This window comes from Bombina bombina, chromosome 4, assembly GCF_027579735.1.
Source record: "Bombina bombina isolate aBomBom1 chromosome 4, aBomBom1.pri, whole genome shotgun sequence".
Taxonomy (NCBI): Eukaryota; Metazoa; Chordata; class Amphibia; order Anura; family Bombinatoridae; genus Bombina; species Bombina bombina.
In genome coordinates this window covers 613,082,042-613,658,757 of record NC_069502.1, presented here as the reverse complement: position 1 = coordinate 613,658,757, position 576,716 = coordinate 613,082,042, and the positions used below count along the sequence as shown (strand labels likewise).

The window sequence follows — 576,716 nt, the reverse complement described above, 5'->3', positions numbered from 1 at the left end:
AATTTTCTGATCCATTCTTTATTCATATTCAGAATTTTTCATTGTTCTAATCTAAACCGCAGTTCCCCCCACATCGCCAACACTAACTAAATCACTAAATAAAGATATTAACCCCTAAACCGATGTTCCCCGACATCGCTGACACTAACTAAAACTATTAACCCCTAAAACGCTGTTCCCAAACATCGCCAACACTAACGAAACCTATTAATCTCTAAACCGCAGTTCCCCGACATCGCCAACACGAACTAAAACACTAAATAAAGCTATTAACCCCTAAACCGCCGTTCCCAAACATCACCAACACTAACTAAACCTATTAACCCCTAAACCGCAGTTCCCCTACATTGCAGACACTAACTAAACCTATTAACCCCTAAACTGCCATGCACCCACATCACCAACACTAACTAAAACACTAAATAAACCTATTAACCCCTAAACCACCGCCCCCAACATTGCCAACACTAACTAAACCTATTAAACCCTAAACCGCTACCCCCACATAGCAACAACCTAAATTAAACTATATTAACCCCTAAACCTAACACCCCCTAACTTTAAAATAATTAAAATATATTTCAATTAAAGTTACAATTATTAACTAACTACCTATTTAGAAATTAATACAAACTTACCTGGGAAATAAAAATAAAACCTTAGCTAGCTACAATATAACTATTTACTAACTACCTAGTTAAAATAAATACAAACTTACCTGTTAAATAAAAATAAAATCTAAGCTTAAACTAAAAAAAGCATTACTAAAAATAATAAAACCTAACATTACTAAAAATAAAAAAACCTCAGATTACTAAAAAATTTAAACTACAATTACAAAATATATTTTTGGGTGGGTTTTTGTTTAAAATGTGGTATTAGAATCAGAATCATTTTAATTATTTTGGATAATTTCGTTTGTTATTTTTTTGTAATGTGTTTTTTTTTTTTTTTTTTTTATATTAGGCATTTATTATTTTTAATGGGCCAAAAAGAGCTGAATGCCCATACAAATGCCCTTTTCGGGGCAATGGGTAGATTAGGTTTATTTTTATTTTGTGGGTTTGGGGAGTGGGAGTTTGTAATGTTAGGGGGCGTTTGTTTTTATTTTTTGCAAAAGAGCTGTTAACTTTAGGGCAATGCCTTACAAAAGGCCCTTTAAAGGGCCCTTGGTAGTTTATTATAGATTAGGGTTTTTTAATTTTGGGGTGGGTTTTTTTTTTTTTTTTTTAAACGGGGTATTAGAATAGGAATAATTTTTATTGTTTTGGATAATTTTGTTTCTTATTTTTTGTAATGCTAGCTTTTTTTTGTAATTTTAGTGTTTATTATTTTTTGTTATTGTAGTTTTATTTTTTTAATAATCTTAGTTTTTTTTTATTTTTAGTAATGATAGTTTTTATTTATTTTTAGTAATGTTAGGTTTTTTATTTTTAGTATTGTTAGGTTTTATTAGTGTAAGCTTAGGTTTTATTTTTATTTCACGGGTAAGTTTGTATTTATTTAAACTAGCTAGTTAGTAAATAGTTATATTGTAGCTAGCTTAGGTTTTATTTTTATTTCACTGGTAAGTTTGTATTTATTTTAAATAGGTAGTTATTTAATAATTGTTACTTTAATTTTGGTCTATTTTAATTATAAGAACAAAGAGGGCCCAATGGCACTACTGGGGAATAAAAGGGACTTAATTCCTAGTAATTACATGAAGGGAGGCAAAGTGTATACCTTCTTAACATAATAAAATATAATGATATAAAATCTATAGGGTCTGTGTACTAGCTTGTTTTAACAAAAGGAGGTACAGGACCACCCAAAAATGTACACATAAGCAGCACTCAAAATCCCTTATGTGAATTAGATTTAACTGAGCAACAAGTGGCAGATGTACCAGAAAAAAAATATATTAAAAATTGAATCACAGATCCAATTATATACTGTACCTAAACTCTCTAATGCACCTTGTATTCAAGTATTTAATGAAGTGGTTTGCACTGAAATTGGTCAATTAGAACTACAATCACCAGCCAAAAACCTCAGTAAAGAAGAAATAAAAGCTTTGGCAGAAATTAAAGAATGGGAAGATGTAGTCATACGCCAGGCAGATAAGGGTGGCAATATAGTCATCTGGCCAAATAATATGTACTTACAAGAGGCAGAAAGACAATTGAAAGATATCTCCTGCTATAAAAAAATTATGGTCATGTCCCCTTGAAGACTTCCTCGATAAATATCAAAACTTAATAATGAATGTGAGACTCAATGGTATCATTATAGCCAAAGAAAAGAAATTTCTCACTGTAACCAAACCTAAAATATCCACATTTTATTGTATATCAAAAATCCACAAAAATAGTGAACACCCTCCAGGGCGTCCTATTGTATCGGGGATTGATAACTTGACTGAAAAGTCCAGTAAATACGTGGATTCAAGGTTACGTGAATTTCTTACACAATTACGTGGATTCAAGGTTACGTGAGGCTCTCCAACATCTAGAGGACATTTGGTTAAAGGAGGATACGTGGTTGGTCACTGCCGATGTAGAGGCATTGTATACCAGTATCAGCCATGAATTAGGCTTTCAGGCTGTTAAATATTATCTTGATATGTCTCCTGAAGAAAATCCAAATCACACTGATTTTGTACTCAAATTGCTCGAATTTGTATTAAAGAAAAACATTTTTGTCTTTAATAACAGATACTACCTTCCATGCGCACCAACCTTTGCAAATTTATTCCTAGGTTGGTGGGAACAGACCATTGTATTTTCTGATATTTATGATGAATATTCACAGCACATTCCACTCTGGCTGAGATACATAGATGACATCATATTCATCTGGGAGGGCCCTAAAAACAAGCTAGATGAGTTCAAAGAACTCAACAATAATGATCTTAATATAAAATTAACGTATCACACAAGTCAGAGGTACCCTTCCTTGATTTGAAAGTTTGCAGAAAATCAAATGGACAGATTGGGACAGATCTGTATAGAAAATCAACTGCCACGAATACTCTGTTATATAGCACCAGTACCCATGCACCAAGCACCATTAAATCCCTACCCATAGGGGAATTCTTGAGAACTAAACATAACTGCTCAGAAGATATCCTATTCAATAAAAGAGCACAGGAATTAAAAGTAAGACTTCATAAACGTGGATACAGTAAGACTTCAATTAAAAAAGCAAAAAAACGAGCACGTATGACAAGACAAGAGTTACTGAAACCGAAAAGCAAAAAAACGGATGGTAAAACCAGACTTATATTGACGTATAATTCTTACAGTCATAAAATAATTAATGTGATCAACAAACACTAGAGAATACTACAACATTAAACCAACTACTAGGTGATAGAAGTAGACCTAAGTTACAGAAGAAGTAAAAATGTAAAAGACATGGTAAGCCCTAGTCACTTCTGTGACAAAAAAAAAGAAAAAACAACACAAGAACAGTACGAAGTTCCTATCCCTGTAGCACTTGCTGCAGTTGTAAACATATGCGAAAGACCTAAAAAATACAAGATAGATTTGGCAAAACACATGATATTAAAACATATATCAGCTGTAATACATCAAGATTATATATATGATTCAATGTGGTTGCCCAAAAATCTATATAGGGATGACTACACGCAAATTACGTACACGCCTACAAGAACACCTACATAACATCAAAAATGCTGCTAACGATCTTCAAAAAAAAGAAAAACATCACCTCTGTAGCCCATCACTTTCTGAAATATCACCAAAGCAAAGTTGGAAACCTAACCTGTACAGGGATCCAAAAAATATATTTAGGAATAAGAGGAGGTGATTTAACTAAAAGTTTATTACAGCATGAGAGTAGATGGATATTTCTAATGAATTATGTCCAACCTCATGGACTGAATGAACACAATAATTATTTTTCATATCTATAATGTATAAGATCATTGTGTATACTAACAGATAGAAATATACAACAATACAGGATACGACACTAGACATTCGATAGTTTTCAAGCATATTAATATAATCCAATCATAATCATCTTAAGGTTTGGATAAATAGATTTTAATAATCTGATCAGAGATGTTGCTACAGTGACTCAAAATTGATTATTAAAATATTCCTATGAATATAAAAGACATATACAAAAATATATATGAGAGGCAAAACATAACTTCATAGTAATATTGATCATTTATAATAATCTGATTTATTTAAAAATCACAGTAAAATCACAGACTGATTTGAATTAATTATGTTATTTAATATTATTATATACACTTAATAAATTCTTCTTGCCAACATTCACTTTGTCACAAGTTTTGAGGTTTATTTTATTATTATTTTTCATTTTATTTAATTTTTTATTTTTCAAGCACTTTTCACACTGCAAGCACTAATTCTTATATGAAAGATTATATTCTTAATTTATTAGGTATTACTTACAAGTATCTAATCTAAGAACACATTGGTTCACCCTAATACGCCATATAATTACACCATGTATATATTACTATTATCATTCAGTATGTGCTATCACAATAAAATAGTATAGCAAGTTGCAGGATATATTTCCATTGTTAGAATTATCCTTCTAAATATTGTGCACACATATCTAATAAATTCCACGCCTTTATTTTCTATACACACATTCACAGGTAGATCTATAGACTATGATCAAAGGATAGATCAGGGTATTGATACTACAGCTAAACATAAGTTCAACCAATACTCTCCTTTTCCTCTTTTTGCCACTGAAAAACTTGAGCTGTCATATCATACAAGCAATCTTTATTTCAGCTTATTATATTCTTAAATGCTATCGTATAAGAAGAATGTCTAAAAAAATGTAATGAGATCATCTGACATGTAAAATATTACGAAGGTATATTTATCAGTATCCTAGTATTATATCAAATTAAAATGTGTCATATTTTATCTCAGTAAACAATTGTTATAGATCTCCGGACTTCACATAGAATAGGTACATAAGATGACGGGAATAACGTTTCATGAAAACGCTTTATTGTAAATGTTAACGCTATTAAGGTGTATCAAATTGTATCCTAGTATCACATTAGAATGTATCTATTTTGATCTCAGTAAATATCTATTACAGATTTCCATATTTCTCATAGAATGTGTACATAGCATGTTAAGAACAACATTTCATGAAAAAGTTTTGTTGCATACGTTGACACCCTTTTATTTCTATTGGAGAATTCATATTATCTTCTTACCAATAGGTGGAGCTACAGGGAATAAATACCCGCCATAACGGAACATCCGTAAACCCTTTTGAGAAAGCCAATTCCATCGGCGAAACATGTCAGGGGAGGTTGGGAGTTAATGTAGCAGTAGCAGGAATATAACTTAAAAAACTTCAACTGACTATATTTTGGCTGCCCATATCCTTTAATATTACCATTAGACTATTGTTAATTTAGGCTCAAGCAGCTGAATTTTAAAACCGGGTTTTATATACAGGAAAAGGCAGTTACTAGAACTGTTATATAAAGTATACTTTAAACAAGATGATGCCTAAGGGACAGTAATGGTCAGATAATTATTTTAAAAATATGTGTGTATATATATATATATATTCGATCTGCAGATTTTTAGGATTAGGCACTACCGGTTTATATAACCTGCACAAAACTGTGATTTAGTTTGTGGATACTTTCTGACTATAGATAAGAGTAGATTCATACAGGACGCTCATATATATCATAATGAGTCAGCATTTATAAGTCTAACAGGAGGGTCGTTGATATTTAAACAAGCTAATGTTGCTATATATATACTACATTGGTAAACTAGATTTGATTCATGAGAACTACTTCAGTTTGGATACTATCTTCTGTAAAGATAACAGCAATTGAATTTATTTTTATTATTACATCTTGCTTAATCTGATTACCTGTCATTTGATGGAATAGATAACAAGTATAATATTAGAGTAAATATACTTTTTTCCACAAGCACATTAGTAATATAGTAGCAACAGTAGTTACTATCTACTAGCAGTATAAAGTTCTAACATAGGAATCAATATAACTTCATACTTGAAATTAAAGCAGATCTGATAACTCTGTGGCCTCTAGCATCAGCCAATCAGATTTTTCCTACCTTAATTCCAATTGGCTGATAGAATCCTATCAGCCAATTGGAATTTGAGGGACGCCATCTTGGATGACGTCACTTAAAGGAACCTTCATTCGTCGGGTAGTCGTCAGTGAAGAAGGATGTTCCGTGCCGGAGGTATTGAAGATGGAGCCGTTCCTCGTCGGATGGATGAAGATAGAAGATGCCGCTTGGATGAAGATGTCTGCCGGTCCGGATGTCCTCTTCTGCCCGGATAGGATGAAGACTTCTGCCGGTCTGAATGTCCTCTTCTGCCCCATCGGATGAAGACTTCGGCCCAGCTGGGTGAAGACGACTCAAGGTAGGGAGATCTTCAGGGGGTTAGTGTTAGGTTTATTTAAGAGGAGTTTGGGTGGGTTAGAGTAGGGGTATGTGGGTGGTGGGTTCTAATGTTGGGGGGGTTGTATTTTTTTTTACAGGCAAAAGAGCTGATTACTTTGGGGCATGCCCCGCAAAAAGCCATTTTAAGGGCTGGTAAAAGAGCTGATTACTTTTTAATGTAGAATAGGGTAGGGACTTTTATTTATTTTTTTTATTTTATTTTTATTAGGGGGCTTAGATTAGGTGTAATTAGTTTAAAATTCTTGTAATATTTTTTTATTTTCTGTAATTTAGTGTATGTTTTTTTTTGTAATTTAGTTTAGTTTATTTAATTGTATTTAATTGTAGGTATTGGTAGCTAATTTATTTAATTAATTTAATGATAGTGTAGTGTTAGGTTTAATTGTAACTTAGGTTAGGATTTATTTTACAGGTAATTTTGAAATTATTTTAACTAGGTAGCTATTAAATAGTTAATAACTATTTAATAGCTATTGTACCTAGTTAAAATAAATACAAAGTTGCCTGTAAAATAAATCTAAATCCTAAAATAGCTACAATGTAATTATTAGTTAGATTGTAGCTATATTAGGGTTTATTTTATAGGTAAGTATTTAGTTTTAAATAGGATTAATTTAGTTAATAAGAGTAATTTTATTTAGATTTATTTAATTAATATTTAAGTTAAGGGGGTGTTAGGGTTAGTGTTAGACTTAGGTTAAGGGGTTAATAATTTTATTATAGTTGCGGCGGTGTAGGGGGGGAAGGATAGGGGTTAATAAATTTATTATAGGTGGCGGCGGTATAGGGGGGCAGGATAGGGGTTAATAGGTATTATGTAGGTGGCGGCAGGGTCCAAGAATGGCGGTTTAGGGGTTAACATATTTATTATAGTTGCGGCGGGGTCCGGGAGTGGTGGTTTAGGGGTTAACATATTTATTATAGTTGCGGAGGGGTCCGGGAGCGGCGGGTTAGGGGTTAACATATTTATTATAGTTTATATAGCGGTTTAGGGGGTAATAACTTTATTTAGTTGCGGCGGTGTGGGGGGGCAGATTAGGGGTGTTTAGACTCGGGGTACATGTTAAATAAAGTTACATCACTATATTCTACTTTTGCCGGTTTAGGGGTTAAAAGGTTAAGTTAGTGTCGGATATTTGGGGGCAGCGGTTTAGGGGTTATTAGGTTTAGTTAGTGTTGGCAATGTGGGGAGATGACAGTTAAGGGGTTAATAGCTTTATTTAGTGTCGGCGATGTGGGTGGTTGCGGCGGCGGTTTAAATAATTTTGTTTCAGCAATCACAGGCATATTAGTTATGTTTATTTAAATCGTTTTTTCGGATCCATTCTTTATTCATATGCATTATTCTATTCTAAGCTTTAGAATAGAATAATGAATATGAATAAAGAATGGATCCGAAATAACAAGAGGATCCGAAAAAAACGATTTAACTTAAAGGGACACTGTACCCAAAAATTTTCTTTCGTGATTCAGATTAAGCATGAAATTATAAGCAACTTTCTAATTTACTCCTATTATCAAATTTTCTTCATTCTCTTGGTATCTTTATTTGAAATGCAAGAATGTAAGTTTAGATGCCGGCCCATTTTTGGTGAACAACCTGGGTTGTCCATGCTGATTGGTGAATAAATTCATCCACCAATAAAAAAGTGCTGTCCAGAGTACTGAAACCAAAAAAAAGCTCAGATGCCTTCTTTTTCAAATAATGATAGCAAGAGAACGAAGAAAAATTGATAATATGAGTAAATTAGAAAGTTGCTTAAAATTGCATGCTCTTTCTGCATTACAAAAGAAAAAAAAAATTGTGTCCCTTTAACATAACTAATTTGCCAAAACAATATTTTTTTTAAACTTAACTAAACTAATTTGCCGAAACGAAATTATTTATTTAACTATTGAAAATGAAACAAAACAACAAATTTAGTGTTGCACATGTCTACTTTTCATATGCAGGGAAGGGGGGGGGGTCTGCTCCCAGCCCCTTTCACTAGGTATCCCAGTTTAACCTTATAAACAATGCTAATCTTGGAGATACTAAGTTTTTAAAATCTTTTACTGCATTTTTAGATCAGTATCTGTGCATATTCTTCTTTATAATAGTGTCTATTACATGCAGTTATATGAAAATTGGTGTATACTGTCCCTTTAAATTAAACTAATGATCCACTTATTTCTTACTGTGCCGATTGTGTTCATGCAGTCTTGTTTGGTACAGTGAGATTGAATACATGTGGTTGGTACAATTAGATTGCATACATGCGGTCGGTACAGTGAGATTGCATACATGCGGTCGGTACAGTGAGATTGCATACATGTGGTTGGTACAGTGAGATTGCATACATGCGGTTGGTACAGTGAGATTGCATACATGCGGTCGGTACAGTGAGATTGAATACATGTGGTTGGTACAGTGAGATTGCATACAAGCGGTAGGTACAGTAAGATTACGTACATGTGGTAGGTACAGTGAGATTGCATACATGCAGTCAGTACAGGGAGATTGCATACATGCGGTTGGTATAGTGACATTGCATACATGCGGTCAGTACAGTGAGATTGAATACATGTGGTCGGTATAGTGAGATTGCATACATGCGGTCAGTACAGTGAGATTGCATACATGCGTTCAGTACAGTGAGATTGCATACATGTGGTCGGTACAGTGAGATTGCATACATGCGGTCGGTACAGTGAGATTGCATACATGTGGTTGGTACAGGGAGATTGCATACATGCGGTCGGTACAGTGAGATTGCATACATGCGGTCGGTACAGTGAGATTGCATACATGCGGTCGATACAGTGAGATTGCATACATGCGGTCAGTACAGTAAGATTGCATACATGGGGTCAGTACAGTGAGAATGTATACATGCGGTCAGTACAGTGAGATTGCATACATGCGGTCAGTACAGTGAGATTGCATACATTTGGTTGGTACAGTGAGATTGCATACATGCGGTCAGTATAGTGAGATTGCATACATGCGGTCAGTACAGTGAGATTGCATACATGTGGTTGGTACAGTGAGATTGCATACATGCGGTCAGTACAGTAAGATTGCATACATGCGGTCAATACAGTGAGATTGCATACATGTGGTTGGTACAGTGAGATTGCATACATGCGGTCAGTACAGTAAGATTGCATACATGCGGTCAGTACAGTGAGATTGCATACATGTAGTCAGTACAGTGAGATTGCATACATTTGGTTGGTACAGTGAGATTGCATACATGCGGTCAGTATAGTGAGATTGCATACATGCGGTCAGTACAGTGAGATTGCATACATGTGGTTGGTACAGTGAGATTGCATACATGCGGTCAGTACAGTAAGATTGCATACATGCGGTCAGTACAGTGAGATTGCATACATGTGGTTGGTACAGTGAGATTGCATACATGCGGTCAGTACAGTAAGATTGCATACATGCGGTCAGTACAGTGAGATTGCATACATGTGGTTGGTACAGTGAGATTGCAAACATGCGGTCAGTACAGTAAGATTGCATACATGCGGTCAGTACAGTGAGATTGCATACATGTGGTTGGTACAGTGAGATTGCATACATGCGGTCAGTACAGTAAGATTGCATACATGCGGTCAGTACAGTACAGTACAACTTTGGAATGAGAGTGAAGGTATGGAATCATCAGAACCTACAGCTTTCCTTGATAAACAACTCAAACTGAAATCTAAATTCATGCCCACAATTAATAAGATGCCCCAAATTGAAGTCTTTCTAAAGATGGTAATGAAAGGCTTCATGAATATTATAGTATAGTGAGATTAAATACATGCGGTCAGTACAGTGAGATTGCATACATGCGTTCAGTACAGTGAGATTGCATACATGTGGTCGGTACAGTGAGATTGCATACATGCGGTCGGTACAGTGAGATTGCATACATGTGGTTGGTACAGGGAGATTGCATACATGCGGTCGGTACAGTGAGATTGCATACATGCGGTCGGTACAGTGAGATTGCATACATGCGGTCGATACAGTGAGATTGCATACATGCGGTCAGTACAGTAAGATTGCATACATGGGGTCAGTACAGTGAGAATGTATAAATGCGGTCAGTACAGTGAGATTGCATACATGCGGTCAGTACAGTGAGATTGCATACATTTGGTTGGTACAGTGAGATTGCATACATGCGGTCAGTATAGTGAGATTGCATACATGTGGTCAGTACAGTGAGATTGCATACATGTGGTTGGTACAGTGAGATTGCATACATGCGGTCAGTATAGTGAGATTGCATACATGCGGTCAGTACAGTGAGATTGCATACATGTGGTCGGTACAGTGAGATTGCATACATGCGGTCGGTACAGTGAGATTGCATACATGTGGTTGGTACAGTGAGATTGCATACATGCGGTCAGTACAGTAAGATTGCATACATGCGGTCAGTACAGTGAGATTGCATACATGTGGTTGGTACAGTGAGATTGCATACATGCGGTCAGTACAGTAAGATTGCATACATGCGGTCAGTACAGTGAGATTGCATACATGTGGTTGGTACAGTGAGATTGCATACATGCGGTCAGTACAGTAAGATTGCATACATGCGGTCAGTACAGTACAGTACAACTTTGGAATGAGAGTGAAGGTATGGAATCATCAGAACCTACAGCTTTCCTTGATAAACAACTCAAACTGAAATCTAAATTCATGCCCACAATTAATAAGATGCCCCAAATTGAAGTCTTTCTAAAGATGGTAATGAAAGGCTTCATGAATATTAAAGATACAAATATCTCCAATTTAAGCAAGGAAGAAGCCTTAGCACTATCTGAAATTAATAAATGGGATGACATAGTGGTAAAAGCGTCTGATAAAGGAGGCAATATTGTTATTTGGGAGATGGAACAGTACATACAAGAAGCATTACGACAGCTTAATGATACAAAATGCTATAAACATTTATTCTCAAACCCAACCACTGAATATCAGAACTCCTATAACAAATTAATAATGGACGCTAAATTAAGTGGAGTGATAAGTCAAAAGGAATGGCAGTTTCTGCAGGTAAAAAATCCTAGAGTTGCAACTTTGTACTTACTACCCAAAGTCCACAAAAACAAAAATAAACCTCCTGGTAGGCCTATTGTCTCCAGTATAGGAAGCCTTTGTGAACAGGCCAGTAGATACCTGGATCTCTACTTACGTGATATTGTACTCTCTTTACCATCATACACCAGAGACACTATGGACATTCTAAATAAAATTAATGATATTGTGTTAGAAAAAGAAACCCTACTTATTACTTGTGACGTAGAGTCAATATATACTTCAATCAATCATAAGAAGGGATGTGAAGCGATCAAATACTTCTTGGGAATGAAATCCAATGACAATAAAGAACGTAATGACTTTATTCTCTCATTACTGAAATTTGTGTTGTCACAAAACTATTTTGTATTCAATGACAAATTTTATTTGCAGGTTCAGGGCACCGCAATGGGCTCTTCCTGTGCTCCCACGTATGCAAACATCTACTTAGGATGGTGGGAGCGTGAGATAGTATTTGATGATAAATTACAACAATACACCAAATACATCAGTCTGTGGAGTCGTTACATAGATGACCTGTTCATTATTTGGACAGGGAGCCTTATGGAATTTAAAGAATTTATTGGAATATTGAACAATAATGACCTCAATTTAAGATTCACTTACAATGCAAGTGAGCCACAAGTCGAATTTTTAGATGTAACTATCTATAAGGATGAAGCATTTAAACTCAAAACTGATCTGTACAGAAAGGAAACTGCCACAAATTCCACTTTACAATTTGACAGTTGTCACACCACAAAACTAAAATAGGTATTCCAATTGGTGAGTTTTTAAGACTGAGGCGAAACTTCACGGATGATAACGTTTTTCACCAGAGAGCGAAAGAGCTCAAAAAGAGATTAAAAGATAGAGGGTACACTCGAAAAATTATCCGCTCTGCCTTTCAAAGAGCAAAAAGAACACCACAAGACTCCCTATTGACCCCTAAAATCAAGTCAAGAGGTGTGGAAGAATCTGTCAGATTTGTAACTACATATAATGCAGAGCACAATACAGGGAGTGCAGAACTATTAGGCAAGTTGTATTTTTGAGGATTAATTTTATTATTGAACAACCATGTTCTCAATGAACCCAAAAAACTCAGTAATATCAAAGCTGAATAGTTTTGGAAGTAGTTTTTAGTTTGTTTTTAGTTATAGCTATTTTAGGGGGATATCTGTGTGTGCAGGTGACTATTACTGTGCATAATTATTAGGCAACTTAACAAAAAACAAATATATACCCATTTCAATTATTTATTTTTACCAGTGAAACCAATATAACATCTCAACATTCACAAATATACATTTCTGACATTCAAAAACAAAACAAAAACAAATCAGTGACCAATATAGCCACCTTTCTTTGCAAGGACACTCAAAAGCCTGCCATCCATGGATTCTGTCAGCGTTTTGATCTGTTCACCATCAACATTGCGTGCAGCAGCAACCACAGCCTCCCAGACACTGTTCAGAGAGGTGTACTGTTTTCCCTCCTTGTAAATCTCACATTTGATGATGGACCACAGGTTCTCAATGGGGTTCAGATCAGGTGAACAAGGAGGCCATGTCATTAGATTTTCTTCTTTTATACCCTTTCTTGCCAGCCACGCTGTGGAGTACTTGGACGCGTGTGATGGAGCATTGTCCTGCATGAAAATCATGTTTTTCTTGAAGGATGCAGACTTCTTCCTGTACCACTGCTTGAAGAAGGTGTCTTCCAGAAACTGGCAGTAGGACTGGGAGTTGAGCTTGACTCCATCCTCAACCCGAAAAGGCCCCACAAGCTCATCTTTGATGATACCAGCCCAAACCAGTACTCCACCTCCACCTTGCTGGCGTCTGAGTCGGACTGGAGCTCTCTGCCCTTTACCAATCCAGCCACGGGCCCATCCATCTGGCCCATCAAGACTCACTCTCATTTCATCAGTCCATAAAACCTTAGAAAAATCAGTCTTGAGATATTTCTTGGCCCAGTCTTGACGTTACAGCTTGTGTGTCTTGTTCAGTGGTGGTTGTCTTTCAGCCTTTCTTACCTTGGCCATGTCTCTGGGTATTGCACACCTTGTGCTTTTGGGCACTCCAGTGATGTTGCAGCTCTGAAATATGGCCAAACTGGTGGCAAGTGGCATCTTGGCAGCTGCACGCTTGACTTTTCTCAGTTCATGGGCAGTTATTTTGCGCCTTGGTTTTTCCACACGCTTCTTGAGACCCTGTTGACTATTTTGAATGAAACGCTTGATTGTTCGATGATCACGCTTCAGAAGCTTTGCAATTTTAAGAGTGCTGCATCCCTCTGCAAGATATCTCACTATTTTTTACTTTTCTGAGCCTGTCAAGTCCTTCTTTTGACCCATTTTGCCAAAGGAAAGGAAGTTGCCTAATAATTATGCACACCTGATATAGGGTGTTGATGTCATTAGACCACACCCCTTCTCATTACAGAGATGCACATCACCTAATATGCTTAATTGGTAGTAGGCTTTCGAGCCTATACAGCTTGGAGTAAGACAACATGCATAAAGAGGATGATGTGGTCAAAATACTAATTTGCCTAATAATTCTGTACTCCCTGTACAATTCATAAGATATTGAACAAACACGTGGACATTATGAGGTCAGATATCATTCTTTCTAAATATGTAGGTGAAAGAATAAAAACAAGTTGGAGGAGAGCACCAACTATTGGAAATCGACTGACGCAAAGTCACTTTATAAGAAGGAGACCCCATAATAAGAACATAAGAGGTACCTACACCTGCGGGGGGTGCAGTTTTTGCAAGTACATTAATAATGAAAGAGAGTTCCATACTATAACTGGTTCTAAATATATGTATGGATTTGCAAACTGCAAAACTAGGAATGTTGTCTACTGCTTACTCTGTAATTGTGCATTGGGATCACAACACGCAAATTACATATAAGGATAGGGGAACATATCAACAGCATAAAGAACTGTGAATCAGATAAACAGAAAGATAAAAAATTAACCCCTGTGGCCAGACACTATTTACACCATCATGGAACAAAACCTCATTTGCAAATATGTGTATTACAAGTGATTAAGCCAGGCATAAGAGGTGGTGATGTGGAGACCATGTTGCTACAGGCTGAATGCCGCTGGATTTTCTGGCTTAATACACTGGTACCATATGGATTAAACGAGCAGGATGGCTTTGGTTCATTCTTATAATCTAGATAGTATACATTTTTGCTATCTATAATGAAATATACTCACTGCTAGCAATATATTAACAATTATCCATACAGAGGGGCTTATATCATAGCCCTGACATTTGAGACCACATCGCTTTTATGACTATTAACCAATCGAGATGTCAGGATGTGTCACACTTATGCAGATTGTTGACTAAGCTTACTATTATATCCACACTATCTTATTTGTTCATTATTTTAATTTGGGAATTCATGATTTATTGAAACAGTTTACAACCTAATATTCAGCGTATTGATAATGCTGTATAATTATCAGTGTGACTTTATGATCAATAGATATAATTGGTTAAGATATAAATAATATAAAATAACACACGATGATCATCTCACAAAGCAAATTGCCAACAAACGTTCATCCGACATGGATAAACATACTTTGTAGATATATGCATTGAGTATTCACTTATTTGAGACCACATTAATTCATTATTTATTGAAACAGTGTACAATAGAACATGCCCAATGTTATTTTCAGCGTATTGATAATGCTGTACAATTATCAGTGTGACTTTATAATCAATAGATATAATTGGATAAGATATAAATAATATAAATCAACAAACGATGATCATCTTACAAAGTAATATTGTCAACAATTTTTCATCCGACATGAATAAGCATACTTTGTAGATATATGCATTGAACATTCACTTATTTGCACACTGGATAGTATTAACAGAGAATGATGTTCAAGGAAAAAATCTTTTGAATATCAGTATATACTTTAAATATCATTGCACATTTTTTGGTACTGATTACATATGACCGCCTAATCACTACTAACAATGTCAGAATTCTCTGATACTTCCAATCCAATATTACTTAAAGTACTTTGCACACAGTAAGTGATATTATAAATATCCGGTACATCATGTAGTTGGTGATTACTATAAGACTGCTCAGTTGTTATCAGTGTTCAGTCACAGGCTGGGATTGTACCGATATCCTTTTTATAGAAATCCTATTTATTTATACTTGTCAATCTTGGACGTATAGTTAGGAACATATAATTGAGACTACATAATATTGCACTCAGCGTGATGATAATGCTGAACAGTAACAGCGTTACCTAAAGAATATGGATCATTTGATGAGTTATAAATAGAAATATACGTACAATGATCACCTTACAGAGCAAAATTGACAACAAACGCTCATCGGACATGACCGAACAGGACCATATGCACACTTTGGTTTTATTAGGGACTAATGGTCAATATGATTAATATGTGTCTGATATTAGGTTATATACTATTAATACTGAGCTCAACTTTCAGGCACTGATCTCCTAATCGTTATTAACATGGTTTGATTATATGTCGGGATTTCCCCGACACCGCCAATTGAGTCTGACTTATAGAGATTGTTCACATATTAAGTAATGATATTTCTAATATTTAGTATATTATGGAGTTGGTTATTTTAACAAGATCGCTTAGCTTTTACCAACGATCGGTTATTGGATGGGACTTTATCAACATATGCTTCTCACGGTGATTGTGTTTACACCGAACAATGACGTTTCTATCACATGGTGTTCCCTGCCCAATGGGAACACACATACCGGATAGGTTGATTTTAGGGGTGTGTACTTACACTCCGTTCTGATTGGCCAATGACTAATTTAAATGCCAGGAGAGTGACCGCGATCTGGTTAGCCTCTGAGGAAGCCGGTGTAACGGCGAAATGCCCATTAGGCATTAGCAGGAGACTATATCCTAATATTCAGTTGCTGTCTAATTGTGATACTCTTTTGACATTGTTTCCATATCCACACAGGTCTTTGCTTACTCGTGCTCTATGCATTTATCTAGGTAATTTTGTTGATGGGGTCAATCCCCTTTGTAGCTAAATCCTTTGGCATTGAGCTTTGTCGAGTTTGCACTGAAACTATGTGGACTATAGTACTATAATGGTGTATAGCTTTTTTGGATATTAGTCTCCTCCATATACATTTTTATTCTAAGTTTTAAAGACACCACACACACTTGTAGGGAAACACCTTATACATTTTATTGTATATATTAATAAATAAACGTTATGTTTTATATTTGACCTGATTTAGGTTACTCTCTCCGCTACTCTTAACATCATTACTGGATTGCAAACAAGAGTGCTAACATACTGACGCTTTTTCTCTTATTTTTACTATATTTCTTGACAGTCAGCACCCCCCTATCTTAATTTACATATCTAATTGAATTATATTGTATCTGTCTATCAGATCAATTCTGAATTCAAATACTGAGTGCTCAATTAGTAGGGGCCCATATTGATAAGCATTATCCCAATATCTCAATATTCTTTATATGCGGTCAGTACAGTAAGATTGCATAGATGCGGTTGGTATAGTGAGATTGCATAGATGCGGTTGGTATAGTGAGATTGCATACATGCGGTCAGTACAGTGAGATTGTATACATGTGGTTGGTACAGTGAGATTGTATACATGTGGTTGGTACAGTGAGATTGCATACATGTGGTCAGTACAGTGAGATTGCATACATGTGGTCAGTACAGTGAGATTGCATACATGTGGTTGGTACAGTGAGATTGCATACATGCGGTCAGTACAGTGAGATTGCATACATGTGGTTGGTACAGTGAGATTGCATACATGCGGTCAGTACAGTGAGATTGCATACATGTGGTTGGTACAGTGAGATTGCATACATGCGGTCAGTACAGTGAGATTGCATACATGTAGTTGGTACAGTGAAATTGCATACATGCGGTTAGTACAGTGATATTGCATACATGCGGTCAGTACAGTGAGATTGCATACATGTGGTTGGTACAGTGAGATTGCATACATGCAGTCAGTACAGTAAGATTGCATACATGCAGTCAGTACAGTGAGATTGCATTCATGTGGTTGGTACAGGGAGATTGTACCAGGATAGATCAGTATCTGTGCATATTCTTCTTTATAATAGTGTAAATTACATGCAGTTATATGAAAATTGGTATATACTGTCCCTATAAATTAAACTAATGAGCCACTTATTTCTTACTGTGCCGACTGTGTTCATGCAGTCTTGTTTGGTACAGTGAGATTGAATACATGTGGTTGGTACAGTGAGATTGCATACATGTGGTCGGTACAGTGAGATTGCATACATGCGGTAGGTACAGGGAGATTGCATACATGCGGTCGGTATAGTGACATTGCATACATGCGGTCAGTACAGTGAGATTGAATACATGTGGTCGGTATAGTGAGATTGCATACATGTGGTCAGTACAGTGAGATTGCATACATGCGTTCAGTAAAGTGAGATTACGTACATGTGGTAGGTACAGTGAGATTGCATACATGCAGTCAGTACAGGGAGATTGCATACATGCGGTCGGTATAGTGACATTGCATACATGCGGTCAGTACAGTGAGATTGAATACATGTGGTCGGTATAGTGAGATTGCATACATGTGGTCAGTACAGTGAGATTGCATACATGCGTTCAGTAAAGTGAGATTGCATACATGTGGTCGGTACAGTGAGATTGCATACATGCGGTTGGTACAGTGAGACTGCATACATGCGGTCGGTACAGTGAGATTGCATACATGTTGTTGGTACAGGGAGATTGCATACATGCAGTCGGTACAGTGAGATTGCATACATGCGGTCGGTACAATGAGATTGCATACATGCGGTCGATACAGTGAGATTGCATACATGCGGTCAGTACAGTGAGATTGCATACATGCGGTCGTACAGTAAGAGTGCATACATGCGGTCAGTACAGTGAGATTGTATATATGCGGTCAGTACAGTGAGATTGCATACATGCGGTCAGTACAGTGAGATTGCATACATTTGGTCGGTACAGCGAGATTGCATACATGCGGTCAGTACAGTGAGATTGCATTCATGTGGTCAGTACAGTGAGATTGCATACATGTGGTTGGTACAGTGAGATTGCATACATGCCGTCAGTACAGTAAGATTGCATACATGCGGTCAGTACAGTAAGATTGCATAGATGCGGTCAGTACAGTGAGATTGCATACATGTGGTTGGAATAGTGAGATTGCATACATGCGGTCAGTACAGTGAGCATGTGGTTGGTATAGTGAGATTGTATACATGTGGTTGGTACAGTGAGATTGCATACATGCGGTCATTACAGTGAGATTGCATACATGTAGTCAGTACAGTGAGATTGCATACATGTGGTTGGTACAGTGAGATTGCATACATGTGTTCAGTACAGTGAGATTGCATACATGTGGTTGGTACAGTGAGATTGCATACATGCGGTCATTACAGTGAGATTGCATACATGTAGTCAGTACAGTGAGATTGCATACATGTGGTTGGTACAGTGAGATTGCATACATGTGTTCAGTACAGTGAGATTGCATACATGTGGTTGGTACAGTGAGATTGCATACATGCGGTCAGTACAGTGAGATTGCATACATGTAGTTGGTACAGTGAAATTGCATACATGCGGTCAGTACAGTGAGATTGCATACATGTGGTTGATACAGTGAGATTGCATACATGCGGTCAGTACAGTGAGATTGCATACATGTAGTTGGTACAGTGAAATTGAATACAAGTGGTTGATACAGTGAGATTGCATACATGCGGTCAGTACAGTGAGATTGCATACATGTGGTTGGTACAGTGAGATTGCATACATGCGGTCAGTACAGTGAGATTGCATACATGTGGTTGATACAGTGAGATTGCATACATGCGGTCAGTACAGTGAGATTGCATACATGTGGTTGGTACAGTGAGATTGCATACATGCGTCAGTACAGTGAGATTGCATACATGTGGTCAGTACAGTTAGATTTCATACAAGTGGTTGGTACAGTGAGATTGCATACATGCGGTCAGTACAGTGAGATTGCATACATGTGGTTGGTACAGTGAGATTGCATACATGCGGTCAGTACAGTGAGATTGCAAACATGTGGTTGGTACAGTGTAATTGCATACATGCGGTCAGTACAGTGAGATTGCATACATGTGGTTGGTACAGTGAGATTGAATACAAGTGGTTGATACAGTGAGATTGCATACATGCGGTCAGTACAGTGAGATTGCATACATGTGGTTGGTACAGTGAGATTGCATACATGCGGTCAGTACAGTGAGGTTGCATACATGTGGTTGATACAGTGAAATTGCATACATGTGGTTGGTACAGTGAGATTGCATACAAGTGGTTGGTACAGTGAGATTACATACATGCGGTCAGTACAGTGATATTGCATACATGTGGTTGGTACAGTGAGATTGCATACATGCGGTCAGTACAGTGATATTGCATACATGTGGTTGGTACAGTGATATTGCATACATGTGGTTGGTACGGTGAGATTTCATACATGCGGTCAGTACAGTGATATTGCATACATGGGGTCAGTACAGTGAGATTACATACATGTGGTTGGTACAGTAAGATTGCATACATGCGGTCAGTACAGTGAGATTGCATACATGCGGTCAGTACAGTGAGATTGCGTACATGTGGTTGGTACAGTGAGATTGCATACATGCGGTCAGTACAGTGAGATTGCATACATGTGGTTGGTACAGTGAGATTGAATACAAGTGGTTGATACAGTGAGATTGCATACATGCGGTCAGTACAGTGAGATTGCATACATGTGGTTGGTACAGTGAGATTGCATACATGCGGTCAGTACAGTGAGGTTGCATACATGTGGTTGATACAGTGAAATTGCATACATGTGGTTGGTACAGTGAGATTGCATACAAGTGGTTGGTACAGTGAGATTACATACATGCGGTCAGTACAGTTATATTGCATACATGTGGTTGGTACAGTGATATTGCATACATGTGGTTGGTACAGTGAGTTTGAATACAAGTGGTTGATACAGTGAGATTGCATACATGCGGTCAGTACAGTGAGATTGCATACATGTGGTTGGTACAGTGAGATTGCATACATGCGGTCAGTACAGTGAGGTTGCATACATGTGGTTGATACAGTGAAATTGCATACATGTGGTTGGTACAGTGAGATTGCATACAAGTGGTTGGTACAGTGAGATTACATACATGCGGTCAGTACAGTGATATTGCATACATGTGGTTGGTACAGTGATATTGCATACATGTGGTTGGTACAGTGAGATTGCATACATGCGGTCAGTAAAGTGATATTGCATACATGTGGTTGGTACAGTGAGATTGCATACATGTGGTTGGTACGGTGAGATTGCATACATGCGGTCAGTACAGTGAGATTGCATACATGGGGTCAGTACAGTGAGATTCCGTACACGCGGTCGGTACAGTGAGATTGCATACATGCGGTCAGTACAGTGAGATTGCATACATGCGGTCAGTACAGTGAGATTGCGTACATGTGGTTGGTACAGTGAGATTGCATACATGTGGTCAGTACAGTGAGATTGCATACATGTGGTTGGTAAAGTGAGATTGCGTACATGTGGTTGGTACAGTGAGATTGCATACATGTGGTCAGTACAGTGAGATTGCATACAGGTGGTTGGTACAGTGAGATTGCATACATGTGGTTGGTACAGTGAGATTGCATACATTTGGTTGGTACAGTGAGATTGCATACATGTGGTTGGTACAGTGAGATTGCATACATGTGGTTGGTACAGTGAGATTGCATACATGTGGTCAGTACAGTGAGATTGCATACATGTGGTTGGTACAGTGAGATTGCATACATGTGGTTGGTACAGTGAGATTGCATACATGCGATTGGTAGAGTGAGATCCCGTTTGCAGAAAAGTGGTAAAGTGAAAAAACTGGCAAAATAAAAATGTCAGGATAAAAATGATGAGGCAATATATTGTCTCCTAGTAATGAACTCTAAATATTTAATAATATTTTGTTTCCTAAAAAGTCATCTTAAAGTGAAAGTAAATCCTAGCGTTTTGAAACAAATAAAGGAGCTTTTTACATGAAGCATCTTATACTTCATGAATGAAAGTGCCTTTTATTTGTTTCAATAGTAATCTAGCGTTTGTAAAACGCTAGGATTTACTTTCACTTTAATAAAAACAGCCATCAAAAAGTTAAAAATAAAAATCAAAAAATATATCTACACATTTACCAAAAACAAGGTAAAATTTATCATCATAATTAATATACAAATGTAAAAATAACAGTGGAATGAGTGCACACGTGGGTAATCTAAAAGAAGAAACAATAAGTGCCCCTTTTATCTGTTTTTAGTAAAAACACCTATAAAAAAGACCTATCTAAAATTGAATATACATTTAAAAAAGGCATATGTAAATCAGATACAATAAGGAGACATATCCCAATTTATTAAAAAGTAACCAGTCAAATGAAAGCTTGAACATCCAGATCAATATTGAGTCCCAAAGGTGTAAGGCTCTATAACCTAAAGATCCATTCTGTTTCTTTTTTACGTAGCTGAAGGAGCCTATTAGTTCCTCCTGGGGGTACCCAATTGATGATCTAGATGTGTAGACCTCTTGGGTCATTACCATGTGTTGTTTGGAAATGGACAGGCACACTATGTTTATCAAATCCCACTTTAATATTTTATAGATGTTCGCTAAATCTTTTACTCGTCTTTCTTTTAGTAGGTCCAATGTTGATTACAATTACAGGATAATAAATAAACCGTATAGGTAGTCTGGCAATTACACCTGTGTCTCATACTAAATTGGGCTGATCCATTATAATTGAAAAAAAGTATAACCTTTTTTAACATAAGGGCACAAAATGCATTTTGGTTTATTACATTTAAAAGTACCTCTTGAAGCTGACAACCAAGTATCGAGACCCCCACTGGTTGTCACTTTATCAGACTCACTACTGCGTAACTTACTAGGGGCCAAAACATTTTTAAAATTTTTTGTTTTTCTTAAAGGTAATCACAGATCTATCACAAACTGTTTTACCTAAAATAGGGTCAGTTTTTAAAATGCCTCAATGTTTATTTAAAATCTTTTTAATAATGGGTGCCCCTTCATTGAATCTTGTAATAAAACGAAGTTGACAGTTTTCGTCCTTCTTATTATTAGTAGCGTTAGAGTTTGATTTTTTAGTCAATAAGTTGTTTCTATCACACTCCACAGCCCGCCGTTTAGCTTTATCTAACAGTTCATTTTTGTAGCCTTTCTTTCTAATTTTTTCATCTAAATGGGAAGCTTCATTATAAAAATCCGAAACATGGGTACAATTCAATCTGATATGTATATATTGGCTCGCATGAATATTATTTTTCCAACTCGACAAGTGAGCACTCCCCGCATCCACAAAACTATTTCTGTTAACTAATTTTCTAAAACTCCGCACAATCACCTTATTGGTTGTAGAATCAACAAGCAATTGGATATCTAAAACTCTATGGCTTTATTGGAACTATTACCACTAAATTTTAAATTTAAATTATTCCCATTAATGTAATCCGTACAATTCTTAAGACTCTCTTCGGGGCCTTTCCAGAGGATGATAACATCATCAATAAATCTTTAGTATTTGATAAGATTACTTATGAAAGGATTATTATTCCATATGAATCTCTTTTCGAAATTGTCCATAAAAAGATTTGCATCAGAAGGGGCGAAAGTTGTCCCCATCGCAGTCCCCTTCAACTGCAGGTAAAATTTATCTTTGAATTCAAAATAATTAAGGGACAAAATAAACAAAATGGAATCCAAGATAATTTTAAGATGACTGTCGGAGATATCATACCCTTAAAAAGCCTGTTTGATAGCTTCAAGACCCTTCATATGAGGAATAACAGTATATAAAGAGAATACATGAAAAGTAGCCCACCTTAAATCCTCTGTCCAATCCAAACCATCTTTCAGATATGCTTTAGTCTTAGCTACCAGGGGCTGTAAAAAATGATCCACATATTTTGACAAGCTGTGGCATAGTGATCCGATACCCAAAATAATGGGTCGCCCCGGGGGTTTGTTTAAATCTTTATGAATTTGGGGGAGATGATAAAAGGTGGGCACATCCTACCTAACACATACCGAACTTCCAAATTTACTAATCGAATCCGAACTGAATACATCCGAATTTATTTGAATCCGAATGAATCCAAAACGAATACATTCAAATGTATCCGAATTCGAATCGATACAAAAACAAAATTCAAAAAAATATGAATTGGTCCGAAACTAACTGAAACAAATTTTTCCGCTGTGCACAAGTCTAAATGTAATGAGCATTTTTACAGTACAATGCATACAAATCACACCTCATAGACACATATACTGTATACCCATAATGCCCCAGCTCATATGGATTCAACAATATTTTGTTTCCCTGCATGTTTACAGTATAATGCATACAAAACACACCTCATATACACATATACTGTATACCCATAATGCCCCATCTCATATGGATTAAACAATGTTTTGTTTTCCTGCATGTTTACAGTATAATGCATACAAAACACACCTCATATACACATATACTGTATACCCATAATGCCCCATCTCATATGGATTAAACAATGTTTTGTTTTCCTGCATGTTTACAGTATAATGCATACAAAACACACCTCATATACACATATACTGTATACCTATAATGCCCCATCTCATATGGATTAAACAATGTTTTGTTTTCCTGCATGTTTACAGTATAATGCATACAAAACACACCTCATATACACATATACTGTATACCCATAATGCCCCATCTCATATGGATTAAGCAATGTTTTGTTTCCTGTACTAAACAAATGCCATTGATTTTATAACATGTAAATATGTTATTGTCACCACATCACAAAATATTGTACTTAAAAATAGACTTATTTATTCTAGACCATTATATATTAAAGGGTCAGTACACTGTCATGTTTTCACCCCATTTAATGTGTTTTAATTATCCATTTTAACTGCTGGAGTGTATTGAATTGTTTTCCTTTCACCTATTCTGTAAATTTCAATACTTAAATACTGGTTTATTGGGAAAAAAAATGTGTAAACAAGAAAGTGTAGAAGAAATTGAGCTCCCAGTAGGGGTGGGGGAGAGAGAGGTTTTAATTTTTTTAAGTAGTGACCTCACTGTGTGTAAAGTGAAAGAAAAGGAGAAGAGGATTTTTAGTAAATATAGAAATAACTCTCATTGCAAGCTCAGCCAATTTGATTAGGTTGTGTTTTCAAATAGTAGGGACTGCTATTTCATATAGAAAATATACCTAAAGGAGCAGTTTCCCATATATTTTAAATGCTGCAGCTAATATAACAAGTCATTGTAGGCACATCAAATAGAAACTAATTATACGCTGTCCCTTTCAGTACATCTAAAACATTAGTGTTTTTGTCTATGCACAAATGCTCTAATGTTCTAAAAGGTCTTGAAATAGTGTGAAAATAAAACCTAAGAGGACAGTTTTTTGTTTTCTGAAATCCTGTATGAGCAGTCACAATGTCTTTACTGGAGCTTTTCAAGCTGGTTACATTTCCAGTATTAATGTGATTATTCCTTGAGCATAATAATATGCAACTTGTAATATGAGCGGTAAAACTATCATGACCTTGCAAAAATGTTTGCATCCTACTTAGCCTAATTTAGGCAAATAAAAGATACCAAGAGAACAAAGCAAGTTTGATAATAGAAGTAAATTGGAAAAAAAAAAATTAAATGCATTCTCTAAATCATGAAAGTTTTAGTTTGACTTTACTGTCCCTTTAATTATTTTACTAAACTGAAGGCTTAAAGGGATACTCAAGTCAAAATTAAACTTCATGATTCAGATAGAGCAGCAATTTTAAACAACTTTCCAATTTACTTCCATTAACAAAATGTGCATAGTCTTTTTATATTTACACTTTGTGAATCACCAGCTCCTACTGAGCATTAGTGATGTCGCAAACTTAAAATTGTCCGTTCACAAACGGCGAACGCGAACGTCCGCAAATGTTCGCGAACAGGCGAACCGCCATTGACTTCAATAGGCAGGCGAATTTTAAAACCCATAGGGTCTCTTTCTGGCCGCAATAGAATGGAAAAGTTAGATGGAAAAGTTGTCTCAAGGGTACTAACACCTGGACTGTGGCATGCCGGAGGGGGATCCATGGCAAAACTCCCACGGAAAATTACATAGTTGATGCAGAGTCTGGTTTTAATCCATAAATGACAGAAATCCCCTAACCTTCCTAAATTGTTTGGAATAACGTGCTTTAAAACCTCAGGTATGATGTTGTATCGATCAGGTAGTGTAAGGGTTACGCCCGCTTCACAGTGACAGAGCAAACTCCAAGTGTTACGCACCACAAACAGTCCATTTGCACAACCGCAAACTCCCCATTTGCACAAGGTTGGATACCAAGCTAGCCATGTCCCGTTCCTTGTCCTCAATGATGTCATTGAAGGTCTCTTCCTCCACCCAGCCATGTACAACACCAAGGGTCCCCTGGGACGCCTGCTGTGTTTGGTCTTCCACCTCCTCAAAACCACCTTCCTCCTCTGACTCCTCTTCTTCAGAATCCTCTCTCTGCGTTGCCTCTCTCTGCGTTATTATAAGGTGTGTTAAGTAGTACTATTCCTATCAGTTTAATCCCTGTTATGTCCCCTATCAGGGGACGTGTATATGGCATGGATTTTAGGAACCGGGAGATGGAAAAAGATGCTTGGTCGGTCCTCCTACTCAAAATTTGGGGCACTGCGCGTGCAATCTACTGTGCCACCAGATATGAGTGGTGTGTTAAGTAGTACTATTCTTATCAGTTTAATCCCTGTTACGTCCCCTATCAGGGGACGTGTATATGGCATGTATTTTAGGAACCGGGAGATGCAAAAAGATGCTTGGTCGGTCCTCCTACTTCAAATTTGGGGCACTGCGCGTGCAATCTACTGTGCCACCAGATATGAGTGGTGTGTTAAGTAGTACTATTCTTATCAGTTTAATCCCTGTTACGTCCCCTATCAGGGGACGTGTATATGGCATGGATTTTAGGAACCGGGAGATGGAAAAAGATGCTTGGTCGGTCCGGCCACGAGATAGATAGATTTGATAGATAGATAGATACATAGATTAGATAGATAGATCAATAGATGCAATAGATACATTTGATAGATACGATAGATAGATAGATAGATTTGATAGATAAATAGATTTGATAGATAGATAGATAATTTCCCAGACAGAGAATTACAAGACGTGCGGTCTGTGACCCATGGTAAGGTTACTTCCTTTTGCACAATCGAGTACAGGTTGGGGATTGCCTTTTGTGCATTGAAATTTCGGCCGGGTAACTTCCACTGCGGTGTCCCCTATCAGGGGACGTGTATATGGCATGGATTTTAGGAACCGGGAGATGGGAAAAGATGCTTGGTCGGTCCTTCAAATTTGGGGCACTGCGCGTGCAATCTACTGTGCCACCAGATATGATTGGTGTGTTAAGTAGTGCTATTCTTATCAGTTTAATCCCTGTTACGTCCCCTATCAGGGGACGTGTATATGGCATGGATTTTAGAAACCGGGAGATGAAAAAAAGAGGCTTAGTCGGTCCGGCCACGAGATAGATAGATTTGATAGATAGATAGATAGATACATAGATTAGATGGATAGATCAATAGATGCAATAGATACATTTGATAGATACGATAGATAGATTTGATAGATACATAGATAGATTTGATAGATAGATAATTTCCCAGACAGAGAATTACAAGACGTGCGGTCTGTGACCCATGGTAAGGTTACTTCCTTTTGCACAATCGAGTACAGGTTGGGGATTGCCTTTTGTGCATTGAAATTTCGGCCAGGTACCTTCCACTGTGTTGTCCCCTATCAGGGGACGTGTATATGGCATGGATTTTAGGAACCGGGAGATGGAAAAAGATGCTTGGTCGGTCCTCCTACTTCAAATTTTGTGGCATGCGCGTGCAATCTACTGTGCCACCAGATATGAGTGGTGTGTTAAGTAGTACTATTCTTATCAGTTTAATCCCTGTTACGTCCCCTATCAGGGGACGTGTATATGGCATGGATTTTAGGAACCGGGAGATGGAAAAAGATGCTTGGTCGGTCCGGCCACGAGATAGATAGATTTGATAGATAGATAGATACATAGATTAGATAGATAGATCAATAGATGCAATAGATACATTTGATAGATACGATAGATAGATAGATAGATAGATTTGATAGATAAATAGATTTGATAGATAGATAGATAATTTCCCAGACAGAGAATTACAAGACGTGCGGTCTGGGACCCATGGTAAGGTTACTTCCTTTTGCACAATCGAGTACAGGTTGGGGATTGCCTTTTGTGCATTGAAATTTCGGCCGGGTAACTTCCACTGCGGTGTCCCCTATCAGGGGACGTGTATATGGCATGGATTTTAGGAACCGGGAGATGGGAAAAGATGCTTGGTCGGTCCTTCTACTTCAAATTTGGGGCACTGCGCGTGCAATCTACTGTGCCACCAGATATGATTGGTGTGTTAAGTAGTGCTATTCTTATCAGTTTAATCCCTGTTACGTCCCCTATCAGGGGACGTGTATATGGCATGTATTTTAGGAACCGGGAGATGCAAAAAGATGCTTGGTCGGTCCTCCTACTTCAAATTTGGGGCACTGCGCGTGCAATCTACTGTGCCACCAGATATGAGTGGTGTGTTAAGTAGTACTATTCTTATCAGTTTAATCCCTGTTACGTCCCCTATCAGGGGACGTGTATATGGCATGGATTTTAGGAACCGGGAGATGGAAAAAGATGCTTGGTCGGTCCGGCCACGAGATAGATAGATTTGATAGATAGATAGATACATAGATTAGATAGATAGATCAATAGATGCAATAGATACATTTGATAGATACGATAGATAGATAGATAGATAGATTTGATAGATAAAGAGATTTGATAGATAGATAGATAATTTCCCAGACAGAGAATTACAAGACGTGCGGTCTGGGACCCATGGTAAGGTTACTTCCTTTTGCACAATCGAGTACAGGTTGGGGATTGCCTTTTGTGCATTGAAATTTCGGCCGGGTAACTTCCACTGCGGTGTCCCCTATCAGGGGACGTGTATATGGCATGGATTTTAGGAACCGGGAGATGGGAAAAGATGCTTGGTCGGTCCTTCTACTTCAAATTTGGTGCACTGCGCGTGCAATCTACTGTGCCACCAGATATGATTGGTGTGTTAAGTAGTGCTATTCTTATCAGTTTAATCCCTGTTACGTCCCCTATCAGGGGACGTGTATATGGCATGGATTTTAGAAACCGGGAGATGAAAAAAAGAGGCTTGGTCGGTCCGGCCACGAGATAGATAGATTTGATAGATAGATAGATACATAGATTAGATGGATAGATCAATAGATGCAATAGATACATTTGATAGATACGATAGATTTGATAGATACATAGATAGATTTGATAGATAGATAATTTCCCAGACAGAGAATTACAAGACGTGCGGTCTGTGACCCATGGTAAGGTTACTTCCTTTTGCACAATCGAGTACAGGTTGGGGATTGCCTTTTGTGCATTGAAATTTCGGCCGGGTACCTTCCACTGCGTTGTCCCCTATCAGGGGACGTGTATATGGCATGGATTTTAGGAACCGGGAGATGGAAAAAGATGCTTGGTCGGTCCTCCTACTTCAAATTTTGTGGCATGCGCGTGCAATCTACTGTGCCACCAGATATGAGTGGTGTGTTAAGTAGTACTATTCTTATCAGTTTAATCCCTGTTACGTCCCCTATCAGGGGGCGTGTATATGGCATGGAGGTCCGGCCACGAGATAGATAGATTTGATAGATAGATAGATAGATAGATAGATAGATTAGATAGATAGATCAATAGATGCAATAGATACATTTGATAGATACGATAGATAGATTTGATAGATAAATAGATAGATTTGATAGATAGATCATTTCCCAGACATAGAATTACAAGACGTGCGGTCTGGAACCCATGGTAAGGTTACTTCCTTTTGCACAATCGAGTACAGGTTGGGGATTGCCTTTTGTGCATTGAAATTTCGTCCGGGTACCTTCCACTGCGGTGTCCCCTATCAGGGGATGTGTATATGGCATGGATTTTCGGAACGGTCCTCCTACTTCAAATTTGGGGCACTGCGCGTGCAATCTAATGTGCCACCAGATAGGAGTGGTGTGTTAAGTAGTACTATTCCTATCAGTTTAATCCCTGTTATGTGCCTTTTTTTTGTTTGGTTTTTGAAGCCACAGTGCAGCACCAGAGGCCAGAAAAATTTGGCATGTACACATGCCTGAAAAATTAGGTATTGTTGCAGAAGCTGCTGTAGCAGCGGCCAGAAAAATTGATGTTTGTTTCCCAGGCAGAAAGTGCCCTAAAACATTGCGGCTTGAACCCTAGTTGGTGGCGGATAAGTCACGCAAGTCATCCGGCATTCGAAGATAAAATTCAGCACCGTGTGGACCATTTTTAGCCCAAGGCAGCTCATCTCATCAGGCCTTTTTTACTCAAATGTATCGCCCAATGTCAGTCCCATCGGGATCCATCCCTCATTCATCTTAATAAAGGTGAGGTAATCTAGACTTTTTTGACCTAGGCGACTTCTCTTCTCAGTGACAATACCTCCTGCTGCACTGAAGGTCCTTTCTGACAGGACACTTGAAGCTGGGCAGGCCAGAAGTTCTATCGCAAATTGGGATAGCTCAGACCACAGGTCAAGCCTGCACACCCAGTAGTCAAGGGGTTCATCGCTCCTCAGAGTGTCGAGATCTGCAGTTAAGGCGAGGTAGTCTGCTACCTGTCGGTCGAGTCGTTCTCTGAGGGTGGACCCCGAAGGGCTGTGGCGATGCACAGGAGTTAAAAAGCTCCGCAAGTCCTCCATCAACAACACGTCTGTAAAGCGTCCTGCCCTTGCCGGCGTGGTCGTGGGAGTCGGAGGATTATTTTCACCTCTTCCCCTGTTAGATTCCCGTTGTGCTGTAACATCACCCTTATACGCTGTGTAAACATACGAGGGTCACTCAACAAGCACGACAGCATGAAAGACCCCATTTGCACAAGGTTGGATGCAGAGCTACTCATGTCCCGTTCCTCGTCCTCAGTGATCTCACTGAAGGTATCTTCTTCCCCCCAGCCATGTACAACACCACGGATACCAGATAGGTGACAACGAGCACCCTGGGATGCCTGTTGTGGTTGGTCTTCCTCCTCCTCCTCAAAGCCACATTCCTCCTCTGACTCCTCTTCCTCACAATCCTCTTCCAGCGTTGCCGCAAGTCCAGCAAGCGATGCTGTTAAGGCTGTTTCTGGTGGTGATGGTGACCACAACTCTTCCTCTTCACGCTCATCTACGGCCTGATCCAGCACTCTTCGCAGGGCACGCTCCAGGAAGAAAACAAATGGTATGATGTCGCTGATGGGGCCTTCGGTGCGACTGACTAGGTTTGTCACCTCCTCAAAAGGACTCATGAGCCTACAGGCATTGCGCATGAGCGTCCAGTAACGTGGCAAAAAAATTCCCAGCTCTGCAGAGGCTGTCCTAGCACCCTGGTCGTACAAATACTCGTTAACGGCTTTTTCTTGTTGGAGCAGGCGGTCGAACATTAGGAGTGTTGAATTCCAACGTGTCGGGCTGTCGCAAATCAAGCGCCTCACTGGCATGTTGTTTCGCCGCTGGATATCAGAAAAGTGCGCCATGGCCGTGTAGGAACGCCTCAAATGGCCACACACCTTTCTGGCCTGCTTCAGGACGTCCTGTAAGCCTGGGTACTTATGCACAAAGCATTGTACGATCAGATTACACACTTATGCCATGCACGGCACATGTGTCAACTTGCCCAATTTCAATGCCGCCACCAAATTACTTCCGTTGTCAGAAACCACTTGGCCGATCTCCAGTTGGTGCGGAGTCAGCCACTGATCCACCTGTGCGTTCAGGGCGGACAGGAGTGCTGGTCCGGTGTGACTCTCTGCTTTCAGGCAAGTCAACCCCAAGACGGCGTGACACTGCCGTATCCGGGATGTGGAATAGTACCTGCGGAGCTGGGGGGGGTGTCGTTGATGTAGAGCAAGATGCAGCAGCAGAAGAGGACTCAGCCGAGGAGGTTATGGAAGAGGATGGAGTAGGAGGAGTAGAGGAGGTGGTAGCAGGCCTGCCTGCAAGTCGTGGCGGTGTCACCAACTCCTCCTCTGCAGAGCCACACATTCCATGCTTGGCAGCCGTCAGCAGGTTTACCCAATGCACAGTGTAGGTGATATACCTGCCCTGACCATGCTTTGCAGACCAGCTATCAGTGGTCAGATGGACCCTTGCCCCAACACTGTGTGCCAGACATGCCATTACTTCCTTTCGCACAATCGAGTACAGGTTGGGGATTGCCTTTTGTGCAAAGAAATTTCGGCCGGGTACCTTCCACTGTGGTGTCCCAATAGCTACAAATTTTTTGAACACCTCAGACTACACCAGCTTGTATGGTAAAAGCTGGCGGGCTAAGAGTTCAGACAATCCAGCTGTCAGACGCCGGGTAAGAGGGTGACTTTGTGTGCTGCTTGTACTCATGTGTTGATCCCATAGGCGTTTGTGATGTGCGATCATGTGCCTTCGCAAAGCAGTTGTACCTAGGTGGGTGTTGGACTTCCCACGACTCAGTTTCTTTTGGCACAGGTTGCAAATGGCATCGCTGTTGTCAGAGGCAGACACACAAAAAAAATGCCACACTGCTGAGCTCTGCAATGACGGCATTCTGGTGGTGGCAACAGCATGCGTTGATTGGCGTGCTGTCTGGCTGACCCCGGGTGCTGATGCATGCTGTCTGACTGTGCCACTAGCTCCTTGCGACGACCTCCCCCTGCTTGCAACTCGTCTCCTCCTCCTCTCTGTCTCCCCATCTGAACTTTCCCCCTGTTCTTCTTCTCTTCTAGCGGGCACCCACGTGACATCCACGGACGCATCGTCATCATCAACCGCTTCACTTGTATCTGAAAAATCAACAAAGGAAGCAGCAGCGGGTACAACATCATCATCACACTGTACGTCCATGTCTGTAATGCTGCCTGACTGAGACATATCACTGTTATCTACATCCTCTGTCAATGATGGTTGCGCATCACTCATTTCTTCCAACTGATGTGTAAAAAACTCCTCTGACAGATCAAGTGAAGCAGCTGTGGTGCTAGTGTTGGTGCTGGCGGCAGGCGGGCGAGTGGTAACTTGAGAGGTGCCCGAAGATAAGCTGGAGGAGGATGGTGCGTCAAGGCTCGGAGCGGAAGCTATAGAAGATTGGGTGTCCTGTGTTATAAAGTCAACTATTTCCTCAGAACTTTTCGAGTTCATGGGACGTGGCCTCTGAACACTGGGCATTATTCTAGGGCCAAAGGGAATCACAGCACCTCGACGGCACCTGCGGGGTGGCCTGCCTCTGCCTGTCATTTTTTTAAAATGTACACTTAAACTACTATTAAACAAGATATGAGTGGTGGCACTGAGCAAGTGGGCACAGTATACTCTGTGAGCTTGACACAAAAAAGCAGACTGATGTTTCACAGTCCAAAAAGATTTTATTTTTTTAAATGTACACTTACACTACTATTAAACAAGATATGAGTGGTGGCACTGGGCAAGTGGGCCCAGTATAAGCTTTGAGCCTGAAACAAAAAAGCAGACTGATGTTTCACAGTCCAAAAAGTTTTTTTTGTTTTTAAATGTACACTTACACTACTATTAAACAAGATATGAGTGGTGGCACTGGGCAAGTGGGCACAGTATACGCTGTGAGCCTGACACAGAAAAGCAGACTGATGTTTCACAGTCCAAAAAGTTTTTATTTTTTAAATGTACACTTACACTACTATTAAACAAGATATGAGTGGTAGCACTTGGCAAATGGGCACAGTATACGCTTGTAAGCATGACACAAAAAAAGCAGACTGATGTTTCACAGTCCAAAAGGTTTTTATTTTTTTAAATGTACACTTACACTACTATTAAAGAAGATATGAGTGGTGGCACTGGGCAAGTGGGCCCAGTATAAGCTGTGAGCCTGAAACAAAAAAGCAGACTGATGTTTCACAGTCCAAAAAGTTTTTTTTGTTTTAAAATGTACACTTACACTACTATTAAACAAGATATGAGTGTTAGCACTTGGCAAATGGGCACAGTATACGCTGTGAGCTTGACACAAAAAAGCAGACTGATGTTTCACAGTCCAAAAAGATTTTATTTTTTTAAATGTACACTTACACTACTATTAAACAAGATATGAGTGGTGGCACTGGGCAAGTGGGCCCAGTATAAGCTTTGAGCCTGAAACAAAAAAGCAGACTGATGTTTCACAGTCCAAAAAGTTTTTTTTGTTTTTAAATGTACACTTACACTACTATTAAACAAGATATGAGTGGTGGCACTGGGCAAGTGGGCCCAGTATAAGCTGTGAGCCTGAAACAAAAAAGCAGACTGATGTTTCACAGTCCAAAAAGTTTTTTTTTGTTTTAAAATGTACACTTACACTACTATTAAACAAGATATGAGTGGTGGCACTGGGCAAGTGGGCACAGTATATGCTGTGAGCCTGACACAAAAAAGCAGACTGATGTTTCACAGTCCAAAAAGTTTTTATTTTTTTAAATGTACACTTACACTACTATTAAACAAGATATGAGTGGTGGCACTGGGCAAGTGGGCACAGTAAACGCTGTGAGCCTGACACAAAAAAGCAGACTGATGTTTCACAGTCCAAAAAGTTTTTATTTTTTTAAATGTACACTTACACTACTATTAAACAAGATATGAGTGGTGGCACTGGGCAAGTGGGCCCAGTATAAGCTGTGAGCCTGAAACAAAAAAGCAGACTGATGTTTCACAGTCCAAAAAGTTTTTTTTGTTTTTAAATGTACACTTACACTACTATTAAACAAGATATGAGTGGTGGCACTGGGCAAGTGGGCCCAGTATAAGCTGTCAGCCTGACACAAAAAAGCAGACTGATGTTTCACAGTCCAAAAAGTTTTTTTTGTTTTCAAATGTACACTTACACTACTATTAAACAAGATATGAGTGGTGGCACTGGGCAAGTGGGCACAGTATACTCTGTGAGCCTGACACAAAAAAGCAGACTGATGTTTCACAGTCCAAAAGTTTTTTGTTTTTAAATTTACACTACTGTTACACCAGATATGAGTGGTGGCACTGGGCAAGTGGGCACAGTATACGCTGTGAGTCTGGCACACATGCTGGCAGGCAGGCAACTGCAATTAGATTACACAAGCGGACTGATGTTTCATAGTCAAAAAAGTTTTTTTTTTTACATTTACACTACTGTTACACCAGATATAAGTGGGGGCACTGGGCAGGTGGGCACAGTATACGCTGTAAGCCTGGCACACATGCTGGCAGGCAGGCAACTGCAATTAGTTCAGACAATCCAGCTGTCAGACGCCGGGTAAGAGGGTGACTTTGTGTGCTGCTTGTACTCATGTGTTGATCCCATAGGCGTTTGTGATGTGCGATCATGTGCCTTCGCAAAGCAGTTGTACCTAGGTGGGTGTTGGACTTCCCACGACTCAGTTTCTTTTGGCACAGGTTGCAAATGGCATCGCTGTTGTCAGAGGCAGACACACAAAAAAAATGCCACACTGCTGAGCTCTGCAATGACGGCATTCTGGTGGTGGCAACAGCATGCGTTGATTGGCGTGCTGTCTGGCTGACCCCGGGTGCTGATGCATGCTGTCTGACTGTGCCACTAGCTCCTTGCGACGACCTCCCCCTGCTTGCAACTCGTCTCCTCCTCCTCTCTGTCTCCCCATCTGAACTTTCCCCCTGTTCTTCTTCTCTTCTAGCGGGCACCCACGTGACATCCACGGACGCATCGTCATCATCAACCGCTTCACTTGTATCTGAAAAATCAACAAAGGAAGCAGCAGCGGGTACAACATCATCATCACACTGTACGTCCATGTCTGTAATGCTGCCTGACTGAGACATATCACTGTTATCTACATCCTCTGTCAATGATGGTTGCGCATCACTCATTTCTTCCAACTGATGTGTAAAAAACTCCTCTGACAGATCAAGTGAAGCAGCTGTGGTGCTAGTGTTGGTGCTGGCGGCAGGCGGGCGAGTGGTAACTTGAGAGGTGCCCGAAGATAAGCTGGAGGAGGATGGTGCGTCAAGGCTCGGAGCGGAAGCTATAGAAGATTGGGTGTCCTGTGTTATAAAGTCAACTATTTCCTCAGAACTTTTCGAGTTCATGGGACGTGGCCTCTGAACACTGGGCATTATTCTAGGGCCAAAGGGAATCACAGCACCTCGACGGCACCTGCGGGGTGGCCTGCCTCTGCCTGTCATTTTTTTAAAATGTACACTTAAACTACTATTAAACAAGATATGAGTGGTGGCACTGAGCAAGTGGGCACAGTATACTCTGTGAGCTTGACACAAAAAAGCAGACTGATGTTTCACAGTCCAAAAAGATTTTATTTTTTTAAATGTACACTTACACTACTATTAAACAAGATATGAGTGGTGGCACTGGGCAAGTGGGCCCAGTATAAGCTTTGAGCCTGAAACAAAAAAGCAGACTGATGTTTCACAGTCCAAAAAGTTTTTTTTGTTTTTAAATGTACACTTACACTACTATTAAACAAGATATGAGTGGTGGCACTGGGCAAGTGGGCACAGTATACGCTGTGAGCCTGACACAGAAAAGCAGACTGATGTTTCACAGTCCAAAAAGTTTTTATTTTTTAAATGTACACTTACACTACTATTAAACAAGATATGAGTGGTAGCACTTGGCAAATGGGCACAGTATACGCTTGTAAGCATGACACAAAAAAAGCAGACTGATGTTTCACAGTCCAAAAGGTTTTTATTTTTTTAAATGTACACTTACACTACTATTAAAGAAGATATGAGTGGTGGCACTGGGCAAGTGGGCCCAGTATAAGCTGTGAGCCTGAAACAAAAAAGCAGACTGATGTTTCACAGTCCAAAAAGTTTTTTTTGTTTTAAAATGTACACTTACACTACTATTAAACAAGATATGAGTGTTAGCACTTGGCAAATGGGCACAGTATACGCTGTGAGCTTGACACAAAAAAGCAGACTGATGTTTCACAGTCCAAAAAGATTTTATTTTTTTAAATGTACACTTACACTACTATTAAACAAGATATGAGTGGTGGCACTGGGCAAGTGGGCCCAGTATAAGCTTTGAGCCTGAAACAAAAAAGCAGACTGATGTTTCACAGTCCAAAAAGTTTTTTTTGTTTTTAAATGTACACTTACACTACTATTAAACAAGATATGAGTGGTGGCACTGGGCAAGTGGGCCCAGTATAAGCTGTGAGCCTGAAACAAAAAAGCAGACTGATGTTTCACAGTCCAAAAAGTTTTTTTTTGTTTTAAAATGTACACTTACACTACTATTAAACAAGATATGAGTGGTGGCACTGGGCAAGTGGGCACAGTATATGCTGTGAGCCTGACACAAAAAAGCAGACTGATGTTTCACAGTCCAAAAAGTTTTTATTTTTTTAAATGTACACTTACACTACTATTAAACAAGATATGAGTGGTGGCACTGGGCAAGTGGGCACAGTAAACGCTGTGAGCCTGACACAAAAAAGCAGACTGATGTTTCACAGTCCAAAAAGTTTTTATTTTTTTAAATGTACACTTACACTACTATTAAACAAGATATGAGTGGTGGCACTGGGCAAGTGGGCCCAGTATAAGCTGTGAGCCTGAAACAAAAAAGCAGACTGATGTTTCACAGTCCAAAAAGTTTTTTTTGTTTTTAAATGTACACTTACACTACTATTAAACAAGATATGAGTGGTGGCACTGGGCAAGTGGGCCCAGTATAAGCTGTCAGCCTGACACAAAAAAGCAGACTGATGTTTCACAGTCCAAAAAGTTTTTTTTGTTTTCAAATGTACACTTACACTACTATTAAACAAGATATGAGTGGTGGCACTGGGCAAGTGGGCACAGTATACTCTGTGAGCCTGACACAAAAAAGCAGACTGATGTTTCACAGTCCAAAAGTTTTTTGTTTTTAAATTTACACTACTGTTACACCAGATATGAGTGGTGGCACTGGGCAAGTGGGCACAGTATACGCTGTGAGTCTGGCACACATGCTGGCAGGCAGGCAACTGCAATTAGATTACACAAGCGGACTGATGTTTCATAGTCAAAAAAGTTTTTTTTTTTACATTTACACTACTGTTACACCAGATATAAGTGGGGGCACTGGGCAGGTGGGCACAGTATACGCTGTAAGCCTGGCACACATGCTGGCAGGCAGGCAACTGCAATTAGATTACACAAGCAGACTGATGTTTCACAGTCAAAAAAGATTTTTTTTTTAAATTTACACTACTGTTACACCAGATATGAGTGGGGGCACTGGGCAAGTGGGTCTGGCACACACGGTGGCAGGCAACTGCAATTAGATTACACTAGCAGACTGATATTTCACAGTCAAAAAAGTTTTTTTTTTTAAATTTACACTACTGTTACACCAGATATGAGTGGTGTGGCACTGGGCAAGTGGGCCTGGCACACACGCTGGCAGGCAGGCAACTGCAATTAGATTACACTAGCATACTGATGTTTCACAGTAAAAAAATGTTTGTTTTTTTTAAATTTACACTACTGTTACACCAGATATGAGTGGGGGCACTGGGCAAGTGGGCCTGGCACACACGCTGGCAGGCAGGCAGGCAACTGCAATTAGATTACATTAGCAGACTGATGTTTCACAGTCAAAAAAGTTTTTTTTTTTAATTTACACTACTGTTACACTAGATATGAGTGGTGTGGCACTGGGCAAGTGGGCCTGGCATACACGCTGGCAGGCAGGCAACTGCAATTAGATTACACTAGCAGACTGATGTTTCACAGTCAAAAAAGTTTTTTTTTTTTTAAATTTACACTACTGTTACACCAGATATGAGTGGTGGCACTGGGCAAGTGGCTTGGCAGGCAGGCAACTGCAATTAGATTACACAGGGAAAAAAAATATATGATGTTCTAGCCCTAAAAATGGCTTTTTGGGGTGCTGTGCTTACAGCAGAGATCAGATGAGTCCTTCAGGACTGTAGTGGACACTGAATACACTAGCCTAGTTATCAATTTCCCTATTAAATCACCAGCAGCTACACTGTCCCTCCTCTCACTAACAATGCAGCTTCCGAATGAATCTAAAATGGCTGCTGTTCAGGAGCTGGGAGGGTCTGGGAGGGAGTGTCTGCTGCTGATTGGCTGGAATGTGTGTGCAGACTGTGAGATACAGGGTCAAAGTTTACTCTATGATGATGAATAGGGGGCGGATCGAACATTGCATATGTTCACCCGTCGCGGCGAACGTGAACATGCTATGTTCGCCGGTAACTATTCGCCAGCGAACTATTCGCAACATCACTACTGAGCATGTATAGGTATGAAAAAATGGTGTGTAGGTCTGGCGCTAGTAGGAACACCTAAAGCTCTCTCCTAGCATGTGCAAGAATTAACAGCATATACGTATATGCATTTATGATTGGCTGATGACTGTCACATGATACAGGGGGAGTGGAAATAGACATAACTTTGCAATTTATTTAACAAAAATCTACTACTCGTTTGAAGTTCAGACTAAGTGCTATTGCATTGTCTTCTTATCATGCATTTGTTGATTATGCAAATCTACAGTGTTGACTGGTCCTCCTGCCAGCAGGACATTTACCCAACCCAAGGAATTGGGAGTTTAACAATAGAAGCAGTGCTCCTGTAAATTAAGCGATGAAGAGCATTGTCTGCAGTACAGGCTTTATGGGAGAATAGCAACACTTTATATTAACAATTTAAAGTGTTTATGAGTTTAATTACTAGGGACTAGGCAGAGGCGTAACTAGAAACCACAGGGCCCAGGTGCAAGAATCTAAGAAGGGGCCTCCCATCACCCCTCCCCCCTCCAAAAAAAGGTGAATTTAATACATTTTTTTTTTTTTAACATTTAACACAGAAAAAAAATGTGAATCAGATTTCATGTCTGCAAAAGGAGGTACCCTGTGCCCACAGTCTGTGAGATGGTCTGACCCCCTATTACTGTATATATATATATATATATATATATATATATATATATATATATATATATATATGTATATATATATAGTGACACTATTTAACCCCCCAGTACTGTATATAGTAAGTTAGTGACAGTCTGTAATCTGCCGGTGAGATGGTTGGCCTGACCCTACCCGCCCAGTACTTTATAAAGTGACAACAGTAGTCAGTGACATGGTCCACCCCCCATACTGTATATAGTGGTACTGTATAGTGACACTGTTTACCCCCTACCCCATACTGTAGTCATAAGGTCTGTAATTTGCTGGTTCCACAAACATACACAAACACACATACATGCATAAATACACACACAGTCACATACCTACACACACACACCTTACACACACACATAAACACCAATGGGTAAAACAGAAACACTAACCCCTGTAGTCATGTCACACTCACATGATATTAGTGCAGGCAGTGGTAGGTTAACGTTTTTTATTAAAAAAAAAAAATTATAAAAAAAAACAACAACAAAAAAAACTTACCTGGCAGCCGCTCCAGCACTTCCTCCGCCTGTCGTAAGCCGTCTTCACAGGTCCAAAATGACGAATCCGGCTTCCTCCATTCACGGCGTTGCATCAGGCCAAGATTCTCCCGGGGGGGGGGGGAGCCGTGATTGGAGGAAGCCAGATTTATAATTTCTGACGTCTGCAGAGGCTTCTGACGGCCATGGGAATCGCTGGACATAATACCGGGCATTATTTGTTTTTGTGGTCACACACGCTACATGCTATTTTAACTACCATTTATCTCATATCGGATATCATTTTTTTTGTGAATGCACAAGTTATATGTTATCTTCTATTTTTTGTACTTGTGCACTTAGCACACTTTACTAGCACTATATCATATTAGCAACAATTTTTTGTTGTTTTATTTCGTTTTAAGCGCACCCTATTGTATGCTTTATTGCATATATTTTTTTAACAAGTAAACAAACAGGTCTATCCAGCACAACACAATCTGTGATACATTTCATAAAATATTATTGTATATGTATTACCCATTAGAGTATCATGTTTATTTCTATGGTTGATGGTTTGTAGATGTCAATAATGTCACAGAGTTGAGTTCTACCTTTTGTCAACAACCATTGCAAACCACATATTGCAGGGAATAAACATTCACAAATGATCTATGTTAAACAGCCTTTTCCTTTTAATCACTTTGCTTACAAACAAATTAAATAAATACTGTCACTTCTGTAAGCTTGTGTGCCCCTCCCTGTAATGTTTTGCATGGAATTTGTTTCCAGATGCACGGCTGTACTGTGGCATAATAAATGCATAAAAAATGGTGTGGTTGCCATCTGCAAGCTCAGGACACACTGTCCTCTACAGTTTAGAAGAAAACAAACAAACATGTTTTGGTGTTGAATTTACTATATGAACAAATATTCAAAGTGCTCTTGATTATTTTTTGAGGAAGGATTTTCAGTTTCAATATTTGTGCATAAACTGTTGATCTTATAAGAAAAAAAGAAGAATACAATGAAGCATTGTTAGTTTAGACTTTGGCAGATTTAAAGAGCAAGCTTGGAAAAGCAAGAAAAAAGTTATATAAATTATTAAAGGGACATTATACACTCATTTTTTCTTTGCATAAATGTTTTGTAGATGATCTATTTATATAGCCCATAAAGGTTTTTTTAAAAATAAATGTATAGTTTTGCTTATTTTTAAATAACATTGCTCTGATTTTCAGACTCCTAACCAAGCCCCAATGTTTTATCAGAATACCGTCAGCTACCTTCTCCAGCTTACTCCTGTTTGTGTAAAGGGTCTTTTCATATGCAAAAGAAGGGGGAGGGGGGTCTTATTTCCCACTTGCAGTGGGCTTTCCAGCTACCTTTTCAACAGAGCCAAACTGACAGCTTCTAAGTAAGTTTTTAAACCATTTTATACTGGATTTTTATATCAGTATCTGTGCATCTTATTCTTTATAGTAGTGTCTATTACATGCAGTTATATGAAAATGAGTGTATACTGTCCCTTTAAGTTGTTTAATGTAGGATCATGATGAAATGGGTTGGGGGAAAAAACAAATATAGTTGTCATGTTTTTAGTAACAGAATGAGAAGCCCATGAAACAAAAAAAAGGAGCCCTTCAGTGCAAGTCTAGGCTTGCACCGATACCATTTTTTTATGACTGAGTACAAGTACCGATACTTGTTTTCAAATACTCGCCGATACCAATTACCGATACTTATTTTTATTTTTTTTTAATATAATTTTTATTGAAAAATAAATAACAATACAGTGTATAGGTAACACAGTTATTTCACAAACAAATGCAAGATAAAAATCACTTATTCAGCAACATCCTACCATAAGTAGGCAGCCGGAATGACTAACAAAGGCTCTCGCCTGGAACTTTTTGTACTTTAGAGGTTACGGAAACAACTTTTATATATTGGTGTATGAGTAACTGAGTAGAGGCTTGAAAGCACACACCACGTAAACTAGGACTATGTTCAAGCAGAGTGCATAGTGCATATGGAAATGGAACCTTATGGCAGACTACCAGCCCATGTTGTACATGAAGCGAGAGGGAAAAGGGGCGGGAGGATGAAGACGGGAAGACAGGAAGGGGTGACCGATACTTTTTTTTTAATGTCATGTGACAGTTAACCAAGCACAATACAGACTAATTATTTAAGATTTCTTCTTTATAATTAAAAAGGACTATAATTCAAAAGACATTATGAAATAATAAAAAAGTTCACTGAACACATTTATAAATAAAAAATATTACAATAAAATATTACATTTAAAGGGGTGATGCAATTGGGTTGTAGGGCTGTTATATAACATCAATCTGACATTTGTATGGAGGTCCGACTCTAAGTTGAACAGTCTTTCACTTTTCACACTACTGCATGGTGCAGAAAGATATTTTTGGGCCATTTTAGCCAGAGCTGGAAATCTGTTTATTAACTGCCCAGTACTTCAGGGGTTTGTCTGAACGAGGTACAGTGATCTCTCCTACAATAATACAAATAACAGCAATTTGTATTGGCAGAACAGTAGTAAACAATTTTTAGTTTAGTCTCCACTCCAGTTTAAAATGAAATGGGAACGTGCAGTTTGAAAAAACGCCACAAGATAGCATATGGGTAGGAAGTGGAGGTATCGGTTTAAGTATCGGTGCATTTGCACGAGTACAAGTACTCATGCAAATACTTGGTATCGGTACAGATACTGATACTAGTATCGGTATTGGTGCATCCCTAAGTGCAGTATTTAATGCAGTCAAGCATCAAGTTACTGAAAATAAATTGCACAATTCCTTGACTCCAAGATAATGGTCTTCCAAGTTTTGAAAGCTAAAACTCTCATGTAGTGCAGTTCTTCTGCCACATAGATGTCCAACATAGGGTTCAGGGGCCACTATTTGGCCTTCCTTTGTTTTTTATATCCCTCACTACTCCTACATTACTCCCATATTGCTTATCCCAAATACTTGTCTGTTACGGTACCAACTGTGTACCAAGGGTTAACCCCAGATGAACAATGTCCTGCATAGACAATCAGCAATTCACAACCCAGCCAGTTTCAGGTTTAAAACAGAATGACAACTTTATTTGAAGGCAGCACACAGATTTATACAGGTTTTTGACCCCCCCTCAGATGGGGGTTGAAAGAATGTTGTACATTAGATAAAAGGGAGAAGTGCCCTTGACATGATACAATAGAATTATATTACTTAAATACTTTACTTAGGCAGATAACAACTTAAACACATTTGGCTTGTCTTATCACCTAGCGTCTGTTCTCTGAGGGTGATTAAACAATGGCCTGTTTATTACTTAAATGTAATTATAGCACACAATAGCTGAGGCCAGAAAACCTGTCTTTAGAAATTAGATTCTTAAAGCTAAACACAGTTAACTCTTTCAGTCCTGACAGAAGGGTCTGTCACATAGCTCCCCCCTTGTGGAACACTCCGGCAGACCCGGCTTGACCCTTTTGCGGGTCAACCTGGGGATGACCGGACTAGGAGGTGGTAGGCATGTCAGTTTGCTGGGACAATCCATCTGTATTCCCGTTATGAGAGAGAATCCCTGTCTGTATAAATAAGGGTTCAACCTCTTCAGTGCCCCGACTAGGGCTAAACAGTCCTTCAAAATATCATCGGCTTCTTTACGTGGTTTTTGTACCTGCTCTTTATAGGTATCCACAATCCCTTCATACTGACATAGGGTGCCCTTGAGTTGCTGCACCTCCCTATGAGCCAGCGTCAGCTTCTCCTCCAGTGTCACTAAGTTTGTCCTTAATGTTTCATGTTCCACTCTCAAGCTGGTGTTTTCTGCAGTCTGTCGGTGCAGCTTGTCTAGCAGAGATTCCTGTTCTAAACGTGCTTTTTCCTCTGCACTCCTCTTCTCTCCCGCTAGCACTGTTACATGATTATTTAACGTGACCATTTTATCCTCTACGTGACTCTTCTCCTTCATCAGCGCATTGTAACGTGACTCCCACATATCAATAGCGGATAGAGATTTACTGAGCTCAGCGTCCTGGGGCTTAGCAGCAGGGGGGTCAGTCTCTGCTGCACGGATCTGAGCACGGGTAGTCACAGGGTTAACATCAGCGGGACCCATGGGAGCATAGGCAGAAACAAGGGGGACCAAGGTATTTCCAAGGAGAACATCAGCTGGTAAATCCTTCATGACCCCCACATTCACAGGTCTAGCGCCCCCTCCCCAATCCAAATGCACCCTGGCAACAGGCAGGCGGAACACAGTGCCCCCTGCTACCCTCACAGCCACAGTGTCTCCTGTGTGCTGTTTCTCAGACACCAAGTTCTTTCGAAGCAAGGTCATGGTAGCACCAGTATCCCGTAGACCACTGACCTCCTTCCCATTCACTTTAACCAGTTGCCGGTTATTCCGGTGGGCAGCTTGCACAAGGTCTGCCTCATGTAGGATGCCCCAGCATTCTTGCGCCTCTACGTAGCGGGCCGCAGGCTGAGGATTACGTGGGATTCCGCTAGCGGGTCTTCTCCAGGACTGTGCTTGGTTCGCTGCGTTTAGGGGACACTCTGGTCTTTTGTGCCCTAGTTGCTTACATCCAAAGCACCGAATAGGTTGTGAGTAGCCCCGCGAATTGAACCAGGCTCTCTGAGGGTAGTTCGTGGCCCGAGACCGTGTGGTATAGCGGTGTGCTGGGGGTTGGTAACTGGCAGGTGCTGGGGTGACTGGGGGTCTGTACTCCACTCTGGCAGGGGGCTTAGTGGTAGCAGTGTCCAGTTTGCGGGCATCCGTATACTCATCTGCCAAGCGAGCCGCTTCATGCAGGGTGGAGGGTTTACGGTCCCGAACCCACTCTCGAACTCCTGCGGGTAACTTGTCGAAGCAATGTTCCAACAGGAATAGCTGCAGCACCTCTTCCCCAGATACGGCTTGGCACCCCGCTATCCAGTGAGCTGCTGTGCGGTGCACCTTACATGCCCACTCAAGGTAGGAATCACCAGCCAATTTAACAGTGTCTCTGAACCGCCTCCGGTATGCCTCCGGTGTAACCGCATACCTGGAGAGCAGAGCCTCTTTTACAGTATTATAATCCCCGACTTCCTCATCTGGAATGGCCCGAAAAGCCTCACTGGCCCGGCCGGATAATTTTCCGGATAATATCGTGACCCAGTCCTCTGCGGGTACCTTGTGTAGTGCACATTGCCTCTCAAAATCTGCAAGGTACCCATCAATCTCTCCTTCTGTTTCCAGGAAGTTTTTAAAAGCTGCAAAATTTACTTTTCCCTTTTCCACTGGGGTTGCTGTGACTTGGGCTGCTGCAGCGCCGCTTTGGCGAAGTAGGTTGGCCTCCACAGCTGCTATGACCCGGTCGATAATTTCGGCAGATGGGTTGGGGCCATAATATGCCAGTCTTATTTTAACCGCCCGATCAAAGCTTGCTTCTTCAGGGGTTCTGTCTGATATGCTGGGCCCATTGGTTCCTTCTGTCCCTGGTACTCTTTCCATCTTAGTCAGTATTGTAATAATCCCCCTCTTCCTGAGGTTACTGGCTTGTGTAGTTGCTCTTCTGGGCGATAAGGATTCTCCCGTCGCTTGCCACCAATGTTACGGTACCAACTGTGTACCAAGGGTTAACCCCAGATGAACAATGTCCTGCATAGACAATCAGCAATTCACAACCCAGCCAGTTTCAGGTTTAAAACAGAATGACAACTTTATTTGAAGGCAGCACACAGATTTATACAGGTTTTTGACCCCCCCTCAGATGGGGGTTGAAAGAATGTTGTACATTAGATAAAAGGGAGAAGTGCCCTTGACATGATACAATAGAATTATATTACTTAAATACTTTACTTAGGCAGATAACAACTTAAACACATTTGGCTTGTCTTATCACCTAGCGTCTGTTCTCTGAGGGTGATTAAACAATGGCCTGTTTATTACTTAAATGTAATTATAGCACACAATAGCTGAGGCCAGAAAACCTGTCTTTAGAAATTAGATTCTTAAAGCTAAACACAGTTAACTCTTTCAGTCCTGACAGAAGGGTCTGTCACATTGTCTTCTTTGCTAACGGCTCATTGGTGTCCTCACCAATTGTTGATTTTTTTGTGATTAATACAATGGATGGCTCTTTGGATTTATAAAAGTTTCTACTTGGGGAAAGCATCTTCCCTTGGAGCCATGATCTCCTTCCTTTTGTCTGATTACCAGATGGATTCAGCTCATCTTTATGACGTTTCTCAGATTAATTGAGCTGCAATGGCCCTATGGAGCCTCTTCAACTGCATCTTCCTGACCACTTTCTGCTTCATGCAAGTAAACTGCAAGGGTCATGTCAGAGCTTTACCACATACCCTTTCCAAATTTATTGAGCTCTGTTATATGATTTAAAGGATATCATACTCTGTATAGAAGCTCCCTTTTCAGTACTAGATGTGTCTCACCTTCTATCAATGAGGTCAGTGTGCCAAATTCACATACTTTGTCTGTAAGGGACTTATCATTAAAACTGTATCTTCTTTTATTAGACCTTCTCTTCACATAAGGTGCATTTCATACTGATTTTCTCACAATTAGCACATATTTATGTTTCACCTGATGCCATTGTATATATTTATGTGTCCTGAGGAGAATGAGGCATGTATTATTGTGGTGACAGCACCAAATCTTCATGGTAACAACCTCTGTAACAATTAATGGAAAGTTACACTAGAAGCTATACTCTTCTGGTCATTAGAGGGCACTTCCTTTAAGTTTTCCTCTTTTTCACATGCACTGCAATTTTGCACCTAGTCATCAATTGGAAATTTGTTTTCCCTTTAAACATTTAACTGTGCATGGCGACACATGGTCATCAGCCACACAAAGTGATAAGTTTGGATGATAAACTCCCGCACTTGTCCCCAAATCCCTGGTGGTCCAGTGGACCAGCATCGCTGGGGGAATCCGGAAATGCAGGTAATGTCACCAGGCCACGGAAACTAGGAAGTGAAAAGCAGCTCCATAGGACTTAAGGGAGCTGGATGGGGGGGTATTTAACCCCCTCAATCTCAGCTCATTTCAGGACGCACTATTTGAAAGGCAATCACATTGGTGGTTAAATTTTAAAGCAAACATATAAATAAAATTAAAAATCCTTGCATTTTTTTCACCCACTGTTTGCAGGCTTGTAACTGGTCATCAAAAAAGGTCTAGATACTCCCATGATCCCTTGTTTTAAAATTAAGCCCCTAAACAGGTTTTTATAGCCAGGTGATCACTGTGGTAATAATGATTACCTGGAGTGTATAAATGTGCACTTATTTGAGTAGAGACTAATGGGAGCCCCTCTATGCACATTAAAGTTATATACATATACCAAAAGGGCCTTTTTTTGTATATAGAAAACTCTTTTTACAAGAGTTTAGCAAAAAAAAACCATATACATTATATTTTACAACCTTTTAATAAACATATAGCTTTTTTTACAAATCGCGTTACTGAGTTCTCACGTGTCATGAAATATACATAAATAAAAGTATAGTGTGAATCTGCTTCAAAAAGTATATAATGTGAGTTTCTCACTGAAAAATGTCCTGCACTGGACCTTAAATGTGAGTAGCATCTAAAAATGGCAAAATAGCTCAGCACATGGGTGGAAAATAGCTTAGCAGTTAAAGGGCACCATACAAACTTGTGCTCTTCAGTCAAGGCTTAATTTAGTATATATAGGGTTAATGTGGTCGGGGGGGTTAGGGGATCAGAGAGATATAAAATTATAGTGAAATAATGGTACATAGGTACAAGTGTTTCTTCAACATTAAAAATGTAATGTCTGCAATGAGTTAAAATGTGTTTTGCGGCTGGTGTTTATTATTAGGTTAAGGAAGGTGTAAAGAGAAAGGGGATAGCACAGCTATATATACAGAAAGGCTACAAAATATATTGTTTGTATCTGACTGCTTGATATTATACAAATCAAGTACAATATTTCACATCTAGATACATGATTCTCAGAGGTATTATTCACACACCTCTGCTATATATTGATATCTAGAGAGTTTAAAGGGACAGTACACTGTACAATTGTTTTTATATGAATGTATTTTCAATGACTTGTTATACCAGCTGCAGAGTATAACATTTATGAGAAATTGCATTTTTCGGTTAATTTGTGTATATGAAGTAGCTGGTTTTGTGCTTTTAAACCACAGCCTATTTCAATGGGTTAAGCTTCAGGTAATATCAGATCTCATTATGTTATCACTTTGTGTACACAGACTTGCTTCCTTATCTTATATTTGTCTAGAAAACCAAAGCTCAATACTTAGAGAGAACAATGCAAAATTATCATTTTATTACTTAACTATCCTGCACCCCACTGAGAGTGTAATCTCTTCTGCTGGCTGTGTTTACCTAGGCTATTCAATAGCATATACTCCAATATAGAAACTTTTAGTATAGTTTGGGTTACCACAGGCTAAAGCAGCTTTTCAAATGCCAAAATAGGGGTAAAGGAGCTACTTGTAAACAATTTAAAACACTCCAGCAGGTAAAATGAATTATTGGGAACAATTTAAAGGGGAGAAAATTTTGGGGTGAACGTGTATGATTGAATAGTTAAACCAATAAAGATAAAGTATGAATGGTTAAAAATTGTTCCTGTATTATTCAGTGAGAATTTTTCCTATATAATTGTAGGGGTAAAGCACTCTTTTTTGTTGCAGACTTTGTAACTCATTTTTCTATATATAGACAACCTTGGAGGAAATTGCAAGTGGATTGTTATGCTGGAACAAAATGTCTTTATTGCTTTTTATAATTTATCTTCTTGCAAATGGGTTAATCACATAAAGTACCACTCAGGAACCGCAGAGCACAGCTGGTCCCATGCAGAAACTGCCGCTGACTAAACTATGGACTGGATTACAAGTAGAATGCACATTAGCGTGCGCTGGTATTACAAAGTGGAGAGCAAATAAATCAATATTTTGCGTTCCACTTGTAATCTGGCCCTATGTATTTATTCCCATTGCAGGGTTTAGATAGGCAGGCCTAGGTTACAAGTGGAGTGCTATTGATAGCTCAGAATTGCACTAAGATTAGCACGCAATCTGGTATTACAACTCCATCGTAAAGCTGGATAACCAGGGAATGTTTAGCATAGCCGACATCCCTTTACAGCGCCCTATACTTTCAATGAATAACGTGACCGAGCTACAAATCGCTCATATTACAAATTGAAAGTTAAGTGTTGTGCACACACACACACATTTATAGTATTATGCAGTGCATTATTATTATTTACTATTATTACACAAGGAGGTTTTCCCTTTAAAGGTCAACTAAAGTCAAAATTAAATACAATTTTAAACAACTTTCCAATACATATCCATTACTTAAATATGCACAATCTTGAAGTCCAAGAATCTAAACTCCACTCCTGTATGTGGTCAAACCATGACATGGTTTCTTTCAAACTTAAATGCACAGGAGATTCTCCGGCCAAACCTACATAGAAGCTCCCAAAATATCTCTGGGAAGACCCTATCTTTGTACAAAACGTAAAAGAGGAGGTAGAAAAATTCCTGCAGATCAACTTAGAGGTCCAGACTTCACATCAAATAAGATGGGCTGCACTGAAATCCTATCTGAGGGGATTCTGTATCTCCAAGGCTGCTTCCCTAAGAAAAAACAAAAGTGCCCCCCTTGGGAAACTTACCTGTGAACTTCGCTCTGTAGAAATTCTCAATAAGGCAGTTCCAACATTAGCTAGGGCAACAGAGATTGCCCGTTTGAAAAGGTTAATTAAAGATCTTGAAATCCAAAAAATTCAGAATGCATTTTCTAAATTCAAATAGTTGATGTATTATAAAAGCATTAAATGGGACACTTTGTTAGCAAACAAACTTAAGAACCGGGCAGCGACAACTAGAATCCCCTATATTGAACATAAAGACAAGAGAGTATATTCACCAGCTGAAATTGGAGAGGCTTTCGCAGATATTTACGATGATCTTTATAATATCGCAATTCGCAAATCACTAGAAACCGGAAGAAGCTTCGGTAGTAGAGATCTCCTCTTTTGTACAGAAGTAGCATTTACCCACCTTATCAGAAGAAGCCAAGAATATCTTGTTAGAACCGTTCAGTGTAAAGGAAGTGTCATTCATTAGCTATTAAGAATCTACAGAATAACAAAGCACCAGGTCCAGATGGTTTCCCAGGGTCCCTTAATAAGAGGTTATGTCCACAGCAAGTGCCAGTGCTCCATCAGATGTTCAATGAATCAAAACGGAGGGTTATATTCTAAAAGAGAGTCTAGAGGCTTCTATAATAGCTATACCAAAGCCAAGTAAAGATATCTACTTCTGTAGTAATTATAGGCCCATATCCCTAATTAATGTGGATACAAAATTGTACTCTAAATTATTAGCAGACAGATTGGTCAATATACTACCTGACCTGATCTACGTGGACCAGGTCAGTTTCACAAAAGGTCCCCAGGAGACTTCTCAATGTATTTACGGATGCAAATTCAAGGGATCCCAATGACGGCCCTGTCATTGGACGCAGAGAAGGCCTTTAAAAAGGGTCCTATGGGATTACCAATGGGAGGTGTTGAAGACTTTTGGATTTCCCCACCAATAATATTATCAATTAAGGTATTATACTCCTTGCCTTTTGCCAAGGTCAGGGGCATGGGATTTTGTTCACTTAACATAGCCATTACAAACGTTATTAGACAGGGGTGCCCTTTGTCCCCTCTGATATTCGCCCTAGTAATGGAACCACTCGCTCAAGAAATAAGACCTTTTTCCCTGGCACACGAGAAGAAAAACTTGGTCTCTTCGCAGACAATATTACTCTTCTTTTAACTAACCCTGCCACGTCTATTCCCTCAGTGCTTCATCTGCTTGACCAGTTCAACAGGCTTAGTTATTACAAGACCAATACAGGGAGTGCAGAATTATTAGGCAAATGAGTATTTTGACCACATCATCCTCTTTATGCATGTTGTCTTACTCCAAGCTGTATAGGCTCGAAAGCCTACTACCAATTAAGCATATTAGGTGATGTGCATCTCTGTAATGAGAAGGGGTGTGGTCTAATGACATCAACACCCTATATCAGGTGTGCATAATTATTAGGCAACTTCCTTTCCTTTGGCAAAATGGGTCAAAAGAAGGACTTGACAGGCTCAGAAAAGTAAAAAATAATGAGATATCTTGCAGAGGGATGCAGCACTCTTAAAATTGCAAAGCTTCTGAAGCGTGATCATCGAACAATCAAGCGTTTCATTCAAAATAGTCAACAGGGTCGCAAGAAGCGTGTGGAAAAACCAAGGCGCAAAATAACTGCCCATGAACTGAGAAAAGTCAAGCGTGCAGCTGCCAAGATGCCACTTGCCACCAGTTTGGCCATATTTCAGAGCTGCAACATCACTGGAGTGCCCAAAAGCACAAGGTGTGCAATACTCAGAGACATGGCCAAGGTAAGAAAGGCTGAAAGACGACCACCACTGAACAAGACACACAAGCTGAAACGTCAAGACTGGGCCAAGAAATATCTCAAGACTGATTTTTCTAAGGTTTTATGGACTGATGAAATGAGAGTGAGTCTTGATGGGCCCGATGGATGGGCCCGTGGCTGGATTGGTAAAGGGCAGAGAGCTCCAGTCCGACTCAGACGCCAGCAAGGTGGAGGTGGAGTACTGGTTTGGGCTGGTATCATCAAAGATGAGCTTGTGGGGCCTTTTCGGGTTGAGGATGGAGTCAAGCTCAACTCCCAGTCCTACTGCCAGTTTCTGGAAGACACCTTCTTCAAGCAGTGGTACAGGAAGAAGTCTGCATCCTTCAAGAAAAACATGATTTTCATGCAGGACAATGCTCCATCACACGCGTCCAAGTACTCCACAGCGTGGCTGGCAAGAAAGGGTATAAAAGAAGAAAATCTAATGACATGGCCTCCTTGTTCACCTGATCTGAACCCCATTGAGAACCTGTGGTCCATCATCAAATGTGAGATTTACAAGGAGGGAAAACAGTACACCTCTCTGAACAGTGTCTGGGAGGCTGTGGTTGCTGCTGCACGCAATGTTGATGGTGAACAGATCAAAACACTGACAGAATACATGGATGGCAGGCTTTTGAGTGTCCTTGCAAAGAAAGGTGGCTATATTGGTCACTGATTTGTTTTTGTTTTGTTTTTGAATGTCAGAAATGTATATTTGTGAATGTTGAGATGTTATATTGGTTTCACTGGTAAAAATAAATAATTGAAATGGGTATATATTTGTTTTTTGTTAAGTTGCCTAATAATTATGCACAGTAATAGTCACCTGCACACACAGATATCCCCCTAAAATAGCTATAACTAAAAACAAACTAAAAACTACTTCCAAAACTATTCAGCTTTGATATTAATGAGTTTTTTGGGTTCATTGAGAACATGGTTGTTGTTCAATAATAAAATTAATCCTCAAAAATACAACTTGCCTAATAATTCTGCACTCCCTGTATGTCTAAAACTGAAGCATATGCAATCAATATTCGCAAGCCCAGATCACAGATCTACAACAACAATATACATTTCAGTGGTCCACTACTCACCTTAAACATCTGGGGGTTCAGCTACGTGCAGATATAGAAACTACTCTGAAACTACAGGGTGGGAATACAGGGAAATGTCATGGCTGGGGAGGGTAGCTAATATAAAAATGTCCCTACTGCCAAAAGTCTTGTATATGTTTAGATGCATACCTATTAACATCCCTCACAAAATTTTACAGCAGATACATCAACTGTTTCTCAAATATGCCTGGAATAATAAGACCCTTAGGATAATGTATAAAACTTTGCAAAGACAATTTTCCAGGGGAGGCATTGCATTCCCTAATATTTTTCTATATTACGAGGCATCTAGGCTATCCCAGATCTCAACCTAATGTTCGGGAGGAGAAAAACCTGGATGGTATAGATTAGAAGAAGCTTCCTTACCACAGGGTATAGAACTAGCTGAGGCCATCTGGGTTCTAAAACATAAATCTTTAGCAAACAGATTAATAACCCCATAGTTAAGCAGAACATTAATCTATGGCATGACCTTCGCCATTATTCGGACATATCACCACATCCATCACCTATTCATGCATTGAGAGGTCTTCTGTGGGATTTCCAGAGCATTCACAAGGAGTATTGGAGAAGTCTGGGTAAAATCCAAGTTTCAGATTTATATTTAAATGGGACTTTTAGCTCTGCTCCTCTCTCAACTACTAACTCGAGCGAGAGCCCCCTGTGGTACAGTTTCGAGTGTTTTAGGATATTGAGCCTAATTAAATTGTGGGGCTTTCCTAAAAAAGACCTAAGAGAGGTTACTAGATGGGTAAAGGGCAGGAGCAAGATTAGACCACTTATGTTCCACTATGATACTCTATTGAAAGATCATTCTCAGGGACTCCCATGGCATAGTAATCTTAGAACAAGATCTTAGTAAGGCAATATCCCTAATAAAAAAAACTCTACACTGTGTAACGGTTATGGAAGTATACATCAAGGTGCTATTGAAATGGCATAGAGTATCCATAAGGATTGCTAGTATGTTTAATAGTGGCTCTTCACAGTGCTGGAGAACCTGCGGGCAACAAGGCTCAGATCTGCATATCTGGTTGTCCTGCCCAAGATTGGTACCGCTTTGGCGGGACATCAGAGTGCTGTTATAATCTTTGAATATTGATATACTTCTTTCCCTGGTATAATGACCTGGTGTAAATGGATAAATATTCAGTAGTATGGACGGACCCCAAGTGACACCACGCAAAAATGACTATTATATATTGGTATACACATTATTTATATATATATATATATATATATATATATATATATATATATATTTCTCTTCCCCCTTTCTTCTTTCCTCTCCCTCTTTCACTATCTTGCTTCTGACTTCTACATCCTCTTCGTCTTTTCCCCATCTCTCGTTCCCCTTGCCAGCTCCTCATTCTCCTGGACGCCTAGATTGGCAAACTCAACATTGTCTGATAAGATATGCTTTAATATTGAGACTTTGCGATAAACCCTAACCCAAGAGGAACATAAATGGTATTGAGAAACACAGTTGGTTACTATATTTTCCTACTTAAGGCTGATATCAGTTTTCCCCTCTACTCCCTTTATTAAAGAAAACTTTGTGTGCAAGATTGGTAAATACAACTCACCCTGTATACTTTAATTAAAAAAAAACTTATTTGAGGTTCTCCTAATATGCTAAGATTTTGAAGGAGTCAAGACAATGTAGATGCATTTTTTTCGTATTATGTAATTTGATCACGTTGTTTTGGTATGTAAGCTCTAACTGGACGACTGTATCATTTACCATATGTGAGATGTATTTCAATGTTTTGATATTTTTCAATTAAAACAAAATATAAAAAAAAAATTATGAGCAATCTTTTTATATGCACACTTTCTAAGGCACCAGCTCCTACTGAGCATGTGCAAGATTCTCATAGTATATACGTATTGGCTTATGCCTGTCACATGATGCAATGGGAAGGAAAATAAAACTAAATTTGTCAGAATAAAATTCTACTACTCGTGAAATTCAAACTAAGTGCTTACGCATTGTATATTTATTTAGCATTTGTTGATTATGCTATTTGGCTGTGCTTTGTGGTCCTTTAATACTTGTTGTCCATAGTTGTCTTGGACTTTATTCTACAAGGTTCCAATTACATTTTATTTACTGTTTTTACGTTTCCTCAATACAAGCTTCCTCAAGTTTCAGATTTTGCTCCAGGATTTAGAGGTTTGTGCGCTCTTTAGTAGTGCCTGCCTGCTATGCCTCAACAAGTATGCACACGAGTTCTATGTCTGAAAGACATCCTAAAGTTACATTATCAGATTCTTCTGCATAATCTGAGATCAGAACACCATAGGATGCCCTATTAGTTTTCAGACTCAGACACCCCAGGTAGTTTTCTAAAGGTGAGGGTTTTTTTACGATAATCAGGAGGGTTGTTTTACTGATCATGACACAGATTCTACCTCTTTCATGTTTGAGCTTGAACATCTTAGTTCTTTGTTTGTAGAGTTTTTATGTATTTTAGGCGTCCAAGACCCTACAATCATCTGCAGAAACACCTTCCAAACAAGTGAATTTTATTTTTAAACCTTCTGCTAAGTCAAAAGAATTTTTTTTTTCCTGTTCCTAGAGCTCTTATTAAAATAAAGCCAGTTCTTTTTTTTTTTTTTTTAATCCACCCTCTAAATTTAATAAGATGCTTCCTTTTCTGGCTTCTAATGTAGAGCTTTGTGAAATGTTTCCAGTGGTGGATGGTGCTATTTGCTGAATCCAAACGCTCTACTATGCCCTTAGAGTACAGTAAATTTTTCAGGAACTATATAAACATAAAATTGGTTGGGGCAGAGCCGATAGCAGAAGCAGCTGGACGTGTTTTCTCTGAGCTCCTGGCTCTAATAAGCTAAATAGAATGATTTAAATAGCAAATACAGGCTTTATTCAGGACCTACATTTGGGAAAACATTGATGAACATTGCTGGAGTCCAGATACTTGCTTCAGGGTCACACATCTAGCCTATGTTCTTTGGCACAGCAACATGGTGAATGACCACAAGGCGCTAACATAACTTGGCAAGGTGAGAGTCACCATTCAGCGATAAGATCCATCTTGCAGACTACAAAATCTACAGGACTATTAGATGTGGTTCACAATCTATGGAGCTTAGTCTGCTGCATAATACTCTCCCCCCCCCCCCCTGGGAAACTGTGTTATTGATCAGTTAGGCAAAGCTGCTATTTATAACGCGTACTGAGATACTCGCCGGCTTTCATCCTTGTTTCATAAGGGAGACGCATAAACTAGAAAGAAAACTGCTAACACTCAGCCACATTACGAGTTTTGAGCGATATAGGGAAATTAACGACCACAACATTTTCGGGGTTATTTCACCTCCCTATAGCGCTGCTATTACAGGTTTTAAAAAAGCAGGCTTGTGCGGGCGATATGGTGACGTTGAGTTCCATACCGCACAGAAATCAAGCGCTGCTTTGACGTGCTCGTGCACAATTTCCCCATAGACACCAATGGGGAGAGCCGGCAAAAAAAAGCCTAACACCTGCGATCACGGAAAAAAAAGCTCCGTAACGCAGCCCTATTTATGTCTATAAGGAAAGAAAAAGTTACGTTTAAACCTAACACCCTAACATAAACTCTGAGTCTAAACACCACTAATCTGCTGCACCTAACATTGCCGCCACCTACATAATGTTATTAACCCCTAATATGCTGCCCCTAACATCGCTGCCACTTTCATTACAGTTATTAACCCCTAATCTGCTGCCCCTAACATCGCCGGCACCTACCTACACTTATAAAGGTCTTGGATGCTTCATTTCTTTCCCAAACCATATCACCAATGACTTTCACCTTTACCTCTATCTTAACTTACTTATCTTATCTATGACTAAAATGAAGACATGGACACAGTTGTTATGGCGAAATATGGAAAGGTCATGTATTTATTTAATTAATTGAATTTTGCCATTTTGGTGTTTTTAAGCATTGGAGACCAAAATTCAGCCATATCATAAATCACAAAGAATTCCACACCAAAGAATTCCACAGCATTAACAAGAATTTTGGGACCCATGTATCGGGGGGTGGACCACAAATACCCTCTGTGGCAGAGCAGGAGGGGGAAGGAGAACCCACGGCATAGTCCGCCCCCTAGATAGACCACTGGATCACCCCTCAGGGCTGAGTATGCCGCGGGATCCTCCCACCCCCTCACTGCCCCGCCCACGTGCTGGACCTGAACTTCACCGCCTGCTAGTTTCACCTAACTCCAGGCCAAAAAACAGATGCAATATTTTAACTGCTAGTCAGCCTAGACTGGTTCAAGCAGACCCTTGCTAACGCATCCACTATTTTTTTAAGCTATCCTCCGTTATGGGTTCCCCTTTGTCTGCTTGCTTCGCCTCCTCTCTACCCTATGCCCTCGCAATCTTTTTCACTATGAATTTCTTTGACCAATCTATTCCTCCGTATAACTGCAAAAAATATGATATTCCAGCTAATATTGAACCCAACCGCCCATTTTTTACTCCCTCTTTTTTCAGACTCAATAACCATTCCAAAAATGTCCCTTTCTCTCCTACTTTTGTTCCCTTCTTAAACTCACACCACAGCCCCCAATATTTATTGTAAACTGCCCAGGTACTTGGTGCCAAGGATTTCTTGTCCAGCTCTTTGATTCCTTCTATCCGTTGCCAATCTGCCAAAGAAGGATAGGGCAGCATTCACCTTCCTGTCTGGCATTGGGGGCTAATGCCCTAAACCTCTCCCATTTAAAGCGGGACAGCGCATCAGCAACCACATTTCAATAGCCAGGAATATGCTTAGCCTTGAAACAGATGTTACATTTTAAACACTTCAGTACAAAATATCTAACCACGGGCAGCGATGATGCTGACAGTTGATTTCTCACATCCACCACTCCCTTATTATCTGACCAGCAAATTATTCTTCTGTTTGACAATAATTCAATTGCCACTACTATTGGGAATAACTCCAGTAGCACTAGGTTCTTAACCCACTCTGTCTCCTTCCACTTCTCTGGCCACCCTCCGACGCACCATCACCCCTGGAAATATGCCCCAAACCCTAACCTGCCCGCTGCGTCAGTGTACAGTTCCATCTTCTCCATTGAGGCCACCTCCTCCCATATCCGAACCACATTGAACTCTTGTAAAAATTGGTCCCAGACTTTCAGATCCTCTCTCATCTCCCCTGCCAACCTGCTCTGGTCTTTTTGTCCCTTTTGTACTTATTTCTAAGCGCATTTTAAAAATACTCCCTACTGGTATGACCTTACATGCAAAGTTCAATACTCCCAACATTTTCTACATTTCCCTTAACGTTACCTTTTTTCACATTACCATACCCGCTATAAGCATTCTTGCTTTTTCAACCTTGTCTGCGGGGAGCTTGCATTGCCCTTTTTTCGAGTCTATAATTATGCCTAAAAAAGCTAGCCTCGCTGATGGGCCCTCTGTTTTTTCGCTCGCCACTGGTACCCCTAGTTCCTTCAACATTCCTAACAGACCCACCTTCATTTATTTGCAAATGCCAGACCCAGCCCTTCCCAACACCATGAAGTCGTCCAGCTAATGGACTACGGACTCCATTTTTTGCCTTGCTACCAGCAGCAATGAAGAAAGAAGCTAAACTTCTCAAAGATTGAACAGGATATGGAACAGCCCATTGGCAGGCATTTATCCACATAAAACAGGCCCTCGAATTTGCATACCATAAGCTTGAAACTAGCTGGGTTCAATGGTAAAAACCTAAATGCAGACTCAATGTCAATCTTTGCCATCATAGCCCCTGCACCAGCCTCCCTTACCAGATTCACTGTGCTGTCGAATGATCGGTATTGCACTGTGGCTTCCAATTTATCGTTTGCGTTGTTTACCGATCTACACTTTGGGTATGATAAATGGTGAATCATGCGATATTTCCCTTTCTCTTTTTTGGGAACCACCCCCAGCGGGGAAATGACTAGGTCAGCCAATGGTTTTTCTGTGAATGGCCCTGCCATCCTCCCCAATGCTATCTCTTTTTCTAGCTTCTCCTTCAAAATCCCTGGAAACTCTGCTGCAGATTTCAAGTTTCAGGCTTTAACTGCCCCAATTGCCTCCCCTCTTACTGGTACTGTAAAGCCCTTATTCAGCCCCTACCATATTATAGAGGATAAATCTCTATCCTCTATAATAGGGTAGGCCCACAATTCGCTTGTCAACTTGCCGCTAATTCACTTGTCAACTTGCCGCTATTTCCACAGCCTGTCCTCCCCCTGTGTTTCCTTGGTTCCGAAAGGACTGCCACCCATACCCATTATTCCCGCTATTCTTCCTACAATCCATCCCTGCATGCGCTCCGCTACAGAATCTGCACATGTGCTTAAATTTACAAGCGCCCCCTCTATCGCACCTTTTTTCGTTATAGGCCCAACATTCCTTATTTTCTGACTTAATGTCCTTATTAAAATTAAAGTTTGCGCCCCTGCCCCTTGTGTATCCTGCACCTTCATTTGACTTGTGTACATGTCTAGGATTTTCACCCCGAAATCCTTCCTCCCTTTATCCCCCAATTGCAGGTTACCCCTTCTGAACTCCACATCGTAGTCCTTCCTACAATCCATCCCTGCATGCGCTCCGCTACAGTATCTGCACATGAGCTTAAATTTACAAGCGCACCCTCTATCGCACCTTTTTTCGTTATAGGCCCAACATTCCTTATTTTCTGACTTAATGTCCTTGCTAAAATTAAAGTTTGCGCCCCTGCCCCCTTGTGTATCCTGCACCTTCATTTGCCTTGTGTACATGTCTAGGATTTTCACCCTGAAATCCTTCCTCCCTTTATCCCCCAATTGCAGGTTACCCCTTCTGAACTCTGCATCGTAGTCCTTCCATGCGAACCCCCCGTATGTTGTGTAACACTCCGTAATCAAATGAATGTATCTTAACATTCCCTTTGCTTTCCCCCTGTATTAGCTGAGATAAAGCACTCTGCATATATGAGTATCCGTTTTATCCACTCTGTAAAGGACTGCTTAACCTTTTTTCCTTTTACCTCATCGCCTCTGGACTTTAAAGCCGCAGCTTCTCTAGTGATTTCAAATATATCCACATATTTTCCCTTCTGCACCCTCATGATTATTTTTGCCTTTAAATGAGTTGTTAGTGGCAATAACAATGTCCCTGTCACCTCATCGTCCCCGTTAAACACCTCCCCTGACTCTGTTTGCTCTTCCATAATTACCTCCTTCCCTGCCCCTTTGCCCTGATTGGCATAAATTTTTCTAACTATCTTTAATATCTTCCTATTCCCCTCTCCCTTAACATTCTCATCCTCTGAGTCCATTTCAGATTAACTATCCGATACATTACTGCTTATACACAATATCCTCTTACCCTGTTTTGCCCCTTGTGTCTCCTCCGTCCTTGGCGGTGCCTTGGCCTGCTATGCTGTTGCTGCCTCCTTCGTTCTTGCCCTTAGTAAAGTAGCCCCTGTCGATGTACTGCTTTCTTCCACGGAGCTGTTGGCTATTGCCATCTCCTCTGCTTGCCGTGTCTGTTCCATCGATACTGCTCCCCTTGTTTTACTCTGTAGAGGCAACATACTGATATTATTGTTTGTCACTTTATGTTTTTCAGCTGATCCCTGTACATTACCCCCCTTTGTCTTTCCTATTACCGCTCTCCGTACCTCTCCACCTTCTCTGTTGCTAATATTAGCCTTGCTTATCTCCTCTCCCTCTTCCTTTATCAATCTGTACCTATTGCCCTCCGTGTCCCTAATCACTTTTTTGCCACCCTGATCTCCCTCAGCTGCCCTTGCTCTCTTTTGCAGCCTACTGTCCCCTGCTGCTCCTTTCTCAAATATATCTACTCTAGCTGGCTCCCTATATCCCCCGCTCCCATAACCTACATATATTTCCCTTTTATGGTCCCTTATGGGGCCTTGCCCTCCCCCAACCATGCGGTATCTCCCCACCCACCCGGTCCTCCATGACTGTGATTCCAGCCACTGCTCGGCCCACCAGGGGCCACAGCGCTCCCTATCAAACCACCTCCTATCCCAGCCATACCGCTGCTGCTCACTGCCCTGCATCATAGGCTCCCTATCCCACCCGCCAACACTATAACCCTGCTGCCACCCAAAGACTTTGTCCTGGTCTCAAAATGGCTGACCCCATGCCGGTGCGTCCACACTATCGTCATAGAAAGCACGCGTATGCGCAGTACTACCCGGGCCGTCCCTCCCCCTTACGTAGCCAGAGCGCCACAGTGACATCATGATGCCCCCTGTTGTGAGTCGCAGACATGCCACTATGCCCCTTACCACCTGCGCACCTAGGCTCCGAAATATGGCACACTACTGGTGATCGAGGGGACACTACTACCCCCTGTCCGGGCGTGATTCCCCCCCCCCCCCGCTGGATGCCGGACTTATGGCAAAAATATCTGGGACCCCCTACTCTACCCTCAGGAGAATAAATGGACTGCACTTCCCCCCCTCGTCTCCCACGATCAATATCTTACCTGCCGGTCTGGACCCTCACACTGGGGGACCCCTTGGAGGAGTGCTTACCTGCTGTGCCGCCACCGGACCAACTTCTGCTGGAACCACATTGGATACTCCTGCTTCCTGGAGTGCCTGCTGATCCTTCCTTGATTTCTCCAGTCACTTGATCTTCCTCTGCACCTGGATCGCTCTTGTCCTCCAAACCGTCTCTCCGTCATCAAGATAGCGCCTTGGGATTCTTTTGTTCCTGGACGTCATTCTCCACAATGCTGACCTTCTTACCTGCAACAAAGAAAAAAGGTTAGTGACCACTTCCTGCTGGCCCCTTCCCTAAGTACCCTCTGCTCAGACCCTCCCCACCACAGCTCCTGTCCAATGGCCTCTCGCTGGCCAAGCCCATCTTATCAGATAAGTCTCCACTCAGCACACCTAAACCCTATTGTCTCCCAGAAGCCCCTCGCTTAGTCCGTTTCCCTCACATTCGTTCCCTACACTCATTTAACCCCTAATCTGCTGCCCCCAATATCGCCACCACTATACTAAAGTTATTAACCCCTAAACCTAACCCTAAAGTAACCCTAACGTAACCCTAACTGTAAGCATAACCCTAACCCTAACGTAACCCTAAGCCTAAATCTAACCCTAACCCTAACACCCCCTAACTTAAATATAATTAAAATAAATCTAAATAAACCTTTCAATTATTAACTAAATAATTCCTGTTAACTAGTCTACCTAGTTAAACTAAATACAAACTTACCTGTAAAAAAACCTAAGCTAGCTACAAAATAACTAATAGTTATATTGTAGCTATCTTAGGTTTTATTTTTATTTCACAGGTAAGTTTGTATTTATTTTAACTAGGTAGACTAGTTAGTAAATAGTTATCTAGCTACCTAGTTAAAATAAATAGAAACTTACCTGTAAAATAAAACCTAACCTGTCTTACACTAAAACCTAACATTACATTAAAATTAAATAAATTAAATTAATAAAATACAATTTACTAACTTACAAAAAAAATAAACACTAAATTACAAAAAATAAAAAACGAAATTATCAAAAATAAAAACGAATTACTCCTAATCTATTAGACCTATAAAAAAAAGCCCCCCCAAAATAAAAAAAACCCTAGCCTACACTAAACTGCCAATGGCCCTTAAAAGGGCCTTTTGCGGGGCATTGCCCCAAATAAATCAGCTCTTTTACACTGCAATAAAAATACAAACAACCCCCGAACAATAAAACTCACCACCCACCCAACCAAACCCACCAAATAAAAACCTATCTAAGGTGAAGATTGCCCTGAAAAGGGCATTTGGATGGGCATTGCACTTAAAAGGGCATTTAGCTCTTTTACAAATTGCCCAAAACCCTAACCTAAAAAAAACACACCCAAAAACCCTTAAAAAAAACTAACACTAACCCCTGACAATCCACTTAGTTATCGAAGTCCGGACATCCATCCTCCTCCAGCTGGCGAAGTCATCATTCAAGCGGCAAGAAGTCTTCATCCAGGTGGCCTTTTCGATCTTCATCAAGCTGGCGAAGTCCTCATCCAAGCGAGAAGAAGTCTTCATCCAGACGGCATCTTCTATCTTCATCCATCCGGCGCAGAGCGGGTCCATCTTCAAGACATCCGGCGCTGAGCATCCTCTTCTTACGGTCGTCGGCGTAAACTGAAGGTTCCCTTTAAGTGACTTCATCCAAGATTGCGTCCCTTACATTCCTATTGGCTGAAAGATTTCTATCAGCCAATAGGAATTAAAGGGGAAAAATCCTATTGGCTGTTGCAATGAGCCAATAGGATTGAGCTCTCATTCTATTGGCTGTTCCAATAATCAGCCAATAGGAATGTAAGGGACTGCATCTTGGATCACGTCATTTAAAAGGAACCTTAAGTTTACGCCGACGACCGTAAGAAGAGGATGCTCCGCGCCAGATGCCTTGAAGATGGACCCGCTCTGCGCCGGATGGATGAAGATTGAAGATGCCGTCTGGATGAAGACTTCTTCTCGCTTGGATGAAGACTTCGTCAGCTGGAGGAGGATGGATGTCCAGACTTTGATAACTGTAAGTGGATTGTCAGGGTTAGTGTTAGGTTTTTTAAAGGTTTTTTTAGGTGGGTTACTTTTTTAGGTTAGGGTTTTGGGCAATTCGTAAAAGAGCTAAATGCCCTTTTAAGGGCAATGCCCATCCAAATGCCCTTTTCAGGCCAATGTTTAGCTTAGGTTTATTTAGATAAGTTTTTATTTGTGGGGTTTGGTTGGGTGGGTGGTGGGTTTTACTGTTGGGGGGTTGTTCGTATTTTTTATTGCAATGTAAAAGAGCTGATTTCTTTGGGGCAATGCCCCGCAAAAGGCCCTTTTAAGGGCCATTGGCAGTTTAGTGTAGGCTAGGGTTTTTTTTTTATTTTGGGGAGCTTTTTTATGTTGATAGGGCTATTAGATTAGGAGTAATTCGTTTTTATTTTTGATAATTTATTTTTTTATTTTTTGTAATTTAGTGTTTATTTTTTTTGTAAGTTAGTAAATTGTATTTTATTAATTTAATTTATTTCATTTTATTGTAATGTTAGGTTTTAGTGTAAGGCAGGTTAGGTTTTATTTTACAGGTAAGTTTGTATTTATTTTAACTAGGTAGTTAGTAAATAGTTATTAACTAGTTTACCTAGTTAAAATAAATACAAACTTACCTATGAAATAAAAATAAAACCTAAGATAGCTACAATATAACTATTAGTTATTTTGTAGCTAGCTTAGTTTTTTTTTACAGGTAAGTTTGTATTTAGTTTTAAATAGGAATTATTTAGTTAATAATTGTAAGGTTTATTTAGCTTTATTTTAATTATATTTAAAGGACCAGTCAACACAGTAGATTTGCATAATCAACAAATTCAAGATAACAAGACAATGCAATAGTACTTAGTCTGAACTTTAAATTAGTAATTTTTTTCTGACAATTTTAAAAGTTATGTATTTTTCCACTCCCCCTGTACCATGTGACAGTCATCAGCCAATCACAAATGCATACACATACCATGTGACAGCCATCAGCCATTCACAAATGCATACACACTTATTCTTGCACATGCTCAGTAGGAGCTGGTGACTCAAAAAGTTTAAATATAAAAAGACTGTGCACATTTAGTTAATGGAAGTAAATTGGAAAGTTGTTTAAAATGGCATGCTCTATCTGAATAATGAAAGTTTAATTTTGATTGAGTGTTCCTTTAAGTTAGGGGGTGTTAGGCTTAGGGTAACGTTAGGGTTAGACTTAGAGTTAGGGTTACGTTAGGGTTAGGATTAGGGGTTAGTATATTTATGTAGAGTTAGTGATGTTGGAGGTCAGAGGTTTAGGGGTTAATAATTTATTTAAATATATTTTGTTGGAGGCGATGTTGAGAGGGGAATGGAGAGCTTTGAATGACTCTCTTAACAATACAGACACAGTAGAACCTCTGAACGAGATTGAAGTAGCATCCCTTTTCTGAGGGTGTGGCGACTCTCTTCCCTTTTTTTTTTTTTTTTTTTTTTCTCAAATATTTGGGTATGTTACTTAGAGTTATGTGTTAGGTTAAGTTGTGGTTTATAATATTGGAAATGAGGGGATATGGACAATTGGACTAGTGAGGAAGCATGCTTATAATCAGATGACTGTCACATAAAGGCGCGGAAATACCACAACACCTAGATTATGAGGACAAGACTTTGGCCTCCTTTTTACCAACATGTGAATTGAATATTAATCTTGTCATGCTATATGTATTGTAATGTATTACTTGATGTATGCTCGCTATGTCTGGTGCTGTGTCTTCTCTAATAAAAATATATTTTAAAAAAATATATATTTCGTTGTGGGGGGCTTGCGGTTTGGTGGTTAATAGGTTTATTAAAGCGGCGGTGTGGGCGGATGGCAGATTAGGGGTTAATAATATTTCAATAGTGTTTGCGATGCAGGAGGGCGGTGGTATAGGGGTTAATAGGTTTATTATAGTGGTGACAATGTCGGGGAGCGGCGGAATAGGGGTTAATACATTTTAATAGTGGCGGCGAGGTCTGGAGCGGCAGATTAGGGGTTAATAAGTATATTATAGTGTTTGCGATGCGGGAGGGCCTCGGTTTAGGGGTTAAGGGGTAGTTTATGGGTGTTAGTGTACTTTTTAACACTTAGTTATGAGTTTTATGGTACAGCTTTGTAACGTAAAACTCATAACTACTGACTTTAGATGGTGGTACAGATCTTGTGGTTATAGAGTGTACTGCTCACATTTTGGCCTCCCAGGCAAACTCGTAATACCGGCGCTATGGGAGTCCCATTGAAAAAGGACTTTTTAAAAAGTGCGGTACTGATGTTGCGTGACGGCCAAAAAGGGGTGCGGTACAGCTATACCTACAAGACTTGTAATAGCAAGACTTGAAATATGAAGCAAGACTTGTAATATGAAGCATAACGCTGCTTTTTCACTCATAACGCAAAACTCGTAATCTAGATGACTGTTAGAAAAACATTTTCAGAAACTACATAAGCTGGTGGATCAATGTTTTCACAAAGCTTCAGAAATGCACAGGGAAAAAAGTGCTGAGCCCCCTGGTCCCAAACAGAGTTTCTACAGAGACAAGTCTAAGGACCCATCTAGCAATATGCCTGGGGAGCAGGGTACTACTCATGAGGAGATGGAACTTGATGCTGTTTTGTTTCCGAGAAAGACTACAGAGGCTGGAGACAATATCCCTACTACACTGTTAACCAACCAGGGTGGGTCACCTATACAATCTGGGGAGAAAGTTAAGGAGGTTGCGATATTTTCTGCTCAATTAAGACCATACTGCTAATTGGCAACCGCTGGAAGATACAAGGGCAATGAATTTATACAAGCTAAGTGCACTGAGATTTTTGCGGTTTGTTACTATTACAGAATGTGGCGCAGATATTATTATGACAAGGATTTGGACCCCGCTTGAACATGCACCTAGCGATTTGAGCACAGACCTCCAGCAACCTGATGCTACAGGGAGCGGGAGAGGCGCAGAGAGACACTCATACATACACATTTCAAGCTTAGCTCTTAGCCGTTTGATCCCAATCTACAGCAACTTGCAGTGCTGGAAATCTGGGATAGTGTGAGTCCTATATAGCAAGCACTCAGAAGTCAGCAGTGAGAGCGCTACAATTCCATGCTGAAATATGACACTACAAGGTATACCTTTCTTCAATTCCATCTTAACCCGTCAGTGAGCCGTGTCTGTTCTAATATTGGAACTGCTGCCTGCTCTGATACCTATGTACTTCTGCTTGTGAGACTTTGCCTTTTATAATTTATGGCAGTATTCCCAATTATGATTTTCCTTCATTTAGATTAAACAAACCCATATGATGGCAACTGAGCTTTAGGCTGGGGAGACTTTATTCATATGTATGTGTAAACATTCTGGAAAATGTTTATATCCTCAATAAAAATATTTAAATAAAAAACAAACAAAAAACAACATGAAATTGAAATACCCTTTTCAGCAAGCTTTGCTTCTGTAGCAGATGTGTCTGCTCTTTGGTGTTACAATTTGCCTGAGCAAATCTCAGAAGATTCTGTGGATGAAGATTTTAAAAATTGTTTGAAACTTCTGAAGTCAACTAATGCACAAGTTTGTCATCCCATTGCTGACATAATTTGATTTTATTCTAAGTATATGACTTTAGCAATACTGACCAGAAGGGCTTTATATTTTAAGTCATTGTCAGCGAACAGAGACTTGACTCTATCCTTTACAAGAAAGAATTTATTTGGACCTGGTCTTGCTGTTATCATTTCCACAGTGTCTGGAGGAAAAGGAACTTTTCTCCCTCAGGACATGAAGTCTAAGGGAAAAATAGAACAAATAGTCCTTTTGCATCCTTTTGTCAATTTAGGAACCAAAAATCTTCCTACTCCTTACAATGACCTGAATCTTCCAGATCTTCCTGGAAGTTTAATCCAGTTGGAACAAGGCCAAGCATTCTATGAGCCTTACTTCTCTTCCAAATCAGCAGAAACGTAGGGCCCCAATCCAGATTCTTTTCTGGTAGGGGCAGTTTACACCTTTTTTCATCAAGATCTCAAGTGTCTCATCTTGATAGATTAGTAATTGAATGCCTATTTTAGGTTTCTTTGATGCTTTATTGAACTCCTTATTTCAGACCAGAAAACAATTACAAGTAAATGTATCAAATTATTTCTTTCCTGCTATGAAAACCAGGGTTTTAGCTGGTAATCTTTTAAACTCCAAGATTTCTACTTTTTACAAGTTGGCTCTGATTTTTGTTGTTTCATACTACAGGAAAATTACTAACTGTCTTGATATCAAGGGGTCTATTTAAGAAGCAGCGGATGCTGCCTCCTACCCACTCCGCTTCAGTTAGGTTTTAGTGTAAGGCAGGTTAGGTTTTATTTTACAGGTAAGTTTGTATTTATTTTAACTAGGTAGTTAGTAAATAGTTATTAACTAGTTTACCTAGTTAAAATAAATACAAACTTACCTATGAAATAAAAATAAAACCTAAGATAGCTACAATATAACTATTAGTTATTTTGTAGCTAGCTTAGTTTTTTTTTACAGGTAAGTTTGTATTTAGTTTTAAATAGGAATTATTTAGTTAATAATTGTAAGGTTTATTTAGCTTTATTTTAATTATATTTAAAGGACCAGTCAACACAGTAGATTTGCATAATCAACAAATTCAAGATAACAAGACAATGCAATAGTACTTAGTCTGAACTTTAAATTAGTAATTTTTTTCTGACAATTTTAAAAGTTATGTATTTTTCCACTCCCCCTGTACCATGTGACAGTCATCAGCCAATCACAAATGCATACACATACCATGTGACAGCCATCAGCCATTCACAAATGCATACACACTTATTCTTGCACATGCTCAGTAGGAGCTGGTGACTCAAAAAGTTTAAATATAAAAAGACTGTGCACATTTAGTTAATGGAAGTAAATTGGAAAGTTGTTTAAAATGGCATGCTCTATCTGAATAATGAAAGTTTAATTTTGATTGAGTGTTCCTTTAAGTTAGGGGGTGTTAGGCTTAGGGTAACGTTAGGGTTAGACTTAGAGTTAGGGTTACGTTAGGGTTAGGATTAGGGGTTAGTATATTTATGTAGAGTTAGTGATGTTGGAGGTCAGAGGTTTAGGGGTTAATAATTTATTTAAATATATTTTGTTGGAGGCGATGTTGAGAGGGGAATGGAGAGCTTTGAATGACTCTCTTAACAATACAGACACAGTAGAACCTCTGAACGAGATTGAAGTAGCATCCCTTTTCTGAGGGTGTGGCGACTCTCTTCCCTTTTTTTTTTTTTTTTTTTTTTTTCTCAAATATTTGGGTATGTTACTTAGAGTTATGTGTTAGGTTAAGTTGTGGTTTATAATATTGGAAATGAGGGGATATGGACAATTGGACTAGTGAGGAAGCATGCTTATAATCAGATGACTGTCACATAAAGGCGCGGAAATACCACAACACCTAGATTATGAGGACAAGACTTTGGCCTCCTTTTTACCAACATGTGAATTGAATATTAATCTTGTCATGCTATATGTATTGTAATGTATTACTTGATGTATGCTCGCTATGTCTGGTGCTGTGTCTTCTCTAATAAAAATATATTTTAAAAAAATATATATTTCGTTGTGGGGGGCTTGCGGTTTGGTGGTTAATAGGTTTATTAAAGCGGCGGTGTGGGCGGATGGCAGATTAGGGGTTAATAATATTTCAATAGTGTTTGCGATGCAGGAGGGCGGTGGTATAGGGGTTAATAGGTTTATTATAGTGGTGACAATGTCGGGGAGCGGCGGAATAGGGGTTAATACATTTTAATAGTGGCGGCGAGGTCTGGAGCGGCAGATTAGGGGTTAATAAGTATATTATAGTGTTTGCGATGCGGGAGGGCCTCGGTTTAGGGGTTAAGGGGTAGTTTATGGGTGTTAGTGTACTTTTTAACACTTAGTTATGAGTTTTATGGTACAGCTTTGTAACGTAAAACTCATAACTACTGACTTTAGATGGTGGTACAGATCTTGTGGTTATAGAGTGTACTGCTCACATTTTGGCCTCCCAGGCAAACTCGTAATACCGGCGCTATGGGAGTCCCATTGAAAAAGGACTTTTTAAAAAGTGCGGTACTGATGTTGCGTGACGGCCAAAAAGGGGTGCGGTACAGCTATACCTACAAGACTTGTAATAGCAAGACTTGAAATATGAAGCAAGACTTGTAATATGAAGCATAACGCTGCTTTTTCACTCATAACGCAAAACTCGTAATCTAGATGACTGTTAGAAAAACATTTTCAGAAACTACATAAGCTGGTGGATCAATGTTTTCACAAAGCTTCAGAAATGCACAGGGAAAAAAGTGCTGAGCCCCCTGGTCCCAAACAGAGTTTCTACAGAGACAAGTCTAAGGACCCATCTAGCAATATGCCTGGGGAGCAGGGTACTACTCATGAGGAGATGGAACTTGATGCTGTTTTGTTTCCGAGAAAGACTACAGAGGCTGGAGACAATATCCCTACTACACTGTTAACCAACCAGGGTGGGTCACCTATACAATCTGGGGAGAAAGTTAAGGAGGTTGCGATATTTTCTGCTCAATTAAGACCATACTGCTAATTGGCAACCGCTGGAAGATACAAGGGCAATGAATTTATACAAGCTAAGTGCACTGAGATTTTTGCGGTTTGTTACTATTACAGAATGTGGCGCAGATATTATTATGACAAGGATTTGGACCCCGCTTGAACATGCACCTAGCGATTTGAGCACAGACCTCCAGCAACCTGATGCTACAGGGAGCGGGAGAGGCGCAGAGAGACACTCATACATACACATTTCAAGCTTAGCTCTTAGCCGTTTGATCCCAATCTACAGCAACTTGCAGTGCTGGAAATCTGGGATAGTGTGAGTCCTATATAGCAAGCACTCAGAAGTCAGCAGTGAGAGCGCTACAATTCCATGCTGAAATATGACACTACAAGGTATACCTTTCTTCAATTCCATCTTAACCCGTCAGTGAGCCGTGTCTGTTCTAATATTGGAACTGCTGCCTGCTCTGATACCTATGTACTTCTGCTTGTGAGACTTTGCCTTTTATAATTTATGGCAGTATTCCCAATTATGATTTTCCTTCATTTAGATTAAACAAACCCATATGATGGCAACTGAGCTTTAGGCTGGGGAGACTTTATTCATATGTATGTGTAAACATTCTGGAAAATGTTTATATCCTCAATAAAAATATTTAAATAAAAAACAAACAAAAAACAACATGAAATTGAAATACCCTTTTCAGCAAGCTTTGCTTCTGTAGCAGATGTGTCTGCTCTTTGGTGTTACAATTTGCCTGAGCAAATCTCAGAAGATTCTGTGGATGAAGATTTTAAAAATTGTTTGAAACTTCTGAAGTCAACTAATGCACAAGTTTGTCATCCCATTGCTGACATAATTTGATTTTATTCTAAGTATATGACTTTAGCAATACTGACCAGAAGGGCTTTATATTTTAAGTCATTGTCAGCGAACAGAGACTTGACTCTATCCTTTACAAGAAAGAATTTATTTGGACCTGGTCTTGCTGTTATCATTTCCACAGTGTCTGGAGGAAAAGGAACTTTTCTCCCTCAGGACATGAAGTCTAAGGGAAAAATAGAACAAATAGTCCTTTTGCATCCTTTTGTCAATTTAGGAACCAAAAATCTTCCTACTCCTTACAATGACCTGAATCTTCCAGATCTTCCTGGAAGTTTAATCCAGTTGGAACAAGGCCAAGCATTCTATGAGCCTTACTTCTCTTCCAAATCAGCAGAAACGTAGGGCCCCAATCCAGATTCTTTTCTGGTAGGGGCAGTTTACACCTTTTTTCATCAAGATCTCAAGTGTCTCATCTTGATAGATTAGTAATTGAATGCCTATTTTAGGTTTCTTTGATGCTTTATTGAACTCCTTATTTCAGACCAGAAAACAATTACAAGTAAATGTATCAAATTATTTCTTTCCTGCTATGAAAACCAGGGTTTTAGCTGGTAATCTTTTAAACTCCAAGATTTCTACTTTTTACAAGTTGGCTCTGATTTTTGTTGTTTCATACTACAGGAAAATTACTAACTGTCTTGATATCAAGGGGTCTATTTAAGAAGCAGCGGATGCTGCCTCCTACCCACTCCGCTTCAGTTCTGTCTGAAGCGGAAGTTAAGAAGCAGCTGCTCCTTAACTTGTCCACCACCTCTGAGGTGGTAGACAGCAATCTGCCCGATCGAATACGATCGGGCTGATTTTTTTGGCTGCAGTTTTAGTTTGCACCTCATTTTCCCTACTTTGTCAGACTAGAATACCAAAGAGGTAGGAGGGATTAAGTGCTCTTAGAGTCTTTGCCTCCTCTTAGTGGCCAGGAATTGAATCTCAGGAGTAGTGGCTCGTGGACTCTCACCTCTATGAAATAAAGTAATTTAGTGTTATATGTATATATGTATATAGATCTATATATCCAAATATATATATATATATAGGTATAGATATATATTTTAAATATATGTGTGTATATATATTATATATATATATATATATATATATATATAGTAGTCAGAAGAAAAGGGGATTCATACAACTGCACAACGATATAAAGCAAAGCCTCTACTTCACAGTCTCTGGCCCCTGCTATTCCCACAGTATCCCAGTGTGCAGACAGCGATATACTGCTGGACTCACTCAGCAAACAGCCATACGTCACCGGTCGCTATGTTCAACACAGGCGGTATGACAGTGGGACCTTACAGGACAGCCCGTGCCCAACACAGCCTTAGCTGCGCCCACTCACCACCTCCTTCGTGTCTCCTTCGACTTGATGTAAACAGAGATATCCTCCTGGCTGTGCACACAGATTGTGGCGTTCCGCAGAGACGCCGGGAGGCGTGTCTTCCCACGTGGTCTCCAACAACCAACCAAAGCCTTCCTCTGCCACAACCGGGTAATTTCAAACTGGGGTTAGATATATCGTTGCGGGGCACAGATTGTAGAATGTGCGAGCCTCCCTTCGCTCTTGGATATCCTGGAGGTATGCAAACTGGATAAACGAAAAAGTCCAGAGCGAAGTAAAAACAAAAGTTCCTTTATTGTATTCCACTTGTGGTAAAAACAGACATGGGAGTACCATAAGCATTTAAAAGTTTAAACACACGAAAGCATCAGGCTCATATATATATATACTGTGTGTGTATATATATATATATATATATATATATATAAATATATATATAAGTTGGATTGTCATGTGATTGCTTCTTCTCTGCCAATAAAAAGGAATTGAAAAAATATATATATAAGTTACTTCTTCAATCAGGGACTGCACTCGCTGAATTTAGGTAGAATAATAGTTATTTATTACGTGGTAACGTTACCACGTAATAAATAACTTATTCTACCTAAATCCAGCGAGTGCAGTCCCTGATTGGAGAAGTAACTTATTGATACATTGACTTTGCACCCTGGTTGATAACTCAGCTGAATTGTGAGTGCAGATACACATGGGAGATATAAATATATATATAAATATTTATAAATATATATATATATATAATTTTTTTTTAAGTAAAAATAAAATTTTCTTCTGAGTGAAGAACAATGCTGTTTGAAGTATTTAACACACCTTCTAGTTAGCGCACTTGGCTTTGTGCAGGTAAGCGCTCGAGCAAAAGCCATAACAGGGTTTTTGTAGCAAATACAATAGAAGTATGAGGAGAGGGATTTATCACAGCCACACGATTGGACTTGCTGATGTTAGTGCATCTGAGTCGGAAATCAAGTGCAAACTTTTTACTTTCAACTTTAACTTTGCAAATATGAGTGAAAGAATATGAGCGCTATTGATTTAACTTGTGTAGTGTTAGCGCTCAATAGAGCTAATATTTTTGCTCTCCACTTGTTATCTAGGCCATAGTGTTGTAGCATTTCTAGTGACATAAAAAACATGACTAACTAATTAGATTATGTAATATTATCACTATAATGGCCCTTTAAAGAAAGTTTGTTACCTGCAAGGCAATAAAATTTTGCATCTAAACTGTATACTCAGTGAAAGCAGCTAGGCATGTATGGCAAAAACAACCCAAGCCACATGAATAGACTGTTTTTTTTTGGGGTTTTTTTTTTGTGGTGTTAAAGGTAATTCCTCATTTTCATGTGTCCATAAGAAGAAGAGCCATGCGTACGCTGTCAGCATTTAGCGATGCAGGGCGGACATGATTCGCTATAGCGAATCATGTCTGCCCGGAGTATGATAAATCTACCCCTTAGTATCTGAAGAGTGGCATAGTATGTGATTATACTCTTTAATTAATCTATACTTCATACTGGGCATTTATTGATCTCATCCTCAGTTTCACTCAATCGCCTCATTTCTCTACCTTCCCACCTTTAAGATCACAATTACAGGCAGAGAGAGTGAAATTGTTTGTAGGATTGGTCTTGGCACAGCATGTGTGTAATATTTATACTTTTCAAGTTAAAGAGAAGTAGTGCTGAGCAGCTGTGATACAGGTGAGATTTGCATTACATCAGTGAACTTATCCATACTAATTAAAATAACTGTACTGTGCAAGAATCACTAGTCAAAGAACACACAGTCCACAGAAGCCTTTTTCTGAAGAGTTGCCTCATGAAGAGCAGTGCTAGTTCCAGGCAAAAACAAAGAACCACAAAAAAAAAAAAGTATTGGTGCACATCCAACCACTTAAGTCCACTCTTTCATGGCATATTTGTATATGCTTCTGTCTGCCAAATATACTTACTTAGCTTATAATAAGATTGGGATAAACATCTCACAATAATATTGGCTTATATTTGAGCTGCAAAAACAAATATACTTCTATCTGCTAAATATACTTACATAGTTCAAATAAAATTGGGATTAACATCTCGCAATAATATTGACTTATATTTATGGTGCAAAAAATTGTTTGCCTGTAAAAAATGCCTTTAAAGGGATATTCCAGTCAAAATTGGAAACCACATGGGTGCATTTCGGTATTGAACAGAAGCAATTTTGTAATATACATGCATTAGCAAAAATGCTTCTAATAAAAGCTATAGCTGTTTCAAAAGTGTATTTAAGTATGCACCGTGCACCAGCATTTTCAACACAGCACTTGTTCAGAGAGCCTAAGGTGCTTGTACCATCTGGTAATGACTCAATTTGTTTATTGCTGACATGATACAAGCCTCAGTGATGATCTGAGCAGCTGCAGTATTTAAAATGTGGGGGCAGTGACAATATCTAGTTATACTTCACATGCACGTGCAGAGAAAAATGTTAACACTAAAACACTGATAACTTTTACTAGAAACATTTTTGCTAATAAATGTACATTGCAAATATGTTTCTATTCAAAGATGTAATTAATCTATGTGCATTTAAATTTTGACTGGAATGTCCCTTTAAATGAAATAGGATCTTAGTCACACAATATGATCATATTCTGCTAAGCCAGTCACCAATTACAAGGTGAACCATAGTAGACTGGTCCTAACACTAACCAGTTTCCACACTGCAGCAAGTCATGTCTAAAGCTTCACACTGTGTAGACATGACTTGCTGCAGTGTGGAAACTGGTTAGTGTTAGGACCAGTCTACTATGGGACACCTTGTAAGTGGTGACTGGCTTAGCAGAATATGATCATATTGTGTGACTAAGATCCCATTTCATTTAAAGGCATTTTTTACAGGCAAAATTTTTTTTGCAGCATAAATATAAGTCAATATTATTGCAAGATGTTAATCCCAATTTTATTTGAACTATGTAAGTATATTTAGCAGATATAAGTATATTTGTTTTTGCAGCTCAAATATAAGCCAATATTATTGCGAGATGTTTATCCCAATCTTATTAGAAGCTATGTAAGTATATTTGGCAGACAGAAGCATATACAAATATGCCATGAAAGCGTGGACTTAAGTGGTTGGATGAGCACCAATACTTTTTGTTGTTTTGTAATTGTTTTGGTCACTTTGGTAGCACTCCCACAATATGTGTGTTAAGATTAAACAGTCCTTTTGTGGTGTGCTTAACCAAAAAAAACCTTTGTTGTAAAAACAAAGAACCGCCTAGCACATTTCTGACTGGGCCAAACACCTTCAAAGCATCTGAGAAGCTACAATACATTCTCACTGTTGGGGTCAGTAATTTTGCTTCCTTTTTGTGTTGGCACTGCCAGTTTTGTATGGCTTCCAAGTAATTTGTATCCGCAGGTCTGATCCTCATTCCTTTTGAATTCTTCCTGCAAGGATCTATCTTTATCACGGCATGACTTCTAACTAGATGTTTTTTTCCAAAACATACATAGTAATGAGTATAGCCTTCTGTGTGATCACGTTACTGTCCTGTTTATTTTGTTTGAGCGGTGATTTATTTTTAACTTTTATTTCTAGGTCATCCACTTTCTGAAAATAGCTACAGCATAACTTTTGAAATGGCAGCTTAACCTTTTGTCGTAGGCCTTAACCCACAGACTGCCAATAGGTTAAGCAACACTTACATTAAAATGATACAAAAATGTAGTGGTTAAAAATGGAACTGTCCAAGTTATGTTGCCAGAATGCTACTTATCTCCTGGAATCATTATCTTCATTAATGACAGTTGGTGAGCTGTCATATGGAACCATCAGTGTGGCATTATTTTTATTAATGCTTTTTATGTGATCAGATCCTGAAGACAATGTTGATTTATGCATCAATACACCAAACACAGTAGCTGCCGCACGATCCTTTTGTTTCTAAAGAAAATAGAGATTTGAACAAAAAGCAATGATCTTCTTACGCAGGAGCTAGAACTGCTTTATTGTGTCCGACACAAAAAATGCCAGATGTCCTTGCTGTAATGGATAGTCACTTAATTTGTTTTCAGTAATGTGCAGCACAGTGCAATAGTAACATTAATAGGCTGATATCACAGCATTACAATTAATTGTGTAACACAGTGTTATTCTGCACAGTCCAAATACTTTATTTATAAAATAAAAATAAAATTACCCAGCTCTCTTTCATAAATACCATAGAAAAACATTAGCTAACTTCAAGTATATACAATTTGCTGCACATTCGGGCAAGCCTCCTTTCTGATTTTTGTTGTATATTCAGTCCAAATCAACTTAATTTTTCATAGACCTATAATTTATTCCACGTCAGAAAAATCCCCCAATCGAAAAGTGATGTCAATTGATTACATAGTTATTATTGTAAGTGCGCTAGTTAATTAATAGTAATATAGATACACACTGCACTAAACAGCTGATTCTAAAATAAATATTACAATGAAAAACAAACAGTACATTACATTAGAATAAATCATTTAAACACACAAACAAACACTGTAATAATAATGCAAACCAAGACTACAGAGTGTAAACAAAAATATGACCTAATAAAAAAAATCATTAAAACAGGTCAATGTACCAACTACAAAAATATTAACATAATTTAAAGCTTTGGAAATCTGAGTAATACATTTAACTACTCTTTATCTTTTTAAATATTGTGTTTTTAGTTTATAGTTTTTATAAAAGAAAAACAATAAGGATTTACAAGTTAAATTAAAGTTTCAAAATTTGATGGTGCTAAGTTTTTTGTTATTTGTGTACGTAGTAAATTTTTCCCCCCATCAAATATCAATGAAAACCCAGTGAACCTCAAGGCATTAATAAAATAGAAGTTTATTCATGGAAAAGCAAAAAAGACAATAAAATTATTCTAGGATCATCAGAGCAAACACAGTAAAATTTGTTGTTATACTTTTGGTGAATTTCATCTTTTTTTTTTTTTTTTTTTTATTTTATTTTAAATGCTTTATTGGAACCCGTTTTCAGAGTTACAAACAAAAAAAAAGAAATAATACATTCTTCATTATTCACATTTACACATATTCTTCTATAGTACCGTCTATAGTTACAAACTAAATAGTATACGATTTAGCACCTATGTCAGAGTTTAACATAATTTCCTGACAGAAAACTCCTCTAATATCTTAAACATAACCTTCTTCTTATATCTAGCATATACAAGAAAGGACATAAGGAAAATCAAAACAAGACCGAAATATGTTAATTATGCATTAATCTGGGGGGGGGGAGCAGAGAGAGAGAAAAAAAAAAAAAAACCCTAACCCCCTACTCACTTCACCATCCTTTCTTCTCTCTCTTTCTCTAATTCTTTTACCATGAATTTATAACTACTCTTTATCTTTTTAAATATTGTGTTTTTAGTTTATTGTTTTTATAAAAGAAAAACAATAAGGATTTACAAGTTAAATTAAAGTTTCAAAATTTGATGGTGCTAAATTTTTTGTTATTTGTGTACATAGTAAATTTTTCCCCCCATCAAATATCAATGAAAACCCAGTGAACCTCAAGGCATTAATAAAATAGAAGTTTATTCATGGAAAAGCAAAAAAGACAATAAAATTATTCTAGGATCATCAGAGCAAACACAGTAAAATTTGTTGTTATACTTTTGGTGAATTTCATCTTGTTAAATTTTTTATTGCTGTTGACTGCTGTGTCTATGAGAGTATACGTGAAAGGTGTACCCGCTAAGAAGTCTCACAATTTTGTAATAATTAAATAAATGGTATTAAGATTTAGAATTTTTGACCTTGTTGACATTTCTTTTATTTTATTGTGTATTATTTTTCCACCTCTAAGATTTTTATAGGTATTGTTTAAAAATCTGCTTAAGGGAGTTAAAGGTTCAATGTCGTGCGGGTGCGGCAACTAACTTACATCCTAAATGTACCATAAATAAAGACAAGACAACCATATGGAGGTTAAGACCATATAGGTCAATTTTATTAACACAAGGTACTCCTTGACTGATTTAATTTAAAGCATCAAGGCCTTCTCCAAACTTTAAACTTTTCATTTACCCAGTACGGTAAATGACTATAACTCTTATTTAACTTTACTTAAACAGTTGAGCGGCAATGCCTAAACCTATATAACCCATATGAAGCGGGAAGCAGCCCCCCAGGCAAACGGAGATAAAGTGGAGCCCGGCTACAACGCGGTACCAGATAGAAGGTTACATACTCAAGCTGTTCGGCGCTTCGCAACCCAGGAGGCGCTTTCCCCAAGCACGCGCCTGGGTACGTCACGCCCCCTGCAATGGCCGTCACTCCTCCCCGCTTTCTATCTGCCGCCTGGGATGCTACCGCCCGCCTTTAGGGTGTAACAACGCTCAAACCTTATGGGACCCTCAGCCCATCCAGGCGAACACCAAGACGACACTGGGGGGAGCGGAAAATCATTAAACGCCCTGGCCTTACCCAAAGACGATACGTTGACTAACCCTGTCCGACCCCAGGGAGACTAAACCTAACTACATGGAGTGCAGAATTATTAGGCAAGTTGTATTTTTGAGGATTAATTTTATTATTGAACAACAACCATGTTCTCAATGAACCCAAAAAACTCATTAATATCAAAGCTGAATAGTTTCGGAAGTAGTTTTTAGTTTGTTTTTAGTTATAGCTATTTTAGGGGGTTATCTGTGTGTGCAGGTGACTATTACTGTGCATAATTATTAGGCAACTTAACAAAAAACAAATATATACCCATTTCAATTATTTATTTTTTACCAGTGAAACCAATATAACATCTCAACATTCACAAATATACATTTCTGACATTCAAAAACAAAACAAAAACAAATCAGTGACCAATATAGCCACCTTTCTTTGCAAGGACACTCAAAAGCCTGCCATCCATGTATTCTGTCAGTGTTTTGATCTGTTCACCATCAACATTGCGTGCAGCAGCAACCACAGCCTCCCAGACACTGTTCAGAGAGGTGTACTGTTTTCCCTCCTTGTAAATCTCACATTTGATGATGGACCACAGGTTCTCAATGGGGTTCAGATCAGGTGAACAAGGAGGCCATGTCATTAGATTTTCTTCTTTTATACCCTTTCTTGCCAGCCACTCTGTGGAGTACTTGGACGCGTGTGATGGAGCATTGTCCTGCATGAAAATCATGTTTTTCTTGAAGGATGCAGACTTCTTCCTGTACCACTGCTTGAAGAAGGTGTCTTCCAGAAACTGGCAGTAGGACTGGGAGTTGAGCTTGACTCCATCCTCAACCCGAAAAGGCCCCACAAGCTCATCTTTGATGATACCAGCCCAAACCAGTACTCCACCTCCACCTTGCTGGCGTCTGAGTCGGACTGGAGCTCTCTGCCCTTTACCAATCCAGCCACGGGCCCATCCATCTGGCCCATCAAGACTCACTCTCATTTCATCAGTCCAAAAAACCTTAGAAAAATCAGTCTTGAGATATTTCTTGGCCCAGTCTTGATGTTTCAGCTTGTGTGTCTTGTTCAGTGGTGGTCGTCTTTCAGCCTTTCTTACCTTGGCCATGTCTCTGAGTATTGCACACCTTGTGCTTTTGGGCACTCCAGTGATGTTGCAGCTCTGAAATATGGCCAAACTGGTGGCAAGTGGCATCTTGGCAGCTGCACGCTTGACTTTTCTCAGTTCATGGGCAGTTATTTTGCGCCTTGGTTTTTCCACACGCTTCTTGCGACCCTGTTGACTATTTTGAATGAAACGCTTGATTGTTCGATGATCACGCTTCAGAAGCTTTGAAATTTTAAGAGTGCTGCATCCCTCTGCAAGATATCTCACTAATTTTTACTTTTCTGAGCCTGTCAAGTCCTTCTTTTGACCCATTTTGCCAAAGGAAAGGAAGTTGCCTAATAATTATGCACACCTGATATAGGGTGTTGATGTCATTAGACCACACCCCTTCTCATTACAGAGATGCACATCACCTAATATGCTTAATTGGTAGTAGGCTTTCGAGCCTATACAGCTTGGAGTAAGACAACATGCATAAAGAGGATGATGTGGTCAAAATACTCATTTGCCTAATAATTCTACACTCCCTGTATTTACAATTACCTAATTGCCGCGGGAGAAAAAAGGGGGCTGGGTGGGAGAAGATTCCAGATGTTCCTGAACAGAAAGAGGGCCTCAAACTCCCAGAATCCCCTTCTTATCTGTGAGTAGAAACCCCTCCCTTAGATCTGCAACACTGTTGCAATCTAACCTACAGCTCCACACACACTCCTCCTCCCTGCAACCTTAACCCTTAAGACGCTCCAGGCTGATCAGGGCCCTGAACTTACATTAGCAATAAGTTTAAATGTAAAAGATTAACTTAATAATGAGGTTTTATATGTATAATATGAACATCAAAATATAAGCGGGAACAAATAAGATAAATTATAATATGAACATCAAAATATAAGCGGGAACAAATAAGATAAATTAACTGTGCTTTAGAAAAGTTGTTTAATAAATAACTTATTCATAAATGTATATACTTACATTTATTTATAAAATGTTTTACCAGGAGAAAATACATTGAGATTTCTCTTATTTTCAAGTATGTCCTGGGATATGCCAGCAATACATTACATATTGTACAAATAGTTACATTTTTACATAGCTATACACAGACACAAGGAAGATCTTTTTATCATTTACAGTCTTTACAAGATTGATTTGCTTGTAAAGATAGAGAAATGTTTATTTTCAAGGATCTCAGGTTGCTGGAAGATTTGGTGGTTTCCAGGAGGTTATTCCACAGTTGAAGAGCTCTGAATGAGATGTCAACCAACCAGCTTCCTTGTTGTAACGGGGAATGGAGAGTAGAGTGGAAGAAGAGGAACTTAAAGTGAAGGTAAACTTTGATGAATGAAAGCCCGTTTTTAAAAAATATTATTAAAACAGGGGCACTTTCTGTCATCAAAATTTACAAAGCAGCCGTTTTAATTAAAAACGTACCTTTTTTTCTTTTCACAGCCAGAGCAGCTTCCCCCTCCTGGGAATCCTTTCTTCACACGTCAGCAATGACTAATCCAGCTTCCTCCAATCATGGCTTTCCACCAAGGGTAGTCATTGCCTGAGGCCATGCTGTGATTGGAGGAAGCCAGATTAGCCATTGCTGACGTGTGAAGAGAGGATTTCCAGGAGGGGGAAGTTGCTCTGACTGTGAAAAGAAACAAAGGTACGTTTTAAATCAAAACGGCTGATTTGTAAACTGTGATGAATGAAAGTGCCCCTGTTTTTAATAGTATTTTTAAATAACGGGCTTTCATTCATCAAAGTTTACCTTCACTTTAAGTTATAGGGGGAGTGGGGAGCAGGGTGTGAATACTGCTCAGGTAGTGCAGGAGTTCCTCAGAAAAGTGGTTATAGACAAGGCAAGAGAGGTGAACAAAGTGTCTAGAGTCAAGCGAGAGACAGTTTATTTCTTTTAACATATCACAATGATGAGTTTTGTATTCACATTGCAGGACAAATCAGCATAACGAGTTAACGAGTTATAAGAGAGTTGTAAGTTTATTGAGATGGATCTGAGGTGCAGACGCATACACAACATCCCTGGGGTCCGCATTTGTCGTACAATACATTTCCTAACCTTAAGATTTAGACAGGATTTAGTTCTAAAAAGGGCTCTAATTTTAAGGTACAGTTTGTAAAAATAGTTTGTCAATATGAGGTCCAAACGAACAGGCTAGTATCAAGCCAAATACTGAGAAACTTATAGGAGTTGACAGCAGCCAGCCTACAATTTCATAATGTAATTATGTTTTACTCTGTGTTATCTGATATTTTTTTTAAATTTTTGATTCATCCCAAAAACCATAATTACTCTTTTGTTTATAAACTGTTTATTTTAACAGATCCATCTTTCAGCCTCTAAAAAATGATGCTGAAACACAGCCTCAAGTTGTGATATGTTTGGTTTTGTTGCATATATTATAGTGTCATCTGCATACATGTGTACAATTGAGGTTTTGCAAACTAAAGGAAGATCATTTAGACATATAGAGAACAAGAGGTCACATAAAATAGAACCCTGGGGCACACCGCACATTACTTTGAGAGAGCTGGAGACATTGTTAGAAATAGACAAAAATTGAGATCTGTCTGATAAGTAAGAGCAGAACCAATTTAACGATTTATCATTTAATCCAGAGATTTTGAGTTTGCATATAAAAATGTTGTGATTTACAGTTTTAAAGGCCTTTGCAAAATAGCTCCAGTCAGTTTGCCTCGTTCTATACCAGTCTGTACATCATTGGTAACTTTTAAGAAAGCTGTTACAGTAGAGGGTTTATGCAAAAGTCAGATTGGAAGGGGGTTGGGAAATTTGTCTCCTGGTAAAACCTGCACAGTTGGCTATAGGCTCATTTCTCCAATATTTTGCACAAGGGGAGTAAGGATATAGACCTATTTCTCTGAAAGACTGAGCAGAATTTATTGTTTTTGGTGTCTAACCAGTTTAAATTAAAGTCACAAGAACCAGCAATTCACCCTTCTTACACTGGGAGGCAATTTAATTAATTAGCAGAAATATCTCTTGTAGCGAATTGGTTGGTGACGAAGTGGGACGGTAAATACCAACAACAATAACAGGTTTACAGAATAGGATTATTATTTTGGCAGCAATACATTAAAAAGCTTGTATAGGAATTAGGTAGGTTTATAAAGGAGAAATGTATAGTCCTTAAAGTTTATTAAGAGGACACCACCTCTTTTAGCTCTGTCTTTTTTGAGACGCACATAATCCTGGATGGCAATAGCAGGGTCTGGGACTTTGGGGCTGAGCCAAGATTCAGAGATGATGAAGATTTTTGGATTATAAGTGTAGCACCAAGATTTTAACTCATCGAGTTTTGAGATTATATCCTAATGTTGCAATATACAACCGTGAGCATATTTTTATATGGCAAATTACTGTTTGGTTCATATGAAGGTCCAGGGTTTGATTCTATATCATTAGCTAGTGCTAGTAGTAAGATAAATAAAAATTGAAACTGTTGTTTGAGATTTGCATAGACATAAATGGAAACTCAGGTTTCTGGGCAGAGTGGAGCAACTAGATTTTAATACTCTCCACAACATTCAGCCTGTAATGGCAATTCACTCAAGAGACCATGGTGGATTACTATGTTAATTGCTGCGTAAGGAGATGGCACACGGGAGGGATTCTCTGGGTTCTATAAGAAGAGGGATTAGCAGAATAAGTAAAATAGTGAAGTTTATTTTAGCATTAAAGCAATTTATAGAGCCGGTATATTAGTGGAATCAGTTCCACTAATACGTATATTTATCAATATGCTCTTAAAGGATAGTTTCTAATTATATGACATGGAAGCTGCATTTTAAAGAAAAAAAGCAGTGATTGAGTTCCCACATTTAGATGATTTAATATATTTACTGGTATTTATATTTACAACAAAATCAATGTATATGTTATTTATATAATTGACTTAAAAATAAGATTTTTTTTTTCTTAAAAGGACATAAAAAACAGTTTTTCCCATGATTCAGAAAGAACATACATTTTTTAACAACTTTCCAGTTTGCTTATTTTATATAATTTGCTTCGTTCTATCTGGTATCCTTTCTTGAAAAGTATAATTAGGTAGGCTCAGGAGGTGGGAGCTAGCTGCACATATATGCCTCTTGTGATTGGCTTACTAATGTTTTCATCTAGCTCCCAAAAGGGCATTGCTGCTTCTCCATGAAAGATACCAAGAGAATGAAGCCACATTGATAATAGAACTACTAACGATCTTCTTTCTGCTAAAAACAATGGCCACTATTCTATACTTATCTTACTTGACCTGTCTGCTGCCTTTGACACTGTTGACCATCCCCTCCTCCTACGGACTCTCAGCTCCCTTGGCCTCTGTGACATTGCCCTCTCCTGGATCCACTCTTATCTCTCTAATAGGTCATTTTCTGTCTCATTTGCTGGCGACTCATCCTCTCCATTGCCTCTGTCTGTTGGAGTACCTCAAGGCTCTGTTCTAGGCCCTCTACTCTTCTCTATTTATACTTCCTCACTCGGTAAAATTATCAGTATCTATGGCTTCAACTATCACCCCTATGCTGATGATACTCAGATCTACCTATCCACCCCTGTACTCTCTCCTTCTGTCCTTTCCCACATCAGGGACTGCTTATCTGGCATTTCTTCCTGGATGGCCTCTCACCACCTAAAAATCAACATGTCCAAGACTGAGCTTCTTCTAATCCCCCCATCTAATTCTACTCCAGTTTCTAACTTTACTATCACTGTTGGTGACACCACTATCTCCCCATCACCCCAAGTCCGCCGACCTAGGAGTTATACTTATCTCCAATATGTCCTTCATACCCCACATCCAATCGCTCTCTTCACCCTGTCGCAACCACCTACGCAATATCTCCAAAATTCATCCTTTTCTGAGTGCTAAAACTACTAAACAACTAATCCATTGTCTAGTAATTTCCCAGCTTGACTACTGTAACAACCTACTAACTGGCCTTCCTCTCTCCCACCTCTACCCCCTTCAATCCATCCTAAATGCCTCTGCTAGGCTAATCCACCTCTCCAGACGCTCTGTATCCACTTCACCCCTCTGTGAGTCCCTTCACTGCCTCCCCATTCACAGCAGAATTAAATTAAACATTTTCACTCTGACCTACAAAGCCCTTACCAATACAGTCCCCCCTACCTGTCCTCACTCATCAACAAATATACTCCAGCCCATCCCCTAAGATCCAACAATGATCTACTCCTTGCCTCTTCTACCCAGGGCCGTCTTTAACACAGGGCAAAAGGGGCAGCTGCCCAGGGCCCAGTCTCTGTTGAGGGGCCCAAGAGTCCTAAAAAAAAAAAAATAATTTTTTTTTTATAGTTCATACCAGACTGCTGATGTGACACGGGGAACACACACATTCAGCCATAATACTGTCACAGTCAAAAGTATTCTTTATATATATATTTTTTAAAAACTGTGCCAGACTGTGCCGGTGTCATGTGACATGCCAAGCTATTGTCATGTGCTGTTTTAGATGTGCACTGTGCAGCACTGAATGCAAAGCCCTAACTTGGCATCCAGCCATTCCCACTGCATCAGAAAAGGTCCTACTTGGGTTATCACTGTTACCAGGTAAGTGCTCTGGTGGTGGGGATTGTTTCTGGGTAGGGCTGACTGTAGGCGCATGCAGCAGAAAGCTGGAGCAGCAGGCACATGAGGATTTGAGCATCTGTGCAGCTGCATACACTGCTCTCTTCAGTCTTGAGGCTGTGTGATACATCTCACACTGTATCCATGCAAACCTTGGGCAGACAGCATCCAGTCTGCTGGTCCCCTTAGCCCTGCTCTTTCTGCTGTGACCCTAAGATCAACTAACTGAAGTTTGTTAGGGGAACAGTGCTTTGTAGAAAGGTGTCAGTGGGAAGAATAAGTGAGTGCACACACACCCCTCCCCATGCAGCATTGTCTAGTGTAGGGTGAGAGAGAGCTTGTTCCTAGCAAAGATGTGACATGTGCTGCTGTGGCTGATGTATAGTGTCATGCTGATACTTCACACATTAATGTAAGGTTTATTTTTATAGTTTTTGTTTTCTCTCTGTCTCAGATTTTACAGCTTCCCATAGCAGTTCTGCTGTTCCAGTCAGTAAACTTATATTTGTCTGCACCTCCATGCTTCCTCCTCAGTCTTTAACTTGCTTTGCTCCTGTTGGTTGCCCTAAATCTCTTTAACCAGCTAACCTCACACCAGAATCACTTTCAAAAGAATATTAAATAAATCCACAGTGGAGGAATTTATATATTTATTTACTTATTAGTACTGCTTAAGTCCAGTTTCACATATTGCAATTTATTTCATTTTTTTAAATGATTAGCCCAGCAGTGGATGATCCATTGCTGGGCTAATAATTTTGAAAACAATTATAAAATAAATTAATTTAGTTGTTTTTTGGTATGTTGGGGTGGAGAGCGAAATTGCATGGGGTGGGGGGGGGGGCAAGATATTTTTTGCCCAGGGTCCAGTCAGTATTAAAGATGGCCCTGCTTCTACCATCACCTCCTCCCATGCTGGACAACAGGACTTCTCTTGTGCGGCACCAACCCTCTGGAATGCACTTCCTCGAGCTGTCAGACTTTCCCCCAACCTCTCCTCCTTTAAACGCTCCCTAAAGACCTTCTTGTTCAGGGAAGCCTATCACCAAATCAGTAACTAATTAATTCCACTTGCCTAATAGTTGCCCTCATCTAACGTCCCACCTTTGCAGTCCCCACCTCCTGTTTCTCACCCTCCTACCCATTTAGATTGTAAGTTCCCATGGGAACAGGGCCCTCAATTCCCCCTGTATTTGTTTGTTAAATTTTGTCTGGTGTCTCATATTGTACTGTCCTTTTATCTTTCTTACCCATGGACAGCGCTGCGGAATCTGTTGGCCGCTTTATAAATAAAGAATAATAATAATAATAGAAGTAAATTGGAAAGTTGTTTACAAATGTATGTTCTATCTGAGTCAGGAAAAACAAAATATTGGTTTTATGTCCTTTTAATAAAGGATCCTATATAAAGATGTTTTGATGCTTTCATGCTTTCATATTGGTGAATGTGTGACATATGTCAAATGAAGGATAATCTGATTTATATCATGTTAATATGTTAGCATGAGCAAGAACTTTAAGATTGACAAAAATGTGTAGACAAATAATGTTTCTCCACACTGGCAACATGAGAATTCAACAGGTCCAGGGTGAAGATATTGAAAATTAAAAATGAAACCGTCGAAAACGTGTTTTTTAAGTGAATGAAATATTACTGTCACAAGGGGGTGTTTACCTGTCACAAACAAAGTAATAATCATTATATAAATGGGTAATAGCTGGTTTGATGAATGTTACGGAATGTGTTTAAGCTCTAAAACCCGTCAAACATTCATGAGAAGCAATTAGCAAGGGAACTCACATTCAGTGGTTTGGGGCTCAGCCTTTAACCACAAGGTGTAAAGTTATGATGTTCTCTTTACTTTGTGAGCTTGTGGGCGCTCAACTGTTGATTTTTGTGTTTGTTTCAAGGTGAAAATAAAATATCCTAGAAATGATATTCATTAATAGACATCAGTTTAGGCAGATTTGTGTAGCATAAGACTATTGAGTGCTTTCACACTGAGGCTTCAATAACAAGCAATGTGTGAACATGTCAAGTTTACAACATAGTTCAGCAAGATACTTCTCATATAACTCTAGGAAGAAATAGTGAAATATGTTGCATACTTTATGAGAAACGTGAAAGAAAAGTGTCAAAAATATTTGGCCAACAGCTTAAAATTCACAGGAGTATGAAGAATTTAGTACTCAAGTGCTAATAAACTACACTACCAACCCAAATAAATGCTACTGCACTAAAATACACTAATGGGAAGTCAAAATGAAAAGGATATGAACAAAAAATGTAACTTTCATGATTTGGGTAGAGCATACAATCAAAAAACAACTTACAAATCTACTACAATTATCATTTGTACCTCTTCTGGTTGCAGTTAAGCTCCTTTCCATGAGAGCATATCTAGATAGTCTCAAGAGAATGCACATGGCTTAAACACTATATTGCAGCAGTGTTAGCAACAATGGGGTCGATCACAATCCTTTAGAAAAACGTATCAAATGGTTTTTAACAGAAAATGTGAGCAATCCCAGTTTTGTTACTACATTATACAGTTTTCTCGACTAGTTTCCTAGTTTATTGTAGATGCTGCATCTTTATATGCTTGAATGATTCAATGATTCAGATTGAACATGCAATTTCAAATAACTTTTCAATTGACTCCTATTATCAAATTTGATTTGTTATCTTGGTATTATTCTTTGTTAACTAGGCTCAGGAGCGGCAATGCCCTGCCGGAAGTTAAATGGTGATTAGTAGCTGCACATATATGTCTCTTGTCATTGACTCACAGAATGTGATGAGCTAGCTCCTAGGAGTGCATTTCTACTACTAAGACTGCTCTTCAACAAATGATACTGTAGTTTATTTATTTTTTGTAACTTGGCATTTTTTTACTTTTCTAGCCTAAGTATTTTTTGGGTAGTTTTATTATTTTGGGGAATGGGGTTACTTGTAATGTAGATGGGGGGGTTTGTCATTTTTTAAACAAATTTTTTTGCAATAGACATGATCACTTTTGGGCAATGTCCTACAAAATGCCCTTTAAATGACTATTGTAATTTATTTTAGTGTTAGGGTTTAGGGTTTTTGTTTTGGGTGGGTTTTTTATTTTATAGGCCATGTAGTTTAGTGTTATGGTTTTTATTTTGGATACTGTGTTTTTTTTGTGTTTTTGTGTTTGCAACTTAGATTTTACATGTTTTTTTTCTTTCAATTTTGTGGGGTTAGTTTAAAGGGGGTAGTTTAGAGAGGGTGTAGGTGTTAGTGTAGTTCTTGTTTGCGTTGGGAGGTGTCGGTTTAGGCCTTAGTCTCTTAACCACCCCCCATACCTGTAGGCTTAAATCTCCTAATCACCTCATTCATACCTGTATGGGGGTTGATTAGGTAATTATGTTATGGCAGCTTAAGGGTTAATAGTGCATTTATCTACACATTTTTTTTAAAATATGCATCCTTATGTATGGTTAATATTCGTTAAACTATTGTATTTAACTTAATATGTATTTATTTTTTCTTGTTGTTTTTTTATTTTAATCATAAATATAAATTTAAAATTTATATTCATGTTACAAAAGGCATTAGTGTTACAATTGTTTATTACATAACAAGAATGCAGTTATGTGATACTATAATTATAATGCAACTGTCTTTTTATAACATTAATATCTATTTTAAAAATATATTTATATTTACAATAATAAATGCATCAAGCAAGAATATCAACATTTTAATTCATATATCCAATACTTAACCCCTTAACGACTGAGGACGTGCAGGGTACGTCCTCAGAAAAAAGGCAGTTAATGCCTGAGAACGTACCCTGCACGTCCTCAGTGTGGAAAGCAGCTGGAAGCGATCCTGCTCGCTTCCAGCTGCTTTCCGGTTATTGCAGTGATGCCTCGATATGGAGGCATCCTGCAATAACCTTTTTAAGTCATCCGGTGCAGAGAGAGCCACTCTGTGGCCCTCTCTGCACCGGAGATCGGTGGCTACCTGCGTTGGTGGGTGGGAGCCGGACCGGGAGGCGGGTGGCGGCCATCGATGGCCATGTGGATCTGAAGGGGGGCGGGATCGTGGGCGGGGGTGGCTGGGGGCGCGCACGGGCGCGCGCGCGTGCACGGGAGGGTGGGGGCGGGCGCGTGCACGGGGAGGGAGCGGGTGGGAACCGCTACACTGCAGAAAATGGGGATATAAAAAATATAATAAAAACTAAAATCCAAACAATCAGCAAGGTGGTGGGGGTTTGTTTGTGGGGGGTGGGGGGTTGGGGGAAGCTACACTACAGAAAAAAACAAAAAAAAAAACCAAAAAAGCACTTTTTATTGTAAACTGGGTACTGGCAGACAGCTGCCAGTACCCAAGATGGCCCCCAATAAGGCAGAGGGGAGGGTTAGAGAGCGGTTTTGGGGGGGGATCAGGGAGGTTGGGGGCTAAGGGGGGGATCCTACACAGTAGCATATGTAAATATGCTAAAAAAAAATTCATTTTTTTTTTAAAAACCCTTTTATTTTAGTACTGGCAGACTTTCTGCCAGTACTTAAGATGGCGGGGACAATTGTGGGGTGGGGGAGGGAAGGGAGCTGTTTGGGAGGGATCAGGGGGTGGGATGTGTCAGATGGGAGGCTGATCTCTACACTAAAGCTAAAATTAACCCTGCAAGCTCACTACAAACTCCCTAATTAACCCTTTCACTGCTAGCCATAATACACGTGTGAGGCGCAACAGGATTTAGTGGCCTTCTAATTACCAGAAAGCAACGCCAAAGTCATATATGTCTGCTATTTCTGAACAAAGGGGATCCCAGACAAGCATTTACAACCATTTGTGCCATAATTGCACAAGTTGTTTGTAAATGATTTCAGTGAGAAACCTAAAATTGTGAAAAATTTTACGTTTTTTTTTAATTTGATCGCATTTGGCGGTGAAATGGTGGCATGAAATATACCAAAATGTGCCTAGATCAATACTTGGGGTTGTCTACTACACTACACTAAAGCTAAAATTAACCCTACAAGCTCCCTAAAAGCTCCCTAATTAACCCCTTAACTGCTGGGCATGATACACTTGTGGTGCGCAGTGGCATTTAGCGGCCTTCTAATTACCAAAAAGCAACGCCAAAGCCATATATGTGTGCTATTTCTGAACAAAGGGGATCCCAGAGAGGAATTTACAACCATTTATGCCATAATTGCACAAGCTGTTTGTAAATGATTTCAGTGAGAAACCTAAAGTTTGTGAAAAAATTTGTGAAAAAGTGAACAATTTTTTGTATTTGATCGCATTTGGCGGTGAAATGGTGGTATGAAATATACCAAAATTGGCCTAGATCAATACTTTGGGATGTCTACTAAAAAAAAATATATACTTGTCAAGGGATATTCAGGGATTCCTGAAAGATATCAGTGTTCTAATGTAACTAGCGCTAATTTTGGGAAAAAATGGTTTGGAAATAGCAAAGTGCTACTTGTATTTATGGCCCTATAACTTGCAAAAAAAGCAAAGAACATGTAAACATTGGGTATTTCTAAACTCAGGACAAAATTTAGAAACTATTTAGCATGGGTGTTTTTTGGTGGTTTTAGATATGTAACAGATTTTGGGGGTCAAAGTTAGAAAAAGTGTGTTTTTTTCCATTTTTTCCTCATATTTTATAATTTTTTTTATAGTAAATTATAAGATATGATGAAAATAATGGTATCTTTAGAAAGTCCATTTAATGGCGAGAAAAACGGTATATAATATGTGTGGGTACAGTAAATGAGTAAGAAGAAAATTACAGCTAAACACAAACACCGCAAAAATGTAAAAATAGCCTTGGTCCCAAACGGACAGAAAATGGAAAAGTGCTCTGGTCACTAAGGGGTTAAACTAATATGAATAATACATGACCATGCATTTTAATTTCAAACATTGTAGATATAATGTAGTCAAGCCTTGCATTGATATTCAATATTTAAACAGTTATGCATGTATATTGCATAATGGTTTAAGTATTGCATATAAATTAAAATGTATTCATGTTAGCTTGTTGTGTTTATTAGTGATAACATAGATATATATGTATATAGTAGTCAGTAGCATTAAATTATATTTTTATATAACAGGCATGCAGTTATGTAGAACTATAATATTAATTATACTGTATTTAATTAGAAATAATAAACGCAACAAGCAACATTAATTACATTTTAATTTATATTCAAATATTTAAACATTATGCATTATACATAACAATACATAATTTTTAATATTGAATATTTATGTGTAGGGCATTAGCTTCTACAGTAATGGCAGATTAGGGGTCAATGTTTAAATTATTTGCTTTTTCATTTACAATGCATATTATTTAAAACATTGTAGATATCTTAAAAAGGAATTTAAGGGTTGCTTAAAGGGACATTATACACTAGATTTTTCTTTGCATAAATGTTTTGTAGATGATCCATTTATATAGCCTTTACTGTTTTTTTTTTTTTAAATGTATAGCTTTGCTTAATTGTTAATAAAATAAAATTGATTTTCAGACTTCTAACCAAGCCCAACGTTTTAGAAGTATACCGATGTATACCTACTTCAGCTTGCTCCAGGTTGTGTAACAAGTCTTTTCATATGCAGAGAAAAGGGGAGGGGGAGGGTCTGCTTTGTTTGCTATACAACCACTTTCAGTGGGTGTTCCAGCTAACATTTTCAACAGAGCTAAACTGGGAGCTTCTAAGTAAGTTGTTAAATGGTTTTATACTGGATTTTTATATCAGTATCTGCGCATATCCTTCTTTATAGTAGTGTCTATTACATGCAGTTATATGAAAATTAGTGTAAAACATAAACATATATTTTCAAATTAATATATTTATGTTTGAAATGATAGCAAGCAACCATTAAATCCATTTTAAGATATCTCCAATACTTACAATAATCTACATTGTACATGACAATGCATATTTTGTCAAAGAGATGAGGTAAATGCTGGAGGACCGGCAAAATCTTGCCGGCCTAGCCAGGCTCCTGGAACTCAGCGACAGACAGGAATTGAGTCCCGTTCCGCCGCATCTTAAAAGCGGTGTTGATCGAGTAGGATGCAAGGGATCAAGTCAGTCTTTTAGTATGTTGTCAGCAATTTGATGAGGCACCTAGGGATACCACTTGTTTGGGGGAGAGTGGGGGACACTTCAAATCCGGTCCCAATTCTTCTAGAATATTGTTTCTCAGGGATAAATTAAAAAGAGCCAACTTCACGGCTACAAATAAGTAGGCAGAATCATTTCTGTGGCAAAAGTAAGGTGTTAGGGAAGATATGAAATGTCTGGCATCACAAGGGAACAATTATTGGCCATGTCCAGTAGGGGTGTCTAGATTGTCACAACCTCTCCAGCATTTGAGTGAGTTAAAGGGACATGAAACCCAAAATTTTCTTTTATGATTCAAATAGAGAATAGCATCTTAAAAGTTTCCAATTGATTTCTATTATCAAATTTGCTTTGTTTCCATGTCATTCTATGTTGAAGAGATATCTAGCTAGGCAGCGTGCACGTGTCTGGAGTACTACATTACAGGAAGTGTTGCCATCTAGTACTCTTGCTTATGTATAACATTGTTACAAAACGGCTGCCCTATAGTGCTGCAGACACATGCACACTCTTGAACTTGACTTCCTGCTTTTCAACAAAGGATAATAAGAAAATGGGAAAAATTATAGTAAGAAGTAAATTGGAAAGTTGTTCAAAATTGTATGTTCTATCTGAATCCTGAAATATTTTTTTTGTTTTTTTATGTCCCTTTAAGGTGGGAAATCTTGAACAGACTAATAGGTGTGAGATGCCACTGCAAGAATAATTTGAGATATAGCTTATAAAGGGTGACATAATGGATGACGTTTCTGGTTATGGCCATTGTTTTTCTCCAAACTAGCACTTCATAGTTAACTGCAAGGGACATTTCCCATTGTCGAATAGGCGGAGATTTGAGAAAAGAAAGCAGATTCAATATGTCTTGGTAAGAGAGTAAAAGCAGTTTCCCTTTAGGTTTGTCAAGAGACCCATCTTGTCTCCCATCTAGTTTTCTCTCTAAGGGTGACATTAAAGGGACACTCAAGTCAAAGTTAAACTTTTATGATTCAGATAGAGCATGTAGTTTTAAGACACTTTCCAATTTACTTCCATTATCAAATTTACTGTAATTCTATTGGCTGATTTGAATAGCCAATAGAATAAGAGCTACTGACATTCTATTGGCTATTTAAATCAGCCAATAGAATTACAGTAGCTCTTATTCTATTGGCTATTCAAATCAGCCAATAGAATTACAGTAGCTCTTATTCTATTGGCTATTCAAATCAGCCAATAGAATTACAGAAGCTCTCATCCGATTGGCTGATTTGAATTTGAAGGCTCAAATCAGCCAATAGGAATTCAAGGGACGCCATTTTTAATCGCGTACCTTGAATTCCTATTCAGTGTACGGCGGAGATCGTATGAAGAGGATCCTCCAGGCTCCATGGCTCCGCGGTCTTCAGTTCCAGCGTCGCCGATCTTCAGTTCCAGCGTCGCCGGTCTTCAGTTCCAGAGTCGAGAGTCCAGAGTCTTCAGCTCTGCGGTCATCGGTCTTCAACTCCTCCGCTCCACGCCGGCTGGTTCCTGGAAGAAGAAGAGGTCGCTGCTTGGAAGAAGACTTCACCGCCTGGAACAGGACCTTCTCCGCCAGTCTTCAGGACAGGTAAGGACCACTCGGGGGTTAGACTTAGGTTTTTTTAAGGGGGGATCGGGTGGGTTTTAGAGTAGGGGTGTGTGGGTGGTGGGTTGTAGTGGGGGGGGATTGTTCTTTTTTTTACAGGTAAAATAGCTGATTACTTTGGGGCAATGCCCCGCAAAAGTCCCTTTTAAGGGCTGGCAATAGAGCTGATTACTTTTGTAATTTAGTTTAGGGTAGGGAAATTTTATTATTTTGGGGGGCTTTTTTATGTTATTAGGGGGCTTAGATTAGGTGTAATGGATTAAACTTCTTGTAATATTTTTTTATTTTTTGTAATTTAGTGGGGGGTTTTTGTAATATAGTTTAGTTTATTTAATTGTATTTTAGTTTAGATAATTGTAGTTTATTTAATTAATTTATTGATAGTGTAGTGTTAGGTATATTTGTAACTTAGGTTAGGATTTATTTTACAGGTAATTTTGTAATTATTTTAACTAGGTAGCTATTAAATAGTTATTAACTATTTAATAGCTATTGTACCTAGTTAAAATAAATACAAAGTTACCTGTAAAATAAATATAAACCCTAAAATAGCTACAATGTAATTATTAATTATATTGTAGCTATCTTAGGGTTTATTTTATAGGTAAGTATTTAGTTTTAAATAGGAATAATTGAGTTAATAATATTAAAATTATTTAGATTTATTTAAATAATAATTAAGTTAGGGGGTGTTAGGGTTAGACTTAGGTTTAGGGGGTAATATATTTTATGTAGGTGGCAGCGGTGTAGGGGGATCAGATTAGGGGTAATACATTTAATATAGGTGGCGGCGGTGTAAGGGGATCAGATTAGGGGGTAATACATTTAATGTAGGTGGCGGCGGGGTCCGGGAGCGGCGGTTTAGGGGTTAAACACTTTATTAGGTATTGCGGTGGGGGATTGCGGTTGACAGGTAGATAGAAATTGCGCATGCGTTAGGTGTTAGGTTTTATTTTGCAGACATTTTAGGGAGTTACGGTGCTCCAATACTCAGCGCAAGGCTTGCTACGGCTGCATTTTGTGGCAAGGTGAAAATTGAGTAAGTTTTCTCCATTTTCGCCACGTAAGTCCTTACGCTGTATATTGGATACCAAACTGCGCGTGTTTTGTATATCAGTCTATGGGCCAAAAAACTACGGGCGAAGGCAGAAATATACGAGCGTAACTTCTATGTTACGCCGTATATAGGATACCAAACGAGCGCAAAATCTGGCGTTGCCGGCTTTTGCAGGCGACGCTGCATATTGGATCGGGCCCCAGATCTTACTGAGCATGTGCACAAGCTCACAGGGTATATGTATACTAGTCTATGATTAGCTGATGTCTGTCACATAATACAGGGGGGCTGGAAAATGGGAGAAAAAATAAATTTGTCAGAAAAAAATATCTACTGCTTATTTGAAATTCAGAGTAAGGGGCCGATTTACCAAACCCCGTATCAGCCCCAATGTAACTGTTTCCACGCAAGTCTTAAGACCGCTGCTCCTTAACTAGTCCGCTGCCTCTAAAGCTGCAGACATCAATCCGCCAGATCGAATACGATCGGGTTGATTGACACCCGCTACTTGATTGGCCACAAATCGGCAGGGGGCAGCATTGAACAAGCAGTTCACCAGATGTAGGGTGGACATGATTTGCTATAGCGGACATCACTTTTTAAAAAAACTATACTAAGTTAAAGGCCATGAAGTTTTTTGTTTGTTTTTTTGTTGTTTGTTGCAATTTAGAGAGGACAGTACATACTTCTGGCTTGTCAGTCAAGTTAAAAAATAATTTTACTTGTAAAAAGCAATATCATTATATTTACAAATGTTGCATTTCACAATCACAGTCTCTAATCTTTAAAGTTCACTTTACAAAAAAACCCCAAGGAAATACTTTTTTCTAAGCGTTTATTTCCTTGTAGTCGCCTGCCATCCTTTAATCAAAATATTCCCAATGCTGTTTGTGTGTGTTTATATTACACAACCAGAAAAAGAACTTTAATCAGAAAGTCACATATTTATCAGTTTTAAAAATGGATTTATAGTATAATTTGTACATATCAAGAGGAAAACAAGCCGACCCTCCTTGATCTAGTTATCATCTGAAAACCCTGATAATTCACGAATGGATTTTGCATCCTGATTCATTTGCTATTTACAGCGAGTGCTTATAGCAAGAGCAGCTTGCAATACTGACATAAATGTTTTACACACCGATATTGTAACCTAGCCTTGTCCTTATAAATATGTGTCCCCTATCATCATGTACAGTGCCACTTAAAGAGCTATTCTAGTGAAACAATTGCATACTCTAGAATGTGTTAGAGCATGTATTTTCAACACTAGCGATGCTGCAAGTCCAACAAACCCCACGTAGTTAAAGGGACATGAAACCCAAATTTTTTCTTTCATGATTACAATTTTCTAATTTACTTCTATTTTCTATTTTGCTTCAGTCTCTTGATATTCTTTGCTTAAAAGCATATCTAGATATGCTTAGTAGCTGCTGATTGGTAGCTGCACATAGATGCCTCCTGTGATTGGTTCACTGTGTGCATTGCTATTTCTTCATTAAAGTATATCTAAAGAATAAAGCAAATTAAGTAATAGAAGTAAATTGGAATGTTGTTTAAAATTATAGTCTCTACTTTAATCATGAAAGAAAATGTTTGGGTATAGTGTCCCTTTAAAGTACTGCTTGAGAACTGCAGAGAACTGCTGGTCCCACAGGGAAACACAATCAGCAGTGGTAGTTGCACTACCCAGCTGCATGAGTCAGTAGCAGTTTCAGCTTGCCGTCAGCACTTCCCTTTTGTTCCTGAGCAGTACTTTATATTTGTGCTTAACCCATATGCAGGGTATACACAGACATATACTTGCAGCATCACCAGCGTTAAAATAAAATACTTAAACAAATTAGAGCATATAATTTTTTTTCAGTATAATGGCCCTTTAAATGGACATAAAAGTGCAAAATAAAAATTCTCTGTTTTAGGGCATTTATTATGGTACTGTTGCTGGCATATAACCATGTGTTTAGTCCTACAACAAATAAAACAGATAGGTTAAACTTATAGTTAGAAGTAGTAGCCACCAAATACCTGCTAAGTCCAGTTCATGTGTCTATCTAGACTTTTCAAAAAAGGATACCAAGAGAGCGGAGTAAATTTGATAATAAATTATATAAATTTGCATGCTCTATCTGAACCATGAAATAATATTTTTGACTTTCACTTTCCATTAATATCTTACTTCCGACCTTATAATAGGCCCATCAAGAAAGCTGTATCTTAGTACACACTGTTTTATGTCTCACATTTTTATTAACAGCTCATGACAGTAATAAAAGATTTACCATATTCTTCTACAAAATATTCTGCTCCATGTAATATTGGAGAAAGGATTTCCAAAACTGAAATTTAGTCTGATGCAAATCCACTGGCCCAGCACCCTGATTTTTTTTTTACCTAGGGCTTATTCTAAGATCTTAGCATGACAGATTGCAAAGACCTACACTCACCTACTGACATCTGCTATGTTGTAAGTATAAAATACAATAATAGATGCAATTCCTTACGCTTGTTTTACTTCCTCATTAGAAAAACACCCAAGTCCTGCTAAACACATCAGTTTATGCAGAAAAACAATAATATCTCTGTATTGGTGAAAAATTGTTACCAACCTGAACTGGACTCTTAAATATGTGTCTTAAATGATGATCATCTAATGCATTTTCAGTGTGTATACATACTAGCTGGTGACTGTCTTGTTATATATCCCTTTTAATAAATAGCTCTAAAACATCAAGTAATTATTTATGGGTGAGAGGTATGTCAGGATCTCCTAATAAAATGTTTTAAGTAATCAATATTCATTAAAAACTATAAAATTATAGATTTCATGGTCGGTCTATGAAAATGTACTTTGCTCTGTTTAATACCTGTTGTATTGTCCAGAGAGGTCTATAACATTTGCTTTAAACAGAAAAGTGCAATAGTGGTTACACCAATGTGAACTTGCAGAACATGATACTTGGTTTAATTAAAAGAGTGGTTACCCGACTGTGAAGACTTCCACAGGTGTCAGACCTGCTGTCTCAGAGTACTTTCACTTCTTTAAATCGTTACACTTTCATTTTGGGTACATATGTACTGGTGATAATATGACTTCAAAGGAAAAGGCTTCCTATGACAAAGGCATCGATTCCATTCTATTCAATTAGCTTATTATGGGATAGATTACAAGTGGCACACTGACTGAACGATACGAGGTTTATTGCGGCTCTTTGCGCACATCAGAAGTTTTTAAAAGTAAACGCATTCGGTTGAGTGCACTTGAATTTAATGCACGTCGGGTTAGTGTTACGTCTGAGCTCTGGCTAACTGTTACGTGAGACAAAAATGTGGCACAAAACATCAAATATACAATTAGAAGTACAGTTACACTCATAATAACAATGTCTGGTAATAATTATTATAAGAAAATATTGCATTAAAAAGATATAAGGGCTTAAAGATTCAAGGTCTTAGGTGTTAGCAAAAAAAAGGGCTGCAAAGCAGTGGCGTCACTAGGGTTGGTGTCACCCGGTGCGGTAAGTCATGGTGTCACCCCCCCCAGAAAGCAGACACACACAAAAACACAGGCAAACACACATACAAACACTCAGACACACTTAAAAACATACTCAGATGCACACACAAACACTCGGAAACACACTCAGACACACACACAAAAACACTGAGACACACAAAAACTCAGACACACACATACAAAATATGTAAACTGCACTGCATTAATTATGAAGCTCATGCCTAGAGCTGCTCCCTGGCTCAGCAGAACATCAAATGAAAGAGAAACAGAGCACTCTAAAATAAATCACTGAAGAAAAGGTTTAGGCGCAAACTATGAAAATTCTGCTCTCTGACTCTGTTCCAAGTCTGTCAGTGCACAGCCCTGGGCCGCACGTCACTGAGCAGTGAGCACAGATAGGCAGGCAGGTTTAGGCTAGCAGCGCAACTTTGCAAGCCCCACGGCACACCCACAACATTCATAGTGAAATTGGGTAGGGGAGGAGCAAAGTACAAACAAGCAAAAGCAGCCGGGAAAACTATTTGTTGAAATTGCAGCACTGGCTCAAGGGGCAAAAAAATTGTGTGTCTACAACTTCCCCAGTCTCACTAATGTTCACAAATTCTAGCCTCTAATAAAATAATCTATGCATCTCAACATTGTATTTCTTAGAATTTCAATAAAATTAAAAAAAAAAAAAAAAAAAAAATTTTTTTGGTGTCACCCCCTGGAGGGTGTCACCCAGGTGCAGCCCGCACCCCCCTAGTGACGCCACTGCTGCAAAGGGCTTTAACATTGAAATACATGTACAGTATATATATATATATATATATATATATATATATATATATATATATATATATATATATATATACAGTATATATATATGTGTGTGTGTGTCTGTGTGTTCATATGTATGTATTTATATTATATATGAATTTACAGACATATATACACATATAAACACATTAATACATATGCACACACACACACACACACATATATATATATATATATATATATATATATATATATATATATATACATACTGTATATAACCAGAATTGCAAAAAATGTTTCTGATTCATTTTCTGACTTTAAAAAGATCCTCAACTTTTCCTCAATTTTGATTAAAACAAAATCCAGGGAAGGCCAAATGAAAAACACCTGAAATATGTTTTTTTAACTTAAATGTATACAGGGAGTGCAGAATTATTAGGCAAGTTGTATTTTTGAGGATTAATTTTATTATTGAACAACAACCATGTTCTCAATGAACCCAAAAAACTCATTAATATCAAAGCTGAATAGTTTTGGAAGTAGTTTTTAGTTTGTTTTTAGTTATAGCTATTTTAGGGGGATATCTGTGTGTGCAGGTGACTATTACTGTGCATAATTATTAGGCAACTTAACAAAAAACAAATATATACCCATTTCAATTATTTATTTTTACCAGTGAAACCAATATAACATCTCAACATTCACAAATATACATTTCTGACATTCAAAAACAAAACAAAAACAAATCAGTGACCAATATAGCCACCTTTCTTTGCAAGGACACTCAAAAGCCTGCCATCCATGGATTCTGTCAGTGTTTTGATCTGTTCACCATCAACATTGCGTTCAGCAGCAACCACAGCCTCCCAGACACTGTTCAGAGAGGTGTACTGTTTTCCCTCCTTGTAAATCTCACATTTGATGATGGACCACAGGTTCTCAATGGGGTTCAGATCAGGTGAACAAGGAGGCCATGTCATTAGATTTTCTTCTTTTATACCCTTTCTTGCCAGCCACGCTGTGGAGTACTTGGACGCGTGTGATGAAGCATTGTCCTGCATGAAAATCATGTTTTTCTTGAAGGATGCAGACTTCTTCCTGTACCACTGCTTGAAGAAGGTGTCTTCCAGAAGCTGGCAGTAGGACTGGGAGTTGAGCTTGACTCCGTCCTCAACCCGAAAAGGCCCCACAAGCTCATCTTTGATGATACCAGCCCAAACCAGTACTCCACCTCCACCTTGCTGGCGTCTGAGTCGGACTGGAGCTCTCTGCCCTTTACCAATCCAGCCACGGGCCCATCCATCTGGCCCATCAAGACTCACTCTCATTTCATCAGTCCATAAAACCTTAGAAAAATCAGTCTTGAGATATTTCTTGGCCCAGTCTTGACGTTTCAGCTTGTGTGTCTTGTTCAGTGGTGGTCGTCTTTCAGCCTTTCTTACCTTGGCCATGTCTCTGAGTATTGCACACCTTGTGCTTTTGGGCACTCCAGTGATGTTGCAGCTCTGAAATATGGCCAAACTGGTGGCATGTGGCATCTTGGCAGCTGCACGCTTGACTTTTCTCAGTTCATGGGCAGTTATTTTGCGCCTTGGTTTTTCCACACGCTTCTTGCGACCCTGTTGACTATTTTGAATGAAACGCTTGATTGTTTGATGATCACGCTTCAGAAGCTTTGCAATTTTAAGAGTGCTGCATTCCTCTGCAAGATATCTCACTATTTTTTACTTTTCTGAGCCTGTCAAGTCCTTCTTTTGACCCAATTTGCCAAAGGAAAGGAAGTTGCCTAATAATTATGCACACCTGATATAGGGTGTTGATGTCATTAGACCACACCCCTTCTCATTACAGAGATGCACATCACCTAATATGCTTAACTGGTAGTAGGCTTTCGAGCCTATACAGCTTGGAGTAAGACAACATGCATAAAGAGGATGATGTGGTCAAAATACTCATTTGCCTAATAATTCTGCACTCCCTGTAAACCCTTGTACCTGTATAGGGCTAGATAACGGATGGAGCACAATCTTTGGCACAAGGAGTGCAAACGCGATTGCAAGATCGCAGCATTTTTTACGCTTTACTCCGTATTACAAGTCACACGTTTTTTAATTTACCACAAATTAGTTTGCGCAGACTTTCGGTAATTTACATGCCAGATATTTTCTATGAGTGGCAATGAGCATCAATGTTAGCTCATATTACAAGTTGTGATCTATCTTTTTAACTCAAAGCTAAGGAGTTTAGGCTGAGAAAAAAGCTACCCTGCTATACTATTAACCCCCTAACCCTCACAATCCCTAATCACAAAATACCCCCTAGCCTTTTAACCCCTTAACCACCACAAAGGGCTTTGTCAGGCAGTGCCCTAGTAGTGATGATGGCTCTTTTGCATACAAAAACCCTATCCTAAAATCAAAGTAACCCCCCCAAAAAAAACAAAGAAACAAAATATCTTTAAAAAAAAAAACTATCCTAAAAAAATTGCCCTGAGAAGAACATTTGACGGGCAGTGCCCTAAAGTAATTATAGCTCTTATAAAAATTCCCTATGCTAAAAAGGCTTTGTGTAGTTCTTTTGCCAGTAAAACAAAACAAAATATTCTTAAAAAAAACTATTGTAAAAAAATAAGAATACTCTGAAAGGGGCATTTGGTAGGGCAATGCCCTAAAGCAATGACAGCTCTTTTTTTTTAATTAAAAATAACATCCCTATCCTTAAAAAAACACAGAAAAAAATCTTAACCTAAACCCCAAAATTTCTACTCACCCAACTTGAATCTGTCTCCTTCTGATATTCTGTCCAACATCCTCTTCATGCGGTCACCACCGCACTCTGAAGCTTGATTGGACTATGAATTAAAAAAATCAGCCAATAGAAAATGCAATGGCACCCCTATATAAGGGGGAACCTTGCACTCAAGTTTCAGTGTGCGGCAGTGACCACATGAAGAGGACGTCAGACAGAAGATCAGAAGAAGCACAGAAGCATCAGATGGAAGATGGATGAAGACCAGTTTTTATTTTACCGCAAATTAGTTTGCGCAAACTTGCGTTAATTTACACGCCAGATATTTTCTATGAGTGGCAATGAGCATCAATGTTAGCTCGTATTACAAGTTGTGATCACTCTTTTTAACTCAAAGCTCACGTAAAGAGTTTAGGCTGAGAGAAAAGTTACCCTGCTATACTATTAACCCCCTAACCCTCACAACCCCTAGTCACAAAATACCCCCTAGCCTATTAACCCCTTAACCACCACAAAGGGCTTTGTTGGGCAGTGCCCTAGTTAAAGAGCTCAGAGCAGGCGGACAGGTTATGGAGCAGCGGTCTTTGTGACCGCTGCTTCATAACTGCTGTTTCTGGCGAGTCTGCAGGCTCACCAGAAACACGGGGCATCAAGCTCCTTTCGGAGCTTGATAAATATGCCCCTATAGCTGTTGTCCATAGACTGACACTTGTACAGATTAATGTAGCAATGTATTCTTTGCCTGCATAAGTGTATAGCAAAATATTCTGTCACGTTGTAAGTAACTTTTGAAGAAATCAGAATAATAGAAACACTCACTCACCAGTAGTCCTTTCTATGCAGAAGCTGTCATCTCACTGCATGCACTGCGTAGATCACTTGCTTCCTTGGTGATCGTGTGTCACAACCACCTTAATTTATAATCCAAACGGATGAGTATTATCCTTTGTTGGGGGTGCAGAGAGCCGTGCTGTGAGCGTTTTTAAAACAGCTAGTAGTGTATATTGGGTCCAGCTGTTAATGGGCCGAGATGAGTGAAAGTAAAAAATAACTTTTGACTATACATGAAGTCAAACAAGTAACTATACCAGAGCCAGAGAATCAGCCTAGCAGCATAGTATCATCGCATCCTGTAAATGTTTATCCTGACCCACTACAGATGGACTATACAATAGTGATCAATATAAGTTTAATGACGCTAGACCATATATTCATATATACATCTATATGGTGTATGTGGCAATTTCAGAGTGTATTGCACATGCTCAAGATGATATAATTATTCCAAATTGTCTTGGAATACTCACAAACATGTAAAAATGGCCAGTTTTGCACTTTATTGACAACCTTTGGCTGTTCAGTGTCATGCTGCTCCGGTTCCGGCCGCGCCTCCCTCTGTTGTCATGGCCGTTGCCATGGACTCGGCGGCCATTGCATTGGATGCAGCGGTTGCTTCTGGCGAGGGGCAATGACGCACGTCATGTTACTCTGATGCCGGTCCTGATTGCAGCTGGGTGTCCTCCCTGGCGCAAATCCACCCCTATGTAAGTACCTCTGTTTCCTGCATTCATTGCCCAAGTATAGGTGTTACTGTGTGTGCTCCTAGGTTCTTTACTACTTGAATTGCTGGATTGCCTTATTGTTATTGAACTCTGCCTGTCTAACTACTCTGCCTGTTTAACCCTTGAATTGCTGGATTGCCTTATCATTGCTGAACTCTGCCTGTGTGACTACTCTGCCTGTTTAACCCTTGAATTGCTGGATTGTCTTATCATAACTGAACTCTGCCTGTCTGACCATTCTATTGGTTTACCCCTGAACTGCTAAACTGCTGGATTTCCTTTTATTGCTGACCTCTGTCTGTTCCTGACCATTCTATTGATTTACCCCTGAACTGCTATACTGCTGGATTGCCTGTCTCTTACCATTCTCTGCCTTAACCTGATTGCCGTGAAGGACTACCCTGTCTACCGTGAGTACTGCTTACCTCATTTCTTAAACTCACTTTGTTCTGGGATATTTCCTTATCCTTCCTCTTGACGCCGGGATAAGAAGACTACTGGCCAAGTTTAGTCTGATAGGGAAATATCCCACGAGCATTACATTCAGTGTGTCTATTTTGTTGTTGATATTTATGGTCGGGGTAACTGTGATCACTACTGTCTATGCATTGTATGGGGAAATTTCCAAAATCTTAAACAATATTTTTACATTATGAAAATGGTGTTTCTGAATGGATTGTGATTTCTCCGATGTCAAAAAAGGCATATCTCACAGTGGTGCATGATTGGTAGTGAACACATTATCAGGGTTGTAATAAAATAAATCATTGGCGGGGGCGGGATCAACTTCTGAAGCGGCAGGACGCGTCTCCTTGAAGCTCCTGACTGCAGTTTACTTTTTTCACTTATTTCACTGAAATATTCATCGCTAACAATATATAAACCCTATAGTGAGAAGAGATATTTCTTATATTTACAACACAGAACAAAAGAGTGGATTTGTTCTGACTGCTGCCTGACCTATGCTCTTCAGAAAAAGCCACACGATCCTATGACTTGTTTTGTTGCATGAATCCTACCTCCCTGCATACGGAGCCAAATTGTACTTTAAGACTTTTCTGCATTTCTTAATATACTGAGTAATGGAGCATATTACTTACTTGTTGGATGAGAAAAGCATTCTGCTTTGTCAGTTTCAAGAGGATTTTGCAGTGGCCCTGGGAGTCATGACTGGCCCACCAACACACCCAGGTCCGACTCAGGCATATAGGATTGCCTGAGCCGCTCCACTTCATGTGACTGATGCAGCTTTTGAACCCCTGCATCGACTAACAGCTAGATCTCATGACCCATTTGCGATAGGGGTTAGCATCTCCAAAGATGCGGGACAGCTACCACTGACCCAAATAAAGGTTGGCATAGGAGGGGGCAAACGTAGCCCCCATAGCTGTCCCACGTCTCTGGAGATAGCAGTCTCCCTCAAACATAAAAAAATTATGAGTGAGGAGAAAATCAATTGATCTGAGGATAAATTCCTTCAGTTCCACATTATAGTTGGAAAAATGATTGAGGAAAAATCCAATAGCCCTAATTCCCTTGTCAGGAGGGATACAAGTATAAAGGGAAATAACATCCACTGAAATGAATGAATAACCTGCTTCCCATTTTATCTTCTCAATCTGTTTGATGACATCACTCTCACATAGCTCATTAATTTTTCTACCAAGAGTTGTAAGTGGGCATCAATTATTTCAGACAGGTGTTCAATTAAGGAACCAATTCCAGCCACTGTTGGGCGTCCCGGTGGCCTACACATGCTTTTATGAATTTTAGGCAGATAGTGAAAAATCGCCACTTTTGGATACTTAACTGTCAAAAATTCTTTGTGTTATAACACCATTATAAGCAGCCCAATCAATGATGGAATTGAGTTCCCTTTGAAAAGGAAAGGTAGGATTATTAGGTAATTTAAGATAAACCTCATCATCTGATAGCTGTCTCAGAGCTTCTTCTAGGTAATCCTGTTTTTTTAAAACCACAATTTTGCCCCCTTTATCTGAATCTCAAATCCCTATCTCCTGTATTTCCTGTAGCAATCTTAGAGCTTGATATTTTTGTTTGGTTAAGTTGTCATGTTTATGTGAATTCCAGTCAATACTGGCATGTAAATCCTTCAACTTCAACTCAACAGTTTTTTGAAAGATCTCAATAGCACTAGATCTTGTCTGTACTGGATAAAAATCTGATTTTGATCTTAGTTTACTTATGTCAATTTTTTTCAAAACCATCAGTATCTACTGCCATTGAGTTTTCCTGCTCTAGAGATACCAAAATTAATAATGCACATTTATCAGAAAAGTCCCCAGTTATCACAGTATCTTGATCTATTCCTTTATCCTCTAAAACAGTGTTGGCTAAATCTGCTCCGAGAAAATGTTTCTTTAAAACCAATATTCTAACAAATTTATTTAGGTCTACAATTGTATTAAATAAATCAAAATGTGTAGTAGGAGCAAAGTTAAGACCCAAATGAGAGAACACATAGCTGATCATATGTCAAAACCTGAGAGGACAAATTGACAACATTATTAAACTGTTCTAAATGGACCTCCTGGACTGACTCCCCTTCTTCCTTTGGGGGTATCTGTGTGTCTTCACATTCCCTATCTGTAATGTGGACTGCTCTGTTAAATCTACGCCCCCCTCTACGTATTTTCTTCTTTATGTCAGGTGGCCCTTTCCGTTTTTTGACATAGTATCAGTATTAGTACTATGTGTAACGTCACTTTGTTGTAATACAAATGAGGGAGATGGTCTAGGTTGTACTACATGTTGCTCAATAGGCTCTAAATCTGACAAATCATAATCGTATTCAGTATCTGTGTCAGCAAAAGTAACCTTTTTATTTACTTGAGTGTTACCTCTCTTAAATTGATCAATAACTGCCAAAGAACACTCAGTAAGAATATTATTCCACTTATTAACAAAGTACATATGTGTTACATGAAAAGAAGGACATTTCTTGATTCGGAATCCTCTAGCTATACGCTTAGCCTTTTTAGAAATGCTAAACGTTTTAATATCTAGTTTCAACCTAGAGTCCAATTTTAGAAGCTTGTCCATTCTAAAAAATAGGCTGTCAATATTCCCATTTTCTTCTTTCTCAATTGCATCACTATTGAATAAATCCTCACAGTCACTGCTGTCTTCAACATCCGGTTTTAAAACAAAACTAGCTGTGGCCATGTTCATGTGTTAGTGAATATCCAAAATATCAAAATGCCAAAATAAGAAACGGGTGTCCTGTTTCAAGTTTCAATTTACAAGTATCCTGTTCCAAGTGTCCTGTGATTGTTGGAGACTGGGAGCCTTCCTTTGTTGTTTGGTGTATCTTTGGAGAAGGGCGTTTGATGGAGCGCTCAGGAGTGGCACCATATGATGTCATCAGCAGGAGACCAGTCGAGCAGTGAGCTGTGAGTGTGTTTTGCCTGGATTAAGCCAACGTGACTGTGCAAACATTTCCGTTTGGAATGAGTGGTATCCTGAACACTGGTTTCCTTGTTGTGGGTCTTGCTATCATATGCACCTAATAGATTCCAGGGGACTAATGTTCCTTAACACCTCCAACAAAGCCTTATTGGACTGAACCAATTACTAATACTTATACTGTTTCATATCTATGGTCTGAGATTTATTTATTTGAGTCACCCAATGTTAAGATTGTACTAACGTGCTATATTTTACATGTTGTCTTTACTGTTTTTATTTTTACAAGCCACAACAGATAAGGTCAGTGGAAATGGTTTTCTATGGGTATCACTTATAATGCCATAGTTTAATTACACTAGTTATGTAGTAAAGAGTAGCTCAGTGGTCAGCGGCTGGGGTAAAATGGCTAATCTTATTTATTTTCCTACACTTTTAAGTAGTAGATTGGAGAGAGCATGTTTTTTTATAGGTTAATCTTTACCCTATAAATTTTGATGCGGGCTTATAGTTTCCTTGACCTTTATAAATGGGTTTAGTTATTTCTTATTCTATGGTAGATAAAGGAATCCTTTCCCTTACATTGTTTGTCGGACAGTTTTCTCATGTTTGTGGAGCTGACAGGCATTAGTTAAAGGGACACTCAAGTTAAAATAGATTTTTATGATTCAGATAAAGCATGCAGTTTTAAGACACTTTTTTAATTTATGTCCATTATCATATTTTGCACAGCCACAGTCTTTTTATATTTACACTTTCTGGGGAACAAGATACTACTGAGCACGTGTACAAGATCACAGGGAATACATATACTATCCTGTGATGGGCTGATGTCTGTTACATGATACTAGGGGCCGGAATATAGGAGAAAAAATAAATTTGCCAGATAAAAATCTGTTGCTTATTTGAAATTCAGAGTAGGTGTTATTGCAATGGTCTTTTAATTATGCACATGTTAATTATGCAATTCTACTGTATTGAGTGGTCCTTTAAATACTAATCCCACTACACTAACCACTAACAACAGGGACCTGTTAGCATTAATATAGATTTTAGGCATTATATTTCACATATATGATCTGACACTCTATAAGCAGGTGTTTTCCTTACTATTGTGAGCTGAAGACATTGTGAGATTATTAAACGTTTGATCAATATCTATGTAAAGATTGTTAGCCTGGAGACATAGCTAAGAGGCAAAGAAAAGATTGTAAACAACTAGACTGATTGGTAACACTTGTATCGAAGAAATTGGATTTCTACATTGCCTTTCTTAAATCCGTTACAATTTGAATTTAAGGGTAACGAGATTGGAGGCAGATCATTGGCCACTGGATGTCATGTGACCCACTGGAAAAGGAAACAAAGTGATTTCATTCTTGAACTAACCGGATCATCTGAAAATACGATAAGTGACTTATACTTATATACGAACTAATCTACATATCTGATTGCCTTAATGTTATAGGTTTTTAACATTTATTTTATAGAGTGCACGCTCTTGATTTTAGGTTTATATAACCATTTTATTATTGTATAAATAAATCCTTGTCTTTAGCCTTATAAGCGCTTCTCTTTATTTTTAGTTTTAGGTGCTTTCATTTTGTTTAGGCTCCCGATGACTAACAACACTTGACTTTATAACGGTGATCTGTTATAATATTGGCTCCTAATTTAGTAACTTGTGTGGATCTTTATGATAAGTATATATTTAACAAAGGAGGAAAAAAATTGGAACATTTTTCTTTATGATAATGGCAATACACATTTGTTGCTTCTTGGAGGGTAGTCCCACTCTGTGCTGTACTTTATTCTATCTAAATACTCCTATCCTACCAAAAATCCCATTATTTCACCGCTGGCACTGCCCCCCCCTCCAACCAAGTTTACATGGTAAGCCTAGGAAAATATATCCTATAAACTTCCTACATCCCAGAGTTATTCGTTTATACGCTTTACCATAGAAGCAACTGATTAGATTCTGTTTTCTCAGGTGATTAGTTAAACTATAGTGTGTAGTTATATTCATTAAAACAACCACTACTCCTTTCCAGATACTGAGGCTATAATGTAAAAGTCCATTTATAAAGCAGTGGATGCTGCTTCTGAGACCCATTGTTTCAGGTCCACCTGAAACGGAAGTTAAGAAGCAGCGGTCGTAAGATCCGATCAGGATGATTGACGGCCCCTGCTAGCGGCCGATTGTCTGCCAGTGAGCAGGGGCGCATTGCACAAGCATTTCACCAGAAATGGTTGTGCAGTGTTATATACCGACAGCATACATTGTCGGCATTTAGCGAGGTCGCGCGGACATGATTAGCCTCAGCGAATCATGTCCGCTCACCTCTTACTAAATCTACCCCGTAGTCTCTGCTTTGCTCTTCTAGTATCCTCATGTATCATAGACCATGCTTCCCATTAAGTGTACAAGATAAACTCTTAGGCCTAGATTTAGAGTTCGGCGGTAGCCGTCAAAACCAGCGTTAGAGGCTCCTAACGCTGGTTTTGGGCGCCCGCTGGTATTTGGAGTCAGTGATTAAAGGGTCTAACGCTCACTTTTCAGCCGCGACTTTTCCATACCGCAGATCCCCCTACGCCATTTGCGTAGCCTATCTTTTCAATGGGATCTTCCTAACGCCGGTATTTAGAGTCGTTTCTGCAGTGAGCGTTAGAGCTCTAACGACAAAACTCCAGCCGCCTGAAAATAGCAGGAGTTAAGAGCTTTCTGGCTAACGCCGGTTTATAAAGCTCTTAACTACTGTACCCTAAAGTACACTAACACCCATAAACTACCTATGTACCCCTAAACCGAGGTCCCCCCACATCGCCGCCACTCGATTAAAATTTTTAACCCCTAATCTGCCGACCGCCACCTACGTTATACTTATGTACCCCTAATCTGCTGCCCCTAACACCGCCGACCCCTGTATTATATCTATTAACCCCTAACTTGCCCCCCACAACGTCGCCGCAAGCTACTTAAAATAATTAACCCCTAATCTTCCGACCGCAAATCACCGCCACCTACGTTATCCCTATGTACCCCTAATCTGCTACCCCTAACATCGCCGACCCCTATGTTATATTTATTAACCCCTAATCTGCCCCCCTCAACGTCGCCGACACCTACCTACACTTATTAACCCCTAATCTGCCGAGCGGACCTGAGCGCTACTATAATAAAGTTATTAACCCCTAACCCGCCTCACTAACCCTATCATAAATAGTATTAACCCCTAATCTGCCCTCCCTAACATCGCCGACACCTACCTTCAATTATTAACCCCTAATCTGCCCACCGGAGCTCACCGCTATTCTAATAAATGTATTAACCCCTAAAGCTAAGTCTAACCCTAACACTAACACCCCCCTAAGTTAAATATAATTTTTATCTAACGAAATAAATTAACTCTTATTAAATAAATAATTCCTATTTAAAGCTAAATACTTACCTGTAAAATACATTCTAATATAGCTACAATATAAATTATAATTATATTATAGCTATTTTAGGATTAATATTTATTTTACAGGTAACTTTGTATTTATTTTAACCAGGTACAATAGCTATTAAATAGTTAAGAACTATTTAATAGTTACCTAGTTAAAATAATTACAAATTTACCTGTAAAATAAATCCTAACCTAAGTTATAATTAAACCTAACACTACCCTATCAATAAAATAATTAAATAAACTACCTACAATTACCTACAATTAACCTAACACTACACTATCAATAAATTAATTAAACACAATTGCTACAAATAAATACAATTAAATAAACTATCTAAAGTACAAAAAATAAAAAAGAACTAAGTTACAGAAAATAATAAAATATTTACAAACATAAGAAAAATATTACAACAATTTTAAACTAATTACACCTACTCTAAGCCCCCTAATAAAATAACAAAGCCCCCCAAAATAAAAAATTCCCTACCCTATTCTAAAATACAAATATTACAAGCTCTTTTACCTTACCAGCCCTGAACAGGGCCCTTTGCGGGGCATGCCCCAAGAATTTCAGCTCTTTTGCCTGTAAAAAAAAACCTACAATCCCCCCCCCCAACATTACAACCCACCACCCACATACCCCTAATCTAACCCAAACCCCCCTTAAATAAACCTAACACTACCCCCCTGATGATCTTCCTACCTTGTCTTCACCATGCCAGGTTCACCGATCCGTCCTGGCTCCAAGATCTTCATCCAACCCAAGCGGGGGCTAGACATCCACTGAAGAAGTCCAGAAGAGGGTCCAAAGTCTTCCTCCTATCCGGCAAGAAGAGGACATCCGGACCGGCAAACATCTTCTCCAAGCGGCATCTTCTATCTTCTTCCATCCGATGACGACCGGCTCCATCTTGAAGACCTCCAGCGCGGATCCATCCTCTTCTTCCGACGACTAGACGACGAATGACGGTTCCTTTAAGGGACGTCATCCAAGATGGCGTCCCTCGAATTCCGATTGGCTGATAGGATTCTATCAGCCAATCGGAATTAAGGTAGGAATTTTCTGATTGGCTGATGGAATCAGCCAATCAGAATATAGTTCAATCCGATTGGCTGATCCAATCAGCCAATCAGATTGAGCTCGCATTCTATTGGCTGATCGGAACAGCCAATAGAATGCGAGCTCAATCTGATTGGCTGATTGGATCAGCCAATCGGATTGAACTATATTCTGATTGGCTGATTCCATCAGCCAATCAGAAAATTCCTACCTTAATTCCGATTGGCTGATAGAATCCTATCAGCCAATCGGAATTCGAGGGACGCCATCTTGGATGACGTCCCTTAAAGGAACCGTCATTCGTCGTCTAGTCGTCGGAAGAAGAGGATGGATCCGCGCTGGAGGTCTTCAAGATGGAGCCGGTCGTCATCGGATGGAAGAAGATAGAAGATGCCGCTTGGAGAAGATGTTTGCCGGTCCGGATGTCCTCTTCTTGCCGGATAGGAGGAAGACTTTGGACCCTCTTCTGGACTTCTTCAGTGGATGTCTAGCCCCCGCTTGGGTTGGATGAAGATCTTGGAGCCAGGACGGATCGGTGAACCTGGCATGGTGAAGACAAGGTAGGAAGATCATCAGGGGGGTAGTGTTAGGTTTATTTAAGGGGGGTTTGGGTTAGATTAGGGGTATGTGGGTGGTGGGTTGTAATGTTGGGGGGGGGGATTGTATGTTTTTTTTTACAGGCAAAAGAGCTGAAATTCTTGGGGCATGCCCCGCAAAGGGCCCTGTTCAGGGCTGGTAAGGTAAAAGAGCTTGTAATATTTGTATTTTAGAATAGGGTAGGGAATTTTTTATTTTGGGGGGCTTTGTTATTTTATTAGGGGGCTTAGAGTAGGTGTAATTAGTTTAAAATTGTTGTAATATTTTTCTTATGTTTGTAAATATTTTATTATTTTCTGTAACTTAGTTCTTTTTTATTTTTTGTACTTTAGATAGTTTATTTAATTGTATTTATTTGTAGCAATTGTGTTTAATTAATTTATTGATAGTGTAGTGTTAGGTTAATTGTAGGTAATTGTAGGTAGTTTATTTAATTATTTTATTGATAGGGTAGTGTTAGGTTTAATTATAACTTAGGTTAGGATTTATTTTACAGGTAAATTTGTAATTATTTTAACTAGGTAACTATTAAATAGTTCTTAACTATTTAATAGCTATTGTACCTGGTTAAAATAAATACAAAGTTACCTGTAAAATAAATATTAATCCTAAAATAGCTATAATATAATTATAATTTATATTGTAGCTATATTAGGATTTATTTTACAGGTAAGTATTTAGCTTTAAATAGGAATCATTTATTTAATAAGAGTTAATTTATTTCGTTAGATAAAAATTATATTTAACTTAGGGGGGTGTTAGTGTTAGGGTTAGACTTAGCTTTAGGGGTTAATACATTTATTAGAATAGCGGTGAGCTCCGGTCGGCAGATTAGGGGTTAATAATTGAAGGTAGGTGTCGGCGATGTTAGGGAGGGCAGATTAGGGGTTAATACTATTTATGATAGGGTTAGTGAGGCGGATTAGGGGTTAATAACTTTATTATAGTAGCGCTCAGGTCCGCTCGGCAGATTAGGGGTTAATAAGTGTAGGCAGGTGTCGGCGACGTTGTGGGGGGCAGATTAGGGGTTAATAAATATAACATAGGGGTCGGCGATGTTAGGGCAGCAGATTAGGGGTACATAGGGATAACGTAGGTGGCGGCGGTTTACGGAGCAGCAGATTAGGGGTTAAAAGTGTAATGCAGGGGTCAGCGATAGCGGGGGCGGCAGATTAGGGGTTAATAAGTGTAAGGTTAGGGGTGTTTAGACTCGGGGTACATGTTAGAGTGTTAGGTGCAGACGTAGGAAGTGTTTCCCCATAGGAAACAATGGGGCTGCGTTAAGAGCTGAACGCTGCTTTTTTGCAGGTGTTAGGTTTTTTTTCAGCTCAAACAGCCCCATTGTTTCCTATGGGAGAATCGTGCACGAGCACGTTTTTGATGCCGGCCGCGTCCGTAAGCAACTCTGGTATCGAGAGTTGCATTTGCGGTAAATATGCTCTACGCTCCTTTTTTGGAGCCTAACGCAGCATTTGTTTGAACTCTCGATACCAGAGTTAAATTTATGGTGCGGCCAGAAAAAAACCCGCGGAGCGTTAACAGCCCTTTTACCGCCGAACTCCAAATCTAGGCCTTAGTTCTTATATGATACTACTAGAGAAACTCACAATTTATTTACCACATGTTTCTATTTAACCCTGTACACCACCTGTTACCACAAAATTGTACCATAGTAATGCTTCTTCTTCTCAGAATATACCCCTTATTCCCTCAATCTAGACCATTGTATGTATATTTCCTCATCTGCACTGTTATATCTATGTAATGATTGACATTATATTGTATTTGTCAAAACATTTTGATTTGATAAACTAAATAAAACATTTTGGGGAAAAATAATAAAAAAAATAATTGGCAAACAAACTTTCCACATTTAGAACTAAAATAATTAATTCTTGTATGTTTTTCCCCTTTAAAGTGCAGGTAAACTTGATAAATAATTAATTAGTTAATAAAATGTTTTCTAGTTTGCCTTTATTTGATTTTGCACTGCAAGCAAATGCCAAGTCTGTAATAAATACATGTGAGTGCATCCTGATGTAACTTTAGCAAATTATTGCTTTATTGCTCAGGTTCAGTTGCAGAGCCTTTCTAAGCTTTCACTCCTACGTCCTACCCCAGCTTGGATACATCCCTTGGCTTTTATCCCAACTTATGTTCAGTCATTTTTCAGAGAAACTATGGTAGAAATAGTGGAATGAAAGTACAGGTATACCCCGCTCATACAGCGGGTTAGGGACCGGAGCCCCGCTGTAAAGTGAAAACCGCCTTAAAGTGAAACAAGGCAATTTTAGCTATATTTTCACTTGCCAGTGTGTTTAAAAACTTCAAAACATGTTTAAACTAACATATATTAGAGGTGCAATATTGCTATGTTTAGTTTAACACTAACACAGCACAGTATTCAATAAATACTGTACCTGTAAAATAGTGACAATTACTGTAGTACAATTTGCCAGACTATAATACTGAGACACAGATTGCACTGTAATGCTGTAAACAAAGTGAACTGCACATAACAAAATGGTGACAGTCATTTTTCTCGCAATCTCACGAAGAATACAGCACTGTTTCAAATATTTGGAGGTTGAACTTCAGCTCCACAAAGCGCTGTATTAGCGAAGCGCTGTAAAGTGAGGTATACCTGTATAAAATACTTGGCAGTAGCTTTATATGAACCATTAGATCATAAGATTTAAAATAGTTGTAAATCAAAATTATGAAGATCTTATCTCAAAACAGGATTTGAAAAACATATATTATACTTTCTTTCTTTAGGAAAAGTGTGAGGCTTTTATCAACTGAAATTTACAATATATTCCTTTAAAAATTGTTTTGTCTTTTTTCTTTCTTTTTCTTTCTTTCTCTCTTTCTTTCTTTCTTTCTTTCTTTCTTTCTTTCCTTGCGTTTACTAGTTTCTGATAATTACATGTGCAACCAGGACCGCCACAAGAAATGTTGGAGCCCTTTACTAAACCATTGATCGGGGCCAGCCTTTGACGTGTGCAATTTTTGGCCAAGTGACTAAAATGTGTGAGCATGTAATAACGGTAAATAACACCCACCCACAGAAATCACTGTATATTTAATTCATTAGAGATAGAAACATGCTTTGAAGTGGTTAGAAACGCATGCTGTTTAAAAGGGTAAGATTTCTTTTAAGAACACGTACAACAGACTAATCAATTGTTGTCTTCAGCAAAACAAACACAATTCAAACCATTTACAATCAATACATGTATGCAGAATGCAACTCATGTTTTTCCATAGCAGTTTTGTATAATGTAATGTTTTATTTTATTTAATTAGCTTATAAATATATTAAATTGTAGTGTAAAGTTCCATCCTGCTGGGGGCGGAGCCAACCGCCAAGCAGAGCAGACGCATCTACACTGAGCTCTCCAAGTTAATATCATATTAAGCTAATAACTGCCATAGTTTTCAGGGCACAACCTTAATTCTTATCCCTATATATATACACTTTACAAAGAAGCACTTGATTCAGCTCATATGGCAGAGATTGGAGGGAGAATGCTTCAGCATAGAGCTCCGGTATGAAGCGGCTCTGAGCCACGGAGGAACCTGGCCGCCATCTTAAACTCTATCTTCGCACCTACTAAGGCGGATTACTTCAAACCTTGATCGCATGGCAGGCCTCATATCTACAAATCAACATGTCAAGATTTGGACCGGTAACCGGACTTTCTTTAACCTAATCCCTACCGCAACTACCTGACATAGCGACTCTCTTTTTCCGCCTCCTGCGCTCAGAGCTGTGGAACCCCCCCCCCTTTACTGCCCTACTCTCCCCTTCCCTCACTTTACATCAGGTGTCAGGGTCTGTGACTCACTGAAGAGCAGCAATAGGTGATAGCCCTGTAGACTGTCACACCGCCCAGACGCTGTCTGCACATTCTCCCCTTACTCCCACTGGAGACATGGCGTTTGGGGCAACAGAGGAGGACAGGACACTGCAAATATCAGCAATTCATTACATTGCCCTCCGGCAAAGCTTCGAAGCCCTCAGGGATCTGGCTATACATCTGCCTCCAACTACCAGAGAGATCCCGCAAGAGAGGAGTGTTGTGGCCCTCCTAGAACCAACTAGAAGACACCACATGAGAGCAAGAGATCTTAGCGTCCCATAACATGCCTTAAAGATCGCAAGTTTAACACCACACATTGAGACTCTGACTAGTGGCGCACGTCCTAATTACCACCGTAAGATGAAGTCACACGTGGGAGCAGCTAAGTATGGGACATACAGTGTTTTACTAGAGGAGCCCAGCAGACAGGAATTGAAGAACATTCATATAAAGGTTTTGACTCTACTTAAGACGGACTGCAGCCCGTCACACTGCTGTATCTGGAACTCTCTCACCTCCCTAACAGGACATTTTAGAGATATAGAGAAATTCATAATATATTGCTTCCTAAGCCCAAGATCTGGCATAGGATGAAGGTTCTGGTCCACATGTATAGCCTGCTGACTTTGGGCCTCATTGCTAATGGCTGATTATGATTTTATTTTTATTTAAAAAAAAAAAAAAAATTATTTCTATGTTTTTGCATGTCCTTCCTCCCCGTATGGATTGTCAGTTTGACGGGGGCAGAGGGAAATATAGAATAATTTCTGGCCGCATTTAACATACCTCTCAGTCTGCCCTTTTGACTTATAATTGTGGACATGGTGGTATATGAGGGTATGCCCCCAATAACCATGCGCTGTTCTTCATATTTTCCCCATTTCAGGGCATATTATGTGTTCTTGTTTATGTTATATATGTTGGGCTGTGCGTCCACCTACTCATACTATAGGACAATTAACCATGAGAATGCTGATACGTGGAAGCCTATTTTTCATATGTTTTGCTTTATCAGAGGTTACTCCACTATGGTTCCTAGCACTAGGTGACAATATTAATGTCTATGATTCCCACCATTGCAGCTCAGCAGGTTAAAATTTGGTATATCAATGTTCGCATACTCTGCTCTACGCTTACACTTAAGTATATATGTCAGGTGACACACTAGTTTCGGCCCTGATTGAATGCTTCAACTGGATGCTGGAGTATGTAGTTTTGGTTTTCTACAATGTACGACTTTCCCACCTGACCTTAGACACCCACCAATAGAAATAATTACGTCTCCACCCACGCTATTTACCCCCCATCTGGTTACTCTACTGCTCTCTTGTAGAGGATGCCATCTCTATCTCTCTACCTTTCTCTGTATTATGAGCGGCTCTGGCCCGCTGTTTTTCCTCTCTCTCTTCTCTATCCCCTATGAACTAAGTAAGACCGCCACAAATACTAGCTCCCCACTTCTAAATATTCACACACTAGAATAGTATAGTATACTCTCAACATAGTCGTGGGGATCCTTCTCCAGTTAACATTACAAAAAAGAAAGTTTCCTCTCATATAGCCCATAGTGCCTTCTTCACTATACCAGAGCACAGTCTGTGATGGTATTTATATAAGCTCGCCTCACACAGCTACTCCTATCTTGATACAATTATATTAAACCTAAAACATGTTGTTCGATATTCAGGTGGGTAAGCCCTGCCTCTCTCTAGCTCCATCATCAACAGGTGAGGCGAAGCTGTTTTCTTAATTCTCCTTTTCAAGCTGTTCATCATGTCACAATATTGTATGTAGTGCTCTATAATACTTATCGCTGATGGGCGAACTATGTATATTGTATTTGTTTTTGTGGTTTTGAAACTTCAATAAAAAATGTTTAAAAAAAAAAAAGTTCCATCCTGCTATTAGGCTGAGACTACTAATCAGCAGCTAAGTAAGGTTTCCATTTTTATGTCAGCAGTGGTGGCACTCAAGGGGTTAAATTACTTTTGTCATTGCCACCTTGCACAGTAGAAACAGATTTTAAGTGCACTACCTTATTACAACCTAGTATGGCCACTGTCCAGAAGTTCTTACCACAACTTTTTTTTTTGCATATCATTTTGACAATTCTTAACATGAAATGATTTGCATGTCTTCCTCTTTTAATTATCAGTAACACCTGTATACCATTCATTCCTATTAATTCCTGGACTTTTACGTCCTCTAATATTTGGTTGAGCTTTACTGATGTTTTTGCTTACTGGGAATCTACTTATCCTGATTCCTGACTTTTATCTGCATATTCTCTGCCTTAAAGCTTGATCCAAAACATATTGTTCCTAGGGATGTGTTTATATCCGAATTTGAATGTTAGAACGAATGTTATTGTAGAAATTCGATTTACATAATAGAATGTTGATAAGAACGAATATTCTTAAAAATTCGATTTTCGAATGTTATTTACTGTTTTCGAATGTCACATTCGAATTCGAATGTCACATTCGAATTCGAATGTCACATTCGAATTCAAATGTTACATTCGAATGTCACATTCGAATTCGATTATTACATTTATAAAACACAATTGTAGACTAGAAACACTATTTTGAATGTCACATTCAAATCGAATATCACATTCGATTTGAATGTCACATTCGAATTCGAATATTACATTTATAAAACACAGTATTAGACTAGAAATACTATTTCGAATTCGAATGTCACATTTAAAACACAGTATTAGACTAGAAATACTATTTCAAATTCGAATATGACATTCGAATTCGAATGTCACTTTCGAATTTGAATATTACATTTAGAAATTGAATGCATACATAGCTAAACATTCTATTATTCAAACGAATATTTTCTAATTTTATTGAAAAATTCGAAAACGAAAATTTGAAAATAGATCGTTAGAATGTTATATAAACATTCGAAATTCGATTCTAACGAACGAATGTATCAAAATTCATTTTAAATTTCGAATTTTTAGAAACATTCGCCCATCCCTAATTGTTCCCATGAGCAGCTCCCAGAGCTCCAAGAGCTCCCAGAGCCCTTTCTTCCCCAGGCAACATGTGCAGAAGACTCTCCATCCCCCTCTTCTCCAGGAGGGAGCCCATCCCTCCTCCACCTCCACCAATTCACAAGTCCTTTATGCACGGTATTCTGGAACTTATAGTTCCCTGACCTGCAGTCTACAAAGGGCCCAGCCACACTAGACTAAATTGTTGGTGCGGCAGAGGAGGGCCCCATGGAGGCACCAAAGCAGTGTACCAGCACCCAGTCAGTGCCTATGAGGATACCTATATCTCAAAAACCAAAGATTTTACAGACGTGAAAATTGATATTTAGATTCTCCTTGAAAAATAAAGAAATATGTGTTTTACTATTTCCCCAAAATCCACTTAAGGGGGGTTAAAAGGGTGGGGCTGATATATGAGGATACCTATATCTCAAAAACCAAAGATGTTACAGACGTGAAAATTGATATTTAGATTCTCCTTGAAAAATAAAGAAAAACGTGTTTTAACATTTCCTGAAAATCCACTTAAGGGGGGTCAAATGTGGGGTGATTTTTGAGGATACCTATATCTCAAAATCCAAAGAAGTTACAGACGTGAAAATTGATATTTAGATTACAAGAAACAAATAGAATTAAAGAAAACTCAAGAAGTTCATGTCAGTGAGTGTGCAACCCGAATGGGCACACGTCTTTGTGAGTGGTTGCAGTTCTCGCTATTTTTTTCCAAATTACAAAATGCGCAGGCAACAGCTAATATATATATGTTTGTTAGATTTTTTTTTACAATCACTTTCATTGCGGTTAGGCTTATTTACTGTGTTATCATTTTGAATAATGCTTCAGCCACTGAATGAGCTAACTAAATATCTATGCAAATAGAACTAAATATTATTGCTGGTAACCATGAATCTAATAACAGCAATAAAGCAACTATTTACAAAGCTAGAAGATTTCACCAAGACAGAACATCCCAATTGGTGGGATCTAGACACCCTTAAAAAGTATAATGACAAGAAACAAGTACCTAGAGGGCTTTGCATTTTTTTACATTGTTCTTTCTTTCAAATAGGTGGTGACAGTCCACAATCCATTACTCGTACAAATTACTCCATACCACTAGGAGGAGTCTGTAAGTTGTTTGAGGTTCTTTATTCACCATTCGAACAATCCGTCATTGCAATCTTCGATCAATTTTTCTCTTTCGCCCCCGTCCAGGGAGATTAGCTACAGTGCCATGGGCTGTAAACTTCTTGACAATGTTGCGCACAGTGAACACAGGAACATTAAGATCTCTGGAGATGGACTGGTAACCTTGCGATTGTCCATGCTCTTCCACAATTTTCGTTCAAAAATTCTCAGACAATTCTTTGCTGCTCTTTCTCTTCTCCATGCTCAGTGTAGCACACAGAGACATACAACAGAAAGGTTTAGTAAATGTTTCACCATTTTAACTGGTTGCCGGGGTGATTTATATATTGTCAGCACCTGTTAATTGATACAGGTGAGTTTAATTACAAATTACAGGAGCATTACGAACTTGGAATGCAATTAATTCTTACAATTTTGAGAAGGTGCCAATAAAGTGTTAGATTTGGCTTTTTTTCTCCACTTTTTTGTGTCATACCAATACAAACAAAATAAATAAATATGAGAATACCTAAACATTTGTGATTGCAACAATTTTCTGGGCAAAGTGGTGCATTATCTGACAGAAATGCAGGAGTGCCAATATTTCTGACCATGACTGTATATATATATATATATATATATATATATATATATATATATACACAGTGGTATGCAAAATTTAGGCACCCCTGACAATTTCCATAATTTTCATTTATAAATAATTGGGTGTTTGGATCAGCAATTTCATTTTGATCTATCAAATAACTGAAGGGCACAGTAATATTTCAGTAGTGAAATGAGGTTTAATGGATTAACAGAAAATGTGCAATATGCATCAAAATGAAATTAGACAGGTGCATAAATTTGGGCATCCCAACAGGAATATCGCAATAATATTTAGTAGAGCCTCCTTTAGCAGAAATAACAGCCTCTAGACGCTTCCTATAGCCTGTAATGAGTGTCTGAATTCTGGATAAAGGTATTTTGGACCATTCCTCCCTGCAAAATATCTCCAGTTCAGTTAGGTTTGATGGTTGCAGAGCATGGACAGCCCGCTTCAAATCACCCCACAGATTTTCAATGATATTCAGGTCTGGAGACTGGGATGGCCATTCTAGAACATTGTACTTGTTCCTCTGCATAAATGCCAGAGTAGATTTTGAGCAGTGTTTTGGGTTGTTGTCTTGTTGAAATATCCAGCTCCGGCGTAACTTCAACTTTGTGACTGATTCCTCAACATTATTCTCAAGTATCTGCTGATATTGAGTGGAATCCATGCGACCCTCAACTTTAACAATATTCCCAGTACCGGCACTGGCCACACAACATGATGGAACATCCACCAAATTTTACTGTGGCTAGCAAGTGTTTGTCTTGGAATGCTGTGTTATTTTGCCGCCATGCATAACGCCCCTTGTTATGACCAAATAACTCAATCTTTGTTTCCTCAGTCCACAGCACCTTCTTCCAAAATTAAGCTGGCTTGTCCAAATGTGCATTTGCATACCTCAAGCGACTCTCTTTGTGGTGTGTGTGCAGAAAAGGCTTCTTCCGCATCACTTCCGCATCACTCTCCCATATGCTGAATTGTTGAACGATGCACAGTGACACCATCTGAAGCAAGATGATGTTGTAGGTCTTTGGAGGTGGTCTGTGGGCTGTTTTTGACCGTTCTCACCATCCTTTGCCTTTGCCTCTCCGATATTTTACTTCGGCCTTAACAAGAACTGTGCCTGTGGTCTTCCATTTCCTCACTATGTACCTCACAGTGGACACTGACAGCTTAAATCTCTGCAATAGCTTTTTGTAGCCTACCCCTAAACCATAATGTTGAACAATCTTTGTTTTCAGGTCATTTGAGAGTTGTTTTGAGGCCCCCATGTTGCCACTCTTCAGAGGAGAGTCAAAGGCCTCTATTTAACAAAGTCTGGCGGACCTGATCCGACAGTGCGGATCAGGTCCGCCAGACCTCGCTGAATGCGGAGAGCAATACGCTCTCCCTATTCAGCATTGCACCAGCAGCTCACAAGAGCTGCTGGTGCAACGCCACCCCCTGCAGACTCGCGGCCAATAGGCCGCCAGCAGGGAGGTGTCAATCAACCCTATCGTACTCGATCGGGTTGATTTCCAGCGATGTCTGTCCGCCTGCTCAGAGCAGGCGGACAGGTTATGGAGCAGCGGTCTTTGTGACCGCTGCTTCATAACTGCTGTTTCTGGCGAGTCTGAAGACTCGCCAGAAACACGGGCCGTCAAGCTCCTTTCAGAGCTTGATAGATAGGCGCCAAAGAGAATAACAACTTGCAATTGGCCACCTTAAATACCTTTTCTCATGATTGGATGCACCTGTCTATGAAGTTCAAGGCTTAATGGGCTCACCAAACCAATTGTGTGTTCCAATTAATCAGTGCTAGGTAGTTGCAGGTATTCAAATCAACAAAATGACAAGGGTGTCCAAATTTATGCACCTGTCTAATTTTGTTTTGATGTATATTGCATATTTTCTGTTAATCCAATAAACCTCATTTCACTACTGAAATATTACTGTGTCCTTCAGTTATTTGATAGATCAAAATTAAATTGCTGATCCAAACACCCAATTATTTATAAATGAAAATCATGGAAATTGTCTGGGGTGCCTAAACTTTTGCATACGACTGTATATATATATATATATATATATATATATATATATGTTATTATTTGATATTTTACCTTTTTAAAGTGTTAATATGTTTATTTTTTTCATGTACATTTTGTGACACTTCTGCGTTTTCACACACGTATTATGATGCACGCTAGTTTTTTTACACGCATATATTTTTTGACACATGTTGATGCTTTCTGGTCTTTGGGTCTGCGTGCATCGGCATGATAGTGTGTGTACTTTTTGTCACCCTTTTCTTTTAGATGACGTAAGTTTGACGCTCACATCCCTTTACAAGTGTGCTGTCTGGATGCAAAATATACTTGTCTAGTATAAGTGATTTTTTTAATAATTTTTAAAGAGTTTTTTTTCATAAGGGGTAATTGTATCCCTTTTTTCAGGAGTTCTTTTAATGGGGATATTATAATTTAACTTTGTTTTCAGCATTTAACCTTATTATTAGTTTTTTGCAGTTGTGGAGCATTGCAATTTTGTCCCTAAATCTGCCTGTGAAGCTTGGTGATTTGAACATTTTTCTACCAGTATTAAATGTTTATATTGTTATATGCTAAGATATTTCCTTCAGCAATCTTATGCAATAAATGTATTAATGTTTCAATGCATTCTAACCATTACTACTACTGTTCTTGCTTCAAATGGTATTATTGGTCCTTCTGTTTGTTCCTTACAGGAAGTATATACAAATGTTTCTCTTTAAAGGGCCATAATACCCAAATATTTAAACACTTGAAAGTGATGCAGCACAGCTGTAAAAAGCTGACTAGAAAATATCACCTGAACATCTCTATGTAAAAAAGAAAGATATTTTACCTCAAAAGTTCCTCAGTAGCCACCTCCCATTGTTAAGGATTTCTAAGCAGCATTTTAGTGTGTCTGTCCTGGGACATCTGAAAGGATGAGCATCGTGCACTCTCATATTATTTCACCAATCAGGTAAAGGAAGCTTACTATGAAATCTCATGAGATCACAGTAAGATTTCATGACCTCAGCACTGCTGATGCTGATTGGCTGCTGTTCATTTCTTCATTTTTTATTTATTTTACCTGCAGCTGAGTATAACTTTTTACACAGAACTTACTCTGCTGAGCTGAGGAAATTGTGATGTAAAATATCTTCCTTTTTTACATAGAGATGCTCAGGTGATATTTTCCTGTCAGCTTTTTACAGTTATACTGCATCAGTTTCAAGTGATTTAGCATATGAGTATTATGTCCCTTTAAATTATGAATTACAGTGCTGAAATAATGTTGGCCAGTTCCGAATTTTCCTTCTTCTAGTTCTTAGCCTGCTAAGGTTAAAGGGATACTGAACCCAATGATTCAGATAGACCATGCAATTTTAAGTAACTTTCTAATTTACTCCTATTATCATTTTTTCTTTGTTCACTTGGTATCTTTATTTGAAAAAACAGGAATGTAAGCATAAGAGTCGGCCCATCTTTGGTTCAGCCACTGTGTAACGCTTGCTGATTGGTGGCTAAATGTAGGGAGGGCGCTTCATCTTCATCCATCGCTGGTCCATCTTCTTCCATTTTCATCCCAGCAGTGGTCCATTTTCTATCTTTATCCCCTTTTATATAGGGGTACTCTTGCATTCCTATTGGCTGATTTGAATCTTCAAATTCAAATCAGCCAATATGATGAAAGGAAAAATCTTTCATCCTATTGGCTGATTTGAATTTAAAGAATCAAATCAGCCAATAGGAATGCAAGTGTACCCCTATATAAAAGGGGTACCTTGCATTAAATCTTCAGTGTGTGGCTGGGGACTGCATGAAGAGGACGTCCGTGTTGATGGTCTGAAGAGGAGGACCGACATCGTCGCCGCCACAGGGATGAAGATGGAGCACCGCCCATCATCATCGGTGAGTACAAATTTTGGGGTTAGACTTAAGTTTCTTTTTTATTTTTTGGGGTGGGATTTTTTTATTAGATTAGTTGTTTTTTTTTATTGGAGCATAAAAAGAGCTGAATGCCCTTTTAAGAGTAATGCACATCCAAATGCCCTTTTTCGGGGCAATGGGTAGTTTCGTTTTTTTTGTTTTGTTAGGTTTTTTTTATTTTGTGGGGTGGGGTTTTAATATTAATGGGTTATTGTATCTATTATGCAAAAGAGCTGTTTGCATTAGGGCAATGCCCTACAAAAGGCCCTTTTAAGGGCTATTGGTAGTTTATTTTTAGAATAGGGTTTTTTTATTTTGGGGTGGCTTTTATTTATTTTTTAAGGGGTATTAGAATAGGAATATTTTTTTATATATTTGGAAATTTTGTTTGTTATTTTTTTGTAAGGTTAGGTTTTGTTATTTTTTTGAAATGGTAGATTTATTTATTTTTTGTAAATGTTAGTTTTTTTATTTTTTTGTAATGTTTTTTTATTTTTGGTAAAGTAAGTTGTTTTTTAAGTAATGTTAGCTTTTTTTAGGTTAAGCTTAGGTTTTAATTTAATTTTACAGATACATTTTTATTTATTTTAAGGTAGTTAGTATAGTTTTTATTTAATTTATGGGTATTTTAATTAGGGTTACATTAAGGGGTGTTGGGTTAGGGGGTTTAGTTGTTAGTTTATTACTTTGCGTTGTGGGGGGATGGGGTTTTAGGGGTTAATAGTTATAGTATTTGCGATGTGGGGGGATGGTGGTTTAGGGGTTAATAATGTTATTTAGGTTTGGCGATGTGGGTGAATGGGGGTTTAGGGGTTCATAGTGTTATTTAGGTTTGGCGATGTGGGTGGATGGGGGTTTAGGGGTTAATAATTTATTTATTTAATTTGGGATGTGGGGGATGGCTGTTTAGGGCTTAATAGTTTTATTTAGTATTTGCCATGTGGGGGGATGGAGGATTAGGGGTTATTAGGCTAGGGGTTTATGGTAAGGTATAAGGTTTTTCAATTTTTTTGACGTTTTCGCGAGTAGTGTGTTAGGTTTTTTTTTATCTTCTTTTTCTCCATTGATTTCTATGGGGGAACGGGGAACACATGCAAGCGCACTTGAAAACTCTGTTAGCCATTTTTACACATCTCGGGCTACCGCTAGTGCAAAATAATGATTTTTTCCAACTTGTAATACGAGCAGATCCCGAGAAGCGCAAAAAGCATTTCGCAAGCAAAAAACTAATTGATTTACCGCAGCTCTTATAATCTCACCTTTAGTATGCTATCTCCTCTGTCCCCTGCTGCCTATTTCCTATACCTATTTGTGGTGCTGGATACTGCGATAAATACATTGTCACCAGCTTCACTTCACATTGAATTGCACTTTTCTCTTTCTTAGTTGCCTCCTTCTTTCTCTATTCCCATGTGTAGTGCCAGATATATTGCAGTGAAGACAGTTATAGCAGTGCATGTGCCCTGAATAGGCTGTCACCTCGGTTCCTCACTTTTTCAGCACTACAGGGATTACTAAGAGCTGTCAGGTAAGTCCCACTGTAGTCATTTGTGAGATGAGGAAGCAGAATTTGGGGTGCTTGGGTAACATAAACCATAAAAAGGCATTGCCTGGGATTCACCTGTTTCTTATATACATATAAATATATATTTATTTATTTTTGTTGTCATTTTGTGTGTATTTAAGTAGCTTTTCCTTTTATATTGTATACTAATTTAGGTTTTATTAAATGTCTTATATAATGGGTTGGCATAGCTTAGAAAAAGAAGCAAAAAATTAGATTTACAAACATTTTTTTCACATAAGAATTCTGATTGATTGGAATAGGGAGCATTCATTAATTTTTAGTTTTTTTGTTTTTGCGACTGACTTTATTTGAATAAATAAAAGTACAATCTCATTAATTAATTGTTTTAAGTAACAGTTATTGCTTGCGAGTCAGACAAGTAAAATGTTGCCAGTTATTATTCTGAAAAATTTACAAAAGGATATAGAAAGGAAAAAGGTATATTACATCATTGGGTTCTGTAGTGTGTGTGCAAGTATTAAGGAAGTATTAAAGGAAAATTACTAGCGGTAAAACAGTTGACTCAGAAAGGGATAATGCATGTATGACACAATCACAATAAAAAAAAAAATCTGTTTTGCTTATTTGCCTTCTGGTGATATTGGCCTCCATAAAAGATAAGATTACAGCTACAAGGAAGACACAGCAAGTCATTTGAATAATTTAGTAAAAACAAAAAAGGGGGCATAATAATTACCCTGTCTGTTCTGCTTTGTCAAGTTCTACCTCATTTCCTTGCCTAGTGTTTTAATCAGTTTTTGGAGTATTAATATTGTTTCAGTATGTTTCTATTATTACTATTTGTAATCAGTAGAATTAAAGAAAGAATATTTTACTTATGCATTGTAGAAACCACCTCATTACCAATCTACAATGTATAACAAATATTGTTTTTGTTATCCATTGTAGATTGATTATAAGGCAGCAATATATATAATAATAATAATAATAAGCATCCAATAATATATTTGTGTTTTAAAAAAATATATATTTAAAAAGAGATAAAGTTACTGTTGTCCATGAGGTGTAAAAAAAAAAAAGTTTTATGATGAAGACTAATTTATGAATACTTACATAATCTAAACAAGTAGAGAAAATCTCTTTAAAGACCTAGTTAAAGTGAAAGTCAATCCTAGCATTGTACAAACGCTAGGATTGACTATTGAAATAAATAAAGGGGACTTTCATTCATGAAGTGTAAGATGCTTCATGTAGAAAGCTCCTTTATTTGTTTTAACCGATCAACGTTTTTAGCTGCTACAGCAGCCCACGGCTAAAAAATTTTGTTGCTAAGAGGTGACGTTTTCACCTCTTAGCCAATAGCCATGCAGTAAATCCGGCTTGGTGCCCATGGGAGCCGGATTTACCGCACGACTATTGGCTAAGAGGTGAAAACGTCACCTCTTAGCAAAAGATTTTTTAGCTGTGGGCTGCTGTAGGAGCTAAGAACGGTGATCGGTTGAAACAAATAAAGGAGCTTTCTACATGAAATATCTTATACTTCATGAATGAAAGTCCCCTTTATTTGTTTCAATAGTCAATCCTAGCGTTTGTACAACGCTAGGATTGACTTTCACTTTAGCATCTGGCCAAATTATTTTAAATCTATTTTTAAACAAAAATAAATGAATTAATGGATACTTATTGTAAAGCTATATGTTTTGCCATAGTTTATTTTATAATTGCCTGTGTAATTATATGTGTTTTAAGCTTGATGCCACAATTTTTTTTTATTGGTATAGAATATCCCTTATTCTTATATAATATATGCACACATGTATAATTGTAACAGTGGCTTCACTAGGGGGTGCGGGCCGCACCAGGGTGACACCCTCCAGGGGGTGACACCACCAAAAAAAAAAATTTGTTTTTTTTAAATTTTAATTGAAATTCAAAGAAATACAATGTAGAGATACATAGATATTTTTATTAATGTGAACATTAGTGGGACTGGGGAAGTTGTAGACACTTAATTTTTTTGCCCCTTGAGCCAGCTCTGCAATTTCCACAAATAGTTTTCCCGGCTGCTTTTGCTTGTTTGTACTTTGCTCCTCCTCTGCCCAATTTCACTATGAATGTTGTGGGCGTGCCGTGGGGCTTGCAAAGTTGCGCTGCTAGCCTAAACCTGCCTGCCTATCTGTGCTCACTGCTCAGTGAGGTGTGGAGCAGTGGAGTCACTCACTGCTGTGCTGTCTCTCTAAACGGGAACTGGGAAATCATGAGGGGGATGCCTGGCACCTGACCGCATGACTGTCTGACACTGTCTCTAAAGTGAAGGAACCACGTATGATGCCCACCAGACCGGTACCGTTACGGTACACTAAGTGCACACTGAAGAGGTAGGAGGGGAGGGCGGACGGGTGTCTGGGGGTGGGCAGAAAGCAGAGGTGCTTGGCCATAAGAAGCGGTAGGCACGCGGCCCGGGGCTGTGCACTGACAGACTTGGAACAGAGTCAGAGCAGAATTTTCATAGTTTGCTCGCCTAAACCTTTTCTTTAGTGATTTATTTTTAGAGTGCTCTGTTTATCTTTCATTTGATGCTCTGCTGATCCAGGGAGCAGCTCTAGGCATGAGATTTATAATTAATGCAGTGCAGTTTACATATTTTGTATGTGTGTGTGTCTGAGTGTTTTTGTGTGTGTGTGTGTGTGTGTGTGTCTGAGTGTTTGTGTGTGTGCCTGAGTGTTTTTGTGTGTGTGTGTGTGTGTCTAAGTGTTTGTGTGTGTGCCAGAGTGTTTTTGTGTGTGTCTGAGTGTTTCTGTGTGTGTGCCTGAGTGTTTTTGTGTGTGTGTGTGTCTGAGTACTTTTGTGTGTGTGTCTGAGTGTTTCTGTGTGTGTGTGTCTAAGTGTTTGTGTGTGTGCTAAAGTGTTTGTGTGTGTGTCAGAGTGTTTTTGTGTGTGTCTGAGTGTGTTTCTAAGTGTGTCGGAGTGTTTGTATGTGTGTGTGCCTGTGTTTTTGTGTTTGTGTGTGTCTGCTTTCTGGGGGGAGGGGGGGTGACACCATAAGTTACCGCACCGGGTGACACCAACCCTAGTGATGCCACTGAATTGTAACACTCACAACATTTGTAACTGTAACACAAGTATCTAGTAAGATAAGTAACTGGCAATTTTTCATCAACCACATGATAGCTAAAGGGTCATATGAGCTCTTCTTGAAGAAAGCAGATTTTGTAAGGAGCCTTTTTTCTTTTACATTAGGAGTTTCATGGTTATATCTAAGTTTTATCTGCCAATAGATACAGTTTTGTTTTTCTGAACTTGATGTATAATAGGTTAAAGGGACATGAAACCCAAGTTTTTTCTTTCACAATTTAGATAGAGAATACAAATTTAAACAAGTTTCCAATTTACTTTTATTATCTAATTGTCTTCATTCTCTTGGTATTCTTTGTTGAAGAAGCAGCAATGCACTACTGGAGGCTTGCTGAACACATCATGTGAGCTAATAACATGAGTCATATATGTGCAGCCACTAAACAGCAGCTCTTGAGCCTACCTAGGTGTTAGGGATGTGCATTCAGATCCTTTGTTAGGACCTGAATGCAGAAGGAGGAGGTCACTTGTGGCATTCGGTGCGTATTGGAACCGGTGTTCTATCGAGAACTCCAATACATCGAAAACTCCAATCTGACGTCACTTCGGGTGATTCCATACATCTGATTGGTTTGTGTCTCAGTGTCTCAGGATTTACAAAAAATCATATGGGCACTGTAATCGCCTATCTTCACTATCTATTTTGCCTCCGCCTGGGGGGTTCAAGGGGGGCAAATCCCCCCTTGTAAACCTCATTTCCCAAGGGTTACTTGGGGTGTATGCCAGAGGATCAGCGGTGCGCCCCCAAGTCAGGCAAAACAGATAGTGAAAATAGAAGAGTCACCAGAAGTCAACGTCACATTGGAGTTTTCGAGGAATTGGAGTTCTCGACAGAACACCGGATTTCTTCTTTTGAAAGTTAAACACACTAAGATCTGGGCAAATCCAGAATTAAGTGTGTTGCACTTTCACAAGAAGAAATCCAGCACATAAAATATGCCACGACCGACCGCTTCTTCAGCATTTGGATCCTAATAAAGAATCTGAATGCACATCCCTTCTAGGTATCTTTTTCAACAAAGGACACCAAGAGAACAAAACAAATTAGATAATAGAAGTAACTTTGAAAGTTGTTTAAAATCACATGTTCTATATAAAGCACAAAATTAAAAAAATTGGGTTTCATGTCCCTTTAAGAAATTGCATTTTTTTTTACTGTAACCATTTTCTATCTAATGAACCAGATGACAGTGACACCTTATTTGAAAGAGGAGATTTGCTTCTTATAAGGAAGCGTTCTTATAGATGTATGGACTTTTCTTGGCTGAGGTAGTTTCAGGGCCCCCCATGAGTCTAACAGGTTAACAAAGTGCCATTTTACACTAATCATGTGATAATCAGGGACTAGGCTGCAATTTATTTTTAAAGGCATAAATGCTTTCAGTGATACCAACTAATGTTTCAACTGCACAAATACATACAGTATGCACACCTCCTCAGAGAGTCAGTGGCACTTTTGTATATGTGTTTAATACACACCATTGCTTGCTCTCTGCGCAGGCCTGGTGTTTGAATACTGGTGATGCAAAGCATATGCTCATATGCTATTGAAGCTGTAATAAAATTTACTAGATTTAGTTTTTGCTAATAAAAGTAAATTACAAAAACAAAGATCATTTTCTAGACATGTACCAAAGTGATGAGGGGCCACTCCCCCCTCTCAGTGGACGCCCATGCTCTGTTCCCTATCTCAGGATTCCTGGCTACATCCCAGCAATTTTAATTCCTTCTACAGAGGCCCTAGTTTAGGAACCACACAGACCTTGGTTTTTCTCTCTTCTAAAAACGTACTAGTTTTCACCTGCTTCTCACTGACATAAATGTATATTTATTGCAGGGTTTGTTTTTGTTTGTTTTTAACAAAAACAAGATTTTGTTTACTTGTTATTCGATACCCCTTTCTGATTTAGTAACAACATGTCTTCCTGTATTTAAAAAAAATGTACTCATTCAGATGGTATTTTTCTGATTAATATGTCCATTCCAGTACAAAATGGGTTAAACTTTGAGGAATAAAGTGTTTGTTCAACGCTGATGTTTTGCAGAGCTCTTGTTTTTCACAAGCTGAAGTTCCAGCCCCCATTACGTCAGGGCAATTCTGCCTCTTGCCCTTCTTCTCTTCCTTAGCTTCTTATATTTTTTAGATTCTGGTTGGATGACATCCATGCTCTCTTCTTGGGATTGGTTTAATTTCTTGTGAGGGGCGTGGCTGTCAAGGCTACATTCTATTCCGCCCCTTCGTTGAGCCTTGTTTATTAGACTGCTCAGTCTAGGGCAGCGCTTTGAGGCTCTGTGTGTGAGGAGTGAGCAGCAGCTGCAGATAGAACAGAAGGTTCGGGAACATCTAGAACAGGAATATCATTGTACCCTTTGCATGTATGTAGCTTTATATGCTGCAAACCGTCACTGTGCTGCAGAAACGTATACATAGCTATATAAGACGGCTCACTAGTTGCGTTACTTGCACGTCCTCTAGTACTGAGTGAAACAAAAGTTGCCTCTGTGTGCAGAGTGTAGATCTACTGGAAACAGAGCGCTGTGCCGCTGCCTTTGTACCAATAAAAAGCTGCCGTTAGCTGAGCATAATATTCTCGAGTGTTCCAGCCACAGTGCGTGTCCGCCCCCTTTATAGTTAAAGTGCAGTCCGGTGACATTAGGTGAGGATGAGGTTGTCACCCCGATCAGCTAATTCGGTGCCAGAGATCATTTGCAGCCGATGTAGTGGAGTCTGCAACAACAAGGTAAGGACAAGCCCGGGATGTTGCTAGTAAGAAGATAATACCGCATCTAAAGGCTCCTAGGGCTTGATTTACCAACTTGTATTGCTGAGTAGTTTATTAAATGGTTTGTTGGCAGAACAGCTCCTTTGTTGTTGAGTGAAACTGTTTACATCGAAGGGTCGCCTTAGTGTTGAACAATGACATTGTAATAACTGTTTGTCTTAGAGATATTCATTGTCTTGGTCTAGGCGACTCGGTCTTGATGCAATAATTGCAGCCCCCCTTACTGCTTTTGCAATTCATTTGCAATAATCATGGACTTTGAGTTGGCGTTAACACTAGAACCTTTGTGCTCATTATCCTGTTGCTTGCTGAATGTTAACTTTTTTTTTATAAGCTGTTCAATGAGCCAATTAGCAGTTGGGGAATGTTGCTTTGTTTAAAGGTTGATTCTAATTCTTTAACTCCTTGGATGCTGGTGATGGCTGAATCAAGCCCCTCTGTCATCCAAGTGCTTACGAGATAAATTAATCAATATTTGATCTCTCAGGTGCGTCTTTTTGGAATTTGGATTGGAAGAAAACTCTTTAATAATCTGTTCTGTATAAACATTACATACCCCCTTCTGTGGCCCCATTGGCCTGCCCCTTACGCTTGTTTTTCTAGCTCATTGAATGAGCTCCAGTTTATCTCCCCCTCCCTCCCAAATCTTGACTCTGCTTTTCATTCTTCTCGATGTAGAGCTCGCTGCACTTACTCTTTAAGATCACAGTTTTGAACATATGACATTAGTCTGTTTGGTAGAGAAAGGCAAGTTGTTTTATTCTAGGGGTTAAATACTTAGAAATGATTACTCACTGAGTGCTAAATGTATAATAACCGTATGACTGATGCATCACAAATTATATGGATATAATACAACTGTAATGTAAAACTTCAGAACCACAAGTGTAAAAAGGTTGCAGATGTGGAAATCTTAACCAATAGACATGCCAATCAATTTTTTGTTCTTAGTTTCTTTGTTGGATGTATTGTTACTCACATCACATTTTGATGTTCAAATATTCCAAAATTGACCAGTTGGCTTTTAAGATTTGTTGAGGAGATATAATTAAAACAACTCTGCTCTATTATAGTCAGAAGAGGTTTGGTCAAATCTGCATAAAGTCTTTTTGTATCTTTATTTATTTTTACTTAAAATGAATAACAAATGTTTTAGAATTCTGCACACTAGTGAATGCTGAACAATCGTATGACACTGCTTTGTCCAGTCTGTATATTCACGTATTGTTACAATGCATGGGCCCCTAAAATATTTAATCTGGCTTTTAAAAAGTATTCTGAACCACTTCATCATTTGCTGGGTCTGAAAAGTACTGTGCTTTATGTGATATATTGGTGTTAAATGTATAAGTGCTGTGCGTGTAATTTGTCATTTTAACGCACCACTGTATTCCATTGTACTTGGTACATGATCAAGGGGGTGTGTAATATTATAGTTGTATATCACTCACTAAGTGTCACAATCCAGCTATATAACATTACAACACAATAATGTGAGACTGTAATGAGATATATATATATATATATATATATATATATTCATAGAAAACGCACTCACTAAAAAGGCGTGCAGGCACGGTTTGATACAGAATAGATGAAGCTTGCACTTACTGGATTTTTAGAAAAGGTGCTTTATTTAGCACAAAAAAGTGAAGTTTCGGGGATCAATCACCCCTTCATCAGACCCGAGTCTGAAGGGTTGATTGATCCCCGAAACATCACTAAATAAATACCTGAAACATTGCTAAATAAAGCACCTTTTCTAAAAATCCAGTGAGTGCAAGCTTCATTATATATATATATATATATATATATATATATATATATATATATATATATATATATATATATATATATATATATATATATAATATATATATATATATATATATATATATATATATATATATATATATATATATATATATATATATATATATATATAATCTCAATGTCAATAGTATACAATATTTTATTGTAATATTAAAATATGTATCATTTTTTGGATAACTGCTATGTGGAGTTTTGCATATTCTATAATTTGTAGGAATAAAGCTCATTTAACATTTGTTGGAATGCTGCAGTGTCATATACATTACTGAGCTATACCTGTTAGCAGACAAAGGATTGTTTTTCACATGCAGTTGTATCTCTGCTTGTGTTGAATATAGCGACAAACAACATTTCGGCCCCCTCCAGTGTATATAATATGGAACTGCAATAGCACTTTAGACCCACCATAATCCTAATAAACCGTATACCTTGCATTGTATGACGTAATGGATATTTTTTAAGTAGAGTTGTGATTCTTGTCACGTCTTCACTTTTGTCACTGACATGATTCTTTGTGCCTTCGGTTCAGTTACAAATTTTAAAATTTGATTTCCTTTCTTTGCTATTTTTAAGTGATAATCCTAAAAATAAAGCTTGACACATTTTATGTCAGATTTAAGGGTCTGTCAAAAATGAGGAGCCAGATACATATGTTTTGTAGCCTGACAAATATAAATAAAAACAAAAAAATATATATTTATGACCTAGGACTGATTCTAGCAGATCGTGGCTCCCATGATCGGAGAAGCCTGGTCTTAAAAGGCAGGTTTATGTCCCTTTAGTTTCTAATCTCTCACAGCAATATTGCTGATTCATAGGGTGATTGAATCCTATGGCAAAATGTGTCAAACACCTGAAAACCCCTTATTACTAGGCCAATTTGTGAAAATGACAGTGATGCATAAGATAGTCAGCTAAAATCATAAGAAATACTTTGTAATTATGGTTACATGCTTTTCCTTGCTGCCTTGTTAGCTGGGATTCTAATTATTGTTTGAACCACCCATATTTCATCATCTAGAGACCTTTGGCCCCAGTCGTTATTTGAGAAAAAAATTAAAAAGATGACTATTCAAGACGTGCCTACAGTCAGGGTTGCATTTTAGCAACTCTTCTTTAGTAAGAATGCTCAGCCTGATGTTTCTACTGATTACATCATTGTGCAAAAAGAATAGACGTATGCGATGGCCACTTGTATTATAAAGTGAGAGAATGTTCTATCTGATTACAGTAAGGCACACACCACATTTAGACTTTCAGCGTGCGGAATCAAATATATTAATTATACATATTTACTAAGTATTCTCTATTTGCAGTTAATCTGTTATCTTCTTAAATAAATTGTCTATTTTATGCTGGCTTTGCTTCCAGCTAATAGTTTTTTTTTTTTTTATTTATATTTATTTTTCTCTACAGGAACTAGGAATCAGTATTCCTCGACCCGTAAGACAAGGACCTAGCAGGTTCATCCCAGCAGGAGAGGTTAGTATGTGTAATTATTTGTATTCTATGGTAATTTATCAGCATAGAGTCCGACATCTTCTAACTTTAAAAATAGAGCATACAAAAGAATGACCCTTAAGTTCTGCTATAGCTAAATAGTCCTTATACTCTTCTGAATGTGTTTGCTCATCTTCATCTGGTTTTCTGACAGATTCTTCAAGTTGGAAGGGAGGATGCAAATATGCACTCTGTATTTTCTGATGCTTTCACAGATATGGGTCGTCTGGATAACATAACACTGGTGATGGTTTTTCACCCACAGTACTTGGAGAGCTTTCTAAAGACACAGCACTATCTGTTACAGATGGACGGCCCTCTGCCTGCTTGTTACCAGCACTATATTGGGATTATGGTGAGCACAACTGTTACTCTTTCACCTGTAGCAATCCTTTCAGGGTGTCATAATACATCATGAAAGTAAACACTACTTTAATATAGTCTACTATAAAATCTTTAATTATGCAAAGTTAAATATATTTGCATTTTATTTTGGATTTATTTATCTACCCCCCCCTTCCTGTAATTCAGTTCTGAAAATAAAGAGTTGAATAAATACATTTTCGACTTCACAAGCCAAACATTGCTGCATATATTTTCCTAAGTGGCATTGGCAGAAATGATCTGATAACAAACTGTAAAACCAAAATGATAGTGGCTAGCGTGCTCTACCTCTGTAACTAGTCCTGATTGACTCCACTAAATAAGTGGTGGGTACAATTTGGTTAGTGAAAAACAGTTGTAACAAAGAAGATTTTAATGTGTTCATAATTATTTATACTGACCTAGTATATTAATTTATTGTTATTACAAGGTGTCCCTTTTTAAAGGGACAGTATACACCAATTTTTATATAACTGCATGTAATAGACACTACTATAAAGAATACACACAGATACTAATCCAGTATAAAACCTTTTAAAAACGTACTTAGAACCTCTCAATTTAGCACTGTTGATGGGTTAGGCAGGGACACCAACTGAAAGTTGCTGAGAGCAGACCCCCCCCCCTTCCTTCTTCCCCTGCATATGAATAGACCCATTATACAAACAGAAGCAATCTGAAGTCTGTAGACATCCATATACATCTAAAACTTTTAGGCTTAGGAGTCTCAGCACAATGTTATTTAAAAATAAGCAAAACTCTACATTGGTACAAAACCACACCCAGGTGGGCTATATAAATGCATAATCTACAGAACATTTATGCAAAGAAAAATCTAGTGTACAATGTCCCTTTTTAACCTTCCCTTTATGTTTCAGGCAGCAGCAAGGCACCAGTGCTCTTATCTTGTGAATCTACATGTCAATGACTTTATTCATAATGGAGGAGACCAAAAATGGTTGAATGGCCTTGAAAATGCACCTCAGAAGTTGCGCAACCTGGGAGAACTGAACAAGATGCTGGCGCATAGACCGTGGCTTATTACCAAGGAGCACATTGAGGTGAGTCCTTGATGCTGATTAGTAAGAGTGGTCTAGTAGCTGCTTCATGCCATATACTTATTTATAGTGTACTCTGACCTATGTGGATTTTAGAAGAGAGAACTATTTTTAAAATATGTATTTCTTTTTTAGCAACTACTAAAAACTGGTGAACACAGCTGGTCTCTAGCAGAATTAATCCACGCAGTAGTCCTCCTTGCACACTACCATTCGTTAGCCTCTTTTACATTCGGTTGTGGAATAAATCCAGAAATTCACAGTGACGGTGGCCCTACCTTCCGCCCTCCCTCTGTCAGCAACTACTGCATTTGTGATATTACTAATGGCAACTATGTGGGTCATCAGACACAAGTTGGTGTGATGGTAAGTTGTTGTTTGTTTAACTTTTTCGTATAGTAAACTTGAGTTTTAACCTTTTGCCGCCGTTGTATTCTGTCACAACGGCGCTGGGCTTTAAAGCCGTTATGACGGAATACGTCATAACCAACGGCTGTCCTGAAGCCTACTGCGCTTGCAGGATTTGATCGTGGTCTGGAGGGCGTTCCTAGCGTCATAGGGACGCCCCCCAGATCTGATCCCATAATTGAAATCTTGCGATCGTGATTTCAATTTGTCTACATAGGAACATTGTTCCGATGTAGACTTTATAACCCAGTCACGAAAGGGTTAAGGAATAAAAAAGTGCACACACAAGTTAACACAAATTACTAGGGACATTTTTTTTCCTACTTTTTCTGTTATGTATTTGAAAAAGTAGCAATGATGGCAAAAATATTTTGCATAATAAAAAATTAACCGTAAAGGGACAAAGTCAAAATTTAAACTTTTGATTAAGACAGAGCATGTGATTTTAAACAACTTTTACCATTTACTTATATTATAATGCACTACTTGGAGCTTCCTTATGATTTGGTTGCTGCCTCTTGTCATTACTTACTCAGTGTGTTGAGCTAGCTCTCAGTAGTGCATTGCTGCCTCTTTCAATAAATAAGAGAATGAAGCACATTGGTAATATATGTAAATTGGAAAGTTGTTTAAAATTATACACTCTACCTGGCTCATGGGGGGAAAAAAGATGTTGGGGTTTAATGCTCCTTTTAAACTGATCTTAACAGGAAATTATTGTTGGTGCATAACTGATACATCTGCATTAGTAACCATTGTCTAATTATTCTGGACTGGAACATCTACTGGAAAAATGCATGCATTATACAATAAACAAATGCTCAATAGTAACCCTGTGCTCATACACTGAGACATGGTACACTGCCACCTACTGTTCAGAAATTCATGAGCACAATAACTTCTTTTTAATTTTTTTTTAAATTTATTTTTTATTATATATATTTTATTTTGCAGGGTACAGATTCTTGTGAAGTTGAAGCTTTAATGGAAAAAATGAAACAGCTACAAGAATGTAGGGACGAGGAAGAAGCAAGTCAAGAAGAGATGGCAACTCGTTTTGAAAGGGAAAAGACGGAAAGCATGTTGGCATTTGCTACAGGTACACACCAATTAAATGCTCCCATATAGAGCTATCTTGAAAATCTGCATGTACCCATCATTGGTGGTTTAGATTCCGTTGTGTTTTTTTCTTTAACGTGCGTTGGAATTAATATTTACCTTTTCTTTTTCAAAAGAAGATGAAGACCCTCCTCCTGCACGAGATGTTTCTCGTCATTTTGAAGATACAAGTTATGGATATAAAGATTTCTCACGTCGTGGGATGCATGTGCCTACATTTAGAGTGCAGGTAAAAAAAAGTTATTTGTTTGTGGGGAATTGTTTTCCAATAGTTTGGGATTTTTTTTGTCTTTTTCGTACCTAGTTGGCTATCCTTTTTAAGACTTGTGTTTTCTAAATGTGGGCACATTTGTCACGGTACGCTATTAAAATGTTGGCTTGAAAATGCAGTCATTCTAAACAGGACAATAAAAACCTTGTGGTGCCAGAATAGCACGACTATAAGAGTTGTTTTAGAATGTCTGCATTCTTCTGCAGTGTCTATACCATTTCTGTCTGCAAGTTCATTGCACATGGTGAGGCTGAGTTTATGTAGTGATCGTGCCAATTTCATAAACATTCAAATATAACTTTGCTTCTAATGATCACACTACATTTTTATTACAATATTTAAAGTCACATCACACTTAAAGCCAGTACACTGTATAGTTTAACAAAACCTAAGTGTGGAATACGAAGACTGACTCCTTGAAAATAACCCACAATGTATTAAATACTTCATGTGTAGTCTTTTTGAGAAACTTTGTGGGTGTTTCTGTATTCTAAAATAAAATTGTTTTCTTAAAGGGACCGTATACAACAATTTTCATATAACTGCATGTGATACATTACTATAAAGAAGAATATACACAGATATTGATATAAAAATCCGGTATAAAACCCTTTTTAAAAACTTATGTAGAAGCTCCCAGTTCAGCACTGTTGATGAGGTTAGGACACCCAGTGAAATAGGGGCTGAGAGCAGACCCTCCCCTGCATATGAAAAGACCCATTATACAAAGAGTAGCAATTTTGAAATCTGTTTACATCAGTATACATCTAAACTGGGGCTTGGTTAGGAGTCTGGAAATCAGCACAATGTTATTTAAAAATAAGCGACACTATACATTGTTACAAAAACACTCTCGGATGGACTATATAAATTGATCATCTACAAGACATGCAAAGAAAAATCTAGTGTACAATGTCCCTTTAATATTATATTGTGCATTCTTGGCTTTAGAAGGATGGTTAGACGCTTTATAAAATAAAAAAAAAAAACGTTGCAACATTTGCAGTTATCAAGAGTTGTGTATCTTCCATATTTCTACCTGGAAAACCTTTTAAGCACAGGCTGTAGTTTATTTTTACCCTCCTTTAAATTTAAGCATATTTGTTTGTTAGAGAGAGGGTGGCTACGGGTAAGTTAAATGCACAAATTAGCAAAATCCAGAAGATCCAAGTTAGTTTTTTTTTGTTTTTCTTTTATGCGGCAATAGATGGCAATCTTCTGCAGCAATGCATTTTTTTCCCATACCTATAGAAGATGAGCTTATTAAAAATAAATGTTATTAAATTATTCGGCACCGTCTCATGTACCTCCTACCTACCTACCTACCTACCTGTTTGTTCCTGTACACCAGTAATGCTGTAAGCTTGCATAGCTAGCTGTGTATATGTAGAACTGCACTGTAGGTGCTGTCACACTTGTGATGCAACATGGTGCTAGAAATAAGTGTGTGACTTCTCAACAGGGACAACTTTATAACATAAGTGGTTCATGGTTACTCGCTGGCAACCTCTCATTATTATTTTTATTTATTGGCCTACTCTGTCAGGGAGCTGGCGTCACACTTGGTGTTTCTTACCTCGCCTGTCTGTATTATAATATAGATTGCAGATCTACATATTTGCCGAGAGAACCATCTGCAAACAGAAAAGGAATGACCTTATTTTACATTTATTATTATTATTATTATTATTATTATTATTATTATTGTTATTATTATTATTATTGTTATTATTATTATTATTTGAAAGAAGTACTCATTACAACTAGTCTAAATTTGATAATAAAAACATTTTCCAATTGCTGTTTTACAGGATTACAGTTGGGAAGACCATGGCTATTCGTTAGTTAATCGCCTTTATCCAGATGTTGGGCAGCTATTAGATGAGAAGTTCCATATTGCTTACAACTTGACATATAACACCATGGCAATGCACAAAGATGTAGATACCTCAACTCTGAGACGTGCAATATGGAATTATGTGCACTGCATGTTTGGGATAAGGCAAGTCTTCGACTTAAGATACATATGAATGTATGTAAATAATAGAACCCTGAAATGGACTGCACTCTCAAACTGGACAGCATACACATCCCATGTCACTGCAGAACTCAGTCCTGGGTGTTCACCAGCACGCACAGCGTAGAACTCACAATTTAGTAGATCAAATACATATTCCTTACATTTTCTGACTTGAAATTTTGCCAGTTCTTGTTTCTGTATTGATTTGTTTAAAGGCAGTTTTTCCGTTTTTTTTTTTTTTTATCTCCAAATACATTTTTAAATAATAAAACAGTTTTATGTGCTTGTTGTCACAAAGTTCACAGAACATGTTTATAAATAAAAACATTGCAATAACATATATTAATAACAAATAACAGCTGCAGCAGCTGGGGCTGGAAAGCTACAATTTAAAGGGGTGATTACTGGATGCAATTGGGTTGTAGGGTGCCTATATAACTCCTCAATCTGACATTTGTACTTAATACAAAATAATATAATTTAATTCTGAAAATAATATTCGGGAAGGAGTATCCAAATAATCCCATTTGAGAAAAATGGGGCATTTTACATTCTACTGACTCAACCGAAAATAGAGCTGGGCTTTGTATTTTTCCAGGGCTGCTTTTTATTCCCAGTCCAGCCCTGGCTAAGGATGTTCCTCAGAGTACAGTATGTTTTGAGCATAATTGTGCAAGATGAGAACTAGCAGTATAACAGGCAATCTAGCAATTAGAGTAATTTTTCAAAAGTTAGTGGCAAGTTCTTATTAAAGGGCCATGGTACCCAAATGTTGAAACACTTGAAAATGATGCAGCATAGCTGTAAAAAGCTGACTAGAAAATATCACTTGAACATCTCTATGAAAGAAAGAGAGATATATATATATATATATATATATATATATATATATATATATATATATATATATATATATATATATATATATATATATATATATATATATATATATATATATATATATACATATACATATACATACATATACATACATACATACATACATATATATATATATATATATATATATATATATATATATATATATATATATATATATATATATATATATATATATATATATATATATATATATATATATATATATATATATATATATATATATATAAGGACTTCTAAGCAGCAAATCAGTATGTCTGTCCCGGGACAGTTACGGGAGTGAGCTTACGTGCACACATCTTATTTCCCTATTCAGTTTAAGGAAGTTTACTATGAAATCTCATGAGATCACAGTAAGAGTTCATGACCTCAGCACTGTTGATGCTGATTGGCTGCTGTTCATTTCCTTTTTTTTTTTTTTTTTTTACATAGAGATGCTCAGTTGATATTTTCCTGTCAGCTTTTTAGTTTTACTGCATCCGTTTCAAGTCATTTTAGCATATGAGTATTATGTCCCTGACGTGCAATAATACAAATAACAGCAATTTGTATTGGCAGAACAGAAGTGAACAATTTTTAGTTAAAGGGACACTAAACCCAAATTTTATTTTGTGATTCAGATAAAGCATGCAATTTTAAGCAACTTTCTAATTTACTCATTATCAAATTTTAGATTTTTAAAAGTTTAGATGCCGGCCCATTTTTGGTGAACATCCTGGGTTGTCCTTGTTGATTGGACAGCACAAGTAAAAGGGTGCTGTCCATGGTCTGAACCAAACATTTGCTGGCTCCTTAGCATAGATGCCTTCTTTTTCAAATAAAGATAGCAAGAGAACAAAGAGAAATTGATAATAGACGTAAATTAGACAGTTGCTTAAAATTGCATGCTCTATCTGAATCATGAAAGTAAATAAATGGGTTAAGTGTCCCTTTAAGTCTCCACTCCAGCTTAAAATGAAATGGGAACATAGTTTTAAAAACGCCACAAGATGGCGTATGGGTAGGAATTGAAGGGATTGGTTTAAGTATTGGTGCATTTGTACAAGTACTCATGCAAATACTTGGTATCGGCACCAATACTATTATTGGTATCGGTGCAACCCTACACACTTAGTAAAAAAAAAAAAAAATCTAGAAAAAAGTTGATCCGGTGTGTGCTTCCCACTAATGCTTGTTGGATAATAGGCCCTTCCTGTCCATACTTACTGGCTAATCGGTACAATGAGTATTTTTAAATTTGAACAGCTTTTTCTTCACATTTTATTTTTCATTCAACATGTTGAGGTTCATCCAATGAGGAAAAAAAAATTGTACAGTAACTTTAAAAGGACAAAAGTCATAATTGAACTGGCTGGTTCAGATAGAACTTAAAATTTGTAAGAGAGGTGTTTTTGTTTGTGCAGTGTATTTTAAGCATGTTCATATTTTGTTCTGTTTTTTAAATATTTTTGACATGCCCTTTGTAACATACGTGGGTTTTTTTATTTATTTTTATGCACAGATATGATGATTACGACTATGGAGAAATTAATCAGTTATTGGACCGAAGCTTTAAAGTTTACATAAAAAATGTGGTGTGCAGTCCAGAAAAGACCACAAAGCGAATGTATGACAGTTTCTGGAGGCAGTTCAAGCACTCTGAGAAGGTGACCATTTTTTACATCAAACAATTTTTTTATTTTTTTTTTTTATTTCCCCTGGCACAAGCATTCATATTTCGCTAATAATTTACCACCATAGCAGATGGTCACACAACCAGCCAGCACCAGTGATTTTTATGTAGTACATTTTATTTTGTACTACTTAAAGGGACATAATACTCATATGCTAAATCACTTAAAACTGATGAAGTATAACTGTAAAAAGCTGACAGGAAAATATCACCTGAGCATCTCTATGTAAAAAAGGAAGATATTTTACTTCACAATAATCCTCAGCTCAGCAGAGTAAGTTCTGTGTAAAAAGTTATACTCAGCTGCAGGTAAAAAAAATAATAATGAAGAAATGAACAGCAGCCAATCAGCAACAGCAGTGCTGAGGTCACGAACTCTTTTACTGTGATCTCATGAGATTTGACTTAACTCTCATGAGATTTCATTGTAAACTTCCTTACACTGAATTGGGAAATAAGATGAGTGCACGAGGCTCATCCCTTTAGCTGTCCCAGGACAGACATACTGATATGCTGCTTAGAAGTCCTTTACAATGGGATGTGGCTACTGAGGAACTTCTGAGGTAAAATATCTCTCTTTTTTACATAGATGTTCAGGTAATATTTTTTAGTCGGCTTTTTAAAGCTATGCTGCATCACTTTCAAGTGTTTCAACATTTAGGTATTATGGCCCTTTAAGACTCAGTTCTGTAGCTTGTGCATTTACAGCGCTGCATGTTCCACTTTTAGGAAATAAAAAACGTTTACCATATATAGTATACAAATACTGTAAGAAATATATTTTTCATTCTGGCTGGTAGTTTATTTTTGGGGTATATTAAAAATAGAGGCATTTTCTAAGTGCACGATGTGCTGAAATTTTTTTTTTTTTTTTTTTATAGGACAAACACACGCATACGCACACACACTGTTTAAAGGTTCATAATGTTTTATTTAACTGTTGCATGTCACCTGCAAAGGAGTTAAAGGGACAGGAAACCCCAAAACATACATTTTAAACAACTTTCCAAATTACTTTTATCAAATTTTGCTTTATTATCTTGCTATCCTTTGCTGAAGGAGCAGCATTACATTACTAACAACTAGCTGAACACAACTAGTTAGCCAACCACAAGAGACAAATGTGTGTAGTCGTCAATCAGTAGCTATCTCCCATTAGTGCAGAATATGTGCATATTCTTTTTCAGTAAGGGATGCCAAGAGAACTAAACTCTTCTGAAAATAGAGCTTTTCATTTTAAGACTCTATCTCTATCTGAATCGTGCAAGTTTTTTTTTTTTTTTTTTTTTTAAATTTGACTTTCCTATCCCTTTAAATATACAAGGTCAGATTACGAGCAGCAATGCACTCCTGGGAACTAACTAAAGCCATCTGGTGAGTTAATGACAAGGAATATGTGCATTGCCTGCAATCAGCGGCTCACTGAAAGTGCATTGTTTCTCCTAAGCTGACATGTGAATGTCTTGCTACAAAGTAAATTTGATAACAGAAGTAAAATTAAAAAGTATCTTCTGAACCATAAATGGTTAATTTTTACTTTCATGTCCCTTTTTTTTTTTTTTTTAAGACGATAACAAAAAATGTCTCCTGCACAGGAATATGACATCTCAGCATTGAAAGTATGAAGAGACAAATTTTGCTTATTTATCTACTTTTTAAAGCAAAAAAATGCAGAATGGTTTTGCTAAACTAGCATTTTCCTTTCCCCTTGATATATTATGAAATTAAAGGGGGATAGTAAAGTCATAATTAGTCATGATTTAGACGGAACATATCATTTTAAACAACTTTCCAATTTACTTCTATTTAATTTGCTTCCTTCTCTTGTTATCCTTTTCTGAAAGGTTTATCTAGGTAAGTTTAGGAGCAGCAAAGAACCTAGGTTCTAGATGCTGATTGGTGGCTATATATACATACATACATACTCAACCATGTATTCAGTTAGAAATCAGTAGTGCATTGCTCCTTCAACAAATGATACCAAGAGAATGAAGCAAATTTGATAATAGAAATAAACAGAATTTTTTTTTTTTTTACAAATTGTGTTCGTTCTGAATCATGAAAGAAAAATGCGGGTTTTATGTACCTTTTTAATGTAACCCTTCCATGTCTCATCAAATAGTATAAATTGCCTGAGCCTTTACCTTAAACCTTTGTTACAGATTCTACATTTTAAAGGGATAGAAAGGTCACAAATTAAACGTGCATTTCAATTTGAAATAGAAGCTTTTTGCAATATACTTAAAATTAGCAAAAATAGTTTTTCTGCAGCATATGCACATATCCTAAGGGCTCGTGCACCAGTAATTTAAACACTACACCTCCTTAGCGGGTCTTGGCAGTAGCTTGTATGATGCAAATGATGTCTTCAGAAACAATACACACCACTGCCACCTCTCTGCGCAAGCAGTGTTTAAATACCGGTGCACGGGCTCTCGCAGGATGTGTGCGTATGCCGCAGAAAAATAGTTATAACTTTACTAGAAGTATATTACAAGGCTTATATTTCAAATTGAAAGGCACCCATGCACTTTTTATATTTTTTATTTTTGAAGTTTCTATCCCCTTTTTTAATAAGGTGTTTTTTATATATATGTGTGTTTCAAGTTTTATAAAAGGAAATATTAATCAATTTCTTTTGTTTTTCAGGTTCATGTTAATTTGCTTCTTATGGAAGCGAGAATGCAAGCTGAATTACTGTATGCTCTGAGAGCAATTACTCGTTATATGACCTGATTTCTACTTGACTAAAAGAAAAAAAAAACAAAGAGGAATGTAACCAGGGCAATACTGCATTGTGAACTGTTGGTTCTCCTTGCCTTTACGGTAGATAACTTTCTGAAGTTTAATGTGCCATATCTCCCATCATATCAGCGGTTTGGTTACTACCGCTGAGAACTGTAACAACCGAATGTTGTGGTGAGTTGATGCTGCTTTAGTATCCTGCCATGTATATGCAAATCTGTTTGCATCAAATACAGCCAATGTCACGGGTAAATCACTTGTGGATGAGAAGTTGAAGGCAGCAAAGATATTTCAAGAAGTCGGACTGGATTTATTTTTTTCCTCTTCACCCCAGCCATGTGTGTACACAGAATGAAACTCCAGAGGTGCTGCTATTCTATTGACGGTGTAATGAACAAGATGCAGGCATCCCATAAACACATTCATGAACACTGCTACAAGCTGAGCCTATAGTCTTATGGATGTACAAATAAGTTCGTTTTTTTATTATTATTTGTGCATGTTTTGTGGTCAAAGAATTGCAGCAAATATCATGCATCTGCCTTTTTGCTGGATACGGCTTCCCTTAATGTGTTTTGCTGTAAGAAGCTGTGAGATCTATACATACAATATTTTTTGTATTATTAAAGAAAGCAAAACTGAAGTTGTCTTCCTAATGTTTTATTATATATATCTTGTTCCCCTTCTTTTTGTACTAGGTGTGTTTGATATTAAATGACTACAGGGAATGGGGATGCACCCTTCTGTTAATCTTGACTGTTTCCAGATGCTACACGTTTTGCCAATGTGGGGGGGGGGGGGGGGGCGGCTTTACAGATTTTCGCCCTAGATGCTAACTTTTTATTCAAAATTAACAGCTGGTTTTGAAAAAGAATTGTGTGAAAAATTCTATTATAGAATTGTAAAGCATAAACTCTACCCCAAAAAAGGAAACGTGTGTTTTTTTTTTTGTTTTTTTTTTAATTCTCTCCAATGTCTGTCAGTATTGACTTTTTTTAAATAAAGCATTAGAAACAATGTCTCGTTTTGAATTACTCATGAGATAATAGTGGGGTACTAATGAGAGGCTCACAAATTTGTTCAGATACTGAAAATCTATTTGCTTAAACCTCTCTGCCACTGTTAAGCCTGTGTGTTATGTTAACAAGATGAACCGATTTTAAACCTGCACACGGTACAATAGCACGGATAGTCATCTGTTAAGGGGACATGCTGATGCAAAAGTGGCATGTTAATTTTTGTTAGCGCATGTCATTTATTTAATCAAAGGGTTAATTTGTTATATAAAGGACCATTAAATACAGTGGGAATGCACAATCAAGTATTACAAAGATAATGCAATATAATTTACTCAAATTTAAAATAAGCAGATTTATTTATTTTTTCTGACAAATTTTCAAAATCGACTGAATTAGCTGGTCCTCTGTATCCTGTTATAGCCAATCGCAGACTTGCACATATACGCTGAACTCAAGCACATTCTCATTAGTAGCTGGAACCTCAGTGTGAATACAAAGACTGTGGACAATTTGATAATGGAAATTGGAAAGTCTTTTATAATTGCATCAATATCTGAATTGTTAGTTTCATTTTGACTTTAGTGCCCTTTTTTTAAATCATGCTTGGAAGCCCTAAGCATTGTAGCTCACAGGTAGACTGTGACTGCTAGTTCTGATTGCCTCACTGGCAGTGTCCTACTAGGGAGATGCAATGCTTGTGGGCCCCCATTAAGACAACAATGAAATGCACTACAATTAAAATACACACACAAAATAGTTTATATAAAATGATAGATTTCCGTCTCTTATCTTTTCAGGGCTGAGTTAGTGTACCTTTTTCTGAGATTAAATAATGGGGGTGGGGTGTATTTTATTATTTTTAGCAGGGAAAGTTGAAATTAAAGTATTATGTTGTAGACCAAGTGCCCTGTGTAAGATGTTTAATTGTATAAAGATAAAAAAGGAAATTCAGGCAGGCTACATTTGTAAAATGTTCCTTCTGGCTACTACAGGTGCAAAAAAAAAAACTTTTTCCAAACTGCTTGGAACCAGAAAAGGTTTGGTTGTTGGAATAGTTTAGATTTTGGAATATTTGCATTTGTAAAATGTAAACAATAACATCTTATGTCATAATATAGTTTATAAATGCAACCTAAAGGTAATTTTATATCATTAATACTTTTGTATTCACAGTACCCTCAGAAAGATGCTACAGTACTGAAATCAGAAACATATTCTAGTCATTTGCATTTTAGAACACCCAGCCCTTTCCCCAGTCTTTGTTGTGTTTTTTTTTTTTTGGGGGGGGAAATGTGTGTTTATTTTTTTTAAATAAATACTAATGAAAAAATCAAGAATTAGGGATATGTACCTGTACTTTTTAAAAAAAAAAAAAAAAAAATAGGTTTTACTGCATCCTATTGGACTGTTAATGTCACTTGAACTGACAGTATAGCTTCAACTCATATTTTCTCCATAATATGAAGCGATTTTGTCAGCACACATTTTAAAGGGATATTAAACGGGGCTCCTTTTGGTAAAAACAGAAATGTTAAATCAAAGTAAACATAAAAACAGATTATGTAGTATAAAAAACAATTTCTTGTGAAATTATCAGTGTAGACACTGCCCTCAGTTAAATAAGAGAGCTGACATGTTGGCAAATTAGGTTTCATATTGCCTCTTCCTGAGCATGGGCAAATCTGACTCCCTGTTAATCTAGTATTCACTTAATAGTAAATCAATAGGATAAACTAGTTGCTTGTTTATCCATTGTCACATTTGTGACATTTTATATTGTATTTTACTGCACCATTAAACTATGGTATTTTATCTCTTCGCTGAGAGCCTGAGCTTGATTGAAATCTACCCTGGAGTGATTTGTTGCACTGCCTTGGTCAGTGAACTGGGACACTGAACTCCCAGTCTGCCTCTATAAGCACAACAGAGTGCTGCTTTACTTGTGAGTATAAAATCTGTATTCACCTATTTTTACATTTGTCCAAACTGTATCACAAGAGGAGGCACCCTTGTCTTTGTGATTTTCTTTGCACAGAGAGAGTATTTAATAGTAAATCAGCTTGTTACTCTAGAAGTTTTATGACATCAAGCTTGGTAAGCCTTACTGTAGAGCCCCCAGCCTCCTTGTAGGATTGTGACAGGAAGTAATGGACACTGCACAAATATAAGTTTAAAAAAAAAAAGTAATACAATGTAAAATCTATTTAAAGTGATACATATTGCATTGATTTCAATTAAAGGGACATGAAACCCAGAATTTGTATTTCATAACTCAGACAGAACATGTCATTTAACAACTATCCAATTTACTTCTATTATCTAATTCGCTTCCTTAGCTTTGTATCCTTACTTGAAAAGCATATCTATGTAGGCCCAGGAGCAGCAATGCATTACAGGGAGCTAGCTGCTGATTGGTGGCTACACATAAATGCATCTTTTCATTGGTTCACCATATGTGTTCAGCTAGCTCCCATTAGTGCATAACAAATTTTTATAGTGGTAGTAAATTGGAAAATTGTTTAAAATCACATGCTCTTTTCTGAATCAAAAGAAAATGTTTGGGCTTCATGTCCCTTTAGGTATAAGCTGTTTCCAAGATGTCCAGCACTGCCGATTCCTCACATGGAGCAATCCAAAGAAGCAGAAGCACTCCAATTCCGTTAAAAAAATTTATTGAGCTCCATAACAAAAAGACAAATAGACATCATTAAAGGGACAGTAAAGTCATAATTAGACATTCATGATTTAAACAGAATACCATTTTAAACAACTTTCCAATTTACTTCTATTTTTTAATTTGCTTCTTTCTCTTGTTATCCTTTTCAGAAAGGTTTATATAGGTAAACTCAGGAGTAGCAAATAACTGAAGTTCTAGCTGCTGATTGGTGGCTATATATATACATACATACACAGATTGTCATTGGCTCACCCATGTGTTCAGTTAGAAACCAGTAGTGCATTGCTGCTCTTTCAACAAAAGATACAAAGAGAATTAAACAAATTTGATGATAGAATTAAACATGAAAGTTGTTTAAAATGTTATGTTCTATTATTATTATTAAGTCCAGGAGTACAACTCAATCAGTCTCATTATCTTTTATCATCAGATAAAATACTATTGTTATAAAAACGAAACTGAGGTTTTATTGCTATGTGTCCCAGTTTATTCTTTGAAGCATGTGTCAGTTTAGATTCAGTTGTCGTTTATTTTCATTTGGATTACAAGATGTCGTGCCATGGCTATCGCTAACAGTTACTCTCATATTTTAGATAATGCCTTATCAGGTAACAATATCTATAGGTATAACATTATATTAGTTAGGACATGACGACTATGGCTACGATATCTGTATTTCGTTATTCTTGTTCACAATGGTACCTTACTCGATATATGTATGCATTTTATCATGTTTGAATTGTTTATAGACAAATTATTTGTTGTAATCTCTCAAAACCTCAATAATAAAAAATATAATAATTTTATGTTCTACCTAAATCATGAAAAAAATGTTTTTGGATTTCATGTCTCTTTAACATCAGTGATTTCTATTACAACCTTTCCTTAGTGAGAAATCTGATATATTCCAGCCTAATGTAGTAGACTATACCTCTGCTTACAATACCTTACTGTTGGCCTTGAATCATTAGCCATCATCAATTTGCTTTGGAACAAGCCTGAACTAGCCTAACCCATTTGTTATTTGTCTATGAAAGCCTGTGACTCAGTTCTACCACAATGACACTGTTTTTGTGGAAGTGACAGTTAGAATAGTATTTATATCTTATATAACACTAGACTCTGACTTTATACAATTGCTGATTTATAGGTGTTTATTGGTATTTTGTAAGTTGCCTTACATCCTATTGTGGATCATTTTAACCATACTCCTTACTTCTGTTTTTCTGTTATTTTATCATGGGTTGTGATATTAGGGACTCCTTTTCCCACAATACTTTTTAAATTGCAATCAAGCAGGAAACAAACTACATTTTCTTTATAGTTCTAAACCTATAGGCCTAGATTACAAACCGAGTGTAAAAATGTAAATTGTATGGAGAGTTAATCCAGTTGGAGCACAATATATGACACTTCAATACCTATTGCATTTTTGGATGGCTAATATTTATTTATTGCATGAGCAGTACTCGTGTGCGGATGCATAATTTTCCTCAGGTAATAGGTTTCTATGACAAAAATGATTCATATTGGATAAAGCTAATGCCCAAAGCTAATTGTGTGTAAAAATTCTGTTCAGGTAGTGAGGTTTTACATTTAATTCTATAGTATTTTAAGAAGTTTTTGAATGCACAATAGCAAGAAATAAATGCTAGGTTTTCTATAGCATTGAATTGCTCATGAGTGCAAAACCTATCCAAGCACTTGTAATACAAGCGTAATGGGACCCTTTATAAGTACAGGGCGTGCTACGTATGTTGTTTAAACATTTTAACCAATAACTTATAATAAAAGGGCGTTATTGATAGTGTGAGGGCAATCGAAACATAACATGCCACATGTTAAAAATTGTGTTCCACTTATTGCTTGTCAGAGAAGTACGTTTAGATGTTTTTTAGACCGTTTTCTTAGTAGTCATATCTCCTACACTTACTTAAAAGGACACTGAACCCAAATTTTTTCTTTCGTGATTCAGTTAGACCATGACATTTTAAGCAACTTTCTAATTTACTCCTATTATCAAATTTTCTTCATTCTCTTGGTATCTTTATTTGAAATGCAAGAATGTACGTTTAGATGCCGGCCCATTTTTGGTGAACAACCTGGGTTGTTCTTGCTGATTGGTGGAATTGGTGAATTGGTTCTGAACCAAAAAAAGCTTAGATGCCTTTTTCAAATAATGATAGCAAGAGAACAAAGAAAAATTCATAATAGGAGTAAATTAGAAAGTTGCTTAAAATTGCTGCCCTATCTGAATCACGAAAGAAAAAAAATTGGGTTCAGTGTCCCTTTAATTTCCCTTTGTTTTTGTTGTTTTACTATTCCTAACTTTGTCGGTCTTTTCTCTCTGTTACAAAAACATATTATATAGTATTGCTACTATGGTCATGGTGCAGATTTTTAGCTTTCAACGTATCTCACAGTTGACTTTGTAATTCCTCAGATAATTTACACATATCTGTATTCTTGAATATTCTAACATTCTTTTCATGCTTATATATTTTTCTGGTCCCCTTGGAACTGTATGTTTGTTGCATCAAACAAATAATAAACAGTGTTTTTTCTTTCTAGATTGCATCGGCATGGTGCTTGGCTAATGAAATGGATCACATAACAAATCTACTTAATAATGTATTAATCTTACAGTGGGCAAAGAAAACCTCAAGAGTAAAATATACTGATAATGACAAATATTTTATGTATTTACTGATCCATAGTGGATTTTTTAGTATCCCGGAAATTGTGATAAACCAATTTCTATACAGTGCTAGGGGCAGTAAAGTAATTGTGCTGCATTTAACAAAGGTATCTTAAAAAGGCTATTAAAGTTGTTTTTTTCCAATAGATGTTGGTGTCCTGAATAAAATATTATGGGCCAGATTAATAAGTGGAGCACACAATATCATTTTAGCCAAAGCGATATTTGCACTCCACTTTGTAATACCAGCGCAAGCAAATGTGAGTTGGTATTACAGGTGAGGTGCAATGTAAACGCAAGCTCACTTTTGCATTGCTCAAAAGAGCACGCTTCCATAGGCTCTAATGGGAGCCTCGTTCTGATGCCGTCATACACGGCACAGAACCTAAGCACAGAGAAGGGGGTAAGTCACACAGTGATGGGAAGCAAATGTAAATATGTAAGTTTATGCTGATATACATAAGTATTTATGTGTTATGTGTAAATACACATATTAACACATACATAGATATGTATTTAAGCATATACATTTACAGCGACCACACTGTAAAGCGACTTTTCACTAACACCCCACAGCCGCCAACTGTAGCCCAAAAAAACTGCTAAGTGCAGTTTTTTTTTTAAATGCTACCTTTTTATTTGAAATAAAGAAAACTAACACTTACATTTGGGAGCTATTGGGGGACATTTAGAAAATTAACCAGAGGTCTGACGTCTGGTTAATTTTCTGAGGGCTAATTGCTACCGCACACTTGCGGTAGCAATAACTAGCCACTTGTAATGGCTGGTCATTTATCATGCGCCAGCAAACGGGCAAGTTTGCCCGTTTACGGGTGCACGATAATTTAGCGCTCCACTTGTAATCTAGCCCTATTTGTTTTAATTCTGGTCAATGTCTAAAAGGGTAATGTACATCTTACTGAAGAAGCAGTGTGTTTTCACATGGAATCTATATACAATGTAGAGTGAGACAATCACTCCTCTTTCTTTTGCTACGCAGTCAAAGCTAAGTAGATCAAATAAATTGTGCTCTTTATATTCAGTTATACCTTCTTAATAAGATGTTGTATGTAAATGTACTCTTTTTGTTTAAAGTATAATTACTTATTGTATCTTCTGTTTTAATATATATATATATATAAATCCTTCCTAATTATATTTATTTGTTCTCACAATTTCTTGATGTGGCCTCTTTTCTATGTATTGTTTGATTTCTGCCATCAATATGTGTTTATATTGTCTTTATTTTATTTTGACTTTGTTCCCCTGTAATTTAAGTCTCTTCATCACTTTCTCATTACCCATATTTATGCCGTGCCATATTTATATTTTTACTACCTTTCTTAGTCACTATTTTCTTTTCTGCCATTTTTCTCCTCCGTTTTTCATTTTTTTTCTTGTGGCGGGTGCACAGCATCTCCATTTTAGATCTCTTCTTCTTTCCATCCATTTTCTGACACAATCTTATTTTTGTCTCCTCCTCCGTCAGCTCCTGTAGGCTAGGATTATGTTTCTCAGTTGGTTACATTAACTCTCCCTCTTTTACCTTTTTACTGTCATAATTATTATATAGTCATAAATATTTTTGTAGTAATAATTATGTTGTATTAATCATTTTTATATTACTCTTAATAATTTACCACATTATGATTTATACATTTTTACTTTCTTTTATTTCTTTTTCTTTTCATATTGTATATAAACCTTTGTGTTTATAACTTGTTTTGATTACAAATGGCTCATGCTCATTCTTGCACTTTTGATTCTTTACATAGACTTTATTTCCACTCCCATCCAAATTTCTCGCAAATCCAGTAATTTTTTTGGAGGCAGATTAAGTAGTAGTAAATTCAGAAATTTTCAATCTCCTTAAATAAGTAATCAACTTAAGTACTTTAAATTCTATTGGGTATCGTCATTTCAAAATGGAAGGCATTCACCTTCTCAGGGACTGCCTTCTAGACAAGATTGGATGATGAGGTTAGACCTCAAAGATGCTTATTTAATTGTCTCAATTTACAAAAGATCACCGAAAATATCTGTTTTCTTTGGCAACATTTTTAAAAATTTTGGTAAAAACCCAAGCAGTGGAGTTAAAGACCAAAGGGTGAGGCAAGTAAATAAACAAAAATGGCTTTTTTGATTTATTTGCCTCACCCTTTGGTCTTTACCAAACTTTTGAAACCCATAACAATCTGGCTCAGAATCAAGGGTGTCAGACATCACTTATTTGTTTAACATTCTGTTTATGAATCAGAATAGCACTTTTCTCCTTCAACACCTTCATCTTCATATTTCATTTATTTAAAACAGCGAAAAATCAATTCTTCCCACTCAATTAATTACTCTTCTTTGTCTCCAGATTAATTTCCAAACTTTAAGGAAACCTCACTTTCTGATGTTAACCATATCTTAGATTTTAGGATTGCTCTCATCAGAATCAGACAGCAGAATCAGACAGCAGCAACTCTGACCCTGCTATGGTCCAGTTGTAACAGGAGGCAATTGGACCCATTCAGAATGTAATTTTCACATCAATTGCAAGGAAGTATTAGTAGGTTCCTTTGTGATAGCAAGTTTCATAAAATAAATTTTTCAGTTTTACGCCACATCCTCTTGGACATTACCAAAGACTTCATACACCACTCTTTAGACAACAATCTCTCCATACAGGCAGAATATATTCCAGGCCTCTCCAATACTGTACAGAGATCATGTTCCCTATCAGATTTCAGCAACTGGAAAGTGAACCCACACATTGTCTAGACGTTTTCTGACCAGAGGGGTCCTTTCTTAATAGATCTTTTCACTTCTCACATACATTTCCAGTTCAAACCATATGCAATATAAGCAGATGCATTTATAAATATATGGCCCCTTTGTAGACTTCTTAAATGTATGCATATTAATAAACCACATCCTCTAGATATTACTCATTTCGCCATGTAAATTTAGTCCTATCTTTTTTCATAAATTGGCTGTCTAACTCATTTTTATGCCTTAAACAACTTTCAGTCACATTAGCCACCATTTATACCTCTTCTTTTAGATGTCAATGCCATTAATTAGAACTCAAAAATGTGGACCACTAATGGTGTCATGTTTCTTCTCTCTATAAGAACTAAAACTCTTTATCATTCTATTTCTTACCCATAATTTCTTCAACAGTCTAATTTATGTGTAGTAAATTGTCTTGAAAGTGTATAAATCTAGAACTTTATCATTATGAGTTCAATTATTATTTTGTTCCTCCTCATAAGCCTGTCACCTCTACATCCATAGCTATGTGGGAAGAGTGGATCATGTCACAAGCTGGTGTGGACAATTACGATTCTTTTGGCAATGTGTATGAATCATATAGATTTGATGAAAGGCACATTTTCCCACCCTTCTTGCTACTTTTAATATATTTTCTATTTTTTTTTTTTTTTAAATTTTTTATTGAGGTTGTGCAAACAGAATACAACTTATGAAGAATAATCAGACATATATGATACAATATAATGATGCTGCATACATAAAGATAGATTACATTCCTATCAAAGGCAACGTTATACGAAAAACTGGAACCTCTTTTTATTTTTTCCATATTCTGGACAAGATGAGTTTCCTTATTTAATACTAAGGCCCCTTCTATATTAACAGTAGGAGAGGAAAGTGGGAAATGCGAATGATCCTACAAAAATAGAGTAAATATACACTCATGCTATTAGGTAATATTAATATTTAAAGAACATAGCAGAATATAAGGGTATGGTGCAAAATATAAAGCATGGCGACTTAGAATGGGATGGCAATTAGTTTGTCAGACATTAAATACAGTAAAGGCGTCATTACCTTGCTAACCTAATATGATATGATATGTAGGTATGGAATAATATTAAAATGAAAGTTATGTTCCTGAGGACCTAAAGAGTCTTATAACATTAGTCAGGAGGAGTATTAACTGGGAATAATATTGAATCCACAGGACAACCCATAAATTGTGTAGATTTCTAAAACAATTTAGGTCAGTAGATTAGAGTAATTAGTAGTTGATATTGTAAACTATAACATGAGTATATATATATAATTTGCTACTTAAAATATGCGGTAAAGTATGGAGGTATAGGTAGTTAAAGTATGGCATAGGCAAGATAAGCCATATAGATAGTCCTCCAACAATAGGAGGTACATTACAGGGGGGGGGGGGGGGGAGGGGGTGGTTAGTTTATTGTGCGAAGTGAACTATGTACCTTTAAACTTTATGTCAAGGAAGCTTTTAATATGTAGGGCATCAGTAGTTTCAATTATATCATGTCGTTGCGTTGAGGAGTAGCGCAAGTGAAGCTATGAAAAAAAAAACTAGGGTATGTGCAGGGATTTGTAAACTCAGTTAGTTAGTATAGTTGATCAGTCCTGCTGATCTAAGTAAAGTAGGTAAAGTCAATATTAGAGGGGATACCATAGGCTAAAATAAAACTTGGTGATAATGGTGGATTGTGTAGGAAGCTCTCGATTAGTAAGTAGGAGGCAGAGCAGGGAAACTGTGCTATGGAGCTATGCATTTGTAATATATAGGCATCACACTGCCCCGGCCGCTGGCAGCAAGATGTCGTGTACACAAGCATCACCCAAACTCAATGCATATATATAAGTTAAATGCTAACAAACAGTTTATCTAAGAATCAGTAATATCCTAGTCAGTTGCATCATTACAAGAGTGTTGAACATTAAGGTCTAAAAATAAGCCTATTATGGATACTAACAATTCTGCACAAAGACCCTACCCTCAATAATGAGCTGCTGGGCTAAAGCAAGGCAATATCTATGTTATGCTCGAGAACAGCTATAAGGTACTATTAACCAAAAACCTGGACACTAGACATTCTGAGCCCCCTAGAAGTGGATTACCATTGTGGCATTTACAAAAGGGCAACATAACATTATATAGCAGCAGACATTAACATTTTTGTGACTTCCCCTGATTACACTCGCATATGTATGGCCCAGTGGCACAAAAGTTGAAAGCGTAATGAAGCAGTACTTGCTTAATCAAATTAGTGGACTGTAGACCTTAGAGACAGGGTAAAGTATAACCCTATTATAATACACATATAAACTTATAACAATATACTTTTGAAATGTCTAGAAACCTCAAGGGATTGATGTTGTACTTTGCGGTAGCTACTGAGGGCTCAAAGAACTAAAGCAGAGATGTGAATCCCAGCAGCCACAGTATATGAATGACAGCTCAGCTCCAACAACTGCCAGCCGGGCTGCCATTATAAAGTACAGCTATGTCCACTAACCCACACCTTCACGCCTGCTTGCAAGGTATATATTACCAGATGTGGTAAAGCTAATGTGAGTCTTAACAATGAGCCCACATGCTAAACTGAACCTTCGTTCTTTAGAGTAGAGGCAGCTCTGGGTCAGGCCATCTTGTTGAAGGAGCCAGTCCAAGCGCTCCTCTGTAATTGCATCCTGGAAAACCAAGCGCAGCAGTAACTCACTGTGTTTGAAATAACCCAGTCCGAGCTTGTTGACTCCGAGTAGGCTCTGGCCCCCAAGGGGGCTCCAATAAAATAGCTGGTAGTCGAAAGTCTCCTCAGTATGCTGACATATGTCTGCCTGTTGTGTTATTCCCAAATCATGTACCTCAACCTCTGTTTGCAGCCGAGTGCCGGGGTTCAGAATGTTAGTGCTCGTAGTTGTCTTTGTGCCGCTATGTATTAAAGTATGCTCTGCTCCCAGCAACAAAGATGGCGGCAACCCGGTCTCCATTATATAATCTGCGACACCGCATTCCAGTGCATCAGCGGTCAGGGCACTTGTTGAGGCGACGTGTGTTGTGGTGACATTAAACGCTTCAGCAACTGCGTCCAAAAGGATATTATTATGTCGTTGTAACAAGTCCTTTATCTGAGTGTGCTGCTTTGGACCATCCTTAGCGCGCACCAATCCACTTTTTTACTTTATCTGCTTCAACAGAAGCGCGGCCATATTCCCCGTATTCACGCCACAGAGGAATAAGAACTAGCGAGCATGGGTTATAAAGGAAAAAATAAAGTATGGAGCCTTAAAAGATTCCTTGTGATGGCAAAAAGGCTAGGTCACTGTGCTAGTTCAAAAAGTAGGGTCAAGGGTAGGGAAAAGAAGTAATAAAGCCTTAAAAATAGTAGAAATATTAGGAGCTTTGGCAATATGCGTCTTGTCTCGGTGGATGCTGGCTCCGCCCCCTTCTTTTCTATTTTTTTTTCAATTTTTTGTTGAAATAGTTTAATCTGAGCATCAGTCAAGAAAGAGGAGGAATTCTATGAACATTCCAATTGGCTGATATCCTCTGCTGTTTTGAATGTTAGCCTGTCATTGGCTCTTATTATTGTTTGTTAATCTACTGGTTTTACTACTTTTCAGTTAATGTTTGAATATTGAAGTGTGGGATCTGTAACTAAAAATAATATTCTGTTTGGAAAACATTTAGTTTACACATTCTCAAATAAAGAAAAACTACCCATGGTTGCTAAATGAAAGAACTTAGTGCAATTCTGTCAATGTTTTAAATGATGACATAATATATGAAAGAAACACAGGGTTACAAAATACTGAAGTCATAAGATAGCAATTAGGAAGAATATATGTTAAGCTGATGTCAGTTTTAAAGACAGCCATATAGAGTAGCTAGGGATAGGGTGTAATGTTTTAAGTTGGAATTCAACCTATGAACTTCACCGTTGGACTCAGATACTTTATTGCATATGGTTTCCAATATTTTGATAGGCAGTTTCTCCATTTTATAATAACATTACATACTGAATTAGACACGGGTGAAATGTATTCACTGACAAGCACGAGTGGTCTTCTTTCAAATGTTTTCTGATTATCTTAAAGGGATAATAAACACCTTATAATTACAAGACATGTGTTGCTATAGAATAACATAACAGCCAATCGTAATATTTTTAAAACAAATTAACATCCTTTTTTTCTGCAGTTATTTATCAATAGCCAAACTCCACACACCTATTTCCTTATTTGGAGGAGCCAATCTGGGCGTTAGTCAGAAGACTACTAGGATAGCCAAGGTCATAAAGTTAGTATAACATGCATTTATTTGCAGGTGCTATCAATTAAGGAACCATAGTCAGCAGGTGCATTTCAAGTTCTGGGGATTAGAAATTGCTCAATTGTCAGAGCTAAATTGCATGAAAGGGGGGCAAAATAAATACTGAAACTATGTTGCAAAGTAAATTAATTATGCCTAACTAAACATTGTATATAAACATCTCAAGGAGTTTACTGTCCATTTAAATGTAATAAGCATGCTGATGTTAACACTCTTTTTTTCTCATTATTGGATTTGGTCCTAAATCTGGATTGTTTATAAAATTTAATTTAGGCGTGAAACTAATTTAATGTTATTGAAATGCACCATGTATGTATTGTAAAATATATAGTGCCTGTATATTTCTAAAGTATCTTATTACTTCTAGTATTGAGAGGGCTTTAAATATATAAAGCTAAAAATACTCTATACCTCAAAAGATAGTCCTAAAGGTCAGAAAAGCTTTAGATGTGTTTTGGGGATACAGGTGTTTGAGGGGGATGGACTAGATAATATATGGGTCACTGTGACATTGGCATGTATGTTTAACCCCGCAATGCATAATGTTAGCAAGGGGGAAATCAGGAATTCAATATTGCTTGGACAATGCACTCTCGCAAGTAGACAATTCAATTGTTCCAAGAAATATCATTGGCATACAGTATATCAAAGCATACATGCATTTAAAGATATAATCTGCACCATGATAAAAAAATAATGTGTTAAGCATTAGAGAATTTTTGCTAAGTGGGGAAAAAACTTACTAGATATAAAAAAAACTGGTAATATTACAATCTACACTATCAATTCATATTGGAAATATTTAATATGTGTTGTGCAAAAATCATAACACAGACAACCAGATCTGAATTTTTACCATTCTAAAGGTCCATAATCATTTTGCTCAGGAAATAACATGCAATATATTCTTGAAACATTCTTTAAACAAGGAACATTATGTGCCAATAAGCCCTTGATGTGATAACAGCTGTGGTATAATGAGGTCATATTCTGAATGAAGATTTTTTTCATTATTTTCTCCTTATCACCACAATAACAAAGCTTATCATGTTCTTCGGAAGGTAATGCACAATGGTACATTTACACTTTGATAAAACCTGACACTCATAAATATGAACTCATACTAGTAACAAATATTGTACAAAAACCTATATTTTACTTTACTTTCACTAGCAGGATCCTCTGTGCTTTCTACATTTGTGACAATAAACAAGCTATATTCACGGACTCACCTTTACAAGGATATTTAGTGAAATATAACAATTGGGTTATAACTTATTGCTACAGCTGGCACGACTTAGCTAAATGAAAATGAGCTAGACCAGGGTTCTACAGTGATCACTATAACAGGTAGATGCTTAGGATGTTGCCCGCTTGATAAGGCCAATATGTTTTGTTGTTTGTTTTTTGCAAACAAGTATATATAATGGTGTATGTATGACATACTGTATTCTGGGGCTGGAAGGAGCTAGACTTTGTATAGCATGGTTTAGTATAAAACTATTGGGCAATACAACAATGCGTATTATATATAACATACCTGCTAAAAGTAGAACGTGTCTGTTGGGTTGTGGCCCTTAATACTTTAATAATAGTTTATTGCTACAAACTGATGTAGATGCAAGATATTTGGAAAATAATATGTAAAACCATAATCAAAAGGAAAAACATAATAAAATGTAAAATTAGCTATACATTCAATATTTAAGAATATTTATCAATCCAATCATATATTAATAAAGACTTAGGAGGTGTTACGTTATATGATCCTTAAAGGGATAGTCAAGTCCAAAAAAAACTTTCATGTTTCAAATAGGGCATGCCATTTTAAACAACTTTCCAATATACTTTTATCACCAATTTTGCTTTGTTCTCTTGGTATTCTTAGTTGAAAGCTAAACCTAGGAGGTTCATATGCTAATTTCTTAAACCTTGAAGGCCGCCTCTAATCTAAATGCATTTTGATAGTTTTTCACCACTAGAGGGCATTAGTTCACGTGTTTCATATAGATAGCATTGAGCTCATGCACGTGAATTTATCATGGAGACAGCTCTGATTGGCTAAAATACAAGTCTGTCAAAAGAACTGAAATAAGGGGGCAGTCTGCTGAGGCTTAGATACAAGGTAATTACAGAGGTAAAATGTGTATAATTATAACTATGTTGGTTATGCAAAACTGGGGAATTGGTAATTAAGGGATTATCTATCTTTTTAAACAACAAAATTTCTGGTGTTGCCTGTCCCTTTAAGAAACATTGTAGTGCATATGTGTTTAGTCTCACAAAGAGGTTAAGCACATAGTTAAAGTACAGCTTGGGAGACACTGAGAACTGCTGGTCCGAAGGTGAAATGGCCAGTGAATTAAACAGCAATCACAGACACTCGCCAATCACTGCATGCAACTCCAAAGCTGTACTTATGTGTTTTAACCCTTTTATAGGGTTAAAACTTATAATTGCAAGGTAAGTACTTCTAAAATGACTCTTCATTTTTGCACTATATTGTCCCTTTAAGCATATGAGCAATGCTTCAAATAAATTATTATGAATGTTAATGTTATACTACAAGGGCAAAACACAGGTGTATACAGATTATGAAATACAGTTTTTCATAATGATAAAAATTACAATGAAAATCTGATTCCAGACAAAAAATACTTCAAGACTGAAATATACCCCTAATAGTGAAGTAATGTCTTAAAGGGACATTAAACTAAACACTGCAGTCCCCATGAAGGCTTTAATTATGCATAGTTAAAACACTTTGCAATGTATTCTCTTTATTTATTATAACTACTCTCCCTGTAATTTAAACTTGAAAGTTGTAGTTTTTTTTCATGCCCCAATAGAGGCTGGAGAAATTCCGAATCCTGCCCCTCACGCATGCTGCATAGTGAATGTTTGATCATTGCATTTATACCTGTCCCTAATTGGCTGCAGTAAAGTAACAAACATAACTTTTAATGTTGCTTTAATGCTGTGCTAGTCATTTGAAGTAGGTGCAGTGGCTGAGACTTTTAAGAACGTGGTATTTTGATTTAATTAAATACTAGACAAATTACTCTGTACCAACCTATCCAGTGCCGTTTCCTAGCGTAGATAATAAAACATACTTTCTTAGCACAATAAAAACAACAAAACAAAATGGTCTTGGACTCCTGGACTTAAATTCATTCAGTATAAGGACACATGGCAAGAATGAGTTTTATTGTAATTCCTTTTTAAATTGATACTGTGGTTTTGTCCATCTAACTGTAGCACATGATAAAAATTATCCAGTTACAGTGGACACCAACTAAGGTGGATATTTGGCACTAAAGTCTAGTTATAATTGATAAATGAATAGATTTTGCTTCTTGTCAATGCAGTCAAATTATCTACAGACTGAAGAAGAGAACGAGGTAGTTTTAATTTATCCAAAAATGCTAATTCTATTTCTATAAAGATACTTTATAATATTGCTAATTTATGTTATATTAATTATATACTACAGAGTTGATATGCTTTCTGAAGGTTGTTATCCCACTGAAAGGAACAGGCTATCTAAGAAGATCACAATTAGCTGCTCATGTTCCTGATCCTACCATAGAGACAGGCAGTCCTGAGGCATCATATTTTGGAAAGGCAAAATGTGTTCCTTCCACATGCTTTGTTTCAATATGCTAAATAAATAATTTGGTAAATAACAGCTTGATTCAACTTTTGTGTCATGATACTACTTTCTATAAACACTCCCTTTCCACAAGAAACACTATTTTAATTATTATTAGGTTATTTCTCATAATCTAACCAGAAAGACTCCCTCCCCCCAAAAATAAATAATATATTATTAGTAAACCTAAATATATTTGTTTAAACCTAAATACACTAGATATATACTCACTTAGGATTACTTACTTAGATGAAGGTTTAGATCAGTGGCGTAGCGTGGGGGGGGCAACAGGGGCGATTGCCCCGGGCGCATTATTCTGAGGGGCGCTTCCAGACTCAACTTAGCAAAGGGAAGAAGGGAGGCTAAAAATTCTGACAGGCCCCCAGCTCTGTTCTGCGACCCGTCAGGAATGTGGTGATGCCGCGACTAAGGTAAGGTGTCAGGACCAGACTTACTTATAGCCCTTTTTTTGCCTGATACTAGCAACATGCAAAATGCAGCTTAATTACGGTTCTATTATTACCCAACAATTAAGTTCCCTTCCAACAAAAGACCCAGAGCCAGAATGACATGCATTGCCTGGGGCACTTTTTAAGGATCTCTAAGCAGAGGTGGGGGGGGGAGGAATCCTTAAAAAGTGCAATAAATCTCTTTCAAACCCGTGGCACTGGTGGCAGCATGGCTGGGCTCTGCCTTTCTGTTAACCCCAGTTACCTAGTTAGTGGGATGGTGTGGTGATCAGAGACCATACTTTCATGTTTGACCGGGTTCTGATTACAACTTACGCCATCTTGTCCTTGCACAAAAAAAGTATATTTGTGACAGTTGACAAAAATGAGGCCTTGTTTCCTGTATTTGATTTTTCCCCTCCATGATCTTCCTAGGGCAGAAGTAGATTTAGGGATTTGTGTGCTGTCTGGCACCATGATTGTGCTGCTCACCAGGCATTTCACTGTGTTTGTCTCCTATCAAAGAAGTCCTATGAATTCACCATCTTGAATCTATTTCTTGCTGGACTCCTGAGGTGTGGACTTTTACCGATTTTTAGGGTTTGGGTGCTCATTGCCTTTTTTATTTACATTAAACCCACCCTTACTGCATTTAAAGTAAAAAAAATAACTATAATTTGTGTTAGTAAATAAATTTAACAGCACCCCCCTAAATACCATACACCCTCCCCCCATATATGTATGTAATGCTGGGTTGTCTGTCCCATGTCCCTTTTATATTGATTACTTACAATTGTTATATTTATTAAGGTAGAATATATACCCCACTTTTATATGTCATTGGCACCCAAAAGACAGTCTGCCCAGCAGGGACAACCTTATGTAACAGCTGCCAACCTGTGTGTCCCCTTTTCCTCTTTTTAACGACTTACCAAAAACCTATTGCACCACATATACAATATGGGTTGCTGCAATGTGGGGGTGGGTGCACCCTGTGGTCTGCAGTATTTGTACCATGAAGTTTTACAGATCAGGACATGTCACCACCAGATGGGGGTTAAGGGGGGCTTTCCACCCATGTGTAAAATGAGAATAAATCTTAAAATTTAATATTGTATATATTTGCCCAGCTCTAGAGAGCTGCAGACAGGGTTTGATCACAGGGGGATAGCACATAATGCTTGGATAATGCTTCACCCACTGCCTCTTGTATTGCCAATATATTATTTTCATGGCTTTGTTTGTAAGGCGCTACTGATTAGCAGCTGCTTATGACAAGGGACATATTTTGGGGATATGGGTATCATCAGCAATAACTGTTAGTTATCCAGTAAAGATGGTTAAGGGAGCATTTTGTGGGAGAGGAGACAGTGTCCCTTGCTTTATGTGATCTACCAGGCTTGGGTCTTTGCTTGGTTTGTCCCAAATGTAAGAAGCAGCATATCTAAAATGGGGTTGGGGGGGCGCAATACTTGCCTTGCCCTGGGCACTGACAACCCACGCTACGCCACTGGTTTAGATGTACAATGTTAATAACCTATACTGGTCTCCTACTCTAAAACAAATGATCAGATTGAATGTATAAAGGTGTCATGTGATCACAGCTCAAATTTGATTTTGAACTTGTACAAAAAAATGCTTAAAATTCCTTGTACCTAAAATACCGAAATGTACTAGATATTTCTTTCTGTGTCTTGAATCTGAAGTAACATGAACTGTTTTTTTAGGAAACGCCTCCAGTGGCAAGACAGGACAACAGGACCATATTAAGTCTCTTCATCATGTATGTGAGTACACTAGTAGACATTTATATACTTGGCAAATCTGTTATCCTTAGGGGGTAGGTGACTAATATGTTAACAACCTTTAAAACCAAAAGTTTATATACCATGAGTAGTTTGTAAGGAACTAAATAAATATTGGAGACAATATAGATATCAATATGAGTGAAGAGTGTTCATATATACCTGGTACAAATTTCTTGCATTTGCTTCATTTGAACTTGTATACAGTGTATAAAGTAAGGTAAATTAGGTATGTAGGAAGTAGAAAATGTACAATAGTACATAGTGGATTTTATCTTACGTTTGTCACATTTATTGTCTGTCTCATTCGCTAGATGTATATACAGTATCTCACAAAAACAGAATTTATGTTTACCTGATAAATTACTTTCTCCAACGGTGTGTCCGGTCCACGGCGTCATCCTTACTTGTGGGATATTCTCTTCCCCAACAGGAAATGGCAAAGAGCCCAGCAAAGCTGGTCACATGATCCCTCCTAGGCTCCGCCTACCCCAGTCATTCGACCGACGTTAAGGAGGAATATTTGCATAGGAGAAACCATATGTTACCGTGGTGACTGTAGTTAAAGAAAATAAATTATCAGACCTGATTAAAAAAACCAGGGCGGGCCGTGGACCGGACACACCGTTGGAGAAAGTAATTTATCAGGTAAACATAAATTCTGTTTTCTCCAACATAGGTGTGTCCGGTCCACGGCGTCATCCTTACTTGTGGGAACCAATACCAAAGCTTTAGGACACGGATGAAGGGAGGGAGCAAATCAGGTCACCTAAATGGAAGGCACCACGGCTTGCAAAACCTTTCTCCCAAAAATAGCCTCAGAAGAAGCAAAAGTATCAAATTTGTAAAATTTAGAAAAAGTGTGCAGTGAAGACCAAGTCGCTGCCTTACATATCTGACCAACAGAAGCCTCGTTCTTGAAGGCCCATGTGGAAGCCACAGCCCTAGTGGAGTGAGCTGTGATTCTTTCAGGAGGCTGCCGTCCGGCAGTCTCATAAGCCAATCGGATAATGCTTTTAATCCAGAAGGAGAGAGAGGTAGAAGTTGCTTTTTGACCTCTCCGTTTACCAGAATAAACAACAAACAAAGACAAAGTTTGTCTGAAATCCTTAGTAGCTGCTAAGTAAAATTTGAGAGCACGAACTACATCCAAGTTGTGCAACAAACGTTCCTTCTTTGAAACTGGATTAGGACACAAAGAAGGCACAACTATCTCCTGGTTAATGTTTTTGTTAGAAACAACTTTTGGAAGAAAACCAGGTTTAGTACGCAAAACCACCTTATCTGCATGGAACACCAGATAAGGAGAAGAACACTGCAGAGCAGATAATTCTGAAACTCTTCTAGCAGAAGAAATTGCAACCAAAAACAAAACTTTCCAAGATAATAACTTAATATCAACGGAATGTAAGGGTTCAAACGGAACCCCCTGAAGAACTGAAAGAACTAGGTTGAGACTCCAAGGAGGAGTCAAAATTTTGTAAACAGGCTTGATTCTAACCAGAGCCTGAACAAAGGCTAGAACATCTGGCACAGCTGCCAGCTTTTTGTGAAGTAACACAGACAAGGCAGAAATCTGTCCCATCAAGGAACTTGCAGATAATCCTTTTTCCAATCCTTCTCGAAGGAAGGATAGACTCTTAGGAATCTTAACCTTGTCCCAAGGGAATCCTGCAGATTCACACCAACAGATATACCAAATTATGTGGTAATTTTTCTGGTTACAGGCTTTCAGGCCTGAACAAGAGTATTAATAACAGAATCTGAGAACCCTCGCTTTGATAAGATCAAGCGTTCAATCTCCAAGCAGTCAGCTGGAGTGGGTCGAACGGACCTAAAACAAGAAGGTCTCGTCTCAAAGGTAGCTTCCATGGTGGAGCCGATGACATATTCACCAGATCTGCATACCAAGTCCTGCGTGGCCACGCAGGAGCTATCAAAATCACCGACGCCCTCTCCTGATTGATCCTGGCTACCAGCCTGGGGATGAGAGGAAACGGCGGGAACACATAAGCTAGTTTGAAGGTCCAAGGTGCTACTAGTGCATCCACTAGAGCCGCCTTGGGATCCCTGGATCTGTACCCGTAGTAAGGAACTCTGAAGTTCTGACGAGAGGCCATCAGATCCATGTCTGGAATGCCCCACGGTTGAGTGACTTGGGCAAAGATTTCCGGATGGAGTTCCCACTCCCCCGGATGCAATGTCTGACGACTCAGAAAATCCGCTTCCCAATTTTCCACTCCTGGGATGTGGATAGCAGACAGGTGGCAGGAGTGAGACTCCGCCCATAGAATGATTTTGGTCACTTCTTCCATCGCTAGGGAACTCCTTGTTCCCCCCTGATGGTTGATGTATGAACTTGGCCCTCGCTAGCTGAGGCCAAGCTTTGAGAGCATTGAATATCGCTCTCAGTTCCAGAATATTTATCGGTAGAAGAGATTCTACCCGAGACCAAAGACCCTGAGCTTTCAGGGATCCCCAGACCGCGCCCCAGCCCATCAGACTGGCGTCGGTCGTGACAATGACCCACTCTGGTCTGCGGAAGGTCATCCCTTGTGACAGGTTGTCCAGGGACAGCCACCAACGGAATGAGTCTCTGGTTCTCTGATTTGCTTGTATCTTCGGAGACAAGTCTGAATAGTCCCCATTCCACTGACTGAGCATGAACAGTTGTAATGGTCTTAGATGAATGCGCACAAAAGGAACTATGTCCATTGCCGCTACCATCAAACCTATCACTTCCATGCACTGCGCTATGGAAGGAAGAGGAACGGAATGAAGTATCCGACAAGAGTCTAGAAGTTTTGTTTTTCTGGCTTCTGTCAGAAAAATCCTCATTTCTAAGGAGTCTATTATAGTTCCCAAGAAGGGAACCCTCGTTGACGGAGATAGAGAACTCTTTTCCACGTTCACTTTCCATCCGTGAGATCTGAGAAAGGCCAGGACAATGTCCGTGTGAGCCTTTACTTGAGGAAGGGACGACGCTCGAATCAGAATGTCGTCCAAGTAAGGTACTACAGCAATGCCCCTTGGTCTTAGCACCGCCAGAAGGGACCCTAGTACCTATGAGAAAATCCTAGGAGCAGTGGCTAATCCGAAAGAAAATGCCACGAACTGGAAATGCTTGTCCAGGAATGCAAACCTTAGGAACCGATGATGTTCCTTGTGGATAGGAATATGTAGATACGCATCCTTGAAATCCACCTTGGTCATGAATTGACCTTCCTGGATGGAAGGAAGAAGTGTTCGAATGGTTTCCATCTTGAACGATGGAACCTTGAGAAACTTGTTCAAGATCTTGAGATCTAAGATTGGTCTGAACGTTCCCTCTTTTTTGGGAACTATGAACAGATTGGAGTAGAACCCCATCCCTTGTTCTCCTAATGGAACAGGATGAATCACTCCCATTTTTAGCAGGTCTTCTACCCAATGTAAGAATGCCTGTCTTCTTATGTGGTCTGAAGACAACTGAGACCTGTGGAACCTCCCCCTTGGAGGAAGCCCCTTGAACTCCAGAGAATAACCTTGGGAGACTATTTCTAGCGCCCAAGGATCCAGAACATCTCTTTCCCAAGCCTGAGCGAAGAGAGAGAGTCTGCCCCCCACCAGATCCGGTCCCGGATCGGGGGCCCGCATTTCATGCTGTCTTGGTAGCAGTGGCAGGTTTCCTGGCCTGCTTTCCTTTGCTCCAGCCTTGCATAGGTCTCCAGGCTGGATTGGCTTGAGAAGTATTACCTTCCTGCTTAGAGGACGTAGCCCTTGGGGCTGATCCGTTTCTGCGAAAGGGACGAAACTTAGGTTTATTTTTGGTCTTGAAAAGACCTATCCTGAGGAAGGGCGTGGCCCTTGCCCCCAGTGATATCAGAGATAATCTCTTTCAAGTCAGGGCCAAAGAGTGTTTTCCCCTTGAAAGGAATGTCAAGCAATTTGTTCTTGGAAGACGCATCCGCTGCCCAAGATTTTAACCAAAGCGCACTGCGCCACAATAGCAAACCCAGAATTTTTTCGCCGCTAACCTAGCCAATTGCAAGGTGGCGTCTAGGGTGAAAGAATTAGCCAATTTAAGAGCACGAATTCTGTCCATAATCTCCTCATAAGAAGAAGAATTACTAATAATCGCCTTTCCTAGCTCATCAAACTAGAAACACGCGGCTGCAGTGACAGGGACAATGCATGCAATTGGTTGTAGAAGGGAACCTTGCTGAACAAACATCTTTAGCAGACCTTCTAATTTTTTATCCATAGGATCTTGGAAAGCACAACTATCTTCTATGGGTATAGTGGCGCGCTTGTGTAGAGTAGAAACCGCCCCCTCGACCTTGGGGACTGTCTGCCATCAGTCCTTTCTGGGGTCGACTATAGGAAAACAATTTTATAAATATGGGGGGAGGTACTAAAGGTATACCGGGCCTGTCCCATTCTTTACTAACAATGTACGCCACCCGCTTGGATATAGGAAAAGCTTCGGGGGGCCCCGGGGCCTCTAAGAACTTTTCCATTTTACATAGTGGTTCTGGAATGACCAGATAATCACAATCATCCAAATTGGATAACACCTCCTTAAGCAGAGCGCGGAGATGTTCCAACTTAAATTTAAAAGTAATCACATCAGGTTCAGCTTGTTGAGAAATGTTTCCTGAATCTGAAATTTCTCCCTCAGACAAAACCTCCCTGGCCCCCTCAGACTGGTGTAGGGGCCCTTCAGAAACCATATCATCAGCGTTCTCATGCTCTACAGAATTTTCTAAAACAGAGCAGTCGCGCTTTCGCTGATAAGTGGGCATATTGGCTAAAATGTTTTTGATAGAATTATCCATTACAGCCGTTAAATGTTGCATAGTAAGGAGTATTGGCACACTAGATGTACTAGGGGCCTCCTGTATGGGCAAGACTGGTGTAGACGAAGGAGGGGATGATGCAGTACCATGCTTACTCCCCTCACTTGAGGAATCATCTTGGGCATCATTTTTACTAAATTTTTTTATGACATAAAATACATATAGTTAAATGAGAAGGAACCTTGGTTTCCCCACAGTCAGAACACAATCTATCTGGTAGTTCAGACATGTTAAACAGGCATAAACTTGATAACAAAGCACAAAAAACGTTTTAAAATAAAACCGTTACTGTCACTTTAAATTTTAAACTAAACACACTTTATTATTGCAATTGCGAAAAAGTATGAAGGAATTGTTCAAAATTCACCAAAATTTCACCACAGTGTCTTAAAGCCTTAAAAGTATTGCACACCAAATTTGGAAGCTTTAACCCTTAAAATAACGGAACCGGAGCCGTTTTTATATTTAACCCCTTTACAGTCCCTGGAATCTGCTTTGCTGAGACCCAACCAAGCCCAAAGGGGAATACGATACCAAATGATGCCTTCAGAAAGACTTTTCTATGTATCAGAGCTCCACACACATGCAGCTGCATGCCATGCTGTCCTCAAAAACAAGTGCGCCATACCGGCGCGAAAATGAGGCTCTGACTATGATTAGGGAAAGCCCCTAAAGAATAAAGTGTCTAAAACAGTGCCTGCCGATATAATCATATCAAAATACCCAGAATAAATGATTCCTCAAGGCTAAATATGTGTTAATAATGAATCGATTTAGCCCAGAAAAAGTCTACAGTCTTAATAAGCCCTTGTGAAGCCCTTATTTACTATCTTAATAAACATGGCTTACCGGATCCCATAGGGAAAAAGACAGCTTCCAGCATTACATCGTCTTGTTAGAATGTGTCATACCTCAAGCAGTAAGAGACTGCACACTGTTCCCCCAACTGAAGTTAATTGCTCTCAACAGTCCTGTGTGGAACAGCCATGGATTTTAGTTACGGTGCTAAAATCATTTTCCTCATACAAACAGAAATCTTCATCTCTTTTCTGTTTCTGAGTAAATAGTACATACCAGCACTATTTTAAAATAACAAACTCTTGATTGAATAATAAAAACTACAGTTAAACACTAAAAAACTCTAAGCCATCTCCGTGGAGATGTTGCCTGTACAACGGCAAAGAGAATGACTGGGGTAGGCGGAGCCTAGGAGGGATCATGTGACCAGCTTTGCTGGGCTCTTTGCCATTTCCTGTTGGGGAAGAGAATATCCCACAAGTAAGGATGACGCCGTGGACCGGACACACCTATGTTGGAGAAAGTGAGTACACCCCTCATATGTTTGTAAATATTTTATTATATCTTTTCATGTGACAATACTGAAGAAATGACACTTTGCTACAATGTAAAGTAGGGAGTGTACAGCCTGTATAACAGTGTAAATTTGCTGTCCCCTCAAAATAACTCAACACACAGCCATTAATGTCTAAACCATTGGCAACAAAAGTGAGTGCACCCCTAAGTGGAAATGTCCAAATTGGGCCCAAAGTGTCAATATTGTGTGTGGCCACCATTATTTTCCAAGACTGCCTTAACTCTCTTGGGCATGGAGTTCACCAGAGCTTCACAGGTTGCCACTGGAGTCCTCTTCCACTTCTCCATGACGACATTACGGAGCTGGTGGATGTTAGAGACCTTGCACTCCCCCACCTTCCATTTGAGGATGCCCCACAGATGCTCAATAGGGTTTAGGTCTGGAGACATGCTTGGTCAGTCCATCACCTTTATCCTCAGCTTCTTTAGCAAGGCAGTGGTCGTCTTGGAGATGTGTTTGGGGTCATTATCATGTTGGAATACTGCCCTGCGGCCCAGTCTCTGAAGGGAGGGGATCATGCTCTGCTTCAGTATGTCACAGTACATGTAACAAGTAAAAACAAATACCACAAAGAGGTGGATAAGCTCTGAAAAAATAATTGCTTTTTTTTTGCACTATATATATATATATATATACATATATTATATAGAAACAAAGATTGTAAAATATAACTTTTAATTGATCAATAAATAAAACAGCAAAATTTGAAGAGAGCTACTTGCTGCTCACACACAAAATTAAAAACACACCTCCGGTGTAATACTGTTTCAATTTGTAAATTATGTTGTAACTAGAGTGACATTCGTAGTATCTTGTTAGTGGTAATATCTTGTTAATATCAAGCAATCTTTTCGAACTATTTAAAAACACAGTGCTTGTGATTGTCTAAAAAGTAGTAATAGTTCGAAAAGATTGCTTGACATTAACTATCAGCTCGATTAATATAGATTGCGTCTGCATACGGTATATGCTATGACTTTAAATTACTCAGCATTAGCTAACTATTAAATTAATGCGAATTACGGCAACACAGTAACCCCCCTTGTGGCACTAGTAGTATCATGCAGTTACTCCTTAAGATTGGTATTTCTATTGACGATTGTCATATCATTTTAAATTGTTCAACGGTATTTTAAAGTTATAATTACCAACAGCCGGAGGGCAAGTTAAAATATGCAAAAGTCCCCTAACGCGGTCGCGTTTCACATTCGCTTCAAGCAATCTTTTCGAACTATTTAAAAACACAGTACTAGTGGTTATCTAAAAAGTAGTGTATCATTTTACCACTAACAAGATATTCCGAATGTCACTCTAGTTACAACATAATTTACAAATTGAAACAGTATTACACCGGAGGTGTGTTTTTAATTTTGTGTGTGAGCAGCAAGTAGCTCTCTGTAAATCTTGCTGTTTTATTTATTGATCAATTAAAAGTTATATTTTACAATCTTTGTATATATATGTATGTATGTAGTGCAAAAAAGCAATTCTTTTTTTCAGAGCTTATCCACCTCTTTGTGGTATTTGTTCTTACTTATTACATTTAATTATTAATAATAAGTAGAAATTCTATCATAAAAATTACCTTTCTTTCTATGTCACAGTACAAACTCTGGATATGACGCTGAGCATGTGCACTCAACTTCTTTGGTCGACCATGGCGAGGTCTGTTCTGAGTGGAACCTGTCCTGTGAAACTGCTGTATGGTCTTGCCCCCCGTGCTGCAGCTCAGTTTCAGGGACTTGGCAATCATCTTATAGCCTAGGCCATTTTTATTTAGAGCAACAATTCTTTTTTTCAGATCCTCAGAGAGTTCTTTGCCATGAGGTGCCATGTTGAACTTCCAGTGACCAGTATGAGAGAGAGTGAGAGCGATAACACCAAATTTAACACACCTGCTCCCCATTCACACCTGAGACCTTGTAATACTAGTGAGTCACATGACACCGGGGAGGGAAAATGGCTAATTGGGCCCAATTTTAACATTTCCACTTAGGGGTGTACTCACTTTTGTTGCCAACGGTTTGGACATTAATGGCTGTGTGTTAAATTATTTTGAAGGGACAGCAAATTTACACTGTTATACAGGCTGTACACTCACTACTTTACATTGTAGCTAAGTGTCATTTCTTCAGTGTTGTCACATGAAAATATATAATAAATTATTTACAAAAATGTGAGGGGTGTACTCACTTTTGTGAGATACTGTATGTGTATGGTAGATGGCAACCAAGGCATTAAAAAACCCAAACCTAAATTAAAAAATACATTAATTTACACATTCAAACGGACTCATTATGCGGTATATGTAGAGTTTATGTTTTAAATTACGAGATGTTTGTGATAACGTACAAATGAATGATAACATTTCACAGCGGATAATATGATGTACATGCAATGTTTGAACTTTCTTTTGCTAATAAAGCTTGTTTGAAAACTAAAAAAATAAATAAAAAAAAATACATTAATACTATTACGAAAAATAGTAAAAATCAAATAACTATTGGTAACATTTTAGATGGTAGATAATTTTATTCTCAAAAGTATCTGAAAAAAATTAAAATGTATTCAAGAAGAAACCTATTTATCACTTAAAATATAGCTTTTAGTACATAAATTCTGTATTTTTTTTTTTTTTTACAAAACTGTTAAATTGACATAAAACTTGAAAGTGATGCAGCATACTGTAACTGTAAAAAGCTGACAAGAAAATATCACATGAACATCTCTATGTAAAAAAGATATTGTTCATCAACATTTTTTCATCTCTCAATAGTAATTGCTCAGTGAACAGTTATCCTTCAGCTACTGTCCAGTTGCAGGATAAACCCCCCCAAAAAAACAATTGCCAATAAGCATCAGAAGTGCTGAAGTCATGCTTTGATGTGATCTCATGAGATTTTACTGAAATCTTGTGAGATTTAATAGTAAAGTTCTTTAAACGGAATAGGAAAATAACATAACTGTGCCTGCAGATGCCAGATGCGCTCTCCCTTACAAGTCCCGGGACTAGCATCCTGATTGGCTGCTGAAAATCACTTTACAATGTGGCTACTTAGGAAATTTTGAGGTCAAATATTTTTCTTTTTTATACATAGAGATGTTTAGGTGATATTCTAGTTAGCTTTTTACAGCTATGCTGCATCACTTTCAAGTGCTTCAACATTTAGGTATCAAGTCCCTTTAATTTATTTAGGATTGCTTTCTTAAAACAAATAATTTACTATACATTTCAAAAATATATTTAATTGCTACTGTCTCAAAAAATGAAACAGCAATATTTAATAACAGCTATTTAATGTGCAACCATCACCAAGTCTAAATTGGCAAAGGCTCCAAACTGGAATAATGAGTCTGAATTCTCTCTAGAAGTTGTGAAGCTACAGGTTTAAATTCTTCTTCCCAATATGTTTTGTGATATTCCATTAAATCATCATTCCACCTCTTGTGCAGGGCAATTTCTTCATCTGCGGAAGATACAAGTCTTATATAAACAGATTTAAAGTAAACCTTCCCCCCCACAGATAATCAGAAGGAAACAATGTTATACATAGTTAGCAGAAAATTGCCTACAAAGTATAAAATATTACATTTTCCCATCTTTATTTAACATAAGGTTTTTAAATAATGTTAACAAAGATAAATCTTAGCTGAGGGTATTTAAACAATAAGTTGTATAAAATAAAGTTAGGTAATACTTCATTAATGACCGGGCAGCCTAGTAATCTATTAGAATACAGCCCAGTATCATGCAGTTATATGTAAAGTCCCTATGAGGTGTCCAGCCTTAGACTTATAGACAAATGCTTGTCTAGAATCTATGCAAGCCCCTAGGGATAGCAAACCCAACCATAGCATAGCAACAGCCACCTTACTATCAACAGAGAAACAGATGGATCAACAAAGATACTCAAGCTGCTCAAGCGTTGAAGGGTTCAAGTACTGTGGAAGCTCCCATGTAAAGAAGACTGCTATTACTGTTTATGGAACCCACCAAAATATAACAGCAACAGTGACATAACAACATTTAATGGTTGTACAACTGCTTTTAATTCTTACAACTGGTGCAATTTACCACAGTTTAACCCCTGCCACCACTCACCTAATGCCCCAATCCCAATGCTATTCATTCTAGCTGTGACATCCCCAAATAAATACATTTAACTACACTGTCTAGATTCCCTTACTGGAATTAACACTAATAGCAAATAAAACCGCAATTGCTTTGTAATGCCCTCCACTGCAGCAATTCTTTAAAGGACAGTCAAGTTAAAATTAAGCTTTCATGATTCAGATAGAGCACACAATTTTAAACAACTTTCCAATTCACTTCCATTATCTAAATGTGCACAATCTTTTTATATGCACAGTTTTTCGAGGCATGAGCTCCTACTGAGGATGTGCAAGATTAACAGAATATAGGTTTAGGCATTTGGCCGATGGGTGTCGCATGATTCATTAGGAAGGAAAATGCAACTAACTGACGGTGGTCAGAAAACAAATCTACTTCTCATCTGAAATTCAAACGTTATTATGCATTTATGTTTATATGTTTATTTTGTATTTTCTAACAATAATTATTACCTTAAAGTTTAAATATTTATAGCTGATATTTACAGCTACTTCTATATAAAATAAAGGTAAGACTGGTATTATAAAGGTACAACTTTTCAGAGATTGCTGGTATCCAGTGTACATAGGCAGTTCAACTTAATTCCAGGATTAAAGGGACACTGAACCCAAATTTTTTCTTTCGTGATTCAGATAGTGCAGGCAATTTTAAGCAACTTTCTAATTTACTCCTATTATCAAATTTTCTTAATTCTCTTGGTATGTTTATTTGAAAAGCAAGAATGTAAGTTTAGATGCCGGACCATTTTTGGTGAACAACCTGGGTTGTCCTTGCTGATTGGACAGCACCAATAAACAAGTGCTGTCCATGGTGCTGAACCAAAAATTTGCTGGATCCTTAGCTTAGATGCCTTCTTTTTCAAATAAAGATAGCAAAAGAACAAAGAAAAATTGATAATAGGAGTAAAGTAGAAAGTTGCTTAAAATTGCATGCTCTATCTGAATCTCAAAAGAAAAAAACGTGGGTTAAGTATCCCTTTAATACTAAAACCAGAGGGTGCCTTGGGGATATGAGATCCCCCATTATATACAGACTACATTCGTAGCTATAGAATAAGTACCACTGTCTATAGCTTATAGTAAGGATACTGATTTGGTTGTAAAAGGGGTGGGGCTTAGGTGTGGTGCTGTGGTCTTAAAGGGGCAGTTAACATACATAGTAACATAGTAGATAAGGTTGAAAAAAGACTGAAGTCCATCGAGTTCAACCTATACAAATCTAAAATACTTACAAAAAGCTCCAGTTAAGCTTAAATAACCCCATTAAAATGTGACCCATTTAATACTAGCAATCATATCCATGAATTTTGTTTATATACAGAAATTTATCCAGACTGTTTTTAAATGTATCTATGGTATTGGCATTCACTACCTCCTTTGGTAATGAGTTCCACAATTTTATTGCTCTTACAGTGAAAAAACGTTTCCGTTGCAGGAGATTAAATCTCCTTTCCTCCAACCTTAAATTATGACCTCTTGTCAGAACCAATTTTCTTGGAATAAAAAGAGCTTCTGCCATCTCTGTATATGGGCCTTGAATATATTTATATAAAGTAATCATGTCACCTCTCAAGCGCCTTTTTTCTAAAGAGAACAGACCCAGTTTGGCTAGCCTCTCCTCATAGGTTAATTTCTCCAATCCCCTTATTAGCTTTGTGGCCCTTCTCTGAACTTTTTCTAGTTCTGCAATATCTTTTTTAGCAATCGGTCCCCAGAACTGCACTCCAAACTCAAGGTGAGGTCTTACCAGGGCTTTATATAATGACAGAATTATGCTTTCCTCCCTTGAATCAATGCCTCTTTTAATACATGCTAGTATCTTATTAGCCTTTGAAGCCGCTGCTCTGCATTGTGCACTCATCTTTAGCTTGTTATCTATTACTACTCCCAAATCCCTTTCCTCCTGTGTTTGGCTAAGTCTTGTCCCATTTAAAAAATACATAGCCTGCTTATTTTTACTTCCAAAATGTAGAACCTTACATTTTTCCCGTATTAAATCTCATTTTCCATTCACTTGCCCATAGTTCTAATTTTAGCAAATCCCTTTGCAAAGAGAGTTCATCCTGCTCTGACCTAATGACCTTACTTAACTTAGTATCATCTGCAAAAATAGAGATGTCGCTATTTAATCCTTGCTCCAAGTCATTTATAAAAATATTAAAAAGAACAGGGCCCAGTACTGATCCCTGGGGGACACCACTGATTACCTTTGTCCAATCTGAGTATGATCCATTTACTGCTACTCGTTGCTCCCTATCTTTTATCCAGTTATTTATCCATGAGCTAACATTTTCAGCTATTCCCAGTCCCTTAATTTTGTGCATTAATCTCTCATGTGGCACTGTATCAAATGCCTTTGCAAAATCTAAGTATATCACATCAACTGATTCCCCTTTATCTATATTTTTACTTACTTCCTCGTAGAATCTAATTAGATTAGTTTGACATGATCTATTTCTCCTAAAGCCATGCTGATTAGAACTCATAATCTTGTTTACACGAATATGCTCATCAATATAATCCCTTATAATCCCTTCAAATATCTTCCCCACTATTGATGTCAGACTAACTGGTCTATAGCTTCCTGGATCATCCCTGCTTCCCTTTTTGAAGAGTGGCACCACATCAGCTTTACGCCAATCCTGGGGTACCATGCCTGAGGATAATGAGTCTTGAAAAATTAAGAGTAGAGGTTTGTCTATAACAGTGCTAAGTTCACTTAACACCCTTGGGTGTATTCCATCTGGGCCTGGAGTTTTATTTACCTTAATATTTTTTAGTTTTTTCCTGATATCCTCTAAACAAAACCCAGTTAGTGGTATGGACTGGCATGTTCTATTCTGTTCCAAAGTATCATTCAATGGTTCCTCTCTTGTGTATACTGAAGAAAAAAACTGGTTTAGTACCTCAGCCTTTTCCCTGTCATTATTTATCATGCTACCCTCCACACATTTTAATGTACCTATATTATCCTTCTTAGATTTTTTGCTATTTATGTACTTAAAGAACCTTTTAGGGTTAGACTTAGAATCCTTGGCAATTAATTTTTCATTTTCAATTTTGGCTAATTTGATTGCTTTTTTGCATGCTTTGTTACATTCCTTATAAATATTGTATGCTGAGTCTGTACTATTTTCTTTTAATAATTTAAATGCCCTACGTTTTTTCCTAATTTCTTTTAACACATTTTTATTTAGCCATAACGGCTTATTTTTTTTATTTTTATTTTTATAACCATATGGTATGTATTGATATGTATATTTATTTAACAAATTTTTAAATATTATCCATTTATCCTCTGTATTTTTATTAGAAAATACATTGTCCCAATTTATATTATTTAATGATTTCCTTAAATCGTTGAATTTTGCTTTCTTGAAATTAAAAGTCTTAGTTAAGCCTTTAAAACACTGCATATGAAAAGAAATTTCAAATGTGACCATGTTATGATCACTGTTACCCAAATGTTCTTTAACTTCTATGTTTGATATTATATCTGTATTGTTTGATAGCACTAAATCCAATATAGCTTTACTCCTAGTTGGCTCCTCTATTAATTGTGACAAGAAGTTATCCCTGAGAACATTTAAAAATCTATCCCCCTTAGCTGACCATAGAATTGTTATTGTTTTAAAAGATAGATAATCCCTTTATTACTCATTCCCCAGTTTTGCATAACCAACACAGTTATATTAATGTACTTTTTACCTCTGTGATTACCTTGTATCTAGGAACCTTCTTCCAGCCCCCTGATCACATGACTGTGACTGTTTATTATCTATTGTCTTAAATTTAGCATTGTATTGTGCTAGATCTTAAATAACTTTCTGTGCCTGAACAGTGTTATCTATATAGCCCACGTGTACTTTCTGTCTCTTTGTGTTGAAAAGAGATTTACAAAGCATGTGATAAGAGGCAGCCCTCAAAGGCTTAGAAATTACCATATGAGCCTACCTATGTTTAGTTTAAACTAAGAATACCAAGAGAAAAAAGCAAATTTGATGATAAAAGTAAATTAGAAAGTCAATTAAAATTAAAAGTCCTATCTGAATAATGAAAGTTTAATTTATACTTGACTGTCCCTTTAACTAGACTGTTTGCTATAAACTTTGAAAATGTTGGTTTTTGTACTTAAAGGACCAGTATATACAGTAGATTTGCATAATTAGCATTTAGTCTGAGATTCAAATGAATTTTTTCAGAAAAATATCAAAGTTATGTCTAATTCCACTTCTCTTGTATCATATGACAGCCATTAGCCAATCACAAATACATATTCTGTGAATTCTTGCACATGCTCAGTAGGAGCTGGTGACTCAAAAAGTGTAAATATAAAAAGACTGTGCACATTTTGTTAATATTAGTAAATTGGAAAGTTGTTTAAAAGGACATCCTCTATTTGAATCATTAAAGTTTAATTTTGACTTGAGTGTCCCTTTAAGTCCTGATAAAAATGTTATTGTGTTTCTTTTAACCCTGTCTATTTTTATGCTATATGGTATATGTATACATAGTTTAGTGAGTTATTTATTTCTCAATCTTTTAACACTTATGAAGTATAGTGAGAGTGCTCACACATTATCTTTGTATCTGATTAGCTAGTACATAGTCCCTTGTCCTTTATTTTCTTACCTAGAAAGGATGATAAGAGCTCCATTATAATGTGCGTCTCCTCATGCCCAAAACACGACTGTGCTTCAGTTATATTTTCACTGAAATTCCACAAGGCTTTACACACCAAACCAGCCAGTTGCCAGTCTGAGGGTCCAAAGTCTCGTAAACAATCTGCTAATCTGTAAAAAAAAAAAAAAAAAAAAAAAGGAGGCAATGGAAACGATAACTTTCTTTCATTACTTTAAAAAACACATAAATACTTTATTGAGCATGGCATAAACTATTAGAACAATATGGAGTATTTAAAATTCTTAGTGGATGTTGAATGTAATATTTATCAAATGTAAAGGCTGATCAGGGAAAGGTTTCCCGGTAGCAAGAGACAAACACGTATAGAGACATGGCAAGGGGAAAGGCACAGAAAAATAAATACCTTTTAAAGAACCAAATTATTTTCAATCAGTGCAGAACTTAAAGGGCCATAATAGTCAGAACATAATTTGTGTATTATGTATTTTTAACTATTGACCGTACTATTGACCCAGATGGGGTTATTTGGCCAGTTTGAGAGAAAATATAATATTTTAAATCACGCAAGGATGAATGGCTATTTGAGGAAATACATATGCTAGTCTGAATTTCTATGGTAGTATATACATTGCATCCTCAGTAAAGGCTTGATATGATTCTGTGAAATACTTAGTTACATTGATGTTTTCCATTCAGGCTTTGAGAAGTTTCTCTGGAATTCCTCATTGCAGATGGTTTTCTGTACTATATATCTATATAATGAAAGTTCTCCTAGATGGCTAATATAAGAAATTCAGCCACAAAGTAACGAAGACATGGACAGCAAACATAGGTATCTTCATTTAAAAAGTGACATTCAACACTAAATATATTTTTAAAGCATAGTATTGAGGTTATCCTCCACTGTCCTCTTGTCATGGGAGCCATAATAATGAAATCTAGCTTTTACTGAATTCCAGTGCTGACATGTGTTTGCATATGTGCAGGAACGCCCCTTCAGATACCTATAGTCTAACCTAGGTTCCAAAATGGTGGTCAGAGAAGGAGAGAACCTTCAGGCAATACTCCGGAGCCAGAAAAAAATGTTTAAAATCAGTAAAACTTTATTATATAATAAAACGAGCTAACAGACATGGCAAGGTGACTGGTGAAGAGACAGACTGACGCGTTTCACGCCCCCTAGTTGCATCTATTCATTTTTTCTGGCTCTGAAGTAGTGCCTGCAGTTTCTCTTCTTCTCTGATTACTGATGCGGTTTGATCCACCGCTTTGGCTATGGCATTCCGGGTGAAAAGGGTTTCTTTTCTGCTTTCTGGGACAATACTTCCGGTTAATTCTGTAGCACGCCGAAAACTGCGGTACCTCTTGCTTCTCCAAAATGATGGTACCCATAATTAAGGGAGGTGCATGAAATGTATTTAGTGTTTAATATCCCTTTAATAGCTGCAAGTTCATTCCTAATGAATAAAATATATGCCACAGCTGTCAATTAGAATTAACCTTGATATTATGCTAAGACAATAAGAGGTTTCAGGCATTCAGAGCAAGACAAATTATTTTCCAAATGCTAATGAGCCAAATGGTCTCATGAGAAGACCACTTTCACTTAGTTTTAAGATGATTCCATTCACCAACCAAATGTAGCAAAATGGCATCTGTGGAAATTACGGTCTATTTCTACTGAAGAAAACCTTGTCCTTGGGCATATTAGCTCAACCACTCAGGGATAACATTATGAAGTGAAACATATGAATCCTATGGGACAAAATCTTAGGATTGTGCTACCACAGGGCTAAAAGTCTACTACAAAAGGTTTAAAATAAAACACGCATTGCAAAAATGTAACCAAGTAAATCACATACTTTTTGAGACATAGCACAGTTTTGAGTTTATGAATAGTGATGTCAGAGTGAAAAAAATCGACTGATATTTCTAGAATGACTTCTGAAACTGTACTCTTTTAATGTAAAACTGTACACATTTAATGTGCTTGGTTGCTAATTTTCTGGTTTCTAATAGAGGAAATCAATGGCACTACTCAGGTAAATAAACGTTCCCATATACATGACTATGAATTGTTTGTCATAACAATGGGGAAGGTGCTTGTACTAGAAATTTACTTGAAACTAATCAGTAAGAAACTGAAAAAGAGTACAAATATAGCACTCATAACGTTATGTTATTCTACTGGCATAAATGTTGTGGCCAAAGGCAGAGAAAATATAAATAAAACATAACTTTTATTATCGTTATTTACTTAAAAACAAGGGAAAAAAATAGGAAAAATATGTGTATCACATTAAAATATGCATATGCCTGTCTAAAAGCTGAATGCTGTGATTGGTAGAATACAGCAGAGAATGAAATCCCGGTTTCAAGTATTATCTAGAGATAAAGTAGCTTGGGATTCCTGTCTGTGATTCACCTTGTGGTCCAATAGGTATAAGTGTAATAGGAGGATATGTATATACTGGTTGAATGTCAAAAACAGAATTTATGTTTACCTGATAAATTTCTTTCTCCTACGGTGTGTCTGGTCCACGGCTTCATCCTTACTTGTGGGATATTCTCATTCCCTACAGGAAATGGCAAAGAGAGCACACAGCAAAGCTGTCCATATAGCCCCCCTCTGGCTCCGCTCCCCAGTCATTCGACCAACGGTTAGGAGAAAAAGGAGAAACCATAAGGTGCCGTGGTGACTGTAGTGTACAAAAAACAAAAATTTTAAAACTGACTAAAAGCCAGGGCGGGCCGTGGACCGGACACACCGTAGGAGAAAGAAATTTATCAGGTAAACATAAATTCTGTTTTCTCCTACATTGGTGTGTCCGGTCCACGGCTTCATCCTTACTTGTGGGAACCAATACCAAAGCTTTAGGACACGGATGAAGGGAGGGAACAAGTCAGGTAACCTAAACGGAAGGCACCACTGCTTGCAAAACCTTTCTCCCAAAAATAGCCTCCGAAGAAGCATAAGTATCGAATTTGTAAAATTTGGCAAATGTATGCAGAGAAGACCAAGTCGCTGCCTTACAGATCTGTTCAACAGAAGCCTCATTCTTGAAGGCCCATGTGGAAGCCACAGCTCTAGTAGAGTGAGCTGTAATTCGTTCAGGAGGCTGCCGTCCGGCAGTCTCATAAGCTAATCGGATGATGCTTTTTAGCCAAAAGGAAAGAGAGGTAGCAGTAGCTTTCTGACCTCTCCTCTTACCAGAATAGACAACAAACAAGGATAATGTCTGTCTGAAATCCTTTGTTGCTTCTAAATAGAATTTTAAAGCACGAACCACATCTAGGTTATGTAACAAACGTTCCTTCTTCGAAACTGGATTCGGACACAGAGAAGGAACAACTATTTCCTGGTTAATATTCCTGTTGGAAACCACCTTTGGAAGAAAACCAGGCTTGGTACGTAAAACTACCTTATCTGTATGGAATACCAGATAGGGTGAAGTACACTGCAAAGCAGACAATTCAGAAACTCTTCTAGCAGAAGAAATAGCAACCAAAAACAGAACTTTCCAAGATAGTAACTTAATATCTATAGAATGTAAAGGTTCAAACGGAACCCCTTGAAGAACTGAAAGAACTAAGTTTAGACTCCATGGAGGAGTTATAGGTCTGTAGACAGGCTTGATTCTGACTAACGCCTGTACAAACGCTTGTACATCTGGCACGGCTGCCAGACGTTTGTGCGACAGAGCAGATATCTGTCCTTTTAGAGAACTAGCTGACAGACCTTTCTCCAAACCCTCTTGGAGAAAGGAAAGTATCCTTGGAATCCTAATTTTACTCCATGAGTAACCCTTGGATTCGCACCAACAGATATATTTTTGCCATATCTTATGGTAAATTTTCCTGGTCACAGGTTTTCTGGCCTGAACCAGAGTATCTATAACAGATTCCGAAAACCCACGCTTAGATAGAATCAAGCGTTCAATTTCCAAGCAGTCAGTTGCAGAGAAACTAGATTTGGATGTTCGAATGGACCTTGTACTAGAAGGTCCTGTCTCAAAGGTAGCTTCCATGGTGGAGCCGATGACATATTCACCAGGTCTGCATACCAAGTCCTGCGTGGCCATGCAGGAGCTATTAGAATCACTGAAGCCTTCTCCTGTTTGATCCTGGCTACTAGCCTGGGAAGGAGAGGAAACGGTAGAAACACATAAGCTAGATCGAACGACCAAGGTGCCACTAATGCATCTACTAGTGTCGCCTTGGGATCCCTGGATCTGGACCCGTAGCGTGGAACCTTGGAGTTCTGACGAGACGCCATCAGATCCATATCTGGAATGCCCCATAGTTGAGTTAACTGGGCAAAGACCTCCGGGTGAAGTTCCCACTCCCCCGGATGAAAAGTCTGACGACTCAAATAATCCGCCTCCCAGTTGTCTACTCCTGGGATGTGAATTGCAGATAGATGGCAGGAGTGATCCTCCGCCCATTTGATGATCTTGGATACCTCTCTCATCGCCAGGGAACTCTTTGTCCCTCCCTGATGATTGATGTACACTACAGTCGTCATGTTGTCCGACTGAAATCTTATGAATTTGGCCTTCGCTAGTTGAGGCCAAGCCAGGAGCGCATTGAATATCGCTCTCAGTTCCAAAATGTTTATCGGGAGGAGAGACACTTCCCGAGACCATAGACCCTGAGCTTTCAGGGAGTCCCAGACCGCGCCCCAGCCTAAGAGACTGGCGTCGGTCGTGACAATGATCCACTCTGGCCTGCGGAAACTCATTCCCTGAGACAGGTGATCCTGAGACAACCACCAGAGGAGTGAGTCTCTGGTTTTCTGTTCCATTTGAATCTGGGGAGACAAGTCTGCATAATCCCCATTCCACTGTTTGAGCATGCAAAGTTGCAATGGTCTTAAATGAATTCGAGCAAAAGGAACCACGTCAATTGCCGCAACCATTAGTCCTATTACCTCCATGCACTGAGCTATGGAGGGCTGAGGAATAGATTGAAGAACTCGACAAGCGTTCAGAAGCTTTAACTTCCTGACCTCTGTCAGAAAGATCTTCATTTCTACGGAGTCTATTATTGTTCCCAGAAAAGGAACCCTTGAGGACGGGGACAGGGAACTTTTTTCTATGTTCATCTTCCACCCGTGAGATCTGAGAAAGGCTAAAACAATGTCTGTATGAGCCCTTGCTTTGGGAAGGGACGACGCTTGTATTAGAATGTCGTCTAGGTAAGGTGCTACTGCAATGCCCCTCGGCCTTAGCACCGCTAGAAGGGACCCTAGCACCTTTGTGAAAATTCTGGGAGCAGTGGCTAAACCGAACGGAAGAGCCACGAACTGGTAATGTTTGTCCAGAAAGGCGAACCTCAGGAACTGATGGTGATCTTTGTGGATAGGAATATGCAGGTACGCATCCTTTAAGTCCACGGTAGTCATGTATTGACCCTCCTGGATCGTTGGTAAAATTGTCCGAATGGTTTCCATTTTGAATGATGGAACCCTGAGGAATTTGTTTAGAATTTTTAAGTCCAGAATTGGCCTGAAAGTTCCTTCTTTTTTGGGAACTACAAACAGGTTTGAGTAAAAACCCAGTCCTTGTTCTGCTGTTGGAACTGGGTGTATCACTCCCATCTTTAATAGGTCTTCTACGCGACGTAAGAATGCCTGTCTCTTTATCTGGTCTAAAGATAAGCGAGACATGTGAAACGTTCCCCTTGGAGGAAGTTCCTTGAACTCTAGAAGATACCCCTGAGAAACAATTTCTAGTGCCCAGGGGTCCGGAACATCACTTGCCCAAGCCTGAGCAAAGAGAGAAAGTCTGCCCCCTACTAGATCCGGTCCCGGATCGGGGGCTACCCCTTCATGCTGTCTTGGTAGCAGCAGCAGGCTTTTTGGCCTGTTTTTCCTTGTTCCAGCCTTGCAATGGTTTCCATGCTGGTTTAGGCTGGGAAGTGTTACCCTCTTGTCTAGAGGCTGCAGAGTTAGAAGCCGGTCCGTTCCTGAAATTGCGAAAGGAACGAAAATTAGACTTATTTTTTGCTTTGAAAGGCCTATCCTGTGGAAGGGCATGGCCCTTTCCCCCAGTGATGTCTGAAATAATCTCCTTCAATTCTGGCCCGAAAAGGGTCTTACCTTTGAAAGGAATATTAAGCAATTTTGTTTTGGACGACACATCCGCCGATCAAGATTTTAGTCAAAGCGCCCTGCGCGCCACTATTGCAAAACCTGAATTTTTCGCCGCTAATTTAGCCAATTGAAAAGCGGCATCCAAAATAAAGGAATTAGCCAACTTTAGTGCGTGAATTCTGTCCATGACCTCATCATATGGAGTCTCCTTTTGGAGCGAATTTTCTAGTTCATCGAACCAAAAAGACGCCGCCGTGGTGACAGGAATAATGCACGAAATTGGTTGAAGAAGGAAACCTTGTTGAACAAAAATTTTCTTAAGCAATCCTTCCAATTTTTTATCCATAGGATCTTTGAAAGCGCAACTGTCCTCTATAGGAATAGTTGTGCGCTTAGCTAACGTTGAAACTGCCCCCTCTACCTTAGGGACCGTCTGCCATGCATCCCTGTTGGGGTCGACAATGGGGAACATTTTCTTAAATATAGGAGGGGGAACAAAAGGTACACCTGGCTTTTCCCACTCCTTAGTCACTATGTCCGCCACCCTCTTGGGTATCGGAAATGCATCAGCGTGCACTGGGACCTCTAAGAATTTGTCCATTTTGCATAACTTCTCTGGAATCACCAAAGTATCACAATCATCAAGTGTAGCTAGCACCTCCTTAAGCAGAGCGCGGAGATGTTCTAGCTTAAATTTAAATGCCACAATATCAGGTTCTGCCTGCGGAGAAATTTTTCCTGAGTCAGAAATTTCTCCCTCGGACAGACCCTCCCTCACTGCCAACTCAGATTGATGTGAGGGCATAACAGATAAATTATCTTCTGCGCCTACTTGCTCATCCTCTGTATTTAAAACTGAGCAATCACGCTTTCTAGGAAATGCTGTCAATTTGGATAAAAGAGCTGCTAGAGAATTATCCATTACTGCTGTTAATTGCTGCATAGTAACAAGCATTGGTGCGCTAGATGTACTAGGTATCAGCTGCGCGGGCAAAGCTGGTATTGACACAGAAGGAGAGGATGATGAACTATCCCCACTACCTTCATTTAAAGAATCATCTTGGGCAACATTATTAAATGTGACAGTACTGTCCTGAATCTGTTTGGACGCCATGGCACAATTCGCACATACATTTAATGGGGGAACCACCTTGGCCTCCATACACACAGAACATAGGCTATCTGAAGGTACAGACATGTTAAACAGACTTAGGCAGACTTTTAATGCAATAAAAACAATTTTAAACAAAACCGTTACTGTCTCTTTAAAGGGACAGTCTACACCCGAATAAACATAAACCCATACCTTAGATTAAGCAAAGAAGATCCACCTGCACTGCATTGCATGTCCTGTAGCTCGACCGGTACACGAATAATCCTAAAAAGAACATTTGGTTTAGTTCATGTACATATGGCCGCCAAACTCCCCCCACTGTTACATCTTTACATCTTGTTATATTAAATTGTCCAATCAGAATCTGCTCACTTGTTAAACTTTGAAGAAGCGTTCACGCCGATTCGCGCATGCGCAATTAAATCGCATGCGCAATTAAATAGGAACCAAATATCCGGAACCTTTGTGTAATTGAGTGTTACTTTGATTATATGAATCTATACAATACATAGTGTTCCGACCGCTACTTGTCAGCGGTCGGAACACTATGCGCATGCGCATATGCAGAACAGCGACGTCACGGTTTCTTACATGCACGAGCCTGGAAAAGGAATAGAGAAGGGGATGAAGGAGGAGAGGGAGGAGTTTGGCGGCCATATCTAGAAGACAAATAAAGTTACTCATCGTAACATTACTTGTGTACCAGTCCATCTGCCAAGTATGTAAAGGGGTTCAATAGTATGTTTTAAGGGTGATCAAAGTAACGGCTCATTATTTAATTGGGTGTAGACTGTCCCTTTAAATAATAAAAAGGGCACACTTTATTTCTGAATGATAGAAAAACATCAAAGAAATATCCGATCTTTATGAAATTTATACCCCAGTGTCTTAATGCTTTGAAAGTATTGCACACCAATTTTCTTGCCACTTAACCCCTAAATGTCCAAACCGGAGCTAAAATAACAATTAACCGGTTTAAACACACTACAGTCCCTGCCACAGTCTTTGCTGCGGCGTTTACCTTCCTTAAGGGTTATTCACAACAGTAATAAGCCTCTCTGAAGTCCTTTTCTAAGCCTCTGGACCTTCCACGTGAAGCTGCATGAACTGCCTAGTGAAAAGTAACTGCGCAACTGAGGCGCGAAAATGAGGCCTCCTCCCTCTGCATTCCAGAGTGAAGGGGCCTTTCTGACAAGATTAGGTGTCTAAACGGCTGCCAGGCGCAAATAAAGTTCCCCAAAAGTGTTTCAAAGTTTGCAAAACACTCCAAATGTCACATAAACATGATAAAAACCAAACGACTTAGCCCACAATAGTGTCAACCAGAATAGAGCCCAAGTTATAAGCCTTAATTCTGTTACTGAGTCTAAGAAAATGGCTTACCTATCCCAGAAGGGAAAACTGACAGTCTTCTAGCATTACTAGGTCTTGTTAGAAAAGTGACTGATCATACCTGAAGCAGATAAGCCTGCAAACTGTTCCCCCCAACTGAAGTTCTCTGGTTTCAACAGTCCTGCGTGGGAACAGCAATGGATTTTAGTTACTGGTGCTAAAATCATACTCCTCTTTTAACAGAAATCTTCATCACTTTCTGTTGTAGAGTAAATAGTACAAACTGGCACTATTTTAAAATAACAAACTCTTGATAGAAGAAATAAAACTACAACTAACACCACATACTCTTTACCATCCCCGTGGAGATGCTACTTGTACAGAGCGGCAAAGAGAATGACTGGGGGGCGGAGCCAGGGGGGGGCTATATGGACAGCTTTGCTGTGTGCTCTCTTTGCCATTTCCTGTAGGGAATGAGAATATCCCACAAGTAAGGATGAAGCCGTGGACCGGACACACCAATGTAGGAGAAATCTGTACTAGCTGGTTACTATTGAAATGGCTCTGAAGAAACTAGAGACCTATACCAATTTGGTTACCGCTGTAAATAGTATAAATATTACAGCATTCGTATGAAATAGCTCAGTTGGTAAAGGGATAGCAAAAATGTTTTAAGGAAACCAGAGATCTATACCTTAGGAACCAAACATCCTCTAAAAATGTAGTACAAGCTGATATATCGGATATAAAGGGTAAAGAATCTGACACAGCTACCTCTGATAACAACAATACCAATACCTCTAACACCACCACTCAAACTCCCTCACAAACACACTCTAGTTTTTTAGATCCCAGTTCAGGATCAGAAACCGACACACCAGGCAAGGGAGGGGTCAAAACAAGAATAAAATGGAAACCCCAAGAAGAGAAGAGAGAAACCAGAGGAGCCAAACAGAGGAAACGAACTGTGAGTCCATTCTCACACATTCGACTGAACAATTAACTGTCATCAATATATCTAATCATATCTTATCTGAACATCATTTATCAGTTTTGACAAAAGGCTCATCTTTCTGCCCGTTAACAAACTTGACAAGTTTCAATTAATTAAAGATATTCATCTTTTTGTATGGAAATTGATGCTAAATAAGATTCATTCTATGAGAAATAGTCCAGACAACATCCAGTGGACTAATGAAGAACTGGACACGATAAAAGATCTAGAGGAATTACTAAAAGAAAGTAATGATCCACTAAGTACTCAAAAATGGCGTGACCTAATAAAAAATAAATCTCAATATATACCAAACATAACTCAGTTCCACAACATTCAAACTTTCAATCAAATAGTATGTAATGAAATCAACATACTTTATCAAAAACTCAGCCAATAACATCTCCCGTCATGAACAAGAAGCTCTAAAGGAAATCAAGAGCTGGGAAGATGTGGTGATCAAGGGATTTGATAAAGGAGGAAATATAGTTATTTGGCCAGTAGAACAATATCTATGTGAAGCAAATAAACAATTAAATGACCCTAATTGTTACAAGAAACGGATATTTAATCCTTCAGCCTCATATATAAAACATTACAACAATTTAATTGATAAAGCTAAGGAGGATTACACCATCAGTAATAAAGAATATACATTTCTAAAAGTAAGACATTCAAGAGTCTCGACACTATACCTTATCCCAAAGATCCATAAAAATATCACCAATCCCCCCGGCTGGAGGCGAGTTTATATGTTGAAAAAAGATTAAGACGTTTTGTTGAGGTATTACCCTCTTATGTAAAGGATACAACTGAGGTACTTCAACATCTAGATGGCATCCAGATATCATCTGAGACTTGGTTGGTCACGGCCGATGTTGAATCGTTATATACCAGCATAGAGCATTGCTATGGCATACAGACTGTACAATATTTCCTAGATCTAGATCCAACAGAATCTCCAGAACATAATACCTTTATCTTGGAATTAGTTAAATTCACCCTAAATCATAATTTTTTTGTATTTAATGATCAACATTACTTACAAGTCAGAGGAACAGCAATGGGCACGGCATGTGTCCCCACATATGCCAACCTTTTTTTAGGCTGGTGGGAAAAAGAGATGGTATTCACCGATAACAATGCCCTTTTCATGCAACATATACCATTATGGATACGTTACATTGATGACATCCTGTTCATTTGGGAGGGATCCAAAATAGATCTGGATTAATTTTTATATCAACTTAACCAGAACAGTATTAACATCAAATTATCATATGAATGTAGTCTAATTGAAATAAGTTTTTTGGATCTCAAAATTCTGAAAGATGATCAAGGCAATCTAATATCGGATCTATCTCGCAAAAAACAGCTACCAATTCCATCTTACATCATCAAAGTGCACATGCCAGAAGTACCCTAAGATCATTACCAACAGGTAAATTTTTACGCATACGCCAAAATTGCTCAACTATGGAAATTTAAAAAAAAAGAGCTGCAGAACTAGAATCAAGATTGAAAGCTACAGGGTATAGCAACAGAAGCCTGAAAAGAGCTAAACACAGAGTGCTATACACCCCCAGGACGGAACTTCTACATCCTAAAAATAAAAAAACGGATAAGCAAACAAGATTAATAACTACTTTTAATTCCCAGATAAAAGATGTTTCTAATATTATCCAAAAATCCTGGAATATTCTCTTGTATGACCCTGACTTAAATAAAAGTCTGGGGGATAGAGTATCAATTTGTTACAGAAGATCAAGGAATCTCAAAGTTTGCTTGGTCCAAAGCCATTTTGTAAGAAAAAGATCTTCAATCACATACCCATGCAATTATTCATGCAGAAATTGCACATACTGACCCCATATGATTCCAATCAATCAAATATAGATCTGGAAAATTACAAAAGAATCAAGCAACATATCACGTGCAATACTTGTGGAGTAATATATGCTTTAAAATTTAATTGTGATTTGTACTATGTAGGTATGACTACCCGGCCCAAGAAAAAAAGAATAGGTGAACACATGAGTAACATCAAAAATGCTGAATCTGATTTACGCAAAGGAAAAAAGATAACACAAGTAGCCAAACATTTTCTCCAAACACATAAATCAAAAGTGGATGATCTATCATACTTTGGATTGGAAAAACCTCATTAGGTATTAGAGGAGGTGATCTTGAAAATGCACTATTACAAGCAGAGTGCAGATGGATCTATGCACTGAATACTGTCAATCCCAATGGATTAAATGAGAACAATAATTATTATGTGTTCTTACCCAAATAACAACATAAATCGAAAGTAATCAACTTTACATCACTAACATTGTTAATTAATAAACGTGTACCTAGGATAATGAAGAGATTCCTTCAATATACATATTAGTTTTTCGTTTTTAAAATATTTTTTTTTTTTAAATATTTTTTTAAAGTTTTTAATTTTTCACATTTTCACATGGCAAGTTATTTCTTTTTGTTTCAATTTCAGTTCAGTTATCTTTTTAATCACCCATATATCTTATTTTATCATGTTATTATAATTAACACACATAATAAACTAAACACAAAAAAATACCTCTAGGAAGAGGAACACACCCTAAATATTCACATTGTAACATTTGCATTCACTTCACAATCCTTTATTGAATCAAATATACTTTTGGATTTATTCCCTGGTTCATCTTTTAAAGCCCACGAAAAGTTTATACTGGACTTCTCCTTCTTACTGCACTTATTATAGTTTGAATTTCTATGCTAGATTAAAATACTTAATTAATTAACATGTATAAATTTTGTCATCTGCCACGGCTTGAGTTTAAAAAAATTCAAAAGATACAATCAGTATGTGATACAATCATATCCCGTCATCTGCTGGACAATACTATATAAACAAGCACAAAAATATTTGACCCCATTTACAACTATATTAACATATACTCCACAAATAGTGTCTAACATTAGGGAACTGCTTGAAAAATAACATTCCCTATTGGTCTATAGCAACTATGCCCGATGAATTTAAAACCAACTCATTACTATATTCATATGAAGACAAACATCAGTAAAAAAATACACAGATTTATGTGTTTTATTATTCAGCAGATATTCTCTATTACAATATCAAGCTCACATCCTTATAGATACTGTTCTTCATAACAAATCTATCAAATTGTTTCTCAAGTATACAGGGAGTGCAGAATTATTAGGCAAGTTGTATTTTTGAGGATTAATTTTATTATTGAACAACAACCATGTTCTCAATGAACCCAAAAAACTCATTAATATCAAAGCTGAATATTTTTGGAAGTAGTTTTTAGTTTGTTTTTAGTTTTAGCTATTTTAGGGGGATATCTGTGTGTGCAGGTGACTATTACTGTGCATAATTATTAGGCAACTTAACAAAAAACAAATATATACCCATTTCAATTATTTATTTTTACCAGTGAAACCAATATAACATCTCAACATTCACAAATATACATTTCTGACATTCAAAAACAAAACAAAAACAAATCAGTGACCAATATAGCCACCTTTCTTTGCAAGGACACTCAAAAGCCTGCCATCCATGGATTCTGTCAGTGTTTTGATCTGTTCACCATCAACATTGCGTGCAGCAGCAACCACAGCCTCCCAGACACTGTTCAGAGAGGTGTACTGTTTTCCCTCCTTGTAAATCTCACATTTGATGATGGACCACAGGTTCTCAATGGGGTTCAGATCAGGTGAACAAGGAGGCCATGTCATTAGATTTTCTTCTTTTATACCCTTTCTTGCCAGCCACGCTGTGGAGTACTTGGACGCGTGTGATGGAGCATTGTCCTGCATGAAAATCATGTTTTTCTTGAAAGATGCAGACTTCTTCCTGTACCACTGCTTGAAGGTGGTGTCTTCCAGAAACTGGCAGTAGGACTGGGAGTTGAGCTTGACTCCATCCTCAACCCGAAAAGGCCCCACAAGCTCATCTTTGATGATACCAGCCCAAACCAGTACTCCACCTCCACCTTGCTGGCGTCTGAGTCGGACTGGAGCTCTCTGCCCTTTACCAATCCAGCCACGGGCCCATCCATCTGGCCCATCAAGACTCACTCTCATTTCATCAGTCCATAAAACCTTAGAAAAATCAGTCTTGAGATATTTCTTGGCCCAGTCTTGACGTTTCAGCTTGTGTGTCTTGTTCAGTGGTGGTCGTCTTTCAGCCTTTCTTACCTTGGCCATGTCTTTGAGTATTGCACACCTTGTGCTTTTGGGCACTCCAGGGATGTTGCAGCTCTGAAATATGGCCAAACTGGTGGCAAGTGGCATCTTGGCAGCTGCACGCTTGACTTTTCTCAGTTCATGGGCAGTTATTTTGCGCCTTGGTTTTTCCACACGCTTCTTGCGACCCTGTTGACTATTTTGAATGAAACGCTTGATTGTTCGATGATCGCGCTTCAGAAGCTTTGCAATTTTAAGAGTGCTGCATCCCTCTGCAAGATATCTCACTATTTTTGACTTTTCTGAGCCTGTCAAGTCCTTCTTTTGACCCATTTTGTCAAAGGAAAGGAAGTTGCCTAATAATTATGCACACCTGATATAGGGTGTTGATGTCATTAGACCACACCCCTTCTCATTACAGAGATGCACATCACCTAATATGCTTAATTGGTAGTAGGCTTTCGAGCCTATACAGCTTGGAGTAAGACAACATGCATAAAGAGGATGATGTGGTCAAAATACTCATTTGCCTAATAATTCTGCACTCCCTGTAGATCATAGATTGATACGTAGTATCCAAAGTACCAATATTACTTTAGTCCAATCATAGACAAATGAATGAACATCATGTCATTTTTTATTTTATGATATGTTTGACAAGTACATGACTCCATGAGTATTCTGTAAAAAAACAAGTCGAACATATAGTTTAAACCAAATCGAACATCATAAAAGAAATCACTTCATTCCTCTTCTATATACATGTTTACATTTATATTGTATGGCAAAAATGAATTTATGTTAACATTTATCTATTGAGTATGATTGGTAGATTGATATATTAACAACAAGTTATTTAAAAAAAAAAAACACAGCACATAACTATTTGAATGAACGCCACTCCATCCAATCATAACACTCGGATTCATTTGAGTGACAAGCACAAAAACCAATAGTTGCACGGATTGCCACAGGTTGTAACAAAACGTTAAAATAATCGTTAAAATAAGAATATTATGCTAACATCCAGAGCGCAACAATGTCAGTTTGGCACATATTGGTGTAATACGCTATATTACTGTCAGAATACCAAAAAAGTTTTTTGTTCTCTTTATGCCATGCTAAAAATTAGGGAGTAAACAAATCCAAAATTAACCAATCCCCATATGAAGCAGATGATTGACAGGTATTTCAGCTAATCCTCCAACAACATTACGAAAGGGTTTTCCAATCAGCCAATCCCAACACAGCTAAGGGTATATAAATCCGACAAGAAGTTTATGTGATTGCCCTTTGATACAGCCACCACGGCGAAACGCGTCAGTGGTGTCCCAGCTCCCCTTCTCCCCCCCTAATTTTTTAACTTGCTATGCCTGTCTCTATAGAACGGTATTAATAGCTGCTGGTGCAACGCCGCCCCCTGCAGACTCGCTGCCAATAGGCCGCCAGCAGGAGGGTGTCAATCAACCCGATCGGGTTGATTTCCGGCGATGTCTGTCCGCCTGCTCAGAGCAGGCAGACAGGTTATGAAGCAGTGGTCTTTGTGAGCTTGATACATATGCCCTATGGTATTTAACAGGTACAGATCTTAGATATTCTCAGAGAGGGAGTGTCGCTATTCCTAAATTTAGCTCTTTCCAACAAGTGCTATCCCTTTACCAACTGAGCTATTTCATACGAATGCTGTAATATTTATACTATTTACAGCGGTAACCAAATTGGTATAGGTCACTAGTTTCTTCAGAGCCATTACTTATAATAGTAACCAGCTAGTACAGATTTTGACATTCAACCAGTATATACATATCCTCCTATTACACTTATACCTATTGGACCACAGGGTGAATCACTGACAGGAATCCCAAACTACTTTATCTCAAGATAATACTTGAAACCGGGATTCCATACTCTGCTGTATTCTACCAATCACAGCATTCAGCTATTAGACAGGCATATGCATATTTTAATGTGATACACATATTTTTCCTATTTTTTCCCCTTGTTTTTAAGTAAATAACGATAATAAAAGTTACGTTTTATTTATATTTTCTCTGCCTTTGGCCACAACATTTATGCCAGTACAATAACATAACTTTATGAGTGCTATATTTGTACTCTTTCAGTTTCTTACTGATTAGTTTCATGCTAATTTTCTGGTACATGTTAGCAGCAATTCTAGTGGCAATGATTCTGCCCTAAATAATTTTATGGCTTGTAAGTTTCATGCCTATAAACTTCAACCTTTTTATTATTTTTACTGTGGAGGAATTTTAACACTGATTACTACTACCCTTATAAATGTATGTAAAATAACAAAATAACAATAAACGACAACCGTTCTTTCAACTTTAGTTAAACAACATCTTAATGACAAATTAATAATCATTTCAATTAGCTATAATTTAAGTGGTTATACAAAAGTGATATTACATGTTAGTAATAGCTTGAACATGTCAGCAAATAAACTATGTTATAATGTCATTAGTGGTGTCAAGAAAATAGTGGTGGGGGGGTTTAATTTGGAATTTGGCCATTGGAATGAGAAGTTAAAAACTCTGGCATTAACATACGTTTTCTGACTAGTGGAATGCTGGCTTTTTAAAAATAATATAATTAATTATTTAATCTATTGGGCATATACTTTAACAAAAATCATTGTAACCAGAAGATTAAGGGTAGTGGTAATCCTCCAATTAATTGTGAAAGCTTGTTTTCCTGTGTCACACTCCAATTAGGTAGCCATGTAAATATCAGAAACAGGCTTTTCCCAGGTGGTCAAGGCTGTTGAAATAATAAAACCCAAAAGATAGGAACATTTGTACAATAAAAATATCTAATTGATTTAAATAACTTCACAAGCACCCATGCAAAAAACTGCTCTTCTAACAGAGTAATACCCACCTTAAATATTTCAAATTAATAGTATATTAACTTCAAATTGTCCAGTTTTGTAGTGACTGAACCAAATAGATATACTAAATGTATCTACTCAAACCCAAAGTTATAAAAATAACAGTCTTTAACCGGACAGTTTAGTATTTTAGCAAGCTGTCCAGTAAAATCTTCACAAAAATATTGGACACTTAAATGTCCAGTTTTTTTAAAGTTACTGACTTTAAGATAAATGTAAAACACCTCCTATGCTGCCTTAATGCATTAAAAATATGAAGCAGAAAAAAGTAAGAGGTAAACAAGGGGGTTAAATCATTACTGTTTACATGTGCTACTGGCAACCAGAGGTAAAATTATTCAATTGAATGTTAATGGCAGCCAAGGGGTAAAATTATTGCTTAGCTGTTAAAAATATAGATGGTAGAAGCAAGAGTTTGAGCTTTTTTTTTTTTTTGGGGGGGGGGGCATTGTGTGACCCCAACCTACCCTTGTGCCCAGTAATCTAGAGTGTGTCCAGTATTTTTGAGGAGGACATCTGGCAAACCTACCTATAATGCAGAGTTTAGATTCACCAAACGTGCATTAAACCAAATAAACATTTAATTATTTCCTATAGTAAAGTGTCAGGAAAAGTGTCCTTTTCAAAACAAATATCTCAAACGCTACAACTTGTTTGTGTGTGCAAATTTGGTTCTATTGCTGAACAAAAGCAATATTATGTCCACCTCACTGCAATGGTCTGGATGGATAGTAACACAAAGGTAAGTATTCTTAAAACTACTACTGTAATACCAGAGCTGGTTTAGAGCCTTTGGGCTAACACTAACTGACATATACTCTATTTCTTGAAACAATGATAAGTTGAAGTAGAATTCCTGTACAAATACTTCTGCTGCAGAGCTCCGTCTGGATTACTGCAAAGAGGCAGAGACTGAACTGACTCACTCAGGAAGCAGAGTGGTATATGTGCATGGTTCTGTCTCCCTCCGCATTTCGTAGACATCCATCACGCATTGGGAGGACAGTTTGTTGCATTGAGTCCTCATTGGTTAAATTGTCCACATGACTACCAATGGTTGGTTTGTTGTGCTTTCCATGCGCTCTGGAAACATGCCCAGCCCATTGCAATTGGCCTTAACTTTCAATGGGTGGTTTGTTTATATTGTGCTAATATTCGGCTTGTGTTTCTAATCAATTCAATGACGATCTTGTGCACATTACATATAGAGGCCCTACAATTTGAGGTCTTACTGGTCGAATCTCTTAGTAGTGGATATTTTAAATCACAGTATATTATTTTATTTTAATAGTATGACGGATTTCTGATTTGTATTGCAGCTAATTGATAGCTAACAGTCACTTCATTTCATTGGTGTATTTATTGCACATGGACAGCCGCGATTGGCTGTGATCTGTGGGAGGGGTTCATAGGCCTTTAAAAGTCTTGTTTGTTCACTTGTTGTCTGTCAGAGGAAGGGACAGCATCTAGTCCTGAAACGTCACATGGAATAAAGTATTTTTGCCACTGATTGCAACAAAGGAGAGAAAGTATACACTTGTAGCACTCCTAGGTCTCAGAATGAATAAAATCTAAATCAGTATCACAAATTATTCCCTAAGGAATAAATAGATAGGGGAGAAAACAGATAGGATAAAAATATTAAAATATAACTTTTTATTGGGTTAAATTAAAATAGGAATAACACTTAAAACCACACTTAGGTACCGACTGTGTGTAATGTTACAAACAAACTATTCTAGTGATTATTGATTGAGGTCGCCACTTACTGACACCTGTATGTATAGATATCAGCTATAGTAGGAATTGCCCTATAGTTGTTCAATAGAAATGTGATACACCACAAAGTATTCAATAAAGTACCTATTCCACAAATCTATTGTGGCAAATGAGTAGATAACGTTATACCTTATCAGTAGGTATCTCCTGAGTATGATTATATATCTGAAACTTTACACAGCAACAGGTAACTGATGTGTCTTATATATAAATATTTGTATAAGTGGAATATCTAGCAAATGGTACATACATTGCTTATATTTAGCTAAGATTATATAATCCACTTATCAATTCAAATTCTATACATCTCCCGTGTTGGGAAAATAATTAGTTGAACTGTTGCAGTTATCAGGCTCAAAACAGTAACACTGCTTGCAGATAGTATCTGAACTGCTGAAATAGCAATTACCTAATCAGAAACTGAGATGTTATAAGCTCACTCGAGAGTCCAATATCTGTAATTCATGATCGGTCTATAGTGTGTGTTTATAAAATTGGATTTTGAATTGAACTGTGTTGTAATAAACTTCCAAGTTTGTTGAGATGTTTAGTGTATAATATATACTTTGTCGTTCATCAGCTGGATAAAGTAGTGTTTTATTAAATCACAATGTTTAGGTTCCTCTACGGTTATGTATAAACCACTGGTATTGGATAAACCTAAATTATAGTTGTAGAAATTGCGCCGTTAAATACATCTACCCATACTGATGATACCTTCTAGCTAAATACAGTGACTTAATTCTAACTGTGTTATGGTAAATATTACCCTTAATAAAATGCTTGCTATAAAGTACTTGCCGTTTGCTGCAGTAACTTATAGGGTACACTTAATATTATTTTGTAATGCTCTAAATATTAATGAATGAGTAAATTCAAATGTGCTCTATATGTATTTATTACAGCTCTTTATCCGGTGCATAACATGAATTTAAGCAGCAACAAAAAGATTGATTGTAATAAACCACCTGTGAGTCTAAGTACAACCTTAATCTAAGTTCAGTAGATGGGCTGTATTGGAGGTTACATGCTCATAGCTAATTTAATAAGGTGCAATCATTCCTAACCACCGGGATAGGATCAAGTAGAATGTATTATTAAACACCTCATTATGTTCAAAATACTCATATAGTATTGGTATGTTGTTCAGTTCTATGTGTTTATCCGGTGCACAACAGGGATTAGAGCGACACTGAAAAGATTGGTTATATTGCAAAACCCATGAGTATTGATACAGCCGTAATCTGAGTTTATTAATTGTGCTTGGTTTAAAATTTCACATTCACAGCTGATTTAAGAAAGTGCATTCATGCCCACCCACCGTAGCAACTACTTTATCCAGCTGATGAAAAACTACTTTATCCAGCTGATGAAACCTAAACATTGTGATTTAATAAAACACTACTTTATCCAGCTGATGAACCTAAACATTGTAATTTAATAAAACACTACTTTATCCAGCTGATGAACCTAAACATTGTGATTTAATAAAACACTACTTTATCCAGCTGATGAAGCCTAAACATTGTGATTTAATAAAACACTACTTTATCCAGCTGATGAACCTAAACATTGTAATTTAATAAAACACTACTTTATCCAGCTGATGAACCTAAACATTGTGATTTAATAAAACACTACTTTATCCAGCTGATGAACCTAAACATTGTGATTTAATAAAACACTACTTTATCCAGCTGATGAACCTAAACATTGTGATTTAATAAAACACTACTTTATCCAGCTGATGAACCTAAACATTGTGATTTAATAAAACACTACTTTATCCAGCTGATGAACCTAAACATTGTGATTTAATAAAACACTACTTTATCCAGCTGATGAAGCCTAAACATTGTGATTTAATAAAACACTACTTTATCCAGCTGATGAACCTAAACATTGTGATTTAATAAAACACTACTTTATCCAGCTGATGAACGACAAAGTATATATTATACACTAAACATCTCAACAAACTTGGAAGTTTATTACAACACAGTTCAATTCAAAATCCAATTTTATAAACACACACTATAGACCGATCATGAATTACAGATATTGGACTCTCGAGTGAGCTTATAACATCTCAGTTTCTGATTAGGTAATTGCTATTTCAGCAGTTCAGATACTATCTGCAAGCAGTGTTACTGTTTTGAGCCTGATAACTGCAACAGTTCAACTAATTATTTTCCCAACACGGGAGATATATAGAATTTGAATTGATAAGTGGATTATATAATCTTAGCTAAATATAAGCAATGTATGTACCATTTGCTAGATATTCCACTTATACAAATATTTATATATAAGACACATCAGTTACCTGTTGCTGTGCAACTGTTGTAAAGTTTCAGATATATAATCATACTCAGGAGATACCTACTGATAATGTATAACGTTATCTACTCATTTGCCACAATAGATTTGTGGAATAGGTACTTTATCGAATACTTTGTGGTGTATCACATTTCTATTGAACAACTATAGGGCAATTCCTACTCTAGCTGATATCTATACATACAGGTGTCAGTAAGTGGCGACCTCAATCAATAATCACTATAATAGTTTGTTTGTAACATTACACACAGTCGGTACCTAAGTGTGGTTTTAAGTGTTATTCCTATTTTAATTTAACCCAATAAAAGTTATATTTTAATATTTCTATCCTATCTGTTTTCTCCCCTATCTATTTATTCCTTAGGGAATAATTTGTGATACTGATTTAGATTTTATTCATCCTGAGACCTAGGAGTGCTACAAGTGTATACTTTCTCTCCTTTGTTGCAATCAAGTCAATATACACAGCACCCGAACCCTGCCAAACAAGTGGCAAATTAATAGGTAAATAGGTCTCTTAATTTAGTAGTGCCATTGGTTTCTTTTCAATTTCTATTTTTGCCACTGATGCCTGAAGACTAATGAGTGCTTATTATTATGATTTTGAATTTACATTATAGCACCCTGGCAGATATTGTTTGACGGTGGGAGTGCATACACTATACTTGTTTAGTTATATATATATAATAGTGGCAAAAATACTTTATTCCATGTGACGTCCTTCCTCTGACAAACAACAAGTGAACAAACAAGACATTTTAAAGGCCTATGAACCCCTCCCACAGAACACAGCCAATTGCGGCTGTCCATGTGCAAAAAATACACCAATAAAATAAAGTGACTGTTAGCCATCAATTAGCTGCAATACAAATAAGAAATCCGTCATACTATAAAAATAAAATACAGTTATATACTTGTGACGAGGGGGGCATCCCCCGAGTACCCCAGGGCCATAGTTGCTAACAGGCCATAGCGTGGTTTGCTGAGAATCCATGATTCCATTACTAATTGTGTATTTGTCCTGATGTTTCTCCCCTATGCCACTTAGCTAGAAGCTGATATATACAGATGGCCTTATTCTGAAATCCCTACTGGGATCTTGTTATCCCTTGTGATTATGAAGTTCTCTGATCACTTATGTTATCTGCCTGTGATGTGATGTTTTTATTCTTTATTTGTGTCTGTTATAATGTTTTTATCTGATTTCTTCTTTGCTATGATTTTGTTTTGTTTCTTGCAATATCCACACTTTGAGTTTGAGCAGTTTAGTATCTCTTACTTGTACGGTCCCTATTGGAGATGTGTGGTGTGTTAGATGCTCGAATCTTTGGGCTATTATTATTATAACCTTTTGATTTGGATAGTAACTTTGTCATGGTGGGTCCCTATTTTTTTGGTTACACACTTTTGGATTTGATAACTACAATAGTAACATTGGAATGGATACTCAATAGCCTTGATCTCCAAATATAGTCTTTTCTCTATGAGTTGATATGCTACAGGGGGTATATGCAGTGACATGGCCCCATTTAAGTGTTCAGTTTGTGCTTAGGCATGATTTCTTTTGAATTATTGGTTCTTATTGCCTTTACTATGTGCAGGTTTTTACATTACTATTGGCATTACCTTAAGTGCGATATGGAAGACAGCCATATTTATTGATATATAGACTGACAATGGTTTCCAGTATTTCTGCCATAACTGTGACAGGTATAGCTTTAACCTTTAGTCATAATATACATTTTGTGGTGACCATTTGTTTTATTAGGCAGTTGTACCCTGTTACTTTAACAAATAGGTTATTCAGCCTCTACTATTTCTTTTAGCTTTTACTACCTTTAGCTTTAATCATACTTTCACACTTTGTTGTGGCTTTTAATCGCTTATGATCCCTTGGATGCGATGATGATTTCTCCCCATTTGTATGTACACTATGGACATGCCCTCTACTATGATGCGGACCATGGTTGGTTACGCCTCGGGGGGCTTGCTCGTTCTATTGAGCCCTGATTGGTTTGTGTGTTCACCTTGAGGGTGGAAGGGCACACCCCCAGTGATGACGTTCCGCTGTTGATTGTAGACATCCATCACGCATTGGGAGGACGGTTTGTTGCATTGAGTCCTCATTGGTTAAATTGTCCACATGACTACCAGCCCATTGCAATTGGCCTTAACTTTCAATGGGTGGTTTGTTTATATTGTGCTAATATTCGGCTTGTGTTTCTAATCAATTCAATGACAATCTTGTGCACATTACATATAGAGGCCCTACAATTTGAGGTCTTACTGGTCGAATCTCTTAATAGTGGATATTTTAAATCACAGTATATTATTTTATTAGTATGACAGATTTCTGATTTGTATTGCAGCTAATTGATAGCTAACAGTCACTTCATTTCATTGGTGTATTTATTGCACATGGCCAGCCGCGATTGGCTGTGTTCTGTGGGAGGGGTTCATAGGCCTTTAAAAGTCTTGTTTGTTTACTTGTTGTCTGTCAGAGGAAGGGACAGCATCTAGTCCTGAAACGTCACATGGAATAAAGTATTTTTGCCACTGATGCCTGAAGACCAATGAGTGCTTATTATTATGATTTTGAATTTACATTATAGCACCCTGGCAAATATTGTTTGACGGTGGGAGTGCATACACTATACTTGTTTAGTTATATATATATATATATATATATATACACACACACACACAAAAACAGCCATATGTTATACGATTTAGATAAAATATTTATTAATAGGAAAAAAGTTTTCAGTCTCACAAGTTTGAAAATATTGAAATGCATTTTGAAATCTAGAAATTATATTTAGCTCAAGAGGAAGAACATATGAAGAGAGCACAGAAATATTGCATCTTAACATAGTTCCTTTTCTAAAAATGAACACAAAAGCAAAAAACTGATTACAAAAAGGGGAACTTGTTGTCTAGTAAACATTTGAGAAAATCTGCCAACTAAAATTATCCCAACCTCACTAAAGCAGTTTCAATATTTTTCACTTTAGCACAGTGTTTAATTATTTTTGAAGCTTGTCTCATCTGATGCTTTTTACGCTCGTCTCATCACATCTCATGGGCACTAAAAAAACTACCAAAAGTAAACTAGCAGTTTAATAGTTTTCAAGCTAAGCACATTAGTAGCATTACTGATTTAGGCAGATAACTGAAGATTCAGGTTTCTTGTTGCCCTAGATACACAGAACTCTCCCGCCGCCTTATCCCTCACAAATATATGCAGTATTTGTTTCACTGATATTCATCACAACTAAGTGTTTAGCTATTAACTCCTTGTAGCCAGAAATACATAAATGGTCTTTTTTCCACACAGCAAGGATAACAAAAACAAAAGAGGGATTTAGGACTTTGTAAAAAAAAAAAAAAAACCAAAAAAACACACGTGTATATACAGTATATATATATATATATATATATATATATTTATATATATATATAATTCATATTTGAACTAAGACATGAATCGTTGCAGGTTAGCACACAGCTTTATGCTACTTGTAGATATTTCCCAGAAGTCTTCAGTCTTTAGAGATAAAAAAATGGCTGGGAACAGATGAAGCAATTGAAAACACTGCCTTTCATACATTATAATTCTAAACAGGAATATTATTGTGATTATAAATCTGGCTATCTCTTACTTGTCTTTGATATTATGGATTATTACTGGTGTGATTGTATAAACAGTATAATGGTACACTGACGGTTTAGTCTTGAGACCTATGTCTAAATGGTGTTTGTGAAGAAACATGTTTGGTTTACATATGTTTTATATTACTAGGATCGGATGACTTGTTTAACCAATTGGTGAACAGCTTCGAGTTGATCATGTGACTACTTGTAAGTACAATATTAAGCAGTTGGCTATACATTATTTTCAACTGCTTTGAAACTTTGCATATCATAATTCTGAAGAAACAGCAAACGTTTAGCTGAGAAACATGCCACATACATTTTAAAATAGTTTTTATTTATGCCATGGGCAGTTAGATGGATGAATGACAAACACCAGCTTGCTGACACCACACTGGTGCTTGCAAGTGTTCTTAATCCTAACTTTATATTTTCATTTTCTGCAGAATTTGTGGCCACACTGTTAAAAATGATAATAGGTTTTAAATGTTTTCTTCATCTGTGTAAAACAAACTAACATACAAACACACACTTCTGGTTGGTGAAGATGTAAAGCCCATGTCACGTTACCCCAAAGCAATAGAAACAGTGCTGAATATGGAAGTAGGGAAGGCTATGTACAGGAGAAGGGGAGGAATCTCAATAATCCAGAAAGGATCTACATATCACAATGATAATTATGTTTATGTGTATAAGTATTAGAAACATGTCAAATATAATTACTATACTTAAAAAAAACATAAATTATGCATACCTGAGAGTCCACGGCATCATTCTTTATTGTTGAGAAATACTGAACCTGGCCACCAGGAGGAGGCAAAGACACCCCAGTAAAAGGCTCAAAATACTACCCCCACTTCCCTCATATCCCAGTTATTCTGCCAAGAGAACAAGGAACAGTAGGAGAAATATCAGGGTATAAATGGTTCCGGAAGAGAAAAACAAAATTTGGTCCGCCCATCGGAGTATACGGGCGGGGGCCGTGGACTCTCTTCATACAGAGGGAAATGAAATGATCAGGTAAGCATAATTTATGTTTTCCCTCTTAATATGAGGAGAGTCCATGGCATCATTCCTTACTGTTGGGAAAACTATACCTAAGCTCTAGAGGACACTGAATAATAACAGGAGGGTTAAAAAAATCCGTACCCTAATCTGAGGGCACCACAGCCTGCAAAACCTTTTCCCCAAAAGCTGCTTCAGCTGAAGCAAAAACATCAAATTTGTAGAATTTTTAAAAAGTATGTAAGGAGGACCAGATAGCTGCCTTACAAATCTGATCCATAGATGCCTCATTTTTAAAGGCCCAAGAGGAAGCCACCGCTCTAGTGGAATGAGTCGTAATCCTCTGAGTCGAGCTGACTCGTAAGATAAGCATATAACACTCCTCAACCAAAAAGATAAGGAAGTCGAAGAGGCCTTCAGACCCTTACGCTTACCAGAGTAGATGACAAACAAGGAAGAAGTTTGTCTAAAATCCTTAGTAGCTTGAAGATAAAACTTCAAAGCTCGAACCACATCCAAATTATGAAGTAAACGTTCCTTCGAAGAAGGAGGATTAGGACACAAGGAAGGAACCACAATCTCCTGATTGATGTTACGATCAGACACCACCTTAGGAAGAAAACCAAAGTGGGTACGTAGGACAGCCTTATCCGTGTGAAACACCAGGTAAGGAGGCTCACATTGCAAGGCCGCCATTTCTGAAACTCTGCGTGCCATGGCAAAAGCCAATAGAAAAAGAACCTTCCAGGACAACAATTTAATGTCAACCGAATGCATAGGCTCGCACGGAGCCCGTTGCAAAAACTTAAGAACAAGATTCAAACTCCAAGGTGGAGCGTTAGATCTAAACACAGGTCTGATCCTGATTGGAGCCTTAATGAAGGATTGCACATCGGGAAGCTCTGCGAGTCTCTTGTGCAGCAAAACAGAAAGGGACGAAATGTGTCCCCTCAGGGAACTGGCAGAAAGGCCCTTCTCCAGACCCGCCTGGAGAAAGGGAAGAATCCTGGCAGCCTTAACCTTATGACAGGCTAAACCACGCTCTCCACAACAGAATAAGTAAGCTCTCCACACCTTATGATAGATGCGACGAGTAACAGGCTTACGAGCCTGAATGAGAGTGTCAATAACCCTCTCAGAGAAACCTCTCTTGGCTAAGACTAAGCGTTCAATCTCCACGCAGTCAGCCTCAGAGAATCTAGATTTTGATGAACTAAGGGACCCTGCTACAGCAGATCCCTGCGACAAGGTAACCTCCATAGAGGAGATGAGGACATCCTCACCAGGCCTGCCAACCACATCCATTGCGGCCACGATAGAGCAATCAGAATCACTGATGCTTGCTCCTGCTTGATGCGAGCCACTACACGAGGGAGAAGTGGTAACGGTTGAAACATTTTAATTGGATTGAACCTCCAAGGCACTGCTAATGCATCTATTAGCTCTGCCTGAGGATCCCAGGACTGCGACCCATATCTGAGTAGCTTGGAATTTAGCCGGGACGCCAAGAGATCTATCTCCGGCGTTCTCCATCTGTCGCAAATCTCCACAAACACCTCGGGATGGAGAGACCATTCCCCCGGATGAAATTATTTCTGCTGAGGAAATCCGCTTCCCAGTTGTCCACACCCGGAATGTGAATCGCTGACAGCGAGCAGTTGTGGGCCGCTTCCCATTCCAGAATCCGAGATACTTCCCTCATTGCTAGGGAGCTCCTCGTTCCCCCCTGATGGTTGATGTAAACCACCAAGGTTATGTTGTCTGATTGGAATTTGATAAACTGGGACGAACCCAGAAGAGGCCAACCCATCAGAGCATTGAGGATCGCTCAAAGTTACAAAATGTTGATCGGGAGGAGAGATTCCTCTTGAGTCCACTGGCCCTGTGCCTTCCTGGCACCCCAAACAGCTCCCCATCCTGACAGACTTGCGTCCGTAGTTACAATCTCCCAGGATGGTCTCAAGAAGGATGTCCGTTGGGACAGGTGATCTGGACAGAGCCAAGAGAGCGATTCTCTATTGAGACAAATTCGTATGATCGCCGTTCCACTGTCTCAGCATGCACAGTTGAAGTGGTCTGAGATGGAACCTGGCAAAAGGAATGATGTCTAATTAGGACACCATGAAACAAATCACTTACAAACACCGAGCCACAGAGGGCCATAAGGAGGTCTGGAGGGCAAGTCAAGCGGAAGTTAGCGTGCAACGTCTCTGGTCTGTAAGGAATATCCTCATGGATATGGAATCTATTATAGTACCCAGGAACTCTACCCTGGTACTTGGAGCAAGAGAACTCTTTTCATATCTTCCATCGATGAGATCGAAGAAGTAGAAGATCCCTCAAATGGTCCTCTGCCAGACGACAGGATGATGCTTGAACCATAATGTCGTCCAAGTACGGTGCTACTGCTATACCTCTGGTTCTGGCCACTGCCAGCAGAACCCCCAGAACCTTTGTAAAAACTCTTGGAGCAATAGCTAGACCAAACGGCAGTGCAATAAACTGAAAGTGTTGGTCCAGGAATGCAAACCTTAGGAACATGAAGTGTTCTTTGTGTATAGGAACATGAAAGTAAGCATCCTTCAGATCTATAGTGGTCATGAACTGTCCTTCCTGAACTAAGGGAAGGATGGACCTTATTGTCTCCATCTTGAACGAGGGGACAGATAAAAAATTATTTAAACATTTCAGGTCCAGAATCGGGCGGAAGGTTCCCTCCTTCTTCGGGACCACAAACAGGTTTGAATAGTATCCCAGACATCTTTCTACCAAAGGAACTGGTACAATGATTCCCAGGGAGGATAGATCCCTCACGCATCCCAGAAAGGTCTCTCATTTTTCTGGCCTTGAAGACAGGTTTGACAAGAGGAATCTGCACCTGGGTGGATGAGACTTGAAACCTATCCTGTATCCCTGAGCAATGACCTCCAGGACCCACAGATCTTGCACGTCCCCAAACCAAGTGTCCAAAAAGAGCGACAGTCTGCCCCCTACCCAATCCATAGCCGGATCGGGGGGCTGCCCCTTGATGCAGACTTTGTCTCTGCGGCTTCTTGTTTTGCTTGGACTTATTCCAGGACTGAGCCGGCTTCCAAGTCCCCTTGGATTGCTTGGGCTTTGCGGAGGGCTGCTGACGTTGGGATTTATCCTTACCAAAGGAACGAAAATTATGACCTTGTCCTTTAGGTTTGTTCTTCTTATCCTGCGGTAAAAAGGCACCATTGCAACCGTGGAGATAATTGATTCTAGGCTGGGACCAAATAGAATCTTTCCCTTAAATGGGAGGGAAAGAAGTCTTGACTTCGAAGTCATGTCCGCAGACCAGGACTTCAGTAATAGTGCCCTACGGGCTTGAACAGAAAAACCTGAAGCCTTAGCATTCAGGCGAATAATCTGCATATTTGCATCACAAATAAAAGAATTAGCTACCCTTAAGGCATTAATTCTTTCTTGGATCACTCCAAGGGGACCCTCCACCTCAATCAAATCAGATAAGGAGTAACACCAGTAGGTAGGTCATGTTGGCGCCTCTGTTTTTTCTTTTTTCAGTTATCTAACACCAGTAGGTAGCCGCTCCAGCAACCGCAGCAACCGCCGCTGCCGGTTGAAACAAATATCCTGTATGTTGAAACATCTTTCTTAACAGAGTTTCTATCTCTTTATCCATGGGCTCTTTAAACGACGAACTATCCTCAAGTGGGATAGTAGTACGCTTAGCAAGAGTGGAGATAGAGCCATCCACCTTGGGGATGGAACCCCATAACTCCAATTGAGAGTCCTGAACCGGGAATAATTCTTTAAAGGAAGAAGGGGAAAATGAAAAACCAAGTCTTTCCCATTCATTCTTAATAATGTTTGTCATCTTTACGGGAACCGGAAAAGTCTGTGGTACAACCCTGCCCTTGTAGACCTCATCTAATTTAGGAATCAAAGGTTCCTCAGGCAATTTAGGCTCTTGGACCTCTAACGTAGCTAAAACTTCCTTTAGCAGAAAGCGTAAATGTTTAATCCTAAATCTAAAGTCTGGTTCCTCCGCAGCAGGAGGCTTAGAGGCAGCAGATTCCGACCCAGAAAGAGCATCCTCTGAAATATCAGAGGCATCTTCATCAGCGGATAATCTTGTATCAGATAAATCCAACAAGATAGCAGGTGACCCCTTTCGCTTGAGCTTAGCAGGGCGAGGTAAAGCACTAAAGCCCGCAGATACTGCAGTTTGTAACTGCTCAGCAAAGTCCGGCGGTAAAAGGGCCCCTCCAGATGGAGGATTAGGAGTGCTATGGGAAGCTGCATGTGTATTGGGAGATGACTGTAGGGTGTGCACCTCATGGGACAGAGACTCCTCAGAGGTGGACGGCTCAGTGGTACTAAACATATTAACTTTCTTTGACATGATTACATTATCAAGGCATGTGGAACATAATTGAGCAGGCGGATATACTGTGGCCTCCTCACAATATAGACATGTATTAGACTTAGGTAAAGAATCCTCCATAGCTTGCGCTTATAAATCAGACGATTGCTAATAAGATAAAACGGCACCTTTATATCCCCAATGGCTGGGGCACTCAACACCTCCTATGGCCCAATAGAGAAACCGATTCGTCTCCTGTAAACCGCACAGTAAGGAAAGAGGAAATCAGTGTGACCACACCCGGTCACGTGGTGCGCAATGCAGGACCGCCCCTGCTATGGGAAAAAGCGTGCCAAGCCTTTCAGGCTGCGCAGCTTACAAAAACGAAAGTAAAACCTGTACGTTCCAACATCTGCCTGAGCCACATCTCACACATGTCACAGCATAATCATAATAAAATAAAATTATGTGATTAATTCCCCCTGTTCAATAATCCCCCTCCAGAGATATTAACCCCTGATTCCATACAGATAAAAGGAGCCACACTGTGACCCTGTCTTCTTGCGTTGTCATATGTGTATAAAAAATGAAACGATTTTACCGGAATCTATGCCGTGGAACAGAAACACAGCCTCTCAAGTCTGACAGTCTTGTAGCATCCTGACATGGACTTGAGTGATGGAAGCAGGCAGCGAAACTCGTCAACACTGATTGCTTAGGAGCTGTTAATATGAGTCTGGATGGGTTCGCAGAAAGACTCTCCCTGCATCTTCAGACCATAACTTTTGTCAATGCTCTCACTGAGAGGCTGACAAGACTACTTAAAGGGATACTAAACCCAATTTTTTTCTTTAATGATTCAGATAGAGCATGCGATTTTAAGCAACTTTCTAATTTACTCCTATTATCAAATTTTCTTTGTTCTCATGCTATCTTGATTTGAAAAAGCAGTACTGTAAGCTTTAGAGCCAGCACATGTTTTGTTCAGCACCTGGGTAGCACTTGTTGATTTGTGGCTAAATGTAGCAAACCAATTAGCAAGCGCTACCCAGGTGCTGAACTAAAAATGGGCCGGCTCCTAAAATTTCATTACTGCTTTTTCAAATCAAGATAGCATAAGAACAAAGAAAAATTGATAATAGGAGTAAATTAGAAAGTTTCTTAAAATGGCATGCTTTATCTGAATCGTGAAAGAAAAAAATGTGGAGTTAGTATCCCTTTAAAACTCCAGTCCCATTTCGAAGGGTAGATACCCTTCATAAGGAACTATTCTGAATCTTCTGACACTTCTCTGCCAACCTCCTGTGACGAAAGGTAAAGAATGACTGGGATATGAGGGAAGTGGGTGGAGTATTTGTGCCTTTGGCTGGGGTATCTGCCTCCTCCTGGTGGCCAGGTTCAGTATTTTCCAACAGTAAGGAATGATGCCGTGGACTCTCCACATATTAAGAGGGAAATAAAAAAACATAGGTTACAACTGCTGAAAAAGTACTTAAAGGGGACAGTCTACACCAACATTTTTTATTGTTTGAAAAGATAGATAATCCCTTTATTACCCATTCCCTAGTTTTGCATAACCAACACAGTTATATTAATACACTTTTTACCTCTGTAATTACCTTGTATCTAAGCAAACTGCTCCCTTATTTCAGTTCTTTTGACAGACTTGCATTTTAGCCAATCAGTGCTGAGTCCTAGGTAACCCCACGTGCGTGAGCAGAGTGTTATCTATATGACACACATGAACTAACACCCTCTAGTGGTGAAAAACTGTCAAAATGCATTTGTATAAGTTGACAGCCTTTAAGGTCTAAGAAATTACCATATGTACCTCCTAGGTTTATTTTTTAACTAAGAATACCAAGAGAACAAAGCAAAATTGGTAAAAAGGGAAAGTTGTTTAAAAGTTCATGCCCTATCTGAATCATGAAAGTTTATTTAGGACTAATGGTGTCTAAACTTGCAACAATAAAATATTTCAATACATCTCTTAAACTTGCATTCATCCTTACTTTTTAATGCCACCATCTTGTTTCAGTAAGGCTCGTTTACTGCGGTCTTCATTTAGATTTACCAGAACACCACATGCAGAGAAGCAGACATCTTGATGTTTAGCATCCAGAAGAGTAACCATGAACTTGTAGACTACATTATACAATATAAGAGAAAATACAATAGTTTAACTACAGATAACAAAGGACTTTGAAAACAGGTACATTCTTCAGAATCCAACATTCAATAAAGTCAAGGCCTCATAATGTGTACATGAAGGTCAGAGGAACGATATAAATATTTACAATTACAATCGCTATACCCCATTAAAAGGATATGATACATAACATTTTATTAATGCGTTTACTGATCTGTGAAAAACACAACATAGTGATATAAAAGGCCATGAAAATATATAAAACTATGCCTAGGAAACCATAGCAATTGATATTGATGATATGGGCTAACCAATGTTTTACATTATGGCAGTCCAAACTACAGCCTGCGAGCCACAGGCGGCTCAGAAGGGGGGTTCTGTGTGACCCTATGCAACATTAAGCAGAAAACAGATATCAGTTATTTCTTGACAAAAAGCTGCTTGTCTCTTAATTAGACAATTTAAGGGACATGAAACCCATTTTTTTCCTTTCAAGATTCCGACAGTAAATGCAATTTTAAATAATTGTCCAATGTTCTTCTATCATTTGTTGAAAACCATACCTAGGTAGGCTCAGGAGCAGCAGTGCATTACTGGGCGCTAGCTGCTGATTCGTGGTGTAAATATATGCTTGGTTTTATTGTCTCTCCTGATGTGTTTCTCGTGCTCCCAGTAGTGCACGAGAAACAAGTAGTAAATTGGTAAGTTGTTTAAAAGTATATTCTCTATCTGAATCATACAAACATGTTCATTTGTATTAAATTGTGCAAATGTGAGCAATATATACAGGTACATTTAATTAATTTAATTGTGATTTGTTATTGTTAGCATAAGTGTGAGCATTTTGTAATGTGGCCCCAAGCCATTCCCACTATTAGTGACTGAACCTTCATTTATAAACTCTGAGTACCTCTGTTTTACACTGATAAAGGACATATAGACAATGCAATCACTAGCATGTTGAGGGTGGTAACTGAACAACTGATAATGACAAGCAAAAAAGCAAACAACAAAACATAACACAAAAAACAGAATCTATGCTTACCTGATAAATTTCTTTGTTTTGCGATGTACTGAGTCCACGGATTCATCCTAACTTGGGGGATATTGTCCTTCCTGACAGGAAGTAGCAAAGAGAGCACCACAGCAGAGCTGTCTATATAGCTCCCCCCTTAACTCCACCCCCCAGTCATTCGACCGAAGGCCAAGGAAGAAAAGGAGAAACTATAAGGTGCAGAGGTTATTGAAGTTTACATAAAAAATACTATCTGTTTTGAATAGACAGGGCGGGCCGTGGACTCGGTACATCGCAAAAGAAAGAAATTGATCAGGTAAGCATAAATTCTGTTCTCTTTTGCAAGATGTACCGAGTCCACGGATTCATCCAAACTTGTGGGATACCAATACCAAAGCTTTAGGACACGGATGAAGGGAAGGACAAGACAGGAACCTAAACGGAAGGCACCACTGCTTGCAAAACCTTTCTCCCAAAAATAGCCTCCGAAGAAGCAAAAGTATCAAATTTGTAAAATTTGGAAAAGGTATGAAGCGAAGACCAAGTCACAGCCTTACAAATCTGTTCAACAGAAGCATCATTTTTAAAAGCCTATGTGGAAGCCACCGCTCTAGTGGAGTGAGCTGTAATTCTTTCAGGAGGCTGCTGTCCAGCAGTCTCATAAGCCAAACGGATGATGCTTTTCAGCCAAAAGGAAAGAGGTAGCCGTAGCATTTTGACCTCTACGCTTTCCAGCATAGACAACAAACAAAAAAGATGATTGGCGAAAATCTTTGGTTGCCTGCATATAAAACTTCAAGGCATGAACCACGTCCAAGTTGTGCAACAGACGGTCCTTCTTAGAAGAAGGATTAGGACACAGAGACGGAACAACAATTTCCTGATTGATATTCCCGTTAGAAACGACCTTAGGGAGGAACCCAGGTTTGGTACGCAAAACCACCTTATAAGCATGGAAAACAAGATAAGGCGAGTCACATTGTAATGCAGATAGTTCAGAAACTCTTCGAGCTGAAGAGATACCAACTAGAAACAGAACTTTCCAAGATAGAAGCTTAATATCTATGGAATGCATGGGTTCAAACGGAACCCCCTGAAGAACTTTAAGAACTAAATTGAGACTCCATGGCGGAGCAACAAATTTAAACACAGGCTTAATTCTAACTAAAGCCTGACAAAAAGCCTGAATGTCTGGGACATCTGCCAGACGCTTGTGCAACAGAATAGACAAAGCAGATATCTGTCCCTTTAAGGAACTAGCGGACAATCCTTTCTCCAATCCTTCTTGGAGAAAAGACAAAATCCTAGGAATCCTGATCTTACTCCATGAGTAGCCTTTGGATTCACACCAAAAAATATATTTACGCCATATCTTATGATAGATCTTCCTGGTGACAGGCTTTCGAGCCTGAATCAAGGTATCTATGACCGACTCAGAGAAACCCCGCTTTGATAAAATCAAGCGTTCAATCTCCAAGCAGTCAGTTGCAGAGAAATTATATTTGGATGCTTGAATGGACCTTGAATCAAAAGGTCCCGTCTCAGTGGCAGAGTCCATGGTGGCAGAGATGACATGTCCACAAGGTCTACATACCAAGTCCTGCGTGACACCATCAGATCCAATTCTGGTGTGCCCCATAGCTGAACCAGTTGAGCAAACACCTCTGGATGGAGCTCCCACTCCCCCGGATGAAAAGTCTGATGACTTAGAAAATCTGCCTCCCAGTTCTCCACCCCTGGGATATAGATCGCTGATAGATGGCAAGAGTGAGTCTCTGCCCATCGGATTATCCTGGAAACTTCTATCATCGCCAAGGAACTCCTTGCCCCCCCCGATGATTGATATAAGCTACAGTCGTGATGTTGTCCGAGTGAAACCTGATGAATCCGGCTGAAGCCAGCTGAGGCCATGCCTGAAGAGCATTGAATATTGCTCTTAATTCCAGAATATTTATCGGTACGAGGGCCTCCTCCTGAGTCCACAAACCCTTTGCTTTGAGGGAATTCCAGACTGCACCCCAGCCCAGTAGGCTGGCTTCCGTCGTCACAATAACCCACGCTTGCCTGCGGAAACACATTCCCCTGGACAGGTGATCCTGTGACAACCACCAAAGAAGAGAGTCTCTGGTCTCTTGATCCAGATTTATCTGAGGAGATAAATCTGCATAATCCCTATTCCACTGTTTGAGCATGCATAGTTGCAGTGGTCTGAGATGCAAGCGAGCAAACGGAACTATGTCCATTGCCGCTACCATAAGTCCGATTACCTCCATACACTGAGCCATTGACGACCGAGGAATGGAATTAAGAGCTCGGCAGGTGGTTAAAATCTTTGATTTCCTGACCTCCGTCAGAAATATTTTCATGTCCACCGAATCTATCAGAGTTCCCAGGAATGGAACTCTTGTGAGAGGAATAAGAGAACTCTTTTTCACGTTCACCTTCCCCCCATGAGATCTTAGAAAGGCCAACACTAAGTCCGTGTGAGACTTGGCAAGTTGGAAAGTCGACGCTTGAATTAAGATGTCGTCTAGATAAGGCGCCACTGCTATGCCCCTCGGCCTTAGGACCGCCAGAAGGGACCCTAGCACCTTTGTGAAGATTCTTGGCGCCGTGGCCAACCCGAAGGGAAGAGCCACAAACTGGTAATGCCTGTCCAGAAAGGCAAACCTGAGGAACTGGTGATGATCTTTGTGGATAGGAATGTGTAGATACGCATCCTTTAGATCCACGGTAGTCATATATTGACCCTTCTGGATCATTGGTAAAATAGTCCAAATGGTCTCCATCTTGAAGGATGGAACTCTTAGGAATTGGTTTAGGATCTTGTGATCTAGAATTGGTCTGAAGGTTCCCTCTTTTTTGGGAACCACAGATTGGAGTAGAAAACTTGCCCCTGTTCTGTTTTCGGAACTGGGCAGATCACTCCCATGGTAAAAAGGTCTTCTACACAGCGTAAGAATGCCACTCTTTTTGTCTGGTTTACAGACAATTGAGAAAGATGGAACCTCCCCCTTGGAGGAGAATCTTTGAAATCTAGGAGATACCCCTGGGTTACAATTTCTACGGCCCAGGAGTCCTGAACGTCTCTTGCCCAGGCCTGAGCAAAGAGAGAAAGTCTGCCCCCTACTTGATCCGGTCCCGGATCGGGGGCTATCCCTTCATGCTGTCTTAGTGGCAGCAGCAGGCTTTTTGGCCTGTTTACCCTTGTTCCAAGCCTGGTTAGGTCTCCAGCTTGGCTTGGATTGAGCAACGTTCCCCTCTTGCTTTGCAGCAGGGGAAGAGGAAGCGGGACCACCCTTGAAGTTTCGAAAGGAACGAAAATTATTTTGTTTGGCCCTTGTCTTATTTGACTTATTTTAAGGGAGGGCATGACCCTTCCCTCCAGTGATTTCTGAAATTATCTATTTCAGTGCAGGCCCGAATAGGGTCTTACCTTTGAAAGGGATGGTCAAAAGCTTAGATTTAAATGACACATCAGCTGACCAGGACTTAAGCCATAACGCTCTTCGCACTAAAATGGCAAAACCTGAATTATTTGGCGCTAACTTAGCAAGATGAAAAGCGGCGTCTGTAATAAAAGAATTAGCCAACTTTAGGGCCTTAATTCTGTCCAAAATATCATCTAGTGGGGTCTCCATCTGAAGAGCCTCTTCTAGAGCCTCAAACCAAAAAGCAGCTGCAGTGGTTACCGGAACAATGCACGCTATAGGTTGAAGAAGAAAACCCTGATGAACAAAAAATTTCTTTAGGAGACCCTCTAACTTTTTATCCATAGGATCAATGAAAGTACAACTGTCTTCAATAGGTATAGTTGTACGCTTAGCCAGAGTAGAAATAGCTCCCTCCACCTTAGGGACCGTCTGCCATGAGTCCTTTATGGTGTCAGAAATGGGGAGCATTTTCTTAAAAACAGGAGGGGGAGCGAACGGAATACCTGGTCTATCCCACTCCTTAGTAACAATGTCCGAAATCCTCTTAGGGACCGGAAAAACATCAGTGTAAACAGGAACCTCTAAATATTTGTCCATTTTACACAATTTCTCTGGAACGACACTAGGGTCACAATCATCCAGAGTAGCTAAAACCTCCCTGAGCAATAAACGGAGGTGCTCTAGCTTAAATTTAAATGCCGTCATATCTGAATCTGTCTGAGGGAACATCTTTCCTGAATCAGAAATCTCTCCCTCAGACAGCAAATCCCTCATCCCTACCTCAGAACATTGTGAGGGAATATCGGATACGGCTACTAAAGCATCAGAAGGCTCAGCATTTGTTCTTAACCAAAAGCTACTGCGCTTCCCTTGCAACCCTGACAGTTTAGATAAAACCTCTGTGAGGGTAGTATTCATAACTGAAGCCATATCTTGCAAGGTGAAAGAATTAGACGCACTAGAAGTACTTGGCGTCGCTTGTGCGGGCGTAACTGGTTGTGACACTTGGGGAGAACTAGATGGCGAAACCTGATTTCCTTCTGTCTGAAAATCATTTAATGCCAAATTCTTATAAGTCAAAATATGCTGTTTGCAATTTATAGACATATCAGTACAATTGGGACACATTCTTAGAGGGGGTTCCACAATGGCTTCTAAACAAATTGAACAATGAGTTTCCTCAGTGTCAGGCATGTTTAACAGGCTAGTAATGAAGCAAGCAAGCTTGGAAAACACTTTATTTAATGAAAAAAACACAATTTGCAAAAAAGGTACTGTACCTTTAAGAGAAAAAAGGCATACACAAACTGCAAAACAGGTTAAAATTGCTTCAAAAATTCCGAAATTTTAACAGTGTACCCACTAAGCTTTAGAAGGATTGCACCACAAGTAAAAAAGCAATAGACCCCCAAATGAAAAAAACGGATTGATAATTGTCTAAAACCGGTTAAACCCCCTAAAGCACCTTGCCACAGCTCTGCTGTGGCCCTACCTGCCAGTAGGAAGCGAAAATATGGGGTTTAAAGCTTCAATTAGTCCCTCAGAAGACTATCAGGACCTCAGGAGAAGTTGCTTGCTGCTTGTAAATGTAGGCCCCGCCCACCTCACTCGATGTTGCTGGGGCCTACACAAAACTAACAAATCCTGCCTGAAAGCCATGTGGGTTATAAACAACCCCAAAGAACCCTCAAGCAAATGTCCCATAAAACAGAAAACGTTACTCCCAGATACAAAAACGTTTGTCCCAAATTCACATAACAAACTGAGTGCCCACAAAAAAATTAACCCTTTATGGAAGCTAGTAAAAACCTCTGATAACACTAGTTTTACTGCTTACCCTTCCCCTAATGGGGACACTGTCAGCCTTTCTGAGTTAACACAGTCTCTGCAGAAAATATGACTGAACATACCTCATTGCTGTATAGCAAGAAACCGTTCCTCACACTGAAGTTTTCCTGTACTCCTCAGCTCATGTGGGAACAGCAGTGGACCTTAGTTACAAATGCTAAGATGCTAAACACCTCTTCTCTTTACCCTTCCTGCTTAGAGCCAGCAAAGAGAATGACTGGGGGGTGGAGTTAAGGGGGGAGCTATATAGACAGCTCTGCTGTGGTGCTCTCTTTGCTACTTCCTGTCAGGAAGGACAATATCCCCCAAGTTAGGATGAATCCGTGGACTCGGTACATCTTGCAAAAGAAATTGTAATGACACATTATTACAGATATGCTATTATTATTTTTATTATTATACTATATTTATGAAGCGCCAACATATTCCGCAGCGCTGTCCATGGATACAATTAATTTAAATAAAACAATGATATAAAACTTGTAAGAGACAGGACAACATTTACAAACACATACAGGAGGAATTGAGGGCCCTATTCCCGTGGGAACTTGCAATCTAGAACGGTAGGAGGTTGAGAAACAGGAGGTGAGGACTGCAAGATTGAGAAAGATGTTAATGCAGAGTTAGATGAGGGAAATGTTAGGTAAGTGAAATTAATTTATTATTGAGTTGGGTGGTAGGCTTCCCTGAACAGAAAAGTATTCAGGGAGCATTTAAAGGAAGAAAGATTAAGGCAAAGCCTGACAGCACGAGGGAGAGTGTTCCAGAGGGTAGGTGCTGCACGACAGAAGGCCTGCAGTCTAGCATGAGAGGAGGTGATAGTTGCAGATGCAAGGAGCAGGTCATTATTAGATCTTAGTGGGCGGGCTGTAATATACTTGTTTAGAGAGGATAGGTAGAGGGGAGCGGCATTGGTGAGAGCTTTGTATGTAATTCTGCTGTGAATGGGGAGCCAATGAAGAGACTCGCAGAGAGGTGCAGCAGATAGAGAGCGACGGGAAAGGTGGATCAGCCTGGCAGAGTCATTTAGGATGGATTGAAGGGGGGAGCGGTGGGAAAGAGGAAGGCCAGCAAGTAGGTTTTTGCAGTAGTCAAGTGGGGAAATAACAAGGGAGTGGATTATTTGCTTTGTGGTGTTAGCACTCAGAAAAGGGCGAATCTTGGAAATATTGTGTAGATGGTTGCAGCAGGATGTAGAAAGCGATTGGATATGGGGGACAAAGGATAGATTTGAGTCAAGTGTAACTCCAAGGCAACGGACTTGGGATGATGGGGAAATGGTGATGCCATCAACAGGGATAGAGAAGTCAGAAGTCGGCTTAGAGCTTGAGGAGGGGGGTAAGAAGTAGCTCAGTCTTGGACATGTTAATCTTTAGGTGGTGAGAGGCCATCCAGGAAGAAATACCAGATAAGTAGTCGCTGACATGAGAAAGGACAAAGGGAGAGAGAGCAGGGGTGGAGAGGTAGATCTGGGTGTCATCAGCATACAGGTGATATTTGAAGCCATAACTGTTGATAAGTTTACCCAGCGAAGAAGTATAAATGCAGAAGAGTAGAGGACCCAGAACAGATCCTTGAGGTATTCCAACAGACAGTGGCATTGGAGAGGAGGAGTCACTGGCAAATGACACAGAAAAAGACCTGTGAGAAAGATAGGAGTGAATCTAGTAAAGAGCAGTGTCTCAGAGGACAAAAGAGCTAAGGGTCTGTAGGAGGAGGGTGTGGTCAACTGTGTCGAAGCAGCTGAGAGCTCAAGTAAGATGAGTATAGAGTAGTGGCCAATATTTTTAGCAGAGAGAAGATTGTTAGTAACCTTGGTAAGGGCAGTCTCAGTGGAGTGTTTGGGCAGAATCCAGATTGAAGGGGGTCAAGCAAAGAGTTGGTGGGCAGGAAGTGGGCAAGGCGATTGTAAACTAGTTTTTCAAGGAGTTTTGATGTTAGTAGAAGCAGTGATATGGGGCGGTAGCTTTCAGGAGAATTAGGGTCGAGGGAGGGTTTTTTGCGTATGGGAGTGACTTTTGCGTGTTTGAAAGACGATGGGAATGAGCCGGTAGAGAGAGATAGGCTCAAGATGTGAGTAAGAGCAGGAGTGAAAGTGGAAGACAGGGAGGGTATTAGATGGGAAGGGATAGGGTCGAGCGGGCAGATAGTGAGCCGTGAGGAAGATAGTAAGTAAGAAACTTCATTCTCAGTGGCTGGATGGAAGATGCGGGTGGCAGAGGGAGTAACTGGGCCTGTTGTTGGAATATTGCAGGTTGGTGTTGGAATGTTGCTTCGGATAGTACGTGTTTTGTTTAAAAAGTAGTCTGCCAGGTCTTGAGCACTAAAGACAGACAGACAGGGGGGTGGAGCAGGTGGGTAGAGGAGAGAGTTAAAGTTGAATAAGAGTTGTTTAGGGTTTAAGGAAAGAGTAGATATGAGAGAAGAGAAGTAGGTTTGCTTGGCTAAGTGAAGGGCAGAAGTGTATGAACGAAGAATAAACTTATAGTGTATGAAATACGGTTCAGAGTGAGTTTTCTTCCTGCTATAACAGGGCTCAACAAACCAAGGCGCAAGGGAGCCACTGGCTCCTAGTAATTTACCCCTGGCTCCTAACTTTTTGGGTTATTTTCCATATATCTATATACAAATACCTCTGTCTGGCTCCTAAAAGTATGTCTGTCTCCTAAATTGTAATCAGATTTGTCGACTCCTGTTTTAAAATAGGAATGGTCAACTCCTGGGAAATGAGAAATTAGTACATCGCTCAGTGCACTTCTGCATTTGGTCACTACAACCTTCTGCATTAACACCAGTATGGAAATATTTGGCAAACTGGGTGTAAAAATTGGTGAATGACAAGAGGTGGGTAATACAATGACAATTTGCCAGCTTATTTTATAAACATCTAAATAAATATATTTCACTTTTTATTTGGTTTAGTTTCAGTTCATAATTAAAAATACTACAAAATATTTCCTGTATATCTTTTAACCATACACTGTACGTTATAATGTACAATATTACTTTGGTTGGTTTGAGGATGGCTTTCCATGGGTATACATAGTCCAATAACCCATTTTTAAATTCATTACAACTCATTTGAAAGCGAAAATTTCTAAGGGTCTTCAAATAACTTGCACCATATAAATTTGATCTTGTAAAATCTAATTCAAGACCTTTTTTGCCTCATGAAAACATATGTTGGTCAGTTTCATATTGGATACCTATGCTCTTTATACAGCTTTTTTTTTTTTGGGGGGGGGGGGACCATGCTCATCATACATATGTTCTGTTTACATTTGAATACAAAAATATTTTTCTTGTTTTTATTAGGCTATGAAATGTTTACAAACAAAATATGACCATCAGAATGTTTGTTAATGGCTTCAGTTATGTGTTTTATTTACATATTTATGGCTAATTGCATACATTCAGGTAGATTACGAGTTATGTGCGCTAGAGGGTATATAACGATTGCAACAAAAGTTGCATTATTTCCCCCTCTATAGCGCTGCCATTACAAATTTTGAAACAGCCGGCTTGTGCGTGCGATATGGTTGCGTTAAGCTCCATACCGCACAAAATACAAGCACTGTGTTGACGTGCTCGTGCACGCTTTCCCCATAGACATCAATGGGGAGAGAGTTTTAGAAAAAAACTAACACCTGCGATCGCAGAATGAAAAGCTCCGTAACGCAGCCCCATTGATGTCTATGGGGGGAAAAAATTGACGTTTAAACCTAACACCCTAACATAAACCCTAAGTTTAAATACCCCTAATCTGCTGCCCCCGACATCGCCGCAACCTACATAATGTTATTAACCCCTAATCTGCCGCTCCCGATATCGCCACCACCTAAATAAATCTATTAACCCCTAATCTTCCGCTTCCGATATCGCCGCCACTATACTAAAGTTATTAACCCCTATTCCCTCGCACCCCAACATCACCCACACTATAATAAATCTATTAACCCCTATTTTGCCGCTCCCCGACATCGCCGCCACTAAAAGTTATTAACTCCTAAACCTCTGGCCTCCCACATCACTACCACTAAATAAACCTATTAACCCTAAACCACCAGCCCCCCACATCGCAACAACCTAAATTAAACTATTACCCCCTAAACCTAACCCTAACCGTAACCTAACACCCCCTAACTTTAATATAATTAAGATAGAGCTAAATTAAAGTTACCTAGTTAAAATAAATACAAACTTACCTAACATTACAAAAATCAAAAACCTACCATTATAAAAAATAAAAAACACTAAAATTACAAAAAATAAAATACCTACCATTACAAAAAATAACAGAGAAAATTATCCAAAAACAATAAAAACTATTCCTATCCTAATACCCTGTTTTTTTAAAAAAACAAACACCCCAAAATAAAAAAACCTAATCTTTAATAAACTACCAAAGGCCCTTAAAAGGGCCTTTTGTAGGGCAATGCCCTAAAGATAACAGCTCTTTTCCTACAAAAGAAAAACAACCTCCCCCCCCCCCAACAGTATAAACCTAATCTTTAATAAACTACCAAAGGCCCTTAAAAGGGCCTTTTGTAGGGCAATGCCCTAAAGATAACAGCTCTTTTCCTACAAAAGAAAAACAACCCCACCCCCCAAACCCACAAAATAAAAATAAAGTAAAACCTAATCTACCCATTGCCCTGAAAAGGGCATTTGTATGGGCATTACCCTTAAAAGGGCATTCAGCTCTTTTTCCTGCCCTTAAAAGGGAATTCAGCTCTTTTATGAAATGCCCAACCCCTAATCTAAAAATAAAAACCCACCCAAAACGAAAAAAAAAAAAACATTACACAAAATAACAATCAAATTATCCCTATTCTAATACCCATTTAAAAAAAAAAAACACACCAAAATAATAGAAACCTAATCTAGAATAACTACCAATAGCCCTTAAAAGGGCCTTTTTGTAGGGCATTGACCTAAAGATATCAGCTCTTTTTCTAAAAAAAATACAAAGACCCACTAACATTACAAAACCCAAAAATAAAAATAAAAAACCTAATCTACCCATTGCCCTGAAAAGGGCATTCAGCTCTTTTGCTGCCCTTAAAAGGGCATTCAGCTCTTATAAGAGTGCCCACCCCAATCTAAAAAAAAAACACCCCAAAAAACACTAACCCCTCTTTAGGTACTCACAGTTGTTGAAGTCCCGCTTGAATCATCTTCATCCCGGCAGCTCCATCTTCATCCAGGTGGCATCTTCATCCATCGCGGGACGGCATCTTCTTCATCCCTGCGGAGGCAGAGCGGCGATGCGGAGGTCCAGGCCGAATCAGCCAATAGAATGAGAGATGCTTAAATTCTATTTGCTGATTTGAACAGTCAATAGGATTTTAGAAGCCCTAATTCCTATTGGCTGATTCAAATTTTTCAGCCAATAGGAATGCAATGGTACCCCAGTATAAAAGGGGTACCTTGCATTTCAATCCTCAGTGTGCAGCGGACGATCGCATGAAGAGGACCTCCACGTCGGATCGATGGACCTCCGCCTTGGACCTCCACCTATCGACCACTCCGCAGGAATGAAGAAGATGCCGGTCCTGTGATGGATGAAGATAGAGCCGCCTGGATGTCCGGATTTCAGAAACTGTAAGTGGATCTTCGGGGTTAGTGTTAGGATTTTTTAAAACATTTTGGGTGTTTTTTTTTTTAGTTTAGGGTTTGGGCTTTTCTTAAAAGAGCTAAATGCCCTTTTAAGGGCATTGTCCATACAAATGCCATTTTCAGGACTATGGGTAGCTTAGGTTTTTGTTAGAGTTAGGTTTTATTATTTTGGGGGGTTGGTTTGGTGGTGGGTTTTACTGTTGGGGGGGTCTTTGTATTTTTGTTACAGGTAAAAGAGCTGTTTAACTTAGTGCAATGCCCTATAAAAGGCCCTTTTAAAGGGACATAATACTCATATGCTAAATCACTTGAAACTGATGCAGTATAACTGTAAAAAGCTGAAAGGAAAATATCACCTGAGCATCTCTATGTAAAAAAGGAAGATATTTTACTTCACAATCTCCTCAGCTCAGCAGAGTAAGTTCTGTGTAAAATGTTATACTTCACCTGCTCCCAACTGCAGGTAAAAAAAAATAAAAAATGAAGAAATGAACAGCAGCCAATCAGCATCAGCAGTGCTGAGGTCATGAACTCTTACTGTGATCTCATGAGATTTGACTTAACTCTCATGAGATTTCATAGTAAGCTTCCTTTACCTGATTGGTGAAATAATATGAGAGTTCACAAGGCTCATCCCCTAAGCTGTCCTAGGACAGACACACTAAAATGCTGCTTAGAAATCCTTTACAATGGGAGGTGGCTACTGAGGAACTTTTGAGGTAAAATATCTTTCTTTTTTACATAGAGATGTTCAGGAGATATTTTCTAGTCAGCTTTTTATAGCTATGCTACATCACGTTCAAGTGTTTAAACATTTGGGTATTATGGCCCTTTAAGGGCTTTTGGTAGTTTATCGTAGACTAGGCTTTTTTATTTAATTTTGGGTGGGCTTTTTTATTTTTATAGGGCTATTAGATTAGGTGTAATTCTTTTTTATTTTTGTAATTTAGTATATTTTATTTTTTGTAATTAGATACTTTGTAATTTTTATAGTAGTGTTAGGATTTTTTTAATGTGTATTTTAGTTTTCTTTAAATGGTAGTTAGTTTAATAGTAATATTAGTTTTATTGTTAGTTTAAACTTAGTTTTTTTAATTTGACAGGTAAGTTAATTTAATTTAAGATAGAGAAATTGTAATTTTAATATAAAGTTAGGGGGCGTTAGGTTTAGAAGTTACTAGTTTAAATTAGTTTATTGCGATGTGGGCAGCTTTTGGTTTAAGGGTTAATAGTTTAATTTAGTATATTTCGTTGTGGGGGGCTTGCGGTTTAGGGGTAAATAGGTTTATTATAGTGGTGACGATGTCGGGGAGCGGCTGAATAGGGGTTAATAAATGTTATTAGTGGCGGCGATGTCGGAAGTGGCAGATTAGGGTTTAATATAGTGTTTGCGATGTGGGAGGGCCTTGGTTTAGGGGTTAATAGGTAGTTTATGGGTGTTAGTTTACTTTGTAACACTTTAGTTATGAGTTTTATGTAACAGTTTTGTTGCGTAAAACTCATAACTACTGGTCTCAGATAGCGGTATAGATCATGTCGGTATAGGCTGGAACACAAGCATTTTAGCCTCACCGCAAAACTCGTAATGGCTGCGCTATGGAAGTCCCATGAAAAAAATGTAATTTTTTACGAGTACGGGACTGATGTTGTGTTACAGGCTAAAAGGCTTGCGGTACAGCTATCCCGACAAGACATGTAATGGCTGCGTTGCTGTTTTAACACTGAAATTACCATTTTTTCACCGTTAAAACACAAACGCACAACTCGTAATCTACCTGATTGTGAATTGAGCTTTTCAATATCCCATGGAGTTCTTTCACATTCACTGTTTAATTTTGCATCTCTGTGTGTGAAAAGACTACAAAACATACTATAACATAGAGGATTCCTTGTGCTCAACTAAACACAGTGTAGGAAATCCATATGTTCTGGAATAACCACACCCATAACTCAGACAGGCTTATGAATTAACATGCACTTCTAATAGATTGGAATAGGGTTCTTCAAACTTTTCCCCCCCAAAGCCCAGTGCTATGATACCACATACGTACCTTCACAACCCTATTTTATGCTTGGTCTGAAAATTTCTGAAAGAGAAAATAAGCTGGCGCTTAGGACCCCTAAATTAGCCAAGCACAGGGTAGGGTCTCCCAATCAGAACCCTGGATATTGTATTAAAAAAGAGAGTTTGGGGGGTGCTGGCGCTGAAAGAGCTTAGGGATAGTCTATATATATATATATATATATATATATATACTGTATATGTTACGTTAAATTTAAAAATATTAACCAGGTTAGTCTCTGATATGACTGAAATTAAAATGTAACTGATACAATAGCCATCCAGGGGCTCAGTATGTCTGGTGATTACAATATGACAGTGTATTGTGTTATTTTATATTAGTGCTTGAACTTGCCTGATGTAGACAGACCTAATTCTTATAGAAATCCTTTATAGAAAAATGGCAGACACTTGATAAGGACTGTATATAATTGACAGAGTATATAGTACACTAAGGTGGATATAATTAGTGGTTGTTATATTTAACTTATATGTGTAATGGGGGAATAAGCCTTAGAATCCGACTAGACCTCTATCAGTTATCAAATAATCAATATTTTAACAAATATACAATGACCAGATAAAGTTAAAATGAATATTTATTGAAAATAAAACTATGTTGTAAGATAAAAAACGCTGGACGTCCAGACTATTTGTATAAAAAACGTTATATATTGAACATGTAATTGTGTGAATTATTCACAATATGTATTTGGGCTGGCCTGTATACAGGTAGGTACTTAGTACCAGAGGTGGATTGGAATAATAGAAAGTACCTTTATAAATATCCTCACTCTATGTCTAGAGTGAGGAGTATTATCAGTTCTGCAAATGGAGGTCCGTTTTTGAGCTCGGTGAAAGGAAGGTTTGTAGAAATCCGGTGCTTCCTTGTTCCTTGTTCTCCCTTTGTCCAGTATGAAGTCCTGGTTCCTTGTTAGCGTGCTTTTTTGCTCAGCGTTACCCTGGCGCAGTGATCCTCGTTGGCTGTATTGTTGCTCCTTACGTCACTTCCGGGAGTGGTGTATGATGATGTGTGGCACAGAATTGCTGTGCGATATGTTGCAGTCTGTTCTGTAGCGATGTCTTTAGAAAATATATATCTGTGTGGCTGTATTAAAGTCTTGTGATATGCTTTTGCTAGCGGATACTTGCAATCAATTACCTCCTAATGTTGCATCAGTCTCTTAGATGGTATCACTTGCAGGAGTGCTAATGTTTGCTTACTGCCGTCCTTAGACTTGAGTGCAAGTTCGATGTAGGTTGTTTTACTGTCAGGCTAGTAGCCTGTATAAGTGATCCGATGTTCTCAGGGGGCACTTTTCTTAGTGCTATCTGGAGATGGTGCAGTATGCTTAGGCTAACCAGTATTTAGCAGCATTACTGATCAGCGGGTAGAAAAATGCTTCTTAGCGCAATTCAAAAGAGGTAATGAGGTTGTAGCAAGTGTAGAGAGGTTGTGATCCTTGTGCTACACTTGAAGAGTTACTCAAATCAATGCGTTTCACCCCACACTAGGGGCTTTTTCAAGAATGAGTAACCTTATGAGATAGCACCCTTTATAGAGGCCGAGCTTCCTTCTTATTGGTTGATCCTTTGTGGGTGTGTTCCTCAGGTGTCTTTGCAGGTAGTTGATTTATTTTAAAGGTGGACTTTTTTTCTTCTCTCTTCTTCTTTTCTTCTCTTTCTTTCTTTCTTTCTTTCTTTCTTTCTTTCTTTCTTTCTTCTTTTCTTTATCTCTTACTTAAGGGGATTATTAATAGTGTCTTCATCTCTTTAGGAGACTGTATAGTCTATCATTCTGTCTGTTTTTAATTACAGAGAAAGGCTCTATGAAAGTTTTTGTGAAGATTGTATAAATACATGCTTAGAATCTAAGCACAATTATAGGGATAAAAAAATATATGATAAGGTGGGTAACATTGTTTCATCAGATTGACATTTGATATCTTATGAGGTCATTTTTTCTACAAGAGATATGAATGATTTGGATAGTATTTGTTTATATTGTATATTTCTTGTGAATATATATTCTCTATAGAAAGTTCTTTTTTCATTGGGAGGTATTATATGAAAAATATTTGTGTGGGTAGTTGTGGTGTACTTCACTAACATATTGTTATATTAGTTAGTTAATTGTACATCTTTATGAGTGTCTTAGTTGGGGAGGACATTCTTGTTTAGCTATTTGCAGATATATGCATGGATGTTAATCATACATAAATGGGGTCACATCTAGTTCAGAGTTTAGGCCCCATGGGTGTAGTGTCTTCATTTTATTAATGAGTTCAGCTTCTTTTTTAAGGAGTTTGTTCTCATAGTTCCCTCCTCTCCAATGGGCTTCTACTTTTAGGATTCTCCAGAATCTGAAGTCTTTAAGTTTGTTATTATGTGCATCTTTAAAATGCTTGTAAAGGTGAGTGTCCTTATTGCCTTTCTCTATGATCCACAGGTGCTCTCTGATTCTTTCTCTTAGAGTTCTCGTTGTTTCACCTAAAAACAACGAGAACTCTAAGAGAAAGAATCAGAGAGCACCTGTGGATCATAGAGAAAGGCAATAAGGACACTCACCTTTACAAGCATTTTAAAGATGCACATAATAACAAACTTAAAGACTTCAGATTCTGGGGAATCCTAAAAGTAGAAGCCCATTGGAGAGGAGGGAACTATGAGAACAAACTCCTTAAAAAAGAAGCTGAACTCATTTATAAAATGAAGACACTACACCCATGGGGCCTAAACTCTGAACTAGATGTGACCCCATTTATGTATGATTAACATCCATGCATATATCTGCAAATAGTTAAACAAGAATGTCCTCCCCAACTAAGACACTCATAAAGATGTACAATTAACTAATATAACAATATGTTAGTGAAGTACACCACAACTACCCACACAAATATTTTTCATATAATACCTCCCAATGAAAAAAGAACTTTCGATAGAGAATATATATTCACAAGAAATATACAATATAAACAAATACTATCCAAATCATTCATATCTCTTGTAGAAAAAATGACCTCATAAGATATCAAATGTCAATCTGATGAAACAATGTACCCACCTTATCATATATTTTTTTATCCCTATAATTGTGCTTAGATTCTAAGCATGTATTTATACAATCTTTACAAAAACTTTCATAGAGCCTTTCTCTGTAATTAAAAACAGACAGAATGATAGACTATACAGTCTCCTAAAGAGATGAAGACACTATTAATAATCCCCTTAAGTAAGAGATAAAGAAAAGAAGAAAGAAAGAAAGAAAGAAAGAGAAGAAAGGAGAGAAGAAATAAAGTCCACCTTTAAAATAAATCAACTACCTGCAAAGACACCTGAGGAACACACCCACAAAGGATCAACCAATAAGAAGGAAGCTCGGCCTCTATAAAGGGTGCTATCTCATAAGGTTACTCATTCTTGAAAAAGCCCCTAGTGTGGGGTGAAACGCATTGATTTGAGTAACTCTTCAAGTGTAGCACAAGGATCACAACCTCTCTACACTTGCTACAACCTCATTACCTCTTTTGAATTGCGCTAAGAAGCATTTTTCTACCCGCTGATCAGTAATGCTGCTAAATACTGGTTAGCCTAAGCATACTGCACCATCTCCAGATAGCACTAAGAAAAGTGCCCCCTGAGAACATCGGATCACTTATACAGGCTACTAGCCTGACAGTAAAACAACCTACATCGAACTTGCACTCAAGTCTAAGGACGGCAGTAAGCAAACATTAGCACTCCTGCAAGTGATACCATCTAAGAGACTGATGCAACATTAGGAGGTAATTGATTGCAAGTATCCGCTAGCAAAAGCATATCACAAGACTTTAATACAGCCACACAGATATATATTTTCTAAAGACATCGCTACAGAACAGACTGCAACATATCGCACAGCAATTCTGTGCCACACATCATCATACGCCACTCCCGGAAGTGACGTAAGGAGCAACAATACAGCCAACGAGGATCACTGCGCCAGGGCAACGCTGAGCAAAAAAGCACGCTAACAAGGAACCAGGACTTCATACCGGACAAAGCGAGACCAAGGAACAAGGAAGCACCGGATTTCTACAAACCTTCCTTTCACCGAGCTCAAGAACGGACCTCCATTTGCAGAACTGATAATACTCCTCACTCTAGACATAGAGTGAGGATATTTATAAAGGTACTTTCTATTATTCCAATCCACCTCTGGTACTAAGTACCTACCTGTATACAGGCCAGCCCAAATACATATTGTGAATAATTCACACAATTACATGTTCAATATATAACGTTTTTTATACAAATAGTCTGGACGTCCAGCGTTTTTTATCTTACAACATAGTTTTATTTTCAATAAATATTAATTTTAACTTTATCTGGTCATTGTATATTTGTTAAAATATTGATTATTTGATAACTGATAGAGGTCTAGTCGGATTCTAAGGCTTATTCCCCCATTACACATATAAGTTAAATATAACAACCACTAATTATATCCACCTTAGTGTACTATATACTCTGTCAATTATATACAGTCCTTATCAAGTGTCTGCCATTTTTCTATAAAGGATTTCTATAAGAATTAGGTCTGTCTACATCAGGCAAGTTCAAGCACTAATATCAAATAACACAATACACTGTCATATTGTAATCACCAGACATATTGAGCCCCTGGATGGCTATTGTATCAGTTACATTTTAATTTCAGTCATATCAGAGACTAACCTGGTTAATATTTTTAAATTTAACTTAACCTATATATATATATATATATATATATATATATATATATATATATATATATATATATAGACTATCCCTAAGCTCTTTTAGCGCCAGCACCCCCCAAACTCTCTGAAAATTTCTGAAGTAATATACAGCAAGATAGCTGCAAGTTTTGGCAAAGTGACTAAAATGCGTGCATACTTTATTCCTGATTGTAGACAAACTTGAAAGTATTAAAAATACATGCACACTCTCATAACACACACACACACACACCACACACACACAACACACCACACACTCTCATAAAACAAACACCACAAACACACACAACACACACCACACTCTCATACAACACCCACACACTTACACTCTCATAAAACACAGACACCGCACACACTCTCATACAACACACACACACTCTCATAAAACACACACCACAAACTCTCATACAACACACACTCTCATAAACACACACCACAAACACACACACAACACACTCTCATACAACACCCACACACTTACACTCTCATAAAACACAGACACCACATACACTCTCATACAACACAACACACACTCTCATACAACAATCACACCACACACTCCAATACAACACCCACACACTCACACTTTCATACAACACACACACCACACACAATCTTATACAACACACTCTCATACAACACCCACACACTCACACTCTCATACAACACACCACACACTCTCATATAACACACCACACACTCTCATACAACACCCACACACTCACACTTTCATACAACACACACACCACACACACTTTCATACAACACTCACACTTTCATACAACACACACACACCACACACACTCTCATACAACACCCACACAATCTTATACAACACAGACACCACTAACACTTTCATACAACACACACACACTCTCATACAAAACACACACACCAAATGGTGGCTGAATTGGGACATTGTTTTGGTTTGCAGAAAGAATAATAGTCTCAAAAGTGAATTACCCATTAAAGGGACATGAAACCCACATTTTTTCTTTCATGATTTAGAAAGAGCATTCAATTTTAAACAAAATTCTTATTTACTTCTATTATATAATTTGCTTTATTCTCTTGATATACTTTGCTAAAAAGCATATCTAGATAGGCTCAGTAGCTGGTGATTGGTTTCTGCACATAGATGCTTTGTGTGATTGGCTCACCAATGTGCATTACTCTTTCTTCAACAAAAGATATCTATAGAATTAAGCAAATTAGATATTAGAAGTAAATTGGAATGTCGTTTAAAATTGTATTCTCTACTTGATTCATGAAAGAAAATTTTGGGGTTTAGTGTCCCTTTAAAGGAGAAATTAAATTCATTAAATGGGTATGCTGCTAATTGCCAGGACCAGTTACATACTATATTTTGATTGCTTATAGTAGTGAACAAACTCATTTGCAGCTAGAACTAATTGACTGTAGTTTTAGATGCTTTTAAAATATTCATTTTGTATGTAGGCCTTTTGCAGTTCAGCACTTATAGACTCAGGTAATCTATTTGTTAAATCACTTGAAAGTGATACAGTATATCTGGAAAAATCAGACTAGAAAATATCACATGACCATTTCTATGTAAAAAAGGAAGATATTTTACCTCAAAATGTGTTCAGCTCACCAGAGTAAGTGCTCTGTGAGCAGTTATCCTGCTACTGTCATCTGTTTGTCAACATCAAATGTGCTGAGCTCACACTTTGCTTTACTGTGATATCATGGAATTTCATAGAAAACTTCCTGAGACTAGCATTCTGATTGGCTGCTAAAAGCCCATTTACAATGGGATGTGGCTACTGAGAAATTGTTGAGGCAAAAAAAATTCTTCCCTATTACGTATTGATGTTCATGTGGTATTTTCAGGTCAGCTTTTTACAGATATGTTGCATCATTAACAAGTGAGTTGAAAGTTGGGTAACATTTCAATTGCTGATGTGCATAAATAAAAAATAACTAATATCCCTTTAAAAGTCTGGAATCTAGGGCATAGTGTGATACATATTATGTATGTGGAGTAGCTACACTATAATGGTGGCTGTGGCACGTCATGGAAAGGGGATGAGTCTGTGCTTTATACTAAAGAAACCTGGTTTAGTAGTTAAATTAAGTAATGATTAAACAAGTATAATATAAGTAACTGATAAAGAACACAGATTAAAATCTTTTGCATTTTATACATAAACTGACTTAAAGGGACAGTCAAGTCCAAAATAAACCTTTATGATTCAGATTGGGGCGTGTAATTTTAAACAACTTTCCAAATTACTTTTTTTTTTTTGCAATATTTCTTTTTATTGTATTCTAGTTTGAAAAATTTACATTGATTGACATAACTTTTTTCCAAAGGGATTAACAGGGAACACAAATAAAAGTGAAACAAATACAAATTCACATATCCTTCTCAACATTCCATTCCATAACGATATTGATACACCCATCATATAGAATGGTTACAGGCGCAAAATCAGTACGTATAAATTTAAATCTAAATAAATAAAAATAAAGAAAAAAGAGTCTCATCTAGTATTATCAGTAATACTGTACATTGTTACATTACATTTAATATCTTAGTTCAGAACGCATCCAAGAAACTCATCAGTCTTGTTCCCAAAGGAATATCACATCAGCAATAAATTCTTGTTTGCCCATGTATGTCTAGTGTATTTTTTCTAGCTCCAAGATATGACCAACTTCTCTCCTCCACATATCATATGTAGGCACTATATCTTTTCTCCAAAACCTGGGTATCAGGCGTCTGGCACAATTAACCCCTTAAGGACAAGGCCATTTTTCAATTTCTTTCCCTTAAGGACCAAGGCTATTTTTACATTTCTGCGGTGTTTGTGTTTAGCTGTAATTTTCCTCTTATTCATTTACTGTACCCACACATATTATATACCGTTTTTCTCGCCATTAAATGGACTTTCTAGAGATACCATTATTTTCATCATATCTTATAATTTGCTATAAAAAAATTATAAAATATGAGGAAAAAATGGAAAAAAAAACACACTTTTTCTAACTTTGACCCCCAAAATCTGTTACAAATCTACAACCACCAAAAAACACCCATGCTAAATAGTTTCTAAATTTTGTCCTGAGTTTAGAAATACCCAATGTTTACATGTTCTTTGCTTTTTTTGTAAGTTATAGGGAAATAAATACCAGGAGCACTTTGCTATTTCCAAACCACTTTTTTTCAATATTAGCGCTAGTTACATTGGGACACTGATATCTTTCAGGAATCCCTGAATATCCCTTGACATGTATATATTTTTTTTTAGCAGACATCCCACAGTATTGATCTAGGCCCAATTTGGTATATTTCATGCCACCCTTTCACCGCCAAATGAGATCAAATAAAAAAAATTGTTCACTTTTTCACAAATTTTTTCACAAACTTTAGGTTTCTCACTGAAATTATTTTCAAACAACTTGTGCAATTATGGCATAAATGGTTGTAAACACTTCTCTGGGATCCCCTTTGTTCAGAAATAGCAGACATATATGGCTTTGGCGTTGCTTTTTGATAATTAGAAGGCCGCTAAATACCGCTGCGCACCACATGTGTATTATGCCAAGCAGTGAAAGGGTTAATTACAGAGCATGTAGGGAGCTTCTACGGTTAATTTTAGCTTTAGTGTAGTGTAGTAGACAACCCCAAGTATCGATCTAGGCCCACCTTGGTATATTTCATGCCACCATTTCACCGCCAAATGCGATCAAATGAAAAAAAAAAAAGTTACATTTTTCAAAATTTTAGGTTTCTCACTGAAATTATTTACAAACAGCTTGTGCAATTATGGCACAAATGGTTGTAAATGCTTCTCTGGGATCCCCTTTGTTCAGAAATAGCAGACATATATGGCTTTGGCGTTGCTTCTTGGTTATTAGAAGGCCGCTAAATGCAGCTGCACACCACACGTGTATTATGCCCAGCAGTGAAGGGGTTAATTAGGGAGCTTGTAGGGAGCTTGCAGGGTTGATTTTAGCATTAATGTAGAGATCAGCCTCCCACCTGACATATCACACCCCCTGATGCCTCCCAAATAGCTCTCTTCCCTCCCCCACCCCACAATTGTCCCCTTCATCTTAAGTACTGGCAGAAAGTCTGCCAGTACTAAAATAAAAGTTATTTCCAAAAAAATATATATATTTTTAGCATATTTACATATTCCATGTTTAGGATTCCCCCTTAGCCCCCAACCTCCCTGATCCCCCCTCAAACAGCTCTCTAACCCTCCCCCTCTAACGTAATGGTAGCCATCTTGGGTACTGGCAGCTGTCTGCCAGTACCCAGTTTTCAATAAAATATATTTTTTTATTATTTTTTTTGTAATTTTTCTGTAGTGTAGCTTGCCCCCCCACCTCCCTCCCTCCGAGATCCCTTAGATCACTTTTATTTTTTTCCCTCTTTCTGTTTAAATTTTTTCTGCAGTGTAGCGGTTCCCACCCACTCCCTACCCATGTGCGGCTCTCGTGCGCGCGCCCCCGCGATCCCGCCCCCTCCACATCACACGGCCCACCGATGGCCGCCCACCCGCCTCCCAGACTGGCTCCCCCCCACCAACAATACCGGCCATTGATGTCCGGTGCAGAGAGGGCCACAGAGTGGCTCTCTCTGCATCGGATGGCCAAGGAGAGTTATCGCAGGATGCCTCGATGTCGAGGCATCACTGCAATAACCGGAAAGCGACTGGAAGCGATCAATATCGCTTCCAGCCGCTTTAAACCCTAATGTCGTACAGGGTACGTCGCTGGTCTTTAAAGACCAGGTTGTGTGCGACGTACCCTGTACGACATGCGTCGTTAAGGGGTTAAGCATAATATGCAATAGTTTCTTCCTATATATGTAAGAGACTTTTTGAATATCGGCCAGAAGAGCCAAGCTAATTGAAAATTTAACAGGTCTCCCTTGGATCTTATCAACCCTTTCATTTATGGCTTGCCAATATGTTCTAAGAAGCGGGCACGACCACCAAATATGGGTAAAGGTACCCACCCCGCCACAATGTCTCCAGCACAGAGAGCAGGAGTTAGGGAAAATGCTATGTAGTCGGTGAGGGGTCAAGTACCACCGCGATAGTAACTTAAAGTTCATCTCTACCAAAATCAATGATAGGGAGGACCTCTTATTCTCTCTAAAGATACGACTCCAATGGGCATCCGTGAATGTTATATCTAGCTCCCCTTCCCACCTAGTGAGATACGCTGGCTTTTTCATGGGAAAAGAGCCCCTTAGTAGCTTATAGATTATTGAGATATGTAAGTTGGTTATGGAGGGGGACGTACACAATGTTTCAAAGGGGGTCATGGGTCTAGTAAGGTCTGCTTTGTAGGGACTAGCAAATATGGCATGTCTGACTTGTAGATATGGAAACCACATGTGGAAAGGGGGGGCCTAGTATTTGACCCACTTCTGCTTTAGATCGCATCAGCCCATTGTGAAGGAGTGTATGTGCCGGTATATTGGAGTGAGTGCCTGCAATACAAGGTGTTTGGATAGTCTGGGATTTTAAGAAGAGAGGGTTATTTAGCAGTGGGGTGAGAGGGGATATTGGAGTGGATAGCGAACTATCGGTTATTTGTAATGTATCCCACACTCGCAACGTAGCAGCTATATAAAAATGATTCCAGGCCTCCGGTGGCCTCAGTTTTGGTGGGATCCAACATTGATCCCCAAGGTCTATCCCCCCTGCCAAATGTGATTCAATCTGCACCCGGGGTTTTTCAGAAGAGGGGCGCTTCCAGGCGACTACGCGTGCTAAGTGTGTCGTTTTAAAGTAATTAAACAGGTTAGGGGCACTTAATCCTCCGTCCTCTCTATCAAGAAACATAGTGTCCCTGGCTACTCTTGGCCTTTTGTGTGACAATATAAACTGGTCAAATCTTTTTTGTTGTTGTATAAAAAATTGTGTAGGAATATCTAAGGGGAGGACTTGAAAAAGGTATAAGAATTTAGGGATAATGTTAATTTTTATCGCATTAATTCGTCCCATCCAGGAGAGCTGGCCTTGTTTATGACATATCTCCAACGTTTTATTAATTTCAACCTAAAGGGGTATGTAGTTAAGGGAAAACAATTCCGTGTGCATTGGTGATATATCTATTCCAAGATATTTAATTTTCTTGGTTATTTATGTTGAAAAGATTTTATTTAAGGATTTTACAAATACAATAAATCAATAATCAAATATTCCAATAGTCAAAGGTCATTCCAATAATAGAGTAAATACTCCAAAAATACATGTAATGTTATACAGGTTCGAAGTTAATACAGTTCATTCCATGCATTCAATGTAGATGTTACAAACAATATTTCGTCTGGCCTAGTCCGTGTCCGCCCCCCCTCTCCTCCTGGAAGCCTCGTGATAATGTATGAAAGGTTCCCATTGTAACAGGAATGTTTTTTTATCATTTAGGTATTCTGCTGAGGCACTTGCTTTATCAAAATGGTATATCATCTTTTTTTTTATCAGTTCGAAGCTCGGGGGGAGTCCCTTCCAAAATTGGGCTATACTTAGTCTAACTATTGTGCAAACCCATCTTCCTAGTTTGCTATTGTGTCTAGAGAGTCCCGGGATCGGGAAGTGGAGCAGCGCTTGTTCCATGGTTAGCTTTATTGTTTTTTCGAAGATCTTGCTCAAGAAATTTGAGGCTTGATCCCATATCTCTTTAACGTATCTACATTCCCACCACATATGTGGGTATGTCCCAAGCTCCCCACATCCTCTATAGCAGAACTTGGTCAATGGGTCCTCTTTTCCCCCTGATCTAGTCGGGAATAAGTACCATCTGAAGGCTACTTTAATAACATTTTCTTTGAGGGTTGCGTTTTGTGTAAAAGATAAACCATCGCTGAGATTTTCTCTCCAAGTCCCAATTGACCAAGTCCTCCCTGTGTCATTTTCCCATTTAAACATTAAGGGGGATTTGATATCAGAAGGGGGGTTGTTAAATAAGGTGTAAAGGGTTGAAATTCCACCTCTTATATGATAATCAGCCAGACAGAGCTTTTCTAGTGTGGTGGTTACGGGAGCTCTCTCGGCCCCCATGATTTGATATACTCTAGATTTTAGTTGGAGGTAATGGTACCAGATGTTCCTATCTTCTGTGTCTAGGGCCTGATATTGTGTAAAGGAAATCATTTTACCCTCTTTATATACATCTGCAATCCTGTAAAGCCCTTTGTTATGCCATTTCTGTTGTACAGTGCTATCGAATGAGGAAGTTTGGGTTATCAATGGTGTGATCGCTGATCTTTTATTTAGTAATGGGAATCTAGAGTTCAATATCTTCCAAATGTGTAAAGTATGTTGAATTGCAATGAATTCGCTTTTCTTATGAGTGGTGGGGGTATCTGGGGTCCATAATAGGTGTGAGAGTGGTATAGTGTTCATAACAGCCGATTCAATGTTTAGCCACTGTGAATTGTTTTAAGTTTTGAACCAGTGTAAAGTTTGGGCAATGCGGGCTGAGTAATAGTATGGAATTAGATTTGGGAGACCCACTCCTCCCATCTTTTTGGGGGAACACATAAGTGTTTTGTTGATTCTGGCTCGTTTCCCCTGCCACACAAATCGTAAGATGTCTTTTTGAAGCTTATGTAAGTCAGAATGAGGAAGGGTTATGGGTAAGGAGCGAAATAAGTATAATAATTTGGGTAATAGAGACATCTTGACCGAGATAATTCTACCATAAAGGGAGATTTTAAGTTTCATCCACTTAGTTAAAAGGGCTCTGATTTTCTTAAACATGGGGAGATAATTTATATTGTATAGAGAATGTATATTGCTGGTGAGATGGATTCCTAAATATTTAATAGACTTCTTGGGCCATCCAAAGGAAAAGTTTAGCTCTATTAATTTTTTGGTGTGGGCTGGAATTCCAACTCCCAGGGCTTCGCATTTATCTCCGTTAATTTTATAGCCCGATAAAGTCCCGAATTGTTGGATGATTTTATATACTAGAGGAAGGGATAGTAGTGGTTTTGTTAATGTCAATATTACGTCATCCGCGAATAGGGAGATCTTGTGTTCAGAGTGTCCCACCTCAATTCCTGAAATGTCCCTACTTTCTCTGATTTTGATGGCCAGTGGTTCAATGCTTAAAGCAAAAAAAAGTGGGGACAACGGGCAACCTTGTCTGGTGCCGTTGTTAATATGAATTGGTGAAGATTGGTAGCCTGATAATTTAACAAAAGCTGTCGGGAATGAATATAGAGATTTGATAGCATCATAAAACTCCCCTTTGATGCCTACCCTTTCAAGTACTGCAAACATAAAACCCCAGTCAACTCTATCGAATGCCTTCTCTGCATCCAAAGACAGAAACAGAGAAGGCACCCGTCCCACAGTGGCTACGTTAATAAGATCTATAATTTTCCTCGTGTTATCTGGGGCTTCCCTTTGGGAAATAAATCCCACTTGATCTGGGTGAATTAATTTAAGAAGAAGTGGATTTAGACGATTTGCTAGAATTTTGGTAAATAGTTTGATATCCTGATTAATCAGGGAGATGGGCCTATAATTTTGGCAGTGATGTTTGTTCTTGCCTGGTTTTGGGATCACTGAAATTCTGGCCATCAACATTTCTCTTGGTATTTCCTTGCCCTGCATCATAGCGTTGAATACTTTAACTAGTTGTGGTACTAGTAATGGCTGTAGTGTTTTGTAGAAAATGCCAGGGTAACCGTCAGGGCCTGGGGCTTTGGATCCTTTAAGGTTTTTGATACTAAGTTTTATTTCTTCTTGTGTTATGGGGCGATTTAAGGAGTCTAATTCCTCCTCTGTTAGTGTTGGTAATTTACTATCTCCAAGAAACGATATTAAGTCTGGTGTTTTATTTTTGCCTTTATGTGAGTTAGGAATATTATACAGTTTATTGTAGTAATCTGCACATAAGTTAGCAATATCTTGCGGGTCATTAGTGATTTTATTATCTGGGCATTGTATTTGTGGGACGGTTGTGGCCCTGACAATCTCTTTCAATTTATTTGCTAGCATCCGGTCCGGCTTGTTTCCGTAAATATAGTATTGCGTGTCGACTACTCTTATTGATCTGATGGCCTCTGAGTTTAAGAGTGAATCTAATTCCGCGTTTTTGCTTTTAAGCTGGGTAGTTAGTGATCGTGAAGGATTGTTTTCTAGTTGTGACCTAAGTCTATTAGTCTCTAATTTTAAGCTTAGTAGTTTAGCCTCTCGCTGTTTTTTTTGTTTGCTAGATTCGGATATAAGTAGACCTCGTGTGTAGGCTTTCAATGCCCCCCATTCTAGTGCTGGATTGTTAGTAGAGTTATTGTTAATTTCTATGAATTCAGCAATTTGTTGTTTAATCAATTCTAAAGTTGGGCCTTCTCTAAGTAGTGATGCATTGAGTGTCCAGGATTTTGTAATTTTCTTGGTTATTTAAAAGGATGTGTGTGTTGTGAGAAAACCCATTTCCTCAGCATTGATATGTAATGGCAAAATCATCGACTTTTCCATATTGACTGAGAAATTAGAAACCGATTTATACTCCTCCAGCTCCCCCATTAAAGCAGGCAGTGAAGTGAGCGGAGATCGTAATGTGAATATAACATCATCCGCATAAAGCAGACATTTTTGATGTAACTCCCCAAAAGAGACGCCCTGAATGTTATGGTTGCTCTGTACCCTAGCAGCCAATGCCTCCACTACCAGAGCGAATAGCAGGGGCAAGAGGGGGCACCCCTGGCGTGTACTGTTCTTTATAGGAATCACCTGAGAAAGAGTATTATTGACACTAACATGTGCTATTGGGTTACTATAGAGGGCTTGTATACGGGAAATCAGTGTTTGTGAAAATCGAAACTTTAACAGAGTGGACCAAAGAAAATCCCAGTCCACCCTGTCAAAGACCTTCTCGGCGTCCGTAGAGAGAAGAATGAGGGGTGAATTAGATGCAGAAGCAGATAAAAGGGTATGTAAAACTCTGATTGTGTTCTCCTTAGCTTCCCTGCCTGGGATAAAACCTGCTTGGTCCGAATGCACAAGGGAGGGGAGATACCTACTTATTCTCGTGGCTAATAACTTCGCATAAAGTTTAATATCAATATTTATTAAGGATATAGGGTGGTAGTTAGAGACTATATCTAGGGGTTTACCTGGTTTGGGTATCACTGAAATTGTGGCTTCCAGCAATGTCAATGGGAGCTGAGTACATTGATCAATAGAGGTGTACATATCTAGTAGGTGAGGGCATAGAAGGGATTTGAATAGGTTATAAAATTTAGGAGAAAAACCATCCATTCCTTGAGGCAGCTCTTTAATGGCTAGTAATAACTCTTGGGCGGTAAATTGTTTGTCTAGGTTGTCAATATCAGTGTTTGACAATTGAGGGAGCCGAGTCTGTTCAAGATAGGTATTTATTCGGTGGAGCTTATCCTCTATGTTTACAGTGGGTAGATTATACAGGGAGGTATAGTACTGTGATCTTAGCTATATAGGTCTTATATCTCTTCTTTCGTAAGGACCTTGCTAACAAATGTCCTGCTTTATTACTTTCGATAAAGAACCTTGATTTGGTGGTAAGTGCTCTCATGTGTGCGCTTTTTATTAGATACTGATTTAATGCTTCCCTGGCTTGCTGCGATCTCTGCAACAGCAGTTCCGAGTGGGCGTCTTTTTTTAACGCCTTTTCACAGATATTAAACTCAGATGTTAAAGAGGTGAAATGTGCTGCACACTGCTTACGTTGTCTATGAGTATGTTCTATAATCACCCCCCGTATATAACATTTATATGCCTCCCAGTTAGTGACTGCTGATGTCGCTGTGTGGTTATTAAAAGAGAAAAATTCAGATGTTTTTTCAGACAAGTCAGTGGTTATTAAAAGGTCTAGAAAAATCTGGTCATTTAGTTTCCAACATTGCTGGAAGCCTGGCCTAGAAGACCAGCTAATCATACTATGATCCGACCAAGTGGTGTGATATAACCTAGAGTCTATGAGTGTGGTGAGCATGCGCTGAGGGTTCGAAAAGAAGGAGAAATCCTTTGTGGATGGGTGGGCTATTCTCCAAGTGTCGAAAAAAGGGATAGAGCCTATGGCCTGCCAGTTAGCCTTTATCTGAGAGTTCCTAATATAGGACCTACCAGATGATGTATCTAGCATGGGGTTGATTGGGAAGTTTAAATCCCCTCCCAGGAATATAGGACCTTTTGATATATCAATTATCTGATTAACCACCTTCCGAAAAAAGGAGGGTTTAGGGCAATTAGGGGCATAGACATTAAGCAGCGTAATTGGTCTCCCAAAGTATAGTCCCACTAAGTTTAGAAAACAACCATCCTTGTCCGAATATTTATTAAGTAATTCAAATGATGTGCCCTTTCTAAATGAAATACAAACCCCATTATGTTTTGTCTGGCCAGAACATAAAAAATGTTGATCATAGTATAGTTTTGAAAGTGTGGGTTCGTTCGATTTTTTTAAAATGAGTTTCTTGAACCATAATGATATCGATTTTCTTTTTATAAAAATCATGGAAGGCTATTGAGCGCTTTTGTGGGGAGAGAAAACCCTTAACATTTTGTGTAGCTAGGCTAAACTGAGTTGCTGATGCTTTGACATGAGCTTGTAAGTACAGTATGTGTATATAGGTATGGGCAAACCAACAAATATTAGTCAGGTGTATCACAACCTGAAGGTAAGGATATCAAAAAACTACAAATGGAAAAACACAAATATATAACTATTGAACAAAATTAACAGAACAATATAAAATGACTGTGTCTGAGAATACTCTGATACTGCAAAGAGCAGAAGTTAAGAGGAAGAAAAAGGAAGAGGGAGGGGAATAATATGTGTATGTAGAATAGCTGGTACTACCAGAGAAGCTATCTACCAAAGAGTTGTAGAAGTGCTAGTGTAGGAGAGCTGCAGAAACAAAAAGGAGAAGAGAGTGGAGAAGAAGAGAAAAGAGAAGGGGGAAAGTACGGCAGGGCCCTCCCAATCAGACCATTTCTGTCAAAAATTGGCCCAAAACTGTGAACAACAAAAGAACTAACATGTTCAAGGAGAGTCTTCTTAATTTTTAAGCTGAGAGTTTTGTTATACTCAGGGCTAGCGAGTACCATAGAATGAGATCAATGGCATAAAAAATATACATTTTTGTTAACTTTAATATAGAGAGTCAATATAAAAAAGGATATGAGGCATCACACCCTGCAGGGTGTGCATACAGCCATATACTCATAACCTCTCGGACACTATTTCATGAAGTTGTGGCTACAGAAGTGTCTATTTTGTAGTAGGACCAGTGCAAATCTTCTTCCGCTGTTGCTTGTTGAGCACTTCAGACCAGAGTCTTCTTTGTGGCTTTGGTAAAGGAGTTGAAGGTTTGTAAGGTGGGGGAACATTAATCTCAGGAGTTGGTATGTCCAAAAGTTGACAAAAGTCATTTATATCCCCCGTGTTGAAACATTCAAATCGTTTTCCATTCTTGACAATTTGTATTGACACCAAGAAGCCCCATCTGTAAGGGATTTTAAGTGACCTTAGGTGAGCAGTGAAGGAAGCAAATTCTTTCCTCAGTAAGAGCGTTCTGGTTGACAGATCTTGATAGATTTGAATTTTCGCGCCTGCATAAGAAAATGCAGGCTGCGCTCTTGCCATCTGAAAAATCTTCTCTCTATCTCTGTAGCTCGAGAAACACACTATTATGTCCCTTGGTGGTTGATTGTCTCCAGGCTTGGGTCTAAGAGACCTGTGTGCTCTCTCAAGGGGTACTGGGTCAATCACTCTTTGATTAGATATAGCCAGAGATTGGATGAGATTTTGTAGGTGTTCAGGTATGTCTTCATTCTTCACATATTCAGGAACTCCACATATGCGGAGGTTGTTCCTCCTTGTTCTATTTTCAATGTCATCTATTTTATTCTCCAGATCAGATATCTGCATTTGGTGATGTTCCACAGTGTAAGAAATTTCAGACATTTCCTTAGTAATCTCTTCTTTATGATCTTCAAGGGACTCAACTCGATACCCAAAGTCGTTAATATCTTTCTTCAGTAACCTGGTTTATCAGGGCCTCCATCACTTTTAGCGTAACTGGGCCATCTTCTGTATTTTGATGCAAACCGGATGGAGATGCTGAGGATTGTGTGGCATCAGGATTGTCTCACAATTCCTCCTCATCACTGGAGATCCGAGGCTGATCCATTTTTTTCTTTTTATGGTCTGTACTTTTAAAGAAAGCATCGACAGAGCCAGAAACTGCTGTCTGTTTTAGGGCTTTATCCCCTTTGATAGTCCTGCGCTGCGCCATGTTGGCGAGTTGTGTATAGGTCTATTCACTTAATAGACAAAAGATATAGTTTTCTGACCCCGAATTCTTTAGGTCTGATTCCAACAAGTCACTGAACAAAAGATATGTCCTTTATTGCGCAAAATTATTGTACCACTTATCTCTTTGTTTTTGGTATATTTTTCCTCACTTTTTACATGAGATACGTAGCATGCCCCTTATGTGAATAAAGATATCTTAATTTTTAGAGCCTGGGGCGTTATATATTCATTCTGTTTTTATGGCATGTTGTAATAGAGAGTCAGTTCTATGGTAAATATATCTCAATTAACTGCCTATATATACGATGCGTCTCACCAGTATCTCATATTAGTCACTCCTGTCTTTTTTGATCGCTAAAAAACAGCTGATCTGCTCAAAGTCCGACTTCAAATATCAGAGCAGTGACCTCCGGACTCTACCTACATAGTACACAATTGAATTCAGGTACCTCTAATTTATTTTAGCTGGCCTGAGGGAAAGCCCCACCGCTGCCGTTGCTGGAGCTCTAGTTAGGTGCGGCCATTTCTCAAGCCCGCACGCTCCACCCCCCCAAATGACTTTTATCACTAATTTTGCTTTGTTCTCTTGGTATTCTTAGTTGAAAGCTAAACCTAGGAAGTTCATATGCTAATTTCTTAGACCTTGAAGGTCGCCTCTAATCTGAATGCATTTTGACCGTTTTTCACCACTAGAGGACATTGGTTCATATAGATAACATTGAGCTCATGCACGTGAATTTACAGAGGAGTGAGCACTGATTGGCTAAAATACAAGTCTGTCAAATAAGGGGCAGTTTGCAGAGGCTTAGATACAAGGTAATCACAGAGGTAAAAAATATATTATTATAACTGTGTTGGTTATGCAAACTGGGGAATGGGTAATAAAGGGATTATCTATCTTTTTAAACAACAAAAATTCTGGTGTTGACTGTCCCTTTAAATGTGAATCTGAAAGTACATAACTGTGCATTTCAAATTCACTTAGGGGAATATTTATCAAAGCCTCAATTATGCTGCATTCGCCGCGGACCTGAATCAATACGATCTCCATATTTATAAAAAAAGCCAGCATAAAGTCGTGCACCAAGTACGGGGCTATTTACATCGGACTGTTGTTAACTAACAGTCATCGATCTTGGGTCTATTCGGCTTTTTACAAACTTTAATTATACCCTGTCACTAAACGCTGCCACTATACTAAAATGTTTAACCCCTATCCCGCCGCTCCCGGACCCCGCCGCCACCAAAATAAAGTTATTAACCCATATCTCGCAGCTCCTGGACCCCGCCACCACTAAATAAACATATTAACCCCTAAACCTCTGGCCTCCCACATCACTATCACTAACTAAACCTAGTAACCCCTAAACCGCCAGCCCCCCACTTCGCCATAAACTAAATTAAGCTATTAACCCCTAAACCGAACAAGCCGCTAACTTTAAATTAAAATTACCACATCCCTATCTTAAAATAAATTTAAACTTACCTGTAGAATTAAAAAAAAACCTATGTTTAAACTATTTATTAACCTACCCTAACTATTATACTACACTTAAATTAAACTACCAATTAAATTAACTAAATTACATATTAAAAAAAGCCTAACCCTACTCAAATTAGTTAAATATACTATTTAACCTTTTTAAAAATTACTAAACTACAAAAAAAAAGCTAATTGGAACAGACAATAGGATGAGAGCTACTCAAATCCTATTGGCTAGTTGGAAACTTTCAGCCAATAGGAATGCAAGGGAGGCCATCTTGGATGACGTCACTTCAATTTCCAGTTTACGGCGGCGACCGTATTGAAGCGGAACTTCACAACTGTAAGTGGATCGTCGGGGGTTAGTGTTAGGTTTATTTAAGGGATTTTTGGGTGGGTTTTATTTTTAGAGTAGGGTCTGGGCAGTAAAAGAGCTAAATGCCCATTTAAGGGCAATGCCCATACAAATGCCATTTTCAGGGCAATGGGGAGCTTAGGTTATTTTAGATAGGGGGTTGGTTGTGGGGGTGGTGGGTTTTACTGTTGGGGGGTGTTTGTATTTTTTTTTTTACAGGTAAAAGAGCCGATTTCTTTGGGGCAATGCCCCACAAAAGGCCCTTTTAAGGGCCATTGGTAGTTTATTGTAGGCTAGGTTTTTTTTGTTATTTTGGGGGTGCTTTTTATTTTAATAGGGCTATTAGATTAGGTGTAATTCTTTTTTATTTTTGATAATGTGTTTTTTTTCTCGTAATTTAGTGTTTTTTATTTTTTGTAATTTAGTCATTTTTAATAAGGTTAAATAGTAGATTCAAATAATTTGAGTAGGGTTAGGGTTTATTTAATATGTAATCTAGTTAATTTAATTGGTAGTTTAATTGAAGTGTAGTATAATAGTTAGGGTAGGTTAAGTAATAGTTTAAAAATAGTTTTTTTTTAATTCTACAGGTAAGTTTAAATTTATTTTAAGATAGGGATGTTGTAATTTTAATTTAAAGTTAGCGGGTTGTTAGGTTTAGGGGTTAATAGCTTAATTTAGTTTATGGTGATGTGGGGGGCTGGCGGTTTAGGGGTTAATAGGTTTAGTGGTAGATACATTTATTTAGTGGCGGCAGGGTCCGGGAGCGGCGGGATAGGGGTTAATACATTTATTTAGGTGGCGGCGAGGTCCGGGAGCGGTGGGATAGGGGTTAATACATTTATTTAGGTGGCGGCGGGATAGGGGTTAATACTTTTATTTAGGTAGCGGCGATGTCGGGGCGGCAGATTAGGGGTGTTTAGACTCGGGGCTTATGTTAGGGTGTTAGGTGTAAATGTAACGGGTCTTCTACCATAAAAATCGATGGGATATCTGGCAGCATCGAACATAAGCTTTCACTGCTTTCAGACTCATTGATTCCAATGGCACCTGCGGCCTCCAGGGTGGCGGATTAAAAGCCAGGTACGCTGGGCCGGAATAGCTGCGAGCGTACCTGTTAACTATTTGATAACTTTTAAAAAGTGTCAAATAGTGCCGAATGTGTATTCGGAACAATCTGTAATGTATGTTACGTCACAGATTTCAACTTTTGCTGGTCTGTGGCTTTGCTAACTAGGTCGGATCAAGCTCACAACAATTATGCTGCGGAATTCCAGCGTATTTGCGGTTGACGGCTTAAAATAGATATCCCCCTTAGAGGCATTTTGTAATATGCTTGTGTAATTCTCTTGTGTATTTGCTGAGCATATGGCGGTAGTAAGTATGTATTGCCTCACACCTGATATAAAGTCTATTTATTTATTTCAACTCATGTGTTTTCATATTATATGGAATATCACGATTCTCCCTTATTGGTAACATGGGTGATTGTGGAGTAGAGATATAACTACTAGTTCTAATAATCTTGTCCCATTCCCTGCAAAAACTTCTCCAACAATAGGTAGGCTGCTTTCTCTCTGGATGTCTAGTAGGAATCCAGACCAATGTACCCCCATTTTCCATCTCTAGAATGTAAACGTCCAGCTGGACCCATGCCTTGTGGACAGAATTGTGGCTCCATTCTACAAGCTTTTGCAACAAAATTGCTCGTCAAAAGACACAAATACAAAGTTTTCCCAGGACTTCCTTATCACTAGGAAGATAAAGTGTGCTTTTTCCCACTCTAGGTCTAATTCACTTCCAAATTTAGTCCTCTAATAATTTCTGCATTTGAACTATATAACCTCTAGGAAGCATTACTGGCATGGTATGAAGACGGTAAAGAATTTGGGGGATGATATTCAGTTTCACAACCCCTATCTATGCTGCCTAACCATGATACTGTTTTATTTCTTCAAGATGATAAATTACATATTTTATTCTTTACACAAGTGTAATTATAGGGGATAAAATCTTGTAAGTTTTGGGGCAAGATAAATTCCAAAATATCTCAATTTTTCTTGACTATTGTTATAGGACTGCTAGTTCTATATATATATATAAGAGAGAGGTGCATTCATATTTAATAACTCTCAGCCAGATTACGAGTTTTGCGATATGGCTGGCTCTCTAATTACTTGTACGTTATTTTAACCTCTCACCTTTCATAGCGCTGCTATTACAGGTTTGCAAAAAAACGGCTTGTGCGGGCGATATGGTTGCGTTGAGCTCTAGATTTCGTGCATGGTCGGTTGGGGTTGGAGGGTGAACGAGGGCTGTGGGCCACCAGGAGTCGTCCCATGCGGATATATTGGGTCAGAGGAGGACGACTTCGTTTTTTTTTCTGTGTTCACTTTGAACCGGTTGTCCTTCATCCCTGCTGCCAGGCCTTTGTAGACATTCTTTTTGGCGGTGGTGCAATCTCGGGTGAGTGAGATGATTAACTGGGTGTCATCGGCATAGGAGACTATGTTGAGGTCATGGCGTCTGACGATGGCAGCAAGAGGGGCCATGTAGATGTTGAAGAGGGTGGGGCTCAGCTAAGAGCCTTGCGGTACACCGCAGTTGACTGGTGTGGGTTCGGAGGAGAAAGGAGGGAGTCTGACTTTCTGGGTCCTGCCCGTGAGGAAGGAGGTGATCCATTCCAGGGCTTTGCTGTGGATGCCGGATTTATGTAGGTGGGTGCGGAGGGTGTTGTGGTCGACAGTGTCAAAAGCTGCTGAGAGGTCTAGGAGGATGAGGGCAGCGGATTCTCCTCGGTCGAGCATGGCGTGGATGTCGTCTGTGGCGGCGAGGAGAGTGGTCTCGGTGCTGTGGTTGCTTCTGAAACCGGATTGGGAGTGGTCCAGGGTGTGGTTGGCCTCAATTTGTTCAATAAGTTGCAAGTTGATGGACTTCTCTATGACTTTGGCCGGGAAGGAGAGTAGAGAGATGGGGCGGTAGTTATTCGGGTCCGTGGGGTCTGCCAACGCTTTCTGCAGCAGGGGTTTCAGTTCCGTGGGCTTCCAGAAATCCGTGAAGGTGCCGGTTTTGATGGTGCAGTTGATAGTACGGCGGAGTTCAGGGGCAATGGTGTTGCTTGCTTTGCTGAATATGTGATGGGGGCATGGGTCCGAGGATGCGCCGGAGTGGAGATGGATTTCATGATTCTGAGGGTGTCATCTGTGGTGACGGGGCTCCAGATAGTCCGTGTGTGGTGAGGGGGGCGAATTTGGGAGGGGTGTCGTTGGGTGTAGGGGAGTGGATGGTGGAGGTTGAGTTATGAGGCGTGAACATGTCGTAGATGTCGAGGATCTTGCGGTGGAAGTGTGCAGCAAGGGTATTGTAGAGGTCCTGGGAGGGTGGAATGTTGGTGGTGTTGTTGTTGGCTTTAGAGAATTCCTTGATGACGGAGAACAACTCATTGCTGTTTTGTGCATTAGAGTTGATTCTGTCTTGGATGGCTATTTTTTTGGTGGTTTTTATGAGGTGGTGGTGGGTGGTGATTGCTTCCTTAAAGGTAGCTTTATCCAGAAGGGTCTTGCTGGATCTCCAGGTTCTTTCCAGTCATCTGCAGTGGCGTTTGGAGTCCTGTAGGGTCGGGGTGAACCAGCAGACTTTGTTGGTGGTTTGGCAGCCAGATGTTTTTTTGAGGGGGACGAGGGTGTTGGAGCAGCCTGTAATCCAGCGGTGGAGGTTGCGGGCGAAGGAGTTGGCGTCTGTGGAGGTAGGTGGGTGGGTGGTGGGTTTGTTGAAGGAGAAGTGTATACATTGTAGTTAGCTTAGGTTTTATTTTTATTTCACAGATAGGTTTGTATTTATTTTAACTAGGTAGACTAGTTAATAAATAGTTATTAACTATTTACTAGCTACCTAGTTAAAATAAATACAAAGTTAACTGTAAAATAAAACCTAACCTGAGTTACACTAACACCTAACATTACAATAAAATTAAATAAATTAAATTAACAAAATACAATTATCTAAATTACAAAAAAATAAACACTAAATAAAAAAAGAAATTACCAAAAATAAAAACGAATTACTACTAATCTAATAGCCCCCCCCAAAATAAAAAATAAAAACTAGCCTACACTAAACTGCCTATGGCCCTTAAAAGGGCCTTTTGCAGGACATTGCCCCAAAGAAATCAGCTCTTTTACCTGTAAAAAAAAATAATACAAACAACCCCACCCACACAACCAAACCCCCCAAATAAAAACCTAAATAAACCTAAGCTCCCCATTGCCCTGAAAAAGGCATTTGTATGGGCATTGCCCTTAAAAGGGAATTTAGCTATTTTACATTGCCCAAACCCTAAGCTAAAAATAAAACCCACCCAATAAACCCTTAAAAAAACCTTACACTAACCCCCAACAATCGACTTACAGTTTTTGAAGACCGGACATCCATCCTCATCCATGCAGCAGAAGTCCTCATCCAAGCCGGCAGAAGTCTTCATCCAAGCCGGCAGAAGTCTTCATCCAAGCCGGCAGAAGTCTTCATCCAAGCCGGCAGAAGTCTTCATCCAAGCCGGCCCAAGTCTTCATCCAAGCCGGCCCAAGTCTTCATCCAAGCCGGCCCAAGTCTTCATCCAAGCGGGCAGAAGTCTTCATCCAAGCGGGCAGAAGTCTTCATCCAAGCGGGCAGAAGTCTTCATCCAAGCGGGCAGAAGTCTTCATCCAAGCGGGCAGAAGTCTTCATCCAAGCAGGCAGAAGTCTTCATCCAGACGGCATCTTTTATCTTCATCCATCCGGCGCGGAGTGGGTCCATCTTCAAGACATCCGGTGCGGAGCATCCTCTTCTTACGATGTTTGCTGAAGAATGAAGTTTCCCTTAAAATGACGTCATCCAAGATGGCATCCCTTACATTCCGATTGGCTGATAGAATTCTATCAGCCAATAGGAATTAAGGGGGAAAAATCCTATTGGCTGTTGCAATCAGCCAATAGGATTGAGCTTTCATTCTATTGGTCCTTCCAATCAGCCAATAGAATGCGAGCTCAATCCTATTGGCTGATTGGATCAGCCATTAGGATGAAAGCTCAATCCTATTGGCTGATTGCAACAGCCAATAGGATTTCCCCCCCTTAATTCCTATTCGCTGATATAATTCTATCAGCCAATCTGAATGTAAGGGATGCCATCTTGGATGACGTCATTTAAAGGGAAACTTCATTCTTCAGCGAACATCATAATTTGATAATAGACGTAAAAAAAATGCATGCTCTATCTGATTCATGAACATTTAATTTTGACTTCAGTTTATGTCCCTTTAAGATAGTAGTCTATGGGGCTGAATTATCAAGCGGCGGACATGATTTGCTGTGGCGACATTGCTAAATGCCGACAGCGTACACTGTCGACATTTAACATTGCACAAGCATTTCTGGTGAAATGCTTGTGCAATGCCGCCCCCTGCACATTTTCAGCCAATCTGCTAAAAACAGAATTTATGCTTACCTGATAAATTACTTTCTCCAACATTGGTGTGTCCGGTCCACGGCGTCATCCTTACTTGTGGGAATATCTCTTCCCCAACAGGAAATGGCAAAGAGTCCCAGCAAAGCTGGCCATATAGTCCCTCCTAGGCTCCGCCCACCCCAGTCATTCGACCGACGGACAGGAGGAAAAAATAGGAGAAACCATAGGGTGTCGTGGTGACTGTAGTTAGAGAAAATAATTCATCGGGCCTGATTAAAAAACCAGGGCGGGCCGTGGACCGGACACACCGTTGGAGAAAGTAATTTATCAGGTAAGCATAAATTCTGTTTTCTCCAACATTGGTGTGTCCGGTCCACGGCGTCATCCTTACTTGTGGGAACCAATACCAAAGCTTTAGGACACGGATGAAGGGAGGGAGCAAATCAGGTTACCTAAACGGAAGGCACCACAGCTTGCAAAACCTTTCTCCCAAAAATAGCCTCCGAAGAAGCAAAAGTATCAAATTTGTAAAATTTGGCAAAAGTGTGCAGTGAAGACCAAGTCGCTGCCTTACATATCTGATCAACAGAAGACTCGTTCTTGAAGGCCCATGTGGAAGCTACAGCCCTAGTGGAGTGAGCTGTGATTCTTTCAGGAGGCTGCCGTCCGGCAGTCTCATAAGCCAATCGGATGATGCTTTTAAGCCAAAAGGAAAGAGAGGTAGAAGTTGCTTTTTGACCTCTCCTTTTACCAGAATAGACGACAAACAGAGAAGAAGTTTGTCTGAACTCTTTTGTAGCTTCTAAGTAGAATTTTAGAGCACGGACTACATCTAAATTGTGTAGCAAACGTTCCTTCTTTGAAACTGGATTCGGACACAAAGAAGGTACAACTATCTCCTGATTAATATTTTTGTTGGAAACAACCTTTGGTAGAAAACCAGGCTTAGTATGCAAAACAACCTTATCTGAATGGAACACCAGATAGGGTGGAGTACACTGTAGAGCAGATAACTCAGAAACTCTTCTAGCAGAAGAAATAGCAACCAAAAACAAAACTTTCCAAGATAACTTAATATCTATGGAATGTAAAGGTTCAAACGGAACCCCTTGAAGAACTGAAAGAACTAGATTTAAACTCCAGGGAGGAGTCAAAGGTCTGTAAACAGGCTTGATCCTAACCAAAGCCTGAACAAATGCTTGAACATCTGGCACAACTGCCAGTCGTTTGTGTAGTAGGACAGATAAAGCAGAAATCTGTCCCTTTAGAGAACTCGCAGATAATCCTTTATCCAAACCTTCTTGTAGAAAGGAAAGAATCCTAGGAATCTTTATCTTATTCCATGGGAATCCCTTGGATTCACACCAGCAGATATATCTTTTCCATATTTTATGGTAAATCTTTCTAGTTACCGGTTTTCTGGCTTGAACCAGAGTATCTATCACGGAATCTGAAAACCCACGCTTTGATAGAATCAAGCGTTCAATCTCCAAGCCGTCAGCTGGAGGGAGACCAGATTTGGATGTTCGAATGGACCCTGAACAAGAAGGTCCTGTCTCAAAGGTAGCTTCCATGGTGGAACCGATGACATATTCACCAGGTCTGCTTACCAAGTCCTGCGTGGCCACGCAGGAGCTATCAAGATCACCGAGGCCCTCTCCTGTTTGATCCTGGCTACCAGCCTGGGAATGAGAGGAAACGGTGGAAACACATAAGCTAGGTTGAAGGTCCAAGGCGCTACTAGTGCATCCACTAGAGTCGCCTTGGGATCCCTGGATCTGGACCCGTAGCAAGGAACCTTGAAGTTCTGACGAGACGCCATCAGATCCATATCTGGAATGCCCCATAGTTGCGTCAACTGGGCAAAGATCTCTGGATGGAGTTCCCACTCCCCCGGATGGAATGTCTGACGACTTAAATAATCCGCTTCCCAGTTTTCCACACCTGGAATGTGGATCGCAGATAGGTGGCAGGAGTGATTCTCCGCCCATTGTATTATTTTGGTCACTTCTTTCATCGCCAGGGAACTCCTTGTTCCCCCCTGATGATTGAGATACTCAACAGTCGTCATGTTGTCTGATTGGAATCTTATGAACCTGGCCTTTGCTAGCTGAGGCCAAGCCCTGAGAGCATTGAATATCGCTCTTAGTTCCAGAATGTTTATCAGGAGAAGAGACTCTTCCCGAGACCACAGTCCCTGAGCCTTCAGGGATTCCCAGACCGCGCCCCAGCCCACTAGGCTGGCGTCGCTCGTGACGATGACCCACTCTGGACTGCGGAAGCTCATTCCCTGGGATAGGTGATCCTGGGTTAGCCACCAACGGAGTGAGTCTCTGGTCTTCTGATCTACTTGAATTACTGGAGACAAGTCTGTATAGTCCCCATTCCACTGTTTCAGCATGCACAGTTGTAATGGTCTTAGATGAATTTGCGCAAAAGGAACTATGTCCATTGCTGCAACCATCAATCCTACTACTTCCATGCACTGAGCTACGGAAGGACGAGGAATAGAATGAAGAACTTGACAAGCGTTTAGAAGTTTTGACCTTCTGACTTCTGTCAAGAAAATCCTCATTTCTAAGGAATCTATTATTGTTCCCAAGAAGGGAACTCTTGTCGACGGAGGCAGGGAACTTTTTTCTATGTTCACCTTCCATCCGTGAGATCTGAGAAAGGCCAGAACGATGTCTGAGTGAGCCTTTGCCTTTGAAAGAGACGACGCTTGTACTAGAATGTCGTCCAAGTACGGTACTACTGCAATGCCCCTTGGTCTTAGAACCGCTAGAAGGGATCCGAGTACCTTTGTGAAAATCCTTGGAGCAGTGGCTAACCCGAATGGGAGGGCCACAAACTGGTAATGTTTGTCCAGAAAGGCGAACCTTAGGAACTGATGATGTTCTTTGTGGATAGGGATATGTAGATACGCATCCTTTAGATCCACGGTAGTCATAAATTGACCTTCCTGAATTGTGGGTAGAATCGTTCGAATGGTTTCCATCTTGAACGATGGTACTCTGAGAAATTTGTTTAGGATCTTTAAATCCAGGATTGGTCAGAAAGTTCCCTCTTTTTTGGGAACTACAAACAGATTTGAGTAAAATCCCATTCCTTGTTCCGCCGTTGGAACTGGGTGTATTACTCCCATCTTTAACAGGTCTTCTACACAATGTAAGAATGCCTGTCTCTTTATTTGGTTTGAGGATAAGTGAGACATGTGGAACCTTCCCCTTGGGGGTAGTTCCTTGAATTCCAGAAGATAACCCTGAGAAACTATTTCTAGCGTCCAGGGATCCTGAACATCTCTTGCCCAAGCCTGAGCAAAGAGAGAGAGAGTCTGCCCCCCACTAGATCCGGTCCCGGATCGGGGGCTACTCCTTCATGCTGTTTTGTTAGCAGCGGCAGGCTTCTTGGCCTGCTTACCCTTGTTCCAGCCTTGCATCGGTTTCCAGGCTGGTTTGGTCTGTGAGGTATTACCCTCTTGCTTAGTGGATGCAGAATTAGAGCCCGGTCCGTTCCTGAAATTACAAAAGGAACGAAAATTAGACTTATTCTTGGCTTTGAAAGGCCTATCTTGTGGGAGGGCGTGGCCCTTTCCCCCCAGTGATGTCTGAGATAATCTCTTTCAATTCTGGCCCAAAGAGAGTTTTACCCTTGAAGGGGATATTAAGCAATTTTGTCTTGGATGATACATCCGCTGACCAGGACTTTAGCCAAAGCGCTCTGCGCGCCACAATTGCAAACCCTGAATTTTTCGCCGCTAATCTAGCTATTTGCAAAGCGGCATCTAAAATAAAAGAGTTAGCCAACTTAAGTGCGTGAACTCTGTCCATAACCTCCCCATATGGAGTCTCTCTACTGAGCGACTTTTCTAGTTCCTCGAACCAGAACCACGCTGCTGTAGTGACAGGAACAATGCACGAAATGGGTTGAAGAAGGTAACCTTGCTGTATAAAAATCTTTTTAAGCAAACCCTCCAATTTTTTATCCATAGGATCTTTGAAAGCACAATTATCCTCGATAGGAATAGTAGTGCGCTTGTTTAGAGTAGAAACTGCCCCCTCGACCTTAGGGACTGTCTGCCATAAGTCCTTTCTGGGGTCGACCATAGGAAATAATTTCTTAAATATAGGAGGGGGAACAAAAGGTATGCCGGGCTTCTCCCATTCCTTATTCACTATGTCCGCCACCCGCTTGGGTATAGGAAAAGCGTCGGGGTGCACCGGAACCTCTAGGAACTTGTCCATCTTGCATAATTTTTCTGGAATGACCAGGTTGTCACAATCATCCAGAGTAGATAACACCTCCTTAAGCAGTGTGCGGAGATGTTCTAATTTAAATTTAAATGTCATCAGGTTCAGCCTGTTGGGAAATTTTTCCTGAATCTGAAATTTCCCCATCTGACAAAACCTCCCTCATGGCCCCTTCAGATTGGTGTGAGGGTATGACAGAACAATTATCATCAGCGCCCTCCTGCTCTTCAGTGTTTAAAACAGAGCAATCGCGCTTTCTCTGATATGCAGGCATTTTGGATAAAATATTTGCTATGGAGTTATCCATTACAGCCGTCAATTGTTGCATGGTAATAAGCATTGGCGCGCTAGAAGTACTAGGGGCCTCCTGCGTGGGCAAAACTGGTGTAGACACAGAAGGAGATGATGTAGAACCATGTCTACTCCCTTCATCTGATGAATCATCTTGGGCAACTTCATTATCTGTGACAGTACTGTCCTTACTTTGTTTGGACACTTTGGCACAATTATCACATAATTTAGAAGGGGGAGACACATTGACTTTCATACATATAGAACATAGCTTATCTGAAGGCACAGACATGTTAAACAGGCTTAAACTTGTCAGTAAAACACAAAAACCGTTTTAAAACAAAACCGTTACTGTCTCTTTAAATTTTAAACAGGGCACACTTTATTACTGAATATATGAAAAAATATGAAGGAATTGTTCAAAATTTCACCACAGTGTCTTAAAGCATTAAAAGTATTGCACACCAATTTTCAGAGCTTTAACCCTTAAAATAACAAAACCGGAGTCGTTACAGTTTTAACCCCTCTACAGTCCCAGCTACAGCCTTTGCTGCGACTCTACCAAGCCCAGAGGGGAATACGATACCAAATGACGCCTTCTAGGAACTTTTCCAACTATTTTCAGGTCCTCACACATGCATCTGCATGTCTTGCTCTCAAAAACAACTGCGCAGTAATGGCGCGAAAATGAGGCTCAGCCTACAACTGGGAAGGCCCTTCCTGACTGGAAAAGGTGTCTAACATAGTGCCTGATGTTAAAAAACGTTCCCCAAGTTTATAAATGTGAAATACCAGCATAAACATGTATAAAATGCCCAAATAAAGCAATCGATTTTGCCCATAAAAGTGTCTACCAGTTTTATAGCCCATATTAAGCCCTTTATTCTGCTTGAGACTAAGAAAATGGCTTACCGGTCCCCATGAGGGGAAATGACAGCCTTCCAGCATTACACAGTCTTGTTAGAAATATGGCTAGTCATACCTTAAGCAGAAAAGTCTGCTAACTGTTTCCCCCAACTGAAGTTACTTCATCTCAACAGTCCTATGTGGAAACAGCAAAGGATTTTAGTTACTGTCTGCTAAAATTATCTTCCTCTCACAAACAGAATTCTTCATCTCTTTCTGTTTCAGAGTAAATAGTACATACCAGCACTATTTTAAAATAACAAACTCTTGATAGTAGAATAAAAAACTACAACTAAACACCACATACTCTTAACCATCTCCGTGGTGATGTTGCCTGTGCAACGGCAAAGAGAATGACTGGGGTGGGCGGAGCCTAGGAGGGACTATATGGCCAGCTTTGCTGGGACTCTTTGCCATTTTCTGTTGGGGAAGAGATATTCCCACAAGTAAGGATGAAGCCGTGGACCGGACACACCAATGTTGGAGAAAGGGGGTGCCAATCATCCCGATCATATCTGATCGGGATGATTGCTGTCCGCCACCTCAGAGGTGGTGAATGAGTTAAGGAGCAGCGGTCTTATGACTGCTGCTTCTTAACTTAAGTTTCTGGCAAGCCGGAAACTTTGGAGTTAGATTGCAGCATCTGATGTTTATTAAATCTTCCCCTATGTGTCCATGTTGCAGATACTGGTGTTGATCACAATCTATGGTTTTGATAATTATCTGCTTGGTAATAAATGTGTGATAGAGCTTGTAAAACTAAGAGAATATCTGACTACTGTTAGTATTTTATAAAGAGTAGCAATCTTAAGCAAATACCCTATAGTAATTATAAGAGGGCAACATGCTATTTCCCAACACTTTCAACAAAATGGATTATGAAAACGTAGTATAAACTATCAATTGATTTATTATTTAGGTGGAACACAATGATTTAAAAAGGTTTACACATTTCATTAATTAGAGCACTGGTTTACCTGTCATTTTTCTATTAAACAGTGTTGTACAGAAATATAGACTTACTTTTCCTTGCCACAATGAAATCACAGACATCTTGATAGTGGGAGAGATTGCCAAAGACTCGTGTGGTTTCAAGAATAGCGTCCATGTTATTGCACAGCAGCAGTTTTAAAAGCACTGTTGAGCACACAAACATTTTTTTTTAATAGTAGCAAGCATCAGAAGACCACACAAAAACTATTATCTTTGTGACAGGCACAATACATTCCATTTTAACTTAAGTAATGAGTATATTTCCTATCATATGGTTGCTTTATTGCTATTAAACTAAGTAAATTAGTTTTCAGAGGCACACATTTTTATATGGATTATAGCTGATCAGTCATTAAGACAATAAATCTACTCAAGCAAGTTATTTTATGATTTATTAATAACCTGACATGCCTAGGACGTCTTATAAAACCCCTGCTTATAAGCCGTTATTCATGGTAACCAATAGGTATAATGCAGAGATGTACTTTGAGACTCCAATGGCACTTGATATAATCATCTAATAGTAGGGAATGATTATGGCAGTATATCATAAGTAAAGCAATGTGAAGTTAAACAAGTTCAAACTTACTATTTATTAAGTATATTCAAGAGATAGAAAGGTCAAAAATGAAATGTACATGGGTGCATTTCTATTTAAAATAGAAGCAGTTTTCCAATATACTTCCATTAGCAAAAAGTCTTCTAGTACAAGTTATTACTGTTTTTCTGCAGCATATGCACATATCCCGTGAGGTCCCATGCATCACCATACAAACACTTTGCTTGCTCAGAGAGTTGGCTGTGGTGTGCATTGCGTCTGACGATGTAATTTATGTAATGGAATCTACTGCTGACCCTCCGAGAAGCTGTGGTGTTTGAATACTGGTGCACGGCCCTCACAGGATATGTGCGTATGCTGCAGAAAAACAGTAATAACATTTATTAAAAGTATTTTTGATAAAGGAAGTATATTGCAAAAAGGCTTATATTTCAAATTTAAAGGCACCCATGCACATTTCATTTTTGGCCTTTCTATCTCTTCAAAAAGTAAACAGCAGTAGCAACATGTAAATTGTCCGGTACATTACCACTAATGGACCAGTAATGTACTGGACTATTGGGAGGTTGCTATTGCTATTTACATTTTAATGGACTTAATAAATAGTACGTTTTAATTTAACTTAACATTGCTTTACTTACTCATTCCTTGCTATTGGGAGATTACTGGTGCCGTGGGAGTCAAAGTATTTCATTGCATTATATTGTCTTTATGATGCAACTTCAGCTTTATGGAATGAGTGGTTTGGGACACTGAGACACTTAGTGCCAGATTACGAGTGGTGCGCTAACAGTTTCGCATAAGCGATAAAGGGGTTATCATGTCTGTGTGCGAGCGTTGGGTGCAGCTCTCGTATTGAAAGTAAACACGTTTGCTTGAGCACAATTGAAGTTAACGCTCGTCAGCATCCTCAGAGCTCTGGTTAACTGTCTTGCAAAACAGAAAAGTGTCACAAAACACATCAAAAATATGTTACAACGTACAGTTAAACTCATAATAACACCATCTAATAAAAATTATAAAAAGTTATAAGGGTTCAAAGATCTAAGATCTCAAAGGGCTATAACATAGAGATACATACATATACATGTCTAAATATGTATATATATTTGTATTTGCAGACATATATATGTATATATATATATATATATATACACACATATAAACACAAATACATATGAACACATATATAGACAAATATATAAGTGCATTGGAGCCCTTTGCAGTCAAGTAGATGGAAACATATAACATCATATTAATGCAATATTCATATTTAATAAAGTTATACTGTATATTTACTGTAAATATTTCACATTCCAATGTTATTCACATAGTGGAATATGTTCTATGTATTTTTAAATAGATATTCCTATAGATATCTGTATATATCGATACCTATACATAATTATATATATATATATATATATATATATATATATAGTCATATAATAAGATAGCACTGACTGGATTTGTGAGTAAAACTTAGCTTTTATTGTAGAGTATCAAAAATAAAACGGTCGGGGGGCGGAGCTAACCGCCAAAGGGACAAGACGCATGATATGATAGCTCCCGACTTTATCATTGAATGTGGGGGACTAATTTAGGCTTAATGCCTCCTAAATGACAGAAACTATACTTTATCCCCTGTCATAGAGCCTGCTGATCAGTTTGGAGTAGGTGCTTGATGTGCTTTGCTGTATGCGGTCAGAATTGCTAACTGAGGCCTAACTGGAAGCTGCGATGATCATGGAGGAACACCACATGACTGTATGGGCCCTCTTTGACTACTACGATAACAAGCTAATGAGCCGACTAGACAGGCTTATTCAACTCAGCCAACCTCTAGGTGTGAGGCGGGATGCCGTTAGCCTTACTGAAGAAGAGACCCTAATAGCAAAGAGTGAAGCTGTTGCCCCGGGAACTTCTGCCTGTCATTTCTTATTGGAAACGGCCGCCCACCTAGACGCTCCCCTAGCTCCCGCCTGCAGCGATCACCTATTATATACCTCTGACCGAGGAGACCCGATCGATACTCAGGAGCAGAGGGGAGTTCCTGCCTGTCAGCAAGGTGCGGAAATCGCGGGAGGCATTGACGGTGAGGCTCTCAGAGAGCTGAGCGATGGGCCCGTGAGTATGTGTGGCCAGAAACTTGCTACTCCGACGTCGTATGGTTCTGACAGGAGGCCCCTTGTCCCCCACTATCCCGATGCTCCGTTGAACATTTGTCCCTTTACACTAACTTACGTGCAAGTTCCCCACGATCTTTGGAGTCATTGTGGGGCTATGTATCAGCAGAACTGTACTTGCAGGAAAACTGGCGTGGGCTGAGCTTACATGTCATCTCTGAGACTTCGCACAGATGCCCTAGCGATAAAAATATACCCTTGCTTAACATATGCAGTGACTCTTAATGCTCCTCTCTCCTACTTTATGATGGCAACATTGCCTGAGACTATACTAGGGAGATCTTTTGTGTAATTTAAAGATAAGATAGATGTCCATATAATACACACCTCAGTGACATTCTGTGCTGCAAATATGTTCTTTTACTGAGGTTTCTGCTGCTTGGTTCCAATGCATAACAGACTAGTTAACTAAACTAGTTAATCCTGTTAGCCCCCTCCTGAGAGTGTGTGATGCTGGGGAAGAGAGTGGTTCCATCAAAATAATACTTGGGTAACATGGCCTGTACAAAGAATGGGACTCCATTACCAGTCTTAGATCTGCCCCCCCTCTCTCCCCCTCTCCCCCCCTTCCCTCTCCCCGTCCCCTCTCCCCCCCACCCCTCTTCCCCCCCTTCCCTCTCCTCCTTCCCTCTCCTCCTTCCCCCATCCCTCTCTTCCTTCCCCCCATCCCTCTCTCCCCTCTATCTCTCTCCCCTTTCCCCCCTTCCCCCCATCTCTTCCCCCTCTCCCCCCCTTTTTTTTCCCTCCTCCCCCCTCTTCCTCCCCCCTCCTCCTCCCCTCCTCCTCCCCTCCTCTCCCCCCCTTCTCTCTCTCCCTTCCCCCCTCTCCCCCTTCCCCCCTTCTTTACTCCCCTCTCTTCCCCCTTCTCCCCCCTTCTTTACCCCCCCCTTTTTTTCTTTTTTTTTTTCTTTCTTTTTTTCTTAACCCCTTCCCCTTCCTCTACCCCTTCCATCTCCCTTCCTCCCCCCCCCCCCCTACCAATTGTGTAGTAAAGGGATAACTAGCTTATCCTCTATGCTCCCTTTTGGCAGAGTTGTGCAGTCTCTGCCCTGTTCGTAGAGTCATTGCCAGAGTTTGTACCTATATAAGTGTAAAAATTGGCTCTTCGGATGTTAAGCTTTATTATGAATGTCATTCTGTGTTTAATGTTTATTGACTGCTTATTACTACAGGTTTCGTATAACTGTTAGCTCACTTATATTTCCAACATATAGGTTAGAACTATTGGTGGGTTGTCTAAGGTTCAGAAATTCTGGAGCGTCCAACATATATGTTTCTCAGGTAATTTGTAAGGTGAGGTCTTGGGGTGCACTGATGCAGCTGTTATAGAGGTGCTTTACTGAAAGTTAACAGAGGTATAGGTAACTTTGAATGGCAAATTTAGTATATATGGCTAACCGTGGGGGGACCACCTATTTCTTTGCTGGCATGATATAGCCAGGCTTGTTAAGATTATTAGCCTCCGACTAGACTTATTTAGCAATTTTCCACTACCTACCCGCTATGGTGCTATAATTATTTAATCACCCCCAAGTGACTGCAGAGTTCTGTAGCCCAGTTTACCTCATATTTTTTGCTAGATTGCAAACCTTCTTGAGACTTCAACCTTTAGTTTTTTTTTTCCTTAATCTTAATGTTCTTATACCACTTGTATGTCTGTGAGTTACTAATCTTTCTTATATATTAGTACTTAAACTTATATGTAGTGCAGTCCCTACAGTCTTATTTCTCTGACACAGTGATAGATATCGGTAATATTCAATGTTGTTTCATTTAATTTTATCATCTCCTTCAATTTTGCCCCTAAGTTCTTGGACCTTCCCGTGGTCCTAGTTGTCATAGGAAGGAGTATGTCAGTGTAGGCCCCGATTTGGCCTATACTATCCAAAAGCCCTCTGAGTAGTACATTTAATTTATAGAGGTCCAAAAGTGGCCCCAGCTATCTTTGAGGGAAAAGAGGGTGATTCTGAGTTTGCTCTTCAACTGTTGTGCATCTGTTTTATATCTCAACTTGGGAATACTCTGTGAATGTTCTGATAAGAGATTTTTCCCTACATTCGTTCTTATGTATTTGTTTATGTTCTTGATACTTATCTTGTCAGATGCTATGTGTCATGTGCCTGCTGAGGCAAACTGTTTTTTTTTTGTCCTGGAAATTGTACATTCCCTCAATAAAAAAAGATTTAAACAAAAAAAACAAAAAAAAAAAAATAAAACGGTCCCATGACGTTTCGGTGCCAACTAGCACCTTTATCAAATGGATCAATCAGTTCATCGGGCAGATGGCATAGCCTGACATCCACAATTTGCTCAAGAGCGGCCATCAATAGTGGCAAATCAGACCAACCTGTGGCTAGACCTTTTGTCCAGGGAAAACACAATGCCACTGACTTAAGGTTTATTATTATTGACCACATCCCCCCTCTCCCGAGAGGTGGTGATAGGGGTAGGTTGTTGCTGCAGAGGGAGAGCCAGTGGATCTATGAACTTGATACCTTGGCACCAAAGGGCCTTAATGCCCACTTGGACATGCAGTGCTTCCTGTGACCCTTGATGTATTTGTTTATGTGCTAACTGTATATAGATTAGAACAATCCGGTCCCATTTGTGTATATATAAATATATATACCTTCTATGGGGGTCTGTTAAGGTTTATGGATTTACCAGCCTTGATGTCATGATGATTAAAATATATATATGCAGATACAGCGTATGAGCTATATATTTAATTAACTTGATTTCGGTACCTCTTGTTACTATGTAGAAATATCTAGTTGCTCTCTGGATATTATCACGATACCAGACATTTGTATTAGGCTTTGGTAGTATTAAGATTTTTTACATATGGCTTCCTCCTTATGATTATATGCTCCAAATTAGCTCTAACTGGTTCGTAGGGTTTAATCTGCCTTGTGTGTGACAACTTAAGTTTAGATGTCACAATGGTTTCCTTAATAAATTAGAAAGTGTCACATGTTTATATCGTGATGTATTAGTAATGCATATAATAGCGTTTAGTTTGCTCCTTTGACTCGCTTGTGCTGGTAGACACTATTTGGTGTCCTGGCATATAATTGGTTACACAGTCCTATGATTATGGCTATTTACACTATATGATAAAATGGCTTTTTACTGCTTATAGTATACGTTTTTTTTAGGATCTGCTTGCTGTATCCTAGCAACTACTAAGTGTTTTGATGCATATGGGTCACAGGTGATATGTGCATTCTGCATTGACTATTGGGTCATTCTCTGCAGCAACTGACATGTGACACACCCCTATGAGATATTACACTGCAGTACATAATATTCCTTTGAGAGACAGAACCACCTACTTTAAAGTCATAAAGTGATATGAATATATTGGTCTACTGTGAGATTACTATGAAGATATTAATGTTGACAGCATTTAAGCTTGGAAAGATAATTGTACCGGTTTTAATTTTATTTTTAAGTTTGACATGGTGGCTTTTTGATCTTCCAGGGCCACCGTATGGACTCTTGCGCATGTGCAGTTGTGCATAGGGGATGCCACACGCTCTGAGAAGCACCAGGGGTCAGGTATTACACATAAATTGTCTGTTTTTTCACTTAAATGTAAGTCTGAGGACGGGGGCAATGCCGAAAACGTTCACATAAGTAAGGCTTTTTACTCATTATAATACGGAGAGTGCCTTTCTTCTAATTTATATATATATATATATATATATATATATATATACACATACACATATATATATATATATATATATATATATATATATATACACACACACATATATATATATATATATATACACACATACATATATACACACATACATCCATATACTCAAAACACAGAAGGGGACTGCACTCTCATACCGGACTGGGTACACATCCATGACCCTGCAACATGCTCAGCCCTGGGTGCTCACTGGCACTCACAGGAAGCTGTGCTGTCCCCAGAGTCACAGGCAATTTAACCCCAGACAGGTCTGGGTGCAAGAACCATAGGGAAAATTACAAAACAAATAATTACAACACAGAGAGAAAGTCCAGCACTCACTTACAAGCACTCACCTAAGATTAAAAGCAAAAATGGAAGGGTTAGTTACTGCATTTGGCCAAATGGGACAAGCCCAGGTACCACGACAAGGTCCCTTCCAAAAACCTGGGACCCTAAAACAGCCACACAATATTGTATATATATATATATAGGTATAAATATAAATTTGTGCAAAATACCATCAGATATATGTAGAAATATGTATTTTTTAATAAATAGAACATATTCTGCCATGTGAAGAACATTGGAATATTAATATTTTCATGTCGGGTTAGTGCACTTGAGAATATGTGGGTTTGCACAAGAGTAGGATGTTAGGTTTCCCCCCCCACTTTTTTGCTCCATTGACTTCTATCTGCAAATACATTAATATGTGCAAAATATTCGAAGTTCAGCTTTTTGCAAGCATTATGTTAGTGTGCAAGTAAAAACATTTTACTTTCAACTTTTAATACGAGCGCTACCTGACGTGAGCAAAACGCTTACTTCTAGCGGAGTTAGCATGCGAGCAGGAGCGTTAAATACAGCTCCACTTGTGATCTTGCCCTTACTTGGTTACCATTGCTGAATATAAATAGCAATTTTGCAAATTATAAGTGTAGGCTGAATGCACACACATGTGGCCATATTAACATGGTAGGGTGCTGGGAATTTGTTTCACAATATGGAATATTTTTTAAATGACTGTAGCAGTCAATATAAAAATGTCATACAAGCATTGTAATATTAGACCATGAAGGATGGTTCTCATTAAGAAAAATAACCTTATGCAAAATAAATCACTTTTCATATCCTTCTGATTATCATTAATCATTTATTCTATACCCTAAAGCTAATGCAATAAGTATACTTGGGGCATAACGTTTGTACTGTATAAGTACTTTTGACTTTAGAATATGCATTATAAACGCTGGTGACAGAAGTGGAAAGTTAATACTCACAGTGTATGTAAGTGGAACAAAAGTGCATGCACGGTGCTCATTATTTTCCCAGAATGCCTTTCTGCTGGAAAACTTTTATTTTTTAATAATTCACATATTGCACATTTTCACATCATCTTACCTTTAATTTGTTTACGACATGTTCTTATTGGGGGGTTTTTGTTCCTTAAAATTTTTACAGGTGTTATTTTGCTTTTGTTAGAAAATACACACGATAGTTAGACTATGCTTTTTTCTATAATAATAGTGCAGTATAAGAGAGGAGTTTAAATTGCTAGAAAAAAGTGCATTCAAGGTGTTAGCCTAACCATACTGAAATAGATGACAAATTGTATTAAAAATAGGACAATCTAATACAAACAATGAATATAAAATAAAATGGACAAGGAAACAAACATACGCTGTGAAATCTGCAGCCTCCTGTCTATAATAATGGAAGGGCAATCTTGATAGTAGGATAGGTTATTAATAGCTGCAACAGTATTTATCAACAACTCTTCGCATTTCTCAACTGATTTGTAATCTGAATAAAAGAAAGAAAATATAATCAGTTGCAATCTGCTTCTGTTAAAACAAGAAAAAAAATAAGGCGTATATTCTTAGCACTAATGATTTGAAAACTGACTTGAACATGAAAGTCAGGCAGCTGCTACCTTAAAATGGCAGTAAATACTTTAAGGTTGTAATATAAAATAATTAATTATGAATATTAATAAAAAAAGACTAGCTGTGTCTACACCAGTCAGTGACAAATCTGTATAGGTTCTCTTAAACAAGACAAGTGGTGAGTAGAGTTGGATTGTTTAAAAAAAACATTGCTGCAAACAAGGTGTAAATATATTCTAAGAAAATCTCTCACATAGTATGCAAACTTATTGTAAGACTGCAGAAAATTATGTCAATATACAATGTGTTTACGGTCTCTTTAAATTTACTGTACTCTGTAATATCATACACAAATAAAAAAATCTTAAACACAATACAAATGTCATCATCCAATACCTAACAGAAAATAAAGTTCCCCTGAGATGTTGCCATCTTGCATTTTTTTTAACACAAGAGAGAACAGAATGTGCCGGAAATATCTCACCTAATGAAGTTGACTTTAGTTTAAAGTAAATAAAAGATATGATATAGTTTCAGATCAGATCAGATAACTGATGGTAGCCAAGACACAGTATAAGCCAGGACTGTCCAACCTAAGGAATAAGGGCCACAATACATAGTGATCTTTATTAAACCCACTTCTCCCTATCTACAGATCTAGTGTATATGTTTTTGGTTCTAAGAATATACAGTATATGGATTAAATCATTTGTGGAATTTGTTGTTATTGTTCATTTAAAACGAGTACATCCAAAAAACATAAATTATGCTTACCTGATAATTTAATTTCCCTCTGTATGAGGAGAGTCATCATTCCTTACTGTTGGGAAATACTGAACCTGGCCACCAGGAGGAGGCAAAGACATCCCAGCTAAAGGCTTAAATACTCCCCCTACTTCCCTCATATCCCAGTCATTCTGTCAAGGGAACAAGGAACACTAGGAGAAATATCAGGGTACAAATGGTGTCGGAAGAGAAAAACTAATTTTGGTTCGCCCATCGGAGTACGGGCGGGGGCCGTCGACTCTCCACATACAGAAGGAAATAAAATTATCAGGTAAGCATAATTTATGTTTTCCTTCTTAATATGAGGAGAGTCCATGGCATAATTCCTTACTGTTGGAAAAACTATACCCAAGCTCTAGAGGACACTGAATGATAACGGGAGGGGTAAAGGAAATGCGGACCCTAATCTGAGGGCACCACAGCCTGTAGAACCTTTCTCCCAAAAGCTGCTCCAGGCAAAGCAACAATGTCAAATTTGTAGAATTTTGAAATATAATAGTATGTAAGGAGGACCAGGTAGCCGCCTTACAAATCTGATCCATAGAGGCCTCATTCTTAAAGGCCCAAGAGGAAGCCACTGCTCTAATGGAATGAGCCGTAATCCTTTGAGGAGGTCTAAGTCCCGCTGACTCTTAAGCTAACACTCCTCAACCAAAAAGATAAGGAAGTCGAAGAGGCCTTCAGACCCTAATGCTTCCCAGAGTAGATAACAAACAAGGAAGAAGTTTGCCTAAAATCCTTAGTAGCTTGAAGATAAAACTACAAAGCTCGAACCACATCCAGATTATAAAGTAAATGTTCCTTTGAAGAAGGAGGATTAGGACATAAGGAAGCAACCACACCTTAGGTAGAAAACCCGGGTACGTAGGACAACCTTATCAGTGTGGAACACCAGATAAGGAGGCTCACATTGAAAGGTAGCCACTTCAGAAACTCTGTGTGCCGACGCCATAGCCAATAGAAAAAGAACCTTCCAGGACAACAATTTAATGTCAACCAAATGCATAGGCTCACACAGAGCCCATTGTAAAAACTTAAGAACAAGATTCAAACTCCAAGGAGGAGCGTTAGATCTAAACACAGGTCTGATCTTAATCAGTGCCTTAATGAAAGATTGTACATCAGGGAGCTCTGCGAGTCTCTTGTGCAGCAAAACAGAAAGGGCTGAAATCTGTCCCCTCAGGGAACTGGCAGAAAGGCCCTTCTCTAGACTCTCCTGGAGAAAGGGAAGAATCCTGGTAGCCTTAACCTTATGCCAGGCTAAACCACGCTCTCCACACCAGAATAAGTAAGCTCTCCACATCTTACGATAGATGCGACGAGTAACAGGCTTACGAGCTTGAATGAGAGTGTCAATAACCCTCTCAGAGAAACCTCTCTTGGCTAAGACTAAGCATTCAATCTCCACGCAGTCAGCCTCAGAGAATCTAAATTTTGATGAACAAAAGGACCCTGTTCCAGCAGATCCCTGCGACAAGGTAACTTCCAAGGAGGAGATGAGGACATCCCCACCAGGTCCGCAAACCCCATCCTTCGCGGCCATGATGAAGCAATTAGTATCACTGATGCCTGCTCCTGCTTGATATGGGCCACTACATGAGGAAGAAGTGGTAACGGCGAAAAATGTAAATTAGATTGAACCTCCAAGTCACTGCTAATGCATTTATTAGCTCCACCTGAGGATCCCTGGACCGCAACCCATATCTGGGTAGCTTGGAATTGAGGCGGAACACCATGAGATCTATTTCTGGCGTCCCCCATTTGTTGCAAATCTCCGCAAACAACTCGGGATGGAGAGACCATTCCCCCGGATGAAAGGATTGTCTGCTGAGGAAATCCGCTTCCCAGTTGTCCGCACCGGAATGTAGATCCCTGACAGCGAGCAGTTGTGGGCCTCCGCCAACTCCAGAATGCGAGATACTTTCCCCATTGCTAGGGAGCTCCTCGTTCCCCCCTGATGGTTGATGTAAGCCACTGAGGTTATGTTGTCTGATTGAAATCTGATAAACTGGGACAAACCCAGAAGAGGAAAAGCATTAAGAGTATTGAAGATCGCTCAAAGTTTCAAAATGTTGATTGGGAGGAGGGATTCGTCTTGAGTCCACAGGCCCTGTGCCTTCCTGGCACCCCAAACAGCTCCCCATCCTGATAGACTTGCATCCCTAGTCACAATCTACCAGGATGGTCTCAAGAAGGATGTCCCTTGGGACAGGTGATCTGGACAGAGCCACCAGGAGAGCGATTCTCTCGACCGATTGTCCAGAGAAATTTGTTGAGACAGATCCGAATTATCTCCGTTCCACTGTCTTAGCATGCACAGCTGAAGTAGTCTGAGATAGAATCTGACAAAAGGAATGATGCCCATGCTGGACACCATGAGACCAATCACCTCCATACACCGAGCCACAGAGGGCCTTAAGGAGGTCTGGAAGGCAAGACAAGCTGAAGTTAGCTTGTAACGTCTCTGGTCTGTAAGGAATATCCTCATGGATATGGAGTCTATTATAGTACCCAGGAATTCCACCCTGGTACTGGGAATAGGAAAACTCTTTTTAAAGTTTATCTTCCACCCATGAGATCGAAGAAGAAACAGAAGAGATTTCGAATGGTCTTCTGCCAGACAACAGGATGGTGCTTGAACCAGAATATCGTCCAAGTATGGAGCTACTGCTATACCTCTGGATCTGGCCACTGCAAGCAGAGCCCCTAGAACCTTCGTAAAAACTCTTGGAGCAGTAGCTAGACCAAACGGAAGTGCAATAAAATGGAAGTGCTGGTCCAGGAACGCAAACCTTAGGAACCTGAAGTGTTCCTTGTGTATTGGAACGTGAAGGTAAGCATCCTTCAGATCTATAGTGGTCATGAACTGTCCTTCCTGAACTAAGGGAAGGATGGACCTTATCGTATCCATCTTGAACAAGGGGACAGATAGGAATTTGTTTAAGCACTTTAGGTCCAGAATCGGGCGGAAAGTTCCCACCTTCTTTGGGACCACAAAAAGGTTTGAACAGTACCCCAGACTTCTTTCTGCAAAAGGTACCGGGACAATGACTCCTAGGGAGGAGAGATCCCTCACGCACCCCAGAAAGGCTTCTCTATTTTCTGGCCTTGAAGACAGGTTTTATAGGAGGACTCTGCCCCTGGGTGGATGAGACTTGAAACCTATCTTGTATCCCTGAGCATTGACCTCCAGGACCCACGGTTCTTGCACATCTTCAAACCAAGCATCTGAAAAGAGCGACAGTCTGCCCCCTACAAGACCTTGAGCCGGATTGGGGGCCGCCCCTTCATGTTGACTTTGTCTCGGCGGGCTTCTTGCTCTGCTTGGATTTATTCCAGGACTGAGCCGGCTTCCAAGTCCCCTTGGATTGCTCGGGCTTTGCAGAGGGCTGCTGACATTGGGATTTATCCAAACGAAAATTAGGACCTTATCCCTTAGGCTTGTTCTTCTTATCCTGCGGTAAAAAAGCACCCTTGCCTCTAGTAACCGTGGAGATAATTGAGTACAGGCCTGGACCAAATAGAATCTTTCCCTTAAATGGGAGGGAAAGAAATCTTGACTTCGGAGTCATGTCCGCAGACCAGGACTTCAGCCAGAGTGCCCTACAGGCTTGAACAGAAAAACCTTAAGGCTTTAATTCTTTCCTGGATCACGTCGAGGGGACCCTCCACCTCAATCAACTCAGATAAGGAGTCGCACCAGTAGGTAGCCGCTCCAGCAACAGCCGCTGCCGGTTGAAACTAATATTCCGTATGTTGAAACATCTTTCTTAACAGAGTTTCTATCTTCTTATCCATGGGCTCTTTAAACGACAAACTATCTTCAAGCGGGATAGTAGTGCATTTAGCAAGCATGGAGATAGCGCCATCCACCTTGGTGATGGAACCCCACAACTCCAATTGAGAGTCCAGGACCGGGAACAATTTCTTAAAGGAAGAAGGGGAAAATGAAGAACCAATTCTTTCCCATTCATTCTTAATAATGTTCACCATCTTTACGGGAACCGGGAAAGTTTGTGGTACAACCCTGTCCTCGTATGGCCTTATCTAATTTAGGAATCAAAGGTTCCTCAGGCAATTTGGGCTCTGGAACCTCTAAGGCAGCCAAAACTTCCTTCAACAGAAAGCGTAAATACTCAATCCTAAATCTAAAGTCTGGTTCCTCCACAGCTGGAGGCTTAGAGGCAGCAGTATCAGAGGCACCTTCATAATCGGATAATCTTATATTAGATAAATCCAATAAGCTAGTAGATGACCACTGGGAAGGATAGTAATATTTGACCTTTTGCTTGTGCTTAGCAGGGCGAGGTAAAGCACTAAAGGACGCAGACACTGCCTTTGTAACTGCTCAGTAAAGTCTGGCAGTAAAAGGCCACCTTCAGAAGGAGAATTAAGAGTGCTACGGGAAGCTGCATGTGTATTAGGAGATGACTATAGGGTGTGCACCTCACGGGACGGAGACTCCTCAGAGGTGGACGGCTCAGTGGTATCAAACATATTAACCTTCTTTGACATGATTACTTTATCAAGGCATGTGGGACATAGTTGAGCGGCCGGGTATACCACGGCCTCCTCACAATATAGACAGGTATTAGACTTGGGTAAAGAGGGAGTACCCTCTAAGCTAACGCATCAGAATCCTCCATAGCTGGCGCTTACAAAGCAGCCTATAGATTAATAAGAAAAAAATGCACTTTTATACCCCCCATGGCTGGGGCACTCACCGCCTCCTATGACCCAGGGCAAACAGAGAAACCGCTTCTTCTCCGGTAAACCGCACGGTCAGGAAAGAGGAAATAAGTGTGACAGCGGCGGTCCTCAGCGGCGTGGAGGCTCCTCTTCATCTGATCTCTGATGTACACTGAAAATTGAATGTAAGGTATCGCACTCAATTTGGAGTACCTTGCATTCTTATTGGCTGAAATTGTTAAATCAGCCAATAGGATTAGAGCTACTGTTCAAATCAGCCAATAAGATTTCAGTAGCTCTCTATTGGCTGATTCAATCTTCAGTGTGCAACGGATGATCGCATGAAGAGGAGCCTCAACGCCGATGGTTAGGTTTTTTTTCTTTTATACTTAGTGCGGGCGGTTAAAGTATAGATATTCACATATATTTATATTTGCTGCCCATCGCTGTGTGACTTACTCCCTTTGCTGCGCTAGTTCTCATACCATGTCTCACGGCATGAAAACGAGGCTCCCATTGGAGCCTATGGAAATGCGCTCTTGAGGTCGCGTTCGCATTGTACCTCATTTGTAATACTAGTGCACATTTGTGTGCGCTGGTATTACTAAGTTGAGCACAAATATTGCTTTCGCAGAATCGATATTTTGCGCTCTACTTGTAATCTGGCCCTCACTGTCTAGTTTGATATGATAGATTCTTGTTTAATTTTAGAGACACTGATGCAAACATGCTCTAATTCTAATATTTGCATTATTGATCCTAGCATGGGATCTGTAATGCAAATACAAGTTTGTGCTTTAGAAAGTCCCTTTAAAAACAAAACTGCATACAAATCTAATAAATACAATGATTTTGGTGGCAAAGCGAGAAGTGATGATCTAACCTTTAACAGTTTGTTCTAACTTCTTCTTTTTACATTAACATGTAAGTATTGTCCTAAATGTGTATGGGTGGGAATAGTTCAGTTAAACCTCATAAACCTAATGAAAGTTTAAAGTGTGGTTGCATCTTTGCATTAGATAATCTTGTCATTTTAAACTGCTGCTGCAAACAAAGATAGTTCCCCTTTTCCAAGTTTAAATTGGGGAAGAGAGGAAAAGTAACTGCACTTAGATATTGAGACATTGAGACAGACCGCCTGTTTCATACAGGTAGAGGTACAGAGTCTGTGTCTAAGCCAAATCAATCTACAATATATCCTACAACCAATGTGAATGTCTTCAAATATCATTGAGTTACTGCTTAACTGTGAGGCTCTGTCTAGATAATTTACTATATGTTACATACTCTGTACATCAACAGACTTGCTAAAAGGCTTCTATGGAGCCGATTTATCATGCCCCGAATTGACTGTTTCCGCGCGAGCCTTCAGGCTCGCCGGAAACAGGAATAAAGAGGCAGCGGTTTTAAGACTCTTTAACTCGTCCGCCACCTCTGATGCGGCGGACAGCAATCAGCCCGATCGGTTACGATCCGGTTGATTGACACCCCTGCTAGCGGCCTAATTAGGCCCCTCTAACTTTAAAGGGACATGGAACCCAAATTTTTTTCTTTCCTCAATCAGATAGATCCTATACTTTTAAACAACTTTCCAATTTACTTCTGTTATCTAATTTGCTTCATTCTCTTGGTAACCTTTGCTGAAGGAGCAGTAATGCATTTCTGGGAGTTAGCTAACAGTCAATGGCAAGAGGCATATATGTGCAGCCAGCAATCAGCAGCTTCTAAGCCAACCTAGGTATTCTTTTTTTTAACAAAGGATACAAATAGAACAAAATAAATTAGATGATAGAAATAAATTGGAAAGTTATTTAAAATGACATGCTCTTACTGTATCATAAAAGAGAAAAATTGGGTTTAATGTTCCTTTCAATAAATTACATGAGTATGAAGCAGCACTGATTATTTCACATGCACGAGTCTACAGTATAAAATAACAAGATATTATATGGGTTTGACCTACACTGCAAAGTTTTTTTTTGTTGCTGAAGCAGGTGATTCCGAATCACATTTTTGGCTGCAAATAGACCAAAAACAATTAACCATTTATTTTTCCAATTAAGTATAAAAGGCATAAAACAGTCTTAAAGGAAAAGTAAAGTAAAAAACACAATTTATGCTTACCTGATAAATTTATTTCTCTTGTGGTGTATCCAGTCCACGGATCATCCATTACTTGTGGGATATTCTCATTCCCAACAGGAAGTTGCAAGAGGACACCCACAGCAGAGCTGTAATATAGCTCCTCCCCTAACTGTCATAGCCAGTCATTCGACCGAAAACAAGCCGAGAAAGGAGGAACCATAGGGTGCAGTGGTTACTGTAGTTTAAATTTAAAAATTACCTGCCTTAAAATGACAGGGCGGGCCGTGGACTGGATACACCACAAGAGAAATAAATTTATCAGGTAAGCATAAATTGTGTTTTCTCTTGTAAGGTGTATCCAGTCCACGGATCATCCATTACTTGTGGGATACCAATACCAAAGCTAAAGTACACGGATGAAGGGAGGGACAAGGCAGGTACTTAAATGGAAGGAACCACTGCCTGTAAAACCTTTCTCCCAAATATAGCCTCCGAAGAAGCAAAAGTATCAAATTTGTAAAATTTTGAAAACGTATGAAGCGAAGACCAAGTCTCCGCCTTGCAAATCTGTTCAACAGAAGCCTCATTTTTAAAGGCCCAAGTGGAAGCCACAGCTCTAGTGGAATGAGCTGTAATCCTTTCAGGAGGCTGCTGTCCAGCAGTCTCATAGGCTAAGAAGATTATGCTTCTTAGCCAAAAAGAAAGAGAGGTTGCCGAAGCCTTTTGACCTCTCCTCCGTCCAGAGTAGACAACAAACAAAGCAGATGTTTGACGAAAATCTTTAGTAGCTTGTAAGTAAAACTTTAAAGCACGGACCACGTCCAGATTGTGTAATAGACGTTCCTTCTTCGAAGAAGGATTAGGACACAAGGATGGAACAACAATCTCTTGATTGATATTCTTTTTAGATACCACCTTAGGTAAGAACCCAGGTTTGGTACGCAGGACTACCTTATCCGTATGAAAAATCAGATAAGGAGAATCACATTATAAGGCAGTTAGCTCAGAGACTCTACGAGCCAAGGAAATAGCTACCAAAAAAAAAAGAACTTTCCAAGATAAAAGTTTGATATCTATGGAATGAAGAGGTTCAAACGGAACTCCTTGAAGAACCTTAAGAACCAAATTTAAGCTCCATGGTGGAGCAACAGGTTTAAACACAGGCTTGATTCTAACTAAAGCCTGACAAAATGCCTGAACGTCTGGAACATCTGCCAGACGCTTGTGCAAAAGAATAGACAGAGCAGAAATCTGTCCCTTTAAGGAACTAGCTGACAATCCCTTTTCCAAACCTTCTTGGAGAAAAGATAATATCCTGGGAATCCTGACCTTACTCCATGAGTAACCCTTGGATTCACACCAATAAAGATATTTACGCCATATCTTATGTTAAATTTTCCTGGTGACAGGCTTTCGTGCCTGTATTAAGGTATCAATAACTGACTCGGAGAAGCCACGCTTTGATAAAATCAAGCGTTCAATCTCCAGGCAGTCAGCCTCAGAGAAATTAGATTTGGATGGTTGAAAGGACCCTGAAGTAGAAGGTCCTGTCTCAGAGGCAGAGACCATGGTGGAAAGGATGACATGTCCACTAGATCTGCATACCAGGTCCTGCGTGGCCACGCAGGTGCTATCAGAATCACTGATGCTCTCTCCTGCTTGATCTTGGCAATCAGTCGAGGGAGCAGAGGAAACGGTGGAAACACATAATCCAGGTTGAAAGACCAGGGCGCTGCTAGAGCATCTATCAGTGTCGCCTTGGGATCCCTGGACCTGGATCCGTAACATGGAAGCTTGGCGTTCTGGCGAGATGCCATGAGATCCAGTTCTGGTTTGCCCCAACGATGAATCAGTTGTGCAAAAACCTCCGGATGGAGTTCCCACTCTCCCGGATAAAAAGTCTGACGACTTAGAAAATCCGCCTCCCAGTTCTCTACACCTGGGATATGGATAGCTGATAGGTGGCAAGAGTGAATCTCTGCCCAGCGAATTATTTTTGAACCTTCTAACATCGCTAGGGAACTTCTTGTTCCCCCTTGATGGTTGATGTAAGCTACAGTCGTGATGTTGTCCGACTGAAATCTGATGTACCACAGAGTTGCTAACTGAGGCCAAGCCTGAAGAGCATTCAATATCGCTCTTAGTTCCAGAATATTTATTGGAAGGAGAGACTCCTCCTGAGTCCACGATCCCTGAGCCTTCAGGAAATTCCAGATTGCACCCCAACCTAGAAGGCTGGCATCTGTTGTTACAATTGTCCAATCTGGCCTGCGGAAAGTCATACCTTTGGACAGATGGACCCGAGATAGCCACCAGAGAAGAGAATCCCTGGTCTCTTGGTCCAGATTCAGTTGAGGGGACAAATCTGTGTAATCTCCGTTCCACTGACTGAGCATGCATAGTTGCAGCGGTCAGAGATGTAAGCGTGCAAACGGCACTATGTCCATTGCCGCTACCATTAAGCCGATTACTTCCATACACTGAGCCACCGAAGGGCGCGGAATGGAATGAAGAACCCGGCAGGAATTTAGAAGCTTTGATAACCTGGACTCCGTCAGGTAAATTTTCATTTCTACAGAATCTATCAGAGTCCCTAGAAAGGAAACTCTTGTGAGTGGGGATAGAGAACTCTTTTCATCGTTCACTTTCCACCCATGCGACCTCAGAAATGCCAGTACTACGTCCGTATGAGACATGGCAATTTGGAAGTTTGACGCCTGTATCAGGATGTCGTCTAAATAAGGGGCTACTGCTATGCCCCGCGGCCTTAGGACCACCAGAAGCGACCCTAGAACCTTTGTAAAGATTCTTGGGGCTGTAGCTAATCCAAAGGGAAGAGCTACAAACTGGTAATGCCTGTCTAGAAAGGCAAACCTGAGAAACCGATGATGATCTTTGTGTATCGGAATGTGAAGGTAAGCATCCATTAGATCCACTGTAGTCATATATTGACCCTCCTGGATCATTAGTAGTATGGTACAAATAGTTTCCATCTTGAATGATGGAACTTTGAGGAATTTGTTTAAGATCTTTAGATCCAAAATTGGTCTGAAGGTTCCCTCTTTTTTGGGAACCACAAACAGATTTGAGTAAAAACCCTGTCCCTGTTCCTCCTTTGGAACTGGATGGATCACTCCCATAACTAGGAGGTCTCGTACACAGTGTAAGAATGCCTCTCTCTTTATCTGGTTTGCAGATAATTGTGAAAGGTGAAATCTCCCTTTTTTGGGGGGAAGCTTTTAAGTCCAGGAGATATCCCTGGGATATAATTTCCAACGCCCAGGGATCCTGAACATCTCTTGCCCACGCCTGGGCGAAGAGTGAAAGTCTGCCCCCTACTAGATCCGTTACCGGTAGGGGGCCGTTCCTTCATGCTGTCTTAGAGGCAGCAGCAGGCTTTTTTGCCTGCTTACCATTTTTCCAGGTCTGGATTGGTCTCCAGACCGTCTTGGATTGAGCAAAAGTTCCCTCTTGTTTAGCATTAGAGGACGTTGATGCCGCACCTGCCTTGAAGTTTCGAAAAGCACGAAAATTAGACTGTTTGGCCCTAGATTTGGACCTGTCCTGAGGAAGGGCATGACCTTTTGATTGAAGAAAATAAACTAGCTATATTTAACCACTCTTTCTAGTTGAGAGTTGCAAGAGAATGACTGGGTATGACAGTTAGGGGAGGAGCTATATTACAGCTCTGCTGTGGGTGTCCTCTTGCAACTTCCTGTTGGGAATGAGAATATCCCACAAGTAATGGATGATCCGTGGACTGGATACACCTTACAAGAGAAATTAAACTTAAAGGGCCATAACAGTAGAAAAATGTCATGCTCTAATTTGTTTAAGACTAACAACCCTAAAAAGTTGTTGCCAGATTAAAAGTGGAGCAGTGCATTTTTAGCTCTCTTGAGAGTGAACACAATTCAAGGAAATTCAATATCTAACATCTGGACTGTGCTAATTGCCTTTCCCCAAATACTTCTATGGGGAGCCCTAAAAAACACAGTCAAAAAAACTTATATTCCTAGAGGCAAATAGGTCTCAGTTCTGTCAGGACAATTGTCCAGTAAAATTAACCATTTTGATATTGCATATTAATCACATATGGCTGTGCTATATAATACAGGGGTAAAATTACCCCTGCAAAGTTGGTAACCATTATTATATATATATATATATATATATATATATATATATATATATATATATATATATAATATTACATTACATAGAGGTTCCATAATATTTATTGTGTCTAAACTTTGCAGGTACACTACTGAAATAATAATAAAAATAATAATAAGGATAATATTCACAACAGTTCAGAAAAAGTAACATTTGTGTAAAAGGTGTCAATTGTGAATACTGTCTCTATTTGGGCAAGAGGATAATAAGGGAAAGATGCCGTAGGTCTCATAGCCCTCTGCCTTTTTTGCCTGTACATTATGTTGACATGTGCAGTCCTTCTGCCTCTACTTTATCAATCTTATGGCTCAGGCTGGCGTCCAGGCAGACCTCTTCCTGGTTCTCGCTTCTATTGCCCATGTGATCCGGCCTTGGAAAATCCGAATCCAGACACCTGCTTCTGCCCTCACTAAATGCAAAGTGCTTCGAGAACCAGCTGAACGGAAGTCAGTGTAAAGAAAGAAGGATGTGAGGCCATGCACTGTAGGCTATGATTATGGCTGTCTCAAGACGAAACGTGTAAGCCGTCCAGTGATACTCCACTTGTATGTTTGATTTTCTGGGGTTGCATTCCCGTTTTTTAATTTTAAACAATAAACCTTGGATTGAATTACTGCTGGGTGAACCATCCGTCTTTCTTTACACTGACCGCTAAAAAAGCCTTATCCAGCTTTCGCTTGACAGCTAACCTGTAAGTGTGCTAGGCCAACTGTGCTGAAGCCGAAGATGCATTTGGAATACTTCAAATACCTATGTTCTTCACTTAAAAGAAAATGTTATGTATACATATATATATATATATTTTTTGTAAAATATATATCTAAATGAATAAATATATATATATATATATATATATGTGTGTGTGTGTGAACATAGGAATTTTGAGTATTTCTATTAAAAAAACATTAACATTGTTTAAAAAGTATATTTCATATTTCATGGTATTTGACTAAAGGGTTCAAAAGTGTGTTTATGTGTATATATATATATATATATATATATATATATATATATATATATATAAAATACACATAGAAAGTCCAGCACTCACTTACAAGCTCTCAGCTAAGATTTAAAAGAAAAAATTGAAAGGTTAGTTACCTTATCTGGCCAAGTGAGACAAGCCCAGGTACCACGTCAAGGTCCTTTCCAATACCTGGGACCCTAAAACAGCCACACAATGCAAGCTCTCAAATCCAAACAAACTGGGAACAAGGGAAGGGTGCACAGGCTTATGTAATCACCCTAGACATATACAAAACACGTAAGGGGTGTCAGGGTGCCAGGAATCAGAAAAAGGCCCACTAGAGGGCCGAAACGCGTAGACGAAATTGACACACGATTTGTGAGGCTTGCCATATTTCCAGGATACAACCTATTGGGGTAAGTTCATTTACCAATGGTCTAAACCCCATAGGCTTTTTGTTTAGTGCACTTTGTTTTTTTCTTTTTCTAGGAATTATTTGTATTGTTTTATCCCGGATCATCATACCCCTTGGACCATCGACCATCTCGGACATACCTTGGACCCTATTGAGGGACACCAGCAATTGGATTATATTGACTTTATTTTATTTCATTTAGGACATTTTATTTAGGATTCACCGCTTTCACTTTTATTTAGTTTGGGGATTTTTGTATTTGTACATTTGAACACAAAATTTTTGTATTTGTACATTCGAACACTTTGTAATATAGGGTATAACCCATTGGGGATATTGGTTTAACTAGTTACTGTATACCTATTTTTCATTTAAAAGATATTAGAACATACCGGTATAGTTCTATTTAGGAGAGATTCACCTATATGGTTTTGTACACATTTTTTGTTTTGTTCACTGATCTCTATGACATTGGGTCTTTTGTGATAATTTTTGTACATTGTTTTGATTGATATAATCACCGTTTTTTTAAATTTTTCACTAATTCACGATTTAGACCATTTGTGATTCCAATCTTACTTACTGCTGGAAAACGGGGTTAAGGTCCTGTTCTCAGCTTATAGGACACACAGGAGCCATTTTTATTTCGGTCTAGTAAGCCCTATTATTGTTAACACCATCTAGACGATTCCATCATTTATCTGTGGCCTTTTAGACAAGTAGCCATCAAAAACTTGTAGCCATTAAGCTGTGATTTTATATTGGATATTTTAGATTGTATATTGTATTGTATTGACATTTCCTATATTGTTATATTGTAGTTGTTTTTTTTATATACTTTTTATATTGTTTGTCCACAACCCATATTGAATTAAAATAATTTTAAGATACGTATTGTATAGAATTGTCTGATTGCTCATTCCTACTGCTCCTCCAGATTACTCTCAGATTACATATTTTAGCCCTGTGATATACCTCAGCCTCTGGCGCTCCTATATATATTTCAAATAGTTATTTTCACCAGATCTGATAGGGGATCTTCCTTATAGTGTAGCAGGTATATCTATAGTTCAGGCGCTGGATACTTCATTTATTTTTTCAAAAGATACTCATAATGCCCGTTCCTGGTGTTAAATGCTGTTTTCCATTCGTGGCCCTCCTTAATCCTAACGAGATTGTACGCTCCTCTCAAATCAAGTTTAGTAAAGGCCGTAGCTCCCTTGAGGCTGTCAAAGAGTTCCGTAATAAGCGGAATAGGGTAAGCATTCTTAATGGTAAGACGATTAAGACCCCTATAATCGATACATGGTCTTAACTCGCCACCCTTTTTCTTCACAAAGAAGAAGCCAGCCCCTGCAGGAGAGCAGGAATTGCAGGTGATCCCCTGCGACAGAGCATCGGCAACATACTCCACCATAGCACAATTCTCTGCAACAGACAGAGGGTACACCCGGCCCAGAGGAGGAATGGCTCCGGGTTGCAGGTCTATGGCACAATCGTAAGACCAGTGAGGAGGCAACGTACCGGCACGCACCTTGTCAAACACGTCTAGGAATTCTCGGTACTCCTCTGGCAATTGAGATACCGAAGAAGTGCACAAGACTTTAACTGGTTTCCGAAGACAAGTGGAAATACATTGTGGGGACCACGACAAAATTTTGGACCTGCGCCAGTCGAGACTGGGATTGTGCTTTTGGAGCCAGGGATAACCCAGAACAACCGGAAAATGCGGAGAGTTTATCACCTGGAACTGGAGGGTTTCAAAATGGACAGCCCCAACAGTCATGGATAACGGAGCAGTTTCGTGAGTAACGAGTGCGGGCTGAAGGGGCCTGCCATCAATGGCCTCAATAGCAAGTGGTACGGACCGAGACAAAACAGGAATGAAGTGCTTTGATACAAAAGCACTGTCAATGAAATAGCCCGCAGCACCGGAGTCAACAAGAGCCTGAGTGACTATGGAGGAGTCCACCCAGGAAAGGACAACCGTGACCAAAGGTTGCTCCATAAGCGGTTCCGGGGACGAGGATAAACCACCCAAGGTCTGCCCCAGACAGGACCTTAGGTGTGAGCATTTCCCGGCCGTGTAGGACAAGACTTCAAAAGGTGACCCTGTAACCCACAATAGAGGCAGAGCCCCTAATCCTAAAGGACCTCTCCGCCGCGGAGAGATGCGTGAATACCAGCTGCATCGGCTCAGCAGTACCTGGTGACTCGGGACCAGGAGGCATGGGAGGAGAGGGAGGCATGGGTGGGAATGAACACGTAGGAGACAATGGAACAGGAGGCTTCCGCAAGCGCTCCTTGAAAGAGGGCCTCTCTCTGAGTCTGATGTCAATTAGGATCAAAAAAGACACCAATGCCTCAAGATCCTCTGGTAAATCTCTGGCAGCAACTTAGTCTTTAATCGCATCAGAGAGCCCATGAAAGAAGGCGGCAACAAGGGCTTCATTGTTCCAACCTACCTCTCCGGCAAGCGTACGGAACTCAATAGCATACTGAGCAACAGATCTTGTACCTTGCCGAACGGACATGAGTCATTTAGCAGCAGAGGAGGAGCGAGCCGGAACATCAAATACCCTTCGAAAGGAGGCCACAAATTCAGGGTAATTTGAATTCACAGGTTTATTAGTCTCCCACAAGGGATTAGCCCAGGCAAGAGCTGTGTCAGAGAGTAACGAGATGAGAAATCCCACCTTAGCTCTGTCAGAGGGAAACGCCTGAGGTAACATCTCAAAGTAAATGCTCACCTGGTTCAAAAACCCTCTGCACTGAATAGGATCACCTCCATATCGCTGAGGTAGAGGTGCAGAACCGCACATGCTCCTGGTAGGCATAGGTGCAGCAGCGGAAACAGGAGCAGCCATAACTTGCGGAACACTTTGGTCCAAATGTGCAGTGCGAGTCAGCAGTGTTTGCAGGGCTAGTGCAAATTGATCCAAGCGGTGGTCCTGTTCATCCATCCTGGAAATGATGGCAGGTGAAGGTGGATTATTAGCACCATCAGGATTCATTGCCTTTGCGTAATGTCAAGGTGCCAGGAATCAGACTGAGATGAGAAGTGCAAAAATAATCACACCTTTATTAATAACAAAAAATAATAAAAAGTCCACAAGTCAAATAACAAGCCAGGAGTCAAAACCAGAGCTGGTAGTCAGACGAGCCGAGTCAGGAGCCAAAGTGAATAGTCAGACGAGCCGGAATCAGGAACAAGGAAAACAGCAGAGTCAGGAACAAGCCAGGGATCAGGAACCAGGAAGGACGTCAGGCAGCCAGGTAATACACAGGAACTCTGACAAACAGGTCTGAGACAACGCAAAGGCAAAGAATACTGAACAGAGGCCCTTTAAATAATAAGTGATGACATCACAATTCTGAGACTGCATCCTGTCTCACATGGATGATGCACACCAGTCTGGCCAAAAAAGGAAGTACAGGAAGTGAGCAGCATCTCCCACAATGCACCAGAGTCAGGAAGAGAGGTGAGTAAAATGGCTGCCAGCAGCACATGGCAAACACAACAGGAAAAAAACCCTGACAAGGGGACAGCACTCATACCGGCTCGGGTACACATCCCATGACCCTGTAACATGATCAGCCCTTGGTGCTCACCAGCACTCACAGGAAGCTGTGCTGTCCCCAGAGTCCCAGGCAGTTAACCCCAGACAGGTCTGGGTGCAAGAACCATAGGGATAATTACAAAACAAATTAATACAACACACAGAGAAACGCCAGCACTCACAAGCTCTCAGCTAAGATTTAAAAGCAAAAATGGAAAGGTTAGTTACCGCATCTGGCCAAAAGGGACAAGTTGTAGAAAAGAGCAGCAGCACCACACTTTATGAACTTTTAACTGCTAAATGGGACAAGCCCAGGTACCACGTCAAGGTCCTTTCCAATACCTGGGACCCTAAAACAGCCACACAATACAAGCTCTCAAATCCAAACAAACTGGGAACAAGGGAATCTGGAGGCTAAAGGGGCCCTCCTGCGGGAGGGTTAGTAGTGCCCTGGGGAACTGCTTGTGTAAACGGAGATGCTTGTAGGGAACGCACCTCGAGGGATGGAGAACCCTCCGAGGTGGACGGCTCAGTTGTACTAAATACTTTATTCTTTTTAGAAGTAGTAATATTGTCATAACATAACAGAGCTGTAACAGCGGTTCCACCGGAACCTCCTCACAGTATACACAGTTAGTAATTTTAGTCCTTCATAGCTTGCGTCTTTATTACGGACTTGATTAAAGATTAAATGGCACCTTTATATCCCAATGGCCGGGGTAATCACCACCTATGACCCGGATTACAAGAAACAGCTTTTGTCACCTCCGAACACAGGCAGAGAAAGAGGAAGTTATAAAGCCACACCCGGTCACATGGAATGCCATGCAAGACCGCCCCTGCACTGAGTGAAAGATACGCCAAAAAGCCTGTCTCAAACTCTCTCTAACTGTTCCACATTGACAGAGCCTCATCTCACACAAGTGCAGCAAAAAAAAAAATAAACATTATAATGTATATTAAAATTCCCCAGGTTCCATAACCCCCTTCCGAGGGTATTACCCTAGATTCTATACAGATAAAGGAGTCACACTGTGACCCTGTCTTCTTGCGTAATCACATAAATATAAAAAGAAACAATCTTACCAGAATCAACGCCGTGGAACAGGAACACAGTCTTTCAAGTGTGACAGGTTAGTAGCATCGCTCCTGACATGGACTCTGATTGCTTAAGGAGCTGTTAATATGAGTCGGGATGGTTTCGCAGGAAAACTCCCCCTGCATCTCCGGACTCTAACTTTCACCCATGCTCTCACTGAGAGGCTGACAGGACTACTTAAAAATCCAGTCCCATTGCAAAAAGTACTACCCTCCATAAGAGACTACTCCAAATCTTCCAACACTTCTCTGCCAACCTCCTGTGACGAAAGGCAAAGAATGACTGGGGGATGAGGGAAGTGGGGGAGGTATTTAAGCCTTTGGCTGGGGTGTCTTTGCCTCCTCCTGGTGGCCAGGTTCTTATTTCCCACAAGTGATGAATGAAGCAGTGGACTCTCCTCCCCTTTAGATGGAAAACATAATTTATGTAAGAACTTACCTGATAAATTAATTTCTTTCATATTGGCAAGAGTCCATGAGCTAGTGAAATATGGGATATACAATCCTACCAGGAGGGGCAAAGTTTCCCAAACCTCAAAATGCCTATAAATACACCGCTCACCACACCCACAATTCAGTTTAACGAATAGCCAAGCAGTGGGGTGATAAAGAAAGGAGTAGAAAGCATCAACAAAGGAAACTTGGAAATAATTGTGCTTTATACAAAAAAATCATAACCACCATAAAAAGGGTGGGCCTCATGGACTCTTGCCAATATGAAAGAAATTAATTTATCAGGTAAGTTCTTACATAAATTATGTTTTCTTTCATGTAATTGGCAGGAGTCCATGAGCTAGTGACATATGGGATATCAATACCCAAGATGTGGAGTCTTCCACTCAAGAGTCACTAGAGAGGGAGGGAATAAAAATAAAAACAACCATATTTCGCTGAAAAAATGAATCCACAACCCAAAAAAATAAGTTTATTTTCATTTTTGAAAGTAAAAAATTTAAATAAAAAAGCAGAAGAATCAAACTGAAACAGCTGCCTGAAGAAATTTTCTACCAAAAACTGCTTCCGAAGAAGCAAATACATCAAAACGGTAGAATTTAGTAAATGTATGCAAAGAGGACCAAGTCGCCGCTTTGCAAATCTGATCAACTGAAGCTTCATTCTTAAAAGCCCACAAAGTGGAGACTGAACTAGTAGAATGAGCTGTAATTCTCTAAGGCGGGGCCTGACCCGACTCCAAATAAGCTTGATGAATCAAAAGTTTCAACCAAAAAGCCAAGGAAATAGCAGAAGCCTTCTGACCTTTCCTAGGACCAGAAAATAAAACAAATAGACTCTTCCTGAAATCTTTAGTAGCCTCCACATAATATTTCAAAGCTCTTACCACATCCAAAGAATGTAAGGATCTCTCCAAAGAATTCTTAGGATTAGGACACAAGGAAGGGACAACAATTTCTCTACTAATGTTGTTAGAATTCACAACCTTAGGTAAAAATTGAAAAGAAGTCCGCAAAACTGCCTTATCCTGATGAAAAATCAGAAAAGGAGACTCACAAGAAAGAGCAGATAGCTCAGAAACTCTTCTAGCAGAAGAGAAAGCCAAAAGGAACAACACTTTCCAAGAAAGTAGTTTAATGTCCAAAGAATGCATAGGCTCAAATGGAGGAGCCTGTAAAGCCTTCAGAACCAAATTAAGACTCCAAGGAGGAGAAATTGATTTAATGACAGGCTTAATACGAACTAAAGCCTGTACAAAACAGTGAATATCAGGAAATATAGCAATCTTTCTGTGAAATAAAACAGAAAGAGCGGAGATTTGTCCTTTCAAGGAACTTGCAGACAAACCCTTATCCAAACCATCCTGAAGGAACTGTAAAATTCTAGGAATTCTAAAAGAATGCCAGGAGAATTTATGAGAAGAACACCATGAAATGTAAGTCTTCCAAACTCTATAATAAATCTTCCTAGATACAGATTTACATAGTATTAATCACTGAGTCAGAGAAACCTCTATGACTTAGAACTAAGCGTTCAATTTCCATACCTTCAAATTTAATGATTTGAGATCCTGATGGAAAAACGGACATTGAGATAGTAGGTCCGGCCGTAACGGAAGTGGCCAAGGTGGGCAACTGGACATCCGAACCAGATCCGAATACAAAAACCTGTGTGGCCATGCTGGAGCCACCAGCAACACAAAAGACTGTTCCATGATGATTTTGTAGATCACTCTTGGAAGGAGAACTAGAGGCGGGAAGATGTAAGCAGGTTGATAACACCAAGGAAGTGTCAACGCATCCACTGCTTCCGCCTGAACATCCCTGGACAGGTATCTGGGAAGTTTCTTGTTTAGATGAGAGGCCATGAGATCTATCTCTTGAAGCCCCCACATCTGAACAATCTGAGAAAACACATCTGGATGGAGAGACCACTCCCCTGGATGTAAAGTCTGGCGGCTGAGATAATCCGCCTCCCAATTGTCTACGCCTGGGATATGCACCGCAGAGATTAGACAGGAGCTGGATTCCGCCCAGGCAAGTATCCGAGATACTTCTTTCATAGCTTGAGGACTGTGAGTCCCCAAGCTATGATGATTGACATAAGCTACAGTTGTGATATAGTCTGTCTGAAAACAAATGAATGGTTCTCTCTTTAGCAGAGGCCAAAACTGAAGAGCCCTGAGAATTGCACGGAATTCTAAAATATTTATTGGTAATCTCACCTCTTGAGATTTCCAAACCCCTTGTGCTGTCAGAGATCCCTAAACAGCTCCCCAACCTGAAAGACTCGCATCTGTTGTGATCACAGTCCAGGTTGGGCGAACAAAAGAAGCCCCTTGAACCAAACAATGGTGATCTATGTCAGAGAGTGTCGTACATTGGGATTCAAGAATATTAATTGTGATATCTTTGTATAATCCCTGCACCATTGATTCAGCATACAAAGCTGTAGAGGTCTCATGTGAAAACGAGCAAAGGAGATCGCGTCCGATGCTGCAGTCATGAGACCTAAAACTTCCATACACATAGCCACTGAAGGGAATGACTGAGACTGAAGGAGCCGGCATGCTGCGACCAATTTTAAACGTCTCTTGTCTGTTAGAGACAGAGTCATGGACACTGAATCTCTCTGGAAGCCTAAAAAGGTGACCCTTGTCTGAGGAATCAAGAAACTTTTTGGTAAATTGATCCTCCAACCATGCTTCCGAAGAAACAACACTAGTTGATTCGTGTGAGATTCTGCAGTATGTAAAGACTGAGCTAGTACCAAGATATCGTCCAAATAAGGAAACACCGCAATACCCTGTTCTCTGATTACAGATAGTAGGGCACCCAGAACCTTTGAAAAGATTCTTGGAGCTGTCGCTAGGCCAAATGGAAGAGCAACAAATTGGTAATGCTTGTCTAGAAAAGAGAATCTCAGAAACTGAAAGTGTTCTGGATGAATCGGAATATGAAGGTATGCATCCTGCAAGTCTATTGTGGACATATAATGTCCTCGCTGAACAAAAGGCAGAATAGTCCTTATAGTCACCATCTTGAAAGTTGGTACTCTTACATAACGATTCAAAATTTTTAGATCCAGAACTGGTCTGAATAAATTTTCTTTCTTTGGTACAATGAATAGGTTTAAATAAAACCCCAAACCTTGTTCCTGAGGAGGAACTGGCATGATTACCCCTGAAGACTTCAGATCTGAAACACACTTCAAAAAAGCCTGAGCTTTTACTGGATTTACAGGGATGCGTGAGAGAAAAAATCTTCTCACAGGAGGTCTTACTTTGAATCCTATTCGATACCCTTGAGAGACAATGCTCTGAATCCAATGATTTTGGACAGATTTTATCCAAAAATCCTTGAAACACCTTAATCTGCCCCCTACCAGCTGAGCTGGCATGAGGGCCGCACCTTCATGCGGATTTAGGGGCTGACTTTGGTTTCCTAAATGGCTTGGATTTATTCCAATTTGAGGAAGACTTCGAATTGGAAGCAGATTCCTTGGGGGAAGGATTGAGTTTTTGTTCTTTATTCTGACGAAAGGAACGGAAATGGTTAGAAGCCTTAGATTTAGCCTTAGTTTTTTTATCCTGAGGCAAATAAACTCCTTTTCCCCCATTGATAGTTGAAATAATAGAATCCAACTGAGAACCAAATAAATTATTACCTTGGAAAGAAAGAGATAGTAATCTAGATTTAGATGTCATATCAGAATTCCAAGATTTAAGCCACAAAGCTCTTCTAGCTAAAACAGCTAAAGACTTGGATCTAACATCAATTTTGATAATATCAAAAATGGCATTACAAATAAAATGATTAGCATGTTGCAGTAAGCGAACAACTCTAGAGATGTCAGAATCCAATTCGTGTTGCGCTAAATTTTCCAACCAGAAAGTTGATGCAGCCGCAACATCAGCCAAAGAAATAGCAGGTCTGAGAAGATGACCTGAATATAAATAGGCCTTCCTTAGATAAGATTCAAGCTTCCTATCTAAAGGATCCTTAAAGGAAGTGCTATCTACCATAGGAATAGTGGTACGTTTAGAAATAGTAGAAATAGCCCCATCAACTTTGGGGATTTTTTCCCAAAACTCTATAGATTTTGCTGGTAAAGGATACAATTTTTTAAACCTTGAAGAAGGAATAAAATAAGTACCTGGCTTATTCCATTCCCTAGAAATCATATCAGAAATAGCCTCAGGAATGGGAAAACCCCTGGAGAAACCACAGGAGGTTTAAAAACAGCATTTAAACGTTTATTAGACTGAACGTCAATAGGACTGGTTACCTCAATATCCAAAGTAATTAACACTTCTTTTAATAAAGAACGCATATACTCTATTTTAAATAAATAAGTAGATTTGTCAGTGTCAATGTCTGAGGAAGGATCTTCTGTTTCAGATAGATCCTCATCAGAAGAGGATGAATTATTATGTTGTTGGTCATTTGAAATTTCATCAGCTAAATGAGAAGTTTTAAAAGACCTTTAACGTTTATTAGAAGGTGGAAATGCAGACAAAGCCTTCATAATAGAATCAGAAACAAATTCTTTAAATTTACAGGTATATCATGCAAATTAGAAGTTGAAGGAACTGCAACTGGTAATGTACTATTACTGATGGAAACACTATCTGCATGTAAAAGTTTATCATGACAACTATTACAAATGACATTCGGTGGAATAATTTCTACAACTTTACAACAAATGCACTTAGCTGTGGTAGAAGCGATGTCAGGAAGCAATGTTCCAGCAGAAACTTCTGAGGCAGGATCAGATTAGGACATCTTGCACAATGTAAGAGAAAAAAACAACATATAAAGAAAATTATCTATTTCCTTATATGACAGTTTCAGGAATGGGAAAAAATGCAATAGCATAGGCCTCTGAAATCAAAAAGAGGCGAACAAACAAGGGGTATTGAAATAATGAAAAAAATTTGGCGCCAAGTATGAAGCACAACGTAACGTAAAGTCTTTTTTGGCGCCAAAAATGACCGGAAATGACACACTTGCGTCACTAATGACGCCACCGTGTGAAAGGTCTCTGCGTCACGTATGACGCCGAAAATGACGAAGTTGCGTCATAAACGTACTTTTTCGCGGCCAAAAAAATTTTCCCGCCAAGAATGACAGAATAAAGTTTAGCATTTGACACACCTGCGGGCCTAATACCCGCAATTACAAGAAGTAGTCAATTGAAAAAAGACTAAACCCCAGGTAAGAAATACATTTCTTAAAAATGTTTACATTCCCAAATATGAAACTGACAGTCTGCAGAAGGAAATACATGAACCTGACTCATGGCAAATATAAGTACAATACATATATTTAGAACTTTATATAAATGCATAAAGTGCCAAACCATAGCTGAGAGTGTCTTAAGTAATGAAAACATACTTACCAAAAGACACCCATCCACATATAGCAGATAGCTAAACCAGTACTAAAACAGTTATTAGTAGAGGTAATGGTAAATTAAGAGTATATCGTCGATCTGAAAAGGGAGGTAGGAGATGAATCTCTACGACCGATAACAGAGAACCTATGAAATAGACCCCCGTTAGGGAAATCATCGTATTCAAATAAGTGATACTCCCTTCACGTCCCTCTGACATTCACTGTACTCTGAGAGGAATCGGGCTTCAAAAATGCTGAGAAGCGCATATCAACGTGGAAATCTTAGCACAAACTTACTTCACCACCTCCATAGGAGGCAAAGTTTGTAAAACTGAATTGTAGGTGTGGTGAGGGGTGTATTTATAGGCATTTTGAGGTTTGGGAAACTTTGCCCCTCCTGGTAGGATTGTATATCCCATATGTCACTAGCTCATGGACTCTTGCCATTTACATGAAATAAATGTGTGTTACCCTTTACTGGGAACACATAGTTATATGCAAGCAATAGTGTAGTAATAATGATAACACATTAGAGCATTTTCATTTTGCACTTTAATGTCCCTTTAACATGAGACACATTGATAAGACCCCCACTTGCCTGCCAGCGAACTAGTAGCTAGGACAGTGATGGGCAACAAGTACTATTCAAAATTCAACAAATAATTTTACTTTAATAATGTCCCATAAATCTATGGAGGAACAGCAAAATTGCATGGGGGGGGGGGGGAAGAAAATGTTTGCCCAGGGTCCAATCAATATTAAAGGGACAGTCTACACCAGAATTGTTATTGTTTTAAAAGATAGATAATCCCTTTTTTACCCATTCCCTAGTTTTGCATAACCAACACAGTCATATTTATATATTTTTTACCTCTGTGATTATCTTGTATCTAATCCTCTGAAAACTGCCCCTTTATTTCAGTTCTTTTGACAGACTTGCAGTTTAGCCAATCAGTGATGGCTCCCAGGTAACTTCTCGTGCACGAGCACAGTGTTATCTATATGAAAAACATGAACTAACACCCTCTAGTGGTGAAAAACCTGTTAAAATGCATTCTTAAGAGGCGGCCTTCAAGGTCTAAGAAATTAGCATATGAACCTCCTAGGTTAAGCTTTCAACTAAGAATACCAAGAGAAGAAAGAAAAATTGGTGATAAAAGTAAATTGGAAAATTGTTTAAAATTACACGCCCTATCTGAATCATGAAAGTTTTTTTTGGACTAGACTGTCCCTTTAAAGATGTCCCTGTAATATTAATTTTGCCCTTTTTTGGCTTTTACTTGAGTGCAAGCCATAACTTGACAGAAGAAGAATATTCCAAGATGTTAACAATTCAAAGCACTAGAAAACTATGACCTGGCAAAGTATGTCACCTGACAATAATCCAGCAGAACACCTTTGGTGTATTTAAAAAAAAATGTAGAGCAACACAACCCCTCAAGAAAGGGCATCTGAAAAAAATTTGTATCTGACGAATGGTAGAACATCTCTCCAGACATTTGTGCAACATTGGTATCCTCTATGCCGAGGATAATTGAGCCTATCATCAAAAAAATGGAAATACATAGTATCGAAAAACTAAAAGATTTCAATATTGACGGGGCAGAGCTGGCATCCGAGAGGAATGGCCGCACTGTAGGTGAGCTCTGATGGTCACCTCTCCAAAAACCTCATAAACAGGGGTTATTTCTTTGACACTTCAGCTCTGGAGCGAGGTCAAGCTCCACAGATCAGGAGTAGGGCCTACCAAACCACCGCCATCTTGAAGCCCTGACAGGCTGTAAATTGAAATAGCGCGCAGCTCATCTAAAGCGCCCGGTTCAGCCTACGGAATTTTTACTTGCTACAGGGTGCCAAGTAACGGGTCTCAATGGATAGCGAGGTATGAGCCTTATACACTTGCCTGATAATGTTATAATCTGAACGCAATCCTCCTGATCCCTATCAGAGTGCCCATAATCGTGAAAGTGAAAGTATGAGATCACACTGAGGGTAAAGTGATTGCTGAAACTCTTTTCGCATAATAAGCCTGGGACTGTTTTATACCTAAATGTTTAAATAAAGCTGCAATAGGGTCCTTAGCTATGATCTCCGTATACCAAGCTTTGCATTATGCCCTACATTAGCTACTATGTCTGACGACATTACCTGCTGCTTATATTACACACATACAGTGAAAGAACTTTCCCCTTCTCTACCCTGAGAATGCTTTACACATATCTACATCTTGCCTCCAGTGTAGAGTTAATCGCACTACCTTTGTATAGAACGTATTATCATACCTGAGAACTCTAAGCTTGTGCTGAGGGCCTTAGGACCCATTCCCCTACAGAGTACCAAAATGTTGCAGAAGAAGCTTAACAAAGCAGAGAAACCTGGGAAAAATACTGCCATATCCCACCAAACGGTGAACTCATACTTCAAGCTGCCAGACCAGACCCCTGTGGGTAAACATGCAACCTCAAAGACCCAAAAACCAGATGTTTCATCCTCAGAGGATGAAGAAATAGATGCAACAGACATCACTCATATACCTAGTGCCTTATTACGCTCTATGCCGTCTAAACAAGATTTTGACAACTTGGTGACCCTGGTTCGTCAATGCATCAAAGAGGAAATAGCTGGCCTAAGAAAAGAAGTAACAGAGATTGGCAATAGGGTAGAGGCCCTGGAAGAGGACAACGACTTTAACCAGTCGGAGCTTTCTAATTTGCAAAGTTCCACCAATGTCCATGATTTACAAATTCTCCAGCTCCAGGATAAAATCGAGGACCTGGAGAATAGAGAGAGGCGTCAAAACTTAAGAATAAGAGGTATCTCAGAATCCATCCTACCAAACACTCTTTTTGAATTCTTAACAGGCTTATTCTCCCATTTACTGGGGCCCTCAGCTACATGTGACACAGCAATGGACAGACCACATAGGGCCCTACGACCTAAACCCACGAATAACGCTCCGCCAAGAGATGTCATCCTGAGGTTGAAAGATTTTCAAGCAAAAGAGGAGATCCTAAAAGCGGCGAGGTAGCATAAGCACATCACATATCAAAACTGCCACATCCAGGTGTTTACAGATATCGCACCCAGGACATTGCAAAGGAGACGGGAGTTTCGGCCCCTAACTACAGCCCTCAGAGCACAGGGAATCTTGTACCGCTGGGGCTTCTGCTCCCTCATAGTGACTCATCAGGGTGGTCAACATACATGCAAAGCCATGTTAGAAGCACACTCTTTTTGTTCTTCAATAGGTATAGCCAAAGAAACACCCAATGGCACCCACAGTTGAGCCTACATGAAGTGGGGACACTGCTGACTGCTTTAGTTAACTCACATGTAAAGAGCACATAACCTTTTTTAGTCAGACCCAAATCTGAGGACCTGCAGGTGACCTCTGTATGCTGTATGTTCCATGGTTGACATATACTGTTTGCACATCATACATGTTATTCTGGTTCAATTACTGTAACTCTTACCCAATGTTTATACATTCAGAAGTTAATGGAGAGGTAAAACCATTCTCTCCACATTTTTTCTTGCGACTCATGTCGATTTTGTTGCATTTGTTTTCTTTTTATTTAGTTCAATGTTATTAAAATGTTGTTGACAGATGCAATCTCTTAACATTTATCCACCTATTCTATAGGCCTTTAATACGAATAGTAGTACAGTCCTGTTATCCAAAGTTACCAGTCGTAAAGCCACTACACTACATCTATGCACAGGTATGATGCTAAGCTTAATAATTTTACAGCGGTGTAATGGGTAAGTCTCTACAAATTCTCACACTAAAACGTTTAGGTGTTTAAAGGGACAGTCAAGTCCAAAAAAAACTTTAATGATTTAAATAGGGCATGCCATTTTGAACAACTTCCCAATTTACTTTTATCACCAATTTTGCTTTGCTCTCTTGGTATTCTTAGGTGAAAGCTAAACCTAGAAGGTTCATATGCTAATTTCTTAGACCTTGAAGACTGCCTCTAATTTGAAAGCATTTTGACCACTATAGGTCATTAGTTCATGTGTTTCATATAGATAACATTGAGCTCATGCACGTGAAGTGACCTAGGAGTGAGCACTGATTGGCTAAAATGCAAGTCTGTCAAAAGAACTGAAATAAGGGGGCAGTCAGCTGAAGCTTAGATACAAGGTAATTACAGAAGTAAAACATGTATTATTATAACTGTGTTGGTTATGCAAAACTGGGGAATGAGTAATAAAGGGATTATCTTTCTTTTTAAACAACAAAAAATCTGGTGTTGACTGTCCCTTTAATGATCTTCACAAAAGACGCATAGCCTTCAAGGACATCTCCCACAAATACGTCGATATCCTCCTTATACAAGAAACACATTTTATAGCTGGGAAAGAACCTTCCTTTTTTGCCTCAACATACCCCACGCACCACCATAGTAGCCACAACACAAAAAAGATTTGCAGGGTTTCCATCCTGATACATAAAACAACTCAATTTCAGGTATATCAGACAGACAAAGAGGGGAGATACCTATCGATTACCAGACTCTTGTTCTGCAGGTTAATAACTTTGGTTAACATATATGCCCCCAACACACAGCAGGCCTCTTTTATTCGTAAAACCACTAACTCTATCCTATCCTTCTCTAGAGGCTCTTTCGTTATAGCAGGAGATCTCAACGTCCCTTTAAATCTTGTAATGGACAATTCCACATGCACCTCACACATCTCTAAACGAGCCCTCATATCTATTCATGAGGACATGCTTTTGCTAGGAGTTCACGACTCCTGGAGGCACATGCACCCGAAAGTGAAAAACTACACCTACTATTCAGCACCGAATCAAACATACACACGTATTGACTACATCTTAATAGACTATATCATGCTATCCTGTCTGATACAGAAGTACTCCCTATAGTTTGGTTAGACCACTCTGCAGTTTCTTGTAAGTTAAATTGGACCAAGACCCCACTAAGGCCCTTCCAATGCCGTTTAGACGACACCCTTTTAAAAGGTAAATTCCTAGTCCGGCAGACTGAGCAACTGCTCCTAGAATTTTTCCAGATTAACAACACCCCACAAAATTGACCCGTTTGTACTGTGGGAGACGCATTAAATGTTTTCTAAGGAGAGAATTAATTAAGATAAAATCGATCCAAACTAAAGAAAACATAATTTATGTAAGAACTTACCTGATAAATTCATTTCTTTCATATTGGCAAGAGTCCATGAGATAGTGACGTATGGGATATACAATCCTAGCAGGAGAGGCAAAGTTTGCCAAACCTCAAAATGCCTATAAATACACCCCTCACCACACCCACAATTCAGTTTAACGAATAGCCAAGTAGTGGGGTGATAAAGAAAGGAGTAAAAAGCATCAACAAAGGAATTTGGAAATAATTGTGCTTTATACAAAAAAATCATGGACTATTGCCAATATGAAAGAAATGAATTTATCAGGAAAGTTCTTACATAAATTATGTTTTCTTTCATGTAATTGGCAAGAGTCCATGAGCTAGTGACGTATGGGATAGCAATACCCAAGATGTGGAACTCCACGCAAGAGTCACTAGAGAGGGAGGGATAAAATAAAAACAGCCATTTTCCGCTGAAAAAAATTAATCCACAACCCAAAATATAAATTTAATCTCATAAATGAAAGGAAAAAACTTAAATAAGAAGCAGAAGAATCAAACTGAAACAGCTGCCTGAAGAACTTTTCTACCAAAAACTGCTTCCGAAGAAGCAAATACATCAAAATGGTAGAATTTAGTAAATGTATGCAAAGAAGACCAAGTTGCAGCTTTGCAAATCTGATCAACTGAAGCTTCATTCTTAAAAGCCCAGGAAGTGGAGACTGATCTAGTAGAATGAGCTGTAATTCTCTGAGGCGGGGATTGACCCGACTCCAATTAAGCTTGATGAATCAAAAGCTTTAACCACGAAGCTAAGGAAATGACAGAAGCCTTCTGACCTTTTCTGGAACCAGAGAAGATAACAAATAGACTAGACGTCTGCCTGAAATCTTTAGTAGCTTCAACATAATATTTCAGAGCTCTCACCACATCCAAGAATGTAAGGATCTCTCCAAAGAATTCATAGGATTAGGACACAAGGAAGGGACAACAATTTCTCTATTAATGTTGTTAGAATTTACAACCTTAGGTAAGAATTTAAATGAAGTCCGCAAAACTGCCTTATCCGGATGAAAAATCAGAAAAGGAGATTCACAAGAGAGAGCTGATAATTCAGAAACTCTTCTAGCAGAAGAGATGGCCAAAAGAAACCACACTTTCCAAGAAAGTATTTTAATGTCCAAAGAATGCATAGGATGAAATGGAGGAGCCTGTAAAGCCTTCAAGACCAAATTAAGACTCCAAGGAGGAGAGATTGATTTAATGGTAGGCTTGATATGAACCAAAGTCTGCACAAAACAATGAATATCAGGAAGTTTAGCAATCTTTCTGTGAAATAAGACAGAAAGAGCAGAGATTTGTCCTTTCAAGGAACTTGCAGACAAAACTTTATCCAAACCATCCTGAAGAAAATGTAAAATTCTAGGAATTCTAAAAGAATGCCAAGAGAATTTATGAGAGGAACACCATGAAATGTAAGTCTTCCAAACTCGATAATAAATCTTTCTAGAAACAGATTTACGAGCCTGCAACATAGTATTAATCATGGAGTCAGAAAAACCTCTATGACTAAGCTTTCAATTTCCATACAATCAAATTTAATGATTTGAGATCCTGATGGAAAAACGGACCTTGAGATAGAAGGTCTGACCTTAATGGAAGTTGCCAAGGTTGGCAACTGTACATCCGAACAAGATCCGCATACCAAAACCTGTGAGGCCATGCTGGAGCCACCAGCAGCACAAACAATTGCTCCATGATGATTTTGGAGATCACTCTCAGAAGAAGAACTAGAGGCGGGAAAATATAAGCAGGTTGATAACACCAAGGAAGTGTCATCGCATCCACTGCTTCCGCCTGAGGATCCCTGGACCTGGACAGGTACCTGGAAAGTTTATTGTTTAGATGAGATGCCATCAGATCTATTTCTGGAAGACCCCACATCTGAACAACTTGAGAAAACACATCTGGGTGGAGAGACCACCCTCTTGGATGTAAAGTCTGACGACTGAGGTAATCCGCTTCCCAATTGTCTATACCTGGGATATGAACTGCAGAAATTAGACAGGAGCTGGATTCCACCCAAACAAGTATCAGAGATACTTCTTTCATAGCTTGAAGACTGTGAGTCCCACCCTGATGATTGACATATGCCACAGTAGTGATATTGTCTGTCTGAAAACAAATGAACGGTTCTCTCTTCAACAGAGGCCAAAACTGAAGAGCCCTGTGAATCGCACGGAGTTCCAAAATATTTATTGGTAATCTCGCCTCTTGAGATTTCCAAACCCCTTGTGCTGTCAGAGATCCCCAAACAGCTCCCCAACCTGAAAGACTCGCATCTGTTGTGATCACAGTCCAGGTTGGACAAACAAAAGAGGCCCCTAGAATAATACGATGGTGATCTAACCACCAAGTTAGAGATAGTCGAACATTGGGATTTAAGGATATTAATTGTGATATCTTTGTATAATCCCTGCACCATTGGTTCAGCATACAAAGCTGGAGAGGTCTCATATGAAAACGAGCAAAGGGGATCGCGTCTGATGCTGCAGTCATGAGACCTAAAACTTCCATGTACATAGCTACTGAAGGGAATGACTGAGACTGAAGGTTCCGACAGGCTGCAACCAATTTCAAACGTCTCTTGTCTGCTAGAGACAAAGTAATGGACACTGAATCTATATGGAAACCTAAAAAGGTTACCCTTGTCTGAAGAATCAAATAACTTTTTGGTAAATTGATCCTCCAACCATGTCTTTGAAGAAACAACACTAGTTGATTTGAGCGAGATTCTGCAGAACGTAAAGACTGAGCAAGTACCAAGATATTGTCCAAATAAGGAAACACCGCAATACCCCGCTCTCTGATTACAGAGAGTAGGGCACAAAGAACTTTTGAAAAGATTCTTGGAGCTGTCGTTAGGCCAAAAAGAAGATCAGCAAATTGGTAATGTTTGTCTAGAAAAGAGAATCTCAGGAACTGATAGTGATCTGGATGAATCAGAATATGAAGATATGCATCCTGTAAGTCTATTGTGGACATATAATGCCCTTGCTGAACAAAAGGCAGAATAGTCCTTATAGTCACCATTTTGAAAGATGGTACTCTTACATATCGATTAAAAAATTTTAGATCCAAAACTGGTCTGCATGAATTTTCTTTCTTTGGGACAATGAATAGATTTGAATAAAACCCCAGGCCCTGTTCCTGAAACAGAAACTGGCATGATTACCCCTGATAACTCCAGGTCTGAAACACACTTCAGGAAAGCCTGAGCCTTTACTGGGTTTGCTGGAATGCATGAGAGAAAAAATCTTCTCACATGCGGTCTTACTATGAATCCTATTCTGTACCCCTGGGAAACAATACTCTGAATCAATTGATTTTGGACAGAATTGATCCAAACATTTTTGAAGAATGAGGGCCGCACCTTCATGCAGACTTGGGGGCTGGCTTTGATCTCTTAAATGGCTTGGATTTATTCCAATTTGAGGAAGGCTTCCAATTGGAAGCAGATTCCTTGGCGGAAGGATTAGTTTTCTGTTCCTTATTTTGTCGAAATGAACGAAAATGGTTAGAAGCTTTAAATTTACCCTTAGGTCTTTTATCCTGAGGCAAAAAACTCCCTTCCCCACAGTGACAGTTGAAATTATTGAATCCAACTGAGAACCAAATAACATATTACCTTGGAAATAAAGAGATAGCAATCTGGACTTAGAAGTCATGTCAGCATTCCAAGATTTAAGTCACAAAGCTCTTCTAGCTAAAATAGCTAAAGACATAGATTTAACAATCAATTTTGATGATATCAAAAATGGCATCACAAATAAAATGATTAGCATGTTGAAGCAAGCGAACAATGCTAGACAAATCAGAATCCAATTATTGTTGCGCTAAATGTTCCAACCAAAAAGTTGATGCAGCTGCAACATCAGCCAAAGAAATTGCAGGCCTGAGAAGATGACCTGAATATAAATAAGCTTTAGATAACATTCAAGTTTCCTATCTAAAGGATCTTTAGAAGAAGTACTATCTTCCGTAGGAATAGTAGTACCTTTAGCAAGAGTAGAGATAGCCCCATCAACTTTGGGGATCTTTTCCCAAAACTCTAAAGAAACTGCTGGCAAAGGATACAATTCAAGTTTCCTATCTAAAGGATCTTTAAAAGAAGTACTATCTTCCGTAAGAATAGTTTTTTGGCGCCAAAAACGTCTGGAATGACACACTCGCGTCACAGATGACACAACCTTGTGAAGGACTCGGCATCGACTAAGACGCCGGAAATGACAAATTTGCATCAACAAACGTAACTTTGCGCCAAAAAAATCTTGCGTCAAGAATGACGCAATAAACTTTTGCATTTTGTGCCCTTGCGAGTCTAATTCTGCCCGCGAATTTAAAAGACAGTCAATTTGAAAAAGAGTATATACCCCAGGTAAAAAATACATTTTTCCTAAAAAAGCATTTCCCATATATGAAACTGACAGTCTGCAAAAAGAAATATACTGAAACCTGAATCATGGCAAATATAAGTACAATACATATATTTAGAACTTTATATAAATACATAAAGTGCCAAACCATAGCTGAGAGTGTCTTAAGTAATGAAAACATACTTACCAAAAGACACCCATCCACATATAGCAGATAGCCAAACCAGTACTGAAACGGTTATCAGTAGAGGTAATGGAATATGAGAATATATCGTCGATCTGAAAAGGGAGGTAGGAGATTAATCTCTACGACCAATAACAGAGAACCTATGAAATAGATCCCCCGTGAGGAAAACCATTGCATTCAATAGGTGATACTTCCTTCACATCCCTCTGACATTCACTGTACTCTGAGAGGAATCGGGCTTCAAAATGCTGAGAAGCGCATATCAATGTAGAAATCTTAGCACACACTTACTTCACCACCTCCATAGGAGGCAAAGTTTGTAAAAACTATATTGTGGGTGTGGTGAGGGGTGTATTTATAGGCATTTTGAGGTTTGGGAAACTTTGCCCCTCCTGGTAGGATTGTATATCCCATACGTCACTAGCTCATGGACTCTTGCCAATTACATGAAAGTAAAGAGGGCAATCTATACTGACCTGAGTACTGAATTAACCCTATGGGACAGATCCCATAAATTACACCCCACAGACGAGACTATTAAAGCAAAATTAGACCATGCCACTAACAAGCTTAGAGAATTCCTTCAACAGGCTGCGCACACCCAAGCCTTTAAACTGCAGCAAATTTATTTTTACAGAGGGCAATAAGCCCGGAAAGCTACTGGCCAGAGTGCTTAGGACCAAGCAAACAGCCAGCTATGTTTCCCACCTCCAGGTCACAGAATAGCAGATTCATTGGGGATTGCGGATGGTTTTTGTGACTTTTACGCCAAGTTATACAACCTCTTCCCTGACAGAGATAAGGACCAACATGTACACGACTGTAAGACATACTTAAGACATGTAGAGCTGCCAAAATTACAACAGGATCAGATTGATCTACTGAAACAACCGTTTACAGCTAGAGAAATTGAGTTAGCTATCAAGTCAATAAAACAGGGTAAGAGTCCGGGACCTGACGGGTTCACCGGTGGCTATTATAAAAAATGTAAACATATCCTGATACCGCATCTCTTAGCTGTCTTCGAACATATTGGCGAGAGCAACGTGTTGCCGTTGTCTATGCTTGAAGCAATGGTCACCGTGATGCCTAAGCCAAATAAAAACCCAGAGCTCCCATTTAGCTATAGACCCATTTCGCTGTTAAATATAAAGATTTACTTGAAAGTGTGGGCCAATAGACTAAATACCCTCTTACCATCGCTGATACACCCAGATCAGGTCAGTTTTGTGCCGCTGAGAGAAGCAAAATATTTGAATTTTAGTAATAAAAAGGTGCACTGACCTACGTTACAGACATTGAGAAGAGCAAATACCATACTGTTCAATTTCAAAGTAATGCAATTACTGTAAGGTGATACAATTGCATTTTTATTGCATTTATATGTACTGTATGTATGTGTTTACACATACTTTTTAGCCCTTCCCAGTCAAACACCTTTTCATATACTATATCCATTTTTGAATATTTTTTTCAATAATAAACATATTTTTTATTAAAATATCTATATATGAGTGTAATACTTTATTTTAATATGTTTTACATGTGTTTTGTGAAACCTTTATTTTAACCCTAACACTTTACTTTAGGTCTCAAGTTGCGCTAATTCTTTTGCGCTTTTTTGTCCTTTACTGGAGTGCAAGCCATAACTTTTAACTTGTAATATGTTTAGTGCGGTGATGATATCCATTGAAAGTATAGGGTGTGCTAAAGGGATATTGGTTGTGCTGAACCTACTCTGGTGAATGTTTTACCATAGGCTGAATTAGAGCATGTCTTTTTTGCACCATTATGTCTCTTTAAATTATATGTATAATACACTATCTTGAAACTGACTAGATACATTTTTAAAAGAAAGATATATACTACCTGAATATAATGTTATCTTCCAGTCACGGAGGAATTTAGCTTTTACCGCTAAAAGAAATAAATCATTTAAAATGAGCACTGTCACTTTGTGACTCTTTGACAGCTTTGTTGTGAACTTCTGGTTAGCTCGCATAATACAGAGCAGGCACTCTTTGCAGTGTATGCAATGCTTTATCTTATTCACATATGCATAAAAACTCAAAAATGTGAAACTAACTCAAAGCGCACAGTACAGCAGTGAAAAATCAGGCAACATCACTGATCTGTGAATATTCACCACTTCTGTCACAGGGTGTAAGAATATGTGAGCTCCAGGATGGCGGTGCTCAGTATGAAAAAAAAAAAAGAACTTCAACATGAAAGTTAAAATAAGAGAACAGCTCTGAAGAGTTCTGAACTGCAGACACAGGAGAAAAACAATACCATGGTGACTAGTAACCATTTTGTTGAAATTGTTTCTAGCAGTGTAATGTCCCTTTAAGTAACAAATATGTCAACTTACCAAGAATTAGCATTAAAAGTGTAACACAGCTCTGATTAGCAGCCAGATCTTTGCCTATGACAGAGTAGATGGACATGTTGGCCAGTAACCTAATGAGTTTGACTAGAACATCTTCTATTTCAGAAGGTCTTTTGGAGTCTTTCATTCTCTCTGTTGTATTCTCTGTATTTTCAGTGTATTTTTTCTGTTCTGAATTAATGTCAAACTCAATATAAGTGTGTAAAAATCCAAGCAGGGTCTTGATGCTTCCTTTCTCTTCATACAGCTGTTCTCGTGCCTTGTTATTCTTTGCTGTTAGGTTCCCAAGAGTATAAAAAATACGCACAACAAGGTCCTAAAAAATGCAATCGTAATGTTAGATATGCAACAGTAAATGAAACAAATATTTTGCGTCAATTAAAAAAATAAAATAAAAGAAGAAAACAGTGTCCCTAAGTGTTTTATATGATTGCAGTGAGAAATAAAAACTTATGCTAAAGTTTGAGAAGCAGAATAAGGGCCGATGATCTAAAGGTCTCCACTCTGGCGGGTTTATCTAAGAAGTCTCTTCAGTATTGGGATAGCCATCAAAAATTTTTAGAAGCTCACATTTTATCTTGAGAGCTCTTTATCTATCTTTATCTGAGTTCTGGATGTGAAGAAGAGACACCTACATTACTATATAATGCTAAAAAAAATAGCCCTGCAGAGATTTTGCATGCTAGCGAGTTTTGATCATTAGGCCCTAAGAGAAAACTGAATGGGGAGATAACAAGGACAGATAATCATAACAATGAAAGAAAAAGTGTTAATAAGGGTTTAGTTGAATACAAATTAATATAGGGGGAGAATGATACAGAGCTGCATTCATGTCTTCACCTATTAAAATAAAGGACCGATTAAGATGAATGTACTCCCAAGACTAATATACTTATTTAGAGCCATACCGATTGGAATACCCTTACCGGAGCTAGAAGCTATACAGGCTGATCTTCTAAAATTTTTGAGAGGGGAAGGTAGGGCGAGAATAGCCTCACAACTGCTGAAAATGCATAGACAGGTGGGAGGAGTAGGAGTCCCAATCTTGGTACAATATTATCAAGCATCCAGGATGGCACAGACGGTAATACTGAGTAAGCAACACAGTGGGTTGATATGGCCACAGATAGAGGCGGAAATCGCGGGTAACTCGAGGGCGGCAGACATTCTGTGGGACCCAGAGGCACTCACTACACCGGGGAATAATAGGTCACCTATAACACTAGAGGCCATACGCCTGTGGAATAAGATAGCGAGAGGGATGGACTTGTGTAGGTCAGACTCAATGTTAAGGCCTGTTAAGCTCTTGCTGCCAAAAGACCTGAGTAGATCAGCAGATAAGTGGGTGAATAAGGGTCTATATAGGGTGGCTGACTTTCTACCTAGGTTCAAGATGATCACGTTTAACCAGATGAGGGAACAAATTGAGCCGGAAACGCTACACTGGTTTATGTACTTACAAGTTAGTTCAGCAATAGCAGCATACACGTAAAATAAGAGGCCACGTCAGGTCACAGAGATGGAAAGAATGGTAATGGCACCAAATAGGGGGAAAAAACTGATTTCTAGGATTTATATTTTAATACAGAAAGCTAAACACGAGTCTAAACTAGCTATGACAGAGATATGGGAGGAAGACACATCAGAAAGGTGGGAGATCAGTAAGTGGAATGAAATGATGTTAAATTCTTATAAGGGTCTGGTTAGTGCTGACATGAGAGAAAATTGCATCAAGATGATGTATAGATGGTACCTGACACCCGAAAGAACAGCTCGCTTTGTCTCATCGCATAGTGGGCATTGTTATAGGGGATATAAGGAAAGAGGCACATTTAGGCACATGTGGTGGGATTGTCAGGGAGTTCAGGAAATATGGGGGCAGCTACCAGAATTGATAAGTAGACTGCTGGAGGAAAGGGTGACCCTCACGATGTCGCAAGCCTTATTACACGATTAGGTAAAACCATTCAACTCGACGGTTAACAGGTTTATCAGAATACTATGCACATGCCTGAGAATATGCATAGCTCGGCACTGGAAAGTTGGGGTGCCGTCGTGGCAAGAAGTTGTAGGAAAAATAACAGATACATACACCCTGTCAGAATTAGCTGCTTGGACGTTGGGACAACCAGAGAAGTTTCAGAAGACATGGTTTTATTGGATTCTGAGATCAGAACCATATATGAGGGAGGGGGAACGGAGATAACCATATAGATGGCGAGGGATGGAAGTATTAGACCCATACGAGTGTGAAGGCTTGAGATAGGGATATACCTCTAGAAGAGTAGTAGAGGATAGATCTAGGCATACTTATAATATAAGGCTTACAACATTTTTGTTAATTATAATGGCACCTCCTGGAGGGGGGGAGGGATGGTAGTTGGGGTGGGGGGAGGGTGGGGTTAATTATTGTAGTACGCTGTTAAATGTACTAGGCTGGCTCGTTATTTTATAAGATTATAGAGGCACAAGGTCATGGCCGTTGGACTACTATTATGAGCAACAGTGATGTTGTATCCAGCATATGATGCCTTTCTTAGCAAGACAGCCAATGCAAACACGTGATTGTGGATGATGTTGTTGTTGTATTAACAATTTTATACTCAATAAAAATTATTTCAACATAAAATAAAGGACCGATGGGTGAAATTAAAAAGCAATTGTCTAATTGGGCGAATAGCTCAGTAAAAATTATACCTAAACTGACCTGTATTGTCTGATGTATCCCTTACTTAGTACCTAGAACTTTACTTAAAGGGATAGTAAAGTCCAAATTAAAATTTTATGATTCAGATAGGGCATGCAATTTAAACAACTTTCTAATTTACTTTTATCTTTAAATTTGCTTTGTTCTTTTGGTATTCTTAGTTCAAAGCTAAACCTAGGTAGACTCATATAGTAATTTCTAAGCCCTTGAAGGCCACCTCTTATCTGAATGCATTTGACAGTTTTGCACAGCTAGAGTGTGTTAGTTCATGTGTTTTTTTATATAAATAACATTGTGCTCGTGCATGTTGAGTTATTTAAGAGTCAGCACTAATTGCCTGAAGTTGCGACTCCTGTCGGTCCGCACACTTGACTCCTATTAAAAGCTGGACAGATAGCTCAGCATGCTAAGGCACTGTGGCTGAGCTCTGTAGCAACCCAAGGGTTGCAGGTTCGATCCCCAGCAAGGTCCACTCAGCCTTTCAACCTTCCGAGGTCGATAAAATGAGCAGCGCCTTGAGACCCTTAATGGCGATTAGCAGTGCTTTACAAGTACCCAATACAATACAATATTACGTCACAGTGTTGTAGTATCGTAATTCGTTGCTATAAATTTAGCAAGCAACTGCAGAGTGGATAACTGTAGTGCTACAGATATTGGAAAAACTGGGTGGCCTTTATATTCAGGGAGCGAGTGTGTCTTTATGTCGTCTCAAAGCACTTTTAATCGCCTTCCCTCTTTCTCGTAAGGTGTAACCCCAGATATATTTCAGCAGGTCTTTATCTTGTCGAGCTGTGACAAAAAGATTCTAGTCGGTGTAGAAAAAGTCTACTCGTTTCACCCCAGACTGGGCTTTATCAAGACTGATGAGAATCTGTTAGGAAGTCCATTTAAAAAGGCCTGCCTTTGCTCTAATTGATGTTTGTGCTTCTCTATTAAAGGTGGACAATTTTTTGGTGAATTGGTTAAGGTGGATACTAAGGCCTAGATTTAGAGTTGGGCGGTAGCCATCAAAACCAGCGTTAGAGGCTCCTAACGCTGGTTTTTACCGCCCTCTGGTATTTGGAGTCAGTCAGGAAAGGGTCTAACGCTCACTTTTCAGCCGCGACTTTTCCATACCGCAGATCCCCTTACGTCAATTGCGTATCCTATCTTTTAAATGGGATCTTTCTAACTCCGGTATTTAGAGTCGTGGCTGAAGTGAGCGTTAGAAATCTAACGACAAAACTCCAGCCGCAGAAAAAAGTCAGAGCTTTCTGGGCTAACGCCGGTTTATAAAGCTCCTAACTACTGTACTCTAAAGTACACTAACACCCATAAACTACCTATGTACCCCTAAACCGAGGTCCCCCCACATCGCCGCCACTCGATTAATTTTTTTTAACCCCTAATCTGCCGACCGACACCTACGTTATACTTATGTACCCCTAATCTGCTGCCCCTAACACCGCCGACCCCTATATTATATTTATTAACCCCTAACCTGCCCCCCACAACGTCGCCGCCAGCTACCTAAAATAATTAACCCCTAATCTGCCGACCGCAAAGCGCCGCTACTTACGTTATCCTTATGTACCCCTAATCTGCTGCCCCTAACATCGCCGACCGCTATATTATATTTATTAACCCCTAACCTGCCCCCCTGAACGTCGCCTCCACCTGCCTACACTTATTAACCCCTAATCTGCCGAGCGGATCTCACCGCTACTATAATAAAGTTATTAACCCCTAATCCACCTCACTCCCGCCTCAATAACCCTATAATAAATAGTATTAACCCCTAATCTGCCCTCCCTAACATCGCCGACACCTAACTTCAAGTATTAACCCCTAATCTGCTGATCGGAGCTCACTGCTACTCTAATAAAATTTTTAACCCCTAAAGCTAATTTTAACCCTAACCCTAACACCCCCCTAAGTTAAATATAATTTTATTCTAACAAAATAAATTAATTCTTATTAAATAAATTATTCCTATTTAAAGCTAAATACTTACCTGTAAAATAAACCCTAATATAGCTACAACATAAATTATAATTATATTATAGCTATTTTAGGATTAATATTTATTTTACAGGCAACTTTGTATTTATTTTAACCAGGTACAATAGCTATTAAATAGTTAAGAACTATTTAATAGCTAAAATAGTTAAAATAATTACAAAATTACCTGTAAAATAAATCCTAACCTAAGTTACAATTAAACCTAACACTACACTATCAATAAATAAATTAAATAAACTACCTACAATTATCTACAATTAAACCTAACACTACACTATAAATAAATAAATTAAATAAACTACCTACAATTATCTACAATTAAACCTAACACTACACTATCAATAAATTAATTAAATACAATACCTACAATTATCTACAATTAAACCTAACACTACACTATCAATAAATTATTTAAATAAAATATCTACAAATAACTACAATGAAATAAACTAACTAAAGTACAAAAAATAAAAAAGAACTAAGTTACAAAAAATAAAAAAATATTTACAAACATTAGAAAAATATTACAACAATTTTAAACTAATTACACCTACTCTAAGCACCCTAATAAAATAACAAAGATCCAATCAGCCAATCAGATTGAGCTCACATTCTATTGGCTGTTCCGATCAACCAATAGAATGCGAGCTCAATCTGATTGGCTGATTGGATCAGCCAATCGGATTGAACTTGATTCTGATTGGCTGATTCCATCAGCCAATCAGAATATTCCTACCTTAATTCCGATTGGCTGATAGAATCCTATCAGCCAATCGGAATTCGAGGGACGCCATCTTGGATGACGTCATTTAAAGGAACCGTCATTCGGCGAGTAGGCGTCGGTTAAAGAGGATGTTCCGCTTCGGTTGGAAAGAAGATGGCTCCGCTCCGCAAGAAAGAAGATTGAAGATGCGGCTTGATAGAAGACTTCATCCCGATGATGGACTTCCGACTTTAGCCGATGATGGATTTCTTCAGCCGCCGCTTGGATCCAGACTTCAGCCCGAGGATGGACGTCACTCTTCAGCCCCCCGCTTGGGCTTGGATCAAGACACCGGAGGCTCTTCTGGACAGATCGGGACCCGGTGAGGTGAAGACAAGGTAGGGAGATCTTCAGGGGCTTAGTGTTAGGTTTATTTAAGGGGGGTTTGGGTTAGATTAGGGGTATGTGGGTGGTGGGTTGTAATGTTGGGGGGGGGTAATGTAAGTGTTTTTTTTACAGGCAAAAGAGCTGAATTCTTTGGGGCATGCCCCGCAAAGGGCCCTGTTCAGGGCTGGTAAGGTAAAAGAGCTTTGAACTTTTTTAATTTAGAATAGGGTAGGGCATTTTTTATTTTTGGGGGCTTTGTTATTTTATTAGGGGGCTTAGAGTAGGTGTAATTAGTTTAAAATTGTTTTAATATTTTTCTAATGTTTGTAAATATTTTTTTATTTTTTGTACTTTAGTTAGTTTATTTCATTGTAGTTATTTGTAGATATTTTATTTAAATAATTTATTGATAGTGTAGTGTTAGGTTTAATTGTAGATAATTGTAGGTATTGTATTTAATTAATTTATTGATAGTGTAGTGTTAGGTTTAATTGTAGATAATTGTAGGTAGTTTATTTAATTTATTTATTGATAGTGTAGTGTTAGGTTTAATTGTAACTTAGGTTAGGATTTATTTTACAGGTAATTTTGTAATTATTTTAACTATTTTAGCTATTAAATAGTTCTTAACTATTTAATAGCTATTGTACCTGGTTAAAATAAATACAAAGTTACCTGTAAAATAAATATAAATCCTAAAATAGCTATAATATAATTATAATTTATATTGTAGCTATATTAGGGTTTATTTTACAGGTAAGTATTTAGCTTTAAATAGGAATAATGTATTTAATAAGAGTTAATTTATTTCGTTAGATAAAAATTATATTTAACTTAGGGGGGTGTTAGTGTTAGGGTTAGACTTAGCTTTAGGGGTTAATACATTTATTAGAATAGCGGTGAGCTCCAGTCGGCAGATTAGGGGTTAATGTTTGAAGTTAGGTGTCGGCGATGTTAGGGAGGGCAGATTAGGGGTTAATACTATTTATTATAGGGTTAGTGAGGCGGATTAGGGGTTAATAACTTTATTATAATAGCGGTGCGGTCCGCTGGCAGATTAGGGGTTAATAAGTGTAGGCAGGTGGAGGCGACATTGTGGGGGGCAGATTAGGGGTTAATAAATATAATATAGGGGTCGGCGGTGTTAGGGGCAGCAGATTAGGGGTACATAGGGATAATGTAAGTAGCAGCGGTTTACGGAGCGGCAGATTAGGGGTTAAAAAAATATGCAGGGGTCAGCGATAGCGGGGACGGCAGAATAGGGGTTAATAAGTGTAAGGTTAGGGGTGTTTAGACTCGGGGTACATGTTAGAGTGTTAGGTGCAGACCCCATAGACAACAATGGGGCTGCGTTAGGAGCTGAACGCGGCTTTTTTGCAGGTGTTAGGTTTTTTTTCAGCTCAAACAGCCCCATTGCTTTCTATGGGGGAATCGTGCACGAGCAGGTTTTTGAAGCTAGCCGCGTCCGTAAGCACCGCTGGTATCGAGAGTTGAAGTTGCGTTAAATATACTCTACGCTCCTTTTTTGGAGTCTAACGCAGCCATTCTGTGAACTCTCAATACCAGCGGTATTTAAAAGGTGCGGCCAGAAAAAAGCCAGCGTTAGCTACGCACCCCTTTGGCCGCAGAACTCTAAATCTAGGCGTTAATATTTTACCTTTCATAACAGTTTATATTAGGAATGTACCAAAATTTCGGCCACAGAAACGTTGTGTAGCATGTTTCAGATTTGTTGCTAGCCTAGACTTGCTGTTTAAGTTCATTACTTGACTTACTGTTTTGCATATAATGAGTTTTCTAGGACTATACTTTATTTGGATAATTGGTAAAAAGAAAACTGTTAAATCTGATTCTGTTACATAGAACTAAATAAAGAATAATACAGAATATTGAGTTTTAGTGTGTTACTTTCAATAAAAGTGTGTAAATAGTCTAATTATGCAAAAAAAAAAATAATAATAAAAAAAAAAAGATATTTTCGTTAATGGTATCGGTTTTCGGCCAAGTGCATCCCGGATTTTCGGGTTCGGTTTCAGTCCAGAATTTCCATTTTGGTGCATCACTAGTTTATATTGATACATTACAATTTACTAGTTTCTATAAACCTAATATTCATTCATACTTAAATTATATATTACTTAAATGAATGTGCTTATATTTCAACATTTTCATTCACAGACCTTATTCTAAAAATGACTTAAGGGATAGGGTTGAAAAATTAACCTTTTCATAGGAAAAATATAGCTGCTCCATTCATACATGTATGATAGGATTTTGTGCAAATAATATAGATGTTATATATAAAATACATTATATAGACCCTTACAGAAGAAATGCTATTTAGAGAGACAATTATAGCAGAGGTGTTTGTTGTTCGGTGGATATATGCCTTAATTTGCCTAAGCAGTTAGGCTTTTCAGATGGTTTTTATATTTATATGTGAGAATTATTGTTTTTAGAAAAAACATAATTTATGCTTACCTGATAAATTTATTTCTCTTGTAGTGTAGTCAGTCCACGGGTCATCCATTACTTATGGGATTATATCTCCTTCCCAACAGGAAGTTGCAAGAGGATCACCCAAGCAGAGTTGCTATATAGCTCCTCCCCTCACATGTCATATCCAGTCATTCGACCGAAACAAGACGAGAAAGGAGAAACCATAGGGTGCAGTGGTGACTGGAGTTTAATTAAAATTTAAACCTGCCTTAAAGACAGGGCGGGCCGTGGACTGACTACACTACAAGAGAAATAAATTTATCAGGTAAGCATAAATTATGTTTTCTCTTGTTAAGTGTAGTCAGTCCACGGGTCATCCATTACTTATGGGATACCAATACCAAAGCAAAAAGTACACGGATGATGGGAGGGACAAGGCAGGAACTTTAAACGGAAGGAACCACTGCCTGAAGAACCTTTCTCCCAAAAATAGCCTCCGAAGAAGCAAAAGTGTCAAATTTGTAAAATTTTGAAAAAGTGTGAAGTGAAGACCAAGTTGCAGCCTTGCAAATCTGTTCAACAGAGGCCTCATTCTTAAAGGCCCAGGTGGAAGCCATAGCTCTAGTGGAATGAGCTGTAATTCTTTCAGGAGGCTGCTGTCCAGCAGTCTCATAGGCTAAACGTATAATGCTACGAAGCCAAAAAGAGAGAGAGGTAGCCGAATCCTTTTGACCTCTCCTCTGTCCAGAGTAAACGACAAACAGAGAAGAAGTTTGACGAAACTCCTTAGTTGCCTGCAAATAGAACTTCAGCGCACGGACTACGCCCAGATTATGCAAAAGTCGTTCCTTCTTTGAAGAAGGGTTAGGACACAAAGATGGAACAATAATCTCTTGATTGATATTCCTGTTAGAAACCACCTTAGGTAAGAACCCAGGTTTAGTACGCAGAACTACCTTGTCTGAATGAAAAATTAGATAAGGAGAGTCACAATGTAAGGCAGATAACTCAGAGACTCTTCGAGCCGAGGAAATAACCATCAAAAACAGAACTTTCCAAGATAACAGCTTGATATCAATGGAATGAAGGGGTTCAAATGGAACACCTTGCAAAACGTTAAGAACTAAGTTTAAGCTCCACGGCGGAGCAACAGTCTTAAACACAGGCTTAATCCTAGCCAAAGCCTGACAAAAAGCCTGAACATCTGGAACTTCTGCCAGACGTTTGTGTAGAAGAATAGACAGAGCCGAAATCTGTCCCTTTAACGAACTAGCAGATAAGCCCTTTTCTAAACCCTCTTGTAGAAAAGACAATATCCTAGGAATCCTAACCTTACTCTATGAGTAACTCTTGGATTCGCACCAATATAAATATTTACGCCATATCTTATGTTAAATTTTTCTGGTAACAGGTTTCCGAGCCTGTATTAAAGTATCAATAACCGACTCCGAGAAGCCACGCTTTGATAGAATCAAGCGTTCAATCTCCATGCAGTCAGTCTCAGAGAAATTAGATTTGGATGGTTGAAAGGACCCTGAATTAGAAGGTCCTGCCTCAGAGGCAGAGACCATGGTGGACAGGACGAAATGTCCACTAGGTCTGCATACCAGGTCCTGTGTGGCCATGCAGGCGCTACCAAAATCACCGATGCTCTCTCCTGTTTGATCTTGGCAATCAGTCGAGGCAGCATCGGGAATGGTGGAAACACATAAGCCATGTTGAAGACCCAAGGGGCTGTCAGAGCATCTATCAGCGCCGCTCCCGGGTCCCTGGATCTGGATCCGTAACAAGGAAGCTTGGCGTTCTGGCGAGACACCATGAGATCCAGATCTGGTTTGCCCCAACGATGAATCAGTTGAGCGAAGACCTCCGGATGAAGTTCCCACTCCCCCGGATGAAAAGTCTGGCGACTTAAAAAATCCGCCTCCCAGTTCTCCACGCCTGGGATGTAGATCGCTGACAGGTGGCAAGAGTGAGACACTGCCCAGCGAATTATCTTTGAGACTTCCAACATCGCTAGGGAACTCCTGGTTCCTCCTTGATGGTTGATGTAAGCCACAGTCGTGATGTTGTCCGACTGAAATCCGATGAACCTCAGAGTTGCTAACTGAGGCCAAGCTAGAAGAGCATTGAATATTGCTCTTAACTCCAGAATATTTATTGGGAGGAGTTTCTCCTCCTGAGTCCATGATCCCTGAGCCTTCAGGGAATTCCAGACTGCGCCCCAACCTAGAAGGCTGGCGTCTGTTGTAACAATTGTCCAATCTGGCCTGCGAAAGGTCATCCCCTTGGACAGATGGGGCCGAGAAAGCCACCATAGGAGAGTATCTCTGGTCTCTTGATCCAGATTTAGTAGAGGGGACAAATCTGAGTAATCCCCATTCCACTGACTGAGCATGCACAATTGCAGTGGTCTGAGATGCAGGTGCGCAAATGGTACTATGTCCATTGCCGCAACCATTAAGCCGATTACTTCCATGCACTGACCTACTGACGGGTGTGGAATGGAATGAAGGGCACGGCAAGTATTTTGAAGCTTTAATAGCCTGGACTCCGTCAGGTAAATTTTCATCTCTATAGAATCTATAAGAGTCCCTAGGAAGGGAACCCTTGTGAGTGGTAATAGAGAACTCTTTTCCACGTTCACCTTCCACCCATGCGGCCTCAGAAACGCCAGAACTATCTCTGTGTGAGACTTGGCAATTTGAAAACTTGACACTTGTATCAGAATGTCGTCTAGGTACGGAGCCACCGCTATGCCTCGCGGTCTTAGTACCGCCAGAAGAGAGCCCAGAACCTTTGTAAAGATTCTCGGGGCCGTAGCTAGCCCGAAAGGAAGAGCTACAAACTGGTAATGCCTGTCTAGAAAGGCAAATCTTAGGTACCGATAATGATCTTTGTGAATCGGTATGTGAAGGTAGGCATCCTTTAAGTCCACTGTGGTCATGTATTGACCCTCTTGGATCATGGGTAGGATGATTCGAATAGTTTCCATTTTGAATGATGGAACTCTTAGGAATTTGTTTAAGATCTTTAGGTCCAAGATTGGTCTGAAGGTTCCCTCTTTCTTGGGGACCACAAACAGATTTGAGTAAAATTCTTGCCCTTGTTCCGTCCGCGGAACTGGGTGGATCACCCCCATTAATAAGAGGTCTTGTACACAGCGTAGAAACGCCTCTTTCTTTATTTGGTTTGCTGATAACCTTGAAAGATGAAATCTCCCTTGTGGAGGAGAAGCTTTGAAGTCCAGAAGGTATCCCTGAGATATGATCTCCAACGCCCAGGGATCCTGGACATCTCTTGCCCAAGCCTGGGCGAAGAGAGATAGTCTGCCCCCCACTAGATCCGTTTCCGGATAGGGGGCCCTCTCTTCATGCTGTCTTAGGGGCAGAAGCAGGTTTTCTGGCCTGCTTGCCCTTGTTCCAGGACTGGTTAGCTTTCCAGCCCTGTCTGTAACGAGCAACAGTTCCTTCCTGTTTTCGAGCGGAGGAAGTTGATGTTGCTCCTGCCTTGAAGTTACGAAAGGCACGAAAATTAGACTGTTTGGCCTTTGATTTGGCCTTGTCCTGAGGAAGAGTATGACCCTTACCCCCAGTAATGTCAGCAATAATTTCTTTCAAGCCGGGCCCGAACAAGGTCTGCCCTTTGAAAGGAATATTAAGCAATTTAGATTTAGAAGTCACGTCAGCTGACCATGATTTAAGCCATAGCGCTCTGCGCGCTTGAATGGCGAAACCAGAGTTCTTAGCCGTTAATTTGGTTAAATGTACAACAGCATCAGAAACAAATGCGTTAGCTAGCTTAAGTGCTTTAAGCTTGTTCATAATCTCATCCAATGGAGCTGTGCGAATGGCCTCTTCCAGAGACTCAAACCAGAATGCTGCAGCAGCAGTGACAGGCGCAATGCATGCAAGGGGCTGTAAGATAAAACCTTGTTGAACAAAAATGTTCTTAAGGTAACCTTCTAATTTTTTATCCATTGGATCTGAAAAAGCACAACTATCCTCCACCGGGATAGTGGTACGCTTAGCCAAAGTAGAAACTGCTCCCTCCACCTTAGGGACCGTCTGCCATAAGTCCCGTGTGGTGGCGTCTATTGGAAACATTTTCCTAAATATAGGAGGGGGGGGAAAGGGCACACCGGGCCTATCCCACTCCTTGCTAATAATCTCTGTAAGCCTCTTAGGTATAGGAAAAACGTCAGTACACACCGGTACCGCATAGTATCTATCCAGCCTACATAATTTCTCTGGAATTGCAACCGTGTTACAATCATTCAGAGCTGCTAATACCTCCCCTAGCAGTACGCGGAGGTTTTCAAGTTTAAATTTAAAATTAGAAATCTCTGAATCCAGTCTCCCTGGATCAGATCCGTCACCCACAGAATGAAGCTCTCCGTCCTCATGTTCTGCAAATTGTGACGCAGTATCAGACATGGCTCTCCCATCATCAGCGCGCTCTGTCCTTAACCCCGAGCAATCGCGCTTGCCTCTTAATTTTGGCAATTTAGATAATACCTCGGTCATAACAGTAGCCATGTCTTGCAAAGTGATTTGTATGGGCCTCTCTAATGTACTTGGCGCCACAATATCACGCACCTCCTGAGCGGGAGGCGAAGGTACTGACACGTGAGGAGAGTTAGTCGGCATAACTTCCCCCTCATTGTCTGGTGATAATTTCTTTACATGTAAAGATTGACTTTTATTTAAAGTGACATCAATGCATTTAGTACACAAATTTCTATGGGGCTCCACATTGGCCTTCAAACATAGTGAACACGTAGATTTATCTGTGTCAGACATGTTTAAACAGACTAGCAATGAGACTAGCAAGCTTGGAAAATACTTTCAAATAAATTTACAAGCAATATAAAAAACGCTACTGCGCCTTTAAGAAGCACAAAAAGCTGTCACAGTTAAAATAACAATGAACCAAATCAGTTATAGCAACCAAAATTTCACAGTAAATTTATTAAATTAGCAAAGGATTGCACCCACCAGCAAATGGATGATTAACCCCTTAATACCCAAAAACGGATATCAATTTAACAAATAACTTTTTTATCACAGTCAAACACACTGTCACAGGTCTGCTGTGACTGATTACCTCCCTCAAAATGAATTTTGAAGACCCCTGAGCTCTCTAGGGACGTCCTGGATCATGGAGGATGAAGTAGGAAGGCTGTGACTGAATTTTTACTGCGCAAAAAAGCGCTAAAATAGACCCCTCCCAGTCATATTACAACAGTGGGAAATCTCAGTTAACTGTTTCTATGCAGAAAAAAACGTTAGCCATGTGGAAAAATCATGCCCCAATAAGTTTTATCACCAAGTACCTCACAAAAAACGATTAACATGCCAGTAAACGTTTTAAACATTAAAAGATTATGAAGTGTTATTAATAAGCCTGCTACCAGTCGCTTTTACTGCAGTTAAGGCTCAAACATTACTTCAGCATTAACAGTATTTTCTTAGACAAAATCCATTCCCTAGAAAAATACTTCAGTGCACGTACACTCATCAGCCTAATACCAGTCGCTATCACTGCATTCAAGGCTGTACTTACATTACATTGGTAACAGCAGTATTTTCTAGTCAATTCCATTCCTTAGAAAAATAATTTACTGCACATACCTCGTTTGCAGGGGGGCCCCGCATGCTATTCCCCTTTCTGAAGTTACCTCACTCCTCAGAATGTGCGAGAAACAGCCAGTGGATCTTAGTTACTTCTGCTAAGATCATAGAAAACGCAGGCAGATTCTTCTTCTAATACTGCCTGAGAACAAACAGCACACTCCGGTGCCATTTAAAATAAACTTTTGATTGAAGACATAAACTAAGTTTAAAAAACACCACAGACCTCTCACAACGACCTATCTATGTTGAGTTTCAAGAGAATGACTGGGTATGACATGTGAGGGGAGGAGCTATATAGCAACTCTGCTTGGGTGATCCTCTTGCAACTTCCTGTTGGGAAGGAGATATAATCCCATAAGTAATGGATGACCCGTGGACTGACTACACTTAACAAGAGAAATATATATACTCCACAGTTGTCTGTATTATTTTTTTATTGTTATCAGTTGCACATTAAAGTATCGGTTTGAATTTGTTACAGGGAGACGTCCCTTATTAATTAATCTTTCTTTATTCTTTAAATTAATCAATCTTTATTTTATTTAATCTATATTTTATGCTACAAAATAAATATTTTGTTATTATCACTGATCAATAGTCTATATATTGTTACAATATTAATATAATACTAGTTCATGCTTTAAGCTCTACCTCTAGGACATAATTTGTATTTATTGTTTTAATTGGAGGGGTTAAACTGAGGTAAGCAGGGCTTGTTATTTCCTAAGCGCTTTTGTTTATCTTTTTCTCTATATAAGATAACATTGCAGTGTCCCTACAAATTTGGAGGTTTAGCAATTTCCCATATTTCTACCATGGGAACAACTGGAGTCCACCTTAGATGGATAGAATGAGTGTGACATACACCTACAGGAATTGCTTTGGATCCTGTCACACTAGAGATCATATTTAGGAATTGATCACATTTTGATATTGGATGTTTTAAAATTTTGGGATGGTGTCCGCAACTCCATCTGGGGTGTCCACTCATCCTTTCCCTATACATAGTATGTCAGGTCTCCAATGTATTATTTAAAAGCACATCCATGGGAGGGTAGCTTGCCAGATACATCAGGTTTGGGACTTATATGTTCACAATAAATGGACAGACTTTACACAGCTTTGTTCCACTGGAACATTCTACTACGAGCATATAAGGCTTGGAAGTCTTTTGCGACCTTGAGGGTTATCTAAAATGGGATTGTGGCCCTTGACTAAATGGAAAGAATGATTGGAAAAAAAAGTTCTCCTATAAGTAGCTCACTGTCTAGTCATTATTCATTGCTCTTGTTAGCGATGCATCTGGACAAAGTAGGGCAACATCTAGCTGGGGAATGATACCTATGTCTTACAGTGGAATTTAAGATTTGGTTTAAGAAGCTTAAACTTGCTAAGCATGTCCTACATGAATTAAGGTAGAGGAATACTATTTAGATGGGTTTTTTTTTAATTATTTTAATAGGTGCATAGGTGTTTAGAGAGGTTGAATAAGGAACTTAGATGATTGTGTTTATGCTTAGGTGGTCTTGGGTGTTAAATTTAGGTTTGCGATGTGCAGGTTGTGTGTGTATGGAGGGGGTGATTGCTGTAAGGGTTAATGAATTAGTGGATCCATGCAGTATAGGGTTAATGAGGCTGGGGGTTTGGTAAGGTTAGGAATAATATAGTTGAGGGGTGTACAGAGGAGTTGGGGCTTATTCTGGAGATGGTTGAAGTGATTAAGTTTAATAATGGTGAAGTAGGTTTGGGGTAAAATGAGGAGCAGAGCATATAGTTTTAGGAGTGGTTTGAGGATCACAGTTATTGTCATTTAAGCAGTGGATGAGAATCCCCAACTATATAAGAACAATGCTGGTATCTCTATAATATAGGCACCATCGATAATAAGGCTGGACTAGCAGTATCACAACAGAAGGCTGTATGCAGCTGCATACAGTGCACTGGTGCTATATAACAGCAAGGGAATTGTAAAAAAAAAAAAAAAAACAGACACAGAAAGACAGACACTATTATAAATTGTCACAATTGCTTTTTATTCTTATTTAAATAACTCCACTGTTGCAGCTTAGCTAGAAACTAGAATTTGGACAGGCGTGTACCACAGAGGATTTTTTAACTCTTAAATGAATCATGATAAATTAATCTATTCAATGTTATAACTGGGCAAACACAATAAATCCAATATTAATTTTCAAATGTCTAAATATGCACCAGTTTGCATTAGCTGTGTTTGCATCTGTAAATATTTGTCAATTCATGATCTCATACTGAAAGAATTGTCACTACAGCAAGCAAACAAGGAGTGATTAAGACATAAACAATAATTCACATTGCATTTGCTTGTGGAACTTTTAAAAACAAGTCTATCTGGAAACCTCATCAAAACTGTACATATGTTTACACTGCCCTGACTCAGTGTTTGAATCTGTATGTTTTTGTAAGCCTCAGTAAACTGCACCCTTAAAGGGACATTGTGTGCTAGAATTTAGTAGTGCATGCATTTTTGTTGTTCTTCTCAGGACTTTACTTGAGTGGTTAACCCTTTGCTGGGGTTAAACACATAGAGGTTGTTCACAAAATATTTAACTGTCGTTAATTAACCGATTTTGTAGAATAAAAATGTAATGTGCACAATTTGGGGGTTTAGTGATTACATCACAAATTAAAGAGACTGAATGTTGATTGATCCATTTTAACAATGTGTAGTGATACTAATATCTATATCTCTCTTAAAGGAATTTGCATAGGGCAATTATTAGTATAGTGGGCATGTGTATTTTTTGGGTTATTAACTTTGCTTATTTTTATTAATGTAAAAGTGCTTATTATTAATTTTGTTATCTTTAATTGATCATACAGGAAGCATTTGTATCTGGTGAAAGATTATAAATGGAGCACAATCACTAGAGCGCAATCCATAGCACTTCGAATTTTACTTCCATATTACAAGTAAAATGTTAGTGCTAGAGTGAAAGCCTAGGGCGCATTAACATTTGGATGTTGGATAGCACGGGTCTGCTAAATCCCTCACATAGACTTCTATGGCGTTGCACTGAAAAACTAATTTAGGTGATCGATTGAGCGCTAAGCTTTATTATTAAAATAAATGTAAAAATAATTTAAAAGGATTTAGAATTTATATATTAACTTTGCTAGACAGAGGCTGTTTGTGCACGTCAGGTTGCACTCGTGTTACAAGTTAAAAGTAAAAAGTTTGCGCACAAGCGCTAACCCGATGTGCACAAAAAGCCAAACTTCAAATATCGCAAATGCGTTATCGGATTCCAACACAGACTTCAATAAAGCATGAAAAGAGAAAAAGGAGATTTATGTATACCTGATAAATTTATTTCTTCTACCATATGACGAGTCCACGGATTTCATACTTACTTGTGGGATATTAACCTCATGCTAAGAGGAAGTGGCAAAGAGCACCACAGCAGAGCTGTATATATAGCTCCTTCCTTCCACCTCCAGTCATTCGACCGAAGTTAGGAAGAGAAGTTTAACAAAAAAAACTATATAAACCCATCTTAAAATTGACAGGGATGGCCGTGGACTCGTCATATCGTAGAAGAAATAAATTTATCAGGTAAGCATACATTTCCTTTTCTTCTACAAGATATGACGAGTCCATGGATTTCATCCTTACTTGTGGGATACAATACCAAAGCTACAGGACACGGATGAAAGGGAGGGACAAGACAGGAACCTAAATGGAAGACACCACTGCTTGAAGAACCTTTCTCCCAAAAACAACCTCAGAAGAAGCAAAAGTATCAAATTTGCCTTGCAAATCTGTTCAACAGAAGCATCGTTTTTAAATTCCCATGAGGAAGCCACAGAGCTGGTACAATGAGCCGTAATTCTTTCAGGAGGCTGCTGTCCAGCAGTCTCATACGCCAGACGGATAATACTCTTCAGCCAAAAAGAAAGAGAGGTAGCCGTAGCTTTCTGACCCCTACGCTTTCCAGAAAAAACAATGAATAATGAAGATGATTGACGGAAATCCTTAGTAAAAGTAAAAGTAAGTAAAAGTAAGTAAGTAAAACTTCAGGGCACGGACCACGTCCAAGTTATGCAACATACGCTCATTCTTATAAGAAGGGTTAGGACATAATGAAGGAACAACAATTTCCTGATTAATATTCTTATTAGACACAACCTTAGGAAGGAAACCAGGTTTGGTACGTAAAACCACCTTATCAGAATGGAAGATAAGATAAGGCGAGTCACATTGTAACGCTGAAAGCTTTGAAACTCTACGAGCAGAAGAAATAGCAAACAAAAATAAAACTTTCCAAGATAACAACTTAATATCTATGGAATGCATGGGTTCAAACGGAACTCCTTGAAGAACATTAAGAACTAAATTCAAACTCCAGGCTTAATTCTGGTTAGAACCTGACAAAAAGACTGAACGTCTGGAACATCTGCCAAACGTTTGTGTAGCAAAATCGATAAAGCAGAGATTTGTCCCTTTAAGGAACTTGCTGATAACCCTTTCTCCAATCCTTCTTGGAGAAAAGACAGAATCCTGGGAATCCTAACTCTACTACATGAGTAGCCTTTGGATTCACACCAAAAAAGATATTTAAGCCATATCTTATGATAGATTTTTCTAGTGACAGGCTTACGTGCCTGAATCAAAGTTTCAATGACCGAATCAGAGAACCCCCACTTAGATAAAATCAAGCGTTAAATCTCCAAGCAGTCAGTTGCAGAGAAACTAGATTTGGGTGATGGAAGAGTCCCTGAATGAGAAGGTCCTGCCTCAATGGAAGCTTCCACGGTGGCAGAGAGGACATGTCCACTAGATCGGCATACCAAGTCCTGCGAGGTCAAGCAGGCGCGATTAGAATTACTGAAGCCCTCTGCTGTTTGATCCGAGCAATCACCCGAGGCAGGAGAGCAAACGGCGGAAACACATAAGCTAGGTTGAACGACCAAGGCACTGCCAAGGCATCTATCAGTTTGGCCTGAGAATCCCTTGACCTGGATTCGTATATTGGAAGCTTGGCATTCTGACGAGACGCCATCAGATCCAACTCCGGTCTGCCCCATCTGAGGATCAGAGTGGCAAAGACCTCCGGATGGAGTTCCCACTCCCTCGGATGAAACGTCTGCTTAAAAAGTCCGCTTCCCAGTTGTCCACTCCTGGGATGTAGATTGCTGACAGATAACAAGAGTGGGCCTCCACCCACCAAATTATCTTGGATACTTCTGTCATCGCCAAGGAACTCCTTGTTCCCCCCTGATGATTGATGTAAGCAACAGTCGTGATGTTGTCTGACTGAAAGCGAATGAACTTGGCCGAAACCAACTGAGGCCACGCTTGAAGCGCATTGAATATTGCTCTCAATTCCAGAATATTGATTGGAAGAAGTGAGTTCACACACCCTGAGCCTTCAGGGAATTCCAGACTGCACCCCAACCTAGAAGGCTGGTGTCCGTCGTCACTATCACCCATGAAAGCCTGCGAAAGCACGTCCCTTGGGACAGATGATCCTGAAACAACCACCAAAGAAGAGAGTCTCTTGTCTCCTGATCCAGATCTATCTGAGGAGACAAATTTACATAATCTCCATTCCACTGTCTGAGCATGCTCAGCTGTAGTGGCCTGAGATGAAAACGAGCAAACGGAATGATGTCCATTGCCGCCACCATTAATCCAGTTACCTCCATGCACTGGGCCACTGATGGCCGAGGATTGGACTGAAGGGCTCGGCATGTATTCAGAATCTTTAACTTTCTGACCTCTGTCAAGAAAATTTTCATGGATATGGAGTCTATTAATGTTCCCAGGAAGGGAACCTTGGTCTGTGGAATTAATTAACCCTTTTCTAGATTCACCTTCCACCCGTGAGTCCTCAGAAAGTACAGAACCATGTCTGTATGAGACTTTGTCAGATGGTAAGACGACGCCTGGATCAGAATATCGTCCAGATAAGGCGCCACTGCAATACCCCGCGGCCTGAGAACCGCCAAAAGGGACCCTAAAACCTTTGTGAAGATCCTGGGTGCTGTGGCCAACCCGAAGGTAAGAGCCACAAACTGAAAATGTTTGTCCAGGAAGGCAAACCGTAGGAACTGATGATGATCCCTGTGGATAGGGATATGCAGATATGCATCCTTCAAGTCCACGGTAGTTATATATTGACCCTCCTGGATCAATGGCAGAATTGTTCGAATAGTCTCCATTTTAAAGGATGGGACTCTGAGAAACTTGTTTAGACTCTTGAGATTTAAAATGGGTCTGAACGTTCCCTCTTTTTTTGGGAACCACGAAAAGATTTGAGTAAAACTCCTGTCCCTGTTCCAATCTTGGAACGGGACAAATTACTCCCATAGTAGAGGTCTTTTACACAACGTAAGAACGCCTCTATTTTTGTCTGGTCTGCAGACAATCGTGAAAGAAGGAACCTCCAGTGTCCAAGGATTCTGAACATCTCTTACCCAAGCCTGGGCAAAGAAAGAGAGTCTGCCCCCTACTAGATACGGTCCCGGATGGGGGGCCGCCCCTTCATGCAGTCTTGGTAGCAGCAGCGGGCTTCTTGGGTTGTTTACCCTTGTTCCAAGTCTGGTTGGGTCTCCAGACAGATTTGGCCTGAGCAAAATTCCCTTCCTGCTTGGCGGAGGAAGAGGAAGAAGAGGGGACTCCTCTAAAGCTCCAAAAGGAGCGAAAATGATTTTGTTTACCCCTCAGTTTGGTTGTTTTATCCTGAGGTAGGAGATGACCCTTACTTCCCGTAATGTCAGAAATGATTTCTTTCAAGTCAGGCCCGAATAGGGTCTTTCCTTTGAAAGGAATAGCCAAAAGCTTTGACTTAGATGACACATCTGCAGACCAAGATTTTAACCATAACGCTCTACGCGCTAAAATGGCAAATCCGGCATTCTTAGCCACCAATTTGGCAATCTGAAAGGCGGTATCTGTAATAAAAGAATTAGCCAGCTTAAGAGCCTTAATTCTGTCTAAAATATCCTCTAAAGGAGTCTCAGTTTTGAGGGACTCTTCTAAGGCCTCAAACCAGAAGGCCGCCACAGTGGTAACTGGCACAATGCAGGCCGTTGGTTGTAAGAGAAAACCCTGATGAATAAACAATTTCTTTAGAAGACCCTCCAATTTCTTATCCATAGGGTCTTTGAAAGCACAGCTATCCTCAATAGGAATAGTTGTACGCTTAACCAGGGTAGCTATAGCTCCTTCCACATTAGGGACTGTTTGCCAAGAGTCCCGAACAGTGTCAGATATAGGATACATCTTTTTGAAATTAGTCCCATTCCCTCTTAATAATCTCTGAGATTCTCTTAGGAACCGGAAAAACATCAGTGTAAGCAGGTACCTCTAAGTATTTGTCCATCTTACACAATTTCTCTGGTGGAACCACAATAGGGTCACAGTCATCCAGTGTCGCTAAAACCTCCCTAAGTAACAGACGGTGCTCAAGCTTAAATTTAAAGGACATGATGTCCGAGTCCGTCTGAGGTAATGCACTTCCCGAATCGGAAAGTTCCCCCTCAGACAGAAGTTCCCTGACCCCCAATTCAGATCCCTGTGAGGGTACATCGGAAATGGCTAACAACGCATCAGAGGGCTCAGCATTCAAATTGACCTCTGTCCTACTGCGTTTACCCTGCAACACTGACAACTTATGTCAACTACCCTTACAGAGGTATTATCTAACTGCAGCCATATCCTGCAGAGTAAATTAATTAGACGCGGTTGAAGAACCAGGCATCGCTTGAGTGGGCGTTAAAGATTGTGACGCTTGGGGAGAAGTTAGCGGTATACCTTGATTCTCCTCAGGCTGAGAATCATCTTTAGATAAAATTTTTGCTTTACATTGTAAGGCCCTCTCAGTACACTAGGGGAAAAAAGTCAGAGGGGGTTCCACAGTGGCATCTAAACACATAGAGCAAGGAGTTTCCTCCTCAGTGTCAGACATGTTAAACAGACTAGCAATACTATTAATAGTCGTACTTGCTTAAATATTGATCTTTTATTAAATTAAATGTGAAAAAAATTAATGCCAAAAAAAACTGTACTGCACCTTTAAATTTTAAAACCGCAACTATTTATTCGAAAACTGCAAAAACGTCTTTTGACCAGAAAAAAACTGTTTCAAGTGCCCAAAATACTCTTAATATTGCATCCACTTGCCTATATATGCAATAATGCTAAACATATCGTTTATAACAAGATTTTAATACTTATATAAATATGGCCCCTGCACCATGCCACAGCTCTACTATGGCGCCTACCTGCCCCTGGAATGAAGTTGTTGAAGCTGCTATATCGTAAAAGTACTTTTTCGATAAGTTAGTAGACCATCAGGCAACTCAGAGCCCCAGTCTCTGCTGCTATGTCCGGAGGAACACTGCGAGTCTGAGCGCGCGAAATTAGGCCCCGCCCACCTTGGACATACACAGAATCTGACTAAGACCCGCATGGGTCGCAGTATACAATAAAAAATATATGCCATGTGCCCCCTTGATATGCAGGTTAAATCGTAACCCTGCAGTTCTGCACCAGGAATAAAGTTAATAGTGCATCAAGTAAAACCGCATCTCCCAGTGTCCAGCCCCAGATAAGCCCCAAAGGTCTTTACATACTTTAGGCAAATACCATCAATAAATAAAGGGATTTCAGGTACACCATTCTTTCATTAGTGCATACTGCTTACCCTTCCCCATATAGGGGACAATGACAGTCTGTTCTGATTCAATCTCCCCAGAAACAAAAGACTGCACATACCTCAATGCTGCTTGTAGCAAGACACCGTTCTCCACACTGAAGATCTTCGCACACATACCTTCAGCTGCGTTGTGGGAACCATTATGGATCTTAGATAATGTTTGCTAAGATCATTAACATCAGGGCAGAAAATAATATGTCCCCACTCCTCTTGGGAAGCAATAGACTGACGATTTCCCCCTGAGAAAAATAGTACTCTCTGGCACCATTTTAAAATAAAAAAACTTCTTGATTGAAGAATCTAAACTAACACCTCACTTTACCTCTTCCTATTACTAATGCAGGCAAAGAGAATGACTGGAGGTGGAGGGAAGGGAGGAGCTATATATACAGCTCTGCTGTGGTGCTCTTTGACACTTCCTGTTAGCAGGAGGTTAATATCCCACAAGTAAGGATGAAATCCGTGGACTCGTCATATCTTGTAGTAGAAAAAACAACCTTACTCGCATGCAAATCCAATCTCCCTTAACCAAGGGCGCTAACCTGAAATTAAATATTTTCACATTCAAAAAGTTCTTCACATAGCAAAATATGTTCATTTTATTCTTATATAATACAGCATACAGAGGAAGTCCAGCACTCACTTCCAAGCTCTCAGCTAAGATTAAAAGCAAAACTGGAAGAGTTAGTTACCGTATCTGGCCAAATGGGACAAGCCCAGGTACCACATCAAGGTCTCTCCCAACACCTGGGTCCCTTAAACAGCCAAACAATGCAATCTTTCAGTCAAACAAACTGGGAACAAGTCAAGGGTGCACAGGCTTATGTAATAACCCTAGACATATACAAAACAGGAAAGGGGACTGGACTCTCAGACTGGACTGGGTACACATCCTCTAACTCTGTAACATGCACAAATCTGGGTGCTCAATAGCACTCTCAGGCAGCTGCACTGTCCCCAGAGTCACATGCAGTTAACCCCAGACAGATCTCTGTGCAAGACCCATAGGGAAAATTATAAAACAAATACAGCACACAGAGGAAGTCCAGCACACACTTGCAAGCTCTTAGTTAAGATTAAAAACAAAACTTGAAGAGTTAGTTACTGCATCTAGCCAAATGGGACAAGCCCAGGTACCACATCAAGGTCTCTTCTCCATGCTCAGTGTGGCACACAGAGACACACAACAGAAAGGTTGAGTCAATTTTTCACCATTTTATCTGGTTGCCGTTGTGATTTCTATATTGTCAGCACCTGTTAATTGATACAGGTGAGTTTAATTACAAATTACGGAGCTTCACAAACTTGGAATGCAATTATTTCTTCCAATTTTGAGAAGGTGCCAATAATTTTGTCCAGTCCATTTTTGGAGTTTTGCACGGATTGTGTCAAAATTGGCTTTTTTTTCTCCACTTTTTGTGTCATACCAATACAAACAAAAGAAATAAACATGATAATCCCTAAACATTTGTAATTGCAACAATTTTCTGGGCAATGTGGTGAATTATCTGAGAGAAATGCAGGAGTGTCAATATTTTTGGCCATGACTGTATATAGAGGTATAGATGTATATTTTACAAAAAAAACAAACATCAGATATATATAGAAATATGCTCTCACAGTCACTGTTTGTTAAATGAGCTAGCACAGTGGTGACAGTTGAGCTACTCTAGCGGTTGTGACAGTGAGGGAGTGGGCGGCAGTAGGCAGGCAAATTTTAGTAGGGAAAGCTGGGCTATTGTTTATGCGCTGCAGCAGGAAGCAAATGATCAGGAGCTAGCGCAGTGCTGGCAGCTGTTAGCAGTTACTAAACATTTAAGGGTAGACACAGTGGGTGCCCTGTCCTTGAGATGAGGGTCCTGTTTCTGGAGTCGGTGCCCTGTGCCTGGATAGGAGGTTCTGGGGGACCTGTAGTGTGGGGTCTTTCCCTGGAGGGTGAGGGCCCTGGGGGGAGGGTCTGAGGATGTGGGGGCCCTGGAGTATAGGGTCCCTGGCCTTTGATGTTGGCAGGCAGGCAGGTGGTGGATTGAGGGAGGGGCATAGCAGTCAGGTTGGGGCATAGATAGCAGGATGGAGGGTCCTTCTCTGGTCGGTCTCAATCCGCCCGATAGAACATATTCTTCTATGTAAAGAACGTGAAATACTAATATTTCATGTCAGGTTAGCGCACTTGAGAAAATGTGATAGAGTTTGTGCGACTTGTTGGGTGTTTTTTTTCCACTTTTTTATGCTCCATTAAAGTCTATGGGTGAATATGTTCATGCCATCACGATATTCTAACTTCGCTTTTTTGCACATATCAGGTTAGCATGTGAGCGAAAACTTTCACAAAAAGCAGAAGTCAAGTGCAGTTAATGCAAGAGCGGGAGAAATAAATCGGACTCCCCTCGTAATCTAGCCCTTTATGCAGCATTAATTTCTAAAAGGAACATGGAAGTGATGTTTAAACGGACAGTGAACTTGATGCATTCAAGGCATTGCAGAATGTGGTTGAAAAAGGTCCCTTGCCCACAATCAAAAATATAGTTATGGTTTTGCTCCCCATTAGGTACCTTCTTACCCCCATTGCTGGCTACCCCTTCTTCTCAAGCAGTTGTTTTTAAGATGGGGGTGGTACAAACAACCAGATGCGTACTACCCACCCTTTATACTTAAAGGGATATTCCAGCTCAAATGTTTTATTTATTTATTGCAAAGAACTCACATTTGTTTTTAAAGAGATATATATCAAATAGCTTAGTGATACTTAATATATTGTTTCCACTTACACAGAATGCATTTTGGAAGTCCTCACAACAAGTTTAAAAAACGCCCATCATGAAAAAACTTGTTTTCAGTCTTGTGTAGGCTGCTGACATTGTCCAATCATTTTTAGTATGTAAATTAGTCACTGATAGACAGAGTGCACACAAGCTCATCCTCATTTGCTATTTTTTACCAGTAAGATCTGAAGATCTGAACCTGATCAACAAACATTCTGCAGAGCTCTTTAGTAATCGAGTGGTAACTGGACACCAAGCCGCTAGTAAAAAGGGTAATTTCACAGTTATATACCTATATTTTATTTTTCATATTTCAATTATCCTTTCACTGGTGGCTTGGTGTGCGGTTACCACTCGATTACTATAGAGCTCTGGAGAGTGTTTGTTGAGGTTCAGATCTTCCAAAACTCTATATAGAAATTAAGCGGCTCGCAATTCCCAACATGAAGCAGCGAGCTGGCAAACTACTAAGGGAAACGGAGTGGTGCGGTTTTGTAATTATGTCACCAATGCACTGCGCTGTCAATGCTCGCTAATGACGCTCGTTCACAATGCGCATTCATGGTCTATATCAATACGATCCAGAGCATTGGCTGAGGTAAATGTAAAAAAAAGGCAGTGGAAAAAAGTTTTTTAAAAACGGAAATACCTTAAGAAAGAAACAATATTTTAAAATACACTATATTGCAAACTTGCATGTTTTATATCAATATTAACAATAAATAATTAATACAAAAGCACTGGATTGTCCCTTTAAATGTAGTTTACTCTCCAGAACAGAATAAATTGTGACTCCCCAGGGCTGTGCAGGAGCAGAGCTCACACAGAGCAGCAAGAATGCAGGAAAGGGTGATCTTTGATGCAGTTTGTGCAGGGAGGGGGCAGGTTGCATGCATGTGTCACTGGGTTTTTGCTGTCTTAGCTACCACTCATACGCTATTTGCATCACTTTAAACAGTTACAACAACTTTCAGTGCATTTGTGGTAGTTCCCTTCCCTAATTCCCTAGGCACCAAGCAGCCTGGAAGACATTCATATGGCAAAAAGAACTGAACAGTTCTGCTTGATATTTTATACCTCTAATACAAATTAACTTCTCACTTACCACATGTAGTTTAGAGCAAAACAAAGTATATGCAACACAAACACACATTATGTTCCTTTTCAATTGTCCTCACCTTGCCACCTTTCCAGCATTTGCCTATTTTCTATTGTTTGAGAAGTGTGTGGTGCAGTCTATAGGAGAGGCTCTGAGAAGTGTGTAGGGCAGTCTATAGGAGAGGCTCTGAGAAGTGTGTGGTGCAGTCTATAGGAGAGGCACTGAGAAGTGTGTGGTGCAGTCTATAGGAGAGGCACTGAGAAGTGTGTGGTGCAGTCTATAGGAGAGGCTCTGAGAAGTGTGTGGTGCAGTCTATAGGAGAGGCACTGAGAAGTGTGTGGTGCAGTCTATAGGAGAGGCACTGAGAAGTGTGTGGTGCAGTCTATAGGAGAGGCACTGAGAAGTGTGTGGTGCAGTCTATAGGAGAGGCACTGAGAAGTGTGTGGTGCAGTCTATAGGAGAGGCTCTGAGAAGTGTGTGGTGCAGTCTATAGGAGAGGCTCTGAGAAGTGTGTGGTGCAGTCTATAGGAGAGGCTCTGAGAAGTGTGTGGTGCAGTCTATAGGAGAGGCTCTGAGAAGTGTGTGGTGCAGTCTATAGGAGAGGCTCTGAGAAGTGTGTGGTGCAGTCTATAGGAGAGGCTCTGAGAAGTGTGTGGTGCAGTCTATAGGAGAGGCACTGAGAAGTGTGTGGTGCAGTCTATAGGAGAGGCTCTGAGAAGTGTGTGGTGCAGTCTATAGGAGAGGCTCTGAGAAGTGTGTGGTGCAGTCTATAGGAGAGGCACTGAGAAGTGTGTGGTGCAGTCTATAGGAGAGGCACTGAGAAGTGTGTGGTGCAGTCTATAGGAGAGGCACGAGAAGTGTGTGGTGCAGTCTATAGGAGAGGCACCGAGAAGTGAGTGGTACAGTCTATAGGAGAGGCACTGAGAAGTGTGTAGGGCAGTCTATAGGAGAGGCACCGAGAAGTGAGTGGTACAGTCTATAGGAGAGGCACCGAGAAGTGAGTGGTACAGTCTATAGGAGAGGCACTGAGAAGTGTGTAGGGCAGTCTATAGGAGAGGCACCGAGAAGTGTGTAGGGCAGTCTATAGGAGAGGCACAGAGAAGTGTGTAGGGCAGTCTATAGGAGAGGCACCGAGAAGTGTGTGGTGCAGTCTATAGGAGAGGCACTGAGAAGTGTGTGGTGCAGTCTATAGGAGAGGCACTGAGAAGTGTGTGGTGCAGTCTATAGGAGAGGCACTGAGAAGTGTGTGGTGCAGTCTATAGGAGAGGCACTGAGAAGTGTGTGGTGCAGTCTATAGGAGAGGCACTGAGAAGTGTGTGGTGCAGTCTATAGGAGAGGCACCGAGAAGTGTGTGGTGCAGTCTATAGGAGAGGCACTGAGAAGTGTGTGGTGCAGTCTATAGGAGAGGCACTGAGAAGTGTGTGGTGCAGTCTATAGGAGAGGCTCTGAGAAGTGTGTGGTGCAGTCTATAGGAGAGGCTCTGAGAAGTGTGTGGTGCAGTCTATAGGAGAGGCTCTGAGAAGTGTGTGGTGCAGTCTATAGGAGAGGCACTGAGAAGTGTGTGGTGCAGTCTATAGGAGAGGCACTGAGAAGTGTGTGGTGCAGTCTATAGGAGAGGCACTGAGAAGTGTGTGGTGCAGTCTATAGGAGAGGCACTGAGAAGTGTGTGGTGCAGTCTATAGGAGAGGCTCTGAGAAGTGTGTGGTGCAGTCTATAGGAGAGGCTCTGAGAAGTGTGTGGTGCAGTCTATAGGAGAGGCACTGAGAAGTGTGTGGTGCAGTCTATAGGAGAGGCACTGAGAAGTGTGTGGTGCAGTCTATAGGAGAGGCTCTGAGAAGTGTGTGGTGCAGTCTATAGGAGAGGCTCTGAGAAGTGTGTGGTGCAGTCTATAGGAGAGGCTCTGAGAAGTGTGTGGTGCAGTCTATAGGAGAGGCTCTGAGAAGTGTGTGGTGCAGTCTATAGGAGAGGCACTGAGAAGTGTGTGGTGCAGTCTATAGGAGAGGCACTGAGAAGTGTGTGGTGCAGTCTATAGGAGAGGCACGAGAAGTGTGTGGTGCAGTCTATAGGAGAGGCACCGAGAAGTGAGTGGTACAGTCTATAGGAGAGGCACTGAGAAGTGTGTAGGGCAGTCTATAGGAGAGGCACCGAGAAGTGAGTGGTACAGTCTATAGGAGAGGCACCGAGAAGTGAGTGGTACAGTCTATAGGAGAGGCACTGAGAAGTGTGTAGGGCAGTCTATAGGAGAGGCACCGAGAAGTGTGTAGGGCAGTCTATAGGAGAGGCACAGAGAAGTGTGTAGGGCAGTCTATAGGAGAGGCACAGAGAAGTGTGTAGGGCAGTCTATAGGAGAGGCACAGAGAAGTGTGTGGTGCAGTCTATAGGAGAGGCACTGAGAAGTGTGTGGTGCAGTCTATAGGAGAGGCACTGAGAAGTGTGTGGTGCAGTCTATAGGAGAGGCACTGAGAAGTGTGTGGTGCAGTCTATAGGAGAGGCACTGAGAAGTGTGTGGTGCAGTCTATAGGAGAGGCACTGAGAAGTGTGTGGTGCAGTCTATAGGAGAGGCTCTGAGAAGTGTGTGGTGCAGTCTATAGGAGAGGCTCTGAGAAGTGTGTGGTGCAGTCTATAGGAGAGGCTCTGAGAAGTGTGTGGTGCAGTCTATAGGAGAGGCACTGAGAAGTGTGTGGTGCAGTCTATAGGAGAGGCACTGAGAAGTGTGTGGTGCAGTCTATAGGAGAGGCACTGAGAAGTGTGTGGTGCAGTCTATAGGAGAGGCACTGAGAAGTGTGTGGTGCAGTCTATAGGAGAGGCTCTGAGAAGTGTGTGGTGCAGTCTATAGGAGAGGCACTGAGAAGTGTGTGGTGCAGTCTATAGGAGAGGCACTGAGAAGTGTGTGGTGCAGTCTATAGGAGAGGCACGAGAAGTGTGTGGTGCAGTCTATAGGAGAGGCACCGAGAAGTGAGTGGTACAGTCTATAGGAGAGGCACTGAGAAGTGTGTAGGGCAGTCTATAGGAGAGGCACCGAGAAGTGTGTAGGGCAGTCTATAGGAGAGGCACCGAGAAGTGTGTAGGGCAGTCTATAGGAGAGGCACAGAGAAGTGTGTAGGGCAGTCTATAGGAGAGGCACAGAGAAGTGTGTAGGGCAGTCTATAGGAGAGGCACAGAGAAGTGTGTAAGGCAGTCTATAGGAGAGGCACCAAGAAGTGTGTAGGGCAGTCCATAGGAGAGGCACCGAGAAGTGTGTAGTGCAGTCTATAGGAGAGGCACCGAGAAGTGTGTAGGGCAGTCTATAGGAGAGGCACCGAGAAGTGTGTAGGGCAGTCTATAGGAGAGGCACCGAGAAGTGTGTAGGGCAGTCTATAGGAGAGGCACCAAGAAGTGTGTAGGGCAGTCTATAGGAGAGGCACCGAGAAGTGAGTGGTACAGTCTATAGGAGAGGCACAGAGAAGTGTGTAGGGCAGTCTATAGGAGAGGCACAGAGAAGTGTGTAGGGCAGTCTATAGGAGAGGCACCGAGAAGTGTGTAGGGCAGTCTATAGGAGAGGCACCGAGAAGTGCGTAGGGCAGTCTATAGGAGAGGCACCGAGAAGTGTGTAGGGCAGTCTATAGGAGAGGCACCGAGAAGTGTGTAGGGCAGTCTATAGGAGAGGCACCGAGAAGTGTGTAGGGCAGTCTATAGGAGAGGCACCGAGAAGTGTGTAGGGCAGTCTATAGGAGAGGCACCGAGAAGTGTGTAGGGCAGTCTATAGGAGAGGCACCAAGAAGTGTGTAGGGCAGTCTATAGGAGAGGCACCGAGAAGTGAGTGGTACAGTCTATAGGAGAGGCACCGAGAAGTGTGTGGTGCAGTCTATAGGAGAGGCACCACACACCCTATGAATTACTATAGCAGCGTGCTCTTACTCTGCTGATTGCCGGACGGAACTTCTAATACAGCAGATTCACGTTTATCTGACGACTCTGGGTAATGCGCATGCGCAGCTGCAGTGATTCCTGCATCCTTCCTGCAAGTAGGAGTGCAAGACAGCATTGCCATAGAAATACATAGTGCCATGTAGTGCCTGTTCCATTGGCTGCACAACATGTTTGTCAAATAATACAACAATGCAAATGACTAAGAGTCAGCCTGAGGGCAACTGAAAAGAAATATAAATGTGTACGCTTATGTTGTTTGTTGTATGCCTCTGTGCTACATGTGATTGATTAAAGGGACATGAAACCCACAATTTTTCTTTCATGATTTAGATAGAGCATGCAATTTTAAACAACTTTCTAATTTACTTTTATTATCTACTTTGCTTCATTCTTTTGATATCCTTTGCTGAAAATCATATCTAGATAGCCTCAGTAGCTGCTGATTGGTGGCTGCACATAGATGCCTCATGTGATTGGCTCGCCCATGTGCATTGATATTTCTTCAACAAAGGATATCTAAAGAATGAAGCAACTTAGATAATATACATACATTGGAATGTTGTTTAAAATTGTATTCTCTATCTGAATCATGAGAGAAACATTTGGAGTTTAATGTCCCTTTCAACATCAGCTTTAACATGCTATAAAGCTGAAATATTTACTTTACTATCCTTTAATGTAAACAAATAATGTATACCTGTATGCTTGACACATATATTCTGCAATGCATTTGGGGAACTACAGTAATATGTAACGAATTAGTACAAGCCCTGATTGCATTCTCTTAATATCCGACAAATAAAAACACTAGATAAGTTAAACAAATAGTGTAATCTGGACTGTCTACAGTGAACTTATAAGACATTTACATATAGGCGTTTATTTATTAGTTTGTGTGTACTAACACCATATGCTGTACCCTCTGTAAGATGCGTCACAAATGTGTGTCATTTTATCTCAATCATAAAATAGCTACTTATTATTAGATAACTACACCATGTTCACAGTGTGATGAGAAATTCATCTAAAGTTGCATTAGTCAGGAAATAAGATATGTAGAGAAAAATAAATATTCTAAAAGCAATTAAAATGGTAATTTTGTTCTCACAATTTGCGGCCCAGCGACACATCACTTGACAGGCCTTTTAAGTAACTCCTCTGCGGGGTTAATTAGAGACAGGTATAAATGAGCTCCTGCATATATCAAGCAGTCACTGCATAGCATGTAGCAAGGTCAGGGTTCAGTATTCTACTTAGGAGGTGGAAAAACTAAAATTTTCCAATTTAATTTACAGTACTGTACATTATACATAATGACAGTGCAGTGAAAGTTCCCCCCCCCTCCATCTATAATTAAAATGATAAAATGTCAATTTAAATCAACAGTGTACTGTAAAACTGTCCCTTTAATACAAGTTATTGGTATATTATATATTGGTAAATAAAGGTAGTTTGGCTAGACGTCATTAGGTGTTAGTGTCAAATGGTGTGTAATTGTTTTGCCATACATAATTGTTCAGACATTTAACAACCATCATTAGCATGGATAACTTAGACAGATAAGATTGACATTGTGTGATAAACATTTTTGAGTCCAGTTAGAGACATTGAAATCTAGTTCTCAAAAAACAATATATATGTATAAAAAGAGAAGATTATTATAAAAAAAAAAAACAAATAGCAAAAAATAGCTATTTTTGTTATAAATGCAGCTACCTTACAAATACCTGATGAAGGGGCATAGCTCTGAAACGTGTTTTGTTACAATTTGGCCAGATAGAAAACTGTTGGAAGACATAATCCCTTAAAGGGACAGTCTACACCAGAATTTTTTAAAAAGATAGATTATCCCTTATTACCCATTCCCCAGATTTGCATAAACCAACACCGTTATATTAAGATACTTTTTAACTCTGTGATTACCTTGTATCTAAGCTTCTGCAGACTGCCCCCTTATTTCAGTTCTTTTGACAGACATGCATTTTAGCCAATCAGTGCTGACTCCTAGGTAACTCCACAGGTGTAAGCACAATCTTTATCTATATGGCATACATGAACTAACGCCCTCTAGTTGTGTAAAAAAAAAAAGTCAAAATGCATTCAGATAAGATAAGGGCTAAGAAATTAGCATATGAGCCTACCTAGGTTTAGCTTTCAACTAAGAATACCAAGAGAACAAAGCAACATTGATTATAAAAGTAAATTGGAAAGTTACATTCCCTATCTGAATCATGAACGTTTATTTTTGACTAGGCTGTCCCTTTAAGTTTGTTTTTAAATGCAAATATAACATTATATTGTATGTGAATATTGTTTTATGGTTTTTATATTAAATTACATTTTTTTAACTATTCATGCACTGTCTCTTTAATCCATACCATGTGATAAAAGCTAACTGCAGGAAATAGAGACTTTCAGTGGTTACGTATAGTATTACCAAATAGCACACGTCCACTATAGACTTCCTTCTTTTACTGTCCCCAAATAACATGACAACTATAATAGTGTACTCAATAACAAACATAAAAACACTTCTAGGCATAAACAATATATATGTTTTTGTTTATTAGATCACTAGAAGCCTTCATTATAAATAAGTGAGCAGATTTCCACAGACAGAAAATAACTGCATATTACAACAGGGCTTTACACAGAAATAGATCCACAGAGTGAAAAGAGACTGTAAACAGATTGCAGCTGTGATATAAAATGCATAATTATGCACAGGAAAACAACCTTACAATACACTTTTGTTATTTATTTGGTCAACTTTTCCTGTTATTTAAAGGGACAGTCAACTCCAAAATTGTTATAGTTTTAAAAAGGATAGTTAATCCCTTTATTACCCAATAAACATGGTTATATTAATAAACTTTTAACCTCTTTTGACAGCCCCCTGATCATATGGCTATTTATTATCTATTGACTTGCATTTTAGCCAATTAGTGCAGTGTTAGCCACAACTCCACGGGAGAGAGCACAATGGTATCTATATGGCACACATGGATTAGCAGTCTCTTGTTAACAGCTAATAAAAAGCACGTGATAAGAGGCTGTCTGTAGTGGTTTTCTAAACAAGCAGAAATTTAGAGGTTTAAATGTTATAAAGTATATTAATACAGTGTTGGTTGTGCAAAGCTGGGGGAATGGGTAGTAAAGGTGTTATCTAACATTTTAAACAATAACAATTTGGTGTTGACTGTCCCTTTAAAGGGACATTATACACTCATTTTTTCTTTGCATAAATGTTTTGTAGATGATCTATTTATATAGCCCATAAAGTTTTTTTTTAAATAAATGTATAGTTTTGCTTATTTTTAAATAACATTGCTCTGATTTTCAGACTCCTAACCAAGCCCCAAAGTTTTATGTGAGTACCGTCAGCTACCTTCTCCAGCTTGCTCCTGTTTGTGTAAAGGGTCTTTTCATATGTAAAAGAAGGGGGAGGGGGGAGTGTCTTATTTCCCACTTGCAGTGGGCTTTCCAACTGCCTTTTCAACAAAGCTAAACTGAAAGCTTCTAAGTAAGTTTTTAAACAGCTTTATACTGGATTTTTATATCAGTATCTGTGTATCTTATTCTTTATAGTAATGTCTAATACATGCAGTTATATAAAAATGAGTGTATACTGTCCCTTTAAGTCTGAAAATTGTGTATTGTCCAGTCCTGAAAACTGAAAGAGTACATGGAAGAGTTCCAAAGCCTAACATTGCCACATATCTGTCCCTCATTTGCACTTTAACTTATCATTTCGACTGAAGCCAGACAATGGAGATCCAGTCAGGATTGGCTTCTCCAAATAAAGGAGGTAGCGGGCGGAGTTTGACCACTGAAAAACAATTGCAGCAAATATTGTGTTGCTCTTACATAATATGGTTCAGACTCTGCTGATAAGTTTATCTATTGGAAGGCTGCGGAAAAATGTTACCAAAGGGGGTTTACTATCTCATTTAAAATAACATATACAAAAAGCAAGAGTGATTTTATTTCAGTGCTTTGTGTATATAAATTCCACAGTTAGAGGTTTGCAGCAGTGACCCTACTTGCCATGTGAGCATTTACACTGAGATAAGGGTGCTCCTGCTTCACTATTGTGTATACAGAAAGCTCTGTGTTAGGTAAAATTCACCATAAATTCACCCGATTGTTCATGTTCTTTATAGGTGAACACCTTTGGTAAGTCAATAACAAAAGGCATATATGTGTAGCTACCAATCAGCAGCTAGCTCCCAGTAGTGCACTGGTGCTCATAAACCGACCTAGGTATGCTTTTCAACAAAGGATACAAAGAGTACAAAGCAATTTTGATAATAGTAGCAAAATGAAAAGTTTAATGAGATTAAAGTACGGGTGAATTATTTAATACATCTTTAATATATACTATAAATTGTGTCTGCCTTGTTTCACATCAGTAGCAATAAAAAAGGTAAGACCCTATAAAACGTGAACTTTCCTCTCACATTAGAAGTTCTTATTTCTGATGGGAATTCATGAAGCTGTTTATTAGGATCGGATGAACGGAAGGCTGGTTTGTCCTTGGCTGGTGTTACAATAAAGCTGGTTAATACTGGTTAAGCAATAAAAAAGTCACTAAACTGCCAACTCTTAAAAATTTCTAGGAAATGTTCGTGTTGGTTGTCCACAAACTAACTCTCTTGGGCTGAGACCAAATAAACTTAGATTCTGTTTCTTTCAAGCTTTGCTAATGCTTATTTTAATGTATTTTTTTGTCTTTGGTGTGTTTATTTTTCAACTTTATGTCATCACTCCACAAAAAGGTGTTAGTGTTGGTAATAAATTATATTATGGAATTCTGGAACATCTTGTTGCCAGCGAATAACTGATCTGTGAGCCAATAATTTGTTCACATATTAAGTATTCAATCTGACAGAGTAAATAAGTCCTGGAACAGAGAAGTATGAGGTGCTTAAAAAATCAGCATCACACAAAAAGGAAAAGGAAGAAAGAAGATTTATTTTATTATTTTCACCAGGGGCACAAGATGATTTATAAGCCAAACGCCTTGTCTGGTTCTCTCAAAGTGCAAGAAGTAGGTATAGGAGAGGGAAACAGGCGAGTAAATAAGGCAGGTAAGAGATATACATACACTAACATTTAAAGGGATATGAAATCCATTTTTTTCTTTCACGATTCAGATTGAGCATGACATTTTAAGCAACTTTCTAATTTACTCCTATTATCATTTTTTCTTCGGTCTCTTGGTATCTTTATTTGAAAAAAAAAGAAAAAAAAGACGGAATGTAAGCTTAGGAGCCGGCCTATTTTTGGTTAAGCACCATGGGTAGTGCTTGCTGATTGGTAGCTAAATTTAGGTTTAAAGGGACAGTCTAGTCAAAAATAAACTTTTAATGATTCAGACAGGGCATGCAATTTTAAACAACTTTCCAATTTACTTTTATCATAAATTTTGCTTTGTTCTCTTGGTATTCGATGTTGAAAGTTAAACCTAGGTAGGCTCATGTGCTAATTTCTTAGCCCTTGAATGCCGCCTCTTATCTGAATGCATTTAGATATTTTTCCACAACTATAGGGCGTTAGTTCATGTGTACCATAAAGATAACATTGTGCTCATGCCCGTGGAGTTACCTATGAGTCAGCACTGATTGTCTAAAATGCAAGTCTGTAAAAAAAAAAAAAAACTGAAATAAGGTGGCAGTTAGCAGAGGCTTAGATACAAAGTAATCACAGAGGTAAAAAACATAATTTATGCTTACCTGATAAATTTATTTCTCTTGTAGTGTATCCAGTCCACGGATCATCCATTACTTATGGGATATTCTCCTTCCCAACAGGAAGTTGCAAGAGGATCAACCACAGCAGAGCTACTATATAGCTCCTCCCCTCACTGCCATATCCAGTCATTCGACCGAAACAAGACGAGAAAGGAGAAACCATAGGGTGCAGTGGTGACTGTAGTTTAAATAAAATTTAGACCTGCCTTAAAAAGACAGGGCGGGCCGTGGACTGGATACACTACAAGAGAAATACATTTATCAGGTAAGCATAAATTATGTTTTCTCTTGTTAAGTGTATCCAGTCCACGGATCATCCATTACTTATGGGATACAAATACCAAAGCTAAAGTACACGGATGATGGGAGGGACAAGGCAGGATTAAACGGAAGGAACCACTGCCTGAAGAACCTTTCTCCCAAAAACAGCCTCCGAAGAAGCAAAAGTATCAAATTTGTAAAATTTTGAAAAGGTGTGAAGCGAAGACCAAGTCGCAGCCTTGCAAATCTGTTCAACAGAGGCCTTATTTTTAAAGGCCCAGGTGGAAGCCACAGCTCTAGTAGAATGAGCTGTAATCTTTTCAGGGGGCTGCTGTCCAGCAGTCTCATAGGCTAAGCGAATTATGCTCCGAAGCCAAAAGGAAAGAGAGGTTGCCGAAGCTTTTTGACCTCTCCTCTGTCCAGAGTAAACGACAAACAGGGAAGATGTTTGGCGAAAATCTTTAGTAGCTTGTAAGTAAAACTTCAAGGCACGGACTACGTCCAGATTATGTAAAAGACGTTCCTTCTTTGAAGAAGGATTAGGACACAAAGATGGAACAACAATCTCTTGATTGATATTCTTGTTAGAAACCACCTTAGGTAAAAACCCAGGTTTGGTACGCAGAACTACTTTATCTGCATGAAAAATCAGATAAGGAGAATCACATTGTAAGGCAGATAGCTCAGAGACTCTTCGAGCCGAGGAAATAGCCATCAAAAACAGAACTTTCCAAGATAAAAGTTTAATATCAATGGAATGAAGGGGTTCAAACGGAACTCCTTGAAGAACTTTAAGAACCAAGTTTAAGCTCCACAGGGGAGCAACAGTTTTAAACACAGGCTTAATTCTAACCAAAGCCTGACAAAATGCCTGGACGTCTGGAACCTCTGCCAGACGCTTGTACAAAAGAATAGACAGAGCAGAAATCTGTCCTTTTAAAGAACTAGCTGATAATCCTTTATCCAAACCCTCTTGGAGAAAGGACAATAGAATCAAGCGTTCAATCTCCATGCAGTCAGTCTCAGAGAAATAAGATTTGGATGATTGAAAGGACCTTGTATTAGAAGGTCCTGCCTCAGAGCCAGAGTCCATGGTGGAAAGGATGACATGTCCACTAGGTCTGCATACCAGGTCCTGCGTGGCCACGCAGGCGCTATCAGAATCACAGATGCTCTCTCCTGCTTGATTTTGGCAATCAGTCGAGGGAGCAGAGGAAACGGTGGAAACACATAAGCCAGGTTGAAGAACCAAGGAGCTGCTAAAGCATCTATCAGCGTCGCTTTCGGGTCCCTGGACCTGGATCCGTAACAAGGAAGCTTGGCGTTCTGGCGAGACGCCATGAGATCCAGTTCTGGTTTGCCCCAACGATGGATCAGTTGAGCAAACACCTCCGGATGGAGTTCCCACTCCCCCGGATGAAAAGTCTGACGACTTAGAAAATCCGCCTCCCAGTTCTCTACGCCTGGGATGTGGATCGCTGACAGGTGGCAAGAGTGAGACTGTGCCCAGCGAATTATCTTTGCTCTTAACTCCAGAATATTTATTGGGAGGAGTTTCTCCTCCTGAGTCCACGATCCCTGAGCCTTCAGGGAGTTCCAGACTGCGCCCCAACCTAGAAGGCTGGCATCTGTTGTTACAATCGTCCAATCTGGCCTGCGAAAGGTCATACCCTTGGACAGATGGACCCGAGATAGCCACCAGAGAAGAGAATCTCTGGTCTCTTGATCCAGATTTAGTAGAGGGGACAAATCTGAGTAATCCCCATTCCACTGACCTAGCATGCATAATTTCAGCGGTCTGAGATGCAGGCGCGCAAATGGCACTATGTCCATTGCCGCTACCATTAAGCCGATTACTTCCATGCACTGAGCCACTGACAGACGTGGAATGGAATGAAGGACACAGCAAGCATTTAGAAGTTTTGATAACCTGGACTCCGTCAGGTAAATTTTCATCTCTACAGAATCTATAAAAGTCCCTAGGAAGGTGACTCTTGTGAGTGGGGATAGAGAACTCTTTTCCACGTTCACTTTCCACCCATGCAACCTCAGAAATGCCAGAACTATATCTGTATGAGACTTGGCAATTTGAAAACTTGACGCCTGTATTAGGATGTCGTCTAGATACGGAGCCACCGCTATGCCTCGCGGTCTTAGAACCGCCAGAAGTGAGCCCAGAAACTTTGTAAAAATTCTCAGGGCTGTAGCCAACCCGAAGGGAAGAGCTACAAATTGGTAATGCCTGTCTAGAAAGGCAAACCTTAGCAACCGATGATGATCTTTGTGAATCGGTATGTGAAGGTAGGCATCCTTTAAGTCCACTGTGGTCATGTACTGACCCTCTTGGATCATGGGTAGGAGTTTCCATTTTGAATGATGGAACTCTGAGGAATTTGTTTAAGATCTTTAGATCCAAGATTGGTCTGAAGGTTCCCTCTTTCTTGGGAACCACAAACAGATTTGAATAAAACCCCTGTCCCTGTTCCGTCCGCGGGACTGGATGGATCACTCCCATTACTAGGAGGTCTTGCACACAGCTTAGGAATGCCTCTTTCTTTATCTGGTTTGCTGATAACCTTGAAATATGAAATCTCCCTTGTGGAGGAGAAGCTTTGAAGTCCAGAAGATATCCCTGAGATATGATCTCCAACGCCCAGGGATCCTGAACATCTCTTGCCCACACCTGGGCGAAGAGAGAAAGTCTGCCCCCCACTAGATCCGTTTCCGGATTGGGGGCTGTTCCTTCATGCTGTCTTGGGGGCAAACAGCAGGTTTTCTGGCCTGCTTGCCCTTGTTCCAGGACTGGTTAGGTTTCCAGGCCTGTCTGGAATGAGCAACAGTTCCCTCTTGTTTTGAAGCAGAGGAAGTTGATGCTGCTCCTGCCTTGAAATTTCGAAAGGCACGAAAATTAGACTGTTTGGCCTTTGATTTGGCCCTGTCCTGAGGAAGGGTATGACCCTTGCCTCCAGTAATGTCAGCAATGATTTCCTTCAAGCCAGGCCCGAATAAGGTCTGCCCCTTGAAAGGAATGTTGAGAAATTTAGACTTTGAATACACGTCAGCTGACCAGGATTTAAGCCATAGCGCCCTACGCACCTGGATGGCGAATCCGGAATTCTTAGCCGTAAGTTTAGTCAAATGAACAATGGCATCAGAAACAAATGAGTTAGCTAGCTTAAGCGTTCTAAGCTTGTCAATAATTTCCTCCAATGGAGCTGTATGGATGGCCTCTTCCAGGGCCTCAAACCAGAATGCCGCCGCAGCAGTGACAGGCGCAATGCATGCAAGGGGCTGCAAAATAAAACCTTGTTGAATAAACATTTTCTTAAGGTAACCCTCCAATCTTTTATCTATTGGATCTGAAAAAGCACAACTGTCCTCAACCGGGATAGTGGTACGCTTTTCTAAAGTAGAAACTGCTCCCTCCACCTTAGGGACTGTCTGCCATAAGTCCCGTGTAGTGGCGTCTATTGGAAACATTTTTCTAAATATAGGAGGTGGGGGAAAAGGGCACACCGGGTCTATCCCACTCCTTGCTAATAATTTATGTAAGCCTTTTAGGTATAGGAAAATCGTCAGTACACACCGGCACCGCATAGTATCTATCCAGCCTACACAATTTCTCTGGAATTGCAACTGTGTTACAGTCATTCAGAGCAGCTAATACCTCCCCAAGCAATACACGGAGGTTCTCAAGCTTAAATTTAAAATGAGAAATCTCTGAATCAGGTTTCCCCGAGTCAGAGATGTCACCCACAGAATGAAGCTCTCCGTCCTCATGTTCTGCATACTGTGACGCAGTATCAGACATGGCTCTTACAGCATTTGCACGCTCTGTATCTCTCCTAACCCCAGAGCTATCGCGCATGCCTCTTAATTCAGGCAATCTAGATAATACCTCTGACAGGGTAGTATTCATGATTGCAGCCATGTCCTGCAAGGTAAGCGCTATGGGCGTCCCTGATGTAGTTGGCGCCATATCAGCGTGCGTCCCCTGAGCGGGAGGCGAAGGGTCTGACACGCGGGGAGAGTTAGTCGGCATAACTTCCCCCTCGACAGAACCCTCTGGTGATAATTCTTTTATAGATAAAGACTGATCTTTACTGTTTAAGGTGAAATCAATACATTTAGTACACATTCTCCTATGGGGCTCCACCATGGCTTTCAAACATAATGAACAAGTAGGTTCCTCTGTATCAGACATGTTTAAACAGACTAGCAATGAGACTAGCAAGCTTGGAAAACACTTAAACACAAGTTTACAAGCAATATAAAAAAACGTTACTGCGCCTTTAAGAAACACAAATTTGGTCCTAAATTTGAAATAACAGTGAAAAAAGGCAGTTACACTAACGAAATTTTTACAGTGTATGTAAGAAGTTAGCAGAGCATTGCACCCACTTGCAAATGGATGATTAACCCCTTAATACCAAAAACGGAATAACAAATGAAAAAAAACGTTTTTTAAACAGTCACAACAACTGCCACAGCTCTACTGTGGCTTTTTACCTCCCTTAATACGACTTTTGAAGCCTTTTGAGCCCTTCAGAGAAGTCCTGGAACATGCAGGAAGAAGCTGGATGTCTGTGTCTGTAATTTTTGCTGCGCAAAAAAGGGCTAAAATAGGCCCCTCCCACTCATATTACAACAGTGGAAAGCCTCAAGGAACTGTTTCTAGGCAAAATTCAAGCCAGCCATGTGGAAAAAACTAGGCCCCAATAAGTTTTATCACCAAACATATATAAAAAACGATTAAACATGCCAGCAAACGTTTTAAAATACACTTTTATAAGAGTATGTATCTCTATTAATAAGCCTGATACCAGTCGCTATCACTGCATTTAAGGCTTTACTTAGATTACTTAGGTACCAGCAGCATTTTCTAGCAAATTCCATCCCTAGAAAAATATTTTAACTGCACATACCTTATTGCAGGAAAACCTGCACGCTATTCCCCCTCTGAAGTTACCTCACTCCTCAGAATATGTGAGAACAGCAAAGGATCTTAGTTACTTCTGCTAAGATCATAGAAAACGCAGGCAGATTCTTCTTCTAAATACTGCCTGAGATAAACAATACACTCCGGTACCATTTAAAAATAACAAACTTTTGATTGAAGAGATAAACTAAGTATAAAACACCACAGTCCTCTTACGACCTCCATCTTTGTTGAGAGTTGCAAGAGAATGACTGGATATGGCAGTGAGGGGAGGAGCTATATAGCAGCTCTGCTGTGGGTGATCCTCTTGCAACTTCCTGTTGGGAAGGAGAATATCCCATAAGTAATGGATGATCCGTGGACTGGATACACTTAACAAGAGAAAGTATATTAATATAGCAGTGTTGGTTATGCAAAACTAGGGAATGGGTAATAAAGGGATTCTCTATCTTTTTAAACAATACAAATTCTGGTGTAGACTGTCCCTTTAAATGTGGGTTAAATATCCCTTTAATACATTGATGATGCCAAAACAAATGGATTTGTCAACTAGATTCAGTCATTTCTATTTGATAAAAATAACTCCTTATAAAGGATTAAACCTCAAGCAAATATGGAGAGCTATGGCATCATATCTAAAGCCTGTAAACAATCAATTATTTCTGCTTTAGTTTTATCATTGGAATCTTTATTCAAATGTACAGATTACTTTACCTTTTTTCTTTTAACCTAATGTGAGAACAGCTTTAAATAATTGTTTTATTATATTTTTCTTTAAGTTCTTAAAGGGACACTCAAGTCAAAATAAACTTTTATGATTCAAAAAGAGCATGAAGTTTTAAGACACTTTCTAATTTACTTCCATTATCAAATTTTGCACAGTCTTTATATGCAGTTTCTTGGGAACAAGATCCTACTGAGCATGTGCACAAGCTCACAGGGTATACGTATACTAGCCTGTGATTGGTTGATGTCTGTCACATGAAATATGGGAGAGAGAAAAAAAAATTGTCAGAAAAAAAATCTACTACTTATTCGAAATTCAGAGTAAATGCTATTGCATTTTCTTTTAATTATGCACTTGTTAATTATGCAATTGTGCTGTATTGAGTGGTCCTTTAAGGACATTGATCATTTTCAAATAAGGTGGTGCCACAGAACCTGCAATTAATGGTCTACTAGGCGGCTTTTATAGTGATTTGGGCTTTAAAAAACATAATTTATGTAAGAACTTATCTGATAAATTCATTTCTTTCATATTAGCAAGAGTCCATGAGCTAGTGACGTATGGGATATACATTCCTACCAGGAGGGGCAAAGTTTCCCAAACCTCAAAATGCCTATAAATACACGCCTCACCACACCCACAAATCAGTTTAACGCATAGCCAAGAAGTGGGGTGATAAGACAAAAGTGCGAAAGCATAAAAAAACAGAATTTATGTTTACCTGATAAATTACTTTCTCCAACGGTGTGTCCGGTCCACGGCGTCATCCTTACTTGTGGGATATTCTCTTCCCCAACAGGAAATGGCAAAGAGCCCAGCAAAGCTGGTCACATGATCCCTCCTAGGCTCCGCCTACCCCAGTCATTCGACCGACGTTAAGGAGGAATATTTGCATAGGAGAAACCATATGGTACCGTGGTGACTGTAGTTAAAGAAAATAAATTATCAGACCTGATTAAAAAAACCAGGGCGGGCCGTGGACCGGACACACCGTTGGAGAAAGTAATTTATCAGGTAAACATAAATTCTGTTTTCTCCAACATAGGTGTGTCCGGTCCACGGCGTCATCCTTACTTGTGGGAACCAATACCAAAGCTTTAGGACACGGATGAAGGGAGGGAGCAAATCAGGTCACCTAAATGGAAGGCACCACGGTTTGCAAAACCTTTCTCCCAAAAATAGCCTCAGAAGAAGCAAAAGTATCAAACTTGTAAAATTTGGTAAAAGTGTGCAGTGAAGACCAAGTCGCTGCCCTACATATCTGATCAACAGAAGCCTCGTTCTTGAAGGCCCATGTGGAAGCCACAGCCCTAGTGGAATGAGCTGTGATTCTTTCGGGAGGCTGCCGTCCGGCAGTCTCGTAAGCCAATCTGATGATGCTTTTAATCCAAAAAGAGAGAGAGGTAGAAGTTGCTTTTTGACCTCTCCTTTTACCGGAATAAACAACAAACAAGGAAGATGTTTGTCTAAAATCCTTTGTAGCATCTAAATAGAATTTTAGAGCGCGAACAACATCCAAATTGTGCAACAAACGTTCCTTCTTTGAAACTGGTTTCGGACACAGAGAAGGTACGATAATCTCCTGGTTAATGTTTTTGTTAGAAACAACTTTTGGAAGAAAACCAGGTTTAGTACGTAAAACCACCTTATCTGCATGGAACACCAGATAAGGAGGAGAACACTGCAGAGCAGATAATTCTGAAACTCTTCTAGCAGAAGAAATTGCAACTAAAAACAAAACTTTCCAAGATAATAACTTAATATCAACGGAATGTAAGGGTTCAAACGGAACCCCCTGAAGAACTGAAAGAACTAAATTGAGACTCCAAGGAGGAGTCAAAGGTTTGTAAACAGGCTTAATTCTAACCAGAGCCTGAACAAAGGCTTGAACATCTGGCACAGCTGCCAGCTTTTTGTGAAGTAACACAGACAAGGCAGAAATCTGTCCCTTCAGGGAACTTGAAGATAATCCTTTTTCCAATCCTTCTTGAAGGAAGGATAGAATCTTAGGAATCTTAACCTTGTCCCAAGGGAATCCTTTAGATTCACACCAACAGATATACTTTTTCCAAATTTTGTGGTAAATCTTTCTAGTTACAGGCTTTCTGGCCTGAACAAGAGTATCGATAACAGAATCTGAGAACCCTCGCTTCGATAATATCAAGCGTTCAATCTCCAAGCAGTCAGCTGGAGTGAAACCAGGTTCGGATGTTCGAACGGACCCTGAACAAGAAGGTCTCGTCTCAAAGGTAGCTTCCAAGGTGGAGCCGATGACATATTCACCAGATCTGCATACCAAGTCCTGCGTGGCCACGCAGGAGCTATTAAGATCACCGACGCCCTCTCCTGATTGATCCTGGCTACCAGCCTGGGGATGAGAGGAAACGGCGGGAACACATAAGCTAGTTTGAAGGTCCAAGGTGCTACTAGTGCATCCACTAGAGCCGCCTTGGGATCCCTGGATCTGGACCCGTAGCAAGGAACTTTGAAGTTCTGACGAGAGGCCATCAGATCCATGTCTGGAATGCCCCACAGCTGAGTGACTTGGGCAAAGATTTCCGGATGGAGTTCCCACTCCCCCGGATGCAATGTCTGACGACTCAGAAAATCCGCTTCCCAATTTTCCACTCCTGGGATGTGGATAGCAGACAGGTGGCAGGAGTGAGACTCCGCCCATAGAATGATTTTGGTCACTTCTTCCATCGCTAGGGAACTCCTTGTTCCCCCCTGATGGTTGATGTACGCAACAGTTGTCATGTTGTCTGATTGAAACCGTATGAACTTGGCCCTCGCTAGCTGAGGCCAAGCCTTGAGAGCATTGAATATCGCTCTCAGTTCCAGAATATTTATCGGTAGAAGAGATTCTTCCCGAGACCAAAGACCCTGAGCTTTCAGGGATCCCCAGACCGCGCCCCAGCCCATCAGACTGGCGTCGGTCGTGACAATGACCCACTCTGGTCTGCGGAATGTCATCCCTTGTGACAGGTTGTCCAGGGACAGCCACCAACGGAGTGAGTCTCTGGTCCTCTGATTTACTTGTATCTTCGGAGACAAGTCTGTATAATCCCCATTCCACTGACTGAGCATGCACAGTTGTAATGGTCTTAGATGAATGCGCGCAAAAGGAACTATGTCCATTGCCGCTACCATCAACCCGATCACTTCCATGCACTGAGCTATGGAAGGAAGAGGAACGGAATGAAGTATCCGACAAGAGTCTAGAAGTTTTGTTTTTCTGGCCTCTGTCAGAAATATCCTCATTTCTAAGGAGTCTATTATTGTTCCCAAGAAGGGAACCCTTGTTGACGGAGATAGAGAACTCTTTTCCACGTTCACTTTCCATCCGTGAGATCTGAGAAAGGCCAGGACAATGTCCGTGTGAGCCTTTGCTTGAGGAAGGGACGACGCTTGAATCAGAATGTCGTCCAAGTAAGGTACTACAGCAATGCCCCTTGGTCTTAGCACAGCTAGAAGGGACCCTAGTACCTTTGTGAAAATCCTTGGAGCAGTGGCTAATCCGAAAGGAAGCGCCACGAACTGGTAATGCTTGTCCAGGAATGCGAACCTTAGGAACCGATGATGTTCCTTGTGGATAGGAATATGTAGATACGCATCCTTTAAATCCACCGTGGTCATGAATTGACCTTCCTGGATGGAAGGAAGAATAGTTCGAATGGTTTCCATCTTGAACGATGGAACCTTTAGAAACTTGTTTAAGATCTTGAGATCTAAGATTGGTCTGAACGTTCCCTCTTTTTTGGGAACTATGAACAGATTGGAGTAGAACCCCATCCCTTGTTCTCTTAATGGAACAGGATGAATCACTCCCATTTTTAACAGGTCTTCTACACAATGTAAGAATGCCTGTCTTATTATGTGGTCTGAAGACAACTGAGACCTGTGGAACCTCCCCCTTGGGGGAAGTCCCTTGAATTCCAGAAGATAACCTTGGGAGACTATTTCTAGCGCCCAAGGATCCAGAACATCTCTTGCCCAAGCCTGAGCGAAGAGAGAGAGTCTGCCCCCCACCAGATCCGGTCCCGGATCGGGGGCCAACATTTCATGCTGTCTTGGTAGCAGTGGCAGGTTTCTTGGCCTGCTTTCCCTTGTTCCAGCCTTGCATTGGTCTCCAAGCTGGCTTGGCTTGAGAAGTATTACCCTCTTGCTTAGAGGACGTAGCACTTTGGGCTGGTCCGTTTCTACGAAAGGGACGAAAATTAGGTTTATTTTTTGCCTTGAAAGGCCGATCCTGAGGAAGGGCGTGGCCCTTACCCCCAGTGATATCAGAGATAATCTCTTTCAAGTCAGGGCCAAACAGCGTTTTCCCCTTGAAAGGAATGTTAAGTAGCTTGTTCTTGGAAGACGCATCAGCCGACCAAGATTTCAACCAAAGCGCTCTGCGCGCCACAATAGCAAACCCAGAATTCTTAGCCGCTAACCTAGCCAATTGCAAAGTGGCGTCTAGGGTAAAAGAATTAGCCAATTTGAGAGCATTGATTCTGTCCATAATCTCCTCATAAGGAGGAGAATCACTATCGACCGCCTTTATCAGCTCATCGAACCAGAAACATGCGGCTGTAGCGACAGGGACAATGCATGAAATTGGTTGTAGAAGGTAACCCTGCTGAACAAACATCTTTTTAAGCAAACCTTCTAATTTTTTATCCATAGGATCTTTGAAAGCACAACTATCCTCTATGGGTATAGTGGTGCGTTTGTTTAAAGTGGAAACCGCTCCCTCGACCTTGGGGACTGTCTGCCATAAGTCCTTTCTGGGGTCGACCATAGGAAACAATTTTTTAAATATGGGGGGAGGGACGAAAGGAATACCGGGCCTTTCCCATTCTTTATTAACAATGTCCGCCACCCGCTTGGGTATAGGAAAAGCTTCTGGGAGCCCCGGCACCTCTAGGAACTTGTCCATTTTACATAGTTTCTCTGGGATGACCAACTTGTCACAATCATCCAGAGTGGATAATACCTCCTTAAGCAGAATGCGGAGGTGTTCCAACTTAAATTTAAATGTAATCACATCAGGTTCAGCTTGTTGAGAAATGTTCCCTGAATCAGTAATTTCTCCCTCAGACAAAACCTCCCTGGCCCCATCAGACTGGGTTAGGGGCCCTTCAGAAACATTATTATCAGCGTTGTCATGCTCTTCAGTATCTAAAACAGAGCAGTCGCGCTTACGCTGATAAGTGTTCATTTTGGCTAAAATGTTTTTGACAGAATTATCCATTACAGCCGTTAATTGTTGCATAGTAAGGAGTATTGGCGCGCTAGATGTACTAGGGGCCTCCTGAGTGGGCAAGACTCGTGTAGACGAAGGAGGGAATGATGCAGTACCATGCTTACTCCCCTCACTTGAGGAATCATCTTGGGCATCATTGTCATTGTCACATAAATCACATTTATTTAAATGAATAGGAATTCTGGCTTCCCCACATTCAGAACACAGTCTATCTGGTAGTTCAGACATGTTAAACAGGCATAAACTTGATAACAAAGTACAAAAAACGTTTTAAAATAAAACCGTTACTGTCACTTTAAATTTTAAACTGAACACACTTTATTACTGCAATTGCGAAAAAACATGAAGGAATTGTTCAAAATTCACCAAATTTTCACCACAGTGTCTTAAAGCCTTAAAAGTATTGCACACCAAATTTGGAAGCTTTAACCCTTAAAATAACGGAACCGGAGCCGTTTTGAACTTTAACCCCTTTACAGTCCCTGGTATCTGCTTTGCTGAGACCCAACCAAGCCCAAAGGGGAATACGATACCAAATGACGCCTTCAGAAAGTCTTTTCTAAGTATCAGAGCTCCTCTCACATGCGACTGCATGCCATGCCTCTCAAAAACAAGTGCGCAACACCGGCGCGAAAATGAGGCTCTGCCTATGCTTTAGAATAAGGTGTCTAAAACAGTGCCTGCCGATATTATTATATCAAAATACCCAAATAAAATGATTCCTCAAGGCTAAATATGTGTTAATAATGAATCGATTTAGCCCAGAAAAAGTCTACAGTCTTAATAAGCCCTTGTGAAGCCCTTATTTACGATCGTAATAAACATGGCTTACCGGATCCCATAGGGAAAATGACAGCTTCCAGCATTACATCGTCTTGTTAGAATGTGTCATACCTCAAGCAGCAAGAGACTGCTCACTGTTCCCCCAACTGAAGTTAATTGCTCTCAACAGTCCTGTGTGGAACAGCCATGGATTTTAGTGACGGTTGCTAAAATCATTTTCCTCATACAAACAGAAATCTTCATCTCTTTTCTGTTACTGAGTAAATAGTACATACCAGCACTATTTCAAAATAACAAACTCTTGATTGAATAATAAAAACTACAGTTAAACACTAAAAAACTCTAAGCCATCTCCGTGGAGATGTTGCCTGTACAACGGCAAAGAGAATGACTGGGGTAGGCGGAGCCTAGGAGGGATCATGTGACCAGCTTTGCTGGGCTCTTTGCCATTTCCTGTTGGGGAAGAGAATATCCCACAAGTAAGGATGACGCCGTGGACCGGACACACCTATGTTGGAGAAATAAGGAATTGGAATAATTGTGCTTTATACAAAAAAATCATAACCACCACAAAAAAAGGGTGGGCCTCATGGACTCTTGCTAATATGAAAGAAATGAATTTATCAGGTAAGTTCTTACATAAATTATGTTTTCTTTCATGTAATTAGCAAGAGTCCATGAGCTAGTGACGTATGGGATAATGAATACCCAAGATGTGGATCTTCCCCGCAAGAGTCACTAGAGAGGGAGGGATAAAATAAAGACAGCCAATTCCGCTGAAAATAATCCACACCCAAAATAAAGTTTAAATCTTATAATGAAAAAAAAACTGAAATTATAAGCAGAAGAATCAAACTGAAACAGCTGCCTGAAGTACTTTTCTACCAAAAACTGCTTCAGAAGAAGAAAACACATCAAAATGGTAGAATTTAGTAAAAGTATGCAAAGAAGACCAAGTTGCTGCTTTGCAAATCTGATCAACCGAAGCTTCATTCCTAAACGCCCAGGAAGTAGAAACTGACCTAGTAGAATGAGCTGTAATCCTTTGAGGCGGAGTTTTACCCGACTCGACATAAGCATGATGAATCAAAGACTTTAACCAAGACACCAAAGAAATGGCAGAGGCCTTCTGACCTTTCCTAGAACCGGAAAAGATAACAAATAGACTAGAAGTCTTTCGGAAATTTTTAGTAGCTTTAACATAATATTTCAAAGCTCTAACTACATCCAAAGAATGCAACGATCTTTCCTTAGAATTCTTAGGATTAGGACACAATGAAGGAACCACAATTTCTCTACTAATGTTGTTAGAATTCACAACCTTAGGTAAAAATTTAAAAGAAGTTCGCAACACCGCCTTATCCTGATGAAAAATTAGAAAAGGAGACTCACAAGAAAGAGCAGATAATTCAGAAACTCTTCTAGCAGAAGAGATGGCCAAAAGAAACAAAACTTTCCAAGAAAGTAATTTAATGTCCAGTGAATGCATAGGTTCAAATGGAGGAGCTTGAAGAGCCCCCAGAACCAAATTCAAACTCCAAGGAGGAGAAATTGACTTAATAACAGGTTTTATACGAACCAAAGCTTGTACAAAACAATGAATATCAGGAAGACTAGCAATCTTTCTGTGAAAAAGAACAGAAAGAGCAGAGATTTGTCCTTTCAAGGAACTTGCAGACAAACCTTTATCCAAACCATCCTGAAGAAACTGTAAAATTCTAGGAATTCTAAAAGAATGCCAAGAAAAATGATGAGAAAGACACCAAGAAATGTAAATCTTCCAGACTCGATAATATATCTTCCTAGATACAGATTTACGAGCCTGTAACATAGTATTAATCACAGAGTCAGAGAAACCTCTATGACTGAGAATCAAGCGTTCAATCTCCATACCTTCAAATTTAAGGATTTGAGATCCTGATGGAAAAAAGGACCTTGCAATAGAAGGTCTGGTCTTAACGGAAGAGTCCACGGTTGGCAAGTGGCCATCCGGACAAGATCCGCATACCAAAACCTGTGAGGCCATGCTGGAGCCACCAGCAGAACAAACGAGCACTCCTTTAGAATCTTGGAAATTACTCTTGGAAGAAGAACTAGAGGCGGAAAGATATAGGCAGGATGATACTTCCAAGGAAGTGACAATGCATCCACTGCCTCCGCCTGAGGATCCCTGGATCTGGACAGATACCTGGGAAGTTTCTTGTTTAGATGAGAAGCCATCAGATCTATTTCTGGAAGTCCCCACATTTGAACAATCTGAAAAAATACCTCTGGGTGAAGAGACCATTCGCCCGGATGTAACGTTTGGCGACTGAGATAATCCGCTTCCCAATTGTCTATACCTGGGATATGAACCACAGAAATTAGACAGGAGCTGGATTCCGCCCATACCAGTATTCGAGATACTTCTTTCATAGCCAGAGGACTGTGAGTCCCTCCTTGATGATTGACATATGCCACAGTTGTGACATTGTCCGTCTGAAAGCAAATGAACGACTCTCTCTTCAGAAGAGGCCATGACTGAAGAGCTCTGAAAATTGCACAGAGTTCCAAAATATTGATCGGTAATCTCACCTCCTGAGATTCCCAAACCCCTTGTGCTGTCAGAGACCCCCAAACAGCTCCCCAACCTGTCAAACTTGCATCTGTTGAAATCACAGTCCGGGTTGGAAGAACAAAAGAAGCCCCCTGAACTAAACGATGGTGGTCTGTCCACCACGTCAGAGAGTGTTGTACAATCGGTTTTAAAGATATTAATTGAGATATCTTTGTATAATCCCTGCACCACTGGTTCAGCATACAAAGCTGAAGAGGTCGCATGTGAAAACGAGCAAAGGGGATCGCGTCCGATGCAGCAGTCATAAGACCTAGAATTTCCATGCATAAGGCTACCGAAGGGAATAATTGAGACTGAAGGTTTCGACAAGCTGAAACCAATTTTAGACGTCTCTTGTCTGTCAGAGACAGAGTCATGGACACTGAATCTATCTGGAAACCTAAAAAGGTTACCCTTGTCTGAGGAATCAATGAACTTTTTGGTAAATTGATCCTCCAACCATGTTCTCGAAGAAACAATACAAGTCGATTCGTATGAGATTCTGCTAAATGTAAAGACTGAGCAAGTACCAAGATATCGTCCAAATAAGGAAATACCATAATACCCTGTTCTCTGATTACAGACAGAAGGGCACCGAGAACCTTTGTAAAAATCCTTGGAGCTGTTGCTAGGCCAAACGGCAGAGCCACAAACTGGTAATGCTTGTCTAGGAAAGAGAATCTCAGAAACTGATAGTGATCTGGATGAATCAGAATATGTAGATATGCATCCTGTAAATCTATTGTGGACATATAATGCCCTTGCTGAACAAAAGGCAGAATAGTCCTTATAGTTACCATTTTGAATGTTGGTATCCTTACATAACGATTCAATATTTTTAAATCTAGAACTGGTCTGAAGGAATTCTCCTTCTTTGGTACAATGAAGAGATTTGAGTAAACCCCAGCCCCTGTTCCAGAACTGGAACTGGCATAATTACTCCAGCCAACTCTAGATCTGAAACACATTTCAGAAATGCTTGAGCCTTCACTGGATTTACTGGGACACGGGAAAGAAAAAATCTTCTTGCAGGAGGCCTTATCTTGAAGCCTATTTTGTACCCTTCTGAAACAATGTTCTGAATCCAAAGATTGTGAATCGAATTGATCCAAATTTCTTTGAAAAATCGTAATCTGCCCCCTACCAGCTGGGCTGGAATGAGGGCCGCACCTTCATGTTGACTTGGGAGCTGGCTTTGGCTTTCAAAAATGCTTGGATTTATTCCAAACTGGAGATGGTTTCCAAACTGATACCGCTCCTGAAGGGGAAGGATCAGGCTTTTGTTCCTTATTGTGACGAAAGGAACAAAAACGATTGTTAGACCTAAATTTACCTTTAGATTTTTTATCCTGTGGTAAAAAAGTTCCTTTCCCCCCAGTAACAGTTGAAATAATAGAATCCAACTATGAACCAAATAATTTATTACCCTGGAAAGAAAGGGAAAGTAAAGTTGACTTAGAAGACATATCAGCATTCCAAGTTTTAAGCCATAAAGCTCTTCTAGCTAAAATAGCTAGAGACATATACCTGACATCAACCCTAATGATATCAAAGATGGCATCACAAATAAAATTATTAGCATGTTGAAGAAGATTAACAATGCTATGAGAATTATGATCTGTTACTTGTTGCGCTAAAGCTTCTAACCAAAAAGTTGAAGCTGCAGCAACATCCGCTAAAGATATAGCAGGTCTAAGAAGATTACCTGAACAGCTTTTCTTAGAAAGGATTCAATTTTCCTATCTAAAGGATCCTTAAAGGAAGTACTATCTGCCGTAGGAATAGTAGTACGTTTAGCAAGAGTAGAGATAGCCCCATCAACCTTAGGGATTTTGTCCCAAAACTCTAATCTGTCAGATGGCACAGGATATAATTGCTTAAAACGTTTAGAAGGAGTAAATGAATTACCCAAATTATTCCATTCCCTGGAGATTACTTCAGAAATAGCATCAGGGACAGGAAAAACTTCTGGAATAACTACAGGAGATTTAAAAACCTTATTTAAACGTTTAGATTTAGTATCAAGAGGACCAGAATCCTCTATTTCTAATGCAATTAAAACTTCTTTAAGTAAAGAACAAATAAATTCCATTTTGAATAAATATGAAGATTTATCAGCATCAACCTCTGAAACAGAATCCTCTGAACCAGAGGAATCATTATCAGAATCAGAATGATGATGTTCATTTAAAAATTCATCTGAAAAATGAGAAGTTTTAAAAGACCTTTTACGTTTACTAGAAGGAGGAATAACAGACATAGCCTTCTTAATGGATTTAGAAACAAAATATCTTATGTTAACAGGAACACTCTGAGTATTAGATGTTGATGGAACAGCAACAGGTAATGTAACATTACTAAAGGAAATATTATCTGCATTAACAAGTTTGTCATGACATTCATTACAAACAACAGCTGGAGGAAAGATACCACAAGTTTACAGCAAATACACTTAACTTTGGTAGGTCCAACATCAGGCAGCGATTTTCCAGAAGTATCTTCTGATTCAGGGTCAATCTGAGACATCTTGCAATATGTAATAGAAAAAACAACATATAAAGCAAAATTGATCAAATTCCTTAAATTACAGTTTCAGGAATGGGAAAAAATGCCAGTGAACAAGCTTCTAGCAACCAGAAGCAAATAAACAATGAGACTTAAATAATGTGGAGACAATAATGATGCCCATATTTTTTAGCGCCAAAAAAGACGCCCACATTATTTGGCGCCTAAATGCTTTTAGCGCCAAAAATGACGCCACATCCGGTAACGCCGACATTTTTGGCGCAAAAACGTCAAAAATTACGCAACTTCCGGTGACAAGTATGACGCCGGAAATAACAAAGAAATTTTTTTGCGCCAAAAAAGTCCGCGCCAAGAATGACGCAATAAAATGAAGCATTTTCAGCCCCCGCGAGCCTAACAGCCCACAGGGAAAAAGTCAAATTTTAAGGTAAGAAAAAAATGATTATTCAAATGCATTATCCCAAATAATGAAACTGACTGTCTGAAATAAGGAATATTGAACATCCTGAATCAAGGCAAATAAATGTTTAAACACAAATATTTAGAACTTTATATAAAAGTGCCCAACCATAGCTTAGAGCAGAGCTTTCCAAACTTTTCCTGTTGGTGACACACTTTTTAAACCTACATAATTTTGCGACACAGTAATTCAGTTGTACTAGCAAAAAGGAGGTTAAACTAACTTGTTTTAAGAGATATGGACACATACATAAATTATATAATAACAAAATGTATTTAAGTTACAGTATGTATGTATGTGCAAGAATTAAAAAAAAGTTTAATACCACCAATAGCTACTTACTATTTTATTGGGATGTATGAGGTTGATGGGATGAACACAGTTTCTGAATATTTGGTGCAATATTAGATAAAGACACTCGCATTTCATCATCAAGCATTTTTAAGCTTTCACTTCCTATTTATATATCAAGGGAGCTAGCTGCCGAAAAAAAAAAAAAACACTTTGACTTCTGACTTCAGCTCAGCGTTTAAGCTGCCGCCCTCAGAGCTCTGCGAGTTGTACTGACTACTGCCCACACTGCAAACACACTGCTATCCCACTCACTGACTACACATGCAGTCATCATGAGCCGATTGAGGAGACTACACGTGTAGTCAGGAGCCAATTTCCAGCTAAAGCCGCCAATGGGAATAGTTTCAGTTCCCATAGGTTAAGATGATCTGTGACCCACTAGGTATCAATCACGAGTCAACAATGTGATATGCTTAGCAAGCAGGCGGAAAGTTGGAAACCAAAAATAAAAAATGTAAAAAATAATTTTACTTACAAAAACATTTGTGCTGAAGCAGGGACACACCTACACACTGCTGCCGACACACTAATGTGTCACGACACACAGTTTGGAAAGCACTGGCTTAGAGTGTCACAGAAAATAAGACTTACTTACCCCAGGACACTCATCTACATGTAGTAGAAAGCCAAACCAGTACTGAAACGAGAATCAGTAGAGGTAATGGTATATAAGAGTATATCGTCGATCTGAAAAGGGAGGTAAGAGATGAATCTCTACGACCGATAACAGAGAACCTATGAAATAGACCCCGTAGAAGGAGATCATTGCATTCAAATAGGCAATACTCTCCTCACATCCCTCTGACATTCACTGCACGCTGAGAGGAAAACCGGGCTCCAACCTGCTGCAGAGCGCATATCAACGTAGAATCTAGCACAAACTTACTTCACCACCTCCATAGGAGGCAAAGTTTGTAAAACTGATTTGTGGGTGTGGTGAGGGGTGTATTTATAGGCATTTTAAGGTTTGGGAAACTTTGCCCCTCCTGGTAGGAATGTATATCCCATACGTCACTAGCTCATGGACTCTTGCTAATTACATGAAAGAAAGGACCCTAGAAACCTAATGTAAGTGCTACAACAAACATTCAAATAAGGGTTTTCACTCCTTATAATGGTCAAGTGGTTGTACTACAATAATGATCACCTGACACGTTGTGCTGTTGAGTCATGTTTTTGTGAACTAATAAAAAAAAATAAAAAGAAATGGGTAAATAAATCAATAAATAAAAAAACTGGGTGAGCGTAAAAATAAATGATATTATGTGAAATATTATAAGAAGATTTATGGTTGCTGTTTTTTTATTACTTTGGGTGAGTTTGGAGCTTGCATGCATTGTCAAAATAGATAAGGTCACCCCTCTGGAAATCAAAATGAGCTTTATGGCGACATAAGTCTACTCAGGTTCTGCACATTTGCAAACTGCCAAAAAGAATCAATTGTATGTTCTGACTTTCAGTTATTATCATTAAAAAATAAAGATAGAAAACCCCAAATTGTTTGTGTTTTTGGAAAGTAAACCGATTCTAAATGTGGGATCATAAAATGTGCATTTGAAATAGTTAAGAAATATTAACTCCAGTGTTTAAAGATGTCAAAGTTTCTGGAAAAACATTTTATAATCATAGTATTGAGGTTATTCCCCACCCCCCCTCTAGTCATGGGTACTGCCATGTTAAAATGTAGCTTTCACTGCTCTCCAGCGCTGATGTGTTTGCACGTGTGCACCAATTCTCATTCAGGTACCCTCAGTGAAACCTAGGTTCCAAAATGGAGGCACCCATAATTTAAGGGAAGGGGCAAGAAATGTACTTAGTGTCTAATGTCCCTTTAAGACGGTGTGAAAACAGGTGAAAATGCATTTTTCTAATGGACAGAAGTAGTGCTGGTGAGTTTTCTTAAAGGGAAAGGATACACCATTTTTTTTATTTATGATTCAGAGTGTAAAATAAAATAAAAAAAACAAAAAACATTTGAAAGAACATTAGATGGCAGAAGGGTTTTCACAAACTGCTTCCATATAGTGCTCCAGACATCTTCATGCTACCTACCTCAGTACGCACATACATATTCAGATGGACTAAGTCTTCAAAATGAGCAGACCTACTTACCTTATCCCCCCCCCCCCTTTATACACAAAGTCCAATAATTAGGTATTGATATTTTCATTATGGGTAGTATTTTGAATGAGCAAAAACAGTTATTTCAATTGCAAAAATAAACCCAACATTTTCCAAAACATTTAATGCACTGCAATTAGTATGACAATTAATTGCGGACACATAAAGGTAACAAAGTTACAGTACAGTGTCCCTTTAAAAATGTAAACGACAGGAGCTATGCATAAAGAGGTGTTCATTGTGCACCATTTGAATATTCATGGTTTACTTTACTATCATATTTAAAAAAACAAAAACAAGAATGTTCCCTGAATACTTTGCAGATAAAAATTCTGCTCAATCTCCATGTGACTGAACTGATGTTTTGAGAATTTAAGATAATAAAAACAGCTAAGAGACCACTGTTGAATTCTAGGTGAAAAATGTACCATTTTACAAAGCATCTGTGGCCTAACAGTAGCCAAAGAGAAATGTCTTGTGCTAAATATCAGTAATTACTACCTGTTCCATAACGTTAAATAACCACAATATATTCTTAAATAGTGAGCTGAATTTGTGTAACATTTAGAGACTTGTAATGTAAATCTCCCTTGTGTAGTGTCTGCGTTGGTTACTAAACTTGATGTCTGCTGTACTGATGACATTTGCCAACTTCTAATGGTCTAGGCACGCAGATCATCCGAATCAGAATTAATGGGAAATAAGCAATGAAAGTAAACTGCTTGGTCTATGATACAATGTCAGCTCTGTTATTATCCAATCATTTAAAAGAGAGCATGAAAAACACTTTTTTTGTACACTGCAGTGCTGTGTCTCTATCTTAGGAATCAGACTGCTTTACTGAAATAAAAAGTCAGTGAATCAGAAATATTCAATGAAACAAGAAGAAGGGGATTTCCAGAAAACAACTGACCTGCTTGTTCGGATGTTTTCTCAGAACGGCTAACAATGCAGGATAGCATCTGGCGCATCCAATCAGAGTTGTACAGCAGTCATTGTAGGAAGAAAGTTTGCTAAACAAAACAGAACAAAATAAAATACAACGTTATAGCAATGTTGTACGAATGCATCTAAATTGCTACATTTCAAATTTGTTTAAAATTTCCAAACACACCTCAGTATTCGTGAAATATTGGTACAGATGTCCTCATCACATACAAAGTGCTCCATCAGCAAACAGAGATCAGAAAGTGCATTGCTCTCTAGAAACATTTGTCTGGACTGCGGAAGATCAGCCAGGTTCCTCAGGGTGGCAGTGAGCTACAGGATGGCAAATATTTGTTTACACATATTAAACAATATCTATATATATCTATATAAATATATAATTTAAGGTTTAATTAACCTATATCCATTATTAAGGGGACAAAAAAAAAACTTTTTTCTTTCTTTCATGATTCAGATAGAACATGACATTTTAAACAACTTTCCAATGTACCTATATTGTCAAATTTATTTTGTTTTCTTGTTATCCTTTGTTGAAAAGCAGGAAGCTAAGCTCAGGAGTGTGCACGTGTCTGCAGCATTATATGGCAGCAGTTTTGCAACAATGTTATACATTTGTAAGAGCGCTAAATGGCAGCACTATTTCCTGCCATGTAGTACTTCAGGCATGTGCACGCTACCTATCTAGATATCTCTTTAGCAAATAATAACAGGAGAATGAAGCAAATTTGATCAAATAAGTCAATTGGAAACTTTAAAATCTAATGTATCATCAGCACAGCTGCCACAATTATTGATCATCATTCAGTGCAAGCAACAAACTAAAAAAGTTTCCGCCTCTTCATAATATAAAGCAGAAGCTGGTAATGGAACAGAGGAATATCACTAAAATAGAAACACATAGCCTTTAACACCGAGTTACTGTGATACATATTTCTAGGAAAAACTATCTGTCTACAAGGATCCTAAAGCCATGATCTTCTAACCAACAGAAATGTTATTTTGTTACCCAGGAATGATTTTGTGGGTTTCTGTTGGATCCCACTAGTAAAAATCTAAAGCCAATAAATATTTTAGCAACTAGCAAAAGTTAGTTGAATCTGCAGCAATATTACTGGATAAAAGATTTGCCACACTTTATTTAATCGTTATTTTGGAAATTCTCACACCTGCACCAGCAGATGGCCGATATTTGGAGAACTTGTTCCTGGAGCTGCGTTGTAAGTGATGATTTGCTTCATTAAGGCAACTAATATTTCAACTGCCTGTTTCTTTAATAAGTCATTTAGAAGAGCAGTATTTCCAGACAGGAATTTGATCGCCGCCATGCAGTAAAGAAAAGCTTCGCTGTTTGCACGGACATCTTCGTTTTGCAGGACCTCCAACAAGTAACCTGGAAAACATTGATGATTTGGATTCAGACAGACAGTTTGCACATTATCCATTACAAATCACAATCAATAGATGTCATACCACTAAAACAAACCAAAATGCATGCACCTAAATAAAGTATAAGACACGAGGCTTGGTACTTGTCCTCATTCTATGTTCCCTCTAAGCATAAACACAAACAATTTTAAAGGGATATGAAAACCAATTTATTTTGTTTACGATTCAGATAGAGCATGCAATTTTTAAGCAACTGTCTTATTTACTCCTAATATCAAATGTTCTTCATTCTATTGGTAACTATTTGAAAAGCAGGAAAGTAAGCTTAGGAGTGAGCCTATTTTTGGTTCAGCACCTGGGTAGCACTTGCTGATTGGTGGCTAAATGAATATAAATATTTGACATTCCAATGTTCTGCAACTAGCAGGACATGCTCTATTTATTCAGAAATATATTATATTTCTACATATATCTGATGGCATTTTGGTACAATATATATTTATACACACATACATACATACAAACATATATATATATATATATATATATATATATATATATATATATATATATATATATATATATATATATATATATATATAAATTCATAGAACATATTCACCCATGTGCAGAACATTGGATTGTGAAATATTTACAGTAAATACACAATATAACACTTTATTAAAAATGAATGAGATCCCTCTAAGAATATTATGAGAATTAACAACCTTTGGAAAGAATACAGATGTGGACCTAAAAAACAGAATTTATGTTTACCTGATAAATTACTTTCTCCAACGGTGTGTCCGGTCCACGGCGTCATCCTTACTTGTGGGATATTCTCTTCCCCAACAGGAAATGGCAAAGAGCCCAGCAAAGCTGGTCACATGATCCCTCCTAGGCTCCGCCTACCCCAGTCATTCGACCGACGTTAAGGAGGAATATTTGCATAGGAGAAACCATATGGTACCGTGGTGACTGTAGTTAAAGAAAATAAATTATCAGACCTGATTAAAAAAACCAGGGCGGGCCGTGGACCGGACACACCGTTGGAGAAAGTAATTTATCAGGTAAACATAAATTCTGTTTTCTCCAACATAGGTGTGTCCGGTCCACGGCGTCATCCTTACTTGTGGGAACCAATACCAAAGCTTTAGGACACGGATGAAGGGAGGGAGCAAATCAGGTCACCTAAATGGAAGGCACCACGGTTTGCAAAACCTTTCTCCCAAAAATAGCCTCAGAAGAAGCAAAAGTATCAAACTTGTAAAATTTGGTAAAAGTGTGCAGTGAAGACCAAGTCGCTGCCCTACATATCTGATCAACAGAAGCCTCGTTCTTGAAGGCCCATGTGGAAGCCACAGCCCTAGTGGAATGAGCTGTGATTCTTTCGGGAGGCTGCCGTCCGGCAGTCTCGTAAGCCAATCTGATGATGCTTTTAATCCAAAAAGAGAGAGAGGTAGAAGTTGCTTTTTGACCTCTCCTTTTACCGGAATAAACAACAAACAAGGAAGATGTTTGTCTAAAATCCTTTGTAGCATCTAAATAGAATTTTAGAGCGCGAACAACATCCAAATTGTGCAACAAACGTTCCTTCTTTGAAACTGGTTTCGGACACAGAGAAGGTACGATAATCTCCTGGTTAATGTTTTTGTTAGAAACAACTTTTGGAAGAAAACCAGGTTTAGTACGTAAAACCACCTTATCTGCATGGAACACCAGATAAGGAGGAGAACACTGCAGAGCAGATAATTCTGAAACTCTTCTAGCAGAAGAAATTGCAACTAAAAACAAAACTTTCCAAGATAATAACTTAATATCAACGGAATGCAAGGGTTCAAACGGAACCCCCTGAAGAACTGAAAGAACTAAATTGAGACTCCAAGGAGGAGTCAAAGGTTTGTAAACAGGCTTAATTCTAACCAGAGCCTGAACAAAGGCTTGAACATCTGGCACAGCGGCCAGCTTTTTGTGAAGTAACACAGACAAGGCAGAAATCTGTCCCTTCAGGGAACTTGCAGATAATCCTTTTTCCAATCCTTCTTGAAGGAAGGATAGAATCCTAGGAATCTTAACCTTGTCCCAAGGGAATCCTTTAGATTCACACCAACAGATATATTTTTTCCAAATTTTGTGGTAAATCTTTCTAGTTACAGGCTTTCTGGCCTGAACAAGAGTATCGATAACAGAATCTGAGAACCCTCGCTTCGATAAGATCAAGCGTTCAATCTCCAAGCAGTCAGCTGGAGTGAAACCAGATTCGGATGTTCGAACGGACCCTGAACAAGAAGGTCTCGTCTCAAAGGTAGCTTCCAAGGTGGAGCCGATGACATATTCACCAGATCTGCATACCAAGTCCTGCGTGGCCACGCAGGAGCTATCAAGATCACCGACGCCCTCTCCTGATTGATCCTGGCTACCAGCCTGGGGATGAGAGGAAACGGCGGGAACACATAAGCTAGTTTGAAGGTCCAAGGTGCTACTAGTGCATCCACTAGAGCCGCCTTGGGATCCCTGGATCTGGACCCGTAGCAAGGAACTTTGAAGTTCTGACGAGAGGCCATCAGATCCATGTCTGGAATGCCCCACAGCTGAGTGACTTGGGCAAAGATTTCCGGATGGAGTTCCCACTCCCCCGGATGCAATGTCTGACGACTCAGAAAATCCGCTTCCCAATTTTCCACTCCTGGGATGTGGATAGCAGACAGGTGGCAGGAGTGAGACTCCGCCCATAGAATGATTTTGGTCACTTCTTCCATCGCCAGGGAACTCCTTGTTTCCCCCTGATGGTTGATGTACGCAACAGTTGTCATGTTGTCTGATTGAAACCGTATGAACTTGGCCCTCGCTAGCTGAGGCCAAGCCTTGAGAGCATTGAATATCGCTCTCAGTTCCAGAATATTTATCGGTAGAAGAGATTCTTCCCGAGACCAAAGACCCTGAGCTTTCAGGGATCCCCAGACCGCGCCCCAGCCCATCAGACTGGCGTCGGTCGTGACAATGACCCACTCTGGTCTGCGGAATGTCATCCCTCATGACAGGTTGTCCAGGGACAGCCACCAACGGAGTGAGTCTCTGGTCCTCTGATTTACTTGTATCTTCGGAGACAAGTCTGTATAGTCCCCATTCCACTGACTGAGCATGCACAGTTGTAATGGTCTTAGATGAATGCGTGCAAAAGGAACTATGTCCATTGCCGCTACCATCAACCCGATCACTTCCATGCACTGAGCTATGGAAGGAAGAGGAACGGAATGAAGTATCCGACAAGAGTCTAGAAGTTTCGTTTTTCTGGCCTCTGTCAGAAAAATCCTCATTTCTAAGGAGTCTATTATTGTTCCCAAGAAGGGAACCCTTGTTGACGGAGATTGAGAACTCTTTTCCACGTTCACTTTCCATCCGTGAGATCTGAGAAAGGCCAGGACGATGTCCGTGTGAGCCTTTGCTTGAGGAAGGGATGACGCTTGAATCAGAATGTCGTCCAAGTAAGGTACTACAGCAATGCCCCTTGGTCTTAGCACAGCTAGAAGGGACCCTAGTACCTTTGTGAAAATCCTTGGAGCAGTGGCTAATCCGAAAGGAAGCGCCACGAACTGGTAATGTTTGTCCAGGAATGCGAACCTCAGGAACCGATGATGTTCCTTGTGGATAGGAATATGTAGATACGCATCCTTTAAATCCACCGTGGTCATGAATTGACCTTCCTGGATGGAAGGAAGAATAGTTCGAATGGTTTCCATCTTGAACGATGGAACCTTGAGAAACTTGTTTAAGATCTTGAGATCTAAGATTGGTCTGAACGTTCCCTCTTTTTTGGGAACTATAAACAGATTGGAGTAGAACCCCATCCCTTGTTCTCTTAATGGAACAGGATGAATCACTCCCATTTTTAACAGGTCTTCTACACAATGTAAGAATGCCTGTCTTTTTATGTGGTCTGAAGACAACTGAGACCTGTGGAACCTCCCCCTTGGGGGAAGTCCCTTGAATTCCAGAAGATAACCTTGGGAGACTATTTCTAGCGCCCAAGGATCCAGAACATCTCTTGCCCAAGCCTGAGCGAAGAGAGAGAGTCTGCCCCCCACCAGATCCGGTCCCGGATCGGGGGCCAACATTTCATGCTGTCTTGGTAGCAGTGGCAGGTTTCTTGGCCTGCTTTCCCTTGTGCCAGCCTTGCATTGGTCTCCAAGCTGGCTTGGCTTGAGAAGTATTACCCTCTTGCTTAGAGGACGTAGCACTTTGGGCTGGTCCGTTTCTACGAAAGGGACGAAAATTAGGTTTATTTTTTGCCTTGAAAGGCCGATCCTGAGGAAGGGCGTGGCCCTTACCCCCAGTGATATCAGAGATAATCTCTTTCAAGTCAGGGCCAAACAGCGTTTTCCCCTTGAAAGGAATGTTGAGTAGCTTGTTCTTGGAAGACGCATCAGCCGACCAAGATTTCAACCAAAGCGCTCTGCGCGCCACAATAGCAAACCCAGAATTCTTAGCCGCTAACCTAGCCAATTGCAAAGTGGCGTCTAGGGTGAAAGAATTAGCCAATTTGAGAGCATTGATTCTGTCCATAATCTCCTCATAAGAAGGAGAATCACTATCGACCGCCTTTATCAGCTCATCGAACCAGAAACATGCGGCTGTAGCGACAGGGACAATGCATGAAATTGGTTGTAGAAGGTAACCCTGCTGAACAAACATCTTTTTAAGCAAACCTTCTAATTTTTTATCCATAGGATCTTTGAAAGCACAACTATCCTCTATGGGTATAGTGGTGCGTTTGTTTAAAGTGGAAACCGCTCCCTCGACCTTGGGGACTGTCTGCCATAAGTCCTTTCTGGGGTCGACCATAGGAAACAATTTTTTTAAATATGGGGGGAGGGACGAAAGGAATACCGGGCCTTTCCCATTCTTTATTAACAATGTCCGCCACCCGCTTGGGTATAGGAAAAGCTTCTGGGAGCCCCGGCACCTCTAGGAACTTGTCCATTTTACATAGTTTCTCTGGGATGACCAACTTGTCACAATCATCCAGAGTGGATAATACCTCCTTAAGCAGAATGCGGAGATGTTCCAACTTAAATTTAAATGCAATCACATCAGGTTCAGCTAGTTGAGAAATGTTCCCTGAATCAGTAATTTCTCCCTCAGACAAAACCTCCCTGGCCCCATCAGACTGGGTTAGGGGCCCTTCAGAAATATTATTATCAGCGTCGTCATGCTCTTCAGTATCTAAAACAGAGCAGTCGCGCTTACGCTGATAAGTGTTCATTTTGGCTAAAATGTTTTTGACAGAATTATCCATTACAGCCGTTAATTGTTGCATAGTAAGGAGTATTGGCGCGCTAGATGTACTAGGGGCCTCCTGAGTGGGCAAGACTCGTGTAGACGAAGGAGGGAATGATGCAGTACCATGCTTACTCCCCTCACTTGAGGAATCATCTTGGGCATCATTGTCATTGTCACATAAATCACATTTATTTAAATGAATAGGAATTCTGGCTTCCCCACATTCAGAACACAGTCTATCTGGTAGTTCAGACATGTTAAACAGGCATAAACTTGATAACAAAGTACAAAAAACGTTTTAAAATAAAACCGTTACTGTCACTTTAAATTTTAAACTGAACACACTTTATTACTGCAAATGCGAAAAAACATGAAGGAATTGTTCAAAATTCACCAAATTTTCACCACAGTGTCTTAAAGCCTTAAAAGTATTGCACACCAAATTTTGAAGCTTTAACCCTTAAAATAACGGAACCGGAGCCGTTTTGAACTTTAACCCCTTTACAGTCCCTGGTATCTGCTTTGCTGAGACCCAACCAAGCCCCAAGGGGAATACGATACCAAATGACGCCTTCAGAAAGTCTTTTCTAAGTATCAGAGCTCCTCTCACATGCGACTGCATGCCATGCCTCTCAAAAACAAGTGCGCAACACCGGCGCGAAAATGAGGCTCTGCCTATGCTTTGGGAAAGCCCCTAAAGAATAAGGTGTCTAAAACAGTGCCTGCCGATATTATTATATCAAAATACCCAGATAAAAAACTCTAAGCCATCTCCGTGGAGATGTTGCCTGTACAACGGCAAAGAGAATGACTGGGGTAGGCGGAGCCTAGGAGGGATCATGTGACCAGCTTTGCTGGGCTCTTTGCCATTTCCTGTTGGGGAAGAGAATATCCCACAAGTAAGGATGACGCCGTGGACCGGACACACCTATGTTGGAGAAATTGCCTTATTCTTGTAAAAAAATGTATGAGCTCTAATACACACCTATCTGTGGGCAGAGCTGAAAGCAAAATCACCCTAAACATTATTAATCTATGAATGAATAATACTGCAGAACCTACAGAGACAAATTCAGGTCTTAGGGGGAGCTCTGAAAACATGAGGACTTTTTCCCATAACACAGTAGAATATCAAAACAGCATAGTGCCGCATACGTCTGTTGCTAAATAACTCATGAGTGCTGTCTTGAAGAACTCATACAGGTGCAGAACTGATGGGGAATCCCATGGGTGATTCTTGTATTCACACCAACAGTGGCAAAGCAGTTACAAAACTGGTGCTGGTTGCAAACCACATTGTCAGGAAAAACATTTGTAAGAACAAAGTCCGGGTAAAGCAAGTCATCAGTGCAAACAGGTTCAACCATTGGTATTTAAAGGGGCAGCAAATATCTTGTAATTACACAACATTCCTGATGTGTTGCTTGGTCTAAATGCTTTTCAAGTTAATATCCTGTTTGCCCTATTTGCTGCAATAGCTAGACTCCACACACCATTTGCCTTATTTGGAGAAGCCTAGCCAAGTTTGAGTCTGCACACAACAAGGATAAGGCTAGCCATAGTCATAATATTAGTATAAAATGCATTGTTTTGCAAACGCTATGTAGCAGGGTTAGACTTGAGAAATCAACATGAATAAGAAAACCAAACATGTTTCAGAGCTAAAATTACATGAAAGGGAGCAAAATAAATAATGAAAGCATATTGAAAAGGTGTTTCATTGTATATAACTAAACATATAAAAATCTCCCTTTCATCTGTCCCTTTAAAACGACTATCAACGAAAAGTTTAGGGAACTAGGGAAGCAACCAGTAATCTTGTTTTAGAACTAAAACTGAAAACAATATTCTTCTCAGACAGGCTGCAACAAGAAGGACCACTTTCTTCTTGTACCATGTCACTGGTCAACGAAGGAAGCAAGGAATCAGAGAAAATATATATACCTGACTGAGACTTTAAGGAGTCAATAAAGCATTTACTTTTTTATCTTGCAAGTTTTCTTGTACCATAAGATCTTTTTCTAGCCTTTTCCATTTTCTGGAAATAGAGAGAAAAACATCAATCTAACACAGCAAAGTTGCTGCATACCACCCCTTTAAGAGTTGTAAGTAAAAGCAGCTATGTTGTCAGAGCGAATCTGAATATCATGGTAGGTTTACAAGTGAGCCCAGGCTTTCAGAGCCTTAATAACAGATTTCTTAATCAGATTAATTCCATATACAGACTAGAAATTGAAATATTGCCCAGAAAAACTGAAGAACTTTACTTTTTCAAGTCTGTCCAACACTGTTTTTGCAGGCACCTGACTCATTTGACAGCCATGTTTCCTTAGTCACATCCTGCCTACTTGTCGAAGACAATTAATAGGAATGTCCTGAACACCTGGCATGCTTAGTGCACCTTTTTTAAGTCTCAGGCTGTGACTTTAAGGCAGACATTTCAAGAATTGAATAGTTCATAGCAAACAAATTACCTTTTTTTCCTTTTTTTAGACAAAGCCACCTTGAAATTACTATTTGCAATTAACAAGAAACAGTTTGTATATATAAAAAGTAGAGTTTTAAAAGGATTTGTATAAACAGAAGATAAATAAATACATTCTCACCTAGTATATTATAATTTTGGAAAAAGTCATCATTATTTTCATTTCGGCTGATTTTAAACAAGACTTTACAGATGGAGAGGAGATTTTTGCCACTGACTTTCAGCTGAAAAACAGAAAAAACATCATATATTTCCATCATAGATGCTAAAATGAACAGTTTAGTCAAGTGGTATTAAACCTTTGTAGCTCTGTATTTAGAAGCATAGATGGAACCTCTGATTTATTTTATTTATGATTGACACAAGGCTCCAATAATGCGATAATGTAATACAATTCTATAAATGTGAAAATGCTGTAAACTAAGAAGTATTTATAAGAATGAATATTATATTCTTAGGTGTAGAATGGGTAGAAGCAAAACTGACTGCAGCCAGCAGAATACAGACATGGTTAAGTGTTGAAAGCTCTCTATACCCCAGGGGATGTGTACAATATAAATGTAAGTGAGCTTGTACAAGAACACAGTTGCTACTCTTATATTTAATTTCACTGTATCAGCAAGCTACTATTCATATGGGCACACAGTTTATTGCCTAGGTAAAACATGGCTGCGTTATTCAGAGAGTGTTTTTATTCACTAGAAAACATTCCAGAATATCAGAGTTAATGCTAAAAGAAACATACCATAAGCATTATGACATTTTTTTACCTTACAAGCTAAGTTGCTGTGAAATTCTCAGCTAGGGACTCCAGCATCTCGGGTCTGATCAATAGAAGCTGCATTATGAAAGGCCCAAGAAGTAGCAACTACTCTAGGGGAATGAGCAGTAATGCACTTGGGGGAGTTTTCCCCTGTGACCAAAAAAGCCTTGCAAATTAAAGCTTTAAGCCAAGCTGTTAAGGAAACAGCCATAGCTTTCTGATCTTTGCAGGAAAAATGAACAAAAAGGGAAGAAGGGACAAAAATATAATTTAGGCTTACCTGATAAGTTAATTTCTTTCATTCTGGTAAGTCCACGATCCATTACCCTTGGAAATTACCTTCCCTGCCACTAGGAGGAGGCAAAGATTCCCAAACCCCAAGAGCTCTATATAACCCCTCCCACTTCTATGGTAATTATTCTGATACATAGCTAAACAAAAAGCGGTAGGAAAAAAAAAAGGAGCAAAAAAATATTGGAGCCAGGGAAAAAAAGATGTGCTATAAAAAAAATACCAAAAAAATTTAACAGGGTGAGGTCTTGTGGACTCTTACCACTATGAAAGAAATTAATTTATCAGGTAAGCATAAATTATGTTTTCTTTCATAAAGGTGGTAAGAGTCCATGATCCATTACTCCTGGGATCCAATACCAAAGCTGTGGAGAGTCCACGAGTATTAGAAAAAAAAAGTACGGTGGGATAAAAAAAAAAATATAAAAAAAAAAACTTTATCCACAATCCTTCAAAACAAGAGATTCTATAATAAAAAGGAACACAAAATAACCATCAGGCAAAAAAATGCTAAAACCATTGGCTAAAGAACTTTCTGCCAAAGACTGACATCAAAGAAGCAAAAAATTGAAGAAAGGCCAAAATAGTTCAACAGAAGTCTCATTCCAGAAAGCCCAAGAAAAGGGAACTGAAGAGCAGAAAAAACTAATAAAGGTGGAGACTATCTAACCTCCAAGCATGTTAATAAAAACATAAGCTTCAAGCAAAAACCAAGAGAAAGCACTTGCTTTCCGACCCTGCATAAAATCAAGAAAGAGAACAAACCAAAGTTTGTCTGAGAAGTTTAGTAGCCCCAACATAGAACTACAAGGCTCTGACAATAACCAAAATGAGAGGAAACCTCTATAAATAAGTTTAAAAATAAAACTTAGAAGGAACAGTAAATTCCCAAAAATTACTTTATCCTTAAAAAGAAAATGATAAGGAGAGAACAGATAACCCAGAAACTTTTCTGGCAAAAGAGATGCAAAAACTTACAAAAAAGAAAGCTTAAAAACTACCCTATGCATAGGCCCAAATGGAGGAGCCTGCAAAATATCAACACCAAACTAAAACTACAGTATGTGGCAAAAACCGGGATAAAAAAAACATAAAAATCAGAAAGATAAGCAATCTTCCTAATAGAAAAAAACTGAAAAGAGCAAAAAACATAAATTATGCTTATCTGATCATTTCAATTCCATATGTGGGAGGAGAGTCCACTGCTTCATTCATTACTTGTGGGAATTAGGAACCTGGCCACCAGGAGGAGGCAAAGACACCCCAGCCAAAGGCTTAAATACCTCCCCCACTCCCCTCATCCCCCAGTTATTCTGCTAAGGGAACAAGGAACAATAGGAGAAATATCAGGGTATAAATGGTTCCTAGAAAAATAAAAATAAATTTTGGTCTGCCCACCGGAGAAACGGGCGGGGGCAGTGTATTCTCCTCCCACAGATTGAAATGAAATTATCAGGTAAGCATAATTTATGTTTTCCATCTTAATGGGAGGAGAGTCCACTGCTTCATTCATTACTTGTGGGAACAAATACCCAAGCTCTAGAGGAAGCTGAATGAAAAAACAAACAAACGGGAGGGCAAAAGGTGGCGGACCCTAAACTGAGGGCACCACAGCCTGCAGAACCTTTCTCCCAAAAACTGCTTCCACCGAAAAAAAAAACTTCAAATTTATAAAACTTTGCAAAAGTATGTAAGGAAGACCAAGTGGCCGCCTTACAAATCTGCTCCATAGAGGCCTCATTCTTAAAGGCCCAAGAAGAAGCCACAGCTCTAGTTGAGTGAGCCGTAATCCTCTGAGGAGGCTTGTGTCCCACTGTCTCGCATGCCAAACTGATCATACTCCTCAACCAAAAGGATAGAGAAGTAGCAGAGGCCCTTTGCCCCCTGCGTTTCCCTGAATACACAACAAATAAGGACAAAGTGTGTCTGAACTCCTTCGTGGCCTGAAGATAAAACTTCAAAGCCTGAACCACGTGCAGATTATGAAGTAACCTTTGTTTGAAGAAGAAGAGTTAGAACACAGAGAAGGAACTACTATTTCCTGATTGATGTTACGACTCAACACCACCTTGGGTAGGAATCCCAATCCAGTGTGAAGGACAGTCTTATCGGCATGAAAAACTAAGTAGGGAGGCTCACATTGCAAGGCCGCCAACTCAGAGACTCTGCGTGCCGATGCAATAGCCAGTAGGAATAGGACTTTCCATGAAAGAATCTTAATGTCAAGCGCATGCATAGGCTCAAACGGAGCCCTCTGCAAAACCTTATGAACCAAGTTTAAGCTCCAAGGAGGAGCCAAATTCCTAAAGACAGGCCTGATCCTAACCAGAGCCTGAACAAAGGACTGAATGCCTGGAAGCTCCGCAAGCTTCTTATGCAACAGTACAGATAAATCAGAAATCTGTCCCCTTAGGGAACTGGCGGCAAGACCCTTATCCAGACCGTCCTGGAGAAAGGCCAAAATCCTGGATACCCTGACTTTGTGCCGGGGGTATCCTCGTTCCTCACACCAGGACAAGTAGGTCCTCCACACCTTGTGGTAGATGCGTTGAGTGAATGGCTTCCTGGCCTGAACGAAAGTGTCAATCACTCTTTTCGAAAATCCTCTCTTGGCTAAGACTAGACTTTCAATCTCCACGTAGTCAGCCTCAGAGAATAGAGATTTTGATGTAGAAAAGGACCTTGAACCACCAGATCCACAAACCACATCCTCCGCAGCCACGATGGAGCAATCAGGATAGCCGAAGCTTGCTCCTGCTTGATGCTGGCCACTACACGAGGTAGAAGAGGCAACGGTGGAAACATGTAAATTAGGTCGAAGTCCCATGGCATCGCCAAGGCATTTTTCAGTTCCGCCTGGGGATCCCATTCCAGAATCCGAGATACTTCCCTCATGTCTAGGGAACTTCTCGTTCCCCCCTGATGGTCGATGTAAGCCAAGGTTATGTTGGCCGACTGGAATCTGATGAATCGGGACGACCCCAGGAGGGGCCAAGCCCTCAGAGCGTTGAATATTGCTCAAAGTTCCAGAATATTTATAGGTAGACTCGACTCCGCTTGAGTCCATCTGCCCTGTGCCTTTCTGGCACCCCAAACAGCTCCCCATCCTGATAGACTTGTATCCATGGTCACAATCTCCCAGGATGGTCTCAAGAAGGATTTCCCCTGTGACAGCTGCCCCGGTCGGGTCCACCAAGATAGGGACTCCCTCACCGGTCTGTCCAGAGATATCTGTTGGGACAGATCTGAATGATCGTCGTTCCGTTGTCTCAACATGCACAGCTGAAGAGGTCTGATATGGAATCTGGCAAATGGAATGACATCTATGATGGATACCATGAGCCCGATCACCTCCATACACCTAGCCACATATGTCCTGGAGGATGTTTGAAGAGCTAGACATTTGGACGCAAGTTTGCAACATCTCTGATCTGTCAAGAATATCTTCATGACTGAAGAATCTATTATCGTACCCAGGAATTCCACCCTGTTGCTGGGGACCAATGAACTTTTTCCTTCCTTTATCTTCCACCTATGGAATTAAAGGAGGAGAAGAGCTCTTGAGTGATCCTCCGCAAGGCTGTAGGACGGAGCCTGGACCAGGATATCGTCCAGATAAGGTGCCACCGCAATCCCCCTGGCTCTCGCTACCGCAAGTAGAGCTCTCAGAACCTTTGTAAAGACTCTTGGGGCAGTCGCCAGACCAAACGGAAGGGCAACAAACTGGAAGTGCTGGTCCAGGAAGGTGAATCTTAGAAACCGGAAGTGATCCCTGTGGATTGGAACGTGAAGGTAAGCGTCCTTCAGGTCTATAGTCCTCATGAATTGCCCCTCTTGAACCAGGGGCAAGAGTGACCTGATCCTCTCCATTTTGAACAATGGAACTGACAAAAACTTGTTTAGAGCCTTTAGGTCCAGAATTGGACGAAACATGCCCTCCTTCTTTGGGACCACAAAAAGGTTTGAATAATACCCCAGACCTCTTTCTGCCGGAGGGACTGAGACGATTATCCCGAGTGATGAGAGATCCCTCACACACCCTAGGAAGGTGTCTCTCTTTTCTGGCCTTGAAGATACATTTGACAGGAGGAACCTGCCTCTGGCGGATATGACTTGAAACCTATCCTGTAACCCTGAGCTACGACCTCCAGAACCCAAGGATCTATAAATGTCTCTTCTCCAGGCCTCCACAAAAAGAGATAGTCTGCCCCCTACATGATCCGAGGATGGCTGGGAGGCCGCCCCTTCATGCCGACTTTGATTCGACAGGCTTCTTGTTCTGCTTGGACTTGTTCCAAGAGTTAGCTGGCTTCCAAGATCCCTTGGACTTCTCAGACTTTGTGACAGGCTGCTGGCGCTGAGACATGTCCGAACGAAAGGGACGAAAAGTAGACCTCTTAGGTTTAGCCTTCTTATCCTGAGGCAAGAAGACACACTTGCCACCCGTGACCGTAGATATAATGGAATCCAGGCCAGGGCCAAACAAAACTTTTCCCTTGAACGGGGGGGGAAGCAATCGAGACTTGGAAGTCATGTCAGCAGACCACAACTTTAGCCACAAAGCCCTTTAACAGAAAATGATGTCTTAGTATTCAGGCGATTAATCTGCTTTGGTCCTAGAATCTCATTGAGGGGAGTCTCCACCTCGACCATTGCTGATAGAGCGTCACACCAGTAGGTAGCTGCACCAGCCACCACAGCCACTACCCTGTCCTCGTAAACCCTATCAAGTTTAGGGATTGAAGGTTCCTCGGGTAGTTTTGGTTCGTGAACCTCCAACGTAGCAAGCACCTCTTTCAGCAGAAAGCGCAAAATCCTCCATTTTAAATTTAAAATCTTGTTCCTCTGCGGACGGAGGCTTAGAATTAGCCGATTCCGACCCAGAAGCAGCATCCTCTGATAAGTCGGAGTTGTCCTCCTCAGCGGATAATCTGAGACATCCAGCGGAGTCGAGGACCCCCGAGATGGATAGCAGTGCCGAACCGTCTGCTGGCACTTAGTAGGATGAGGCATCGCATTAATGGCCGCAGAAACCGCAATCTGTATTAGTAGTGCCCTGGGGAACTGCTTGTGTAATCGGAGATGATTGCGGGGAACGCACCTCGCGGAGCGGAGAACCCTCAGAGGTGGACGGCTCAGTCGTAATAAATATTTTATTCTTTTTAGATATAGCAATATTGTCAAAGCATCTGGAACAGAGTTGTGTAGGCGGTTCAACTGGAACCTCCTCACAATATACACAGTTACTAGGTTTAGATAAAGAGGGAGTATCCTCCAACATATCAGAGTCCTCCATAGCATGCACCTTTATTGCGAACTTGATAAAAAGTTAAATGGCACCTTTATATCCCAATGGCCGGGGCACTCACTGTCTACTATGAACCGGACAAGAAACAGCTTTCGTCTCCTCCAAACGCAGGTTCGAGAAAGAGGAAGTTACAGAGGCCACACCCGGTCACATGGAGTGCCATGCAGGACTGCCCCTGCACTTGAGAGAAAAACACGCCAAAAAAGCCTGCCTCAATCTCTCGCTAAGTGAACTGACTGTTCCACACTGACAGAGCCTCATCTCACACAAATGCAGTAGAAACACAATAAACAATATTATGCACAATAAAATCCACCCTGTTCAATAACCCCCTTCCGAGGGTATTACCCTAGATTCTATAAAGATAAAGGAGCCACACTGTGACCCTGTCTTCTTACGTTAATAAATATATATATATATATATAAATGAAACAATCTTATCAGAATCAACGCCGTGGAACAGGAACATGGTCTTTCAAGTGTGACAGGATAGTAGCATCGCTCCTGACATGGACTTGAGAGAAGAAAAGCAGGCAGCGAATCTCGTCAATGCCAATGGCTAATGGAGCTGTTAATCTGAGTTGGGATGGGTTCGCAGAAAGACTTTCCCTGCATCTCCGGACTCTAACATTCACCCATGCTCTAACTGAGAGGCTGACAGGGCTACTTAAAACTCCAGTACCATTTCGAAAAGTACTACCCTCCATAAGACACTACTCTGAATCTTCAACCTCCTGTGACGAAATGCAAAGAATGACTGGGGTTTGAGGGAAAAGGGGGAGGTATTTAAGCCTTTGGCTGGGGTGTCTTTGCTTCCTCATGGTGGCCAGGTTCTTAATTCCCACAAGTAATGAATGAAGCAGTGGACTCTCCTCCCGTTAGGATGGAAACTATCATTTCAAAATACCAGGAGATAAGCCCTTATTCAAACCAACCAGCACAAAGAAATTCTGAAAGAATAGCAGGAGAAGCCATATTCCAAAAACGTTAAGGAATAAAAAGCCCTAACAGACCCTATGGAGAAAGGTTCCGAGACACAAGTTTCAGAGCTAGAGACTCCAAAAAAAAATCTATACTGGGCCAGATTACAGTTAGAGTGCTAATTAATGCTCCCGCTCAATCGTTAATTGCGCTCGAAGGACGATTTTTGTGCTAGTTGGGTTGAGCTTATATTAGGAGTTGAAAGTAAACTGTTTTCGCTCATACGCTAACCTAGACAAGTGGAGAAAAATCGGAACTAAGAATATTGAGTGCTCGTTCACGTATTTCCCCATAGAGGTCAATGGAGAAAAAAAAACTGGGGAAAAAAACTAACACCCCATTCTCACGCAAACCCGGTTGCATTTCTCAAGTGTGCTAACCTGACATGAAAATATGAATATTTCCCATTCCAATCTTTTTCATATACAGGAATATGTTATATTTATTTGTAATTAAATATTTCTACATCTATCTACATATACATATAAATGCAAATCATTTCCACTTCTGCATCATAAAGGAATTTGCTGCTCTCAGGAGATTAATGCAATCCTGAATAAATTATGTTTTGTCATTACATACTGGAAATCACTAACTCTCACTAAATGGTATGACCGTCATTTACCTTAATTAGTACTATAACTTTGGCAATGATTGAACAAGTCTTTGCAGAATTTTACAATCCACATTTTTCCAGCAATCCTATAGAGAGAGTGCCTAGATGTCAGAGTGTTTTGCATTTTCCCTTTTGAAATGTTCTAAATGATGATCAATGAGGCTAAGGTCCAGTGACTATAGATTGAAAGGCACGCAAATTAGCACTCCTTGCTCTTCCTTTAACTTCAGATTTGTCTGCTACATTATTGATGTGTGTTTGGGATTGTTGTCCAGCTGAAAAATTAATCATCTTCTGCATAACTTAATTTAAGTAAAAAGGGATGGAATACTCTGCAAATTAAAGTGGTGCTTTTCCTTTGGTCAAATTGCAACTCACCAACTGCAGCAAAGCATCCCCACACCTGAATATTTCCTGCACCATATTTAGTTGTAGGCTTTATATACTATGTTGCCTCTCATGCTGCCATCTCCTCACATGAACGGTTTCCATTGTTCCAGTCTTCCTCTAGTCGTCCTTTTACTTACTGGGGTACAATGTTTATAGTCCAGATGGGCTTGAATTTTGGATACATATAATGCTCTACTTCCTAATGATGTTATCTTGATAATGGTCTTCTGTTAGCTTGATTTACCTGGTCTAACTTTAGATGGAAATTATTCGGTTTAAAAAGGTATGCATAGTACTGTCCAGGTAGAATTGCTTCACCAATGTCCTTTGAAGCAATTACAAAAGCTACTTTTCATGGATACCAAATGGCCAAGTCTAACCCCCCACCCCCCTACTGCCCAGCTCACTCCCTTTTACAACAGATTTGGCCTTCTCAGGGCTTACGGGATGTCCCAGGCTCTTAATATTGCTACTTTATTGTTTGTACCTTCTCACAAAAGAGCTGATCCCTGACCGTGAAAACCCTTCTCGGCTGGCTGTGCTCTTGGAACTGCCGGCCGCGAGCTGATCTCTGACCACCTAACCCCTCTCCAGCTGGCCGGGCTCCTGGAACTGCCGGTCGGCCACATCACCCCGGACACCTGCTAGCCTTTACCCCAGGTCACTCCAGTGGCCCTTTGCCCCAGAGCTCCACTCTTTTGGGTATTGGTGGGGTGATTGCCGGAAGGGAGCTCCCTTTGGAACCGAGGGTTTTGGCCACCCCCACCTCCATTTCTTTACCAGGCTGTAACTCCAGTTATGCGGCTTTTTGGACTGTGGCATCTGGGGACAGAGAGTTTTCCAATGACCCCCTGGAAGTGCTGCCACCCCCTTGGGATCACCCTGTAACTGCAACTTAGGTATTGTGGGAGGCTCTATGGGACTGTGGCCCCTATGGAGGTGCTGGACTGTCTGGAGGGGCGGGAATGGCGGGAGATCTAGGGATCAGATAAGACCCTTTTGGGTGTATATAAGCAGAGTGTGTTTCACAATAAAGCAGTTCTTGTTTCACCTGAATACTGGTCTTGTCTGGTTATTTGGGTGGGCTCTGGCTATAATCACTTTCCAGCTATACAGCTGCAGGCTCCAGGGATGAAGCAGGACCCTTTGGCGGAACTACCCAGTCGGGGTAGCCGGTATCCGTCACACTACTGTCCTTCTGCAAAGTGCTCACTTATAGAATTAATATCAGGTGCTAACTGACAAATAGAACTTGTTTGTCTTTGAATGAACTACACTATATGACCAGAAGTATGTAGACACCTCTAGTAATTTTTGAGTTTGGGTGTTTCAGCCTCACCTATTGCTAACAAATGCATAAAATCCAACACATAGCTATGAAATCACTATAGACAAACATTGGCATTATGGGTTGTACTGATTCTGCCTAACAGAAGTTGTGGTGCCACATAGCATATCCTGTGATGACAAAAAGTGAATCCAGAGCCACCAATACGTAGTTTACTCACATTTAACCAACATCAAACAAATAGTGTCTACACAGACTGGAGCTTCAGAGTTGTCCAGCTAACTCCCTCCTGACTGCTAGCAGTCAAATACCTGTATTCGAAAATTGTTTTATTAAAAAAAAAGTAATTCAAGAACATTGCATAGAATAGCTTTATAAAAACAATAAAAAGGTATATGAAACCCAAAATTTTTCTTTTGTGATTTAGACAGAACATACCATTTTAAAAAAAATTACATTTTTTTTTCTAATATTAAATTTGCAACGTTCCCATGATATTTTTAATGAAAGCTACCAAAAAGAACGAAGAAAAACTGATAATAGAAGTAAAATTAGAAAGTTGTTTAAAATTGCTCTATTTGAATCATGAAAGAACATTGTGGGTTTCATATCCCTTTAAAATTATTCTCACTGAACGCTTGTCACTTCCACCTTTACACAAATGTGGTAATCATAATAATCCCTGTCAAAACTGTGTACTGAAGATTTGCAGGATCACACATGCAAGAGACAGCAGGTAAAGAGGCCTGACTACTCTTTCCAGGGTGACTAGTTTAAAGACACATATTGTGAGCAAATGATTATCTCATAGACTGATATGGAAGTCTGCATTACTGCATATTGGCAGCACCAGATTCTGTTGCAACAGGAGCTTTAAAGTTATATTCTGATGTTGACATTATTCTACCGAAAAAGCAGTCCAAATTGAAGAATCTGTCACAAGTTTGAATGGAGGCTTAGAACTAATGTACTCGCAATTCCCATTGATAGGTGCTAATGTTACATGTTCTCAGGATCAGTAAGAAGTATAGAATTTTTGCTAGTTTGCGGGATCTCTAGCTTAGCTAAGAGTCCATATCTAGAAATGTGATTATCTAGAGCAAAGTCCACATACCGGTTACCTCTAAAAGGTATTTGAGTGTGTGGACCCTCCCACCTAGAAGTTGATGTGCAAAGCTGGAAAGAAAGAGAGCATTGTTAGGATATTAGGGTTCCTGAACATCATTTTTGATCTGGTCTTAATGAAGCTTAAGTATTGGTCACCATTAGAAATAAAATAATATTTAGTTGTGCAAATAAAATGTTTCAGTTACGAGTTCTGGAATTTATAGAAATCCCCAAAATATTAAATTAAATGTAACTCTTTGAAGGGATTTGTAATTTTGGAATTTAAAGCCATTCAAGATTACTTAATGTTCATTTTTATGATATTTTGGAATCTATGGTTGTCTTAGATTATCTGACACTCATGATTTAAGCTAGCAAATTTAACTTTTGGTATTATGTTGAAGTTAAGTGATAAAAGATACTATATTTGATTCACTAGTTTAATATCTGGCTTCTGCATAATTTCAAGGCTACAATACTACAAATCACCCTAGCTAGCTTTTATGGCTCCTAAATGTGGATTTATTTATGTTATAGAAAACTTTTAAGGATATTCTTCTAAAGTGCAATGTTATAAACTCTTCTTACTCTGCAATGGTTTTGTGTATACTAACAAATGACTGAGGCAGATGCACAGTAGACCAGAAAGATTATTGCTACTAACGGTGAGAAATTCTGCTCTTAAAGTGATGGTAAATCAATATAATATCATTTACTCAGAATTTTAAAAGAGTAGTAGATTTTTTTAAGACAAATTTCAAATTTGACTTCAACTTTACGGCCCCTGTATCATGTGACAGCCATCAGCCAATCACAGACTCACTTTTGCACATGCTCATTATTAGCTGGAGCCTCCAAAGGTGTGCACATAAAAAGGCTATGCACATTTTGATAATGGTAGTAAATTGTAAAGTGTTTTAAAATTGCATCCTATATCTGTATCATATACGTTTAATTTTCACTTTAGTGTCCCTTTAAGTTATTAAAAAGTAATATGTGTTTGGTAAAAAAATATAAAAATATAAAATACATGCTTTATAATCTCAAATATTAAGTAAAGATAAAACAAAACTTACAGCAAGAATAAGACCTGAAAGTCTGAGGTTAAGTTTATCTGAACCAATCTCAATTAATCTGTACAAAGTCTTCAGGATGGAAGCTCTTTTTATACACTGTTTTCCTAACATGTTTCCATCTTCCAGGCATTTGTGGAGTTTAGCACAGATGCAGCAGAGATCTTCCACGTTTTTGTCTGTCTCAAAGAAAAAAAAATCATGTACATAGAGTTTAAAAGCCCAGTAGTTCAACAATGTGCATCTTTCAGTCAATTTAGATGTAGCTGTTAGATAGCAAACATTTTTTATCTTTTTTAAACAAACGAAAGATTATAAATCTATTTGAATTGCTCCAAATACTAAAGACCGATTAGTAATCAATTGTAAATTTTAAGCAGGTGAAAAGATTATTATTAAAGGGACAGTCTATACCAGAATTTTTATTGTTTAAAAAGATAGATAATCCCTTTATCACCCATTCCCTAGTTTTGCATAACCAACACAGTTATATAAATAGACTTTTTACCTCTGTGATTACCTTGTATCTAAGCCTCTGCAAACTGCCCCCTTATTTCAGTTCTTTTTGACAGACATCCATTTTAGCCAATCAGAGCTGGCTCACTGGAACTCCACATGGGTGAGCACAGTGTTATCTATATGACACACATGAACTAACACCCTCTAGTGGTGTTAAACTGTCAAAATGCCCTGAGAAAAGAGGCGGCCTTTAAGGGCTTATAAATTAGCATATGAACCTCCCATGTTTAGCTTTCAACTAAGAATACCAAGAGAACAAAGCAAAATCAGTGATAAAAGTAAATTGGAAAATTGTTTAAAATTACATTCTCTATTTGAATCACGAAAGTTTATTTTGGACTAGACTGTCCCTTTAAGCTAAACCAGTAAGCATGAAATTAGATGTACTTCTATCTTTCTGCCGTGGAAAAGAAGGGTGTTAGGTCCACAGATTGTTAAGGCTGTGTCACTACTGCACTGATCTCATTGTATCTAACAGTTAAAAAGTAATCAGTATAGAGTAAACACTGAGTCAATTAAAACTCACAAAAGATAAAAGGAGACTAAAATATCCACAGCGGTGTATTAATGCCCCATCTACAACCCTACCTTCTGCTAGTCTTAGTCTTGGTGTAAGAGGGTGACATAAGAGCAAGACAAAAAAGTCAGATACTATAATCAAATATTATTACAAATTAATCAATTAATAAAAAAAACATTTTTTGGTGGATTTATATGCTGTGTCAATCTGAATGTGAAGAAAAAGAAGAACAAAAACTTTCTGTTAGTGCAAAAACATTAAGCTTTTGAAAAAATCCATAAAGATGGTTAAAAGGGACAGTCTACATTAGATTTTTTATTGTTTTAAAACATAGATATTCCATGTATTACCCATTCCCTACATTTGCATAACCAACAGTTATAATAATATACTTTTCACCTCATTGATTACCTTGTAAATAAGCATCTGCAAACTGCCCCTATATTTCAGTTCTTTTGACAGACTTGCATTTTAGCCAATCAGTGCTGACTCCTAGGTAACTCCACGTGCGTGAACTCAATGTTATCTATATGACACACATGAACTAACACCCTCTAGTGGTGGGAAACTGTCAAAATGCATTCATATAAGAGGTGGCCTTCATGGTCTAGGAAATTAGCATATGAACCTCCGAGGTTTAGCTTTCAACTAAGAATACCAAGCGAACAAAGTAAAATTGGTGATAAAAGTAAATAGGAAAGTTGTTTAAAATTGCATGCCCGATCTAAATCATGCACGTTTATTTTGGACTAGACTGTCTCTTTAAGATGACATAGTGACAGCTTTATATAATATCTCTATTGCTTTCCATTCCCCAGCTCATAAGAGAAGCCATCAAGATGGTGCATTGTGCTCAGTGTTTTATATAAAAGACCATGCAGAACTTGCAAATTCTCCATCCAAAGTTCTGGCCTAATTACTTTTAGAACTTGAACAAGTAGAATATCTAAATTAAATGAAAGTGTGAAAATCAAAGTATTAGCTGAAGTATTGGTGACAGGCCATATATTCTACATAAGAAAATCTAAGGGCCAGAGTCACTAATTGTTTCACCTGTGCTCCCACATAATATGTGGTCTGCTTTTAGATTTTGAGTATAAACATAAGAGAATAATACTTTCTGTTCCATCTTAAAGAAAGAGTAACATCTGAGAAACTAACCTGACCTTCCATTCTTTTCTGGCATCAATGCAACAGAAAAGCCCAGAATCTGAGGTAACATTCAACTATAGAGATCTTACTTGATGAAATGTTGCAGTTGCCTTATGTGAAAACGACTGCCAAAAAGGTAACAGGATTCAGTAATAACAAAAATGTCCAAGGCCACGATCACAATCTATTCTGACATGATCACAATAGGGCATTTTTGGCTATTTCCTGCACCTGTGATCGCATTTTCATATGCTCACTAAAAGCCCTATTTGTACTATGGGGCCGAAAAGTTCTCAGAATCACCATCGATTTTCAATTGACTTTTCAACACCTTTTTAAATTCAACAACTTAAGGCACTTGATAAAGCCTCAAACTGGCATTTTGAACATCTTTGCACTATTTAAAGTCTATTATCTTGCACATGTACAAAACACTCTGAAATAGTAGCGGTACATTAGGATACATGATATTGACTCATTAAAGCTCTTTTCATCACTATTGTTTAGACTGTATACAGTAGACAGGGTACACATTACATTACATATGTATTTGTTCATATAAATATGTTTATATGTTAAGTACAACTAGGGGGATCTGCAGGAAAGGTCAAATCAGGGCCCCTACATCTACAAATGGCATGGAGTGATCTCTTAAAGGGACACTGAACCCAAAATTTTTCTTTTATGATTAAGACAGAGCATGCAATTTTAAGCCACTTTCTAATTTATTCATATTATCAATTTTTCTTTGTTCTCTTGCTATCTTTATTTTAAAAAGAAGACATCTAAGCTTTTTTTTTATTCAGAACTCTGGACAGCAATTTTTTATTGGTGGATGAGTTTATCCACCAATGAGCAAGAACAACCCAGGTTGATCACCAAAAATGGGCCGGCATCTAAACTTACTTTCTTGCATTTCAAATAAAGATACCAAGAGAATGAAGAAAATTTGATAATAGGAGTAAATTAGAAAGTTGCTTAAAATGTCATGCTCTATCTGAATCACGAAAGAAAAAATTTGGGTACAGTGTCCCTTTAAGGTTAATGTTTGATTTTAAGTCACACTTACACTGTCATGTTTGTCATTAACAGTACAGGCGTCTTTATAACCAGGTTTTAAAACGAGATCACACAATTTTGAGTTCCAAAGGAGCCTACTACAACCCGTTTCCATCCGCACCACTGCTAAACCATCTGAATGCTAAATGTATGTTGGCATGATGGGCCTACTGGGCACCATTTTTAATCACTTTATTGACACTTTTAAAGGGGTATGAAACCCAGACTTTTTCTTGATTCAAATATAGCATGTGATTTTAAACAACTTTCTAATTTACTATTATTGAAGTTTCTTCATTCTCTTAGTAACTTTTTTTCAAAAACAGGAAAATAAGCTCTGTAGCCTGCCCATGTATGGAGCACTATATGGCAGCGGTTTTGCAATAATGTTTTCCTTTTGAAAGAGCATTAGATGGCAGCACTATTTTCTGCCATGTAGTGCTCCAGACGCCTACCTAGGAATCTTTTCAATAAAGAATAGCATGGGAACAGAGTAAATTTGAAAAAATTTTAAAATTGTATTCTCTGTCTGAATTACAAATGAAAATGTTTGGGTTTCATATCACTTTAAACTTTCACAACTATTTTTTATTTACAATATTTATTTTTTTAATGCTTTTAGTATCATTTCCATTTTGGCACAATCTGAAAAGATGGCGACTATGGGTTTCTATTGATAATATCTTTTTATACTGGGTTTTAAAAGTATAAACATTGTAAAGCATGAACCTGCTTCCCTGCAAATTGCATCTGCCTAGGAGACTTCAAAACAAGATTCCATCTTCGACACTGAATTTATAGGGACGGTGCCTGTGTGCACGCTAAGTCTAAACATGGTCACGTCAATACGTTTCAAAGTGCTTTATTGAACTCCTAAACAGAAATGTGCCTTTGTGAACGTGCAATACGTACACTACTTCTAGATAAACCTCTTACCAACTGAATCTCTTTCTGCAAACAGACAAGGAGTCTCATCATCAAATCAATACCCTAACATGTCCTAGACTGTAAAAAAATGTTCACTTACTTAATAATATCTGTTACTGGAACTGAGGAATCTAGTCAATGGAAATAGTTTGGGAAGGGTGTATTATTACAAGCTGATTAGCTTGGAAGTCACAATGACAGAAATCAACAATGTAGGGAAATGTAACTATACTAACCCTATACAGAAACATGTGGGTAGACAGGGTCACTGAACTATTAACCCTTGAGGAATATGGATATTTAAAGCATAATAAGTCTGCCTCTTTTCTTAAAAGTTAAATTTTAAGGCACATCCCCACCATCTACGCAGACCTAGCCAGTTATTTCATAGCAAACCTGTACTTTATACACCGATTTCCTAATGTAGTCATATACATTGACCTCCCCCTCCCTATCTCAATCTTCTTTTTAATTCCTCGTCTTAAAGGGACATGCCACCCACATATTTTCTTTTATGATTTAGAAAGAGAATGCAATGTTACACATCTTTCTTATTTACTTATATTATCTAATTTGTTTTATTCTCTTGATATTCTTTGATGAAAAGCATATCTAGATATGCTCACTAGCTGATGATTGGTTGCTGCACATAGAAGAATCATGTGATTGGCTCACCATGTGCATTGCTTTTTCTTCAAATAAGGATATTTAAAAAATGAAGCAAAATAAATAATGGAAGTAAATTGTAATGTTGTTTAAATTTCTATTCTCTATCTGAATCATGAAAGAAAGATTTTGGGTTTAGTGGCCCTTTAATTTTTTCCTACTTCGTCAACTTCACTGCAGTGTGCTTGTCTCTCGTTATAAAAGTGAACCTATTCTTTTTGGAACATGGTGTATTAAAAAGGGACAGTCAAGACAAAATTAAACTTTCATGATTCAGATAGGGCATGCAATTTTAAACAACTTTCCAATTTACTTTTATCATCAAATCTGCTTAGTAATTTTGGTATTCTTTGTTGAAAGCTAAACCTAGGTAGGCTCATAAACTGATTTCTAAGCCATTAAAGGCTGCCCCTTATCACAGTGCATTTTGACAGTTTTTCAAAGTTAGACAGTGCTATTTCACGTGTGCCATATAAATAAACATTGTGCTCACTCCAATGGAGTTATTTATGAGTCAGCACTGATTGGCTAAAATGCGAGTCAGTCAAAAGAACTGAAATAAAGTGGCAGTCTGCAGAGGCTTAGATACAAAGTAATCACAGAGGTAAAAAAGTATATTACTATAACAGTGTTGGTTATGCAAAACTGGGGAATGGGTAAAAAAGGGATTATCTATCTTTTTAAACAATAATAATTCTGGAGTAGACTGTCCCTTTAAGCAGACTCTCAATTATTTTCGGTTTGTAATATTCAGACTATAGGTTAGCTTTATTGTATTGATCTAGTATGTGTTCATTTAAAATTTAACTAAACGAATATAAAAAAAAAAAGATTTGGCTGTTATATTATTCTATAGCAACACAACAGAAATGTCTTAATTACAAGGTATTTACTGTCCATTTAATTACACATAAAAAAGCAACTTCCTATCTTTTATCAGGAAAGCCTCTAACCACAAAACTGTCATAAGGACAAAAACAAAAATAGTGAATGGAGAAACAAGGTGGTTCTGTAAAGATGCCATCAATCTGGAAACAATGCTGATTTAACTGGCTTCTACTGTGACACAACTCACTGGTTGCCCATCACTGCAGTAAACAAACAAATAACAGAAGTAGATCTACATGTGTATCTACTCTCTCCACTGGAACGTATAAAACATATGAGGCACATTAATAACATAATAGATTTTGTTTTTAACTTTAATAAAAAGTAATAAACTGTCATAAATAATGTGTGACTGTTATGTGCCTATCTAAGCTCTACTTTAAAAGGCATAGGCAAGTATAATATTGTCAAGGTGTAATGAATATATTTTATAATCTACACCACTTTAAATTAGTTATTTGTTATTGACCCAATTAAACAAAAAAGGAAATGTATGCTTACCTGATAAATTTGTTTCTTTTACGATACGATGAGTCCACGGATTTCATCCTTACTTATGGGATATCGCCTCCTGATCAGCAGGAGGAGGCAAAGAGCACCACAGCAGAGCTGTATATATAGCTCCTCCCTTCCCTCCCAGTCCAGTCATTCGACCGAAGTTAGGAAGAGAAAGGAAAAGCCAAGGTGCAGAGGTGACTGAAGTTAAACAAAATTACAGACCTGTCTTAGAAAAAACAGGGTGGGCCGTGGACTCATCGTATCGTAAAAGAAACACATTTATCAGGTAAGCATAAATTTCCTTTTTCTTTTACAAGATATGATGAGTCCACGGATTTCATCCTTACTAATGGGATACAATACCAAAGCTATAGGACACGGATGAAAGGGAGGGACAAGACAGGGAACCTAACCGGAAGGCACCACTGCTTGAAGAACCTTTCTCCCAAAAACAGCCTCAGACGAGGCAAAAGTATCAAATTTGTAAAATTTTGAAAGAGTGAGAAGAGAAGACCAAGTTGCAGCTTTGCAAATCAGTTCAACAGAAGCATCATGTTTGAATGCCCATGAGGAAGCCACAGCCCTAGTGGAGTGAACCGTAATTCGTTCAGGAGGTTGCTGTCCAGCAGTCTCATATGCGAAACGGATAATACTCTTCAGCCAAAAAGAAAGAGGTAGCCGTAGCTTTCTGACCCCTACGCTTCCCAGAAAACACAACAAACAGGGAAGAAGATTGACGAAAATCCTTAGTTGCCTGTAAGTAACCACATCCAAATTATGTAACAGTCGCTCCTTCTCAGAAGAAGGATTAGGACACAAGGAAGGAACAACAATTTCCTGATTAATATTTTTATTTGAAACAACCTTAGGAAGAAAACCAGGTTTGGTACATAACACTACCTTATCCGAATGAAAAATAAGATAAGGAGAATCACATTGTAATGCCGAAAGCTCAGAAACTCTGCGAGCAAAAGAAATAGAAAGTCTCCAAGATAATAACTTAATATCAATGGAATGCATGGGTTCAAACGGAACCCCTTGAAGAACTTTAAGAACTAAATTCAAACTCCAAGGAGGAGCAATTGGTCTAAACACTGGCCTGATTCTAGTCAGAGCCTGACAAAAAGATTGAACATCTGGAACATCTGCCAGACGTTTGTGCAATAAAATAGACAAAACAGAAATCTGTCCCTTTAAGGAACTTGCTGACAACCCTTTCTCCAGAAAAGAAAAAATCCTGGGAATCCTAACCCTACTCCATGAGTAGCCCTTCGATTCGCACCAATAAAGATATTTACGCCATATCTTACAGTAAATTTTCCTAGTATCAGGCTTACGCGCCTGAATCAAAGTATCTATAACCGAATCAGAAAACCCCCGCTTAGATAAAATGAAGCATTCAATCTACAAGCAGTAAGCTGCAGAGAAACTAGATTCGGATGATGGAAGGGTCCTTGAATGAGAAGGTCATTCCCTAATGGAAGCTTCCACGGAGGCTGGGATGACATGTCCACCAGATCGGCATACCAAGTCCTGCGAGGCCACGCAGGGGCGATGAGTATCACCGATGCCCTCTCCTGCTTGACTCGGGCAATCACGAGGAAACGAGAGCAAATGGAGGAAACACATAAGCTAGGCTGAATGACCAAGGCACTGCCAAGGCATCTATCAGCTTGGCCTGGGGATCTCTGGACCCGTATCTCAGAAGCTTGGCATTCTGGCGAGATGCCATGAGATCCAACTCCGGTCTGCCCCATTTGAGATTCAGGTCGGCAAATACCTCCGGATGGAGTTCTTTTCCACCATGAAATGTCTGTCTGCTCAGAAAATCCGCTTCCCAGTTTCCCACCCATGGAAGTAAATCGCAGACAGATGGCAAGAGTGAGACTCCGCCCACTGTATTATCCTGGCTACTTCTGTCATTGCTAAGGAACTTCTTGTTACCCCCTGATGATTGATATAGGCCACCGTCGTAATGTTGTCCGACTGGAAGCTGATGAATTTGGCCGAAGCCAACTGAGGCCAAGCCTGAAGGGTATTGAAAATTGCTTGCAACTCTAGGATGTTGATGGGAAGTAGAGACTCCGATTGAGACCATGCACCCTGAGCCTTCAGGAAGTTCCAGACTGCTCCCCATCCTATCAGGCTGGTGTCCGTTGTCACTATCACCCATGAGAGTCTGCGGAAGCACGTCCCCTGGGATAGATGAGCCAGCTTGCAACTCTAGGATGTTGATGGTAAGTAGAGACTCCGATTGAGACCATGCACCCTGAGCCTTCAGGAAGTTCCAGACTGCTCCCCATCCTATCAGGCTGGTGTCCGTTGTCACTATCACCCATGAGAGTCTGCGGAAGCACATCCCCTGGGATAGATGAGCCAGCGACAACCACCATAGAAGAGAGTCCCTTGTCTCCTGATCCAAATTTATTGGAGGAGACAAATTTGTGTAATCTCTATTCCACTGTCTGAGCATGCTCAGTTGCAGAGGTCTGAGATGAAAACGAGCAAACGGAACGATGTCCATTGCCGCTACTATCAATCCAATTGCCTCCATGCACTGAGCCACTGACGACCGAGATTGGACTGAAGGGATCTGCATGTATTCAGAATCTTAAACTTTCTGACCTCTGTCAGAAAGATCTTCATGGACAGAGAGTCGATTAGAGTTCCCAAGAAATTAACCCTTGTCTGTGGAACTAGCAAACTCTTATCCAGATTCACTTTCCACCCGTGAGTCCTCAGAAAGGACAGAACAATGTCGGTGTGAGACCTTGCTAGCTGATAAGACAACGCCTGGATCAGAATATCGTCCAGATAAGGTGCCACCGCAATGCCCCACGGTCCTAGAACCGCCAGCAGAGACCCCAGAACCTTTGTGAAAATTCTGGGTACCGTGGCCAGACCGAAAGGAAGGGCCACGAACTGAAAATGTTTGTCCAGAAAGGCAAACCTCAGGAACTTGTGATGATCTCTGTGGATAGGAACAAGAAGATATGCATCCTTTAGATCCACGGTAGTCATAAATTGACTCTCCTGGATCAATGGAAGAATGGTACGAATAGTTTCCGTCTTGAAGGATGCAACTCTGAGAAACTTGTTTAGACTCTTGAGGTCTAAAATAGGTTGTAACGTACCCTCTTTTTTAGGAACTTACAAACAGAATTGAGTAATACCCCTGTCCCTGCTCCTGACTTGGAACGGGACAGATTACTGCCATGAAAGAGAGGTCTTTTACACAGCGTAAAAACACTCTTTATCTGGTCTACAAACAATTGAGAAAGAAGAAACCATCCTCTGGGGAAGATTTCTGATTATCTTATTCAAGCCTGTACGAAGAAAAAGCAGACTGCCCCCTACTATATACGGTCCCGGATCGGGGCAAACCCACCATGCTGACTTGGAAGTAGCAGCAAGCTCCAAGACTGGATACCGCAAATTGTGGAAAGACACAAAAACTAGAATGTTTGTGATGTAAAACAGCTTGCTAGCATGCATACAAGGTGCCAGGGCTGCAGCTGATCTCAAACTGCAAACCTATGCTTGCAAGATAGCTAAGCCAACTCTCAGAGTACTACAGCTGGCTGTCAGAATACTCTCCTTCCAGTCAGGCCCGAACAGGGTCCCCCTTGTAAGGAATAGCCAAAACCTTAGGTTGAGATGACACATCCGCAGACCCAGATTGCGAACAGAAGGCATAGCGTGCTAAGACGGAAAATCCCGAACTCCGAGCCGCCAATTTGGTAGACTGCAAAGAAATATGAGTAATTTAATAACTTAATTTCCGCTAACATTGTTGTGTGTGTTCCATTCTAAGTCCCAAAGGATAAATGCCCACCAAGAAACAGCCATAAAGTCCCAATAAATAATGACCTTTACTGGCGCTTCAACTGATAAAACTGAGACTATTAGCAGTAATCTACAAAAGCAAATGAAAATACTGCAGAAGCAGGCGGAATCAAACTCCCAAGCTCCTGTTCGCAAGCACGTAAGGCTACCCACTAGACCACAGGGGTACACTATTCGCGTGCAATATTGCAGAATGAAATCACCCTGCAGAAAATTACAAGCAAATGTGGGCGCCTGCCAATCATAGGATGTAGGCGAGGCGCCAGTAAAAGGGCGCCCATCGTGGGACATAGATGAAAAAGTGTTACTGTACCCTTTAATCATAAACAGTAACTAGACATGTCACTGAGTGGACAAAAACTTAGTTTAACGAAAAGATAATTCAAAGAGTACAGAAACTGAAAGCCCTTTTGTGCCATGTTGTATTTTAAATAAACATCTTTTCCAATTTATTTAAAATATACTAGAGGCAAGCATTGTATGGAATTGTTGCAAAGAATCAGAATGCTGCTTAAGGCATCTAAATGTTAAAGAATTTCACTTAAAACATGGGGAACAGAGATATAAGTTAGGAGTAAGAAAAAGTGTGACCCTTTGTGTCATGTCTAATAGTTGACAAGAATAAGTGTACTGCTTTATGCAACTTATTAACAGTGAAATGTCCTAACACTAACACAGGCAAAGAGAATGACTGGAGTGGGAGGGAAGGGAGGAGCTATATATACAGCTCTGCTGTGGTGTTCTTTGCCTCCTCCTGCTGACCAGGAGGCGATATCCCATAATTAAGGATTAAATCCGTGGACTCATTGTATCTTGTAAAAGAAAACACTAAGATCTTGGGCGTTGTTCTTGTATAAAGCCCACCATTATCACAAAAAGGATATAACATTCTAGTATGCATGTATACATATTGTATGTATATGTAACAAATCTCATACATATTGTATGTATATGTAACAAATCTTATACGTATTGTATGTATATGTAACAAATCTCATACATATTGAATGTATATGTAACAAATCGCATACATATTGTATGTATATGTAACAAATCTCATACATATTGTATGTATATGTAACTAATGTCATACATATTGTATGTATATGTAACAAATCTCATACATTTTGTATGTATACGTAACAATTCTCATACATATTGTATGTGTATGTAACAAATCTCATACATATTGTAGGTATTGTGACAGAAAGCAAGGCCTGGTTATAAATGGAAGATATTTAAGACCAAGCATTGTACATGCTATTTCTCCTTTCAGTTAAAACCCCAGGGAGAAAGAGTGTGTATTTGATTATGCAGTTGATAAACTGTGTTCTGGGTCCCTGGGGTTTGGGATAATTGGAGAGAGGGTGGGCCATTATCCCAGACAGCTGTGAAGCTGTCCAGCAGCTAATCACAGGTGTGGCTAATTAGAAGTTGTGAGGGTTTAAATAGCAGCCTCACTTAGGCCTTGAGAGTTAGTTACACAGCTACAGAAGCTGGTGTGTGTGTGTGTGTTACACTGTGTAAAAGACTTTTGTTCCTGTGAACTGTAAAAGGACATTATTTTTACAAAGCACTTGTGGAATGCTGTGAAGTGCTGGGACACATTTAAAAGCACTTAACTTTGCTGCAGAGGAAGGATTTCCCTCTTTTGGAAATGAACTGCCTGTTTGTTATTGCTGTGAAAAATAAAGCTTTTTAAACTACAGTGGATTGTCCTGTGCTGCATTTGTGCCCTAGAAGACCGTGGTTAAAAGTGTTCCTGTCACACTTGGTGGAGAATGCGGGCAACCACGTTGTAAGTCTGTGGGCATAATAATCTGCAAGCAACATGGAGGAAGTCATTAAAGCTTTGATCCATTCTAATGCTATACAGCAGGAGACTAACAGAAAAGCTGCTGAAAATAGTGCAGCACTGCAACAGTTGGTCTTGGCCCAGTCAGAGAGTGCTATGCTGCTGGCTAAATCACAGAAGGAGAACACTGAATTGTTGATTCAACAGATGGCTGCTGTGCAAGCTGAGACATTCAGGAAGACCCGGGAGGAGCAGCAAAGTGCTACACAGACTCTGCAACGAGAGGTTCAAGCCATATCAGAAAGACTGAACTCTGAATATGTTGGTGGCAGCCAAGGTTCCAGAGTAATAAGGGCTAGTCATTATCTTCAAAAAATGACAGCAGCTGATGATGTTGAGGCGTATCTTTTGGCATTTGAACGCACAGCAGAAAGAGAAAAATGGCCGACAGTTGAGTGGGCGAGTATACTTGCGCCATTTCTTAGTGGTGAACCTCAGAAGGCCTACTTTGATTTAGAGCCAGCACAAGCCGGTGACTATGAGAAATTGAAAGCAGAAATCCTTGCACGCCTGGGGGTGACTTCGGCAGTCCGTGCACAAAGATTCCATTCCTGGATGTTTTCATCTCATAATGCTGCAAGATCCCAGATGTTCGACCTTATACACCTTGCCAGGAAGTGGCTGCAACCAGAGGTTAATTCGGCTACCAAAATAGTGGAACTACTGGTGATGGACCGGTTTCAGCGTGGATTACCTACTTCCCTGCGGCGGTGGGTTAATCAAGGTGATCCTCAAACAGCGGATCAGTTGATTGTATTGGTCGAAAGATTTATAGCTTCAGGAGAAGTTTTGCAACAATCTTCAATGGATCAGCCTCACAATCCCAAGTCCCAGAGCTCTACAAGAACTGGTAAGACTGTTCAGGGGATAAAGGGGATAAGAGAGCAGCAGGTGTATAGGCAAAACACCAGAGACATTTCCCCAGGAGTTAAGGAAACATTTAAATATAACCAACCTGTAAGATGTTTTAAATGTAATGAGGTTGGGCATATTGCTAGAGACTGTGATAAAGATGAATTTATGGACTGTAATGTTGCACATTCACTATTGTCTAATAGCAACAGCTCTGTTAATAATGATTCCCATTGGTGTACTGTGATGGTTAATGGTAAAGTGTCTAGGGCTTTGCTTGATTCAGGAAGTATGGTCACACTAGTGGCTAAATCTTTAGTACCAGATGCAATATTAGATTATGGGGAAAAAATGGGAATTATCTGTGTTCATGGAGATAAACGGGAATATCCTACAGCTGAGGTGGAGATTGAGACTCAGTGTGGTAAATTAAAATATTGTGTTGGTGTAGTACCAAATTTAGCCCATGAGGTGGTGATAGGGAGAGATTTTCCAAAATTTCTGGAGTTATGGGAATCTCCAGAAATATGTCAAACTTCTGATATTTATGTATTTCCTTTCTCTGAAACTGATTTTGAAGGGGGTTCCATTGAAAAGGAGAAAAATAAGATTTATTGCCCTATGCCTGTATTAGTAGGTGATCAACCTTCTCAGAGTAATGAAGTACCAAGTACTAGCTTGGAAAATATTGATGATTTGATAGATCTGGTTGGTGGCCCTGGTAATTTTAAAAAAGCCCAATGGGAGGATCCAACATTGGTAGAGGCAAGAAATAATATCAGGGTTATAAATGATGTTGTGACACAGCCAGGAAATGTATTACCCTATCCTTATTTTGAAGCAGTTAATGATTTGGTATATCGTGTAGAGAAGAAAGGAACAGACATTGTTAAACAACTTTTGGTGCCCCAGACTTTTAGGAACACTGTTTTAAATCTTGCACATAACCACATTCTAGGGGGGCATTTGGGAGTTGAGAAAACCAAAGAGAGAGTTCTTAGAAGGTTTTATTGGCCAGGGATATTTGTAGCCATCAAGGATTATTGTGCTTCATGCCCTAAGTGTCAACTTACAGCTCCTGCTAAAGATTTTCGTAACCCTTTAGTGCCCTTGCCTATAATTGATGTGCCTTTTGAAAGAATTGCTATGGACTTGGTGGGTCCGTTGGTTAAATCTGCTAGAGGACATCAGTATATACTGGTAATCCTTGATTATGCTACACGCTATCCTGAGGCAGTTCCCCTTCGTAACAGCTCTGCAAAGTCCATAGCAAAAGAACTCATGCTAATGTTTAGCAGGGTCGGGATACCTAAGGAAATTTTGACAGACCAAGGAACTCCATTTATGTCCAGGGTTACAAAAGAATTGTGTAAGTTGTTTGGCATAAAACAACTAAGGACCTCAGTATATCACCCTCAGACTGATGGTTTAGTAGAAAGGTTTAACAAAACTCTCAAAAGTATGCTAAGAAAGGTAATTGACACAGATGGGAGAAATTGGGACCTTCTGTTACCCTATTTAATGTTCTCTATCAGGGAGGTTCCCCAGGCTTCTACAGGTTTTTCCCCATTTGAACTGTTATATGGGCGGCATATTACTAGATATAGTTAAAGAGACTTGGGAGCAAGAGACAACACCTTATCGAAGTATTATTGAACATATTTCCCAAATGCAGGATCGTATGGAAGCTGTCATGCCCATTGTAAGGGAACATATGGGAAAAGCACAGGAAGCACAAAAGTACAGCTACAACCGTAATGCTAGAGCCAGGGTGTTTCAACCTGGGGATAGGGTGTTAGTTCTGGTCCCTACAGTTGAAAATAAATTCTTGGCTACTTGGCAGGGCCCATATGAGATAATTGAGAAAGTGGGTGATGTTAATTACAAAGTAAGTCAGCCAGGGAGAAGGAAACCTGAGCAAATATATCATATAAATCTGTTAAAACCTTGGAAAGATAGGGAAGTTTTAGTTGCCTTAAAACCTACAGAACTCCCTGTCACTGAACCAGAGGTAAATATATCAGAAACCCTATCTGTACATCAGAAGCGAGAGGTCAAGGATTTTATTAGAAGAAACAAAGAGGTATTTTCTGTGGTACCGGGAAAAACTAATGTTATTAAGCATGACATAATAACAGAACCAGGGAAGAAGGTCTGCCTTAAACCCTATAGGGTCCCTGAGGCTCGTAGAAAGGCTATTAAACTGGAGGTAGAAAAAATGTTAAAGCTTGGGGTAATTGAGGAATCACAAAGTGAGTGGAACAGTCCAATCGTGCTTGTTCCAAAGCCAGATGGTTCATTAAGGTTCTGTAATGACTTTCGTAAGCTTAATTGTGTTTCCAAATTTGACACCTACCCAATGCCTAGAGTAGATGAGTTAATAGAAAGGCTAGGAAAAGCACGTTATCTCACTACAATTGATTTAACGAAAGGGTATTGGCAGGTGCCTCTCACTAGTCAAGCAAAGGAAAAGACAGCTTTTTCAACCCCAGAGGGCTTATTTCAGTATACGGTGTTGCCATTTGGTTTACATGGGGCCCCGGCAACATTCCAGAGGATGATGGATAGAATTCTGAAACCCCATGTTCGTTATGCGGCAGCATATTTGGATGATGTTATAATTTATAGTACAGATTGGGAATCCCATCTTCCAAAAGTTCAAGCAGTACTTGATGCAATATGGTCAGCTGGGTTAACTGCCAATCCTGCAAAATGTACTGTTGGTTTACAGGAAGCTAAGTACTTGGGTTATACTATTGGTAGAGGATTAGTTAAACCTCAGACAACAAAAATAGAGGCCATACAGAACTGGCCACAGCCTCTAACTAAAAAACAAGTAAGAGCATTTATTGGGATAACTAGTTATTATAGAAGGTTTATCCCGAATTTCGCTACAATTGCGGCACCCTTGACGGATCTCACAAAAGCAAGGGCCCCAATTATGATAAAATGGTCCCCAGAAGCAGAACAAGCTTTTAAGCAGTTGAAAGATGCCCTTTGTGCCCATCCAGTTTTGGTAACCCCCAATTTCGCTAAAGATTTTATTGTACAGACAGATGCCTCTGATGTTGGTTTAGGAGCAGTTCTCTCGCAGGAGTGTCAGGGAGAAGAGCATCCTGTCCTTTTCCTAAGCAGAAAACTTATTTCACAGGAAAAGAACTATTCTATAGTGGAGAAAGAATGCCTTGCCATTAAGTGGGCTTTAGAGACCCTTAGGTACTATCTGTTGGGAAGAAAATTTAAATTAATAACAGATCATGCTCCTCTCACATGGATGAGTCAGAATAAGGAAACAAATTCAAGGGTTACTAGGTGGTTTCTTAGCTTGCAACCCTTCAATTTTACTGTTGAGCACAGGGCCGGTCTTTTGCAGGGCAATGCTGATGGTTTGTCTCGGGTACATTCATTGATGTCCATGGTCGCTCAACCCACTGGGTGTGAGCTGGGGGGGAGGATATGTGACAGAAAGCAAGGCCTGGTTATAAATGGAAGATATTTAAGACAAAGCATTGTACATGCTATTTCTCCTTTCAGTTAAAACCCCAGGGAGAAAGAGTGTGTATTTGATTATGCAGTTGATAAACTGTGTTCTGGGTCCCTGGGGTTTGGGATAATTGGAGAGAGGGTGGGCCATTATCCCAGACAGCTGTGAAGCTGTCCAGCAGCTAATCACAGGTGTGGCTAATTAGAAGTTGTGAGGGTTTAAATAGCAGCCTCACTTAGGCCTTGAGAGTTAGTTACACAGCTACAGAAGCTGGTGTGTGTGTGTGTGTTACACTGTGTAAAAGACTTTTGTTCCTGTGAACTGTAAAAGGACATTATTTTTACAAAGCACTTGTGGAATGCTGTGAAGTGCTGGGACACATTTAAAAGCACTTAACTTTGCTGCAGAGGAAGGATTTCCCTCTTTTGGAAATGAACTGCCTGTTTGTTATTGCTGTGAAAAATAAAGCTTTTTAAACTACAGTGGATTGTCCTGTGCTGCATTTGTGCCCTAGAAGACCGTGGTTAAAAGTGTTCCTGTCACAGTATATTTAACAAATCTCATACATATCTCACCCAAATCTACTTCTCTGCACCAGACCTATCTCCTTCCTTGCTAACCCGTGTCAACTGTCTTTCTCACATCTCTTCCTCAATGTCCTCTCACTACCTCAATCTAAATCTCTCCAAAACTGAGCTCCTTATTTTCTTCCAAAATCTCCACCCCAATCTCTCTATAACTGTCGACAACTCCATCATTACCCCAACCCCGCATGCCCGGTGTCTTGGGGTCACATTTGACTCAGATCTTTCTTTCACTCCTCATTCAGTCCTTGGCTAAATCCTGCCACTTCCACCTTAAAACATCTCTAAAATTAGACATTTCCTTAACCAAGACACAACTAAGATTTGTATCCACTCTCTCATCCTTTCCTGCCTCGACTACTGCAATTCTGTCCTTTCTACTCTCCCTAGCAGCCGCCTAGCTCCTTTACAATCCATAATGAATGTCTCTGCCAGGCTCATCTTCCTTACATGTCGCTCTTTATCTACTGCACCTCTCTGCCAATCCCTTCCCTGGCTTCCTCTTGTCTCACTCTGACATACAAAGCCCTCAACTGCAATGCTTCCCCCTATATATCAGACCTTGTCTCCAGATAATCTACCTCCCGTCCCCTTCGCTCTGCTCATGACCTACTACTCTCCTCCTCTCTTGTTACCTCCTCATATTCCCGTTTACAGGACTTCTCCAGACTGGCTCCCATCTTGTGGAACTCTCTGCCTCACTCCACAAGACTCCCCTATTTTTGAAAGCTTCAAGCACTCCCTAAAGAATCTACTGTTCAGGGATGCATACAACCTACACTAACCTTTCTTTATACAAGTTCCTCTCCTCCATTGCTATCCCGTTGAACCCCCTTAGCATGTAAGCCTAAGAGCCCAGCTGTTTGTAGATGACCTTCTTAAGAGCTGACTACAACAGTGCGACTCTTGGCAGGGCCCTCTACCCATTTGATCCTTATAAATGTTTCCTTGTATACCGCCTATGTTTATAGCGCTGCAGAATCTGTTGGCACTCTACAAATAACCGATAATAATAATAATGAATATGCAACTAATCTCAGACGTATTGCATGTATATGTAACAAATCTCATACGTATTGTATGTATAATGTAACAAATCTCATACATATTGAATGTATATGTAACAAATCTCATACATATTGTATGTGTATGTAACAAATCTCACACATATTGAATGTATATGTAACAAATCTCACACATATTGTATGTATATGTAACTAATCTCATACATATTGTATGTATATGTAACAAATCTCCCACATATTGTATGTATATGTAACAAATCTCACATATTGTATGCATATGTAACTAATCTCATACATATTGTATGCATATGTAACTAATCTCATACATATTGTATGTATATGTAACAAATCTCACACATATTGCATGTATATGTAACTAATCTCACACATATTGCATGTATATGTAACTAATCTCATACATATTGTATGTATATGTAACTAATCTCATACATATTGTATGTATATGTAACAAATCTCACACATATTGTAGGTATATGTAACAAATCTCACACATATTGTATGTATATGTAACTAATCTCATACATATTGTATGTATATGTAACTAATCTCCTACATATTGTATGTATATGTAACTAATCTCATACATATTGTATGTATACTGTATGTAACAAATCTCACACATATTGTATGTATCAGGGATAGGTACAGACAAAGGCTGTGGCAGACATTTTCCAAAGTACATACCTTAGTTAAGGACACCAAGGTATATTTAAAATTAAAAAACATAATTTATGCTTACCTGATAAATTCCTTTCTCCTGTAGTGTAGTCAGTCCACGGGTCATCCATTACTTATGGGATTATATCTCCTCCCTAACAGGAAGTGCAAGAAGATCACCCAAGCAGAGCTGCTATATAGCTCCTCCCCTCTACATCATACCCAGTCATTCGACCAAAACCAAACGAGAAAGGAGAAACTATAGGGTGCAGTGGTGACTGGAGTTTAATTTAAAATTTAGACCTGCCGTAAAAAACAGGGCGGGCCGTGGACTGACTACACTACAGGAGAAAGGAATTTATCAGGTAAGCATAAATTATGTTTTCTCCTGTTAAGTGTAGTCAGTCCACGGGTCATCCATTACTTATGGGATACCAATACCAAAGCTAAAAGTACACGGATGACGGGAGGGACAGGCAGGATCTTTACACGGAAGGAACCACTGCCTGTAGAACCTTTCTCCCAAAAACAGCCTCCGAAGAAGCAAAAGTGTCAAATTTGTAAAATTTTGAAAAAGTGTGAAGTGAAGACCAAGTTGCAGCCTTGCAAATCTGTTCAACAGAGGCCTCATTCTTAAAGGCCCAAGTGGAAGCCACAGCTCTAGTAGAATGAGCTGTAATCCTTTCAGGAGGCTGCTGTCCAGCAGTCTCATAGGCTAAACGTATTATGCTACGAAGCCAAAAAGAGAGAGAGGTAGCCGAAGCTTTTTGACCTCTCCTCTGTCCAGAATAAACGACAAACAGGGAAGAAGTTTGACGAAAATCCTTAGCTGCCTGCAAATTAAATTTCAGGGCACGGACGACGTCCAGATTGTGCAGAAGTCGTTCCTTCTTTGAAGAAGGGTTAGGGTACAATGATGGAACAACAATCTCTTGATTGATATTCTTGTTAGTGACTACCTTAGGTAAGAACCCAGGTTTAGTACGCAGAACTACCTTGTCTGAATGAAAAATCAGATAAGGAGAATCACAATGTAAGGCCGATAACTCAGAGACTCTTCGAGCCGAGGAAATAGCCATTAAAAACAGAACTTTCCAAGATAACAGCTTGATATCAATGGAATGAAGGGGTTCAAACGGAACACCTTGCAGAACGTTAAGAACTAAGTTTAAGCTCCACGGCGGAGCAACAGTCTTAAACACAGGCTTAATCCTAGCCAAAGCCTGACAAAAAGCCTGAACGTCTGGAACTTCTGACAGATGTTTGTGTAAAAGGATAGACAGAGCTGAGATCTGTCCCTTTAACGAACTAGCAGATAAACCCTTTTCTAAACCTTCTTGTAGAAAAGACAATATCCAAGGAATCCTAACCTTACTCCATGAGTAACTCTTGGATTCGCACCAATATAAGTATTTACGCCATATTTTATGGTAAATTTTCCTGGTAACAGGTTTCCTAGCCTGTATTAAGGTATCAATCACTGACTCCGAGAATCCCCGCTTTGATAGAATCAAGCGTTCAATCTCCATGCAGTCAGCCTCAGAGAAATTAGATTTGGATGTTTGAAAGGACCCTGAATCAGAAGGTCCTGTCTCAGAGGCAGAGACCATGGTGGACAGGACGACATGTCCACTAGATCTGCATACCAGGTCCTGCGTGGCCACGCAGGCGCTATTAGAATCATCGATGCTCTCTCCTGTTTGATCCTGCCAATCAATCGAGGAAGCATCGGGAAGGATGGAAACACATAAGCCATGTTGAAGACACAAGGTGCTGTCAGAACATCTATCAGTACCGCTCCCGGGTCCCTGGACCTGGATCCGTAACAAGGAAGCTTGGCGTTCTGGCGAGACGCCATGAGATCCAGATCTGGTTTGCCCCAATGATGAAGCAGTTGGGCAAACACCTCCGGATGAAGTTCCCACTCCCCCAGATGAAAAGTCTGGCGACTTAGGAAATCCGCCTCCCAGTTCTCCACGCCTGGGATGTGGATCGCTGACAGGTGGCAAGAGTGAGACTCTGCCCAGCGAATTATCTTTGAGACTTCCATCATCGCTAGGGAACTCCTTGTCCCTCCCTGATGGTTGATGTAAGCCACAGTCGTGATGTTGTCCGACTGAAACCTGATGAACCTCAGAGTTGCTAACCGAGGCCAAGCCAGAAGAGCATTGAAAACTGCTCTTAATTCCAGAATGTTTATTGGAAGGAGTCTCTCCTCCTGAGTCCATGATCCCTGAGCCTTCAGGGAATTCCAGACTGCGCCCCAACCTAGCAGGCTGGCGTCTGTTGTTACAATCGTCCAATCTGGCCTGCTGAAGGGCATCCCCCTGGACAGATGTGGCCGAGAAAGCCACCATAGAAGAGAATCTCTGGTCTCTTAATCCAGATTTAGCATAGGGGACAAATCTGAGTAATCCCCATTCCACTGATTTAGCATGCACAATTGCAGCGGTCTGAGATGCAGGCGTGCAAAAGGTACTATGTCCATTGCCGCTACCATTAAGCCGATTACCTCCATGCATTGAGCCACTGACGGGTGTTGAATGGAATGAAGGACACGGCAAGCATTTAGAAGTTTTGATAACCTGTCCTCTGTCAGGTAAATTTTCATTTCTACAGAATCTATAAGAGTCCCTAAGAAGGGAACTCTTGTGAGTGGCAATAGTGAACTCTTTTCTACGTTCACCTTCCACCCATGCGACCTTAGAAATGCCAGAACTAACTCTGTATGAGACTTGGCAGTTTGGAAACTTGACGCTTGTATCAGAATGTCGTCTAAGTACGGAGCTACCGCTATTCCTCGCGGTCTTAGTACCGCCAGAAGAGAGCCCAGAACCTTTGTAAAGATTCTTGGAGCTGTAGCTAACCCGAAGGGAAGAGCTACAAACTGGTAATGCCTGTTTAGGAAGGCAAAACTTAGATACCGGTAATGATCCTTGTGAATCGGTATGTGAAGGTAGGCATCCTTTAAATCCACTGTGGTTATGTACTGACCCTCTTGGATCATAGGTAAGATGGTCCGAATAGTTTCCATTTTGAACGATGGAACTCTTAGGAATTTGTTTAGGATCTTTAAGTCCAAGATTGGTCTGAAGGTTCCCTCTTTTTTGGGAACCACAAACAGATTTGAGTAAAACCCTTGTCCGTGTTCCGACCGCGGAACTGGGTGGATCACTCCCATTAGTAAAAGGTCTTGTACACAGCGTAGAAACGCCTCTTTCTTTATCTGGTTTGCTGACAACCTTGAAAGATGAAATCTCCCTTTTGGAGGAGAAGCTTTGAAGTCCAGAAGATATCCCTGAGATATGATCTCTAACGCCCAGGGATCCTGGACATCTCTTGCCCAAGCCTGGGCGAAGAGAGAAAGTCTGCCCCCCACTAGATCCGTTTCCGGATCGGGGGCCCTCACTTCATGCTGTCTTAGGGGCAGCAGCAGGTTTTCTGGCCTGCTTGCCCTTGTTCCAGGACTGGTCTGTAGCGAGCAACAGTTCCTTCCTGTCTTGGAGCGGAGGAAGTTGATGCTGCTCCTGCCTTGAAGTTACGAAAGGCACGAAAATTAGACTGTTTAGCCCTTGGTTTGGCCCTGTCTTGAGGCAGGGCATGGCCCTTACTTCCAGTAATGTCAGCGATAATTTCTTTCAAACTGGGCCCGAATAATGTCTGCCCCTTGAAAGGAATGTTAAGCAGTTTAGATTTAGAAGTCACATCGGCTGACCAGGATTTAAGCCACAGCGCTCTACGCGCTTGAATGGCGAATCCGGAGTTCTTAGCCGTAAGTTTAGTTAAGTGTACTACGGCATCAGAAATAAATGAATTAGCTAGCTTAAGGACTTTAAGCTTGTCTATAATCTCATCCAATGGAGCTGTGCTAAGGGTCTCTTCCAGAGACTCAAACCAGAATGCCGCCGCAGCCGTGACAGGCGCAATGCATGCAAGGGGTTGTAATATAAAACCTTGCTGAACAAACATTTTCTTAAGGTAACCCTCTAACTTTTTATCCATTGGATCTGAAAAAGCACAGCTATCCTCCACCGGGATAGTGGTGCGCTTAGCCAGAGTAGAAACTGCTCCCTCCACCTTAGGGACCGTCTGCCATAAGTCCCGTGTGGTGGCGTCTATTGGAAACATTTTTCTAAATATAGGAGGGGGTGAAAAAGGCACACCGTGTCTATCCCACTCCTTGTTAACAATTTCTGTAAGCCTTTTAGGTATAGGAAAAACGTCAGTACACGCCGGTACCGCAAAATATTTATCCAGCCTACATACTTTCTCTGGAATTGCAACCGTGTTACAATCATTCACAGCCGCTAATACCTCCCCTAGTAATACACGGAGGTTCTCAAGCTTAAAGTTAAAATTTGAAATGTCTGAGTCCATTTTATTTGGATCACCCACAGAATGAAGCTCTCCGTCCTCATGTTCTGCAAATTGTGACGCAGTATCAGACATGGCTCTATTATTATCAGCGCACTCTGTTCTTACCCCAGAGTGATCACGTTTACCCCTAAATTCTGGCAATTTAGATAGTACTTCAGTCATAACATTAGCCGTGTCTTGCAAAGTGATTTGTATGGGCCGTCCTGATATACTTGGCGCCACAATATCACGCACCTCCTGAGCGGGAGGCGAAGGTACTGACACGTGAGGAGAGTTAGTCGGCATAACTTCCCCCTCGTTGTCTGGTGATAATTTCTTTACATGTACAGATTGGCTTTTATTTAAAGTAGCATCAATGCAATTAGTACACAAATTTCTATTGGGCTCCACATTGGCCTTTAAACATAGTGAACAAAGAGATTCATCTGTGTCAGACATGTTTAAACAAACTAGCAATGAGACTAGCAAGCTTGGAAATACTTTTCTAAATAAATTTACAAGCAATATAAAAAACGCTACTGTGCCTTTAAGAAGCACAAAAAACTGTCACAGTTGAAATAACAATGACCAAAATAGTTATAGCAACCAATTTTTCACAGTAAATGTATTAAGTTAGCAAAGTATTGCACCCACCAGCAAATGGATGATTAACTCCTTAATACCCAAAAAAACGGATAACAATTTAATATTAACGTTTTTATCACAGTCAAAACACACTATCACAGGTCTGCTGTGAGTGATTACCTCCCTCAAAACTAGTTTTGTAGACCCCTGAGCTCTGTAGAGACGTCCTGGATCATGGAGGAAGAAATAGGAAGACTGTGACTAAATTTTTACTGCGCAATAAAGCGCTAAAATAGGCCCCTCCCACTCATATTACAACAGTGGGGAAGCTCAGTAAACTGATTTTATTCAGAAACAAACGACAGCCATGTGGTAAAAATCATGCCCATAAAGTTTTATCACCAAGTACCTCAGAAAAAACGATTAACATGCCAGTAAACGTTTTAAAAATGAAATTATGAAATGTTATTAATAAGCCTGCTGCTAGTCGCTTTCACTGCAGTGTAGGCTCAAATATTACTTAAATATAGACAGTATTTTCTTAGTGAAATTCCATTCCCCAGAAATACCTCAGAGTATACATACATACATATAAGCCTGATACCAGTCGCTACTACTGCATTTAAGGCTGCACTTACATTACATCGGTATTAGCAGTATTTTCTCAGTCAATTCCATTCCTTAGAAAATAATATACTGCAACATACCTCCTTGCAGGTGAGCCCTGCCTGCTATCCCCTGTTCTGAAGTTACCTCACTCCTCAGAATGGCCGAGAACAGCAAGTGGATCTTAGTTACGACCGCTAAGATCATAGACAAACTCAGGTAGATTCTTCTTCTAATGCTGCCTGAGAAGAAACAACACACTCCGGTGCCGTTTAAAATAACAAACTTTTGATTGAAGAAATAAAAACTAAGTTTAACAACCACAGTCCTCTCACACGTCCTATCTATTAGTTAGGTGCAAGAGAATGACTGGGTATGACGTAGAGGGGAGGAGCTATATAGCAGCTCTGCTTGGGTGATCCTCTTGCACTTCCTGTTAGGGAGGAGATATAATCCCATAAGTAATGGATGACCCGTGGACTGACTACACTTAACAGGAGAAACATTATTTTATAGTGCTTGGTGCTATTATACTGATGCAGATACCACTGATCCTATAACCAGCCCTCCTCTGGTTATACCCATGAGCCAGTGTCACTACTGTGTCTTTGTATAGTGCTTGGTGTTATTATACTGATGCAGATACCACTGATCCTATAACCAGCCCTCCTCTGGCTATACCCATATGCCAGTGTCACTACTGTGTCATATAGTGCTGGGTGTTATTATACTGATGCAGATACCACTGATCCTATAACCAGCCCTCCTCTGGCTATACCCATGTGCCAGTGTCACTACTGTGTCATTATATAGCGCTGGGTGTTATACTGATGCAGATACCACTGACCCTATAACCAGCCCTCGTCTTGCTATACGCATGTGCCAGTGTCACTACTGTGTCTTTGTATAGAGCTAGGTGTTATTTTACAGATGCAGATACACATCCAGTATTTCACTCAGGCTTTATTTATTCCATAACTTATAACCCAATATAGCTAGCAGTCTCTTGACAAGCAACTAACTTTATTCACCCTACATTTTTTTTATTCCTATTGTTTAATCAGAAAGAAAAGATATACTAAGGTTATGGTGGACACTGCAAGGGCTAGTCACGGACACCAGTGTCCGTGTACGGACACCTTGCCTATCCCTGGTATGTATATGTAACAAATCTCACACTTATTGTATGTATATGTAACTAATCTCATACATATTGTATGTATATGTAACTAATCTCATACATATTGTATGTATATGTAACTAATCTCACACATATTGTACGTATATGTAACTAATCTCATACACATTGTATGTATATGTAACTAATCTCATACATATTGTATGTATATGTAACTAATCTCATACATATTGTATGTATATGTAACAAATCTCACACATATTGTGTGTATATGTAACAAATCTCACACATATTGTGTGTATATGTAACTAATATCATACATATTGTGTGTATATGTAACAAATCTCACACATAGTGTGTATATGTAACTAATCTCATACATATTGTATGTATATGTAACTAATCTCATACATATTGTATGTATATGTAACAAATCTCACACATATTGTGTGTATATGTAACAAATCTCACACATATTGTATGTATATGTAACAAATATAGCAAATATCATTCTTACCGTTGCAAGCTGCATCTAATTCCTGCAGAATAGGAAAAACCTTCACAACCCAGAGGTTTATCTCCGTTTCTGTCTCTTGTTCAGTTCCTCTCACTTGTTCAGATTCAAAACCTTCACAACAAATATTCAAGATTAAAAAACACAGCAAACACAAATATAGTGACTATGGGGCATATGTATCAAGTTCCGAATGGAGCTTGATGCCCCGTGTTTCTGGCGAGCCTGCAGGCTCACAGCAAACCCCCACACACAAGGGGTGATATGATTTTATTTTCATGTTGGTTTGTTTTACTGTAACAGGCACAGTGTTAAAGGGCTACACATATGTACTGTATGTATGTTGATTTCATTATTATTTGTTTCCAAAGATGTACGGTATCCACATTCAGTAAATGTAGATTTCAAAATTCCTGAAAACAGTATAATGTATTTGATGACTTTTTTTTTAATCTACTTTAAAGCAAAAGAAAATGCGTAAAATTCTGGGGTTCTCATGATTGTGTATTTTTTTTTATTTTTTATTATAAGAGAATTTGAAAGCATTTATATTAATATCTGGGTTTCATGTTTCTTTAAGAAATGCTGCAGACATACATTTATTTGCTACCAAACTTGAGATATTAATATAAATGCTTTCAAATTCTCTTATAATAAAAAATTTAAAAAAATACACAATCATGAGAACCCCAGAATTTTACGCATTTTCTTTTGCTTTAAAGTAGATTAAAAAAAAAGTAATCAAATACATTATACTGTTTTCAGGAATTTTGAAATCTACATTTACTGAATGTGGATACCGTACATCTTTGGAAACAAATAATAATGAAATCAACATACATACAGTACATATGTGTAGCCCTTTAACACTGTGCCTGTTACAGTAAAACAAACCAACATGAAAATAAAATCATATCACCCCTTGTGTGTGGGGGTTTGCTGTGAGAATACTTGTGGTTAGGGATAACTTCAGTTGGGGGAGTTGTTATTGTGGTTGTGTCTAGGTCAATATGTGGTTAACTGAGGTTTAGGGTTGCCACCTTTAGTTCAGCTCAAACCCCAATACTCTTTCGCCATGCACAGCAAACATTTTTTTGCAGAGTATACACTATGTATAATAGCACATAAACACAAACTAGCACATAGCTTTTGACACTCTAACACACTCGACTAACATATTCTCTCAGACACACAAAGACACAAGTGTTCTTTCACACACTCTCTCTCACACACTTAAATACACAAATACACTCACTCTTTCACACATATACTCTCACACACTCATACAAAGGCACTGACTCTTTTACACACTCATACAAAGGCACTAGCACTTACACATACACATATTCTCTCAGACACACAAAGACACTAGCGTTCTTTCACACAAACTCTCTCACACACACACACACAAATACACTTGCTCTTTCACACATATACTCTCACACACTCATACAAAAGCTCTAGCGCTCACTCGCACACAAATACACTCACTCTTTCACACATATACTCTCACACACTCATACAAAGACACTAGCACTCACTCACACATACACACACACTCTCTCACACACATAGAAATACAGTCACTCTATAACACACACACAGACACACTCTCACACAAAGACACACACACGCAAAAGAAAAATAACTTTTGACATTTGCAGTATGTTGCAAATGCACAATATCACCTTTTTGGACATTTGCCTGTCCGGGTCTGACTCAGCTTCAAACCCGGACACACAAATAGACACCCGAACTGTCCAGTTAATTCCCAAAAAAGTGGCAACCCTATGTGAGGTTGGGGTGCAAATTCGGTTTATTGCAGTGAGGGTCATGATTAGAGATAATTGTGGTAAGGGTGGGAGGGACTGTGTAGGGTGATGGGGCACTCGGTCAGACTGGTTAAGGTTAAATGCAGTTGTACAAGGTCACTGTTTGACTTTACTTTGGCGAGGGGAGGACTTGGTTATGCTTATTGGTCAGTAACATTAGGGATCACACGCTCCATACTGCTATATTATCCTGCTTTACAGAGATATTATTTAGGGTCAGGCCAAATATATGCTCTCACTAAATAATAATCAGTGAGCTCCACAGAAAATGTAGCCGGGTGGTGCAGTGTATTACTTTGCAATGTTATAACATTATCTGTTTTTTCTAAACATATCCAAAGCACATATGAACTGCATAATTTAACATAAATTGATTTAATGATAATATGTGCAACAAATATAAAAAAATAATATTAGCTAATTTTAGCTTAATATTGGATTCAATTTTAGCCGGTAGTAATCAAAATCAGCCAGGTGGTGTGTCCATTAAAGGACCAGTCAACACATTAGAATTGCATAATCAACAAATGCAAGATAACAAGACAATGCAAAAGCACTTAGGGCTCCATGTACGAAGCAGCGAAAGCTGCTCCAGAGCCTTTGCGGGGCAGGTTTGCATATGCGAGCCTGCTTCCCGCAATGTAAGAAGCAGCGGTCATTAGACCGCTGCTTCCTACACCCTACGCCACCTCTTAGGTGGCGAAGCAAAATCACAGAGAGCACGCTCGCTCTCGGTGATTGACAGCCCCTTCAGTCCGATGAGTGTGTAATGATACATACGGGCAAGCGGATCAATAGATCCGCTGCTCGTGTGTAGCGGAGGCGGGCGGACAGCTTTGCGAGTTAAGAAGCTGTCCGCCCACCTCTTAGTACATGGCGCCCTATGTCTGAACTTCAAATGAGTAGTAGATTTTTTTATAACACATTTCAAAGTTATGTATATTTCCACTCCCCTTGTACCATGTGATAGCAATCAGCCAATCACAAATGCATATACGTATAGCCTGTGAATTCTTGCACATGCTCAGTAGGATCTGGTGACTCAAAAATTGTAAATATAAAAGACTGTGCACATTTTTTTTAATGGAAGTAAATTGGAAAGTTGTTTAAAATTACATGCTATATCTGAATCATAAACATTTTAAAAAACCTGAGTGTCCCTTTAAATAGGACCTGGGGAGAACAATGATAATTATACAAGTGTGATACCGGCACTAAAATAGAGCTACTATGAAAAATCTGCTGGTGCTATTTATTTATTATTGTGTCTTCATTTTAGCAGTAAAGATAGGATCTAATGCCAATCCCCCCATTCATTCATCTATCTATCCAGATATATATAACTTAACATTAAAAGGATATAAAATCCAAAAACATTTTGTGATTCAGACAGGGCATACCATAAAAAAAGTTTCCAGTTTATTTCTATTATCAAATTTGCTTAGTTTCAAATGATATTCTGTGTTGAGGAGATACCTAGGTAGGCATGCAAAGCAATACATGGCAGGAAATATTGCTGCCATCTAGTGTTCTTGTAAATAGATAACATTCTTGCAATATTGCTGCTATATAGTGCTCCAGAAATGGGCCGGCTTCTGAGCTTACATCCCTGCTTTTCAACAAAAGATTCCAAGAGAATGAAGAAAATTGATAATATAAGGAAATTAAAAAGTTGTTTAAATTGTATGTTATAGCTGAATCATGAAAGAAAAAAATTGTGTTTCATGTCCCTTTAACATGGATATTTTTTTTCTCTTTTCTACTAAGCAGTAGGTTCCAAATACAGGTGGAAAACTCTTTATCCAAACTGCTTGAGACCGGCAAAAGTTTGGATTTTGGAATATTTGCATCTTTAAAACAGGACAGTTGGGAGAGGGGATGGAACCAAGTACAAACAACAATATCTTAGGTTATTTAGGGAATATTTACATTTCGTAGGTAGTTTTATATCATGTTATAATACTTTTTGTGACTTACAGGCAGGAAAAATAGTCATTTTTTATCGTATTTAAAAAAAACAAAACTAAACAAGAAGTTTTGATTTTAGAATAAGTTTGGATTTTGGATTTGGGGATTTGTACCTGTAATGGATTTTACAGAGCAGCAAAAAATAAATAAATCAATAAAAACAAACTGCCAAAAGCCTTTGGCTTACTACACAATATATAATATATTCATAAAATATATTATCAATAGAATAGATCAATTTAATGTACACACTACAAATACAGACTTGCTTATTTATTAATTCTGTAATAAATTAGTTTGCACATCTCTTTTTTCTTAACCACATGCATAACCAAGCTGTTTTGTATCTTTCAATTTGGTTTTCAAATAATGAACAGGAAACGTAAAATAAATGAGCAGAGAAAGATTGCCAAACGATTGCGGTCTCAGTGGTGTGCTTAAAAAACACATTACTCTTCTACTGGTCACACAAAAAAATCCTCTCAATGATTGGCTACTGTTTTTAGCAGATAGGATCAGGAGCCTTAGCAACGCTACAGAGCAAGATTAAAGCCTCTCCCACACACTTAGATATGCATAGAACTTGTTTTTCTGCTTGCAGTACAAATCCACACAAAAGAAAAAAGTACAGAATAGTCTATTGAGAAGCCAAAAAACTTAATCACATGTGGATTTTTAATTTCTTCTTTTAGAGCATTACTCAATGACTGTATATTGTGCAAGCCATTTTTTTTAAACTATTTAGTTCATGAGACGTAACCTTTACTCTGACACAAACAATATGATAATTTGTGGAGTGACGTGCTTAATTAATGTCAAGGAGAGGACATAAGAAGAAAGGTAAAGCATTAATAGATCATTACATACTGTCACATGTATTAAAGGGACATTAAACTTCTGGGCACAACTTTTCCTCTTGTTGCTGCAGCTCTCTTTAAAGTCGTGTTCCTAATTTAACCCCAGAAAAAAGTTGTTCGATGGTGAAGCTCCGCCTCTGTGTACTGGGGCTGCCATCTTGGAGCTCAGATATTCTCACGCACTGTGACCTATGTAGTGAGCATTTACATATCAATGAGGTTGACAACTTTTTGACAACTGCACTACGTGCTTCAGGTTAGGGTGCATTATACAGAGCAGGAGCTGTACGTTTTTGCAGTGGGCGCATTGTTCTATATTATTGTTTAGTTTTTTAAGTATATTTTGTGTAACTGCAAATCTGTGCAGAATGCAAATATGTAAAGCTCACATGATGTGCACACTAACCCCAAGCAAATGATACAGCTGTCAATAAGTAAGCAGTTTCACTGATCTGCGAATACCTGAGCTCCAAGATTGCAGCCCCCAGTACAAAGAGGCGGAGCTTCAGTATCTGGCACATTTAAGCCATTAAAACAGGAGAACTGATTTGAAAAGAGCTGCAGGAACAGAATAAAATGATAACATATTAAGTAGTTACTATTCTTTTGTAGTTGTGCACAGCAGTTTATTAATGGCCACTAATAAACACACTGCGTCTGCAACTGGTATACTGTGCCACTCAAAGAAAAAGTATATATCTCAATAGTAAAATGCTAATACAGTGTATACGTTCAAGCATGGGCCAATGGTAGAAATTAGATCAAGATGACATTTGTAGAATCACTTTATTTGGTGTAGTCATACCCCTTCTGTAAGGCGGCAAATATATTTTCACCTGTTAAAGTTTGCCTGAGTCAGCGAGAAGGCAAAGAAACACTTAAACTCATGTGACCAAAACTTTAGTTTATAATTTACAGTTTTATTGAGTCCAATTGGAAAATATTTCAAATACACTAATCTTAGAGGAAAATAAGTAATTACTCACTGTACAAGTAAATGTAAACTGCACTAGTTCTTACATGCAAACCATAAATACAGAAATCAATTAAACCAAATCCAATTTAAAGAAGGTCAGATCCACACTAAATAATTATAGCTGAAATAGCAATTGCTTTCAGATGCTTCATTGTACAGACGTTTCACCAATTCCATATTAGGTGGTCTAAAATATTTAAATTGTTGGTGGAGTATGAAAGCTTCTTTAGAGTCTCAGACACATGGTCCAACAGGATTAAATACAGTTAAAAGTCAGCTCCAAAGCAGCAATGCGCTACTGGGATCTAGCTGAGCACATCTGGTGCATATGTGAGTAGCCACAATCGGCAACTATCTCCTAGTGCACTGCTGCTGCAACAAAGGATACTATACAAATATATATATATATGTAAACAAATATATATGCACACACCATCTTTACTGATAGAAAAAAATATCTAGCTGATTGGATCTATTGATGAGGATTACTACAGAACTTCTAACAGGAAAAAAAGTTTAAACTAGATTCTGCCCACCTGTTGCAGAAATAATCACAGGAATTAACATAGCAAAGCCAGAAGTCTATCAAAAAGTAAAACATGACGTATAACGGAATCATAACCTAGTTTATATTAATACAGTTATTTACTTCCCTAGTCATTTCTAAATTATAAACACCCAATTTACCTGCTTTAATTCCTGATATGGAACTTCCTTGATGACTGTGACTCAGAGGTGGGCTGCACCTTCTTCCACAAGGACCACTAAAAGATAGCAGGAAACAGAGACATCATTGTTGTTCACTTTTTTTTATCAAGTAACATTTGTTTTTTAAAAGATGCTGAAATGTCTCAAATTAAAGAGATATCATACACTAGATTTTTCTTTACATAAATGTTTTGTAGATGATGCATTTTTATAGCCCACCTGGGAGTGTTTTTGTAAAAATGTATAGTTTTGCTTATTTTTAAATAACATTGTGCCTGATTTTCCAACTCCTAACCAAGTCCCAAAGTTTTAGACTTATACTGATGTATACAGACTTCAGACTGCTTCAGTTTGTATAATGGGTCTTTTCATATGCAGGGGAGGTTTAAAAATGGATTTTTATAGCCGTATCTTTGCTTAGTATTCTTTATAGTAGTGTCTATCACATACAGTTAAATGAAAAAGTAAAATGCTACTATGTGTTAACTATTGCAGCTCCTGCGATTATCAGTGCTACGCAAGCTACAAACATTTGTTGATTTATTCAAGATAATAACAACCAACCACAGTTCAGTTTACATACGATAAATCAATGTTTAGGTCCCCCAGAGCTCAGGGACCTAATAGGTCAGCTGTAAAGGATTTCCCTACCTGAGCACAGGTGAGTGAATCACAAGAACTTAAAGGGAAAACTGTACTCGAATATTGTCTATTTTTAATGTGAAATGGCAACATTTAAACATTTTCTTAATTTTTTGCCTAAAAAAAAATGGAACATTAGTCAATTCAATTAAAACTGAAACTAGTATAGTAGTATAAGTTGTATATTTCCTGTTAAAATGCTTATGGGGTCAAGAGTACTTCTTGCTAACGCTTACTGCCTGATGGGTACAATGAGCAGGAAGTAGACCATATTGCTATATTAAATGAACTGTAAAGTCAAAATGAAACTTTTACTGTTTAGCACATTGTTTTAATAAAAGAAAAAACACTTTCCAATTTACTTCTACTGTCACATTTGCTTTGTTATCTTGATATCCTTTGTTAAAGAGTAAACCTAGAGAGGGTCGGCAGCTTGTAAGTTTATTTAGCACTATATAGCAGAAGTGTTTGCAACAATGTATAACATTGCTCAAAACATTGTTGCAAACACAATCTTGAGCCTTGCTAGGTTTTTTTTTTTGGTTTTTTTAAATTGCATGATCAACCTGAATCATGCACATTTCATATTGACTTGATTGTGCCTTTTATTTAACATTCAAATATCTTTTTATGTCACATTTTTTACAGGGCTAAAAAAAACATTTTATTTTAAATACTGCTCATTTGTATGGATTGTTTAATATTTTTGAGTAAACTGTTCCTTTAACAACTAAATCAGGCAATGCATATAATACCTCAAATGTGTAACCTTGTAGGGAACAACTATAGCAATTATAGGAAGCCAAATGCTTAAAGGGGCACTGTACTATAACATTCGTTTCCCATTAATGTGTTCCAAATTACTTGTTATACCTACTGCAGAGTTATTATATGTATGGGACATTTTTCCTTTAATATATATATATATATATATATATATATATATACATATACAGGGAGTGCAGAATTATTATGCAAGTTGTATTTTTGAGGATTAATTTTATTATTGAACAACAACCATGTTCTCAATGAACCCAAAAAACTCATTAATATCAAAGCTGAATAGTTTTGGAAGTAGTTTTTAGTTTGTTTTTAGTTATAGCTATTTTAGGGGGATATCTGTGTGTGCAGGTGACTATTACTGTGCATAATTATTAGGCAACTTAACAAAAAACAAATATATACCCATTTCAATTATTTATTTTTACCAGTGAAAGCAATATAACATCTCAACATTCACAAATATACATTTTTCTTGAAGGATGCAGACTTCTTCCTGTACCACTGCTTGAAGAAGGTGTCTTCCAGAAACTGGCAGTAGGACTGGGAGTTGAGCTTGACTCCATCCTCAACCCGAAAAGGCCCCACAAGCTCATCTTTGATGATACCAGCCCAAACCAGTACTCCACCTCCACCTTGCTGGCGTCTGAGTCGGACTGGAGCTCTCTGCCCTTTACCAATCCAGCCACGGGCCCATCCATCTGGCCCATCAAGACTCACTCTCATTTCATCAGTCCATAAAACCTTAGAAAAATCAGTCTTGAGATATTTCTTGGCCCAGTCTTGACGTTTCAGCTTGTGTGTTTTGTTCAGTGGTGGTCGTCTTTCAGCCTTTCTTACCTTGGCCATGTCTCTGAGTATTGCACACCTTGTGCTTTTGGGCACTCCAGTGATGTTGCAGCTCTGAAATATGGCCAAACTGGTGGCAAGTGGCATCTTGGCAGCTGCACGCTTGACTTTTCTCAGTTCATGGGCAGTTATTTTGCGCCTTGGTTTTTCCACACGCTTCTTGCGACCCTGTTGACTATTTTGAATGAAACGCTTGATTGTTCGATGATCACGCTTCAGAAGCTTTGCAATTTTAAGAGTGCTGCATCCCTCTGCAAGATATCTCACTATTTTTGACTTTTCTGAGCCTGTCAAGTCCTTCTTTTGACCCATTTTGCCAAAGGAAAGGAAGTTGCCTAATAATTATGCACACCTGATATAGGGTGTTGATGTCATTAGACCACACCCCTTCTCATTACAGAGATGCACATCACCTAATATGCTTAATTGGTAGTAGGCTTTCGAGCCTATACAGCTTGGAGTAAGACAACATGCATAAAGAGGATGATGTGGTCAAAATACTAATTTGCCTAATAATTCTGCACTCCCTGTATATACATGCTCATAACAATGGGCTGAGCCTGCAAGTTAAGCAGACCTGCTAATATTATTTATGTTACTTATTGAAATGCTAATTATGGCTTCAGGGTTAAATAAACACAAGCAGCTATTTCACATACAAAATGTCTCTCTCCTTCATAACACCCACAGGGAGATTAATATGCGCCACTGTCTCCCATCTACATAGCTTTTCTACAGGGACAATGTTTGTTACTCATATAGGTGGGGAAACAACAGGCAAAAGCAGCTATTTCAAATAGCAAATAGAGGTAAAATAGCTGTTTGTAAATAACCAATTACACTCCAGCAGGGAAAATTAACCTTTGGAAACACATTTAAGGGGATACATTGTGTATAGAATATTAAGAGTGCATGCTGGAAAAGAATACCTTCAAAAAACAGCTTTGAAAAAAGACACTAAAGAAAAATGGATCTATGTGGCTCCAGCATCAGGAGTCATAAAAATTGTCATATAAGATTATTGCATATACAGAAAATTTCTAACACACATTATGCTGAAGTAAAATAGCCTGTAATTTATAGTATAATAAGTATAATAATTTGGTTATAACACAGTCAAATATAGTTCAGAAACGCTTTTGGCTGTTTGTATTTTGGGATGTGTATTTCTATTTCAAAATAAAATACTGTTTCTTGCCACTAGAGGTCCGTCTTGTTTAAGAAAAAAAACTTTCAAGCAATTTCATTCACTTTAACGTAAGCAGGAACTATGAAATGTTTCAGCTATGGTCCTCAGTCTGTTTGACTCTAAAGACCACTGGCTTGTTACCTTTCTATTATGTAAAATTGTTTATAGAGATATGGCAAGATAGGGCATATATATATATATATATACACACACATACATATATTCACACCACAGCACACCACACTATACTACACCATACCACACCATACAATACTACACCACACCATACTATACCACACTATACTGCACCATACTATACCACACCACACTTTTTATAAGCTTGTTTGATTTGAACTTATTTGAATAAAGCAGATCTGAATTAAAGGCCAATAAACAGACTCTCATTACACTTTTTATGCCCCCATCACATCCTATCTCTAGAGACCTCGTTGCTAAGAAATTGAAAAAGCAAAAAAAATAAAAAAATTGTATCTGCCTCTAAAACCCTGTATAATTAATTATAGCAAGTGAGCAAAAGTAAATGTACGTACAGAGTGAAAATATCGTAACCCCTGAGTATGTTGAAAACCTGGATAATAGGAAATCCAATGCGTAATGACCACACCAGTGGATCTTAGATCTCTGATCATCATGAGTGATCCTACTATTTGTGTGCTTTGCTTCTGCAATTTTGTAACTGACCCTGTAGATAGCGTCTTAGACACTGTCCCACAATCCCTCGCTACTTAGAAGCAATAAGCTAGAGCAGGATTGGCTAACTCACTGAGCCACAGCTTCTATAATTTTAGCTTTGGATCCTAACATTTTATATTTTACATCTATACTATAATCGCGTTTGTAACGCGTCCATTGGTGTCGCCAGTTGCGCATCCATCCTCAAAGTAATGTTCGCTGCGAGAGGCAGCCAAAAGAATGTTTGCTGCACGTGCAGCCAAAATAATCCATTTGGCTGCATCCCGGTGGATTCCGAAAATGGCAGGGTAGTGAAAGAATCCAGAAGCCTTAAAGGGACACTGAACCCAAATTTTTTCTTTTGTGATTCAGATAGAGCATGACATTTTAAGCAACTTTCTAATTTACTCCTATTATTAAATTTTCTTCATTTTCTTTGTATCTTTATATGAAATGCAAGAATGTAAGTTTAGATGCCAGTCCATTTTTGGTGAACAACCCGGGTTGTTCTTGCTGATTGGTGGATAAATTCATCCACCAATTAAAAAGTGCTGTCTGAACCAAAAAAAAAGCTTAGATGCCTTCCTTTTCAAATAAAGATATCAAGAGAACAAAGACAAATTGATACCCTAATAGGCGTAAATTAGAAAGTTGCATAAAACTGCATGCTCTATCTGAATCCAGAAAGAAAAAATTTAGATTCAGTGTCCCTTTAAAAAAAAAAAAAAAGCAACCGCCCGAACGAAAAAACACGTAACCGTCTGCAAGGAATCAATAAAAAACATGTAACCCCCGCACGAAGTATAAAAAAAAAACCTAACCTCCTGCACGAAGTATTAACAAACACCTAAACCGCAAACCCCTACATCGCAAGATAATAAAGTAATTAAAGTGACACTGAACACAAATGTATTCTTTCATGATTCAGATAGAGCATTACATTTTAAGCAACTTTCTAAGTTACTCCTATTGTCAAATTTTCTTTATTCACTTGGTATCTTTATTTGAAATGCAAGAATGTAAGTTTAGATGCCGGCCCATTTTTGGTGAACAACCTGGGTTGTCCTTGCTGAATGGTGAATAAATTCATCCACCAATAAAAAGTGCTGTCCAGAGTGCTGAACCAAGAAAAAAAGCTTAGATGCCTTCTTTTTCAAATAAAGATAGCAAGAGAACGAAGAAAAATTGATAATAGGAGTAAATTAGAAAGTTGCTTAAAATTGCATGTTCTATCTGAATCATGAAAGAAAATTTTTTGGTTCAAAGTTCCTTTAACACATAATCCACAAATAACAATTAAAATAATAACTTATAAACCACCAACCCCCCACATAGCAATAAACCTAATTAACCTATGAACCCCTAAACCGACAAACCCCCACATCGCAATAAACCTAATTAACCTATTAACCCCTAAACCGACAAACCCCCACATCGCAATAAACCTAATTAACCTATTAACCCATAAACGGCCAACCCCCCACAACGCAAATAACTAACCAATTTAATTACTAAGCCCCCTAACCTAACACCACCTAAATTAACCCCAATACTAAGTTAAACTTAAATAAAACCTAACATTAAATTTAAAAAAAAATATCTAAATTTACAAAAAAAAATACGCAAAATTATCAAAAATAAACAAAATAAACCCAATCCCTATGAAAACAAAATCCCCCCAAAATAAAAACACCACTTAATCTAAACTAAACTACAAACAGCCCTTAAAATGGCCTTTTGTAGGGCATTGCCCTAAGTGAAACAGCTCTTTTACATTTAAAAATTACTAAGTGCCCCCTAACAGTAAAAACCCCCAACCCACCAAACCCCCAAAAATAAAAAAAACCTACAACTAAAAAAAACAGAACTACCCATTGCCCCTAAAGGGGAATTTGTATGGGCATTGCCCTTAAAAGGGCATTCAGCTCTTTTAAAGCCCTTAAAAGGGTAATCAGCTCTTTTCCAGGTCATTAAATCCCTTAATCTTAAAAATAAAAAAACAAACAAAAATAAAAAATCCTAAAACTAAGCCCCAAATAGGTACTCACCGTTCCTGAAGTCCGGCGGAGAAAGTCTTCTTCCAGGCGGCTCCATCATCTTCTATCTTCATCCGGAGCGGAGGTTCGGAGCTGGCTTCCCCGATGCACGGATCCTGGGTGGTGGTCCTCGCCGACATGGAGGCTCCTCTTTATTCAATCGTCCGTCACACACTGAAGATTGAATGCAAGGTACCCAATATTTATTGGGGTACTTTGCATTCCTATTGGCTGAAATTTTTAAATCAGCCAATAGGATGAGAGCTACTGAAATCTTATTGGCTGATTTGAACAGCCAATAGGATTTCAGTAGCTCTAATCCTATTGGCTGATTTATACATTTTAGCCAATAGGAATGCAGGGTACCCCAAATTGAATGCGGTACCTTGCATTCAATCTTCAGTGTACGACGGATATCGGATGGAGAGGAGCCTCCACGCCACAGAGGAACGCTGCCATTGAGGATCCACACATCGGGGAAGACAGCTCCGTGCCGCCTTCCCCGGATGAAGATAGAAGAAGATGATGGAGCCGCCTGGAAGAAGGTAAATACCCATTTGGGGCTTAGTCTTAAGCTTTTTTTTTAGATTAGGGTTTTTGGGCTGGGGGTTTTACTGTTAGGGGGTAATTGGTCATTTTTGTAAGTAAAAGAGCTGTTTAACTTAGGGCAATTGCCTACAAAAGGCTCTTTTAAGGGCTATTAGTAGTTTAGTATTAGATTATGGGGAGTTTTTATTTTGGGGGGGGTTTATTTTTATAGGGGTATTCGTTTAGGTTTACATTTTTATATATATATATATATATATATATATATATATATATATCAAAATAACAAGAGTATTGCATTGCAACACGGCTACTCCTATCAATGTATAAATTATATATATATATATATATATATATATATATATATATATAAAGACTGCACCCTCAAACTTAAGAGACGTGCTTTTACCTACTTCTGTGGTCAGTGGCCATCTAGCCAAGAGTAATTATATGATTCTATGATATTGTGAGAGACATAGTAATTCAACTCTTCTTAATAGCTAAAGGAAGAACTAATCCACCATTTAGTTCACAAACACCAGTGACCGACCTTTATTACTGACCTACTGAACATTTTCCTGTACCCACATAAACAGCAGTGATATCTCCCTACCATGTAGAATGGTGAAGGACTAAAATAAACTAAACTGTAGTCACTTGCTGACCAAACAAAATTTAAAGGGACAGTCAACCCACAAATTACTGTTACTTATTTAGATTAGTTAATTAACAATCTTTACATCAAACTCTAGCCCAATTTTCATCTAAATAAACTTTGGCAGAAAATACACTTACTAGATCTCATCTGGCCGTTTTGAAATGGCCACCTGACTCCTCCTTCTCTGACATCTCCCAAAAGCTTGAACTGCAGAACTAGTACAGGATCCTCTCGTCCCTGACGAGATGTCATTCCCTTTGACGTTATTCTGTGTGATCTAATGGGCCGTTTGTTACTATTACATTGAGGGGCTATATATCCAGCAGAGCTGTGGGAGCCCCTCGGTTGTCAGGAATGTAAAGAATATTGCTTGACCATAGTTTAAATGAAATACAAGATTATCTATGATCACCAATAGGTGTCTTTGGTAAAGTTACGTCTGCTTATACAATAAAGTTGTGTCTGTATATATATTTTTTAATACGACCCCCATATCGTATACTGGGGGTGACACTGATTTACATTCCTGTAATATCCCAGGGAGTGGGAGGATGAGCAATCAAGCTGCTGCCTGCGTGGTTGTAGTTAGTGGTTTTGCAGAGCTGAAAGACTTGTTTGGAAAATGACGGTGTGCTCTATTTTAGAGTCTGTAGTAAATGCTTGTTACCCTTAATTCCTTAGTTTCATAAGAAGCATCTTGTAGATATAGCTCTCTTTCTCCCTCCCCTCCATAAAGTATTAGATTGTGGGATCTTTGTCATATCATTCAGCCATGAGAGATATATGTATTTGTATCTGTATGTGACATTGGACGATACTGCTGTATAGATCTGTAGGCTATTTGATATAAAGCAATGAGTATGAATGGAAAAGGACACCGTTCTCCGGTCCTCCTCGGCCAGCACCCCCGCACATAGAGAGAAGATCACAGAGCACTAGTACTTCAGATTCTCACAGAACTGAATGAAATGAAAGGAGCGCGCAGGGACGAGAGGATCCTGTACTAGTGCTGCAGTTCAAGCTTTTGGGAGACGTCAGAGAAGGAGAAGTGAGGTGGCCATTTCAAAACGGCCAGATGAGATCTAGTAAGTATTTTCTGCCAAAGTTTATTTAGATGAAAATTGGGCTAGAGTTTGATGTAAAGATTGTTAATTAACTAATCTAAATAAGTAACAGTAATCTTTGGGTTGACTGTCCCTTTTAAGTCCAGACTCTGTTTGGCAGGATGCTGCACACACCAAGGGGGGGCTAGATTTATTAAGCCCCTACGGCAGCAAGTTCTCTCAAGAACTTGCTCGCCGGGATTTATCAAGCAGCGGTCACCAGACCGCTGCTTCCCTAACATCTACGCCACCGCTATTGTGGCGAAATTCAATCTCCTCGGTCGAGTCCGACCGAGGAGATTGACAGCTCCTGCCTGCGCACGATTGGCTGTGCGCGGGCGGGATTGCACGCGAGCGCAAAATTGCGTTCTGGTGCAATGTTAATTACCTGCGGGTAATTTCGCCCCGCCATAGGCGAGCTGAGGCGTACAGGGGCGCGTATACGTGCCCCTGTACGCCTCAGCGTTGATAAATCTAGCCCCAAGTCCTCACGAACAGCACAATACAGCTTCCATTCTTATTTGCTTCTCATTTTGCAAACAAGGGATAGGAGGATGGTGAGAAACAAGGGTGACGTTACCAGCACATGACTCTACACAGAGTTCAGCCAGACTAATCTGTATAATCATAAAGGGAGGTCTGCCCTTTAACAGAGATCTCAATAGTCAAAATGGAGAGAGGAAATGGGAGGGATAAGCAGCTGAACACTGAAGAGCAGTATGTATCGGTCCAGACTTGATGTGGCTCAGGGCTAATGCATTAATACAAATCAAGTGACACCCAGGACTTAAAAGCTAGATATGGGCTTGAGCCCCCCCCCCCACATAGGGCCAGGTTATGAGTGGCACGCTAAATGTTGTGCGCAAGTGAAAAGGGGATTATCGCTGCTCTTTGCGCATATCGGAAGTAGCTTGCGTATTTCAAGTTGAAAGTAAAAGCGTTAGCTTGAGCGTAATTTAATTCAATGTGCATCAAGATAGCGCAACTTTAGAGCTCTGGTCAAGACAAAAAAGTTGCACAAAACACATCAAAAATACATTTAAAAAGTACAGTTACACTCTTGACAACACTATTTATTAAAAATTATTTTTTTTAAAATATTGCAATTAAAAGTTATAAAGGCTCAAAGATATGAGGTATCAGGTGTGCAAAGGTCTTTAGCACTAAGATATACATACATGTCTAAATATGTATGTCTATGTGTGTGTATATATATATATATTTATTTATATGTGTATATATAAATTTACAGACATATATATACACACACATAAATACATATGTATATAGACATATATATAACTGCATTGGAGCCCTTTGCAGTCAAGTAGGTGAAAACATAAAAAACATAATTTATGTAAGAACCTATAATGCTGGTCTAGCTTTTCCTAACATTAGATATTACAATATTGCAACTTTACTTTAAATGAAGTGTGAAAAACTGCCTTATCCTGATGAAAAATCAGAAAAGGAGATTCACAAGAGAGAGCGGATAATTCAGAAACTCTTCTAGCAGAAGAGATGGCCAAAAGGAACAACACTTTCCAGGAAAGTAGTTTGATGTCCAAAGAATGCATATGCTCAAATGTATGAGCCTGCAAAGCCTTCGAACCCAAATTAAGACTCCAAGGAGGAGATTGATTTAATGACATGCTTGATACGAACCAAAGCCTGTGCAAAACAATGAATATCAGGAAGTTTAGCAATTTTCCTGTGGAATAAAACAGAAAGAGCAGAGATTTGTCCTTTCAAGGAATTTGCAGACAAACCTTTATCCAAACCACCTTGAAGAAACTATAAAATTCTAGGAATTAAAAAAAATGCCAGGAGAATTTATGAGAAGAACACCATGAAATATAAGTCTTTCAAACTCGATAATAAATCTTTCTAGAAACAGATTTACGACCCTGCAACATAGTATTAATCACTGAGTCAGAGAAACCTCTATGACTAAGCACTAAGAGTTCAATTTCCATACCTTCAAATTTAAAGATTTGAGATCCTGATGGAAAAACGGACCTTGAGATAGAAGGTCTGGGCTTAATGGAAGTGGCCAAGGTTGGCAACTGGATATCCGAACAAGATCCGCATACCAAAACCTGTGAGGCCATGCTGGAGCCACCAGCAGCACAAACGATTGCTCCATGATGATTTTGGAGATCACTCTCGGAAGAAGAACTAGAGGCGGGAAAACATGAGCAGGTTGATAACACCAAGGAAGTGTCAACGCATCCACTGCTTCTGCCTGAGGATCCCTGGACCTGGACAGGTACCTGGGAAGTTTCTTGTTTAGATGAGAAGCCATCAGATCTATTTCTGGAAGCCCCAACATCTGAACAATTTGAGAAAACACATCTGGGTGAAGAGACCATTCTCCCAGATGTAAAGTCTGACGACTGAGATAATCCGCTTCCCAATTGTCTATACCTGGGATATGAACAGCAGAAATTAGACAGGAGCTGGATTCCGCCCAAACAAGTATCCAAGATACTTCTTTCATAGCTTGAGGACTGTGAGTCCCACCCTGATGATTGACATATGCCACAGTTGTGATATTGTCTGTCTGAAAACAAATAAACTGTTCTCTCTTCAACAGAGGCCAAAACTGAAGAGCCCTGAGAGTTGCACGGAGTTCCAAAATATCTCGCTTCTTGAGATTTCCAAACCCCTTGTGCTGTCAGAGATCCCCAAACAGCTCCCCAACCTGAAAGACTTGCATCTGTTGTGATCACAGTCCAGGCTGGACGAACGAAGAGGCCCCTAAAATTATATGATGATGATCTAACCACCAAGTCAGAGAAAGTCGAACATTGGGATTTAAGGATATTAATTGTGATATCCTTGTATAATCCCTGCACCATTGGTTCAGCATACAAAGCTGGAGAGGTTTCATATGAAAACGAGCAAAGGGGATCGCGTCCGATGCTGCAGTCATGAGACCTAAAACTTCCATGCACATAGCTACTGAAGGAAATGACCGAGACTGAAGGTTCCGACAGGCTGCAAACAATTTCAAACGTCTTTTGTCTGTTAAAGACAAAGTCATGGACACTGAATCTATCTGGAAACCTAAAAAGGTTACCTTTGTCTGAGGAATCAAAGAACTTTTTGGTAAATTGATCCTCCAACCATGTCTTTGAAGAAACAACACTAGTTGATTCACGTGAGATTCTGCAGAACGTAAAGACTGAGCGAGTACCAAGATATCGTCCAAATAGGGAAACACCGCAATACCCCGCTCTCTGATTACAGAGAGTAGGGCACCGAGAACCTTTGAAAAGATTCTTGGAGCTGTTGCTAGGCCAAAAGTAAGAGCAACAAATTGGTAATGCTTGTCTAGAATAGACAAAAGTCTATTGTGGACATATAATGCCCTTGCTGAACAAAAGGCAGAATAGTCCTTATAGTCACCATCTTGAAAGTTAGTACTCTTACATATCGATTCAAAATATTTAGATCCAAACCTGATCTGAATGAATTTTCTCTTTCTTTGGGACAATGAATAGATTTGAATAAAACCCCAGGCCCTGTTCCTGAAACGGAACTGGCATGATTACCCTTGATAACTCCAGGTCTGAAACACACTTCAGGAAAGCCTGAGCCTTTATTGGGTACGCTGGAATGCGTGAGAGAAAAAATCATCTCACAGGTGGTCTTACTCTGAATCCTATTCTGTACCCCTGAGAGACAATACTCTGAATCCAATGATTTTGGACCAAACTGATCCAAACATCTTTGAAGAATTTTAATCTGCCCCCTACCAGCTGAGCTGGAATGAGGGCCGCACCTTCATGCGGACTTGGGGGCTGGCTTTGATCTCTTAAAAGGCTTGGATTTATTCCAATTTGAGGAAGGCTTCCAATTGGAAACAGATTCCTTTGCGAAGGATTAGATTTCTGTTCCTTATTATGTCAAAAAGGAACGAAAACAGTTAGAAGCTTTAGATTTACCTTTACGTTTTTTATCCTGAGGCAAAAAAACTCCCTTCCCCCCAGTGACAGTTCAAATTATTGAATCCAACTGAGAACCAAATAATGTATTACCTCGGAAAGAAAGAGAAAGCAATCTGGATTTAGAAGTCATATCAGCATTCCAAGATTTGAGCCACAAAGCTCTTCTAGCTAAAATAGCTAAAGACATATATCTAACATCAATTTTGATGATATCAAAAATGGCATCACAAATGGAATTATTAGCATGTTGAATCAACTTAAAGTGAATGTAAATTTTGATGCTAAAGTGCCCGGTTTTTCAAACCGATTAAAAACAGGGGCACTTTAATTCATCAAAATTTATATTTCACTCCTGTTGTGAAAAAAAACTTACCTTTTAAACTTCACAGCAGCTCCAGCTTCCTCCACCCGTTTCGAAGCTTCTTCAGGTCTGCAAGACGTCGCTGAATGTGGAGAGCAATACGCTCTCCGTATTTAGGATTGCACCAGCAGCTCACAAGAGCTGCTGGTGCAACGCCGCCCCCTGCTGACTCGCGGCCAATCGGCCGCCAGCAGGGAGGTGTCAATCAACCCGATCGTATTTGATCAGGCTGAATTGTGGCGATTCCTGTCCACCTCATCAGAGCAGGCAGACAGGGTTATGGAGCAGCGGTCTTTATTTTACTTTTATCGTGTTATACATGTGCTACCCAACGCATGCAAAAAGCTTACTTCTATCGGAGTTGTGTGAGAGGGAGCGCAAAATAATGCTCCACTTGTAATCTAGCTTAGTGTACCCTTAGTAATTTTAATGGCAAAAAGACTCTAAAACTTATAATGTAGGAATGAGAAATTCAGAACAAAAGGTGAGGTTAGCTGTCTAACATATGACAAACTGATCAGAAAGATATTTCAACAGTACTAAAAGAAATAATATACCTACTTTAAAAAGGTTTGTGATTTAAGGCTTGAGAAGAAAGAACATACAAAAGTATATATGGACAATAATTAAAAATTGTTAAGCCATGAAAAAACAGGTTGAAGATTGTGATAAACTACAAACCATCGACTGTCATCTTCCAGAGAAATGTTTTGTTCTGGAAGTTTCTGCAGGTGTTCGGTGTTGTCGCTTTCATTAAGGGCTTGTTGAGATCCTGAAATAGGAATGTTGTCTTCTAAATGAACTCTTGAGATATGGCTTGACCCTTCAGTACTCTCCTGCTTCTTTCCTAGAAGGCACATGTTTGTTACATTAATGTTTCATAAACATAAGTATTGCAGCAGACCTGAAAAAAAGCTTTCAAAAAGAGATCTCTTAGCATAAACATTTTTTATGTTAATACTGAAGTACAAATTAGCTATAGTTTAAATTTAAACAAGTCTTTATATTAATCCAACATTTACAATGGATGTAAAGAGTAAATGCTGCAGCAAACTCTGATGGAATGTATAAGCATAATAACCAAATTTATAGCAGACTTAAATTGACAGTAAACACCTTGAGATTTTTCTATAAAATGTTTCACTATTAATTTTGTCCCCCTTTCATGTAAGTACAAAAATTGAGCCATTTCTCATTCTCAGAACTTGAAATGCATCCTGCTGACTTCTCAAGGCTAACTCGGCAACATATCTGTCCCTAGTTGGATTTATCAGAGCATTTCATACAATCTTTATAACAGTGACTAGCATTGTTGTCCATGGACTAAATCCTAGATTGGCTCCTTCAAATAAGGCAAATGGTGGGGTTTGGCTTTTCATAACTAACTGCTGTAAAAAAATAAATATGTTAATTAAAAACATTAAGACTTGGCTGATTATTCTATATCCACAAAACAGAAAATGTCTTGTGATTTCAAGGTCTTAACTGTCCCTTTAAGTGGTATTGAAGAGGGGACACATAACTGCAACCCACAGAGTAGGTCATGTTTTCCTACAGCAGAATCTAATAAACAGAATGTGCACAAATGGGCATACTGTTCTGTAGATTTGTACACATGAACATGAAGGCAAGTACATACATACCTACAAAAAAGTCAAAATATGATAACGGGAAGCTTCTGTATAGAACAATTCATTATACCTTTACAACAATTCAGCAAATGCAGCAACCACCAAGAATTGTGCAGTGCATTAGAAAACATACCCACTTGTGCATAATATTTAAATTCATAATGTGAAGTGAAATAATAAAAAGATACTGCATTAACCAGATTGTCCATACAAATTGTATAATGGAATGTTTTCAAAATGGTTATTCAATAAACGTGCACCCTTACCTGGAGAGGGTATACAAACTGTGCACAAGTGTTTTTTAAAAAGTGTATCCTGGAAAGCTCTAGATTAGCAAAATCCTTAAATTCTGCAAATACACTGACAGTTTCAAATGCTTCAAAAAAAAAAAACGTATGCTTACCTGATAAATGTCTTTCTTTCCGGATATGGAGAGTCCATGACATCATTCAATTACTAGTGGGAATATCACTCTTGGCCAGCAGGAGGAGGCAAAGAGCACCACAGCAAAGCTGTTAAGTGTCACTCCCCTACCAATAATCCCCAGTCATTAGACCGAAGGGAAATGGAAAAGGTATAACACAAAGGTGTAGAGGTGCCTGAGATTTAGTAAAAAAATAACTGTCTTAATAAAGGGTGGGGTCGTGGACTCTCCATATCCGGAAATAAATAAATTTATCAGGTAAGGTACATTTTGTTTTCTTTCCTAAGATATGGAGAGTCCACAATGTAATTCAATTACTGGTGGGAACCAATACCCAAGCTAGAGGACACAGAATGGACAGGGTGGGAGAACAAGACAGGCAGACCTAAACAGAAGGCACCACTGCTTGAAGAACCTTTCTCCCAAAAGAGGCCTCAGCCGAGGCAAAAGTATCAAATTTGGAAAATTTGGAAAAGTATGCAGAGAGGACCAAGTTGCAGCCTCGCAAATCTGTTCCACAGAAGCTTTATTTTATAAAGCCCCAAAAGAGGAGACAAACCTAGTGGAATGAGCTGTAATTCTCTCAGGAGGCTGCTGTCCAGCAGTCTCATAAGCAAAATGAATCATACTTCTCAACCAGAGGGAAAGAGAAGTAGAAGTAGCCTTCTGACCCTTACGCTTTCCTGAGAAACAAACAAACAGGGCAGAAGACTGGCGAAAATCCTTAGTCGTCTGTGGGTAGAATTTTAGAGCATGCACAACATCCAAGTTGTGCAACATACGTTCTTTATGAGAAGAAGGATTGGAACAGAGAGAAGGAACAACAATTTCCTGATTAATAATTCTATCCAAAACCACTTTAGGAAGAAACCCCAATTTAGTACGACAAACCGCCTTATCCGTATGAAAGATAAGGTAAGGCGAATCACACTGCAAAGCTGAGAGTTGTGAAACTCTCCAAGCAGAAGAGATAGCAATAAGAAACAAAAGCTTCCAAGATAGCAACCTAATACAGTGGGGCAAAAAAGTATTTAGTCAGCCACCAATTGTGCAAGTTCTCCCACTTAAAGGGACACTGTAACCAAAATTTTTCTTTCGTGATTCAGATTGAGCATGAAATTTTAAGCAACTTTCTAATTTACTCCTATTATAAAATTTTCTTCATTCTCTTGGTATCTTTATTTGAAATGCAAGAATATAAGTTTAGATGCCGGCCCATTTTTGGTGAACAACCTGGGTTGTCCTTGCTGATTGGTGGATAAATTCATCCACCAATAAAAAAGTGCTGTCCAGAGTACTGAATCCAAAAAAGCTTAGATGCCTTCTTTTTCAAATAAAGATAGCAAGAGAACGAAGAAAATTTGATAATAGGAGTAAATTAGAAAGTTGCTTAAAATTGCATGCTCTTTCTGAATTGCAAAAGAAAATTTTTGGTTACAGTGTCCCTTTAAGAAGATGAGAGAGGCCTGTAATTTTCATCATAGGTATACCTCAACTATGAGAGACAAAATGTGGAAACAAATCCAGACAATCACATTGTTTGATTTTGAAAGAATTTATTTGCAAATTATGGTGGAAAATAAGTATTTGGTCAATATCAAAAGTTCATCTCAATACTTTGTTATATATCCTTTGTTGGCAATGACAGAGGTCAAACGTTTTCTGTAAGTCTTCACAAGGTTGTCACACACTGTTGCTGGTATGTTGACCCATTCCTGCATGCAGATCTCCTCTAGAGCAGTGATGTTTTGGGGCTGTCGCTGGGCAACACAGACTTTCAACTCCCTCCAAAGGTTTTCTATGGGGTTGAGATCTGGAGACTGGCTAGGCCACTCCAGGACCTTGAAATGCTTCTTACGAAGCCACTCCTTCGTTGCTCGAGCTGTGTGTTTGGGATCATTGTCATGCTGAAAGACTCAGCCACGTTTCATCTTCAATGCCCTTGCTGATGGAAGGAGGTTTGCACTCAAAATTTCACGATACATGGCCCCATTCATTCTTTCATGTACACGAATAAGTCGTCCTGTTCCCTTTGCAGAGAAACAGCTTCAAAGCATGATATTGCTACCCCCATGCTTCACAGTAGGTATGGTGTTCAGCATTCTCTCTCCTCCAAACACGACGAGTTGTGTTTCTACCAAATAGTTCTACTTTGGTTTCATATGACCATATGACATTCTCCCAGTCTGCTTCTGGATCATCCAAATGCTCTCTAGCATACTTCAGACGGGCCCGGACATGTACTGGCTTAAGCAGGGGGACACGCCTGGCACTGCAGGATCTGAGTCTCTGGCGGCGTAGTGTGTTACTGATGGTAGCCTTTGTTACGTTGGTCCCAGCTCTCTGCAGGTCATTCACTAGGACCCCCCGTGTGGTTCTGGGATGTTTGCTCACCGTTCTTGTGATAATTTTGACCCCACGGGGTGAGATCTTGCGTGGAGCCCCAGATTGAGGGAGATTATCAGTGGTCTTGTATGTCTTCCATTTTCTAATTATTGCTCCCACAGTTGATTTCTTCACACCAAGCTGCTTGCCTATTGCATATTCAGTCTTCCCAGCCTGGTGCAGGTCTACAATTTATTTTCTGGTGTCCTTCGACAGCTCTTTGGTCTTCACCATAGTGGAGTTTGGAGTGTGACTGTTTGAGGTTGTGGACAGGTGTCTTTTATACTGATAACAAGTTAAAACAGGTGCCATTAATACAGGTAATGAGTGGAGGACAGAGGAGCCTCTTAAAGAAGAAGATACAGGTCTGTGAGAGCCACAAATCTTGCTTGTTTGTAGGTGACCAAATACTTATTTTCCACCATAATATGCAAATAAATTATTTCCAAATCAGACAGACCATGTGATTGTCTGGATTTGTTTCCACATTTTCTCTCATAGTTAAGGTATACCTATGATGAAAATTACAGGCCTCTTTCATCTTCTTAAGTGGGAGAACTTGCACAATTGGTGGCTGACTAAATACTTTTTTGCCCCACTGTATCTATGGAATGCATTGGCTTAAACAGAGCCTGCTGCAAAACATTAACAGCAAGATTAAGGCTCCAAGGAGGAGCAACAGGTTTAAACGCAGGCCTGATTCTGACCAGGGCCTGACAAAAAGATTGAACATGTGGCAGATCCGCCAGACGCTTGTGTAACAAAATAGATAATGCAGAAATCTGACCTTTCAGAGAACTGACTGACAACCCTTTCTCCAGACCTTCCTGGAGAAAAGACAAAATTCTAGGAATCCTGACCCTACTCCAAGAGTAGCCCTTAGATTCACACCAATAAGGGTATTTAAGCCATACGTTATGGTACATTTTTCGAGAAACAGGCTTGCGAGCCTGGATCATGGTCTCAATGACCAAAAATCCACGCTTAGACAGAACTAAGTTCAATCTCCAAGCAGCCAGCTTCAGAGAAACGAGATTTGGATGAGGAATGGACCCTGAGTTAGAAGGTCCTTTCTCAGAGGCAACCTCCAAGGCGGCCAAGATGACATCTTCACTAGGTCTACATACCAGATCCTGAGAGGCCATGCAGGAGCTATTAGAATGACCGATGTTCTCTCTTGTTTGATACGAGCAATACCTTGTGGAAGGAGCGCAAACCTGAGGAAACAGGTATGCTAGACTGAAAGCCCAAGAAACTGCCAGAGCATCTATCAGAGTGGCCTGAGGACCTTGAACCATACCTTGGACTCATGTCGACTGGTCTAGATCTATCCTCTGAGACAGATCCGAATGGTCTCTGTTCCATTGTCTGAGCATGCATAACTGCAGAGCTCTCAAATGGAATCGAGCAAAGAGAATGATGTCCATGGAAGTGACCATCAGACCAATTACCTCCATACATTGAGCCATTGATGGCCCAACAGTAGACTGATGAGAGAGACAAGAGGAGAGAATTTTGGATTTTCTGACCTCCATCAGAAATTTTTTCATAGTTACTGAATCAATTATGGTCCCTAAGAAAACCCCCCTTGTAGCTGGAACAAGGGAACTCTTTTCCAGATTCACTTTCCAACCGTGGGAACGTAGAAAAGACAACAAGATGGCTTTAGAAAAAACAACCCAACGCTGAGATCTTATTACACGAAGCTGCTGTAAAGGAGAAGGTTTACCCACAAACCTTAACAATGCTAGTACAGGAAAGATTACAATATCTACAGAGCCTGCAGATTAGTAATGAATTACAGCTGCGCTGCCTAAAAGGTAGCTTAATGTGTAAAAATTGGCTTTATAAAAGACCCTATATAGGTACAAATATAGTATTTTAATTGAACTCGTTAGTTTAAAAGTGTATATGTATACATAAATCACTGTGCACAGTGGTAATGAATAACAATAGAAATATAAAAAAAACACCAAAAATATAAAACACAAAATTGCACTTTAGAAAACACAAAATTGTACATCAATAGGGCATGATTAGCACAAAGCACATATACAATATTGTCTGGACCCACCAAAAATGTGTTTTATATGTCTGGTGGGTCCAGACAATATTGTATATGTGCTTTGTGCTAATCATGACCTATTGATGTACAATTTTGTGTTTTCTAAAGTGCAATTTTGTATTTTATATTTTTGATGTCTTATATATTTATATTGTTATTCATTACCACTGTGCACAGTGATTTATGTATACATATACACTTTTAAACTAACTAGTTCAATTAAAATACTATATTTTTACCTATATAGGGTCTTTTACAAAGCCATTTTTTACACATTAAGCTAGCTTTTAGGCAGCGCAGCTGTAATCCATTACTAATCTGCAGGCTCTGTAGATATTGTTGAAAAGATGGCGCCTAAACCAATATTCCGTCCAGGTAGGACGCCACTGCAATTCCCCGACACCTGATCACTGCCAAGAGAACCCCCAGAACCTTTGAGAAAATTCTGGGAGCCACAAACTGAAAGATTTTGGCTAGAAAGGCGAATCTCAGAAATTTGTGATGATCCCTGTGGATGGGAACATGAAGAAACGCATCCTTCAGTTCTATGGATGTCATGAACTGACCCTCTTAGACCAAAGGAAGAATGGAACGAATGGTTTCCATTTTGAAGGTACTCTGAGAAACTTGTTGAGGCACTAAAATGGGTCGAAACTTTCCCTCTTTTTTGTGAACCATGAACAGATTTGAATAGAATCCTAGACCCTGTTCCCTTACTGCTACTGAAACAATCACTCCCAGGAAGGGAACAACGCAGTTCAATAATACCTGTTCTGCAGATAATCTTGAGAGGTGGAATCTGCCCCTGGAAGGAAAAGTTTTGAATTCTATTTTATAACCCTGAGATACTATGTCCACACCCCAAAGATCTGGGACATCTCGTCTCCATGCTTGACAAAACAGGGAAAGTCTGCCCCCCACTTGATCCAATCCCGGACCGGGGGCCAATCATTCATGCTTACTTAGACTCAGATGAGGGTTTATTTGATTGCTTCCCCATATTCCAAGACTGATTGGGCATCCAAGAAAACGTGAACTGCTCCTGCTTGGAAGAGGGAGACTTTTGACCTTTGAAGTTACGAAAGGAACAAAAATTACTTTGACGTCCTTTGAGTCTGTTCTTCTTGTCTTGCGGTAGAAAGGCCCTTTTCCACCCGTAATATCAGAAATTATTTCTGCCAGACCAGGTGCGAACAAGGTCTTACCCTTGCAAGGAAGCGCTAGAAGCTTGGAATTAGAGGTAACATTAGCTGACCAAGATTTTAGCCACAATGCCCTGCAGGCTAGGACATTGAGGCCAGACATCTTGGCTCCCAGTCTAATAACTTGCATGTTAGCATCAGAAATAAAGGAATTGGCTAGTTTGAGAGCCTTAATCCTCTCTTGTATCTCCTCCAACGGAGTCTCTACTAAAATTGATTCAGACAAGGGGTCGCACCAATAAGATGCCGCACTTGCTACTGTGGCAATACAAACTGCAGGTTGCTATTGAAGACCTTGATGAACATACATCTTCTTCAAATAAGCTTTCAGCTTTTTGTCCAGCTGTCCTCTATAGGGATCGTAGTACTCTTAGCCAGAGTAGAAATAGCCCCTTCTACTTTAGGCACCGTGCGCCAAGAATCTTTAATGGAGTCAGCAACAGGAAACATCTTTTTAAATACAGGAGACAGGGAGAAAGAAATCCCTGGCTTCTCCCATTCCTGTGAAATAATTTCCGTCACACGGTCTGAGACAGGAAAAACTTCCACAGAGGAAGGAACATCATAGTATTTATTAAGTTTACTAGACTTCTTAGGGTTGACAACGACAGAAGTATCAGAGTCGTCCAAAGTAGCCAATACCTCCTTTAACAGTACACAAAGGTGTTCAAGCTTAAATCTGAAGTTTACTTCTTCAGTATCAGATGAAGGAATAATACTGTTTGAATCTGAGATTTCACCCTCAGAGGCTACCTATGTATCCTCCTCATTAGACTTATGAGGGAAGGCAACCTGCGTAGCAGTAGGTGGAACAGAAACCTTACTATCTGAATGTCTAATTTTCCTCTTGCGTTTTCCCAGCATAGAAAAAGCAGATAATGCCGCAGATACCACTGAAGATACCTGTGCAGCAAAAACATAATTTATGCTTACCTGATAAATTTATTTCTCTTGTAGTGTGTTCAGTCCACGGGTCATCCATTACTTATGGGATATATTCTCCTTCCCAACAGGAAGTTGCAAGAGGATCACCCAAGCAGAGCTGCTATATAGCTCCTCCCCTCACATGTCATATCCAGTCATTCGACCGAAACAAGACGAGAAAGGAGAAACTATAGGGTGCAGTGGTGACTGGAGTTATAATTTAAAATTTAGAACCTGCCTCAAAAAGACAGGGCGGGCCGTGGACTGAACACACTACAAGAGAAATAAATTTATCAGGTAAGCATAAATTATGTTTTCTTTTGTTAAGTGTGTTCAGTCCACGGGTCATCCATTACTTATGGGATACCAATACCAAAGCTAAAGTACACAGATGATGGGAGGGACAAGGCAGGAACATTAAACAGAAGGAACCACTGCCTGTAGAACCTTTCTCCCCAAAACAGCCTCCGAAGAAGCAAAAGTGTCAAATTTGTAAAATTTGGAAAAAAATTGAAGACCAAGTTGCAGCCTTGCAAATCTGTTCAACAGAGGCCTCATTCTTAAAGGCCCAGGTGGAAGCCACAGCTCTAGTGGAATGAGCTGTAATTTTTTCAGGAGGCTGCTGTCCAGCAGTCTCGTAGGCTAAGCGTATTATGCTACGAAGCCAAAAAGAGAGGTAGCCGAAGCCTTTTGACCTCTCCTCTGTCCAGAGTAAACGACAAACAGAGAAGAAGTTTGTCGAAAATCTTTAGTTACCTGTAAGTAGAACTTCAGGGCACAGACCACGTCTAGATTATGCAAAAGACGTTCCTTCTTTGAGGAAGGATTAGGACATAATGATGGAACAACAATCTCTTGATTGATATTCCTGTTAGAAACAACCTTAGGTAAAAACCCAGGTTTAGTACGCAGGACTACCTTGTCTGAATGAAAGATCAGATAAGGAGAATCACAATGTAAGGCAGATAACTCAGAGACTCTTCGAGCCGAGGAAATAGCCATCAAAAACAGAACTTTCCAAGATAAAAGCTTAATATCAATGGAATGAAGGGGTTCAAATGGAACACCCTGAAGAACTTTAAGAACCAAGTTTAAGCTCCACGGAGGAGCAACAGTTTTAAACACAGGCTTAATCCTAGCCAAAGCCTGACAAAAAGCCTGGACGTCTGGATTCTCTGCCAGACGCTTGTGTAAAAGAATAGACAGAGCAGAAATCTGTCCCTTTAGTGAACTAACGGATAAGCCCTTTTCTAAACCCTCTTGTAGAAAAGACAATATCCTAGGAATCCTAACCTTACTCCATGAGTAACTCTTGGATTCACACCAATATAAATATTTACGCCATATCTTGTGGTAAATTTTTCTGGTAACAGGTTTCCGAGCCTGTATTAATGTATCAATAACCGAATCCGAAAACCCACGCTTTGATAGAATCAAGCGTTCAATTTCCAAGCAGTCAGCCTCAGAGAAATTAGGTTTGGATGGTTGAAAGGACCCTGAATTAGAAGGTCCTGCCTCAGGGGTAGAGACCATGGTGGACAGGACGACATGTCCACTAGGTCTGCATACCAGGTCCTGCCACGCAGGCGCTATCAGAATTACCGATGCTCTCTCCTGTTTGATCCTGGCAATCAGTCGAGGTAGCAACGGAAAAGGTGGAAACACATAAGCTATGTTGAAACCCCAAGGGGCTGCTAGTGCATCTACCAGCACCGCTCCCGGGTCCCTGGACCTGGATCCGTAACAAGGAAGCTTGGCGTTCTGGCGAGATGCCATGAGATCCAGATCCGGCTTGCCCCAACGACGAATCAGTTGAGCAAATACCTCCGGGTGAAGTTCCCACTCCCCCGGATGAAAAGTCTGGCGACTTAGAAAATCCGCCTCCTAGTTCTCCACGCCTGGGATGTAGATCGCTGACAGGTGGCAAGAGTGAGACTCTGCCCAGCGAATTATCTTCGAGACTTCCAACATCGCTAGGGAACTCCTGGTTCCCCCTTGATGATTGATGTAAGCCACAGTCGTGATGTTGTCCGACTGAAATCTGATGAACCTCAGTGTTGCTAACTGAGGCCAAGCTAGAAGAGCATTGAATATTGCTCTTAATTCTAGAATGTTTATCGGGAGGAGTTTCTCCTCCTGAGTCCACGATCCCTGAGCATTCAGGGAGTTCCAGACTGCTCCCCAGCCTAGTAGGCTGGCATCTGTTGTTACAATCGTCCAATCTGGTCTGCGAAAAGTCATTCCTTTGGACAGATGAACCCGTGACAACCACCAGAGAAGAGAATCTCTGGTCTCCTGGTCCAGATTTAGCAAAGGGGACAGATCTGAGTAATCCCCGTTCCATTGACTTAGCATGCATAGTTGCAGCGGTCTGAGATGTAGGCAAGCAAATGGCACTATGTCCATTGCCGCAACCATTAAGCCGATTACTTCCATGCACTGAGCTACTGATGGGCTTGGAATGGAGTGAAGGACACGGCAAGCATTGAGAATCTTTGATAACCTGGACTCCGTCAGGTAAATTTTCATCTCTACAGAATCTATAAGAGTCCCTAGAAAAGGGACCCTTGTGAGTGGTAACAGAGAACTCTTTTCCACGTTCACTTTCCACCCATGCGACCTCAGAAATGCTAGAACTATCTCTGTATGAGACTTTGCATTTTGAAAACTTGACGCTTGTATCAGAATGTCGTCTAGGTACGGAGCCACCGCTATGCCTCGTGGTCTTAGCACCGCCAGAAGTGAGCCCAGAACCTTTGTAAAAATTCTCGGGGCCTTAGCTAACCCGAAGGGAAGAGCTACAAACTGGTAATGTCTGTCTAGAAAGGCAAACCTTAGGTACCGATAATTATCTTTGTAAATCGGTATGTGAAGGTAGGCATCCTTTAAGTCCACTGTGGTCATATATTGACCCTCTTGGATCATGGGTAGGATGGTCCGAATGGTTTCCATCTTGAACGATGGAACCCTTAGGAACTTGTTTAAGATTTTTAAGTCTAAGATTGGTCTGAAGGTTCCCTCTTTTTTGGGAACCACAAACAGATTTGAATAAAACCCTTGCCCCTGTTCCGTTCGCGGAACTGGGTGGATCACTCCCATCACTAAGAGGTCTTGTACACATTGTAGAAATGCCTCTTTCTTTACTAGGTTTGTTGATAACCTTGACAGATGAAACCTCCCTTGTGGAGGAGAAGCTTTGAAATCCAGAAGGTATCCCTGAGATATAATCTCCAACGTCCAGGGATCCTGGACATCTCTTGCCCAAGCCTGGGCGAAGAGAGAAAGTCTACCCCCCACTAGATCCGTCTCCGGAAAGGGGGCCCTGTCTTCATGCTGTCTTAGGGGCGGAAGTAGGCTTTTTGGCCTGCTTGCCCTTGTTCCATGACTGGTTGCTTTCCAACCCTGTCTGTAACGAGCAGTAGTTCCTTCCTGTTTTGGAGTGGAGGAAGTTGATGCTGCTCCTGCCTTGAGATTACGAAAGGCACGAAAATTAGACTGTTTGGCCTTTGATTTGGCCCTGTCCTGAGGAAGGGTGTGGCCCTTACCTCCAGTAATGTCAGCAATAATTTCCTTCAAGCCGGGCCCGAATAAGGTCTGCCCTTTGAAAGGAATGTTCAGTAGTTTAGACTTAGAAGTTACATCTGCTGACCAGGATTTAAGCCATAGCACTCTGCGCGCCTGTATGGCGAATCCGGAATTCTTAGCCGTAAGTTTGGTTAAATGCACTACGGCATCCAAAACAAACGCATTAGCCAGCTTAAGGGTTCTAATCTTGCTCAAAGACTCATCCAATGGTGCTGTGCGAATCGCCTCTTCCAGAGACTCAAACCAGAATGCCGCTGCAGCAGTGACAGGCGCAATGCATGCAAGAGGCTGTAATATAAAACCTTGTTGAACAAACATTTTCTTAAGGTAACCCTCTAATTTTTTATCCATTGGATCTGAAAAAAGCACAGCTATCCTCCACCGGGATAGTGGTACGCTTGGCTAAAGTAGAAACTGCTCCCTCCACCTTAGGGACCGTCTGCCATAAGTCTCGTGTGGTGGCGTCTATAGGGAACATTTTTCTAAATATCGGAGGAGGGGAAAAAGGCACATTGTATAATACTTCTTTCATAACATTAGCCATATCATGTAAAGTGATTTTAAGGGCCTTGATGTACTTGGCGCCTCAATCTCACGCACCTCCCGAGCGGGAGACGAAGGTACTGACACGTGAGGAGAGTTAGACGGCATAACTTCCCCCTCGTTGTCTGGTGATAATTTCTTTATCGGTACAGATTGACTTTTATTCAAAGTAATATCAATACAATTGGTACACATCGTTCTATTGGGCTCCACATTGGCTTCTGAACATGATGAACAAACAGTTTCCTCTGAATCAGACATGTTTAAAACAGACTTAGTAATGAAACTAACAAGCTTGGAAATCACTTCAATAAGTTTACAAGCAATATAAAAAACGCTGCAGCGCTTCAAAAATACAGATATAATTAAACAATTCTTAACAAGAAGTGTATTATTAGCAGAGGATTGCACCCATTAGCAAAAGGATGATTAACCCCTCAATACCCAAAACGGATAAAACAGATATCAATTAAGATTTAACGCTTTTAATCACAGTCAGCACACTGTCACAGATCTGCTGTGACTGATTACCTCCCTCACAAATGAAATTTGCAGACCCCTGAGCTCTCTAGAGACGTCCTGGATCAAGGAGGAAGAAGCAGAAAGACTGTGCAATAATTTTAACTGCGCAACAAGGCGCTAAAACAAGGGCCCTCCCACTCCAATCACAACAGTGGGAGCCCTGATATAACGGTTTCCATGCAATTCATATCAATACAATTGGTACACATATTTCTATTGGGCTCCACATCGGCTTTTAAACATAATGAACAAGCAGATTCCTCTGTATCAGATATGTTTAAACAGACTAACAATGAAGCTAGCAAGCTTGGAAATTACTTTCAATAAGTTTACAAGCAATATAAAAAAACGCTGCAGCGCTTTTGAAAAAAAAACACAGTTGAATAACAAAGAACTAATTCAGTTATAGTCAACAATTCTTTAAATGTATTAATTAGCAGAGGATTGCACCCATTAGCAAAAGGATGATTAACCCCTCAGTACCCAAAAACTGGTATCAAATTAAGATTTAACGCTTTTATCACAGTCAAACACACTGTCACAGGTCTGCTGTGACTGATTACCTCCCTCAAAAACGAATTTTGAAGACCCCTGAGCTCTCTAGAGACGTCCTGGATCAAGGAGGAAGAAGCAGGAAGACTGTGCTAGAATTTTAACTGCGTAACAAGGCGCTAAAAAAGGTCCCTCCCACTCATTTACAACAGTGGGAGACCTGATATAACGGTTTCTATGCAGAAATATACGTTAGCCATGTGGAAAAAAATCATGCCCAAAAGGATTTATCACCAAAGTACCTCACAAAACGAATAACATGCCAGTAAACGTTTTAAAAACAAACTTTTTTTTTTTTTTTTTTTTTAATGTCATGCAAAGTGATCACTAAGCCTGCTACCAGTCGCTTCCACTGCAGATAAGGCTTAAGCATTATTTCAGTATTAACAGTATTTTCTCAGTCAAATTCTAGTCCCTAGAAAATAACTCTACTGTGCATACATTTATCAGCCTGATACCAGTCACTACTACTGCATTTAAGGCTGTACTTACATCATACGGGTAACAGTGTTTTCTTAGTCAATTCCATTCCCAGAAAATATTGTACTGCACATACCTCATTTGCGGGAGACCCCGCATGCTATTCCCATTTTCTGAAGTTACCCCACTCCTCAGAATGTTGAGAACAGCCAGTGGATCTTAGTTACGTCTGCTAAGATCATAGAAAACGCAGGCAGTTTCTTCTTCCAAATACTGCCTGAGATAGAAAAAACAGCACACTCCGGTGCCATTTAAAATAACAAACTTTTGATTGAAGAATAAATAAGTAAAAACTCCAACTCCTCTCGCGACCTCCTTCTTTGTTGAGGGTTGCAAGAGAATGACTGGATATGACATGTGAGGGGAGGAGCTATATAGCAGCTCTGCTTGGGTGATCCTCTTGCAACTTCCTGTTGGGAAGGAGAATATATCCCATAAGTAATGGATGACCCGTGGACTGAACACACTTAACAAGAGAAATCTGCAGGCAAATAAACTCCTCCAGGAGAGAGGAACTGCAGAGGCTTGAGACGTTTGAGGAGAAAGCTGTGGCATTGCCTGAACAGCATCATCCTGAGAGACAATGGGCTCAGAGGGCAACAATTTATCTTTAAATTGAAGTATTCTAGTTAAGCATGCAGCACAGAATTGCATAGGCAAAACAATTTGGGCCTCAAGACATAACAAGCATTTGTGAAAAGACACAGAGTCTTGGTCAATGTCCATAATACTAAATAAAAAATTCCCCAAATTGCAGAATATTTTTAAATACACTGTCACTTTAAGAATATGTAATACCACAGCCGCTTAACGTTATGCAAAAATGATTTAAAATAATAAACCAATCAGGCCCCCTACACCTCAGACAGGCTGAAGTTCCTTACCTTAAAGGGACACTGAACCCAATTTTTTTCTTTTGTGATTTAGATAAAGCATGTAATTTTAAGCAACTTTCTAATTTACTCCTATTATCAATTTGTCTTCGTTCTCTTGGTATCTTTATTTGAAAAAGAAGACATCTAAGCATTTTTTTAGGTTCAGTACTCTGGACAGCACTTTTTTATTGGTGGATGAATTTATCCACCAATCAGCAAGGACAACCCAGGTTGTTCATCAAAAATGGGCCGGCATCTAAACTTACATTCTTGCATTTCAAATAAAGATACCAAGAGAATGAAGAAAATTTGTTAATAGGAGTAAATTAGAAAGTTGCTTAAAATTTCATGCTCTATTTGAATCACGAAAGAAACTTTTTTGGGTTCAGTGTCCCTTTAACACTTATAAACAATTTGGCTGACAGAAGTCTCTAAAACGATCATATAGTAGATCGACACTAAAAATCAATGACGACGCACCGCTCCATGAATATCCGACAACAGAGAAAAGTCACATGATCGGCAGAGAGAGGAAACTACGCAGCAAGTAAAAGGTGCGCTTTTCCCTCTGCCTACAACACAGGAGATTAATTTACACAAACGCTCAATCAGTCTGTCAGTTAGCCTGTTCTAGCTAAGCAAGCAAAGAAAACCCAACTGCCAAATGTTAAGTTTATACATAAATCCCTGTATAAAACATAAGCCACACACATACTAATAAAGTATTTCAACAAAATTAGCACAAAGAGAAAATACGTCCCAATAAAGGGAAGATTAACCCCTAGTCTCAACATACATAATGTGCCTGCCCACTGCCAAAGAAAATCCTGTAGAAAGGATTTTAAAAATGTCCCCATCTACTGCAAATGACATTCTTCTGAATTGCAAGTCTCCAAGACAAAGAACTTACCTGCAGTCTAGCTGTCCGGCAGGAAGACAGCTCACAAGGGTGAAAGGACACATACTCTGTCAGCCGTATAGAATCATTCCAGGATTAGACCCAACTGCTAAGTGATAATATAAACACACGCTAGCACACTTAAGAGAAAACCAGGACGTGACCCTCTCAGGAAAGAAACAAAAACAGTTATTATGCAGGAAAATATCCTCACAGGTGATGCAGGGACACAGAACAGTCTCTAGATCAGATGAGGGAGTACAAGGTACAGAGACTTTAAAGCAGGTTGAGGGTGATCCATTAGAGTAGAGTAGAGTAGTCAGGCAAAGCAGAGGTCAGTATCACTTTTGAGCAGGCAGAGGATGATCCGTGGTAGTCAGGCAAAGCAATAGTCAATGTCCCTTTAAGCAGGTTTAAGGATGAGGCAGCAGAGTGGTCAGGCAAAGCAATGGTCAATGTCCCTTTAAGCAGGTTTAAGGATGAGGCAGCACAGTGGTTAGGCAAAGCAATGGTCAAATATCCAAAAAGCAGGTAGCAGAGAAAACACTCACGGAGTCAAGAAGCAGGAACGCTATCGGACAAACGGGCACCAGAGGAAAGTCCCGTCGAAGATTTAAAGGCCGGTGACGTGTGGGGGCGTAACACAGGAAGGCCATACATGTGATAGAGAGAGATCCGGGAGATTCCTGTTCAGCAGTTGCTGGCAGTGAGCTCAGCATTAGAGGTATTCCTATTGGTATAGAGCTGAGGGTGTGTGCAGGTGTGTCCCTTACGTAGCGGTCGAGACTGGAGGCGTACATGCAGGCGGCAATCCTTGAACTCTTGCTTCCGTGTGTGAATTGAACGGCGTGGGGGAATCCACAGACTTGGAAATCTGCCTAAAGAATATAACAAGACTCATGCTACACGACTACGGGGAATTTTTACACACCTGATGTGCCTATTTTATTATTTTATCTTGTGAGTAGAATTTTGTGCGTGTTGTATGTATTAAACATTAATATACACTTGAATCGTGTCCTGCGCTTCTCTCCTCTTCATCTTTTTAGACTGTGCATTTCTTTCGGGTTTGTGGAAATACCCTACTAAGAGGAGCTGCAGAACTTTTCAAGAACTCGGATTTGGTTTCACGTTGCTGTGGAGGACTTTTATATATGAACTCTACAAGTACTGTTGATATATAGAATTTATATGTGATGTATATGTTGCATTTGATTAATTTAACATATTATTTACATCTTGATATTTACTGATACACAGGGTGTTTTTTTGCGCTGCTTCATTACTCTGTTGAGTAATTTGGGTTTGTTTTTGCTGTGGTGCTCTTTGCCTCCTCCTGCTGGCCAGGAGGGATATTCCCAATAGTAATTGAATGACGTTGTGGACTCTCCATATCTTAGGAAAGAAGCATTAACTTTGCACGCAGAACTTTAGTGATTGTTTATATACACTATAAATATATAACATTTTAATTTAAATTTTATTTCATGATTTAGAAAGAGCATACAATTATAAACAACTTTCTAATTTACTTCTATTATCTATTTTGCTTCATTCTCTTGATATTCTTTGCTGAAAAGCATATCTAGATATGCTTAGTAGCTGCTGATTGCTAGCTGCACATAGATGCCTCCTGTGATTGGTTAATTGTGTGCATTGCTATTTCTTCATTAAAGTATATCTAAAGAATGAAGCAAATTAGGTAACAGAAGTTAATTGGAATGTTGTTTAAAATTATATTCTCTACCGTAATCATGAAAGAAAATGTTTGGGTATAGTGTCCCTTTAATGTTCATTTAAAAATGGTATGATGTGTTTTTTGGCCTTGCCAGACATTATCTCAATAAACCAAAAATCTATGGCTATTACATACAAAGCTTGTAGTAATATAGTTTGTCTTTATATGTTACTGTCCCACTATAATTGTTTAAACTTTAGCTTAAACCTCCTTTACCTTCTCTCACAACAATACAAGTAAATGAACATATGACAACCAATTGAATTATGGGAGTCTAATACAGCTCTTTCTTTGTTTGCAAACATGCAGTCACCAAAAGTTCAAACACTCCCCTCTTGACTGTAATAAAATTAAGTTGTTTTTTTGACTCACTAAATTCTGCATATTAATCTATGGTCACTGCAGTAGTTCATATATAGCTGGAGATATGATGAGGCTTTTAACCCCTTAATGACCACAGCACTTTTCCATTTTCTGTCCGTTTGGGACCAAGGCTATTTTTACATTTTTGAAGTGTTTGTGTTTAGATGTAATTTTCCTCTTACTCATTTACTGTACACACACATACAGGGAGTGCAGAATTATTAGGCAAGTTGTATTTTTGAGGATTAATTTTATTATTGAACAACAACCATTTTCTCAATGAACCCAAAAAACTCATTAATATCAAAGCTGAATAGTTTTGGAAGTAGTTTTTAGTTTGTTTTTAGTTATAGCTATTTTAGGGGGATATCTGTGTGTGCAGGTGACTATTACTGTGCATAATTATTAGGCAACTTAACAAAAAACAAATATATACCCATTTCAATTATTTATTTTTACCAGTGAAACCAATATAACATCTCAACATTCACAAATATACATTTCTGACATTCAAAAACAAAACAAAAACAAATCAGTGACCAATATAGCCACCTTTCTTTGCAAGGACACTCAAAAGCCTGCCATCCATGGATTCTGTCAGTGTTTTGATCTGTTCACCATCAACATTGCGTGCAGCAGCAACCACAGCCTCCCAGACACTGTTCAGAGAGGTGTACTATTTTCCCTCCTTGTAAATCTCACATTTGATGATGGACCACAGGTTCTCAATGGGGTTCAGATCAGGTGAACAAGGAGGCCATGTCATTAGATTTTCTTCTTTTATACCCTTTCTTGCCAGCCACGCTGTGGAGTACTTGGACGCGTGTGATGGAGCATTGTCCTGCATGAAAATCATGTTTTTCTTGAAGGATGCAGACTTCTTCCTGTACCACTGCTTGAAGAAGGTGTCTTCCAGAAACTGGCAGTAGGACTGGGAGTTGAGCTTGACTCCATCCTCAACCCGAAAAGGCCCCACAAGCTCATCTTTGATGATACCAATCCAGCCACGGGCCCATCCATCTGGCCCATCAAGACTCACTCTCATTTCATCAGTCCATAAAACCTTAGAAAAATCAGTCTTGAGATATTTCTTGGCCCAGTCTTGACGTTTCCGCTTGTGTGTCTTGTTCAGTGGTGGTCGTCTTTCAGCCTTTCTTACCTTGGCCATGTCTCTGAGTATTGCACACCTTGTGCTTTTGGGCACACCAGTGATGTTGCAGCTCTGAAATATGGCCAAACTGGTGGCAAGTGGCATCTTGGCAGCTGCACGCTTGACTTTTCTCAGTTCATGGGCAGTTATTTTGCGCCTTGGTTTTTCCACACGCTTCTTGCGACCCTGTTGACTATTTTGAATGAAACGCTTGATTGTTCGATGATCACGCTTCAGAAGCTTTGCAATTTTAAGAGTGCTGCATCCCTCTGCAAGATATCTCACTATTTTTTACTTTTCTGAGCCTGTCAAGTCCTTCTTTTGACCCATTTTGCCAAAGGAAAGGAATTTGCCTAATAATTATGCACACCTGATATAGGGTGTTGATGTCATTAGACCACACCCCTTCTCATTACAGAGATGCACATCACCTAATATGCTTAATTGGTAGTAGGCTTTCGAGCCTATACAGCTTGGAGTAAGACAACATGCATAAAGAGGATGATGTGGTCAAAATACTCATTTGCCTAATAATTCTGCACTCCCTGTATTATATACAGTTTTTCTCGCCATTAAATGGACTTTCTAAAGATACCATTATTTTCATCATATCTTATAATTTACTATAAAAAAAAAAAAAAATATGAGAAAAAAAAAGGAACACACACTTTTTCTAACTTTGACCCGCAAAATCTGTTACACATCTACAACCACCAAAAAACACCCATGCTAATAGTTTCTAAATTTTGTCCTGAGTTTAGAAATACCCAATGTTTACATGTTCTTTGCTTTTTTTGCAAGTTATAGGGCCATAAATAAAAGTAGCACTTTGCTATTTCCAAACCATTTTTTTTTTCAAAATTAGCTCTAGTTACATTAGAACACTTTCAGGAATCTCTGAATATCCATTGATATGTATATATTTTTTTTTAGTAGACATCCTAAAGTATTGATCTAGACACATTTTGGTATATTTCATGCCATCATTTCACCGCCAAATGCAATCAAATACAAAAAATAATTCACTTTTTCACAATTTTTTTCACAAACTTTCGGTTTCTCACTGAAATTATTTACAAACAGCTTGTGCAATTATGTCATAAATGGTTGTAAATTTTTCTCTGGGATCCCCTTTGTTCAGAAATAGCAGACATATATGGCTTTGGCGTTGCTTTTTGGTAATTAGAAGGCCGCTAAATGCCACTGTGCACCACACGTGTATTATGCCCAGCAGTGAATGGGGTTAATTAGGGAGCATGTAGGGAGCTTTTTGTGGTAATTTTAGCTTTAGTGTAGTGTAGTAGACAACCCCAAGTATTAATCTAGGCCCATTTTGGTATATTTCATGCCACCATTTCACCGCCAAATGCGATCAAATTAAAAAAAAAGTTTAATTTTTCAAAATTTTAGGTTTCTCACTGAAGTCATTTACAAACAGCTTCTGCAATTATGGCACAAATGGTTGTAAATGCTTCTCTGGGATCACCTTTGTTCAGAAATAGCAGACATATATGGCTTTGGCGTTGCTTTTTGGTACTTAGAAGGCCGCTAAATGCCGCTGCGCATCACACGTGTATTATGGCTAGCAGTGAAGGGGTTAATTAGGTAGCTTGTAGGGAGCTTGCAGGGTTAATTTTAGCTTTAGTATAGAGCTCAGCCTCCCAACTGAAACATCACACCCCCTGATCCCTCCCAAACAGCTCTCTTCTCTCCCCAACCCCACAATTGTCCTGCCATCTTAAGTACTGGCAACACCCCTTTCCCCACTTTTATAAAAAACATAATTTATGCTTACCTGATAAATTTATTTCTCTTGTGATGTATCGAGTCCACAGATTCATCCATACTTGTGGGATATTCTCCTTCCCTACAGGAAGTGGCAAAGAGAGCACCCACAGCAGAGCTGTCTATATAGCTCCTCCCTTAGCTCCACCCCCCAGTCATTCGACCGAAGGCTAGGAAGAAAAAGGAGAAACTATAGGGTGCAGTGGTGACTGAAAGTTTTTAAATAAAAATATATTGCCTGTCTTAATAAAACAGGGCAGGCCGTGGACTCGATACATCACAAGAGAAATACATTTATCAGGTAAGCATAAATTATGTTTTCTCTTGTAAGATGTATCGCGTCCACAGATTCATCCATACTTGTGGGATACCAAAACCAAAGCTTTAGGACACGGATGAAGGGAGGGACAAGACAGGTACCTTAAACGGAAGGCACCACTGCTTGTAGAACCTTTCTCCCAAAAATAGCCTCCGAAGAAGCAAAAGTATCGAATTTGGAAAATTTGGAAAAAGTATGAAGCGAAGACCAAGTCGCCGCCTTACAAATCTGTTCAACAGAAGCCTCATTTTTTAAAGCCCATGTGGAAGCCACAGCTCTAGTAGAATGAGCAGTAATTCTTTCAGGAGGCTGCTGGCCAGCAGTCTCATAGGCCAAACGGATGATGCTTTTCAGCCAAAAGGAAAGAGAGGTAGCCGTAGCCTTTTGACCTCCCCGTTTACCAGAATAAACAACAAACAATGAAGATGTTTGATGGAAATCTTTAGTTGCTTGTAAGTAGAACTTTAAAGCACGAACCACATCAAGATTGTGTAACAGACGTTCCTTCTTTAGGATTAGGACACAGTGAAGGAACAATAATCTCCTGATTGATATTCCTATTAGAAACAACCTTAGGAAGAAACCCAGGTTTGGTATGCAAAACCACCTTATCTGCATGGAAAACAAGGTAAGGTGAATCACACTGCAAAGCAGATAGCTCAGAAACTCTTCGAGCCGAAGAGATAACTACTAAAAATAAAACTTTCCAAGATAAAAGCTTAATATCCATGGAATGCATAGGTTCAAACGGAACCCCTTGAAGAACTTTAAGAACTAAGTTTAGGCTCCATGGCGGAGCAACAGGTTTAAATACAGGCTTGATCCTAACCAACGCCTGACTAAATGCTTGAACGTCTGGGACATCTGCCAGACCTTTGTGTAACAGAATAGATAAAGCATATATTTGTCCTTTCAGGGAACTAGCTGACAATCCCTTCTCCAATCCTTCTTGGAGAAAAGACAGTATTCTAGGAATCCTAATTTTACTCCATGAGTAACCTTTAGATTCACACCAATAAAGATATTTGCGCCAAATCTTATGATAGATCTTCCTGGTGACAGGCTTTCTAGCCTGAATCAGGGTATCAATGACCGACTCAGAGAAACCACACTTTGATAGAATCAGGCGTTCAATCTCCAAGCAGTCAGACGCAGAGAAATTAGATTTGGATGCATGAATGGACCTTGGATTAGAAGGTCCTGCCTCATTGGCAGAGTCCACGGTAGAACCGAGGACATGTCCACTAGGTCTGCATACCAAGTCCTGCGTGGCCACGCAGGTGCTATCAGAATCACCAAGGCTCTCTCCTGATCGATTCTGGCAACCAGATGTGGGAGGAGAGGAAACGGTGGAAATACATAGGCCAGATTGAAGGACCAGGGCACTGCTAGAGCATCTATCAGTACAGCCTGGGGATCCCGGGACCTGGACCCATAACGAGGAAGTTTGGCATTCTGACGGGACGCCATCAGATCCAATTCTGGTGTGCCCCATAGCTGAATCAGCTGGGCAAATACCTCCGGATGGAGTTCCCACTCCCCCGGATGAAAAGTCTGACGACTTAGGAAATCCGCCTCCCAGTTCTCTACTCCTGGGATGTGGATTGCTGAGAGATGGCAAGAGTGATCCTCCGCCCATCGGATTATTTTGGTTACCTCCATCATCGCTAGAGAACTCCTTGTTCCTCCTTGATGATTGATATAAGCTACAGTCCGATTACCTCCAAACACTGAGCCACTGATGGCCGAGGAATGGAATGAAGAGCACGGCAAGTGGTTAAGAGTTTTGATTTTCTGACCTCCGTCAGAAATATTTTCATTTCTACCGAGTCTATCAGAGTTCCTAGGAAGGAAACTCTTGTAAGAGGGAACTCTTTTTTATGTTCACCTTAAACCCGTGAGATCTCAGAAAAGCCAACACGATGTCCGTGTGAGACTTTGCTAGCTGGAAAGTCGACACCTGATTTAAGATGTCGACTAGATAAGGCGCCACTGCTATGCCCCGCGGTCTTAGAACCGCCAGAAGGGACCCTAGCACCTTTTTGAAAATTCTGGGAGCCGTGGCCAACCCAAAAGGGAAGGGCAACAAACTGGTAATGCCTGTTTAGAAAGGCGAATCTGAGGAATTGATGATGATCTCTGTGAATAGGTGTGAATGTGTAGATATGCATCCTTTAAGTCCACGGTAGTCATATATTGACCCTCCTGGATCAGAGGTAGAATAGTCTCCATCTTGAATGATGGTACTTTGAGGAATTTGTTTAGAATTTTGAGATCCAAGATTGGTCTGAAAGTTCCCTCTTTTTTGGGAACCACAAAAAGGTTTGAGTAAAACCCTAGCCCCTGTTCCTCTTTTGGAACTGGGCGGATCACTCCCATGGTATGTAGGTCTTCTACACAGCGTAAGAACGCCTCTCTCTTTGTCTGGTTTACAGACAATCGAGAAATGTGAAATCTCCCCCTTGGAAGGGAGTCCTTGAATTCCAGAAGATATCCCTGGGACACAATTTCTAAAGCCCAGGAATCGTGAACATCTCTTGCCCAAGTCTGAGCGAAGAGAGAGAGTCTGCCCCCTACTAGATCCGGTCCCGGATCGGGGGCTACCCCTTCATGCTGTCTTGGAGGCAGCTGCAGGCTTCTTGGCCTGTTTACCCTTGTTCCAAGCCTGGTTAGGTCTCCAGACTGACTTGGATTGGGCAACATTTCCCTCCTGCTTTGCAGCAGGGGAAGCCGAAGTGGGACCACTCTTGAAGTTCCGAAAGGAACGAAAATTACTTTGTTTGGTCCTCATTTTATTTGTTCTATCCTGAGGGAGGGCTTGGCCTTTCCCTCCAGTGTTGTCTGAAATAATCTCTTTCAGTTCGGGCCCGAATAGGGTCTTTCCTTTGAAAGGGATGTTCAAAAACATAATTTATGCTTACCTGATAAATGTATTTCTCTTGTAGTGTATCCAGTCCACGGATCATCCATTACTTGTGGGATATTCTCCTTCCCAACAGGAAGTTGCAAGAGGATCACCCACAGCAGAGCTGCTATATAGCTCCTCCCCTCACTGCCATATCCAGTCATTCGACCGAAACATGCTGAGAAAAGGAGAAACCATAGGGTGCAGTGGTGACTGTAGTTTAATTAAAATTTAGACCTGCCTGAAAAGGACAGGGCGGGCCGTGGACCAGATACACTACAAGAGAAATAAATTTATCAGGTAAGATAAGCATGAATCATGTTTTCTCTTGTTAAGTGTATCCAGTCCACGGATCATCCATTACTTGTGGGATACCAATACCAAAGCTAAAGTACACGGATGATGGGAGGGACAAGGCAGGAACTTCTCCCAAAAACAGCCTCCGAAGAAGCAAAAGTATCAAATTTGGAAAATTTGGAAAAAGTATGAAGGGAAGACCAAGTTGCAGCCTTGCAAATTTGTTCAACAGAGGCCTCATTTTTAAAGGCCCAGGTGGAAGCCACAGCTCTAGTAGAATGAGCTGTAATCCTTTCAGGAGGCTGCTGTCCAGCAGTCTCATAGGCTAAACGGATTATACTCTGAAGCCAAAAAGAAAGAGAGGTTGCCGAGGCCTTCTGACCTCTCCTCTGTCCAGAGTAAACAACAAACAGGTTAGATGTTTGGCGAAAATCTTTAGTAGCCTGTAAGTAAAACTTCAAGGCACGGACTACGTCTAGATTATGCAAAAGACGTTCCTTCTTTGAAGAAGGATTAGGACATAATGATGGAACAACAATCTCTTGATTGATATTCTTGTTAGAAACCACCTTAGGTAAAAACCCAGGTTTTGTACGCAGAACAACTTTATCTGAATGAAAGATCAGATAAGGAGAATCACAATGTAAGGCAGATAACTCCGAGACTCTTCGAGCCGAGGAAATAGCCATCAGAAAAAGAACTTTCCATGAAAGAAGTTTGATATCAATAGAATGAAGGGGTTCAAACGGAACCCCTTGAAGAACTTTAAGAACCAAGTTTAAGCTCCATGGAGGAGCAACAGGTTTAAACACAGGCTTAATTCTAACTAAAGCCTGACAAAATGCCTGAATGTCTGGAACTTCTGCCAGACGCTTGTGTAAAAGAATAGACAGAGCAGAAATCTGTCCCTTTAAAGAACTAGCTGATAATCCTTTGTCCAAACCCTCTTGGAGGAAGGACAATATCCTAGGAATCCTAACCCTACTCCATGAGTAATTCTTGGATTCACACCAATGAAGATATTTACGCCATATCTTGTGGTAAATTTTCCTGGTGACAGGCTTTCGTGCCTGTATTAAGGTATCAATTACTGACTCGGAGAAGCCACGCTTTGATAGGATCAAGCGTTCAATCTCCATGCAGTCAGTCTCAGAGAAAGTAGATTCGGATGATTGAAAGGACCTTGTATTAGAAGGTCTTGTCTCAGAGGCAGAGTCCATGGTGGAAAGGATGACATGTCCACTAGGTCTGCATACCAGGCCCTGCGTGGCCACGCAGGTGCTATCAATATCACCGATGCTCTTTCCTGTTTGATTTTGGCAATCAGACGAGGGAGCAGAGGAAACGGTGGAAACACATAAGCCAGGTTGAAGAACCAAGGCGCTGCTAGAGCATCTATCAGTGCCGCTTCTGGGTCCCTGGACCTGGATCCGTAACAAGGAAGCTTGGCGTTCTGGCGAGACGCCATGAGATACAATTCTGGTTTGCCCCAACGGAGAACCAATTGAGCAAACACCTCCGGATGGAGTTCCCATTCCCCCGGATGAAAAGTCTGACGACTTAGAAAATCCGCCTCCCAGTTCTCTACACCTGGGATGTGGATCGCTGACAGGTGGCAAGAGTGAGTCTCTGCCCAGCGAATTATCTTTGAGACTTCTAACATCACTAGGGAACTCCTGGTTTCCCCTTGATGGTTGATGTAAGCCACAGTCGTGATGTTGTCCGACTGAAATCTGATGAACCTCAGTGTTGCTAGCTGAGGCCAAGCCAGAAGAGCATTGAATATTGCTCTTAACTCCAGAATATTTATTGGGAGGAGTTTCTCCTCCTGAGTCCATGAACCCTGAGCCTTCAGGGAATTCCAGACTGCACCCCAACCTAGAAGGCTGGCATCTGTTGTTACAATTGTCCAATCTGGTCTGCGAAAGGTCATACCCTTGGACAGATGGGCCCGAGATAACCACCAGAGAAGAGAATCTCTGGTTTCCTGATCCAGATTTAGTAGAGGGGACAAATCTGTGTAATCCCCATTCCACTGACTGAGCATGCATAATTGCCGCTACCATTAAGCCGATTACTTCCATGCACTGAGCCACCGTGGGGCGCGGAATGGAGTGAAGAACACGGCAAGCATTTAGAAGTTTTGATAACCTGGACTCCGTCAGGTAAATTTTCATTTCTAGAGAATCTATTAGAGTCCCTAGGAAGGAAACCCTCGTGAGAGGAGATAGAGAACTCTTTTCTTCGTTCACTTTCCACCCATGCGACCTCAGGAATGCCAGAACTATCTCTGTATGAGATTTGGCAATTTGAAAGCTTGACGCCTGTATCAGGATATCGTCCAGGTAAGGAGCCACCGCTATGCCTCATGGTCTTAGGACCGCCAGAAGTGAGCCCAGAATCTTTGTAAAAATTATTGGGGCTGTAGCCAACCCGAATGGAAGAGCTACAAATTGGTAATGCCTGTCTAGAAAGGCAAACCTCAGGAACTGATGATGATTCTTGTGAATCGGAATGTGAAGGTAGGCATCCTTTAAGTCCACTGTGGTCATGTACTGACCCTCTTGGATCATGGGTAAAATGGTTCGAATAGTTTCCATCTTGAATGACGGAACACTGAGGAATTTGTTTAGGATCTTTAAATCCAAAATTGGTCTGAAGGTTCCCTCTTTTTTGGGAACCACAAACAGATTTGAATAAAACCCCTGTCCTTGTTCCGTCCATGGAACTGGATGGATCACTCCCATTACAAGGAGATCTTGTATGCAGCTTAGGAATGCCTCTTTCTTTATCTGGTTTGCAGATAATCTTGAAAGGTGAAATCTCCCTTGTGGAGGAGAAGCTTTGAAGTCCAGAAGATATCCCTGAGATATGATCTCCAACGCCCAGGGATCCTGAACATCTCTTGCCCACGCCTGGGCGAAGAGAGAGAGTCTGCCCCCTACTAGATCCGTTGTCGGATAGGGGGCTGCTTCTTCATGCTGTCTTAGAGGCAGCAGCAGGCTTTCTGGTCTGCTTGCCCTTGTTCCAGGACTGGTTAGGTTTCCAGGCCTGCTTGGATTGAGCAAAAGTTCTCTCTTGTTTTGAAGCAGAAGAAGTTGATGCTGCACCTGCCTTGAAATTTCGAAAGGCACGAAAATTAGACTGTTTGGCCTTTGATTTGGCCCTGTCCTGAGGAAGGGTATGACCCTTACCTCCAGTAATGTCGGCAATAATTTCTTTCAAACCAGGCCCGAATAAGGTCTGCCCCTTGAAAGGAATGTTGAGTAATTTAGACTTTGAAGTCACATCAGCTGACCAGGATTTGAGCCATAGCGCCCTACGTGCCTGGATGGCGAATCCGGAATTCTTAGCCGTTAGTTTAGTCAAATGAACAATGGCATCAGAAACAAATGAGTTAGCTAGCTTAAGAGTTCTAAGCTTGTCAACAATTTCAGTCAATGGAGCTGTATGGATGGCCTCTTCCAGGGCCTCAAACCAGAATGCCGCCGCAGCAGTGACAGGCGCAATGCATGCAAGGGGCTGTAAAATAAAACCTTGTTGAATAAACATTTTCTTAAGGTAACCCTCTAATTTTTTATCCATTGGATCTGAAAAAGCACAACTGTCCTCAACCGGGATAGTGGTACGCTTTGCTAAAGTAGAAACTGCTCCCTCCACCTTAGGGATAGTCTGCCATAAGTCCCGTGTAGTGGCATCTATTGGAAACATTTTTCTAAATATAGGAGGTGGGGAAAAGGGCACACCGGGCCTATCCCACTCCTTACTAATAATTTCTGTAAGCCTTTTAGGTATTGGAAAAACATCAGTACTCACCGGCACTGCATAGTATTTATCCAGCCTACACAATTTCTCTGGCACTGCAATTGTGTCACAGTCATTCAGAGCAGCTAATACCTCCCCAAGCAATACACGGAGGTTCTCAAGCTTAAATTTAAAATTAGAAATCTCTGAATCAGGTCTCCCCGATTCAGAGACGTCACCCACAGACTGAAGCTCTCCGTCCTCAGGTTCTGCATATTGTGACGCAGTATCAGACATGGCTCTTACAGCATCTACGCGCTCTGTATCTCGTCTAACCCCAGAGCTATCGCGCTTGCCTCTCAATTCAGGCAATCTGGATAATACCTCTGACAGGGTATTATTCATGATTGCAGCCATGTCCTGCAAATTAATAGCTATGGGCGTCCCTGATGTACGTGGCGCCATATTAGCGTGCGTCCCTTGAGCGGGAGGCGAAGGGTCCGACACGTGGGGAGAGTTAGTCGGCATAACTTCCCCCTCGACAGACCCCTCTGGTGACAATTCTTTTATAGATAAAGACTGATCTTTACTGTTTAAGGTGAATTCAATACATTTAGTACACATTCTCCTATGGGGCTCCACCATGGCTTTTAAACATAATGAACAAGTATCCTCTGTTTCAGACATGTTTGTACAGACTAGCAATGAGACTAGCAAGCTTGAAAAACACTTTAAAGCAAGTTAACAAGCAATATAAAAAACGTTACTGTGCCTTTAAGAGAAACAAATTTTGACAAAATTTGAAATAACAGTGAAAAAAGGCAGTTACACTAACAAAATTTTTACAGTGTATGTAACAAGTCAGCAGAGCATTGCACCCACTTGCAAATGGATGATTAACCCCTTAATAACAAAAACAGAATAATAAATGACAAAAACGTTTTTTAAACACAGTCACAACAACTGCCACAGTCTACTGTGATTGTTACCCTCCTCAAACACAACTTTGAAGCCTTTTGAGCCCTTCAGAGATGTCCTGTATCATGCAGAGGGAAGCTGAATGTTTCTGTCAGTATTTTTAGCTGCACAGAAAAGCACTAAAACAGGCCCTTCCCACTCATATTGCAACAGTGGAAAGCTTCAGGAAACTGTTTCTAGGCAAAAATCAAGCCAGTCATGTGGAAAAAAAACTAGGCCCCAATAAGTTTTGTCACCAAACATATATAAAAACGATTAACATGCCAGCAAACGTTTTATATTACACTTTTATAAGAGTATGTATCTCTGTTAATAAGCCTGATATCAGTCGCTATCACTGCATTTAAGGCTTAACTTACATTAATCCGGTATCAGCAGCATTTTTCTAGCAAATTCCATCCCTAGAAATATATTAACTGCACATACCTTATTGCAGGAAAACCTGCACGCCATTCCCCCTCTGAAGTTACCTCACTCCTCAGAATATGTGAGAACGGCAGTGGATCTTAGTTACTTCTGCTAAGATCATAGAAATCACAGGCAGATTCTTCTTCTAATGCTGCCTGAGATGAAACAGTACACTCCGGTACCATTTAAAAATAACAAACTTTTGATTGAAGTTAAAAAACTAACTATAATACACCACTCTCCTCTTACTACGTCCATCTTTGTTGAGAGTTGCAAGAGAATGACTGGATATGGCAGTGAGGGGAGGAGCTATATAGCAGCTCTGCTGTGGGTGATCCTCTTGCAACTTCCTGTTGGGAAGGAGAATATCCCACAAGTAATGGATGATCCGTGGACTGGATACACTAACTTAACAAGAGAAAGTTTAGATTTAGATGACACATCAGCAGACCAGGACTTAAGCCATAAAGCCCTGCGCGCTAAAATGGCAAAACCTGAATTCTTTGCCGTTAATTTAGCCAGTTGAAATGGGTCATCTGTAATAAAAGAATTATCCAATTTAAGAGCCTTAATTCTGTCCATAATCTCCTCTAATGGAGTCTCCATCTGAAGAGCCTCTTCTAGAGCCTCGAACCAGAAAGCAGCTGCAGTAGTTACAGGAACAATGCATGCAATAGGTTGGAGAAGAAATCCTTGATGAACAAAAATTTTCTCCAGGAGACCCTCTAATTTTTTATCCATAGGATCTTTGAAAGCACAACTGTCTTCGATAGGTATAGTTGTACGCTTAGACAGAGTAGAAATAGCTCCCTCCACCTTAGGAACTGTCTGTCACGAGTCCCGCATGGTGTCAGAGGGAGGGGGAGTGAACGGAATACCTGGTCTATCCCACTCCTTAGTAATAATATTCACAATCCTCTTAGGGAGTGGAAAAACATCAGTGTAAACAGGAACCTCCATTTATTTATTTATCCATTTTACACAATTTCTCTGGGACCACGATAGGGTCACAATCATCTAGAGTCGCTAATACCTCCCTGAGCAATAAGCAGAGGTGTTCAAGCTTAAATTTAAAGGCCGTCATATCAGAATCTGTCTGAGGGAGCGTCTTTCCTGAATCAGAAATTTCTCCCTCAGATAACAAATCCCTCACCCCTACTTCAGAACATTGTGAGGGTATATCGGATACGGCTACTAAAGCGTCAGTCGGCTCAGCCTTTTTTCTTAACCCAGAGCTGTCCCGCTTTCCTTGTAAACCAGGCAGTTTGGATAAAACCTCTGTGAGGGTTGTATTCATAACTGTGGCCATGTCTTGTAAAGTAAATGAATTTGACGCACTAGAGGTACTTGGTGTCACTTGTGCGGGCGTTACTGGTTGTGACACTTGGGGAGAGCTAGATGGTGAACCCTCATTTACTTCTGACTGAGAATCATCTATTGCTCTATTTTTAAGTGCTAATATATGTTCTTTATAGTTTATAGACATATCAGTACAATTGGGACACATTCTAAGAGGGGGTTCCACAATGGCATCTAAACATATTGAACAAGGATTTTTCTTTGTGTCAGACATGTTAAACAGGCTAGTAATGTAACAAGCAAGCTTGGAAAACACTGTAATCAAAGCAAATAACACTTAGAAATAAAATGGTACTGTGCCTTTAAGAGAAAAAAAGCTGCACAAATTCTGCAAAACAGTGTACAAAAGCAGTAAACTCAACAAACTTTTTACAGTAGTATCATAAAGCCTTAGTAACTTTGCACAGCTATGCAAATAAACAATTAACCCCTTAATGGAAAAACCGGATTGAAAAAACGTCCAAACCGGTAAAAAAGACTTTCAGCACATTGCCACAGCTCTGCTGTGGCGCCTACCTGCCCTTTAGGAACGATTTGTGGGGAAAAAACTTATTTTACAGCCCTCAAACACAGCAGGAACCTCTGGAGAAGCAGTTAGATGTCTCTGAGGAAAAGAAACTGTGCAACTGAGGCGCGAAAATAGGCCCCTCCCACCTCACTCGATGTTTTGAGGCCTATCAGAAACACACCAGAGTGTTTCTTAACTAACCATGTGGGTTAAAAAAAACCCTAAAACAAGCCACCATGACCCCTTAAAGTCCCTTCAAAAAAACACAATTTATGCTTACCTGATAAATTTATTTCTCTTGTGGTGTATCCAGTCCACGGATCATCCATTACTTGTGGGATATTCTCATTCCCAACAGGAAGTTGCAAGAGGACACCCACAGCAGAGCTGTAATATAGCTCCTCCCCTAACTGTCATAGCCAGTCATTCGACCGAAAACAAGCCGAGAAAGGAGGAACCATAGGGTGCAGTGGTTACTGTAGTTTAAATTTAAAAATTACCTGCCTTAAAATGACAGGGCGGGCCGTGGACTGGATACACCACAAGAGAAATAAATTTATCAGGTAAGCATAAATTGTGTTTTCTCTTGTAAGGTGTATCCAGTCCACGGATCATCCATTACTTGTGGGATACCAATACCAAAGCTAAAGTACACGGATGAAGGGAGGGACAAGGCAGGAACTTAAATGGAAGGAACCACTGCCCGTAAAACCTTTCTCCCAAATATAGCCTCCGAAGAAGCAAAAGTATCAAATTTGTAAAATTTTGAAAAAATATGAAGCGAAGACCAAGTCGTTGCCTTGCAAATCTGATCAAAAGAAGCCTCATTTTTAAAGGCCCAAGTGGAAGCCACAGCTCTAGTGGAATGAGCTGTAATCCTTTCAGGAGGTTGCTGTCCAGCAGTCTCATAGGCTAAGCGGATTAAGCTTCTTAGTCAAAAAGAAAAAGAGGTTGCCGAAGCCTTTTGACCTCTCCTCTGTCCAGAGTAGACAACAAACAAAGCAGATGTTTGACAAAAATCTTTAGTAGCTTGTAAGTAAAACTTTAAAGCACGGACCACGTCCAAATTGTGTAACACAAGGATGGAACAACAATCTCTTGATTGATATTCTTGTTAGATACCACCTTAGGTAAGAACCCAGGTTTGGTACGCAGGACTACCTTATCCGTATGAAAAATCAGATAAGGAGAATCACATTGTAAGGCAGATAGCTCAGAGACTCTACGAGCCGAGGAAATAGCTACCAAAAAAAGAACTTTCCAAGATAAAAGCTTGATATCTATGGAATGAAGATGTTCAAACGGAACTCCTTGAAGAACCTTAAGAACCAAGTTTAAGCTCCATGGTGGAGCAACAGGTTTAAACACAGGCTTGATTCTAACTAAAGACTGACAAAATGCCTGAACGTCTGGAACATCTGCCAGACGCTTAACTAGCTGACAATCCTTTTTCCAAACCTTCTTGGAGAAAAGATAATATCCTAGCAATCCTGACCTTACTCCATGAGTAACCCTTGGATTCACACCAATAAAGATATCTACGCCATACCTTATGGTAAATTTTCCTGGTGACAGGCTTTCGTGCCTGTCTTAAGGTATCAATAACTGACTCGGAGAAGCCACGCTTTGATAAAATCAAGCGTTCAATCTCCAGGCAGTCAGCCTCAGAGAAATTAGATTTGGATGGTTGAAAGAACCCTGAAGTAGAAGGTCCTGTTTCAGAGGCAGAGACCATGGTGGAAAGGATGACATGTCCACTAGATCTGCATACCAGGTCCTGCGTGGCCACGCAGGTGCTATCAGAATCACCGATGCTCTCTCCTGCTTGATCTTGGCAATCAGTCGAGGGAGCAGAGGAAACGGTGGAAACACATAAGCCAGGTTGAAAGACCAGGGCGCTGCTAGAGCATCTATCAGTGTCGCCTTGGGATCCCTGGACCTGGATCCGTAACACGGAAGCTTGGCGTTCTGGCGAGATGCCATGAGATCCAGTTCTGGTTTGCCCCAACGATGAATCAGTTGTGCAAATGCCTCCGGATGGAGTTCCCACTCTCCCGGATGAAAAGTCTGACGACTTAGAAAATCCGCCTCCCAGTGCTCTACACCTGGGATATGGATAGCTGATAGGTGGAAAGAGTGAATCTCTGCCCAGCGAATTATTTTTTAAACTTCTAACATCTCTAGGGAACTTCTCGTTCCCCCTTGATGGTTGATGTAAGCTACAGTCGTGATGTTGTCCGACTGAAATCTGATGTACCACAGAGTTGCTAACTGAGGCCAAGCCTGAAGAGCCTTGAATATCGCTCTTAGTTCCAGAATATTTAAATGGAAGGAGAGACTCCTCCTGGGTCCACGATCCCTGAGCCTTCAGGGAGTTCCAGACTGCACCCCAACCTAGAAGGCTGGCATCTGTCGTAACAATTGTCCAATCTGGCCTGCGAAAGGTCATACCTTTGGACAGATGGACCCGAAATAGCCACCAGAGAAGAGAATCCCTGGTCTCTTGGTCCAGATTCAGTTGAAAGGACAAATCTGTGTAATCCCCGCTCCACTGACTGAGCATGCATAGTTGCAGCGGTCTGAGATGTAAGCGTGCAAACGGCACTATGTCCATTGCCGCTACCATTAAGCCGATTACTTCCATACACTGAACCACCGAAGGGCGCGGAATGGAATGAAGAACCCGGCAGGAATTTAGAAGCTTTGATAACCTGGACTCAGTCAGGTGAATTTTCATTTCTACAGAATCTATCAGAGTCCCTAGAAAGGAAACTCTTGTGAGTGGGGATAGAGAACCCTTTTCCTGGTTCACTTTCCACCCATGCGACCACAGAAATGCCATTACTACGTCCGTATGAGACTTGGCATTTTGGAAGTTTGACGCCTGTATCAGGATGTTGTCTAAATAAGGGGCTACTGCTATGCCCCGCGGCCTTAGGACCGCCGTAAGTGACCCTAGAACTTTGTAAAGATTCTTGGGGTTGTAGCTAATCCCAAGGGAAGAGCTACAACTGGTAATGCCTGTCTTAAAAGGCAAACCTGATAAACCGATGATGATCTTTGTGTATCAGAATGTGAAGATAAGCATCCTTTAGATCCACTGTAGTCATATATTGACCCTCCTGGATCAGTGGTAGGATGGTACGAATAGTTTCCATCTTGAACGACGGAACTTTGAGGAATTTGTTTAAGATCTTTAGATCCAAAATTGGTCTGAAGGTTCCCTCTTTTTTGGGAACCACAAACAGATTTGAGTAAAAACCCTGCCCCTGTTCCTCCTTTGGAACTGGATGGATCACTCCCATAACTAGGAGGACTCGTACACAGTGTAAGAATGCCTCTCTCTTTATCTGGTGTGCAGATAATTGTGAAAGGTGAAATCTCCCTTTTGGGGGGGAAGCTTTGAAGTCCAGAAGATATCCCTGGGATATAATTTCCAATGCCCAGGGATCCTGAACATCTCTTGCCCACGCCTGGGCAAAGAGTGAAAGTCTGCCCCCTACTAGATCCGTTCCCGTATAGGGGGGCGTCCCTTCATGCTGTCTTAGAGGCAGCAGCAGGCTTTTTTACCTGCTTACCTTTTTTCCATGTCAAGTTTGGTCTCCAGACCGTCTTGGATTGAGCAAAAGTTCCCTCTTGTTTATTATTAGAGGAAGTTGATGCCGCACCTGCCTTGAAGTTTTGAAAGGCACTAAAATTAGACTGTTTGGCCCTAGATTTGGACCTGTCCTGAGGAAGGGCATGACCTTTTCCTCCAGTGATATCAGCAATAATCTCCTTCAACCAGGCCCGAATAGGGTCTGCCCCTTGAAGGGAATGTTAAGCAGCTTAGATTTTGAAGTCACGTCAGCTGACCATGATCTAAGCCATAGCGCTCTGCGCGCCTGTATAGCAAAACCAGAATTCTTAGCCGTTAGTTTAGTCAAATGAACAATGGCATCAGAATAAAAGAATTGGCTAGCTTAAGTGCTCTAAGTTTGCCAAGTATGTCATCCAATGGAGTCGCTACCTGTAAAGCCTCTTCCAGAGACTCAAACCAGTACGCCGCAGCAGCAGTGACAGGGGCAATGCACGCAAGGGGCTGTAGGATAAAACCTTGTTGAATAAATATTTTCTTAAGGTAACCTCTAATTTTTTATCCATTGGATCTAAAAAAAAAAGCACAACTGTCCTCGACAGGGATAGTAGTACGCTTTACTAGAGTAGAAACTGCTCCCTCCACCTTAGGGACTGTCTGCCATAAGTCCCATGTGGTGGCGTCTATTGGAAACATTTTTCTAAAAATAGGAGGGGAAGAGAACGGCACACCTGGTCTATCCCATTCCTTATTAATAATTTCTGTAAACCTTTTAGGTATTTGGAAAAACATTAGTACACACCGGCACTGCAAAGTATTTATCCATCTATATTTAACCACTCTCTCCTACAACGTCCTTGCTTGTTGAGAGTTGCAAGAGAATGACTGGCTATGACAGTTAGGGGAGGAGCTATATTACAGCTCTGCTGTGGGTGTCCTCTTGCAACTTCCTGTTGGGAATGAGAATATCCCACAAGTAATGGATGATCCGTGGACTGGATACACCTTACAAGAGAAACGTTATATTTGCATCTTTATCTGAATAAACAAAAACATTTTTTCCTATCAGTGTCACCAGTAACTAATGAGCCCTTCATGCAAACTGAGATTCCTAACCAAGTGTCTGAATACAGCTTACCCTTCCCTCATGGGGATATTGCCAGCCTTTTCTAGAATTAACACAGTCTGTCTAGAAAAATATAGACAGAACATACCTCAATGCAGTTTAGCCTGCAAACCGTTCCCCCAACTGAAGTTTTCCTGTACTCTTCAGCCCTTGTGAGAACAGCAGTGGATCTTAGTTACAAAGTGCTAAGATCATCATCCTCCTTGCAGAAATCTTCATCCTTTTCTGACAGAGAGTAAATAGTACACACCGTTACCATTTAAAATAACAAACTTTTGCTTGAGAAATAAAAAACTAACATTTTTGTCACCACACTCACTCTGCCCTTCCTAGTACTTAGAGTAGGCAAAGAGAATGACTGGGGGTGGAGCTAAGGTAGGAGCTATATAGACAGCTCTGCTGTGGGTGCTCTCTTTGCCACTTCCTGTAGGGAAGGAGAATATCCCACAAGTATGGATGAATCCGTGGACTCGATACATCTTACAAGAGAAATATATTTTCTGTAGTGTAGCGGTTCCCACCCGCCCGCCTCCCGTGCGTGCCCCATTGGCTCCGATCCCGCCCCCCTCCACATTACCCAGCCCATCGATGGCCGCCCACCCGCCACCCAAGTTGGCTCCCACCCACCAACGATACCGGCCACCGATGTCCAGTGCAGAGAGGGCCACAGAGTGGCTCTCTCTGCATCAGATGGCCAAGGGGTGTTATTGCAGGATGCCTCGATATCGAGGCATCACTGTAATAACCGGAAAGCGGCTGGAAGCGAGCAGGCCGCTTTAAACCCCTAATGTCATACAGGGTACGTCGCTGGTCTTTTAAGACCAGGTTGTGTGCGACGTACCCTGTACGACTTGCGTCGTTAAGGGGTTAAAAGGGTACAGACAATTTTGCCAATAAAAATGACAGTTTAAATGCCTATCAAACAGTTTTCTTGCTTGCAGACCTTTTGCAATGTAGTGTTTAATTGCTGACATATAATATTCATGTATAAACAATGTTGGGTAAGTAAAAAGTAGACATGTGCAGATGTGAAACATTTGGTTCGGCTGCACTATTCAGTATTAGATTGGTTTAAACTAAATAAATACTGAATATTCTTAGAGCATTTACATTTGTTTACATTAAACGAAAGTAAATGTAACAAATCTTTGGATATTTGTTTTGAAGAAAACAATATCCCTGTTTCGTCACGAATGCAAAACCGAATGCACATGTCTAGAAAAAAGTCTCACCTTCTTCTGGTTGATTCCCACAATCAGAAACCAGGGTTCCTTGGGATAAAGGTTCTAACAAACGTCGTCTGCCTATACTGCTTCTCTTAGCCAGCATCGGATGTAGAGGGGGGTGAGGTGTTCTTGGCGCACTCTCTGTATCTTCTGGAGGAAGGAGTGGAAGCTTTGGTTTCTGTAAACACATAAATATTTTGCATAGTCTCTTTCAAAACATGCAAGTTCTTTAAAGAGAGACTATAAGCACCTCTTGATTCTGAATAAAAATTGTGCTGCCCCATTTTCCCTAGAGAGACCAAAAACAAAATCTGTAACCAAGGTTTTCAAAAGGCTAGAAATGACCTACAGCAGCGATTTCATTTTCAGCATTTGCAGGTTACAGAATTTGCTTTTTGGTCACAATGGGAGCATGGGACAAGCACTATTTAATAATTAAAATAATATTAACATATCTCTAATTTACTTCTTTTATCAAACGTTCTTCATTTTTTGGTACTTTTTGTTGAAAAGTAGGGGCATAAGGTCAGGAATGTGCACATGTCTGTAGCACTATATGGCAGTTTCACAAGAATGTGCAAGAGCACTAGATGGCAGAACTATTTCCTGCCATGTAGTGCTCTATATGTCTACCTATGTACCTCTTAAATATGAGAGCCACACTCCTGAGATAGAACAAAAGCTAGAATAACTTCCATGCCTGTTCATTTCCATCGCAACTCAGGGTGCACACTCTTTTAGCACACTATGCCTTTTCACAGAGAAAAAATATCCTATAGCATATCAGTCTGACCCTGCCCAATGACAGTCCAGCGCCGAAATACCAGGCAATTCCACTCTGAACAAGAGAAGCAACAACCCCAGACGATCATTTCAGCCTTCTGTGGGCCTCGTCAGTGAGGTGCAGCTGTATCTCTCTAAGGGCATGTGTGCAAGGAGTCCACATCTGGTTTCCCCCATTACTCTTAGAGAGACCCAAAAGTAATTTGCATAAATATCAGAAAAAAGAGAGCTGCACTCCCGAGATAGAATAAAAGCTAGAATACCTTCCATGCCTGTTCATTTCCATTGCAACTCAGGGTGCACACTCTCTTTTAGAACACTATGCCTTTCCACAGAGAAAAAATATCCTGTAGCATATCAGTCTGACCCTGCCCAATGACAGTCCAGTGCCGAAATACCAGGCAATTCTTCTCTGAACAAGAGAAACAACAACCTCAGATGTACCTCTTCAACACAGAATATCATTTGATAATAGAAGCAAAGTGGGAAATTTTTAAAATTTGTATGCTGTCTGAATCACAGAATTTATTTGGGTTTCAAATCTCTCAAATAGTGAATTTGAAAGCTGGCAAAATATTCTACGATTGTTTTAAACAAATGTTATAATTTGCCATATCAAATGTAATATTCAAGAAAAGCTTTTTAGAATTGCAAAGTGGGTGTATAATTAGTATTTTTGTGAAGAGCTTAATAAGCTAATAGCACTATATATTTTGTAAACCACAAAAAACATGCAACAAAACTCTCAAAATAATATTACCCTGTATAAGGTATGAGAATGAAAGGACACTAGTTGTTGTCACTGTGCAGCAGGCAGTGAAGAAGATAGGAGAAGAGCATGGGAAAAATAAATTTCTAACCAACAGATGACCCCATGCATGTTCTCTAATCAATAGATGTCATTATGCATTATATTCAAGTTTGACAATCTAAAGCTCTCACCTCAGATGAGATTATCTAAAATGATCCTCCAGCACTGGGAGATCCCTCTCAAGATTCTAGACAGGCAGATTTTTCTATACTTCTCTAAGGGCTGTCCCCTCATTTCTGGATGTGAATGAGAGACAAGCCAAGTGAAATATAGGCTAGCACTGCATGTCATGAGAATTCGTTTTTTCCTTTACACTTTGTGTTTTGTAGTATATATTACTTTATACTTCACATTATGTCCTTTAAGGTTTATTTCATTTAAATTTTTCACTTTCTGTTTTGTATTTTAATACATTTAGATTCTGTATACAGCGGTGTAGGATTGTGATTTTACAGATTCTAATAGATTCTGTATAACCTTAAAAAATAAAATGTATGCTTACCTGATAAATTAATTTTCTTCTTGGCAGTGGGAGCGCACAAGAACATTCATAACCTATGGGAAATACTTTACCTGGCCACTAGGAGGAGGCAAGGACACCCCAAACAAAGTCATAAATATCTATCCCACTTCCCCTACCCTCTGAGTAGTTTAAGCCGAGGATAAGGAAAAGTAAAGAGAGATACAAGGGGTACAGAGTTGCAAATGACTGCCGCCGCCACCACACATTTAGTATCAGGGCGGGGTCGTGGATTCTTACTGCCAAGAAGCAAATTCATTTATCAGGTAAGCATACATTTTACACAAGAACATTCATAACCTATGGGAAACCAATAGCCAAGCTGTGGAGTTCCCGAATGTTCGGGAGGGAAAAGTAGTGAAGGCAGTCATAATTACTAGGCACCACCACTTGTAAAACCCTTCGCCCAAAAGATGCCTCCGCTGAGGCAAACACATAAAATCTATAAAACTTTGGGAAAGTGTGCAATGAAGACCAAGTTGCAGCCTTGCAAATCTGTTCACCTGAGGCCTCATTCTTGAAGGCCCAAGAAGTAGACACATCATGAGTAGAATGTGCTGTGATTCTTGAAAGGTGTTCTTGACCAGCTTCGCTGTAGGCAATGTGAATCAGACTTCGCAACCAATAGGAAAAAGTGACAGCTGAGGCCTTCTAACACTAGCACTTACCAGTATACAGGATGAATAAGGAAGATGACTGACAAAATTCCTTAGAAGCTTGAAGGTAGAACTTCAATGCTCTGACCACATCCAAATTATGCAGCAATCTCTCCTTGGAGGATGACAGATTGGGACAAAGTTAGGAACCACAGTCTCCTGGTTGATGTTGCGAGTATTGACTACTTTGGGTAGAAAACTTAGTTGAGACATCAACGCAGCCTTTACCTGATCACCAGATACGGAGGATCACACAGTAAAGATGAAAGTTCTGACAATCTGTGAGCAGAGGAAATAGTTAGTAAGAAAACCCCTTTCCAAATGAGCAACTTTATATTAACAGCATGCAAAGGCTCAAACAGAGCTCTCTGAAGAACCAAGTTTAGAAAAGCAACAGGTTTGAAAACAGGTCTAATTCTGGCCAAGGCTTGAACAACTCAAACATCCGGCAAACTAGCCAATTTCTTGAGAAACTAAACAAAAAGGGCAGAGATCTGACCCTTAATCGAACTGGCCGACCCCCTGTGGTCCTGAGTCACTGGAAAGATGGGGCCTGAACCAGAATGTTGTCCAGATAAAGGAGCGACTGCAATACCGTGCAGACGAAACGCAGCTAGCAGAGCTCCCAGTACCTTGGTGAACACTCAGGGTTCCGTAGCCAGTCTAAATGGAAGCACAACAAACTGGTAGTGCTCGCCTAGAAAAATGATCCCTGTGTACTGGAATATGAAAGTACTTCCGGTCAATTGTAGTCATGAACTGACAATATTGAACCAGGGGGAGGATTGATCTTATTGTTTCCATCTTGAAAGTGGGAACTCTTACTAACCTGTTGAGGCCCTTGAAGTCCAGAATAGGGCGGAATGTGCACTCCTTCTTGGGGACCACAAAGAGGTTGGAGTAGAACCCTATTCCCCTTTGTGATGGGGGAACTGGATCCACCATGCCCATGGATAGGAGGTCATCCATAAGGTGGAGTACTGCCACCCTCTTTACTGTTTTTCATAAAACTCTTGACAGAAGGAAACGGTCCCTTGGGGGACTGGACTGAAACCTTTTTCTGTATCCCTGGAAAACAATGTCCAGAACCCAAGGATCCTGGATGGACTGAGCCCATTCTCCCTAAAATAGAGATAGTCTGCCCCCCAAACGACCTGGTCCTAGATCTGAGACGATCCCATCATGCTGACCTGTTGCCCTGGGAAGCCTTCTTAGGCTGTTTGTTCTTGTTCCACCCCTGTGTGGGTATCCAGGTAGCCCTGGGGGAATGTCTTAGGCATTTAAGGGTTCCTCTGGCTTCCGTTCAGATAAAAGGAATGTAAATGTCCATCCGTATGACCCTTGGGCTTAGATTTCTTGTCTTGCAGTAGGAAAGCTCCCTTTCCACCTGTAACTGTGGCTATAATGGAGTCAGGCCGGACCGAACAGGAACTTGCCCTTGAAGGGCAAAGATAACAGTCTTGACTTGTACACGGTATCTGCCGACCATGACCTGAGCCACAAGACCCGCCTGGCCAGAACTGCAAAGCTTAAGTTTTTGGCATTAATGCAGATAATTTGAAGAATGACATCCCTGATGAAGGCATTTGCCAGCCTTAGGGATTGAATATGCTCCTTGGTCTCCTCGAGAGGAGTTTCAACAGTAATCAAATCTGCTAAAGATTTGCACCAGAACTTGGCAGCCCCCCTGACTGCGGCTATTCCAACAACCGGTTGAAACAGGGTGCCCGAATGAAGGAACACCCTTCTTAGGTATCCCCCGAGCCTTCTGTCTAGAGAATCCTTGAATGAAATGCTATCCTCAAGTGGAATAGTAGTGCACTTAGCCAGAGTGGATATGGCACCATTATTCCATGCCTCCACGTAGGAAGCGGAAACAGGGAATCTCTTAAAAGCTGCCGAACGGGGTAAAAGGAATTCCTGGTTTCTCTTATTCTTTGGTGATAATCTCCGCAATAACCGAGGGTACAGGAAATACCTCAGGAGCCCTAGGTCTAAATACTGATTCAAGTCTCTGAACCTGGTCCTCTTCCGAAGGTTTAGCTGACAGGACCCCCAGGGAAAAAAGAACCCTCTTAAGAAGGAGCCTGAGCTGCTCCACCTTGAATCTAATAGTATCCTCCTTAGAGTCCTCTTCCGACTCTCCTTCAGAAGAGTCAGAGAAAGGAAGTTCTCCTTCAGAGCTAAGGGTTCATCATCAGAAGGTTGCCCATAGCTGTCAGTTGTGGCCTCCGACACAGTGCACGTCAGGAAATAGGTTAAGGCAACAATTGAATAACTGTGCTGGAGGGCAGTATTAATTTAGCACAACATTCATCTTCCCAGACTCTAAAATTAATATAGAGTCATCCATAATGTCTTGGTGTTGAACAACACCGGTGAACCTAACAGCGGGGTACCCTGGTTCCTAATGAACCAATAAACTGTCCCCCTTTAAGTCCTGTTTAGGGAGTCTTACCACCTCAGCCAAGCCGCGTTGCTGCCGCTCTCCCACAGGTCTGGTGCGCAGTGGATCTGAAGCAAAAATGGAGCGAAAATGCTCCAACTGTGGAATCTGCATCTCTACCCACTGCTACGGCCTGCATTCGCAAAAGGCCTGCGGTTTGTGGTAGTGATAATCGCTCACCCAATGGTGGGGCAAGCCTGCATGACTATGTATTAAACAACCAGAGCCCGGCATCAAGTTCTAGTGCAGCCGCATCACGAACACCCTTGCGTGCTATAGATTGAAATGCTTGTCCATGTCCTGTATAACATCGCTCCTTAGGTGCTCTCCTCTCAGCCTCAAACACACTGACAGTTGGCTGGATACCCGGTACACCGGTCTGCTTATGCCAGGTTACCACCTGACCCAAAGGGGCCTGAATGTGCATAATATACCTAGTACTGACACAACTTCACACCACCTCTCTATTAGACAAGTTACCATGAGAGAGGGGATAACTTACCCATGATAAGTCTATAATTTAGCCAACTTTATCAGACAGGGGATTTAGGTTAGGACTGGAAGAAAGCATGGGAAACCCAGCATCAACCAGAATGATATATACCAATACTCCATTGAGATTTACATGGATATATGATCCCCGGCTCTCAGTGAAAGCCATTCCATGTTTTATTCTTCTGTTACAGAGCACCACTCTCTGCCTACCTTCATTATACGAGGCAAATAACTACTATGAGGGTAGGGGAAGTGGGAGGGATATTTATGGCTTTGTTTGGGGTATCTATGCCTCTTCCTGGTGGCCAGGTCGAGTATTTCCCATAGGTTATGAATGTTCTTGTGGACTCTTACTGCCAATAGAAGGAAATTAGGATCATACTTTTAATATTTCTGTGTATCCTTTACAAATTACATTGCACTTTTTATTTGTTCTATGTAAAATAAAACTCAAAGTTTCAGAACGTAGGAGGAACAGGGGAGCTTCCAGGTTCTGTCTGAATCTCTCTCACAATTCTCATGATATGCTCTAAGCATTTAACACCAGCAGGTCTCACTAATTTATGCTGCCAGATGTATACAGGTAAATACACTTGTTTAACTGACAGAAAATTAACATTTACTAAACTAGAGGCACAAGCAAATGAAATTGCAGTGAAAACATTTCATTTTAATTTGTATTTGCTGCAAACTGAGAATTTATATCAGTGTCAGGTGCTTGTCTGTTAACTTTAATATCCCCTCTGAGATTCTGCATCCCACAGAGCTTCATTACTTTTTATGGGCCCGATAATTAGATATGCTTCAGGTGGCCTTCAAGAGCTTAGAAATTAGCATATGAGCCCACCTAGGTTAATCTTTCAACAAAGAATATCAAGAGAACAAAGCACATTTGATAATAAAAGTAAATTAGAAAGTTGTTTAAAATTGCAAAAAAAATCTTAATCATGAAAGTTTCATTTTGACTAGACTTTCCCTGTAATGCTCCTGCCTACTTGTAAACCAAGCACATACATTTTGACTTGGAGCAAAAAGTGTTGAGAGTCAAAGCTGCCCCAAGTGACAAACATCTATGATGGTGCAAACAAGTTACTTACATTAGACAGAGGACGCAGGCGTGTCCCAGAAACAGGTCTTGAGTCACAATATTCAAAGTTACAAGCATCCAGACTGGGGGGAAAAAAATATTAAATATTAAAAAAAAAAACATAATTTATGCTTACCTGATAAATTTATTTCTCTTGTGGTGTATCCAGTCCATGGATCATCCATTACTTGTGGGATATTCTCATTCCAAACAGGAAGTTGCAAGAGGACACCCACAGCAGAGCTGTTATATAGCTCCTCCCCTAACTGCCATATCCAGTCATTCGACCGAAAAAAAGCAGAGAAAGGAGAAACTATAGGGTGCAGTGGTGACTGTAGTTTAAATTTAAAAATTACCTGCCTTAAAATGACAGGGTGGGCCGTGGACTGGATACACCACAAGAGAAATAAATTTATCAGGTAAGCATAAATTATGTTTTCTCTTGTAAGGTGTATCCAGTCCACGGATCATCCATATACCAAAGCTAAAGTACACGGATGAAGGGACGGACAAGGCAGGTACCACTGCCTGTAAAACCTTTCTCCCAAAAATAGCCTCCGAAGAAGCAAAAGTATCAAATTTGTAAAATTTTGAAAAAAGTATGAAGCGAAGACCAAGTCGCCGCCTTGCAAATCTGTTCAACAGAAGCCTCATTTTTAAAGGCCCAAGTGGAAGCCACATCTCTAGTAGAATGAGCTGTAATCCTTTCAGGAGGCTGCTGGCCAGCAGTCTCATAGGCTAAGCGGATTATGCTTCTTAGCCAAAAAGAAAGAGGTTGCCGAAGCCTTTTGACCTCTCCTCTGTCCAGAGTAGACAACAAACAAAGCAGATGTTTGACAAAATTCTTTAGTGGCTTGTAAGTAAAACTTTAAAGCACGAACCACGTCCAGATTGTGTAATAGACGTTCCTTCTTTGAAAAAGGATTAGGACACAAGGATGGAACAACAATCTCCTGATTGATATTCTTGTTAGATACCACCTTAGGTAAAAACCCAGGTTTGGTATGCAGGACTACCTTATCCGTATGGAAGATCAGATAAGGAGAATCACATTGTAAAGCAGATAACTCGGAGACTCTACGAGCCGAGGAAATAGCTATCAAGAAAAGAACTTTCCAAGATAAAAGTTTGATATCTATGGAATGAAGAGGTTCAAACGGAACTCCTTGAAGAACCTTAAGAACCGGATTTAAGCTCCATGGCGGAGCAACAGGTTTAAACACAGGCTTGATTCTAACTAAAGCCTGACAAAATGCCTGAACATCTGGAACATCTGCCAGACGCTTGTGCAAAAGAATAGACAGTGCAGAAATCTGTCCCATTAAGGAACTAGCTGACAATCCTTTTTCCAAACCTTCTTGGAGAAAGGATAATATCCTGGGAATCCTGACCTTACTCCATGAGTAACCTTTGGATTCACACCAATAAAGATATTTACGCCATATTTTATGGTAAATTTTCCTGGTGACAGGCTTTCGTGCCTGTATTAAGGTATCAATGACTGACTCGGAGAAGCCACGCTTTGATAAAATCAAGCATTCAATCTCCAGGCAGTCAGTCTCAGAGAAATTAGATTTGGATGATTGAAAGGACCTTGTAGTAGAAGGTCTTGTCTTAACGGCAGAGTCCAAGGTGGAAAGGATGACATCTCCACTAGATCTGCATACCAGGTCCTGCGTGGCCACGCAGGCGCTATCAATATCACTGATGCTCTCTCCTGCTTGATTTTGGCAATCAGTCGAGGGAGCAGAGGAAACGGTGGAAACACATAGGCCAGAGCATCTATCAGCGTCGCCTCGGGATCCCTGGACCTGGATCCGTAACAAGGAAGCTTGGCGTTCTGGCAAGACGCCATGAGATCCAGTTCTGGTCTGCCCCAATGATGAATCAATTGAGCAAACACCTCCGGATGGAGTTCCCACTCCCCCGGATGAAAAAAGTCTGACGACTTAGAAAATCCGCCTCCCAGTTCTCTACACCTGGGATATGGATAGCTGATAGGTGGCAAGAGTGAATCTCTGCCCAGCGAATTATCTTTGAGACTTCTAACATCGCTAGGGAACTCCTTGTTCCCCCTTGATGGTTGATGTAAGCCACAGTCGTGATGTTGTCCGACTGAAATCTGATGAACCTCAGAGTTGCTGAGGCCAAGCCTGAAGAGCATTGAATATCGCTCTCAGTTCGAGAATATTTATTGGAAGGAGTGTCTCCTCCTGAGTCCACGATCCCTGAGCCTTCAGGGAGTTCCAGACTGCACCCCAACCTAGAAGGCTGGCATCTGTCGTTACAATTGTCCAATCTGGCCTGCGAAAGGTCATACCTTTGGACAGATGGACCCGAGACAGCCACCAGAGAAGAGAATCCCTGGTCTCTTGATCCAGATTTAGTAGAGGGGACAAATCTGTGTAATCCCCATTCCACTGACTGAGCATGCATAGTTGCAGCGGTCTGAGATGTAGGCGTGCAAACGGCACTATGTCCATTGCCGCTACCATTAAGCCGATTACTTCCATGCACTGAGCCACCGAAGGGCGCGGAATGGAATGAAGAACACGGCAGGAATTTAGAAGCTTTGATAACCTGGACTCCGTCAGGTAAATTTTCATTTCCACAGAATCTATCAGAGTCCCTAGGAAGGAAACTCTTGTAAGTGGGGATAGAGAACTCTTTTCCTCGTTCACTTTCCACCCATGCGACCTCAGAAATGCCAGTACTATGTCCGTATGAGACTTGGCAATTTGGAAGTTTGACGCCTGTATCAGGATGTCGTCTAAATAAGGGGCCACTGCTATGCCCCGCGGCCTTAGGACCGCCAGAAGCGACCCCAGAACCTTCGTAAAAATTCTTGGGGCTGTAGCTAATCCAAAGGGAAGAGCTACAAACTGGTAATTCCTGTCTAGAAAGGCAAACCTGAGAAACAGATGATGATCTTTTTGTATCGGAATGTGAAGATAAGCATCCTTTAAATCCACTGTAGTCATATATTGACCCTCCTGGATCATAGGTAGGATGGTACGAATAGTTTCCATCTTGAATGATGGAACTCTGAGGAATTTGTTTAAGATCTTTAGATCCAAAATTGGTCTGAAGGTTCCCTCTTTTTTGGGAACCACAAACAGATATGAGTAAAATCCCTGTCCCTGTTCCTCCATTGGAACTGGATGGATCACTCCCATAACTAGGAGGTCTTGTACACAATGTAAGAATGCCTCTCTCTTCATCTGGTTTGCAGATAATTGTGAAAGGTGAAATCTCCCTTTTGGGGGGGAAGCTTTGAAGTCCAGAAGATATCCCTGAGATATAATTTCCAACGCCCAGGGATCCTGGACATCTCTTGCTTACGCCTGGGTGAAGAGTGAAAGTCTGCCCCCTACTAGATCCGTTACCGGATAGGGGGCCGTTCCTTCATGCTGTCTTAGAGGCAGCAGCAAGCTTTTTGGCCTGCTTACCTTTGTTCCAGGTCTGGTTAGGTCTCCAGACTGTCTTGGACTGAGCAAAAGTTCCCTCTTGTTTTCCATTAGAGGAAGTTGATACCGCACCTGCCTTGAAGTTTCGAAAGGCACGAAAATTAGACTGTTTGGCCCTTGATTTGGACCTGTCCTGAGGAAGGGCATGACCTTTTCCTCCAGTGATATCAGCAATAATCTCCTTCAAACCAGGCCCGAATAGTGTCTGCCCCTTGAAGGGAATGTTAAGCAGCTTAGACTTTGAAGTAACGTCAGCTGACCATGATTTAAGCCATAGCGCTCTGCGCGCCTGGATAGCAAAACCAGAATTCTTAGCTGTTAGTTTAGTCAAATGAACAATGGCATCAGAAACAAAAGAATTGGCTAGCCTAAGTGCTCTAAGCTTGTCAAGTATGTCATCCAATGGAGTCGCTACCTGTAAAGCCTCTTCCAGAGACTCAAAAAAGAACGCCGCAGCAGCAGTGACAGGAGCAATGCATGCAAGGGGCTGTAGGATAAAACCTTGTTGAATAAACATTTTCTTAAGGTAACCCTCTAATTTTTTATCCATTGGATCTAAAAAAGCACAACTGTCCTCGACAGGGATAGTAGTACGCTTTGCTAGAGTAGAAACTGCTCCCTCCACCTTAGGGACTGTCTGCCATAAGTCCCGTGTAGTGGCGTATATTGGAAACATTTTTCTAAAAATAGGAGAGAACGGCACACCTGGTCTATCCCATTCCTTATTAATAATTTCTGTAAACCTTTTAGGTATTGGAAAAACATCAGTACACACCGGCACTGCATAGTATTTATCCAGTCTACACAATTTTTCTGGCACTGCAATTGTATCATAGTCATTCAGAGCAGCTAAAACCTCCCTGAGCAACACGCGGAGGTGTTCAAGCTTAAATTTAAATGTAGAAATATCAGAATCAGGTTGCATCATCTTCCCTGAGTCAGAAACATCACCCACAGTCTGAAGCTCTCCTTCCCCAGCTTTTGCATATTGTGAGGCAGTATCAGACATGGTTCTTAAAGCGTCAGTATGCTCTGTATTTCGTCTAACCCCAGAGCTATCTCGCTTTCCTCTAAATTCAGGTAGTCTGGCCAATACCGCTGACAGTGTATTATCCATGACTGCCGCCATGTCTTGTAAAGTAAACGCTATGGGCGCCCTAGATGTACTTGGCGCCATTTGAGCGTGAGTCCCTTGAGCGGGAGTCAAAGGATCTGACACGTGGGGAGAGTTAGCTTCCCCCTCGTCAGATTCCTCTGGTGATAAATTTTTTAAAGACAGAATATGATCTTTATTGCTTAAAGTGAAATCAGTACATTTGGTACACATTTTAAGAGGGGGTTCCACCATGGCTTTTAAACATAATGAACAAGGAGTTTCCTCTATGTTTGTACAGACTAGCAATGAGACTAGCAAGCTTGGAAAACACTTTAAATCAAGTTAACAAGCAAATATAAAAAACGGTACTGTGCCTTTAAGAGAAACAAATTTTGTCAGAATTTGAAAAACAGTGAAAAAAGGCAGTAAATCAAATGAAATTTTTACAGTGTATGTAATAAGCTAACAGAGCATTGCACCCACTTGCAAATGGATGATTATCCCCTTAGTTCAAAAAACGGATCAAAAAAACGATAGACGTTTTTTTAACAGTCACAACAAACTGCCACAGCTCTGCTGTGGCCCTACCTTCCCCAATAAACGACTTTGGAAAGCCTTTGAGCCCTTTAGAGATGTCCTATAGCATACAGGGGACTCCTGAGGGAAGCTGGATGTCTCAGTCTGTAATTTTAACTGCGCAAAAAAGCGCTAAAATAGGCCCCTCCCACTCATGCTACAACAGTGGAAAGCCTCAGGAAACAGTTTCTAGGCAAAATGTAAGCCAGCCATGTGGAAAAACTAGGCACCAATAAAGTTTTATCACCAAAACATATATAAAAACGCTTAAACATGACAGCAAACGTTTTATATTGCAATTTTATAAGAGTATTACCTCTGAGAGTAAGCATGATACCAGTCGCTATTAAATCACTGTATCCAGGCTTACCTTACATTAAACCGGTATCAGCAGCATTTTCTAGCATTTACATCTCTAGAAAAAATTGTAACTGCACATACCTCATAGCAGGATAACCTGCACGCCATTCTCCCGCTGAAGTTACCTCTCTCCTCAGACATATGTGAGAACAGCAATGGATCTTAGTTACAACCTGCTAAGATCATAGAAAACGGACTTCCGGTGGGCGGCCGCTGAGGGAAGACGCAAGACTGGTGAGCTCCGTAATTTCTCAGCTCACAGTCCAAGCCTTTCCACATTAACCTGGCCAAAAAGCTGCAAAACCTTGGCAGGGAAACCCTCTATACCTGCCCGGACTCGATGCATTAGGAGCAAATTAGACCCGCTCCCTCACCGGAAGGAAAAAGAAATAATTCACCCAGAAGCCGGACAACAGAAACGGCGAACAGAGAGGCTAATATACCGCATAGCGGAGAGAAGAAGGAGAGAGGTCACCCCTGGTGTAGCCGGTCTGAAGGGTTAAAGTACTCGAAGGTAGGAGTCGGCAGCACACAGGGAGAACCGCAGTTGGTGAGTCGCATGGTGGAGCTGCGGCCGCCATCTTGATTTTCATTAATCCTGTGTAACGTCTCGAACACTAGTAACAGAAGGGCCATACAAGTACTGATTTACAACCCAGTAACAATTGCTGTGGGGCACATGAAGAGAACCCTTAGACATCATTATTAGTTTTATTTGACTGAAAAGACACTACGCAGCCACACGTGACTTTCAATGCACAGACTGCTACAACGATCAATAAACAAAGTCTTTGCAAACATTAAGTAAGGTGCTGATACCCTTCCCGGAATATCTCCAGGCATACAGCTCCACTAAAGGCTGGCTAAGAAATGCGGACACTGTCTGAGACCTCTGCAGAGAGGGGAGATGCTAATTGAGAACCAAACATGAAAAAGTAACTACACAGTACGTGGAGCCCCCTTACAAACTGCAAACATATACTCGCTAGATAAATGCTCCAATGATTAACTCATGAGAACGTGACTATCTGTACATACCATCAAGAATACAAGACCTCAATCTCTCCTTTTGTTCTTGTTTTTGTTTACTGGAAGTGGAGACATATTCTCTGAAAAGTGTATGCAGAAATACTACTCTACTTTTGTTAAAACCACCTGCACCATGTCAAATAGACAAAAGAACCAAGAAAGGAAAACCAAGGCTGCAGTGGAAGTACACGCTGCAGAAAAAGAAAGCATGGCTACAGATCTTGCAGAGGAGACCCTGACAGATACCCACCCCATTGTTGCCCAGATCTCTGCTCTGTTCCTCCCCAAAATAGAGCAGTTACAGACGGGGATGGACTCATTGTCATCTGACTTTAAGACCTTCTCTTCCAGACTACAACATGTTGAGCAGAGGGTAGGTGATGGAGAAATCCTACAAAGAGAAAGCTCTACAAAGATAGCTGCACTGGAAGCCCAAAACAAAACATTACTTGACAAGGTCGAGACCTGGAAAACCACTCATGGCGCAACAATCTGCGCATTGTTGGCTTGCCAGAATCGGTGCCCAGTACAGATTTAATTGAATTTGCTGAACGAACCTTACCTACTCTGCTACAATTGAAACCCGAGGACATACCGTGTGTTGTAGAAAGAGCCCATAGAGTGGGTAACATCAATCAGGATCAGAAAAACACGAGAGGGCCCCGCCAAGTAATGATCCGATACCTCAACTTTAAAGATAAGATCCTACTTCTTAGAGCATACCGCCAGAACTCTCCCTTAACCTTTGAAGGGAAAAAAATCCTGATCTTCCAAGATTATTCTGCGGAAATCTCCAGGAGAAGAAGGGAATTCTCACCATATTGCAAATCATTTATGGAGGCTGGCCGTCCCTTCTCGTTGTTGTTCCCAGCGAAACTCAGACTCCAGACCCAACAAGGAGTTAAATTCTTTGATGATCCCAGGCACCTCCAGAAATATCTGAGGCAGGAGCAAGAACTCACAGCCAGAGACACCTGAAGGAGAGAAGTTCAGTCCTAGGATACAATTACAGAACTCGGGACATTTGTTCTCTCCCGCATGCTGTGGGATAAGGAAGGGAATAAACCCTCAAAGGTCCAAGTGTTGTATATTAAATCTTGCTTAGATTGGGTTTGTATTTGTGAAACGTTAATAGACTCTGCTACTGTTATGCTTGAAACATTTACTGGAACATGCTTTAGCTGGGAAGGGAATAAACCCTCAAAGGTCCAAGTGTTGTATATTAAATCTTGCTTAGATTGGGTTTGTATTTGTGAAACGTTAATAGACTCTGCTACTGTTATGCTTGAAACATTTACTGGAACATGCTTTAGCTGACCTGACGCTCTAAACAAATACTCTAGGTCAGATTACACTAGCTGTATCTGTGGGGAGGTCTGTCTTTATATTACTCACGAGGTAAAAGGCTCCATTAAGCATAGGTTGGGGGACAGGCACCTAAAAGCAATCTAGTTAACCCCCCCTTTAAAGAGATACTCCGAAACAGATCATGGAAAAACAAGAGTTAGCACCCTATTGATACAAGCACCTCAAAAACCTGGGGGGCAACTTTACTCTTTAGCTGGGGGGAATGTTCCCTAGCTGCTATCACTTAGTAAAGGTCCATCCTTTAGCCAGACACTGCCCGAAGGGGGAAAAAGGAAGCAATACACTGCAGCCTGGTTCTCTTAGTACTGCAGCTTTATAGAACTTTAGCCACGAAATCTAGTTCTTAGGGGGGGGCGTACTATACACAAAAAAAACAACCATAATATAAACACCAGCAAGGTGTAGAGAAGAAAAAAGATTAGTTTGTTTATCTGATTAAGTTATGATGTTTGTTCATATTTGTTATTTTCATTGTTTACTAAATGTTTTTTCATCCAGCCAACAGGATGCCCACCTCTCTCCCGAAGGCCCAGCGAAGGGAGAAGTTAGTTGTAGCCGACAAAGCACGCCCATAAAACCCACGAGACTTCCAAGGTATTTCAATGCTATCACAACCCAGCACTCTACAACATCATACACATTAACACTTCAAACACATAAAAAACGACACTATGCTGAATAGTCATTTATCTGTAGTGAGTTGGAACGTAGGAGGCATCACCTCCCCGCAGAAGCGTAAATCAATACTACGTTATCTACACTCCAGAAAAAGTGACATTGCCATCCTGGAAGAGACACACCTCTCGCAGCTAGAACATCAAAAATTGAAACAGAGCTGGGTGGGGGAGGTTATCTACACACCATATGAGCAGAGGAGAGCTAGGGGAGTGGCAATACTATTTAGGAAAAATCTACAATACACCATTTGCAAAACACGAACAGATCAGGAAGGAAGGTACATTATGATACAGCTAGAAGTTGGTGGGCTGACTTTTACACTGGTCGGAATCTATGGATCACAGACCCAAAAACAACTATTCTTGAGGACATTGCACACAGAAATCATGAACTTTACCACTTCTCCTCTTATTATTGGAGGGGACTTTAATATTGCCCCACAGGTCCCTGCTGATAGATTTGCTAACCCTGACAAAAACACCCCCTCGTCCAAAAGAGTATTGAACTCCAAAAAGGAATCACTGATGATACGCACACTAGCGAGGTCATTGAACTTGCAAGATGTGTGGAGAGCCAAATACCCGGAAAACAGGGAATACACATGCATGTCCATATCAAAAGATACCCTTTCAAGACTAGATTATTTCTTAATTTCCTCAAGCTTATGCCCGAGAGTGGTGGAAGCAGCCATAGACCCTATAACAATCTCGGACCACGCTCCTATAACACTAAAAGTCCACGTAGAAAGCTCTGCCCGTAAAACCAACAAATGGGTCTTCCCATCTTATCTATATAGGGATCCAAACTTTTATAGACATATTCTGGGGGAATGGCACACCTATGTGAATCTTAATAGGGCTCATGTTGAAGACCCCCTCCTATTTTGGGAGGCGGCCAAGGCTGTATTGAGAGGGACTATCTCGGCCTACGCCACATCCATTAGAAGACAAAGCAAACAAAAAACAGAACAGCTTCTGACACGCCTATTAAATGCGAGAAACAAATACTTCAGAAACCCCAATACCGTAAACTTCCATAAATACAAAGAGGCCAAAACACTTAGAGACAACTACATAATACAACAATCCAATAAGGCCCACGCCAAAACGCAAGCCAGATACTATAGATTTGGAAATAAAACTGGGAAGTTATTAGCCAGAGTCACTAAACTAACTAAGAAACGGAGCTCAGTTTTAGCAATAAGACGGGGAGACGTGATACTTAACAAAGAGACTAACATCCAGGAGGCCTTCACTAGTTTCTATAAAGATCTTTATTCCGCGCAGCACATACATGACTCGGATAGGGACAGTTTTTGGACTCATATCCAGCTACCAAAGCTAGAACAGAACAAACTTGGAGAAATCAACTCCCCCATCACCCCAGAGGAAATAGTGTCCACAATCAAAGATTTAAAGCTAGAGAAATCCCCGGGCCCTGATGGACTACCGGCGGAGTTCTACAAAATTATGGGACCAGACATAGCAGAGGCTCTGGCGAAGTTGTTTAATGGATTGATGGAGGACACAGTGGTCCCCTCTGTTAGGTTTGCAGAAGCACACATTAGTATCATACCAAAAGAAGGACGTGACCCCCTTCTCACACAGTCTTACCGCCCTATCTCCCTGTTAAACCAGGACTACAAGATCTTGACAAAAGTCCTTGCCAATAGATTGGCAAGAGTCTTGCCATCGCTCATCCACAGCGACCAGACAGGCTTTGTCAAGGGGAGATCCTCAGTCCTTAACATTAGGAGAGTCCAAACAGTCATTCAGTACTATTGGCAGATCTCACGGGAAAAAGGGAAGAGAGAAAGCCACAAAGAAGCAGCCCTACTACTAATCGATGCTGAAAAAGCCTTCGATAAGGTTCTGTGGGATCATCTCTTTTATACTCTGGGGAAGATGGGAATAGAAGGTTCATTTGTAAAAGCAGTGTCCAATCTATATAGGATCCCCCAGGCATCGATTCTTGTAAACGGGATGGCCACACAGCCCTTTATGTTACACAGGGGTACGAGACAGGTTTGCCCCCTGTCTCCCCTCCTCTTTGACATTGCGATTGAACCCCTAGCGTGGGCAATCAGGGAACAATTAGAGGGAATGCAGATAGGTGAGACGCGTTCACACATCTCGTTATTTGCAGACGATATGGTTTTATTTTTACAAAACCCACGCAGTAACATTCCCCGACTAATGAAGTTAGTGACAGACTTTGGTAAGATCTCAGGTTACACGATTAACACAGACAAAACTGAACTAGTTTGGTTGTTATCCAAAGGAGATAGACAAATTCCACAGTTTGATTTTAAAGTAGTGGAAGGGAACTTTAAATATCTAGGTATAAATCTCAATACAGACCCACGAAAGTGGTATTCAATAAATTACGGCCCCTTACTAGGACAGTTGAAAAATCTGCTTAAAACATGGTCTCCGCTCCCCTTGTCTACCTCGGGCAGAGTGGGCCTCATAAAAATGGTCTACTTTCCAAAGTTACTTTATTTCTTTCAGACTTTACCCTTTCTGCTCAAAAAGACAGATTTACGAGAAGTGACTCAGACGGTCCTTCAGTTTGTCTGGAACAATAAAAAGCATAGGGTCAGCTACTCGAAACTCACAGCAACAAGCGAAATGGGGGGACTGGCGCTGCCCAATTTTGAATTTTACAATTGGGCGGCCCAGTGCAAATTTGTCATAGATTGGATGACAGGGCAAGGTACATTCACAAACATTAAACTAGAAAACACACTGATAAAACCTTGGACATTAGAAATGATACCACATATGACACACTCGCAAGCGACTAAATACCTGATGGACATTGACTTACTGAACCACCCAGCGAGAGCCTGGAGACTGACCTGCAAACACCTGGGGGGGGGGAAATAAGAGTAATATCTTACTTACCATGGGGGGGGGGGGACCCCGAATTCCCGGCGGGTCTAACATCAGAAGCCTTCAGCCACTGGAGAAGGCTTGGATTACGCACGGTGGGCCAGACCCTACAGATAGGGGGGGAACACATGCAATCATTTGAGGAACTGAGGCAGCTATTCGGGCTTCCAAGAACACACCACTATGCTTATCTGCAGGCCAGGCACTACCACATAGCACTGCGTAGGGAGAACAAGGGAACAGATCAGTCGCAGATTGTGCACATTATACAACTAGCAGAACAGGGCAACACATCCATATCCCCACTCTACCGAACCTTGAACAAAGCAACATGCACATTATGCTTGAATAGAATAGCTGAGATCTGGAGATCCTTGCTGGATGAGGAAGTTTCCGATAGGGAGATAGAACAGAGCATACTTAGAGTCAAGCGAGCCACTCTTTCGTCGGAAGTGAGGGAGTCACACTTTAAACTCTTACATGATAGTTACATAACGCCCAAGAAATACCAGAAATGGAAAACAAACAGGGACAATAAATGCCCAAAGTGCGGGAAAGAAGAGGCAGACATCAAACATATGACATGGAACTGCCCCAAGCTAGTTAAATTTTGGAAAATGACAACTTACTGGGCAAATAGGTGCATAAGCCTACATACTAGGGAACTTACATTTAGAAACATCATACTACTAGATCTTGGGGATATACCGAGAACTTCCAGATTAATCATGTCCAATATAGTGTTGGTAGCAAGGCGCCTGATATTCCAAAACTGGTTGAAACATGACCCACCTACTGTGTCACAATTGAAGCAGACAATGTTAAATCAAATGTTTATTGAACAGGCAGATGGGCTGGGTGATATCGTAAAGAGAGTGAAGTCATTTATCACAAAATGGGAACCCTTCCTTCACACACTCCCAATCCCACTGTGTAAGATGGTTATAGCACCGTTCAAGAACACAGATTATATATTAGAGGCAAATCTCAGAGGAGAGTGGAAATGGGACTAAAAAGGAGGCTATGAATGTAGGGAGTAGAGGTGGAGCATCCAAACTGGGGTAAGTTGGCTAAGTTACAGGAATTGTATTGTATTGTATTAGCTGTATTGTACTATATGTTTGTTAAAAAGTGCCTTATGGGGGGATTGATTCAAGTTTCACAGGTCCAGTCAATACTCTTCAGTGGGGGTATATTTCTCATGGACAATCTCTGGACTTTTGATAAGTGATAGTAAAGGCTAGACCACTTTATGTTCTCGATTCTCACCCTTTTTTGAAACTCTGTAATGTCTATTGTTTACTGAATATGTGATGTATCATTCTCCTATATGTGGCACACAAAAATAAAGATATTTAAAAAAAAAAAGATCATAGAAAACACAGGCAGAGTCTTCTTCTATTTACTGCCTGGGATAAAATAGTACAACTCCGGTACCATTTAAAAATAACAAACTTTTGATTGAAGAAAAAAAACTAACTATATTTCACCACTCTCTCTTACTACCTCCATGCTTGTTGAGAGTTGCAAGAGAATGACTGGATATGGCAGTTAGGGGAGGAGCTATATAACAGCTCTGCTGTGGGTGTCCTCTTGCAACTTCCTGTTGGGAAGGAGAATATCCCACAAGTAATGGATGATCCGTGGACTGGATACACCTTACAAGAGAAATAGTATACACAGTAGTATGCAAATGTGTGTAGATTAGAAGTACAATACCAGAAGCCATGACTTTCTGTCTCTGTGGATTTGTCAAGCCCTGACTTAATACAGGCACAGAGTAAAAATATCACTAACATTTACCATTCTGGAAAGAAAACATCACGTGTTTTCCAGATTTACTTTCTCTGAATCTGCATTTCATTCCGGGACTTTGCCTTGTGTAGCGATTTCACAATTTAACCCAGCTGTTGTTAAGCATGGGCTTTAAATCTTTGGAAGTTGCTTTCACATACTGTTCTTGCCGCATGTATTGAGTCAGCCTGTTTGTTCTTGTAGTGTGATTATGTTCTGATGATGTCTGTTTATGACCCCTTACTACCTCTAGATCTACTTTTGCATCATGATCTTGTCTATGCCTGAATAGCCATATAAAGGCCTGATTGCTCCAGCCTAATTAACACTAACTGATTTACCCTTACTTGTTGCCTGAATACCTACATAGCCTTGATGGTCTTACTGTAATGTGCCTGCTTGATATTACTTCAAGTTTTAAGAGCCATAAAACATCTTCTAATTACAAGATTGTTCTGAGTTTTGTAAACATTTACATATTAGTGGAGTGTGAAACCATTCTAAATACATTAACAGAGTGAGTGTGTGTGTGTGTTAAGAGTGGGTAAGTGAGCGTTTGTGTAGGTATATTTGTGTCTCTGAGTGTGAGAGTGAATGCGTGTGTTTGTGTTAGTAAGTGAGCATTTGTGTAGGTATATGTATTTATATGTATATATGTGTCTGTGAGTGAGAGTGAGTAAGTGAGCATTTGTGTAGGTGTATGTATATATGTGTCTGTGAGTGTGAGTGTTTTAGAGTGAGTAAGTGAGCATTTGCGTAGGTATATGTATGTGTATGTGTCTGTGAGGGAGTGAGGGAGTGTGTGTTAGAGTGAGTAAGTGAGCGTTTTTGTGTAGGTGTATGTATGTATGTGTATATGTATGTGTCTGTGAGTGAGTGTGAGAGTGTGTGTGTGTTTTAGAGTGAGTAAGTGAGCATTTGTGTAGGTATATGTATGTGTATATGTATGTGCCTGTGAGGGAGTGAGTAAGTGAGCGTTTGTGTAGGTGTATGTATGTAGGTGTATATGTATGTGTCTGTGAGCGAGTGTGAGAGTAAGTTTACTCATACATACATGCATAATGAACACATTCCATGCAATTCCACTTAAGTAAAAATTTAAATCAAATCATTTAAAATATCGGCTTTAAAAATGTTGTTTGCCAGACATTTTGCTGTTTTATAAAAGCTTTATAATTCATGATATATAAAGATCCCTTTATTTTCCATAGTAACATAATGATACTACAATGTAACCATATGCCCACTACCAACACTACAGAGGAAAAATGTGTTACAGTGCACATTCTGAATATCACTTTAACCATATTTGCACTTACTGACATAAATGTCGGTAGAAAAGAAAACTTTGGCTTTGAGAACATAGACCTTCCTCAAAACATACAAAAGCTAGAAAATTGCTTTCAGAAAACTGAAAACTTAAAAGGGACAGTCTACTCCAGTGCATTCTCATTGTTAACGAGTGAGCACAGTGTTATCTATATGGTACACATTAACTAGCTCTGTCTTGCTGTGAAAATCTTATTCAATGGACTGAGAAAAAGGTGACCTGCAGGGGCTTGAAAACAGGGAGAGATTTAGAGGTTATAAAGTATATTAATACCACAATATTGGATATGCAAAGCTGGGGAACAATAACAATTTTGGAGTAGACTGTCCCTTTAAACTATTCTTTCTCCAAATACAATTACTGTATGAAAGTAGAACTGAAAAATACTTCTCTTTAGTCCAGTCCTTTCAATTTAAAAGGGACAGTCTATTCAAAATTAAACTTTCATGATAGAGATAGGGCATGCCATTTTAACCCCTTAAGGACCACAGCATTTTTCCATTTTCTGACCGTTTGGGACCAAGGCTATTTTTAATTTCTTTCATGTAATTGGCAAGAGTCCATGAGCTAGTGACATATGGGATATACAATCCTACCAGGAGGGGCAAAGTTTCCCAAACCTCAAAATGCCTATAAATACACCCCTCACCACACCCACAATTCAGTTTTACAAACTTTGCCTCCTATGGAGGTGGTGAAGTAAGTTTGTGCTAAGATTTCTACGTTTCTCAGCATTGTTAAAGCCTGATTCCTCTCAGAGTACAGCGAATGTCAGAGGGACGTGAAGGGAGTATCACTTATGAATACAATGATTTCCCTAATGGGGGTCTATTTCATAGGTTTTCTGTTATCGGTCGTAGAGATTCATCTCCTACCTCCCTTTTCAGATCGACGATATACTCTCAATTTACCATTACCTCTACTAATAACTGTTTCAGTACTGGTTTGGCTATCTGCTATATGTGGATGGGTGTCTTTTGGTAAGTATGTTTTCATTACTTAAGACACTCTCAGCTATGGTTGGGCACTTTATGCATTTATATAAAGTTCTAAATATATGTATTGTACTTATATTTGCCATGAGTCAGGTTCATGTATTTCCTTCTGCAGACTGTCAGTTTCATATTTGGGAATATAAACATTTTTAAGAAATGTATTTCTTACCTGGGGTTTAGTCTTTTTTCAAATTGACTACTTCTTGCAATTGCGGGTATTAGGCCTGCGGGTGCGTCAAATGCTAAACTTTATTGCGTCATTCTTGGCGCGAAAATATTTTTGGCGCGAAAAAATAAGTTTATGACGCAACTTCGTCATTTCCGGCGTCATACGTGACGCCGAGACTTTTCACATGGTGGCGTCATCAGTGACGAGAGTGTGTCATTTCCGGTTATTTTTGGCGCCAAAAAAGTTTACGTTACGTTGTGCGTCATACTTGGTGCCAAATTTTTTCATTATTTCAATACGGCTTGTATGTTTGCCTCTTGCTTATTTTCTCTATCAGAGGCCTATGCTATTGCATTTTTTCCCATTCCTGAAACTGTCATTTAAGGAAATAGATAATTTTGCTTTATATGTTGTTTTTTCTCTTACATTGTGCAAGATGTCCCAATCTGATCCTATCGCAGAAGTTTCTGCTGGAACATTGCTGCCTGACATCGGTTCTACCAAAGCTAAGTGCATTTGTTGTAAAATTGTAGAAATTATTCCACCGAATGTCATTTGTAATAGTTGTCATGATAAACTTTTACATGCAGATAGTGTTTCCATCAGTAATAGTACATTGCCAGTTGCAGTTCCTTCAACTTCTAATGAGAAAGTGTTAATTACTTTGGATATTGAGGTAACCAGTCCTCTTGACGTTCAGTCTAATAAACGTTTAAATGCTGTTTTTAAACCTCCTGTGGTTTCTTCAGGGGTTTTTCCTATTCCTGAGGCCATTTCTGATATGATTTCTAAGGAATGGAATAAGCCAGGTACTTCTTTTATTCCTTCTTCAAGGTTTAAAAAATTGTATCCTTTACCAGCAAAATCTATAGAGTTTTGGGAAAAAATCCCCAAAATTGATGGGGCTATTTCTACTCTTGCTAAACGTAAAATAATAAAATCTGTCCAAAATCAATGGATTCAGAGCATTGTCTCTCAAGGGTATCGAATAGGATTCAGAGTAAGACCTCCTGTGCGAAGATTTTTTCTTTCACGTATCCCTGTAAATCCAGTAAAAGCTCAGGCTTTTCGGAAGTGTGTTTAAGACCTGGAGTCTTCAGGGGTAATCATGCCAGTTCCTCCTCAGGAACAAGGTTTGGGGTTTTATTCAAACCTATTCATTGTACCAAAGAAGGAAAATTTATTCAGACCAGTTCTGGATCTGAAAATTTTGAATCGTTATGTAAGAGTACCAACTTTCAAGATGGTGACTATAAGGACTATTCTGCCTTTTGTTCAGCAAGGACATTATATGTCCACAATAGACTTGCAGGATGCATACCTTCATAATCTGATTCATCCAGAACACTATCAGTTTCTGAGATTCTCTTTTCTAGACAAGCATTACCAATTTGTTGCTCTTCCATTTGGCCTAGCAACAGCTCCAAGAATCATTTCAAAGGTTCTGGGTGCCCTACTATCTGTAATCAGAGAACAGGGTATTGCGGTGTTTCCTTATTTGGACGATATCTTGGTACTAGCTCAGTCTTTACGTACTGCAGAATCTCACACGAATCAACTAGTGTTGTTTCTTTGGAAACATGGTTGGAGGATCAATTTACCAAAAAGTTTTTTGATTCCTCAGACAAGGGTCACCTTTTTAGGCTTCCAGATAGATTCAGTGTCCATGACTCTGTCTCTAACAGACAAGAGACATTTAAAATTTGTCGCAGCATGCCGGCACCTTCAGTCTCAGTCATTCCCTTCAGTGGCTATGTGCATGGAAGTTTTAGGTCTCATGACTGCAGCATCGGACGCGATCCCCTTTGCTCGTTTTCACATGAGACCTCTACAGCTTTGTATGCTGAATCAATGGTGCAGGGATTATACAAAGATATCACAATTCATATCCTTGAATCCCAATGTTCGACACTCTCTGACATGGTGGATAAATCACCATTGTTTGGTTCAAGGGGCTTCTTTTGTTCGGCCAGCCTGGACAGTGATCTCAACAGATGCGAGTCTTTCAGGTTGGGGAGCTGTTTGGGGATCTCTGACAGCACAAGGGGTTTTGAAATCTCAAGAGGCGAGATTGCCAATAAATATTTTAGAACTCTGTGCAATTCTCAGGGCTCTTCAGTTCTGGCTTCTGCTAAAGAGAGAACTGATCATTTGTTTTCAGACAATATCACAACTGTGGCTTATGTCAATCATCAGGGTGGGACTCACAGTCCCCAAGCTATGAAAGAAGTATCTCGGATACTTGCTTGGGCGGAATCCAGCTCCTGTCTAATCTCTGAGGTGCATATCCCAGGTGTAGACAATTGGGAGGCGGATTATCTCAGCCGCCAGACTTTACATCCAGGGGAGTGGTCTCTCCATCCAGATGTGTTTTCTCAGATTGTTCAGATGTGGGGTCTTCCAGAGATAGATCTCATGGCCTCTCATCTAAACAAGAAACTTCCCAGATACCTGTCCAGGTCCAGGGATGTGCAGGCGGAAGCAGTGGATGCGCTGACACTTCCTTGGTGTTATCATCCTGCTTACATCTTCCCGCCTCTAGTTCTACTTCCAAGAGTGATCTCCAAAATCATCGTGGAACAGTCTTTTGTGTTGCTGGTGGCTCCAGCATGGCCACACAGGTTTTGGTATGCGGATCTGGTTCGGATGTCCAGTTGCCCGCTTTGGCCACTTCCATTACGGCCGGACCTACTATCTCAAAGTCCGTTTTTCCATCAGGATCTCAAATCATTAAATTTGAAGGTATGGAAATTGAACGCTTAGTTCTAAGTCATAGAGGTTTCTCTGACTCAGTGATTAATACTATGTTACAAGCTCGTAAATCTGTCTCTAGAAAGATTTATTATAGAGTTTGGAAGACTTAAGTTTCATGGTGTTCTCATAAATTCTCCTGGCATTCGTTTAGAATTCCTAGAATTTTACAGTTTCTTCAGGATGGTTTGGATAAGGGTTTGTCTGCAAGTTCCTTGAAAGGACAAATCTCCGCTCTTTCTGTTTTATTTCACAGAAAGATTGCTATACTTCCTGATACACACTGTTTTGTACAGGCTTTAATTCGTATTAAGCCTGTCATTAAGTCAATTTCTCCTCCTTGGAGTCTTAATTTGGTTCTGAAGGCTTTACAGGCTCCTCCATTTGAACCTATGCATTCTTTAGACATTAAACTACTTTCTTGGAAAGTGTTGTTTCTTTTGGCTATCTCTTCTGCTAGAAGAGTTTCTGAGTTATCTGCTCTTTCTTGTGAGTCTCCTTTTCTGATTTTTCATCAAGATAAGGCAGTTTTGCTGACTTCTTTTCAATTTTTACCTAAGGTTGTGAATTCTAACAACATTAGTAGAGAAATTGTTGTCCCTTCTTTATGTCCTAATCCTAAGAATTCTTTGGAGAGATGCTTGAATCCTTTGAAATATTATGTGGAAGCTACTAAAGATTTCAGGAAGACTTCCAGTCTATTTGTTTTATTTTCCGGTCCTAGGAAAGGTCAGAAGGCTTCTGCTATTTCCTTGGCTTCTTGGTTGAAACTTTTGATTCATCAAGCTTATTTGGAGTCGGGTCAGGCCCCGCCTCAGAGAATTACAGCTCATTCTACTAGATCAGTCTCCACTTCATGGGCTTTTAAGAATGAAGCTTCAGTTGATCAGATTTGCAAAGCGGCAACTTGGTCCTCTGTGCATACATTTACTAAATTCTACCGTTTTGATGTATTTGCTTCTTCGGAAGCAGTTTTTGGTAGAAAAGTTCTTCAGGCAGCTGTTTCAGTTTGATTCTTCTGCTTTTGATTTAAGTTTTTTTCTTTCAAAATGAAAATAAACTTTTTTTTTGGGTTGTGGATTAATTTTTTCAGCGGAATATGGCTGTTTTTTCAAAATTAGCGACAGTAACATTGTAACACTGATATCTGTCAGGAATCCCTGAATATCCCTTGACATGTATATATATTTGTTTTTAGTAGACAACCCAAAGTATTGATCTAGGCGCATTTTGGTATATTTCATGCCACCATTTCATCGCCAAATGCGATCAAATAAAAAAAATTGTTCACTTTTTCACAAACTTTATCACAAACTTTAACACAAACTTTAGGTTTCTCACTGAAATTATTTACAAACAGCTTGTGCAATTATGGCACAAATGTTTGTAAATGCTTCTCTAGGATCCCCTTTGTTCAGAAATAGCAGACTTATATGGCTTTGGCGTTGCTTTTTGGTAATTAGAAGGCCGCTAAATGCTGCTGCGCACCACACTTACATTATGCCCAGCAGTGACGGGTTAATTAGGAATCTTGTAGAGTTAATTTTAGCCTTAGTGTAGACATCAGCCTCCCACCTGGCACATCCCATCCCCTGAACCCTCCCTAACCAGCCTCAAACAGCTCTCTTCCCTCCCCCACCTTACAATTGTCACCGCCATCTTAAGTACTGGCAGAAAGTCTGCCAGTACTAAAATAAATCTTGAAACTGATTGGCTGATTCAATCAGCCAATCAGATTTTTCCTACCTTAATTCCGATTGGCTGATAGAATCGGAATTCGAGGGACGCCATCTTGGATGACGTCACTAAAAGGAACCTTCATTCGTCGTCTAGTCGTCGTGCAGGAAGGATGTTCCGCGCTGGAGGTCTTGAAGATGGAGCCGCTTCTCGTCGGATGGATGAAGATAGAAGATGCTGCTTGGATGAAGATGTCTGCCGGTCTGGATGTCCTCTTCTGGTTCATCGGATGAAGACTTCGGCCCAGTGGGGTGAAGACGACTCAAGGAAGGGAGATCTTCAGGGGGGTAGTGTTAGGTTTATTTAAGGGGGGTTTGGGTTAGAGTAGGGGTATGTGGGTGGTGGGTTGTAATGTTGGGGGGTGGTATTGTGTTTTTTTTTTTTACAGGCAAAAGAGCTGATTTCTTTGGGGCATGCCCCGTAAAAAGCCCTTTTAAGGGCTGGTAAGGTAATAGAGCTGTTAACTTTTTTAATTTGGATTAGGGAATTTTTTTTATTTTGGGGGGCTTTGTTATTTTATTAGGGGGCTTAGAGTAGGTGTAATTAGCTTAAAATTATTGTAATCTTTTGTAATTATTATTATTGTAATCTTTTTTTATTTTTTGTCATTTAGTGTTTGTTTTTTTTGTAATTTAGTTTAGTTTATTTAATTGTAGGTAATTGTAGGTACTTGTAGTTAATTTATTTAATCAATTTATTGATAGTGTAGTGTTAGGTTTAATTGTAACTTAGGTTAGGATTTATTTTACAGGTAATTTTGTAATTATTTTAACTAGGTAGCTATTAAATAGTAAATAACTATGTAATAGCTATTGTACCTAGTTGCCTGTAAAATAAATATAAATCCTAAAATAGCTACAATATAATTATTTGTTATATTGCAGTATATTAGGGTTTATTTTACAGGTAAGTATTTAGTTTTAAATAGGAATACTTTCGTTAATATTTAATTTATTTGGTTAGATTAAAATTATATTTAACTTAGGGTTAGACTTAGCTTTAGGGGTTAATACATTTATTATAGTAGCGGCGAGGTCCGGTCGGCAGATTAGGGGTTAATACTTGAAGTTAGGTGGCGGCGATGTTAGGGAGGGCAGATTAGGGGTTAATACTGTTTATTATAGGGTTTGTGAGGCGGGAGTGCGGCGGTTTAGGGGTTAATACATTTATTATAGTGGCGGCGAGGTCTGGTCGGCAGATTAGGGGTTAATAAGTGTAGGTAAGGTAGCGGCGACGTTGGGGGGGCAGATTAGGGGTTAATAAATATAATATAGGGGTCGGCGATGTTAGGGGCAGCAGATTAGGGGTACATAGGTATAATGTAGGTTGCGGCGGAGTACGGAAGGGCAGATTAGGGGTTAATAATATAATGCAGGTGTCAGCAATAGTGGGGGCGGCAGATTAGGGGTTAATAAGTGTAAGGTTAGGGGTGTTTAGACTCGGGGTACATGTTAGGGTGTTAGGTGCAGACTTAGAAACTGTTTCCCCATAGGAAACAATGGGGCTGCGTTGGGAGCTTAACGCTGCTTTTTTGCAGGTGTTAGGTTTTTTTTCTGCCCAAACTGCCCCATTGTTTCCTATGGGGGAATCGTGCACGAGCACGTTTTTCCAGCTAGCCGCTACCGTAACAACGCTGGTATTGAGGGTTGAAGTGGCGGTAAATTATGCTCTACGCTCCCTTTTTGGAGCCCAACGCACCCCTTCAGACAACTCTAAATACCAGCGTTGTCTTAAGGGTGCGCTGGGAAAAAAAAAGCAGCGTTAGCTACGCGGGTCTTTACCGACAAAACTCTAAATCTAGGCGATTGTTTTTTTAAGACCCTCATATAATGAATACGTTAAGGCTGAAAAATTAGAAATTTGAAAAGTTTCATAAAAAGAAAAGAAAATTAACCTACTGTCAGAGCCATATTGTCGTAGTTTAATTCTTGTGAAAAAAATGATGGCTTTAACCATATTTTGTTTTCTTCTGTCAGTTTTTGAACACTACATTTTGAAACAAAACATGGCTAGCAATATCACTTAGAAAACAAGCCCATGTGGGAGATACAGCCGCACCAGGAAACATTTAACAGTAACCATATGTTTTAAAATAACAACAGATCTGAAGGATGCTTTCATTTTTTCCAGTTGGCATCAAATTTTAGAATGTGTTAATCTTCGCATGTAAAATTTTGACAAAATAGTTTGTGATCACAAATAAAAGCTGAGCAGAAGCTTAAAGGGACATGAAACCCAATTTTTTTCTCTTTCATGACTTAGGTAAAACATACAATTTTGAACAACTTTGCAGTTTACTTCTATTCTCAAATTTGCTTCAGTCTATTGGTATCATTTGTTGAAAGAGCAGCAATGCACTACTGGTTTCTAACTGAACACATGGGTGAGCCAATGACAATCGGTATATATATGCAGCCACCAATCAGCAGCTAGAACCTAGGTTATTTGCTGTTCCTGAGCTTTCCTAGATAAACCTTTTAGCAAAGGATAACAAGAGAAGGAAGCCAATTAAACAATAGAAGTAAATTGGAAAGTTGTTTAACATTGTATGTTCTATCTAAATCATATGACCTTACTGTCCCTTTAACAGTGGAACTTCAGGCAGACACACAAAATAAATGCTAGATAGAAAAAGATCAAAGAAAAGATTAGTCTGAGAATAACATGTAGATGTATTTTTTTAGTTTCATTAGATGTTTAAATATTGACAAAATAAGTGTAAAGTTTTAGTGTCTATAAAACAATGGGAGCTACCATGTTGTAACTTAGGTTACCTTCTCTGCTGTGGCCAATTAAAGAGAGTTATAAATAGGTCACTAGAGTGTACAGCGAATAGCTTTATGGAATATAACAGTGTTCTGCACTTCTATTTCAAACAAAAACTGAAAAGCTCACAATTTCAGAATGGAATTACAGGAAAAGGGGACAAAATAAATAATGAAAATATATTGCAAAGTTTTCTTAATAAATATGATTTATCATTTTATATTACCACCTCAAAGTGTTTAATGTCCCTTTAATTAAGGTGGATGTATAACCCAAAGTCTTTGTGTGCTTTTCTGTTCAAAAGTATGGGTTCTGCACACAAAATATTTTACACTACACTTCTGAAAATTACAATGGAATGTGTATTTATGTTTGTGTAGATATACATGCTAGGGATCAACAAATCCGGGAGTCAAGAGAACCAAATAACATGGTTTTCAAATATCCAACTTCTGGCTCCTAAAGGGATGTTAAACCGTCAGTTTCATTGTTGTATTATAATAAAGCACTAAGTAGCTGCTTATACCTAATAGAAAGCATTGCAATATGTATTATTCATATATTTATATGCATTTTGCCTTTTATTTATTTTTACACTACATTTGTGCAGTGTCTTTTACTTCCTGTCAGATCCCTACAAGGAGGAGGAGACCTTTGCAGGAAGGTTTATTTTAGCCTGATGTCATAAAACTTCTAGGCTAGTGAATAGACTAAAAAACAGGGAGTCAGATTTGCTTATTCCCAGAACTGACAGAGTAAAAACTTAGGTTTTCACAATTCTCCACACTGGGGCAGGGCTTTACTACTGAGAATGTTTAAGTGCTCATTTTTAAACAAGGCAAGTAAGTTGTTTGCTGGGAGGGGGTTTATTTTATTTTTTTACACATTTGTTCCTTTTTATGTTTCTTTTTATTTAACATTTTTGTTTTTATCACTACTGGCAGCTAGCTGAACACATCTAGTTAGCCAATCGCAAGTGACAAATGTGTGCAGGCACCAATCAGCAGCTAGCTTCCACTAGTGTAGGATATGTGCGTATTCATTTTCAACAAGGGATACTAGGAGAACCATAAAGTTTTGAGGAACATAGGTATATGTGTCTTCAACCTGGTAGTAAAAAAGTTTCATCTATGATTAAATTGTAATATTTGTTCACATTTGTTGGCCTTGAAAGAAGTTTAGGGGTAAGCAGATTGGATTGATACAAACTAACAATATACACGTTATTACGCTACTGTAAATAATTGCCTACAGATAAACGTTCAATTTCCATTACTGATTTTGATTTAGATTTTTTGCTATTTATCCATATAATGTTCAACATGTATACATGCAAGACTAGAGGTTTACTATATGAAAATAGTTTTTCGAAGGAATTAAATGTCGACTATTAAACATTAAATTCTACTGTGATAAACAAGGATTCCTAATCTATATAGATATAATTAGAGGATTTCTATAAATTGCTCAAATATATTCTAGGGTTCGATTAGGTTACTAAGTATTATCAAGCTGTATAACAGTGAATGATTTATCCTTTCATCTATTTACCTAATTTGATTTATCACTGAATGTCAAAATGGATTGTTTATAACTCTGATAGCACAAACTTGCTTCTCTTGCTTATATTACATTATATTACTCAGACTGATAATATAGGTATACATGTTATGAGGTTGATACTGGGAGGGGTTGCAATTTTGGTTACTATGATTCAACGTCTATACACTTTGCAAGCAACCATTAACTATATGGGGCATATTTATCAAGCTCTGTATGGAGCTTGATGCCCCTTGTTTCCGCTGCTCCATAACTTGTCCGCCTGTTCTGAGACCGCGGACAGAAATCAACCCGATTGAATACGATCGGGTTGATTGACACCCGCAAATCTGCAGGGGGCGGCATTGCACCAGCAGTTTACAAGAACTGCTGGTACAATGATAAATGCCGACAGCGTATGCTGTCGACATTAATCGATGTGCGGCAGACACGATACGCTACTTCGTATCATGTCAGCTCGCACATTGATAAATTGGCCCCTATGGGTTAACAAAACAACAACAGGTTTGAGGATGATGTTCGATTACCTCTGGTGACATGTCATGATTTTATTGGTTGTTTTAGCTCATTTGAATATTCATACACCTGTATTTAATGGTTACCTGTGACTGGCAAACCACAGCTTTGAGTACGGCACAAAGCCGAAACGCGTAAGCTTGCCAGCCAGAGGCTCTTCTGTGCATTGTGGACTGTCTTCCTCTTTTAACACTATGGAATAAAAGATACGTTTTATATTTTCCTTAACCTGGACTCCGTTTCTTTTTGGTTTATTACTAGGAGAACAAAGCACATTTGAATAAAAAAGTGAATTTAATTTGTACTTTTCTATCCCTTTAAGTTACATTTAGGGGGGGGACTGAAAGTGTTATAATATTGCAAAGTATTACAATGTCCTCACCTGACTACTTAATAATGCCACCCGGATGGCAACATTTTCAGAGAACACTGCAAAAGCATACCTAAGTAGGCTCAGGAGCAGCAATGCACTGCTGGGCGCTAGCTGGCGATTGGTGGCTACACACATATGCCTCTTGTTATTGGTTCACTGGATGTGTTCAGCTGGCTCCCAGTAAGGCATTGCTGCTCTGGAGCTGACGTTAACCCCTTTTCAGGGGTTAAACAAATAGTTATGTGCATGCAACAGTGCAATAATAAAATGCTTTAGAGCATTTTCTTTTTGCACGTCTATGTTCCTTTAACTCGATTTTCAACTACTATGATTACTTGAAAATATCAACTCTTCTAAAGGATTGTAATACTTCAGAAACATTAAAAAAAGATGCCTTTGAATGCTCTCACTTTGGACTATAGAGTTGTGTCTTTAAAGGGATATGAAACCAAAATGTTTTCTTTCATGATTCAGATATAGCAGCAATTTTAAGCAGCTTTCTATTTACTCCTATTATCAAAATTTTCTATGTTCTCTTGGTATCTTTATTTCAGGAATGTAAGCTTAGGAGCTCACCCATTTTTGATTCGGCACCTGAGTAGCACTTGCTAATTGGTGGCTAAATGTATCATGAAAGAAAAAAAATTGGTTTCATATTACTTCAAGCAACAGATGAAGCATTAAAGCCTGGGCTTCTTTTAGTAAGAGGCAAGGGAACAATTGTTCAATTATACAAATAACTAAAACTGAAGTACAGACAATATATCTAACTATAAGCTCTTTAACACACACACAGTATCTCACAAAAGTGAGTACACCCCTCACAAAGGGGGGGAAACTGAAAGTGTTATAATATTGAGAGAGAAACAAGAAAAAGAGAGAAACAAGAAAAAGAGAAAAAAAGAGAAAAAAGAAAAAAAGAGAGAAAAGAGAGAAAAAAAAAGAAAAAAAGAGAGAAAAGAGAGAAAAAAGAAAGAGAGAAAAGAGAGAAAAAAGAAAGAGAAAAGAGAGAAAAAAAGAGAGAGAAAAGAGAGAAAAAAGAAAGAGAGAGAAAAGAGAGAAAAAAAGAAAAAGAGAGAAAAGAGAGAAAAAAAGAAAAAGAGAAAAGAGAGAAAAAAGAAAAAGAGAAAAAAGAGAGAGAGGTGAGAGAGCTGTTTGGGAGGGATCAGGGAGGTGGGAAGTGACAGGTGGGAGTTTAATCCCTGCATTAAAAAACTATTACCCTTACCAGCTAACTAATTAGCCTCTTTTCATTCGAGAATTTCAAAAGTGTGGTACACAGTTGCGATTAGTGATTTCTACTTGCCAAAAACTAATTGCAAAGCCATGCATGTCTGCTATTTCTGAGAAACCCAAAGTTTGTGAAAAAGTTAACAATTTTCTAGTATGATTGCATTTGGCAGTAAAACGGTTTCATGAAATACACCAAAATGGGCATAGATCAACACCTTAAGTTGTCTGCTAAAAATAAATTAATATAAATAAATATATATATATATATATATATATATATATATATTTATTTATAATATAACCCAGTCTTCAGACCAACCCACCAGATGCCAGCTGCCTGGGTGCAAAAATATACCTCAAATATCGTCTTTCACAAACCAAAATAAAAATGTATTGGAACATTTTCGAGGAAATGCTGATGAAGGAGATTATGTACTAAAAAACATTGCAATAAATTTTTATTTTGGTTTGTGAAAGACCTGAGAGTGCAATTGTTTGTTACGATATATATATATAGCAATTCAATAAGTGCTGGACTCTACCTGTTTATTTTGCACACATGGAATCAGCAGAGTTACGTGCACTACCAGCGAGTGAAGGTACTATGGAGGATATCCAACCTGCTACTTTTTCCTATTCTGACCTTGATGCAGCACGCATCACTTCATTGGCCTTGGGATCAAGGAACTTTCTAAGAAATTCTGCTGAAGTGGATTCAAAAAAGGAATATGAAAAAACAAAGAGGAGACTGATTTCTCTAGAGCTGCACTCAGTCACGCTAGCAGAATATTACCGCATTAAAAGAATTCCTAGAGGCCTAAGGATAAAATTGAGACCCACCATACTGGCTAACCATGAACTGTACAGAACAAGATTTGAGAGTATACTTAACAAGTGCTCTTTTGATTTAATTGTGCTCACTGTAGAATGTCTGCAGTTAGAGATTGACAAACAAAAAGGATTGGTGCTGGAAGCCGAGCGGGGAATGGAAACAAAGTATACTTTGGAAATGTTGAAAACCACTAAAGAAGAAATTGATACATTGTTGGCTCAATATCGTTCAGATCTTGAGGAGAGGAAAAGATCTAAGTTTGTACGTGATGAGCTTGATTACACCAATCACCGGGTGTACAACTGGTCACGTGACCACACGTCAAGACAACGCGAGATACGCGATACACCTCACTGGAGGAGAATGCCGAGAGCGTCAACAGAGCAGGACAGACTAGCCGAAGGGTCATCCTCTGGGGAAAGTTTTTTAGATTCCGGCTCAGAAGGAGACACCGGAGGGGAGGGCGGAAGCACCGCCGATCCCAAAGAACAACGGATGTACACGCGGAGCTCCTGGAACCGAAACCGGCAGATGCCGAGACGTCAACAAGGAGGGAGGTTCCGACGAGGTATGCGGAAATGAAGGTAAACGCACAGCCTGACCACATTTCCCCCATACAGGACAAGGAGAGTCTAGTAATTAATATCTCGGAATACGAGCTAACCGAGACGGAACACAGCTTGCTAATGAAAGGACTTTCCTTCTGCCCTACTAAGGACTGTGACGAATTTGAAGTTGATAAAGATTTGTATAAATTTTTCAGAATGCTCAGGTTGAAAGCTATATATGGTAGCAATAATATAAATACTAATAATGTGTGTACTGAAAGCCAAATAAATGAAGGTGTTATGCAAACAAATCCCCTTGATCTGAAATGCCTTAATTTACATAAAAAGTCTTCATTCATACCTCCTACCAGTAATTCTGGTGTGGAAACTTTTATTAGGTTTGTACAACAGGATATCAATAACTTAATGAAAAAATTTAACTTAAATCCAGAGATGAAAAATTATAATCTTACAAAAGATGAACATGAAGCTATGTTGTCCCTAAAAAACAATAAAGATATTACAATAAAAAATGCCGATAAGGGCGGAGCTGTTGTAATATTAGACACTAAGTACTATATTCAAGAAATTTTACACCAACTCTCTGATGGAGGGGTATATGAAGTACTAGACCACAATCCTCTTGTTGAAATACAAAAAGAATTAAAAACAATTCTGGATAGGGCAGCTCAATGCAATACTATAACTAAACAGGTATTTGATTTTTTATATAAGAAACATCCTATAACACCAGTTTTTTATACCTTGCCCAAGGTTCACAAAAATATGTCATCCCCACCAGGGCGGCCCATTGTGGCATGCACAGAGTCCATTTTTTCAAATGTGTCAATTTTTCTGGACAGAATTCTTTTTCCAATGGTTAAAGAACAGAAGTCTTTTATAAAAGACACCAATGATTTCCTGATAAAACTAGAAAAAGTAAAAATGGAAGAAAGTTGGTTTATCTTTTCTCTAGATGTGGTTAATTTGTATACCTCTATCCCTCATGAGGCAGGCCTTGATACTGTGAGAAGTTTTTTGAATAATTGTAAATTGTATGACCTAACACAGATAGATCTTATTGATGATTTGTTAAGACTGGTTTTATACTGCAACTATTTTTTGTTTCAGGACACCTATTATATGCAGAAGAGGGGTACGGCCATGGGCTCCAATGTAGCCCCCTCATATGCCAATCTGTTCATGAGTGGCTTTGAAAATAAATTTGTTTACATCAATAAGTCATTCAATTCTTGTTGTAAGCTATGGCTAAGGTATATAGACGATATTTTTGGCATATGGGGGGGCTCATTGGAGTCTTTGACACAGTTTGTGGATGAAATTAATGCCTCAATGACAAACATCAAGTTTACACTTACATATTCATCTCATGAGATTAATTTTTTGGACACCACTGTTTATATACAAGATGATAAATTGAACACTGATCTCTTTACTAAACCTACAGACAGAAACACTCTTTTGAGGTATGAAAGTTTCCATCCGGAGACAGTGTTCAATTCTATCCCAAGAAGCCAGTTACTACGCACTAAAAGGATAGTGAGTGATCAGGACAGATTGCACTCTAGGCTACAATCTATGGGTAAGAAGTTTATTGAAAGAGGTTATCCTCAGGAGATTATAAATAAAAGTATCATGGATCTTGATAAAAGTAAAGCCAAACCTAAAACCAGAAATGATGTAAATAGATTGGTGCTCACTATGGAATATAGTCAGCGAAGCCAACATATTTTTAAAGCAGTAAGAAAACACTGGCATCTATTAACTAAATTTAATCCTGAGGTTGAGTCTTTCAAATTACCACCAATGCCATCCTATAGACGGGTGAGAAATCTAAGGGATAATCTAGTCAGAGCAGATGTGGGGACAACTAAACAATCTGAAATTAACTATTTGACTACTCCCAATAAAGGATGTTATCCTTGTCTGCACTGTGCACAATGTAATTCAGTTATTAGAGGTAAATATTTGGCCCAAAATGACAAACGTAAACAGTATACCTTCAATGGTCTATACACTTGTCAAACCAATTATGTAATCTATCTACTCAAATGTCCATGTGGCCTCTGTTATATCGGAGAGACCACCCAAGCCGCCAGGGATAGGTTTAGTCAGCATAAGGCATCAATTAAATCTAAAGATATGTCTCTGCCAGTATCTGCACATTTCACCCAAATGGGACACACTGTTAGTCAGCTGCGCTTCCAAGTAATCGACCATATCCCCACACACAGAAGAGGGGGTAACAGAGAACTTAAACTAAAACAAAAAGAAGTTTGGTGGATCAAGAAATTGAATACATTGTACCCTTATGGTCTGAATAGGGACTACGATCTGTATTTGTTTTTATAAATTTTGATAGGGTGTTATTCAATATGGTACCACTAGAGGCCACTAATAGAAAAAGTAATATGTATATTATCTTGCCTGGATAGGCATGGGTTAATTCAATTAAGGATGTGAGCTGAAATCTGATTGGTCATACTACCCTTTTTAAATGTGTGTTTTACTGTGTTTTAACTATGCATGATTAAGGACCATGTAGGTCCGAAACGTCGCTTTTTTATTGTTGTGATATCTCCAATAAAGAAATAATTCACCTTTAAGAAAATTGATGCAGTGGTGCTGTTACTTTCTACATATGGACTGTATCTGTTTGGGTTTTTGCTGATAGCCCATTGTAACGAGCACACAGCCAGGTTAAAGCAATTCAATAAGTGCTGGACTCTACCTGTTTATTTTGTATATATATATATATATATATATATATATATATATATATATATAGTTTTGATAGGTAAATAAAAAAGGCTCTATTTCTGTTTAAATTAAGGGGTATTTTGGGCACATTTTTCTCTGAATTTCCTGGTAGCAAAGGGGTTAACCTAATTATGTAATTATGTACAAGACATAAACAAAGCATAGATAACACAATATTTCAATTAAAACTGCTGTAAAAAATATTTTACAATAACGCTTTAGTGATTTTTCATTATAAACAAAAAATATGAATGTGTATCACAAAAAAAAAAAAAAATATTGTGACTGGGTTCATTTTTATTGTCCCACACAATAAAGATAAGCAGATCCCAAATGTCCAAGAATTGGCATCCTTAAGACTGAAGTTTGATGTTTTTGGCATCCTTGTCAAAGTTGTAGTCCTACATAAGTTTTAAAAGTCCATGTGGATCAAAAATATAATTCTAAAAAGAATCACCATATTTTCTTGTGAAAAACCCAAATTAAGGGGCCTATGTATCAAAGGTCTTGCGGACTTGATCCGACAGTGCGGATCAGGTCCGCAAGACCTCACTGAATGCGGAGAGCAATACGCTCTCCGTATTCAGCATTGCACCAGCAGCTCACAAGATCTTCTGGTGCAACGCTGCCCCCTGCAGACTCACGGCCAATGGGCCGCCAGCAGGGACGTGTCAATCAACCCAATTGGGTTGAATTGTGGCGATTCCTGTCCGCCTGCTCAGAGCAGACGTACAGGGTTATGGAGCAGCAGTCTTTAGACTGCTGCTTCATAACTGCTGTTTCTGGGGAGTCCTCAGACTCGCCAGAAACACGGGCCCACAAGCTCCATACGTGTTGTCCTACATATGTGTGTTTAATTGGCAGAATATCACCATCGTATATCGGCTGCACTTCATATAATCTTTAGTAATGTCACCTTTACTGAAAATTGACAGTTACGCAGCTTAAAATAGACCAAAAATACACAAATACACGTAAAGCTATAGGCAGCTTATAACTTGCAACTTACCTAAATGAGGAAGGAGGTCGGTTATCTTGTGTCCTGGAAGATGAAGATCCAAACAGTTTTCTGATGTCTTCTCTTGGTGTAAAAGGCCTTTGCGTCCCCACTGTGCTAAGGGCATTTCGTGCCTCATTAACTATTTTGGAACTTGCTGGTTTGGATGCAGGTAGTTTGTAAAATGGGTCTGATTTTTTATCATGGTAGGAATGCATTGTCTATTATAAAAAAGTAAAATGTAATTAGATATAAACAAACACAACTGTATGAATTAAATGGTAAATATAAACACAGGACATGTGTCAAAATGTGGCCTAATTTGCAATTTTCCAGTTACCCTAGAAGATAATCATTAAAGGAACATGGAACCCAACATTTTTCTTCTGTGATTCTGACAGAGAATACATTTTCCAAGTTTCCAGTTTACTTACATTTTCAAATTTACTTAATTCTCATAGTATTAGTTGGAGATACCTAGGTAGATCGTGTGTGCATTTCTGAAGCACTAAATGGAAAGCGGCTACTAAGTGCTTTTACAAAATTTATAACAGTTGTAAAACCAATGCCATATATTGCTCCAGTCTCATGCTCACTCCTGCACTTTTCTACAAAGGATACCAAAATAATGAAGTGCATTTGATAGTAGAAGCAACCTGATGCAGAAGAGAAAAAAAGCACAATCTGTAAAAAATGGTGACAAAACCTTCTTTAGATATATCAGTGAAAAAAGAAAAACAAACGGAGGGATAGTAAGACTCAAGACTGAGGATAGAGTAGTGGAAGGAGATAACCAAATAGCAAACTGTATAAATGATTACTTTTGTTCAGTCTTTACAACAGATGGTAAAGATAGTGAGATTATTTTAAGGGATATTACTTGAAATGATAATGTTAGTAGTATTTTTCTTTTTACAGAGAAAGGGTTTTAATGGCTTTTTCAAAATTAAAAGTAAATAAGTCTGTGGGTCCAGATAATATCCATCCAAGGGTTCTAAGATAACTATGATCCGTGATAGCTACTCCATTAGTAGATCTATTTCATTAGTCACTGCTAACAGGAGTTGTTCCAACGACTGGAATATTGCCAATGTAGTCCTTCTTCATTAAAAGGGTAGTAGAGAAGATTCTGTTAATTATAGGCCAGTCAGGTTGACCTCAATTGCAGGGACAGCATGGTTTCACTGCTGGAAGATCATGCCAGACTAATCTAATGGATTTCTTTGACCACGTAACTAAATTAATAGACCAGGGAAGAGTTGTAGATGTTGCATATCTAGACTTTAGCAAAAGCAGTTGACAATGTCTCACACAACAAACTTATTCACAAAATGTATTGCCTTTTAGTAGATGCTAAGATTGTTAAGTGGGTAGAATGCTGGATTAAGGATAGAAGGCAGAGAGTTTTAATTAATGTAGTTACAAAAAGTGGTCCCCAAAGGGTCAGTTCTTGTACCCGTTTTGTTTAACATGCTTGAAATGACCAGGGTTAACCAACCCTGCACCAAACCCTTGTTTGGCAGGGAAAGGGTTAACAGATCCTTTCCACCTTAACAAATTTGTCACAGTCTAGCCACTCCAGGCAAGTCTGTGACTTTGTTCAGTTCAGAGTGTTAACAACACTCTGTAGTCTGTTCTAGACCTAGACAAAAATGCCCCAAACTACCCTTTAATGCCACCCACACTAAACTGTTTCTAAGCTGCTACCACTTAAGATTTATTATATGGGAAATCTTAAAGGGACACTTAACCCAATTTTTTTTCTTTCATGATTCAGATAGAGCATGCAATTTTAAGCAACTTTCTAATTTACTCCTATTATCACATTTTCTTTATTCTCTTGGTATATTTATTTGAAATGCAAGAATGTAAGTTGAGATGCCGGCCCATTTTTGGTGAACAACCTGGGTTGTTCTTGCTGATTGGTGGATAAATTCATCCACCAATAAAAAAGTGCTGTCCAGAGGCTATTTCAAATAAAGATACAAAGAGAATGAAGAAAAATGTATAATAGGGGTAAATTAGAAATTTGCATGCTCTATCTGAATCACGAAAGAAAAAAATTGGGTTCAGTGTCCCTTTAAGGAAAACCCAGACTAACAAATCAAATCCCAGAATACAATTTAGTAAAAAGATAATCTAAAAAACACAGTATTAATACTACCAGTCTCTTTCAGTAACATGGTTCAAATATTAGACAAAGCAAAAATGTAATAAATGAATATTTATTATGAGCAAAAAACAAGTCACAGTGCATTATTAATAAAAATATGTTAACAAATAGAATTATACACAAGCAAACATGTCATAAAACGACATGTCATAAAACCCTGAGTCTTTGTCTGAAATTATATAACATCTTATAACTTCTGTTATGTATATCTAGTTTATATATACACAAATAGGTAATCCCTTTGTGATGTCATAAGGAGTATTTTGATACCAAAAACCATATTGCATTTTTATGGTTCTGAGGCATTATGACTTAAAAGTATATTTGTTTGGAAGGTTGGTTGTCCTGTCAGTGACCTCAGGTTAGTGCCTGGATAAAGGCTCTGTGTTCCATCACTCTCTGTGCATACAAGTTGGGGCAATAAACTGACCATAGGCCACAAAGTTCTCTCTTGTGGATCTTGCAAACTATTTATGAGGGCTCTGGCTTATCTAAGGTAAAAACAAATTTCTTCTGAAAAAACCCCAAATGTTTTAGCACACAGGCTAAAAAATTAACTCTTTAACAGCTAAATCATGAGGTTTTCATGACAATGTTTATCAGTGATATTGAAAGTGAGCTTCAGGGGAAGGTTTGTTTGTTTTGCTGATGATACAACAATTTGAAACAGAGTTGAAGTTCCAGGAAAGGTTAATCAAATGAACAGTAATATTAAAAAAAACTGGAGGACTGGACAAATAAATAGGATCTGAAATGTAATATTACCAAGAGCAAAATTATGCATATAGGATCCAAAAACCTAAAGACCAATTATAGTCTCAATGGAACACTACTGTCTGTAATGAAAGAAGAATGGGATTTGGGAATTATTATTGCAGATTATTTAAAATTTTATAGACAATGCATCAGTAAGGCCAGTCGAATACTTGGTTGCATTGGGAGAGTTATTAGTAGCAGAAATAGCAAGGTTCTTATACCATTTTACAGATCATTAGTTAGGCCTCATCTGTAATACTGTGTACAATTCTGGAGACCATATCTTCAGAAGGATATAAATAAACTAGAAACTGTCCAAAAGGAGGGATAACTAAAATGGTACACGTTCTAAAATATAAAACGTACAAAGAAATACTCTATGACCTAAATATGTATAGTTTAGAGGAGAGAATGGATGCTGAAAGCATTTTCCACACACAAAAAAACAGATGCCAAAACAAGGGATCACAATCTTAAATTAGAGGTTAGCAGATTCAGGACAAAAGGGAGGAATATTTTTTTTTACAGAAAGGGTGGTGGATTCATGGAATAAACTTCCAATTTAGGTGGTAAACACAAAGACTGTAAAGGAATTCAAAAATGCCTGGGACATGCATAAGGCCATCCTAAGGAAAAAGTAACATGTAATATGGGTAGACTTGATGGGCCTTTTTAGTTCTTATCTACCATCAAATTCCATATTTCTAATGGCTGAAGCCAACCGCTGAAGAGGTAGAAAGCAGCTTGAAGGAGCTCCTACTACATAATACTTTTTGGGGTTATATACTACATATTTCTGAAGAAAAGGTAAAAAGTTTGGACACTACTCATCTTAGGATATCTAAGTGAAGTTATTTGCTAACAAGTTCAAAGTATTTCACATGTTTGCACGCCTAACCTATGTCCTCCAGTGAAACCAGTTAGAGGCCTTTATCACCGCACCTACTGTTGTATTACAGATTTGATCAATGGTTTCCAGATTTTAGGCTGCCACACATCCCCTCCCCCCCTCTAGGTGGGTGGGGCACCGCCAAGACCTTTGGGTTTTAAGCTGGGGCTCGTAGTTCCCTAGGCTAGGTGTGGGGTATCTAATCCCAGTTTGTTTCCTAGCTGTCGTGAATTCATGGGTGGCAGGGCTACTTTAGTAAAGTTCTTAAGCATATCACTACCTGAGTTTCGCTACACACATGCTCAACCCTCTGCAGCCCATTGGCTATTTATTAGCTCTATTTAGTAATAAATAGGGCTAATAAATAGCCAATGGGCAACAGAGGGTTGAGCATGTAATACTACAAGGGAGCTTAAACGTTTGCATGCGCAAAGTTCATTATTGTGCAGCAGATCCCTTTGCGCATGCGAACATTTTCTCTAAGCTCCCTTGCTTGTGATGTCACCTAGCGCCACGTCATCACTGGAAGTGAAGTGCCTCCACTAGCTCCTGAGCGCTGTCCGAACGCAGCCAAGATGATACTTCTGATAGAAATGTTTCTACAAGGATGGGACTGAGCTGCTAGAGTGAAAGTATAGTCCAGCTGGAATGGAGATATCTTTAACAGAAGAGACGTTGGGTCAAGCATTGAGAATTTGACTCCTCTCGAACATGATATCTAACTCGTAGGCTATATGAAACAATACATTTATTGTTTTCTATCTTTGTCGTTAACATAAGTCATTCTCCAAGAGCTTGCATAATAGTTACTGCCAGTGCCACTGTGTGTTCTATTATATGGTTTAGATTTTATAGTCCAAAGGTCTGATATTGCTAATAATATATAAAAATTACGTATATATATATATATATATATTTAATGTATAATCCCCCCTCCAATAATAGCTTAATTATTGATAGATTGTTGTGATTTAACTTACATTTATATATCTTTGAGGGTTTTATTGTATCTCACAAATCCATTCTAGTATATAAGATATAGTTTTGCATGTGCATTTGATATAGTGTTTAGGGTCCCATAAGTAGTTTGAACTTTAAGAGTTCTAGCACTAAGGCCTTTAAGAAAAACATCATGAAGAAAATCTAATAGATGAAATATCTTGATTGTTGCTGTAGAAATATCATGTGAAATCATCAAAGATGAAAAGATATCTCAAACAGGGTAATATGCTCTGGATGTATTTCCCTTTCAAGCTTGAAGAAGCGTCTTAATGACAGGAGCTGAAATGCTCAAGTGCTGTAATCTTCAGACCTCAGCAACCAAGCCGTTAATTTGAATTGGTGTGGATTTGGATGGATTACTGGTCCCTGATTCAGCATGTCCCAAGAGACTGGAAGATGAATTGCTAGTTTGAATACCAGAGAAAACCAAGGCCTTCGAGGCCAAAATGGAAGGATAACAATGAAGGTAGCCTGTTCTAGCAGAATTCTCTTCAATAACCTGGGAATCAGCGGAATTTTAGGAAAGACATAAAGAATGTTGTATGGCCAATCGTGGAGAAAGGCATCCACTCCTAACGCATGAGGTGTCAGGTAACGGCTGAAGAACTGGGAAACCTGATGGTTTAATGCAGAGGCCATTAGATCGACCTCTGGAAGTCCACAGAGACTGGTTATCTTCCGGAACAACCATTTGTTCAGTTGCCAATCGATTGGAGAAATTTGACTCCTGCTCAAATAGTCTGCCTTGATATTCTCTCTTCCCGGAACATGGATTGCAGAGAGAAACTGAATGTGATGTTGTGCCCATTTGAAGATTGGAGATACTTCCTTTAATGCATTTAGACTTCTTGTACCTCCCTGGAATTGGAGATAAGCTGCCGCTGTCCTGTTGTCGGTCAAGATCTTTACTGCTTTTCCTTCCAATAATTGCTGGAATGCTAGGAGAGCTAAGAATACTGCTCTGATCTCCAAAAGATTTGATGGAAGACTGATGTCTTCTTTCCCATGTACCTTGGGCATACCTGCCCAATGTGCCCCCCAACCGGTCTTGCAGGCATCTGTTTGAACAACAATCCAATTTGGTTCCTGAAGAAGAAGGCCCCTTGATAGATTATTTGATTGGGACCACCAAAGAAGAGAGATCTTCAGATTCGTGGGTACTTTGATTTGCTGAGACAAACCTTTTCTTCTGTTGAATGCTTGTAGGAAATAGATTTGGAACGGAAATATTTTTCCATCTGGCCCATCTCACCATATGGATCACTGAGGACATGTGACCTAAGACCTTCATCCATTGGCGGGCCGTAAGATAGTTGATATGGCGGAACTGATGGAAGTAATTTAGAAGAAACTTGACTCGAATCTCTAGAAGAGACACAATCTCCTTCTGTGTGTCGAAGTGTGCTCCTAGAAAAACAAACAAACGAACAATCTGTTGGCAAGGTTAAAGTTGACTCTTTTGGAAATTGATATTCCAGCCATGGTCCTGAAGAATGTATAGAAGGATAGACCTGTGTGCTAGTGCCTGTTGCTGTGAACTTGCCAGTAGAAGAATGTCATCTAAATAATGGATTATGAATAATCCCTTTACACGTAACTCTGCTATTACAGGAACCAATACCTTTGTAAAGACCCTTGGAGCAGTAGATATCCCGAAGGGAAGGGCTAAAAACTGAAAAAGACGATCTCCGACCGTGAAGTAGAGAAACTTGATGTGTGTCTTGCAATGGTAATATGGAAATAAGCATCCTTCAAATCTATGGAAAGCAGGAAGGTTTTTGGTGGGATGATATGGATTACTGATAGAACAGATTCCATCTTGAAATATTGAACCCTGAGGAAAGTGTTTAACACTCAAAGATCTAGAACTGGCCTCCAGGAACAATCTTTCTTTTTGACCAGGAAGAGAGGTGAATAAAATCCCTTGTCGTGGTTTTGGATTGGTATCTCTTGAATAACGCTGTTGCACATGAGCTTCCTGACAAACTCCAATATTGCCTTTAATTTTACAGGATCCCTGGGGAGTGGAGTTTTTACTAAGCATGGAAGGAAGGCTTTCTCTTGAACTCCAGATGATAACCGTGCTGAAGAATCCCCAGAACCCATTGGTCTGAAATACTGGACGCCCAGACCCCTCTGAAATTGAACAATCTTCCGCCCAAATGAAGGATCTGGGTCAGCCCACCATCATTGCTTTTTAGCCTGAAAGGAAGGAAAGGACTTACCACGTCCTCTACCCCGAAAATAAAGGTTAGATCTTCCATCTTGATGCTGAAAGAATTCTTTCCTGGAAGAAACTTTAAAGTTTTGATGCATATTATGTTGTCTGTGAGCAAAGGAAGGAAGTTTTTGGCCTTTGAAAACCTGTGGGAGGAAAGGACTCTTACCTCCTGTTCTCTTTGAAATTAAGGTTTCTAATTGCTTACCAAATAGCATATCTCCTTCAAAGGGAAGAGTTAATAAATTCAACTTGAAACCTGGGTCAGCTTCCCAATGTCGCAGCCACAATGCTCTTCTAACAAGGTTAGCAGTAGACATAGACTTTGCATTAAGCTCCAAAATACTTGTAGCAGCTGATAGACAAAAATAAGTAACCATAACCATATTAAAATCTGTAAGAAAAGATACAATATTTTCATTATCTTGAAAAGAATTATATAGGTTAGAAGACCACACCTCAGTAGCTTTTAAAGTTGAAAAAATTGCAAGCAGAGGGTGAAATAAGGCCCCCCTGTTGAAGATAAAGTCTCTTTAAATGTTGTTCAATTTTTTATCCATGACTTCCTTAAATGATCCTGCATCATCTACAGGAAAAAAACATTCTTTTTGAAAGTCTGGCAATTGCAGCATTTATCTAGGGAGCAGTAACAAACTGGTTATGCAGAGATTTTTCCAAAGGAAAACTTTATATATTTTATCTTGAACTCTACTTTGTTTATCTGGCTTAGAAAAACATATTTAAATATATTGATTTCAGGGTATCAGAAACAGGAAAAAACTGATCCGGAGAAGAATTTGAATTAAACCAATCAGATGATTTTTGAGACTGTTCATCTTCAATGCCCAGGGAACTTTTAATTCCCCTAATAAACTCAGAATGTTTTGTAGAATCAAACACCATAGGCAAATCAGATTCTGAATCTTCCCCATCAGCAGCACAATCCAGGTTATGCAGATTTTCCAAAGAACCCTCAGGTGTTATAGAAAAGCTTCCACCCCAAATCTGGCCAATACGCACTTTAAAAAGTTTTTTTGTCCCGCCAGCAATGATTACCACATAGGGAACAGGTGGGCAAAGGCTGGCCTGAATTACTATGAAAAGATATAAGTAACCAATAAATAATATGGCCTAAATAGTGAAATACATTTGCAACATCAAGGAAAAAACATAATTTATGTAAGAACTTACCTGATAAATTCATTTCTTTCATATTAGCAAGAATCCATGAGCTAGTGACGTATGGGATATACATTCCTACCAGGAGGTGCAAAGTTTCCCAAACCTCAAAATGCCTATAAATACACCCCTCACCACACCCACAAATCAGTTTAACGCATAGCCAAGAAGTGGTGTGATAAGATAAAAGTGCGAAAGCATAAAAAATAAGGAATTGGAATAATTGTGCTTTATAGAAAAAAATCATAACCACCACAAAAAAGGGTGGGCCTCATGGACTCTTGCTAATATGAAAGAAATTAATTTATCAGGTAAGTTCTTACATAAATTATGTTTTCTTTCATGTAATTAGCAAGAGTCCATGAGCTAGTGACGTATGGGATAATGACTACCCAAGATGTGGATCTTCCACGCAAGAGTCACTAGAGAGGGAGGGATAAAATAAAGACAGCCAATTCCGCTGAAAAAAATCCACACCCAAAATAAAGTTTAAATCTTATAATGAAAAAAACTGAAATTATAAGCAGAAGAATCAAACTGAAACAGCTGCCTGAAGTACTTTTCTACCAAAAACTGCTTCAGAAGAAGAAAACACATCAAAATGGTAGAATTTAGTAAAAGTATGCAAAGAAGACCAAGTTGCTGCTTTGCAAATCTGATCAACCGAAGCTTTATTCCTAAATGCCCAGGAAGTAGACACTGACCTAGTAGAATGAGCTGTAATCCTTTGAGGTGGAGTTTTACCCGACTCGACATAAGCATGATGAATTAAAGATTTCAACCAAGATGCCAAAGAAATGGCAGAGGCCTTCTGACCTTTCCTAGAACCGGAAAAGATAACAAATAGACTAGAAGTCTTTCGGAAATTCTTAGTAGCTTCAACATAATATTTCAAAGCTCTAACTACATCCAAAGAATGCAATGATCTCTCCTTAGAATTCTTAGGATTAGGACACAATGAAGGAACCACAATTTCTCTACTAATGTTGTTAGAATTCACAACCTTAGGTAAAAATTTAAAAGAGGTTCGCAACACCGCCTTATCCTGATGAAAAATCAGAAAAGGAGACTCACAAGAAAGAGCAGATAATTCAGAAACTCTTCAAGCAGAAGAGATGGCCAAAAGAAACAAAACTTTCCAAGAAAGTAATTTAATGTCCAATGAATGCATAGGTTCAAACGGAGGAGCATGAAGAGCCCCCAGAACCAAATTCAAACTCCAAGGAGGAGAAATTGACTTAATGACAGGTTTTATATGAACCAAAGCTTGTACAAAACAATGAATATCAGGAAGATTAGCAATCTTTCTGTGAAAAAGAACAGAAAGAGCAGAGATTTGTCCTTTCAAGGAACTTGCAGACAAACCTTTATCCAAACCATCCTGAAGAAACTGTAAAATTCTCGGAATTCTAAAAGAATGCCAGGAAAAATGATGAGAAAGACACCAAGAAATGTAAGTCTTCCAAACTCGATAATATATCTTCCTAGATACAGATTTACGAGCCTGTAACATAGTATTAATCACAGAGTCAGAGAAACCTCTTTGACTAAGAATCAAGCGTTCAATCTCCATACCTTTAAATTTAAGGATTTGAGATCCTGATGGAAAAAAGGACCTTGTGACAGAAGGTCTGGTCTTAACGGAAGAGTCCACGGTTGGCAAGAGGCCATCCGGACAAGATCCGCATACCAAAACCTGTGAGGCCATGCTGGAGCCACCAGCAGAACAAACGAGCATTCCTTCAGAATCTTGGAGATTACTCTTGGAAGAAGAACTAGAGGCGGAAAGATATAGGCAGGATGATACTTCCAAGGAAGTGACAATGCATCCACTGCTTCCGCCTGAGCATCCCTGGATCTGGACAGATACCTGGGAAGTTTCTTGTTTAGATGAGAAGCCATCAGATCTATTTCTGGAAGTCCCCACATTTGAACAATCTGAAGAAATACCTCTGGGTGAAGAGACCATTCGCCCGGATGTAACGTTTGGCGACTGAGATAATCCGCTTCCCAATTGTCTATACCTGGGATATGAACCACAGAAATTAGACAGGAGCTGGATTCCGCCCATACCAGTATTCGAGATACTTCTTTCATAGCCAGAGGACTGTGAGTCCCTCCTTGATGATTGATGTATGCCACAGTTGTGGCATTGTCTGTCTGAAAACAAATGAACGATTCTCTCTTTAGAAGAGGCCATGACTGAAGAGCTCTGAAAATTGCACAGAGTTCCAAAATATTGATTGGTAATCTCACCTCCTGAGATTCCCAAACCCCTTGTGCTGTCAGAGACCCCCAAACAGCTCCCCAACCTGTCAGACTTGCATCTGTTGAAATTACAGTCCAGGTCGGAAGAACAAAAGAAGCCCCCTGAACTAAACGATGGTGATCTGTCCACCACGTCAGAGAGTGTCGTACAATCGGTTTTAAAGATATTAATTGAGATATCTTTGTGTAATCCCTGCACCACTGGTTCAGCATACAGAGCTGAAGAGGTCGCATGTGAAAACGAGCAAAGGGGATCGCGTCCGATGCAGCAGTCATAAGACCTAGAATTTCCATGCATAAGGCTACCGAAGGGAATGATTGTGACTGAAGGTTTTGACAAGCTGAGATCAATTTTAGACGTCTCTTGTCTGTCAGAGACAGAGTCATGGACACTGAATCTATCTGGAAACCTAAAAAGGTTACCCTTGTCTGAGGAATCAATGAACTTTTTGGTAAATTGATCCTCCAACCATGATCTTGAAGAAACAACACAAGTCGATTCGTATGAGATTCTGCTAAATGTGAAGACTGAGCAAGTACCAAGATATCGTCCAAATAAGGAAATACCACAATACCCTGTTCTCTGATTACAGACAGAAGGGCACCGAGAACCTTTGTAAAAATTCTTGGAGCTGTTTGCTAGGCCAAACGGCAGAGCCACAAACTGGTAATGCTTGTCTAGGAAAGAGAATCTCAGAAACTGATAGTGATCTGGATGAACCGGAATATGCAGATATGCATCCTGTAAATCTATTGTGGACATATAATGCCCTTGCTGAACAAAAGGCAGGATAGTCCTTACAGTTACCATTTTGAATGTTGGTATCCTTACATAACGATTCAATATTTTTAGATCCAGAACTGGTCTGAAGGAATTCTCCTTCTTTGGTACAATGAAGAGATTTGAATAAAACCCCAGCCCCGGTTCCAGAACTGGAACTGGCATAATTACTCCAGCCAACTCTAGATCTGAAACACATTTCAGAAATGCTCGAGCCTTCGCTGGATTTACTGGGACACGGGAAAGAAAAAATCTCTTTGCAGGAGGCCTTATCTTGAAGCCAATTCTGTACCCTTCTGAAACAATGTTCTGAATCCAAAGATTGTGAATTGAATTGATCCAAATTTCTTTGAAAAAACGTAATCTGCCCCCTACCAGCTGGGCTGGAATGAGGGCCGCACCTTCATGTGGACTTGGGAGCTGGCTTTGGTTTTCTAAAAGGCTTGGATTTATTCCAGACTGGAGATGGTTTCCAAACTGATACCGCTCCTGTGGATGAAGGATCAGGCTTTTGTTCCTTATTGTGACGAAAGGAACGAAAACGATTATTAGACCTAAATTTACCTTTAGATTTTTTATCCTGTGGTAAAAAAGTTCCTTTCCCTCCAGTAACAGTTGAGATAATAGAATCCAACTGAGAACCAAATAATGTATTACCCTGGAAAGAAAGGGAAAGCAAAGTTGACTTGGAAGACATATCAGCATTCCAAGTTTTAAGCCATAAAGCTCTTCTAGCTAAAATAGCTAGAGACATATACCTGAAATCAACTCTAATGATATCAAAGATGGCATCACAAATAAAGTTATTAGCATGTTGAAGAAGATTAACAATGCTATGAGAATTATGATCTGTTACTTGTTGCGCTAAAGCTTCTAACCAAAAGGTTGAAGCTGCAGCAACATCTGCTAAAGATATAGAAGGTCTAAGAAGATTACCTGAACATAAGTAAGCTTTTCTTAGAAAGGATTCAATTTTCCTATCTAAAGGATCCTTAAAGGAAGTACTATCTGCCGTAGGAATAGTAGTACTTTAGCAAGAGTAGAGACAGCCCCATTAACCTTAGGGATTTTGTCCCAAAACTCTAATCTGTCAGATGGCACAGGATATAATTGCTTAAAACGTTTAGAAGGAGTAAATGAATTACCCAAATTATTCCATTCCCTGGAGATTAATTCAGAAATAGCATCAGGGACAGGAAAAACTTCTGGAATAACTACAGGAGATTTAAAAACCTTATTTAAACGTTTAGATTTAGTATCAAGAGGACCAGAATCCTCTATTTCTAATGCAATTAAGACTTCTTTAAGTAAAGAACGAATAAATTCCATTTTGAATAAATATGAAGATTTATCAGCATCAACCTCTGAGACAGAATCCTCTGAACCAGAGGAACCATTATCAGAATGATGATGTTCATTTAAAAATTCACCTGAAAAATGAGAAGTTTTAAAAGACCTTTTACGTTTACTAGAAGGAGGAATAACAGACATAGCCTTCTTAATGGATTTAGAAACAAAATCTCTTATGTTAACAGGAACACTCTGAGTATTAGATGTTGACGGAACAGCAACAGGTAATGTAACATTACTAAAGGAAATATTATCTGCATTAACAAGTTTGTCATGACATTTATTACAAACAACAGCTGGAGGAACAGATACCACAAGTTTACAGCAGATACACTTAACTTTGGTAGATCCAGCACCAGGTAGAGATTTTCCAGTAGTATCTTCTGACTCAGTGTTAATCTCGGACATCTTGCAATATGTAATAGAAAAAACAACATATAAAGCAAAATTGATCAAATTCCTTAAATGACAGTTTCAGGAATGGGAAAAAATGCCAGTGAACAAGCTTCTAGCAACCAGAAGCAATAAATAATGAGACTTAAATAATGTGGAGACAATAGTGACGCCCATATTTTTTAGCGCCAATAAAGACGCCCACATTATTTGGCGCCTAAATGCTTTTAGCGCCAAAAATTACGCCACATCCGGAACGCCGACACTTTTGGCGCAAAAAAAAACCGGCAAAAATGACGCAACTTCCGGCGACACGTATGACGCCGGAAACAGAAAAAAGTTTTTGCGCCAAAAAAGTCCGCGCCAAGAATGACACAATAAAATGAAGCATTTTCAGCCCCCGCGAGCCTAACAGCCCACAGGGAAAAAAGTCAAATTTTAAGGTAAGAAAAAATTGATTTATTCATATGCATTATCCCAAATATGAAACTGACTGTCTGAAATAAGGAACGTTGAACATCCTGAGTCAAGGCAAATAAATGTTTGAATACATATATTTAGAACTTTATATAAAAGTGCCCAACCATAGCTTAGAGTGTCACAGAAAATAAGACTTACTTACCCCAGGACACTCATCTACATGTAGTAGAAAGCCAAACCAGTACTGAAACGAGAATCAGTAGAGGTAATGGTATATATAAGAGTATATCGTCGATCTGAAAAGGGAGGTAAGAGATGAATCTCTACGACCGATAACAGAAAACCTATGAAATAGACCCCGTAGAAGGAGATAATTGAATTCAAATAGGCAATACTCTCCTCACATCCCTCTGACATTCACTGCACGCTGAGAGGAAAACCGGGCTCCAACCTGCTGCGGAGCGCATATCAACGTAGAATCTAGCACAAACTTACTTCACCACCTCCATAGGAGGCAAACTTTGTAAAACTGATTTGTGGGTGTGGTGAGGGGTGTATTTATAGGCATTTTGAGGTTTGGGAAACTTTGCCCCTCCTGGTAGGAATGTATATCCCATACGTCACTAGCTCATGGACTCTTGCTAATTACATGAAAGAAACAATGTTTAATCATACCTTATAACTGCCCCTGATTCCTCCTGGGCTGTAACAGGTTGAGTACTACATATATAGTTTAGTTTGTATTTATTATAAAGATATAAAGCCTACAGAAGCTTAGAAAAAATTACATTTATATAAATATAAAATTTGCACTAAGTGCATAACACTTGCCACCAAAAAAAGCGTTTAATCCGTTAGGGTATCAGGTTGTTTGCAAAACTTACAAGTCTCTAACAGGAAGAAGGAAACGCAACTGCTGCAAACCACGCCGAGGCAAGCTTTATGCACACACAAAGAGGCAGCCCTCAGACACAGTCCCAGTGACGTCCGTTATTGATGACGTCACAGTAACATGGCGGCCCCCACAGGAATATCGAAGAAATTAATAACCCACCGCCTTCGCCAATCTGGGTGACCACGGCCACAATGATAGATGACGCTAGCTGAAGCAATGTCAGCTTAAACACATAGGCCCAAGAAGCCAAGAAAAAAACACTCATAAAACAAGCCCAGAAGGTAATGAACGGAGAGGGACTCCAAGCCCTGTCCACCAACTGCAGGCTGGACAAAACTAGTAGGAGGATGAGGCGGTGTCTCTATTAGACTTTTATGCAAATGAGGGGAGTGGATAGCTCTGTCCACGCCCCTCAGGAGAGGGGGTCTCACTGGTAAGTATTACCAGGGGGGCCAAGATAAATAACTCCTCTCTAATAGTGAAGTTACTTTATTAAACAGTCCAAGAGAGGCTGCTATCTTTTATTTGGGGATATCTATTTAACACATATTTGATATTAGAAAATTAGGGATATGTTTAAAAATATACTATACTAAAAAATGAGGTAACTATATTGTTTATGTCAATTACTGTATTACTTTACAATTTATTCCAATAGGTTTATTTTGCCTTTATATTGTATCTATTTTGCTTCTTCTGATTGGTATGTGGGCCATATACTATGATATTTTACCTCAATAAAAAAAATAAAAAAAAATTATATGTTTCTATGAGCTGAGTTACAGCTCTTAAAAGTGTGAGTACCTCAATAGCTGCCTTTCTGCGCTTACAGACTTCACTATTGTTTCTTCCAGTGCTTTTTGAGGTTCATCTGTGAAGACCACTAATTTCATCACCTTTTCACATCCATTTGGTTCTTGGACTTAATAAGGAGTATATCCTTATTATTTACTTATATACACCTATTTGTTGTTTAACAGTGTGATAACGTATATGTCAAAAAAAGTGTTAAAAAAATAGTATCTGAACAACATATTTCTATCTCAAATGTGTAGGTTTTTTTTCTTAAAATATGCCCTGTAAATTAAATCACAGTAAATATTCAATGTGGCATATGCATTTAAAGGGACACTGAACCCAATTTTTTTTCTTTCATGATTCAGATAGAGCATGCAATTTTAAGCAAGTTTCTAATTTACTCCTATTATCAATTTTTCTTCGTTCTCTTTGCTATCTTTATTTAAAAAAGAAGGCATCTAAGCTAAGGAGCCAGCAATTTTTTGGTTCAGACAATGAACAGCACTAGTTAATTTGTGCTGTCCAATCAGCAAGCACAACCCAGTTTGTTCACCAAAAATGGACCGGCATGATGTAAAATGGTGGCAGATCTTAGGAAGCAAGAACAGGATGATCCGAGAGTATAAACATTTCAGATATCGTGTGACGTGGGGATGGTACAACACTGTTATGGTATTTATTTGCTTACTAAAGTATACTCACTATGTCGGTTAAAATAATTACACATAATATCAGAGGACTTCACTCACATATTAAGCGGAAAAAAGCTATTGCAGACTACAAAAGTAAGCAGGCACATATAATAATGCTGCAGGAGACCCACTTTACCTCTACACAACACCCGAAATACTGGGATTCGGCTTTTCCGATCCAATATCATTCCTTTGGCCACAAGAAAAAAAGAGGGGTTTCTATTATTTTGCATGCTTCACTGAACTTCCAAGAGGAGGAGGTGATTAGAGACTCTGAGGGTAGGTTTATAATACTTAGAGGAAAAATACATTGTAACTCGATTATACTAGGGAACATATATGCCCCTAATGAAAACCAAGGACACTTTATGGCCAAGATCAGTAAGATATTAACTTCCTGAAAAAAATATAAAATCATCTTAGGAGGAGACTTCAATCTGACACTTAATGACAAAATTGACAGATCTCCCCCTACAAGTACCCCCCCCCCCCCCCAAGAGAATTCTAAGCGACTTTATATTGGACCATAATTTGCTGGATGTCTGGAGACTACACAACATGGGAGTTAAAAATTACACATACTTTTCAGCAGCACATAATTCTTTCTCCAGAATAGACTATCTTTTTGTTAGCCAGATCCTATGTCCACTAACAACACACGCCAACATATCACAAACAGTTGGTCTGACCACTCTATTGTAGAAGTCTCGATGAGGGGATTCTTTGACCCCTCTAGAGACAGAGCCTGGTCTCTAGACATGTCACTTTTAAGAGATGAAATAATATGTCAGAAACTAACTCAGCAAATCCGACACTTTTGGTCGGATAATAAAAACTCAACTCCCAACCCCTTATTTATCTTGGGAGCTTTCAAAGCTTTTCTAAGGGGATTCTTAATTCAAGAGAAGGCGATTCTAAACAAGCAGAAGAAAAAGAAGATTGAGGAAAAAAACTAGAGATAGAAAATCTCAACAGACAAGTTATAGCGACTAGAAGCCCCAATTTAACTAGATTAATAGCAACTAAAAAGAAAGAATTAGATAAGTTACTTGATGAAGAAGCGTTAGCTTCTCTAAGGATAATTGATGCACAATACTTTATCTACGCCAATAAGCCTGACCGCATGCTAGCTAGGAAGATCAGGAATATTACTAGATCCTCCTCTATACCCCAGATTCAGACTTCATCGGGTTCCACTACTAATAACCCCCTGCAGATTGCTAATTCTTTTGCTGATTTTTATCAGTCCCTATACGGCTTGTCCAAAAACCAGATAGATTCTAGAAAAACTAAAATATAGGAGTTTTTAAAAGATTGCCATTTACCTAAACTAGAACAAACAGCATTAGACCAGTTAAACGCCCCAATTACGGCCCAAGAAATAATCATTGCAATTAAACAACTTAAAAGCAATAAAGCACCTGGACCTGATGGGTATTCGGGCAGCTTCTACAAAAAATTCTCAGTGGATTTGGTTCCCCATTTGGTGGAGTCATTTAATTATATAATGGAGGGAGGTAGTATTCCAACAGAATTGTTAATGGCTCGAATATGTGTGGTCCCTAAACCGGGTAAGGATAAGTTTCACTGTAAAAACTATAGGCCAATCTCACTTATAAACTTAGATCTTAAGCTTCTTACTAAAATAATGGCCACTAGACTAAACAGACATATATCTAAACTAATTTTGAATGATCAGGTGGGGTTCATTACTGGTAGAGAGGCCCCTGATAATATCCGTAGGATAATAGATTTGGTAGACTTTGCAGCAAGGGAGAGGGTGCCTTCTCTATTCCTATCACTGGACGCGGAGAAGGCATTCGATCGTATTCATTGGGACTACATGTTAGAAACCTTGTCGCCGTTTGGGATTTCAGGGGCCTTTACCAAAGCAATAAAAGCCATTTACAGTAATCCGTCAGCCTATCTTAGAATAGCGGGGTATCAATCCAAAAGAATATTTATACATAACGGTACCAGACAGGGGTGCCCATTGTTGCCCCTCCTATTCGCCATATGCATTGAGCCCTTAGCAGCTAGTATAAGAAACCAAAACGACATCACTGGTATAAATGTAGGTAATACGGAACACAAACTCTCCTTATTTGCCGATGACATCATACTCACGATTAGCAAGCCACTATTATCTTTACCAGCCCTATATGAGCTTCTGTCAAAGTTTGGCACCCTGTCGGGTTCATTTAAAATAAATAACGATAAGTGTGAAGCGATTGAGGTTCATCTGCCCAGCCATACCAAAAAACTGTTGGAAATCAACTTTAATTTTAAGTGGGCCACCCAAGCGATTAGGTACCTAGGTGTACTAATTCCATATGACCTAAAAGAGTTATATAAACTTAATTATCCCCAGTTATATAAACATCTACATAATGAAATGAAAATCTGGAGCACTTATAAAATCTCATTTTATGGGAAAATGGTTGTCAGTAAAATGGCAATACTGCCAAAACTGCTATATTTATTTAGATCATTGCCTATAGATATACCTCCCAGAGACCTTAAAATGGTCCAAAAGACTATCTTTGAATTTATTTGGGCTAACAAAAAAGCAAGAATAAACAGAAGTACTCTTTTGAAAGCCAAATCAGAAGGGGGGTTGGGAGTTCCTGATCTCCAAGTTTATTTTAACGTGGCTAGATTAGCCCAGATGGCGCTCCTACATAACTCAGCCAGTGATTTAGCATGGGTTCAGCTAGAAAAAGATATGTTAAACCTTAACCCAATATGTCAGATTTTTTGGACACCTAAAAAAGGACAGACCAGGTCTCTGGACTAAATGCACCTCATTAGCACACACTTTGGGTACATGGGACAAATTGCAAAAGAGATATAAGCTAATTCCAGAAGGGTCACTTCTGACACCATTATGGTTGTTCTCAGACAGCCGTAATAACCAAGCTAATATGATATGGGCCAATAAAAGTTTATACAGAATCGCTGATGCACTCCGAAACTCTTAGGTCATCACGTTTCAACAATATAACGATATCTTGCCTTCCACACCACACTCATGGTTTCATTATCTCCAATTAAAAGCTAAGGTAAACGAAGTCCGCAAACTCAGAGCACCAAACAGCCCTACGATATTTGAGAAAGTCTGTAACTCCACCTCTAGAATTAGGGGTACAATTTCTAACCTATATAAATTTCTGTACTCGAAACAAAGTTCGGAGAAGCTATACTTTATTAAAAAATGGGAAAGTGAAACCAACCTTATCAGAGACACAGGAGAATGGGCAACCATAATCCAAAAGGGTATGGCCTGCTCTATTAGTGCAAATTTAAAAGAAAATTACATCAAAGCAGCTTACAGGTGGTATAATTACCCAAGCAGATTTAAGAATTATCAATCAGACATTAAAGCAGTAAGGTCAGCTCAATGTTATCAGGGATGCCAAGCTGAAGGTACATACGCTCATATGTGGTGGGAGTGTCACGATAGCAATAAAGTATGGGAGTCCACCTCCGAGCTACTTAGTAAGATCTTTAATAGACGAATTACACTAACTATTGAACAAGCCCTTCTACATTTCCCTGTCGAAAAGTAAAAGTAGGCAATCATTACAACTAGTGGGTATAATATGCACTGCTGTCAGAACAGTGATAGCAAAATTTTGGAAAACTACAGTGCCCCACTATGATATTATAATAAACAAAATTAGATATTATTGTCAAATGGAGACTATAGCATCTTCTCTGTTAGACAAAAGACAGGAATTTCTTAAAGTATGGGAGGATTGGATAGTCTGGGAAGACTCAATGAGAATGCAAACGAGAAGGGCGCTTAGAGACAGGGCAGGTTTGGAAAATGGACTAGATAGTTAGAAATACCCACGAGTGCTTTATCTACACTTCTCTTTACCTCTCTTCTTTCTTCTTTCTTCTCTTCTTTTTCAAACGGAATATCCTTTTATTCCTTCTTTTCTATTACTACTTTAAGAGTTCTACTCAATATAACGAACGTCTTCCTTTAAGCCAACTTGTGGAGACTGTATGGATAACCTGTGTAGTCTCTATACAAGGACGAAATAGGCTACAACTATGCTGAATGTAATTTCTATCTTTTGCACTGTTCTACAATGCTAATGTTGCTACTACCTATGTGTTGATTTGGAAGACTTCAATATAAAAAAAAAAACTATTTTCAAAAATGGGCCAGCATCTAACCTTACATTCTTGCTTTTCAAATAAAGATACCAAGAGAATGAAGAAAATGTTATAATAGGAGTAAATTAGAAAGTTGCTTAAAATTGCATGCTCTATCTGAATTACAAAAGAAAAAATTTTTGGTTCAGTGTCCCTTTAAGGGATATGAAATCCAAAAATGTTCTCCTTTAATTCAGACAGAGCATACAATTTTAAAAAAAGTTTCCAATTTACTTCTATTATCAAATAGAAGGCATCTAGGGTACTACATGGCATGAAATATTGTTGCCATCTAGTGCTCTTGCAAATGGATAACATTCTTGCTAAACTTCTGTCATATAGGCTCCAGAAATGGGCCGGCTCCTATGAAAGAAAAACATTGGGTTTCATATCACTTTAAAGTTAAGAGATTATTTCATATGAATTTTAAGTGATGGTAAAGTTTAGTTGTTTAATAGCAATCTCTAGGCAGCCTGTCCATTTTTTAGGTTAATCGTTAAGCTTTTAAAAGTATAATATGTTTATGTATAAGATATTTCAATGTCTAAAATCCTGTATTTTATGGTTATTCGCTCCTCCCATCTGTGACTTCTTGCTCCGATAACTCAATATACTAGAGGGCGGTCCCACCTGCTCCTTACGTCACCACTCTATGCTCACTTCTGAGAGATCCGATCTGCGCATGCGTGAAGAAGATCATAACATTATATATTTATAGTTTAATTGCATATAATAAGGAGAGATTTAGGTACTTACTTCCAATGAGCAGTTTCCAAAATACACTGATGCGCTCGTCCGTAACGTTTAGTCGATGCCTATGACGCTGTAAGGGATTCCCAAATGAGAACACCACGCATGCGTAACACGGGAGCAAGCATGTTGTTCAATAACATGAAAAAGGAAATCACGCACGCGCTGTTTGTTTAGTGGGTAGATGACATAGTGTGACGGTCGCCTAACAGACTAAATTTCAACTGGAGGATTTAAACACATGATAAAAAAAAGTTAAAAACAAAAAAAAAACGGGATGAAAAATAGACAGTAAGAATTTTGCTTTTAATAGCTAATAACCGTGTTTATATATCAAATTAGAGAAAACTATGAATGAACGTTAAGAAGAATGTACTCTATTTGTGTTATAGTTGATAGCGATTATCGTAATTTTACCATTACTTTAAATTTGAACTCTTATTATTATTATTATTAAAAATGGATCTGTGAATGCAAACATATTTTGATTCACTCTGTTTCATATTGTGAATATAGTGATACAGAGAGAAACAAATATGCAGTAACACCTGTTGTAATCTGCCCCTAATATGGAAAAATAACTGCAAACACAAAATACTAACAAAATGATTTCTCACTTGACTAATTTCCCACAATTTACTAACTAAAAACAGCTGTTACTGTATACAACTGTTTCTAATAAAAAAAATGCAACCAAAAAAAAGTTGTTCAATTTATGTAATTCTGTGCCCAAAGAGGTAGGTATTTTAAATACAGTAACCACCTAAAACTTTTTTTTTTTAATTATAAACAGTTGTATACAGTTGTAATAATAAAAAAAAGTTTTTGGTGGTTACTGTATACAACTGTTTATAATAAAAAAAAGTTTTAGGTGGTTACTGTATTTAAAATACCTACCTATTTGGCACAGAATGGTTGCATTTAAAAGCATCTTGTCAATAATTTATAGGAACAATATAAAATTAAAGAACTTATTACTTCATATTTACTCATACAATAAAAATATCAACATGTTTAAAAAAAATTATATAAATGATAGAATTTTTTTTACTGAGTAAATAAAAAAAAAAGAGTGTGGATATAGAAACATATGTGAAGACAATGATACCATTTTTCTGGATTGCCTTGTCAACGCTTAATAAGTAGGTGTCCACTGAGCTGTGCTTTATGCATCAATATTACTAGATTTCAGAGCCAAAATAAATTGATATGTGTACTTTATAGTGGGTAACCGAGCAGTCAGTTCGAACATACACAGTATTTATTACCTTTATGTTGTCAGTATAGCGGCTGCTGGGAGCAAGTCTCAGAAGCGTGATCTGTCACCATGGTAACCAGAAACACGCATACTGTTCTATCTAGCGTTACAGCTCACAATGCCCATATTTATATACGAATATACATACTACACTAGATTTCCGGTAACAGAATTATTTTTACCTCTCGTTAGCAAATCTTGAACACAACGGGTTTGGTAGGTTCCGGAATCCGGGGCCTCGTAGTCCGCCTTGTTGCTGACACCATGCGCATGCGCAAACGTATTCACGTGTCCAACGAGAAATGTGATACAACTTGATGTTATTACACCTGAGTTGAGTAAGGTTACGCTTTACTACCAGGTATCACGCACATGTACTGCTCCGTTTAAACAGTTATAAAAGCGGATATACTGATAGGCATTAACAAGACAGGGTTTTATTACCCCCACACCAGTAATTTGCGAGTGATTATGTGTTGTACAGCACTTGTTTATATTGTTTGACATTATACACTAGATTTTTCTTTGCATAAATGTTTTGTAGATGATCCATTTATATAGGCCCATCTGGGAGTGTTTTTGTAAAAATGTATAGTTTGGCTTATTTTTAAATAACATTGTGCTGATTTTCAGACTCCTAGCCAAGCCCCAAAGTTTTAGAAGAAAACTGTTGTATACCTTCTCCAGCTTGCATCTGTTTGTGTAAAGGGTCTTTTAATATGCAGGGGACCACTAAAATGGTCTGGAAAGCACTGTATGCTCGTTTTGCTTTCCAGACCATTTTAGTGGGTGTCCCAGCCTAACGTTTTCAACAGTGCTAAACTGGGAGCTTCTATGGAAGTTTTTAAAATAATTTTAGATCAGTGTCTATTGCATGCAGTAATATGAAAATTGGTGTATAATGCCCCTTTAAAGTTGGATTATTGATATATTCACCTTGAAATATTTTTGTTTTTATAATTTGCTCATAATTAATAATGTGTTAAACTTAAATGGATAACACATTTCAACAGGATTATATATATGAAGTGTAGTTAATTAAGGGGGTTAAGTTCCTGACCATGCAGACTCAATTGTTATTAAAAATCGTCCCTTAAAAATCACTTAAAATTAAAATAACGTTGGTGAGGGGCTTTACGTATATCCATAGAGTATCTGGGTTATATTGCATAATATGCAGAAGTTCTTGTTAAGATCTAATTTATTTTAACACATCCCATTTTAATGAATTGCAATAAATGGATAAGAAAACAGAATTAATTTACATAGAAAAACATTTACATTGATGATGTTTAATGTCTCAGAAGTCAAAAAATTCCTGTCTTTAACTATTAATGAGAATTCAAAATGTCGATTTTGTAGCTCTCTCTCCTAAATTAACATTTTCAATAAAAATTGTGACCTTTTTGTTAAATTAAGAAGCAGTGCAGGGGAAGAGGAAGGAAAGTCAAAATTGCAATGTTATGATTCAGATGGGCGGTACTACCACCTTGGGAGTGGGATTACCAAGAGGAGCACTAATAGGCATGTGATGCAGAGCACTGCAAGAAAACATCTGATTCTGCTCACAAATGTTTTTGTTTTGAACAAGTGGTCTAGTACTAGCACTAAACATGTAAAATAAATACAATGAATAATATAGGGATATTGACACCCTATGGAGATGCGCTATGGGTAGAAGATATGAAATCCAGGAACATCGATCGAATCACAGGCAGCTCTCCCAAAGTGTAAGTGTCAGATGAAAATCCTATAGAAAGGGATAAAAAGGTGCAATAGGGTAATATCGTCAAGGTGAGAACAAACAAACAGAATGGAGGATAATGCACTCACAAACGAAGCGGCACTTGAATATGCCAGAACTCGCAAGCCGGGACCTCTTAGTCGCTCGACAGACACAGGCAGCAAGCGACTGTCCATATTTGTCGGAGGCTAAATGTACATGTCTAATAAACTTATATTTTCTAATCTGGGCACCACAGACATCAATGGCCTCCAGCCGATCACGTAGGGACTTTCCGCCAATCGGGATCAAGCCAACACCAACGCCTTCCTATGGGGGTGTTTTCAATTCACACACCCCTTTCACTGCCAGTGGTGATTGGATTCCCCATAGGAAGGCGTTGGTGTTGGCTTGATCCCGATTGGCGGAAGGTCCCCACGTGATCGGCTGGAGGCCATTGCTGTCTGTGTCTGTGGGGCGACTAAGAGGTCCTTGCTTGCAAGTTCTGGCGTATCCAAGTGCCGCTCGTTTGTGAGTGTATTATCCTCCATTCTGTTTGTTCTCACCTTGACGATATTACTCTATTGGCGCCTTCTTATCCCTTTCTATAGGATTTGTATCTAAAATAAATACAATAGCTGTCACTGGTTCTATTAGGCAATACGAAATAACAGAGAGTGACACACAATTTCAATGTTAAAAAGCTTATGTGAAAGTGATTATAGATGGCAGAGCATTGTCAAGTCTCTCACCTCCCTATGCTAGGTTAAACATGGATTGGACAAGCCTGTTTGGCATTTAATGCCTGACTTGTCCTGCCTCACATAAATCATTTATTAATACTTTGTCCGGATTTTGCAGATGAAGTTATACACATGAATGGCCAGATCCCCTGTAGATTACTGCAAACAAATGAGCTGATAAATCAAACAAACTCCGCTCCTCCCCCTTTCCTCTGTTTCCTGACCCTTTTCTTGCACCAAAAGTAATGATCAAAACTAAATGAATGCAACAAACAAAGTTTTGTTACTCTGCCCATTTAGTCCCCAGTCATTCATCTAATTGTGATTCTGTTGCATGGCTAAATCAGCCAAAATTAAGACTAATCCGTATTTGTCGGAGGCTAAATGTACATGTCTAATAAACTTATATTTTCTAATCTGGGCACCACACTTTTATCTATACATTTTCTTTCCATAGATGTAAACTTCATATAAATAATTTTATTACCAATTTCCTTCACACTCTTGAAAAAAAAAATCCCTAATTTCAAATAAAAGTATTTCTTAAGGAGAAAATGTTCCTCTACTTTTTTCTCTCCATGCATTATATTTTGGTGTTTCTTAGAGATTTGGCACAATTAAATATTAATTGTAATATGCATGTTTTAGATTTGATTAGATTTTTATATTTTTGATTTAAGATTGCTATAATCTAATTATTCACATTATAATATCCAAGTATTTTATAAATTAAGTTGAATACTTCTCTCCAAAAAGTCCCCAAGATTGGGCATGAGTGACTATAAAATATTATCTGAATTACCCCATATGCCACAGTTTTGCCAACATATACCATTTGAATGGGGATATATCTATTTTTTTAAATCCTGTTTTAGGTCATATACCACCTTTATTTTAAAACTCTGTTCTTGAATTCAGGTCTGAAACTGAGGACTTGATTGTGTTATCAAAGATTTGAAATCATAATCTAACCCTAATTCCTCATCCTATTTATTTGTATATAAAGGTAACCTATCCTTGTCACTGGTGTAGTATATATGGGGGTCCATCCGATAAAAATCGTCGCCCGCAAAAGCCGGCGACGCCAATAATTGTGCGGGTTTGGTATCACATATACGGCGTAACCTAGAAGTTACGCGCGTATATTTCTGCCGTCGCCCGTAGTTTTTTGGGCTATAGGCAGGTATACCAAACCCGCGCAGTTTGGTATCCAATATGCAGCGTAAGGACTTACGTGGCGAAAATGGAGAAAACTTACTCCATTTTCACCTCGCCACAAAAAGCAGCCGTAAGAAGCCTTACGCTGACTATTGGAGCCCCGTAACTCCCTAAACTGGCTGCTAAAATAAACCTAACACCTAACGCATGCGCAATGTCTATCTCCCTGTCAACCGCGATCTTCTAAAATAAACCTGACACCTAACGCATGCGCAATGTCTATCTACCTGTCAACCGCGATCCCCCCCCCCGAAATCCCTAATAAAGTTATTAACCCCTAAACCGCCGCTCCCGGACCCCGCCGCCATCTACATAAACTAACCCCCTACTGTGAGCCCCTAAAACCGCCGCCATCTACCTTATCTATCCCCTAATTAGAACCCCTTACACCGCTGTCATCTACCTTATCTATCCCCTAATCTGACCCCTTACACCGCCGCCACCTATATAAAAATTATTAACCCCTAATCTAATCCCCCTATACCGCCGCCAGCTATATTAATATTATTAACCCCTAATGTAAGCCACTTACACCGCCGCCATCTCTATTAAAATGATTAACCCCTAATTTAATCTACCTACCCCCGCCGCCAGCTATATTATCTATATTAACCCTAAGTATATTATAGTTAATATAGGTATTACATTATATATATTAACTATATTAACCCTAATTATATTAGGGTTAATATAGTTACTATAGTATTTATATTAACTATATTAACTCTATCTAACCCTAACACCCCTAACTAAATTTATATTAAATTAATCTAATTCATTTATAAACTAAAATATTCCTATTTAAATCTAAATACTTACCTATAAAATAAACCCTAAGATAGCTACAATATAATTAATAATTACATTGTAGCTATGTTAGGGTTAATATTTATTTTACAGGTAAATTGTTAATTATTTTAACTAGGTATAATAGCTATTAAATAGTTATTAACTTTTTAATATCTACCTAGTTAAAATAATTACCCAATTACCTGTAAAATAAATCCTAACCTAAGTTACAAATACACCTACACTATCAATAAATTAAATAAACTACAAACATCTATCTAAAAATACAATTAAATTAACTAAACTAAATTACAAAAAAAAATAAACACTAAATTACAAAAAATAAAAAAAGATTACAAGATTTTTAAGCTAATTACACCTATTCTAAGCCCCCTAATAAAATAATAAACCCCCAAAATAAAAAAAATTCCCTGCCCTATTCTAAATTAAACAAATTTCAAAGCTCTTTACCTTACCAGCCCTTAAAAGGGCCTTTTGTGGGGCATGCCCCAAAGAATTCATCTCTTTTGCATACAAATACAATACCCCCCCCATTACAACCCACCACCCACATACCCCTATTCTAAAACCACCCAAACCCCCCTTAAAAAAGCCTAACACTACCCCCCTGAAGATCTCCCTACCTTGTCTTCACCACACCGGGCCGAACTCCTGATCCGATCCGGGCGATGTCTTCCTCCAAGCGGCAAAGAAGAATTCTTCCTCCGGCGATGTCTTCCTCCAAGCGGCAAAGAAGAATTCTTCCTCCGGCGACGTCTTCCTCCAAGCGGCAGCAAAGTCTTCATTCTTCCGGCGGCATCTTCAATCTTCTTTCTTCGCTCCGCCGCTGCGGAGCATCCATCCCGGCCGACTACTGAACTACGAATGAGGTACCTTTAAATGACGTCATCCAAGATGGCGTCCGCCGAATTCCGATTGGCTGATAGGATTCTATCAGCCAATCGGAATTAAGTTAAAAAAATCTGATTGGCTGATTGAATCAGCCAATCAGATTCAAGTTCAATCGGATTGGCTGATCCAATTAGCCAATCAGATTGAGCTCGCATTCTATTGGCTGTTCCGATCAGCCAATAAAATGCGAGTTCAATCTGATTGGCTGATTGGATCAGCCAAGCGGATTGAACTTGAATCTGATTGGCTGATTCAATCAGCCAATCAGATTTTTTTAACTTAATTCCGATTGGCTGATAGGATTCTATCAGCCAATCGGAATTCGGCGGACGCCATCTTGGATGACGTCATTTAAAGGTACCTCATTCGTAGTTCAGTAGTCGGCCGGGATGGATGCTCCGCAGCGGCGGAGCGAAGAAAGAAGATTGAAGATGCCGCCGGAAGAATGAAGACTTTGCTGCCGCTTGGAGGAAGACGTCGCCGGAGGAAGAATTCTTCTTTGCCGCTTGGAGGAAGACATCGCCGGAGGAAGAATTCTTCTTTGCCGCTTGGAGGAAGACATCGCCCGGATCGGATCAGGAGTTCGGCCCGGTGTGGTGAAGACAAGGTAGGGAGATCTTCAGGGGGGTAGTGTTAGGCTTTTTTAAGTGGGGTTTGGGTGGTTTTAGAATAGGGGTATGTGGGTGGTGGGTTGTAATGGGGGGGGAGTATTGTATTTGTATGCAAAAGAGCTGAATTCTTTGGGGCATGCCCCACAAAAGGCCCTTTTAAGGGCTGGTAAGGTAAAGAGCTTTGAAATTTGTTTAATTTAGAATAGGGCAGGGAATTTTTTTTATTTTGGGGGTTTATTATTTTATTAGGGGGCTTAGAATAGGTGTAATTAGCTTAAAAATCTTGTAATCTTTTTTTATTTTTTGTAATTTAGTGTTTGTTTTTTTTGTAATTTAGTTTAGTTAATTTAATTGTATTTTTAGATAGATGTTTGTAGTTTATTTAATTTATTGATAGTGTAGGTGTATTTGTAACTTAGGTTAGGATTTATTTTACAGGTAATTGGGTAATTATTTTAACTAGGTAGATATTAAATAGTTAATAACTATTTAATAGCTATTATACCTAGTTAAAATAATGAACAATTTACCTGTAAAATAAATATTAACCCTAACATAGCTACAATGTAATTATTAATTATATTGTAGCTATCTTAGGGTTTATTTTATAGGTAAGTATTTAGATTTAAATAGGAATATTTTAGTTTATAAATGAATTAGATTAATTTAATATAAATTTAGTTAGGGGTGTTAGGGTTAGATAGAGTTAATATAGTTAATATAAATACTATAGTAACTATATTAACTATATTAACCCTAATATAATTAGGGTTAATATATATAATGTAATACCTATATTAACTATAATATACTTAGGGTTAATATAGATAATATAGCTGGCGGCGGGGTAGGTAGATTAAATTAGGGGTTAATCATTTTAATAGAGATGGCGGCGGGGTAGGTAGATTAAATTAGGGGTTAATCATTTTAATAGAGATGGCGGCGGTGTAAGGGGCTTACATTAGGGGTTAATAATTTTAATATAGATGGCGGCGGTGTTAGGGGCTCACTTTAGGGGTTATAGATATAATATAGCTGGCGGCGGGGTACGGGAGCGGCGGTTTAGGGGTTAATAGCTTTTTTATTGTTAGGATAGTGAGGGGGGATAGCGGATAGAGGGTTAGACGTGTCGGGCTTTGTTAGGGAGGCGTGTTAGACTTGTCGGGCTATGTTAGGGAGGCGTGTTAGACAGTGCGGGTGTTTTAGACTGTAGTCAGGTTTTATAGGCGCCGGAAGTTTCTAACGTGCCGCAAGTCACTGGCGACGCCAGAAATTTGTACTTGCGCAGATTTCTGGACATCGCTGGTTTGTCAGACTTACGGCACGTTAGCATCTGACGCCGACTTATATAGGATAGCTCGAGTTGCGAGCTGAAACTGCGGGCGACGCCGGTTCCCTCGCTTGCGCCGCAAACTGCGATCTATATCGGATCGCGCCCATGATTTAGAAAGTGTATGCTTTTTACATAAATCTGAGATACATACGGCTAGATTACGAGTTGTGCGTTAGGCTGAAAACGCAGTGTTAAGAGGTCCTAACGCTGCTTTTTTACGCCCGCTGGTATTACGAGTCTTGAAGGTTTAGGGTCACCGCACACTTCTTTGGCCTACCGCAAATTGACTTACGTAAACTTCGTAAAGTCTTTTTTCTATGGCACTTCCATAGCGCTGGTATTACGAGTCTGTCCTGGGAGGTCAAAAAGTGAGCGGTACACCCTACCCCGCCAAGAGTCCTACCGCATTTAAAAGTCAGTAGTTAAGAGTTTCATGGTACAACGCCGTAGCATAAAACTCATAACTAAAGTGCTAAAAAGTACTAACCCCTTATCAGCCGCCCCCAATGTCGCCGCCACCTACCTACACTTATTAACCCCTAATCTGCTGCCCCCAACGTCGCCGCCGTTATACTAAATGTATTAACCCCTAAATCTAAGTCTAACCCTAACACCCCCTAACTTAAACATAATTTAAATAGGTCTAAATAAAAATTACTATCATTAACTAAATTATTCCTATTTAAAACTAAATACTTACCTATAAAATAAACCCTAAGATAACTACAATATAACTAATAGTTACATTGTATCTAGCTTAGGATTTATTATTATTTTACAGGTAAGTTTGTATTTATTTTAACTAGGTACAATAGTTATTAACTATTTTATAACTACCTAGCTAAAATAAATACAAAAGTACCTGTAAAATAAAACCTAACCTAAGTTACACTAACACCTAACACTACACTATAATTAAATAAATTAACTAAATTAACAAAAATTAAATCAATTAAATACAATTAGCTAAAGTACAAAAATACATTAAATTACAGAAAATAATAAACAAATTACAAGATATTTAAACTAATTACACCTAATCTAATAGCCCTATCAAAATAAAAAAGCCCCCCCCCCCCAAATAAAAAAAACCCTAGCCTAAACTAAACTAACAATAGCCCTTAAAAGGGCCTTTTGCGGGGCATTGCCCCAAAGTAATCAGCTCTTTTACCTGGAAAAAAAATACAAACAACCCCCCAACAGTAAAACCCACCACCCACACAACCAACCCCCCAAATAAAATACTAACTAAAAAAACCTAAGCTCCCCATTGCCCTGAAAAGGGCATTTGGATGGGCAGTTAGCTCTTTTGCAAGCCCAAAGTCCCTAACCTAAAAATAAAACCCACCCAATACACCCTTAAAAAAACCTAGCACTAACCCCCTGAAGATCGACTTACCGGGAGAAGTCTTCATTCAAGCCGGGCCGAAGTCCTCAACGAAGCCGGGAGAAGTCTTCATCCAAGCCGGGCGAAGTGGTCCTCCAGACGGGCAGAAGTCTTCATCCAGAAGGCATCTTCTATCTTCATCCATCCAATGCAGAGCGGCTCCATCTTCAAAGCACCCGATGCGGAGCATCCTCTTCAATCGACGTCTTCTTACTAAATGACGGTTCCTTTAAGTGACGTCATCCAAGATGGCATCCCTTAGATTCCGATTGGCTGATAGAATTCTATCAGCCAATCGGAATTAAGGTAGAAAAAATACTATTGGCTGATGCAATCAGCCAATAGGATTGAGTTCAATCCTATTGGCTGATTGGGGGGGCTTTTTATTTTGATAGGGCTCTTAGATTAGGTGTAATTAGTTTAACGATCTGTAATTTGTTTATTATTTTCTGTAATTTAGTGGGGGGGGGGTTTACTTTAGCTAATTTAATTTAATTGATTTAATTGTTGTTAATTTAGTTAATGTATTTAATTATAGTGTAGTGTTAGGTGTTAGTGTAACTTAGGTTAGGTTTTATTTTACAGGTACTTTAGTATTTATTTTAGCTAGGTAGTTATTAAATAGTTAATAACTATTTTACCTAGTTAAAATAAATACAAACTTGCCTGTAAAATAAAAATAAAGCCTAAGCTAGCTACAATGTAACTATTAGTTATATTGTAGCTATCTTAGGGTTTATTTTACAGGTAAGTATTTAGTTTTAAATATGAATAATTTAGTTAATGATAGGAATTTTATTTAGACTTATTTAAATTATATTTAAGTTAGGGGGTGTTAGGGTTAGACTTAGATTTAGGGGTTAATAACTTTAATATAGTGGCAGCGACGTTGGGGGCGGCAGATTAGGGGTTAATAAGTGTAGGTAGGTGGCGGCAACATTGGGGGCGGGAGATTAGGGGTTAATAAATATAATGTAGGTGTCAGTGATGTTGGGGGCAGCAGATTAGGGGTTCATAAGTATAATGTATGTGGTGGCGGTTTCCGGAGTGGCAGATTAGGGGTTAATAAAAATAATGTAGGTGTCGGAGATGTCGGGGGCGGAAGATTAGGGGTTAATAAGTGTAAGATTAGGGGTGTTTAGACTCGGGGTTCATGTTAGGGTGTTAGGTGTAGACATAACTTTTGTTTCCCCATAGGAATCAATGGGGCTACGTTACTGAGTTTTACACTGATTTTTTGCAGGTGTTAGACTTTTTTTCAGATGGCTCTCCCCGTTGATTCCTATGGGGAAATCGTGCACGAGCACGTACGACCAGCTCACTGCTGACTTAAGCAGCGCTGGTATTGGAGTGCGGTAATGAGCAAAATTTTGATCAACGCTCACTTCTTGCCTTTTAAAGACGGGTTTCTGAAAACTCGTAATACCAGTGCTGCAGGTAAGTGAGCGGTGAGACAAAACTGCTTGTTAGCACCGCATAGCCTCTAATGCAAAACTCGTAATCTAGGTGATAGTTTCTCAAAATCTGTTAAAGGTCTCAAAATCTCACTATTGTTTTTATTTGTTCTTATAAAATGTTCTACTAGTGCACATAAACATCTGTATAATATTTTTTATAGGATATTCAGAAATATAACCTCTTCTGTCTTCAGGATCTCCCTGTATTGAAACATTATATTTTGTATTTGTTAGGCTATGAATTTGGATTAATGATGTCTCTATTCGGACCTAAATCTTTTCTTCATAACACAAATGCCAATCTATTCTTTGAAGTATAGTAGCTTGTTTATATTTCCACATATTAGGATGTCCTAAACCACAGTAATTCCCCCCCCCCCCCCGTTTATATATATTAGGAAGTCCTAAACTACAGTCATTTATTAACCAGTACATTGTCTCACTGCTAATTCTGGGATGAATCTTTCCCTAGATATATTTGCTAATAGTGTATGGTAAAGTTATAATTATTTCTTTTGATGTGGGTAATATTAGGGTTTGGAAAATATATCAAATTAGTGGAAGGGTATTCATTTAGACAATGTCCTTTTATTAACCCAAATGGATAAATCATTAATAATTGCCTTTTTAAGCTTATCATAGTTATGCTCAATCATTATGTTTAAGTAATTGAAAGAGAAAGGTATCTTAGCAGTGTGATCTCTTTAAGTGGATAAGTATTTATAAAGTATGTAAATCTTCTATTCTAAAGTAACATTCATAATGACTGAATTATTCCAATAATAGTTCTACTGTTGATTGTTTGGATTATAAAAAGTAACAAGATTATACATCGATAATTTGTAATATTTTTCTTTAACACTTATCTGTTTACTTTTCAAATTTTGTTTGATATGTATTGTGAAGATTTATATACAGAACACAAACAAAATAGATGAAAGTGAACATCCTTCCCTGTGCCATTTGTAATTCTGATTCTATGCCATTAACTTTTACCTTAGCTGATGGACAGGTATATAATGCCATAATTCTATTTATTGTTTGTGGCTCAAACCCAAAAAAACTGTAGTAATTTCATCATGATCAAACAATTAACTAGGGATGGGTGAATGTTTTGCAACATTCGAAAAATGAAACAAATTTTAACACAGTTTGTTTATTTCGAATTTCAAATGTTTGTACAACATTATAACATTCTTTTAATGTAATAGTATTTCTAATGCTATCTTTAAATGTAATATTCAATTCAAATTTTTCTAGTTCGAATATTGCTTAATTTGAATCGAATTATGCAATATTCGAATTAGAAAAATTTGAATCAATATATTTGTAATATTATTTCTAATTCTGTCTTTAAAATGTAATATTTAATTTATACAATATTCATAATAGAAAAATGTTAATCAATATATTTGTATCTATTATGTATAAATTTACTACCACATGAACTATTGAACGTCTGAATAATATTTGTTGAATCGAATGTTACATTTGAAATTTCGAATGTGGATATATTTATTCTAACTATGAACATTCAAAATGGAAAGTAACATTTGAAAACCATAAAAAACATTTGATTACCAAATTTTAATTTCGTTCTTATCAACATTCGATTGTCCAAAATGAATGTCCACAGGACTATTCGATCTACCAAGCAAATTCCACTTTTACCATATTCTCCCATCCCTATAATTAACTTGATCAAATGCTTTTTTCTATCTCCTACTGAGCATGTGCAAGAATTCACAGAATATACATATATGCATTTGTGATTGGCTGATGGCTGACACAGGATACAGGAGGAGTGGAAATAGACATAACTTTAAAATTTGTCAGAAAAAAATCTACTAGTCATTTGAAGTTCAGACTGAGTGCTAATACTTTTTCTTTCTATCATGCATTTGTTGATTATGTAAATCTACTGTATTTAGTGGTCCTTTAAGCTTATTGATTCATTGAGACATCTCAATCAACGATATTGTTTTTTCCCTTATAGTGTTGATCACAATCTATCATCTACTTCCTCCCAAATCAGCTTTTTTTTTTGCTTTCCGGCCAAAATGGTCAGCATGTTTTTCGACGGATCACAATTTAAAATGTATCTGTGCATTTAAAGCCCAAGCACACACTTTTCATTAGAAAACCTCCTTAAAAGGCCTTGTTGTGTGTTAATTCATTGTTACCAGGATAGAAATCAGAAAGTCATACAAAATTGACATATACAATAGCCCTTTCACACCTCTTAAGGTTACAGTAAAGTTCCATGAATTAACCCCTTTATTCAGTGTATAAGGGCAATAGTAATTTACATGTGTGAGAATAACCTATTGCTATCCGAATCCATCCTCACCACTGCTAAACAATCTGAATGACATTTGTATCTAGGCATGATGGGCATACTAGGCATTTTTAAGCAATCACTAAATTGTCACTTAAATATTGTTTTATTTTTTCAATATTTCCATTTATTGATTTAAAAGCACCATTTTGGTGATTATTTACATTTATATTAGAAGAACATGACATAAACTGTATTTTAACAGTATTGAAACTGTAAAATGTGAAACTGCTCCATTGCAATATTGTATCTCCTAAGAAGATGCTCAAATGAGACAACACCTTCATGAACTTGTTTTTAAAATGAATCACACCTTTGTGAACTGGCTTTCAAATGACATGAGATTGCACCTTTTGGGAATACAAAGTCCCAACACGGTCACGACAGTTCATTTTACATTGCTTGCACCTACATTATTGTACTTCTAAATGGAATTGTGCTCTTCATAAACGTAAGTTCAATAATGTATTTGCAAGCACTTTAAAGCGCAATGTTGTAAATGTGTTTAAACTTCGTGTTTACAAACGCATGATCTTGTTTTAAAGGCCATTCACCAAGGTGCGTTTCTTTTGAAAACATGTTCACAAAGGCACAATCTTGTTTCAACATCTTCTATGCAGATACAATATTTAATTCGAGTGGTTTCATGTTTTACAGTTTTAGTAATGTTAAAATCCAGTTTAAGAAGATGTCATAAGTCTCAAATATAGATTACATCAAACTGGAAAATTATGCTTTTCAATCAATAAATGGAAATATTGTAAAAAAAAGAAAAAAAAACTTTTAAAATATTAAAAGTAACAATATTGTCATTGAACAAATATGCCCGTATACCCATTATTCCTGAATAAAAATGGCATTCAGATTGTTTAGCAGTGGGAAGGATGAAATCAGATTTGCAATAGGTTACTTTTGAAGCCTTTACTAATAGTGACAATCATTGCAGTGCGAGTGTGACTTAAAAACAAACATTAAAGGGACATGAAACTAAACATTTTTTTCATGATTCAGATATTTTATAATTATAATTTATAATTTACTTCTATTTTTAAATTTTCTTGGTACCTTTTTTCTTTTCACAGCCAGAACAGCTTCCCCCATCTGGAAATCCTCTCTTCACACGTCAGGAATGGCTAATCCGGCTTCCTCCAATCACAGCATGGCCTCAGGCAAGCCGGATTAGTCATTGCTGACCTGTGAAGAGAGGATTTCCAGGAGGGGGAAGTTGCTCTGGCTGTGAAAAAAAAGGTAAGTTTTTATTCAAAATGGCTGCTTTGTAAACTTTGATAAATGAAAGTGCCACTGTTTTTAATAGTATTTTTAAAAAACGTGCTTTCATTCACCAAACTTTACCTTCACTTTAAATCTTTGTGCCATAGATTCAACAAGGTGTTGGAAACATTCCTCAGAGATTTCAATCCATATTGACATGATAGCATCACGCAGTTGCTGCAGATTTGTCGGCTGCTCATCTATGATATGAATCTCCCATTCCACCACATCCCAAAGGTGAGATCTGGTGACTGTGGAGGCCATTGGAGTACAGTGAACTCATTGTCATGTTCAAGAAACCAGTTTGAGATGATTTGAGCTTTGTGACATGGTGCATTATTCTGCTGGAAGTAGCCATCAGAAGATAGGTACACTGTAGTAATAAAGGCATGAACATGGTTAGCAACAATACTTAGGTAGGCCGTGGCATTTAAACAATGCTCAATTGGTACTAAGGGGCCCAAAGTGTGCCAAGAAAATATCCCCTACACCATTACACCACCACCACCAGCTTGAACCATTGATACAAGGCAGGATGAATCCATGCTTTTATGTTGTTTACGCCAAATTCTGACTCTACCATCTTAATGTCACATCTGAAATTGAGACTATCAGTCCAGGCAATGTTTTTCCAATCTTCTATTGTCCAATTTTGGTGAGCCTGTGTGAATTGTAGCCTCAGTTTCCTGTTCTTAGCTGACAGGGGTGGCACCCTGTGTGGTCTTCTGCTGCTGTAGCCCATCTGCTTCAAGGTCCAACGTGTTGTGTGTTCAGAGATGGTATTCTGCATACCTTGGTTGTAACAAGTAGTAATTTGAGTTACTGTTGCCTTTCTGTCCTCTCAAACCAGTCTGCCTATTCTCCCCTGACCTCTGACATCAACAAGACATTGTCATCCACACAACTGCTGCTCACTGGAAATATTCTCTTTTTCAGACCATTCTCTGTAAACCCTAGAGATGGTTGTGCATGAAATTTCCAGTAGATCAGCAGTTTTTTAAATACTCAGACCTGCCCATCTGGCACCAACAACGTCACGTTCAAAGTAATTTAAATCCCCTTTCTTCCCCATTTTGATGTTCATTTTGAACTTCAGCAAGTTGTCTTTACCACATCTAGATGCCTAAATGCATTGAGTTGCTGCCATGTGATTGGCTGATTAGCAATTTGTGTTACCAAGTGGCCGGTGAGTGTACATATGTAAATGAACACATATATATATATATATATATATATATATATATATATATGTGTGTGTGTGTGTGTGTGTAAATGTGTGCCCTGTCACGCATTAGCCATGAATAGAGCTTTAATGAATCAATACCATATATGTTAATACACCTCTAAAAGGTCTTCTGTGGCAAGTTCAGAATGCCTTGCACATGTGCAATAGGATGATTCCAAATAGTCTTGGAATACTTGCAAAAATGTCCAAAAGGCCATTTTTGGGCTTTATCAAGTGCCTTGAGGGGTTGCATTTGAAAAGGCAAAATTGGTCTCAAAAAGGTTTTGAAAAGTCTCTTGAAAATGTATTGTGATTGCCGAGAATGTTTCAGCACCATGGTAAAAATAGGGATTTTTCTCTGTCAGCTGAATTCTGCCAATTTATGCAAAAGCTGACTTGACCGTGATCTGTAATATTTTCTATCTTCTACTAGTAAGTAACATAGTAACAAAGAATATGAGTTTGAACGCCAACAGAAGCCCATCAAATTCAACCTATGCTAGTGTCAGACTTAACAAATCTGTGCATAAATAATCTATGATTCAATATGATGAATGTGGATTAGAAAAGAAAAAGTATAATCTTCTACTTGTGGATTAACTCATTTACCCAATCAGCGGCCCATCAGCAGAGGGGGAGGGAGTGGAAGGTGCCCTACACTGCAGAAAATAGAAAACAATGGAAATGGGAGGGAAGGGGCGCTACGCTACGGAAAAGAAGGTGGGGTGGGGATCCCTAACTGGCGATCTTGGGAGGGGGGAGGTGGTGGGACCACTACACTACAGAAAGAAAAGAAAAAAAAATTACATAAAAAAGGTCTGGCAGGAGGGCGTGTCTAGGCAGCGGCCATGTTAGGTCGCAATATCTGTGGCTCTGAGTTGAATATCCCTAACCCGCCAGTTATTGAGCCCATCCTGCAACTTAGACTAAAACCATTGGCAACTTTAAACAGCCCACAAACTGTGGATCTAAAAGATACCAAATTTGCAGAGTTTATGAAAACTAGATCCAGATCTGGACCGCTGGAACCTTAGGCGGCGGCCTTACCATGAGAATTCAGCTCCCCCACACTTGGGGTATAGCAGTTGTGTTTAAACTGCCTTTTCCACTTCTAAAAGAGAACCATTACCCATAGAAAGGGACTATTCTGAACTATAAATTACACTGAATTCACTGTGTGCAAATGGAGGCTTTAGCAAAATGGGAAACGCGAACCAGCAGACTCCTACAAGATCACTTCCGAGACCTAGAGAGAGATCTATGTGCTATCCTCTTTGAAGGGCGGCTTCCCAATGGGTCACCACAGGCACTCGCTGAATATGTTCCGGCTGAAAGTGAAGCCCTGGTCTCAGCCTGACCGGAGGGGTGGCCCTTTTGGCTTCAACGCAGACCTCTGAAAACCGGGACCCACCAAAAATCCTGCCCAATCTTATACCTACGCAGGCAGTCTCTGGGATGCATGGAGACATGACCTATGCTACAATGCCCTTCAGCCAGCGAGCGGATACCAGACCGAAAATATGCAGGGAGGAGGCCCAAAAGCAGATCTCTGGAGACCTAGCCTGCTACACGAAGCCACATGTCCGACACAAACTGGGCCTGGTATGGGACTACATGAGACAGAGGTATGTTTACCCGCATGCGGTGCTTGTGGCGAGACTGACAGCTCCACAACAGGGAAGCAGAGCCGATCTGTGCCCACGACAGCCAATGAAATGACAGCCCGGGGATTCTTGAACTTAAATAGCCGTGTCGTTAACAGCTATCACAAACCCCCATTTCCTAATGTCGCCCTGTACAGAACATATGGCGGGCAAGTGCCGACTCATTTTTTTTTTACCCACTTAGATTCCCAGCAACTAACAGTCCCCAGTCTATGGAGAGAGCAACCTCCTCCTCTTTGGACTGGCATCTTGCGAGCTGTACCTCATGGTGTGGGCTAAATATCATAGGAGAATTGAGACCTAAGGGCAGTGTTGTTTAATGAGCTGGCTGACAATATCAAACCCTTTAGTCTCTGACTTGAAAACCTGTTTCACAAAAAATGTTTCTCTGTTGTAGGGGGTGAGACGACCCACCGGACTATCGACTGCATGAGGATAGGTAACTGATGGGTCAACATCTCACACCCAAATTACTAACCACATGTTCATTAATGAAATGTTATCTCTATGCAGGGAGAGTTTTATCCTATCTATGTCCCTAGAAGCTGCCATGCCAATAAGTTTACACAAACTAGTATGCTACCAATCTCGCAATCTATTTTTATAAGTGTTAGGCCTATATCATGCGAGCAGACAAAGTCCACTTCCAGGAGAGGTAGTTAGAACTGTCGGTCATAGTGGTATCTCGTGAGCTACAGCAGATACAGGTCTCACTGTATGCATTTAAAACTCTGCTCATTAAGTAGACCCTTCCCCATGCCCTTAATGGTATACTACTTCTCCCATAGGAGTTACTTTTATAATGTATAGCACCTTCCATCCATAGGAAGTTAGATACAGTTAACACGGATGGTTCTCTCTATATTAATTCCCAAACCAGTTTTCCTCATTGATACTTTACACATGTAGGTAGGTCCAAAAGTGACCTCTAATGTTCCAGGAGTAAATTAAAGTTGTTGTTATATTTGTATGTGCCCTTAAGGACTAAGATTGACCCTTTTTGTTTCTCCCCTAAGCTCTCCCCTTTACTTTTTGATTTATGTCTTTGGTCCATGCTTATAATTATGGGAGCTTTGTTATATGTTTAACCAATATTCTAGAAAAAGATTCTTACTTTTATATTTAATCCTGTTCCTTCTCTAAGATCTCCCTATTATTGCTTGAGTTATATTTCTGATTTTCATTTAACAGTTCTGTGTATGTTATTGTCATCCAAGACAATTCTACATACCTCACAACTGTTTCACTTTTAGTGTAACATTCCCTATTTTAAAGGACATGTCCCTTATCTTTTCTCCTTTCAAGAACATTTATTTTGAAATTATTATGCAGAACATGTATCATATTTCATTACCTATTGATTTCTGATTCTGTAACTTGCTATACTTTATATGATGATTATATGATGATTAAAGGCACATTCCACTGACACAAAAAAAAAAGGTCTGGCAGACAGCTGGCAATACCTAAGATGGAGGTAATAGTTAGATGGGGAAGGGTTAGAGAGCTGTTTGGAAGGGATCAAAGAGGTTAGAGGGTAAAATAAATAATAAAAAAAAATAATAATGAAAAAAGACTTACATTTTTATATTGCAGACTGCCAGTACTTTAGATTGGGGTGACCAGTGTGGGGCGAAGGAGGGAAGAGATGTTTAGGAGAGAAAATTAACCATACAAGCTACCTAATTAACCTCTTCACTGAAGTGTGGTGCTCATCTGCAATTAGCAGCATTCTAATTACCAAAAAGCAATGGCATAGCATGTCTACTATTTCTCAACAAAGGGGATCCCAGAGAAGCTGAGAAGCTTTTACAACCATTTGTGTCATGATTGCACAAGCTATGTAAATAATTTCAGTGAGAAACCCAAACTTTGTGAAAAAATTAACGATTTATTTTATTTGAACACATTTGGCGGTAAAATGGTGGCATGAAATATACCAAAATGGGCCTAGATCAATACCTTGGGTTGTTTACTTAAAAAGTAAAAATAGTTTTGACAGGTAAATAAATAAAAGAACAAGGCTCTATTTCTGTTTATATAGAGCGATAGCAAAATGCTAAAAATTCTCCTCTATTTTAGTCAAGTTTGTCTCTGAAAGTCCCGGTAGTGAAGGGGTTAATGACACTCCATTTATCATGAATTCGTTTAGAATTTATCCTGTGTCTTATTTGGTGCAAAAACATTAAACTAAGTGACTGCTCTCCCATACAAGAACAGTCCTCTATACTTCCATTCTCTATCTTTAATTTAATCAACTAATTGGAATGCTATGTTTTTATGAAATAGTATACAGACTCCATTTGTTTTGTATTATTCAAAGAAAAATAACACACATTATGTTCCTTATTTGTAAATCTGATTTCTGTACTACTTTTAAAATGTGTCTCCTGTACAAATAATATCTTTCGAAATTTTTAAGTGCATTTGACCTTTTTCTGGTTTGTTGGGAACTTCTACATTTTTTGTTATTATTTTAATATTTCTGTCCCATTAAACCATGTACACTTATATATAATTCTTATTTCTCAGATGCCCTGTCTGGAGATATTACGCTTAAAAGGCCACTAAAATCTAAATTAAAGTTTCATGATTCAGATAAAGAACACAAATTTAAACAACTTTCCAATTCACATCCATTATCTAAATGTGCACAATCTTTTTATATGCACACTTTCTGAGGCACCCGTTCCTACTCAGCTTGTGCAAGATTCACAGAATATACAGTATGTGTATGCATTTTGTGATTGGCTGATGGCTTTCACATGATGCAGTGGGAAGGAAAACAAAACTGAAATTTGTCAGAAACAAATCTACTTATTGATTATGCTATTCTACTGTGTTTAGTGGGTCTTCAGTGTTGTTTTTTTTAGCCAATTTAAATAATAGAAATACAATTTAAAAATATCTGAATCTGCATTTGAAAACACTTAGGGCCAGATTACGAGTGAGCTGCTAACAGTTATGCACGAGCAGAAAGGGGCTTATAGCGGGTGTTTGCACGTGTCGGGTTTACCACTCTTATTACAAGTTAAAAGTAAACGCAATTGCTTGAGCGCAATTGAGATTTACGCTAGAATGTTTACCGCGTCTTTAGAACTCTGGTTAACTGTTCCACAAAACAAAAAAGTATCACAAAACACATCAAAAATACATTACAAAGTACAGTTGAACTCATAATAATACAATCTAATAAAAAGTATTTTAAAAATTGCACAAAAAAATTATAAGGGCTAACATTTCAATGTTCTGCACACACCAGAATATGTTCTATGCTTTTTTAAATAGATAATCCTGTCAGTATATATCAGGGTTATAATACAATTTATTTGTTATTATTCTTTAAAACAAACCCCCAATTAAAATGTATATACAAAACAATTGAAATTAATATTTATTCCTAAATTCTTTAGATTAGTTAAAATGTATAAACACATTGAAATATATTAAGTAGAGACTAGCTTTGAATCAACTATGCACGCATATTCCGTTACAATATTCTATACAGCAGATCATAAAAAAATATACCTTTAAAATGAACTTTACTCACATTGAATCACATTAAAATACCACAATAAAATACCAGACTATGGACCTCTAACTTCACAGTGTTTACATAAGCAATATACCAAGATACTTCACACAAATCTTACTGGGTCTAGATAGATTTAAGATAACTTTCAGACAAGTATAATTAAGCAACTTTGCCCACAAATGATTCTATATAACTTCAATTAAAAACACCAGAAATTATATATATTATTAATGCAAACAGCCAATTTATATGCTAATACGTCTGACCTGAATTAACCTCTTATTTAGCTACAATAAGGCAAATTCTAAATATATATATATATATATATATATATATATATATATATATACATATATATATATATATATATATATATATATATATATTTAGCAATAACTGCAATTAATTTATGATATTAAAATACAAAATTATTTCTAAACATTAATATGTAATACCAGTATACTTACTATAATCTAACTAAAGCTTTAGAATATCTTTGATTTAAAATATTAAATATACAGTTGCTTATACTTTACCAGATCACCAGTTTGACAATTCAGTTAATATCCAAATATGTCTATCGTCATATGTTTTAGGAGAATTATGCACATTTAATCTTGATAGTCTCTCATCCACAAAGAGTGTACCAACGTATTTGTCTTACAGAAAACTGTGTTCGCACACATCCATTTTGGGCAGGAAACCCATATATGGGTATACACATATGAGGGTTCCATAATGCTAATATTTACTTTGAAGTGGCCCATTGGTCTTATCTATACAAAGGTCTAAATATTTTGTTCTTTCCTGTGTAACCAAGAAGAAGGGGGGTTGGTCTGCTATGGCTACAGCCCAGATTATTCATGTCAGAGGAGACAGCTGATCTGAAATACCAAATTTTATTTGATACATATGTAGTTTATTTAATGCTATTTACAGATACCCTGACAATCCTATATATATATATCTATACCTATATAATATAATAATCTATATTTTACCAAGAAAACATCATATTATATATATATATATATATATATATATATATATATATATATATATATATACTGCATATATATGTATTTATGAATAAATAGAACATATTCTGCTATGTGAAGAACATTAGAATGTGAAATATTTATAATTTCATGTCGGTTTAGCGCACATGAGAATATGCAATCGAGTTTACTTGCGAGTAGTTTTTTTTCCACTTTTTTTTGTTCCATTGACTTCTATGGAAAAATAAGTAAACGTTCACATGCTATTTTAACTTCGGCTCCTAGCGGAGTTAGCATGTGAGCAGGAGTGTCAAATAACACTTCACTTGTAATCTGGCGCTTAGGATAGTATACATTCAGTTTATCATCTCCACCCCCTAAATGGTAAAAAGATAAAAGGAATAACAACATGATATTTTAGGAATAAGAAAAAAAGAACTCTTCTTGGATCCTATAATATCTTGCGTTTAGTAAGATTAAAAAAAGTGGTGTGAGATATATATTAACTTTAAAGGGACATGCCACCCACATTTTTTTTTATGATTTAGAAAGAGAATGCAATTTTAAACATCTTTCTAATTTACTTATATTATCTCATTTGTTTTATTCTCTTGATATTATTTGATGAAAAGCATATCTAGGTTGCTGCACATAGAAGCATTGTGTGATTGGCTCAACATGTGCATTGCTTTTTCTTCAACTAAGGATATTTAAAAAATTAAGCAAAATAAATAATGGAAGTAAATTGTAATGTTTAAATTTCTATTCTCTATCTGAATCATGAAGAAAGATTTTGGGTTTAGTGGCCCTTTAATGAATTAATGCTGAAAAAAAACTTGATTCAGTAATAAAACATCAAAATTAGGTGATTACTAAAAAAACTGCTAGCACTCAAATAAATACATACATAAAAACAACAAAAGTGCAAATATGTAAGGATATGTTAAGGAAATGGGATATCCAACTCTAACTTATCTTTAAATGTTTGAAAATCTTCCTTATCTTTATATATTGCAGTTTTTACATTTAGGTTTACATGCAAGCTATAAAATAGATCCAGGAATTTAAATATGGCTTGTGATTGTAGAGTCTCTGATACTATCTTCTTGCTCATTTATTCAAATTGTTTAGTTTCTCTAGTTTCTTATTTTCCTCTAATTTAATTAAATTTTTAAGCTCCTTCACCTCTTCATCCATTTTAGCCCTTGATTTTTTTAGGGACGGTACTCTGAAGCCAATTTCATTCATATCTTTTTAGTCTCAGCTATTTTTCTAAGCCCTTCAAGACCGCCATTTATCTGAATGTATTTGACAGTTTTTTTGCAGCTAGAGCTTATTAGTTCATGTGTGCCATATAGATAACATTGTGCTCACGCCCATGGAGTTACTTATGAGAGGGCACTGATTGGCTAAAATGCATGTCTGTCAAAAGAACTGAGATAAGGGGCCAGTCTGCAGAGACTTAGATACACGGTAGTCACAGAGGAAAAAAGTGCATTAATATAACCATGTTGGTTATGCTAAACTGGGGAAGGGGTAATAAAGGGATTAGCTATTTTTTAAAACAAAAATTCTAGCGTAGACTGTACCTTTAACAATTTATTGAAATTGGCTAATTGAATATATATCTCTTTTATCTGATTTCTCTTAATGTATTAGTGATAGAATTACTTAACCCTTTCTTTCTTTCATTTCAAAAGGGTGAAAAACTCGTTTAATTCAACATTTAGTGGTTTTAGTAGACTTTTACATTTTATTCACTTTTTTTAGGCCATAATTATTCAGAATGCCCAGGAACTATTCTCCTCCTTTTCTCTTTTACCAGTGAAGGATTAAATATTTCACATTTTTATTGTTATAAAAGCCTTTCTGGTATATGTTTTATATCTCAAGAAATGAAATCACATTAAAATCTAAATAAATGCTAGATAGGAAGATGAAGAAAAGATTAGTCTGAGAATAACATGTAGATAAAGTTTTGTTACCTGTTTAAATGTTGACAAAATAAGTTCTAGGGGTAGATTTATCAAGCAGCGTATGATGCTTTCTATGCCCATCATTTCAGGCTCACCTGAAATGGAAGTTAAGAAGCAGCAGACTGAAATCATTACGATTGGATACGATCGGATGATTGACACGCCCTGCTAGCGGCCGCCGGTGAGCAGTGGGGTGGCATTGCACAAGCATTTCACTAGAAATGCTTGTGCAATGATAAATGCCAACAGTGTATGCTGTCGGCATTTGGCGAGGTCGAGCGGACATGATTCGCTATCATTGATAAATCTACCCCTATGTGTCTATGAAATAATGTGAGCTGTTGTAACTTAGGTTACTTTCAATGCTGTGGCCAATTAGGGACAGTTATAAATATGTCACTAGAGTGTGCAGCCAATGGCTTTGTGGAATATAACAGTGTTCTGCATTTCCATTTCTAACAGGAACTGAAATGCTCACAAATTCAGAATGGAATTACAGGGAAAGAGGACAAAATAAATAATAAAAGTATTTTGCAGAGTTTTTATATATATATATATATATATATATATGATTTATCTTTTTATATTACCATCTCACAATGTTTAATAGAAACAAAGATATTGACGGCAGATAAGAGCCATAGGCCCAGCAAGTTTGCCCGATATTACCTAAAAGTATAAACTTATCTAGTTAGTAGGATAGCCTTATGCATGTCCCAGGCATTTTTAAAGTCCCCCACAGTGTTTGTCGCTACTACCTTTTGAGGAAGTTTATTCCATAAATCAATCACTCTTTCTGTAAAGAAGTGCTTCCTCAAATTACTATTGAATCTACTACCCTTCAGCTTGAGATCATGACCCCTTGTTCTTGAATTTTCCATTTTATGTAAAATACCCACAGCCTCAGTTTTACTAAGCCCTTTAATGTACTTGAAAGTTCTATCATATAACCTCTTTCCCTTCTCTCCTCTAAGCTATACATATTTAGGGCATTGAGCCTCTGCCGGTAAGTTTTATTTTTTAGACCAGGTACCATTTTGGTAGCCCTCCTTTGCACAGATTCAAGTTTGTTAATATCCTTCTGAAGATATGGCCTCCAGAACTGCACACAATACTCAAGATGAGGCCTAACTAATGATCTATAAAGTTGCATAAGAACCTTACTATTTCTGCTGCAAATACCTCTACCAATAGATCCAAGCATTCTTCTAGCCTTACTCGCTGCATTACTACATTGTTTACTAAGTTTTAAATCATCTAAAATAATAATTCCCAAGTCCTGTTCCTCATCTGTAACAGTCAGTAAAGTGTCATTGAGTCTGTAATTAACATTTGGATTTGTATTCCCTAAATGCATTATTTTACACTTTGCTGTGATAAACTTTAGATCTCAGTTATTTGTCCAATCCTCCAATCGTTGTATATCACTTCTCATTTTGTCTACCTGCCCCCCCTGGAACATCCACTCAGTTACAAATTTTTGTATCATCTTCAAACAGACATACTTTCCCCTATAGCCCTTTGCTGATATATGTTAAACAAAACAGGCCCCAGAACTGACCCTGATGAACAACACTAGTAACAGCCCCCTCTGCTGAATGTACTACATTTACTAAGACACTTTTGGTTAGATTACGAGTCTTGCGTTAGGCTTAAAAAGCAGCGCTGGCCGGTCTCAACGCTGCTTTTTAACGCCCGCAAATCCACTTACGTCAATCGCGTATCCTATTTTTTCAATGGGACTTGTATTACGAGTCTGCGGTAGACCCTCTCCTGTCAAGACTGGTACCACATTTAACCCCTTAACAACCAACGACGTATGGGGTACGTCCTGCAAAAAAATGCAGTTAATGACCAAGGACATACCCTGTACGTCGTTGGTCTTTGAAAGCAGTGGAAGCGATCCTGATCACTTCCAACTGCTTTCATGTTATAGCAGTGATGCCTCGATATTGAGGCATCCTGCTATAACATTTTTTAGCCGTCCGATGCATCGGCCATTGATGGCCATGTTCGTTGGTGGGTGGGAGCTTACCAAGGGAGGCGGGTGGGCGGCCATCGGTGGGAAGGGGGGCGGGATTGAGTGTGGGCGAGTGTGGGCGGCCATCGGTGGGAAGGGGGGCGGGATCGAGTGTGGGTGCGCGCGTGAACTGGAGCGGGTGCGCACGCGTGCACGGGAGCGGGCGGGCGGGAACCCTACACTATGGAACAATGATGGTACTCGGTGGGAGTGAGGGTGGGCATCTCAAAACAATGTTTAGCGATCTGGCAGGGGTTGGGGGGTTGAGGGAGGGCAGCTACACTACAGAAAATAGTATTTATTTTTAAAAAAAATAAAAAAAACCATATTTGATTTCAAACTGGGCACTGGCAGACAGCTGCCAGTACCCAATATGGTGCAATAAGGCAGAGAGAGGGGGGTTAGAGAGCTGTTTGGGGGGGATCAGGGAGGTTGGGGGCTAAGGGAGGATACTACAGAACAGAATTATTATTTAAAAAAAAAAAAAAAAAAACTCTTAATTTTAGTACTGGCAGACTTACTGCCAGTACTTAAGATGGCGGGGACAAGTGTGGGGTGGGGGAGGGAAGAGAGCTGTTTGGGAGGGATCTGGGGGTGTGATGTGTCATGTGGGAGGTTGATACCTACACTAAAGCTAAAATTAACCCTGCAAGCTCCCTAAAAGCTCCCTAATTAACCCCTTCACTGCTGGGCATTATACACGTATGGTGCGCAGCGGCATTTAGCTGCCTTCTAATTACCAAAAAGCAAAGCCAAAGCCATATATGTCTGCTATTTCTGAACAAAGGGGATCCCAGAGAAGCTTTTACAACCATTTATGCCATAATTGCACAAGCTGTTTGTAAATAATTTTAGTGAGAAACCTAAAATTGGGAAAATTTTACGTTTTATTTTTATTTGTTCGCATTTGGCAGTGAAATGGTAGCATGAAATATACCAAAATGGGCCTAGATCAATACTTTGGGTTGTCTACTACACTACACTAAAGCTAAAATTAAAACTACAAGCTCCCTACATGCTCCCTAATTAACCCCTTCACTGCTGGGCATAATACACGTGTGGTGCGCAGCGGCATTTAGCGGCCTTCTAAATACCAAAAAGCGATGCCAAAGCCATATATGTCTGCTATTTTTGAACAAAGGGGATCCCAGAGAAACATTTACAACCATGTATGCCATAATTGCACAAGTTGTTTGTAAATAATTTCAATGAGAAACCTAAAGTTTGTGAAAACATTTGTGAAAAAGTGAACATTCTTTTTTATTTGATCGCATTTTGTAGTGAAATGGTGGCATGAAATATACCAAAATGGGCCTAGATCAATACTTTGGGATGTCTTCTAAAAAATATATATATACATGTCAAGGGATATTCAGGGATTCCAGACAGATATCAGTGTCCCAATGTAACTAGCGCTAATTTTGAAAAAAAGTGGTTTGGAAATAGCAAAGTGCTACTTGTATTTATTGCCCTATAACTTGCAAAAAAAGCAAAGAACATGTAAACATTGGGTATTTCTAAACTCAGGACAAAATTTAGAAACTATTTAGCATGGGTGTTTTTTAGTGGTTGTAGATGTGTAACAGATTTTGGGGGTCAAAGTTAGAAAAACTGCGTTTTTTTCCATTTTTTCCTCATATTTTATAAAAATTTTTATAGTAAATTATAAGATATGATGAAAATAATGGTATCTTTAGAAAGCCCATTTAATGGCGAGAAAAACGGTATATAATATGCGTGGGTACAGTAAATGAGTATGAGGAAAATTACAGTTAAACACAAACACCGCAGAAATGTAAAAATAGCCTTGGTCCCAAACGGACAGAAAATGGAAAAGTGCTGTGGTCATTAAGGGGTTAAAATTCAGTAGTTAAGAGTTTTACACTACAACGCCGTAGCATAAAACTCTTAACTAAAGTGCTAAAAATACACTAACACCCATAAACTACCTATTAACCCCTAAACCGAGGCCCCACCCCACATCGCAAACACTTAAAAAAAAATAATTAACCCCTAATCTGCCGAACCGGACATTGCCGCCACTATAATAAATATATTAACCCCCTAAACCGCCGCACTCCTGCCTCGCAAACACTAGTTAAATTTTATTAACCTCTAATCTGCCGTCCCTAACATCGCCGGCACCTACCTACATTTATTAACCCCTAATCTGCCGCCACTATATTAAAATTATTAACCCCTAAATCTAAGTCTACCCCTAACCCCCCGTAACTTAAATATAATTGAAATAAATATAAATAAAATAACTATCATTAACTAAATTATTCCTATTTAAAACTAAATACTTTCCTATAAAATAAACCCTAAGCTAGCTACAATATAACTAATAGTTACATTGTAGCTATCTTAGGGTTTATTTTTATTTTACAGGCAAGTTTGTATTTATTTTAACTAGGTAGAATAGTTATTAAATAGTTATTAACTATTTAATAACTACCTAGCTAAAATAAAGACAAAAGTACCTGTAAAATAAAACCTAACCTAAGTTACAATTACACCTAACACTACCACTATAATTAAATTCATTCCCTAAATTAAATAAAATTATCTAAAGTACAAAAACAAACACTAAATTACAGAAAATAATAAAAAAAATTACAAGATTTTTAAACTAATTACACCTAATCTAATCCCCCTAACAAAATAAAAAAGCCCCCTCAAAATAAAAAAAGCCCTACCCTACACTAAATTACAAATAGCCCTTAAAAGGGCCTTTTGCGGAGCATTGCCCCAAAGTAATCAGCTCTTTTACCTGTAAAAAAAATTACATATCCCCCCCAACATTAAAACCCACCACCCACACAACCAATTCTTCTCTAAACCCACCCAATCCCCCCTTAAAAAATCTAACACTAACCCCCTGAAGATTACCCTACCGGGAGATGTCTTCACCCAACCGGGCAGAAGTGGTCCTCCAGACGGGCAGAAGTCTTTATCCAAGCCGGGCAGAAGTGGTCCTCCAAACGGGCAGAAGTCTTCATCCAGACGGCATCTTCTATCTTCATCCATCCGGCGCGGAGCGGCTCCATCTTCAAGACATCCGACACGGAGAATACTCTTCATCCAGAGTCTTCTTACTGAATAAAGGTACCTTTAAGTGACGTCATCCAAGATGGCGTCACTTCAATTCGATTGGCTGATAGAATTCTATCAGCCAATCGGAATTAAGGTAGAAAAAATCCTATTGGCTGATGCAATCAGCCAAAAGGATTGAGCTTGCATTCTATTGGCTGATTGGAATAGCTAATAGAATGCTGATTGCATCAGCCAATAGGATTTTTCCTACCTTAATTCCGATTGGCTGATAGAATTCTATCAGCCAATCGGAATTGAAGGGACGCCATCTTGGATGACGTCATTTAAAGGAACCTTCATTCTACAGTCGCCGTCGATGGAAGAGGATGCTCCGCGTCGGATGTCTTCAAGATGGAGCCGCTCCTCGTGGGATGGAAGAAGATAGACAATGCCGCTTGGATGAAGACTTCTGCCCGGCTGGAGGACCTCTTCTGCCCGGATTCAATGAAGACTTCTGCCCGGATCGGATGAAGATGGCTCAAGGTAGGGTGATCTTCAAGGGGGTAGTGTTAGGTTTTATTAAGGAGGGATTGGGTGGGTTTTAGAGTAAGGTTGGGTGTGTGGGTGGTGGGTTTTAATGTTGGGGGGGTATTGTATTTTTTTTTTACAGGTAAAAGAGCTTTGGGGCAATGCCCTGCAAAAAGCCCTTGTAAGTGCTATTTATAATTTAGTATAGGGTAGGGAATTGTATTATTTTGGGGGGCTTTTTTATTTTATTAGGGGGCTTAGATTAGGTGTAATTAGTTTAAACTTCTTGTAATTTTTTTTATTTTCTGTAATTTAGTGTTTGTTTTTTTTTGTACTTTAGTTTATTTTATTTTATTGTATTTAATTTTAGGTAATTGTGGTTAATTAATTTAATTTATTTAATGATAGTGTAGTGTTAGGTGTAATAGTAACTTAGGTTAGGTTTTATTTTACAGGTATATTTGTACTTATTTTAGCTATGAAGTTATTAAATAGTTAATAACTATTTAATAACTATTGTACCTAGTTAAAATAAATACAAAGTTGCCTGTAAAATAAAAATAAATCCTAAAATAGCTACAATGTAATTATTAATTATATTGTAGCTATCTTAGGGTTTATTTTATAGGTAAGTATTTAGTTTTAATTAGGAATAATTTAGTTAATAATAGTAAATTTATTTAGATTTATTTAAATAATATTTAAGTTAGGGGTGTGTGAGGGTTAGACTTAGGCTTAGGGGTTAATAAATTTATTATAGTGGCGGCGACGTTGACTGCGGCAGATTAGGGGTTAATACATTTAATAGGCTATGTGGGCTATGGCGGTTTAGGGGTTAATACTTGAATAGGTTAATTGCGTTGTGGGCTATGGCGGTTTAGGGGTTAATAATTGAGTTATTACTTGCGGTGTGGGTTTGATGGCAGATATAGGGGTTAATAGGCATATTGCGTTGTGGGGGGTTGTCGGTCTAGGGGTTAATACATTTATTATTAGTAGTGAGAGGGAGGGATTGCGGATATAGGGGTTTTACGTGTCAGGGGGCTTATTTTTGGGGGGCGTGTTAGACTTTTACGGGAGATTTGTTATTTTCTTTACTTTTCTTAGGCACCGGCAGTTTCTAAAGTGCCATAAGTCACTAGCTAAAGTGCCATAAGTCTGATAAACTTATTTCTGGACATCGCTAGTTTATCAGACTTATGGCACTTTATGAACTGCCGGCAGGGTATATGTAATACCCCAATGTGTGAGGTGAAATTACTGGCGGCATGGGTTCCCGCGCTTGCGCCGAAACCTGTGCCGTATATTTGATCGCGCCCCTAATATTTTGATTTATTTATCTCTTTTTTTTTTGGTTTAGTATAGGATCTCCTCCTACACAAGCAGCTGATCCTGCATTAACACCGGAGATTGCAGGTTGCAGCAGCGTCCCGCAAGAAGTTGGTAGGTATTTTTGGCTATATTGTCCCTCAAGAGGGTACTATTTATTTTTCCTCTATAATTTTTATTTTTAGAAGAGAATGAGAATGACCACAATATTGAAAGAGAGGAAACATTGCTACTTTTTGAAGGTAATTATTCACTACTAATTGTTATATAGATTACCTAAATAAATTTGTATGTATACTTTACATCTAATATACAGAAAAAAATAAGCTAGCGTTTTTGTGTGGATATCAAATAAAAACATAATTAAATGGACATTAAACCCAAATTTTTTCTTCCGTGATTCAGATAGAGCATGAAATTATAAGCAACTTTCTAATTTACTATTATTATCAAATTATCTTCATTCTCTTGCTATCTTTAATTTTAAAAGCAGGGATGTAAATCTTAGCATCCAGCCCACTTTAAGTTCAGCACCATTGATAGTGCTTGCTTATTGGATGCTTACATTTACCCACCAATAAGCAAGCATAACCCAGGTTCTCAACCAAAAATGGGTCAACTCCTATGCATCACATTCGTGCTTTTTAAATAAAGATAGCAAGAGAAAGAAGAAAAATTGATAATAGGAATAAATCAGAAAGTTGCTTAAAATTTCAGGGTCGATCTGAATCATGAAATAAAAAAAATTGGTTTAGTGTCCCTTTTAAGAGCTCTCATTACATGCCAGATAATCTTATGTCAATAATTTATGTTTCAAAAAGTACTAAACTATTTTGTCTTATTAACCAATAAATATTTAAATTTAATTTTTTAGGCATATTATACCCTGAAGATGCTGAAACGTGTGTATACTGTCCCTTTAAACACTCGTCAATCTTAAAGTTCATTGTCATTGTTTCAGTGAAATATGATTGTCCTAGATAATAGGTGGCATTGTCAAAATTATATTATTTTTTATCTTTATTATAGATTATTCTGAAAATGTGGAATATGTACTTAATTTAGAACCAGTTCAGGATACATCTCCAGTCCATTCCACAGATACAAATATAGATGTACCCGAAGATGTCCCCAATGACGTTCAATATTTTTATCAATTTGGTTAATATTCTTCAAGTAGCCACTAATTTCCAAAATGAACAAAGGGCCTTTTTTCAAGAGATGCATAACCTGCAAAGGGAACGCCTTGAAATTAACTGGCAAAGCTTAGTTGCACGTCTTGAGACTAATAGGTTGCTGGAATCATTAGTTAATATTTTTCAATCAAGAAAAGATAATCATTAATTTATTTATTTTTAAAGTTGATGTTATAATTAGACGGTTAATGTTATAATTTTTGTTAATAGTTATAACAGATCATATTTTCAATAAAAAAGATAAATATCATTTTCAATGTATTTATCATGTCTTACTAGTATCCAATAATTTCATAATCTTTAAATCTTTAAATGTTTCAATACATATCAGACACTTACATATATTCAAATATAATCATTTTAATAGATATAAAAAAAAATGCAAATGTACCTCAAACATAGAAACCAAATTGTTTTTAAATGATTTGTTTAATACATTTGCTCTGTCATTAGTCTTCTAAAAAATTCTAAAAGACTCCTTGTAATTGTGTGCATCATTAGTTCCAATCTATCAAATTGAGCAATTATTGTTTCTCGAGATATCAGTCCAAGATCTTCTTCAACTACCTCTGTTAAAGTTAACAAATATATAAAAACAGTTAGTACTATTTTACATTCATTTTTTTTAATTTGTATACATTAACGTTTTGAATAGATATTAATGGGAAACTGAACCCAAATTTTTTCTTACATGATTCAGGTAGAACATGCAATTTTAAACAACTTTCTAATTTACTTCTATTATACATTTTTATTTTTTCTCTTGCTATCTTTATTGGAAAAAGAAGGCATCTAAGCTAAGACAACAGACAATTTTTGTATCAGAACTCTGGACAGCACATGTTTATTGGTGCTGTCCAATCAGCAAGGACAACACAGGTTGTGAACCAAAAAAGGGCCGCCTTCTAAAATGTCATTCTTGATTTTCAATTCAAGATAGAAAAGAAAATGAAGAAATAATGATAATAGCATTAAATTAGAAAGTTGCTTAAAATTACATGCTCTATCAGAATCAGGGATTTAAAAAATTGTGTTTAATTTTTCATTTAAAGGGACAGTCAAGTCCAAAAAAACCTTTCATGTTTCAAATAGGGCATGTAATTTTAATTAACTTTCCAATTTACTTTTATCACCAATTTAGCTTTGTTCTCTTGGTATTCTTAGTTGAAAGCTAAACCTAGGAGGTTCATATGCTTATTTCTTAGACCTTGAAGGCCGCCTCTAATCTAAATGCATTTTGATAGTTTTTCACAACTAGAGGGCATTAGTTCACGTGTTTCATATTGATAACATTGAGCTCATGCACGTGAATTTACCACTGAGACAGCTCTGATTGGCTAAAATGCAAGTCTGTCAAAAGAACTGAAATAAGGGGGCAGTCTGCTGAGGCTTAGATACAAGGTAATTACAGAGGTAAAATGTGTATAATTATAACTGTGTTGGTTATGCAAAACTGGGGAATTGGTAATTAAGCGATTATCTATCTTTTAAAACAACAAAAATTCTGGTGTTGACTGTCCCTCTAAGTACGCGGTTATATTGAACAGTTTGCAGAAAATTCCTAGAAAGGAGAGATCGTAAAAAAAAAAAAAAAAGACAAGGGCACAATCAAAACTGAATAATACAGAATAAAAACAAAAATTGAAAATTTGTACTTACGTGTAACAATTTTTCTGGTTGCACGTGAATCTTTGGATTCAACATCATCTATGAAAAAAACCAACCCAGCAATAAACGAATTAACATATTTAAAGAAAGATGCATAATGAAAATTTAAAAAAATATATAAAAAACAAAAAAACAAACGTTCAAAAACCACAGAATTAGATTCAGAAGAATGTTCAACCATAGTTTTGGGTCTTTTCATTGGAAGACTAAACTCCGGCTTTTGATTATCAATTTCTCCAGCTGCTTTTAAAATAAATATATATATAAATATATTTGAATTTCGATTAAAATGTATAGTACATTAACTTGATATTCTATTTTGATGTGTTGAATTCTTACAACACTTGAGGACGTTAGTACATGTGTAGTATTCATATAAAATTTAGGTTAAACACTGTTGGTTACATATGAGTAATCAATAGCAAAGTGGATAAAATGTCTGACAAAATTAACCATACCTTCTTGATTTTCTTCTAAAGTATTTTCGATCTCAACCATTCTCTTATTTCTGATTTCTACTATTGGCGTCGGTGGTGATCCTGATGTTTGGTCACTTTGCACCTCCATATCCTTAAAAGATTTTGCATACCAGTTTTCTAATTTTTCTCTCCTGTCTGAGCAAAGAAAAAAACAATCAAAACAAATAAAAATAGATAAGAAAAATAAGAGTTCATTATTAAATATCCTTTATTGGTGCATAATAATATCCGTTCCAGGATACCTTCTTGGGGCACAACAAGATAATAGTGTCATGTGGCATGAACGCTATTGCGTAATTGCGCACTATAGAATTGAAGTTTATTTTTCAAGAACAATAATGTTTATCAATATTTTGTCAACTAAGTGGCCACAGTGTTTTTCGGATCCTTTATTGGGGCATAATAACAGGCATTCCAGGATACCTTCTTGGGGCACAACAAGATAAAATTGTGATGTGGCATGAACGCTATTGCGTAATTGCGCAGTATAGAACTGTAGTTTGGTTTTAGAGAAGAATATTGTTTATTAATATTTTGTCAACTAAGTGGCGACAGTGTTTTTCGGATCCTTTATAGGGGCATAAAAACAGGCGTTCCAGGATACCTTCTTGGGGCACAACAAGATAAAAGTGTCATGTGCTATGAACGCTATAGCGTTATTGTGTAGTAAATAATTGTAGTTTAGTTTTCGAGAACAATAATGTTTATCAATATTTTGTCAACTAAGTGGCAACAGTGTGTTTCAGATCCTTTCTTGGGGCATAATATAAACATTTCTTGTTAGGGTAAACTAAAATACAATTGGGAATAAATATAAAGTGTGTTGTGTAATAGAATGGAACATGTACCTTGCTTCATATACATTTTTTTTAGGTGCACAGAAAATAAATAATAGTAATAAGATACTTTCATGCCCGAAGAAATCTTATTATAGAGCTTTTTAAATCTTTTTCTCTTCTGCTTAAATCTGAAAATCTTTTCAGGCAGTCGCGCTGACTCCTTCTTAAACCAGACACTCTTCGGACCCCATTTCTGACAAGATCACATTTCTTTGGTCTTGCATGACTCCGTAGACACCACCAATTTTTTGGGGGAAATATTTCCTCATGAATGCTGTTATTATAATCAAGTCTCCAAAAGTGAATTTTGGCTTCCTGGTTAAAGGCATTTTCTACTCTGATCCAAAAATAGGAATATATGCGTTTTTATTGGCACATGTTTTTTTTTTCTTTGTTTTTCTTCTCAATAATTTAGACATTTAACATACTGTTAAAAATTTGTGTATTCTTTGAATATATTTTTGCATCATTGTTATTACTATTAAAGATGCTTATGGATTGTCATAACAATTTTTCATAGAGGGATTTTTTTAGTTCAATTAAATATGTATATAAAAAAAATGTCTTTGTGTAGGACACAACACTAAAGAGAAAAGGATTACTCTTCTCCTCCACAATAAAATCATGATCTTCTCCTCCACTGTATATGCAAAAAAATTTTTTTTTTATTCTTAAAGACATATCATAGTAGATTTTAATGTGTAATGATTTGCAGCCACCAATATACTTCTTCAAATAGTTTATCAAGAGAATGATGCAAATTTGATAATAAAAGTAAATAGCATTCGTGTACAAAATTATATTTTATATCAAAATAATGAATGCAAAAAAGAGGGTTTAAAGGACAGTCTTTTCAAAATTAAACTTTCATGATACATATAGGGAATCAAATTTGAATCTACTATGCAATTAACTTTTTACATACAATTTGCTTGGTTCCCTGGGCATTATTTTAAAAATCTAAAAATCGGTGACCTAAAAATTATTTCTGTTTATTTTTAAAACAGTCTCAAAGCTTAGAGCATGTTTAATTTTTTTAGTTACACACTACTAATCCATTTATATTGTATAGCTAATAATATGCTCACTACGGTGGAGTTATAATAGAGTCTGCACTGATTGGATAAACTACTTGTCTGTCTAAAGCCCTGATATAATCAGAGTGTTAATAAGTATCTAAATTAAAGGGATAGTGTATCTGATAATAATTTCTCATGATTTCAATAGAGCCATCGATTGTAAGTAATTATCATCTTTCTATACTATCATAATTAAAAAAAAGATATTTTAGTAGGTTTATTTAATAAGTATTGGAGGGGACAGTCAGTTTTTTTTAGGAGATGTGTAACAATTGCTGATTGAATCTCTAATTGTTGACACCAATCTTCTTAACAATACATGTGCCATCTAATTGAGAATTGGAGTAAATTAGAAAATTACTTAAAATGACATGCTCTATCTTATTCTTGAAAGGTTATTTTTGACTAGACTATCCGTTGAACTTAAATATTTTGGTTATATAACACTATTAATCATTTAAAAAAATTTGGAGATTAAAGTGGAACACCAATTAATTTACTAGTATAATATCCTTTAAAAATGTACCCATGATGCATTTGTTAAAAAAATATCAACAAAAAATATAGAAATATATATTGAACCAATTTATTTAATGAGAATAACTATTACAAAAACGATGAAATCAATATTGCTTAAACTGGATTCCATCTTATTTATTCTGTTGACACCGCGTTTGATTCCTTTAAGAAAGAAAAAAAAAAATTAAAATGGCAATGCACAGACTAATTAAAAAATGTATTGTTTTTGACAAAGATAAAATATACTAACATGAGAAATATAGAGCAGCAAGGTTATTCCGAACTTCAACACCCCCAGCAGTGGAATCTCTTGAAGCCTCAAGATCTTCATTATCATCATTCTCACTGTGGACAGTGACATCCCCGTCTCCATCTTGCAGTGCTATGTTGTGCAAAATGCAGCACGCCAAAATTATATCCAATACCTTGCAAGGATCATATTATAGAACTCCACCTGATCTATCTAGACAACGAAATCTAGTTTTTAATAGCTTGAAGGTCCTTTCAATAGATGAGCGAGTGCTCTGATGAACATCATTATATTTTTACTGACCATCATTTCTTGGATTGGTAAATGGCGTCATGAGCCAATGACGACAAGGATATCCACTGTCTCCTAAAAAAAAAAAATGTTAATTCATTTGAAAACGTGTCCAATAAAAGGAAAAAAAGAAAAGAAAATTAAATGTGAAATTCACTATCAAAGAAAGGAATAAGAAACAAACGGCTATAATTTAGAGTTTTGCGGCCAAAGGGGTGCATTAGCTACGCGTGTTTTTTTTCCCCCGCACCTTTTAAATAACGCTGGTATTTAGAGTTCTCTGAAGGGCTGCGTTAGGCTCCAAAAAGGGAGCGTAGAGCATAATTTACCGCCACTTCAACTCTCAATACCAGCGTTGCTTACGGTAACGGTAAGCTGGCAAAACGTGCTCGTGCACGATTCCCCCATAGGAAACAATGGGGCAGTTTGAGCTGAAAAAAAAAACCTAACACCTGCAAAAAAGCAGCGTTCAGCTCCTAACGCAGCCCCATTGTTTCCTATGGGGAAACACTCTCTAAGTCTGCACCTAACACCCTAACATGTACCCCGAGTCTAAACACCCCTAACCTTACACTTACTAACCCCTAATCTGCCGCCCCCACTATCGCTGACACCTGCATTTTATTATTAACCCCTAATCTGCTGCTCCGTACACCGCCGCAACCTACATTATCCCTATGAACCCCTAATCTGCAACCCCAATGTCGCTGCTACCTTACCTAAACTTATTAACCCCTAATATTCCGACCGGACCTCGCCGCCACTATAATAAATGTTTTAACCCCTAAACCGCCTCACTCCCGCCTCGCAAACCCTATAATAAATTTTATTAACCCCTAATCTGCCCTCACTAACATCGCCGACACCTAACTTCAAGTATTTACCCCTAATCTGCCGATTGGACCTCACCGCTACTATAATAAATGTATTAGCCCCTAAAGCTAAGTCTAACCCTAACCCTAACACCCCCCTAAGTTAAATATAATTTAAATCTAACAAAATAAATTATTTATTATTAAATAAATTAATCCTATTTAAAGCTAAATACTTACCTGTAAAATAAACCCTAATATAGCTACAATATAACGATTAATTATATTGTAGCTATTTTAGAATTTATATTTATTTTACAGGCAACTTTGTATTTATTTTAACTAGGTACAATAGCTATTAAATAGTTATTAACTATTTAATAGCTACCTAGTTAAAATAATTACAAAATTACCTGTAAAATAAATCCTAACCTAAGTTACAATTAAACCTAACACTACACTATCAATAAATTAATTAAATATACTACCTACAATTACCTACAATTAAATCAACTAAACTAAATTACAAAAAAAAAACACTAAATTACAAAAAATAAAAAAAATTACAAGAATTTTAAACTAATTACACCTACTCTAAGCCCCCTAAAAAAATAACAAAGCCCTACCCTAATCTAAAATAAAAAGTTAACAGCTCTATTACCTTACCAGCCCTTAAAAGGTCCTTTTGTGGGGCATGCCCCAAAGAAATCAGCTCTTTTGCCTGAAAAAAAACATACAATACCCCCCCAACATTACAACCCACCACCCATATACCCCTAATCTAACCCAAACCCCCCTTAAAAAAACCTAACACTAAGCCCCTGAAGATCTCCCTACCTTGTATTCACCCAGCCGGGTATCACCGATCTGTCCAGAAGAGGGTCCGAAGTCTTCATCCAATCCGGCAAGAAGAGGTCCTCCAGAGGGTCCGAAGTCTTCATCCTATCCGGCAAGAAGAGGTCATCCAGAGGGTCCAAAGTCTTCATCCAGGCGGCATCTTCTATCTTCCGGAGCGGAGCAGGTCCATCTTGAAGCAGCCGACGCAGAGCCATCCTTCCACACCGACGGACTAACGACGAATGAAGGTTCCTTTAAATGACGTCATCCAAGATGGCGTCCCTCGAATTCCGATTGGCTGATAGGATTCTATCAGCCAATCGGAATTAAGGTAGGAAAAATCTGATTGGCTGATTGAATCAGCCAATCAGATTTAAGTTCAATCCGATTGGGTGATTGGATCAGCCAATCAGCCAATCGGAATTAAGGTAGGAAAAATTTGATTGGCTGATTGAATCAGCCAATCAGATTCAAGTTCAATCCGATTGGCTGATTGGATCAGCCAATCAGATTGAGCTCACATTCTATTGGCTGTTCCGATCAGCCAATAGAATGCAAGCTCAATCTGATTGTCTGTTATTAGAGTGGCGGCAATGTGGGGGGGGCCTCAGTTTAGGGGTACATAGGTAGTTTATGGGTGTTAGTGTACTTTATAGCACAGTAGTTAAGAGCTTTATAAACCGGCATTAGCCCATAAAGCTCTTAACTCCTGACTTTTTTCTGCGGCTGGAGTTTTGTTGTTAGAGTTCTAACGCTCACTTCAGCCAAGACTCTAAATACCAGCGTTAGGAAGATCCCATTGAAAAGATAGGCTACGCAATTGGCATAAGGGGATCTGCGGTATGGAAAAGTCGCGGCTGGAAAGTGAGCGTTAGACCCTTTCCTGACTGACTGTAAATACCAGCGGGCGGTAAAAACCAGCATTAGGAGCCCTTAACGCTGGTTTTGACGGCTACCGCAGAACTCTAAATCTAGGTGAAAAGTACCTAACAGCCATCTATCAGCCATTTCTGCAGACTCAAACATACAGTAAAGTGCCGACTGCTGAAGTATATAATAATCATGGCATGACCCAGGAAAATTTGATCGGCCACTCATTATTGTAAGCTTGTTTCATGATTCAAGACATTTCTTTGACTTAAAGTATTCAGTGAATGAATAAATGTGAGTTTGTAGCTACTGGATACAGGAGTACTCTGCTCACTATTGATTTGGTTAATGAGCAAGTGCCTGAAATGTAACAGTGATACTGAATTGGAAAGAAACTAAGTTTCACTTTGAAAACTACTCTGACAATGTCAAGTCAGAGTTAGTTACCTTTAGTTCAAGAAGTAAGGTTACTATAATGATATATATAGTTATCAAGTGATAGATGAATTATCTTTGGAAACGCAGTAACGGTATAAAGTAGTTAAATATATACAGATTGGATTGCCAGATATATGTTGATTAATGCAATATTGGATGTTACAAGGTATTATGTGAAAGGTTTGACAAGGCAGTTTGTACAAAGTACTTGCGGTTAGACCACAGGGCATGCAGCGGTGTATGAAGTTATGTTGATGCACAGACAGCGTCTGTGAGAGACTGAATAGCGTGCAGGTGAGATGACTTGAGCTGGAAATGCACAGACAGCGTCTGTGTGAGACTGAACAACGTGCAGGTGAAATGACTTGAGCTGGAGATGCACATACAGTGTCTGTCTAAAATGGTGACAAACTCCAGACTGCTGGTAACAATAAGTAATAGAAAGTAGATTGTACACAGACAGCGTCTGTTATTTATGAAACTTCAATAGATTCAAAAGTAACAAAGTTCTGTAGGCAAGAACATCTCTCTGGATAGAGAGTACTGCTATGCACAAGGTATACTCAATAATCAAGCAATCTGGTTTAGCAGGAAGTGGGAATTTAAAGGGAAAGAGGAGAATGGGAGGTATTTAGGATTTAAAGGTACAGGTATGTTACATATCCCCCTCCTCAAGGAATCCGCACAGAGGATTCGGCACATGGTTTGTTAGGGAACCTCTTATGGAAGTTAGCTAATAATGGTGGAGCATGAATATCTTAAACTGGTACACAAGAATTCTCAGGAGGATAGTGTCGCCATTTAACCAAGTACTCCAATTGATGACGTCGAAGTCTAGAGTCAAGAATTTGTTCAGCTTCATATTCCAAATGATCTCCACACTGAATTGGAGGTTCAGGTGCAGGAGTTCTTCGTGGGTCACCCTGATGAAAGTAAGGTTTTAAAAGAGAGACATGGAAACTTGAATGAATTTTATGAGTCAGGCAAAGTCAAAATAACAGCTGATGGATTGATGATCTTTTCGATAAGAAAGGGACCAATTAATTGATTAGCCAATTTCTTTGAGGGTATTCCCATATGCAAATGTTTAGTTGAGAGCCAAACCAAATCTCCAACTTTATATGCGGGGGCTGGTCTATGTCTTTTGTCATAGTAAGTCTTTTGTTTAGCTTTAGCGTCAGAGAGATGTAATTTCAAGAGATTAAGGGAACTTTTGATTTTTGAAGCATATGCCTAGATTACGAGTTTTGCGTTAGAGGCTGTGCGGTGCTAACAAGCAGTTTATGCTTATTCTCAATTCCCCATATTGTCAAATTATGAAACTTCAATAGATTCAAAAGTAACAAAGTTCTGTAGGCAAGAACATCTCTCTGGATAGAGAGCACTGCTAAGCACAAGGTATACCCAATAATCAAGCAGTTTGGTTTAGCAGGAAGTGGGAATTTAAAGGGAAAGAGGATAATGGGAGGTATTTAGGATTTAAAGGTACAGGTATGTTACAGCTTGGCATTACAAACCATTTGAACATTTAATTAATGGTTATGTTTGTGATTCCTAAATTGTTCTTCTTTGTGTTGCGGAGGTCTTAATTGGATGTGGGTGCAATCAATAGCCCCTAAGACATTGGACATACCAGCAACTTTAAAAAAATTACTTTTCAAGCTTTGCCAACCTTCAGCATTATTGGGAAAATTAATAAATGATTTTAAATGCTTCAAAATAGCTTTGAGCATATGTGTGAGATACCTGGAAAAAGAAGGTTGACTGAGGCCCACAACAATACTGCTGACAGATTGAAAAAACCCAGTAGCCAGGATATGGATGACAGACAATAATTGTATCATGCCTGGAAGAGCATGTGTCCTTCCTGTATTTGGGTCGATATCAGCTTCAACAAGATGATATAAATTAATTAAGGACTGCCTATTCAGTCTGAATCTTCTTTTTACTTCATGGTCGGATAGAGCTTCCAAACCAACTCGTAACCGAAAAATTCTTGGAACCCTTCTTTTTATTTCTTGTTCCGCAACTAGATCATGCTCTGCGACCTGTTGTGGGCGATTTCTGTTTCGAGAAACAGCAAAAACAGCAAGGAAAAGTAAATTTTCCATTTCAACCGGGAACAACAAAAATCAACTACTTGCGCTTTTCCACTAACTAGCAACCTACAAATTGGTGAATGTAGAAACAGTGAATATGACATGCGACAATTTTGATAAATACATGATAATTTTGAATAAAAAAGGGCATGTATGAAATGTGTATAGGTTTAATACAAGAATTAGGCATTTCCAGACAACTGATTCGCATATTCTAAAAACTTGCGAATGAACAGAAGTCACTTTGTTCGCATATATGAGAAGTTGTGACTTTTCTGGCGCATCAACTTTGATAAATATGGAGATATCAATTGTAACGTTGCTTTTGGTGAAAAATATGAGAATTTTAATATTCAGAGCTTGATAAATCTTGCCCTTAGTCCAATAGACACAGTAAGCACATGCCGTCAAAAAGGGGGGGGGCACAATATCTCCACTACTTCTCTACATCTCCCCATAGTTCACCTTATTCTGAGGACCACTTAGGGCAAAATTTATCAAGCACCGAAAAAATGCGCCTAAAAAGTCACGATTATTTCCGTTATAGTTCGCAATGTCTGAAGTAAAAAATGTTGCCAGTATTTATCAAAATTCTAGAGACATTTTTGGGGCAAAACTTTTTTGCGATGTCAAGCGAATGGCTGATCCTATTTTTCTTGCGAAAATGTCATTTTCACTTTATTTATCAATCTGAATTTTAGGTTTATTGTTTTAATCAAGTGATCATTTGTAAGAATGTTATTTCTTATATATTAAAGTTATTTTTATTTTGCCCCTTCTTTGGCTCTCTTTCATTGAGGAAGGTTGCCCGTTTTTTGGAGTTTATCTTCATTCTTTTTAATACAATTATTTCAATTGCACTTAAATTATTTTACTTTTTTATAAATTTGTGTATACCTTTTTGTTATTTAATTATTAATATTATTAAGGTTCTGCGCCTTGTTGTGGGCAATTTCTAACCCTAGATACAGCAAGAAAAATACATATTTCCATTTTCCCTCCAGACAAACAACAATATCGCTCTTTATTTTTCACTCCTCGCAACCTACAAATTGGTGAAATTAAAAACAGTGAATATTGCATGCACCACTTTTCATAAATATATGAGAACTGCGAATATATACAGGCATTTTAAAATGCCAATAGAGATTAATACAAAAGTTAGGCATTTCCAGACAACTTATTCGCATATATTTAAGATTTGCGAATGGTCATGAGTCAATTTGTTCGTACATATGAAAAGTTGCAACTTTATTGGCGCATAACCTTTCATAAAAATGGTGATATCATTTGTGAGGGTTTTTTTGACGACAAATGTGAGAATTTTCTTATTCTCACTTTGATAAATCTTGCCCTAAGTCTGTCCGTGGTGAGTGAGTTTTATAATACTCCCAGGGGACCTACTTCTCACAATGGAAGGCTGCTGTATCAAAAAAGGGAACTTACTATCCCATTCCTTTGAAATAATAAACAATATCAACACTTTTGTACACCAAAAGCCCTAGTTTTCTTTTTGCCATTATTTACTGAAATAAACATGCCAAAAAATAGAATTCTTTGCAATAAAATTTTGATGGATTGGAATAGCAGCCATTATCATTACAGAATATGTGTAGCTGTAGTGTTTTACTTTCACTTTGCTCTTGTTTGCTTCAATAAAGACTTGCAAAAAACCTCCCTCCAAAAAGCCTGGTTTGTTTTTTTTACAACTTTTAATACAATAATTTTCTGTTGTATATGTAACTTGAGTGGCCTTAAATGGACACTCAAGTCAAAATAAACTTTTATGATTCAGATAGTGCATGCAGTTTTAAGACACTTTCCAATTTATTTCTATTATCAATTTTTTAATATCTTTTTATACCTTTTTATATACACACTTTCTAGGGAACAAGATCCTACTGAGCATGTGCACAAGCTCACAGGGTATATGTATACTAGTGTGTGATTGGCTGAAGTCTGTCACATGGTACAAGGGGCCAGAAAAAGGGAGGGGGAAAAAATTGTCAGAAATTAGCTACTGCTTATTTGAAATTCAGAGTAGGTGTTATTGCATTGTCTTTTTTTATTATGCAATTGTTAATCACACAATTATGTTGCATTTAGTGGTCCTTTAATTCAAAAGGGAACTCTCTGTTTTCTGTAAAACATTTGGTATTTAGGTGCAATAACTGAAAATAAACACCATCTTCGCTTCACACTGGAAAAGTTCCAATGGGATTTCAGCAGCACTTCATTCATGGTAAGCACTGAAAAAGGTTAAATATTTATTTCCAAGCTGTAACACTTTCAGTAGATCACATTTGCTTTTACTGGATGACATATATTGTAATTCATGTTTATTCTAAAATAATTTACTGTATAAAAACACGTTTTGTCTGCTAAGAAAATATTGTTTGTTAACATCCTGGCAGAAAAATTATTAAAAACAACATCTGAATCTATTTATTGCTTTGTTTTGATAATGTATTTGTAACATTTCATCTAGCTTTATAGTTTAACTTATTATTTATTAAAGGGATAGTAAAGTCCAAATTAAACTTTCATGATTCAGATAGGGCATGTCATTTTAAACACCTTTCTAATTTACTTTTATAATCAAATTTGCTTTGTACTCTTATTATTCTAAATTGAAGGCTAAACCCAGGTAGGCTCATATGCTAATTTCGAAGCCCTTGAATGCCGCCTTTCATTTAAGTGCATTTGGCAGTTTTTCACAGATAGAGCGCGTTAGTTCATGTGTTTCATATATATAACATTGTGATCACGCACGTGAAGTTATTTAGCACTAATTGCCTGTAATGCAAGTCTGTCAAATGATCTGAGATAAGGAGGCAGTCAGCAGAAGCTTAGATACAAGGTAATTACAGAGGTAAAAAGTATATTTCTATAACAGTGTTGTTTATGCAAAACTGGAGAATGGTAAATAAAGGGATTATCTATCTTTTTAAACAATAACATTTTTGGTGTTTACTATCCCTTTAAGGGCCAGATTACAGTGGACAATATTTAACGTTTCCGGTTGAGCATTAACTGCGCTAGATGTAAGATTTTTGCACCCCGGGTTGGGCTCATATTAAAAGTTGAACGTAAACTCTTTTTGCTTGTGCGCTAACCCGTTGCAAGTAAAAAGCCGAGTTTAGAATATCACGCACACGTTAACGTATTCCCCCATGGTATTCAATAGAGAAAAAAAGTGAAAAAAACCCTGAACACTCTACTCGGGCCCAAACCCGACATGAAAATATGAATATTTCACATTACAATGTTCTTCACATAGAAGTGTCATACCACTGCCCATCTCCGCCTGGTCGTTGTCATGGCAGCATCTGATTGTTGTGCGGCGCACAGCAGTGACATCATCACTGCGCGCCGTGATTGCTGCTCTGCTCATTTCCTGTACACCTGTGCCTCCACCTGGGCGTGAGCCTGCCCCTAGTTAACGTGATATTATTAGGTCTGTAAGTGCCCTAGTATATGTTTACCTCTGTGTATTCCTGGGTGCTATTTTTTGCTGTTTACTATTTTGCTTTACTGGACTGCCTGCTTGTTACTGAACCCTGCATTGCCTATTGACCATTCATTTTGCTTAACCCTTTGATTCACAGAAAAATTGGACTGCCGGAGTCTTCTCACTGAACCGTGCACTGCCTGGTGAGCATTTCTTTTATTTTTGTGTTTCTCAGGGGCATTGTATTGTCTGCTTACTTCTGACCCCTTCTCAGGCTCGTGAACTGCTCCTCGTTAACCCTTGCAGTTTGTGTTGTCAAATCTTCCTGTACTTCCTCATTCCTTCAAACTGTTATACTTAGTTCTGTGATTTTTCATTATCTTTCAACTTGATGCTGGGATAAGAAGACTACTTGCCAGGATTAGTCTAATAAGGAAATATCCCACGAACATTACAAGAAGAATATGTTCTATTTATTCATAAATGCATATTTCCACATATATCTGATGTTATTTTGGTACCAAATATATCTATACCTCTATATATATATATATATATATATATATATATATATTTATAAACTGTATATATACATGATTATATATATAGGTATAGATATACAGATCTATAGGAATATCTATTCAAAAATACTTGGAACATATTCTGCTATGTGCAGGACATTGGAATATAAAATATTTACAATAAATACATAGTTCAAAACCATTATTAAAGGGATACTGAACCCATTTTTTTCTTTCATGATTCAGATAGAGCATGCAATTTTAAGCAACTTTCTAATTTATTTCTTATATCAATTTTTCTTTGTTTTCCTGGTATATTTATTTGAAAAAGCAGGAATGAAAGCTTACGAGTCGGCCCCTTCTTTGGTTCAGCACCTGGGTAGCGCTTGCTGATTGTTGGCTAAATGCAGCCACCAATCAGCAAGCGCTATCCAGGGTGCTGAACCAAAAATGGCTAGCTTGTATGCTTACATTCCTGCTTTTTCAAATAAATATACCAAGAGAACAAAGAAAAATTGATAATAGGAGTAAATTAGAAAGTTGCTTAAAATTGCATGCTCTATCTGAATCATGAAAGAAAATAAGTTGTGTTCCGTATCCCTTTAAATATGAATATTGCATAAATATTTTTTTCCCATGTTTTCATCTACTTAACTGCAAAGTGCTCCAATGCATTTATATGTATGTCTATATATGTGTACATATGTATGTATGCGTTTATATGTGTATTTATGTCTGTAAATACATATATACACATATAAATACAATGTATATATCTTTGAGCCCTTATAACTTTTTTATGCTATATTTTTTTTAATAATTGTTGTTATTGGATGGTGTTATTATGAGTATAAGTGTACTTTGTAATGTATTTGTGATGTCTTTTGTGAGACTTTTTTGTTTTGTGAAACAGTTAACCAGTGCTCTAAGGTCGCGCTAACCTGATGCTCGTTAACTTCAATTGCGCTCAAGCGATCGTGTTTACTTTCAACTTGTAATTACGAGCAATAAAAACTACATGTGCAAAAACCCACAATAAACTCCTTTTCGCTTGCGCAATTCTGTTAGTGCTCCACTTGTAATCTAGCCCTAAAATTTAAGATTTTAGTAAAAAAAAAAATTGTTTAAAAAAATCTTGCAAGCTTGCCTGTATTTTCTTAAAATACATTTTATGTGTTTAGACAGAATCGTATTATTCAATTCATTTTTAAAAGCGTAAAGCTTCTTTTGGTTTAAGCACTGCTTTTGTTAGCTATGATTTCTTTAATATAGGTCACAAAGGCATTCAGTTCTATAATCCCTTTAATCTTTAGAGAGAGTCCCAGATGTAAGAAAATAGTTTTACTACAGTACATTTTTCAGTTTCCTACACTTTCCAGAGTTGACCACATTCCTTGTGTTAATGGAGGGAAAAATAAGAGGGAAATCTTAGATGCAAATATACTGTAATATTTGGTTCAGTGCAGAGCTATGCTGGGTCACTTATGTTCATTGCTTCAATAATTCAGTGTGACAAGATTTCCCTTTCAGATTCCATTACTGTTAAAGCTAACCCTTTTTTTTTTCCTACTCTTTTTTTGAAGCAGACAACACTGCTTGCATCATTTGGCTGGGATTTAAATAGCTATACATAACATGTTTCTCCTGGATACAAAACACCCAATTGGTCATGACGTCAGCTGTTGCCTACCAATCACAAGAGTTAAAGCCACACCACCTCAGCCAATAGCAGGAGAGCCCTCACTGAAGCTACAGACCAATGGTTTTGTTGTCACTAAGGGAGGGAAATACAGAGAGCCATTCAATGTCTATTGTACGTGTCAGAGGATTATTGTTGTATAGCTGAAGATTCTTTTTTGCTGTATGCTTATTTTACAAAAGAATGTGGAACGATAGGGTTTACACTCTCTTTCAAAAATGATGGGGGAAAAAGGTTTTGCTTATTCCACGTACATTTTAACAGTAAATGTAATCAGATCAAGTTAAAACTAACAAACTATATGCTTTGTTAGCTCACAAGCAATTATGGTTTTCTTTGATTTAAATCAGCTGCTGTGTCCTCAGGCAGAACACCCTATAAAATATGTACAATACCTAGTATAGAGTTATCGAACATATTCACACACATTTAGTGTCAAACAGACCTTTGTCTGCCTGCGTAGATACACTCAATGAGATTACAGTCTAAGCCATAATGAACAATTACCAGGATAGATATGCTTCTTTACATTTTATTTGCTTTGGTCTTCAGAATACTGGAACCTGCAACATTGAAAGGTATTAACGTTTCATTTTCATTTGCTACTAATAATACTTTAATCCTAAAAATCCCTATAGACATGCATGCATTGTGCAGTGTGTGATATATTTACAGAGAGCTGCAAATGAATTTCACTTTTAGGTGAAAGCGATTTTGTTAGAACGTTATGTATATTTTACACACCATATACAGTATATGTTCTTCCAGACCTCTATCTTGTAATTCATAGTAGATTTAGAACTTCAAATCACATTATATTACACACATTTGTTATACAAAAGTCTATGAAATATAAGGCATTAATTCAATGGTCACATTTAAAATTCTATTATGTATGAATAATACAAAATGATTTCTGTCTACTTCGATTTCTACCAAAAGTAATGTGATTTTGCCTTAGAAAAAAAATCTATTTACAATCATCATTTTATATATATCAAAATATTTATTCCCTTTATGCATTATTTTTTATGTGTCTCTTATAGAGTATTTGTAACTGTTATAAATTCAATATGATTTCATAAGTTTTTATTGGTGTCACATAATAGGTAAGATCATGTAAATTAAACTTACATTTTTTGTAATATTTAACAGCCTTAGCTATCCAATGTGAAATATATTAATACAAGCAAAATAAATTAGATAGTATTATTATTAGTGATGTTGAACAGCACTTGATTTGTTCAGAAGGGTTTATTAATTGAAGTGTTTTCCAGTACTGGGTACCCGATGGCATGCTCTGAGAATGTCTTTATTACATTATATTTGAAATGAGCATTGACTATAATTAATACAAAAAAAAACAGTTAATTGGTTAACAAAAACATTTTACCATAATCAGTGTGGCAGAACAATATCTTTATTTAACCATAATACTAATTCTATTTAGGGTGTACAAGCACCCTAGAGTATAATATTACAATATTTTATCTCCTTTTTGAGAGGTTTAGTTACTCACAGTGTGTAAAACTGACTATACATACTTTTTAATAGTATTTTAGTTCCATATCATGACACTAATGTGTCACTGGATTGTCAGGCAAATATAAAATAAATCAGGGGTGTCATATTTTGAACTCTAGCAACAGTATATCTCAAAGTAAAAAAAGATATTGCAAGCCACTACTTCTATCTATGATTAATCATGTAAAATACAGAGTGTGCTAAACTAGAATTAAATCACTAAAATGTAGTTCATTAACAGGCCATATACAATTAATCATAGGCAAGTGATAATGCATTGCTTCCTTAGTAATTCTAATTATATTGTGAATAGGCCTAAATCAAACTTGATTTTTAACAAGATTTAGCTCTCGATTTACTTGTCCATATTTTTATGTTTGTAGAATAAAAAGGGTTTAACCGTTATGTCCAGTAACATTTAATCTATTGAAGTACACTACTCAGTTTAACCGGGAGAATTCAGTGCTGTATTAAATGTGGTTGTTTTGCACTACATACACAGACACATGTATAGCATTTTATTAGAAATGTTGATGCAATTTAATTATAATACTATATCCTATCATATAATAGCATACACGTTTGATCATGTCAAGTTATTTGAATCGGAAAACATCATTGCCTTCTTTGTATGCCGGTATTCCACCAGAGTGTTTCATTTTGGACATGGATAATTTATATACAGTATATATATATATTTATATATATATATATATATATATATATATATATATATATATATATATATATATATATATATATATTATTAATTACTACTCAAGTACAATAGTCTCAAGTCACATAAAACTGCTTTTCAGCAAGCTAATATGTATTGCCCTTGTAGGCATTCATTTTACATCTGAATGAACCTAAAAAGAACATATTTTTGCATATTTTTATTCTAGCAAACATTACTATGATTTTGCATTTTTGTTTTTTCTTCATTTACTAGAATTTTGTAAAGCTTGAGTTTCCTATATTTACTAGGCTTTTGCATTGTCTGTGTTTCTGTATTTATACGTGGTACAAATGTTTATCCTTCAGATCGGGCAGCAGCACTTAATACTTTCAGTTTAGGTTTTTTGTTTTTTTAAATGTGGGATGTCAGTGTTCCATGAAATATGTATTTGGATATTATATGTACATTGGTATTCTTCATATATTGTGTTAGTCTTATAATAGCAATAAATAATACCCGATGTATATATGTAGATGTAAATAAACCATGTAAATAATTAGTTATTTAGATCCAGCAGCTGTCTTATGAGCATTTGTATGCAGAATACTATATACTATACTTGTCTATGAATCAAATCTATTTTAGAAAAAAAATGTGTTTTGAACAACTCACTCAACTTCAGTTGCATCACAAGAAAGACAATAAATAACAATTATATGTAATCAAGTCATCACGTATTGCCTTTTTAGGAAAGATATTACTAGAATAAAGCAGGTGCTTCCTAACCGGAGAATCATGCACAAATACCAAGTTAATAACATTAACCCTAACTTGTAAGTGAAAATAGGTTAAATTTATGTCAAGCAAACCTTAAACTATTTAGCAGGATTTAATATGAGGTACCAGTATTGGAGGAAATGTGTTTTCTGATTTTGTATTAACAAGACCATTAACTCTTCAGCTATTGATATCAATGTTAAATAAGAAATGTGATCTAAATCGTAAATAAACAGAATGCATTTGCATTCCAGTATTGCAGTGTAGCCTTTGATCTGTTATGCTTATGATGTATTAAAACAGCTTAATGTGTTTTTCAAGCTGCATTCTTACTAAATGTGTTGATATATAAACATAGATTACACCATAGTTCATGAAATAAAAGCTAGCTGTGATCTGCAGCACAGTGCTTACCCTTATTATATTCACAGCTAAGTATATTTTGTGCAAATAGTTTTATTAAAGGCATTTTGCAGTTAATTATTTCTGTTCTTGCTATTGAATAGTGCAAACTGGACATTTGAACTAGCAGTTGAAATCTTTTTTTTTATTATAGTGTGGTATACTCAGGTTGGTAATTTAAAGTAATGATTTTACCAGAAAAAACCCCACATTTGTTTCATAAGAGAAGAATGAAGTTAAGAATACTCAGTTAATATTGTTATCAATTATTCCTAAACTGCCAATAAATTATATAGTTCATAAAAAGAGAAAATAAAGGACATAAATAAACATAACATTAACATTTTTTTATTTAAAAAAACACCTTTTATACATTAAATTTCTGTAGAAACATATAATCCTGTTTATGCCCATGTAAGAGTTGATGCTTGCAGGGTAATGCGATTTCAAACACATGCAGCTGTTTTCTCGCAACTCAGATGCATAGAGGAATACACACAGCTCAGAAATATCAGCCGACATAACAGTGCTGCTAGTCAAGAAACAGACGTTGTCAAAATATATAGTTTAAAGCTTTTTGAAACTTGCAGAAACACTAGTTTTTATATAGGCTTCTTTATGAGTAAAAAAAAAGATGACTGAAAGGGTTATATATAATCACTTGTTTATAATTTATAGCAAATGATTTATTAGATATTCTCATGCTGGTGATAATATCAGTGAAGTGAGATAAAAAAACAAACAGTTTTTTAAAACTGACAAATAAATAAGTATTTCAAATGTTCACCAACATTAGTGATGTATGAAATATCAAAGGGCACTTTAAAATAAAAATATTTTATACAACAATATCTACATATTAAATGTACATTGTACATTCCTACAACCACATTTTAATGGATGTACTTGTATGTATATATATATATATATATATATATATATGTGTGTGTGTGTATGTATGTATATATATATATATATATATATATATATATATATATATATATATATGTGTGTGTGTACAACAAAGAAACAAAGATAAGTTCAAGTCAAAATATGCTTATTATTGTTATTTTCTTTTATTACTAAATTACTTTTTTGATTCTTAACAATAGAAGGTTAGCATAAGGACACATATTGCACATACATTTTGCATTCTGATGCAGGAAATAAAAAAATCTGATGAGTATTTATATTTTGGTAATATTTGTTTAATTGGGTACTATCTGTGCACTAAACACTACACATATAAGTTGAAAAACATGTAAAAACTTTATTAACTTCACCTGATATGCAATCACTGTCTAGTAGCAGGGTACACACACACTATGGGGCCTATTTATGAAGGGCCGAATGGCCCCTGAAGCCCCTGTTTCCGCGCAGGCCTTCAGGCTCATTGGAAACAGCAGTTAAGAAGCAGCAGTCTTAAGAGCCCGATCCTATACGATCGGGTTGATTGACACCCCCTGCTAGTGGCCGATTGGCTGCAAATCTGCAGGGGTGTGGCATTGCTCAAGCAGTTCACTAGAACGATGTCCGGCAGACATGAAACACTACAGCGTATCTTTGATAGATCGGCCACCTTGACTACATATTGAGAGTTGTAAAATTGGAATCCGAGTGATTTAGAAAGTGCATTGTGTATTTATACCTACTTTCAAGCATAGACATTTTTTTGTGAGCTATCGGTAATGAATAAAAATTGTAGTAGTGATGCCATTAGTTCCAACTAGGTAAAAATTATTTGTGGTATCTAATGAACCTCTCCCCTAATGGTACCAGATATTTAAACCACACTTCCTTCTGGTTTAAGTACTAAGAAGAGTTTTTCTTATCAGCTCAGCTGCACAGTCTATATTGGCTATCTCCCGTAGCATTTTAGAAATCATCCAATGAGAAAACGCTATTGAAATCATTGTTTTCTCATTGGGCTGTTTCACTAAACTATGGAGTAGTTATCAAGGCTTGATCAACACATTATGCTGCCTGTGTCTATGAATGAAATAACATTCAAATGATTGATTCTATATGAGAGTAATTTCTTTCACAAAACACTATAAGCCAGAATATGTTCTCCCTACATGTCACCCCTAAAAAAAATGCTGTTTGGGTCCCTTGGTCCTACTTGTCCCAATTATAGAGACAACTTAGGTAGCTGTTGAAATCTTAGTGCATTAGACACACAAAATGACATACAAAATAGAGATACTGTATACCTCACTATATATATATATATATATATATATATATATATATATATTTATTTTTAATTCATAGTGAATTTAGGTTAATAAATGTGCATAAAAGACATTGTTTTTGCTTGCACACAGTATTTATATATGAATAATATGAAGCTATTTGTTTGAATTTTGTAATCTGATTATTGAAAACAGTGCTGTTAAGAATGTAATAATCTTTTTAACAAGGAATGGTTACAAGACATAGCCTTCACTGATGATCTTTCAGGTGTATTTATAAAGCAGTAAGCAACTATATGAAGAAGATATTAACAATGTGGATATACATATGCTGATAAATGTGCATGTTAAATGACTTGCTACGGGAGAGTAAAAAATTGATAAGAGAATAAATTTGAGTGTTG

General features: G+C 39.0%; 2 protein-coding genes and 2 long non-coding RNA genes across 7 annotated transcripts; 2 read left to right on the top strand and 2 right to left on the bottom strand.

The window, feature by feature from the left end:
• The first annotated feature begins 131,857 nt into the window (after window positions 1–131,857).
• SESN1 (sestrin 1) lies at window positions 131,858–146,921 on the top strand. Of its 4 annotated transcripts, none has more exons than XM_053710620.1 (10): window positions 131,858–132,326; window positions 135,618–135,683; window positions 135,856–136,056; window positions 136,964–137,146; window positions 137,279–137,509; window positions 138,506–138,650; window positions 138,790–138,899; window positions 140,753–140,943; window positions 143,363–143,507; window positions 146,183–146,921. In XM_053710620.1, the coding sequence occupies exons 1-10, from the start codon at window positions 132,249–132,251 to the stop codon at window positions 146,267–146,269; spliced, it is 1,437 nt and encodes a 478-aa protein (XP_053566595.1). In that variant the 5' UTR covers window positions 131,858–132,248; the 3' UTR covers window positions 146,270–146,921. The 4 variants fall into 4 exon arrangements, with proteins under 4 accessions (XP_053566595.1, XP_053566594.1, XP_053566596.1 ...); XM_053710619.1 differs by having other exon boundaries at window positions 138,787–138,899; XM_053710621.1 differs by having other exon boundaries at window positions 131,869–131,961; window positions 138,787–138,899.
• Window positions 146,922–174,406: 27,485 nt separating this feature from the next.
• ARMC2 (armadillo repeat containing 2) lies at window positions 174,407–523,852 on the bottom strand. The gene is made up of 18 exons (XM_053710618.1): window positions 523,776–523,852; window positions 501,617–501,825; window positions 469,765–469,837; window positions 462,963–463,134; window positions 426,069–426,234; window positions 412,557–412,633; window positions 406,240–406,350; window positions 380,488–380,663; window positions 368,789–368,891; window positions 360,683–360,906; window positions 359,683–359,828; window positions 359,482–359,581; window positions 302,435–302,768; window positions 266,496–266,618; window positions 258,392–258,505; window positions 212,467–212,599; window positions 180,663–180,823; window positions 174,407–175,366 (listed from the first exon to the last, which is right to left on the bottom strand). Exons 2-18 carry the CDS (start codon window positions 501,820–501,822, stop codon window positions 175,218–175,220), a joined length of 2,568 nt encoding a protein of 855 aa, XP_053566593.1. The 5' UTR covers window positions 501,823–501,825; window positions 523,776–523,852; the 3' UTR covers window positions 174,407–175,217.
• Window positions 523,853–553,762: 29,910 nt separating this feature from the next.
• On the top strand, window positions 553,763–567,280 carry LOC128655504 (uncharacterized). Its single transcript, XR_008401830.1, has 3 exons — window positions 553,763–553,801; window positions 553,873–553,929; window positions 567,227–567,280. It is a non-coding gene; the product is annotated as an uncharacterized LOC128655504 (long non-coding RNA).
• On the bottom strand, window positions 555,228–556,592 carry LOC128655503 (uncharacterized). The gene is made up of 2 exons (XR_008401829.1): window positions 556,543–556,592; window positions 555,228–555,452 (listed from the first exon to the last, which is right to left on the bottom strand). It is a non-coding gene; the product is annotated as an uncharacterized LOC128655503 (long non-coding RNA).
• Window positions 567,281–576,716: the final 9,436 nt, after the last annotated feature.

What these genes read in the sequence shown, in the direction of transcription:
- SESN1 (XM_053710619.1), top strand. Translation starts at nt 132,249, where the DNA reads ATGAGGTTGTCACCCCGATCAGCTAATTCGGTGCCAGAGATCATTTGC. An exon ending in AGACACAAGTTGGTGTGATG is followed by an intron (nt 137,510 to 138,505) that starts GTAAGTTGTTGT and finishes TTTATTTTGCAG; the next exon opens with GGTACAGATTCTTGTGAAGT. An exon ending in TGCCTACATTTAGAGTGCAG is followed by an intron (nt 138,900 to 140,752) that starts GTAAAAAAAAGT and finishes GCTGTTTTACAG; the next exon opens with GATTACAGTTGGGAAGACCA.
- ARMC2 (XM_053710618.1), bottom strand. Translation starts at nt 501,822, where the DNA reads ATGCATTCCTACCATGATAAAAAATCAGACCCATTTTACAAACTACCT. An exon ending in TTTCAGGTCTTATTCTTGCT is followed by an intron (nt 368,892 to 380,487) that starts GTAAGTTTTGTT and finishes TCTGTTTTTCAG; the next exon opens with CTGAAAGTCAGTGGCAAAAA. An exon ending in ACTTTTAATGCTAATTCTTG is followed by an intron (nt 266,619 to 302,434) that starts GTAAGTTGACAT and finishes TCTTTTATTCAG; the next exon opens with ATTACAAATCAGTTGAGAAA.